The 447248-nt window shown below is 45.2% G+C and overlaps 2 protein-coding genes and 1 long non-coding RNA gene across 5 annotated transcripts; 2 read left to right on the top strand and 1 right to left on the bottom strand.

Moving 5' to 3' along the window:
• Positions 1-51040: 51040 nt before the first annotated feature.
• On the top strand, positions 51041-368249 carry LOC119169741 (MAM and LDL-receptor class A domain-containing protein 1). Of its 3 annotated transcripts, none has more exons than XM_075886843.1 (65): positions 51041-51230; positions 57787-57918; positions 72225-72481; positions 73627-73714; positions 77682-77825; positions 81837-81998; positions 82796-82893; positions 86828-86921; positions 87843-87998; positions 90164-90306; positions 91289-91405; positions 102566-102689; positions 114232-114366; positions 116612-116892; positions 120321-120429; positions 121193-121309; positions 127859-127998; positions 140296-140406; positions 141613-141829; positions 142706-142876; positions 146942-147169; positions 155541-155573; positions 158309-158443; positions 159178-159316; positions 162075-162183; positions 173851-173932; positions 178515-178640; positions 179445-179592; positions 186315-186426; positions 187203-187299; positions 190607-190657; positions 191527-191607; positions 192191-192396; positions 194465-194555; positions 196673-196915; positions 199399-199533; positions 206618-206763; positions 208668-208752; positions 213179-213298; positions 213967-214122; positions 219713-219795; positions 222581-222748; positions 233455-233551; positions 242605-242757; positions 243903-244076; positions 245159-245260; positions 249223-249377; positions 256167-256251; positions 257419-257577; positions 272525-272630; positions 274669-274816; positions 286022-286115; positions 304658-304774; positions 309653-309903; positions 313848-314076; positions 321109-321231; positions 324725-324861; positions 327310-327424; positions 352449-352523; positions 354122-354313; positions 354804-354935; positions 358288-358440; positions 365102-365210; positions 367275-367330; positions 367938-368249. In XM_075886843.1, the coding sequence occupies exons 1-64, from the start codon at positions 51119-51121 to the stop codon at positions 367324-367326; spliced, it is 8640 nt and encodes a 2879-aa protein (XP_075742958.1). In that variant the 5' UTR covers positions 51041-51118; the 3' UTR covers positions 367327-367330; positions 367938-368249. The 3 variants fall into 3 exon arrangements, with proteins under 3 accessions (XP_075742958.1, XP_075742956.1, XP_075742957.1); XM_075886841.1 differs by having other exon boundaries at positions 354086-354313; XM_075886842.1 differs by having other exon boundaries at positions 51042-51230; positions 242608-242757; positions 354086-354313.
• LOC142796381 (uncharacterized) lies at positions 135771-138710 on the top strand. The gene is made up of 2 exons (XR_012893797.1): positions 135771-135873; positions 138585-138710. It is a non-coding gene; the product is annotated as an uncharacterized LOC142796381 (long non-coding RNA).
• Positions 368250-399319: 31070 nt separating the features above from the next.
• On the bottom strand, positions 399320-446282 carry LOC119170708 (scoloptoxin SSD976). Its single transcript, XM_037421945.2, has 6 exons — positions 445685-446282; positions 443613-443700; positions 441938-442110; positions 423996-424108; positions 403596-403706; positions 399320-399983 (listed from the first exon to the last, which is right to left on the bottom strand). The coding sequence occupies exons 1-6, from the start codon at positions 446012-446014 to the stop codon at positions 399881-399883; spliced, it is 918 nt and encodes a 305-aa protein (XP_037277842.2). The 5' UTR covers positions 446015-446282; the 3' UTR covers positions 399320-399880.
• Positions 446283-447248: the final 966 nt, after the last annotated feature.

The following is a 447248-nucleotide window of genomic DNA, read 5'->3' as shown; positions in this document are numbered from 1 at the left end:
GGACTAGAGGAGTGGCACGTACGCACTCTTGCGGCCTGCGCTGCATGTCTGTTTCTCACCTCTCACCAGCGCTGGTTCATGGCACTGTGTGGTACACTGTGCCATGAACTAGTGGTGGCGAGAAACCTTGCTAAAATTATAAGAAAGTTACGCCAAGCGAGTTTGATGTGCACGGCAAGAGAAAGAGAGATAGAGAAAAAGGAAGGCCAGGAGGCTTACCAAACATTGGCATCTGGTTTGTTACCCAGCACTGGGGGGGGGGGGAATAGGGGCAAGGAAGAAGGGGTACATAGAGAGAGAGAAAATAAACGCACTTACACTCATGAGAAAACAAAACACTAACAGGAAGGGTGTTCTGGCCACAGCCGTTCAGAAAGGCCGGTCGAAGGCAAAAAGGTCAGCAGCGCTTTCAGAGCCTTCTTCTGTGAAGTTGCTTCTTGTCGATATTGTTGAATTCTTTCCTCCTACAGAGGTTGATTATCTAATTTGCTGAGTTCCTTGTGAAGGCATAGTCGTTGTCTACTATACTCTAGACACTCGCAAACGATATTTTGGATAATTTCTTCTTGTCACAGTGGCCACAGGCTGCGGTGTCGGCCGTGCCATTGCTGAAAGCGTAGGCATTGGCGAACGCAACGCCCAACCACGGCCTACATAAAAGGGTCTGGTCTGCTCGGCAAGGCCTCGATGGGACTACAAGGCTTAACGTAGTGTCAAGCGAGTACAGTCAGGCATGCTTCAAGTGCGGCTTATTCCATTGTGATGTAGTTTGCTGGCGAGCAAGCCAGCGTAGCTTTCGTGCAGCATTTGTCCTAGCAAGTGGTATTAGTAGTTCATGATCTGCTGCGTGGGCTAAGCGGGCAGCTTGATCAGCCCGTTCATTGCCGATAATTCCGCAGTGACTGGGTAACCTCTGATAATTTTGTGCCCTTTCTCAGTCAGGTGGTGTAGTGTTTCTGCTATCTGTATGTATGAAGTCAGTATTTTCCATACATAAGAAGTGTGAGCCGCTTAAGAGCCGGTGACGAAAAATTGCCTTTTTTTCTGGATGCCAGGTATGGTAACATTAATAATTGGTTGAGCGAGGCACCATGGCGGAGTCACAGGTTCAGCGGCAGGAGAGAACGAAGTTGGGATCGAGTCATCATATGCGGTCAGTAAGGTGTGTGGCCTGTCCACTGGTCGAGAGGCTAGGTGATGTCGAGGAGTTCGAGTAAGGTGTCGTATATGTGTTCTCAGTACTTCAACAGTAATGTGGGTCTTGATGAGTAGTTCCTTGTGATTGCGATAGTTGCCGCTCTTGATGCACTTTAAGGGCATGCTATATACCCATCCGGAGTGATTGAGTTTGGACGCTTTGAAGCATTCGTAAACTTGTTTTACTTGCGTTGGTTAACGCAGGTAGACTGTGCCGAATGAACCCAAGGCAAAGAACCCTGTATAGTCGCAACATAGCGGCTGTGGACATTCCCCAGTTCTTTCCAGCGAAGAACTTGAAGCATTGGCAGATGTCTGTCAGCCGCCTCTTCATGTATGATACATGTGGGCTGCATGAGAGGTCTCTGTCACTTATAACAACTAGGAACTTGTACGATAGGAGGTAAATTATCCTTTCGCTGTTTATCAGAACGCCGTAGTTCTGCATTGGTTTGCACGTAAACGACACAAGTGCACATTTCTCAGAGGAAATTTCTAGACCTCGGTTACGGATGTAAATAGCAGCCTGAAAGGCAGATCTCTGAGTTCGCGCTCGCAGTTGGAGACGTGTTACTGCAGACGTCCAAACGCAGATGGCGTACGCGTACATTGACAATCTGACAGTACTTGGAAGATGCACGTGGAGAGTGAATAGCGTCAGGTGGAATAGTACAGGGCTAAGTGCGCCACCCTGGGGACCACCGCGGTGGCTTTAATGTAGCGAAGTGTCACCATCCTAGGTTCTCACGAAAAAGAATTGCTCAGAGAGATAGCTGCGTATCCACTGAAATATCCGACCACCCAATCCTACCTCCTCGAGAGCGGTGAATATGGCTTCATGAGTGGCGTTAGCATACGCCCTTTTAGCATTGATTGATTGATTTGTGGGGTTTAACGTCCCAAAACAACTATTTGATTATGAGAGACGCCGTAGTGGAGGGCTGCGCAAATTTCGACCACCTGGTGTTCTTTAACGTGCGCCCAAATCTGAGCACACGGGCCTACAACATTTCCGCCTCCATCGCAAATGCAGCCGCCACAGCCGGGATTCGAAACCGCGACCTGCGGGTCAGCAGCCGAGTACCTTAGCCACTAGACCACCGCGGCGGGGCGCCCTTTTAGGATCAAGAAATAAAGAAGCGCAGAGACGATTACGGCCTTTTTCGTGTTGCACGTAGCTGACCAGGTCTATGACACTGTCGATTGATGATCGGCCACGGCAAAAACCCATCATAGCGTCTGGGTAGATGTTGTGATGCTACAGGAACCATTCTAGTCGTTGTTGCGACCGGCGTTTGTGGCATCGGAGATCCGGAATTAAGATGTCGAGGCAGGAGGAGGTTGAACTTCGTAGAGAGGGTTTATTTACATTATTTAAATGGCACCGGCTTTCTCGCCCGAAGCTCTGTATTGAAAGCTCTACATTGAACAGGCTGTCTATTGAACAACCTTCGTGAACCACACTGAAGAGCCCGGGAGGGCTGATTAAATAGAGTATCGTCTCCCCAGATCCCTAGATCGGGGAGAAAACACTGTGTAATAGGTCCTTACGGCACTGTTCAATAACGTGTACCACAGCACACACGAGTGTTATTATGCTGGCAACACCCCAACAAACACACATACACAAATCAAACACGTGTTTAGTCCCGGCGATGCTGCCTCCTTCGGCGAATCTTGCTTGAGTGGTGTGTAACCAGTCTGTCATCTCACGGTCGGGCCGACCACCCATGCTTTGTCAAATGGCACTCGTGGTCTAGGCGCCTCCGATGAGCCAGGCCTCGACATCTGGTGCTGATTTGAGCGTCGGTGGCTCATTAGTCAGAGACGCACAGCGTGATGATCCAACGTCCGCGGTCGGCTGAACCTCGGCATTGTGGCTTTCACCGGGGCAAAAAGACGGCACGTGTCGCATATCTGCGTGGACCCGAAGGGCAGTGGTGCTCCATAGAATAATTACAGCCACGCAGCGCCGAACACACGGAAACCGCCGGGTGTCTTGGCACCGCTCATTATCTCCACAAAAGGATGCGGTTGCCTTTATTCCGCTTTGGCAGCCGCGGCAAAAGGGTGGCCCGCCAAACGCTACACCGTCATAGTACCATCCTCTCCATTACTTGGTCCAAGAAACTAGCCAGTGCAATCAGGCGGTATGATGTGAGCATCAATGGTGACTTGCCAGGCTTCAGTAATGGTACCAAACGGCTGGTCTTCCAGTTAACCAGGAAACTGCCCTCTCGCCACCAATAATTGTATATCTCGATGAGGGCACTTCTCGCACACTCACCAAGGTGACACAGTGCTATGTAGGATATTCCATCAGGCCCGGGTGCTGATGTTTATCTACACAAAGCCAGTGCTGCTTTAAGCTCATGAATAGAAAAATGTTGGTCTATGCGGTGATCGCGTGATGTCGTGCCACCACGTGAGTGAGTGGAAAGGTTGGGATCTGCGAGCTGACGAGATCATTTGGCACAGAACTCTTCTCCCACGTCGACCTCCGATCTTTGTTAAGAGAGGTAGAGGACCTTAAACTGAAGGCCACTTAATGGGAACTGTCCTGAGCCCTCTTACTGTCCTTCATAAGTGTGATAAAGGCTTGCGGAGATATAACGACGCGCAGAAGGCTGCCCAACGTTGTGACTCTAGCTTGTCTATGTGGCGTTGTATCTTCTTCTGAAGACGTCTAGCCATTCGTAAATCGTCGATTACTTTTTTGCGTCTGTACCTTCGTTCCGCACGCCATCGCATATCTGAAGTTATTCTAATTCTACATCAAATTCCGCTACCCTCGAGGAGCATGTGAGGGTGCACACAATGTCTTGCACTGTGGACTTGATCACCTCTTTTAAGTCAAGTGAGGTGTTCTCTTGACAACGTTCTCCCATGAGAGATTCAAACTTGGTCCAGTCCACTCTTTGGATAGTGTCGCGTACCTTGCAAGGTGAGAATCCTCTGATCTTGATATATGTGGGAATGTGGTCGCTCCCATGTGTTTCTATGTCCAACAACCATCCGGCACATCTGACGAGACTTCGAGAGACAAAAGCCGACTCAAGGCAGCTGCTGTATCCAAGGCCACGTAGAAATGTGTGACTGCCATCATTTAACAGGCACAGCTAGTTGTCTGAAGCAAACGTTATCATACTTTTGCCCTCCACCTTGATCTTCGGGCTCCGCCATAGCGTATGGTGGGCGTTAAAGTCCCCAATGAATACCCACGGGCCAGAAGTGAATACCCACGGGCGCAGTGAGTGCTTGCTTCTTGCATTTTATTTCGCCTCCGCCATCGTCGCTCGCCCACCGACAGCTAGCCCTGACGAGTGTCTTCTTTGCTCTAACATGGCGCGTGCTTGCTCGTAGCCGCACTGTCTCGCTGAGCGATGGAGTACCATGTGACAGGGGAAGACATTGACCCTGAAGAAATCACGCCAGACCAAGGCTGGCAGACCGCCTCGTGTCGCCGAGCAAAAAATGAAGGCTCCAAACGTGTGCCGTCATATAGCGCTTTGAAACGCAACGAGCACATGCCCCGCAACAGAGAAAATGTGAAGAACAAAATTATTTGAGCAAGCCGAATGCCTCACCTACCAAAGAATGACATCCGCATTATTATTAGGCCCACAGGGGGTCTTAACATCGCAAGGATTGGCCCAATGACAATCACTGAAGCCATTTCAACTTCGGCAGGTATCAGCCCATCGGAACAGCAAGCAGACGCGCTCTGCCCCAACATTAAACAGAATATCATAGTAGCAAGCACGCCGAAGAGAGAAAATGCTAATCGCTACGTGCGCGTTAAAGAAATCCGCATCGCTGACAAGACCTATGAAGTTAGTGCCTACGAAGCGGCACCACATTCTACATGCAAAGGCGTCATTTGAGGGATTCCCGTGCAAGACGGTTCGGCGGACATTGATGCGAAGATTGTCAACGACCGCAATCCACTAGCTTTGGCTGCCAAGCGCATCGGAAGTACCACTACAGTGATCGTGGCCTTCGATGGACATCGTGTGCCCAATTTTGTGCGATACGGATCGGTGCTACTTCAATGTACACTATACCATAGACAGATAGATATTGGCTATGCCTGCGGTCAGCTCGGCCATCGAGCGGATGTGTGCCCGAACCCTGGAGACGTTATCTGCAGAGGCTGCAGCATGCCGAACCCCGAAGAAGAACACCGCTGCACACCAACATGCAAGCTTTGCGGAGGAGCCCACCTAACTGCCGACAGGGAATGTGAAGAACGCAACCACATTCCATACGTGGTGCGCCGACGACGATGGGAGCGAGCACACTCGACGCGACACAGGTTACGAAGCAATAAATGAGTTCAACGCAATCACTGATGACGACCAGGCCTCGAAGCTTTCTACAGATGGTCGATCCGATGGCAGCCGATCCCAGTCCCGATCCCGGAGTCGTCCCAGGAACCGCCCCATGCGTGCATCGAGGTCCCGGAGCCACCCTCGGACCCATTGCTGCAGCGCGCGAAGTGGGACCCCAACCAGATCTGTATCGCGATGCTACTCCAGGTTTCGTTCTGGTTCGCGTCACGGTTCCCGTTCAGGTTTCCGGCCCGGGTCACGCTCCGGCTCCCACTCTGGTTCCAGGCCTCACCCTGGTTCCAGGCCTTACCCCAGTCTCATCGGGGTCTCGAGTCAACGATCGCCTAGCCCATCGGCACCACCGTCACCAGGCAACGCCAACAAAAATAAGCGGGGACCTCTCACTTGGGCGGACGCCGTCCGGAGAAAAGGGAACACTACATCACAGGTAGGGTCGGGTTCACTCCCAGAGCATGATACACACACCACATCTGAGATAGCGATCTTAAAGCACGAAAATGCGAAGATGAAAGAAACAATACGCAAACTCACAGTCGCCCTTGCCGAACTAATAACTGACAGAAACGCACGCGCTGCTACGCCCACAACCGACAACGACGACAATGCAGTCCCCCCGTTGCAGCTGCAACCCGTAGGCGCCGGTAACGACGACGGCGAGAGCGCACCCAAGAAACGCGCGGTCGCCCACGACCAGCGAGCTTTAAAGGCAGAGTTAGACGACATTAAGAGCACGCTATCGGTGATTAAGGAAAGCTTTCGCTTTCTTGGCGAAAGCATGGCTCTCATGCAGTCTACTCTCACGGTACACGGTAATCGTTTGGGCCAAGTGGAGCAATATCTTGATCACGTCGTCGCCCCTGCCTTTGCCGCGGTTAAGCCGTTGTGGCAACGTACAGCCGTGCCCAGTCCACCACATCACGCGGCCCTTATGCACCCGCCGGGTGCTCAGGCCGACTCCTAAATGCTTCAAGAGGGCCAGGCCAATCGATGGGTTGCGAATCTGGCAATGGAACTGCAGGAGCTTCACCCACAAGAAAGCTTTCCTGCAGCAGTGCCTCCGTAGCCACGAAGCCAAACCTCACATCATGCTATTACAAGAGACTGTAGTACCAACCGTCACGTTTTCGGGATACCAGTGGTTGCCCGGCCCCTCGGGAGGACGCGGTATCGCTACCCTGGTCGCTAACAAGATTACCAGCACAGCGCACAGTCTCAATGTGCCCGAAATTGAACACGTTTTGGTCAAACTTCTCCCTGGCAACATATCACAACAAAGCGTATACATGCTGAATGTGTACAGTAGTCCCAGCCACCATAGACAAACATTCACACGCTTGTTCCAGAAAGCTGTCCGTCTCGCGGGGTCTAGCCCGCTAGTGATTGCAGGCGATTTTAACGCCACGCGTAGCGCCTGGGGCTACACGTACGACACACCCAAAGGTAACAAGCTTTGGAAAAATGCGAATGACATGGGCCCTATTCTATTACGGACAAGGCCTCCCCACTCGCACTGGTACGTCCACGCAAAGAGATACTACGCCGGATCTATGCTTCGTCAAGAATATCTTCAACACCCACTGGTCCAACCTCATGGTAGATCTCGGTAGCGACCACTTCATATTGGCTGTACACCTCCCCAGAGTAAGCAGGAAGACCAAGTCGTACACGTGGGTCGACTGGGACTTCTTTCGTAAGACCCGCACAGAACGACCTCCTCCCGATACCCCACCGTGCCTCGAGACGTGGACGGCCAAGCTCAAAGCTGATGTAAACAAGGCAATCAAAACTATCAGCACAGACCTTCCAACCGAAAAGATGGACAGTCGTCTCGCCCACCTACGAGAGGTCAAGCAGTTTCTATTGGCTCGGTGGAAGGGCCAGCGCCTTAATCGGAGGTTACGCAAACGCATATCCCAGCTGATCGAGACCATGATGGATCACTGCCGCATTCTTTCAAAACAGCAGTGGGATGAAATTTGTAATTCAATTCATGGTCAGGTTCGAAATGGCAAAACGTGGAACTTACTCAAACACTTCCTCAATGAAACCAACACCCGCACAAATCAGCGTCATTCGATCGTGAAGATACTTCATCAGGCTAAACGAACAGTGTCACCGGAAGATGTTGTCAAGAACCTCATGGAAAAATATATCCCGCTTCCCACGGGCACTGTGACCCCTCACCCTGATTACTCTGGCAGCGAAAACACTAACTTAGACGCCGACTTCTCTATTAAAGATGTGCGCCGAGCTCTTCATGAGCTCAATGGCCGCTCAGCCCCTGGCTCCGATGGCATCACCAACAAGCTCCTACGCAACCTGGACGATTCCTCCGTCCCTTACCTCACCGACACTATCAACGAGATATGGAAAACGGGTGAAATACCCGATGCTTGGAAACTAGCTCACACGGTTCTCATACCCAAACCAGGAAAGACGCCGAGCCTGGATAACCTACGCCCCAAATCTCTCACGTCGTGCGTAGGCAAAGTGGCTGAGCACGTCGTCCTCAACAGGGTTGGTCGATACCTCGAAGATAACGACTGCATCCCGCACCACATGATTTGCTTCCGACCAGGGTTATCCACTCAAGACGCCATGTTTCTCCTAAAGCATCAAATTCTAGATGACGGAAACACTCGGGACACTCGTGCAATACTCGGTCTCGATTTAGAAAAGGCCTTCGATACAATAACGCACTCGTCAATCCTGAAAGCGATCGCAGCCCTCGGCCTAGGTCATCGATTTTACCACTTCATCCGCTCTTTTCTCACACGACGCAGAGCCGTCCTCCGCGTAGAAGACCTAGTGTCGGAAGAAGTGGAGCTCGGACAGCGGGGCACTCCTCAGGGATCCGTCCTCTCGCCCACGCTCTTCAACCTCGTGTTAATCGGGCTTTCCGAACGACTTTCAAAAAATCGACGGGCTAAATCACACTATCTATGCGGATGATGTAACCATATGGTGCTCCACAGTGTCGGATGGCTTTATTGAGTCCGCCCTGCAAGAGGCTATCGACACCGCCGAGTCTTACCCCGACCACACCGGTCTCAGATGCTCACCTGCGAAGTCGGAGCTGTTGATATATTTGCCCAAACGCCGGCGTGCCAAGCCCAAAGGGTGGAAACCTCCGGCGGAACGCAATAACACCCTCCACACCAAATATGGTCGTACTGTACCCAGGGTAGACACCATCAAGGTCCTCGGCATGACCATCGAGTCCCGAGGAACCAACACCCAAACAGTACACAAGCTCAGGACTAAGACTGAAAATTCCGTACGACTCGTATGTAGAGTAGCCAACAGGCATCGATGTCTCAAAGAAGACAACCTGCTGCGTCTCGTACACGCATTTGTTTTGTGCTATTTTACTTACGTTGCCGCTATACACAAATGGCTACGTGCTGAGCGCGATCAACTCAATGCGCTTATTCGCAAGGTGATCAAACCAGCCCTTGGCCTCCCTAAAACCACTCCAACGAACAAACTCCTCGAGCTTGGCGTACATAACACGCTAGAAGAGATCGCCGAAGCTCAGGAACGCGTGCAATTGACCCGACTCACCACCACCAAGGTGGGCTGCCATATTCTGCGCGAGCTCGGCTTCTTCTCCTCAATGTCCAGGGACACCCCGGAGTTGACTCTAATTCCCCGTGAAATCTGCGACCTTATCACGATCGCTCCCATATACACCACGAAATGTATACCCCGAATACAACAGACGCAGGCGCCTTGCGCGGGCGACCGCCATTTTCAAGTGCTTAGACATAGAAGCGGACAACGTCTCGTTCGTGGACGCCGCTGCCTATCGCAACAACCAAGCCTTCGCCGCGGTCGCGGTATCATCCGCCCAGCAGACTCTTAACTCAGCCACAATCCTCACCCGAAACCCCGAAGTAGCGGAGCAACTAGCTATAGCTATAGCTATGCTCGACAGCAAACGGAAATTCATCTACAGTGACTCCAGGCCGGCCATCAAAGCCTTCGAACGCGGAGTCATCTCTGACCAGGCGTTAGGTATCCTGTGCAATGCGGACCCGAGTGCCCTGAAGCACCACACTGTCATCTGGTTCCCCGCTCATCTCGGCCAGGTGCCGGGTGCCCTATCCAACCTCAACGAGATCGCCCATGATGCAGCGCGCGCACTTACCGACCGCACTGCCACAGGACAACCCCATCTTGCTGGGTTAGATACCAATCGGGATGCACCAACTACGTACAATGAAATTACAAAGCACTTTTACCTGGAACGCCGCATTTTTCCACCCCCACATCCGAAACTTAACCGACCGCAGGCATTAACCCTACGCCTATAACAGACATACACGTACCCAAACCTTGCCGCACTTCGCGTTTATTATCCCGATGCATTTCCCAGTGACACATGCCCATCATGTGGACGCACAGCGACACTCGCACACATGCTCTGGGAGTGTAGAACAACTCCTCCCGACTCTACCTCAAGCAAGTGGGAGAGGTCCCTCAGGAGCTCACTTCTCGCCGACCAGCAATGGGCCGTCCAGCAGGCCCACAAAGCGGCTGCCAGGTATTGCCTGTCAGTCCCTACGTGGGAGACGCCCGCTACGCGCTAAGCGCGTCCTGCAGGACAGAAATAGTTTTTTTCATTCCATTCATTCGTAGGACATTATAAATAGAATCGAGTTACTAGACACCACAATGGGTCTCATGCAGAGCAGCTGCACGCGTTCACTGCAGGTTTTATCCTTTTGTATACAGTCGTGCAAACTCTGCAATGCATTGCGAATATGGCACGTTTTTGGAGACATTTCTTCTGTGTTCTGCTGGCAGCCTGGCCCCTGCACAAAAGAGGCAAGAAATATTATTAGAAAAACGTGACAGCAATGACACGAAAGCCGCATTTTTCTTTCTCATGGTTCACACATTCATTATTATTTCTTGCGTTAAAGAACAGACATGATTGAGTTATTGAGCTATGACTATTTTGACATATGTTTGTCTCTGGCACTTGGGCAGCTCACCAGGCATATGGGTATGTAATTATATTATCTAATACCACAAATCAGTGGCGTAACCAGCTATATCAATTAGGCCGTTGGGGAGGGGGAGCCGATCATAAATAAACAATGTTGTAATGTGTCTTCTGTATTTCTTTTTCGCATCTTCTCGTTTTTGGGGCGAAGCTCTTTATAGCGGCACCCATTCGTCCCTCGTAGCCGTTGTAGTAGTATGTAACAAGTATAACATTTTGACCTCTAAGGTGGTGCCGGTGAAAGATTTCTTTTGTGCGTTGTTGAACAATAAAATATAGTGCTCAATGTACATGCCATGGCTTCTAAGGAGAAATGAGAGATAATAGAATTCAGATTTTAGTTAACGCGCACGCTGCGAATTTTTATTGTTCAACAACGTACAGAAGACAAGAAAGAATTGCTATGTTATACTCGCTGGGCATAACTTCCTTGGTTTTAGAAAGGTTTAGCGAACGTTGGGCCGCAGTGCCATGAATACAGTGAACTAGTATATACCACGAACTCGAGGTTGTTAAAGGTGGGAAGTAGACACGAACCGCAAGCCGTAAGAAAGTGTGCGTGTGCCTCCTCTCGTTCAGTCCTTGGAATGTCCGCTGGATGGCTGTGCTTCTATATGAGGAATATATGATGAAAAGATGCGAGATGGTGGTACTTGGAGTGTTGAATTGGTGGACGAACGGACACACAGACAAATGCATGGACGGACGCACGAATGACTTTACGGACGGATGGACGCATGGACGGATGCAGGAGCAGATGCATGGACGAAAGCAGGGACGGACGCACAGATCAACGTGCGCACGCAAGAACAGGCGCCCGCCAGGACGGGCGGATGGACGCACGGGTGGCCACACAGACGCAGCCATCGATGAACGGAAGCAAGAACGAATGAACGGCCGGATGCCTCAACCCACTATCCATCATTCCCTCCGTGGATATGCTGTCATTTTTTATAGGACCCTCCATGTATTCTTGCGTACATGCACGTTTCACAGAGCATGAACCTCTGCTTGACTCCCTAAAGCTGAGTTTGGTTGTTAATTGTGAGCTGCATAGACACGGTATATCGAAGCTATGCTTCACGCGTAGCAGCAACAACAGCACACTCACTGGGCCCTATTGCATTGTGTTTTGTTGTTCCTAAACTGTCTCTAATTGTGATTTGACCTAAGCTGGGAGTAATGAACAAAAAAAAGTCACAGCTTTGGCGAAAAGGCGAAGCGATGAACGCGATAGCAACAAATCCGAAGGTCACGCGCAGGATGGCAAGCAGATCGAAACGTGCCCCGCGTTTCTCACGCACAGATGACGCCCGAAACGTACTCACAGGTACTGATGAACGCGCATAAGCGTCTCAATTGTTACTTCGCCCTTTCTGAAAAGTGCGCCCTTCTCGTGAACGGAGGATGTGCATCAATTGCAGTGACTTTTGTGCGCTGGGTACGTGCAATTCTTCTCACTGCAAGATATGGGTGCGTGATTAAGCGTATTCCCCCTTATTTTCTACGCGGGCCCAAGTACGCATGAGAGATGAGAGCTGCCGAAGCCGCTGCACGCTCACTGCGCCATCTTGCAGATTATGCTGAAAACACGATAGCCCCCCTTCCCCCGAGGCGTCTGCTAACAGCGGTAAGTGGTAGATATAAATAACTTACCGCTTGAACGCCACGGTGGCTCAGTCATTCTTTCGTCGGCTCTCACGCGCGTCGGACGCAAGAATCATGTGCTCCGTAGGAGCGGCGTTTGCGGCACATACTAGCCGCGGTAACAGGATGACCGAAGACCAAGACGCAGGATATGAGATTATTTTGCCACCACTGCCCAAGGGACGCGTCGCGCAAAACACCGTGTTTTTACACGGTGATGTGCGCGGCAGACCGTATCGAGTCGAAGATTTCCGAGACGCGCTCGGACCTACAGGACTGCTGCCGGAGGTGTTGGCACTGGGGGCCTACCAGGTAAATCACGTCTGGGCAGTCACCATGAACAACGCGGACGCTACGAAACGCTTGCTCGACGTGAAGGAGCTGAAAGTCAAGGGCCGACGCTGCATCATCGTAGACCCCCAGGATCAGCAGGTGCGGCTGCGTCTTCATTGGCTGCTGTACGGCGTCAATGATGAAGACGTGCGAACGGCGTTGGCGGCTTTTGGGAAGGTCGTACAAGTCACAAGGGAGCAATGGCGTGTTCAAGGTGTCAGCGACAAGGGTTCAACCACACGGACTGTGCTTCTTAAGCTCAAGAGTGGCGTGAAGGTTGAAGATCTTCCGCATCAAATCAGGGTGGCTGGTGAACTGGCACTTGTGGTTGCACCTGGTAGGCCAATGCAGTGTCTGCGCTGCCAAGGTACCGGCCATGTTAGAAGAGAGTGTAAGGTACCCCGATGCTCGCGTTGTCGGCGGTTCGGCCACAGCGAAGATGCGTGCATGCGCACGTACGCATCGGCTATCGGACCAGCCGAAGGTGAAGACACAGCAGAGTTGGTGATGGACGTGACCGAGGCTGAAGACGCGGCGAAAGGCGCGGGCGACGCGGTGAACCCAGAAGCTTCAACAGGTACAGTTACACCGACTGGTGGTGATGAACCAGCAGCCAAAGCGGACATAGCATCTGGGGAGGTGGTTACTCAAGAGCCAGCCGGCCAAACCGAAGAAGGCTTCACAAGCACCCCATCGAAGGAGCCTGAGCCGGGTGAATTAACCGAACTTCCAGTGTCGTGCGAGAGTATCAGTGGTGGGGCGCCAAGCAAAAGACCCCGCGAGCAGTCTGCAGGACGGCGTGAGGCGTCCAGCGAAAAGCAAGAAGAGGGGCCACCTGCGAAGGCGGCAACTTCGTTCAGACGCAGCAGCACAAGGCTGCGTCCCAACCCGATATCGGACAATCACTGGCCACCTTTGTCCTCCAGTGGCACGGGTCCTCCTGGAGGCTCCGAAGATGTCTAGCTCTATGCTAGACGCCGAAGGTAAGCACCATGCCCCGGGCTAACTTCTTAACTATGTAGACATGGCTGTTGTACCGAAACTTAGAGTGGCAACGTTAAATGTTCGAGGTCTTGCCGCCAAGCGGAAACAGAGCCAGGTCTACAGGCTGCTCGTGGATCATGATTTGGATATACTAGCTGTACAAGAAACAAAAGTAGACGGTGAGGAGGAGGCCCGGGGCATGGTGCTGAGGTTCACGACGCGTTACTACGCAATTGTAACTCAAGCAATAGGCACTTCTGCAGGCTGTGTTTTGTTCATTAAGAAGGTACCGGGTCTGGTAGTGCAAGATACCTTTTCTTGCCCGTCTGGTAGATTGGTTTACTGTGATTTAGTATTCAATGAATGTCAGTGGCGTATAGTGTGTATTTATGCACCAACCATTTGCGAGGAGCGATCAATGTTTTTTTCAAGCCTAAAGCAGCACTTCACTTTGGAAAGGAAATATGTATTACTGGGTGATTTTAACTGCGTCCTCAATGGGCGAGATCGAGCAAACGGACGCGCCATTTACGATAAAAGTAGTAGGACGCTAGCGGCCGTAGTTACTGAATTCGAGTTAGAAGACGTGGGCAGCTGTATGGAGGGAACGCGGGATGTGCGTTTCACACATTTTCAGGGGAATAGCCATGCGCGTCTTGATCGCATTTACGTGTCGCTTGAATTAATAGCCCACTGTAAGACATATGCTGTCTACCCAATACACTTCAGTGATCATTGTTTAGTTAAATGTGATATGGGAGAGAAAACAAAAGATGGAACTTTCTCATGGGAGCTGTGGAAGATGAATTCCACTTTGATCACTGACGAGTATTTCTTAGATCAGGTAATGAACTGTATCAATGAAATAAAAATGGATGATGAAGTTAAACTTGCAGAACAATGGGAAGAGTTCAAGCAGCGAATAAAAATAAAAGCTATTGATCGTTCTTGCGCATTGAGTTACGAAAGGAAAAAGAAAGAAAAAGAACTCCGAAAGACTTTGGAAAGACTAATAGACTTGGAGTGCAAACAACCGGGAGAATATAAAATTGACATACGCAATATTAAGCAGAAACTTGCTCTGTTTGACGAGGAACGCTACCGCGGTGCACTCGTCCGTGCTAGGGCTGAGGCATTAGCGGCTGGAGAGACGCCGACCAAAAGAGCGTTAGGCGTGGAGAAAACGAACGCTCGACGGAATCATATCGAAAAAATAGAGAAGGACGGTCACGAAGTAACCGATACGGACAGCATTTTATCCGTATTTTCAAGTCATTTTGAAACCCTTTTTGCGTGTAGACAGGTAAACCTAGAAAGATTTAAAGACGAATATTTAGGACGCATGCCGCAAGTGAATGAGGAAGTGAAAAACGCTTTGGAATTATCTATATCTGCATCTGAAGTTGAACGGGCGATTGATAAGTTAAATCCCAGGAAATCTCAAGGACCAGATGGTCTTTGTGCCAAGTGGTACAAATGTTTTAAAAGTGAATTGTCTTCAATACTTGCGGGCGTATTTAATGAGGCATATCAGGAAAAGAAATTACCACCATCCTTTGGTGAATCGCGTACCGTTCTGATTCCGAAAACAGACGAGGTTGAAAAGCTCAGGCACGTCACAGCGTACAGGCCAATCGCACTGACAAATGTAGACTACAAAATATTAATGAAAATTTTGGCAGCTAGACTTCAGTCAGTTATAAAAGATATCGTTGGTCCACACCAAACGTGTGGAATCAAAGGGCGGTCAATAGCTACAAATGTTCATAAAATGCGATCCGTGCTCGAATGTGTTGACACCAGTCAAGCTCGTGTGGCCATACTTCAGCTGGATCTGGAGAAAGCGTTTGATTGCGTTGCCCACGCTCTTTTGTTTGCAGTATTGGAGCACATTAATGTTGGTAAGATAATTATTGACGGAGTAGCCATGGCATACCGGAATGGTAGTACGAGACTAATTATTAACAAGACATTGGGCCCCCCCATTAGAATTGAGCGCTCAGTGCGTCAAGGTTGCCCTGTTAGTCCACTGTTGTTTTGCATCTATATTGAAACTTTATGTAGGTCGATATTGCAGAATGACATCATTAATGGGTTTAGAGTACAATCTTCAGAGGTCAAGCTACTCGCATACGCTGATGATGTTGCTATTTGTAGCACTTCCTATGTAGGTATTGAAGAATCAATCAGAGTTTCTAAATCTTTCGCCGAAGTTACAGGAAGCCACATAAACTGGGGTAAATGCCTCGGCTTCTGGCATGGATATTGGCCTTCAACACCAGAATTTTTTGCAGCAATTAAATGGACAAGAACGCCAGTTAAATATCTCGGAGTACCGCTTGAGTCATACAAAAGTACTGATGAATATTGGACACAGCAAACGAAAGAAATTAAAGAGAAAGCGAATAGGTGGAATGCAACCTATCTGTCCATGTTTGCTAGGGCTACTGCATGCAACTGGTTTTTTGTGTCAAAGCTGTGGTATGTGATGCAAGTGCTGTACTGTTCCCGTGTCAATGTGCAAAAATTACATCGGGTGTTTGCAGTATTTGTGTGGGGTTCTAACTGGGAAAGGTGCAGTCGCACGAATTTGTTTAGACGGGTGAAGTGTGGAGGCCTTGGGCTAGGACATCTGTTTATCAAGCAGTTAGTAAATAGGTTTTTCTTTTTTCGGGAGACAAGAGATCCTTTCCTACTAACAGTGTGTCAAACAAGACTAAGTAGACTGTTGCCCGAGTTTGTTGTGAGCACTCATGTTACCACAGGGGCTGTGCAAGGATACATGAAGGAAGTTGTGGCCAGCGTGCGGTTTTTGTGTGTTCGGTTTTCAACTGACTACCTGTGGTCTGTTGGAAAGAAAAAACTGTACAAAGATTTATGTGACACGATGCTCCCCATCCCATTGTACAGAGCGCTATATACAGCACGCAAGGTCCAGAATGTACTTAAACGAGTTAAAAAAATGCCAGCAGCTCCAAGTGCGAAAACGTTCTTTTTCAAATTACACACTGGAACACTTCCTGTAAGAACCTTCCTAGAGGAGCGTGGGTTTTATATGCCTTGGGGATCTCACTGTCTGATCTGTAAGAAATCGGAAACTATTGACCATGTTTTTCTGCACTGTTGGGAAGGAGTTTATTTTTGGGACGTATTACAAAGGACAATCAAAAAAGAGTTCCCGTTAGATCCTCATGGGATCAGGTATTTGGATATAGAGAATGAGGATGGATTACCTTTCGATTTTATTATGATGACTGCCTTGCACAGTATATGGCGCTCTAAAATGGCTGGATTTCATTGTGACCCAGACAGAAGACCAGCAAGAGAGTACTTTAAAGAAAGCATCTCAAGATTACTCGAGGTAGTAAGAACAGATGAATGTGTACCTTTATGGGTAGAAAGGGTAGAAGCCCTACTGACCATGAAGGAATTCTAGAACGTGATGTGTTATAGTAATGCTTGACGGGCTTAGTTATTTTCCAGTTTTTTGTATTGCTCGATGTGAATTGTAATATATTAAGCGTAGCAACCCGCATGTGAAGTTTACCGGAAATAAAGAAAAAAAAAGCCACGGTGGCTCAGTGGTAACGCCTCGCAATCACGTCGCGCAGATCCCACGTTCGATTCCGCGCACCAAAGTCTTTTTTTTTTCAGGGTTTTTTTTTCTTTCTTACGTTTGCACATATATAGATACGTATACATATACGGAGCATAAATCCGACGCCAACGTCAGCGGCAAAATCCAGCCGAGAGTGTCCATGTAATTGCTATCGCAATAATAACACAATATAACTTACCTTATCGTTGATACAGACGATCATCTTACGGAAGTATACTTCGCTGTATATTCGGCTAGGGTCAGTATATTTGGTAGGGAGGTATATTCGGCTAGGGTAGCAAAGATTCAACGCAGAGGAAGCCACTCATGAGTACGACGAATGCAGCACATGAAAAGTTTGCGATTACGTTTTCTTTCCGCTTGTTTCTCAAGCTTTCGCGCCACACTTGAACTGATGTCATGTACGAGATTTATCGAAACATTTGAAACCACTGGCGTCCACAGTAAGTCTTGGAGCACTCGCACGACGAGTATACGCGCACCCGAAGGCAGGTAAGCCACTGGCTAATGCACGGAACACAACACATCATGGCACTAGCGAGCGCTCCTGTTGACACAACGCTTGCATGCCCCGGCACGACAGCAGCCATTGCTGAACCTTTCGAAGACAGATCCGTAGAAAACGCGTACTGTCACTGTCGATTGAACGTGGCGGCGGCAGCCTAATTGATCGAGAATCCGCCATGGACGCGATTTTGGCGCAGAAACTTCACTCGAGGGACAATTTAAGGTACCTCGATCGCTTCCTTGACAATCTCGATGAAACGCTCGAGATTTTGTAAAGGAAAGGAAGCGTTTCAAATGAAGGGGTGGTTCGTGAATGGGAAAACGCCACTCAAGGAGCGTTTCGAGCAGCGTTTGTGAATACGGGGGTCGGAGTACTTGGTACTCTACTATGAAAAAAGTATAAAGCTGTCCCGTTTAAGAGAACTTCATCTTACATAGTTCATATGCACACAGAAAGATAGGCAATGATTATCATGCGTATGCGCAGTGCAAGCTGTTATGTACAGTGGAAATGACTTATTTGCGTATGCAGTGATGTACTATGCAAAAATTGTACAACAAGGACGGGACATCCACAAACTTTGAGATGATAAAAACCTATATAAACAATAAAGGCTATATGCAGAAACAAGGGGGTCATTTACAGTGTTAGGTGATGTTTTTGAACGCAATGGTCGCCAGTGGGAGCAAACGCATGTCACATCGGCTCCGTCGATTTGTGAATGTTTCCAGAGGTTTTTCGAACTCTACCTTTGAAAGTGGCACACTATCGAACAGATCAAGTCATCGCGAACCCACGGATACCAGCTTTTTGGGTGAACGTGAGCTTTACGAGCTTTAAGGCTCGTAAACTGCAAGAACTATACGAGTGAGCGCCTAGACCTAACGGTGGTTGGGCCTGGCGCATACCGCGTCTAACTCGAAGACAGAAAGAACAGCTGAGATGGATGTAGACGAGGCAGGGACAGGGGAAGCCACGGACCACAGAACTGAACAAACAAGAAGCATTTCCACGAGCAAAGACGAAGACGCTGACAGCGTTGCAGATGCCTGGATTGAAGTTACACGAAAAAAAAAGAGGATGCGCGAGCCAAAACAAGGTGGTGAGACAAGAAGACGCCCGTTCACCAAGCCCGATGCACCAAGGCTGCCGTAGCATTGTCGGCAAGGTTCTACGAGCAAGCAAGATGCCCAGACTGCCCAGAGACGATATCAAGGCAATTGTTCGGCTGAGGGACGGGCTGAATATAAGGAGCACGTGTGGTGCGAGTCTTGATGAGGCGATACGCAACGGAGAAGAAGTGGGTGACGACGAGATGATCGTGATCTGCCCCAACCCCACGCAAAACATTTTGGTGATAAGCACACCGGAGCAAAGCACAGCGACGAAAATCACCAAGATGAAGGTTTTGACCATCTACGGAAAGAGGTACGAAACAAACGCATATGTTTCAGCGCCTGAGAATATGACAAAAGGAATCATACGCAATGTACCTCTTAAATATAATCAAGATCAGCTCGTGGAAGCACTGGTGAACACAAGAAACCCCTCTCTAATGTATGCGAAGAGGCTCGGTAGTACAACAAACGTGATACTGCTCTATGAAGGAAACCGAGTTCCTTCATGGGTTGACTTCAACAGCGTTATGATAACAGTATCTCTGTACCGAAAACAGATAGACTTCTGCAAGGAATGTGGAAGGCTCGGCCACAGACCTGACGTGTGCCCAAGACCGGACATCAAACTGTGCCCAATTTGTGGGTTAAAGAACCCTATCAATGGACACGAGTGCACGCCACAGTGCCGAATTTGTGGTGAGGCGCACCCCACGGCTGACCGGATGTGCAAGGCTAAATACAAGATGCCGCACATAGTGAAGCAGAGAAGGTGGAAGGCCAGGTTCAGAGACTTTCAAGAGCGAACCGCGTCACCATCGGTTAGCAATGCTGGTGCAGTGGAAGGAGGCCGCCCTAGTCGCTCGAGATCCAGAACGCGCTCCCAACAGGTCATGGGTCGTTCAACCAGATCCGGATCCCCTTCGCCGGTAAAAAGACGGAGCAAAAGTCGTAGTACGAGCAGAAGCCGCAGCGAGAAGCGACACCACCCCCAACAAGACATAGGAGGGGCCACACCTAGCGGGAAACAGAAAGGGCCGCGCAAAATTACCTGGCGTGACATAGTCACGAGACCAAAGGCGGACTCCGCACAGGGGCACCCTCTCTCCAGCCGCCCGCGGGCAGCCGCCGACCCCGACCTGGCAGCGAGAATAGAGGACATGGAGAAAGAGAATAGGGAGCTTAGACAAGAGTTGGTCAAGGCCATAAAACAGAATGAAAAATCAACGCGGAAAATTGAGGAGCTACAACAGACACTGAACGCAATCCTCAAGCGAATGGGAAGACACCCCGCAGAGACCTCATCCTCTGGCGCCTCCTCGTCCCATTGAGCTGCCGATGAACGCGACACAACTTCAGCAGTAGGAGACGGGGACATGGACATGGACTGTGTAGGTGAATATGAAGCACCAGTGGCGGTGAGCTTTAAGCGTAAGAGCTCAACCGATTATCAACATTTTAAAGACGCTGAAAATCACACGCAAGAACCGAAGCGGGCATGACCGGCAGGCCGAAAGATAGACGTGATCGAAGAAATCGTAGACAAACTAACCAACAACACAGAGCGACTGTTTGAGACGCTCCTCATTCGGCTGAGCGAGTCTGACGCCGAAAGGAACGCACAGTATGCGGCGGTCAGTAACCAACTTGCGGCCGTGAATAAGCGCATCAAATATCTGGAACGCGGGACGGCGCAGTTGCAGCAACAGGGACAAGGCCACGACGAATTGGGAAGGGACGCATCGACCATTCTCAACAGAAGCAGCAATGTCAACACCACCCACACTGAAAAAGGAGGGACGCACGGACAGTCGCGTTCGCCCAACGCCTTTGAATAGCAACCATGGCTGCGTCCCGCAAGTTTGTCGGCAGACGCACCGTCTGGCAACGGAACTGCAGAGCTTCAAAAACAAAAAAAAGCTATAATGTAATGGTGCAATATAAGAAAACTCTCTGGAAAAGCAAACTTCCCGACGTGATTGCTTTGAAAGAACCTTTCGACCGGGCTCAGGTACCAGGCTATGTGGCATGTGGCTCTCCGTGTGAATGCACGCGGAAGGACATAAAGGTGTGTACCCTAGTTAAGAGAGGGACGGCCTTTACCGACCATTCACTTGATATCAGCGAAGAGTCGGACATACACCACAACCTGATTGAGGTCGTGCCCTGCATTGGAGACCGGAAGACTGGCCTATTCGTGCTTAACGTGTACAGCCCCCTTCAAAAAGGGGCCTCACGCACAACTTCGGCGCCCTTTTTCACGAAGCGATGGCGAAGGCCGCCTTCAGTCCCCTCTTAATCTGCGGAGACTTCAATGCACCACACACGCAATGGGGATATGGAGCCGACTCGCCCAAAGGGAAGAGGCTAGCCGAACTGATGGACGAGCTTGGCTTCGTTCTATTCAATGAACCGGCATCGCAAATGCGGATTGGACAGGGCGCGTGCCACGACACGTCCCCTGATCTCTTCATTTGGTCAGACGCGGGCGCGATCACCTGGTCGAACACCTTTGAGGATCTGAGGAGCGACCACAGAGTCCTGTGCATGAAAATGGGAGAGGATAGAGGCAAAACGGACGACTGCCAAGAGCTATAGTCGTGGACTGGGACAAGTTTCGAGAGCAAAGAAAACGAGAGAAGCAGGAAGGACCGATCGAGGATATCAAGGAATGGTGCAGGGAACTACTCGCAGACGTAGAAAAAGCTACGAAAGAAATAGAATGACCAGACAGGCGAAAGAGCCTGAAGGTGGCGACAGGCCCTGCGGAAACGTCGATGACAGCGTTCCCGAGCCGTCCAGGGTGGAAAGCCGACTTGCGCATCTTGTAGATGCCAAGAAGTCTATGCAGCGAAAAGCGAGTCAGCAGAAACTGAACAGGAAGGTACGCGAGAAGATTGCCGAGATCAACCGAGAGATTGAGGCCCACAGCATTTGACTGTGGGAACAGGAATGGCAGGAGCTGTGCGTTACGATGGACGGAAACATGAGTGCAGGGCGCACATGGAAGATTTTCAGGCACCTGCTGGATCCAAATGAGCACGAAAACTGCGACTCGTGTTCAGATGGCCAAGCTGCGACACAAGTACAAAGGCGACCCGCAGGCCTTCGTGGAGGAGACGCACGTCACTCGCCCGGCAGGCGAGTCACATAGAATACTGTGGGGCTCCCAACGAGGAACTAAACGTGGAATTTACCATGCAGGAAATTAGAGCAGTCCTCCAGCTACTGAAGACTAAATCGGCACCCTGTCCTGACAAGATCACCAACCGAATTCTGAGGAACCTGAATGATGACGCCATTGAGAAGCAACGTCAGTATATCAACGCATGCTGGAAGGAAGGCCGTATTCCACAAGAATGGAAGACAGCGGATATCATACTAATACCCAAGCCAGTTAAACCGCTTGAGGTTCAAAATATGAGGCCGATATCTCTGACGTCCTGCGTCGGGAAAGTCATGGTGCACGCCTGCCTCAACAGGGTGACAACGATTCTCGAGAAGCGGGATGCCTTCGGCACTCACATCATCGGCTTCTGCAGAGGACTTCCGACGCAGGATGCTATGCTGCAAATCAAAGAACAGGTCATTAACGCACCAAGCAAGCTTGTGGGCGCCCTGCTCGAGTTAGCCCTTTGATACAGAAAAGCGCCTTTGATACAGTAAAACATGCTGCCATTTTGGACAAGATCAGCCCACTAGGTCTTGGTTCAAGGTTCCACTGGTACGTCAGCAGCTTCCTGACCGGACGCAAGGTGACGGTGAAGGTCGACGGTGCCCCACCACGAAAAGTTGACAGGGGGGGGGGGGGTGCGGGTACGCTACAGGGCTCGGTGCTGTCTCCCATGCTTTTCAACCTCATCGTGATCGGACTACCAGAGTCTCTCAACGCAATAGAGGGCATCAATCACACGATCTACGCAGACGACGTGACCGTGTGGACCACAGCGAATACGAGCATTGGTGATATGCAAGAGAGAATGCAGCAGGCCATCCGGGTCGTGGAGCGGCACCTCGAAGGCACGGGACTCGTTTGCTCTCCCGATTAATCGGAAATACTCCTGCATAGACCACGCAAGAAAGTACCTGACCCGCAGGCTGTACTGGACGCCCGTCGCTTGGGCATCCACGTCATGACGAAGGAGGGGACCCAAATACCAACGGTGTCCAAAATACGACTGCTCGGCCTATGGCTGGAAGAGAACGGTGCGAACCACGAGCTGGTAGCACGAGAGGCAATATGAAGTGGCCGCCACAACGCACCTTGTGCGTCGGGTAGCAAAAAAAGAGAAAAGGGCTAAAGGAACACAACGTGACGAAGTTAATAATGCGTATGCGCGGAGGCACATAGCGTCTGTCGCTGTTTGTACCGACTGGAACAGAAGCGAAATCGAGAAGCTGAACGCGGCGATTCGTCGAGCGTTCAAGGTAGCCCTGGGTGTGCCCCAGTACACAGAAACCCGTAGGCCTCTGGAGCTGGGTGGGCACAACATCCTCGACGAGATAGCAGAAGCGCAGAGGATCGCACAGCTCGAGAGGTTATCTGGCACAAGAACGGGAAGACGCAATCTCGATCTGCTTGCGATTCAATATCACGAGGCGCGTGGACTGAAGGAAGCATTGCTACAGGATGTCAGGGACGCCATACTGACAGAAAACATCCCCAGGAACATTCACCCCGTTCACGGCTTGCAACGACGCAAATGCAGAGCTGCAGCAATCCTGAAGGCGCATGGAAGCCAAGAGGGTGTCCTCTTCATCGATGCGGCCAGGTATCCACTGTCAGCCGGTGGCGGCGATGGGGGACAATCGGGACCCCCGCAGCTACCCGTGAACGAGCGAGGTGAAGTCGAGGCGCTAACACTACCACCACTGCTACTGCTACAACAACAATGACTGCAGCGACAGCGGCAACATCAACAGCGAGTCCGGTCAGCGGCGGCGGGACCTGCTTTCTCTATGGCGGTACTGGATACAACAGAAAAGGTTCGGGTCTCGGAATCAGCACGGCTGGCGTCATCCGAAGCTGCAGAACAAATGGCCATAGCTTTAGCGGTACTCCACAGTAATGCAGACGACAGCCTGATTATTAGCGATTCTAAATCAGCGATTCGGAGCTATATGAAAGGCTGGGTGTCCGAGGAGGTGGCACGCAAGCTTAACGCCAGAGCTGGGGACTTCGCGTCAGGCAAGATTACTGACAAGGCCCTCATGTGGTTGCCCGCTCACATGGGCGACAGTGGAACTATCAACAACAGCAGCCGTAAAACTAGCAGCAACAGCACCAACAGCCAAAGACTAACCGGCATCCCACCCAACCATAATGAGCGCGCCCACCTCGTCGCGAGGCAACTTACCCGCCGCGACGCAGCCACCTAGGGAGCAGCCGCCACCGTGGTTGGGAGGAGCACTGCCCGAGGCACGGTGGTGGCCACAGGCACTGGCAATGCCGAAATTACCACCCCCACCACGTCCGTTGCTGGAGCAACTGAAGTGGGGGCAGAAGTGGCGAGACAACAGAGGTGCACCGACTGCTATGAAGAAAATTTCCTGCCATGTACCACGACGTGCTTGCGCACTATAGGAAAGACCGGAAGAAATTTCCGCAACCCCACGTGCGCCTGGACAGGTCGCAGGCAGTGGAACTGAGAAGGCTGCAGACGGGCACGTTCACCAACCCCTACCATCTACACCACTTATGGCCCACGCTGCACCCGTCGCCTGGCTGCCCGTGGTGTGCGCATGAACAGGCCGATATGGCACATATACTTTGGCAATGCGAAAGAGATGAAGATAGGCCACGAGAAAGGATGTCGTCAACTGAGGGACCCACCGAAATGGGGCACCTTGCTGAGCGATGGCAAGCAGCCCTTTCAGCGAGACCCTCGAAGACCAGGTGTGGGCCGTCTAGCGGGCCAGGGCCATCGCCGAGGACCTCAAAAGATGTTCCTCGAACGATGTGTCCTTGGAAGCCTAGCCCCGGGCACAACAACAACCGTAAGGCAAATAAAGTTTATTCAACTCAACTGCTCTCATGCTCAAGAACAAAATTTCACATAAAGGACGTGTTCCTAATAAAGAACAGGAAAATTCACACTGTAGTTTCATAGTGGTACAAGCTCTAGCCCACCTTCTCAGTAGGGGAGGGAAAGGCAAGGTTACTCTGTTGTTTTTTTTTCACAATACTGAATCGCTTAGGCCAGCGTTAGAGGAAAGCCTCCTCACCCAGCATAACTAGTTCTTCATTGAGATGCATAAGCATTACGTTTCTTAATCAACGTAGCAGATGAAACATGGCTCTCTGAGGGCGTCCCCTCAGGTGAGCCCATCCCGTACAGAACAATCGACCTTCGATTGCTCATGGAGTCAAATTCAAAGGGACAAACCTTGCATGAACTATCCTGTAAAGCCCCCGAAATAGGTCTCCTTGAGTTTCAAATTTCATCTGTGTATCGAAAATAACTTCACATGCAACCTGCAGAGTAGAATATATTAAAAAATAAATGTTTATTTTCCCTTTCATTCTTTGAGCAAATGGTTTCAATATAACTGAAATGTTTGTAATAGTGGTGTTTAAATGTATGCATGTATGCTATGAATTTGTTTTGAAAAAAGACTCTAACTAAATAAGCACTGATGCTTGTACGAAATAATTACTTATGAGTAATTCGTCTTGAATAAATGAATGAAATTACTCTCTACTTAAAAAAAATCGCCGCATAACTTCGTTTGGTAGTTGTACGAGGAGGTTTGCTTAACCTCTTAGGAGCTCTCCAAGTAATCAGAAAATAGAGCGTCGTTGAAAGTTGAAGCATTCTTCGGAGTTTTCTGTTAATGGGGTGTCCGCATGGCGCCATCCACCTTTTTCCTAGCGTTCGTCTGTGTTCGAAGCAGTTCTTGCGCAGTCGTACCCAGTGATCAACCTGACGCAAGCTAGGCGGTAAGTTTTCGCAGAGTACAACTTTTCCTTGTGGGCGCGATGTTTTTGAGTATATACATTGTCCTATAGAGGGCGCTTTCAAATGAGCAATCATAGGGAGTCTTCATGTGCGCGCATTTCCGACAAAGAGACGCGCATATGAAGGCTCTCTAGGTGATCATAAAGACCCTGAATAAATAAAATAATGGCACCAACTGTTATTTTCTCCTGTCCTCCTCTCCTGCGCATTTTACCTAACGCTCGGTGCTCCCATTGGCCGACCGCGATCAGCCGAGCACAGCTACTTCGACGCTGCAACTTCCGCAGCACCCAGCTGCTGCTCTTCTGATGCCAAATACACAGCCGATAACCATGAACACGGTGAGGGAGAAAGGCAAGCCAAAGTGCCGTGGGCCACATGATACACCGCAGCTCCCAAATCGACCTGCGGTGCACGTAGGGACTGCAACCGAGTCACGACCTCAGTGCACACAGGATGTTCCTCACAGCGCCAGCACAGCAGAAAGTTCTGCGCCACAAGCTACCGTTCCAGCTCCGGAGAATTCCACTCTGGTGGGCTCAAGGGGGGCACGCCGATGTGCAGGGGCACTCGCCACGTCTCCTGAAATTCCCGGTGACCCAGCTTTAGCAGCGACAGTTTTATTCAAGCTGTCAGCACTGAACGAAGCCTTCATTTCAAGATCGCCCTCGATGCTGGCGACTGCGCTATCATCGCAGCGTAGTCTCATCAAGATGCGAGTCAACAGCCGGCAAAATATTGGGGCAGCCAACGTGTCCTCCCGGGAGTGCCTGGAGGAAATATTTGGCGTCACGGAGCTCTGCGGCATGCCCGGGTCCACCCGAATCCCTGCTGATCGAGGATACAGCACAGGATACCTGCATGGTGTAGAACGTGACCTTGGGGATCACGAGCTGCTGCAGCGCATTGAGTCGAGCGTCCCGATGGTGTCTGTGATACGGAGCGGAAATGCGGTAACGCTGTGGTTCGCTGGCCCTGTCCCACCAAAGCATGCGAGCCTCTTGAAGCTGCGGTGTCGGGTGCGCCCTGCTAGGCCACGTCCATTGCAGTGCATGCAGTGTGGCCGCCTTGGTCACGCAACAGCCACCTGCAGGTACGCGAAATGCTGCCTACGTTGTGGTCAGAGTCATCCCTCCACAGAGACCTGCTGTGCCAGAGCACGTTGTGTAAACTGTGGTCATAACCATGCAGCAAATACTCCCACCTGTCGTAAATAGCAAAAGGCACGCAAGGTGGCCACTATCCTGGGCTCCTCTTTGGTACCGCTTTCCAGACAAACCGTGCGCACCATGGTACAGAAAGAAAAACATCCACAGCTGACGGGCCCACCTGCTAGCGGAGCCACACGAACGGCTGCACACGCTGCTTCCCGTGCACGACACCCAGTACCAACCTCTGCCCGCTAGCAGGTCAGTGCCCGTTCAGTGTCACCTAACACTGATTCGATGGCATCTCCTGTTACATCTGCTGTGGCGCTTTCCACCGAGGCCATGCCACGATTGCGCGATGATCTGTGAGACACAATCATCACCTCGCTGCAGCTCACTCTGTGGGAAGTCAGTGAACTTCTTCCGTCGGGCAGTCCGCTGAAAGTAATCTGCCTCCAGGCCGGTGGCTTACAGAAAACATCCAGCCATCATAACCAGTTGAGAGCCCAGCCGCCGTACACGTGTTCTCCAGTGGAACACCAAGTCGTTGTGGCGGTGGCACTTCGAACTTAAAAAGCGTTTGCTTCAGGAAGAGTACGATGTACTTGCTTCGCAGGAAGTGTACGTCATTAGCGAGACTCCACGGCTGCCTGGATTTGTCGGCTACTGCAATACCACATGCTGCACTGTCTCCGGTTGCTCCTATGAGCCATGCCTGGTCGATGGCCATTCCAAGACGCTGGCCGATGTGCCGTGTACGTGCGTACCTCTATTGCACACACGGTAGTCCGTGTTGATGACCTGACAAGTGGCCCGCTGTATCATTGTGCTGCAACAGTGCGTCTAGGCTCCTGGGACACCACTGTGGCCAGCTTCTACGTGCGTACCAACGAACCTTGGAACGCTTCTAGCCTGCTTCTTCTAGTTACTCACCTGGGCCGTAATTTCCTTCTCCGCGGGGACTTGAACGGTCACAGTACTGCTGGGGTGGTGACAGCAGTTTTTCTCACGGCCGAGCCACAGCGGATGTCTTGTTTCAACCAGGCCTCAAGAATTTCAACACTGGAGAGCCCAACTTTGTGCGCAGAGGCGTGCGTACTGCTATTGACATTAGTGTCGTATTAGAGCATTGTGCGGGCACCTGGTCGATCAGTCCAGACACCTCGGGATCGATCAGATCACTTTCCGATTTCCCTGAACACCAACACCGTCCCTTCCCCCAGGAGCCGAGTTTGCGTTATGGTCAGTCGGGGCATATTACGACGACTCTGTGCGACTCCCGTGGAGGGCAACTCACTGCAACATGTAATCGACAGTGCTAAAGCGGCTACCCTCGTGTCGAAAACCAAGCCCGGACGTCCCGTTCCTGATTTCGAGCAGGTACAGTTGTGAGCCACGCGGAGAAGTTCCGAGCGCCGTGCCATCCGAAGTTCCGCGGCAGAAGATTGGAGAGCTTTCAGTTGGCTGGACGCTGTCTGTAGGCGCCACGCAAAGCGACGATGGAAGCGAAGTTTGAAGGGTGCCTGCAGCACCACCTCCAGCTCTCGATGCAGTTCAAGTGCGTAATGGCTTCTGTGATCGCTGCAGCACAGGCCAGCCATCCTTCAGCCTGTACTGGCTGTGGCCATCTCTCTCAATCTCAAGGAGCTCGCTCTGGCGGACATCATGGCGAGTAAATTTACAAAGAGACCACCAGGACTACCAGCAGAGGCCCGGCTCTTTGACAGACCAGTATGTATACCACTCATTCATCGTATGTGCATTATATAGACCGCCGGACTCATCTCTTGAATAGCTATTAAAACTAAAGGAACACATGTCTAAATACCATGGCAACAAAGTTCTTTTGATTGGCGATTTCAATCTCCCCGGAGTAGATTGGGAGCGTTTTGAAACCATTACAGCCAATATCAGCAATGCAAATGCAGTGTTTGACATCACGCTCGCACATAATTTGGTACAATTGGTTCATGAACCAACGCATTATCAGGGTATTGCTAGGTCTATCTTACATCTGGTATTTATTCCCCGTGAATTCAATACACATACCGTAGTAATTGATCAAGGGCTGCCAGATCACTACCTTTTGTCAGTTTCTATTCCTCTGGTACTGCTTACAGAAACTGCCAACTCGTCCTTTCATTGTGTGAAAGACTATACACAAGCCAATGATGCTTGCATTATCGAGCACTTAGAAACCTGTCTGATAGATTTTGTAGCTACCGACGTTTGTAGATTGTGGGACCAATTTAAATGCATATGCTGGTACTGTATCGAAAAATTTATACCGTCTAAACGTAAAAAGGTGCATAAACATACGCCCTGGATGACGAGAAACATAGTTCATCTCAAGCGTAAAGTTGAAAGATTAAAAAAAAAGCATGCTGACCCCAGAGTTAAGCTGACGCTCTAGGTTAGCTTGCACATGCCGTACACACCTCGAAGGAATACTACTTTAATACGTCACTCGCAAACCTCATAAAGAATGATCCAAACAAGTTCTGAAATGATATTAGCGAAAAAAAGAAACCCATATCACAGGTTTTTGTCAATGGTTCAATGGTATCGATCAAGCTGCCATTGCTCAACCCCTCAATGAGTAATTTAATAGTGTATTTTCTACTCATAGTGCTTCCCCATCTGTCATAAATGCGGACAATGCTGCAAATGTAAACTTTATTTCTTATTCTGGTGTCGTTGCTATGTTGTTGAACTCGAAGACTAAGACTTCTTGTGGTCCCGACAATATCCCGAACAAACTTCTGTGTCGCTTTGTAGAGTCTGTTGCAAAATACTTACTTGTCATTTTTCGAGTCTCTGTGTTGTCTGCGGAATCGCCAGATGACTGGAAGTCGGCACGAGTAGTTCCTATATTTAAGAAAGGTGACTGTCTAGTACTACAAAATCATCGACCGATCTCCTTAACATCATCATGCTGTAAGCTTATCAAACACATAGTAGCTCATAAATTAAATGAATTCTTAGAAGAACGCTCAGTTTTAACAAATAATCAACATGGGTTTCGAAAAGAATTTTCTACTACAACACAATTGGTTACTATCGTTCATACCTTTGCAGCTTGTCTTTATGCTAACGGCCAAATTGAGGTAATATTCTTAGACTACAGTAAAGCACTCGACACAGTTCCACACAATAAACTACTTATAAAGCTTCGGTTAGTTAGCATACTAGAACTATTTATCTCCTGGATCTCAGCTTATCTACTCAATCGCAACCAGTATATTCAGGTAGGAGAAAAACAATCGGGCTGCCTTCCGGTGACTTCTGGCGTTCCGCAGGGGAGCGTACTAGGCCCCCTTCTGTTTCTTGGCTACAATAATGATATTGTCAATGTAATTGGCATCCCGGTACAAATTCGTCCATTTGCTGACGATTGTGTTTTGTTTAGAGATGTAACCTGCACTAGTGACCAATGTGACCTCAATACTAACTTAGACAATCTATCAAAATGGTGTGAACAATGGGGAATGCTTCTTAATCCAAACAAATGTGTGTATCTCCCCATAGCGCGCAAAAAAGTCCCATTAAACTACACATACAATTTAGCTGAAGCACCTTTACTTAAATTATCCTCCTATAAATACTTAGGCTTAACGTTAACAAGTACCTTATCTTGGAATTTGCACATAAATAACATCTGCTGTGCCACTTTCCGTAAATTATGCCTTCTCCGCCACAAGGTCAAGACTGCTCCGCCTAGTGTTAAACTCCTCTCCTACTTTTCCTTAATTAGGCCTAAACTTGAGTACGCTTCCATAGTTTGGAATCCCCACACAAACATTTACGTTCAAAACCTAGAAAGATTTCAAAGAAAAGCAGTACGATTCATATATAGTAAATGTATGTCAACCGACTTCCCCACTGCATTACTAATGGCAAATGGTATAGAACTATTACAAATTCGAAGAAGAAAAAGTCGGCTACAGTTTCTTTCAGACGTAGTAAACCACAGGCTACCCTTAGACACCGCAGCATACGCATCCCCCTTGTTAAGCATACCCACTCGACACCACTATTATTATTCCCTAACGCCAATCTTCGCAAAGACTGATACTTTTTGGTACTCCTTCTTCCCACAAACAATAGATGATTGCAATAAACTAACCGAAGAATTTCCTCAACGCCCTTGGCCATTTGTGTAAATACTCTTGTTCCATGACTTCCTTAGAATTGTATTATCACCTTGTTGTTAAATTGTTACTTTTTTTCAAAAGTCATAACACCTCTGTCTTATATGTAAAGAAATTGTGTAAAAAACTCTTTGCAACCTTGTTTCATTATGTTACTTAGTGTGTTTCATGTATGCTCACCCTGCTTGGACTTATTTCCGCAGAATTCTATGAATAAATAAATAAATAAATAAATAAATAAAATATACACCACCCTGCCTTTACCATTGAGAGAGTGGCAGCCCTGTGCAACGAACCGTTCTTGCCCCATGAACTGACGTCTTCCAACCGCTCGAAGCGGAGAAGCACACCAGGAGTGGATAGAATTACGTTTCACATGCTCCGCAATCTGGCAGACAGTGAAAAGGCCCAGCTGCTTGACCACTTAAATGACATCTGGAACAGTGGACAGCTACCAGAGTCCTGGCTTACTGACTTCATCCTGCCCATCCCAAAAGCGCGTAAGCCAGCATCGACCCCTTTGTTATACAGGCCTGTTTCTCTTACCTCAGCCGCCTGCAAGGTGATGGAAGCAGTGGTCTTGACCCACCTCGAGTGAATTGCTCGGGCCCCGGACTACTTTTTCGAGCAGAAAACTGGATTCCGACGCCGCCGATGCACAAAAGACTGGCTTAGTGACGTCGTATCGGCACTGGAGCATGCAAGAATCATGAAAGAGGCAGCCCTTTTAGTGATTTTGGACGTGCAGAATGCATTTGATGGCCTGCCGCACCTGGCAGTCATGCTGGTACTAGCAGCTCTGGGCGTGCACGGCCGCATGCTCTGCTTTGTGCAGGGCTTTCTGTCGAGCCAATTTTTCCGCATGAGAGTTTGCCACGAGCTCAGCTCACCACAACCGGCATCGACGGAGGTGCCACGGGGTTCTTTACAGAGCCCCTTCTTATTCAACATCACATTGGCACGCCTTCCACAGCTGTCAATTCTTCCGGCCAACGCTATACAGTCCAATGTTCCATATATGCTGACGACGTCGCCTTGTGGAACTGGGGCCTTACCAGGAATCTGCTAACTGTCCGATCTTCCCTGCAGAGTGCACTCAAAGCTGTAGTCGACCATGTCGCATCTGTAGGTCTGGCTGTCTCTGCGGCCAAAACGAATTCACTTTTTGTGCACCCAGACCAAGAACACGCAGCAGAGTGGCCCGTATAACCACCCAGAGCCCCACAATTCAACGGGATAGTTTGGTGACCTATTTGGGGCTTCGCAACGGCCATCGGTTGTCCTTGGACCCCGCAGTTAAGAAAGCCATATGCATGATGAAGACAACCTGGAAGGCAGTGAAGGGCATTTTCCTCAGTGGCCGTGGCTGCTCACCATCCTGGGCTCTTCGTCTTTACGCAGCACCAGCAACATAACAGCTGCTGTACGCATTTCCCGTGCTAGCCCTTCCTCGGCGGCTTTTAGAGCGCCCAGATTTAATACATAGGGGCTTCATTCGCTGTGTCCTCGTCCTGTCGCGGCCCCTTCAAGTCGCAGTCACCCTGGCAGAGGCGGGTGTCTGGCCTCTCTCCCTGTTCCTAAAGCTACGTGGGCTTCTGCACACTAATCGACTAGCGAATGCGCCTGATGGGTGCCCCCTGCTTACCCGGCTATTCAGTCAACCAGGATCTCGGATGAGTGAGCGTCTTCAGATCTATCAAGCAGCTGTTGGGCCGGTGCCTCCAGCCGTCCCTCTTCCCCCACCCACAGGAAAAGCACTGGCTATTAACACTGGTCTGGGAGGGCTCTCCAAGCGCCGCTCACACATTTGCGCACTCAAGCTGGCATCTTCCTTCAAGATAGAGGAATAGCTGGCTGGAAGGCTTATTTCGCACACGGATGGCTCCGTCATCCCGGACACAGGCGCGGACACAGCTTCCTGCGTTATGCCAACACTTGGTTGGACTGCCTTCTGCCGTCTGCCTTTTGCGGCCTGTTCTACCGCTGCAGAGACGGCCGGTCTCCACCTGGCAGTTGACCTTCTGGCAGCAAACCCTCCATCGTGCCTCATGGCTGTCACGTGCGACTCAAGAGTGGCGTTGCTGGCCTTGGCAAAGCCGGAAAGGGCAGGCTTTGCAACGCAGGTGCTCGTCACCAAACTGCATGTCCTCTTTTCCAGTGGCGTCGAAGTTTCTCTGCACTGGGTCTCGTGTGATGTGGGAATCCAGGGAAACGAGCAGGCTGACACCCTAGCGAAAAAAGCACATCAATCCACCATGCCTGTGTTCTGTACCGTGGTTGCCTCAGATTTTTCGAGGCTCACATTGAGGAGGCTGTTTCTACGCTGCCACCTTGATGATCGTGTAGCAAGGATGGAATCACCAACCCGGCTGCCTGACTGGAGTTTTACCAGAAGGGAGAGTTCCCTGCTACTTCGCTTATGCATAGGCTGCTCCTTGCCGGCGCCCCGGCGTCATCGGTTTGGCAGAGCCACGTCCCCTGCGTGCACTGCGTGCGGGGCAGATGAAACCATTGAGCACCTGTTGTGTTTTTTTCCAGCACTTCGCACACAACGCGGCGGCTTGCTCGCCACACTCCGTTGCCACGGTCTGCCCGCTTGCGGCTACACAGAGGGACCTTCTCTTTCCTTCATGGCACCACACCCAGGCCCCCAAAGTGATTGTCCGCTTCCTTGAGGACACTGGATCAGACAACTGGCTATAGAAGCCACCCGCCATGTGGTCGGTCATGGGCATTATTTTTTCTTCTCTCTTCTTCACGTCTTTATTGCCCTCTTCTGAGCGCGTCTGGCTGCATAGAATCTGCTTGGATGACTTCAAACCTTAATTGTGGACTCTGTAAGGTACGCGTGCGTATTTTTGAATTTCGCTAACATCGTTATATACTCATCCTTCTGAGGGCCAAATATTTAATTTTGCGTTTATTTGGAATGTTCGTCTGCAGATTTGTTGAAGTAGTTTTCAAGCGCGTTTCTATTAACCACGGTGTAGGATTCATGCTTTTTATTTGGAGGCGCTTCTGTACTTGCGCGCAAGGTGTGTGTTATGGCAACAGGGACGCCCACCGCATGCGGAATTTTTTGTGTGCTTTTCAACTTTGGGTGACGGTGCACGATTGTCACGTTTTTTTGCTAATGAATTCAGATTTTATTCCCAGCACTACTTGCTTCGATAAAGTGTTTTTCTTCTGCCCGTCATCCCGCTGATCGATATCCACAGCCATCAGCAGTCCCATAAAGGTCGCCGTTATGCGCGATTTTTTTCTCACCGCAACCCAAGCGCAACAACATTTTGATGTCCTCTCCGCCAGCATTGCACCTTGCTGCGGTGACTCGAGCTGGTGACGTCATCACCGCGAAAGGCATGCGGTAGTTCAAAGACCTGAGGGGGTCCAAATACACTCGCTAATAACAATTTTCAGTCTGTCCATCTGTAGATGCTCTCTCGTTGTGTTTTGGCAGTGAGTAAAACCTTAACGTTAAAAAAATCACCGAAATACCAGCTGACGAGTGCGAGTGCTTCGCGCCAACAGCGTAGTATGCGGAGAGCATCTGCTAAAGCTATGCACCGCCTAGGTGGAGCCATGGTCGTAAGAATTGGATGAAGGAACAGAAAAATGCAATAAGGTCATTTTATGCGAAACGTCCCAGCAATGTTGGCGACCATGTAAAATGTATTTGAAAAACATTTTGCTGATTTACTGCAATAAAAAAGGTGAAACGGTAGAATATCTCCGAGATAAAAAAATGGTTTTTCCACGTAGCTGCCTCCTGAAATTTCCGGGACGTGATCTGCGTGTTGTTTGTAGAAAAATGTATTTTAAAAGCAACGCTCATTTTTACATGCCAAATTTGGTATAGATGTTAAGTAAAGGTTTTTCTGTAAGGTGTTTTAAACTGAGCATTATTATTCAATTTTTTCTGCACATACACTTCCAGGAATTCAGCCAAAATGTGTTATGTTTGAATTTTTTCTATTGCAATACTGCACTTTGTTTGAATATCTGGGTACTTCTGAATATCTGGGTATCTGAGTTCTTACTTCAGAATATATATATATATATATATATATATATATATATATATATATATATATATATATATATATATATATATATATATATATTCTCAAGCTGCTAAGCTTCACAAGAAAAAATTACAAATTTCACGAAATCGTCAGTTTGGTTCATATTGAGACGCAAGTTGCGCCATGTGGCGGTCCGATCAAAAACCACCTTTGCACCTAAACCGAAAGTGAATAAACATTTCTTTTCACATGGCAAACATTATCATTACATATTTTGTTTTAGGAAAAATAATTATTGAACTTTCCCATGGTTGCCAATTGGCCATATGACAGCTGCCGCATTGAAATTCCCCATTGCCGTCAACGGGCAAGCAGAGCTCACCTTGCTTCGAATTTGGCGTCTGCAGCCACGTCGCCTGATTTTAGCCTCACCGCCGTCGCATGTCAGCACCATCAACTGAGTGACCACGGACATTTTATCAGCGCAACAATCACCTTCGTGAAGGAGCCAACTGGCCTCCTGGCCCTGATTACAGGATGCCCTATCGTCCGAATTACCACAGCGACTCGTCGGCCTACGAGCGGAGTTTGACGCCACCACCTGCAAGGCAACACATGTCTCCATCTCCTTGGTGACATCTCATGTCCCCATCTCCTGAAAACTAGGTGGCTTGACAAATGAAGGTGAGGTGACCAGTCATCTTCACGCACATTACCAAATGCCTCCGCCAGTCGCTATGCATCACAACTAGATTAGTGTTTTAGTCAACAATCTTGCTACCTCGGTCTTAGTAGACACCAGAGCAAGTTTATCTGTCATCGCTCTGGATTTCAACACCAAACTCGGTTGTAATGTTTCGCTGGGACAACGCTAACACATTTCGTGTGATAAGTGGACCATTGATCCGGCTCCTTGGTGTTTGCGCCACGAACGTTTACTTCTGTGACAAGTTATATGAAGGAGAATTCGCTGTTCTTGCGCAATCTAAACATGACGTAATTGACCTCGACTTACAGCAAGGTGGTGCCACGCTTGAATGTGTGACTGGCGAGCTTTTCCGGCCCCTTACTGCCGACCAACCTTCTTCCACTTGTGCAACCGCGCTCTCCATGAAGATGTCGTTCTCCCAGCACACTCCGTATCCCGAGTTCAAGTAGCTGATTACAGTGTTGACATTGATGAACTCGCTTCTACTACCGAATCTGTGTCTTCGATCATAACAAAAAAAGCGTGTTCGTAACTCGATGTATGATCTTTTTGGCTCGCGGAACCACACGGTGGGTGTCAAATATATCTGACGAGTATGTTGTGATTCCAAGGAGTGTGAGGCTTGCACCGTTTGAAGTAGATACTAGCATCGATATAGCAGCTTTAAAGAATGACCCATCGCACGAAGTCCGAGCAACTGATATGAGCGCTTGTGTTTGTCCAGACTTGTCACTTTTTCTGAATACGGTTAACAAGTGACTGACCCCGAGAAGCGTTAAATGCTGGTCAATGTCATAAGAAAGCATGCATCACTGTTTGATTTCAGCCAGGAAGCTAAGGAAGTGCGCATTCCCAATAAAAAAGCTCCTCATAGGATTGACACCAGGTTAGCAAATTCGCGAAGACGGAAGCCTTACTGCGTGTCCGTGTCGGAGAGTAAGGTTATCGCTTACAAGTTGGAAGACATTCTGGCCGAGGGTGTCATTCAAGTTTCTTCTAGCCGTTGAACTGCACCAGTTATACTTGTGAAAAAGAAAGAAGGATCCTGGAGATTTCGCCCCGACTATCGTCGCCTTAATTCCATGACAAAAAAGATGTGTATTTGCTTCCCCGTGTCGACGACGTAATTCACTGTCTCAACTCGGCGTTTCACTTTTAATCTACCGACCTCCAATAAGGCTACCGGCAGATACCGATGCAGTCCACTGACAAATATAGAACAGCTTGTGTGACAACAGATGACTTGTTTGAATTCATCGTCATGCCGTTTTGTTTGTGAACGCACCCGCAACCTTCAAAAGGTTCATGGACACGGTTATGAGTGGCCTAAATTGAGAGATTTGTTTATGCTGCCTTGATGACGTGGTAAAATTTGGTTGCACTTGTGTAGAACACAACCAGCGTCTGGACGTTGTTTTGACGTGCCTCGAGAAGGCTGTCCTTATCCTGAACTAAACAGAAACGCCAGTTTGGCCAACGAGAGGTGCTAGTACTCGGACATATAGTGGACAAGCACGGCATATGGCCAGACCTACAGAAGGTTGCTGTAGTGAGCAATTTCAAGCAACCGCAGTCGCAACGAGAGTTAACCATTTCTTAGGTGTTTGCTCGTACTTCCAACGTTTTGTACCCAATCTCTCCAACTCTGCGTATCTTCTTAACTCATTGCTACGCAAGGGCACTCTTCTCACCGGGGCAGCAGATTGCGTCTCTTCAACTTCATGCTTTCTTCCAAACCCATACTCCACCATTTTCACCCTACTGCCACAATGGAAGTGCACGCCGACGCAAGTAGAATCGGCCGCAGTGCCGTCCTCATCCAGCGTTTTGGGGACGCCGGGCATGCGATTGCGTACGCCAGCCGTTAGTTGAGTAAGGCTGAACAGAATTGCAACGTAGCGGTGCAAGAGTGTCTCGCTATCGTTCTTTCTGTCGAGAAGTATCGCTCATACTTAATGGCCATCACTTCACGATTGTGACTGACCGTCATTCACCATGTTGGTTAGATAGTCTCCGTGACCCGTCTGGTTGCCTTGCTCGGTGGGTGCTACGCTTGCAGAAATTTGACTTCGCGGTCCGTTACAAGAGTGGCCGCCAGCATGCCGACGCTGCCTATCTTTCGGGGCTCCCTCTACCCACTACTGCTTGTGACGCCAACAATATTGATGCATTCTTAGTCGCTATTGACGATACACGTTTCAACGACCTCATCAGCTTCAGAAAAAAACACTGCGACTACCACACCTTGGATGCCCTTTAAGACTTTGCTGCTAAGCCGAAAAACAAGAAAGGGGTTATTTATGCAACAGCACTTGCTATATAAAAAGAATTAAGAGGCTGATAGTGCACACTTACTATTAGTGGTCCCCACAATGTTGTGCTGAGACGTGCTTGGCGCTATGCACGTTGACGGGATTAGCGGACACATGGGCTTCGCCAAAACGTATCACTGCGTTCAAGGTAGGTTCGACTGCCCTAGAATCAGGACTATAAAAAGTATATAGCTGGTTGTTATAAATGCCAAGAATTTAAGCACCCGAACATTGCCCCAGTCTGAGTGCTTCAATTTTTTACATCACCATCAACACTTTTCGAAAGGGTGGCAGTGAAGTTTATGGGCTTTTCCCCGCCGTCATCAAAGAGCAACTGTTCGGTCATCGTTTGTGTTGACCACCTCATGCGTTATGCAGAGGCCGCAGCAGAGCCAACATCCACGGCAATCGATGTTTCGGGCTACTATCTACAGTCGTATTTTGCCGTGGACCACCTCGCATTATTGTGAGTGATCGTGGACGCCATTTCGTTACCCACGTGGTCGAAGAGCTCTTGCGTCTCTGTGATTGTCAATTTGAAGAGCTCTTGCGTCTCTGCGATCGTTAATTTTGCACCACAACCCTTACCACTCGCAGACAAAAGGCCTCGTCGAGCGCACGAACAGAATGCTCAGTAATATGATTTCTATGTACGTCAATTCTAAGCAAAGAAATTCGGATGCATTCATCCTTTCATTACTTAGGCCTATAACACGGCAAGCCACGAAGCCACTAGCTACAGCCCCTTGTACCTGCTTAACAGTCGACCACCCGATTCTTATATAACACAATTCTGCCATTTCATGCTGATGCGGACCGTTCTATTGTCTAGACTCTTCGCCGCACAGAGAAAGAACGGCGTGTAGCTCACCTTCGTATGTTAGCATCCCAGGAGTGTTCCAAGATCGCATACAATTCACAGCACCAGCCCGTGTCTTAAGACAAGGGTGATATAGTTTGGCTCTGGACGCCGCTTCGCAAGCGTGGCCTGTGTGAAAAGTTTCTGACACGTTTCACTGGCCCCTCCGTTCTCGTCGATCGCCTCAGTGACCTGACGTACTCGATAGCTCATCTTCCTAATCACGGCTTCCGTTCTCGGTAGACTCAACTTTTCCATGTCGCGTGCCTAAAGTGCTGTCATCTGCGTGACTCTCTGTTCACGTAGTCGTTATTCGAACCCGGCAAGCTTCGTCTGTGGAAAGAGCAATTCTATACTAACGCGACAGGCAGGACGAAAAGAATAGGAGGACGACGAGGCCAATTTGTTGCGATGAGAGTTGATCATTTGAAGATGGGCTGCTGGAAAAAGGGGCGGAATGACTGCCACTTCGCACCGATTCTGGCAAGAGAAGCACTCTTCGTCTTCCTGTTCTTTTCGTCCTGCGTCAGCGTGCACTGTGTTAGGTCTCAATGATCAATGAACTCACAATTTTAGGGGCGAAGCTCCTTATAGCAGTACCCGTTCATCCCTCGTAGTCGTAGTAGTAGTAGTGTGTAACCAGTCTTACATTTTGACCTCCAAGGAGGGGCCGGTGGGAGATTTCTTTTGTGCGTTGTTGAACAATCAGAAATTCGCTGCGTGCGCGTTAACTAAAAGCCGAATTCTCCTGTCTCTCATTCCCCCTTAGCAGCCATTGGCTTGTACATTGAGCACTATCTGACAAGAAACGGTTGCTACGTTATACTCGCTGGATGTAACCTCCTTGGTTTTAGAAAAGTTTAGCGAGCGTTGGGCCGCAGTGCCACGAATACAGTGAACAAGCGTATATCATGAACTCGAGGTGGTTAAAGGTGCGAAGTAGACACGAAGCGCAAGCTATAAGAAAGTTCGCATGTGCCTCCTCTCGTTCAGTCCTTGGAATGTCCGGTGGATGGCGGTGCTTCTATATGAGCAATTTACGATGAAAAGATGCGAGATGGTGGTACATGGAGTGTTGAATAGGTGGACGAACGGACACACAGACAGATGCATGGACGGATGCACGGATGGCTGCATGAACGGATGGACGCATAGATGGACGCAGGAGCGGATGCATAGACGAACGCAGGGATGGACGCACAGATAGACGTGCGAACGCACGAACAGACGCACGCATGGACGGGCAGATGGACGCACGGGCGGCCACACAGACGCACGCATGGAGGGACGGAAGCCAGAATGAATGGATGGACGGATGCTTCGCCCCACTCTCCATCATTCACTCCGTGGATATGCTGCCATTTTTTTGTCTGGTCTGCATCTTGGAGGTGAGTGCCTACCTTCTCATTTACTCGCCGTTTGGGTTACAGCTCGTGCCACTAATGATCTGTGTAATGTAGCACGCACGCAATATCTCAGATTAGGCCGCTTCGAGTAAAGTCGAGGCCATAACCGCAGTGCCCCTTTATCGATGTCGCTTTTGCGCGGCTTGTATCATGTATGCTTTTTCTGACACGGAGTGCGTACTGAGGGCAGAAAATACAAAATTTACGGAAGTCGCGGATTGATTGTGTCGGTCGTGTTTACATTTCGAGCAGGACATCTTCATTGCGCTATGATTACTTGTCCACAGCAGTTGCATTACTCGATGCCGACAATGTTCGGCTTCTCAGCACCGTAGGGCAGCCTTGAAATGTGTGCGCCTCCCTTTATGCTGGCGGCGTTAAGTAAGCCTCTGTTCGCGGTGCCGGTACGCCACTGCGCCGTAAGACGAGACGATATCTACCGAGAAATCTTGGCGCGCTGCAGCCTATCAGCGTGTTCTCCCCATCGGGCCGAAGTTCATCTCCTCCACGTTGTCTAATAAAAGGTGGCTGGTGGCAGGTAGCACCGAGGTGTGAACAGCCAGAGAGACCTTTTAACTCAAGAAATCTAAAACAACATCTGAATTCTTCCCGAAAGCTAGAAGCTACGACCCGTAAAACAGGTTCTAAAAATAATAAAAAGAATTTGTGCTTCGTCTCCTGCGGTGTTATAGTGGTAACGGTGGTCGGCTGCTGACCCGAAGGCCACGTGTTCGATGCCGGCCGTGGTAGTCGCGTTGTGATGGAAGGGTAGTGGTAGAGGCCTGTGTACTGTGCTATGTCAGTGCACTGTAAAGATGACAACATGGTTAAAATTCTCGGGCCCCTCCAACACGGCGTCCTTCATAACGATATCGTGATTTTGGGACGTAAAACTCTAGGAAATATTTTTAAGAATCTGTTAATCTCCAATTTGGTTAGTACAATATTTTCTGTGTAGAACAATCGTAGAATTCTCGGTACATCAAAAACATGGTCCATATGGAGGATTTTGTTTTCATAGAGATATAACATTAAGTGAAATATGATAGTTCGTATTAGCTGACTCAGATTTTTCTTTCTTCAGGCAAAGAGTGATTCAATATGTGTACAGTGTGAAATAATTTTATAGCTGGTGAAAAAGTTGTAGGTTTTTGTACATGTTTGGTTGTAGATTTAGCATTTAGGTGGTTCTAGTAACAAACTATGGTAAATAACACGTTTAGTCATAACCTTCATTGGTTACTGTCAGAGAAAGTCATCGAATTGCTGTTTATTTTAAGAGTTCAAATTTTTTTTTTATGTGGTTGCTGGACTGGGTGGTTGCCTGTGTTTATACTTTGAAGCAATGTATCCTAGTGGTGAGTACTAGCTGCACAGGCGTGAGGAACATTTAGACAGCATATAATTTTTGTTCGTGCTTACTTTATTAGTTTACTACCTAATATTAACCTGCATAAGTAAACGAGATATCCAAATCATACTGGGGCGCATTTAAGCACATGCAGCTATCTTCTGACAGTTCGAATAGTGTGCTTATGTACTCAGATGCATGCAACAACCCATTACTTGATGATAACATTTGAAAGTGGCAAGAACACCACAATTAGGTAAAGGATCTACTGAAATCACAAAAAAGGGTGTGTTTTTGTGATGAAGCAATGCAGGTATATTGAATTGACATTGCATGTCGAGTAGTTTCAGCAAAGTTTAGACGCATGTATAAAAAAAGGAATACGAAGACACTGCCAACTACTGGCGTTTGTGAAAGCCTCTGCAGAATATATGGCTCCTGTTATTTGCTGGTAAAAACTGGTGGTCAAAGATTGGACAAGTAAAAAAAAAATAGTTAAACCGTAATGGGACACTTATCATGAAGGTAGGTAATTATTTTAAGGTGAAGTTTCATTAGGTAGATGTTTTCTTTTTTTTCAGTTCTGTTTGAAGTTTGCAGAGTGAGAGCTACTTACAATCTTTTTTGTCACTTCCACAATAAAAGGAAGAGAGTTGATGCCCTAATTTTGTTAATAAAATAGAATCAATTCATTTTCTCACTTGCAAACAGAGTTGGTAAACTATCATTGTGACTGATTTATAATCAATTATTTTTTAATTGGAAAGACACATGACGATTCATTTCAGCAGAAGCTTTTACATTCACAAAAGAGCTACTTTTTTTAGCACACTTTGATTGATTGTTATGCGGGGTTTAACGTCCCAAAACAACCATATGATTTTGAGAGACGCCGTAGTGGAGGGCTCCAGAAATTTCGACCACCTGGGGTTCTTTAACGTGCACCCAAATCTGAGCACACGGGCCTACAACATTTCCGCCTCTATCGGAAATGCAGCCGCTGCAGCCGTGATTTGAACCCGCGACATGTGGGTCAGCAGCCGAGTACCTTAGCCACTAGACCACCGCGGCGGGGCTTTTTTTTTGCACACTTTCAAGTCTATGTGCTTTGTTCATTACTAGCTTCTAAATGTAAATTGTTTACATAATAGAGTGCAATAGTGCCAACTTTTGTATACTGCATTGGAACGTTCTTATTCTTTTCAGAGAGAACTCAAATATTACAGGGCAAGTAATTTACTCATGTTGATTAGTGTGGAGATGTTTTTCAAGCCCATATATCATCACTTTTATATTTTGTTGCATTCATTTGATTCAACACACCTATTCTAAACCTACTGTTTTTAAAGTTATACTGGTGTTATACCTGGGGCATAAATATTATTCGCAGTGCAGCAGAAGGCACGGAAATAACATTAAAAAAATTGCCCGCAGCTTCCCTCGGGGGAACACTGAGGAGGATGCGGACCATATAATTGGTTAACGGGGTGTTAAAGTGCGACTTACTTGGGTCGATGGCTAAATTGGTTAACGTGGTTGTGAAATCGGGTGTTAAATTGCGACTTACTTGGGTCGATGGCTAAATTGGTTAACGTGGTTGTAGGAGGGGGTGTTAAATGAGTGAACACGTACACACGTATGCGAAAGGGCGGCGCTGGTCGAAGGGACGTCGATCATTGTGTTTGTGGATTCGTTGGAATTCATTTCACCGCGACCTTGGACGTCGACGCGCCGTACAAACCAACCGACGAGCGGCAACTGAGCGAGCGAGCGCCGACCTTGAGTATATATACAGCACGACGGCGCATGCTCTGTCAGCTGTTGAATGTTCTCGAAGCGCGACGCCACATGCGCGTCCACTGGAGAATCAGGAGAATTGTAGATGTCGAACGCGGTGTGTAGAGGAGGAAGGGTGCACAGATGGTGGAGGAGTGAAGCGCGCGCGGTGTGTAGAGGAGGGAGGGATGCACAGATGGTGGAAGAGTGGGCGACGGCGCGACGGCGCATGCGCGCGCGTCAGCTGTCGAATGTTCGAGAAGCGGTGCGGACGGCGCGGACGGCGCGGACGGCGCACTACAAGGCGCGAGTATAAGATGCTCCGCATCTAAAAGTGTGGTTTTAAACATTCTAATGGACTAAATCTAAATACAATACAGTAAATCTTATGATTTATGGAGATGAATTTCATGTGAAAAAGTCAATGGTAAGCTGTCTTGGCAGCATTTTTTCACTCCTTGAGTAGATTGTTACTAAGTTGATAGATTCTTTTGTGTGAACTTAGCAGCTGTCAGCATATTAAGGGCTTACCAGGCATCTCGATCGCAGTGATTCCTAAGGAGTAGCTGATGGTACAGTATTGTGCCAGCACTGAAATCCGTGCTTTTAAATGCACATGCTTCAGGATTATCTAAATCAGGTGCACGTCAAGGTGCGATGATATGCATATCAGAATTTTTGCTAGGTAAAACAGCACTTTTTGTAGGTTGTTGAGTCATATATGAGTGCATATTTATTGTTTATCGCATTGTTTTAAACGAAGATAGCCAACATTACGAAAACACTAGACATTGCTTCAATACGATGCCTGATTAGTCTTTTCTGGCGCATTTACCACCACTAGTGCGGCTATGTACACCACCTGGAATTCCAACGTGCAAATGCCGCCACAACTATGATATTTACTGTATCTTTTCATTGGAACTTTTTACTCGTTGTGAAGCTGCTGCTATTGGCAACAGATGTTCTTATGTACTGTCTCTTTAATGCTTACTCAGAGATTTCCTAAGGTCATTCTGGCTGTTCCTGAGTTAACATAGGCAGTGAATCACATGTCGGTCATACCCACATCCCACATGCAGTAATTTGCAGGTATGCACACACGTGACTGCTGAAAAGAGTTTGACATCGTATTATACAAGCATGTCACTATATTTGTCATGGAACCTTGACACAGCGGTTACAATGACACACTCACTATTTATTCTCTTCCAGGTGCTGCTTCTATTGTTCTTGGGCCAGCTGTCGCCCCCCACACCATCGCCACAATGACAAGCATCTTGGTGTCCTGATGTTGCAGGAATTTGGGCCACCACATCACCAGCAATATATCAAGAGTCGTCATTTTCACTATATCCCCCACTGCTAATTCTGAACGGTTCATTGTTCTTAGTCCAGCAGCATGGAACAGTGACAGGTGATCAAGCAGCTCATAAACACACCCATATCTTCGTTGTATGAAGCTATATAGTACTTAAGTCAAGATTTTGTACTCATTGTTAATGTTCTTCCAGGTTAGTGAGTGTGAAACAAACCTGTATCATTTAGATGATGTTTACTTTGTTCGTTATCCAGTTTGAAAATTGCTTTCGACATCGCACATTCAAAACATAGCCTTTGAAAAATGACCTTCGAGACCCGCAGTTGTAATTTCTGCGATGAATTGGACACTCGCCACTTCAAGCGTGGTGAGTGCAAACATTAAGTGCTGGCAATGTAGCATGAGTATTGTAAAAATTGCTGATATCTTGTTAAAGTGTTTGTCAGCATTCCAAATTAGTCAACTATAGCAGGAAAAGTCGAAACCGCAACCACTCGGGCATCCAAACTTTAATGGGATGAGTGGCAGTGCCATGAAAGAGTTTTTATAAATGGTCAGCAACTATACCTTGGTTTTAGGAGCGCATGTTTAGGCCACTTTTCAACTAGTAAGATCAGACCTATTATTGCCATCTTGTACAACAATTGCGTAGACGGATCTGTGATAGGTAGCAGCTTTCCTGCTGAAAGGCTAGGCCTCTAGCTGGAAGTTCGTGACATCAATTTACAGTTATGAGTGCGGCTTTCGTAAGTTTTTCATGTGTCACTAGACTTGCTGCCATTTTCGACTGTATACATTTGTTACTTGACATGGGCTCTCAGGTTCACGCATTGTTTCCATATTTTTCTAAAGCTCTTGATATATTTTATCAATACATACTTTACTAACACAGCAAAACATTCCTCTGGATGTGCTGTGTGAAGTCCATCTACATATGTTGAAAATTCTGTTGAAAATGACAACTTTTCTTCTGCTCATGTGACATCTGGTGTATTTTAAGGAAGTGTGCTCGATGGAGACCTGTAGCTGGAGGGGTGCCCCAGAGGTTTGTCCCCCCCTCCCAAATTGCATGTTGTGGGTGTTCCTAGTGACCAATATTAATGAAGAAAGTAAGACGATTTTTTTTGTGGGGGGGGGGGGGGGGGCGTCTACTTGTGCCCCCTCACCCAAAAACAATTCCTGGCTACGGACTGTCTATGAGTTTGTTATTTCTGCTTGCTCGTTTATCATACGCTTTGTTTTTACCTTGCCTTGTCTGCATGTGTACAAAATACAGGGTGTTTCAAGAAGTTTGTCCAATATTCTCTAAAAATTAGAGAATGGATATACTTGCGTGCTAGTTGTGGTGTTGCCTTTCCTGTGACAGAAGGAATGCTGAGATGCATACAAATGTTAATTATAGCAGTATTTATAGCAATTAGGACAATTACTTATTTTACCCGTGGTAGTATCTGGTTGAGTCAAATGCGCGAATTCTAGTCCTTCCTACGAAACGTCCATAGCCACTTTAAAATTTTAGAAAAGCAGCCACTGGTAATCACCGTGGAGCGACGTAATCTGCCTAAATTAGCCGGCGAAACGAAAATGGATGCACCATACAGCACATCTACCACTCGCTTCGACAACGCCCTCAATGATCACACTGTTTCTCTCGTTGTTATCAACCATCAATGTAGACACTGCTTTGTGCTCACTTATCGACGCTTGCTTATTCTTCTCCCCCAATGCAAGAGACACTGTGTCGTCATGAAGGGCATTGTCAAAGTGAATGGAATTCATTGCCTTGACGGAAATGCAATTTATTGAGCTCATCCCAAAACGTCTTTTGAAAACAATTGTTGTTTGAGAAAATTCTGCTCAGTTGGCGCCATACTGCTGATTCTCATAAATCAAGAGGAAAATTTTCGCCAGCGGAATTAGAGGACCAGGACAAGTTCCGCACTTCGAGAAACATGTGAAAAGTTTTTCGCCATATTCGTGATGGTCAAAGAAACGCTTGGTGATTTGGCATGGCACGACTCTAATCGTTGTATTGTGTAATACGTTGAATCGCTCTTTTGCTCTTTTTGCCTCTACTAATAATATTAGCCATTATTTTGGTGTGCTAATGAAGTTATGTGTGCTTTCAGCGATTTCATTATGTATGATATGTATTATTTATTATGTGTGATAACTTATTTTTGTGCTGCAACCCAGTGCATCTAACGAGGCGTGTTGGGAGTCTTGAAATAAATAAATAATAAATAGCGCTCACACTGTTTTTGCTCTGTACTCACGTGGCGTAATTGTGCTTACAAAATGCTTTTTTTCTTTTATTCAGCAAAAAAGTATGCACGATACTGTTACAATAGGAAAACAACACAGGTGCTATGAGTATCTGGAAGTTATGATATTCCTTCTTTGTTAAAAATTATTATTAGAAATTCTAAATACAAAGAAGCCAAAACAAAATGAATTGTCCAACAATTTGTAGAATGTCTGTGCTGTATTTTTTTTATAATCGTATGAAAACAAAATAAATTTAAGTGAAGAGGAAACTTGTCTTTGTTGGTTTTTAAACATTTGAATTGACTCCTAAATTTTTTAGCATGTGCAGCTATGGTCAAAAAGTTCCACGTGACGCTGCCACTGGATTAGTTGGAATAGAGCCTGGGAAATTTCAATGACCTTGTACTTGCAAAAAATAAATCTGCTTATTACATATGCTTTAAGTTGAATTTAATGAAACACGTTTGTTATTTACGAACGAACACGTAGCATCAGTATTATAAATAATGTGTTAGGAATGCCCCTACGGAGCAGCTGTCGTTCTGTAGCAGCCATCTCATATTTTTTTTTTCATTGCGGAGCTCCGTGAAAGTTGAACGGGCTGTATGTTCCATGTGTTCTACGTTATCTCTGGTCTACTATTTTCTTTATACGGAAGCGCTTAGCTGCATGTTACCTACGCCTTTTTACGTTATCAAGGGAAAATATCTTTTGCAGGGTATATGTCAGTGTGGATGTGCAACCGTTGTATGCATGTTTGCGTAGGCGAGATCGATGTCATGTGCTTGAAGGCTTGAAGCTTATGCAGTGGAACATTAGCTTGCGAATGCTACAACCGCAGATACATTCTTTAATGAATGTAACAATTTACTTAATGAATGTAACAATTTACTTGCATACTTACCTGAAAAAGCTGCTCAAATGATTTTCAAATGACATGAAAAAGCTGCTCAAATTACATTCCCCTAAATTCATTCCAAAACACCGTCCTTCAGCAGACATTTTTTTTTTCTCCGTATGAATCGAATATATAAATCCCCCTCGAGGCTTCCTATGGAGGACAGCTCGTTTGATCCCATCTCAGCTTCATTTTGCTCACGGTGAAGCAGGCAGCAGCGCACCTTATACTTGTGGCGCTCCCTATTTGCTTTGCACATTCACAGGTGTGTTAGTTTGCACACTCTTTGCGTGCCTCAGTTTCAGCAAGACCAAACGGTAGCTATCCCGCTTAGAATGACGATATTTACGTTTTGTTCAAAGGTCACAGTGACGAAGTTGTATTGCACTGTAAGCAATGAGCAGCGAGTGGTATAAAAGCTTCCGAAAATGCGTATGTGGCCTGTGCTCTAAAGAATTACCCTTACTTGTAAAGTATACAGGCATGTGAGCTACAGCGGGGTACAGAACTTGGCTCTCTACTCACCGATAACAGGAATAATAGTAGGCGCTGTATGTTGATGAAAGAAACCAGACCGCATGACTTACTAATTCATGTAAATTCAGTTAGCGCAGCCCTTTGAGTCATTACCCTGATGTCTTATCTAGTAGACATGGGTCACGCGGCACGTGTGTGTTGCTATGGCATCCTTGCACAGCACATCTTTTCTGCGGGTACCGAAGCAAGTGTTCTGCGTTAAATGTTATCTGCCTCGTCCCGTTGTACGTTGGACACCGCACTCAACGTGGTAAACAACGTTGAAACGCACCTCAGAACAAAGCGCGTCACAAAAAGAAATTTTACCTGCATTAATTGAGACAGCGCATGCGAATGCGAAATACGAAAACACCAAGGGGGCGTGTGCTGAAACACGAGCTTTCTTAATGTACGCGCCTTTCCACAGCGGGTGCTAAGAAGGAGGTTTCTAGTATTAATGAAACACTGTAATAAACTCTTTGCGCATTGCAACGGCACAATATTTTGAAGGAAACAAATGTAATTTGAAAAGGGCGCTGCCTTGACTCCTGCCATGCAGGTTGCATGGACATCCTGTCCACAACTTTGCCCAACAACATGCGCCCTTTGCGTGGCCCCAGCCACGAAAACAACGCTATGATCCCCTACTTCGAAACTGTCCGGGCCTTGACAACGTTCCTATCCGCTACTTATACATTGTCGACTATACCATTAAAGTCGATCACCTGACCTGACGTGCTGAGCGCAAGGTCCATTGCATTGACCACTCCTGGATTTCGTCCATGAAACTTAACTGTGGGTGAGGCGGTGGGAGAGGGTGCTCATATTGTGTTGGGATGCGCATAAAACTGTCTCACTGGCCGAGGTCAGTTTTTTCAAACTTAACGGCACCTTTTTTGTAAAGAAAATGTTTCTGGTCCTGCGGGGACTTCCTCCATAAATTGCCTATAGTGCCATCAGAGGGCCGTGTTTAAGAAAACATTATTCTGACAGTATCAATTGTCATTTTGGTACTAAATCTGCCCTGCCTACTCAATAAGCAAGATGATTATGCATGATCGGCGAAGCGTGATATTTATACTTCAATTAGTCTATCATATTCGGCTCTAGAGATATGGACAAAATGCCCTGTTTGCATTTTTTATGTTGGATTATTTCACGATGTATGAATTTTTAGGCAATCAATACTTTCTTTTAGAAAGGGGCCTTTGTTGGTAAAATCCTAATGAAGCCAGTGAATTTTATCTATTTAACAAAAAAAGTACCTTTTTAGAAAAGATTCATTTCGGTTGGCGTACGTAGTGACAAAATGTGCACCACGTTGTGCTTGAAAGATTAGTAAGTTTCATACATCAATTGAGAGCAAATGAGTAGTTCTTGCCCAGCCAGGTTTTAGCAAAGCCATATTGCTAGCGAAGAAAACAATTTTTTAAGTTCCTAGGAGCGGCATTAATACTTCACTGAGGAAACTACCGTGCAAACAATGATTGCCGCTATAATCCAAAACTAAAAATATTAGTCACTCCCTAAAATAAAAAAATATACATTTTCAAAACTTGGCACCTACAAGACCAATTTATTTTCTTTAGGCAAACGGTTGAAGCTTTTCCTATTCAGCGAATCGAGGGGTGTAAAGTTGACCTCAATGTGAAACAAGCAGAAGATTTCCTCGAATTCGTGATCTTTCCCTCGAAACAACTGCAAGCTCAAACTGCCACAAAATATTTTCAGCGGCATGCGTAGGTTCCACAGCAAAGGCCTAAGTATCCACTGCTCCAACTTTCAAACATAGCGTAACACTTTAAGAAATGAAGACGTTCTAACACAGAACATTGTCGCAAAATTTAGAGAGCCATGTGAGAAAAAAAAAACTTGCAGTATCGTCATTGAGCTTTTTAAAAAACTACAAAAATACAATAGCTCGATTGGTTGACCAAATTTGATACTAATAACATAAAGGATACACTCTATATTATTTGCTTGTAACAACGTTCAGGAGATAATATTCTAAATTCGTGCACCTCCGGTGACACTAAATATTTTTTCCGGAATGTTTATATAGTTCACTGCTTATATTTAAAGTAAATCCTCAATTTTTTTTTCGATGAAACTTGAGACAGTCACCATAATGGCTTGAAGGTTTGGTTTTGAATTACTCTACGAAAAGTGAAACTAAGGAGCGGAAGTTAGAGGCATGACTCATGAATATCAAAGCGAAATGAACGAAGAAGTTGAAAGAATAAAACCTAAAGAGCTTCTGGTATATTGTTAGAATATGAATACACTGGAATGTTACTACAAGCACAGAATCAGAGAAGACACTTTGGTCGGAAATAAGGCAACTATGATATGAACAAAACTGTTGATATGAGCACGAAGTATGCCGTCTATTGTTCCTGCTGAGAGATCCCAAACAGATAAGCTATCTCTTTCATGTCCACTCTCTCAACCCCTCGTCCTTCTCTAGCTAGAGCTATGTTCAAGTTCGCCACGGCGTTAGGCAGATAACGCTCGCTAGATAATTGCTAGGAGATATCTGAACAGTGCAGGTTACTCGAAGCACACATAAGCTCCTTTTCTCGTATTGAACATCTGTCCGTGTACCTGCCACTTGGCTGCCACTGCTTTTACAGTCTCGCATTGTTAGTCTTCGATGGTGCCTGATCGAGGCCCACCAGTTTTAGCGATGACACTGCTTCCAGTTCTGCAGCGCTTTGCATCGTTTCTGGTCCTGATTTTTGCTCACGTGTCAGCCGCTGCAGCCGGTAAGCACTGATATCGTTTCATTCCACACAAGTTGAACGGCGAGATAACGAGCCAAGAGAAAATGAAGCTTCATAAAGATAACCTCATATTGATTTCATATATTGTCGTCTCTCGCTGCCAGGAAGTGCTGAATCTATGTCGTTGTTTTCACTTTATGTTCCTTCCGTGGCTTATAAAAGGCGATTCTCATCATGTAAGCTAATCGAATTACTAAATGTCCCCGGTTGAAACACGCTGCAATTAGCACGCAGAGCCGTGTCCTCCGAGCTACCTTACGATACGTTGACCTGCTTATGGTTAACTAAACTTGAAGTCTGAGTGATTTAACAGGTATTTTCGGAATGATTCCTGCGAGAAAGAAAGAGACACAGTAAAAAAAAAACACGCAGGAAACGCGCTCAGTGGAAACTAAAATTTATTAGAAAGTAAAGTCGCAGTTTTCTTTTTTTTTTATCGCAACGCTTCGACATGAATCTACACCAATTCGACCAGTACTCTACGCTACTTCAGTTCAATTTCGGAATTAAACTTTTCGCATTTATTTGTTCGCCACGTGATTCGTTGCGATAGTTTTGTCATTGCGAAATTTATTGAATTTCTCTGTAGGCCCTTATTTGAGAAACTTCTGACCGAAAAAAATACACGAACCAGATGTTTCAGACGAGTATTTGCTGAAGTTATGATAATTAAACTGATTTATTCCTGATCATCTGATAGCTCGAGTGCAGCACCTGCGTAATCAGCGCCTGTTTTAATACGGGGTTTCATGACAACAATCATAAAACCCCGCGTTCTAATGACTAGAGACCTTATAACACTTGCTGTGAGCGTCCACGAAAACACTTGAATGAACGTCAATAAAATACCATGAACTAAGAAAAATGTTTTGAAACCTTAATTGAGCAGCATAATGATAAAGATAAACTACACGACCTGACAAGCTTTCAGAGATAAGAATTTCCGGGCTTGGCCATGTCTAAGCCATGATAATTGACCATAAGGCACGCCATGGTGTAGGGGTCTGGAAATTTTGATCATTGGTGTTCTTTAACGCAGTGCTAGTGGTAACGCGTCACAAGTAACATGACTTTCGGTAACGTGTAGCTCTTATAGGTAACTCAGTAAGGTATTCGTTACAATTTCGGAACTGTAACGAGTAATGAACTTACCTTAGAATTTCGCGGTAAAGTATGGTGTCACGTTACATCTTACTTTTTCATCTTCTGGATGCAATTTGCTCAGAGCTCACCTCGGTGAATTTTTTTAACGCATCGTCAGGCTGCTGTTACCGTCTCAGGTATGAACAAAGAATTCACGGACGGAATCTGCTTTTTCTGTAGAAATCTCGGGTAGAGGGCGCGCCGAGTCTCTGTGTGGCAGGTTGGGGCATCGCCGCACATAGCTTGAAGAAATCCATGGAGCCTGCAGATTTCCGCAATGAACCACTGTACGCACATGCTTTTTGTGGAAGTGTATTATATCTGGTGTATTGCTCGTACCCGGCCTTTCCATGCTCAAAATACAGGCTGCCCAAAGAGAAATCACATGGGCCGGTTTACTCCATACGACGTGCTTATTGTGGCTGGCATTTGGGGGGGGGGGGGGAGAACTTCCTCGAGAAGTCACTCACCCGAACCTCATCTTGAGAGTCGAAAATTACCGTCTGTTCTTTTCTTCCTGAACAACTAACACATAAAAGTGACACCAGCGAATTCCGGTGAAAAAACAAAGTACACTCGCTGAGCATAGCGTGGGGGACGACCACCGCATCGAATATGACAAGTTTCGCGTCTGCGCCTTGAAGGCCAATTACTGTAAGTGGCTTTCTTTTTTGTAGAATACTGGCCCATTCAGAAAAGGCAGGTAACTTCAAGAGGCCGACATGTGGGCTTCTGATCTATAGAGTCTGCCTCAACAGAATTTAGCACATCATGGAGAATAAGGCAACTCCACGGCGGGATGAAAAGCCTTAAAAAAAGAATGTCAATGGGACACGAAACGTCCATTTTTTCTTTGCAGCGCAATTGAAAAATTGTTTTTTACTTTGTACAATTATTGGTAATAATCTGTTTAAACTTAAGTTAATCATTGCCGCTGTCACATGAACACTACTGCTGGCCATGGTTGCAGGTAGCCACAGAGCAAACATAACTGCCTTAAGACTTCTAAAGAAGCACGAACGTTATCACAAACGGGTGATTTCATGAGAAATTGATACGGTCCCAAAAATGATTATTTCAGATTTGATTGACTATCTTATATATTACACACATGCCACCTAGTAGCCCGAAAATGAACTTTGTATTGACTGTCCAGTGATGACACGGATAATTGATTGATATGTGGAGTTTAACGTCCCAAGACCACCATATCAATACGAGAGACGCCCTAGTGCAGGGCTCCGGAAATTTTTACCGGATGGGGTTCTTCAACGTGCAGCGAAATTTGAGCACACGGGCCTAGAACATTTTCGCCTTCATCGAACATGCAGCTGCCGCAGCTGGGATTCGATCCCGCGACCTGCGGACCAGCAGCCGAGTACCTTAGCCACTAGACCACCGCGGTGGGGCATTACATCAGTAGTGTGAAAATCTTGTTACGCATGGAAACTGTTTTGTCCGGACAGGTGCAGCAGATATCCATAAATCATAGGCTGTAGTATGTGGCTGTGCGTCACGGCTGTCAGAGAGTTTTTATCTGTTGAAAAATGGCGAGAACAGACATTGGTATTTTAAATGTGGGAGCAGTAATAAAAAAAAAGCTACATCGGTATGGTTGACCGAACGAAAGTGAATAGTCCCAGCACGAATAATCCTAAGCATTCTGCTTCACAATGAATTGTTCTACCACAGAGCCACGCCAGATCTCGGTACCGCTTTGGAAAAACAATATACGTGAAAGTGTTGAATTGGTGAAACGCCATATGTGGTTACAGTGTGGCGAATCCACTTTTACAAACACGACAAATGTACTCCAATAATAGAAGTGTCACATCGGTTAGCGTCAATTCTAGATATGCGCTATCTGAAGTTTGTCTACGTCGCACTATCTAGAGCTAGTATCCTCGCTAGTACAAACGCTATATTTCAGTTCACTGGTTATAGGGCTGGTAGTACCCATGTTGCCATTTCCTTCGTTGCGCAACTGTCGAATAAAACATATGTGACTTCACCAAAAAAAAAAAACGCTGCCAACATTCGAGGATGGAGCAGCTGCTACGAAGAAAAACCACAAGCTCTTCAAGTCAAGTCATTGCCGATACGATCATGCGGCAAGCGATGATCTCGACGATGGCAGGAGCAGGTGTCAGTTGCGCCCTAAATATTTTTATATCGTACACACGCTGTCACTTTTACTTTTTCTGGTGGCCAATTCATGCCAAGATGAAATGTTTTAATTTATAAGAGACATGTGTGTATCTTACTCCCGAATATTGATAATAGCAGGTTGTATAAATTTTCTGCCGCAGTATAAGTTTAGGTAATTTAGAGGCAAAAGTAAAGTCACAGAAAATTGCTTATGGAGGCCTCACCGCATCATACCAAATAACATCGGTTTTCTCAATTTCAAATAAAGGGGACTCGGCTATTCGAAAAAAATATAGGACAGAATAATCTCGAATATAGTTCTGTAATGGCACTAGAGGGGGGTTTAAGCTGGTTCGTCTTAAAGATTCATGATATCTTTTTATGCGCAATCAAAGGAGGATTTGATTGGCGGAAAAACGCAGCTATAGAATACGAACATGAACATATTCTGCCCTGTTTGGCACTGGGTGAAAAAAAATACAATGAGCAGACATAGTTTCTCTATGATGTGCAGATTATTATACATTCGCGCGAGTTTTTTCTTCGAAGCCTACCCATCAAAAGTTGAGCGAAATGACTGAGAAAATTTGTCAGGGCGAATGAATGACGGGACACGCAATAGCCTTCACCTGGAACGTCAATGTTCCTATAGCTACGCGGCCTATCACTTGTGGGCTCGTTTTGTCTTTGCCGGATATGATAACATTGTATGTTCTCTTATATTCACGAAAAGAAGGCCGTACGTAGACACCCACTCTTACTTATCGACTGAACGCTTGACTTATCTGTTCTCCTTGCCCAACGCTGACACATGAGCCTCGTCTGATTGTGGCAGGAAGCGTCTTTGCGATGACGATCGCAAGTGAAAATGCGAATCCACCTACTTTCGCATGTGCTAAGGTAGGTGGATTTGTTTTAGTTATTGGGCACAGAAAGCGTGTTTCTGCTGTAGTCTGATAGTTCTTCTGCTTTAGCTCATTCCAGAGATGGCATTAATTAGATTTAGCGGTACTAAACCATGATCAGAATATGAGCATGCTGCTGTGATTGTCTTCAAATTTAGGTCACTTGGGGTTGTTCAATGCGCACATAATGCTGAGTACGGAGTGTTCTTTTACATTTCGTGCCTAATGATATGAGATGCTGTTGCTACGTGTCGCAACGACACCTTCGTACTAACCACTGTGACACGTTACTTTGAAAGCTGCTTCAGATGGTACCTAATGCACAGCAAGAAAAAGGGAAAAACAGCCTTCTTTTAACCTAAATGTACATAATACACGGATCACTTTTTGTGAATTGGTGTAAGCGCATTAGAAATGAAAGACTGGTGGTCTCTCCCAGAAAAGGAAACTTAAGAGTTCTACAGGTGTTCAAAAACAATACAAAAGCTACAACATTCACTAATTTGTAACACAATAGGCAAAACTAACTCCATCGCCTTTGGCCAATTTATAGCCTTGCTGCCTGCATAGAAGGTAGTTTCTATGTTACTATGATCGTTATGATTTTACTATAGAATACAGGTTAGCTCGCCTCTGCGGGGCAGTGGTTACACGGCCGGGCTGCTGACCTGAGGGCGGGTTCCATCTCAGCCATGCTGGTCGCATTTTTATGGAGGAGAAATGACAGAAGCCCATATACTGTGCGGTATTATTGCAGGCCAGAAAACACCAGATGTTCCGAATTTCCGGAGCCCTCCTGCGTCCCACAGAACCATATAATTGTTTTCGGGCATAAAGCCCCAACAGCTACTATTGAGGTTAGCCACTTTTAGGCGTTTTGTTTTTGTGTTTCTTTCTTTCTATGTGTCTCTTTTTATACCTTAATTTCCTTTCTGCAGCATATTATAGCAAACTGGAAACGCAATTGGTTGACCTTTCTGCCTGTCTTTCTTCATCCCTTCCTTCCTTCCTCCGAAAGGTGAATACAATAAATGACTTAAAACTATTGAAAGGTGGGCTCGTTCATTGTTTACATTTTTTCATCAAACTGGGTGCGCGGGAATAAACAACAGAGCGCTCACATGTCGTGTGTTCCGTGGTCCCAGTTGGCTGAATAAATAAGGAATTGCTATTTACGAAGTATGCGTGAGCGTGAGTCATTTATATTCACCGACCAATCGATAAATCGGAGAATGCTATTTTTTGTACTTGTGTGCTTCCTGATCCCGCAACTCAGGTACAGCACAGTTTACTTCAGGGAACAAGAAAGAATTCACCGCGAATGAATAATTGCAGGGGATGCTCGTAAGATAAAGGCTTTGTTATGCACGATTAAAAACCGCAATACAACGTCGGTGTTGGGAGCAGAAGGAAGCACCCAATAATTTTATATCCCTCTGCTTTTCCTTTTCTGCACCAATAATTTCGTAAAAAACGATCCTAATCGTAAGGAGCATCTTTTTCTACAAGGTGTCGCAAAGATTGCCTGCTATTCCGCAAAACATGTGTCAAAGGGACGTGGTAGAATTTTCTCTAGCCCGGCCTATGGGTATTGTTGACCTTACTTATTCTAGCGCAACTCGGCACCAGGTGGCAAAGTTAAACAATCTGTTCGCGAGCAGTGCATAAGTTCCTTGTAGACCTTTCCATAGGACATAAAAAAGGCTACCACGCTGCAGGCTGTACAAGGGAGTACAAACACCAACGTCACAACCTTGGAAGTGAATTTTCAAGCCATCACGCCTATTTAGCACAGCCATGAAAAAACTATGGCAGCGACCACGGCGCCAAATGGCGGTGATGGAGCGTTTATTTTGGTTATGATCAGAATGTTACCGAAATCACACATGCTATTCACACGCCTTTCCCATGCTGCTGACATGGCGGGCTTTTCGTACGAGCACACATACGGCATCACATTATAGATTTCCTCTGCTGAAACTTACACCACTTGCTCGCTAAATCCTGGTGACTTGAAGATTTATATGTGTGGTTCAAAGTCCCGAAACCACCATATGGGAGACGCCGTAGTGGTGGGCTCCGGAAATTTTGACCACCTGGAGTTCTTTAACGCGCATCCAAACCTGAGTAAGAGCGCCTCCAGAATTTTCGCCTCAAACGAAAATGCAACCGCCGCAGCCGGCATTCGATCCAGTGACCTGTAGGTCAGCAATAGAGTACCTTAGCCACTAGACCACCAAGGCGAGGCTGGTGACTTGAAGAATCATTCCAATACCACACCATCCCTTTTGCGTGTCTTTCTTTCATGATGTAAAATGCTATTGTTTTTTTTCTATTTGCAGACACATGCACCTTTGAAAAAGGTATCTGTCCACAATGGGTTTCATCAAGCTGCAGCGGAAGCGCCTGTTTTCAAGCACGCAAGGTAGCCTCTATGCAACTCGGGCCAAGCTATGACCACACCAGCAAGAATGGTAAGAAAACAACAGACCAACCTATCCCATTCAATGACGTAAAAAGAAAAAAAAATTCGAATGATGGAATCACACTGTCTTTTTGGACATAGTGTCTTTGGAAATGGGCACTGATGTAGTATTATTTCGGTATTTTTTATTGTACTATCAAAATTAAAGCCATTTTTAATCAGCTGGCCAGCCGTATTTTTTCCCAATGCTATCGTGTCGTGACAACTTTCGCATAATTGTCAGCAGTTATTACGGAAATCAGAAGGTTAATTACTAAAATACTGCGAGGTGATGTGTACAATTCTTGTTTTTCATGCACTACATGTTCGTGTACGTATAAGGTTAAACACTTCAGCCTTCAACGTAACCGCCTACGTTAATTGTAGCAACTAAATCTGTTGTATTTGTGCATGCTTACTGCGTAACTGTCTTTTTATCGGGTTAATTTTACTAGGTAACTACCTATCTATTACAATTAATGTTTCTCTGTAATCATGTCCTGTGCTGTAGGCCCGTGTGCTCAGATTTGGGTGCACGTTAAAGAAACCCAGGTGGTCGATATTTCTGGAGCCCTTCCCTATGGTGTCTCTTATGATCATTTGGTGTTTTGGGGACGTCAAACTTCACACAGCAAACAATCAATGTAATCATGTACATGTGGTACGCTCAATAAGCTCCTTCGCAAAACAGGCTCTTATAGAAGGCGCTGTTTTATTTTTTGTACTTGTACTTGCAAACTACAGGAGCGAGTCCGAAGTAATCTACTGCAGAACCGGTAAGAATGCGCACGTTGTGCCAATTAAGTCTCAGCGCCCAGTATTTGTTTATTTATTATAAACACTTTAGTTGCGCAGCTAAGTGTGTCACCATCGCCTTCTGCGTCGCACTATGGTTTCCTGTTTGTATGTCACTTTGACAGCTATCAGCTCGTGCTACGCTTTTATGGTCCGCGGTCCAGCGTGAGTGAAATTAACAAAAATTTAGCTGTGTGATGGTAACTCGTATCTCAGAACTTGCGTACAAATAACACAACGGTACAGAAGTAAACAGGCACCATAAGCGTGACTTTTATATACGTTCTCTTTTCCGAGCGCTCTCTAATACCGTTAAGGTTTGTCTGCGTAACACTCCGGAGTGGGAGGGGGGGGGGGGGCAGAGGGCTACGTCCACACATTAAGACATTATTAGGAGTAATATAACGATAATATCATGACGCCGTAGTGTCGTCAGAATCGCTCAGGCCACTTCGACCACCTGGTGCTCTTTAACGTAAACCTAAATATAATTACATGGACCTCTAGCGTTTACCTATAGCATTGAATTGCGGCTGCCGCAACCGGCAATCCATTCCACGAATGGCGGGTCCAGTGTGCGCCTAACAACTAGAATGCAGTGGCAAGTATTTCATCTGTATAACGAAAATGCATGTTACGTAATAGTTGAGAAATTTACGAGAGCCAGGAATAAGACATGATTGGTTCACCACGCGACACGTGATGCAAGAAACGCCGTGCACCCTTGAAAGCAGACTCCCCGGTTACTCTTCAATATACCTTATTGTGGCCGCTCCCGAGGTAAGAGAATCGTATAGTCTTGTGCGCGGTAGCGTAGAAGGTAAACTGGGCATAAGAGCTCGCTGCGCAGAGATAGGCCGACGCCACAGCTCACCGTCGGTGTCCGGCGTACGTCCTAGGCAACACGAGAGAAAAAATTTATTTGCGAAAACCGACAGTTATGTAACAGTGCGCCGACTGCTGCATCTGAGTCAATGTGTTCGTGTTGAATAGCTATGCCATGTGTTGAATGGTAGGTGTTATCCAATGCTTAAAGTTGAGCAGTAGGAGGTACATTCTGCTGTCAATCCTTCAAGGCCAATGCGGCTGTGGCAGGCCAATTTTGTACTTCAGCGCTGCTGTGTCAGAACAGAATACTAGAACATTATATAATAATAATAATAATAATAATAATAATAATAATAATAATAATAATAATAATAATAATAATAATAATAATAATATTAATAATAATTATTATTATTATTAATAATAATAATATTGTTACGACCTCAGTAGGCGTCTGGGGGTTTATTGATACACGGTTCGAGGGACGAGCCGTATCGGCGCAGGCAGATGATGATGATCTTCTTCTTCCACACCCCTTGCTTCTTTTTCCTTCTTCGTCCGGCACATACGTGGCGTAACATTTCCCCCCTCGCAGACAAAGCGCGCCGCGCGTTTCATGCAGTGTCGCGTTGACTGAAAGGCTTCAGGCGAGCGACATGCGTGACCTCTGTCTTTCTGGAACGTCTCCCGCTAGCTGTAAGACGTGCGATGCGGTAGTCGACTGCGCTCAGGCGGTCAAGGATAACAAAAGGTCCGATGTAGTGCGCGAGCAGTTTTTGGCACAAGCCACGTTTGCGTAAAGGCTTCCACACCAACACGAGATCTCCCGGAATATATGTGGCCTGCCGGTGCTTGCTGTCATAACGAACTTTCGATCTGTCTTGCGAGGCTATTGTACGTAAACGAGCAAGACGACGAGCTTCTTCGGCGAGACAAAGAGTTTCTGCTAGGGAGATTTCTGATTGGTCCCGATCAGAGAAGGAAAATATTGTATCCAGAGTATAACGGGGGGGTCGAACATAGAGGAGGAAGAACGGGCTGTAGCCGGTGGTCTCATGTTGGGAAGTATTAAACGCGTATGTGACGAACGGCAAGACATCGTCCCAGTTCTTGTGGTTCGAAGCAACGTACATAGAAAGCATATTCACCAGTGTTCGAATTGTTCGCTCGACGAGACCATTCGTCTGCGGGTGATAAGGCGTCGAGTGTCTGAGCTCTGAGCCACACATACGGAGAAGTTGTTCGACAACGTCTGCCGTGAATTGACGTCCACGGTCACTTATGATGACGCGAGGGGGCCCATGACGCAGTATGATAGAATGGAGAAGGAAGGACGACACTTGACCAGCAGTCGCGGATGGCAGGGCAGCAGTCTCGCAGTACCGAGTAAGATGGTCAGCACATACCACAATCCATCTGTTGCCTTTCGATGAACGCGGAAAAGGGCCCACCAGGTCAATGCCAATTTGTTCGAACGGAGAACTGGGAGGCGTCACAGGTTGTAGGTGTCCGGCCGGAGCTGCTGAGAGAGATTTGTGCGCCTGGCATTGCGCACAACTGGCCACGTACAACTCAACTGACTGGCGCATACGTGGCCAGTAGAAGCGTTCCTGGGTACGATGAAGAGTGCGCGTCGTTCCGAGGTGACCTGAAGTGGCGTCATCATGCATGGCGTACAAAACAGATGACCGTAGTGCCTCTGGAACCACCAGCAGGAAGCGGGAACCGGTGCCGGAGATGGATTTCTTGTACAGTAGACCATCACGGACGCAAAAGCGGCTTTCCGGAGTGGATGCTTGTGCGATCACGAATAACGGATTCAAACTCACGTCCTTCCGCTGCTCAGTTTCAAAGGTGGCCTTATCCGGGAACGCTGGTGCTACGGACGCAATCAGATGATCGAAATCGTCAGCGTCGCAAACTGTAGCATCAACTGGCATCCTTGAAAGGCAGTCTGCGTCCGCGTGTTTCCTGCCGCTCTTGTACGATACCGTGAAGTTGTACTCTTGCAGCCGGAGGGCCCAGCGTGCTAGACGGCCTGACGGATCCCGAAGGTTGATAAGCCAGCACAAAGAATGATGATCCGTAACTACTTGGAAAGGACGACCGTATAGGTATGAGCGGAATCGCTGCACAGCGAAGACGAGTGCAAGGCATTCTTGTTCGGTCACAGTGTAATTGCGTTCCGGCTTACTTAAAGTACGACTGGCATATGCGATTACGTGTTCCACTTGATTACATCGCTGTATCAGGACTGCACCTATGCCAATGCCGCTTGCGTCGGTGTGAACTTCAGTCGCCGCAGAAGGATCGAAGTGCCGCAGGATAGGCTGCGACGTGAGCAAGAACTTCAGTTGGTTGAAAGAAGTTTCACAATCAGGAGTCCATTCAAAACTAGCACCTTGGCGGAGAAGACAGGTCAGTGGAAAGGCAACTTCTGCAAAGGCGGGAATAAATCGGCGAAAGTAAGAGCAGAGGCCCAAGAAGCTCCGAAGCTCCTTCACTGAGCCAGGTGGTTTAAAAGCTCTAACAGCCGCCGTCTTATTCGGGTCGGGCCTGATGCCATCCTTGTTGACGAGATGTCCCAGCACCAGTGTTTGTCGAGCTCCGAAATGACACTTCTTTGCATTAAGAACCAAGCCAGCATTTCGAATACATTTCAAAACCAGCTCTACCCTTTCGTTATGTTCACTGAATGTACGCCCGAAGATAACAACGTCGTCAAGATAACACATACAGATGTTCCACTTCAGGCCGCGCAGAATGGTGTCCATGAATCTTTCAAATGTAGCGGGCGCGTTACATAGACCAAAAGGCATCACGTTAAATTCATATAGTCCATCCGGAGTAACGAAAGCCGTCTTTTCTTTGTCCATTGAATGCACAGGTATTTGCCAATAGCCTGAGCGTAAGTCTATGGACGAAAAGTAGGATGCTGAATGGAGGCAGTCTAGAGCGTCATCAATGCGTGGGAGAGGGTAGACATCTCTCTTTGTGACGGAGTTTAGACGGCGATAGTCCACACAGAATCTCCAGGTACCATCCTTCTTTTTGACTAGAATCACGGGAGCCGCCCAAGGACTCGATGATTCTCGAATGACACCCTTCTGCAGCATATCACGCACTTGTTCATCAATTATCTTGCGCTCAGACGGCGACACTCGGTAGGGTTTCTGGCGGATGGGCTGTGCTGTTCCCGTGTTTATCCTGTGGAGAATCCGAGACGCGGGAATCGAGGGCGCATGGTCATGGGAAAAATCGAAAATCGCCACGTATTTCGACAAAACGTCCAGAAGCATGCGGCGTTTGTCAGTAGTAAGTGACTTGTCGATCATAGGTAAAAGTTTTGAATCGGCCGTAGAAGTATTGGCTGAGGCCCCACCTGGAGCATCACTGAGGGCAGCCACTGCCATCGGTGAGTATGTTTTGAACTTGGCAAGCTTCAGTCCTCCTGGTAGAACCACCGACTCAGCTGAACAGTTTACCGCCCATAGTCCTGTGCGTCCTTGAACGAGTGACACTATGCAATGCGGCACCAATGTGTTCTTCTTAATGCAACTGAGATGAAAGGGCTCCACTAATGCGTCGAACGCACTGTCACTGTTTTCAATGCGTGAAGAGTATACAGGAACACAGACTGCAGAGAATGCCGGCACAATGCTATCTTCACTGACCCGGAGCGCACCGTGCTCCCTGTCTGAATTCTCTAATAGTTCTCCAGGGGCAGCATCACATATGTACACCTCTCCATTTCTACAATCAACAGTGGCGCCACACATTCGAAGGAAGTCAATCCCCAGGATTATGTCGTGTGTGCTCCTTGGAAGAATCGTAAACTCTGTGACAAACACTTGATCACCCAAGCACACTTCTGCGGTACAGACACCAATGGGACACAGCGAGTTACCACCAACGCCACAGAATGTTGTTGCCTTCTCCCACAAAAACATCACCTTTTGTCCTAAACGGTGTTTAAAAGCAGCACTCATAATCGAAACTGTAGCACCAGTATCCACCAAAGCCATCGTACACACACCATCAACAAAAACTTCTACCTTGTTCTTGAACATCAACACAGACGGGGGTATTTCGTTTTGCAGCAAGTCACCAGCGACCTCACCCCCATCGGCCGCACTGTTTAGTTTTCCTGATGTGGTGACGATGGGCGGCGCCGTGGCGATGGAGACCGGTGGGATCGAGGCGCAGGAGGTGGCGTCACACTTCGATCAGAGGCAGGGGAGTTGTTGCGCCGGTGTCCGTGCCAGAAGCTGCTGCCGGGTCTTGAGTCGGTGGGCCAGTGTCCTTGAAAAGGTGGGACAGCAGGTTTATCGGTCAAGCTTGTCCACTGATCATAGCGTGGTATGCGCGAACGATCGCAATACCTCGATATGTGACCAGTCAGACCACAGTTGTAGCACACAGGCGCAGGACGAGGTCGTCGCCGTTCTTCGAAGTGTTCACGTCTGCGAGCGTTCGCGTAAGCCCGAGATTCAATGAAATCAGTTGTCGGTGGGTGGTATGGGCGTACGGAACGGAAACGTTGAGGGTACTGTGATCGCTCGTAAAAAACCGGACTTGACTGCTGAATACGCCGAGGCCCTGCAACCTCCGTTGCGTTGACGGATGGATGTTCATAAACTGTAAGCTGTGGGGCAGTGGTGTCCTGCGGGAAATAGGATGGAGACGTGGCAGCTGCCCGTTCACGTGTCATTTCGCCATGTCTGAGTAACTCTTCCCGAACAATTTGGCGGATGGTTGCCGAAAGGTCACCAGTTGAGGCCGCTTCTATGCTGGCTACTGAGGTGACATTTGCCAGACGACCAAACTTAGGCGCTATTCTGCGCTGCTTCAGGGTTTCAAACGTGCGGCAGTGCCGTACAACGTCAGACACTGAAGTCAGGCTTTCCCTGCTAATAAGGAAGTTGTAAACATCTTCTGCAATTCCCTTCAGCAAATGCCCCACCTTGTCCTCTTCCGACATGCTGGAATCGACTTCCCTACACAGCCTCAAAATCTCTTCAGTATACACGGTGCAGGTCTCACCGGATAGCTGGGCCCTCTGTGCAAGACTCTGCTCGGCAAGCTTCTTTTTTGCAGCTGAGTTGCCGAAACACTTCTTGATTTCTTCAACAAAGCGTTCCCATGTTGTCAGAATATCTTCATGGTTCTCATACCAAACGAGGGCAACATCAGTGAGGTAGAAAACAACGCGTGACAGTTGGGAGGCAGCATCCCATTTGTTGCAGTTGCTTACTCGCTTGAAATGTTTGAGCCATGAGTCCACGTCGTCATTGGCCCTCCCGGAGAAGGTTCGTGGCTCTCTGTGATACGGCCAAGAACTGCTGGGGACTCGTTCCCGAGCTTCTGTTTCGTCAGGCATGATGGCCAAAGAAGGAGGCAGGCCGGCGAGGCGACGACTCCGGCGAAATCCGAGGGGTAGCGGTCCCGTCGTTGGTTCCTATACCCAGCACCTTCCACCACTCTGTTACGACCTCAGTAGGCGTCTGGGGGTTTATTGATACACGGTTCGAGGGACGAGCCGTATCGGCGCAGGCAGATGATGATGATCTTCTTCTTCCACACCCCTTGCTTCTTTTTCCTTCTTCGTCCGGCACATACGTGGCGTAACAATATTATTATTATTATTATTATTATTATTATTATTATTATTATTATTATTATTATTATTATTATTATTATTATTATTATTATTATTATGAGCGTAAGCTGACTGGAATCTTAGAAAATGAAAAGATGGGCTGCAGAGTGGGCTGCTCTCGTCACATCGCACGCTGCTTGTAGAAACATACGATATTTTCGAAAGTTGAAGATTTCCTCGTCTTGCTGGTATACGCCAACTTTGGGTGACATAAAACCCAACGGTTTACAGGGATGTACTAAAAGGACGCATATACAAATGTTAATCGTTCTTATGTCACGGCGCACCAGGAACCGATGTCATAGCCTAAGGCACATATCGCGGTTGTCTCAAGTTCATGAAGCTTTGCAAAGTATTCAATGACCTAATACACGCGCAAACGCATGCATATGGCACGAAAAGAGGAGTGCAACGTTCCGCCGATGGCTTGAAACTACTTGTTGGATATATACGCTCGCTAAAAAAAAAACGCACTTGCTAGCAGTGGCACTGTGGTGCCAACGCCTTCTCTAAAATAGAGGAGGCGCTGGTGGTGCAATTGGCAAGATCACGAATTCTATTCCAGTGATTTGTGTAATTTGTGTGTTACTATCAGAAATTTAAACGAATGCCCTACTGTCCATTCAGTAGTAATGAGTGCAGGCAAATTGGTGAAGCAGAACACTGAACGCATTAATATACATAAAGTTTTTATTCCGCAACCTTGTCGCGGCCGCCTTCAGGCGGGCTATCACGCGTTACAACAGGCCGTACCTACCCAAGAAACATTTGAGTTAAAATCACGGCAAATCGTTGTCATGGCTATTCTGAAGGCCAATTCAAATAGGGCTGGTTCCTCTGGAACACGGCTACGAAACCGTATAGCAAAGTGACTAGAAGCAGCCAACGCTCGACCAGATTTCCTCCCTGCAAACGCATACTCTAGCCAGTATTTGACTTAGTCTACACAAATGTCATAGGCGTCTACATAGGTCTAGTTCTTAAAAAGCGCAAAGCCAGGATATGACCAAGGGAGACGCAGTATTCGATGGCTCAGGTAATTCTGACCACCAAGCGTGTTTTCAGGACGCCTTAATCTAAATACATGGCCCTCTAGTATTCCGCCTCCTGCGAAATGTAAATTAGGCAGCCGCGCCCGGAGTTTTGTCCCACAGCTTTCCGATTCAAATTGAACATCTATTCAACTGCATTGCCACTTGCCATCAGTGTCCGGAAAGATCTTTTAGAGGGCCAGTGTAGAAGCATTGCGGTTTGGGCTAGTTGATATGACATGACGATATATATAGCGCGAGAACAGAACGACCACAAAAGAGCAACAAGGAGACGAGTGCTACTTGTACGATTGTCCTTGTTGTCCTTTTCTCGTCGTTCTGTTCTCGCGCTATATCTACCGCCATGCCAGTGAAAAACCTCAATGTGCAGAAATGGTTATGAAAAAAAAAAAAATATGCGCACTCTTGCTATGTGAAAATGCAGCTGCAAAAATTTAGTGATTGTGTGCTATAAAACAAAGTTACAGAGGTTAGCACATTCGTTTCAGTGAACATTAAATTTTCGTGCCACTTCCTCACCCTTCTCTGCCATAAGGAGGAAAAAGGCTTCACCCATCGTCGTGTTTTCGCCCATCGGCGCGCTACCAACGATCGAGCAGTACATCCCCGCCATGAGCCCATTTTATAGCGGCGTGGGGAGAAAACACAGTTTGAATGCGGGTTCAAAAAGCACCCTTTCCCTTGAGCTAATATGGCGAGACAACATACTATCTAGGAGGCTTTCGTTCTGGCATGCTGCTTTTTTAAAGACGATAGTCTTTCTTGGGGACCTTCGACGCAAAAAACTTTGGTCTGCTTGTCTGTCGGCAGACTTCTCTGTTTGTCCACCGAAACGATACTCATATAGTATATAAAAGGCTAAGAGAGGACACTTCCATAGGCTCATGTGGCTAATTTCGGTTCGCAGTGCGCCAGACGAGTGTGGGTAAACTTTGCAGCCTCATAGATGGCAAGTCGCAGAAAAGACTGTCTCTAAGGCCATTTTGTACTGACTAGTACAGCCTCCGAGACCACTTCTACGTGCGTGCTCGTCTCTGAGCCCACACTGTATTTTTCTTAACGCGTCGTTTGCATGCATAAATGAGCTTCGTGTAAGCTGCACCGCTATAGCGGCAAACACATGACTGCCAATGTGCGTCTCTGCACACATTTTATTAAAAACATGAGAATCATTGGAGGAGCGAGAACGTTTATTTTCGAGTCATATTTTCGGCAAGCACAGGCCCACTTTGTAAATGTTTGATAAACGCGGGCAAAATGATAGGTTCATTGCACTGCAAGACGCGAAAATACAGCTGCCATATCATGTATATAAATTACACAAGAAATAAACACATAGGCAACATTATAAGAAGAACCGCAGCAGAGTAAAACTACAATAAACGCACACAACTACACATATAGTGCATAACGCGGCACAGCACTAGTTGCCACAGCATTTGACTCAGGCGCGAACCGAAAAAAGAAACAAAAAATGTCGGTCGCATTTTCTTGACCACCTTCGCATTGATTTTCTCCTACACACTTTACATCAATTTTCCACGAAACATAGTCACAAGCAGTTGCCACAGCAAAAAAAAAGGCAATTTTAGGTGTCATGCAAGCCGTCAACAAGGTAGGACTGTTTACTCAGAGATTACATCCTAGCTTTAGCTAGCAAACATTTTTCTAGATTGACCACTTCTCTATTATTGTGCTCGTTAGTGCTTCAAAAAATTTGCGAACGGCACAAATAACGATACTGAGCATAGCTGCACTTCTCTCAAAATCTCACTCATGCAGGAAATTCCAATACATGTAGCGGCACAAAGAAAACGTAACAACGCGAGCGGCGACTCAATTTCTTGAGCCAAGAAAGAAGTTTCTCGCAAACGGGCTGAGAAGCATTCAAAACAGTTTCCTTTCATGTGAAGCAATCCAGAAAACAGTATTCAAATTGAAGAGCACCAAAAAGATCTCTGTGCCGAACAGCACAACACTAGAAACGTTAGGTTAAGGCTTCAATAAGAAATTCAATTCACACCTAACATAGTATTCATGGCGTTCGTACCTAACAGCAGCCAAGCTAAAAGGCAGACGAAACAAGTGAAGATAATGACGCACGCCGAGCACATAGGGGCACATAGTTTATGACATTTCCCTGCTGCTGCCCATACGTCTTCATTGCCGTAAATGCTCATGAACACTTCGAAAAGTTCATTCGAGCGCGAAAACTTGACACGATCACTCACACTCGCACACACCCATGCATCAAACACAACCAGCGCCCACTTCCAACTGAATTATTTTTAGCTCGAAGGCTTGAATATATACAGGACACCTTGTGTGCACACACACCATAGAAGGCCAACAGCATACATTATCAAACGTACTGTTAATCAATGTCATAGCCTCAGAGCGATAAACTGAAGTTCGCTTGGTAACAACAAAATTGAAGGGGCGCTTACACGGTGATCTTTATTTTTTTCAATTAAAAAGGCCTCTAACACTTCGATTTATTGATTGATATGTAGGGTTTAACGTCCCAAAACCACCATATGATTATGAGAGACGCCGTAGTGGAGGGCTCCAGAAATTTTGACCACCTGGGGTTCTTCAACGTGCACCCAAATCTGAGCACACGGGCGTACAACATTTCCGCCTCCATCAAAAATGCAGCCGCCGCAGCCGGGATTCGAACCCGCGACGTGCGGGTCAGCAACCGAGTACCTTAGCTCCTAGACCACCGTGGCGGGGCGGCCTCTAACATTTCACGTGCTGTTTTACTTGCACTTCTGCCTGGAATCTTCGTCTCAGAAAATCGTGCGTCACAACCACACGAGATGACATGCGCAACCAGGTGCGCATACTTGGCATCTCTTTTTGTTAATTTTTGGGCGTGTTCCCCTAAATGGTCATTAATACACCGTTCGGTTTGGCCAATGTTCAATTTTCCGCAGGATAAAGGTATGGAGTACACAACCCCCATGGAACACTTAACAAAGGCCCTCTCATGTTTCTTTTGGCAGCCGCGCTTCTTCCTATCGCACACACGTTGGCACAGTCTTCCGATTTTTTCTGGTGCGGAAAACACCATCGGTACGCCGTGCCTGGCTGTGACTTTCTTGAGGTTGTGCGAAACCTTATGGATATATGGCACAACTTGTGGCCTAATCCTTAAGGGCTGGGTAGCAGTCATCGCTTCCTATGTCCCACGTTTAAACTTCTGCAGAAGTGATTCAGCAACGGCCGTAATGACCGATTGAGGGAACCCAGCGGCCTCTAGTCGGCTCACCTTATTGAGGAAACTAAGTTTTAGGCTGTGTGGGCTCATGAACACGGAGCTTGAAAGCGTTGCCATCGCGTCGACGCCATGCTTCGCATCTGATTCATGTTTGATCACAGCCCTACGTTAGATATGGGCCATTTTTTTTTGTAATCGCTCGCTCTTCAAAAAGTGGCTAATGGCAGTGCAGAAAACTCAAACTGTGGACGGCGGGGCCAAAACTGCAAAACTGCTTAACCAAGACGCTGTTTCGTAGGGCAAATGACCAATCGACCATATCAGTGATACGCAGGATTGCCCATGAGGAAGCTTTTATCACAGTGCGCGTAAGATGAGGATTGGTCAGGCGATGGAAGCAGGCGTGGGATCGTTTTTCGAAATGGAGATTCTGCATGAAGCGCGGCCCTATAATATTCGGAAAGTGTGATCACCGTTTCCTACTGTGCGAGTTGGTGATCTTGTTGGCGGGCAGGAAAAAAAGAGTCGGAGCGTATTTACTGGTTCTTTAATGTGCTACTAGTAGTATGCCAGTTTGTCTTGCGAATGTTCATGTGGGTTGACGTGGTTATTTTCTTATGCGAAAACTCCTAATAGGTAATCGACGCCATTGTTCGCCACAGATAGATGGCCATCGCTGTCGCAACAACTCATCAATATCACATAGTTCTTTTCTCTCACTCTCTCTCCTTTAACACGACAGTGTTTCAGGAATGGGTCCACCAAGATTTCCGCAACGTGTTTCTGTCACGGAAGTGACGTCGAAAACATTCGCATGATCAGAGGCAAAAAAAATCTATCTATGGGATTCGAACTCGTGACCCATAAATCTACAACAGATGCCAGGTACGCTATACTGCGCCATGGCTATTTTTTTCGTTGTTGCGGTGCTCCAACAATGTTCAAAGGTACAGTTTTTTTACAATTCTTATCCAATACTAATTCCATGTGAGATTTCAAACCGGGAATACCGTTTTGCTTTTTTTTGCATTTGTATAAACGAAGTTAAGGCCTCTCGGAAGTATTCTATAGCTCGTTGAGCATCTATATCAGCATGACGTATATGCATGCACCCCTCGAAATACTGAGCAGAGCCATCAGCATGGCAAGGTCATACGGAAATTTATCCTCATTATCAATGCATGACTAGATGCCATCCACTGCATCCAGCGATAAATCTTTATTTATTGTTTTTGCAGGACATCTCTTAAGAACACTTCGTGCCAACAATAAAAAAAAACATGCTCAATTTTTTCGTGCTTATGACCGTGCGGTGGTGTCACAAGTCCAACACGGCGCCACGGTTATATGCTTTGTATGCTGTAAAAAATGCCTCATCTCCCCAAAGGTAATGATGAGGAAATGCGAAGGCATTTCTTGCGCCGGGAAAATGTACCGTTGCCGTCAAACATTTATTCACCTTCACCTATTTCTGCCATCGCCTTGAAAGGCACCCAGCCAGCGAACGGTCGAGAGTGACAAGCGAGGGAACGGGAAAGTGGGGAATTCGCATTCTCTGCTCAGCGTTGTCGTTTTAGAGTGATGCCTCGAGCATGGATTTGCGGTTGTTCTTTAGAGGTGCTCAGCCAGCGAACGGTCGAGGGTGAGGTGCGGGTGGACAGGAAAGTGTAAGGTTCCGGACATTAGGAAAGTGGGGCGCAGAGAGGAGTGAGGGCGAACGGTAAGAAAAGGAGCAACGAATCACTTCACCTTCCCTCTACTACGCACTTTTGCACCACATGCTCCGGTTGCTAGAGGTGAGGGTAAGCGCGCGTGCCCAGAGCTGTTGCTATGGAAGAGAGAGTGAGAGCAGAGAGATAACACCTAATGGCGCGCGGACACCGCCGCGGACAACGCCAGATGCCTGGCATAGCCCTATAAGAAATTCATTCGCATTTAAAATACGCCCTTTATATCTACGACTCTCCTCTGGCATCGTTTTTAGTAAAGCGCAGTAATGAATCATGATTCTGTCATATTCGTCATTAGTGCTTTCAACGCATCGTTTTTAAGCATTTGTAAGCATGCGTGCCACTCAGCGCGTTTCATAGGAGAAGTGAAATTTTGTCAAGGCCTTAACACACCCCAAAGGGGTGACTTTAACCCAGGCATCAGCGTAGCTGATAGCCTCCATTCATTCCAAACAGTTATGCGACACTCGCCGGCTTCGTCGTGCTTCGTCATGTCGTCTGACTTAGTCTGGCTTTAAATCTGCATTTCGCACGTACATTCGCCCCGCAAACAATCTCATGTATCTAAGGGGAAGACGTGACGTGCGTTTCCCTTTCTTCAGAAAGTAGTGCTAACTTGAACATTCCGCGATTTGGTGACCTTATACTGAGTTTAGCACGACATCAGCCATGCTCTTCTGGCTGTCACACTGTTTTCACGGGTTCCGCTCTCACACTTTACTACTACAGCCACCACAAGAATCTATGACTAATCAATAAAGATGGTCGTGAATGATTGGTCATAGAATTTATAATGACTGATGAGAGTCGTTGGGATGGAGATGTATGACTATGTGGCAATCTCGATGCATTTATGTTGAGAAGTGATCGAACTGTCAAATACCAAGACATCGCAAAATCTCTTTTATATCAAGGACAGTAAACAATAGGCTACTTCACTAAGGACACATTTTACTTTCGTGTTTTACCCACTGCTTTGACCATGGTATCAACCATGGTTTTTTTTTTTTTTTGTAATGACTCATGTAGTGGACGGCTGGAGCGCATATGCAATAAAAACAACACCAAACGTCTGGTCCGAGACAGCCACATTGACCCGAAGAGCAAAGGGGCCGTTCTGCTTCACTGGGTGGTACCACCAGTCTGGCACGCAAGTTTCGACAGCCATGTTCACGTTGGAGGATCTCAAAGCGAGCGTAGGCTCATACTTTCACCACTCGCGTCCTGACAAGTATGGGCGTTGGCAGCGAGTGCGGTACTCCGAGAAGCGAACCGGCGACTACCAGGTGAGTGGAGTGGAGTGGTTGTTTTTCTGAACTTTACAAAGCGTTCGATAAAATGTACCGTAGACGTAACTCGAAAATAGGCAAGTCCTTGCTCGTTACGACTAAAATAAAAAGGAAAAACTCAAGAGCACTCGCCTAACGGGAAAATCGGGACAAGGGAAGCTTGACATGTTCATGTGCGACGTTCTTATATCTATCTATCTATCTATCTATCTATCTATCTATCTATCTATCTATCTATCTATCTATCTATCTATCTATCTATCTATCTATCTGTCTGTCTGTCTGTCTGTCTGTCTGTCTGTCTGGATGGCTGTCTATCTATCTATGTATCTATATATATATATATATATATATATATCTTTTTATGCTCTCCCTTTTTTAATTTCTTTCTTTCTATCGTATTGTGCAATGCCCTCTCCTAAGTCGGTTCTTCCTGGCTGCTGTGGGCGCTTTTTGGATAAAGGTGAAAATGCTTGAGGCCTGTGTACCCAGCTGCACGTTGTAGAATCCCAGTAGGTATAAATTTCCAGAGTCGTTCACTACGGCAGCTCTCTAAATCAAATAGTGCTTCCAGGAAGCTCAATCATATCAATTATTTTTGTGATAACTGTATCTATCCTCCACACTAGGAATTCGGCCATCATGCACGGTCTCAGCAGTATGAAACTTCGACTGCTACACCAACCCCCCCTTCCCCCGATCATTCGTTCGTACTGGGATAGCATTATAATGTGTGAACAAGAACTGTGGGTGCTGTTTGTTTCCATCGATAAAAAGGCACATGACGAATCAAGAATGGTTGATGTCACACCAGCCAGTGATGTAGAACGCAAAGAAACTACCGTAACCATGAATTGAAGGCTGAACGATAGATAAAAAGTGCCAGGTTGTATGCATTTTCAAGCTTTTCACCATTGTCTGGCGGGTTGCTCATATTCCTCTTTTTTAATAACTGTTCCAGTATAAGTGGTGATCACACCGGCATTCCTGTTGTTGTTTTGCTTTTCATAGAAGTAAGAAATTTGGTTGAAAGTTTGATAGCTACCTGATGTTATTGCTTGAGGCAAGATGTGTGATTCTGGGTAGCGGGTAATGATTTCCTAATTGTGCAAATACAACTTTTTCAATTTCAACTCTGACAGATTACTATACAGTACGACATGGAAAGATTCGCTGAGAGGGGAGTTTTCGCCGTCGATGACCTAACCGTGGACGCCAAAGCGTGTACTGGTAAGTGGTCACTTATGTTGGAATGGCTGGCGTTTGTTTGAAAAGTAACACAAATGATAGAACTAAAAAAATATGCATAAAATTTCAAAAATGTCAGCATGCTTGCATATTTATTCTGATTTCAAACACTCCAGAAGCTGCACTGCAGAGCACGCTCTTTTTTTACTTGATAGCTAGTGTTCTTTAAATTTATTCACCACTTTTAAACGGGCCATGGCACCCAATGTTTTAATATTATCTGTGTACCTGAGTTATTCCCTTCGAATATACAATTAAGCTGGCGAAGTTTAGCTTATCTGGTCGAATACTTCATTTTTATTGAATAATTTTAGACACAAGCACGCGAGTGGCCTGAGGGTCGGGCTACACTGACATACTCGAGAGCCGTGACGTAAAACGACATTCTTCTTTCATCAGCTTCGCACGGAATCAGGATATATGTGGATATATAGCACTGCGTTGAATGCTGTTGCGACTGAGGTTTGCAGGAACTGGAGATCCGGGATGGAGGTGTTGAGGCAGGAGGAGGTTGAACTTGTAGCGAGTTTATTTACAATATTTACATGGCAAGAGCTCTCTATCCCGTAGCTATACATCAAAATGCTCTACATTGAAAGGCTCTTCATGGAACAAGCACGGTAAACAAGGACTCAGCAGCCCACGAGAGATGTTTTTAAAAACCCTCATTTCCTGAGATCTCTAGATCTTGAATAGGTACATACTGCACTATCCAGGTTCTACAGCACACACGAGGGTCATTATGCCGGCACCACCCCATTAAACGCACATACACAAACCAAACACGTGTATGGTGCCGGCAATGCTGCCTCCTCCGGCGAATATCGCTTCCAGCGAGCGGGGTCAAAGAAGTTTGCCATCTTGCCACTCGGGCTCACCGCTTATGTTTTTTTCAACGGCGGTCGCGGTCTAGGTGCCTCCAAGGGGTACTGACTGCACATCTGGTACTAATGTGAGCATCGGTCGCTCATAAGTCAGAGACGCACAGCGTGGTGGTCCGACGTCGGTAATCGGCGAAAGCTAGGCATTTTGGCTTTTACCGGGGCATGATGATCCCACGTGTCGCATCTCTGCGTGGACCACAAAGACAACGGTCCATCGAGTAATTTCAGCCACGCAGCACCCAGTACATGGAAACAGCAGGGCGTCTTCGTGCTGTTCCTTGTCTCCACGAAATGAGGTGGCAGCCTTTCTTCCGATCCGGTGGCTGTGGCAAAAGGGTGGCTCGCCAAACGCCACAATAAGAACTCGCTCGCTGGATTCCGTGCCGACCAGTTGCGCCCTCGTGATCTCTGACGACAGAGCAGCTCCGGGCGACTGAGCTGGCCCTACGCCATCTCCTGACGCCGATCAACGACGACGACGACAGCGCATAGCTCTGGCCTACTGGGCTCACCCTACGCCCTCTCCTGTCACCGACAAGAGCTTTCGGTGGTGTCTCGTTCTCGGACTTCTGCGGCCGTCTCCATCTTTCCTGTCTTCTCCTTACTTCCATCGTTCGCTGTCCCTGCGCCTCGCTCTCTCCTTCCTCTCTCTCTCTCTTTACCTTTTAATCCTGCCTTTTTTCCCTCCTTTACTCCCCTCTTGAGCTACTGTTGAGGTGTCCTGCCCCTGAGAGACAGTTACGGGGCTCACTTTTCTTTTCATTTAAAATCACTCCCCCCCCCCCCCCGCCACAATGCTTTATAGCGTTTCCAACTCGGGTAGAAGACCATGGCATCGTTGCTTGCTGCAAGTAACGTACAGATTCTATGGCAAAATGACGGTCACCGGCAGTGGGTAGGATTTACAGCCGGCGACTTCTACGGCCTGTTTTTTTTTCCTTAGATACTCTTTCGTGGCCTTCTATTTATATCTATATGGGCGTAATGGATCCTCTACATCTAGCTTTCGCTGAAAACTAGAAGATGTTGGGTGGCCGAGTCGTGGCCTGTTTGAAGAGCCCTGATTGTATGTATCGCACTATATTTCACTGCGTCGTGTGGGCTTCATTGGTTATAGAGCATTATGCAAAAGGAAATAGGTAATGCTTTCAGTCTGTTTATTAAAGAATAATGACGGAATTTTTGGTGTATAGAAAAGACCTGTAAGCTGTGAAGCAGTAAAGAATTCATTACCAACGCAATCAAGATAGCTTTATTTTATACTTCAGGGACATTTTATTCAGCGTTTGTAGTTCTTTGAGACAAGCTTCCCACTTTAGGTGGCAACCGCCAATATTCTTTATCTGAAGCCCTCTCTAGACATTTCTTATCAATGCTACTAGTGTTGTGCTTGCTGAACAGAAAGGCGTGCATGTAATATTGCCGGCAAAGTGTAATTCAGGGTTTGGAAAAGTGTGTTCAATCATGTAACGTGGAAAACGCGGGGACTTGGAGGTAGAGTTCTTGGGCGTAGTTACAAGGAACGTGGTGCAGTTTTAGTGGACAAGGCAGGTATTGCAAAACTAGACATATTTTGCTCTGCTGTTACACTACGCAGATGAACAGCCTTGTAGAAGTGGAGTGGAAATATTTCTGCAATGGTTCTAAAAAATTGCTCCACTACACTATGCGACACTTAATTTTTTGAACTCTCCCCTGCCTCTACAAGTGCCTTAAGTCACCACAAGAAACCAATGCTGGCATTCTCACGGAGGAAATGGTACACAGAGCTTGCAGCTGTTACGTATTCTAGTTCAAACAAGTTGCACTAAGAAACATCTCTACTGAAATACCATCAATGTTGTTTGATTGGAATACACAATCAGAAAACAGAAACAGATGGAGAAAACGTGACGACACTCAGGTTAGGGAAAGAAACAGGCAGGCATCTGCCACTTAGAGGGGCACAACACTTTTCTGCTTCTTCGTGAAACGAACAAACACAAGAAAGAAAGAGAAAACTAAGGAGGTGAGGAGAAAAAGCAAGTCAGATCCAAGTCGGTTTTGTTTTGAGAAAACATTATTTGGCTCTGTGTACCTGGTCACATTAAGCAGCTTATGCTCCCGAGAATAGCCAAATACAAAACTTTCCAGAGCATTTTTTACTGAATGTTTTCTTGGACCTATATTGATTCGTGCATATATATTTACTTGAAACAGCGCCGTGACGGGACGCAGAAGAAAGCGCTGAACTAGACGCTGTGGTATCTTCTGCATCCTTTCTGGACTGTTCGGAATAACTAATCTTACTTACATACAAACCCGCTCAGCCACCATTGATTCATGGCTGTTAGAGGTTGATCAATGGCACCAAAAACGTTTTGCCACATTTTTTCTTCTGGTAATTTTTTTTACCTTCAGCAACAAAGCAACAATTTCTGTGATATTCCTTTTTTTCCGCGCATCAACCTCAGTGGGTGGTTAATGTATACGCTTGCGCCGAAATATTAGCTAGAAAAATAAATGTATTGCGCGCATGTCTTCAGAGGATCGCCGGCATGATGGATCCACATCCACAAGTGACCCACCGTGCCAGAAAGCCTCCATGATATATATATATATATATATGTGTGAAGCACGACCAGCTCCCTTCAGTCTAACCGGAAGTCATAGGTTCTTGTTTGACCAATCACAGCATTACTTGCGCTTCGCACCATGGGTTCATCTTTCTGATATCACTCATGTCACAGCGAAAGTGATTCTTTCTTGTACTAGGTGTTGCATCTGCAGCTTTCAGTGCTGCCACGGATCTTAAGGACATTTCGTGCACGATGCGCGTGTTTACTTCAAATGATTTTAGAAAAATATGTCAAAGGTGCTTTAGGGGCACTTTATTGAGAACCTCAATTTTCGACATAAACGAAAGAGATACTTTTTCTTTGATGCGTGTTCTCAAAGCTAAAAGTTTGCACGAGTTATGAAAAAGAACACCAAATATTGCTTTAGCGTCGATATTTTTACAATTTCTGAGATATTACAAAGATTTATCAATAATGCCTGCTGCATTTTTACAAATCCCTTTTTAGAGCCAATGGACGGCTCCTGCGACTTCGACTGGGGTGACAGCTGCGGTTACGACCTTGGAAGCGACCGATACGGCAAATGGCAGCTTCAAGACCGAAGTGTGACGCAATTTTTTCTTCCCGATTACACCACAAACACGCCTTTTGGTAAGTTGTCAGTGTGACAGCATTGTAGTAAAGTAAGCATGGCGTTGTGAGGCGAGTACAGACGAGTCAATATGTATCGTTAGCGGCTCGCTGAGGAGATCACGCAAATACGAGAGCTAAAGAAAGATCGAAATAGCTGTAGTCTAACAGTGCTTTTCTAAGTTTGATACAGAGATCGCTTCTTGCCAGAGTAGTCTTCTTATATTTTGCATATAGCCACATCATTCTCGTTCTTGCTACTGCTTTCGCAAAGACATTCGATGCAATATTTCGTTTATATGACTGTGTTGCACGACTTCACATGTTCAAACACGTATTTAGTCGTAGTGCTGTAATGTGACCAAAGAATGTAAGCTTTCACTTTAAGAAGAAAAACTACGAGCAATATGCCTTTTACATTAGTCTTGAGATGTAGAATAACACGTACAAAACACTTCAAAGGCACACGCTTACTCTTTTTGCGTAACGATATGCTCTCTTCAGAGTGTCGAGGAATGCGCCCCTTTTTAAACGGACCGCCAATCCCTGCAATGTTTACAGAGAGTTTAAGAGAGCGGATGGGTATTTTTGAAACGTTTAACTGCACTAACACAAGCTAGGTCTGTGTTTTCTGTCTACCTTGTGAACGTTTAGGATAACGAAAGCGTTGGATATTTTAACAAAAACAGAAGCACTGGTGAAAATTTTTATCAATCAAGATTTACCTTCTAGTCATACCTGTTGCAGGCACATCACGTCGTTTTCAGAGAGACTTAGTCTGAAAGAAAACAATGGGATCTCCCAAGATTTACCAGTTTGAAGAACACGTAATTTTTCAGGGGCGATGCTCCTTATGGCGTGGCTTGTGCGTCCCCCGTTGTCGTTGTGCGTAACCTGTGGCGCATACCCGCATACCAGTGGCACATACCGGCCCCGCGAACATATCCGCATCTCCACATGTTACGAAAATCGTAGCACGGCGTCGTTATCACGCTCTCGGTGTTAACAAAGCGCTCGCAGCACAAATGTGGTACATACTCTCGTTTAGTTCTTAGATTGTCCGCTGGATGGCAGCACTTGTTGATTGATTGATATGTGGGGTTTAACGTCCCAAAACCACCATATTATTGTGAGAGACACCGTAGTGGAGGGCTCCAAAAATAACGACCACCTGGGGTTCTTTAACGTGCACCCAAATCTGAGCACACGGGCCTACAACATTTCCGCCTCCATCGAAAATGCAGCCGCCACAACCGGGATTCGATCCCGCGACCTGTGGGTCAGCAGCTGAGTACTTTAGCCATTAGACCACCGTGGCGGGGCTTGCGGCACTTGTATGTGATGAATATATAATAAAAAAGTTGGCCCCGTATCTGCATGTTTTACTGCAAATGTCGTCGAAAGACGATAGTCCTTCGTGTGGCGAGAGTGAACAAAATGTTTATTTGATGTTCAGCGCGACAAAATCGGTGAATGGTATTCTAGAAGCTCTGCATTGGTGAGTCTCAATCCATGCAGTGAAGGCGAACGAGCGCATCGAGGTACGTTAGACACGAGCGCCATCTGGCAGTTATCTTCGAAAACTAATAAAAGCGTGAACGCCCGCGGCTGAAGGTGCGCGCCTGTCTCAGAAGGGATAAGTAGAACGCAAAGCGTCGGGCAAGTGCCACCACCGTGTCGTCTTAGCAAACCATTTGAAACACTTGCCTTTTTGAGCATCGCGTTGCACTGCCAGCGCAGCGTGATAAACGCTACGGTCCTTAGAATTACATATGTGCTCCTTCTCTAGGATAAAGGCACACATACAAAACAAAGACGTGTTGTTATGGTGCCTCAGATATGCGCAATAATTTGCTTTTTAATTGACAATCGCACAAGTATGAACGCCGAAACTTGAACAATAATAATAGGTGCTGCAGATGGGTTTGGCCGTTCGAGGTATCATTTGGTGCCTTCAGGGGGATCGTTATCGCGGCCAAGGAGATAAATGTACAGACAGAGAGATACACAGACAGATAAAAATTCTGGAGTTGAAGGTCCCCAAGAACGACATCGTCTTTAAAAGAAGCGAGATGGCTGTACTTGAAGTGTTCACTAGATGGATAGACGAACGAACGAGCAGACAGACAATCAGATGGACAGACGGACAGACAGACACACGAATGGACGGATGAACTAACGGATGCACAGCATGCACGCACAGACGTACGCTTGGATGGACGCACGACGCATGTACGGACGCACGGACTTATGAACGCACGGACGGATGCATGAACAAATGCACGTACGAATGAACGGAAGCACGGATAGATTGACGGACGCTTCAATCCATTCATCATCCTTCATTTAGTGGATATGCTGCGGTTTCGCCTTTTGAGAGCGTATTTTTACGAAATTGAGGTAACGATATTGCTATTACGATTAAACTTGGCGTTCGCATAAGTATGTCGACTTCACCAATCTGTGTTCATGTTACTCAAAGGGCGTTAATTATTCACACTAGACGTCCTATCAATAAAATTCTCTTTTAGGTTCCTCTCTCTCGCTCTTTTCGTTCTCGATGCCTTGCTATGCTCTCCTTTACAAGGATAGGCTATCCTTTGCCGAGCGCTCACCTTCTCCTGGTGTGTATGCGGCTTCAAATTTCACCTAGCGAAAAAAAAAAAATTTCTGTATAATTTTCTTTTCTATATCCCTATCATTCTTTGTTTCTTTCTCTAGCTTTCTACGTGCTCAACGTCTCGCTCATAAAAGTTTTTCTATCCTGCACAGAGTAAGTTATTTCTTGGTTTTCGGGCGCGAAGCAGAAGGCGAAGATCGGGATGGTGATAGAGAGAATGAAGAGATTGCGTGCCAGTTCAACTTGACTGATGTAGTGCGTGGTAGAAAATACGAACAGTAAAAGAGCAAGCAGACGTGAATACAATCATCATCATCATCGTCGTCGCCATCGTCATCATCATCCTAACTACGTCCACTGCTGAACAAAAGCCTCTCCCATGTTCCGCCAGTTAACACGCTCCTGTGCTTGCTGCTGCCAATTTATACCCACAAACTTCTTAATCTCATCTGTCCCCCTAACCTTCTGTCTCCCCCTAACCCGCTTGCCTTCTGTGGGAATACAGTTAGTTAACCTTAATGACCAGCGGTTATCCTGTCTACGCGCTACATGCCCGGCCCATCTCCATTTCTTCTTCTTGATTTCAACTATGATATCCTTACACCCCGTTTGTTGACTAATCCACTCTGCGCTCTTCTTATCTCTTATGGTTACACCTACCATTTTTCTTTCCAACAACTGAAGGTTTATTCATCACGCAGGGCATATATATGCGACAAATAAAGAAGAAAGAAAGCAAAGCTATAGAAATTCAACAAACAAAGCCGTCCATACTTTCTACCACGTAGTATACGTCGATCCCGAACCAGCAATCTGCCCCATCAGCCTTATTGATCAACTTGATGTTTTTTTCCGGCGACACCAAACAAACTACGGCAACGCACAACAAATTTCTGTTGAAAAAAATTTTGTTTCATCCACTTTCGGAACAAATATTTTTGATGAAACGTTCGTTCTCACTAAAATCAGCAGTATTAAGACTCGTTTCACTCCCCATCTATATAAAAAAAAATGCTGCACAGTAGTTACTAAAATTTTAACAGCTATAGATGGCACATTTTTTCTCTCTATTTTTTCAAGTTTTCCTTTAGCTGAAAACCTGGTGCGCATGTATTGGGCGTGTATTTTTATAGTTTTTTGCAAATTCTCGGTAAATATATAGAAAATATGTAAAAGAAAGCGATTCAATTGGGGGAGGGTATTCTAATAGCACGATAGCATGGCGATAGTTTCAATGCCACATATATAAAAGACGCCATGCACTGTGAGACCTACGGAAGAATTTATCTCGAAGGCACCGAACATTGTAAGCGACTTTTATTTCCGCAAAACTATAAAACATGTGGAAGCCTACCCGTGAAGAGACGGCAAATATTCTTACGCCTTATGGAAGGACAAATTTTCATTTACAGGGGGCCTTCTCTATTTAGAGCTAAAAGGTAACGAGACAACGGCCATGCTGACCAGCCCAAGGCTGAGCGGTCGCCGCGCCAAACTGTGCCTCGACTTTCGTTACCTCTTACCTGGAAACTACTGGGACCAGACTGCATATCTACTTCATGTATTTCTCCAGGGTAGGTGACAAGGCTTTCTCTACGTGAAATGAACAGGGAGGGCCAATGGAAAACCATACACATAGTTAACTGTTTCAATATAGAAAAAAAGTATCAAACGTGCAAAATAAAGGTTGGTTTTCAGGTAAGAAACCATTTATGAATAAAATATATACATGTTTTTCAAGGTAACAAACAAGTATTTAATAAATGAGTAAAAAAGCGAAGCTAAATACTATCGCACACACGCAGGAACACACACACACACACCAGCACGATTTAGAGGACAGCGGCATATTGAAAGCTAGTTCGCCTTATGGAAACCATTTTCATATTGCGAAGTAGCTTTTGATATGCCGCGAGAGCATGTGATTGGACGGTTACCATGAATACTACCTTTGTGCAGCATAGCTGTGCGTACTTGTGACTAAAACTACCGCTAGGCGGCGAAGCCACACTTCGCCTTTGAGCACGCAACATGCTTACCGTATCACTGAATGATATATTTGGTGGATGGAAACGGGACGATTACCTTGGCTGTTGATTACTAGTGGATATCCAGTCATACAAATATTATCCTGATCGTCGGCTTCTCCATAACACATGATTGGTCGCGGCGTAACTCTGCTTTATGAATAAAGCCTATACAGATTTTCAGGGCTACGAAGAATTTGAGTGCACCTATTGAATTGCCACAGTGACACTCATTTGTCAAACACTTAAATTGCAATCCCTGTGTGTTGTTCTTTATTTCTTTTACACATTTTTTAATAACCCCCATCATTTTTTTGTATTTTTATTTTACCGTCTTCCGAAAGGTTCACAAGAAGTTTCATGGACGTGGCCTTCGAGCGAGCTGTCGAAGGGGTTGTGGACAACGAAGGAAGTGTCATTCAAGGAAGACAAAGACTTCACGGTTAGTAGTTGAACGAAAAAAATCCACAGAAATAACGGGGTTGTGTATTATTCTCGGGAAAACTTCGGGATGGAAGGCGCAAAGTGAGCTATATAACCTTTTTTAATAAAAAAAGAAACACTTCCTTTCTGGGCTATTGCAGAGGAGTATAAAAGCTGACGTTGCAGCATGGGCAGTCCTTTTTTGGAGGGGTCAGACATGTTAACAACACGCAGAGGGACTAAGGTGACACCAAGGAAGATTTCGTTCACGTGTTGGATTATAACCGAGATTTTGGTGTAGAGCTTTACTCGGTCTCCTAGGTAGAAAATGAGCATAATCATGAACCAGCACGTGCACACTTTGTTATCTTATTGTTGTGTTCCTTTTGTTACCCTTAGCTCCCTGAGCACGTTCTCCGACTTGTCCGACGTGGGATGCTGTAACTGTGATGGGGGAGATAGTGAGTACAGTGGCGGACAACTGATCGAAAGTGATGAGCTGCTGATGGCTGTAGTTTGCCCTGATAATCTGGCACAGAACTCTTCAGCAACGTCCACATCTGGTTGATTTTGGTGAAGGGCTAAGGCCTTGAATGGTGACTCCTGAATGGGCGATGACCGCAAACCTCTAACCATCCTCCATATCTGCGATAAAGGCTTACGAGGGTCGAGTGACTCGCAGAAAGTAATCCAGCGTTGGAATTCTAGCTTGTCCAACCGACGTTTGATCTTCTTCTGCATACGTCTAGCAGTCCGTAAATCTTCTATGTCCTTTGTGCGCCGGTACCTTCTTTCAGCTCGTCGTCGCAAGGCTCGAAGCCTCTCCAGCTCTAAGTCGATGTCCATGATTCTTACAGGGCATGGGATCGTACACACAGTCTCTTTTACAGTGCTCTTGATGGCCTCTTGAAAATCGGATATGTGTTCTTGGCATTGGTGTTCCATACGGGACTGAAATTTTTTCCAGTCCACTCTTTTAACGATCTCGCGCACTTTAGGAGGCGACAATCCTCTGATCTTGACGTATGTTGGAATATGATCACTCCCGTGCGTTTCTATATCCGTGAACCATTCAGCATGTTTCACTAGGCTTTGCAAAACAAAAGCCAAGTCGAGACAGCTACTGTATGTGGAGCCACGTAAAAATGTAGGGCTTTCATCATTCAGTAACTAAAGTTGGTCATCGGAGTCAAAAGACACCAAGCTTCTGCCCTTCATGTTGGTATTCTGACTTCCCCATAATGTATGATGAGCGTTAAAATCCCCAATGATAACACACGGGGCAGGCGTTAACGCTATGATGTCTCGTAATCTTTTTTGATCGAAACGGCTTGATGGTGATAGGTATGCGCCAACCACAGTGATGTTGAGCCTCCTCTTTTTCACTCTTAAGCATACGTATTGGTTTTCGTCATGAGGTGGTACAGGTTGAGAAATGTAAGTGAGGTCTCGGCGAATGTACACCAGAACCTTGCTGCTTTCAGTAACAGTAGACGACATTAAAGGTTCGTAATCCGAGAGTCGTATTGCACTCGATAAGTTCGGCTCACAAAAGATGATTACGGGAAACATATTGACGTACACAAATCGACGAAAGTCACCAATGCGCGATCTCAGTCCCCTGGCATTCCACTGCAGTATTGCTGCTTTACGAACCTCATACCGGAAAGACAGTGGTGGGTTAGCCATGGTCTACTCTAGGGCTGCTAGCACTGGTCTAAGCGCGTCCAGTACTTGAAGGGCACTTTTGGCTGACGGTGTATTCATGTCGCTTAACAACATGCGAATGGTGTCCACTAATAATCTTAGCATCACCATCACTCGATGATCTGGATTCCCAGCCATTGCAGCATTTTGTGCTTGTTCTTGAGGCGGCTTCTGTTGAGGCTCGACAGGTCGTGTAGGCGGCTTCTGTTGAGGCTCAACAGATCGTCTAGGCTGAAGGGGTGGCCATTCCTTTGGAGAGAGAGATCTTCCAGCATCTTCTCTTTCAGCGCAGATGTTTGCCGAGCTAGGAGCCGCGCCCGTCGATTTAATTTGAGTTTCTGACTTTCTCGTCAGATTTTGCACTGTCCTTCGTGAGGACCTTCGACGATGGCAGCGCCTTCGCCTTACTTTTTGCGCAGCTTCTCTGTGAGTCGAGTTGTCTCGCATTATTTGCCTCGGAATATAAATCTCTTTCTTAATCTGAGGACAGTCCTTGGAGGAAGCACTGTGAGCTCCTTGGCAGTTGGGGCATTTCAACGTAGTTGCATTACAGTCGTCTTCTGAGTGGTGTTCAGCGCATCGAGGGCACACTGCGGAATTTCTGCAAACGCCCTGCACGTGGCCAATCTTCTGGCACTTGAATCACTGCATAGGTTTCGGAATAAATGGGCGAACCTGGTGACGGAAATGGCCCATCTTCACGTAAGAGGGAAGACAGTCACCCTTGAATGTTAGTCGCACACAACGAGAGTTGGCTAGGCGACCAGCATGCACAATGACGTTGTTTTCACTCACTGGTTTTATCAGTACAGAAAGATCTTCATTGGCGATTTCAGTGTCTATGTCATAGATAACTCCTGTTACGGTGTCACCATTCGCTGGTATGATGGATCGGACTTTGATGTTTCTCATGCTGTAGCGTGTTCAGTGCACTTGGGTTCCTCACGTCGATTGCCAAAATATTCTTCGTCGTGTTTATTCTGATGTCCTTAATCTCGTTAGGCACAATGTTTTCAAGGTACAAGGACAGTGCTTGCCTGTTGAGGAAGCGTATATTGGCAGTAGTAGTCTGCGGCACAAACACAATGAAGTGAGGCCATCGCTGAGGCGCTGTCCTCACAGTGGCTGTACTTGATGCCGATGATGTGTTCATGATTCTTCGTTTGGCCTTGCGGTAGAGCACAGGTTCGAAGTCGTCTTCCGAGGACTCGTAGTCTGATGCAGAGTACAGCTCGGTGTCCTCGCTCTCGCTAGATGGATTACCACGCTTTCTTGAAGCAATGCCCGTGGATGAACTGGTACTGGGTGGGATCTCCGGGGATTGTACATCCATGACCACGATGTAGGGGGCTGGAGACCCCGCTGTTGCGCTGTGGAACGCAGAAAAAACAGCACAGACCGCAAGATGTGTTCCACAAGAGAATCACTTCGTCTTCCTCTTCCTTGTACACATTGAAAGAGTCCATAAACTTAAAAAAAAGTTAAAAAAGTGAAAGAGTCCATAAACTTAACGACCTAAACTCAGTGCATGCACAATGACGCACTTGCTTGTGCAGACCTCTAATGTCATTATTCGCAAGCATTCAAACCTGCTCCTTGGTGTAGGTTGTGTCAAAAAGGATTAATTAAAAAACAATATCGGCAAAATCGCACTTATAGCCCACTTAAAGTGAATAACTAAGTTTTAACAGTAAAAAGCGCGTACAAGTGCACACAAGTTGCACTATCACGCGTCTCAAGCTACTTGGTAGTGCCAACGCATCAACGAATTCTTTATCAGATCATGAACGAAAACCTCGCAAATGGTTTACTCTGAGATATGTACTGCAAAACTACATGTCTATTAGCAATACATATTTCGCAAAATTGCGAGTGAATTCCCGTGAGTAGACCATTAGGAGCAATCAGTAATTTATTCACTTAGTTTTTCTATGTTCTTTCTTTCACTTACTTTCCTCAATATACCTAGAAGTATTGTAAACTGTCATCGAATACTTAACCAAAATATTAGCTTAATACTGTTAGTAGAATGTTTGGTTCAATCTTTAGAATTGTTGCAATATAGCATACGCGGAAGTGTACACCTAATAGTACAGCATTTACCATAAAACTGTATAATTGCACGAGAACAACAGACACCGTATGACCTCTACAAGCATTCACCGCATATGAAGTAGGAACTAGTACATAGGTCTATATGCAAAGTCTACTACTTTATAATTTGAAAATGAATGCATTTTCTGCAGGTGATAATTCAATGCGCTATGAGAGGACCCAGTTCCATCAAAGCTTATTGTGCCATAGATGCGATAAAGCTGCGGGACTGCCAAGGAAAGCGTGGTAAGTCAGTTTATTTAGAAAAAGTAAATTATTAGAGCATTCGAATATTCTCCTAGTTGCCTAATTGTCTATGCACACAGCAAACAAGATAACACTTTTTCACGATGTGCCTTGATTATTTGAGTGATGAAAAAATTATATACCTTCGCAATCAGAACTGCTTTTGTCAACGATAATGGCATGGCACATGTCCTAACTGAAGCTGTCAGCTACATAAGCAGTTATGCGAATTATTCAGCTTGAGTTTTTCTTTCGAGAACGTCTGACTCTAAAAGACACTATGCTCATAATTGCCTCTCTCTTTTAATAAATGGCACACCATTAGAGCATTTCAACTTTTTATTTTAAACTATCAGAGGTGGCCAGACAGATTTATTAGGTGGCGAATGTCGCGCCTGTTATGTTGAATGCACTGGCATAACATGGCTCCAAACAGTGAATAAATAACACATTCCCCTAGCCTATGCTATCGGTTATTTATTTACTGGCTATTTCTTAATGCATGCACTCGTCATAATTCAAAACAAAATGAAATATTTTTGAGTGCCCACGTGCCATGCCTTTCTCCTCTATAGAAAACCTCAAAACGTTACAATATTCACCGATTATAGGCATATAAATGATTTACTGAAAGTACGTGCCCTTACCCCAAACTATATTACTGCAATCAGAAAGCAGTTCTGCCCTTCACTTGACACGGCAACCGCTTATGGTTCTAGGGAACTGAAAGATTTGAGGTCAATATATACCAAATATTAGGGAACACCAGTTAAGAACTTCCTGAGCGTATGCCACCGCCATACACCTAGATCTTCTTCCCCGGTGTTTAAGGGTTAACATACGCCAGTAGGTACACGTATTCTACAATCGCGTTTCTCAGCATGGTCACGAGAATAATGGCTCATTTTGATTTTTCGCCAGCACAAAATGACAGTCTCTGCGACTTTGAAGATGGCTGGTGCTCTTGGAATAGTGTCCTTTCCACTTACTCTCGTGTTTCTTGGATGCTGGGTGGCGGAAACGTAAAAACTACTCTAGGAAGGCCGTTCAAGGATCACACGTATGGGAACAGAACCGGTGAGTGCGACATGACATGCCATATATTAGTCGAAATTGATACCATGAATATACACAACGCATCCAAGGAAGGCATGACCTAGTTGTAAGCAATGACCCGATATCCAATTGCTTTCTGTCAAAGGGTTAAGGCTACTGAAATTTGTCAATGAGGAAATAATCCATCGAAGTAGTGTGTTGTGTAAGGCAGGACGTAAAACTTTAACGCTAATATATTTCCTTATGTATATATGCACACATTTGCTCTATACGCTGCATTTGCAAGCATATTTCTTTTTGATGTGAGTGTAAACATTCGACAGAAATCTGTCTAGTTGGCTCGGTTCCGAAACGTCAGGTTTCTTCAAAACTTTTGTTTGGAATTCAAATAATCTCCCATATTTGTTTTTCAAATTTCACCTTCTTCGAGGGATCGTAGATGTGAAAAAGGGATCAAAAATTGTGGCGCAAAATACCAAGTAGGCATCTGATTTCGATTCTCTGCTGATTCGGGTAATGACATCATCTCACAATAGTACATAAATGGTCACGATATAATTTAGCGTTACGCTACACTTCTCAAACTAATTCGTTGAGTAACCACTTGTTAGAAGGAAATTCTGTAGCAACAAGATATACACAGTTTCTGAAACTTTTGTGTGTTAAAACAGGGATTAAAATCCAATGCGATTTAAGTGCTGACGGTGACCAGTCACTTTTGATCGTGATAGTGATCTGCATTGAAGTTCTTGTTTATGATAGGCTTCGTCACGCATATTGCAGAAGGGAGCTGATTCATGTGGATTTACGATCCCTTTCCCATACGTTCAATATGAGCAAGAACATGACTATGTAGAGATAAAAGAAAAAGTAAGACTTAGAAATTACATATGAAGGAAAATGTAGCCTACGGGGAATATGTATGTCTAGACATAGGAACCATTTTGATTTGATGATGCTCGGACTTAACCGCATTCAGCAGCGCACAATGTGACAAAACTTGTAAAACGTACTTGTGTGGACATCAATGGAACTGTGACTTGGAATAGATAGCTTATATTTATTTGCGTTGAGCGATATAAAATGGGAAGAAAAACAAAACAAAGGTTTATAATGCTGCCATTTCAAACAACGCATTTCGCATATCTCACAAATGGATCATTTGTGACGAGGATATAGCGTGCATATTTGAGAATGTGTCAAGTACGGATGCCTGCCATGAAATATACAGATTTCATTTCGCGATTGAGTTTCAACGAATCGTGTGTACGTGGGGTACGTGCACCAAGAGAGAAAAAATACGTGTAACGAGTCTAACTCGGTACCAGCCCCCCCCCCCCCTCAAATGTAATATGTGCAATAGGGTAGTAAAAATTGCGATTGCATATCATTGAGCAAAGACACTAACATTTTATTCATCTTAAAATGACAGGCTGCATGGGCCTAGTATTTAAAACGCCTACTATGGACAAACGTTTCTCTAAAAAAGCGGCATAACGTTGTGGCCTAAATAAACTTCCACTCTAAGACAACCGCTTTAACAAGTAACGGGATGTGTTTAGCAGTCATGAAACGACTTAGACGATTGTATAAAGTGGAATAAAGCAAAATCACATAATATAGAAAATATTAGCGGGGAAGCGTTTATTTGGCTGTGGTACGCTGAGGAATCTGGAACAGGAACATAAAGTTGAGAGAGGGACTTATGAAGGCGTACTCATATGAAGCCATACGCTTGAACGAGCTGACAGCTTCAATCCTTTGAATTCCTTAGAAGTCGACTTGGGTGTTCTACAAAACGTACGCTCTTTATCTTCAAGGTATTTAGACGCGCTCATCGCATTCTATTACACAGGCATTCCCAGTATTGATCTCTCACAGCTTCTCGGTCTTGGCATACGTCTTGAATTATAGCAAAACTGTGTTTAAACTGGAATGTTCAGGTAATACTTTGAACGCTTCGACCATGACCTGGTTGAGTGCTTCCTGGACGTCCAAATTTTGCGTCAAGCTTCGTTTCAAACATGTTTCATGTTGCAAGTTGATATGTTATTAAGATGATTGTCTGTATTGACTCACTCTGCAGTTTTTATTATATTTCATAACACTGGGTAAAGACAAATGTGTTGATTCAGGTGGTCTTGCACGCTGTTTTATACATAGACATTTTGTTCATTTTGCCCCAGGCTCATACGTTTTCTTCAGCAACCATGAGCGGACCAGTGGTGAAACAGGAGATCTCATTAGCGAGATTCTTTCCTACAGCAGCAGGATAACGCAGTGCGCAGAGTTTTGGTACATCATCTCTGGAGAGAACATGGAATTGAAGGTACATTACTGCATACTCACAGTAACTCAGTAACGCATAGCGCTTTCAGAATATGTAACAGCGCCAGAAGAAAAACTGAGGATTGTAGGTGGTTTATTCTTGTGATAAAAAAACAGCGCTAAAGAACGGTCGAGGACCATGGAAGACACGACACAGGTGATTAGATAGCCAACGACTGTTTCGTGTCTTATTCAGTCACCATCTTCTTTTTAGCGCAGCTCTTCTTCCCAACGATGTAACAGAGTTAATATAGGTAATAATTTCAAGTTTGACGCAAAGCTAGCGGTAGGTGCGCGTATCCAATCGAAATAGAGCCCACATGTAAAACGGCCTTTTTCCGGATCCATGGGTATTGCCGAAAGCAAATTGGTTGGATATATACGTGTTATATATTTTGCAATATATTTCGCAGTGGTCACTGCAAGACGCTGCCTTAGAGAAATGCGTCATTATACGTTATATTTCTTATTCTTGTATCACGAAGGACAAAAAAGATATCTTACAGATACGATGATTGTGAGGCTGAGACAGGTGACCTCAGTATATGACATACCACATAGTTGCCGACCAAGAGTGGAAGGGCACGTTGACATGAATATGTACCACACGATTCGCTTATTGAATTCACTTGCGTATGACATATTTACGAGCAAAGGTGTTGTTTATAGATTAATGAATCAGCAAACACAAATGACAAGAATAAAAGTTATTGCGATGACAACTAAAACGTGCCAAAAAAACAGGATGATTACGACATGGCGAACCAATAAAAAGATGAACTTTGCTTTTTTCAAGTATTCTACGACGTTACCAGTGTCTGCAATCCCAAGCCCACAGAACCGGAATTATAGCAGCCCAAAAACACAGAAAGGACAGCACAATGATCCGTGGGATACCAGCTGCATCAGTAGTTACTACTTTCAAACTGGGCTATAGGCCTCACCATGTTGTTTTTACCCTTACCTGTCCCCATAATCTGCAGGTATTGACACGTGACCCGAAGCAGAAAGAAGTCAACAATCTTCCTTTGTGGACACAGAAGGGCGGCTTTTCCTCGGAATGGCAGATGGGTCGCATCGCCGTGCCCCACAGGAACCAGGTTAGAAAAAAAATTTTCTCATAGCAGTCGCCAATACAAGGTTCACCTAGTGAAGCCAGCAGGCAAGAAAGTAGATGAAGTTCGAAAGTGTTGTGGCTCGGGCGCGTTAGTTATCCATGAACTTAGCTTGTATTAGCGCGGCACATATGAAAAAAAAGGATAAAAAGAAAATTAATGCCTGCCTTTCCTGACGTCCGTGTCATCTTTTTCTTTTTCCTTTTTTTTCTAAGTGCCGCGCTTATACAAGCTAAGTTAAAATAAAGCGGAGCAAGGCGTACTTTGCACAGATTTAGAGTCTGTTCGCTTCATAAGGTTGTATCTAAATAACAAATGATAGCATCACTATCCATAAATTTCTACTGCCTCATTCGTGAAGTGAAATTATAGCTAGCGGTATTCCAAAGAAGGTTCAACTTGTGCATGGAATTCAGAAGTTAGCGCACAGGAATCCACCATATATCCGGATCTTTGATATATATATATATATATATATATATATATATATATATATATATATAAATATATATATATATATATATATATATATATATATATATATATATATATATATATATATATATATATATATATATATTCTTTTCACTGCTCGCTGCGTCGTCCTCAATTTAAGCTGAACCCTCTTTGTAAGTCTCCAGGTTTCTGCTCCGTAGTTAAGTACTGGCAAGATACAGCTGTTGTATACCTTCCTCTTGAAGGATAGTGGCAATCTGCGTGTCATAACTTGAGAGTGCTTGCCAAATGTGCTCCACCCCATTTCAATTCATTTAGTTACTTCAATCTCGTGGTTCGGCTACGCGGTTATTAACTGCCCTAAGTAGACATAGTCTCTTACAACTTGAAGTGCACTATTACCTATCTCGAAGCGCTGATCTCATACGAGGATGTTGTACATCACTTTCGTTTCCTGCAGATTAATTTTAAGACCCACCTTTCTGCTCTCCTTGTCTAACTCTGTAATCATCAGTTGCAATTCGTCCCCTGAGTTACTCAGCAATGCAATGTCATCGGCGAAGCGCAGGTTACTAAGGTACTCTTCATTAAGTCTTATCCCTAACTGTTTCCATTCTAGGCTTCTGAAAACCTCCAGTAAGCACGCAGTAAATAGCATTGGGGAGATTGTGTCCCCCTGCCTTACACCCTTCTTGATGATTATATATTCTTGATTACACCCTTCTGTATATATATATATATATATATATATATATATATATATATAATGGAATAAATAAGGCAGAGACAGCACCCTTGCTGCAGGCCGGCTGTTCTATTCTCCGCTTCCTTTTCCTCTACTTCTTTAACTATGCCCCCCAAACGCACCCTTGCCCCCGCTCCACTACATCTGCATTACACTCTGCCACGCCGCGAAATTGCCTCTGGAGGGTGGCATAGACTGTTGCGCGCTGGTCTGTCCTGGCCACGCAGGGAGTTGGTCTGATGAGGTGGAAGCGATGTCTCGGGTGGGCGGTACTGACTGTGCCTGAGTGGTCTCTCTTCGGCACGCCACGACAGGTCGTGTCGGGGTGTCGATGTCTCAGGTGGGCGGCGTTGCCAGTATCTTTGTAGCCACAGGTCTTGGCCACGTTTCGGCTTTGCTGGCATATTTGATGATCGCTATGGTGGTCTACATTTACTGTGGCGTTGTGGCTGCTTGCCTCGGTCACGATGGCATCTGGCATGTGGAACTGCCGATGTTAACTCAGGAGGGCGCATCAGTATGCGGACGCGTCTCCGCAGTTTATCTATTCAGAACCACGACACGAGGAAGACGTAATCTACGGCACTGCTGAAACAGAGGCGTGTAACCAGCGTGTGTTATACGTATGTAAGGACGCATGTAAGGGGTTCAATAGTTGTGGTACCATCGCAAAGAGGGAAGTAACATGCATGAACATGTCTTCCGTGTGTTTAGTCACGTTGTTCGAATCAGATTCCTCGATCTTAGCCAAAGCGTGGTAGCCATCCACACATCCGGGTGGTGACGGCTCTCCAGTCAACAGTAGCTGTCCCGGTGGGCCTGAGTTCAACTTTACCTTGATGGCTGTGGTGAACTTGTTCTGTTCCTTCACTTGGAGCGCGTCAGGCACTGCAATAACTGGAATCTGCACGCCCTCAAGCACTGGTGAACATGGAGATCGCATCACGAACAGCTGGGGCTTCTAAGTGGCACTTTTGTCTAGTAGAAGCAAGTCGCGGAATCGGAAATGTTTGGCATGTAGTCCTGCTTATGGCCGGTATTGGTGTCGAGCCCGTCTCCTTTCACACTCACGATTCTGTCTGCACAGGGGCTCCGGGGAACAGTTGAACAATGGAAGTACTTCCCCTTACCAACAGCTCTCCGAAAATGTGCTACTTGGGGTCGATTAAATATGCGCCGTCGGGAGAACGTCTTTCCAGAGCTTGGAGGCTGAGAGGTGCACTGTCGAGTTGTTGAATTGCAGAGCTGTGATCCGTGGTAGAGTCTGAGTCGTAGCCAATGCGTCCGAAGGCTGCAATGAGCTTGGTGCTCCAGTTTGCCCAGGACTGCTGTCACGCGCCTTCATATTTGTGCCACGCCATGGCACCATCTCGAAGGCGGTCAATGGCAACGCACCATTTATGTTGGTCCGTCCAATTCTCGTGAGCTTCGAGGGCGTTGACGGTCACCACCCAGCCGACGGCGTCATCCTGGAACCCGTCGAATTCCGGTGGTTTGCTGATGGCGTGTGCGGGTGGGTCGGTACGCGAAAATGCAGAGATTACTGAGTCGAAGCAACCGATCTGGTTTGAGAGCTGTATGAGGGCGCACCTCCGCTCTATGCGTTGCTCAGATGAGCAGGCTTCGAGGTCTTGTGAGGCGACTGCATCCAACATGTGTTCGCTTGCACTCAGAAGTGGTAAGATGGAAAGTATCAGCGCGGAGCTCGTCACTGTAATAGCGTTGACTACGACGTGGAGTCACGCGATGGTACGCCGCAGCTCCACGGAACTATTGCATGGGGCTTCCGAACGGCTTCGGTTCGCATCCGTGGAGTACGCGGTTCTAGCAGTACTCACGGCGGTGACACGCACGTCCAAGGAAGCATGAACAGCGTTTCTTGGTGGCTCGTATGTTGGAAGAGTGCCGGAAACGGTATGCAGGCCGTGGGAAGCTTGAACTGCATTCCCAAAGGACAGGAGCCCGTGCGTATTACGGCCGCGAAGTGGTAGCTTAGTGTCCATTCAATGACGCCCTGGTACCACAGGGGAGGCATGGACGCCATCCACTGATGGCCTGATGGGCAGCTGAAGCTGCGGCCGGGTTGATTACTCCATCGCCAAAGAAGCGTAAACGGCGCTCCTGGATGGAGAAGCCCACACTGCCGACGACTCACGAGGCTACGGACAGATCGCTTGCGCTGCAAGGTTCAATTGTCAAACTGCGCCATTGTTAAGGAATAAATGAGACAGAGACAGCACTCTTGCTGCAGGCCGGCTGTTCTCTTCTCTGCTTCCTCTTCCTCTACTTCCCTAACTATGCCCCCCAAACGCAGGCATGGGTGCGTTTGGTCTCTGTCTACAGCCTCTGCCTACAGCGAGCAACATCAAAGCTATCGAAGTGCAACGCAAAGAAGTGGTTTGACACCTTAAAGAACGCCTCACTTGAGCTAGTACACATTGTATTAAACCATTATCGATCTTCCTTGAAATCCCTGATAAACAGGGAGCGCCAACTACTCGATCAGTTTAGCCTTTCTCCTAAAGAATCATTGTCCCTAAAAGCATATGAGCAAAAGAAACGTTCCGAGCTTAACGCACAGAAACGCAAAAAGTTGCTCATAGATGGTGTAAAACGTCGAAACTCAACGCCTCCATCTTCGGCCATGAAAAGAACATGTAAACCTGCACCCGACAACATTATTAATATTTCAACTACTATTTTATCTAAACAAGAACTCAGCCTTTTATCCCGTGGTTTATGCTTCTGTCCAGCAAGTGTTAAATATAACGAATATCAGTTATACAAGGATTTCGACAACTTCGCACGATATATAAGACTACGCGAATATTTCTTCGATCAGCCGACTCCCGCCAACGATCCAACCGCTTTACCCTCGGCTAAACGTTGGACACCGGGGTCACAACGTGACAAGCACTTGGACATGTTTATTAAAGCAGTGCAGCGAGATATCATTCAAGCTTATAATGAACCCTAGTCTTTTTGTCGAAACCTATCGACCCTAGAAATAAAAGCTATAGCAAACCTTGGCGAACGCACCGACATCACAATAAAACCTGCCGACAAAGGAGGTGCCATCGTTGTCATGGACATGAACAAATATATCGCTGAAGCGAACAGTCAGCTTGATGATAGGTCGTTTTACAAGCGACTCGAGGCCGATCCGACTGAGGATTGTAAAGGGACGTTAGACGGCACAATAAGAAAACTAATAAAGGAGAAAAAACTAAATGATAGCGCAGCTTCTCTGATCCTTCTTAGTCCGACAGCTGGTAGGTTCTATTTGTTGTCCAAAATTCATAAACACAACAATCCTGGTCGCCCAATTGTTTCCGTCATAGGTACCGTGACAGAAAACTTGTCGCGTTACGTAGATAGCCTGATAAACCAGATAATCCCTACGTTCCAGTCCTTTCTGCGAGATACTAACGACTTCCTTTCTGATAATACCAACCCTATCATACCTAACAACGCTCTCCTTGTCACTTTCGATGTTGCGTCTCTCTACACAAGCATACCGCACTTGGATGGTATAAGGTCCGTGGTTGAGGCTTACTGTCACTCCGCTCTCGACAAGTTCATTGATAGTTCGACTATAGCTACACTGCTTGAAATGATTCTTCAGCACAACAACTTTGAATTCAATGGAGTGCATTATGTTCAAGTAAGTGGTACGCCTATGGGTACTAAGATCGGGCCAAGCTATGCGAATATATTTATGGGATCCCCTGAGAACAAATTCTTGTCGGGTCGTTCGCTAAAACCTTTTTATTATAAAAAATTTATTGACGAAATATTCATGATTTGGCCACATGGAGAGGAGGAACTTTTGTCTTTTATTTTGGACTTTAATAATGCTCACCCTTCCATATCCTTTTCGCACACATATTCACCAGAGACCACTAATTTTCTCGATGTCACAGTATGTCTCGATAATGGAAAATTAAGCACTAAAATGTACAGCAAGCCGACTGACAGACACAGGTATTTACACTTTCAAAGCAGCCACAAAAGGCACTGCAAATACCGCATACCTTACAGCCAGGCCTTATGCTTTAAGCGAATTCGCTCTGAGCAATCTGACTTTGGTAATAACTGTGACCAGCTACGCGCTGCACTTCCTAAACAGAAATATCCGCCCAAGTTAGTCGATGACGCAGTAAGGCGTGCCGACGCACAATACCGTACAGCACTCTGCATCCCCAAGGAAAATCCTAAAAGTCATTCACAGGTTAACCTGGTTTTAACCCATAACGCATCGGCACCTAACGTCGCATCTATTTTCCGTAAACACCACAACATACTTATGCAGAGCGAACGCCTTGCAAAAGCGTTTCCAGAACCACTACGTGTTGTGTACAGACGAGGCAAAAATTTGCGAGATTTATTAACTTCCTCTAAAACCAGACAGAGCAATAACGTCCAGACGCTTGGCTGCCGTCCTTGTAAAAAGCGCCGGTTTAAAGTGTGTGCACACATGACCACAACAACACTGGCAGCCAGTACTGCGACGAACTTCAAGTTCAAAATTAAGGGCAATCCCACTTGTGATACTGCAAATGTCGTATATTTGCTAGAATGCTCAATCTGTCATGTACAATACATAGGTCATACTGAAACTGCTTTTCGATACCGTTTCAATAATCATAAAGCTCATGTGCATGCCCTTCCTAACTTACCGATTTCGAGGCATGTCACCAAGGCAGGTCATTCATTCTGTGACATGATAGCTACAATACTGGAATCGGGCTTTAAATCACACCATGAACGCGAAGTAAAAGAGTCATTTCTAATTCATAAATTCAAAACACTATATGCCGTTAGAACGAGAGCCCGGGTACGCTCACTTGCATATTGCCTTAGTAAATCACCTTTTTGTATTACTGACTTGTGTATAATCTTTGCACGGTGTTCGCCTATTGTCAAATTTACCTACATGATGTAGGTGGCCTTTGTCGCTTCACCATTTACACGCATTCATTTTGCTCTGCCTGCTTTTTGATTTTGTTTATCTCTCTAAACTTCTTTTTCTTTTTTAAGCTAACTCAATGTTTTTAGGCTGTGATTATCCCGCAGAACTTATGACCAAGTGAGCTACTGCGTGCGCAGTTTGTTATTTTGCAGACCCTTTTCATTCCACACAAGTTGTAGGGTATCTAATACGTGCCAATTCACTATTGTACAATGATACGCGTTTTCTGCTGTATATGCACTATAGCCACGTACCTTTGGTGATATATAATCTTGTTTTTTAAACTACTGATAATCACTTAGCCGTGTGATACGCAAAGAAGCGGCTTAAATATGTGCCCTGTGTGCCATCTGTAACCATTTACTCCGACGAAGGCAGGCCCACCTGCCGAAACGTTAGTAAAACTTGTGTTTTCACACGCTTGTCGACCTCTTTTTCTACCGCGTTTTCCACGGGATCCATTGAATTTCACCCCACCATATATATATATATATATATATATATATATATATATATATATATATATATATATATATATATATATATATATATATAGTGGGAGTAATAATTCAATGGGTCAGTTAGTCTTCGTGCCCCGCCGCGGTGGTCTAGTGGCTAAAGTACTCGCCTGCTGACCCGCAGGGCGCGGGTTCAAATCCCGGCTGCGGCGGCTGCATTTCCGATGGAGGCGGAAATGTTGTAGGCCCGTGTGCTCAGATTTGGGTGCAGGTTAATGAACCCCAGGTGGTCTAAATTTCCGGAGTCCTCCACTACGGCGTCTCTCATAATCATATTGTGGTTTTGGGACGTTAAACCCCACATATCATCATTATCAGTTAGTCTTCGTGAAGGTATGGGATATGGCACAACGGGAGCGTTGTCAACAAGGATATATATATACATACATATATATATGTATGTATATATATATACATATATATATGAAAGAAGTGTATACTGAAGGGCTTGTTTTTCCGTGTTTTAAACAATATTACGGAGATACAACAGACAATAATGCCAAGCAAAGTATAGGGAACCTATTACACTAAATTATAAGAAAATGTGAAGAAACAAAAGAGATAACTTGCCGCGGGCAGGAACCAAACCTATAATATTATAACAATAACACCAAATAATAATAATATAATAATACGCTAAGAAGCGGCTTAAATATGTGCCCTGTGTGCCATCTGTAACCATTTACTCCGACGAAGGCAGGCCCACCTGCCGAAACGTTAGTAAAACTTGTGTTTTCACACGCTTGTCGACCTCTTTTTCTACCGCATTTTCCACCGGATCCATTGAATTTCGCCCCACCATCTATATATATATATATATATATATATATATATATATATATATATATATATATATATATATATATATATATATATATATATATATATATATATATATATATATATATATATATACATATATATATATATATATATATATATATATATATATATATATATATATATATATATATATTCCTTGGGATTACTGTCTGTTAGATCTCATTAATATTGTGTTAAAACAAGGAAAAACGAGTCCTTAGGTATACACTGCTTTCCCTTATTTCATTGAACGAGGGTTTCGTACTGGCAGACTTGGTGTGTTTAGGTTGTATAAGAGGGACAATTAATCAGCTGCCCGCTTATAATAAGTTCACGTGCTACGTGACGCCAAACATGCGCATAAGAGTGTTTTCACACTCGTCGTTTGGCTTATAGATGGCGCTGACTGTCACTCCTACTTCTAAATTCACATATAAACCCAAAAAAGTGGATGGAGGGAAGGCCGCTGTGGTAGCTCAGTGGTTAGAGCACCGAACATGTTATCCGAAGATCGTAGGTTCGATTCCTGCTCACGGCTGGTTATATTTTTATCCACTTTTCTTTCTTCTTATTTACATTCCATTGGTTCTAGTAACTTCCCCTGTACATTCCTTGGCAATACTGTCTGTTAGATCTCAATAATATTGCGTTAAAACACGGAAAAACGAGCCCTCAGGTGTACACTTCTTTCCCTTATATGTATGTATATATATATATATATATATATATATATATATATATATATATATATATATATCTTAAAGAAGTGTATACTGAAGGGCTTGTTTTTCCGTGTTTTAAACAATATTACGGAGATACAAGTGATAATAATGCCAAGCAAAATATAGGAGAACCTATTACCCTAAACTGTAAAGAAATGTGAAGAAACAAAAGAGATAACCTGCCGGGGGCAGGAACCAAACCTATAATAATATATTAATAACACCGATAAATCAAACAAAATGCTGCAGCATGCCGAAATTTTAACATATAAATGAACGCAACACATACAATAAACCGGGCATGCGCTGTCGAGCGCATTAAACAGACTCTGATAGTAGAAGAAGCGCCCGCTAGGACAAGGCGTGGTATCGCACCCAGGGACTCCTTCTGCAGCCGACCATCGCCAGACTCCTAAATACCACGTGATCATCCTCACGCGCGCGCATTAGCTCACTCCCGCAAGGGCGTGCTACTTGAATCGCGCGAGCCCAGTGCCAGCTTTCGCTTGGTGGGGAAACTGATTTTCGCGTATCCAGCTGTCGCGCGAGGGCCACGAGACGAAACAACTTGGTGCGATGAAATTCCCACAGTATGCAAGGGAATAATAGACCAGAAAAAATAAGGATACCTGACAGGCTCCTAGGTGGGCATTGAACATGCTCGCATGGTGTACAATAATATCCTACGTCGTCATTCATGTGTTTATATTTCAATGTTAGTATTATCACTTCATATTTCTCAACTTCTATTTTTGTTTCTCACATTTCATTGATTTCGTTGCTTCTTTTAATGGCCTTGTCGAAACTATGGGCAAAAAAATACTACTCTGTTAAATGACTGCGGGGGGAAGAAACATCAGAATACACTGGCCTAAATAAAGGATATCTCGTATTTTAAGTAATGAAAATGAAGGAGGTCCATTGATCCACCTGCCAGAAATTCAATGCATTGCAGTCGCCATATCTCTATATATTCCGTCAGACATTTTACATAACACTCACAACGAAGATATATATTCCCACAGAAAAGTTCAAGTTTAACGCTGCTCCTAAAGCGTGAGCCATTACGCCATGGACAGCAGGTCGCTTACTAAGAAATTCGCAAAGACAGCATATAGAGTAGTGTCGCGTAGTGGATCTGCATTCATTCGGAGTGCTTCACACAGCACCCAATTCATGAAAAGCAGCTGTTGCACTTCATGCATACTGTTGTATTCGCACACTTTAGGTATTTTCTTTCTTCGTGGATATTGTTACATACTTCTATCTCTAACGTTTTCAGTCATCGGCAGTACTGAAATGACTAAACCAACAAATAGGCAAAGGCAGAACATTTGTAAGTTACAGTGTATGACTCCACGATACTCAATGTATTTTTCTAGGTTCAATATCTTTCCGAAATATAACTTATATACCTCATGCTCGTGGTCACAAGCGCTTAGAAGGTGAACAATGGCGCATGCAGTAGTTGCATGTATGTTTTTGCGTTCCTATATCATTATATGAAACGTACGCCACCACAGCCGGTTGCGCCCTCTCACAGTGCGTTATATTTATTATTTTTAGTGAAGAAAATGCCTTCAAGTAGACGAAGTTGCTTTAATGTTAGAGCTGTAGCTCGAGTGAATCCAATAGCTTCGTCTAACTTTATTTGAATTGTCGTAAGATAGCCGCATTAAGGAAGGAAGAATGAGAGCATGTTGTTCGGCTTTGGTGTTGTCAATTCTTCGGGATTCGATCCTCATATTCTTTTGGTGCTCATTTGGGAATGTGTTACAAATAAAAAAGAAATGTTGTTATGGACTATCATGTAGGGAAGGGTGTTTCACGGCAGTAACCAGAAACGTAGAGAAGGACGAATCATGCTGTGTTCATGAATATAATTGCTGCCCCCCGTTTTATGGACTAGGGGCTCCGATTAGACACAGAGACCCGCAGTGCGCTTGCAGGTAACGCACACGCTGAGAATCATTATTTTTCAACTAAGCACAATCAAACGTTTGGAAAAGAGCTACATTGCAGGTCAAGATCCTGGGCATATATATACTGGGTAGCCGGTGAGCGCTTGCGCAACGTGATTACTAGGTTATTCCTGTCAAGAAACTCGCAAGCAGACACTGCTTGCATCGGCATGGTGTCTTGCGGCGTAGGAGACGCCCTTGTTCACTGCAGCTGGATTTTCAGTGCTAATCGTAGAAAGAGCATTTCTGTAGTCAACACGCGCTGCTTGCTCTCTCTTGTCCCACGACGAGTGCTGCGGCAGCGACGTCCTCTCTTGCGTTCAAACAAATGAACCACCACGACAGCAGCAGGTGACGATGGACGCCGACACATTGAGATGCCAAGGTGCTTCTCTCCCTACAAACCACAGACATATCGGATGCTTTCATATCGTTCTCATATCACATTACATCGAGTTGCTATAGAAAGGACACGCATATCAAAAGAACTAGGTTGAACACGACCCCAGTATCACATGCAATTTGTAATTCTAATGCGTATTCACAAGTTTAAACCTGACTTCAAGAAAGCCTTAGTACTGCATATACACAAGGGGAGCTCTCGGTGCTAACAATGAGTTATATCGTTTCTTCCTTATCACGTAGGTATATTGAAATGAAGATAGGCACTTTTTGATCTTAGCTCATGTTTTGGCCTAACAACACGTTTAGGGATATGTTGCCTGAACAGCGAAATCTAATTTGGTAATGTGCCTGATTGTTAGGCCATAGTGACATCAAAAGATTCGGACTAGTTGGTAGCTGAGTATCTGCAAACCTGACTACTTTTATTTTGTATAAGTTGTCCCCGGCGTCGTTTATTTGTTCACCGCTGTTCTAGTGATCGATTTCCAAGTTGGAAGCTAAACGTATCACCTGAGCTGACTGCCCTTCTGATCTTATTATGCAGGTGATCTTCCGGGCAATCGTTGGTCTTCAATCAAAGCCAGCGTTTGTCGCCCTCGACGATATCGCCATCGTGCACCACGATCGGTGCGAGACTTTGCCAAAAGGCAGCGAGGCCCTCTCCGCGAGTGAGTGCTCTTCCTTTATTGCAACTTGTCTATTTTTTCTTACATTTCCTTTACTGAAAAGACATACGAAGCCTTTTGCTTATTCTAAACAAACGTAACGCATTACGGTGTCAAAATGTTGCCTTAAGCGAATGATGCGTGGCAATATTTCGAGTGCGCTTTCAGTATTTCAATATTTCGAGTGCGCGTTCAATATTTTGAGCAATTTTTCGGTTGTGCGATCAGCTTTGTTTGTATCGCATCAGTGAAAGTGCCAGGACTATTTTGATGCCAGAACCTGCTGCGTGAGTGGACTATTTTCACGTTTGGAACGTTTTTTCTCCGGAGCCGGCCACCGCCTGGGCTAAGCCTAACGAGCTAAGCCCACGCCGGTGCGACGCCAGCCGCGTCGCCGTTCCCCGGTGCCCTTTTCGTTCTTCTCATGGCTTATTTTCAGAAAAAATGAAATATCAGGTGGTGAAGGAGGACATAACCCACGAAGAGGTGACAGAAGACCGAGGTTGGCAGTCTGCAGGCGCCAGAAGAGCTGGCATGCGCTTGGCAGGCGCTAATCCTAATGGTGCTACTCACAACGAGACAAAGTCGACAACGGCTGAGGCCCCGTGAGGCCGCAACAGTGGCAATAACATCAAGGCTAGAATTATCCGCGCTGACCAGATGCCCCAGCTCCCCAAGGAGGACACCAAGATCGGGATTCGGCCCCGTGGAGGCCTCAATATTGTCAAGACTCGCTGCATCGTGGTGGCTGATGCGATCCTGGCGGCCACAAGCATCTGCGCCGAAGATTTGCTGGGCGACAGGTTATGCCCCAACGTGCAGCAGAATATTATGGTTGTCAGTACACCTGGAAAGGGAAATGCCAACCACTACGTCAAAGTTCGGCAGATCGTCGTCATGGGCCGAACATACGAGGTCAGTGCCTACGAGGCCGCCCCTCATTCTACGCGCAAGGGCGTGATCTGAGGTATTCCACTCCTCGACCGTCCGAATAATATTGACAAATAGATCTTAAATGAAAGAAATCCGCTCGCCCTGGCATCCAAGCGCATAGGCAGCACCGGTACGGTAATTGTCGCCTTCGATGGTCATAGAGTCTCATACTTTGTACTCTACGGCCCCACCCTTGTGCAATGTTCGCTTTATCGCAAGAAAATAGACATTTGCTACGCTTGTGGTAGGCTCGCTCACCGTGCTGATGTGTGTCCCAGCCCAGGCGACGTCGTATGTCGGGGCTGCGGCGCTTCAAATACTGACGCACAACACAAGTGTAGCCCCAAGTGCAGGCTCTGCGGTGGGCAACACCTCACGGCTGACAAGGACTGTATGCAAAGATTCCAGATCCCGTATGTCGTGCGACGAAGGCGCTGGGAAAAGTCTCGCGCCACTGATCAAGGCCAAGCCACGGTACCACCATCACCCCCAACGGATGGGCAAGACTTCCAGCAGTCACGCGGTTCCGGGGGCCGTTCCAGGTGACGTTCTCGGTCACATTCCAGGGGCCGTTCCCGGTACAGGGGCCGCTCCCGGTCCCGAGGAAGAGCGCGGCACTACAAGTTTGGGAGCCGCTCCTGGTCTCGATCCAGGCCTACCAGGCGTCAACAGAAGCCTAGCGGTGTGTCAGCGAGAAGCAAGAAGTTAACCTGGGTTGACACGGTCCGAGGAGGGCCAGCTGAGGTACTGCCGAAGTCACTCCCAGATCACGCGGAGAGCGCGCGCGACATTTCCCAGCTGAAACGCGAGAACGCAGCGATGAGGGAAACCATAAAGATGCTTTTGTCCAAAATTGCTGAGATTAAGAACGCGAAGAACCCACCACCACAACCCGCCGGCGCATGCGTCGCCGATACAATGCCCCTACCCACGGAGGTGCACAGCACTGAAGCCGGCGACTGCAGCAGTGAGAGTCATAGTGCTCCCAAGAAGAGGGCCGTGGCCTACGAACAGGAAGGTGTAGCGATTTGAGTCAGGTCTGAGCTTCGAGACACGCTATCCGCGCTCAGAGACAGCATCAATATGCTCGGGGAGAATTTCGCCCAACTGCAGATCACCCTGGCCGCACAAGACGACCGAGTGTCCAAGGCAGAGTCGTTTCTCGAAAGCATGGTGAAACCCACTTTGACCTCAACCGCCGTCGTACAACCCCAGCCCGGCGCTACGGGCCCCATCGTTCACGCTATTCTTAGCCAATCTGTGGGCAGCACCAGCGCACAAAAGCACCAAGATGGCCAAACCAAGTGAGACGTTCTCATTTGGCAGTTGAACTGCAGGAGCTTCCCCAGTAAAATGGTGTCATTGCAGCAGTACACTCGAGGCTCTAGTGAAAAACCCCTCGTCATTCTGCTTCAGGAAACATTAACCCCAAACGTCACATTGACTAGTTACCAGCCCTTTTCGCGTTATTCTGATGGCCGGGGCGTCTGCACCTTGGTCAGTAACAAGCTCACACACATCTCTCACGACCTCAAAATGGCCAGCAGCAGCGCCGAATATGTCATGACCGAGATTCTGCCGCGCAGCTCGGACCGAAGCAGCATCTTTTTTCTCAACGTGTACAGTAGCCCTAAGGACCGATGGCAGCGCTTCAGGGCTCTCATAAAGAAGGCCGTCAACTTGGCAGGTCCCAACCCCCTGGTTGTGGCGGACAATTTTAATGCTCCGCACCACACTTGGGGCCACCCGTACAATACAAGCAAGAGCGCGGAACTGTTGCAAAACACGACGGACATGGACCTGGCTCTAATCACTGACAAAGCCTTTCCCACTCGTTTGGGCACCTCATCCTGCAGAAACTCGACTCCCGACTTGACCTTCGTCAAGAATCTCCCCGATGTACAGTGGGCCAACTCAAACATTGACTTAGGTAGCGACCATTACGTCCTGGTGACGCAGTTCTTAGTGGTCCGAAAGAGGGCACGGGAGTTTTCTTGGACCAACTGGGACCAGTTTCGCAAGGTCCGCAACGACCGACCCCTAATTTCAACCGGCCAAGCCTCCAACAGTGGATTAGCCAGCTCAGAGAGGACGTCATAAATACCACGAAGAATATTAGTACTGACCTTCCGGTTGAAAAAAGGGACAGCCGTCTTGCCCAGCTGCTCGAGGCCAAGCAGTCACTTCTCGCCCGCTGGAAAGGCCAGCGCCTCAATCGCAGGTTGCGCGAAAAAATCTCCAACCTAAACAAGACCATCGAGGAGCACTGCCGCGTCCTCTCCAAGCAGCAGTGGGACGAGGTGTGCAACTCGGTAGATGGCCAGATGCGTAATGGCAAGACATGAAACCTGCTCAAGCACCTGCTCAGCGAGACTAACACCAAAACTAACCAGCGGAACGTACTAGCGCGAGCCATGCACGAAGCCAAGCAGTCCTCTTCAGAAGAGGAGGTTTTTAAGCAGCTGGTGCAAAAGTACCTCCCTGTCAACTCGAACCCCGCAACAACGTACCTCGAGTACTCGGGACCGGCCAACACTGAACTGGACGCCAAGATATGCCACGAAGAGGTTCGGCAGGCGCTCCACGGGCTCAATGGAAGGTCTGCCGCTGGCCCCGACGGCATAACTAATGAGACCCTGCGCAACCTGGACGACCGGTCAATCGACTACCTCACCGAAGTAATCAACGAGGCATGGAAGAGCAGCGAGGTCCCCGACTCGTGAAAGGTCGCACGCACCGTGCTCATTCCCAAGCCGGGGAGACCACCCAACGTGAACAACATGCGCTCATTTCGCTCACATCCTGCGTGGGAAAGGTAGCCGAGCATGTTGTCCTCAATAGGTTGACTCGGTACCTAGTAGACAATGGGCTCTACCCGCACACCATTTCGTGCTCCCAGATCGGCAGACATATACTCCGAGAGCTCGGTCACTCTTCGGCTGAAGGGGACGAGAAGATGAGACAGGTGCGCCGTGAAATGAGCGACCTCATCACCGTGGCAACAATACCGAGGAATGTCCATCCCGAGCACTATCGTGGTAGGCGACGGGCTAGAGCTGCAACTCTTCTCAAGCAGATTCACAGTGAGGAGCACGGCGTCAGCTTTGTCGACGCGGCAGTGTACCAGGGGAGCCGTGCCTTCTCCGCAGTCGTCGTCCGCTCCAAACAGCAAATCACCAACTGCTCATCGGTTCACACTGACAAATCGACGATTGCCGAACAAGTGGCCATCGCCCTGGCCATCCTGGAAGGTGAAAGGGAGGTCCTCTATAGTGACTCTAGGTCAGCTATTCGCGCTTTTGAGTGCGGTGTAATCTCCAAGAAAGCCCTGCGCGTGCTCTAGAGTGGTGGACGCGATGGTATCAAGCACCACGTACTGATCTGGTTTCCTGCACATGTTGGACAAGTCCAAGGTGCTCCCCCCAACCTCAACGAGTCTACCCACGAGGCCGCGCGCGCGCTAACCGACCGCGTCGATTCCAGGCAACGATTCGGGGCCAACGGGGTTGCGGAAAACAGGGACGCGCCTGCCACGTGCAACGAAATGACAAAACAATTTTACCTCGCGCGAACACTATATTCACTCCCTCATCCAAATCTTAATAGGCCACAGGCCCTTACGCTCAGACTACTGCAGACCGACACGTACCCTAATTTGAGACCTCTTGACGCTTTTTATCCTGACGTGTTCCCCAATGACGCTTGCCCCGCATGTGGGGATGTATCCGCGCTGGTGCACATGCTCTGGGAGTGCAAGGCAATGTACACTAACCCCAACACTACATCGGTAAGGTGGGAGGCGGCCCCACGCAGCTCCCTCCCGGCCGACCAACTTTGGGCCGTCCAGCAGGCCCGCGGAGCAGCCGATAGGCTTGACCTAACGGTCCCGACATGGGAGTCACCCGCTGCGCGCTGACGTTCGCCTTGCAGGACCACAATATAATTTCGCAACCAACCAACCTGTAGACATGAAAATAGGAAAGAAAATTACAGTATACCAACATCATGTTTTGTGCGCACATTGGCACTAGATCATGTAATTTTGTCTTATCTTCACTAGTGAACAGCTACAGCTTAAATAGAATGTTTTGTGCACAGCACTAGTTTGACCAACCTTTCTGTCTTGTTAACCTAATTATTACTAATGCAAGGGAGTTTAATAGTGACGCCAGGTAGTAGGCAGGCAGCCGGTACGGACAGAAATGCTCGAGCAGTCCAGCGTCTACAGCTCGTGCACACACTCGCGCTTCGCAGTCAGAGAGAGATGGTCCCTTTAGTCAGTGCCTTGCGAATTCCCCACTACACTTAACCTTAAAAATTCTTGTTCTATCGTTCATGTGACGTTCAGCATAGGGAAAAGATACTGCAACATTTAAACACCCCACTCCAAAATCAAACGGTAACCAACGCAATCTATGCTGCTACTGCATCCCTAGTATATGCAGTTTTACGGCTGTCGCCCCATGTACACGTTGTTGTCTTAAAGGTCCTCAATGCTACATTATAATGCGTCATTACTAAGAGCACTGTTATTATTTCTTCGCTAGGTGATTTTGACACATTTCACAGCGTGATAGTTTAGATTATGGCGCGATGTGTATACTGCCCGATTTGAAAACATGCGACTCGATGATTGGGAAAAAAGTATGTTAATAAAGTTGGCCTGATGAACACAAACTTGAGTGAATAAATACACGGCGTAGCCTTTTGCCTCCTTTTGCGTCCTTTCGATAACACTATAGTTGTATTATTAGGCTCTCTTAGACAGACCCCCAGAAGGGAGTATATCGGGCTACAATCTAAGAATAAATGTAGGCTTCTACCACAGCCGTCGCTGTCCCACGTACACAAAATTTTAATAGACGCTCAATCCACAAAACAGGGTTTATTCAACCGGTACACTCAAGTGCTAGAAGTGCTACTAATCTAAACACTTACGAAGTGTGCCAATGGAACTTACACAAATGCTAGACGCATTTTTATGCGGATCAGTAATACACTCTACGCGACTAAGGAACAACTATACAGCGAGAAACCTGCTAACAAAATGTATTAGAGTACTTGAAAAGGTAGGACCAATAAATTGCGATTGTTTACTTCCGCGAGAAGCACATGCACACGTTTCAGGGAGATAATTTTTGCGCGTGGACTGCGCAATCGTATTGCTAATTTCCGATTAGAGTACTTGAACTTCCTTGCAAATTTCAGCAACGATTGCGTGACGGTTGCTCGGGGAAATGTAATTATTTGTAAGGACGATGAACATTTACTTCTTTATAACAGTAGTATTCACATGCGCGATATAAACACAGGAGTACGTACAATAGAAACAGTTTGGCATGACTCTTCACGGAAGGTGCGCCATAGTAGTGGGGCGGAGCGTGACTTTATAGTCAGGTTGTAAACAAGTATAGCTACCTCACCTAGTTCAGCCGCCACAGAACATGTGCAAGCTTTTGCAAGTGAGCTGGTCTTTATAACTATTAATTGTTGTGCGGAACACTGCCATGGCTACTCGGTGAGGGTTGGTGAAGTGGACGCACAAGCCACAGCGGCACTCTACCCTTATTCTGCTCCCCCAACCCCACTTCGCGTCGCCTCTCCACCCACTGATACCATCGGGAGTAAACAGAGCGAGGAGTTTTCATTAGAAACGCACCAACATTTTCTGCCCAGATGAGACATATTGGTGGAAGTTGAAATGCCTTTACAATATAACGAACTGATGATGCGAGAAATAGGGCAAAGATGCAACGGAGAAAGAATTATCAAACAACGCAAACGCTGATGAGCGAGTGTGTGTAAATTTATGACACCGGGAAATGTATACCTGAAAACGAAAACAAGATTAGAACGATTACGTGGACATACAGATGAAACGCAAGAACTTGCCACAAGTCAAAGTGTCCCCAATTAACCGCTCAAAAACACAATCTTTTTATCCAGGAGGGCGACTGAAGGCTCACTAACGCACATATTTACGTTCTTTTTGATATAAAAAGTCTCCTTGATTTTGCATTCTGTCCTGTTGCGATATAATGTGAGCATCTTGCAATTATAAAATAGCGGGGCTCTGCTGCACGTGAAACATGGGCTTCTAAGGTGCTGCTTGTTATAGTCCTGATATTGTTGGCGTGCTCTCTCAGGTAGTCGTTCCAACAATGACCTGTCTGTTCAGTATAGGTGCGATCACAAGACAACAGAATGTCGTACACTACGTCGCTAACGCACTCCACGTACTACGTCCTGTGTTTATTGACGCTCGCATGCTCCTTGGCGTTGTCAGCGTTTACTTTCTTGCTTAAACGGCCGAGCTTACGGGTATACCCGAGAAAACGAGCTTTGCACCTGCTTTGCTAACAGTTCTCTTGAGCGCATGGCTCACACCATGTACGTTAAAGATGACGGGAATTTTCTGCCTTTCCTCTACTGGGCACCTACAACATTCAGCTTGTGGTATACGGATATGTGTCACGCGTATCGGCCGGAAAAGCTTTGACGGCGTATGCGACGGGATATTCACGTTTTCGACGACATGATTACCCAGCACCCAGATGCAGGCAGGCAGGCAAGCAGGCAGGAGGGCAGGCAAGCAGGCAGGCAAGCAGATAGATAGATAGATAGATAGATAGATAGATAGATAGATAGATAGATAGATAGATAGATAGATAGATAGATAGATAGGTAGATAGGTAGATAGATAGATAGATAGATAGATAGATAGATAGATAGATAGATAGATAGATAGATAGATAGATAGATAGATAGATAGATAGATAGATAGATAGATAGATAGATAGATAGACACGCTAAAGGTACCTGCATTTAGACATAGCAATGCAAAATCAGGTTCAGAAAGAATTCATTAATAAATGTTGGCGAAGTTGCAAGCATATAGTAGAAGGTGGTCCCAATGTCAAGAGACTGCATCGGGACTTCCTGTGCAAAGGCAAATACGGTAGCAAAACGCATAAAGACAACAGGAGAGAAAAATGGGCAAGAGTAAAACATAAAAACCGCAGAGAATAAATAAACCAGTCATTAAAGGTATGCAACAATACATGCCCTTTTAATATAGCCTAGTTGCGCGCACTGCTTTAGCGCGCACAAATTTACTGCACATGCGCCGAGTATCCCGTACCCGTGTTCGTTCCGCAGACGATTCAGTTGTCTGATTTCGCAATCCATTCATTGGGATCGAAACTTAAAACTAAGCTTTTGTCTATTTTAGCTGGTTAATTAAAGTGCGACATGTATTGCGCACAGTGGTATAATCAAGAAGCACACCTAATTCAAACGAGGCTCTTGATTTTTGTGAGCCATCAGCCAATAGCAGCAACCCACTAAATTATGAAATCTTACAGCCCCAGCAAGCTTCGACGATGTTGAGCATAGACCTCTGTATGAAGTGTGTGTGCTTCAAAAAGCGGTGACGTGTGAAGTCTGCCTGACGTGTATGGTGATAAATTTTGTTTTAGAGGTTCAAAACGGAGTCCGCTCTTCATATAACATCTTTGATCACAAAAAGTGAGTTGTGTTTTTTCGATGCGCACGAAAACGTGGCAATACTTGTTGTATGGTTCGTTGGTGCAAAATGTATCTGTATGTGAATAAGCGCTACTTTCTTCTTCAAGTGCCACTCACCACCCCACGTTGAAAGACGAGGGTGTAGTTTTGTCCTCTACTCCACTACCGTTCGCCCACGCCATGCACACTCCTCGCCTCTTAGTTCTTAAAATCACGTGAACAATGTCAGTACTAAGCCCTAAAGCCTATGCCTGTCAGGATTACGCGCTTCTCAGCTGCACGCTGTTATCACTGCTGGTGCAGTTGTAAACACGTAAAATGAAGTGTGATTGGTTGATCATGCACGGTATTCATGCCAGACAAGGAAGAATGAATGGGAAGCTGAATTGCGAAGTAGTGAAGGAGACCAATCACATTTGATACTTCGCGTATATTGTCACGTCGCTCTAGGGGGTGTCGACAAAATTCATTGATATCCGAGCAACAGGGCTCTAACCAAGCGCGTCGGTTGAGCTTGTTTTTCAGAGCGGGGGTCCACGCGCACTTCTTTCTTCTCTGTGGCGTGTACCTTCACCTTGGCATACGACCCACTACTAGAAGTAGGTGGCAATATTCCTCCTTAACAAAAAAAAGAAAGAGCATCGTCCCGATGCTGTAAAGTTATTGAAAAAAAATAACCAAAACAAAGTAGGTTAAACAATGAAAAAGGGCACCAATGATCAAATGTTAGACGCGATAAGTTCACCAATGATGGGGCAATTGTCAGAGCACAAATAAAAAAAACACAGAAAAAGTGGTCTTTTAGGAATGCGCAAAATAGGGCGTCATGCGCACCACGTGAACTATGTCAGAGGTCGGTTGTTTTCGTTGTGCCCATCGTGACGACGTAGCGTCCGGAACCACTTCATAGTTTACGTCGCTTACGCGGCGTATTACTTTATACGGACCGAAGTATCTGCTGAGCAACTTTTCGGAGAGGCCACGGCGTCGAACAGGGGTCCAAACCCAAACTTGATCTTCCGGACTGTAAGATACGTCATTGTGACGCATATTGTAACGTCGTGCATCGACCTGTTGCTGCTGACCAATGTGTAGCCGGGCGAGCTGGCGCGTTTCCCCGGCACGCTCTGCAAACTCTTCTGCGTCAGTTGTTAATCGATCAGCGCCTTCATAAGGATAAGGAAGCATCGCATCCAGCATCGTCTGAACTTCGCGGCCGTAGAGAAGGCGAAACGGTGTAAATCGGGTTGTTTCTTGAACGGCGGTGTTATAAGCGAACGTCACATAAGGCAAAATGCGATCCCATGTTTTGTGTTGGACGTCGATGTACATGGAGATCATGTTTGTGACTGTCTTATTTAGTCGCTCGGTTAAGCCGTTGCTCTGCGGATGGTAAGCAGTCGTCGTTCTATGCCTAGTGTTACTTAGCCGAAAAACTCCATCAATAAGCTGTGCAGTGAACGCTGTTCCTCTGTCGGTTATCACTGTAGATGGAGCACCGTGGCGCAGAACAATGTGGCACATGAAGAACTGTGCTACCTCAGAAGCCGTGGCTCGTGGTATCGCCTGTGTCTCAGCATAGCGGGTCAAATAGTCAGTTGCAACAATGACTCATTTGTTGCCGTCGGACGATAAAGGAAATGGGCCGAGAATGTCCATGCCGACTTGGTCAAATGGCTTGTGGGGTGGATCAATTGGCTGAAGTAACCCAGCCGGCTTGCTTGGTGGCGACTTTCGACGCTGGCATTGACGACAGCTTTTAACGTACTGCTTCGCGCTTGCCGAAAGTCCGGGCCAGTAGTACGCCTCACTTACTCTGGCGAGCGTTCGCGAGTAACCCAGATGACCAGATGTGGGCTCGTCATGGCACGCGGAGAGGACTTCGTCCCGCATGTCCTTCGGAACGACGAGGAGGTAAGCGCGGCTCGTAGAACGGGCGTTTTTTTTTTGCACAGGACATTACCTCGGAGGCAGAAAAACGTCATGACACAAAATAGATGGCGAGGTATAACGGCGCTATGACCCTCCAGATAGTCGATGAGCGGTCGAATCTCTTCATCCTCTCGCTGGCGTCTGCTGACGTCAGATGAGCTAAGGGCGCCCAGGAAACCGTCAGATGAGCTAAGGGCGCCCAGGGCATGGTGGTCCGTCACCACTTTAAATGGACGACCATAGAGGTACGGGCGAAACTTGGTGATCGCCCACACTACTGCGAGACCCTCTTTCTCTGTGGTCGTGTAATTCACTTCGGTACGGGACAGTGAGCGGCTGGCATAGGCAATGACTCGTTCTTTGCCGTGCTGATGCTGGACGAGCACTGCGCCGTGATGCGGGACGAGCACTGCTAGAAGTAGGTGACAATATAAACCACTCAAAATTGTGTACACTATAGTCGTCACGAGAACTGCTGTCTGCGTCAAAGAAGTGCGCTGTTTTTGCTATTTTGAGATCCTGGTGAGTGGCTCTTTGAGTGTCTTGGTTCAATCGATCTTTCAGTTGATATAAATATTTTTCGGCAATTTTGAGACAGGACCCAATTTGTATGCAAGTGGATTTTACTCTGATTGGGACAATGCAACGTCAGTGCTATATATTCTGATATTATAGTTGATATCAATGTAGACATTGTTTGGTATGACTTACTTGTGGCTCTTCTGAGTAGAAGCCATAATGATTGATAATAATATTTCTTGCTGTATTACAACACCACACTTTCATGAGATTATGTTGATTTTTTTTCTAATATCGTTGTAACCAAAGTGAGCCTTCTGCGGAGCCTATGCACCTGTTGATAGTCCTATGTGAGAAAATGAATGAATGAATGAATAAATAAATAATGTTGTTCGTATGCATATTATTACCAGGTCTATGAGCGAAAGTTCAATTATTTCACTGCCACTTTCCTGTCATTTTGATGCTACTGTAATATCTATTAATAAATGATATATATTAGGCAATACGGGATAGAGGTTTGCAAATGAAATCATTGGGACGAAAAAAACAATTGATAGAAGATATAGCACATGTTGCATGAATACTTTGAAGCCAATTTATCCCCTGCCGCTTTTCACGTGCATAAATGTAGCGGAGCTGCTGACCTGTGATTTCCAAGCCTCAAACTTCTGCAAATGGTCGTCACTTGGCTCTTCAATACCAAAGTGGAGATTTCGTGTGAGCCGACCTTTAAACCTGGGTCCTGTTTCATATCCTACGAAAAAAGGTAAGACAACATTCATAATTGTCCTGACGCCCTATCAAAGCGCCTTGTTTTCAGTCGCTCAATGCAAATATTTGAACTCGCACAAAATTATCGTGATTATTAAAATCGATTAAACTTCTATGGAAGGTACCCTATTCAAGTTCAAAGCGGGAAGGAGGTTGATATCCGCATAACGTTTATTGATTACGTGGTTTACTAAAGTAAGCTTGACTAGTTAATGAAGTGATTAGAATACGTGCGTATTTCCTTCGAACGACGGCTCATTTAGCTGTAAATATTTAGTGGGGGAGGTGCACAAAGCGATGCTGCGTCTAAAGTAAGCCGACGCAGCAGCTAACGTGCGACCGAGCTAAGATGAATGAGAATATCCGGATGTGCAAATAAGTCAAGCTACACTACGCCTGTTTTATGGAGTTTAACTAAAATCACAGTTGAGTGGTCGAACATAAATTGATTTGATCTTAAAAACACGATAGCCAACGGCCAGGGGGAGCGTAAAATGCTCCTGAATAACAGTAAATCTGTGTAACTGCTGTGGTGCATTTTCGTACAGTGCTTACGCACTGTTCCAGAATTCGTCCTGAAAATGTCAGTTTGAATTTTTAATTATTATGTTTTCCTTCAGAAATGTTGCAGTAGGCATTAGGGGATTAAAAGTAATCACTTAATCTGTTAACACAGGATGTGTGCCCGGCCTTTTTTTTTCACCATCTTTAGGTGCCTTCATCAGCATAAAAAAACTTACAAATTTGCCCAGTTTGCAGTTCTTGAAAGCTCTACAGATCCAAACACAGAAAGAAAAATGCTTGAATGGCAGTTATGAATAACATGGCTAGACACGTCAAGCCTATAGTTCATTATGTACCATTGCAGCAGCTCTTGAGAAAGCGCAAACATTTGTAATAATCATCCAGTGGAAAATCACAAACCAGAATCACTTTATTCAGTAAGTGAAAAATATTTATAATCAATACAGTGATCAGTGATACTGAATTGACAACACTATGGATGCTCTCGGAAAAAAACGTACATGCCTTTGGTGGAAGACGTTTGATGGTGGTAAGGGTAAAAAAAAATATACATGTACATTCAAAAGATCCAGCATAAATGCGATAGTCTGTGAACATGTCGTTTCAGGAAGAAAACCAAGAAGACGAGTTCACGCATGTGCATTTAAATAAACTATAAATTTTTTTTCCGTGTTACTGCAACTAAATATTTTAAAAAGGGAGAAACTCCAACTTTAAAAACACAAGACCGTTTTTTGTCATCATATGACGCCCTTAGTGAGAATTTCGCATTCTGGGGAACGTTTTCAAAATATGGCGAATTCAGCAAAATTTTCACATTCATTAATGGCCAAGTGCGTGTCATTCCATCGCAGACGGCATTTCGAAATAATCGATCCAGCTTCGTGTACCAACGCGCGCGCAGCGTGATTTTTCCCGGCGTTCAAAGAAAGCCATGAAACTTTTAAACAAAAGCCCATAACTAGGCTTACGCGCTATTGTAATGTAGCACTCTCAGAACCGGTATTGTATTTAGAAGTCAAGCTGATCTCTGAATCAGGTTGCATTTTCGTACCCTTTAAAGGTGTCCGAGAACGATCATTCCGTTATGACTTAAATCTCGCTTGCAATAATGCGGTGAAAGCCAGCACCTCGAAACGCAGAGGGCGTCGTCGTCAAGCACAGCTGACGCCTTCGACATGTCGATGAAACGATATCACATGGCTGAATTATACAGGGACATATGGACAGAATGAAGACTTGTGAAATAACAGAATAGTTCTTGCAGACTTGTTGGCATTGTAAAGAACAGCCTTTGAAATATCCCTCCTGTTTAGTAGTGTCTGTGCGCGCTTGCCATAATATAAAAAAGCTGTACAAAGGTGTTGGTAGTGAAGCTCTTATAAAAATTATTGCTCCCTAAATCATTATCATGCATCTGTTCTGGTGATTTAAGATGCACAATGCCTCAATGAAATTAACAAGAATAAACAAGTGAAGAAAAACTAACAGAGAGACTTGAATTTAAAAATTAATATTACGAATGAAAATAAATGTAATGAACACTAGAATAACATACTGAAACAAACAAAAGCCTTAAATATGTACACATACACCATAGCAGCCAGTATGCTGAAAATAAATAAAACCACTTTTGTTATTGCATCTAAATCGAAAAGCAAATTTGTTATTTGAATTTTCTTTGACGGTGCACGTGCCTACTACTTGTGACGCAGGTAATATGGCCTACCTAACTGGGTTAGAACTAGCAAGATCCCGAGGGACAGCGGTGCTTCAGTCACCAATTGTCGGACCCCAGTCTCAACCAGCCTGCTTCTCGTTTTGGTATCACATGTTCGGTGGACAAGGCGCGTCGCTGAAGCTCACTTTGGAGAAGTCTCCCAGCACGACCAGCGACAAGGAAACTGTGGAGCTTTTTCTCCAAAGGGATCGCGCATTGACCGACCGGTGGTACTACGTGCAGAGGACGGTGAGCCTGGACAGCATACATAACAAGGTATATCACCGTTGCACAGCATAATCGACTGTAGCGGCGAACGGAAAATTGGGCTAATGGATCAGCGGTCATTAAACCCCACAGGATCACGTGTTGACAAGGAAAAAAATCCTTGGCCTGACGATGTATTATCTACGATGACGATGTATTTCATGAGTTATCTACGATAACTCATAAAAATAATGGTAGAAGCAGTCCTGACAAGCAAATGACGGGTGCATTGTCACTGTTGAAAGATATTATCACACAAGAAACGGAGGAGGAAAACAAGCATTCTTGAGCTTTATCACTCAAGCCTAATGATATTGTCTTGCCGGTATGAGCTGGTACATTATTCATTATTATGTTTTTTTGGTGCATTCTTTTTACAGCGAAAGCTGTTACTGTTGTCAATAGTGGTGGATTCTGTAGGGCAATGTTTATTTCACACTTCGACAGTGAAGTTTCGCAATATCTAAGCTGAAACATCTCTCTGCAAATTCATCGTAGAATTGCACGTCCATTATACCCTGACTCTCACCATAGTAATGCTGTGAGAACAGTGGCAACCTGCCAAGCGACACGACTAGCTCACTAGCCACCTTGTCATTTACAGACGCCGGCAAGTTCTCGATATCTAGGCAAGACCAAGCACGTACTTAACTTTTCCTATTTCAATGATTACACAAAGCCGCAAATGACGTTATTTATCAGGTCGCATGAGCGTCAGCTGTTCAGGTAGAAATTGGCGGTGTTGTACGCCACAAATATACAATACAGATATCGCCCGCTCTCAAGGGAAAAATTGCAAAAGTATCTGACAGGAATGAAACATAAGCATTCTACGGACCATGACGGTATTCTACAAAATAACAACGTCAAAGCCTGAAAATGCTTCGCAGAAATACCCTCCTAAGCTGACACGTCTGCCAAGAACATGCGTTCAGCAGCTAAGCAAATGTTGCATTTAAAATGCGTAGAATCGCACAAGCGTCATGCGCCTTCAAATTTTAAAAGACCGAGTGAATAAAACCTGTCCGCTCATTGCAAGAGATCAGCCGTAATTCACGACAATAGTCAACCACAGCAATAACAGCAGCTTCGGAGGTGTGCAGAATGTCTGACTGATACTACAGTAATTACTTCGCACCTTCAGTGAATGACCACGAGTTGCGGCTTAGCGACCACTATTGAACTGTACTTGAAGCAGGTACTTTGCGAAAGCGCCAAGTATTCTAGCGCATAAGCAAGCCAATGCTTTAAAACTGTCTCGAAGAAAGACGCCATAAAAGCATCATGACAGGCGAGAAGTCGTGTTAGGAGCTGTGCAAATATCTTGTGTATAGAAAACGTACACTTGTATACGAAGCGTTGCACAATGGGAATTGTGCAATGGCTCGGTTTTAAAACTTACCCACTTATTACAACTCGCTGAGCCACATTTCATATACATGGGCCACAACATCAACAAAGTGTCGCGCTACAAAGCCGCACACAATTCAGTAATGTGCCTAGTTTGTGCAACAATACTTGTGAATACGCGTATGATGAAGCATCATCTCCGCCTTGTCCTTTCGCCTCTGAACTTTTTGGGGGTGCTGACACCCATTGTAAAGTTATTTGCGTCGCGTTGTGCACTTGTTTTGCGCAGAAGCCGTATTTCGGGAACACAACTATTGAGCGGTAGTTGGCATTGTGCTCGTGAGAGTTTCTCGCCGCCACCATCATCACCGTGATGGTTAGAAAGCGTTAGCTCAAGCGGCGACGCCTGGCGGGAAGCCTTGTTGGCGGTGCGCAAGAAATAAGCTGGTATCTTTTGGCGTGGGGCGATAGCGCAGATGGTTGCTTCCAGCGGTGGGTCTGCCGTAGACGGCACAGCGGGCCGTCTGCGGTGGGCCTACATGGTGAGTCAGGTGTGTTTGTTCCGACCGCGTCTGCTGTGACCGTTCACTCCAAGAGCATGGATCTCGCCATATTTAGATCCCACAACTTGTAGCAGGCCCCCTAGTAGAGTTTGCAATGGGCTCTGAGAACGTTGCCCTCCAGTCTAGATTGCGGCTTGGCAGCGAATATCCCGCGTAGGCCTGACTTGTTTTTGTGCACGTGGCATAATCGTGTATAAGGTTATATGTTCACATCAGTTAAATCCACCATTCCGCGTTGGTCTTGTTGTCTTGTTTCCTGTCTTTGTGTTTTTCGCTGACCTCAAGATGAAACATCGCTGGTAGTACTTTCCAAGTACGAATATCGTTTCTTCGTACGATAGTCTTACAGCGAAAGCTGTGATGAGATCGCAACCTGGCTTCGGAAACTTTCCTTAGGCAGGTTGAAGTCTAGAAAGGAACTATTTTTTATACCAGCAAAGGAACAACCAGGCGTCACAGAATGCGAATTGCGTAGCGAGTCGGTCGTTCAATGCTCCAACACATCACAAACGCTTGTTCTTTATCACCTTATAACTTTGGCACATACCCAGTTCAGACGTAATTCTTAATCGTCGTCAGCCACTGAATCCTACTCAAAATTCGCACAAAATTCGTTTCCAGTGTTTAGCAGATACCACGCTTCCCTCAAATATGATGAAGATTAGCAAAGTAAATGCCGGTGTGCTACACAGAAATCATATTTATTTATGGCGTAGTGGGTCCCCATAAATTGTGGTTGTAGCATTTACGCAAAGACTGTTCATAAAAAGCTCTGAAAGGCCACCCTTCAAGCTTTTTGCGGTGACTGTGCTGCGCATTCTTCGCAGGCCTGGCGATTTTTTAGATGGAAGATGTACCTGGACGATTGCGCCCCCCCCCCCCCCACACACACGCACGCACGCACGCACACACATGTGCTGTCATCATATTCTACTAGTAGTTTCACATACTTTTTTCACGTAATTGTAAAGAACGAGAATGTGGGTATCCTCAGTTGTTAATGAAATTTATATAAATTTTAGACACTTTCACGGAGTTTTGGTGCTCACGCTTTTAATCGGCCACTTACCTTCACAACTATAACCAGCATGAGTATTGGTTGAGACGTTATTTTATGAATGAACTTAGCATGAGTTATTTTGAATGATATATTTCTAAAAGATGCAATAAAGAAATGCTGCTGATTATTGTTCCCAAGTATCCGCAGATTATACTTACAATCAATTTAAGTAACTATATACACGCAGGAAATCATGTTTTCGAATTTTGTGATGTGCATATCTTGATTCCTTTTCTACTTAAAGATCACATCTACTATGTTGGTTTTGTTTCTTCTCATGTCTCAACCCTTGCCTCCCTATGAATTACCTTTACTGTATCGTACAATTTGTATTGTGGCAAATTTATCGGACCGGGCGAAACTTGTCACGTGCACGATCTCCCAACTGTGATGCTTTCACGTCGTACTATTTTAGACATAGATCGTATGAGCACGACACTGTACCATTAATTTTCAATTCGCAGATGGTTTTCACCATTTCAAATACCCCATCACTGCGTGAAGACGGGGTGGTCGCTCTGGGGCCTCTGCAGTTAAGTAGGGGAGAGTGCGACGTTCTTACGGATGGACTAGGTGAGTGCCGTGTGTTCAGAAGAATCGTTATCGCTTTTGACATTTATACGCACTCTATTACGAAAGAGCCTTATGGTGTCCAATACAAAATAACTAGTGTTTGAAAATAAGATCCTTCAAACAGGCAATACTTTGTTGTGATGAATTGCTTGTTAATCAGGGTGAGGTGATTTGCGCAATCTCTTTTCACCTTTCGAACCCATCGATCAGAATCATCCTTTTAGTGGATTGTCTACGTGTGGTATTACTAAATTGAAAGCAGTTAGAGTTTCTTTTACATTTTTTTCACTATTTTAACCCCAATTTTTTGTCCTTATTAGTGTGTTTCCTCTCTCTCCAACTAATTCACCATATTAGTTACTAGTTCATGAACCATATTTGTCAAGAAAACAAAAATAGTTTGATAGAACTTTATTTGTGTAACGTCCCGAAAACTTCAGTAATTCCCTGACACGCGGGCTCCAGATGAATGTGATGGTAAGCGAAAATGAGAGCTTTTTTTGCAAAAAAGTTTGATTGTGACAGTTTGTAGCGCAAGAAAAGGGCACAAACTAACACATGAACCACTTTAGGCGAGCACTCGCAAGTCGTCTTGTTTTGCACTGACGTCCTTCTTTCGCTACAAATTGGGACATGTGGAGGGCCTGGAGACCAATATATGGCCAGATATGTGACGCTCGCTAGTGTTTGGAGAATAGCGTACTGGTTCAGATAGCATTAAATACTATTATGTATAATCAATTACCTACCGTTACCCTCGCAGGTTATTGCGACTTCGAACTTGACACATGCGGTTGGAGCGCTGACGCCTCGTGGAAGAGAAACAGATCCGATAGACCAAAGGGAGCCACTGATGCGCTCTCAGGACCATTAAATTCCAGTGAGTGAGCCTTTTAAGTCTTAAAAAGTGCTTGGTTTTAAGAGCGAAAACCACAAATCGTCCTTCTCATTCTTTCTTGTTTGTATATGGACATACCAATAACGTATTTATTCATCGTGACTCGTGAATGCTTCACTGAATACAGGATTCGGGGCATGGTATAGTTTACACTGCGATGCTCGGCAGCACTGCTTATCTAGCTGTATTATAATGGAAATCGTATATAGATAGGCAGTAAACTGCATGCGACGAACTAGACAGTATAGTTATGTACAATCATTTATTCATTAACTCACTCCTAATTTTCTACGCTACAACGCACCGGAACATTCTTGCGGTAATTTAATACTGTGCCTGACAACGCGTACGCAATACTGGATTTTTATTTTCTGACACCAAGCATGACATGCTCATACATGATCTCTATCCTATCGCTGCTACCCGCTAAGCAAGAAGGGAAACGCACAAATAACACGCAGTACACAGCATGAGCACTCGTGTTTTGCACCACGTGCGTTTTCTGGGGTCTGCCTTCACTTTAAAACACCACGTCGCAAGTGTAAACTATGCACAGACAACTATCCCCTATAGTCTAGCCTTTCTGTCTGTACTATATTATGTTTAAGTATCCTGGTAAAGCGCTTGTTTATTTTCAGGCGCGATAAGGCCATTTCACCAGAATATTTTAAGGGGCAGTATACTTAAACTGAACGGAAGTTTTGATGACCAGTTATGTTGGTCACATACATATTTTCAAAAAATCGCTGCATATCCATGGAGTGAATGATGATGAGCGGAGCGAAACATCCGTCAGCACGTCTGCGTTTCCGTTCGTCTGTTCGTTCTTGCTTCCGTCCGTCCGCGTGACAATTCGTGCGTCCATCCATGCGTCCATCCGTATGTCCGTGTGTGCCTCCGTCAGTTCGTCCATCCGTCTGTCTGTCTATCCTTCTGTCCGCCAGTTCGTGCGTCCATCCGTCGGTCCGTCTCTTAGTCTGTCTGTCCGTCCGTGCGTCCATCTAGTCAACACTCCAAGCACCGCCACCTCGCATCTCCTGTGGCACATACTCACTCTAGAGTGGGTATGTGCCACCGGTGGCTACCCACTGCTACTACATACATCGTAGGATGTACAGACCCATGCCTTAAGGAGCTTCACCCCTAAAGTAAACGATTTGGTGACGGTCACTTTTCGCTAATATGACGGGTGGCGTGATACAGTGGTCATGATACAGCCTCAACAGAGCCGACAGTACAGAGCTCGTAATGACGTAACACATTTTTAAAGACCAAAGCCTTACATGCCTCTTCGAACACGAAAATCGACTATCGGTGTCGGCAATCGCTGCGTGAATACGAATGATGGAAGAAGTCATAAAGTTATGGCATCATTTTGACGTCATAGAGATTGAAATTTGTGATATCAAATCAATACACGTCCGTCATCACCTGCCTCCATCTTTAGGTCAAACGAAGGATAATCACAAAGAAGCTGTAAAACCATGTGCGGTGCGAAAGCTTCTGTTATTCGGTCCCGGCGGAAGTGTGGAACAGCGTAAAGAAGGACTTGCCTAGTTTGTGAAACACTGATTGTATTGTTCGACGCTGAAAAAAAGGCACGTGCACAAAAAGAAGACAAGGACAATGACAGGGAGGGCACTTTCGATCAGCTCCGCCGCAGTGGTCTAGTGGCTAAGGTACTTGGCTGCTGACCCGCAGGTCGCGGGTTCAAATCTCGGATGCAACGGCTGCATTTCTGATGGAGGCGCAAATGTTGTAGGCCCGTGTGCTCAGATTTGAGTGCACGTTAAAGAACCCCAGGTGGTCGAAATTTCCGGAGCCCTCCACTACGGCGTCTCTCATAATCTCACGGTGGTTTTGGGACGTTAAACCCCACACTTCAATCAGCATTTTCAATTATTTTTTTTGGTGCCAGGGCATAAAGAATAATTTTGTCTGCTGTGGTTATTGTATTTCACAGTCACACATTTTACTGTACTGCATGCGCGAATCACACCCCCTACCTGTAACAGTGTTATGAATGCAGTAATATAAATGAATGAATGAATGAATGAATGAATGAATGCATAAAGTTTGAAAATTTCCACGCGTGTGCCTAAAGCCACAAACGTAGCTAACAGGGCAACCAATGCCCAAGAATAGTTATCTCTGCAATGTTTGAATGAAGGCTCCCCGATGCACAATTCACCTCATTTATGTATGTAAAAAAACGCCTGCAAAAGATTCTCGAATCGTTTGTTCATTGCTCCAACCAAGAACTTTAACGTTATCTCATCGCCGTTCATACTTGCAGGCAGGGGTATGAGCAGAATGTTTTTCGGTTGGGCAAGGGGGAAGAGGTTCAACAATAGTTTATGTACATTCGTGCGTACGCTTGTGTGTGTACGTGTATTCATATGCAAACAAAATTCAGTAAGTTCGGGGCAAATTGAACCACCTCAACACATCCCTTTTGACTGCACTTCAGCTATCAGGCTTTGCAGTGCGTAGGCAAATGTGCGAATTCACTTTCATTTCTTCATATTTAGCAAGGTGCTTGTTTGGGCTAGTTGGCACTCCATTAAACATGTTAGATAGCACTCATCTCAAAGACGATAGGCAAAAATAATACTCAGCTTGTGTTCTCTTGTTATTTTAAGAAATAGCCTATAGGCTGCCTGACGTAAGACTTGTCACAAGTCAGGGACATCTCGTGCACCCCTCCTGACTCAGATATAGCATGCACAGCAATACGTCTCTTACCCTATCCTTGTTTCTTGTCCTGTCACCACAGGTATGGTGGCCGCGTATCTATGGTGGTGAAAAAATATGGTTACGGTCATCGAATGTGAACAAAGTTGTTCCTCCCCAACTATGCCATAGCCGCTGAAGTAAAGGACAGCCTCACTGTAGACATTTGTTTTTTTATTTTTTCCCATTTAGTTGTGGAGCGGAGCGGAGACGCGCTGAGAAATATCGGGACGTGCATCGGTTCCCACAAAATTTGAATGAACACACTTAGAATTAATTGGCTGCGCTTCACAACGCCTGCCAGAAAATGGCACCCAGGAGTTGGGGCTCTGCTCTACTACCCAAACAAGATGTAGTGATGCCTTTTATCAAGCCACGACTTAACTCGCATTATGATCATCATACATTGAGGCAAAAACACAACGTCACTTATTGGCATCCTATAATGGTATCACATTTGCACTCTTATTTAGTGATAGATATCACTCACTCTATCGCCATGGACAAATTTGCGATCACGTAACAAAGGATCAAACGCCGTCATTGGCTTATCTGATAATTATTTTGCTGCAGGGCTAATGATGTCACCAGTTGCCGACGCGGAACGCTGAAGTGTGCTACATTTTGATGAGCACATTGAAAATGGGCCGACGTGTTCGGAAAAAGATCACCGCCCGAAAACTTCGTGGCATTTAGCTTTCTGTGGCTTAGCACAGAAAGCGGAAACGTGTGACCCAGGTGTTTAGCAACGGTTTCACCCCGATATCGCACTGAAACATTTTACAATTATTGGTAACATGTTCGTTCCTATTAATGAGTTTCGCACACGTTCGGCTTAGGTTTATTACTATTTATTCCGCATGCCGGACATTGCGCCTCACATGATCAGGGTCACAGATGAGTGTAATGAGTGGCTAAATGGCTTTCGCAGTGCGTTGATCACAGTAGTTGTCTCAAACCACAGGTGGTCACAGACGCCGCAGCCAAAGTCTAAGGGCCGCTGGAGGAACTTCCGCCGAAAGGGGGTGTTCGCCCAGGTAAACGCTCTCCCACAGTCATCTCGATGACGCTGTTGCGGCCGTAAAGCCACTTGTTCGGCGTGGCATTGTTGCAAGCGTTTGACATGGCCAGCCGACTCGGCGGCGTCGTTTGCAGGATCCGCCTGCCACCGGCGCTTCCATTCCCGTTCGCGATATAGCGTGGCTTGGAAGGCAACCAGATGATTGGTACGCAGTTGCTTCCGTCACTCCGCCTTGCAGGCCTACTTTCGTACACGGACTGCACCATCATCCCTGCGAATGCGAGCTCTCTCACGTTTCCATGGTAGGCGCTCAGTAGAAAATGACGCTCGCGTGCTCGCCGCCACGGTTGCGATGGGATAGGCGACATCGCTCACAATGCAGCCAATGATGCGGGTGCTTACATACGACTCTGAGAACGATGTAACTGAAAGTATAGCCAATGGAAACCACTCGTGACACCAATGTAGAACGGTATTTCGTTTGTCCTAACTATATACAGCTTTCGCTGTAAAACGAAGAGAAATTGATGACGCTCATCACTCGCACTTACGTAGCTCGTCGTCCCAATGTCGTCCCCACCCGCGTAGCTTCCGGTGCGTTCGTCGCTAAGAAACGCCAGAAAAAGCGTTAGAAGCGCGTGACAAACACCTGTTGCTCAGCTCACACTTAACGCTTTCAAAAACCTGATTGGCGAAACATTGGTTAGCCAGTAAGCTTCGGCAGCGAGGTCAATTAATCAGTATATAAAAACGTGGCACAGAGCTCACCTAAGAAAACATATAGTTAGCTTTATGAAAGTCATTTCCCTACTGATCTGGGTGTTTATCGCCAGCCCGGAGTTTAAGGGGCGAAGCTCCTTAAGACCCCACGATTTCCGCCGTCTGCCGTCTGTCTGTAACACCATTTAACCTTCAACCTATAAGCAACAGAGAGCGTTGGTGGTAAGCGTTTTGCATGTAACCTTCAACTTATAAGCAACAGAGGGTGCTGTGATTAATTGTAGATGTGACGGCGCTGCTATCAACGCTATATATACATATAACCACGTTCTATACCACACATTCTCTTCGCTGATATGGACGAAGACGAAAGCAGGAAAGCGCGACGTGCTTAGTATCAGCGTCGACCGCAGAGACAAAAGAAAAGGAAGCGGATGCAAAAAGGCGACGGCGGCAACAAAGTTCTACACCACATACTAGGGTTAAGGAAGCAAAGGCTAAGCGGGAAAAACGCCAAGCTGACGCGCAGTTGAGAACTCTTGAAGCGGATCCAAGGCCGCAATACCGACAAGAAAATTCTACACCAGAAACGATAGCTAATGAAGCTGCGATTATGAAGTCAAAACGTAACCCGGAACTCGGAACCTCATATCAGCTATAAAGAGGAATCGCCGCTATATCACCATCGGTCTCAGCACTATCTCTTTGAATAAAAAATATATAAGTATCACAACCACAATCAGTCTCAGTAATATCTCAATTTTAATCGCAATAATCACTTCCGAAAGCTTCGTCCCATAATTATCTTTAAGCAGCTTGAAATGCAGGGATTTTTTTTATCTAAAGGTGCTTCACTTTATATACATGTACTAGTTGTGAGAACATTAAAAGCCCGCATAGCCTATATAGAAAAGAATTAAAAGCCTATATACACGAACTACAGCGAACAGACAATTCTAGCCGACGGTTGGCCAATATTAGTTTGTGCTGTCCAGCAACAGCTATTCTTAGCCAGCATAACCGTGAAATATACTCTAAAATTTTTTGAGAGACTGCTGGCGAACACTAGACGAGAGTTAGGTAACAGTAGCCATAGATTTTCCTAAAACTAACTAGAGGGGACTCTGGCGTGGCAATTGTTCAGTGACCACTGGAATGATGGGTAGTACACAAGTGCGCCTAGTCTTCGTACTTGCGGGTGGCAAATCGCACTTGCGGCTTTATTTATTGCTGTGTTTCGGTTTTGTTTCGAACGAGAAAACGTACCCTTTTGAACTTCCTGACCCTATTTTTTTCTTTCTTTCTTTCTTTCTTTCTTTCTTCATTTATTTATTTATTTATTTCTTAGGCAGAATGCTGAAAGCCTGACTAATTTTTATATGCGTACTGGCATTTCGTCATTTGAAAAGTTAAGCCTAAAACTGAAGGCGCTGAAGCACAACAGCTGAACATTTGCTAATTTTTGTTTCGTGAGAAAGCAGCTACAAGCCACACGAACGCACACGGAGCCAGAAGCAAGCCAGAAATACAAAACTTAGACAAATCTGTCTGCTACTCGTTATTCCTATGCTCGCTGAAGCACCGTGCGTTGCAGTTCCTATAGACACAAGCGCAAGAGTTCCTTCTAGTGTATAATTGGAAACTGTATGACTTTAGCAACTTCTACTAAACATAAGCAAATACTATTTGTTATACGCCAATACTATACAAATAATTAGCCAGAATCAGTGAGTTGTCGCGAACATTAGTCAGTATTGGTTAGTATTGACCTGCATGGGCCAACAGCAACTGGTAGTTGGCTGATTAGTGCATCATTTACGAAACTAATTTAAGAATTCTATGGCGTGCATGTCATGTCACTTATGCTGAGGTATGGATATCGTGATGTGATAAATTAAACGGCTTCAATCGTATGTGACCATTCATATATATATATATATATATATATATATATATATATATATATATATATATATATATATATATATATATATATATATATATATATATATATATACTCCGACTGTTTAGCACCTCAAATGATTTCTTTCCTACAGTGTACGCTTTGTCAGCGATGCAAATCAGTGCACCAAAAGAAGAAGCCTTGCTCACTAGCCCCAAGTGGTCGGGACAAAGCCAACCTCAGTGCCTGGAGTTCTGGTACAAGCACGATGGATCTGTTTACCCAGACTTACAGGTCAGCATGCCAGCTTTTTATTCATACTCTATTTAGGCTAGCGTCAAAGCTACTACAGTCATCTGCGTTTCATTCCACTCAGAGGTCGTCTCGGCCAAAAAGACGGTGCTCCTGTCCATTTATTTATAGTAGGGAATTAAGTGAATAATTATATAAAGTTTGCAACAACTATCAATGTTCAATAATGTTGGCCTTTTAGTAATATGGCATACACTTGATGTACACAAACCAAGTGCAGAGCTGACTTCATGCGGTTGTGGTAGAGTAGTAGGGTGTCTTCATGAAAGGCGATCCTATAGAAGTAGATAACGTGTAAAGTCTAAATAAGATCGCTGTGTTTGCTCTCAAAATAATACGGTGATACGACTGCACTGCCGTGAGCAGGACCTACTCACGGCTGGTTATTTTTTCATCCACTTTTCTTCCTTCTTATTTACATTCCATTGGTTCTAATAACTTCCCCTGTACATTCCTTGGCAATACTGTCTGTTAGATCTCATTATATGTATTGTTACCACATGTGTAATTTAGGTATGTGCACCTGTGTAGCGGGGAACATGGTGGTAGCAGAAGAGGACGTTCGGTTGGTGGCAAGAGCTCGCTGCTTCGCGTTCACTGCGGTATACCGTCGAGTCGACCGTTACGTCTGCTTCGATTAAACCCCTCGTAGGCGTAACAGAGTGGTGGAGGTGCTGGGTACGACACGTCGACGTACCAAGGAGCCACAGCTGTTCGGAGTTCGCCGGAGCCGTCGTCTTGCCGGTCTGCCGCCGACAACAGTCGTCATGACCCAGAGCGAAGGTCAGGAATCAACTGCCTCGACTTCGCGCCAATCTACACTGACTACACCTCGGCATTACTACATGGAACCCCGCCCGTTCGCGGGAATGGCAGGAGAAGATGTGGACGCGTGGCTAACGCACTACAAAAGGGTGAGCCGGTACAATCACTGGAACTCTATCGATCAGCTGGAAAACGACGCGCTGTTTCTCACGGACACTGCACTGATGTGGTATGAAAACCACGAAGAGCCCTTGACAACATGGGCTCTTTTTGCTCAAGAACTCAAGAAGTGTTTTGGTGACTCCGACTCAAAAAAGAAAAGCGCGGAGCGGACTCTTGCTGGAAGAGCCCAGACTCCTGGAGAAACCTGCACTGCTTATATAGAGGACGTCCTTAAGCTTTGCAAGATTATAAACCCGCAGATGTCCGAAGAAGACACGGTCGGACACCTATTGAAAGGCATAGCGGAAAACGTTTACAATTTTCTGATAGGCAGGGATGACCTCACCTCTGCCTCCGACGTCCAACGCCAATGCCGCACGTTTGAAAAATTGAAGACTCGTCGCATCGCCCCGAAATTTGGTAGGCTGGCAAATGTGACAACGGTTGCCAGCGTCGACGTGAGCCCGCCCACCGACCTTGCGGCTACTATTCGGGCAATTGTGCGTGAAGAGCTGCAGCGACAAGGTGGTAGGGCCGACGAAACCATTCCTCATCCACCTACCAATCCACCCTACTACACGGCGGCACCATCAGCTACTTTGCCACCATCGGTATGTGTGGCAGACATCAGCGAAATTGGAAATCCGAGGACTCATTCGCGGCCGACCAGCGATATGGCCAACGCCTTCGGCACGGCCCCGCCACACAGAGGTAGGCAGCCCCCGCTCAGCAAGCTCGTCACCGACCCTTCACAGCTGAGCGGTCTCAGCATTGGTTCAGCGAGCGTCCTCTACCAGTCTGCTACAACTGTGGCTTCGAAGGACACATTGCCAGGTATTGCAACTACCGGCAGCCGCCAAGGTACGACCGATCACCGAGATTTAACCGTTCTGGCCTTACCCGAGCACCGACATTCCCGGGAAGCGCGTCTTACGAGATCCCAGAACCGCTACGAAACCAATCTCCGGCCTCTGACCGCTGTGTGACACCACCACCTGCCCCTCGCGCCAACCGATCACCGTCTCCTCGGTGCCGCCACTCCTCGCCTCCTACGGAAAACTAGCCGGCGCGGCCGTTGGAGGTGAGGTCGCTGGACAGTCTTCGATTTCAACAGATATACCTCCGTTAGCTTCCATGTTTAGAAATAAGGTTCGGGTGCTTATCGATGGTGTACCGACGATGGCGTTGGTGGACACAGGTACAAGCGTGTCAGTGATGAGTTTAGTTTTCACCCGCCTTCTTGGACGAAAGGTTATGTTTCGTTGGGACCGTCCTGATACGTTTCGTGGAGTGAGCGGAGAGGTGTTACAACCTGTTGGTGTCTGCACTGTGACTGTTAGTTTGGCATGCCAGAACTTTGTCGCGGAGTTTGCTGTTCTCCCTCATACTACGCACGACGTCATTCTGGGACTCGATTTCTTGAAGCTATGTGGTGCTACTGTTGATTGCCGCACAGGACAAATTACAGTAGATTCTGATATCCCAGTTTCGTTTATGGAAAACTCGCCCTCTCAAGAAAGTGCTCTTTGCGTGTCTGTGGACACAAATATGCCGCCGTTGTCTGCAAAATGTGTCCCTGTTGCCTGTTCACCTGCAAGCGAGAAAACATTTGACGCAACTGTGGAGCCCGTGCATCTCAGTTGCATAAAGAAGACAGTTTTAATACCCTACTGTACATTATCGGTTGCGCAAGGGCATACTGGTTTATGGGTGATTAATTGCTCTAATGAACCTACAGTGCTGCCGAAGGGTCTGAAACTTGCAGAGATTCGTGAACACCAAGTATTGTCGCTTGCCACCCTCGCAGAAAGCAATGATTCCCCGGATAAGACCCGTTGCGATAATCTGCACGCCAGGGACACCACCATTAAGGCTATGATTGATAAGTCACTCAGCACCAAGGAACATAATGAACTGGCGAGTATTCTGCGCAAACATGCCGGTATTTTTGATTTCGCACAGCATGATTCACCGTCATTCCCTGCTTCTCGTATAAAGCACCGAATCGACACAACATCTCAAAGACCTCTCCGACAGAAACCATATCGTGTATCACCTTCCGAACGCGCAGTGATCAATGAACAGGTTTGCGAGATGCTCAAGCAAAATGTAATTCAAGAATCATGTAGTCCGTTGGCCGCTCCAGTAATTCTAGTGAAGAAGAAGGATGGGACATGGCGATTTTGTGTTGACTACCACCGTCTCAACGCCATCACTAAAAAAGACGTATACCCACTCCCGAGGATTGATGATGCTATCGACTGTCTATCATCGGCCTCTTACTTTTCGTCTGTGGATCTGAGGTCAGGCTACTGGCAGATTCCAATGCACGAGGAAGACAAGGAGAAGACGGCATTTGATACAACAGATGGACTATTTGAATTCAATGTGATGCCGTTCGGACTCTGCAACGCGCCCGCAACTTTTGAGCGATTTATGGACAACATTCTACGTGGATTGAAGTGGGAAGTGTGTATGTGTTACTTGGACGACGTTGTAATTTTTGGGCGCACCTTTTGTGAGCCCAACACACGCCTTGGTCTCGTACTGGACTGTCTAAGCAAAGCACGCTTGGTGCTGAGCTCAAAGAAATGTCGTTTTGGAGAGCGCCAAACACTCGTCCTTGGACACTTAGTAAACAAAGAAGGCATAAGACCGGATCCCGCCAAGACGGCCGCAGTGGAGGCATTTAAGCAGCCAAGCTCGGTGAAAGAACTGCGAAGCTTTTTGGGGCTTTGTTCAAACTTTCGCCGATTCATTCCTGGCTTTGCCAATATCGCATACCCGCTCACGTGTCTGCTTCAGAAAGGTGCGCAGTTTGACTGGACCCCAGAATGCGAGTCTGCTTTTGCGGAGTTGAAGTTTCTTTTGACGTCCCACCCGATTCTTCGCCACTTCAATCCTCTCGCTCCCACTGAGATTCACACAGACGCCAGTGGTATTGGTGTAGTTGCTGTCCTGGTTCAACGCTTGGATAATCAAGAACACGTCGTAGCGTATGCAAGTCGCTCGCTCAGCAAGTCCGAGCGTAACTACACTGTCACAGAGCAAGAATGCCTTGCAGTAGTCTTCGCAGTGCAGCGCTTCCGGTCCTACCTGTACGGACGCCCCTTTACCGTCGTGACAGACCATCATTCTCTCTGCTGGTTGGTCAACCTGCGTGTTCCATCTGGTCGGCTGGCGCGCTGGGCACTTCGTCTACAAGAATATGACTTCACGGTTTCCTATAAAAGCGGCCGACGTCACGCTGACGCAGATTGTCTTTCGCGACTACCGCTTCCAACGATTGAATGTGACGCGGACACCTTCGATACCTACATTGCATCACTCGACCACCCATTTCCCGATAACAAGACCTTTAAGGTTGAGCAACAAAGGGACAGCACCACACAACAGCTCCTTGCTACCAAACCAAAATCATCGCCTACGCGCTTCTGCATCCGAGACGGGCTAGTGTACAAAAAGAGCTACACCAACACCGGCTCACGATATCTTCTGGTTGTTCCGAAGAGTCCTCGCGTTTATGTTTTGCAGGCTATGCATGATGACCCAACATCCGGTCATCTAGGCACAGCGAAAACTCTGTGCCGTCTTCAAGAAAGATTCTACTGGCCCAAAATGCGCCAGACGACGGAACAATACGTGTCTAGCTGTAAAGAGTGTCAACGTCATAAGCGCCCAACAAGTGCTCCTTTAGGGCGATTACATCCGGTGCCGCCCCCTAGAGCTCCATTCGAACAAGTCGGGATTGACCTCCTTGGACCCTTTCCCCGGTCTTCTGATGGAAATCGCTGGATAGTCGTTTGCACCGACCATTTAACACGGTACTGCGAGACAGCTGCCATATCATCGGCAACTGCAGCCGATGTGTCTTCCTTCATGCTACGTTTCGTAATTCTTCGACATAGACCTCCCAAAATCGTAATCAGTGACCGTGGCCGACAATTCACAGCAGACGTGATGGAAGAGATGCTTCGTGTCTGTGCTTCAAGGTTTCGGCACTCTACGCCATACCATCCCCAAACGAACGGTCTAACTGAACGAACGAACAGAACTCTCTCGAACATGCTGTCTATGTATGTTGCATCCGATCACAAGGACTGGGACAGTATTCTACCCTTTATCACATATGCATTCAACACCGCTCATCATGAAACTACCGGCTACAGTCCTTTCTTTCTTCTATATGCTCGACCACCTCGTCATACCCTGAATACCATCTTCCCGTGTTTGGACCACCATGATCCCTGCATATCCGAGATCATCTGTCGGGCAGAAGAAGCTAGACGCCTTGCTTATTTGCGCACTCTTGCTTCACAAGATCGCTCGAAGGCACATTTTGACCGCCGACGCCGACACGTGACGTACAATCGCGGCGACCTAGTGTTGCTGTGGACACCAACTAGAAAACGCGGTTCGAGCGAGAAACTGCTAGCGCACTATGCGGGGCCTTATCTTGTTGCAGACCGTATCAGTGATTTAGTTTACCGCATAGCGCGTCTCCATTCAAACGGCCGACGGTCTGCAAAAAGTGAACTTGCCCATGTTGCACGTTTGAAGCGCTTTATTCCTCGAGAGACTGTTTGACTCGCCCAGTGGGCTTCGTCTGCGCGGAGGGAAGTGTTACCACATGTTTAATTTAGGTATGTGCACCTGTGTAGCGGGGAACATGGTGGTAGCAGAAGAAGAGGACGTTCGGTTGGTGGCAAGAGCTCGCTGCTTCGCGTTCACTGCGGTATACCGTCGAGTCGACCGTTACGTCTGCTTCGATTAAACCCCTCGTAGGCGTAACAATATATATATATATATATATATATATATATATATATATATATATATATATATATATATATATATATATATATATATATATATATATATATATATATATATATATTTAATGCAACGGGCGAGTTCATGTAAAAACACTTCTTATTAAGCTGGTACAGGGTACAGGGAGGAACCAGGCAAGCACGAGCCACATGGACGTCAACGTCTTCTTTCACGCTGGCACAGAGCTGGCGCCACAATGCTTCTGTATATATATATATATATATATTGTCAGTTAGATCCTCCGTGAGCAGTCACAATGTGGTGTATGCGGACGTTTCAGCCAGAGTCTGGCCTTCATCAGGATTGTGGGTACAGTTTGTTGGTGCACAGCTTTATACATTCTTAAATAAGAGAGGGAGAGAGAGAAGGGTAAAAAAAGAAAATACGAAAAAAAGCTATGAGAATACAAAGTAAACTCTTTCGGGCTCCCCCTTACGATCTTCCTTCTCTTTCCCACTCACCTCTCTTCCTTTTAATATTGTATAAAGCTGAGCACCAGCAATTTGTACCCTCAATCCTGATGAAGGCCAGACTGGCTGAAACTTCGAAATACACGTTGTGACTGCTCACGGAGGATCTACTTGACTACTTGCAAAAATATGACCTCTCAACCACCATGCTGGCCAAGTATATATATATATATATATATATATATATATATATATATATATATATATATATATATATATATATAGTGTAATGATGACAAAGCGGCGATCGTGCTCGGCGCATACCTGGGAGAGACGGAAGACGACGAAGAGGAAGCAGATAAAGAACAGCCGGCCTGCAGCAAAGGCGTTGTCTCTTTGTCTTATTTCTCCGCGTTACAATGGCGCAGCCGACAGGATGGAGGTTGACGGTACTCCATCCATCCATCCAACCGGTTGACGGTTGACGTTACAATGGCGCAGTCGCGAACTACTGACCCCGATATCCCTGCGTCCACTACACTTCGAAGTGGACGAGTGCTCTCGAACTCCCCACCGATCACGGACGGCGTCCAAGCCTCCACGGCGGCACCGCATCATGACTGCAGCGAGGCCATTTCTCGAGGCTTCTCTCTGTTCGCCCAAGAGCTCAAGACATCCGGGTTTGGCTGCGCCTCTTTTGGATCGTTCAACGAGAACGAAATTCCATATTTTCATGGATTCAAGGATGACCCTACCAACTGGGTAAGCGTGATAAACTCGGTTGCCCTTAAATACTCGTGGAGCGACACGATTAAGAAGTCGGTCGCTGAAGGACGTTTGCGAGGATCTGCCCAAGCGTGGCATCGTTTCCAAGGCAGTACATACGCTACATGGCAAACATGGAGCGCGGCCCTGATGTCCGCGTTTGCGCCGCTTCCGAGCGCTTACGACGACCGTTTCATGACCATGCGGTCACGCCGGCAAGGTGCAACCGAGGACGTCGCGACTTACATCTACGACAAGCTGGACCTTTTACAAGCTTGCGATATACAGTGGACCTCCTCCGCAGCCAGGCAGTACATCATCGACGGGATCCATGACTCGACGCACGCAGCCGTCTTGTCCGCCTACAACCACCCAGTCCACATCTCCACTTTCGTACGCCAGGCAATGGAGTTGCAGGACACGTCTCATCGCCGGGCGGCTGCAGTTGGCCCAAAGGAGCCAGCTTCACCGAGACGCGGATGCTATACGTGTGGCCGCATCGGGCATGGGTATAAAAGCTGCCCACAAAGCCAACCTCAAGCGATGCAATATCAATCACGCCCACTTCCAACCCTCAAGGTCCGCGTCGACGGCATCGGAGAACTGACAGCTCTCGTTGATACCGGAGCTCAACGTACGGCGTTGCTTCGCCGCCACGCCTCCGAACCTCTCCAGCCTTGGACTGAGCCACCACTGCGGGGTCTCGGTGGCGACGTACTACCGGTCGGTGCCCTAAACCTGCAACTCAACACCGAGGCCGGCAGCAAGTTTTTGTCCTCGGTGCCCGTCTTCGACGACCTGCCCACAGACATGGTTTTAGGGGCCGACTACCTGCTCTCCGGGGAAGTGCGCCTCACGGTGGAAGGAAGTACCGTCAACCTCCATCCTGTGGCTCCAAGTGTGCCTCCGGCGCAATCCCAAGGTGAGCTGACGACGCCACTTACACTTCCCGCAATACTCGAGAGGCACGCATCGCTCTTCGCTGATACTACTACTCAGCTTCCCGGAACTAGCGTGCTAGTGCACCATATTACTACCGACAATCATCCGCCGGTGTCCATACCGTTACGTAGATATGCCGAACGAGAGCGGATATTAATTGACCAGCAGGTGCAAGAAATGCTTGCCGCAAGCATAATCAGGCCATCTTCTAGCCCGTGGGCAGCACCTGTTGTCCTAGTCCGTAAAAAGGACGGCAATCTCCGATTCTGTGTTGACTACCGAGAGCTGAACAAGCACACCATACCAGACTCGTACCCGCTGCCACGCATTGACGACGCTATTGACGCCGTACGAAAAGCGAGGTTCTTTTCGTCGCTAGATTTAAAAGCAGGGTATTGGCAGATCAACGTGGCTGAAGAAGATAAGTTTAAGACGGCCTTCCGAACACCATCTGGCTTGTACGAGTTTAATCGGATGCCGTTCGGTCTGCGAACTGCTCCAAGCACCTTTCAGCGTGCCATGAACACAGTGTTAGGCACACTGATAGACCGTGCCTGCGTCGTGTACCTCGATGACGTTCTAGTCATCGGGGAAACAGAAAAACAACATCTACAAAATCTCGACACGGTTCTGCAGAGGCTATACAACACCGGCTTTCGACTTAACCGCGAGAAGTGCCAGTTTGGGTTGACGACAATATCTTATCTTGGTTATCAGATATCTCATAATGGCGTACGACCCTTGCCGGAACGCATAGACGCCGTTGCCAAATACCCTGCACCAACATCTATAAAACAGCTCCAGGTATTCCTAGGAATGGCGTCATACTTGCGCAAGTTTGTACCGAGCTTTGCGTCAACTGCTGCTCCACTCACGGACTTACTGAAGAAAAACGCCCAATTTCAGTGGGGTCCTTTGCAGGATAACGCCTTCCAAACCCTCAAACACCAGCTTACACATAGCCCGGTGCTCTGCCACTTTAATGAAGATTGGATGACAGAAGTCCATACTGATGCGAGTCAGATTGGCCTGGGGGCGGTTTTACTTCAACGTGACTCGAGTGGGCGTGGGCACGTCATCTGCTACGCCAGTCGTAAACTATCGGACGCAGAACGGCATTATCATTCGAATGAACTGGAGTGTTTGGCTGTAGTATGGAGTGTGGATGAAAAGTTCCGCCACTACTTGTTTGGCCGACACTTCACGGTAGTAACAGACAACTCCGCGATTGCGTGGATGTTCCAGAAGCAGCACCTCAAGCACAAGTTTGCCCGATGGATTGTTCGGCTCCAAGACTATACGTACGACATCCGTCACCGTGCTGGAGCACAAAATCAGCTTGCGGACGCTTTATCGCGAAATCCGATCGAGGAGTTCTCCACACGAAATCGAGAAACCTGGATCCTGTTTTCTCAACAGGACGTGACCAAGGCTCAGCAAGCCGATGGAAGACTCGCATCCGTTATAGACTCCATTGGCGATGCGGGACGCAATGCCAAGTTTGTCTTACGTAATGGAACGCTGTATCGGCGTCACTGGGCCGATAAAAGCACCGAGTGTCATCTCCTGGTCATTCCTGACACCTTAAGATCGAGCGTACTACGCGCCATCCATGACACTCCCGAGGGAGGCCATGTTGGCTACAGAGCCACCTTACGCAAGGCACAAGAACGTTTTTGGTGGCCGAAAATGGATAAAAGCGTGCGTTCATACGTTGCCAGTTGCGAGATTTGTCAGCAACACAAACGACGTCCTGGAGCTCGACATGGACTTCTTACGCCGATCAAGCCTCCAGAGACAATTTTCCACACGTTGGGCATAGATCACATCGGGCCTCTTCCAATGACGACAGCGGGCAATCGTTACATTATACTCGCTGTGGACTACTTGTCCAAGTTCGTAGAGGTCGCGGCCGTGCCTTCGCTTGCTGCTAGCCATGTCATCCGATTCCTGAAAGATCGCTTCGAATGGCGACACGGTCTTCCTAACAAGTTGATCTCCGACCGGTCGACCACCTTTCGCAGTCGCGAGCTCCGCACTTACCTACAACAAGCTGGAGTGGACCATCACTTCGCGTCGGCATACCATCCGCAGGCGAACGGACTGACCGAAAGGTCGAACCAGACTATCCAGGCTAGACTCGCACCGTACTGTAAGAATCACAAACGAGGTGAGGCCGACTGGGATGATCATCTCCAAGCAGCTGCGTACGCAGTGAACACGGCGGCACACAGCTCCACAGGAATTTGCCCCTACGAGATTGTCTATGGTCAGCTCCCGCAACTGAATGCTACGTTCGGTTTGGACACTCCCGTTAAAGTAGGGCGTTCCGCTGCACGCCAGAGACTTTGTCGCGATATCCGTGTGGAGGCGCGTAGGAGGATTGTGCATGCTCAACAGGCACAAAAGCGATACTACGACCGACGCCACCGTCCCGCGCCGAAATACAGTGTAGGTGATGAGGTGTGGCTACAGCGAGGTGCGCCATCGTCTTCAAACAAACTGCACCCAAAGTACGACGGCCCTTACATTATTTCTGAGCGCTTGGGAGATAACACTTGGCGAGTACGATCCACAGCTTCTGATACGCGCAGAGACAAGAGAAAACGGAATAACTTTGCGGTGCATGTGTCGCGGATGAAGAACTGCATACGGCGGCAAACGTGACATTGGTTTGTGTTTTTCTTACAGGAGTAGACCAGCTGCAGCGTGGCCGAGTGTAATGATGACAAAGCGGCGATCGTGCTCGGCGCATACCTGGGAGAGACGGAAGACGACGAAGAGGAAGCAGATAAAGAACAGCCGGCCTGCAGCAAAGGCGTTGTCTCTTTGTCTTATTTCTCCGCGTTACAATATATATATATATATATATATATATATATATATATATATATATATATATATATATATATATATATATATATATATAGTGTTGTTTTATGTTGTGCAGCGGAGCAGTTCCTGTCAACTGAAACAGTGCCTGAAACCCAGTGTTATCTCTTTTCACGTCGAAAGTAACATGTTTCCAGGAAAAACTAGGGGCACTCGATGATTGATTTTTTTCTTGCATTTTATTGAGTAATCCGTCTGTAATGTTTCACTATAGGATCGAGCAGTAAGCGTCAACGCGGTGTCATTTCGAGGCTGGACAGCACTGTTCCGAGCCGTCGTCATATGATTACCGGTACAACGACCAAATGAAGTCTGTCTGGTTGACGGGTGACAAAGTGACAGCAATTTTGTAGACACTCGTGGCAGAGTTTGCCGTCACCGCCATGTTTCTTATTAACCTCGAATTGCTCGGTTTATTTTTGCTTTGGATTCAAAACTGCGAAAGCTGCAGGTGGGTGTGGCTTAAGGTAAGAACGTGCACCGGCCTAACTAAGCGAGAAAGCAGAAAGGGGGCATTGGGGACAGATGCGTGTTTTGGGCAGCGAAGAAGTTCGAAAAGAAGGCGTGCTAAAGCTTAAAAGATTATAGCAAATTACTCAAAGTTTTGTGGCTACTGTGCTCTCAGTGCTAAATACTTGGCATTCAGGTAACAGGCTTCACAAAGATCTCTTCGCTCACGGGAGCAACCATATTCCCTTACGCCAGCGCTTTGTAGTAACTTGTGGCAAAGAAATCAGCTGGCAGAACTTTTTTGTCTTTGTTATTTGTTGCTGTCGCAATTATTGCTATAGTTTTGTTTACCAACTGCTCTAAATCAATTACACAAATGTGTTCATGATGTATCAACTCTGTCGCTGAAAAGGATACGCGAAATAAATATGAGCTTGTTCATGCTGCCATGGTTTCATCTGTTGCTGTTTTTTTCTGTCTTCATCAATACGGTTATTGTTTCTTTTGTTTTCAAGTGTTTTCACAGTAACGTTGCTTATTACTTATTATCGGGGTTGTTTCCTGTTTTTTTTTTTTCACTGTCTTGTTAGTCAATGCATTATGCATATGGTGTTCAACCGCTTTGAAACTGCTTACTGTATGAGGTGGCCAAGTACCTTTCAAGCTGCTCAATGCGGCTATTGAGCATGGTCCTCTGCACTAGCTTGTTTAAAATAGAACAATTCAGTACAATCGTTTTGTCCCCGCTGCGCAACTATGGCAGTCTTCTTGCGATTGTTCATACTGCAGAAGAAGCCTAAAACTCAGCTTGTTGGAATTTCGAAAATCATTTTTGATGAACTAAAATGAATTTAACAACAGAAATAATGTGGGCAGCATAAGCGAGTTCATTGGTACCTTTCTGTACATCATCCTAATTAGCACAGCTTTCTGATCATTCTTTTGCAGTGGGATACGTGATAGCCTAAATGCATTCTAGTGTTGGTTCTGTTGATGATGGTGTAGTTTTTCTTTGAGAAATCTTCTTGGTAACAGTCTCGTTGCAACTCTTGACATACAGGTGGAAGTTAAAACGAAAGAGAAGAGTCAAGTTGTTTGGCAGGCGCCGTCATACCCCAGAAACGAATGGGTGCTCGCTCGGACACCGATCTCACAAAATGAAACATTCCAGGTATATAATCTTTCCCGCATTTTCTGATTTTTGTTGTTCTTTGTGAACTCCTTGAGAAATATTGTCCTGATTAACTTCCCAAGCATAACTACTAATCTTACTCCTAGACTGAGCAGTAAAAATCCACTTTAGTGGCTGCTGTTAGGAGAAATCAAAACGATGGATAGGAGCTAGCACAACGCGTAGCTGCTTAGGCCTAACTATGAATTATTTTGTGATCAATATATTTGGGCACAATTTAGAGTCTACAAAAGTTACGCTAATAGTCTATGAGGATCAACTAAATAATTTAAACCAATGAAAGTCAGAAAGCGCTATCATTGAGGGTGTTTTTATTATGTTTGTAATGACTGTTCCTTTATCTGAAAGACCACTCCCATATTAAAAGAAAATTTCTGCCGAGGTGCCCTTTATTTGCTCGCGTGGCACCAATCAATGCAAGGGTTAAAAAAGTGCACTTCCTTATTTTTCTAATATTCTTTTTCCCCACTGGAACGAAGGTAAACGTCAAACTCAACTTGGGCCCAGAAATTTTGAAACTCGTTGAACCTTGCCTGTGGCGCTGCGCACTTTTTCAATACATGCCATGAAAACGAGATATCTACTTCTTATCTTCTGTTGCTCAATCATTGGTGCATGGTCTGCCTCTCATACGGACTTGCCGCACACGTGGCCAAAGTTGAATATCATTAAAGAATAAATACAACAGAGAAGGCGTTCAAGTACCCCAGGAGTTCCTCTTTTGAAAACAGCAATCTTCCTCTAGTAAAGTAAGTGATGCATAATAACAACAATAATGTTTGCGGTTATACGTTTCAAAACCACGACTGATTATAAGGGACACCACAGTATAGGGCTCCGGAAATTTTGACCCTTTCGTGTTTTTTTATAGTGTACTAAAACCGTTTTGCCTCTACGGAAATGCGACTGCCGCCACCGTCATCAAACCAGCGAACTTCGTGCCAGCAGCCGAGCACCCTAGCCACTGTTCCATCGAATCGGACGATAAGCGAGATGTACTGCTGGTCTTCAATCAGCCGAACTTACAGAATATCTAAGCGTATTTGTGCCTTATACTATCTGCGTATATCCGCTTTGTGAATCGCAAAATTTATTATTCGATGCTTATTTACTGTAACACAAATATTTGTGTTTCAGAATTGTTACTCTTGCAAGTTTACTCATGTTCCTCTCTCATCTTCGAAGGTTGTATTCCGGGCCAAATTTGGCGGCGACATTACTCAATTTGTCAGCCTGGACGATGTCATCCTGCGGCCGGAGCCATGCGTTCCTCCGGCCGAGTGCGACTTCAACGATGGTTTTTGCGGTTACGTGAACCAATTTCAAGGAAACTTTCAATGGCTCGTAGGAACGGGTCGCTATGAGCGTCTTCTACTTCAACCAGCCGTGCCCCGTGCCAAAGGTACGCCCGATCTCTTCCGCGCTCATTACCTGAGTTACGAAGGTCACGTGGTGTAAGTGTTACCAGTGTGGCAATTTTGAATGCTAAGAGGTTCTGAAGAGTGGTATCGAAAAGGACTCTATAAATAAAAATATTATGATTTATCATTTCTATTTTGGTTTACATGTCTCTTTCGCTAAGTGCCAACGTTTTCTAGAAGTCATCGGCAGGGAATAGATGTTTCTGGTCCTTTACTTATAAAACCTTCGCTAACACCCTTATTAGGTTCCAACGCTGTATACTGACAATGTGTGCTACCTAAAAGTATGGTTTGTAAGTAGATGTCTAACTGTTTGTAGACACCAGAGCAATGATCGCGTATACCGTGTTCAAGTAAGCCTAGTCCTAGAATGTCGTATCTGGCACTATCAAGACGGTGTCGCAGAACAAGAAATAAAACCACATATCTTATTTTTATTAGGCTTCTTTAGCTGTAAATAATGTGTCAGACTCTGCAGTTCTCCTTTTTAAACTCGATTGAGCAGCGTTTATTGCTTGATATTGCGTTATTCGGTTGGAGCAATTATAACAGATAGGAAGCACAGACAACGATTACCCTATCTTTTCTCGATTCATTAGAACACCATTTCACCTGCAGAGTCTACAGTGTTTTGAGGTACAATATCTTTTTTACAGCAGTATTTGTGAAATCATGCAAATGTTTCAATGCGCTTAAGAAGGCTCAAGAAGCTCGCTCGTGTGTAATCCCGTCATTGGTTTTTTAACTGCTCTTTTGTGTACGTATTTCATTATATTCTTTTCTTTCTCTCTTTAAAGTACATCTATAACTTTTCTTAGCAAGACGACCTTACGAATGCCAGTTTGAAAAAACCGCAGATACCCCTCCATTTGCCTACCTTGACTTGACCACGAAATCATCCTACGTGGTTGCTCCAGTTGCCAAGATGGCGCAAAAGGCTCCCAATAAAGTGGTGCTTCGTAGCCCACTTTTTGAAATTACAAACAACACCACCCAACTGACCCTGCGGTACTACAGGCGAGGACCAGGTGAGTGGCACCGTGTTGTCTGTGCTTTGTTAAACCACAATGTACGAGTAAAATAACCATCGCCTTGGCCAGACTATTTTTGTAGGAAGGCCTAATAAAGAGTGGGCGCATCATGAGTACTTCAAAAATAGCGTTGTCGGGCACGTTACCTGGCTTGCGCTACACAGTGTCGGCCACGTCGATCGCAACGCTAACCACACGCCCCTTTATGTCAAACTAGTCACTGCCTAGAGTCAAATGCCTAACGCTCATTATTGGCAGACGTGGAGCTATCAGCTAATCTTCAACTGGGTTGAGAGCAGGCAGTAGAGGGGTCTTGGGAGGATATCGATACTCTTGCGTAAAACACATCGTATGAATTTGTTCTCACTTGCTTCCGTGCCTACGAAGCGACGACAACAAAAGGGACGTAGTCGTAAAGAGGCGAGTGCGCGGACCGGCGGTAACCGACGATGGATGAATGAATGAATATGGCTGTACCCTTTATATCGGGTGGTGGCTAGCGCCTCCAAGCCGTAATACCTAATGAACCAAAAACTAGATTTATTTTTTCCCTTTATAGTGAGGTTAAGGATTCGTACTTTGCAGTGAAGGGTTTAATGTTCAGTCGTGCCTTGGCTTTAACCACCAATCGGATAACCTCCTTCTAGTTAATTCTACCCACTTAAAGTCTATTTTGCCCTTCCTGTTCCTAAACCCCAGTGCTTTGAAAAACTCTGCGCCATCATCCTGAACTATAGGGTAAAGCCCTTTACAGAACTTTATCAAGTGTTCGGCAGTTTCTTCTTCCTCTCTACACGCATTGCATATCGTGTCTACCCCTTCGTGTTTGGCCCGATATGTCTTGGTTCGCAATACTCCCGTCCTGGCCTCAAACAGCAGAGAGCTACACCGAGTTTTATTATAGATCCTTTCCTTGGCAATTTTCTGCTTAAAAGTTCGATAGATCTCTAGTGCGGACATCTTAATCATGGCAATTTTCTACATCAGTCTCAGCGTCCTTCACCTTCTTTTTAACCGATAACTCTTTTTTGTTTGGCCCCCTGCTAATTTCTAAGTATTTACCAGTCAACTTTCTGGTTCGCTTCCTCTAATCTGCATCGACATTCTTCATGCACAAGTAGCTGAATACGTTCCTAGCCCAATGCTCCTCCCCCATTCCTCGCAATCGCTTTTCAAAATTTATCTTGCTGCTAGCTTCCCTGCCCTCAAATTATGTCTATCTCGTATCACCTTGTACTCCCTGATTTCGTGAATTCCCATGAGCTCCTAAGGCATGCCTACCTATTCCACGTTGCTTATTTCTAATCTTGCTTGAACTTCTGATCTCATGCACAAGACCGCATTGCCGAACGTCAGACCAGGAACCATCACCTCTTTCCATATTCCTCTCACAACATCATACCTATTGTGATTCCATAGTGCCCTGTTTTTCATTACCGCTGCATTCCCGTTACCTTTAGTCATCACGTATATTTCGTGTTCCCTTAGGTACTCGGCCCCATTGCTTATCCATACGCCCAGATATTTGTATTTATCTGTTATCTCTAGCGTGATCTCCTGTATTCTAAGCTGACCACCTTCATTGTCATTAAAAATCATGACTGCGGATTTTTCCTTACTGAATCTGAAATCTAACCTATCTGCCTCACTACCGCAAATGTCCACTAATTTCTGTATATATTCTTTGTTGTCGGCCATTAGCACTATATATATCATCTGCGTACATCAATGATGGTAGTGGCGCCTTGGTTGGCAGTGCGCCATCTATCGTGAGCATTCGTAGAATAACCGGGGCGGAGGCCTCGAGTGGAAACCAGAAAGGGGTGAACTGGTAACCACAAAAAAAGAAAGACAGGAGAGGCCCTGACGTCACTCGTTGTGAAACCGCGATGAAGCCGGAAGCCGCCCTTATTGACTGGGGAAATTCTCCTCTCTTGTTTCCATCCGAACGTAAAGAAGAAAGCACTACTCTCTCTCTCTCTCCGGCTCGGAAAGCACGTGAGCTGTGTAGTGCACGTGTAGTGACATTCCGAAACTAATGGAGCGGGGCTCAACACTCTAGGCCAGCGCGACACTTTCGGTGAAATCATTTCGTCCGAGTAATAACAACGAGTAACAGCTCACCGACAACGAATCAAGTACAAGAGAAGGCGCGCTAGATGCACTGACAACGGCGAGTGTTTTCACGTGACTAATTCAGCAACTGTACAGAAAACATGATCGGTCGTGCCCGTTCTACGGTTGCATTCCGCCACGCGGCCGATGCAGCGTCCGGTCACTGTGTCCGTGTTCCGAGTGAAACTCACCGGCGTCAGCATTCTGTGACCGTGGTGACTTTGAGCACGGTGCAAGTGACACTTGAACACGGTTGCTGTTACGTTGAGATTACATGCAATTCTGGGGAAGAGTATACGAAGCGGAACAGAAAAGGTGCATTAATACGCACATGCAAGTTGTTACTGTACACAAACAACACGTAACTACGTATGTGCACATGGTCCTCATTGCGTCTTGCTGGGCTCAACAGCGTCATCCGTGGTCACATGCAGGAGCACTGCCCAACCGTCACTGACTTGCAAGGCGTTCGTCGTCGCTCCACTTAGTCATGGTGCCCAACGCAATTTCGCTGTACACTAATTGCTTCATCCGCGTCATCCGCCGCACGACACATAGATATGCACTCGTTCTATGCAATGTTGAAACCCCGTGACGGACAAAAGGATTTGTAAACGTTGCGAAGAGTACAGTAACTGTCAGGAGAACACTGCGTAACCAATAACGTGGCGCAGAGCGCGGATATTGCCCGCCACGGTTCAGCACGAGACCTGGGGAGGTACACATGCCGCCGCCAGCCACAGCCGCTCACTGCTAGACCAGCTCCACTGCACAACACGTAACCATAGCAACGCCGTCATTGTTCCCAGTGAATATAGCCGCCGTGATATCATTTTCTCTACAATTTTCACGTAGCGCATCGGCTGGGCATGCGCTCTCCTATCTTTCCTTCCTCCATGCTGGCAACACTAGTGGACACGCCGGCCGCCATCGCCAGACTAGGCACGAGCATAAAAAGCACGCTGCACAAGCTCCTAAAAGGCTATTGCGTGTTCATCATAGGCATATGTTGGCTGCTCAATAATCGTGACTGCTGTTGTGACAAAAACTAACACCTGCATCAACTACGCGCCATATATTCAACCAATTCAGTCACTCTTACTCTGTGATACGTGAATGACCATCGACTAGAATACCTGTATTAAGCCCATGTCATCAAGTGAGCTGTGAAAATATACTAAAGGTAATCTGCTTCGTGCGAATCATCATCGAATTACTGTTACCGTGTTTATCGCAGGTGCATGCATGTCCCAACTGCTTTTTATTGTGGTTCAAGGCGGGTAGAATAAATTTGTAACTACGATTAACGTTTTTATGAATACAATCTCTCAATGTCGTGCAGCACTATGAATGTAAAACTATACTACTGCGCATTACGTGCCCTTGAAAACATCACCATCCTTGTAGTATAGCAAGGTTTATTAAGAAGTAGCAAACAAGACGTGCTATAGTGGCTACTATTGTAGGTGACCTAGTACTACAGCACGTAAAGCATCACATTCTCCAAAAAAATAATTTGCAATTGATAACAACCTACAGTTTATTTTAGACGATCGCTCCAAGAAGTATGATTTGATGACAGGATGACGCGTCCTTTCTTTTTTTGTTGTTGTTGGTGAAGGACAGCAAGCTACAACGGTGACATTCGCAAGATACAGCGAACAGATTCAACTCTTGTTTCTCAGTTCTATTTGCACACGCACTTAGGTGGAGGTTGAAAAGGTTAATTGATAATAAAACGTCTCCGAGCTTGAGCAAATTAAGAGCAACAAAATTTGGATTGCACTGGACCAAAGTGTACTTTTAAGCGCATGTTGCTCGAAGAGCCGACATCTGACAGCAACAATACAGGGAAAGCTATTCCAAAATACAGTATACGTTACTCCTTGCATAAAATTGCTACAAAAAGCAGTGAGCGAGAACTCATATGTTGTCATTATTTAACAGATATAACTACGGCCAATGTCTCCATTACTTGTTACGGAAAAGCCTCTGACAAGGCCCAACCCGAGGTTCAGTCCTCTGTTGAAATGGAGGAAGTGTTACTGTGGACAACGCTGGATGTCCCAGCGAAGCAGGGCATTGGCTGCCAGCTAGCAGTGAGTGTGACTCGAGGCCCAGGTACCAACGGAACTATGGCCATTGCATCCATCAAGGTCACATCCTCGGAACCAGGTAAGTCCCATTCCCTGGAGTGTGAAAGGATAAACAGCGTAATAATAAACAGAGTTTTAGAGGTGGAAATTGAATGTCCAAAAAAAGTAGAAACACTGACCACAATAAAACATTTCAAAACAGAACGAGACGTTTCGACTCACAATACCGTTTCGTTTTCACAATACATTTCATCTTCACAGTAAAGTGCGAATGTATCAGAACCTAACTACATTTCAGTGGGCGTCGCAAGCATAGCGAATACATGTGAAGAACGTTTCCACCGTTGCAGTTGAGAGTACGTTCTGTCGTCTGTATTAGCAGTGATTCCAAATAAAGACGTGAAGATAGTTTTTTCTGTTTTTCAAGTGATGTTGTGTTCTTCTGTAAGGATGCTTGTTGTTTTTTCAAGCCATCTCCCGACCAGACAGGATTCCGTGAATCCCTGGATTTCTATAACACAGGCTATAGAACCACACACTCGCATGTCAAGTAGTTCGGACGCTGATGACGATTAGCAAAGAATGCTCGCTGCGGCAAGTTCGCAGCAATATACGACAGATATTCACTTGGGCACAACGCGAAAACTGAAGAGGGATAATAACTAGACATATATAACGGCACCCATTGAATAGACTCTTATCGAGGAAACGAAAGTCATTTAATGTATACAAACAGTATGCAGCGTTGAGAGCACTGTTGCTAAGAAAACCTAACAAAAATTTTATATTAAAAAATCACTTCACAAGTTCTGAAAAGAAAGAAAATGCGTGTTGTCGGGTGTTCTCCTTATTTCTGTTTTTTTTTCTCAACTGAGTCGTCTGCGTTATTTTTGTTTGCAGTTTCATGGTGTTGTTGCACCTGAAGTGTGCTAGAAAGTGTAAAGAACAACAGGTAATATTGTCGCAGTACAACGCGAACAAAGTACAAGTACGCCTTGAGGCAGCGAAAGCAGCGTGTTCTCAACAGCTGAGCCACAAGATCTTCTTTGTTGTTGAGTCAAGCCAGAGGCCCACTACTTGGTGTCTGCTAAATCCCCACAGCATCGTTGTCGTTCACACGCAGACACGGGTCATTTGCCTCCCTCTCAAAGAGCATCGACCCGATGCGAAGTCAATAATGCAGTTTTTTTTGAAAGAAAAGTCTCACGCAATCACTCGCTGACGTAAGGCTTCATGCGCACTACGTGAACGAGTTCTGGATGGTGCTGGCGACGATTGGTACTACACGAACTGTCGGGAACAACTTCGTAAGTAACCTCACTCAGTTGTCGCAGCACTCGGTAAGGCCCAAAGTATCTTCTTAAAAGCTTTTCGGAAAATCCTCGTTTCCGTACGGGTGTCCAAACCCATACTTTGTCGCCAGTTTGGTAGACGACTGTTCTGCGGTGAGCATTGTAGCGGCCTGCATCGTACTCTTGTTGTTGGCGGATCCGTAAACGTGCAAGTTGCCTAGCTTCCTCCGCGCGTTCCGTAAACGTGTTGGCGTATGGGTCGATGCCGTCACCTTCGTGCGGTAGCATCGCATCTAACATAGTTCGTACTTCTCGTCCATGAACGAGGCTGAACGGGGTCAGGCGCGTCGTTTCTTGCTTTGCCGTATTGTACGCAAACGTTATGTACGGCAAGATTTCATCCCAATTTTTGTGTTCAACGTCTACGTACATCGAAAGCATGTCTTCAATGGTTTTTTTTAGACGCTCTGTCAGCCCGTTCGTTTGTGGGTGGTAGGCGGTGGTCTTACGATGCGCTGTTCCACTCAGCATGAGGACGTGATCCAAAAGAGCTGCCATAAATGCGGCTCCTCTGTCTGTGATCACGACGGATGGTGCACCATGCCTCAGTACAATGTTCTCGATGAAAAATGTTGCCACCTCTGCTGTTGTACCTCTCTGGATAGCCTTTGTCTCGGCATAACGGGTCAGATAATCCGTCGCGACGATAACCCAGCGGTTCCCTGCTGTAGAAGTAGGCAGTGGGCCCAAAATGTCCATGCCGATCTGGTAGAATGGAGCTGTTGGGACCTGTACGGGTTGCAGGAGGCCAGCTGGTTTAGTCGGTGGTGACTTGCGTCGCTGGCAGTCGAGACAGGCAGGGACGTGGTGCTTCACGGCTGTGGTTAGTCTCGGCCAGTAATACTTTTGCTGTATTCTGGCCAACGTTCTCGTGTAACCCAAATGGCCAGAGCTCACCTCGTTGTGGCATGCTTGGAGTACTTCGGTACGAAGGGCTGCTGGGATGACGAGCAGATAGGCAGATCCCGTCGGCGAAAAGTTTCTTTTGTAGAGTACTCCGTCCCGTAAACAAAATGATGACAACACTCTTGCGAAAACTCTTGGCGCCTTCTGAGATCTGCCATCCAAGTAGTTAATTAGGCCAAGCAACTCAGTGTCGTCACGTTGTTGCTGCGCAATGGCGGTCGTGTCGAGGACACCGAGAAATGCCATTTTCTCCTCTTCAGGTAGGGTTGCCGACTCAATGGGTGAACGGGACAGACAGTCGGCGTCCATATGTCGCTTGCCTGACTTGTGTACGACTACAATATCGAATTCTTGCAGCCTGAGACTCCAACGTGCTAATCGCCCGGTAGGGTCTTTTAGACTTGTTAACCAGCACAATGAGTGGTGGTCGCTAATTACTTTGAAGGGGCGGCCATATAAATACGGGCGAAATTTTAAAACCGCCCATACCACGGCGAGACATTCCTTCTCAGTTGTAGAGTAATTGGCCTCAGCACGTGTTAATGTTCTGCTTGCGTAAGCGATTACCCTCTCTGTGCCCTCTTGCTGCTGCACAAGCACAGCTCCCAGAGCAACATTGCTCGCGTCTGTGTGAAGCATCGTCGGGGCTTCTTCATCGAAGTGGGCAAGCACTGGGGGCGTTTGAAGACGTTGACGCAGGTCATTAAAGGCAGCCTCCTGTTCTTCGTTCCACTCAAAAGCAACGTCGTCTCTTGTGAGACGAGTTAGTGGCGACGCGATGCGGGCAAAGTCTGCGATAAATCGGCGATAATAGGCACAAAGGCCCAGGAAGCGTCTGACAGCCTTCTTATTGGAGGGTACTGGGAACCGTGCAACAGCGGCAATTTTTCCAGGATCGGGTCGGATGCCTACGTTACTGACGACGTGACCGAGAAACTGAAGTTCGTGGAAACAGAAATGACACTTTTCCGGTTTCAATGTTAGGCCCCCAGACCCTATGGCACGTAACACCACTTCCAGCCTTTGGAGATGCTCGTCAAAAGTCGTTGAAAATACTACAACGTCGTCCAGATAGACTAGGCACGTCTTTCACTTCAATCCCGAAAGTACCGTGTCCATAAGCCTTTGAAATGTCGCGGGCGCGGAGCACAAACCGAAAGGAAAGACTTTAAACTCGTATAAACCATCTGGCGTCACAAAAGCGGTTTTCTCTCGGTCTCTTGGGTCTACCTCGATCTGCCAGTATCCACTCCTCAATTCCATGGAAGAAAAGTAGCGAGCGTGCCGAAGTCTGTCAAGGGAGTCATCAATACGTGGGAGCGGGTACACATCTTTTTTTGGTCACCCGATTCAGCTTCCTGTAGTCCACGCAAAAACGCAGCGTGCCGTCCTTTTTTTTTACTAGCACTACAGGCGATGCCCAGGGGCTCTGTGACGGTTGAATTACATCATCTTCAAGCATTTTCGCGACTTGTTGTTGTATGGCTTCGCGTTCCTTTAAAGCTACACGATAAGGGTTCTGGTGAATAGGTCTCGCCATGTCCTCGGTGATTATTCGATGCTTTGTCAAAGGTGTTCGACCAACTCGTGAGGTCGATGAAAAGCAGTCGTGGAATTCGGCTAGTAGCTGAAGAAGTCTCTGTCGTTCATCCTCTGACAGAGTGGGGCTAACATCGAGAACGGGTTCTGGTTCTTGATCAGGCGCTTCATCTAATACCGATAAACATAAACTGCTTCGCATGTCTACGATATTGTCGTAAGAAGCGATAGCTGTGCCCTTCGGAAGGTGCCGGTGCTCAGTACTAAAGTTGGTCAAAAGTAAATTCGTGCGCCCACCAGTGAGACGGACGATACCTCGTGCGACCGAAATGCCATGGCTAAATAGCAGCGAGCCAATTTGGTCGGCAATGCCTTCGCCATCAAACGGTTCGTGCCCTTCCACCGAAACAAGAGTGCATGACCGTGGCGGGACGACCACATCATCATCAATTATACGTAAAGTGTTACGTATTGCGTCTGAACAGTCAACCAAACCAGGGCTGTTGCGGAACGTAATTGAACGGTCCGGGATGTTGATGACGGCACCATATTCTCTTAAGAAGTCCATCCCTATGATCAGGTCCTTGCAACATGAGGTGAGGATGACAAACGTCGCCACAAAAGAAGAGCTGCCGATGCCCAGTCTCGCTGTACACCTTCCGACAGGCATCAACAGCTGGCCGCCTGCTGTCCTCAGGTGAGGTCCCGTCCACGTAGTCTTCACTTTTTTTAAGCGCACGGCAAGGTTTTCACTTATGATAGAGAAGTCGGCACCGGTGTCAACTAAGGCTGTTACTTGCTGTCCGTCTACAAAAACGGTAAGATCTGTGGTCACAGTTTCGTCAACGTTACAACTAGTCGCCTTTACGGCGTCCTGTGGTAAGAGTAACGGGGGCCTTTTTTCGTCGCCTTGGCGGCCTGCAACCTCACCCCCGGAGGTCGCCGCCTTCAGTTTCCCCGGCGTGGACTTGGTGACCTCCTTCCGCTGGCGTCGGCTGTAGTACGGTCGCGCGACCAAGGCGAATATGCCGGAGACGGAGAACGTGGTCGACGTCCCAAACCTGGCTGGCAATTAGGCTCACCGTCGTCATTGTTGGCTCGGCAGTTGTCAAAATGGAACCGAGACAAGGAAGGTCGTTGAGAATCAGCGTCCCGGCGTGGTGGGTAGTCGTCGTTGGGGCGTCGATCGTCAGACCATTGCCGAAGAGGTCGAAACGTGTCGGCGCGGTGCCAGCAATGACGAGAAATGTGGCCGACACCTCCGCAGGTAAAACAAAGCGGACGTCTATCCACGGTGCGCCATACGTCTGTTTTACGAAGCTGTGGGCGTCTCAACGGCTCATAATGTTTTAAATGCCGTGTCTCGTTGGGAGACGGCTCTTCGTACGGCGGCATTTCATACGGTTGCACGACGGAAGGGCGCCGCGGTTTCTGTCCTTGCGGCGGCGACCGAGGAACGGCTGTCGATGGCTGGCGGTACGACGGTGGAACGGGCGGCGGGCGGCGAAGCGCGGCTGCGTAGCTCATAGGTTGCTGATCGTGAGTAGAATCAGCTGCCGAAAACGCTTGGCGTATTTCTTCGCGGACGACTTCAGCGACAGACGCCGTGGGTGGTTCCGTGACCAGAGTCCGCAGCTTCAGCAGCTCTTCGCGAACAATCTCTCGTATTAAGTCGCGCAACGAGCTTTGATTGTCAGATGTCGTAGCGGCGACTTGCATGTGGGCGTTGCTGGAGAAGCGATCGTATTGTCGGCATCGCAGGTGAAGCGCCCGTTCGATAGCTGTTGCTTCTTTGATGAAGTCTGTCACGGTGCTTGGCGGGTTTCGCAAAAGTCCGGCGAACTATTGCTCTTTAACGCCGCGCATGAGGTAGCACAGCTTTTTGTCGTCGGTCATGTGCGGGTCAGCTTTACGGAAGAGACGGACCATGTCCTCTGTGAACATTGCGACCGTTTCATGGGGTTTCTGAACCCGTAGCTCGAGTAAATGCTGCGCACGTTCGCGCCGGTCGACATCGGCAAATGTGTCAATCATTGCTCTTCTAAAGTCACTCCATGTTGACAAACTGCCTTCTCTGTTCTCGTACCAAGTACGAGCACTGTCGTCGAGATAGAAATAGGCGCGGGAAAGCCTTTGTTCAAGAGACCATTGGTTGGTGTTGGCGACACGTTCATAGTGATCAAGCCATTCTTCGACGTCTTCATGTGCTCCACCACCAAAGCGATCAGGCACCAGCGGTGAAAAAAGGGTTACCTGAGATGGGGTCGGCAAACTACTGTCTCGTAGTAACTGTTGTGGGCTGGCGGTGGCCATTGGTAGATGTGAGCGGTGCCTCGTAGAGTGTTCCTGTGAGAGGGTGAACTCTGGAAGGAGGCCTCGCAAGCGACGACTGAAGCGATGCACGGGAGTGTCGACAAGAGCTTCTGGGCTGGATGAACGGCTCCCCGTGGGAGTGTGGAGCATCAGGCGGGGTCGCGGGCCAGCACCTCCACCAGTGTCGCAGTACAACGCGAACAAAGTACAAGTACGCCTTGAGGCAGCGAAAGCAGCGTGTTCTCAACAGCTGAGCCACAAGATCTTCTTTGTTGTTGAGTCAAGCCAGAGGCCCACTACTTGGTGTATGCTAAATCCCCACATCATCGTTGTCGTTCACACGCAGACACGGGTCAATATCACGTTACTTATTAAAAGACGTTTCGCAAAAAAATTGCCGAGAGTTAAACATTTTACAAGAAATAGCGTGTTGAATCAATGACAGAAGTTTTTTCGGGCTAATAATGCATAAACCTCAAGTGTTGCAACGGTCAGAGGTTTCCAAAAAACACAGCCTATGAATCATGAACTCGATAGACATTATGCAAATTAGATTAAAACCGGAATAGATTTCAGACGGGTTGCATTGCAATAGTTGTAGGAGTAGTAGAAAAATATCTAGGGCAAGTGCGCACTAGGAACGCCAACCCTCAAACAGGTGTGAAGCTTGGCAGCCTTCTTTGTTTCCCTTCGATTTTCTCTTTCTTTCCTCCTTGTTTTCTTTCTAATTCTTTCGTGCGTTTCATTTTTGTCATTTTTCTATCTTTAATACTATATATTTCTTATTCTATTTTTCTATACTGCTTTATCTTTTTTGCTTTGTTTATTATCTTCCCTCCATATTTTTCTCTCTCTCCCTTTATATTTATCATTTGCTTCTTCTACTTTTGTGCGGGTTACAACCTGCGCTACGCAGGGCGACCATAGCATACGACCGCATACCACAGCGCAGGTCTCTGAAGGGCTCATCGTCCAGAGACGATGAGAGCAAGAGAAAGAGGACTTTTCCATGGCACCAGCGCTCATTCGATATGCTACTAATGGCTATGCTATTCGTAGGTTGGCCTTCGTTGCGCCAATCTGCGACAGCGTATGACAGCCTGGGCCACTAATGAGCTGCCCACTTGAAACTTTATTACATTTACGAAAATATCGCCCGCATCTTCCCCACGCGAGGAACACGAGTGAATGCGTTGTAGAATGGTGTAGGTATCATGGGAGTGTTGCGTAATTCGGTTTTGTTTGCAAATGCTTCATTTTAATTTTATTTTAATATTCCTATTTATTGAATGATGCAGAAGCATGACAATCAATTAGAGGTGAGACGCTGATGTGCGATCCAATGCACGTGAATGGTTGTGCAGCGCGAGCGTTTTTTACTATCAGACACTGCCTGCTTCGGCCTTGCGAGGTGAGAGAGGGGGCGCGGAGGTGAGCGGCGGTTGGCTCGAGACGCAAGCATGCGGCACGAAACTCGAGGCGCCAGAATGCGCAGTGGGGTTGGCGATTCCCCCACCGAGACTGGATTTGTGACTAGGTGCGAGTATAAAATACTCCAAATTTAAAACAGGCATGTGAGACCCCCAGTGTCCTACAGGGAATTTATGGGTGAAAAGCATAGTCTGTCGAGCAGGGTGCTGCTGCTATTCCAAGGTCCCAATTCACGAGCCATTCATTAGTTCTTTGAATCAGTATCGTGGGCAATATGCGTAATGCTCTTCTCCAGCTGCGCAAATGCCACGTCATATGAAAAAGTGTCAACTATTCAATTACAGAGGTACTGATGTGCTTGCTGACACCTTTGAAAAGGACCCCATACATTGGCCCCATCGATGTTCTGCCATACAGTTACGTTGAGCCTTCGATGAAAAATATGAATTTTGCTCTGTTTACTGATGTGTATTCGATTAGCGAGTGCGCGTCCATATTTGTCTGAGCAATTGGCTCTCGGATAAATTGTTCTACCTGTCTTTTCAGGAGGAGATTACGCGTGTGTGTGTTTGTGTGTGTGTGTGTGTGTGTGTGTGTGTGTGTGTGTGTGTGTGTGTGTGTGTGTGTGCGCGCATTGTTACACCTCACAGGCATGTAGGAGAACGCCTACATAAACAAACTTGTAGAGCTTAACTATAACACAGACATCTAACTACGAACAGCACCACGACGACCTTTCGGGTAGTTTCAGGCAACTGTGAAAAAATTCAACATGCCACATAAACTGCTAAGTGGTCTAATTCATTGGTCACCGATGTTATAAGAATGTGTGAAGAACTTTGCGGAAATTCGCGAAAAATAATGATGCGGCATCCACAAATAGTGACAAATTGGTTTTCTTCATTTCAGCTCTCAAGCCTGAAGATACAATGGACTCTCCTAGTGAGTATAAAAGAATAAATTGTTACATTATTACAAAGCCTTACTTGCTGTTTATTACGCCGGGCTCGGGGTAGTATTTTGTGTAGGATTATGTTTAAATAACTGCCAAAGCATGAAACATGGTTCGTGCTGAATTTGCAATTATTTATCAAGATTTAAATGATATCTCAACGTATCTGGAAGACATCGTGAAAATGAAAATTACTGCCAGTGACAAAGTAAAATGGCGCTTATTTCACTACATTTCCATTCCTTCATACATCAGGATATGTTATCCGGGGGCGCTCGTTTTCAGCGTGCACATCTATTTTCAAATGTAATGTTCAAGTGTTAATGTCACCCTTGCTGGACTGCCATGTTGAGGAACGTGCCGACGACTTCAAAGCTCCGTGACTCAACGTCTGGCCTCAAAAACATCTTGGGAGCTCTCTAAGCATTATCAGTATATCACATTTTATTTGTTTCTCAATTTTTGGAAACAATTAGCTAAAGGTTGATGTTAAAAGCCACCATAGCGTAGCAAGTGACGTTTCGTATGGATAAGCTCGAGAGGGGAAGTTTCTGGCATTTCAATGGACCGAAACGCGAATATTAGCCAATGATTAGTTCAATTGAAGGAACTCACGATGGTAGACAATAATTTCAAGTCATCTAAATAATCATAGTCATATCATAGTGCATCATAGTCATATCATGGTTTCGCGTAAGTTACGTGTACAAGGTTGCTCACGCCGCAAGCTTCGAAATTCACCTTCTCTCATTCGCAAGCTTGCTTTCTTGTCGCCCCAAAATATTAGGAGTTATCTTTTTCTGCGTGGTCTCCCCACCAAAGGCATTGAGTTACTTCATCGAAATCAATTTAAGGCACAAACACTCATTTCATTGCTGGAAACACAAATATTACTCCCTCTTTCCCTCGGGCTGCTAAGTTACCGGCGTAGTATTGTAATCTTGTTACTATTCTGTAAATACCAGTGTCACACCAACCATCGTGTTTTAGGCCTACACACGTCGCCACACACTTCGTAGAAGCAACAATAATGTAGGGTTTGCGCGAATTCACGGTAAAACAGGCGCAGTAAACTACTCGGCTCTTCCACGCGTCAAACGCCTATGGAACAACTTACTTGATATTACAGTTGCGTGAATGAATCCAGTATAATTGCGGAAGTCGCCTAAATGGGCCCAGCAACACTACTCGAGCATGTATTTTTCATCGGTTGTTCTAGTGCTGTGCAACGCGCCTATATCATTGCGCAAATGGCAACGCCGAAATCAACGCTGTTATAACTTTAATTCATGGAACAAACTACCTTCATTTCAGACTGCGACGACACACATCAGTTATGTTTGTTAGGAGAAGTGAGATCATGTCCTGTCACGAGACGACCAGGACCGTTCGCTTTCTATTGGCTAGACGCTACCAATAGCGTATAATATTCATATACAGGTGGCCAGGCCATATGAGTGAATGCTAAAAGCAGCAAAAACTATTTTGCACTTTCTCAGAAAGAATTCGTTCCTTCTTCTGAATGATGTATTTTCCTAATGAACCCTTAGCCTGCGAAGGAGGCTATGGTACGCCAGCAGTGAAAGACGGAGAGGCATGCCGCATTTTTTATGAGCCCAAAATTTGACAGGCGGTGGGCGCCGTCTTTGCCGTAGAACGCGTCTTGCAAGCAAGCCGAGAAGTCACCCCGCCCAAAGCATATATGTTGGAACGTGGAAGCGTCTTCTATTCTACGCACGTGGTTTCGATGATGACGCCGTCAAAAAGAGTGGCAGCGAAGTACAGTCGGAAAACTACCATGAGGTGACATTTTCGGTATGCGGTATATCATTATGACACGCGCGTGGTGATTGGAAGCAGTCATTAACGTCAGAAGGCGAGTTAAATGCAAAATAGGACATTTATCGTCGTCGTCTGCTTGAGTTTTAAACTTTGGGGACTCACAGTTTCACTTTCCGTGCACCAATATCCATAACTCTTGTTGCATTCGTCTCAAATACCAATGCTATATACACGCGTTCCGGTGCTAAATAAGGGTGTCCCAAAAGTATGGCAGGGCCCCTTTAACAGAAATAAAAACCGCAGACCACGTTCTGCCAAACTTGTCATATGTAGTGATTGGTGCTTTCACGAATCACCCAGTTCATCGCGCACTTACATGTGCGGTAACTTATCTGTTGCAACTCCCACTATTTTATTATTATCGCATCACACTGATTTTGTTACTTGTGTTTATTAATTTTATTTTACTCAGTGTTTACAACACAATGTAACGAGTATTTCACTTTATATAACGAATAATACATTCGTAAATCTTGTATTACTCAATTTTTATAGCGTTTTCATTGTACAAGATCTTTCTTGAACATGCTGGGCTTTTCTCATAATATCTTCTGTGTTTATTTCACGTATCTTCTATGCCTTAGGTTTATATAATTTATGCCAAGCCGCCATCTTCCCCTTCCCACCCACGAGCTTAACACCCGTGAAGTTATGTAAGGCGCTGTGAAATAAATAATTGATGTTTTGGCGATATAAAGTGCACATCCTGCTTTGCTAGTACATAGACAATTTTGGGGTGAGCAACAGCACCGATTAACTGCCGAGACACATCGCATTTGAACTGCAAACAATTATCGCATGTAGTGCGTTTACATACGGTGTGTTTTCTTGAGCATGCTTTGTGTCAAAGTTTATGTGGTTCTAAACCAATGCTTTCTCACAGCTCGGTGCACATTCGAAAATGGCACAATGTGCGGCTGGAATCCAGGCGGACTGTCCAACCAGTGGTCTTTGAACGATCCTTCCAAGAAGCTTCCAGAGTATCCACGATTCGACCATACTCTCAAAGCGTACACAGGTGATTTAGAATGATTTACTGTTTTCTTTCCTCATAATAATAAAAACAATATAATACCTACAAGGAGCGCATGTGATGCAAGCCATACCACTTTTATGAATTGAGGCCCGGGATATCTGAAAAAAAAAAATATATATATATATATATATATATATATATATATATATATATATATATATATATATATATATATATATATATATATATATATATATATATATATATATATATATATATATATAAACGCCCTTTTCATTTCACAGTTCTCTGTTCATCTTGAAGTGTAAAGTTAGCTGGGAATCTATATCATCAGAAGAAAAATACAAAGCTCGTTATGCCCTTAAGACCCCAAGTAAATATCCCATTTCTTCTACCAGCGTACGTGAAATCATTTATTTTTTTTTTCACTTCCATCTGAAGCTTTTTTGTCACTATCTTGACGTGATGGCTTTACGATAATGCCGTGTGCATGAAGCTGTGCATTTCTTCTATGTGTGGTGCTTCTATTAAGCACTTAGGAAGTTCGGTCACACAACTGCAACTAACCCGACATCCAAATTTTCTCAGTTTCATTTCTATCGTTGTTTCAAGTGAAATCGCTAATGTCTATAGTGTTTACTTTCTTTTGATTATGACGTTTATAAACCAAAGACCCACATATGAACAGTGGGATATCTCTGCCTTCCTGTTTTTTTTTGTTATAGCTATTAATGTCTTTATTTCGTTTCTTTCAGGGCGTTTCGTCTATGCGAAGCATGACGTTGACTACGACTGGGGAACTGCGGTGTTTAAAAGTCCTGAACTGGACGTTAACGCCACCGATGGAGCCTGCCTCAGCTTCTGGGTGTTTGCACTCCATTCAAGTCACGTCAAGTGAGTAATATTTACAGGCCGAGCTGCAGTACACGAAATCAAAGTTAAAGACAACTTTAGAAGAATTCAAGAAACATTCCCTTGATTATCAGTTGTTGTTTTGAAACGTCCTGTATTTCGTGGGGCGCCACACGTTAAACATCAACATTCTGCTTTGTTTGGCGACATGATGCACAGCTATCTGTCCAAAGGTCGTGCACAGGCTTTTGAAGAACGTTCCCCTCTAGAGTGCGAGGTAGAGAACGCGGTGATTCAACCCATAGCTTACCTTCTTCGGAAGTAGCTGGGCCAGCAAGGTAGTTAACAAGCTTTTATTGTAATTTTTTGATGAAATGCCTATTACGATCATCATTACGGCAGTGAGGTAAAACGTCGCTTCAGTAATATAGCAGCATGTTCACCACTTCGTGGATCAGAAGAGTCCACCTCGGTGGTAGAAGGATTATTCTGTGTTTTGAAAAAGTTTCTTTACACTATGTACAAAAAAACAAAAGTTTCATAACATTCCAGTAATGGGCACATATATTTCGACAGATCTATGTACCACGAACAACATCCCTACGTTGAAAGAAAGGCATCGTTGCTCTAATTTACATGACAATGTTGGCATACGTGTACACATGAACTCATGCGATATCATAATACAATGAACGGTATAACGAAACAACAGATGAAATGAAACACAATTGCTTATAAAACGAAATCATGAATAACTACTCAACGTGCGCTGCTTAGCCCCTGTCGGAGGTAAAATAAGTTTTATCCTTTCGTGTTCAACATTGACGACAAGGCACGACCAATGTCGCATAAACTCGTGCTCCCCGAAGAAGAAAATCTCCTCAGAGAGGAACGCGAGCATGTCTCGTCTCCTTCTCCCCAGTATTGGCCACAAAGTATGCCGGCGGCAATTGACAGCTACGGCCTGAGATCGGTTTCTCCAAAGGCTGAACAGCCCCGAAACTATTAAAAGAGCGGAGAAGCGGCCGCGCGGAAATCGGCCGTTGGACACGGAAGTTCGCACACCCTGTCCCCGAAAACCAGCGTGAACCGCACGCCAAAAAAGGCGGGAGACCATACATTCAATTGTCGCATGTCGATTGGTCTTGACCATGACGCGGTTGGGGCAAGTGGAAGTGCGAACCACCTGCCACCGCTGCAACCGATCTCGCGTGGGGAGCAAGCCCCAGCCCAACCGCCAAATTTTCTGAGATTCCCTGGCAACACTGCTGCAGTTATTGGTTTCCAAGCGCGGCTCATAATAGATTGACGATGCTGGGGCACCAAGGGCCGTAGAAGGGCGGCCACTGTGTCCACCACTTTAGAATCAGCCACCTCTGTCTCTGGGTACGTAGCTTCCAAACGTCGGTGAAATGCCAGAAGTGCGCGATACAAATATGGTAATTCAGTTGATTGGGGACCTTGGTTAATTTGGCTAGCTGGTAGGAAAAGGCGTAATGATGGCTCCAGATGACAGCGAGCCAGTGTCTGAGTGGGCGTACCGTCGTTGCTCAGTATGCGCACTTAAGCGCGGAGGCACAATGTAGAAGCCGTGACGAAAATGTCGGGGAATGCAAAAACACCTTGATCTCGCGGTTGAGCTAACGCTGGACGCGATAACAATTCTGTGCCACCAGACAAAAAAAAATGAACTGATGCAGCTTTGCACTTTCTTAGGCACGTGGAGCGGTGTTCTTACAGAATGGCAAAGGTACCAAAATTTTCCGAGGTGAACCGTTTGAGCTAAGTATCGGCGTTCCAAGATGGGGAAGTCGAAGTGTCTGGCTTTTTTGACGCCACTTTGATGAGTTCGTGCACTGGATGATCAGATTCGGCCCTGTACACCAAATGTAAAGAAAGTAAAGCCCAGTATTGTAATGATAGGAGACCACTTAAAAGGCGATGTGATGCTGGTACGACTGCTGGGGTTGCCAATAAAGGAATACTGGCATTTAGAAAAGTTTAAGCTTGCACCGCAGATAACGCCGAAATGATAGAAAATATCAAGAGCATGCTGCAGCGACTGTTCATTATGTACATATAGAGTAATATCATCTGCATATACAGTGACCTTATCTTGAGTGTTACCAGGTAGGGGTATGCCTCGAATCTGCGGGTCACGTTCTACGACCTTTAAGAAGGGCTCTAATACCAGAATGAATAGAACTGGGGAGAGGGGACACCCTTGACGAACCCCGTGCGTTGCTTGAAAGGGTTGACTCTCACGGGAATCTATGTATAGGGTACTTGCACATCGGCTAGCGGTGTACAGATTGATGCCTCGCGTCAACCACGTATGGAAGTGTACTAACGTATGCGAGGTTGCCGACGTGAATGTGTCGGATTTGATCGCGCCAGGAGCCATCGCAGTTTCAAGGGGGTGAAATGCTACTACCCCGTATACTCTGCTGTGTCAGCACATTTTCATGAACACCTGATGGTCGAAATTTTCGGAGTTCTTCACTACGAAGCACTTCATAAACCTATCATGTTTATAGCACATAGAACCTCTTATTCAATTGTTCATTGCTAAGAAGCCTTCATTGCCTAAAAAACGGGTGCTTCTAGCAGTCGTGTACCGAACATTTAGTACCAAGTGGCCAAATGATATCAAAGATACTTAAAAACGTATGAAAGTAAAACCACAGCTGGACTAGAGGAGCGCACGTGCCGATCTTGTAGTCCGGTCGTGGTAAAACATGCTGCCACGCGAAATACCAATCGAATCTCGGGTTAATGACGTATTTTCCGCGTATTGCAGTCTCGACGTGTGGTCACAGAATGACCGACTGTACGCCACCAGCGTTCGCTCTAGCCACCAGTGGGAACACATAGTGGTGAACTTCAGGAGGCTCGAAAGGAAATATCAGGTACGTAGTGTACTTGTATCAGCCAACTTTCAGCATGCATGAAATAGAGTGACAGCTCTACTCCTCCAAATCAAAACCCAAACACTGCACATGGCGTCTCACATAGAGAAGATACAATTAAGCTTGTGAGTTTAGCTCTGTAATAAGACTTGACATAGGTAGTGCTACTGGACATGGCTGCCGATGAAGTTACGAAAAGGGTGAAAGGACAGTCGTTTTGTACAACTAAGATCTGCCTGGTGTGGTGTAAGATTTTAGAAACCTTGAACCCCAACCTCACAATTTTTTATGAGCTAGGAAGCGATGAAAAAGATCGAGGTTCAACCTGAAGCCGATATGCATTATTTCGGTGCATTAAACAGCTTGTGCGGCGGGAAAGATGCGAATGTGGAGCCCACTTCATTTCTTAATGATGTGCAGTCAGAATAATCTGTTTTTATGACGATAGAAATTATAGGGACACTCTCGGTTGGATTTCACTGCTGACATATAGTTAATATAGAGGCTCTAGAGGAAAAGCTGGGCCTAAAAACTATAACCGCAAAAGCACTGACATCTTGCAACGTTGTCATTGTTTCCATCAGAGTACATTAAGGAAGCGCTAGATTTAAATGTTTAAAACAGCCAAAATTTCGCAATACAAATTGAAAACAAGCGTGCTCAGGTGATAAAAATGAGCAAAAATTGAATAAAATTTATTCAAAGTACTTTTAGTAAAGATACAATGGCTATTTATCTAATTTACAGAGCGCGGAGATAAGCGTTTGCTGCTTTATCCAGTAGATGGCCACACCTTCCTTGTAACGTTGAGAGCATGCCGGTGCGGCGTGTGGCTGATTGCGCCAACTAGCTTGCACGCCGGGCGAGTCGGCGTCGGTGTTTTTAGGGGCGAAGCTCCTTAAAGCGGCACTCGTTCGTCCCTCGTCATAGTCGTAGTGCGTAACTAGTCTTACGCTTTGACCTGCAAGGTAATGCCGGTCGGAGATTTCTCCTGTGCGTTGTTGAAAACTAAAAATTTTGCATCGTGCGCGGTAACTAAGAGCTCAATTCTCCTGTCTCTCATGCCCAATTAGCAGCCATTGGCATGTACATTGAGCACTATCTGACAAAAAAGGGTTGCTACGTTATACTTGCTGGGCGTAATCTTTTTGGTTTTAGAAAGGTTTTGCGAGCGTTGAGCTGCAGTGCGATGAATACAGTGAACTAGTATATACTGTCACGTGCGTACCGCGAAAAAGACGAAGGGGACAGCGCATACGCGAATCTGCACGCTTTTATGCAGAACGCAACAACGAGAAAGACGAGGAACTCTCTGGTGTGCGCGGTTAATAAAAAGACAGACCCGCTGCGGTTTTCTCAGCGTCTTCAAGTACGACCTGTGTTCACGTCGCGACACTGGTGGAGGTGCTGGGGCCAGCAACCTGATGCAAGAAATCGTTGTTCGGCACCGTACACCAAGTCCCGAGCCTCAACATCTTGTTACGACTCCAGTACACCGATTCAGTCAGCGCCTACTAGGTCTAAGTCCAGAACGCTTGACGGCATCTCCTGTTACCAACATGGCGGTCCCTTCAACGTCTGCGAATCTTCCTCCGGCCCAGACGACTCATCCTTACCAGGTAACTTTTGAGACTCCTCGTGTTCGCGAAGTCTTCCGTGGAGAACCGTACAAAGATGTCGAGGACTGGCTTGACCAGTTCGAGTGGACCGCTGTGGTGAATCGTTGGAGCGTGCAAGAAAAACTTGGCCGTGCCTACTTCGCAATGGGAAATAGCGCTCGCACATGGTACGAGAACAGGGAGCCTACTTTCCAAACCTTGGACAATTTCCGCCAAAAGCTTCTCGAGACGTTCCTGAGTGCAGACCGACGGGATCTCGCACAACAGATGATTGAAGCCAGCGTGCAAAAGCCTAACGAAAAAGTAGCCATGTTCATTGAGGATATGGCCCGTCTATTTCGCCGCGCTGACCCTGACATGCCCGAGGCAAGGAAAGTTCGTCATTTGATGCGGGGAGTTAAGGAACCGCTTTTCGCCCGCCTTGTACGAAATCCGCCAACAACAGTGGATGAATTCATCAAAGAGGCGACTGTCATTGAGCTGGCGCTCCGGCAACGATGCCGCCACTTTGACCGCCTGCCCGACCAAACGCCTGTAGGTGCCGCCGCTGAAAACGCTGCCGTTTCCGAAAACTCTTTACGGCAAATGATTAGGCAAGTCCTGCGGGAAGAGCTGCGGGCCCTCGGCTTTCCGTCTACCGAGCCTCCGATTGCTTCTGTTGCGGAAATCGTGCGCCAGGAACTACGGCAAGCCTTTCCATCACCGGCGCCACCACACGAACCACGCCCACTGCCCTATGCTGATGCTGTCCGCCGTCATCCGCCTGCCCCAGAAAAAGCACCCTTTCAGCCACGGCCCGTTACCTTGCCGTGGTGGCAGCGGGAACCTGTGTGGCGACCACCAGTACGTCGGACCGACTTGTGGCGCACTGTCGATCGTCGACCCCTTTGTTTCTACTGCGGCGAACCAGGCCACATCTCGTACTACTGCCGTCATTGAGAAGCCCGGTTTGGAAACTTTTCTTGGCCCACTTAATTTTATTTTCAAGACCCTCGTGGTCATGGTGCTGGTCACCTGCCGACCAACCAAGCGTCTTCACCAAGTCATCGCTGGCTGTCTCCCTCACATGCACGAGGTCCGAATTCCCCGAATCGCCAAAGATACGCTGACGCCATCAGAAACCGCTCCCCAAGCCCGTGCCAGGGAAACTAAGTGCTGCGACCTCTGGGGGCAAGGTTGCCAATTGCCGAGACGCCAAAAAGACCCCCTTGCCTCTACACAAAGACGACGAGACGACGGTGATGACGAAGACGACGACAACCACCAGTAATACTGCCTATAAATTCTTACGTGCCAATCATTAGCGTTAATATAGACAGACACCACGTAACAGCACTGGTTGACACGGGTGCTGACTTCTCTATTATGAGACAAGAGCTCGCCGACCACCTTAAGAAGGTCAAGACGCCGTGGAGTGGGCCGCGCATAAGGAGTGCTGGTGGGCAGCTAATGACGCCAACCGGTAAATGCACCGCTCGGCTCGTAATCGGTGATTCGAGCTTCGTCGCCACTTTTGTCATTTTACCAAACTGTTGTAAATAGTTGATTTCGGGTATGAATTTTCTGTGAGAGTATGGTGCTGTAATCAACATTCCAGAACGTATCGTCACATTTTCCGCCCATCTTTACGTCGACGCCGCCACTGAAGAACAACTGCAACGCTTACATGCAGCTGATGATGTGATGCTCCGGCCGAGATCTTGCTGCCTTGTGTCGGTGTTATGTGAACGGCCGTGCCGTAATGAGGTGATAGCGGAGCGAATAGACAAGTTATTGCTTACGCAAGGTGTTTCAATAGCCAGAGGCGTTCTGGCACTAATTGATGGGCGGACAAAAGTGCTCATCACCAACTTCAGCAATGAGCGTCGTCACATCCAGAAGGGCACCGCGATTGCCTACTTCGACGACGTGGACCAAGCCAGAGATTGCTTCGCTTTGCAACCGAACGACGCGACCGTCCTAGCCTCGACACCTTTTTCTGTCAACATTTGCTCTACTCTGTCACCCTCGGATGAACAGGGCCTATTAGAGCTGATACGCCAGTTATAAAATTGTTTTTCGTGCATGTAGAAGGTCAAGTAAATACCACTGACCCAACACCGAATCATTGTTGAAAAAAATACGAGACCGATCCAGCGAAACCCATGCCGTGTGGCTCCAAAAGAACATGAGAAGATCCAAAAGCAAGTTCAGAAAATGCTCCAAGAAGACGTAATACAGATTTCCAAAAGTCCCTGGGCATCCCCCGTGGTATTGGTTAAGAAGAAAGACGGGAGCTTGCGTTTCTGCATACATTGCCGCAAGTTAAACCAAGTCATGAAGAAAAATCTCTACCCACTGCCACGCATAGAAGACTCTCTTGATCGGCGGCGGCATGCACGCTATTTCTCATCGATGGACCTGCGAAGTGGCTATTGGCAAATAGAGGTCGACGAGGAAGACCATGAAAAAACTGCTTTTGTGACGCCCGACGATCTTTATGAATTCAAAGTGCTTCCATTCGGGTTATTCTTTCCGCCAGCCACTTTTCAGTGTTTAATGGACACTGTGCTATCAGGACTGAAGTGGCAGACATGCTTGGTCTATCTAGACGGTGTTATCTTCTTCTCAGCTACATTCGAGAAACACCTGAGTCGATTATTCGCAGTTCTACAAGCTATACGTTTGGCTGGCCTGACTTTAAAACCAGAGAAGTGCCATTTCGGTTTCAGCGAACTTTGCTTCTTAGGCCACGTGGTCAGCCAAGGTGTTCGACCTGACCTGGGCAAAATCGACGCTGTCGCAAAGTTTCCCGCACTGCATGACAAAAGAGCAGTGAGACTCTTCTTAGGCCTCTGCGCTTATTACCGACGATTCATCGCCAACTTTTCGTCTATTGCGGCGCCTTTGACGCGGCTCACACGAGACGATGTCCCCTTTCTTTGCTGCGAAAAGGAACAAACAGCATTAAACGAATTACGCCAACGCCTCCAAACACCTCCGGTTCTTGCGCACTTTGACCAAGAAGCGCCAACAGCACTTCACACCGACGCAATGAATGTAGACCTGGGCACCGTACTGATACAATGGCAAGATAACTCCGAGAAAGTGATAGCCTATGCCAGCAGAGCTCTCTCTCGCACGGAAGAGAACTGCTCGACTACCGAGAAAAAGTGCGTCGCCGTGGCTTGGGCGATTCTCAAATTTCGACCGTATCTGTATGGCCGCTCATTCAAGGTCGTCAGTGATCACCAATCACTTTGCTGGCTCACTAACTTTAAATATCCATCCGGCCATTTAGCACGCTGGAGCCTTCGGCTTCAGGAGTTTGATATGACCATTATTTACACATTAGGGAAAAAGCACACCGACGCAGACTGTCTCTCGCGGTCGCCCGTCGAACCTGCCGCTATTGATTACGAGTCTATGGACGCCGAATTCTTGAGAGTCATCAACGCGGCCACTATTTCACAAGAGCAGCTTAGTGACCATGACCGGCTTCTGCTTATCGACTTCTTAGAAGTACGAAATGAAGACGTGCCGCGAGTTTTTTGCGAGAGGAGTGCCATCTTTTTATTCAACGAACGGCGTCCTATACAAGAAAAACTTTTCTACCACCGGCAGCCCGTACTTGCTCGTCGTCCCTGCATCACTGCGAAAAGAAATTCTGGAAGCCTGCCATGACGAAGTCACCTCCGGTCATCTAAGTTACACTCGAACATTGTCCCGTCTGCAAAGCAGTTACTACTGTCCGAACCTGCCTGCTGCTGCGAAACATCACGTCCAAACGTGTGCCGACTGTCAAAGACGCAAAGCACCACGCGGCAGGCAGGCGGGCTTATTACATTCCGTCCAAGTACCAGCAAAGCCATTCGCCCAAATTGGAATGGATTTCCTGGGCCCATTCCCAACTTCTATCACAGGGAACAGATAGATCATTGTCGCCACCGATTACTTGTCTCGCTACGCAGAAACTAAAGGCATGACGAGGGCCACAGCAGAAAGCGGCTCATTTCTTCATAGAAAACGTCGTCCTTCGGCACGGTGCCCCAACGGTTTTCATCATGGATGGAGGAACTGCGTTCGTGGCAGAACTTTTGGAGTCAGTTCTCAGGCTCAGCGGTACAGCTCACCGGAGAACAACGGCGTACTACCCACAAACTAACGGACTAAAAGCGCGGCTTGAGAAGACCCTCGCAGACACGTTCTACACGCATCACACAAGACTTGGGACGAAATATTGCCTTATGTGACCTTCGCCTATAATACTGCCCAGCAGGAAACCACCGGAATGACGCCGTTTAGTTTAATACACGGGCGTGAAGTCACTACAACGTTGGATGCTATGCTGCCGCATGAGTGTGACGACACTCACGCTGACGCCGAAGAATTTGGTCAGTGCGCCGAAGAAGCTCGACAGCTAGCCCGCGTGCGTATTTGTCAACAGCAACACAAAGATGCCAAACGATACGACCATGACATAAATTGGTAACCTACAAACCAGGCAACAAGGTATGGGTCTGCATCCCAATACGTCGATGCGGACTTTCAGAGAAGCTATTACGACGATACTTCGGCCCATATCGAGTCACCCACACTATTGAACGATATCAACTACGAAGTTATTCCCGACGGTGATTGCAGTTCCAGTCGCCCAAACCGCTCGCCCGAGATCGTGCATGTCATCTGGATGAGACCCTACTTGTCCAGCCCACTCTCGTTTGTCCTGTAGGTGCCGGTGCATAAGTGCGTTTTATAAGTAGAGCGCCATGACTGCGCATTGGGACGATGCCATTTTCGAAGGGAGGAAAATGTCAGGTGTGTACCGCGAAAAAGACGAAGGCGACAGCGCATACGCGCATCTGCACTCTTTTATGCAGAACGCAACAACAAGAATGACGAGGAACCCTCTGGTGCGCGCCGTTAATAAAAAGACCGACCCACTGCTGTTTTCTCAGCGTCTTCAAATACAACCTGTATTCATGTCGCAAAAATACCATGAACTCGAGGTGGTTAAAGGTGGGAAGTAGACACGAAGCGCAAGCCGTAAGAAGGTGTGCGTGTGCAGCCGCTTGTTTAGTCCTTGGAATGTCTGCTGGATGGCGGTGCTTCTATATGCGAAATATATGAATAAAAGATGCGAGATGGTAGTATTTTGATTGTTGACTGGATGGACGAACAGACACACACACAAATGCATGGACGGACGCATGCATGGCTGCACGGACGAATGGACACATGAACGGACGCAGGGGCAGATGCATGGACAAACGCAGGGATGGACGAACAGATGGACGTGCGGACGCACGCACAGACGCACAAATGGACGAGCGGATGGACGCACGGATGGTCGCACATACGGACGCGTATATGATGAAAAGATGCGAGATGGTGATACTTGGAGTGTTGACTAGATGGACGAGTGGACACACTTACAGTTGCATGGACGGGTGCATGGATGGCTGCATGGACGGATGGACGCATAGACGGATGCAGGGGCGGATGAATGGACGAACACAGGGACGAACGCATGGATGGACGTGTGGCCGCACGAACAGACGCACGCATGGACGGGCGGATGGCCGCATTGACGGTCACACAGACGGACGCATGGATGAACGGAAGCAAGAACGAATGGAGGGACGGATGCTTCGCCCCTCTCTCCATCATTCACCCTATGAATATGCTGCCATTTTTTCGTGGCCATGCTTCAAAAGCCCGACTTCATGTGACAGTTTCTTACTGCGATGTACCAAGGATCCACGAAACAGAGAACATGCCGAGCGTAATTGCAACAAGCAGTGGTGACTGCGAGTGCACGTCACCCGAAAGTTGAGTATCGTTTGATCATGGTGGCACCCTAGCGATTATGCGTTTTAATGCATGGGCCATATTGGGAGCTTTTCCTCCAGAGTCAGTATATTTACTCTATGGCCGTGGACGACGGTGATTTCTGTTATTCACCGTATATGTATACGTATGTATATATATAAAAATTTGAGAAAGAAAATTGACCCCGAAAAAAAAACTGCTGCGCGGAATCGGACGAGCGAAGGCTTGCTTACGAGTGCGTGGCGATAGCCACTGAGCCACAAAGGAGCACCTCCTTAAAGGGTGAAATGGCAACCTATTTATATGTCCCACTTACCGCTGTCGATGTTGATCTCGGAAGAACTATCGTGTTCGCAGCATTACCAGCAAGATGGCGCAATGAGTGCGCATCGCCTAGGGAGCCTACGTGACCACTTTTGTTTGGGCAGAGACATCTAAAAAAGCGCTCTGAAAAAACTAAGCAGAAATTAGCGGGTGATCGGGCGCGCTGTTGCCAGATTCCGCCAATTTTAGCAGAATGTTTTGTGCGCCGCCATTTTGTGGCCAGCCGTACAACCCCCAGTTACTCGTGATCTGCAGGATTATTAGTGGCTTGTAGCGTATTTTCCATGGCCCTTTTTCAGACTAAAACCTTTTAATGGCCTTCGATACGCCAGTCGTGAAATGTCGGAGGCGTCCAGCGTCGGCGTCAACACGAAGTTTTAGATGCATGAACAGCGAAACGGAACCGTCGGTGGCGTCGTCCAGCGTTGGTATCAAGACTAATCTTTAGGTGCATCAAGCGCGAAATGTAACCGTCGGTGCCGTCCAGCATCGGCGCCATTACGTAACATGCAAAGCTTGAAACGTAACCGTCGGTAGAGTCATCCGTTACATCACGAGTCAACACGTTACATGCATCAAGCTCGAAACGTAACCGTCTGTTGGGCCAGCGTCGCCGTCAACACGTTACACGCATCAAGCGTAAAGCATCACCAGCGGTGGAGTCGTCCAGCGTTGGCATCAACACGAACACTTAGGTGCATCATGTGCAAGATGCAACAGTCAGTGGCGTCCAGCATTTTCCGTCCGCCCGTTTGTCTGTCTGTCAATCCGTCCGTCCGTGTGTCCGTCCTTCCGTGCTTTCGCGCGGGTGCGTGCGCCCGCTCGTCCGTCCAGTTAGTCCCACTCGTCATCATTCACCTCGAGGATATGTGGTGATTTTAGGGGCAAAGCTCCTTATAGCGGCACTCGTTCGTCCCTCGTAGTCGTAGTAGAAGTCGTAGTGTGCAACCAGTCTTATATTTTGACCTCCAAGGTGGTGCCGGTAAGAGATTTCTTCTGTGCGTTGTTGAACCATAAAAAATTCGCAGTGTGCGCGTTAACTAAAAGCCGAATTCTCCTGTCTCTCATTCCCCCTTAGAAGCCATTGGCATGTACATTGAGCACTATCTGACAGGAAGGGTTGCTACGTCATACTCGCTGGGCATAACCTCCTTGGTTTTAGAAAGGTTTAGCGAGCGTTGGGCTGCAGTGCCATGAATACAGTGAACTAGTATATACCATGAACTCGAGGTGGTAAAAAGTGGGAAGTAGACACGAAGCGCAAGCCGTGAGAGAGTCTGCGTGTGCCATCTCTCGTTAAGTCCTTGGAATGTCCGCTGGATGGTGGTGCATATGCGGAATGTATGATGAAAAGATGCGAGATGGTGGTACTTGGAGTGTTGAATAGATGGACGAACGGACACACAGACACACACACACACACACACATGAATGGACTCACGAATGGCTGCACCGAAGGATGGACGCGTGGATGGACGAGAGGGTGGATGCATGGACGAACGCATCGACGGACGCACAGATGGACGCGCAGACGCACGAACAGACGCACACACGGATGGGCGAATGGACGCACGGACGGTCGCACAGACAGACACATGGACGGACGGAAGCAAGAACGAATAAATGGGCGGATGCTTCGCCCCACTCTTCATCATTCACTCCGTGGATATGCTGCCTTTTTTGTGCTATACCTGGAACTTTGATGTATCTAATTCTTCGTGTTGACGCTGACGGTGGAGAACACCGACATTTACGTTTCATGCTTGATGCATCTACTGCTTCGTGTTGACGCCAACGCTGCACGACAACGACGGTTATATTTCACACTTGATGCATCTACTGTTTCGTGTTGACGCAGATGCTGGACGCCACCGACGGACACATTTCACGCTTGTTGCATCGACTGTTTCCTGTTGACACTGACGCTGGACGCCATCGTCAGACACATTTTCAGACTTGATGCATCTACTGCTTCGTGTTCACGCCGACACCAGGCCGTATTCTTGAGGATAGAATGGCGCCAGGCGTACATGCAGTGCAGGCCACAATAGGCGCGACACCGTGGCATTGTCGTCTGGCAAATATGTGTTTTGTTGGGTGCAGGAGCGTTGGCGAAATGTAGTGGGTCAAACGCTGGCACCACCCTAAACAGGTGCTCATGTAGGCTCCCTAGCGTCGCCTATTGAGCCTTAACCTACCAGCACAGCCATGGCCAGTCACGTGAACTACGCTAGGCTACATTAATAGCCAGGTACAACGCTCTTTCAGAGGGATGATTGGCGCGTCGTAAAAGGCGCATTGTACCAAAATGATCAATGTGAATATGCGCGATCACTAGCTACGCTAACGTATGATACAGCTCTTACTGCGATAATATTGTTACGTCAGATGCGAGAGCAGTCTGAACCCGGTTTCACTGCACTCGATGCACCGTCTGCGCTTGCGAAAAGGGTGCATTCTTCAAACACAGCGACGTACCAACTCTGTACGTTTGAGTACGTTTCACGTGTTATATTACGTGAGCGATGCGGGGCACGATTTGATCTGCTTCCAATTCTTCGCTTCACACTTCAATTTTTCGCTATCGTATTCATTGTTTCGCCTTTGCGGCAAAGCTGTGACTTTTCTTATTCGCAATGATGAGTTGGCGGTTATTCTTTGGGCTGACAACCATGAGCGTACCCGTTCTATTCACGGCCATGTAAGAGAACTTGAAAACATTTTATGGAGCTTAGATTTCTTGTATGTTAAGAATCAAAAATGTAACTAATCCACAAATAGCGACTCTAGCTTTCTTGGTTGTTTGGACCAAAGTTTAACTTGTAACATGATAAAACTTTTTGCTTCACCGAACTGCGTGAAATATTGCTCCTTATATAGTCCTCAGCTTACACAACTATGGACACTTCAGAAGTTGGGCGTCATTAGGGCATCGGAATTAACACGTTTGTACCTTTTCACCTGTGTCTCGTTTATACAATATAGCTATTTGACTTTCTTGGGACGCAAGTTTTGTTATGGCACTACAGTATTGTATTTACCGAGCGTTTTTATAAATATATTGTAGTAAGGTGGTACGAAATGCATCTCAATCACGATAACTCCAGTAAAATGCAAACTGTAGGCTTACATTATTATAGGGGAAAAAATCAAATGAGAAAATGCTAAGTGAAATAGGTTAACTGTCGTATATGTCCACCGCATATGTGAGCTGCATGCCTGACTGTTTTAACTGACTTATATACAACCCGCCTAATATCGAATACTATACTTTTGATCTTATCGGAGGGCTATGAAGCAACTTATGCGTTCGTGAACTGCTCAGCGTGGCGACAGGAGAGTCCATGTATACATACAGGACTGATTTGAGTGCGAAATAATATACTCGCTTACACAGATATGGCACATAATGACTAAATAACTTCTAAATGCTTCAAAGCTAATATCGCATATTTCTGTTTCTGAAAACAATTTCAGAGTTTCAAACAGCACATCATCATTTTCTTAAGCTATATTGTAAAATTAACGTTTCGCTTTATTCAAAGCTATACCTCTGTTACATTTGCGACATGCTTTTTTATTTGTGTTACAGGCCTTAAATTGCACGACACGTTAAAAGATTAAAGAAAGATGGAAAGTTCCGGTGACCAACAGTGGTAGAGCAACAACTATTGCAACGGGAAATGGTTTAAAAATCAGAGTAGTCTGTTAACCTGTCAAATTCCCGATTATGTTCCGAGGCAAGCCAACATGTGTACTTTGCTTCCGCATCACTCCTTGACTCAACCCGTCTATTTATTACCATGATTTGCAGACATTGTAAGGCAACTATCAAGAATTTTCGGTTGATCTACAGTGGTAATCAGGTGACTTGTTTATGTAGTGACACTCGTCTTCATTGTGGACGTTTCAGCTGTGGATATCATTCTTCATGAAGCAAGCCCTCGTGGCACTGGATGACATTGAAGTGAAAAGTGGCTTTTGCGAACAAATAGGTGAGTGTGTACGTTCAATTAACACTCTAATAGCTGTTTTAGTCAATTACTCATTGGTGACTTGCGCTGGCGTTACCACACTCTTAAATTTTTCAACGTCCCAATTACGGAACAAAAACTGTGGGAAGCGTGCATTTGCTTAAGTACCAAGTCTGACACATTTCGTGGATACCTCATAAACATCACAACGTACACTATCACGTACCTGTAAAAGCGAATAGAAGGTGTGTTTCCACATATATAGTGAGAGACGCCATGTTAGCATAAAGTGATTGCATGCATGTTGCTCCGCGCTGCCATCTCAACAGAAAACTGTCGCACTGTTGTTGTTTAGCATCCGCAATACATGGTATGACTAAACAGTGCATGAATTTATCATGTTATTGTGCTTTGAGTTTATATGTATTGCACCCTACTCATTGTAGGTGACCCGCCTTGATTGTCTCAGGTTTAACAGTAATTTTAGTTTTACTGACATATTATTGCAATAATGCTTGGAGTACATAAATAGATCTGCCTTTTTCGTGAGAAGATGCGCAAGAGCCTGCTTTAATTTTTTTTTGTTTTCGTAACTGCAAAGCCCATTTGAAGCCACCTGTTCGCCTCTAAGGCAACAGTGCGTCGAAAGAAAATCACTCAAAGACTATAGTTAAGCCTTGATGGCAACAGATATCATTCTATATTGTGGATAGATGTGTTGGGTTTAACGTCCCAAAACCACCTTATGATTATGAGAGACGCTGTAGTGGAGGGTTCCGGAATTCCGACCACTTGGGGTTCTTTCCCGTGCACCAAAATTTGAGTACACGCACCTACAAGATTCCCGCCTCAATCGGAAATGCAGCCGCCACAGCCGAGATTTCATTCCACGACCTGCGGGTCAGCAGCCGAGTACCTTAGCCACTAGACCACCACGGTGGGCCCTACTATATAGTAGCACTAGATGTTTCGCTGCGGTCTTTTTCAACGTGAACTGTTCGGGGCGACGTTTTCTCAATGACGTGGTAGGCATGAATGAATAAAGAGCACACAAGAAGCTCTTTCAACGTACGCCATAGCCCTAAGTGATTCAGGTCAGTGCTCCACCATAATGCTCAGGGTACGCCATGGATACCACGGTACCTACATTGCGCAACAAGTATGGCGTCCTTGCTAGTCTTGCCCACTTCTGACAGACCCTGCCACGCACTATCTATTTCCGGCGTAAGTTACACGGAATAATAGTTTCCAAATTCCTATTGCTTATTTTGAAACGGCTTCGATAGGCTGAACCTTCTGGGCTGAACACCAGGATCTCACTCTTTGCCAAAGCGTGTGTTTAGAAGAAGTGGTTAACGATTTAGAGTACTCGGTACTCTACTGTGGTAGAGCTGAAACCGATCTTTTGGAAAAGAAAAAACTGGTGGCTGCGAAGATGGCCAAAGCGTGTTTAGAAAAAAGTGGTTAACGATTTTGAGTACTTGGTACTCAACTATGGGAGAGCGTAAAGCCATCCCGCGGGCCATACCGGGTTACGCCTGTTTAGAGAAAGTGGTAAGCGCCATATTTATGACACACGCATCTTTATGTATGACCCAAGAAGAGAGAACAAGGGAAAACTAAATAAGAAAGCAGGCATTACACCCGTATGAGCTAATCTCGTTGATAGACGTGTGGATGCTTCGCAACGTTATTTCCAGCAAGAAAGTGCCCTCTTGATCAAGCTACACTGGAGAGTAGTAGTAGTGAGCGGTTCTTAAAAGAAAGGAAAATGGAGCTAATTTCTGTCTGCCTATTTGGCTACACAGCTAAGCTCTTTGTTTGGGAGCGAGAAGGAAAAAATAGTTAAAGGGAAAAGAAACCGAAGACAGAGCACTCGCCACATACAAGTGAAAAAAGAAGAGATAGAAAACATGGGGGGCACGGTAGAAGGAGTCTTAGGACGGGGCACCAGTTGGCGAAAGCTACACGACTCTAGGAGATCGCGGACGGTGGGCTGATCGGCGAGAGCTTCACTGGCGTCGAGGATCACGGATGACACAACCGTTTAGCATACGTAATCCACCAAGCGAGTCACCGCAAACAGGCGAATGCCAGCTATCATTCTTTCAGAGACGATAGTATTTCTTCAGATACTTCAACGCAACAATTTGCTCTGTAGTCTTTCTGTCTTTCTTTCTGTCTGTCTGTCTGTCTGTCTGTCTGTCTGATACCCAAAAGGGCTTGTCTGTTTTTATTGTTGGCTTTTGATATTAAAATCCAACCACATCTGCATCGCCCATCAGTAATGCTCTGGTTGGTGTGTTCGTACTTGTGCGTAGTAAAGATTAGAATGCAAATGTTGGGCCTATCTGAGGCAGAGCATCAACAAATCTATATACTGTGGCGTCTTTTTTTATACTACGACAGTCATACATAAGTAATTATAAGGAAAGTAGCGTTTGTTACTCTGAGCTTACAATGCAACGCTATACAGGAAAAGGCTGGTATTCCCTGCTCTTTGCTAAGACAGCAAACCTAACCGCTGCGCGCATTGAGGCAATTTAACGCAGTGCCTCCAGAATCCCATTCACCGATTTTCTCGCGCAGAACATCAAATAAATGATTTATTCATTCTGTCCAGACGAAAAACTAGCTCGTCATTCATTGCAGTAAAACAAATTTGCAGTAAAACATGCAGATACGGGGCAAATTTTTTTATTACCATTCACTCATAAGACCAAGATAATTGCTGCTAAACACAATGCACATATTATGCAGCACTCACGAAATTCAACGGACTTCACCAAAAGGTTAACGCGCATGAATGTGAAGGGAAGTGTTTGTCTAGCGAAGCATGGAAATTGATTTGTGGACTGCGCAGGTTTGTGGATGAATTGGTTTGTGAATGCGTTGCGTACTGCATTGCACTATCTTATAACAAAAATACATTGGTTGGACATGCCGGTATCGTAGCGTGCCCACAGTTGAAAGAACGTTACGCATGTTTATTGCGATCACATTCTGGTAATTGACCACGCCCAGCGCTGCAAATGTAACTTATGTAACTTCTTTTTGTGAGCATAAAAGTGTTGAAGCGTGCATCTGGTATAATATACAGAAAAATGATACAGGCTTTTTATTTTTGTGTTGCTCGCGCATGTGAAAGTTGTGTTAGCGCACCATCATTCATCACGTTTTCAAAAGGAGCTGTACTTTTCAAGACGGATTTAAAACTTTGATACGATGCTTTGCAAGTTTCTTTTATCAATGATGGCTTGTTAACGAATAAACATGTGCGTTTTTTTTTGTCGTTTGGTATTTCTTGATATGTGGGGTTTTACGTCCCAAACCCACCATATTATTATGAGAGACGCCGTCGTGGAGGACTCCGGAAATTTGGACCACCTGAGGTTCTTTAACGTGCACCCAAATCTGAGAACACGGGCCTACAACATTTCCGCCTCCATCGGAAATGCAGCCGCCGCAGCCGGGATTCAATCCCGCGACCTGCGGGTCGGCAACCGAGTACCTTGCCACTAGACCACTACGGCGGGGCCGTTTGGTATTGCTTTCGTTTACCTTTTTTTTTTCACTTTTCGGTCATACATAAGATTATGGGTGGAACGAAAACAAATCATTGTCAGTCAGGAATGACCCTGTGCGTGTCTTGCCTGTTTCTGTGGTCACTTCATCTAGTTCCCAGCCTGCAAATAAAGAAGGCATTCCTACACCTCGTCCTCATAGCAACATTACTTGATGTGCATCAATGGTAAATTTACTTTTCACAAGTAAACAACCTTGCAAACTTCTTATGCAGCAATAACTTACCGAGCAACAAAATTACTTGGAAATACACGTGCGTAAGGCAAATAACGTTATATTAGTTTTGCTTTTGACATGTGAAATTACTTCTCTTGGGGAATTAGCAGCTATATCATCCCGACGAGTCGCTGTTTGGATGACTCATCTCTCTAACCTGTCTCAAAGCTTGGTCGAACTTACCTATTTAAGTAATAGGCACTCACCTGTGCGAAAAATAGTAGTGGCTATATAGCAGTGGAAACATTGGCTTACAGTCGGTTGTGGTAACAGTGCTTGTTTATGTGGAGAGGGGATGATAATTCAGATATGGAGACTTCTAATGTCGGCAATCAATGGTAATTACAGGCTAAAAAATGTTGGATGAAAGGTACTACGACTTTCATTTACAGCGTTGCTCGACCCCGATAAAGCGCCATAAGTAATGCTGCTTTTTATTGATACGTCAAAACGCCGCTGCTTTGATCTTTTACCGATGTTACTGACGTGACCGATCTGCACCTGAACGGATCGACCAAACTGTTGTCCGCTCTAACAACCCTTCAGTCGTCACAGTGTTGTCGCCGTTCCAGGCAAACATGCGTCACTAACACAACTAATCGATCGACATCAACACGTCAATCTGCCCCGCAACATATGGCGCGTCGTGAAAAAACTTTTAAAATCAAGCTCTTGCTAAATGCTTGTTGTAACTTCGAGAACAACAGCACGTAAAATTTACGAAGAAATTCTTCCTTGAAATATACCGACGAGCATGCCTAACATGAAGCTAATGGTGTTTGTTTCTTTGTTCTCCCTCAAGACTTTTGCTCTTGGGAACTAGGCTCATCGTGCCGGATGTACAATGCTGCGGATGGTTTTTCTCCTTGGAGAATCGTCAATGGCTCTGAACTGGGGCTTCCAGACCACACAACAAGGAATTTGACAGGTCCGTAAGTAGGATGAAATTCCGCAGCAGGAAAAATAAAAAAAAAAATGATGCGTGCTAAGTAAAACTTTCGTTGATAGTAGTCACTAAAACTTATATGACAACGATGTAATTTCAGCAGCAAATGGGGTGAGCAGAAGCTGGTTGCGCTTATGCGTACCCAGTGATGACTTTACTCGCGCACAGTTTAGAGAGGGGATTTGATAAGAGCCCACTATTGAAAAGAACTTTGCAGTATGCTTGGGTATTCACTGCTGCGTCATCAACGAATCCATTATTTTGTCTTCTTAGTGGAACTGTTTTTGATCGTATCTTTGTTGACACACATAATGACCGCGTTGCAGGGGTGTTCCAAAGGTCTTCTTTTCGATTGAACTTTCTTTGGGAATTTATTCAACTCCGCCCACTAAACTACTCATTTCGTTACACAAACAGCTTGCGTAATACCCTTTACTACGTATCTAAAAATACTTTAATGAAGATTAGCGAACGTTGGAATATATTTATACCCTTTTCCCAATTAAATGATCCCTAGTCATAAACCAGCGTTTATACACGGAAAAGTAACCTATTTTTCTCTCTGGAAGCCTTATACCTGCAGGTGTAAGTCCAAAACTTATATCATCAGCCCTTACGTTGAGTTTTGGCTAGAAACGAAATTCTGGCTAGTAACGAAACTGGGACTGCCACACCTAGCAATCTGTAAGCTCCTCCTGGAGTTATACTTGGGCCAAGCAGTGCTCTACGAACCGATTCGAAATAGCGCAAAGTTTAAATACTATATTACTGCCACATTCGTTGCAGGCCGTTACATGTACCTAAACACAACTGCGGTTGACTCTCATCATCCTATATCACGGGTGTTTTTGTCGCATCGGCCGCCCACCAAAGCAACGTGCGTCACATTTTGGTTCAGTGGTAGCGGATCCATCTGCCGGCTCAACGTGTACAGGTGAGTGCAATGGAGCTACTTCCCGATGCTCACAAAGTGATTGTGCAGAATCAAAGGGACACTAACCCTTTCAGACGCCACCTACGCAGAACTGTCTGCAAATGTGTCAAATCGCAACAAAGTTACTTCAACAAACTCATTATTCTATTGCAACAAGAGTAATGAGATAATTCTGAAGTTTACGAGTGTTACAACAACTCATCTTAATTAGGTTGCTATAAAATACCTCTTTACCTTGAAGCCATAGATGCTTATTCTTACAATAAACAGAATAAAATCCCAGGCTATGAATGATTCTGCAAACAGAAATTCTTCTCACAATTCTCGCAGGAAGTGCCACATTGTACGACTCGTCGAGCGTGGTAGTGCCTTAAAAAACGATCATATGTATCAATACACTCCATAGTGAGATTAACTGTGGATAAATTCATTATGCAGGAGGTTCGAATCACCAAAAGTACGATATATGTTGCTCTTTCATCGACTGTGCTTGACACAAATAGATAAAACAAGTGGTCTATACAATGGTATGCATAGCGTTTCAAAGTGTTAAGCAGTCAAGCCAATTTATCGCAACAAAAAATTCCAATAGGAGTAGCAAATCCACCACTCTCTTCGCTCTCTTCGCGAGCAGGCATATATATATATATATGTATATATATATATATAAATATATATATATATATATATATATATATACATATATATATATATATATATATATATATATATATATATATATTGAAAGACGCAGGCAGACTAGGTACGGCGAGCAGGCAGGGCGAGCAGAAGCGTTTATTCTGCGATGTCTGGCTCCGCTCAGAACCACCCCAAGAGAGAGAGGACGATGATGATGGGTATGTGCAAGTGAGAACGATGATGATGGGTATGTGCAAGTGAGAACGATCAAATGCTTGGAATGTGCTTACAATTTCCCCCCCCCCCTCTGCGAAGCGGCCAACCTGGCCGCCAGTCAGAGATCGGCCGAACGAGTAACAAAAGGCTTCATGCGTGAGACGTGAACTATTTCCGTGCTGCGCAGACGGCGGTCAGTGACAGACTGAAGCGGGGTGACGAGGTAGTTAACTGGAGATGTCTGTCGTACAACGGTGTATGGGCCAACATACCGGTGAAGAAATTTCTCGCAAAGGCCCGACGCTCGAACCGGGGTCCATAGTAAAACCTTATCGCCAGCATTAAAGGCCACGTCGCGTCGTTTTTTATCACAGCGATGTTTTCTCTCCTTTTGGGTTGCTTCCGTGTTTTTGCGAGCAATTTCACGGCATTGTGTGACTCGGGCTGCGAACTCTTCTGGGAGCGAGGTACTGCTTGGAGCCGGTGCAAAGAAAAATGCCGTGTCGAAGACCGAGGAGGCAGATCGGCCGTACACGAGAAAAAACGGGCTGTAGCCAGTTGATCGTTGTACCGCAGTATTGTATGCGAAGGTGACAAACGGTAAAATGTTATCCCAATTTTTGTGGTCAGGATGCAAGTACATCGATATCATGTCAGAGAGTGTTCGGTGGAAGCGCTCGGTAAGGCCATTCGTTTGCGGATGGTATGTAGAAGTGGTTTTATGGACTGTATTGCACGCCTGCAGGACTTCATCCAGGACCTTGGAAAGGAAGGCTTTGCCACGGTCACTCAAAAGGACGCGAGGGGCTCCGTGGCGCAAGACGATGGAGTTCAAGAAAAAATTGGCGATTTCTGTGGCGGTAGCAGAATGAAGAGGTGAAGTCTCGGCGTATCTTGTTTGATGGTCGACTGCAGTGACGATCCAACGGTGACCGGAAGGTGTCAACGGCAAAGGACCATACAAGTCTATTCCGACAAATTCGAATGGTGTGGTGGGACAGGGAAGAGGCTGAAGGAAACCAGCAGGCGGGGATGTGGATCGCTTGCGGTGCTGACACAACGCGCACGAGCCCACGTATTTGGCCACCGTTGTGGACAAGCCAGGCCAGAAGCAGCGCGTCTTGATGCGATCGTAGGTCTTGTGGAAGCCTAGATGACCGGCAGCAATATCATCGTGGAATGCTTCCAAAACTCGAAGACGAAGGCAGCGGGGAAGAACTGGCACCCACTTGTTACCGGTGGGATGGTAAATGTAGCGCTTAAGCACACCGTCCTGAAGGCGAAATTGTCGAAGCTGGCGTCGCAAGCGGCTGTTGGGTGGTTTAGTGACACCGCGAAGGCGATCAATGAAAGACCGACAGTAGGAATCTGCCAGCTGAAGTGAACGTAAATCGGAGTTCGAAGATAGCTGCATTGGATCCAGCGATGCGAGCGATACGTGTTGTGAGGCAAGCTGGGTGTCAGAGTCATTCGAACGCGATGCGGTGGACGTATTGTCACGAGAGAGCGAAAGTGGGCACCGGGACAGCGCGTCGGCATCATGATGACATTTGCCAGACTTGTACGTAACTGTAAAGTCGTACTCTTGTAAGCGCAGTATCCAGCGCGCAAGACGTCCTGACATATTCTTCATTGATGAAAGCCAACAGAGTGCGTGGTGGTCGGTGATGATGGTGAAGTGCCGACCGTAGAGATACGGGCGGAATTTCTGTATCGACCATACGATAGCCAAGCACTCCTGCTCCGTGATGGTGTAATTCCGCTCAGCTGTTGACAGAGTCCGGCTAGCGTAGGCCACAACCTGCTCTTTAGAGGTGGAATCACGCTGCAGAAGGACTGCTCCAATGCCTTGTGCGCTTGCGTCAGTATGGAGTATGGTAGGCGCTCTCTCATCGAAGTGGCGCAGCACTGGTCCGGAAGTCAGGCGTTCTTTCAAAATTTCAAATGCAGATTCGCAGTCGTTGGACCATGAGAAAGGAGCACCAGTGGCCAATAACTTATTTAGCGGAGCCGCTAAGGTAGCAAAGTTGCGTATAAAGCGACGAAAATAGGACGCGAGACCAAGAAAGCTGCGCAACGTCTTTTGGTTGGACGGTCGAGGGAACTGTAGCACAGCTGCGATCTTCTCGGGATCTGGTTGGATTCCGTCTTTGGAAACGACGTGACCGAGGACTTTGATGCTTTTGCTGGCAAATGTACACTTCTTTGTATTTATCTGAAGGCCAGCCTTGGAGAGACATTGTAGCACCTCGTCTAATCGTTGAAGATGTTGGGCAAAGGTACTTGAAAAAACAACGATATCATCTAAGTAACAGAGGCAGGTCTTCCATTTTAGGCCACGAAGAACAGTATCAATCATTCGCTCAAACGTGGCTGGAGCGTTGCACAAGCCGAATGGCATTACATTAAATTCATAAAGGCCGTCCGGTGTGGCAAATGCAGTTTTTTCTTTGTCAGCCTCGTTCATGGGGATTTGCCAGTAACCTGATCGTAAGTCAAGGCTCGAAAAATAGTTCGCCCCTTGCAGTGTGTCTAAAGCGTCATCAATTCTAGGCATAGGATATACGTCCTTGCGTGTGATCTTATTTAACGCGCGGTAGTCAATGCAAAAACGAACAGAGCCATCCTTCTTTTTAACTAAAACGACTGGAGATGCCCAGGAACTCGAAGAAGGTCGTATTATATTTCGCGATAGCATCTCGTTCACTTCTTTTTCAATTATTTCTCTCTCTGATTGCGAAACCCGATATGGGCGACGGCGTATCACACGAGAACCGTCGGTTTCAATGCGATGTACAGCCGCGGAAGTCTGACTCAGTGTTGTGGTACAGCTATCAAAGCAGGCTTTGTGCTTAGCCAAAAGGGCCAATAGTGCTTCAGACTGTTTTGGTGTGAGGTCTGAACCAATGACAGGTCGAAAAGGGAAAGAACGTGAACCTGGAGCTGGTACTGGTGACGAAGACGGGCAGAGTGTCGCGATGGAGGTCAATGGAGAGAAGTCAATCTTTGCCACTGTCATTCCCTTGGGCAGCAGCACAGATTCTGCAGTTGTGTTAGAAACGGGCAGAAAAGCGCAGCCAGAGGAAAACCGGAGGAGGCAAGAGGCGACGAGAATTCCACGGGAGGTGCAGCGAAACGAAGGAGCCACAAGTGCATCACCGTCGGTTACTTGGGTAGATGCGACAGCTATCACGTGTTCGTGACCAGGGTGCAGGACGCAGTCTTCAACAATGACCAAGTTGGAGATCGAGGGTGATGAAACTGGAATGGGCGCATCCGTTGTATCCGTTATGTGAATGACGTTCTCTTTAAAGGATATAACAGCGGAAGCAGAATGCAGAAAGTCCCAACCAAGGATAAGTTCATGAATGCACGTGGGCAACACAATCATCTCGATGTGGTGACGTATACCATCAATAGAAACACGAGCCGTACACTGTCCGTCAGGTTGAATCAGCACGTTATTTGCCCCACGCAACACAGGTCCCACATAGGGCGTTCTGACTTTACGGAGGCGCGAGCACAAGTCACTACGCAAAACAGAAGTGGTTGCACCGGTGTCAACGAGAGCTTGCACAGGAATACCTTCAATAATCACTGACAACATATTAGCTGAGCGAACAGGAGGTATTTTTGTTGGTCGACGGGACGCAGTTTTCCCTCCAAAAACTGCAATCCTTAGTTTTCCGAAGATTGGTCAACAGGACGGGAGATGATTGGACGAAGCGGCGATGCGGAGCGGCGATAGGGCGATGGAGAGCGTCGTCTGGAGGAGCGGTATTCCTGATGTTGACGAGGGGACACTGGAGGAGACGGAGACCGGTACTGCGCGGACGGGTAGGTGTCTGGAGCATAAAGATCTGGTCTTCGGAACCGGTCTCGTTCGAACTCAGCATAGCCTCGTCGTTCCTCTTGCTGGCGGCGACGGCAGTAACGAGAAATGTGGCCTCGTATACCGCAGTAAAAGCAAACAGGACGGGATTGACGCCACTGAGGATACAAGGGTGCAGCAGTCATTCCACCTCGCATAGCAGCCAAATGGCTACTAGCAGTATCCGTAGAGCTAGATGCCCCGGGAGCCGGCGGAATCGCAGCGATCTCCGCATATGTGGGCATTACCGTTTGAACAACCGGTGCTGCCGGTGTCGACCTGGGCGTCACATCGGCGTATGTGGGCATCGGGCGTGCTGGCGGAGCGACCGGGGATGTCGGTGTCGCCATTGCCGCTAACTCCTGCTTAACAAGATTCCGCAGGTCGAATGGTGGAGACGGAGCGGAGGCGACAGTGGACCGCTGCTGTTCAAGGTCTCGAAGTTCTTCCCGGATGATTGTGCGGATAAGGGTTTTTAATTCAGAGGGAGGCATCAGGCGTGGATCACTGTCTTGTTGAAGCCGAAGGGACTGCAACTGGTCAAGGCGTTGGCATGTCGAAATGACGTCGTTAACCGTAGCGGGATTGCCAACAGCCAAGGCGTTGAATGCGATTGGGCCGATTCCTTTAAGGATGTGGCGAACGCGCTCATCTTCCGTCATGTCTTTATTCGCACGGCGACAGAGGGCCAAAACATCCTCGATATACGAAGTGTACGACTCATGTGCCAGTTGTAGACGCACAGCCAGCTTCTGTTTCGCGGCTTCGGAACGACCCGATGAGCATCCGAATATTTGTCGCAGTTTGTTAGCAAAGGTCGACCAATCAACGAAGTCAGTTTCGTGATTAAAATACCAGGTTTTGGCTACGCTGGTCAAATAGAAAGGAAGGTAGCTCAGTTTCTCTGCTTCGGTCCATCGATTGGCTGAACCCACACGGTTGTAAAGGTCAAGCCATTCCTCGACGTCGTCACCGCGAAGACCCGCGAACACGGCCGGTTCGCGCTGAGGGCTGGTGACAGTAGATGAAGAGCGGGCAGCCGCCGGCGTAGGGGCTGTAGCGTTAGGGCTAGGCGTTAGGTCCGATGTCTGCATACCTGTGTGGGTGGCTGGGTGCAATCGGCGACCAGATCGGAGCTCCAGGTGGGAAATGAACGTAGGAGGACGTCGGGATCTTACCCCAGCACCTCCACCACTCTGAAAGACGCAGGCAGACTAGGTACGGCGAGCAGGCAGGGCGAGCAGAAGCGTTTATTCTGCGATGTCTGGCTCCGCTCAGAACCACCCCAAGAGAGAGAGGACGATGATGATGGGTATGTGCAAGTGAGAACGATGATGATGGGTATGTGCAAGTGAGAACGATCAAATGCTTGGAATGTGCTTACAATTTATATATATATATATATTGTATACCCGAGGGCTTGCTTTTCCGTGTTTTACTACAATTATAATGAGATCTAACAGACAATAATGCCAAAGAATGTATAGGGAAACTTATTAGAACCATTGAATTGTAAATAAGAAGAAATAAAAGTGGGTGAAAAAATGACTTGCCGTGAGCAGGAATCGAACCTACAATCTTCGAATTACGCATCAAACGCGTTAACACGAAAAAACGAGCCCTTACATATACACTTCTTTCCCTTATATTTAAGGGCAGTGTACAAACATTAATTAAGGCAGGAATTATAGAAATAAAAAAATTACGACCATGAACTTTTTATCCAGTGGAAATCAGATCGAGTTCAATGGGCAAATTAAAGTAGTTCCTACAAATCGTGATAAACGCCTAAGAATAAATATATTGCACAGGTAATGATATAGTCTCAAAGAGATGCCTAATTTGATTGCGCCACACAATTTTAGCTTTAATGAGGATGCCTTACTCATCATCTTAATGAGGATGACTTACTTAGCACCTAGTAATAGTTCAATATGCAAGCAACGTTCTCTATGTCAACGTGTAATGTACCTTCCGGGATGTATTGGGTTTACAGATTCACAAAGGAAACGGCTTTTCGGGACCCCCTTGTTTCAGTAACTACGCCAGTAAAACAAGGGCAATGGATTGCACGGAGGGTACTCATCTCTTCAAGAAATAGGTGGAACGTGAGTTGAGAGTGCTCATCTCCCATACTTTTTTTTTCAATCTTTAAAACTGTCAGTAACGGCAATTTGGTGAATCAATCGCTTTGCGCAAAATTTGATAAGGGGGTGCACATGTCAGAAATGTGGGTAAAGGATTAAAATGAATGCTCAATATTTTTCTGCAATTGCCATACATGTGGCGCATCCTCCGCTTTGCGTATTTCTTAAACTTGGCTCGGTAGCGTTCTCGTGACTTTCTGAAGGTAATCACTAACTCCCGTTAGTTGCTCTGCTCGTGATGCTTTTGTTAGAACATTAAGATAAGTTATGTGGCTCAGATTACTAAACACTTACCTCCACGCTTTATCAAAGGAGAACAATCCATTAATGTGGACATCTGGGCACGTTGCTATTCCATAGACAAGAATAATTATAGCGCACTAAAAACGAGGACAAAAGAAGGCACACACAAACACGCACATCGCGTGCGCGAGTGTGTGTGTGTGTGTGTGTGTGCGTGTGTGTGCGTGCGTGCGCGCGCGCGTGTATGTGTGTGTGTGTGTGTGTGTGTGTGTGTGTGTGTGTGTGTGTGTGTGTCCTCGTTTCCAGTGTGCTATAACTGTTCTTAAGTATGAAACAATCAACGCATTGCCAACTGCAACTCCTGTAATACTCTGTAATGTGTCGTAAAAACGGATCTTCATTTTTCTGACACAACTTGAAGTTATAATTCAAATGCAACGTCGAGGTAGCGCTGAGGTCCTCATGCTGTTTGCTATTTTTCTTTTCTTTATCAGCTTGTCTTCGAAGGTGTGGCTACAGCAGGAGTAAATAGAGATTCTGCAATCATGATCGACGACATTGAGTTTACGGAGGGCGAATGTCCAACCTACGGTAATATTTTGTCTATATTGTAAATGGCGTGTTGTGTTAGGGTTCATCAAAGCGAACATTCTTCATATATAAATTGGAATTGTTGGCGTGAAGCACAGCTCCAACGATTATGGCGTGCTGCCTATCATGTAAAACAAGCGCTTGGTGTCAAATGTTAATCGCTTGCTTCTCTCGCATGTATTGGCTGTGAGTTCGAAGGGGCATCGAAGCAGTTTTCACCCTTTCAGTCGAACGTAATCTTGGAAGCACTGACCTTCATGCTAGGGAATTCACCTCCTGTTTCTTCTAGCCCCTCACGCTGGGTGAAACAACAGCTATTGGTGAAAAAAGAGAAGTGACTCGAGTGCACACGGAGAGTGGGCGTTATAAGAAGACCTATTGACGTCACCGCAAGAAGGGAGCAAATCGCTGCATTTGTTGGCGTTTATTCTGGCGTTCATTCGTCACGCATAAAGTGAAGTTCAGAATAAATTGTGGCCCCCACACTAATCTATCTTACTGCCTGAAGCTATAGAAAAATTCGCACAATACCAATTTCACCACTAGTCTCTATATTGCTATTGCTTCAGCCTCTGTGCCGAAATCGAGAGGTGACATCGCCGTGCTCAGGTTGTGTTCAGCACTCGAATGGAATAGGACCCACGGTTACTGTGAGGTCTCATTTCAGACGTTTTCTCAGTATCAGAAGAGGCTTGACCAGTCACTTAGTCACTCACCATGCCTGTGAAGAGAAAGAATATGATAGCAAGTGTGGTGCTTCCAAGACATTTTAGAGACAGGAAATGCGTGTGAACCTGTTAATATGCAACTGCTAGGCTCGTCTATGAAAGTTGTACCACTGATTAGAAACGTGGTGTCGTCTGCCCGTTCGCATAAGAGGATATTGTCACAGCGTCGTGACGTCGACAAAGGGAGCCGACTTCAGGTCGAAAATTAAACTGTGTAGTCGGGCCGAACTTGTGGCCATGCAATAGGAACGTCCGATTACAGCAGGACAGTGGCTCTGATAGCGGCGAACAGAGTGTCGGTTGTCGATCAACTGACAAGCAGCGAAGCGTGTCGGAATATATACACTTGTCGTCGAACATTTTAGCGTTATCGCTAGTGGCGACGTAGGTTCCAGAATAATCTGATAGGTTCATGAAGTGGGCGTATTCTTAACAAAACGATCTACTACTGCCTCGAAGCTTAACACTGTAGGCGTAGTTTGCGCTGAACATTGTTTAACGGGGCGAGAACAAAACTTGAGGCAAGGAAAGTGGCACTATTGCATTAAGGAAGATGGCAGAGATCTCACAATTTCTACGGGAGAGAAGGTGTTACCTTGCCCACACTCGATGCATTTTGCTACTATATTGCTAATCATGACAGGCGTCAAAAACGGCGGTGGTTTTCTCCAGCCGAGCTGTTTATGCTTTTTGATCCGCCAGTCCGCGTGAAGTGAAAGCCACGATTAACAAGCAAGGCCTCTACCTCATACACCTCTCAGGCCGCCTAGTGCCTCGCTGTGGTAATTAAAAATTTGCTAATTAGTAGAACAATGTCTTAGACCTCGCTAATAAAAAATGAAGCTATTGAAGACCCTCCTATTTATAAACATTATGACCATCCTAATGAAAACGCTGCTATTTATGACACCTACTTATGGCTTTTACTTTAGATAGCGCACATGAGATATATGTCACCTAAAAACACACTATTTAAGCCCTTCGTGAATAACACCTCACTTTCTGCCCTTGCTAATAATTTAGGGGGTCGCAAGAATAGCTGTCGTAATTCAACTTGATTTAACTGTCTTCACAACTATGTGTTTGCTTGTAATACTGAGCAGACAGAGAAACCCTGTGGCATATACTAGTCTGAGTTCTAGCCGGCCCCAATCTACGTGTGGCGATGCTGATGACGACCACCTATCGTAGGTGGTTGTCTACTCTGCGCATGAAGCAGACCTACTCGTGAACAGCTACGTAGAAAACCAATGGTCGCGTACTAATTCTGGGAATCACACCCACTGCCTCACGATGAAGCAGCAGCGAGGGTTGGATTCCCAGAATAGTGAATTGCTGTTGGTGTAGTTGGTTCTACGCAAATCTAATATCTACTGCCGGCGAGATCCCGCCGTTTCTTCAAGTGAGAAGATGCGTGTCTACAACCTGGTATGGCACTCGGCCTTGAGGGTACTTATAGTTTGACAATGTCACAGCTTTTCCGCCCAGTTCTTTTTTTCTTGTTCCACCAAGGGCGCTGTTCTCTGCTGCCCAATGGTACCCAGGAATAAGCCCTTCGTTTAACGTAGACACACAATCTTTCTCTTCAACACTTACAGCTGTTTAAGGAATTCACCACGATTAGTATAGTCAGACAGTCTTATCGTTGGGTCTCGTCAATTTACCTATGTAGCTTTTAACCCAGCGGAAACATCCAGCATGTATAAACAGGAAAAATAAAAATTGAATTGAAATGAGTTGAAATGAATTACCGCAACTCCCCATAGTACGAGCTACTCTTAATTTCATGAACAAACAATCATACCCTGTAGCATGCGCGACGACAGCATTGCCTGTAGATAGGTGCAGTCACCTTCTATGAAGACCCTCAACATGAAGTCACGAAGTCTTAACCAGTCTCCCCCCTTACCTGTGACATGGCACTTTGGAAACTGCCTGATGGCGATCAACTTGCATGCGTGTAGGCACACTACCAGTGGAGGAAATATACCACTAGCGGTACATTTACTTGTCACTGAAACACACACAAAATCCAATGCACACTATGCGTTTATGTATACGTGCTTCGAACTAAATATAGTTTCAGTCTCGTACTGTGCTGTCTTTCATAAACTTCAACAGCGTTGTGCATAGTTTAGTTCGTCAGGAGCATAATTTTTCACTGAACTTAGCACTGTGGTAAATATTTAATTTAATATATATTCTCACTCATGCTCTCAGCAATAGTTCACCTGCCGTCTGGCTCATGACGTCACTTTGGAGTGCGGGCTTGTTCCGATTTACTTCAGACTTGTGGAAAAAATCTACTTCAGACTTGTGGAAAAAATACTTCAGACTTGTGAAAAAAAATGCTGATGCCTTTTGGAGTTGCATCCGACTACACGGAGTTGAAGCATTATCCACTTACTCCTTAACCATAAATAACTTTTTCGTTGCAAGTCTGCAGTATATGACCTCAGAGGTAGTTATGTAACACGCCATTCATTCCTAGGAGAGTGAACTAGACTAAGTATGCTGTCTGTTGGATTGCTCTTACTGCGCCTTTGTAAATACAATTCCTTTTTATTTCACTTCCTTAGAATACTGCACGTTCGAAGATGAATGCCTGCCCTGGGTAGTTAAAGAAAACGGTAAGAGCGAATGCACTTATATGTCCTTTTCTATATTCATAAGTTTGTCTTTAGTCAAAAGAAAAGTCTCTTATGCTGTTGGCTTGTTATCCGCAATGCATTTTTCTTCATCGAAGACACCGTCATAGTGTCTTTTTATAGAACAACAATAGCGGTACTTTTTTGTTCGAGGCATTAACCGTCAAACAGGTCACGTAGTCACTTAGGAAGGTATTTTGGCTACGTAGACTGCAGTCAGGTACGCTCTGGTGACGCCGTAAACTTTGCATGCCCCTTGATGACTGTCCTTTGTGGCTTCAGAGAGCTTTGCAAATAAACTTGGCGTCTTAATAATGGCCATGGAATGTTTACAGTTTCAAAATTATGCAACATTTTCTGTTGGCTATTTCACCAAGCGTTTTCCTTGATTGAGATTTAGATAATTTATTTAGAAAGTCAGGTATTTACCACGTGCTTCTTTCAAAATTATAAGCGTATTTCAGCGGCGAGTTACTCTTTATTATTGTTTTAAAGATTCACTGATGATTGGCCTTACAGGTGACTAGTACTGACTCTGGCAGAAAACTACTTCAATGTAGAACGAATCGCTGTAGTCTGAGGTTTCAATGGTGTTGATCTCAAAAGTATATATCAATGAAATTTTATGTAACTATTAAAAGAGCTTGATAGCGTAGCTTATCATTTAAGGATGTTGAGTTATTCATCTACTTTTCCAAACAGTGCCCTTTATCAGTGTACAGTTGAATAACACTTAAATATCTTTCATGAAGCCAAACTTTAAAATCGTAATACGTTATGGCTTTGGAATATGCGTAAAGTCCCTGTCGTCCTAATTTTTCAAGTATTTTTTGTCATTTGAACGCGATCAGGTCAAGAAGCTGCCTTTAGAGTGGAGCGAGCAGGACACTTCAAAAAACTGCCTCGAGATCACACTACGCAGACGGACGACGGTAAGGTTCTCATAAATTTATAACATTTGTTGCATGTGACAACCTATGTCAATATATTCTATTGGAGAAACAGTGAAATTTTAATTCTTAGACAACTGCAAAAAATCATGGGTTTTTTACTAAAGTGACGCCTTTGGAATACTGTGTCTGCTAGTGCAGCAATATTTGCTTGTTCAATCTCATTTAACGTAAGTTATTCGGCATAAACTTTTTTATTTTTGTTTAACGAAAACCAGTGGTAATATTTCTTAAGAATATATGCCCTCCGACAAAATATTCGGGTATGTTTCTGAAATATTTTTATTTTATATCAGTTCTTTCCAAAGCATCTATAGCGGCATAAGATACATCATGTACCTTCATTTTGGAATTTTAGTTGTCCTTATACCCGACGCCTCAGGCTTTGCTAATTTTCTGTCATACAAAGCGGCTTCCTTATACTGTGATAGTATCTTCATAAACAGTACAACTCCACTGCTGTAAATGACCACACAGTTACACTTCATATACGATTGGAGTTCTGCTGATGCCAGTTTAGCTGTTTCATTGATGTTGCTCTATTGTCCCGTTCATATTACTGCAGGCTACTATCTCCTCTTCGAGTCTCCAGGCACCAAGGGAAACAAAACGTCCTTTACGTTGCGAGAGCCCCTGCTCTACGAATGTGTGTCGTTCTGGTACTTCTTGCCCAAACTCCAAAACAGTGTGGTGCTCTACGCTCAAGATGAACCAATATCAAAAGGAGAGGGTGTTTGGAAGCGTTACGAATGGCAACAAACGCAGCTGATGGTAATCAAGAACATTTGCTGTTCTGTCAATAGTATGACATTATCGCTACAATCACTAGGCTCTTTGAAAATATGGTCGACCTACTATTTCGTATTATGTCTTGAGAGGCAATAGCTTTTCTCTTCAGAAAATACAAAAGAAAATATAAGCTTGCACTGACATGCTTATTAACAAGCAAAAAGTAACATCTCTGAAATTGTCTTGTTTCGCCAAGAAAATTTGTATGCAATGCTTGCGTAACCAGGACATTTCTCGGAAGTAACTCATCAGGCTACAAAAACCGAATATATATTTAATAACACTTTTGATATCTTGTAGTAAATGAACTCCCCACAACATAAAAGTTTTTGTACAACCTATTTTTATCCATCTCCTTTGTTTATTTATTTGATGAACTGTGGTGACATCAGGCCAGAAATACAGGACATTTCACCAATCCTAATAATTTTCGAAGCCTGGCAGGATGCGTATACTCGTGACTGAATATTTAGAGTGTATGAGTACTCTTCTAACATTGAAATTGCTTGACGAAAAGTGGTTCACCTGGAACTGGTACATATGGTAAGTGGTGAGAGTGTATGTAGGTGGTAGGTGGTGAGAGTGTAATGTTGGAACACTTTGATGAACACTGGCGTTCAGGTTGAAAGTGGATAGTGCAAGACGTAAAGGCATCGTGTTAACATTTTTTGGTTCCTCGAAAACATTCATCGCAGTTCTTTAACGTGATAACCTTTACAAACAGACAATAAAGGTGAAATTTGCCATCACCGTTATGTTACAAAATAAACCCGAATTCAGGAGCAGCCCTCTCCGAGGCATGGTGCTGGTTAGGACAAAAACAGTGTGAGAGTTAACCTACATGGCCGTTTAGCAAGCACTAGCCGCATATTTCTGCAGCTTCCATTATCAACTCTCAATTTGTCTCTTGCAAAAAGTACGTGCCAGAAAATGAGAAATCGGAAATCGAAATTTTGCAGCTTAGTGCATGAAGAAAAAATCCACTCCGTCTTTTTGGCCACACATATTAATCAAGGAACTTTCGTTTGTCTAAGTTAGCGAACTTTTTTGTGAGAAAGCGTTGACGACTTCGCAAGAATAACTTACGTTTCCGTAATGTGATCATGGTTGGGACAATGAAGTGGCTTTCGAAAGGGGAAATACATGAAAGCATTGGATAGCTAACAAACAAAACCAAAATAAAAATCTTGACAGAGATGTGCTACTTTAGCCATAGGTTGCAGAGTGTGCTATGTTGTACATCATGCAGAGATTTATCAACGTGACAAGCGCAATGTTTCGTTCGTAATGCTGAAAAAAAAACCAAGATGAACGTGCTTCGACTGTCTACATAGACACCAGCGTATTATGGTTCATACATTATTCCGTTCAACCTTCAGAGATCTCTGAATGAAAGTGACAATGGTCAATAATGCTCGAACTGGAAGCATCAGAACAGCTTCTAAATGTGTACTAATGGTTGTTAAACCAGCTGGCCAAATCATCAATAATGCTCATCAGTTGGAGTGTATATATTAGTTCAAGCTGCAATGAGGAGGTGTTCAAAAGATTTGCCACTCATAATGTGTTTGGAGCGAAAACTTGTCCGTTGAATGAAAATCATCATAAGCCGACTGTACTATCTACTAGGGTATAGCAAACGCCTCCCAGCGCGTCTGTGCACTCTGGTTTATGGCGTAATTCTACTTGGAGAGAAAAGGTGATGGTGCCATGTTCACCAATGCATGGTCGCCCCGTTGAAATGAAGATGAGAATGAGTTCAAAGCTAACTCAGGTTTGAAAACACGAATACGCTTGTTTTTTTTTCCCGGGCATACCTTTTGTACGTGTGCGTGCTTGAAATATACTGAGAAGGAACAAAGAGGAATATGTTTGTTGTCTTTATTGGGCATATGTACGTACTGTACGTACGTGCGTAGGAACATAAAATTTCCGATTACAGAGTGGCAGTTGTTCCAGCTGAACTATGTTTTTTTTTTTGCTTCAGATGAGCTTGTCTGCGGGCAAAAGTTACTTTGATATTTCTTGCCTTGCTTTTTGTATTTATTAGTTCGACCAAATTTCTGCCGAAACCGCAACGGATACAGAGGGCTTCGTGGCCATCGATGATGTGCTTATCAGCGGGGAGTGTTCTCAAAACAGTAAGTAGTGAACCCCTCACTGTGTCCTTTATTTATTCACTTAAGATAACTCAAAGGCAAAAGCAATATTTGTTCCTCAACGTTGGTATAAGAATGCTGCCCCGCAACCCTTCCAAATTTTCCCACTGATTCTTGGTTTTTCAAGGACTCCTTAATCGGAACCCTTTGACCAAGCTACAATTCAATGTTGTGACGCAAACAAGTGTCTTAATGTCGCGTGACATCGCTGTGACGCCATGATGATGCCATAAACATGTCACGAATTTCGGCAATCAATGACGTTATTTTGACGTCATTTCCTAATGGTGATCTTTTGCATCACTCGTCTCTGACACTGCCGACGTAGAAAGCCAACGTCGGCAGTCAATTTTCACGTTTGTTGAGAGAACTAAGACTTGGGAGAATCCACGAACTAGATGTATGAAGACTAAGAAAACTTTGGAGCTAGTGTCCTACCCCCGTCCTCAGCTCTCTTTTTTTTCCCCATTAGGGAGCTATTGCATCAAGTAACTATTGTGGTTATTGTCGAGTTAAATTTCATACAAAACTTTTATAATAATTTACCTGCTTTAAACGGCTTATACTGTACTGAATCTGTAGAACGTATGTGAGTTATATGAGGCTGTTCAAGAATTTCTAGATAGAATTTTCAACAAACCTTGTAAGATTATTTACTTCGTAGAATATTATTGCGACTGTTTCTTTTCAACACAACACATGTGCATGTTTCACATTCCTTAATTTGTCACATAACATTACAGTTTATACACACTATTGCGGGCAGAAAAGACTTACAGTGAGTTTTGATAACAATCATGTCAATAAATATGCCTCCAACCTGGAAAGACAGGGCGAAAGATATTATAGCTAAGAAGCAAGAAAATGAAAGAGAGGAAAGGCAGGAATAATAACCGGCATGCACCCTGCACATGAAGAAATGATGAAAGAAGGATAAAGAGAGAGAGGGGGGGGAAGCACACACATACCGTCACCAAGCATAGAGGCAGTCTTGTGCGGTGACAGCACAAGACTGATCTTTTAGAGTATACAGCCACTCGTGCAACTCTGTTGTCCTTAGCTATTTAGTTGCTTAAACACTCAATAAACTTTCAGGATTTGAATAACAGTTGGGACTATATATTTAGCGTAGGACACGGGAAGTTTCGAAGAGGTATGGCTGAAAGAGTTTATTTAGTGTGTGAGAGAACTGTATACATTAAGCTGACCAAGCTAGCGACCAACATGTCGGGCTACGTCCTTGTGTTTAATGATATCTATATTTTCATTTTATTTAGCAGACTGTCTAAGTACTATTTACTTTTTTGTGCACTCTCAATGACAGCACACTTTCTGGTATATTAGATTGAGCGCATTGCTTTCGTTGTGAAAGCATTTGCGACCGATTCTCTATGTAGGTGACTTTGCACCATCATTGATTTGTATCGTTCTTGCAGAACTCGGTCAACAATTTTTGTAAAACGTACTAGAAATTTTCCCGAATGATTAAGTTGTAGTAGATGCAATGTTACAGCTCAAGACATAAACCTACGTACTTTGCTTTTTTCTTATCAATGGTATATGTCTTCTAAAAACACAACAAATCGAAGCTTACAAAACATCAAGAAAGGTTTATATTCAGCCCCACACTTTCCATTTCCACGTACTTTTCTATGTGACTCCATGAGGTCAGTCAGTTTATTATTATTCCAGTGCACAAATTAATGGTTAAATAAACAGTACAGACGAGGCTTCCTTTCTAAAGAATTACAGCGGTACGCTTGGTTGATTAGAGTTATAGAAAACCTATATTCTGTGCTTAAGTGAAAAAGAACCACAACACGCTTAAACTACATCGAATACCTGATAAATAGCACACATATCAAGACATGAATGTAAAGTACAAGGACTGTATATAACTTTGTATAAGTGACAAAATCAGCTTTGCTTGTTTTTATTGTGTGTGTTTGGGCCCTCTATAATGCGAAAGTCACTTTGCCGAAGCTCCCTTCTGAAATGTCAACAAGCGTTTCATGTGAGCTTGCTTTTCTTTTGAAATGAAAAAAAAAATGTGTAGCAACATCCACTTTTGCCCTCTCTCTTTCTCTCTTGCCACACAGTACGATCAACCGAAAGGTTCGATTGTGGCAACCAGTCTATCACGATAGAACGAGTGTGCGACTTCGTGAAGGACTGCGCTAATGGCGATGACGAGCGAAACTGTGGTTCATGCAACTTCAAGAAAGACTTGTGTGGTTGGATAGGGGACGGTCTCTTGAATCGCGGGACGACTGCATGGCGCCGGCAAGCGGTGGGCGAAGTAAAGAACTCTCCCACCACAACAGCGTACGCTAGCAGAAAAGGTGAGTTCAAATGAGTAGCTCGTAAGAACAGAGGCAACACAAATAGCCGTATATAGCCAGGAGACGCTACAAGTTTCGGGCGTGATAGGTAGTAGGGTAGTGTTGCAGTGTCTTAACTTCCTAAAATATCATTGCGGCATACCCAAGCGCATATGTGAGGACAGCCAAATCTGAATTTGGTGGAGCACTTTAAAGCAATGAGATCGCAAACCGCAAGAGATTTCAAATGCTCTACGTAGAAAGATTTTGATTGATTGATATGTGGGGTTTAACGTCCCAAAACCACTATATGATTATGAGAGGCGCCGTAGTGGAGGGCTCCGGAAATTTAGACCACCTGGGGTTCTTTAACGTGCACCTGAATCTGAGCACACGGGCCTACAACATTTCCGCCTCCATCGAAAATGCAGCCGCCGCAGCCGGGATTCGAACCCGCGCCCTGCGGGTCAGCAGCCGAGTACCTTAGCCACTAGACGTAGAAAGATTTTGTGGAATACAACCACTCTATTCTCAACCTTCTAGTCATAGTGAACCCCTTCCTACTTGAAGCCACTCAGGTTATTTTGTTTAATTAGACGGTGAGTGGTGTTTTTTTCATGATATACTGGGCTCGTTTCTTTTAACCTTAATTTGTGTATACTGCACTCTTAATCTTGCAAGTGCGAAATATAATAAAAAACCGAATCATTCATCGGGTTACCTGGCTATATTTAGTATTTTATCAGGACACAATTAGGAGTGCAGGTGCGTTCTTTTCAATAAATTTGAAGCGATTCCTCCGAAACCAATGGCACTTTAACCATTCCCATCTGTCCGTCTACCTATCTAGTCGCCTGTGTCGGTGCGCTCTCTTGGTTGCTTGCTTAATTTGTTATATACTGATTTCACATAGGTGGTCTGAGTGTGTTACGAACGTGATTAACGTGTCGTGGCATGAGTAACAAAGCGCGCCTACGATGTACGTCATAAAGTTCTTTCCCTCAGTAACGTGTGGCGCATACCGGCATTACCAAGGCATTACGTAAGGAGCTGTGCGCCATAGGTGACGCATAGTCTATATTAGGTCAGAAATAAGAAAATAGACATATCTCATAGACACTTTCTTTTCAATAAGTGAGAGAATGGCATATGCTTGGTTAATTCAACAAATTTTATGCAGCCCACGAGGCACTACAGATATATTTGTATGACTTAACATGCTCTGGCCTGCTTACATGCTGCTTACATCTCGTTTTGATAAAAGTAACGACTGTGGTGTTACTTGTGCGGCTTGCGTTACTACAGAGAGTAAGCTACCCTTGATGACGCCACTGTAATTTACAATATGCACACAATCGACGTCTGGCAATCCGACGGTATGCACACAACTACTCAAATGAAAAAAAAAATGCCAGTATTTCTGGTACGACTTGGCTTAAAGTGTAGCATAGGCAGCTCTTCATTGATTTCTTCGCATGCAATGGATTCCTACGATCCGTGCAATCTGCCAAAATTTTCAATCTATTTCCAGCTGTGCAGGGCGTGTTATCAAAGGCGAAAGTTGCGGGTACAAAAAAAGACATTGGCTTCCTTCTCCCCGCTCTTCGGGCTGGCGGAACTTTTTATTGGAAGCAAGTAACGGCTGCATATTGTTCTAGACATCTAGTCTAAATCTACAACAAATGTTGGACAAGCCTAGACAATTTTCACCACAACGAAACATTTATTCTACGTACCTCTCTTACATTTTACTGCGAAGTTTTCGTGGCTTTATAAAACGAAACTGGTAACTTGTAGTGCTAGTGTTTTTCGCTCCACGCAGAATTCACGCTTGATGTAGACACTGTATGTTAAGCGACCTCTTGTGAAAAATAGTAAGTTGGATTTTGCTCTGTACTTTCCTTTTCGTGTGCGATTTCTTTCAACAAGATTTCTATGCTGAGTATGAACGTTTTTGACTGTGCCTTTTCATATGCACCTTGTATTGGGCTAATCATTTACAAGAACTAGAATGCTTGGTTTTTAAGAAAAGTAATTAGAGCAAACTCTGCGAGCAAACTACATTAAACAAGGAAGTTTTAGGTTTTAGTATAGAAAAAAAAGAACGCTGAACCATATACATTCTAAATTACTTTTTTTGCAAATAAACAGTTAGAATAAAATTTATACATTTTTCAAGAAACTTAAAAACACTAATACTCAAATTGCTATCATTTTGTACTGCTGAGCGCGCCAACTCGTTGGCTCATAAGCGCGACACATGAAATGCAGTAATCTTCAATATTTCACCTAATAGCTTTATCTTCTGGGTCTGTCGGCTTACTGCCGACAGACTACTGCGTCTGTAGCAACATAACAACCAATGTGTTACTGCAATCGTCATCATCGTAGTTTGCTCCGAAAAGTTTTGTGGTGTTTCTCAGGGGGCTGTAAACTTTTGATAAAAAATCAAGATGAGCTTTCGAATAACAAAAAAGACTTACGTTTGCGTACGTACGTTTCAGGATACTACCTCCTCCTTTCTTCGAATGCTACGAGGCCCAGTAGAAGATTAGGGCGTGCGATAATCGACTCTCCAATCATCAGAAACACCAACAAATTGTGCACCATCACGTTTTGGTTCAACTACATTGCAAATGGTGAGTGCGTTCTCGCAAGTATCACCCACGTTGTGGAGTTCAATATGAATTGCTTAAACCTAGAATCTTGTGAGCTATAAGTTTTTAGCGTGGAATAAAACTTGGTTTGAGGTAACACATTGCTTCAATACGGTAATTCTGCATGGCGTCCAACACTTAGTGAATAAGCCAATGGAGAGTTTTTTTTTTTTTTTGCAAGCGGTCTCGAACGGCGGCGAAATAGTGAGGCGCAGGTTGTGTTGACTAATCTGCTGTGCCGATTAGTCAATACAACCTGAGCAGCGGAAGCAGTTCATCACTATTACTGATTTTACCTGCATCCAATAAGGGTTGGTGTTGGTAAAACACTTTTTCCTTACCTGGTCACGAATTTCCAACAAACATGCTTGGCGGAGAAAAAGTCCAATGTCAAGGATCTGAATACCTTGTTGCTGTTCACGCTTCCCAGCTAAGTTGTAATCTTTCAAAATTGTAGTAGATTATCGAGTATTCTTGTAACCGTATTAAAAACAATTTTCAGACTCCCTAAAGTCATCATATAATTATCAAAGAACTTTAGCAGGAGGACATTGATTCCCGATCCATTAGCAAGGCTCTTTTGTACTTTCTTTTCTAACTAGGATAAACAAAAAGATCGCACGTGATGGACGCATCATGATGAATAATATAAATGCTTAATTCCTGACTATAAAATTGACTATTAAAGTAAACACCAGCATTCCGTAGATAAAATTTTTATAGAGTCAGACATTTGTCAGAGTTTAGCCAAGAGAAATTTCGGAGGTCTACATCAACCTGTTCTACAAACTTTAGTCAGGGTGCACTAAAATGTGGAGTGGTGCACAGATTTCCAAAGTCGATATAAAACTGGTCAAGTCATTTTAGCTGCTCATACTTCAAACTTTTCACTCAAATTTTTACGAGAAATGCTAGTTGGGCACGAATCATCCATGTTTGCTTTAAAAAAAGCTCCCCAATAAAACCTGCCAGCCTCCTCGTTATGAAACAAATAAAGTAGCGGTAAGTTTTGTTTGTGCCTCTTGCATGTACGAAATACCACCCTCTCTTTCTTTTTCGTTTGTTGAAATGTCCGCTATTGTTGGAATTTTAAGGCGTATCTGGACCTTATCTCATACAGTGGCCACTTAATACATGGCATTTCCAACCCCATTTTATCGCTCACTAATTGATTGTTTGGTCATTACGATCTAATACGTGTCAGGAAAATTCCTTTTTCACCAACACCTAAGACTTTTTTTACAATCTGCATACAGAAACAATACGCGTAAAAGCCTGCCTACACAACAAAGGCCTCTTTGCATCCTCAATAATGGCCGCCTCTGTGAAGTTCCAGAAACAAGGAAACATTGCTTCATTGGTTGTAAGGACACCATCTCCTTTGCAAACGTCCTGCAGAGTGCTTTTAGAAACGACTGGATTTAAATTCCCATAGTATTGACTACCTTCTACCACTGAAATGCAATGATATGCCACTTGACACGCTGTCTTTAATGACCATGTATCGTTTATGAAAACTCGCATGTTGGAGAGGCATGCGGAACCGATTGTGCCTTCGCAATGCCACTTTGCACTAGTTACTGTGCAGCTAGAATACTTTTATGACCAACTGCAGTTTCAGCCGGACTTCAATACTGAGTTCATAAAGTGTGCTGCTCAAGTACCCCTTAAGGCATTGTGTTTTATGATATTTGCTTTGATATGTCCGTTGTACATTCAATGAAGCACCCTTATGAATGTTGTACGCTATGTATATACGTAAATCGCATTCGTATTGAATAGCATGCAAGATAAAAAAAAAGAAAGAGTGGTCGTGTTGTAGAACACCCGTTTGCCACGCATCGCCCGGGTTTGATCCCAACTCAGACCCAGAATTTTTCATCGTTTATTTTATTTGTTGCATCTTTCTCAATTTTTCCGTCACACAAAGATGTTCGATAGGCACACCAATATCAACGCTAAAATTGTTCAACGCTAAACATAAACTTGACATTTTATCCTCATTGCTTTCTTTCATCTCTTTATTTTTGCCTATAACTTTCTCTCTTTCTCCCTTTTTCTGTTATGTGCCAAGCTCTTCTCTCAACCTTACTCTTCTCCAAACCGTTCGATCTTCCTGCACTTCCACTTCCTACCCCCTTGCTACACCATACTTTACAAGGCTATGCTACATTCTGCTAGCGTGTCTTGATAGCCGAGTCGTTAGGGAACTGACCTTTAAATCGAGGGTATGCTGGTGTGAATCCACACTCTTGAAAAATTTTTAACTGCAAAACACTTCTCCGGAAGCTTCAGCGACTTCGGGAGTATCTATCTATCTAGCCACCTAAGAACTCGTGCTCTCATGGTCATTCGGTTATTAGGATGTATACCGAAATTGGCATAGGAAAACATGACTGTAGGATAAACACAAATGGCAGTTATAAGGAAAATCATGATAGGCATATTACGAAGAGCATCACCTACTTCCCATGGTCTTTGAGCTCTTGCAGCCATTTCTTTGACGTCGTATACACCTACGTTTGTACACTATGACAATAGCGTGAGAGAAGCGAAACTAACGAGTCTTAAGGTGCAAATCACGACATGCATGTCATGTAAGGAATGATTGACAATTCAAGATCTCCGGGTGCTCACGATCGTTCCATATGCTGAATATACAACAAAATTGGCATTCTGAAATGCGATTGACGAACATAACTGGCAGTTCACATAATGAAAATATTGATATGCATGTCATAAAGCATGATTTATTTTCCACGGTATTTGAACTCTTGCAGCCATTTTCTTAAAACTACAAACATCTAAATATCAATGCCATGAAAAAAATGTATTGGAATCAAAAGTTACAATACACTAAGTGCAAATCATGACATGCATATCATTTAACGCATATCGGGGCACTCGCGACCATTTATTTGAGTAGATGTGCAACAAAATCGTTATTCCGTAATGTGACTGTATAAAGAAGATCAATGACAGGTGGTAGCATGAAAATCATGACATGCATGTCATGTACACCAACACTTACATTCCCCGCTCACAGTGAGCTGACTGCTAATGCAACCACTTGGCATACACCAAAATGGGCAATGCGTGCCTGTCTGTCTGTCTGTCTGTCTGTCTGTCTGTCTGTCTGTCTGTCTGTCTGTCTGCCTAATTGTCTGTCTGTCCGTCCGTACAATTGTCTGTTTGTCCGCCCTAACGATACCTCAAACGGCATCAAACGGCCAACCCCATCCGCAGCGCCCACCAATATTGCTCAAGGTTAGCGTTCATAGTTGTGCGATCTTCAATTAAAAAGCAATTATTGCGCATATCTGATGAGCCACAACAAGGCTTCGATGTTTTCTATATTTGCCTTTATGCTAGAAGAGGCACACACAAGTAACTCTAAGTAATGTAGAGTTTAATCGCACTGCACTGACAGTGCAACGCGATGCTCAAAAATGTGTTTCCAACGCGTTGCTACGACGTCACGGTGGTGGCACCTGCACGTCGCTTTGCATTCTACACCTTATCACCTCCGAGAATGGCGCGCATGTTTCTGTACGGGCTGCACGCCTTCGTGTTTGAAATTAAATGCCAGATGGCGCTTGTGTTTAACGTGCCTCGATGCGCTTGTTCACCTCCGCCACACGCTCGAGGCACTCAAACGCAGCGCCTGCAGAATACCATTCGCCGATTTTCTTGCCCAGAACATCAAATAAACGTTTTGTTCAGTCTCTCCAGACGCAAGACTATCGTCATTCGACGACATTCACAGTGTAGCATGTAGATTCGGGCCAAATTTTTACTTCATTTTCATCTTTCGCGATTATTCGGGCACGCACAGATGCCGCGTTTTTCACTAACGCAATATGATGCTTTTTCGCTCACAATTGACGACGCCAACACTGGCATTGCTGCGAGACAAGCTCTTTAAAAATATCGCGTTGAAACAATCACTTGCGTTTATTGCAAATAATGATTTACATGCCACACTCAATGTGAGTACGCGGTCGTTTCGTTCATTAGACATACACTAAAATTGTTATTACGTAATGATCGTCTAAAGAACACGTACGAAAGGTGGAAAAATAAATTTATTTCAAGCATGTTATGTGTGCTGTGACTTACGTGCCACACTCATAGTGATCTCGAGGTCGTTTCACTCGTTTCACAACCCCCAAGACTGGTGTGGTGTTATGTGCTTGTATGACGACCAGATATGACAGGTGACAACAGGAAACGAATGACATACATGTTTTGTATGCCATAACACGCACATAGTGTGCTCGCTGCCACTTCGATCATTTGATGTACATTAAGATTGGTACGGCATGACGCGACTGCATGGCCAACATACATGACTGACGGCAACATAAATTATTGGCATGTATGTCCAGCGTTCCACTATTTACATGCCTATCTGATGGCGAGCTCTCATGCAGTCATTCCGCTCATTTGATATTCGCCTATATTGGTGTTGTGTGGCGTGACTGTATGAAGAACATATATGACAAGTGGTAGCGCGTAAACAAGGGCTTGAATGCTGTACATCGCGTGATTTAGACGCCGCTCTCATAGCGAGCTAGCTTGCAGCTGTTTAGATAGCTTGAATCACTATTTATTTATTTATTTATTTATTTATTTATTTATTTATTTATTTATTTATTTATTTATTTATTTATTTATTTATTATACCTCAAACACCCCTATTCAGGGGTTTTACATGAGGGGTGGACATTTATTGTGAACAATATCATTGGCGGTCAGTAAATAGTTTTACTACCTAATGTCTTCGATTGCTTCGTGAAAATGGATGGGGTTGGAAATGACAACGGCGTCGGTTGGCAGATCATTCTAGGTATTTGCTGTTTCTATAAAAAAAGAATGCTGATTAGCAGAGGTGAGGGTCTTTCCTAGGTAAACAGCCAATGGGTGGTTGATGTTGTCAGAGTGACGATGAGCTTCTTCGATGACTGTCGTAGCAATGCGTGAATGATAAAACTTATGAAACAAGCACATCCACTTAATTTTGCGCCTTGTTAGGAAGATTAGCGTGGCTTTTTAGTATAGTGACGCTTATGTGGTAAGAGTAGGCCGAATAAATGAACCTTGTCGCGCGGTTTCCCACAGATTCAAGTGTATTAGATAAGTTAGAGAGGTGGGAATCCCAGATCGCACATTCGTACTCAAGTTTAGGTCGGACCAATGTTTGATATGCGAGCAATTTGACGGGTCAAGAAAAAAACGTAAATTATGGCGCAAATACCCCAGAACGCGATTAGAATCGTTGGGGACGTTCAAAATGTGAGTTGACCAAGTCAGATCCTGGGTCAAGGAAACACCGAGATATTTAAAAGATTGAACAGATGAAACGTTAGAACTGCCAATTACGTAGCGATCTGGCACGTATGTCGTTCGGCGGTGGAAAGACAATAATGAGGTTTTGGGGACATTAAGAGGCATTAGCTATGTATCACACCAATTCTTAATAATACTAAGGTCACGCTGGAGAAATAAATTGCCGTTACAAGTGTAAATGGGGTGATATAAGACGCAATCATCAGCAAATAGACGTATGTTAGATTGAATATTATTCGGCAAGTCATTAATGTAAACTAGAATTATTAAGGGACCTAAAACTGTTCCTTGAGGCACTCCTGAGAGAATGGGAGATGAACTAGAAGAGCGCGAGTTAGCGAATACAAACTTCTTACAATTAGTTAGGAAATTTTTTAACCAAGTCAATACAGCGTGATCAAGGTTTAGACCAGATAGCTTCAGAAATAATCTGTTGTGTGAAACTTTGTCAAACGCCTTCTAAAAATCAAGAAATAGGGAATCACAGGAACATTTTTATTGAGGCTGGTACTGACGTCGTTAATAAATAAGGCTAACGGAGTGCCGCACGAGAGTTCTTTTAGGAAGCCATGTTGATTGGGGTGGAAAATGTGTTGGGACATTAGGAATTTCGTTACGTGGGAATAAATAACATGTTCCATTATTCTCATGGTATACTGGTGAGTGAGATCGGATAGTAATTACTTTGAGCTGATGGATTACCTTTTTTTGGTACTGGAATAATCTTTCCTACCTTCCTGTCCTCTGGGACCACTCCAGATGATAGTAATTGCTGAAAAATGAGCGAAAGTATTGCACTAGATATGTGTTTAAACTTTTTAGGATTTTTGAATTGATGCCGTCAACGCCGATGACGAAGTGAGTTCCAGTGATTCAATCAGTTTCATGATGCCATTAGCTTAAAAGGTGATTCTGGACATGACGGGGCGATTGTAAAGAGGAAAATTGGGTAATCCTGTACAGGGTTCTTTGGTGAACGCCGAGCCAAAGGCACAGTTTATTTCTGGGCAACACCATAAGCTGGAATAGGACAGTTGCGTTCGTCACGCAAGCTGACCGGTTTTGAATGGTGAGCTGGCGGCTGTTTCACTAGATTCATATACACAAAAATTGGCATTCTGCGACCGAATAAGAAGCATGTATGATATGTATTAAAATCGGTATATTGACATTGATGTCATGTTTGTCATCAATGCCATGGATTCTGCTCTTAGCTATCTGCTTCGAATTGATCGATTCTCCCAGTGCTCTATGTCTTCCGGAGTTTTTTTACAATTTCTTTCTTTCCTTTCTTTATATTCCCTTCCTTTTGGTCTATAGTTTCTTCCTCTAATTATCCAATTTTTTACTTTTTCTATTTTTCCGTGCGCTTTTTTGTCAACTATCAAGGTTATTACAGTCCACGCAAGAAAAATTGATGAAGCTGTCCTGTAATGAATGCAGAATAGGCGGAAGAAAGCGCATGCCGCTTGATGTTAACAATTTTGGATCGCAACAGACATTTATCGTCGAGCTAGAATAGCTCACTCTCTAAAGGCAAGAGGATGTGCCACGAAATAAAATGCACGTAGTCTAGCTAGTACACTCAACCTCTCATGAGTTTCTCTTTTTAACATTCACTTCGAACCTTACATGCGTTACGTATAAGTGAAAAGCATTCACTAACATGTACGGGATTGTGTATCCTAATCAACCTAGTACTTGTACATTTTTTTAGGAACTTCCATGGATGTGGACCTGGTCATGAGGACAGGTGGTTTCACCTTCCCCGTGTGGACACTCAGTGCAATGAGTGATGCTCCCGAAGAAAAAACCTGGAGGGAAGAAGAAGTGGTGATCGGTCGCTATCGTTCAGGAATAAATGTAAGTAAAGCAAAGGCTAATTCCTCTAGTATTCAATCATTCATTCATTTTTATTTACCTCAAAAGTCCCAGTTGGGATAATACATGAAGGAGTGGGTGATAGAAAGGCTAATAGTATAAGGGTAGTTATGATGAGATGGTTTCGATGAGCCGCTTCAATGCTTAGGTGTCAATGATGGGGGCGACTTCGGTGGGCAAGTCATTTCAGTCTCGGGCTGTGCGCAGGAAAAACGATTGGTGAAAAATGACGGTATGGGCTTGTACTTGATGACGTTACAGTGACTCTTTTTTGTTGGTTGAACTGCCTCTACAGTGAACGAGTGCGATTGCGGCTAAAAGATCAGTGACATAATTCATGCAGCGAGCTTTTCTTTCTTCGTGTCGACACTTTCACTTAGAGCAAGAAGTATACGTACCCTTAATTAAAGATTGAGGCTTCAATATAAATCTGGGAGATAGCTTCTTTAGTGTGTGTGAACCGTTTCTTCAGATAACGCCAAAAATTGATCTCTTTGGTTTCACCGCCGGATACTCAAATAGCGATTTTAAGATAATAACATTTTGAATAGTTTTCGAATGCTTTGAGACAATACTGTGGACAAGATTACATCAATTATGAGCATAGACAACGAACTAGCGCATGTGACGATATTTATAACGCACTAAAACATCTGGGATGATGTGTAAGCAAGACGTTTCCATCTGGGACATTTTGCCTTTCAACAAAAGTAATTGGTGCTGAGTTTTCTGCGAATCATCATAATATATAGGCTACGTATTGAAAGAATGAAAAATATTGTTTACTGACACATTGAAATTATCATTTATTCGGAATGAAGCTGAATACGTTAGCGGCAATATATTTGGCGCAACGGTGGAGTTGTCTGCGTTTGAAGTTTGCTTTAGAGAAACCGGAATGATCTTGCTTACTTAAACACGCAGCGAGTGAATAACTCCAAAAGACTGGCGTTAAAAAGCCTGGAAATTGGAACGTTTCTTTAAAGCCCGCATTTAGAAGTGCAAGCACAGTGGTCTGTATTTGAGGTTAACTGTTGCGATGGTCATTTTGACCACCAAACTTCTTTCTTTATTCTTTTTTCTTGACGCGCACATAATAAATTTCGGATGCTGTTGCCTTACCGAATGTATTGTCCACATAAGGTTAAAAACCACAATTGCCAGGGCTTTATTCTCTATCTTCCCTTTCTTTCTCTCTATCTTCTTTGTTCGCGCTTTATTTTATTTCTCTATTTGGTTCCATGTCTTAATGCCCTTCTATCTCTTTATGTTTTAATTGCCGTTATTTTTTACGAACTTTCTTTCTATTTTTTTCCGTTCTTTCTTTAATTCCCTTTTGCCTTGTTTTTTCGCTCTCTATTTTCGATTTGTTTTTTTCTGCCTCTTTTTTTATTTTCTCCCTCTATTTCACGGACTTCGCTTTCCACTTCGCTGAATGGAGCTTTCATTTAACGATGGTACGTGTTATGGCTTGTCAAATTCCTGTTGCGTATCCTTACATGTGAATTTTTTCAAGGTGGGGCGTCAGTTACCCATAGCTTAAATAGTTCTGCTGTTGGAAAAGAACTCTTTCGTATAAGGCTGTACTAAATTTGGTGGCCGTGAAAAAAAAAGTATTTTTAGGAAAATATTCAATGCACGTGTTATGCACACAAACAGACATTCATGCAACCACTTTTCATCTGTTCAAGTGCGGCTTTGCCTTCATTATGCGAAAAATAAAAAAGGAACAGAATTTTATTATGAAATTAGTTCAATGCTTACCCAGTTAACACAACACAAAACGACTATAGAGTCTCTTGGCGTCTGTTGACCTAAGCATAGAAAGAGTTGCTTCGGACATATTTGCTAAACATTACCTTCAGAGACTTGCCTTGTTTTTTCAGTTTTATTTCAACGGTATACAAACTAAGCCCGATATGTCGCTCTTTGCTGTGGACGAGATCAAGTACAACTACTGTGCACTACCAGGTAAGAGTGAAAAACTTTTTTTTTCTTTGATAGGTAATGCGTGTGGCTGCATTGAGAGCTGGAGAGATGATTGGTTTTCGTAGTTGGGGGGCCAGTAGATATGAGGCAATCACAACGTTTTCTACACATGTTCTTTGCAGTCTTGAATAATGCACGGCTCAATGCAATGAACAATAAGCCTTGCATTGTTTCCTGAGCGATCGCTTGGAGTGAACATACAAAACCTCTTCATAAGTTAGTTGCACCTTTCTGCAGACGACCTGTATGCTTCGTGTCACACGTGTAATATATTTCTAGGCTAGGCATTCCTGGATATTCAGTCCATGATTTTTTATACATCTCGTGACATGCTATATCAGTGCCCTCGCAGTATTTGTGAAGCTGAAATGTTCAGATGTTCTTGTCACATTATGCGCTTGCCTAGTGCATGAGCAGCGCAGTTTCTATAAAGCCGGAATATACCTTCAGATTCTACACATTTTCAATATTTTCCAGGCGTTGATTTGACAACAATGCGCAATAAACTTTTTATGGCGAATAAACTGTGGGCTGTTGCTTTGCGTATCACGTAGGTTTTAGAGACGTATGTGTGATTTAGCAGGCAAATCCGATTTTCGTAAGACCACAGCTGCTGACTGGGCTGCTCACTGGGCCGTATCGTTATACGATTAGCTGCATGTCGTGCTACCCACGAGCAGCTACTCGTTGGTAACATGGTGTGTAGCAACTTGTATAATGATAGGGTGTCTCGTTTGTTATATGGAGTGTTGAATGAAATAAAAAAATGGCATTAGCCTGTCAATATTGTTCACGCGTGGTGTGATTATCTCTTAACTGCTTGTAGGAGTTAGTTGTTATATTCGGCTCCATCATTCATACTTGCAATGTCGCGTCTTCTGATGGGGCTAAACTTTCCGCATAAATTTGGTTCTGAACTCATAGTTTCTGACTTTCATGACAGTTGTCAAAACGCTCCGGTGAGGAATCACGGGAGTACGAGCACTTAGCTCTGTGGTGGATCCCACCGCTGAGCACCCATTGTTGCGGCTCCCACCGCTGTACTCCAGTTGTTGCTGATCTCAGCACTGCTTATCAGTTGTTGCAGATCGGGGTCTACCCGGTCTCGTGTGGTAGCGTGGTGTAGCTTCGGGTTGAGGAAACGAACGCTCACAAGATGGGGATACGAAAAAACAAACAGGTTTATGGCGCTATTTACACTTATTTACAGCATAGAAAGGTTAGGGGTTTCACAAACCACGAGCGTGGTGGTTAAACCGTTACATGGTTCAGAGCGACGTCCAGCACTCTGCGACGTCGTTATAAGCCCTGTCGGGGTCCTCCTTCTTGAGTGGAACACCAATCACACACACACAACAGGCGAGGGGTACAAGCATGTACGGCCCACGTGAACATCCAATATTGAGTTGTGATCACTGCACTGCAAGGTGGCGCCAGAGGGGCTCTTTCTCGTCATGTGTGTGCCGCTGGTCGAGGGGTCCCAAGCTCCTGACAGCATACATCAAACGGTCCGCCGATCTGTCCGCTCAATTAGCAGGGCAATTTGTGGCGGCGGCCGCGGTTTCTTCGAAAGAAGGCGCTGTCTTTGTTGTCCTCTGTGGAACGGCTTACGGCGTCTTGGCAGGGACAATAGCTCCGGCTAGCAGGGACAATACCTGGCGGGCATAGGCAGCCGGCCAGTCAGCTACTTGTTCGAGGATTAAAAGAGCACCACGCCCCCGTCAGCTCTGGACGCTGGTTCCGAGAGAACTGGGGTTCCAGGCGTGGGAACGCTGCCCGGCTACGCTTCTCAGCGACAGCATGGCGCCTACTGTCGACGGTCATAACAGCTGTAATCGTACCTTCATTAAATGTCATTATATTTGCCAATGGAGAGGTGTAGAAGATGTGTAGGAAGTGGGAAATACGGGTTACATTCCCAGCTGACACGGCTGGGTTTGCATAAAAAGCTTCGTGTTCGCTTCTATCGTTAGCCAAAGAACACGATTTGAGCTATGATAATAGCAGGGAGAAACACCACGTGCATCATTTACTTTATAAGAACTAGCGGTGGCTTTGTTCGCATGAGCGAGTGCAGAAGGCTATTTCGCTGGCCTTTATACGTTACAGAATCATGACTACGACGGGCTGTGACTCCACTTCAATATGCACTTTGGGGGGGGGGGGGGGGGGGGGGTCCTCAGCAGCCCTGTAGAGATTGGGCTGTGTTCGAAGATCAAACAGTGTTATGTTGCCTCTGTTTTTTTTTTTTGTGAAGTCGTATCGGGACTGCAAAAGCAATAATTACCTCCATGCTCTGAAAGTCAGCGAAATTTTGAAAAAAAAAGCACAACTGATATTACTCGAAGACCTTAACTTTCTATGGCTGCAAATAGATGAATTTGTGTGCCCCGCCATGGTGGTCTAGTGGCTAAGGTACTCGGCTGCTGACCCGCAGGTCGAGGGATGGAATCCCGGCTTCGGCGGCTGCATTTCCGATGGAGGCGGAAATGTTGTAGGCCCGTGTGCCCACATTTGGGTGCACGTTAAAGAACCCCAGGTGGTCAAAATTTCCGGAGCCCTCCACTATGGCGTCTCTCATAATCATAAGGTGGTTTTGGGACGTTAAACCCCACATATCAATCAAAGCAATCAATCATCAATCAGATGCCTTTGTAAAATAGATCAGAGTAGAGCAAAGGAGGGGAGTAATAAGCACGAGACAACAACGCTAGCATTTCACATATAACACCTAGGAATTCTATACTTCATACAAAACTGAGAGTACGCCCCCTAGCTGTGTCGGAATAGCCGAGTGGTCTAAGGCGGCAGACAGACTCAAGGGGAAACCTTGCCCAGCGATACGTATTGAATGAAGTACGCCCCCTAGCTTGAACGGAGTTCACGGCTTTTAACGTAAAAGCGCAGTGCAATAACTGCATGGGCTCATGGGGAGAGTTTCCGAGACGCGTCTCTGCGCATGGATCTAATTTATCGTTTAAGTTCGCTTCCTTCTGGCTTTAACTCAGAATTTACGTACTTTGTTCGCACCGTGCTTTCTCGGCAATGCCCATTTTCCTGCACTAGTGTCAACTCATGAGTTATGTGAATAATAAAGCTGTAGCAAAAGACAGAGCGTGACGTGAAGTATATGAAGCCACTTTATTTACGGGCGCAGCCAGCTGCCGCCACTCCGCTTCAGCTCGAGGAATAAAGTGGCAAAAGTAGCACTGCCACGTCATCGCCTTCACGACATCGTCTCACGTCTCTGCCTCTCGCTATAGAGTAATCCACTGAGAGCTTCAGTGAGAGCTTGCACCTATTTGTGTAACTTCTCACTTTTCGCATGTGTATCTAAGTCGATAGACTATGCATATATGTAATGGTTCAGGACATGAACTTGTCAACTGACATGTACCGATCGTGCGCGCATATCAGGCATGTTCTACCTTAAGCGAACTCGCTGTTATACACTGTACGTCCTTTTCATGTCGGTTCCTAATGACGTTTGCCACATGAAATTAGTGTACCGTTTATGTTATTTTTCACAACGCTGTTGTTCTGCCACTTGATTTCATACATATCTTTATTTCAGAATAGTTTTTGATTTATAGCCTGATTTCTAATGTTTGTCTTTGCAGGTATTAAACACTAATGAGTTCCTCTCCTCATGACAAATAGTCCTAAATGAGCCCAATATTATGCACTTGCTGCGGTTCTAAAAAGCCAGTTTCGTGGCAATGGCAAAGAATGCAGTGCAATTTCTATTAAATATGAAGGTTACGCAATTATTGGTAGCAACTATCTTCATTAGGATTCTATTTGGCATATTTTTACGGCGCATTTGTGCAAGGATGCACGGTCTCTGAAAATGCGAAGAGGTTCGCTCGCTGTCGCGTCAACACGAAGTATGCGGTGAGAGCAGAGCGCGTACAAAGGTCTGAGGAGGAATGAAAGAGGAAGGACAGGGATGTACAGAGGTATAACCTGTCTACTATGCGTAGTTGCGACAATGCACACTTTTGAACGAAGTTAGCATGCGATGGCCGAGTTACGCAGCCACCTCTGCCACCCTCCCCATTTCTTTTGCATTGCGGAGCTTGCATGTCCCGTCAATTTACTTCGTTCGATGGTGGGTGCCGTTTGAACTCTTCATAAAGCCCCTGACGACGAAATTTTGAGCCCTTCGAGATTCACTGTTAGCTACTGTATAGAACAATGCATTAATAATCAACGTTGTTTGAACTGTCCTGTAATGTTTCCAAAATGCGTTTACCTTTCTTCCTAATTTCGATATTGCGATGTTCTTTTTCGTTGCACTGCAGGAATGGGAAGCTGTACGAGTTAAAAAGTTGGCTGCTCTGGAAAAATGCCTGGAAACCTGATTAAAGCTAACACTCTTCGTTGATTGCTTGTTTTCTATGTGCAGAAAAAGAAGACAACTGTACTGAGATGCAGTTTCGCTGCGCTAGCAGAGCATGCGTGATGAACTACGACCGATGCAACTACGTCGACGACTGTGGGGACAACAGTGACGAGATAGATTGCGGTTGGTTAACTAAATATGACACTAATAAATCAAATTCTAATGACGGGAACATAACTAAACAAATGACTACAAAGTGTCTCGCTGCTTAGGTTGTATTGCAATATTGCAGTGATGAGGTAGAACTACGACATAACAGCTAGGTAATATTAGGAAGCTGTTGAGTGAAAATCCGCTCGCTCATCTCTTCTACTTCGATTCGAGGAGCTGTGTGTACTACTGTTTCTGCCATCACTGTTTCTTAATAGATACATAGTGCTGTTCAACAGAATAAGGTTTGTAAATTCCAGTATGTGGCAAAAAGGGCATTCAGGAAAAACTAGCTACTTGGAACGACACTTGCTGCTGTGACCATGATGAGTCAATTCGTTATGTTTGTCTCAGTGGCACTTTGTGTTGAAAAGTTTCTCACAACTTCTTATTTATTCGTGCGATTCATTATATCAATTTGGATGAATGCAATACGAAGGACGGTGAAGAAGTTGAACATCAATGAAAGACTTCTCTGTGCATAATGTGGCACGTTTTTATTCGAATGCATTATTGTATAACTAGCTTGAGTGTGCCCTTTTTTGAGTGCTATTTCTCTTTCAGCTGGAAGTGTCAATATTTCCTCATAAAGAACTTTTCCTGATTTGAGATACTCATTTTGTCGCACGTCTTATCTTCAGGTGACCATCGACTCAGCTGTAACTTCGAGAATTCTTTCTGCGATTGGTTGCCCCAGGCGCCTGCGGACAAAACGAAGAAAACGTGGAGCCTTCACCGGCCATCTCCATTTCTCTTGAACTCGCCGACGCGGGACCACACTACGGGAACACCGGAGGGTATGCAGTGTTACAAAATTATTGCACGATATGTCTAGAAAAAGAATATTGATCAAGGCTGCATAATGCTGCTGTGCGTTATTGTAATAGCACATACCATTATGTTGCCTTGATCTCAAAGGGCCACGGGCATGGACCCCATGATGGTGAGAACTAGAATTAACGCAATAGAGTTAGTGACAAAGCGAAGTTATCTGTAATACGGCTCGTCAACCTAGATAAACGGATAATGAAAGCAAACACATGCAGGTTGGAACACAAAGAGCAAGTTAACTGTAGCTTAGAACACGATGATAAGTATCATCGAGATGGTAAATTAGGCTGTAAAGTGAATATTTCTATAAGGACAAGGTAAATGATACGTGCATATTCTTCTCAATAAATAGTCGTAGGTTAGCTACGCGAAGGCATACTTAAGAAGAAATGAAGATTCATGTAGGAGTCTTATTAGGATGTTATAAAAAAGGCAATGAATCGTAAAGCATGATGAATATGAAGAAAAAAAAACTTCCAAGGACGCTTAAGTGTCGCCTGTAAGAGTGAAGAGAGAGAGAAAGATGCAAGGAAGGAAAGCGAGGTTAACGAAACGCTTGTCAAGTTTGCTACCCTGCTCTGGGGAAGGATGATTTAGAAAAAAGAGATAGGAGAGAGTGAAGAAAGATACACATGTTAACAAGCACACTTGAAGGAGCACGTGCAGTCTACAGGTGGTCGCTCAGATGTGTCCAAGTTTATCAGTAGCGTTATAATGCCCTATTTGCATCAGCTTTTCATTTCTTTGCTATACTTGGGTCCACTACGAACCCCACAAGAGCGCTGTGAAAGAAGCAATGTCTGCGCTGGTGGCATCGACCGTTGTGAGTTCTGCTGGAGCACTTTGCAGAAGCACATTTGTGAGCTATCCACTATGTCACGATTTATAATTTTTCTAAGCAGTGACACTGCAATTACGCGCCTGTAAGTGGTACACGCGCCAGCATGCCTGTATAATTGGTTCATGATGTCGCCGAGAACGATGACGGTCATAAATTACAGCCTTAGTCTTGTGTAATGAGTAGCAAGCATCAAACGATGCCCTTGTAACGCAATTGGCAGGTCGGACGATCGGTGCGACTCTACATTTTTGGCGCGCAATATTACAAGTTTCTATTATTTACCACAGGATTACTTCACCATCATTATTTTACGTAGAATGGGAGAACACAAATATTAACACTAGAGATGAATTAGGCACACATAGACTCATGATAAGAAATTACGGTAATGCCATTTAGCAGAAACCAAAACTCGGTAAGTGAGTAAATTTGTGATATATTTATTTTATAGCCTACAGTTGTTTTTCAGGAGCGCTTTCGCAATAATTACAACAGGGTTCGGCAACATGCGACAAGGGAGTCACTTTATGCGTCCCGTACATGAAATCCGATCCAGCTCTCCCCTTCCACTGCAAATTTTATTATTTTTAGTCATACTGTTGACCCTCATTTGAAGGTGAAGCCTTCAGTCGCACAAGAATACATAAATATTTAAGGAGCACGAATTCCGTACCATATAGCACACTTGTTTGAGACACACAGTTACATGCTTTTCACTCATAACATTTGCAACCTAATATTTATGACATATGGAACATTTGTACACATCAGCACTAACAATCTATACATTTTCAACAAAATACCTATCAAGAGCAACCTCAATTTCACTGAAAGTACTTTTTTTCACAACCTCATTCGGTGATTCATACTACATTATAACAGCATCAGAAAAAAAGGAAAAATGGAATACATCTGTTCGAACGCGTATTGCTTGTATGAATGCACTGCGTGTTGTTCTTGAAAACTTTTTGTAAGAGCACGTCAAATAACCATCCTTGTTTATTTTTACCCCTGCTTGTAAAATCTGGAAAAGCATTTTCAATCTCTGTTTCCGCCTTTTTTCTAGCATTTCTAATTTTCATACTTTCAACATTTGAGTTACACAATTCTTTTTTCAATATTTCGAGCAGATAAACCGAGATGACATTCTCTGAATGCATTCTAGGTTATTTTTCAAGACCTTTTGATATGAACTCCATACAGCGCTAGCGTATTCCAAATTCGGACGGACGTAAGTTTTGTACGCAAGCCGCTTGATATCTCTTGTGGTTCGGCCTAATTTTCTTCGTAGAAAGCACAACTTTCGATATGCTGACTGACAAATGTTTTCGATATGAATACGCCAATTCGATTTATCTGTTATAGTTATACTCAAGTATTTAAAACAACGTACTTTCACCAGCATATTAGCATCTATGCTAAACGGAAACGACAGTACTTCCTTCGTTTTTGTAATGTTTGTGTAAGGGGGTTTTCTAATTTTAATTTCCATACCCCACTTAGAACACCATAAGTTTAAGGTTTGTGCGCACTCAATGATTTTAAGTTGATCTTCTCTGCATGATACCGGACAATAGATTTGCAGTCGTCTGCGAACAGCCTAATTTTTACTGGTGGCTGTACAACTAATGAAGTATCATTTCTGTATAACAGAAATATTAGAGGGGCCCCCGTACAGGCCCTGGAGGCACTGCAGAATACACCTCCCTATTTTCCGAAATAGCATCTCCCACTGTAACTGCTCGTTGTCGATTGCCCAGATAAGCCCCGATCCAATTGAGAAGATTCTCACTAATACCGACGATGTGAAGCTTGAACAGCAGTTTACGGTGTGAAATTCTGTCGAAAAACGCTTTTGCAAAATCTATACATATAACGTTGATTTGCATACAGGCATCTACAGCAATACACAAGTTATGAAGCTTCAGTGAGTTGTGTGACAGTTGAAAGGCCACTGCAAAATCCATGCTGAAAGGGGCATAACAACTCGCTTTGTTATAAAGATTGTCGAATATTTTTACCACCATAAGTTCAAATAATTTGCAAAACACTGAGGTGAGACAGGCCTGTAACTGTTCTCAGTTATTCTATCACCACCTTTAAAAATTGTTACAAATGCTCTACGTCAACTTTGAGGTGACGTGTCACTTTTTAATGATTTCTTAAAAATAATTTCTAGGTAGTACGACAGCCACTCCGCAAACCGTCACAAAAATTGATTCGGTATACCATCAGGCCCACATGACTTTTTTTTGTATTTAAAAGAATAGTTGATTGAAGATGCCTTTTCGTGTAATATACAAGTTATCTTCCTGAAGTGTCAATGTAGTACCTGATTCATATTCCTCGTTGTTGCCCTGGTCATTCAAGAAAACCGACTGAAAAAATTGATTCCGTCTCCCAGCTATATCTGCCTATTCTGCGATTACTTCTCTTCCATCTACTATAAGATCAATTCCCTCATTCGCTTCTATGAAAAACAGCCAAAACTTACGAGGTGAGTTCTTTAGAAAGTTAGTGAGTGTGTTATTAAAAAAAATCTTCCTTGGATTGGACAATCTCTACTTTCAAGTTTTTCTTGGCACATGATATTTCAGTCGAGGCCTTATCACTCCGGTGCAACCTTTTTATATTACGCTTCATTTGAATTACTTTCCTCCTTATCCTTGGATTTCTTCATTGTGTTTTTTAACGCTAGAGGGTACGAAGTTATCAGTGCAGTACCTAATAATTTCTTTAAAACGTTTCTAGAGCTGTTCAACAGACTCGTGTTCTGATTCGTTTTCAAACTCGCCAAGTCACATTTCCAAAGAGTCTAGGATAGTCGTATCATCAGCTCGACCGTAATCTTTGATATGTGCATACACATGACGCTTCGCTCGAAAGCCGGTATTGAAAAACCCGTCAACCTTAACCACTTTGTGATCTGACATGCCGTCTTCAACTGATACAGCGTAATCAGTCACTTCACTTGATATGAAAACCAAGTCCAACAATGTCTTTGACGTAGGGGTGATTCGTGTGCAATCTTTACGATTTGTGTGAGGTTATGGGAAATCATTAACTCTAATAACCCATCTACATTACGTGTTTACACATGACCAGTTGAAAAGCTTGCCCAATTTATGTGCGGTAAATTAAAGTCACCAGTCATTATCAGTTTTGGGTTTTCATTTGCATGATCACACAAAAACTTATTTAATTCTTCTAAGAACTCGGGTGGACTTCCGGGTGGTCTGTAAATGGCTCCAATAAGATGCATATATTTAGCGTCATTCACCTTGCAATACACTGTTTCTGACAAGTGGCAATGTACTGTTCTCGCCGCTGCGTTATTTTAATTATCAGCGCCACACCACTACCTCGAGTGTATCTGTCTTATCAGAAAATCTGGCATCCTAGTGATATGATACAGTTATCCGTTATAGCATTATTCAATCATGTCTCCGTTAAGACTACAACATGGGGGCTGTATGTAATCAACAAGAAGTCTAAATTGGTTGCTTTATTGACAATACTTCGTGCATTCAGTAAAAGAATTCTTAGCTTTGAGCGCGCCGTACCAGGTGATTTTATGACACTTGCATTTGTTGGTTCTGGCGCACTCGAGCAACGATTAGTGGAAGTTGCAGAGTCGTGGTTACGTTCCTTTTTATCTTTTTGTTGCTTGCATTGATTATGAACGTTTCATTTCTGATCCCACTGATAAAGCTCACCGTTCACTTTCCGCTTGTCAAGAATCAGCTTCACTTTTGCTCCCTTTGCTCTTTCGGTTTCGCAGCTTTGCAGTAACATTTTGTTAACGTAAACGGTTGGACATGACACTAATGGTAGTGACACTAATGGTGACATGACACTAATGGTAGTCCTTTTCAACTTTTCACGCTTTTTCAAAACGTGTTCCTTTTCACGGTGATCGTAAAAATTCTTGATGTCCGGTCTTGAGCTGCTGGGTTTTCGCTTGCTGATCCAGCGAATTCGGTCAACGGATTTGACTTTAATACACAATTTTGCAAAAAAAAACGTTTTTGAAAAACAGCTTTGAGCAACAGCCATGAGAAAATACATGCCAACACAAGAACAACAGTTTTTAACAACAGTTTTGAACAACAGCCATGAGAAAATACATGCCAACACAAGATATGGATTTAAAAAAGATGGTGCAATTATCCAAGTGAACAAAACCGTCAACAAATTTTCATTGTATATAAGGTAACACTGAAGTACTAAACTGAACAAGGCAGCCGCTGAACTGTTAATGAACTAACAGAAAAAAGTTATTGTGGTGCTTCACGTGAGATCAGGGCACATGCTACAAACCTCTAAAAAGGCGTTCCAAGCAATGCGACAGTGCAAGCTTAATGATTTTGACATATTTATTATTTCATGGAGCTAATACTTTATACTTGAAATGTGTGTCTAAATTTTGTAATGATATATGTAGTACCACAATGATGGAAATACAGAAATTCTAGAAAAATGTTAATTAAAAAGGCTATGAGAAGAACATTACGATACTTTGGAGCTCGTAAGCCTGAAGATTGTACAAGTTAGTCACTGATGCAATGTTCAACACTTGGTTCTGTGCGTCCCCCCAAAACAATGGCTGGTTTCAGGGAGGATATTCAAAAAATAAACACATTTTCGGTAATTAAAGATCCTTAGGTTTTATCTTTTTCCCCATTGCCATCACTCGTCGTATCTTTCTTTTCCAGGGCGCTTCATGATGATCCGATCATCTACAACCGTAAATGCGACTGTCATTGGTCCAACGCTTGACAACTCGACATTTTGCGCGGTAAGTATGCGGCATAACAATATCAAGCTTATTCACTTGCGGGAACTATTTGGTAATAAAAACACTGTATATGCCCTCCCTACCCATTAGAACGTGATAGCGTTGAAGAGATCGCTCTAGAGAAATTCATATGTTGTTGTTCGTATCGATGTCTGCGTCCATTCATTCTGGGCGAAAAATTAGCACAGTCTACTCACAAAATCTTAAAATATCCAAATAATGAAACCTCCAAATAAATTGAGGAATTGACATACAAGCCTTCAATAAGAATCGATCGCAAGCATTCTGCGGCAGGAGCAGGTGTTCCACCACAGAGTGGCGTTTTTTCTTGAAACTTCTTCGGCAAAAAGCAATATATTATTGCCTTGAAGTGGGAGGAATCTCTTTAACGCATCTGATATTGCATGTCAGAAGTGTCGTATCACGTTAGGTGTCAAAATATATCTATAGCTGAGTGGGTGGGCATCTTTAAGGCCCACTCATTAAAAAGCACTCACGCATATGTATTCATAAACAAAAGCATTAAAGATGTGAGCAGCTGCAAAAGTTCGCATGTTGCATCACGTACGCCTTGTGGGCACTCCACTGATCTGCATTAGGAATGATCTTGGCGTAGTGGGCACTGGCCAACTGTACTTCAGTTAGATATGCTAGACGACTGTGAAACCACCAGTGTTGTGCGCACAGACGTTAATTTCCTTGAAATAGCTTAATGATTGACGCATGCACGGAGAACTGAAGGCAAGCTGGGGGTCGGGAAGATGATGTGCATGGGGCCAGAGTACGTTTTCCTGTTCTAAGCATGAAGTAGATCAGTCATACTTCAATTTATTGTTGTCATTGCCCAGTCATGCTGGGTTCTAGCCTAAGGTCTTGGGGATCTGACTTTTGCCACGGAAGATTAAGCTTGTTTAAAGTTTATTGGAGCATAATCTATCATACTTCGCTTTCTTCAAGTCGGCAATTCTCTCCTTGCCATTTCATACAGGCAGCGTACCTTGAGCCTATGCAAGGGCCTGCAGACTCAGCGATAATCAAAAACACTCTGTTCTGTATCGTTTGGCAACGCTGGAACTCAAACATAGCGTCCATACAAGCAGGAACATGAAGTCAGTGCTTGGCTCCGTACACAAGCCGAAATACCGATGGCCAGCTACTGCTGCGCAATGGGCTAAGTTATCAAGCACCAGTCTACGACTACCTGCAGTGAAGTGGCTTCCTGGCATACACTGCTTGGTCTACGAAACTAATTGAATTTAAAAGCCCTCACTAGTTCATGAAAAGGCGTGCATTACTTCTAAACAAATGTGGAAAGGCTTATTTCATTTATACCAGTAAGATACCGCTGAATATTGTCCCAACGATTATGTAAGGCAGCATGCTACAAGTATTGATTACACACCTGTGAGGCATCAAAACTCCCTAAGAAAGAAATACTACTAACTCTAGAACCAATCCTAACATAAGAGACGTGCAACTTGCCGCAACGATGCACACTTATTTGACTCCTATATGTTTTCACAATGTGGTTTTTTTAGAGAGTTTTACTTGAAATCACCTGATTCCTCAAAGTATTGTTGATAGAAAACATATAACCTATAATACGACGTCATCCCTGCAGTTTATTTCAAGCTTCTGTGTCATTAACCAAAATGGCTAGAAAGCTGGAATGAGTGAACGTAGCATTTTTCGATCTCCTTTATTGCGTTAGAAAAACACGACCGGTGCTGCAGACACCTACTGTGGAAACCACAAAAAACAACAGAAGACAATGTACAACACCTTGGTTTCGTACTTCATTTAAATGCGTAGCATTTCTTAGCCAACTTCGGCGACTTCGGCCACATAGCAAATATTGTATCACGTGACATGAATAAACGACAAAGGTAAATGACACGTCCAAACATTAGAAACATGATATGCGTGTCATGTAAAACATAATTACGTAATACGCTCATAGCGTGCTCGCGGCTGTTTTACTAGTTCCACATATACCAAATTAGGTACCACGTGATGTGAATGAACGACGAATGCAAATGACACGTCCAAGCTTGATAATCATGGCATGCGTGTCATGTAAAACTTGACTACATGCTACGCTCGTAGCATGCTCGCGGCCGCTTTGCTAGCTCCACATATACGACACTTCGTATCAGGTGACTTGAATAGATGACAAAGGTAAATGACACGTCGAAACATGATAATCATGATATTTAAGTCATGTACGGCATAATTTATCTCCGCCTCGTAACGTAGTGCTGATTTCTAAGTCACATATCAACCTTGCTCATTCGTTCTTCGCATATCATCGATTCTCATAGTACGTGGGATCTGCCTTTTTTTTATTTTAATGTATTTTTTGCGTTGTGTTCTAACCGAGCATGAACCAGCCAGCCGAAATACGCACTCTTCTGCAGACACGTCTCCAGTTTATTGCCTAGCTATAGAGCTGCAGATCGTCTGGGCATCCTTTTTTGAGACGCTGCGTGCCGATGTGCTTTCATGGATTGCCATTGATTCAGTGGTTTGGTACTTTTGTGAAAGATGTAGCAGTTTTCACCAACCCTGAAATTTTGCCCTCATACTCTGCAGTCTTTCATCCGTGACCTTACCTCGAAAAGCTCAAAATGACGAACATTTTTTGAAGTTTTTCAACATTCACCTAAATTCGCCCTCGTCTCGCTCACTAAAGCTGATGATGTATTGTATTGATCTATTAAAGTGTTCTGAATTGTCCATGCGTCGCGTTCAATTTATTTTTTCCTTTCCTTTAACAATCGAACAGATAACGTTTTTCTACGCCATGCAAGGAAAAAGCCAGCCGAAGCTCACACTCGCCTCTCGGACAACGAAAGGTGGACCTTGGAGGGTCTGGTGGAAACAGACAGGGCCAAGCCAATTCTTCCACTTCGTTGGTGTCAGCGTACCACTTTCAGAAACAGTTCCTTACCAGGTAAAACATGACATATATGCATATGAGGTTAGATTTCTTTCCTTATGTAGGACGCTAGAAGTGCACCATGATAAAAATGTTTTACGAGAAACCTTCATATGTTTGCCATATTGTTTTTTTTGGTAAGCCTGGGGATTCTCTAAGGTTTGCACATTTCATAGAACAATGTGCAATCACATGCAGCAAGGTTCCCAGTATTGGGTGCGAAGCTGACCATTGGTGGAGCAGGCGCTGCAATCACGGTGACGTGCAAGTTTAGATCACGTGATCTTGCCTCGTGGATGCGTTAGTTTTAACTGTGACTTCGGGGTGTTCTCACTTCTAACAGCGTTTTTTTTTTTGCTACGGACATCTACAGGCTACACAATCCAGAAAGTTGCAGCAAATTTTATCGGTGGTGTGCCACAGCGTGGTACGTACGATGGTACGCAATGTCACTGTCGCGGCCACTCAGTGCTACTGTCAGTTCTGTCTTTCTATGTTGTTGTGGTTGTTAACTCAAGCCACTGAGGTTAAAGTGAGCATTTGGCCACGATTGTTAACGTAAAAACAGAACGTTTCAGTTACCGCGCGAGAGCCTCATTCACAAGAAAAAATGAATGCACAAACAGTCCGATTTGGTATATAATGGGAACATGGGAGAGGCCTTTGTTCTGCAGTGGACGTAGTCAGGCTGATGATGATGATGATGATGATGATGATGATGATGATGATGATGATGATGATGATGAAATATATGGCGTATATGTGCATATATGTGTCGAAAGTGGCCGACATTACATTAAGCAATGTGCACTCTGGTCTTGAAACAAATAAAGCCCAGAAATTCGGTTCTCTGCCTTAAGTTTTATTAATTTAACCCCATTCCGGTCTATCTCTTGGTCAGTCGCTTCAGCGTGTTCGATCAGCGCGTTCGACAAAAGCTTCTTTCTTAGATCACACATGTGCCGCTCTAGTCTTCTAAAGCTACTTCTATCACCAAGATAACTTTTACCACAGCTTGTGCCACCCTACCCTCCTCCCCGGTTGTCCGTCGTCATGTGTGTACTAGGCCACATAGGTTTCCGTCCGCCAGTGATGTAGCCAGGGAATGTACGGCACTCCACGCCTGAGACCCCCCCCCCCCCTGCCTCCAGCCCTTCCTGAAATTTTTTGCCGTGGCATGTAGCGCACAACATAACAGTTGACCAAATCTGCCTGCATGGTCCCTTAATCAAGCTGGTGCCTCCTCCGGAAGTAAAATCACAGCATAATCACGGAGTGAATGATGATGAGTAGGGCGAAGCGTCCATCAGCCCGTCCATGCTTCCGTCTGTCCGTTCGTTCATGCTTCCGTACGCCCGCGCAAACATCCGTGCGTCCATCCATGCATCCATCCGTCCTACGTGCGTGCCTCCGTCCATCTGTCCGTTCGTCTTCTAGTCTGTCTGTCCGTCCGTGCTTCCATCTAGTGAACACTTCATGTACCGCCATCTCGCATCCACTGTTGCACATACCCACTCCGCCTGTCCATCCATCCGTCAGTTCGTCTGCTAGTTTGTCTGTCCATCCAACCTTGCATCTATCTGTCCGTGCGTCCATCTAGTGAACATCCCAAGTAGTGCCATCTACCATCTCGCATCCCTATGGCTACGTACAACAACGACGGAGGATGGACAGACCCAAGCCCTAAGGAGCTTCGCCCCTATAATTTTCTCTTACGCCCCTGCCGTTCACGACTCGAGCGCACATGGTTCCTTGCTTATACGTCTGCAAATTGGACTCGCATCCACTGTCACTTCTTCTCAACGTTGTTTTGATGTACAGGCGAAAATGCGTTCAGCTTCTTCTTATAGTTGCCGTGAAATGTGAGACAGCTTATGAATTAAGCTGTAGAAAAACTAGATGGACGCTGGCATTTCTACTGAAACTCCAAATGAGGCACGTGCGTGCATGTGACTTTCGCGTTTACCCGCAATCGTGACAGAAAGGTTGCGGCTGCATTCAGATGCAAGAATGTTATATTGTTTTCCACAAGTGAAGAATACGCTTGTGCTGTGCTTTGTAAGGCTAAGTGTGCTAAACAAAAATGCGAATTTGTGCATGCTTCTTGTTACAACCGTGGCCCGTCTCCACATGCAAACCTATAATGAATAAAGTAAGTAGTTGTGCACATTTCTTTCAGGAAAAATCATTCTGTTTGCCACAAGCATGTGTTAATACCCATTTGGTACTTTGATTTGACACTGAAGTAGTGGTTACCGTTAGCAAAATTAGCGCGCTCAGCCCCCGTAGTTTTCATATAGGTAGCCATAGCAAACGACACTGGCAACCAGGCATTATGAGAAGCGTAAGACTTTTCCGGAACAGTGGTTTAGCTCTTTGTGCATTCAGTGAAGAAGCTGCAGCAGTATTTTTCATGATTTCATTGAGTGAACTGCAACAATTATGATAATAGTGAAGGAGCCGCGAATGCGTATGCGGGCTGCGCGCGGGAATGTGGCGGAGCATTCCAACCACTAACGTCACAGGGATACGTCCGCATGATGGCGCCACGGTATGTCTTCGCGCTTAAAACACAGAATGGGTAAAGTAACGCATTCAAATAAGTAACAAAAGTAACTGCCTCGAAAATACAGGCAACTTCAAAAGGAGGCGATGGGTGTTGCGAATTGAGAGATAAATTTCAACCTTCATGATATCTGACTGAGGTATATCCTCATTCAAGTCGAAACGACTTTGTGACGCAAATATTTTAGTACAAAATGTATCTACGCCCCCGTAGCTTTTGGTACAGAAACGGTTGCTTGATAACCTGCTCGTGACTATCACCACGCCGTCTGACAAAAAAAAATTATGAGTTATTTTCTTCAATGCATTCAAACGTACACGTTTCCGTTCGAAGACGAAGAAGGAAATGTTGGCGATTTTGATCACACCCGTCACATGTTCTGCATTTCTTCCAGAGAAGTTCACCATCACCTTGTTGTTTTGAACCGTGGTACTCACTGTATATGCGGTCTTGCGTAGCCAAGTCCACAAATCGTTACAACTTTCCCATACTTTACTTATCTCTGTATTAACATCGGTTCCTTACCGTTTATATGTAACTCGGAAGTCATTCATTGTGGTGTGTCTTAAAATTATATCGTGTTTGTGGCACATGAGGCTTCAGATATTATCCCTTTAAAAAGAAGGTCCTACAATTTCTGTGAGGAATCAAAAAGAGGCCCTTTTGACACTTTTATAGGTTCTTATAGAATGGTTTCAATGTTGCTCTAGACTGCTTCGTGAATGTGCTTCTGAATAAGTTTTCTAACCTTTCAAGCGTAAGACAATTATCGCAGACACCATTCAGTCTCCACACGTCTCGAGGTTTCAGTGAGCGCGCTGGGCATTACAGATGCACGTGGTTGGAGAATGTTATGGAAGTTTGGTTGAAATGGGAACGTGTTGTTGTCTTTAGAAATTTCTTTTATTTCTGAAGGCTTAATTCTTCTCAAACATTCACGACGCGCTCCCCAGCCGGCATTAGTTTCTACTAGTCACATCGATGATGGCACGCCAGGCGCAAATACAGTTCGAACGCGACGCTGCCCGACGCAACGGACACAGCCGAAACAGCGCAATGATGAGTAGGGCTCATGTTCTTCTGTTGTAGTTGCTACGGGTGACAAAAACAGCGCTCGGTGCGAATGAGTCCCACCAAAGCCACCAAGAAAAATGTTGGTTTGGCACGTCCGGACCGAAGGGCGGCAGTAGCCATTCGGAGCCTAGTCACGCCCGAGCGCATTAGCGCCCACTGACCATGTTAGTGGCCGCTCGCCGCCCTTGGCTAACTTTATAGTGCATCTAAAAAAAATGGCAGAATATCCACGGAGTTAATGATAGAGAATGGGGCGAAGCATTCGTCCGTCCATTCATTCTTGCTTCCGTCCATCCATACGTCCATCTGTGTGACCGTTCATGCGTCCATCCGCCCGGCCGTGCGTGCGTCTGTTCGTGCGTCCGTCCCTGCGTTCGTCCATGCATCTGCCCCTGCGTCCGTTCATGCGTTTATCCAAGGATCCGTTCGTCCATCTATTTAACACTCCAAGTACCACCATCTCGCATTTTTTCATCATATATTCCCCATACAGAAGCACCGCCATCCAGCGGACATTCCAAGGACTAAACGAGAGGTGGCACACGCACACTTTCTTACGGCTTGCGCTTCGGGTCTACTTCCCACCTTAAACCACCTCGAGTTCATGGTATATACTAGTTCGCTGTATTCATGGCACTGCGGCACAACGCCCACTAAACCTTTCTAAAACCATGAAGGTTACGCCCAGCGAGTATAACGTAGCAACCTTTTCTTGTCAGATAGTGCTCAATATACATGCCTATGCTGCTAATGAGAAATGAGAGACAGGAGAATTCGGCTTTTACTTTCTTACGGCTTGCGCATCGTATCTACTTCACACCTTTAACCACCTCGAGTTCGTGGTATATACTAGTTCATTGTATTAATGGCACTGCGGCTCAACGCTCGCTAAACCTTTCTGAAACTAAGGAGGTTACACCCAGCGAGTATAACGTAGCAACCATTTCTTGTCAGATAGCGCTCAATGTACCTGACAATGGCTGCTAATGGGGAATGAGAGACAGGAGCATTCGGCTTTTAGTTAACGTGCACAATGCGAATTTTTTTTTATTGTTCAACAACGCACAGAAGCAATCTTCCACCGGCACCAACTTGGAGGTCAAAATGTAACACTTGTTACACACTACTACTACTACGACTACGAGGGACGAACGGATGCCGCTATAAGAAGCTTTGCCCCTAAATCTTGTGAAACTTCAGAAAACACTGTAGTCTGTGCCTGAGTGGTTGTCGAGAGTGGAACCCTTGACAGCTCTCAAGGAATTTCAAAATTGCTGTCTATTCAACAGAGCTGGCACTACTTGTTCTCGTGACCTTTATGTCATCGTTCATGTACATAATGCCTGGAAACAGAAAATAAAGCAAAAAAAACATCGCCAAATTTAGTTCACGTGCGCGCGGACTCTAGCTGGAGTACATCGGCTCGCAAAATGTAGCTTGCTCAGCCAACTCATCAGAAGAGTCCCTCAGCGAAAAGTTATCATGCAGCATAAAAAAAATCGTAACCTGCCAAGCGAGTCTGACCCCGTGCTCGCTTTCATTTGAATATGTCTTTCCGGCTCAACTGGCGAGGCAATCACGCTACCAACGAGCCGAGATGTTCATCCTGGCAGCAGGAATGAAAGCCTTCATCGTTGCCACCTCGAATGAGAAAATCACGCATTGCGAGGAGCTCCAGCGCGCAATGCTTCAGCGAAAACATCGCCGATCGGCGCCCCGGCATCGGCCGCAACGCACTCCTTCCGAGACACACTGCAGAGCGAAAATGGTCCTGCACCATCGCAAACTGCCATGAAAACATCATCTCCACCAGCCCTCACTGGCGACCAAATGGCCGTCCTGAGGGCGCAACGTTTTTACAATATCTAAAAACTTTGACCGCACCTCTTCGTGTACTCGGTAATAAAGTGGCTTGTGACCCTGTGCCGCGCGTCATATGTGTCGCGGCTTTGACCGCACATCAAAACCTCACGCGCCATGGCTAGTACGTTGAAGAATGCCGCAGCTGCGGATACTCCAGTGAAACGTCCGTTCCCTCCGCCACCGTCATTCTGAGCTCACCCGCTCACTGCGCCAACGCGACCTTGACGTCCTCGCATTCCAGGAGACGCGACTTCGTAAAGGGGAGCTCAACCTCACAGGCTACGTGAAATACCGTGGCGCTATATACAACCTGTGAGAGTATCGCGTGCGTCAGCTTGATATAAGAGAGCAGAAGGCCATACCAGCTGTGCGACTTCCACCGGAGAAGAGACAATACCGGAAGTGTGTTTAGAATAATTTACGAACGCTTTAGAGCGATATAGGCTCTCTACTGTGGGAGAGCAGTGTGTTTACCCATGTATCACTCATTGTGTAAACATAGTGCATCGTCCGTGGCCATCGAGGGTGTCTACCTAGGTTCACGCGCGCCTTCCGCAGAAGCCATCAACGTCAGGGTTGCCACTGGTGGCTACTTTTCGCCAATTTGGTGAATTCGGGAGGCCCGTGGCAACCTAGAAGTGTGGCAGCTTGGGCTAGTTGGTATGGCATGACGATTGTTATACCGCGAGAACAAAACGACGGCACAGAGACAAGAACTTTCATGTCCTTCTTGTCTGTGTGCCGTCGTTTTGTTCTCGCGCTATAACTATCGTCACGGCAACCTAGAGTTATGAACGGCGACATGGTGATTTCTCGGCAATTTTTGTCTTGGGTTTAGACTTAGTTATGCATTCTATAATCAGTGCCTTTACAATAGTTTCATTTTAGGGGCGAAGCTCTTTATGGCGCGGCTTGTGCGTCCCTCGTAGTACGTAACCAGCAGTGCCACATACCCGAAATAGCGGTCCTTACGATTTTGACCTCCAAGGTGGTTCCGGTGAGAGATTTCTTCTGTGCGTTGTTGAACAATAAAAGATAGTGCTCAATGCACATGTTAATGGCTGCTAAGAGGGAATGAGAGACAGGAGCATTCGGCCTTTAGGTAACGCGCACGCTGCGATCCCCATTAGCAGCTATTGGCATGTACATTGAGCACGATCTGACAAGAACGGCTTGCGACATTATACTCGCTGGGTGTAACCTCCTTGGTTTTAGAAAGGTTTAGCGAGCGTTGGGCCGCATAGCCATGAATACAGTGAACTATTATATACCACGAACTCGAGGTGGTTAAAGGTGGTAAGTCGACACAAAGCGCAAGCCATAAGAAAGTGTGCATGTGCCACCTCTTGTTTAGTCTTCGGAATGTCCCCTGGATGGCGGCGCTTCTATATGGAGAATATATGATGAAAAGATGCGAGATGGTGGTACTTGTAGCGCTGAATAGATGGACGAATGGACACACAGACAGATGCATGGATGGACGCATGAACGGACGCAGGCGCGGATGCATGGACGAACGCAGGGACGGACGCACAAACAGACACACGCACGGACGGGTGGATAGACGCATGGACGGTTAGACAGACGTACGCAGGAACGGACGGAAACAAGAACGAATGGACGAACGAATGCTTCGCCCCACTCCCCATCATTCACTCCGTGGATATGCTGCCATTTTTTTGATAGATTTAGAGCCTTTAGAAGAATACGCACTTAATACGCAATTCAGTACGTCTGTTTTGTTTATCCATTCACCTATATCCTTGAGCCACTGGCATATACTGGTGCGTGCGCGCTAGCAACCTTCCAGCAAAATTTACGTCAACGGAGTGCTGCACGTGCCGGGAAGTGGCGGTATAAGTATTTTAGGTGCTTGCAGAGTTTTGGGCTTCTTTAAAGTATCGATTTTCAAGTGGCTAGGTGCAGGTTAGGCCACGTGTTTTGACCACACCTCTATCTTTCCTCATTAGCTTGTCGACATTTTCACTACAGTAGTACTCCTTGATTTCGTATGTAGAGGCTAAATTGGTTAACAGCTTTTTGGGTCAGTCAAGAGGTCGATTTCTTTCGCCAGCGTTCAGAACCTGCACTGAGGCGAATGTGTATCGTAAGCATGACTTACAAGAAAGCTGGGTGCGGGAATCGCCACGGTTACGCATCCTTTCAAATTTGTTTGTGTTGATTTGTAACTAAGATGTTCTATTATCTGACCCAATAATGCACTACAACGATATGTATTCTCAAAAATCTGCAGGAAGGCCCCGTACACCGTCCTCTCTCTATAGATGTAGAGACCGTTTCACCCTGTATTTGATACAGCTGCAGCCACAAAAAACTCTGGTTATGAGTTGCTAGTCTTCACGGATCATGGTGGTGCATGCATGCCCTTTCTCAGTGCTCGCAGGATGAAGTGGATGATAGGACTCTAAGCCGAGCGAGCTCTTAAATGGTTAAGAGGGTGATTCGAGTGGCATTAAAAAAAAAGACAATATATTTTGGGTTTCGGATGGTATTGTACTTTAAGGGCTATACACAATTACCAATCATTATTACTTGGCCCGCCACACATAAGTTTAGTGGTGACTTTTGGGTAAACTATGAAGAAAATGGCGACTTTTGGTGACTTTTTGGTCATGATTTGGCAAATGTCTTTTCTGAAAAGTCAGCGCCGACCCTGATCGACGTGTCAGACCTAATATGTGCGGGCATCGAGTGCGCGAATATGAGGGTGCGCGTATGTGCAGCGGACACCTGTGTCGCGAGTGTTTATGTCAGCTCACCGCGGACTTGCGGATCCGGGGACGTGAGAATCAAGTTCATAACTCCGCAAGAAATGACCGCCTTTCGTGAGTCCTATAGTTTTAACAAGCTGTTTTTAACAAACTTTGATAAGCAAACTATCCTGAATCTCAAATCCACTAAATATATTTATAAAATATTATTTTCAGTTTAACCTCTATTTTGTAACAGCCCTGCAAGTGGGCTATGGTTCAGGTAAACGCAATAAACAGGAAACTCGATAATGTAAACTTTTACCGAAAAATTTTGAAGAAACAAAATACATTTTGCCATAACTTTAAGTTCAAGCTACGCCAGAATATGTGATAGCCAATAAACTCCTTAGTGACTACATTAAAAAAATGACACTTCTCCTGTAAAAGCAGTTACGTGTTTCAAACACAACTTTTTTTTCTACTCCGTTAGTTTCATACGCGGCGTAATTCGTTACTATGGTGGAGACAGTTGTGCTCAAGCCTGTATGTTGTTTTCTTCATTAGGAAAACAATAGTGATAAAGCCAGAATTTTTTTTCATTACGTGTTCGTCTGGCTTTCCTTTTTTTTGATTTGTAGTGTGTAATACTGGTCAAAAATACATTTCAATTACTTCTAGTAACATCCGCTACACTTTTCTAAGCATCATTGTCTCTTAGATTTCCTTGAAATTGTGTCTAACAAATAAAATGAGCGCTCCAGTGAAAACTGCTTTGCTTCATTCATAGCGACGGTCTCCTTCTAGTTTAGGATTCTTGCCTTCTCGTTGTTTACGAGAGATCATTAATGAGCTGCCAGCTCGTAATAAGTTGACGGGCCATGTGCCGCCAAACAGGCAAATAAAAAGTGTTCCGCACTCGCTGCCTTGGCTACTGCCGGCGGTTACTGACGATCTCACGTTTAATGCACATATTACCTAATAAAGCAGACGGTGGTATAGCCGCCGTGGTAGCTCAGCTGGTAGAGCATCGGACACATTGTACGAGGGTTGCTGGTTCGTTCTCTGCCCGCTGCTAGTTATCTTTTTGTCCACTTTTTGTTTTTCATTTTTTCATTACATATACATTTAATGAGGTACCTTATACTTTTATTAGCATGACTGTCTGCCATATTTCATTAATATTTGGTCTAACAAAAAAGTAGCCCTTAAATACACACGTCTTTCCTTGGTTCCCACTAGGTGGCAACTGTAAGTAGACAGTGCCATGGTAATGAATTCACCAACTGGCAGCTACTTGAACTTACTAGTGGCAGTTACTAGATTCATTTACTAATTAGGTAGCAAATATGATAAGCACTTACTACTTCCAAGATAACAATTCTAACTACGTTTTGTTTTCTCTCTTTCGTTCTGCATTTCAAATTTCTTCACCTTTGGTCTCTATTTTTTTCTTTCTCTCTTTCCCCTCTTTCGCAGGCTCCATGTCGTGGAGTGAAGTTTGCGGTTAATACTCCCACCTGCTGTAGTTGCTATAGCGGGGCTTTCCCAATTTATGTTAAGCATACATAGCAGTATCTTTTCTGCGGCCACCAATTACTAGCACCAGCTTTAGCACCTCCGCTATTAAAATGTTTACCCGAAGCTTTTAAGAATTATTTATATTGTTTGTGAATATCTCCATAAAACGCATTCCTGCTGCAAACATGCGCAACAGAAATACATTTTTCGCACAGTCCAAAGAGAAGTGACGGCTTCGGTGAACTTGTCATCTTCATGCCTATTATTATACGTGCCTTCTTTTCTAAGGCGTGTGCTTATTCATCTTGAATTACTTGTCAACACGGTTAAATGAAGGACATAAATAAGGGGTGCTCTTATTTAAGCCTTTCATTTGACCGTACTGACATGTGATGCAAGATGAAGTGATGTAAGAATTGTTTTGTTATTATTACACACGTCAAGCATTCCTCCTCTTCACGCTAACAGCACTGGATCATAAGAGCAATTCTAACTTTGTAGTTTCAACACATATGGCATCCAAACTTTGATGCATCCCTTAAAACCCTGTTTATTTTGATATGCATGTGGAATTAAAAATTGTTCCCAACAATTAGAAGCCTAAAAGCAGCCACAGTCTAGAATTCGCTACGTTCTCTGGGACTGCACTTTGATAAATAAATGTTGAAAGCCCTGCTGTGGTGGTCTAGTGGCTGAGGTACTCGGCTGCTGACCCGCAGGTCCCGGGATCGTATCACGGCTTTGGCGGCTGCATTTCCGATGGATGCGGAAATGTTGTAGGCCCGTGAGCTCAGATTTTGGTGCACGTTAAAGAACTCCGGGTGTTCGAAATTTCCGGAGCCCTCCACTACGGCGTCACTCATAATCATATTTGGGACGTTAAACCCCACATATCAATCAATAAAGGCGAAAAAATGCTATTTGCAGGGCAGAAAAAAACAACTGACTTATTGATTGAAAATGTTGCTTTTCCAAATGCTTTGCAGGTTGCCTTCATAGGAGAACACACAGTACCTAACAAGAATGGTTACATAGCCATTGACGACGTCCACTTTTGGGACAGCTGCAAGACAAACCTCGGAGGTAAATATAAAGAATTCAGGAATAAGCTACTTTTCTAAGACATTGGTAACTGATATTGCTCTGTCACGTGTATAAGTAATACTGAAAGCTCGCTAATGTATGCTGAAGAACAAAACCCTCATTCTCATAATATATCAAATAAAGTAGAAGGCGCACAGTCTGTAATGCATTATGACAAATCAAACAATATAAAGATTTGAGGTGGTCTACTTTTGGTCCTACTTTCCAAGAAAGTGGGTGGATGCTGGCGTCATGGCAAAACAGCAATGTTGGTATAATTACCGGCTTCGTTTTGTCACATATGCTTTTATACAACCCTGAAGGTTATATATCTTCTGCCCTACATGCTCCCTAGCCAGAGATTTAGCCCAATTCAATGCGTGGCGCTACTCTCCTTTATAATGGATCGGTAGAGGATACAAGCTCCTCCACAATTTAACTGATTATGCCGATGTGTGCATATCTTGCCCGTAAGCGTCACTATAAAAAGTCATGTTGTCACGAATTGAAGCCAGAGCTTGAGGTGTGCTTTTTGAGTGACAACCACCACTGTTTACGTAAAACATTGCGGCAGTACGCAGCGAATGTTATCATCTATTCAACATTATCGTCCGCCCACCGATAGCTTTGGCCAAGAATTGTGCGGGTAATACAAAGGAATGAAGATTTTCGTTTCTACGCACCACTTCCATAGAGTAAAGCGACTCATTTCATACTGATCCACAAATATTCAGTGCTCTATGGTGCTGTTCATTGTGCTTTAATGACAAGTTAATAATGTTTTATCACCAGACCGCAACAGAACGAGCGACAATACAGGCACAGTGCTGGCGCTAGAAACAAACATAAAAAATAGAACATGCAACCTTGAGCATTGCTGTAAACGCCTTCTATCTTATATCGAATGCTGGTACTTACTATACAGGGTATTTCAGCTAAAAAGCACCAAGCAATGAAAATTTTAAAAAATGAGTACAACGCCTTTTACAGCTAGAACAGTATTGTTCTTAGCTGTATGCAGCACGTCAAAATATTTTGTGTGATTCACCAAGCACGGTAATTAACAAAGATTGCTTGAACAACTTTTTGAATACTGACTCCAGAGAAAAAATTTCAATACCAAACTTGTAGCTCTCATTCAGAAATAAAGCTTTCCAGTTACAGTGATATAACAATGCTGGTTAATTTTTATTTTTTATAGTTAGTTTAAAGGGCGTGAAGTTCAAAAAGTACCACGTGATTGCCGCCTAACGCACGGCGGTTAGTGTGCCCTCAAATCTAAGTTGAACGAATTAGCGGAGGCTTCTCACGCACGAAGGTCGCTTGAACAGGCTATCGGTGACTACGATGGACATTAAGCGATGTTTGGATAGTACCAATAAACCAAAATTGGCAGCATATCCACGGAGTGAATGATGGAGAGTGGGGCGAAACATTCGTCCGTCCATTCGTCCTTGATTCCGTCCGTCCATGCGTCCGTCTGTGTGACCGCCCATGCGTCCATCAGCCCTTCCGTGCGTGCGTCTGTTCATGCGTCCGTCTCTGCGTTCTTCCATGCATCCGCCCCTGCATCCGTTCATGCGCCCATCCATGCATCTGTCTGTGTGTCCGTTCGTCCATCTATTCAGCACTCCAGGTACCACCATCTCGCATCTTTTCATCATATATTCCCTATATAGAAGCACCGCCATCCAGCGGACATTCCAAGGACTAAGCGAGAGGTGGCACACGCACACTTTCTTACGGCTTTTCATTTCAGATAGTGCTCAATGTACATTCCAATGGCTGCTAATGGGAAATGAGAGACAGGAGACTTAGGCTTTTCCTTTCTTACGGCTTGCACGGCTTGCACTTCCTATCTACTTCCCATCTTTAACCACCTCGAGTTCATGGTATATACTAGTTCATTGTATTCATGGCACTGCGGCTCAACGCTCACTAAACCTTTTTAAAACTAAGGAGGTTACACCCAGCGAGTATAACGTAGCAACCCTTTCTTGTCAAACAGTGCTCAATGTAGATGCCAATGGCTGCTAATGGGAAATGAGAGACAGGAGACTTAGGCTTTTCCTTTCTTACGGCTTGCACGGCTTGCACTTCGTATCTACTTCCCACCTTTAACCACCTCGAGTTCATGGTATATACTAGTTCATTGTAATCATGGCACTGCGGCTCAACGATCACTAAACCTTTTTAAAACTAAGGAGGTTACACCCAGCGAGTATAACGTAGCAACCCTTTCTTGTCAGACAGTGCTCAATGTACGTGCCAATGGCTGCTAATGGGGATCGCCGCGTGCGCGTTAACTAAAAGCCGAATGCTGCTGTCTCTCATTCCCCATTACCAACCATTGGCATGTACATTGAGCAATATTTTTTATTGTTCAACAACGCACAGAAAAAATCTCTCACCGGCACCACCTTGGACGTCGAAATGTTATACTTGTTACACACTACAACTGCTACGAGGGACTTTTTTTTAAGGGTGAAGTTTTTTTTTTTTTTAGGGGTGATCTCCTTATAGCGGTACCCATTCGTCCCTCGTAGTCGTAGTAGTAGTGTGTAACCAGTCTTACATTTTCACCTCCAAGGTGGTGCCGGTGGGAGATTTCTTCTATGCGTTGTTGAACAATAAAAAAAAATGGCAGCATATCCACGGAGTGAATGATAGAGAGTGGGGCGAAGAATTCGTCCGTTCATTCGTTCTTGCTTCCGTCCGTCCATGCGTCCGTCAGTGTGATCGTCCATGCGTCCGTCAGCCCGTCCGTGCGTGCGTCTGTTTGTGCGTCCATCCCTGCGTTCATCAATGCAGCCGCCCCTGCGTCCGTTCATGCGTCCATCCATGCATCGATGTGTCCGTTCGTTCATCTATTCAACATACCAAGTACCACCATCTCGCATCTTTTCATCATATATTCCCCATATAGAAGCGCCGCCATCCAGCGGACATTCCAAGGTCTAAGCGAGAGGTGGCACACGCACACTTTCTTACGGCTTGCGCTTCGGGTCCACTTCCCACCTTTAACCACCTCGAGTTCATGGTATATACTAGTTCACTGTATTCATGGCACTGCGGCCGAACGCTCGCTAAACCTTTCGAAAACCAAGGAGGTTACGCCCAGCGAGTATGACGTAGCAAACTTTTTCAGTCAGATAGTGCTCAATGTACATTCCAAAGGCTGCTAATGGGAAATGAGAGGTGGAGAATTCGGCTTTTACTTTCTTACGGCTTGCGCTTCGTATCTACTTCCAATTTTTAACCACCTCGAGTTCATTCATGGTATATACAAGTTCATTGTATTCATGGCACTGCGGCTCAACGCTCGCTAAACCTTTCTAAAGCTAAGGAGGTCACACCCAGCGAGTATAACGTAGCAATCCTTTCTTGTCAGATAGTGCTCAATGTACATGCCAATGGCTGGTAATGGTGATCGCAGCCAGCATGATAACTAAAAGCCGAATGCTCCTTTCTGTCATTCCCCATTAGCAGCCATTGACATGTACATTAAGCACTATTTTTTATTCTTCAACAACGCACAGAAGTCCCTCACCGGCGCCACCTTGGAGGTCAAAATGTTATACTTGTTACATACTGCGGGGGACGAACGGGTGCCGCTATAAGGAGCTTCGCCCCTAAATATTCGCAGCGTGCGTGTTACTAAAAGCTGAATTCTCCTGTCTCTTATTCACCCTTAGCAGCCATTGGCCTGTACATTGAGCACTATCTGAGAAGAAAGGGTTGCTACGTTATACTCGCTGGGTGTAACCTCCTTAGTTTTAGAAAAGGTCTAGCGAGCGTTGAGCCGCAGAGCCATGAATACAATGAACTAGTATATACCCTGAATCAACTCGAGGTGGTTTAAGGTGGGAAGTAGACACAAAGCGCAAGCCGTAAAAAAGTGTGCGTGTGCCTCCTCTTGTTCAGTCCTTGGAATATCTGCTGGATGGCGGTGCTTCTATATAAGAAATATATGATGAAAAGATGCGAGATGGTGGTACTTGGAGTGTTGAATAGGTGGACGAACGGACACACAGACAGATGCATGGATAGACGCATGAACGGACGCAGGGGCGGATGCATAGACGAATGCAGGGACGGACGCATGAAGAGACGCACGCACGAACGGGCGGATGGACGCATGGGCGGTCACACAGACGAACGCATGGATGGACGGAAGCAAGAACGAATGGACGGACGAATGCTTCGCCTTACTCTCCATCATTCACTTCATGGATATGCTGCCATTTTTTTTTTACTTTCGGGTACTTCAAACAAACCCTGGAATAAAATTACCCAGCGTTTTTATCGTACCGTAACTTGAAAATTTGGTTATGTCTGTATAAGAGAGAGCTACAAGTCTTGTATTGAAAATTTTCTCCATAGTCAGTATTTGAAAAGTTCATTAAGAATCCTTCGTTATTTTCGGTGCTTGGCGCATCAAACAAATATTCTGACATTGAAATGCAGCTAAGAACAATACTGCGCTAGCTGAAGACGTGTACCACTCATTTTTAATGTTTCATTGCTTAGTGATCTTTAGCTGAAACATCCTGTATATCCTAAACGTATGGACCTTAAATTTCCACATCACTCGGCGCTTAAGTGATGCAGAAACACCCGGACACTGCTCCAGCCTGAGTTCCAGAGTTGACACAGCGCACACGCGTAAGCCTTAGTGCATGCACCGCATTCGCCATTGGTGCGTTCAGCAGCATTCTTGAACTTCAGAACGCTAACGCTGCATCTCGCGTTGGCTCATAGCGCTTCCTTTATTAGCGGCACTGTGTGACACTTCTCGCATCACCCTGTCTCGCTCCCTGCCAAGCCGAAAGGTGGATTTCAAAAAATGCTGAAGTGGAAGCTTCCGCAATGCCTTGCCAGCAGAAGTGAAGCCAGAGTTTGCCACTGTGAACATGGCGGAAACATGCTCTTTTCTTGTAGTACCCACTTGAAGATCAAGTAGCTTGATATGTTAGGGTAAATTCTACGTTAGTTCTATAATAAAAGATAGTTGTTCCCTATGAAATAACATACAGAAATGAGTATGGGTGACTGAATCTCCAAATGACTTTGCCTCCGATTAGAGCCTTACTAAGAAAAGTTAGTAACCCTTAGAGCACTTGTGACCTTAAAGCACAATGTGACCCAAAAATGTTTTCGCATTAATCTCGGTGGGCGTGCAAGGGAAACGCTCTGTTCTTAATCGCTGAACGTTGATAGTTTATCATGTCCTTAGTAAGATGGCCGCCGAAGCCGCCATCTCGTCCTATAGGCACGGCTTACTACTGAGCAATCACTTCTACACCACCATTTTTTTTTAATACTGCTTGCCAAGACCAGGCTCGAGCTGTACACAAACACCTATAAAAATAAAAAAGCTCCTAAATGTGTCAAGTGAAATGTTCTAACCGGAAGAGTGGACGTTAAGGCGTGCCATAAATTAAAATATAGGGTCACATATGAAGAAAAACTTAGTGTAAACAGAAATCATACAAAAAATTGGCCCGAATCTACACATTACACTGTAACAGTCGTCGAAAGATGATAGTCTTGCGTCTGGAGAGAGTGAACTAAACGTTTATTTGATGTTTTGTACAAGAAAATCGGTGAATGGTATTCTGAAGGTGCCGCGTTAAAGTGCCTCGAGCGTGTAGCGGAGGCGAACAAGCGCATCTAGGCACGTTAGACACGAGCGCCATCTGGCAGTTATCTTCGAAAACGAAGGCGTGCGCGACCGTGGAAAAAGATGCGCGCCAGTCTCGGAGGTGATAAGTTGTAGAATGAAAAGCGACGGGCAGGTGTCACCACCGTGTTGTCGTAGCAAATCGTTGGAAACACCTTCTGGGGCATCGCGTTGCACTGTCAGCGCAGCGCAATAAACGCTACAGTCTTTAGAGTTATTTGTGTATGCATCTTCTAGTATAAAGGCAGACATACAAAACATTTACGTGTTCTTATGGCGCCTCAGATATGCGCAACATTTGCCTTTTTAATTGACAATCACACAACTATGAATGCTAAACCTTGAACAATATTGGTTGGCGGCGCGGATGGGATGGGCCGTTTGGTGCAGTTTGAGGTATCGTTAAGGCCGACAAACAGACAAATTTAGAGACAACAATTGCAAATGTCCATTTTTTGGCAAATTTCTGTATTCAACGTCAAAAAACTTGCCCTCTGGTCGGCATAAAAGAATGCACAATGCCCCACCGCGGTGGTCTAGTGGCTAAGGTACTCGGTTGCTGACCCGCAGATCGCGGGTTCGAATCCCGGCTGCGGCGGCTGCATTTCCGATGGAGGCGGAAATGTTGTAGGCCCCTGTGCTCAGATTTGAGTGCACGTTAATGAACCCCAGGTGGTCGAAATTTCTGAGCCCTCCACTACGGCGTCTCTCATAATCATATAGTGCTTTTGGGACGTTAAACACCACAAATCAATCAATCAATCAATCAAAAGAATGCACAATATCTCATTCGACCTTCGCATGTATTAGCTAAAAATAGGGTAAATTACTAGAGGTATCAATTCTTAAAAATATTAGGTATTTTTTGAAACTATGTATTTACACCAGTCTTTTTGCCTACGTAAATCGAGCAGCGTGATGCATTCGCAAGGGCAATCTTCAGCAGAAGCCCACTGACCTGGTACGTAAACGGCAAAATTGGGGCTATTTAGGCAACCAAAAAGGAAATGGTGCTATCATCTGCGTTTCCTTGCCAGCCGAGGCGCGCTACAATGAATGCGATCAGAGGCTGCAGTACAGTAGCGTTAGATTAAATTTGGGAGACTGTCACTGCAAAATGAATGTCATTTCTTTATTTAAAAACGTAATTACATCTTTTTCGATTCAGAAACGCTGCAGAAGCTAAATACCACGTGACATCCCTATAAAAACGTTGAATTACATGTACGACACATCTTCAAAAATATCATATGATCATACGAGAACAAATACGAATAATGTCTATTCAAAACATTGTTTAATACGATGCATATGTGTCATTGAAAAATTTTCGTGAGGGATGTAGGTCGCACTTCTTCTCATACCACTTGGTGGGCAAGTCGTAAGCACGGCGCAAGTTCTCTGTGCATCCACGGACCAAATGTATTGTCGCAACATTAACATTTGAAAATACACAAGAAATTCAAAACTCTCAATAAGTAAATAATTTAGCAAGTGCCGTTGATCCAGGAAAAGTCCCTGAGATTTTTTTTATATGTGGACGACTTCCTCATGGTGTTAACTTCTACTAACCCTGTAACGCACTCTAGTGAGGTAGACTTGGTTTTGAACCTGTTCCGACAACACGGAAAAGGCTTGCTATTTACTCATGAACTGCCCATTGACGAAAGCTTGCAGTTTTTAGATATTAACCTGACTCTGGGCGAGGGTCATGTCTGTTGGAAGTTCAGCCCTAGCACGAGAAAAGGAGTTCTTTCATATGATTCTGCACATTCAAAAGTGGTGAAGAGGTCTATAGCAGCAATGTGTTTTCGTTCTGCGCTGTCCAAGCCATGCCAGCACACTGTGTGATAGTTTTTTCTTTCAGGTATCGCGGCTCACTGCAGCCGGGTTTCTTTATTCGGTCTTAGTCAGTGTGTCTGAAACACTGCTTTAGAGGCTGAAAGGGGAACGCAAGAGGCCAGAGGCATTGCAAAGACAGAAGAAAAGACTGCATGTTGTACCATACATGCACAAAATCTCCCACAACCTGAAAAAGATTGCAAATCGGCTCCATGTGCCGGTGGTCTTCTCTGCTCCGAAAAAGCTTTCAAAGCGCTGTGCCCGCATTTCTTCAAGAGGTGCCAAGGCAGTGTGCGATAAGAAGCATGAAAAGGCCTTCCTGCGTTCTGCCGTGGGCCCTGTTTATGAAATTCCCCTGAGCTGTGGCAAGGTGGCCAAGCAGGGTACTGTACAAATGACTGTCTAAGAGAGCATTCCTTATCAATTAGGAATGGAACAGGGTCTCATTTGCCCTTTCACTGTGCTTCGTGTGGCTGCACGTCGAAGTTCGATTGCACGCGACTACTTGGAAGGAGCCGGGATGCGCTGGCGCAGGAGATACTCGAAGCCTTTTACATAAGGTAGAAAGGTGACTCGTGCGTCAGCGTGCCTTCAGTTTTGCTGCATAATAGTGAATTCCAACTGTTGAATCTAGATGTACTTTAGATGGTTGCTACTAAGTGTCTGTCTGTCCTTTTTGCTGTTTTTACCTCGCATTTTTTGGTGCGCAGGCTTGGGTGTGTTTTGTTTTTTCGACGTTTTCACTTCAGGCATATCTGTTTGTTGCTGGTTCTCATATATCATGATTGCAATAATCGTTTATTAAATCATCAAAATGTTCATGCCTGCACGTGCGGTGAATAAAATTATCTGCGCATGTCCTCCAAGAGCCTATATATTGTGAAGGCTTCATGAAAATAAACTTAGTTGTGAGTTGGCGCTCTTTCTGTCTCTTCTCGTTCTTCTCATTGGTAATCTTGCACCACGTATTTCAACTTAAGTCAATAATTCAATTATTTTTGTTGACTTATGTGAGCCATTTAAAATATGTCATGTTTTCCGTGCACAATTTTCGCTGTTAGTAAAAGAAAATTGTTTATATTGCTTTTTGATCCATCCAAATTCGCATCAACGTGGTTAGGCAGAAAACTTATCAAATCAAAAGCTTCTGGAAGTGGCCACTTGTTTTCTATCAATGGCTCTTTAATTTGAATTTCACAGACCTCGCTGATTAAAATTATTGCGCTAATACGCAATGAGTTTCTCATAGTCTGTAAATATAAAAACCACATGAAGGGGAAGACGGGTGTCTCCGACGAAAGAATACGTAAAGGTCAGCTCGAGCACAAAGCCCCTCAATACAGCTGTTTCACCATAAGTTGTTCTTATGAACAATTATTAGCAGAAACTTATGGTAAAAAATATAAGTGGCTTCCGCTTATGTCGGAGCAACTGTCGAACGATGGTTTGGTTAATACCGCTCCTAAACAAATGAAAACAGTTGTTCAAGGTAAATTATTTATTTCTTTCATTTTGCTGTATGTTCTAGCAGTTCTACCATTGGCACCTGCACCAATAAAGCCAGCGTTCACGTGCGGAGACAAGGAATTCCTGTGCACGGGTATTAAGGAGTGTATTTTATTGTCCAAGGTGTGTGATTTCAAGGATGACTGCTCGAACGGAGCAGACGAATCCCGCTGCGGTGAGTAAATGTATCGCTTCGGGCTTTCCTCAAAAATGACCAGCACAGAGTACGAAGCTTTCTATGAAGTGTCACTAGCACGTGCAGTGGTATGATAAAGACGTCTGGCCATATCTGGATGGTTACGCTGATCTGATTTTGTAAAACAAACTGTGCTGCGCTTCATGGAAGGCACAACAATAAGTTTACTCTCAGTCAGGTGTCGCATAATGAACGGTATATTGGTGGCACGCTCCAGCGTATACTGACTAAAATCCTGTCTATAGGGAGCCCAGCAATAAAAAACACCCGTGACAGCCGCACGGCACAGAAGTAACACCTATAGCCGGTAAGAGCAGGTGCAAGAAGAAAAAAAACGGGGGGGGGGGGGAAGAGCCGCCGTCTCTCTTGCGCCAGCCTGGCGCCAGGAGCCGGCATCAAGGCCGTATCTCTCCAGGAAAAGTTTTGACCTAAAATCCCGGTTAATCCTGGTCACGGCTATTCTAAAGGCCACTTAGAATCGGGCTGGTATCTCAGGGACACGGCTATGGGGCCGCGTAGAAGCGGCAATAATTTGACTTGATTTCTTGCCTGCAGGCCTGCAGTCTAGCGAGGATTTGGCTAAGAGTGTTGTTTCCAGAGTCTGTATGTCTCCAGCCAATTATGGCGCTATTTTCTAATGAAATCTGGCTGGCTTCATAACTCATTCTCGTAAATAATAAATGGTGACTGCAGAAGGTGCTGCGGTTCACACACACAAACACACACACACGCACACACCATCTTTCTCTCGCTTTCGCCTGTGTGTAAAATGAAGCCCCGCAAAAAGCAAAAAAAGTATTTGTAAATTTATCGTTCAAAGATTGACTTGGTTACTTACCTCTAATAAATCACTCAGGTTATGTTAAAAGTGACTCCCAACTGTACCGTGCAGCATTTTAAACCATGCAATGTAAAAATATGGCTTGAATACACGGTAAATAAAATGAATACACTTGCAAAATATGCTAAGTGCAAAGCCGTGAAAGCGAATATTTTAGCATGCTCAGTGGAGACCACGTTAACGGAAAAAGTAGTCGCCGTAATTTTTGCAGATTTTTCTGTTCACTCTGAATCAATTGCTTCTTATTTATGTCTAATTACCTGCTAATCATTTATATATATAGGATCCTGTGACTTTACGAGAGACTTGTGCGGCTTGGAGAATGAAGACCCAAGCGCTCGTTTTGGTTGGAACTGGACGTCAGTAGAAAACGGCAGGAAGATAAAAGACTTCCCAAAAACAGACAGTCTATCAGACATCAAAGGAGCCTATGCGGCGTTTTCACTACGTAACCCAGGTAACGTGCACTTTACCAACCTGACCACCTATCACAATATGCACATGTGCCTATTAGATTAGCAACACACAGAGAGTGAATGAAAACTTAGGTAAACGTGACGATTTATTCCGTAGTGGGTACTTTGCAACTGTGCTTGCAGCAGGTATCCTGAAAAAGTTTAAAACAGTTCCTATAAGGGCTGCACTCGTAGCTTACCTTGTGTCCGTACTGGGCCGTTTTCGCAAGCTTGGCGTTTTGGATGCGAAGCAGCTCTTTCACTAGCCTGTGTAACGCTGTCCCTCCGTATACCTCCTTTGCGCATGCTCACGTCTTGTGCCAGCCTAGGAAGACACTCACAAAACTGTCACTCCCTTCCCACTGTCTCGCCTCACAAGGCTGACGCAGGCATCGTCTGCTAGCAAAGAATGACGGCGTATCCACAGAGTGATTGATGATGAGTGAGGCGAAGCGCTGTCTGTCTGTCTGTCTGTCTGTCTGTCTGTCTGTCTGTCTGTCTGTCTGTCTGTCTGTCTGTCGGTACATCCATCCATACATCTGTCCGTCTGCCTGTTTGTCTGCCTGTCTGTCCATTTTTCCGTCCCTGCGTTCGTCGTGCCTTCGTCCGTTCGTCCATCCATCCGTCCACTCATTCATCCGTCCATCCATCAGTGCTTTCGACCATGCTTCCATTCGTTTGTTCATACGTACATCCGTCCGTCCATCTGTGTTTCTTTATCTGTTTTTCTGTCTGTATGTTTGTCTGATACTGACGGCTACGGCTGACGCAGGACAAGGTTAAATTGAGATAAGTTTCGCCCCTAGAAAAGACCGCTCGCGCTGCGCAACCATTCACTGGCAACCCACTACATGTAGGCACTGGATCACGCTTTTGGAATTAGGTCAATGGCGTCTTCCATTTGCTTTCCTTTGATGAGCGCCAGCGTCAACATCGTCGCCAGTGTAAACGTTGGCGTCCACTCCTTCGCATCTACTCATGGCTCCTTTAGACGTCGTTTTTTAAATTATCTCTAACTCAAGGTAAGAATGACCATGCTTTCTTTCTACAATAAACATTTTTTGTTCATTTTAAAATATTTCAGAAGCCCCAGTAAACAGAATGATGAAGGGTTTGACTACACCACCACTGGGACAAATCGCGCATTTCTGTGTGGTGAAGTTCTACGTCTACGTTCCGAATGACCGTAAGTATGTATATGTCACGCCCAGAAGAGTTTTTCAGGTTCACATTCACAGTGGCAGCCGCCAGGGTAATTTGACGTCAAGAACGACTTTTATGGTGATAGCAATGGTGCGGACAATCTAGGCATGCTTTTTTTCTTGCCGACACCGTCACCAAGTCCAAATCTGTAGCACGCTCCGACGCGTCGTGTGTTCTATACGTACGAGCAAAGAAATGCTAACTAGCATCGCCGAAGAACTCGGTTGGAGCAGAGATGAAACGAGCCTGCGATCTTCGTCTCGTGAAGGGGGCATGTAACAATACTGCCCTCGAGCGAAGACCTCTGTCCGTGTCTCCTTAGGTAAACAAAACAACTGTGAGCGTCTTTCGTAGGGCGAAGGAGCGTGAAAGAGTGTGCCATTGCAGTGTGGCTGCGTCACTCAAGTTGCAACTGCTCAGTATATTCAAAATTTCATCACAACTATCTCGCCCAATGACAGGAGACTGGTCGAATGTTTGTGCCTGCAGTGTTGTGGCCGCTTACTTCTTGAAGAGATGGCAACAAAAAACCGTTTCGAATCTTGGAGTGGCTGTGCTCGTTTACGCCATCTTTTTTTTTAATTTATGGTTGAATAAATTCTCCAATATTGAGCTCTTGGCCTTCCTTCACGTATCATTCCGATTTTACACCTTCGAGTGCATTGTTTAGCGCTTGCTACGTAACTGTCAGTTTTTTGTTGTCTCTAAGGAAGGCTAGTATATGCAGATCAGGAATTGTCATTGATCTCAATTATTAAGTTAAAAAATACAATGTTAAGGCCCATTTCAGAAAATTTTGGTAGCACGCATCCGAAGGCGGCGGCCGAGTATGTTTGCAATGATAATGCTATTTACTTGTCAGATGCTGTAAAGCAGGAAAAAAATCAACGAGTGCTAGTAAGTCCCGAAATCACTACACCTAACGATGAAAAAACAATGCGAACTTGATAACAGGAAAAAGGAATCTAAGGTAGTATAGGTTGAAGTATTGTATCTTGAGTTCGTATTTGTGGCACCTAATATTTAGTAGTGTTTACGCGACTGTTTTTTTTTTGGTAATTGTTGTCAACATTGTCTCAGGTGTAAATTAATATGCAAGTTTGTCCATTTTGTATGCTATAAGCCACGCTTTTACTATTATACACGTTTTCAATGTTCCGCCAATTGGGTGCTTCTGCTTTCATAAATATAGTAATGTTCCACAATCCATGTAAAGACCATTCACGAAATAAATTTGATATATTAAACAATATTATTTTCTCAATAGCAGAAGTTTGCATGAGAACATTTTCGGTTAGCTGTATGCCGCACTGATTACGGGTATATGGCTCTATTAATTTGCCCACTGAAACTTTCGAACAGTTTACCATATATCATCATATCGTCATTCGCTTTCTTCCGTTACAAATAACAATAAACAATTATTTTTTGGCTGGTTTACCTTGTGCATTTCTTTATTGCTATTAGTAGCTGTCTGATCTAGCCAAAATTTTGTACTTACACTGTTATTTTGATGTCTTTCTGAATCATCACAAAGTACTTTTTTTTCTGCCCATGCATTTCAAGTTTTGCTTTGTACGCTGCATTTGTTACAAAAGAAATAATCAAGGATCGTGGTGCACACTGTAACTATGTGATCCTGGTCTGCATAATAAACTAAAGATAAAAACCACACTGATCAAAAAAGAATGTGTAAAGCCAAGGCTACTTACGGTACTTCTCGCAACACCATTTCTACATTTTAATTTTACTTGATCGTACCATTTCAAGGTGTTACCATTTGAAGGAGCATTCACCGTTTGTTGCTATTTTACAATACTAAAGATTTCATTTTTGCTGAGTGTTTCCAAGCAACGTTTAGCTGTCATATTCCTTACGTATGATCAATTACTCGAAAGTAAAACTTTTTGCCTCACCATCCCAATCATAATAATGGCAATGTATAGTCTATGATTTGTATGTCAATTTGTAATTCCGGCTTTTTTTGTGTTTTCCATCATTATGACTCTGCGTAAACAAATATTTGCTTTCATGTGCCGTCTCTGCTATATTCTATGACAAGATTGGCAGTTAGATAAGTGAATAAATAAATAAATCATTAGGTAAATAAAGATTAGTCAAAGTGGCGCTAAATTTATTTGACATATATTCTACTTACTTTTCAGTTTAATTCATCATCCTTGCCTGAAGTAGTAACTCACTCCTTCTTTTCTATGGTTTACATGATTTAGATTTCTTTACCACAAAGTTTCTCTGCATTTCAATTCATTTACACCATCACAAACACTTTTTTTGCTCTTACAAAATAGGAGTTTAAGTGCATCGGTCGTTGACTACTTTGTACTAAACAGTATACGTGCATTATCAAGAGATTTGCAGCTATATTGCTCTCCTGTCGGGATATAGTTCTTGAGAACACGATCTGTTCAAGGAATTCTTTTAGGGGCGAAGCTCCTTGGGGTGTGGGTCTAGGTCCGTTCGATTCGCTTGCACCACGTGAACCAGTTCACGAGGTGCTGCACCTTACCATTCGTTTCAGCGGTGCAGCATTGACGACCGCTGAACCCTGCCATTCGTTTCGAAAGGTGTAGAAGAGGTGCAGCACTGGTTCACGATTTTCCTGCACCTCCTTCGCTGACGGTGCCGGCTTGGTGCAGGCGCGCGTGCAGCTGAGCAGACGATGCAGCACTTAGACGTAGGTGGCTTAAGCGCCGTACCCGCCTCTACAAATGCGGTGTGTTTTGCCAAGATGTTTGCGACTCATAAATTGTCCGCATGTGCGTTTCGTCATAGGTCAGTGTTTGCTGAATGGTGTAAATTAACCGAAAAGAATTAAGGCCAACACCTTGTCGGCACATCGTCATTTCTTTAGGGTGTCGTGCTGTGCCTGCACCGCTGAACTCACGCTGCACAATTTCTGAACTTCGCGTGCACAGCCATGAACCGGTTCCTACCGGTGCAGGTGAATCGAACGGACCTTCTGTCTTACTTCTGTCGTTATCGTGCGTAGCCACCGGTGGCACATACCCGCTCTAAAGCGGGTATGTGCCACAGGGGATGCGAGATGGAAATGGTGGCACTTAGACTGTTCACTGAATGGACGCACAGATGAACGCATGGATGGACGGACAGACTAGCAGATGGACGGGCGGATGGACGGACCCACGGAGCGAGTATGTTCCACAAGGTACGCGAGATGGTGGTACTTGGAGTGTTCACTAGATGTATGCACGGATGGACGGGCAGACAGACTAGAAGACGGACGGACAGATGGACGGACGCGTGGAAATACGGACGGATAGACGTAAGAACAGACGGACAGATAAATTGATGAACTCACGGACACACGGACAGAAGGACGGACGCATGGATGGACGCAAGGATGGTCTCGCGGACGGGCGGAAGGAAGAACGAACGGACGAATGGAAGTACAGACGGACTGACGGACTCTTCGCCTCACTGATCATCATAGACTCCGTGCATATATTTGTGTATTGAGTACATCACGTAATTTCTTGTACTGACCCTATCAAAAAGTTCTTGTTACACTTATGAAAACTGTATGATTATCTAATGTGATCATACAAAAACGCATAGTAGTCATGTTTGTTCATACGCGAATATTGGATATGCCTTGCCACGGTAGTCTAGTGGTTAGGGCACCCAACTACTAACCCAGAGGTCGCGGGACTGAATCGTGGCTGTGGTGGCTACATTTTTGGTGCAGGCGGAAATGTTTGAGGCCCTTGTGCCTAAATTTAGATCCACGTTAAAGAACCCCAGGTGGACTAAATTTCCGGTTCTCTTCACTCTGACCCCTCTCATAATCACAATGTGGTTTAGGGACGTGAAACCATAAATATGAATATTAAGAATATTGAATACGAAACACAAGAATTTGTGAAAAGGAAATCATGACATCTTACTTGTTTTCTCTATTTGCAGCTACGGCATTGCTAATGTTCGGGGTTCGGCCTCGTCAAGTATTTGATTTTAAGCAAAGCACCTTGCAGTTCCTGGGCACAGTGAGCGGAAGGAAACTGAAGGGTCAATGGACAAAGATGTTTGTGAGAGTCGGTAATTGGGATGCCGGAGCCAGGGTAAGCTTCATTCATAGCTTTGCCATTTTTGGTTTCTAAGCTATACTTCGCGACTACTACTAGTGTGTGGCGGCAAAACGAGTGATAGGTGCCTTTATATGCTGTGTCAATACGAAATGCACTGCAGGTTGAAGTTGCCAAACTTGAGCGTCAGTAAGAGCTAATCAGTAAGACTCTAAACAGAATGCTGTCCCGCATTACCAGAGAAAAGATGATGCGAACATCTGTATTAAGCATTATGGGAAGATTGTCAGCCTTGTAACGACTATTTTTATATAGATCACATATACGAAATTACCAAACATATACAGCGCACATACATATGTGGAACATTTAGTCAAGGAAGAAATAAGAGAACCAATTATCTGAAAGGATAACTAACACCACTGCTTTTTCGCACATACGAGAGACCAGGAAAACTTGAGCAGCAAACGAAACACCTGCAAGAACTAAAAAAGGCACTTATGAAAACATTCTACCGTACTCAAAGCAGAAGTCCCCCTTTGCGGGGGATTTAGTATTGCAACACTGTTTTCTGTATTTTTTATGCAAGGGTCACTTTTATGTTTATGCATCACGCATCGTTTTGAAATTTTATTCATAATTCACATATGTATAACAAAGGAGTAACTGAGGAAGTAAATTGCTCGTGAAAAGAAAACACTGCGTGCAAGCCAATGTAGAGGCAGGATGCAGCAATATTTCTGTTCTTGAACAACCAAATTAAAGTGGTGGACATCACTCGAAAGACCTTAAGTGGCCTGCCATAAATGTAAAAATAATTCTTTAGAGCCACTGATTTTTTCTCATTTATTAGGGCTATACTACGAAAAATTGAAATTAAAGAAATTTGGTGCGTTGCGAAGTGGTTAGAGCATCAGCCTCGCGTGTAAGCGGCCCGTGGCCTGAATCCTAGTGCCGCGCCTTTCCCCATCGTGTAAAAATGTTATCCAAGGGATGATAAAATTGCAATAAAGAAGCCTGAAATGTGGCCTCACTGTTGGCCACCGGCGGTAATGCAAACCTCACCAGAGAAGGACTGACCAACCTTGTGCAGTACGTCAATCATGAATACGCCAAAAAACCCTCGGCCTTCATTCTTCATTGACTGTGAAGCAAGCGACCACTGTGGTGGTCAGATCTGCGACGAAGCAGAGGGTGCTAAGAATCCCTGGGTCCGGAGAGGCCGCCATAAGAACCTCAACTTAGCAACGTTTATTGCTAGAACCTTATCAAGTGAGGCAGGTCTAGCTGTGTCATTCGAGGAACTAGACGGTATGACATATTTATTTATTTATTTATTTATTTATTTATTTATGCTGTCAGGTGAAGGGCCAAGACAGGAGTTGGGGTTAGATATCCGGCATGTACAAAGAACATATGTGAAAACAAGTTTCACACTGTACGCTCTAGACGCACACTGTATGTAAATAACAAAACAAAAACGCAAAAATGTATCAGAATACATCCCGCATAGGTCACGAATAAAAAAAACATGTTCTAATACATCTCGTACACGTCACCAAAAAGAGAAAAAAGATTTGAAGTGATATAATACATATTGAACATATTGATATAGTACATTGAACATATTCTACCAACAAGGAACAAGCAATTTGGTTACAAATATTCTGACAAAGCTTTTTCGAACCTTTGTAAATCGCAATGTTCGAATATGTATTGAAGTAATTGATTCCAGTCATCAATGCTCCGAACCAAAAACGAATACTTGAATAAATCTGTTCTATAGCTAAGTGGTGTGATATGTTTCGAGTGTTTTGTTCTGAATGTGGTAAATGGCTGTAGTGCGATGTGTTCTTTTAGGTGAACCTTGTAGTCTCCATTGAGTATGTGAAAAAAGAATATCAGTTGATTATGTTGCATTTTTTGTTTCACCCTCATTAAACCAGAAATGAAACGTAATAGGGCCCAGGGGGGTTAAGAGGACAGATGAAGCCCATACAGTTGTACAGAATAAGCGCGTCCTTTGCTATTGTGGCTTGTCTGGCTGAAGAAAACTGAGCGTGAGGTTCTTTGCCCACAGAAACATAGCTACTAACATAGGGGAAGAGCATAGCAGAATTAAAAAGTGGCGGGTATTGCAATTAGTGTTAAAAAGATTCTAAATGAAGGTGGTACAGGCCGACGTGTCTACATGCAACCATGATGACGTATTTGCTGAAACTTCGGTCAATACGTTCAATGGTCCATGAGTAAATAAAAAGGCAGTATATTATACTGATGGGTAACTTCAATGCCAAGGTAGGAATGAAGTAGGCTGGACATCAGGCAATAGGTGATTATTGCATTGGTACTAAAATGCTATAACGACAGTTATTAGTCGAATTCGCAACACAGAACAATTTACGGATCTTGAAAACCTTCTACTCATAACGAGATAACCGTAAGAGAACGTAGACGTGAAGAAGGCCTGATGACAAAAGTAAGAACGAAATAAACACTATACTGAGTGCACACCCAGGCATTATGCAGGATGTGGGAGAGTCTGGCCAGGTAGAAAGCAAGGACGTTAGATTAGTAAGGTCTGTAATTCACGTAGGCCTGAAACAGTAACGACAGAAACTGTTATAGAAGGAGCAAAGCAATGAGGTAGCACTGAGAGGTGAAGTACAGGAAATCAGCGTCACACTTCAGAGCACATCTTTAGCTCTTGTGTAGGAAAGCGGGCTTAGCATCGACGCGAATATTGATAATCTGATGAGTATCTATATCGACTTTGTGAAGAAAGTTGGAGGTACGGCAGTTAGACAGGACACGAACAAGCAGTCCTGAGAGACAAAAAACCTCCTTAGGAACGTCAAAGCATGAACGCCTCAGACACAAAAGACGAAATAGAGTTGGCAGGGCTTTCGAATTTGAATCATAGGCGTAAGGTATCCGATGTAAGAAAGTATTGCGTATAGAGATTAGAACATGCGCTGAAAAATGCAGGAAGCTTCAAAGTGGTGAAGAGGAAACTTTGAATAGAAAAAACCCGTATGTATGCACTAAGGGGCAAGAAAGTTAAAGCAAGTACCAATATGAAAAGGACAGTCAAAGTAGCGGAGGCGTTTTACATGGATCTGTACAGTAGCCGTGAAAACCACGATCATAACGTTAGAACTAGCACTATACCCCAGATGACATCCCACCACTAGCAGCAGAAGTCAGGAAAACCTTGAAAGAAATGCAAAGAGGCAAAGCTGCTGGTGGGGATCACGTAACATCAGATCTGCTGAAGGATAAATGACATAATTGTTCGAAAAACCGGCTACTCCGTTTAAGAAGTGTCTCCCGAGGAAGAGGGTACCAGAATCTTAGTAGAATGCTTACTTCGCTGTAATTCATAGAGAAGGGGACGACAAGAGCTTCAAAAATTACAGGCCTTTCAGCTTGCTCTTCGTGTTCAAGCTGTTTACAAAGGTTATCACTAATAAAAATAAGAAATATTAAAATTCAATCAACTGAAGAGCAAGGAGGATTGTGTACCATCTACTCAACAATCAAGCAAATCCATACCATCGATCCGGTGATAGCGAGACGCTCCGAATACCCCCAGCCACTATACATAATCAATCTTCAGAAATTACGAGAAAGATTTACATTCAGTAGAGATATCTGCAGTCATGCAGTCACTGCTGAATCAGGCCGTCGACGAAGCAAACCTAAACATCCCGGAACAAATCAACAGTGGATAAACTGCCACCCATAGTTCTCCGTGAAGAAAGTGACAGAATATCAATAAAAAAAAAGGTGTAAGAAAAGGGGATACGATCTAGCTGATGCTATTTACCACGTGGTTATGGGAAGTTTTCCGAGGCCTCTAATGGGAAGACTTAGAGGTACAAGTTAATGCAGAGCGCCTTAGTATAACCTGCGCTTCGCCAAGAACCTTGAAATGCTGAGTAACTCGGGACAAATTGCAATTTATGATGATTGTAGGACCACGGTAAGAAAAGGTTGGGTGGCAGTTTTAGTTTACTTTTATTTACTTGGTGCGGTAAGCTTGGGGAGGAATGTCAGCCGTTGCACTGCATTTGCTCCGGCACACAGTATTGCTTTCACGGCGCAGAGCCAAAGTGTACAAACAGAGCAGCCCTGACCGCACAGACTCGACCATGTACCCGCACAGCGCCCTGCAATGTGCTGAGGTGTCTGAGATTACCGAGCGCTTCTAGCTCTTGTTAAACCACGCCAATCGAGCCAACCTCCACGCGGGTGACAGAGAGGTAAAAAACGTCATTGTGACGACCCCCTGAATGCCTCATGGCACTTTTGGCCTGCACATCGAAGGGCCCCTTCTGAGATCTAGCGCAGCAGGGTGCATTCTCGCATCAGTTCGGCTTACGTTCGCTCTTCGCACAGCTAAAGCTCACCGCCGAGTTATGGTGACGTGCGTTGGAAAACCATGGCATCGCCGTTGACCGTTCAGCACAATCCGGCTTGTTTCAGGTATATCTCTGAAGCTTACGTGCTTGCAACACATGAAAGTGACACCTTTGACGGATGCTATTGCCCTGGCGTGCCTTCGGCTACTTCGGGCTAATTCTTTCAAATGATTTCGTAAGTGTAACCACGTGCGCAGAGCCAGCAGTTCCACTTGCATGTCACTGTGGACAGGCGGATTACTGTTCCATCGGCAAGAAGTTAACGAGTTACCAGGGACGCCTTTGTTATAGCCGCAAATCCCAGTACGCGTAATATTAAGTTTAGACAAGTATGTGCCCGCTGAGCTGGAACTTTCCGCTAGGACGTTTTAATTTTATTAACAATTGGTTGTGTTATTTGGGGCGACGGCATGACCTCTCAAACGTGCAGGTAGGTGGCGTTCTTGTGACGAGTTTTTGATTGACTAAGTGCACTGTCCTATCAGAACAGGTGATCGTTCACCGTGGGTTTTATAACGGCGGAGCATCGAGGGTTACAGCAATCATTCTGAACCGGGCTTAACTTGTTGCGTACCTTCGACTCCGCCAAATCCCGTAGGGTCGCCCTACAAACGGTTTATTTGCAAAGTGTTTTTTATAAAACTTGTATGTTCATGACTATGAATTATATTCTGTACAGTCTGTACATATAAGATTTTCTCAGCCTTACAAGAACTTCTACACCGTTTACTTCCTCTTCATGTGACCAGGAAGTCAATCACCGCTATTTGTGTAGTGGCGGCATGTTTCTTCCTCCTACTTTGCTATACCACCTCAACTGGTGCGTCCAGGGTGCCGAGTGGGAAGAGTTCATTGCACAACACCAACAGAACCGGAATTTTGCTAGGATGATAAGGATGATGATTAAAACTTTATTTTGGTACAGAGATTAAGCAGGGGACACTCCGCTCCACCCGGCTCTTCTCACGTAGAGAGCGTCAAGCCGAGCTTGGCTGTCCGTTCGATACTCTCCTTGTCTAATTGAATAAGCATGATTTGCATCCTGGTCGCTCAGAGTGCAATTAATAATTACTCAGTTAGACAACAAGAGCAGAAAGGTAGCTCTTCAAGTAATTCTGCGTAAAACAAAAGTAATATACAGCAACCACGGTACAGAACAGCGCTTCGAGATATCTATAGGTTGCAGTTCATGTGAAGTTGTAAAAGAGTGTATCTTCTTAGGATAGTTAGTAACCACTGAGCCGAACCACGAGATTGAAGTAACTAGAAGAATAAGAATAGGGTGGATAACATTCGACGAGCAGTCTCAAACTATGAGTGGTAGATTTCTATTTTCACTGAAGAAGGAGGTGTATAACAACTGCATCTTACCGGTACTTTTCTACAGGGCAGAGACCTGGGGGATTACACAGTGGGTTAAAATTAAGTTGATGATGACGCTGCGAGTGGTGAAAAGGAAAATGGTAGGTGTATGCCTAAGGGACAAGAAGAGAGCAGAGTGTATCAGGGAACAAACGAGTGTTCAGGACATAGGCAAAACCAAGAAGAAGTGGTCATGGGCATAGCACATAGCGCAAAATCAAGATTACCGCTCATTAAGAATCACAGACCGGATACCGAGAAGACATGCGGGTAAAGAGGAGGCAAATTGGCAAGCCGTTGAGATTAGGACGTTTATGGGTATAAAACGTGGCAGCAGCAAGCACTATGTTGACTGGCGGAACATAGGAGAGACCGTTGTCCCGCGTTGGACGTATTCAGGCTCATGATCACGACGTTGATGAATAAAACTAAATGTCTTTCTTTGATACCGTCTTTTCAATAGTTTTGATCGAAGTACCTTTTCAAGAAAACATTATAGCCTTCATTGAAATGAAAACGTTGCATTGCGTTCATCAAAAATATTTTATAGTATATTTGTGTGTTTTATTGTTTTAAAATTTGTATCGTTAACTCTCAGTGGGTAATCGCTTGACTTGATTTGAAAAGGAGGTGCAAATTTCGATAACAAGTGAAGCAACGCAGGAAACTTGAAATGGTAGCCTTGCTGACAAGTGAAAAGAGCCGACGTCATAAATGTTTATTGATCTATCATAGTTTATTCCCTATAGCGCAAGGTAAAGTTTTATTGTATCTAGCATATAATCGTTCACACTGGCTCTGACATTAAAGTGTTCTCAGAGAAAATCGATATGCTTACCATCGAGTTTCTTAATATTGTGTGATGTACCTTAATAAACAATATACTAATCAGTGGCTACACAATTATCACCACGTATCAATACAATCAAACCAGCAAAATCATCCTACTATATAAGGCTCTACACAGTTCTCTAACGTATAACAACATACTTCATAGTGCATTACGAGACATTCAGGCTGCTTGTTTCTTTTTATACAGTTTGTGTACCTGACTAATACCCTTGGCGTCAGCATCGACCGTATTGAATATAATATGTGCCATCCAGACAGCCAGAGTGAAGGAGGTGAGTAGTGCTATTATTTGGCAAAAAGACATGGCGCATTCATTTCATAAAGGTTAGCAACAGAACTTAAAGATATGAGTCATGTTATTATTGGTATTTGGCGGAGCAAATGACTTTTGCGCCACAGGAAACTTCCTTTTTGTATGTCAATTATTTACTAACTGCAGCTTTTCTGTTTTGAAATGCGAAACATTTTTTACCAAATTTCGGCAACTTTGACCGTGTCTCTTTATCTAGCTAGCTGCCTACGACGTTTAGATCTTTTGGCCGTTTCAATGATTAAACTGGTATGACTGTGAACCGAGTGTCAGTAACTAGTGATAACATCTAAATCATGACATATATTTCACGAATGTCATAATTTACCTGTCATGGTCTTGCTGCTCTTGCAGTGATTTCGTTCACATTACATATTGCGAAACTGGTATGGTATGACATGACTGCATGGCGAACATAAGTAACAGGCCATAAGAAGGAAATCTCGAAATGCATGTCATGTAAGTCATGACTACCCATCATGCTCATATTGCGCTCGCGCTCGTTTCACTAGCCTCACATAAACAAAATTTGGCATTACGTGACGTCAATGAATGGCGAAGGTATATAACTGGTGCAAATCATGTCAGGCGTGTCATGTAAAACAATGACTACATGTCATGTTTATGATGTGCTCGTGGCTGTTTCGATGTCTTAACGTATACACAATTCCGTATTGCGTCACGTGAATTGAGGACGAAGATAAATGATGCGTCTAAAGATAATAATAACGACATGAAAATAATGCATGCCTTAATATACATGCTTACCACTGCTGGTGGTAATATTAAAAATGTTAGTGTTGCCGCTGGTAGGCGACTATGAACAACATAACTGCATCTTATCTAGATACGTGATCGTGAATAACAATTCTACTTGTGTTTACAGCGTACTACGTCCGTCCGCTTCATAACGTTGTGCTGATTCTAAAGTGACAAATTAACCTTCCTGATTCGTACTTCACATTTCATCGATTCCCACTGCACGTGGAATCTGCCCATTATTTCTCTAACTTGTGAGTTCCCAATACCAAAAATTGCCTTGGAGTTAAGCAGACGACGACAGCTTAATTATCTTAGACACGAAACCACTACAAGCAAATAAATGATGGCATATAATATGTCGTTTCAGTGGAAGCAGCCGAGACGGTGACCTGCAGCTTTTCAGATCCTTCAAACTGCGGATGGTTCCCAGAGCGAAGAGATGCCGATACCATGTGGGCTCTCAACGCGGCGAGTCGGGATTTCCGGGTATTCAATTGGTGGCCCTCCGACAGTGATTCTCACAAAGGTGGAGACTGTTACTACGAATGACAAAAATTGTTCTCATAGCATGCATTAGCACTGCTCGCTGAAAGCACTTTGACATAACTATATTAGTTCGAATTCGAATCAATTGTGGTGGTACAAAGTTTTGGCCTGTTATGATGATAACATTTCAGTATAACTAATAGCTGCTGAGTTCGAACATTATTCTTTTTAGGCAGCCCAAGAGAGCGAATACCAGACAAGCATTGGCCGAGAACAACCACTCGACTAATGCTTGTCCGGTGATCTGTCTCGTGCATTGACTTGTTGTGCCCCACCGAACGATAGTTATATTTATTAGGTGGTCTATACGATATATCTATATATATATATATATATATATATATATATATATATATATATATATATATATATATATATATATATATATATATATATATATATATATATATATATATCGTATAGACCACCTAATAAATATAACTATCGTTCGGTGGGGCACAACAAGTCAATGCACGAGACAGATCACCGGACAAGCATTAGTCGAGTGGTTGTCCGGTGACAAAGGGAAAGAAGTTTATACCTAAGGGCTCGTTTTTCTGTGTTTTAACACAATATTAATGAGATCTAACAGACAGTAATGCCAAGGAATGTACAGGGGAAGTTATTAGAACCAATGGAATGTAAATAAGAAGAAAGAAAAGTGGATGAAAAAATACCCAGCCGGGAGCAGGAATTGAACCTACGACCTTATATACATATACATATATATATATATATATATATATATATATATATATATATATATATATATATATATATATAGCCCCGTCATGGTGGTCCAATGGCTAAGGTACTCGGCTGCTGACCCGCAGGTCACGGGGTCAAATCCCGGCTGTGGCGGCTGCATTTCCGATGAAGGCAGAAATGTTATAGGCCCGTGTACTCAGATTTGGGTCCCAGGTGGAATAAACCAAAGAACCCCAGGTGGTCTAAATTTCCGGAGCCCTCCACTACGGCGTCTCTCATAATCAAATAGTGGTTTTGGGACGTTAAACCCCACAAATCAATCAATCAAGCTGAAGTCGTCGTATGTCTCCCTGATGACTGTCGTGGTGCTGCGCATGCGGCCAAAGTGAAGGTGATTGTAGATGCTATACGAATTCGGGTCGGTCGGGTGGATCATAACTGACCCCAGTGCGTGGGTAGGGGGGTCTGATATGTATCCTCGACTAGGCGATAAAACTTCGAAACCATATAGAACACAGCCGAATATGTCGTAGTATTGATCGCGACCAGCTTTTCAAGATGCTGGACGTAGTGTTCCTTCATGTGAGGCATGAATTTGAGATGGCACCCACAATCGCGTCATCAGCAGAAAACCATGGCTTGGCTGGTAGGTCCTGTTGCGATGATTTCCACGATACTAGGTGAATCGCCTTTTTTGAGCGACATGTCACTTCGGAAGTGACAGGTGTCGGACTCGCTTGTGGTTCCGGCACACCCATACTTATTGTACAGAACGTCCAAGAGCACTGGTATTGTAAGCAGTGCCAGTGGGTCAGTGAACACAGCGATGGGTGTCATGAGCTCTTGCGCTTGTGGTCCTTCACGAAAGGCGTATGGATCTTGTACAAAAAGAGCTGGTGAGTGCGTGTTCACATACGTTGCTGGTTGTGCAGAGTGTGTCACCAGCCGTTGCAGCTTGAAAGTGGTCGTAGCCTCTGGTGAAGGTCCTGCCAATGGTAACATCGTGCAACAGGAGCTGTTTGTAGTTGTCGCAGTTGGTGTTGGCGTCTGACGCGAGGACTTCAGCGATGCTCTTCACTCTAGAGCGGCACGGTACAACTGTAAATCCAAAATGGTTTTAATCAAAGCTCTATGCGGGGAAGAGCCTGGGTCAAATTGGTTGGGGTTGTAAAAAAGGAAAGTGGCTGAATTACAAGACTAAACTGGGCACCACATTCAGGTCAAGATCACAGCTCAATGCCCTCATAGGCGTGCCAAGGTTCGGCAGCAACGCGAAGGCGATAGATAACCAGCCACGATTTCTGCTGGGTAGTGAACGGTTCGCGAGCTCCATACACATCATTGGTCGCCATCCGATTTCCAGAGTGGTCTTGGAAGCCGCGGAGCTGTGATATTTGCAAGCAGGCACCGATGGTATGATGCCAGCCAGCGCTGTTGGTCAGATAACACCCCGCAGTGCAGTCAGTGTCACAAGCCAGCGTTCAGGAAAGGGCACGCATCCAATTTCCAGAGGCGGCGGCGACAACTCCGGGTGCCATCCGGACACGGCAGAAGCCAGCTTAAAAGAAGAAAACAAGCATCAAAGGACATATCACGCGTGCCGCCTATTCCCTTTGAAGGCGCCGCTATGCCGACAAACCGCTTGGAATTCGTCGTCGAGTGATCTCTGGAGAAATCTCGAAGGGGCTAGGTGATGCAGAGCTGTGTCACGTTACGAGAGAGGTCCTGCCCTTTCTACAGCCTAGACTGTGCGCCGCCGAGAAAACGACTGAAAATTCTTGAACCCACGACAAGTTCGTATAAGCCAGCAGCAGAGCCACAGCAAGAGATTTTTCGCTGTGGCATGCACATTACTTTAACTGATTGCTTTTACCACCATGCGTTCAATAATATACATATCTATTCTATCAGTACTAAATATTTATGCTGTTGCTTCTTTGTCCAAATGCCCCGAGCACCATTGTGTCTTTTGCTGCATAAGCATAGCGTGAAGTTTGGCTGAGAAGGCATTGGTCGAGCAGACAATCATATATCATTAAAATGAAACAGCGCTCACACACAGGTATTTCACAAACTGATCTGCTTGTCTTCTTTAAACAATACTCTGCTTTTATTCTTCTCATCGAGTACCTTCTGTGCATAAAAAATTCCTGTTTCTTCAAATAATTCAATTGTTGGTCAAATATTTTGGAACTGACTCAATAAAAAGACAAATAAATAAATAATTTGCAATTTCCGTATTGTACGTATATAGTTCGTGCAGTGTAAGCGCAGCCAGTGACTTTTTTTGCCAACAGACGTGTGATCATCGTTTGCGCAATTCCTCTTCTGCGTTTATCAAAGCCAGCTGGTCAGCTGGAGGTCGGCTCAATTAAGCAGGTTTCTCATACTGTGTCTGATACATCAATATCAAATCAATCTCCCAAAGAGTGCGTTGGTATTTTTTAGTTAATTTATACACAGAAGAGCATAACCAAGAGTATAACATGCTCAGAGTATAACCAACCACTATACATAGCCTTCATAGATTACGAGAAGGCGTTTGATTCAGTAGAAATATCAGCCGTCATGCAAACACTGCGGAATCAGGGCGTAGATGAAGTATATATAAACATTCTGGAAGAAATCTACAGGGGATCAACTGCTACCATAGTGCTTCATAAAGAAAGCAACAGAATACCAATCAAGAAGGGTGTAAGGCAGGGGGACACAATTTCCCCAATGCTATTTACCGCGTGCTTACACGAGGTTTTCAGAAGCCTAGAATGGGAGCAGTTAGGGATAAGAGTCAATGGAGAATACCTTAGTAACCTGCGCTTCGCCGATGACATTGCATTGCTGAGTAACTCGGGGGACGAATTGCAACTCATGATTACAGAGTTAGACAAGGAGAGCAGAAAGGTGGGTCTTAAAATTAATCTGCAGAAAACGAAAGTAATGTACAACAACCTCGGCAAGGAGCAGCGCTTCGAGATAGGTAATAGTGCACTTGAAGTTGTAAAAGACTATGTCTACTTAGGGCAGGTAATAACCGCAGAGCCGAACCACGAGATTGAAGTAACTAGAAGAATAAGAATGGGGTGGAGCACATTCGGCAAGCACTCTCAAATTATGACAGGTAGATTGCCACTATCCCTCAAGAGGAAGGTATATAACAGCTGTATCTTGCCGGTACTTAGCTACGGAGCAGAAACCTGGAGACTTACAAAGAGGGTTCAGCTTAAATTGAGGACGACGCAGCGAGCAATGGAAAGAAAAATGGTAGGTGTAACCTTAAGAGACAAGAAGAGAGCAGAGTGGATTAGGGAACAAACGGGGGTTAAGGATATCATAGCTGAAATCAAGATGAAGAAATGGACATGGGCAGGACATGTAGCGCGTAGACAGGATAACCGCTGGTCATTAAGGGTAACTGACTGGATTCCCAGAGAAGGGAAGCGGGTTAGGGGGAGACAGAAGGTTAGGTGGGCAGATGAGATTAAGAAGTTTGCGGGTATAAATTGGCAGCAGCAAGCACAGGACCGGGTTAACTGGCGGAACATGGGAGAGGCCTTTGTCCTGCAGTGGACGTAGTCAGGCTGATGATGACACAGAAGATACGCTACGCTTAAAAAAGTATGGAATGCTAAGCCGCAGCGGTGCGCACGGCATTGACTCGGTTGAGACGGGCGTCGACACGGGTGCTGCAAGAACAGTTTGAATTAAAGCTCGTTGTAGCGTTTACTCGAGTAAACGTTTGTTTGAAACGCAAAGGCATGGGAGGTGGGACGCGTTGAAGAAGCTTGCACTCCCCTTTTTTGGCTCGCGTCACGTCGGTGTTACTCGCGCGCCATTTGTATTCTCGAACACCATCGGTATTCTTGGCTCACGCCTATTCGGTGACACTGATCTTCCACTGCCGACGCTTGCTTTCAGCAGTGGAAGATCGGCTGCCTGGCTTTTCTGGCTCGTGCTTCATCGGTGTTGAAGTCACCATTCGCGTATGCAATTGGCTTCGCTAACTTTCACAATGCCGGTGACAGCCAGAAAAGGTACGCACACACACTTATCGACGCGATTGTGCGGCAATCAGCGGTGCGTTGTCCACATTGTCGCGTTGCGAGCATCTTGAGGCGAGCGCTGCGCGCATGTACTGGTGTGCGGGTTCTTCTCGCTGACAAATGGAGAGAGGTGGCGCGGGTGAGATGATGCCCACGTGAGGGGTGGCCCCGAACGTTGCAAGTGGTGGAGAGGGTGAAGCGAGAGAGAGCTGACACGCGGCGAGCGCGCGGCAGGCGAGGGAGAAAGACATGACCACGCACTACTTAGAGGGCGTGAGCTACTTGGCATGCCATAACACCTGCGGCGAGAGGAGTAGTGCGGACGGGGGGACGGCATTACTCAAGCTAGGCAGAGAGAGTGAAAGAAACAAATTTTTTGGCATAGCAAGGTCGGTAAACTTAACTTGCCGGTGGTTCAAAGGGTGGTGGCCAAGAGCTTGCCACGACCATTTCGGTGCAGCTAACTACTTCTGCCTGGAGACTGTAGTCAGCTGACAACAGGAGCTACTCCCACGCCTCCAAGGATGAAGATGGCAGTATTGTTCTTGGTAGGGGGTTACGCTCGCATTCCCAAAGAATGTGATTTTGCGTAGCTTTCACGCAGCTGCAATATCGGCAGTTTGGTGTAATCTCTTCTGGATATATTTTAGGCAGCCGATGAGGGCTGGGAAAAGAATTGGTTTGGATTTGCCTCCACATCGTGGCCTGTTCTCTTGACATATCTTCATGCGGGGCCGCGTATGTCTTGCGGTTCTCTGGGTAATACGCTGTAATTTCGTTATACGTGGTCACCCCTTCCTGTGGGAAGTTCAGGGTGGAGTGGTCCCCGTCCCGGTTGATTAAACCTTGGGCTGCGCGGTTGGCCACCTCATTCCCTGGATTACCAGCGTGAGCGGGCACCCATGTAAGTGGTATTTTATTGTCTCGTTTCTTATTTTTGATAATGTTGGCCGCGATCGACCCAACACAGCCTATTGTAAAATTAATGAGCGCACTTTTCGAATCACTCAGGATGAAGTTTATAGCCGGAATTGAGGTGGCCAGCGCAATGGCAGCTTCTTCTGCCTCTAATTCTGAGGCCGTTTTTACGGTTGCTGCATTAATAAGTTTCCCATTGCCGGTCACCGCGCACATGGTGTAACGGTCTTTCGCTTGTCAAGTGGCGTCAACATTCAGAACAATTAGGTGATCGTGAAATTGTTTTTCGAGGTTTTCTGCTCTTGCTTTTCGTCTCTCGTTATGTATTCCTGCGAGCCTATTTTTTGGCAGGGGTTTATTTATAATGTCTGCACAAGATGTCACTGGCAGAAAAACCCTGTTGTTGAGCGTGCAACTATAGTTCATCGTCCGAGAGGGTTGAGTATGTGCAAGCCTGCTTTGGTTCGTGAGAGACTTTCTTCTTGGGCCACTAAAAGCCCTTCGATGAGTTCCTACCCTGTGTTGTGGATATCAAGGTGCAGTAGTTTTTCTGGGCTTGCGTATCAGGGAAGTCCTACAGAAAGTTGATATGTATGCCTGATTAGGAAATTAGGTTTTTCCACATTCCTCTATCTTATTTGGTAGAAAGGGAACGAGTAGGTGGCACAACTGATTACAAAAGCGTGAAATGACTTGCATAGTTGCATAGGTCGGATTCCTTCATACCCTGATTTTCCTTAGCCACTCTCCTGAGAAGCCTCGTCATTTGCTGTACGGACGCCTGTGGCTTGTTGAGAGCTTCCGTGTTATGAGTGTTATGCTGGATGAGCATTCCTGAAACCCTGGTCGTCTGAACAGTGGGGGCAACGTTCCCATTTACTGTGATATGAGTGGGATCTGATCCAAAACAACGGGCAGGCCACGCATCGTAATGTTAAAGAGGAATGATGATAACTAGAGACGAGAATATAGGAAAATGTCTATTTTGTTCATTGCGTTCCGCTCGTGCCATTTCGATATATGAGCACGAAATAGAGGTTAAGAACGGCTTTTATGGTGTATTTATAGTACATATAAGTGCCTGTTTTGGGTGTTCATGCCTAAATGCCAATAAGTGCCTATAAATGCCTATTTTCTAAATAAGAACCTATATTAGCGCTATTCAAGCCCAAATTTTGTTTTCGAGCGTGGTAAGAAACCATTCTGCATGTAAGAAAGGCAACATTGGTATTTGCAAATACTATAAGGTTCAACGAAGTTTAGGCTGTCATGCTGGTAGTGATTTGAGGAGGAACATGGGGAGTGCAAAAGACGCTATTTCTAGTGAAAGAACGTCTCAGCGTCTGTAGGGGCATGTCTATGGCCGAGACAGCTGTGCAGTGCCCTGAAGGAACTGAAGAAACTCCCTGAATACCTGAGTGTTGCAATGGGAAAGAAAGAGCTGGTTTTTCTGGGCAGCCGCGGGTAGCTGGAGAACGAATGAAAAACCATGGAGGACCACTCATGGAATGGTCTTATTGATTCATTGGTGTCAAAAGTCGCTAAATTGTTGTACTTTGTAAAGCGAAGCCTGAGACAGGTACCGGCCTGTTTATAATCAACGGTGTATTTACCATACATTCACCGTATGCCTGAATACGCTTGTTCCGTATGAAATTCCTTGTCATATGTCTTCAAGTGACAAACATGAAAAAATACAGAACAGGGCTTCAAGGTTTGTCCTAAGTCATTACTCAAAAATGACAGCTGTAACAATATAAAAAATGAACTAGGATAGAAATTACTATCATCGTGTCGAATTATACTGAGGTCAAACTCCTATGTCAAGCATTTCATGGTAAAACATGCATTTGAAAATGAATGTACCTAAACAGTCCTCTTCGCACAATGGTAATAAAGATTTAAGAATGTCGTATCAGATTTTATTTTTCTAATAATTTCTTTTGGTAGTTTCATGACAGAATGAAATGTCCCTTAAAGAGAACAATGTGTGTTGTGTCAATGAAGGCATATTTTCCTTGTCATAATAACCCTATTGCTGCAGCACCTTCGGGTGAAGAATGCGATGTGCACGCGGATTTTATTTTGTTTGCAATTTACTTTTTAAGCGTCTCTCTAGGTGGCATATTAAGTTGTAGTGAGACAATAGAAGTTTTTGCATGCCCAATGAAAAGTGTTCTACCATGGTGATTTTTCGAATTTGTTCGCTGCGAGCCACCAAAGCATCATTCGAAAAAGCAGGCTGAAGTCTATTGCCTCTCGTCCCATGTAGCCATTGCGAGCCTCATTTCTTCCATGTTCTTTTTGGTATCGGAGCTGGAAAATAACATGACGCATACGCGCCAAGAACGACATGCGACGTGTTCCAGGCTACTCGTGCGCGTACACCAGCAATGTTGTGTCGTTTCGGCACTCTCTGTTGTGTATATAACCACTTTCTGTGGGACGGATCAGTCAGTGCGTTTACTTTAGGAAAGGCTGGTAAGGATCATGTATTGTGACTCGAATACACCACGTCGCCCCGCTGAAACTGTGGTTGGAGACGACGCACCAAACACAAGCTAAACATTGTCCCGGTTGGCGAAGGCACAATGCACGAACGACGAGAAGACAAACGCAGGCGAAGTGGGGTGGTAGTAGTAGTAGTAGTAATAGTTGTTGTTGTAGTAGTAGCCGTAGTAGTAGTAGTAGTAGTAGTAGTAGTAGTAGTAGTAGTAGTAATATCAGTATATGGTAGTAGTAGCAGTGGTAGTTTGTGTAGTTTTACGTGAAAAAACACAATGTAAATATGAGGGACGCCGTAGTGGAGGTCTCCGCAAATTTTGGCCATCTGGTGTTTTTTAACGTGCACTGGCATGACGCAGTACACAGGCATCTACTTTCATGATAATAAGGGTTGCAGCGCGAGCACGAATGTGCTAGAAGAAACAGACGAAAGTCGAGGTACGGGAGGCAAAGAGGACAACATGAGCGCTGTGTTCCTCTTTGCCTCCCGTACCTCGACTTTCGTCTGTTTCTTCTAGCACATTCGTGCTCGCTCTGCAACCCTTATTATCATGAATTCGAACCAACTAGCCCAAATCGCCATTCTTTTTCAAGGCATCTACTTTTTTGCCTCCATCTAGATGTGACCGCCACGGCCACAATCGAAGCCGCGGCATGCGGGTCAGCAGCACAGCACACAATAGGGACTGGTCCACCGAGGTGGACACAAAACGAGGGCCGATTAGTGAATAGCATCTCGAGGCTATTCCTAACAAAAAGAATAATAACAAACTGAGATTCCGTTTGTGTCTTTTATTATTTTTCTAGGTTTTCACTCATTATACTGATTTTGAAAGGACAGTGCAAAGACACAGGGAAAAAAAAGACATAGAGACAAACTGTGCTCTCTATTCCCTTTGTCTTTGCGCTTTCCTTTCAAAATGATACGAAGGAGCTAGCCCAAACGAAAGTACTTCTTATTCATGCTACACAACAAAACACACAAATTGAACATGCCAAGTGGAGTAATGTCACGCGTAGCGCTCTCATTGAGGTACCGTTTAAGAGAGAGAGAGAGAGAGTGAGAAAGGAAAGGGCGGGAAGTTAACCAGATATTGGCATCTGGTTTGCTACCCAGCGCTGAAGGCGGGGAAGTAGGGGCAAGAAAGAGGGGTTAAATAGAGAAAAAAATTCCCGCGCACTCACAAAAAAAAAAAACGAAAACACACACAGGAAGGGCGTCCTAGCTACAACCGTTCAGTAAGGCCGGTCGATCGCAAAAACTGTAGTAGCGCTTTCATAGCCCTCTTCTGTGAAGCGCATCCTGACGATACTGCAGAATTCCCTGCTCCGGCAGAGGTTGATCATCTAATTTGTTGAGTTCCTTGCGAAGGCATAGTCGTTGTTTACTATACGCTAGGCAGTCACAAAGAATATGTTGGATTGTTTCCTCTTAGCCACAGTGGCCACAGGCTGCGGTGTCAGCCATCCCAATGCGGAAAGCGTAGGCGTTGGTAAACGCAACGCCCAACCACAGCCTACATAACAGGGTTTGGTCTGCTCGGCAAAGCCTCGACGGGACTTGAAGACTTAGCGTAGGGTGAAGTGAGTACAGAGGTACCGTTTAAAATGCAGGATATAATCAGGAGATGGGACATTTTTTTGTCTGTTTTTCTAGATATAGCTAGCATTTAACGAAGTTCTGATTAAGAGCGTATGGTATGCGACGTCAGCCCACTAATGTTAACATAAAGTAGTGACGTAAAAACAGGCCCATTCCTAACTGTACGTCACTCTCTAGAACTTGGGGCGCATGCCTGCGAGAAGTGCAAGTGGCATTCATTAGAAATTAAGCGTTTTTTTGTGACAGGTAATTTTGAAAATTTTAACAAGAATGATCCGGAGTACTCAGTGCACCATTACGCCTGTGAGCTCGAAACAGCCAAGCCTAGTGAAGGGTCTTTTAAAGTGTTCACCGATAGGGGAGAAATTGTTCCTACGCGATTCGACCTAGCATCTCTCCCTTCTGAGGTATAAGTGGCCCGTTTATTTGCTCCTGCGCTGCTCTTCCCAGCCACAACGAAGCAAAAGAGACCTAGTAGAGTGTTGATTGAATGGAGGACAATCAACCCGCACAACGCTAGACAATAAAATGAAAAACCCCATACTGCGAATCGCATGGAAAATGCATGTCTATGTTCAATTGTTGGTACCTTTCTGCTATCTTAAACAACGTTACTTTTTTATGCTTCTCGCCGTAGATACAAGTCACCGACTTCGTTGTTTTGGTATATTTTAATTTTTGTAGAAATTTATTGTGCGTATAATTACGAGTTTAATGGCCTCAAGTGGTGTTTTACCTGCTTGTCTTTGGTGCTGAAAACAGACTCTTTTATTGCCTAAAAATCCAGCCTCAAGTGATAACACGGCTCCTTGTGGAGTGCCCCGTGTACTATGGGTGATTTTGTCGCTTTTGAGGTCGCTGATGGTTAGTTCAGCCGTGCGTCAATGCAGAAAAGTTCTGATGTAATCTTAAGTCTGACAGCCGACGTTTATTTGGGCCAGGTTGTCAAGTACAGCTGCATGGGACACATTATCAAATGCTTTAGTGATATTCAGGCCCAGGATGATCCTGGTAGCTGCTGTGTGCCTAGGATTTAATATATTGTGAAATTACAGCATTGTATCCTGTATGGATAATTGCTGGCGAAATCCCACCATCGTGGGGAGGTAGCAGGTCCCTCGGCTCTGCATAAGCTGTTAGTCGTTGTAGAATTGCGTGTTCCATCACTTCTCCTAGGCATGATGTAAGAGAAATAGGCCAAATATTTTCCACACTTATAGTCTTGCCCGATTTGGGAATAAATATTACTCGAGCATGTCTCCAATTTGGCGGTAGTGTTCCAATGTTTGTTCATAAGTTCAGTAATTGCCGTAATAGGCTTATCGTCTAGGTTACGCAGTATTTTGTTGGAAATTCGATCATCTCCTGGGGAAGCCGTTGTACGAATACAATTCAAAACAGAACGTATTTTCGCATCGGTTATATCTCATCTAGCTCATGGTTAGTATTTCCGAGGTATTCAGGCATTTGTGACGAGTCTACCTGTGTGTATAAATACCTGTTTTCCCGTTCTTGCAGTAATTGATGGTTGGGGCCTGTTTATTTGTTAACGAGCTGATTCATGTTATTGCGCGACGTGCTTTTAGTCTGCTCAGGATCCAATAGCTGCCTGAGGTGCTGCCAGGTGTTTTTATTTCCTAGCTGACCGTTGAGCCTGTCGCATAGATGCATTGTGTTTGACTAACTTTTTTTTTACTATACCTCGATGTCCCTTTCAATTTGCGCCAGTCGGCGTTGCAAGTTTCAATTGTGCTTTTGGTGGAGCCATCGGCGATGTAAGCTGGCTTGTGCTTCACACAATTGCACAAGTTTTGAGCCCAGGGCGGAGGTGTCCACTCTATTGGGGTTTCGCATGTAGCCCGTTTAGTATCATTAGTGAGGTCAGTAGTCCACTCATTGAGACCTTCGATAGTGGTGTTTGAGCGCTTGTTTCGCAAGAATCAAAGGACATCCCATTTCGTGTGTTTAGTAGTGAATTTTGTTCTTTTGCAGCCCTTAGTGGGTACTTTGATGGAAAGCAGATAATGGTCGCTTCCTAAATGTATTTCACTGTTTTCCCACGTAACTGCGTAAGCGTTATTAGAAAGTGTCAAGCCGGGGGTTGTGTAGTGACTGACGCTATTCCCAATCCTGGTTGGTCGCTCGCACGAGCATGAGAAGGGTAAGACTCAATTCCTTAATAGTTTCCCATACTTTAGTGCCTCTGCAGTCATATTTGGGGTAGCCCCATTCAGTATGTTTCGCATTAAAGTCGCCCATTATTATAAGCTGTGAGTGACCCACTATTCCGCTAACTTTTCTTAGAAGTGAGTCAAGCGTGGGTTCTGGTATCTCTGGGTTAAGTATACAAATTTATAATGTATAGTACTCTGGAATCTGAGCACTTGTGAGGGAGAAGTTCTATGAAAGTGTGAGTTATCTCTGGATATTGCAAGTCATGTTGGACAGCCGTAAGATTGCTTTGCACCAGTGTGACAGTAACCGATTTCTTACCGCCAGTGGTAAATTGGTTGAATGCGGTAAATTCAGGAGAGATTCGCAGAATAGCCTGTGTCCTGTAACGCAGTTATATCAGAGGACTGGTCGGCGGATCGGAGGTGAAATTGCAAAGCTTCCCGTTTGTTGCGGTAGCTCCTGCAATTCTACTGACAGAAGAGCGTGCTGGTCGCGTTTGCCATCTTTTCCTGAATATGGTGTTGCCCTGACAGATTGCGTCGAGAGCATTTTGGGATTTTTCATAGCAATAGGCTGCGTGGGAGTTGAGGACGGTGTCTGTGATGTGATTACGCTGGCCGCAGCTGAACTCTCGGTCAGAGCGGGAAGCGAACGGAAATCCAAGCGAGCTGTAAATTTAGCGACAGCTATACCAAGGGCACCGATACTTTCAGTGAGCTGTTGGTTTTGAGTTGTTTGCTCCGTAGACATTTTGTCGAACAGAAATTCTATCCTTTATATTCGATCATTGATTTGTGAGACATTCGGGTCTGCGGTGGTAATAGCAGCTGTTGGTTCAGCAGCCTTATATTTCGTTCCCCTGACCGCGTGTACTTCCATTGTGGCAGTGTTTTCTTTTTGCGCGATACCGGCCACGATCTGTTCAGTACTGGTCGTAATTGTGGCGCTAGCAGGCGCTTGCTTGCGTTCCAATTGTTCAATTTTATTGTTATCGGCAGCAAATTGTCATTGCAATAGTTTAACCTATTTTGCCAACTCCCTCACCTGTTGGTTTTCGAAGGGCTGTGTATTCGGCTGTCGCCGCTGGTGCGTCTGCCAGGCAACCCAAGCTCTTTGCGTGTGGGATGGCCGGAAGTCTGTTGTGGTGATCCCCGGTCCCTGACGGGGATCGGGAGTGGGCACTGTTCTCAGGTTTGGTAGCACTGCTGCTCCTTCCACCAAGCGGCGGGAAAGATTCTTGATAGTTCTTATTGTCGGTAGTAGTACCCTCAGTCTGGCAGTCGGAAAGGTGCTGAGTTGCTTTTTCGGGGCTGTTGTCGTGTCCTAGCAGCTTCCTTTTCAGAAATCAACATTTTTAGTTGCGACTGCCGGTTACGTCGACGCCTTTATAAACGACACATTGCACCGGGCAAAGGAGTTCTTTGCTGTTGGTAGGTTGCGGGTGGCTTCCGCCACAACGACGACAGCTATCTTGTTACAGCTTCGGACACAAGTCGATCCTATGGCTAGTTTGTCTGCAATTGAAGCACACATCTAGCCGTTTCCTGAAGGGAAATATAAAGAGCGTGGAAGTAAGGCAGCAGAAATGCTTGGGTAGAGTATGACCAGCGATGGTTAAGACGAAATGTCTGGTCTTTCCCAGTCGCCGAGCGCTTACGATGACGATAGTTGGATTGCGGGCACGAAGCTCGTTGGAAATCTAGTCATCACTTTCGAAGCTGTTCCAATCGATTATTATGCCTCTAACCGAGTTCACGGGTGCAGGGGCATACACAGCCATGGCACAGGATTAGTGGGCAGTTTTTAGTTGTGTAAGTTTTAGCTAAGCCTTTGCACGGTTCACATCAGGCGTGCTGAGAGTGATAGTGTTGTTCGTCGGGTGAATGCGCCTCTGGTCGATGTGAAAGACTTTGGGTGAGTCGAATCCAACAGCGGCGCATTAGAGAGGTGGGCTGGTTCCAGATTGGCTAGGTGTAATGAACCCTTCGGTCACAGGACTATTTTGTAGTCTTCCGGTGTAACCGTGGCAGTGGGTGTCGCTTCGAAAAGGGCGCTGGCCGTGCACGGCAAGGAGTCGGCTTGCCGCGTTGGGTGTTGGTGGTCACATTGTCGGCCTCGTCTGAGCGGTGCTGGGGATCAGGACGGTGATATCGGCGTTGCATGGCTGACGCAGTATGTGACCATGGCTTGTCGTTAAGCTATTCATCTGTTATTAGCGTTCCTGTTGCGACAACTTCCATTTTCCTGTCGGGGACGTGCTCTGGAAGCGAACGCTGACAGAGAAAGGTGGCGTCTTGTCGCAACGACGCCGGGGTTAGGTTAAGCACGGCGGCCCAGCGTAGACGGGCATAATGAAAAAATTGGCAGCGCAAACCAACGGGACACAATTTGTACCAACTAGCCCGCCTGTCAACCCTTCTGCAAGTCTGGCATGGTGCATTAACAGCAGCAGAAGAACAACTTGCCGGGGTGAAATGGTGATTTCCGACGGTGCCTGGCCTCGTCTTGGAGCGTTGAGTCACTTTTAAGACGTAGAAAAGCGAATTGTGGCGATGCAGCAAGGTGAAAATGCAGCGAACCGTGTCCAAGGTCTGGCGATCACAGCACCTCCAGGGTAGGCAACGACCTGCTTCGCATCTAAAACCTTATTCGTGTAGACCCACACTTTGGCCGAATGTACATGTTGCGTTGCAAATCTTTAACGTAAGCTGACACTTCATGTACAGCTTCTTTTTCACATTGAATGTTATTTCAGATGAGAGTCATAAACATAGCTGATTGATGTATTTGTTTCCCTTTGTCTGTGCTTCTTTTCTTTCCTTGAACTCTGTCCGCGTGCCTTACACATTATGTCATGCATTTCTGAAAAGTTTTACGAATATTTGGCTTGAATAGGCACGCGTCGTTACCAAAACGAAGATGCATAACCGCGAAATAATAATGTGTAAGAATGTCATTCCTATGTTTCATTTGTGTAGGACCCTACATGTATGCTCAGAACAGCCATTTCACCATAAGTAAAGCCCACCTGGTTTCAATGAAGATGAGCCCTACTCCTGACACAGGTCGTTGTTTCACGTTTTGGTAAGCAACCTTCAACTCTTGACATAATTTCTCAGTGAAAGTGGTTTATGCATTCAGTGTGATTGGGTACGCATAAGCACAAGCCACTTTTAACGTGTCAAGTGTTAACAAAAAGCTGTATGCTCTTCGGATGCTGAGCTTTTTGGCCTCCATCGACAGTATAGTGGACATAGCCATTTTCGTACACATTCCTGTAATTGGAGCAAAAGGGATCGTCCTCCTGGGGTTTTGCATAAAGGAGACAAACCAATATTTATTTGAATGACGAAAACCACAAGATACCTTTCGAGACGATGTGAGTGACTTGAAGTCACGTTAGAAAAAAACAGACATGTAGCGTTCAGCAGATTAATATCCGGCAAGGTGATGCATGCGTATGCTGCAGTTGCAGGCTAGTGGAGGCAGCAAACATTTTTAAAGCTGTCATCTGTATAGAGGGTATTTTATAAAGCTGCCATCTGCGCAAATGGTGTACGGTAAACCAGTGCCTAATGAGCCGGCTATACCCCAATACAAGGTGGAGTCCTATAGTGAGGGACCCCATTAGTTGTGGCCGCTGTGCTGACATGCCAGACCACAGCGTATTGAACTGAAAGATTCTGGCAGCCGAGCAGAGCCGCCTTCCAGCCTTCTCGCGTTAAGTTAGTGTTTCGGAAAAAATGATAGAGCTGGCATGCCCATAACACGTTGTAGGTGTCCAGTAGCACGATGGATGGATGGATGGAAATACCTTTATTTATACGCCCTGTACAGGATGTAGCCACTTGCCTGGCTAATCACACGTTGCGACTGGGAGGTCAAGCCTCCTAGCCCTGTAATGTGCGTATTAGACATCCAGGACTTGGAGAATATGGTCGTGAGACTTTATCATCGCTGTAAACCATTCCCGGGAAACCGTTCCCGGACCAACCAACCCACACTTCCAGAGCATACGCTCAAGCGTGCATACTTCTTTCTCATATGTCTTGCCAACAGCATCCATATATTTTATGTCTTTTGCCAGTGCCGGTGAGTAATAAGACTGTATCTGCAATGGTGTGAGTGTGACCGATTTTGCTCTGTTTAGTCTACTGTGAGGGGATTGAAACTCTCCTCACCGGGTAGTAATGTTTAATAATTTTATTATATGTAATGGGCGTATCTACTAGCATGACCAACCTCATACGAAAATAGTAGTGAAATTACAACAGTGGCGTATATAAAAAAGTTACGTGGTTCCATCGTACAACTGCCCGAAATTGTTCGAAGGCGGAAAAGACATTTTTTTCTTTGTTATCTTGTCAGCCGATTGTGATCTCGTCTGCCCGAAACTTTTCTGCACCTAAGGTGCCTCTTAAAATTTTCACTGCCTCCACTATAGGAGGCTTGCAAGCATTCTGTACCTCACGTGGCTTTGGAATGTCACCATTACCAGCCCACATTTCACCATGAAACGAAGTCATAAGATGACACCACCATGTGATGCCATTTTGGCGTCACATATTTTAGCCTTCTTTTATTTTTGAGGACGTGACAATATGATGTTATTACACGGTGATAATGTCTCGCCTAAATCCGTGTTGGCGCCGTCGTGGACGATCACTTTTTTTTCTTTGACGATACATCTAAGGCTCTTACCTTTATAGCGGGCTTTTTATCCTAGCACCTGGTTTCGTTTGTGATGCAAAGGCCACGCATATTTAGGGACCTTGGAGGGCAGCTTTTAAGCTGGTTTTTTTTCTCTTATTATAAAATATTTCACGCTATCCATTTATCAGCTGCGCAAGCCTCTGTCACACTAGGCTATTAGATCATATTACACTCCACTTTTGACCCTTGCCGATCAACCTCCTTCACACCATCAATTAGGGCTTTTGTTCATCATTAGTGCGCGCAATAAATGGCATTTCCTTGATAAGATTGCTAGAGAAATATTCTGAAAACTGTTGCTGAACACCCTTCTTGGCCTAATAGGAAATGAATTCTTTACAATCTAAATTTTGGTTAACAGTAGGAATAGTTGGTACACTTAAAATGCCATATTAATTTTTCCTTTCAGGTACAACATGTGGCATCCAAACGTTGGAAACCTAAGCCTCTTGATGCGCATGAATAATGTAACAAATATCCTGTGGACACGCTCATCCCCCCAAGGCAAAGAATGGAAGCAAGGCCAGGTGCAGCTACACTCAGATGATCTTCATCAGGTAAGGGCAAGAGTTTCGTCTGCGGTTTTTTCTCTGTATTTATACTAATGCATATCACCAAATATTCAAATACTTGAGGTTCTTAGCTGTACTGATGTTCCAGTAACAAATTGGTTGAGTGATTGAGTGATTGACTGATTGACTGATTGATTGATTGATAATTTAATTGATTGATTTGTAACGAGGGTAGTGGGCATGGAGCTTGAGGATAGAAAGAGAAGAAGACTTGCTGTGATCGCAGGCTTGCGTTCAGTTAGCCCTTGCGCTAAATAAAGCTCTCCTTCGCTGAGTTCTCCTGCTTGTTCAACAACCCGTTTCAAGTGGTGGAAGTGCTGGGCACATCTGGTCCTCACCCTGGAACTTCGCAGCTGCACACTCCAACGACCTCCTACAATGACTGATCCGGGGCCATCTCATGCTGCTACTCCAGATCTCGCACCTGTGCCTGTCTTCTGCGCTGGTGCTCTCCGGCAGCGCAACCCCCCCCATATTTGGTGGCACAGAGGACCAAGATGTGGACAACTGGATTGCCGAGTATGAACTGGTGAGCGCCGTCAATAAGTGGAACGCAGCCGATAAGCTCACAAATGTGAGTTTTTACCTGACCGACGTGGCAAAACTACGGTACAGAAATCATCAAAGTGATTTCAGTACCTGGTCGGAATTGGCGAAAACCCTCGCGGAAGTCTTTGGCCGTCCTGCTGTCCGCCGCCTTCGTGCTGAACAGCGCTTGCGGGGCAGAGTACAGAGAGCAGATAAAACTTTCACGAGCTACATCGAAGATGTGCTATTTCTCTGCAAGCTCGTCGATTCGACTCTGGACGAGCCAGACAAGATCAAGAACATCATGAAAGGAATCGACGACGGTGCATTCCAAATGCTGGCTGCGAAGAGTCCCCAGACGGTCGCCGAGGTGATTCAGCTCTGCCAAAGCAATGATGAGCTGCGTAGGCAGCGCGCTTCTACACGTTGCGCTGCTCAAGACACCGCGGACATCTCATCCCTCGACTATTGCCATGACACCGCCGACCACTCTGCGTTGATGCCAGTCATAAAGCAATTCATACGCGAGGAGGTCGCCCGGCAGCTATCTATAATCTTAAGAACTACCGAGCCGATGGCACCCTTGTCGCCTTCGCTTCGCCAGGTCATTCGATCGCAAGTTGCCGAAGCATTGCCGCCAGCTCAGGCTCCCCCAACTGTTACCGCACCACTAACGTATGCAGCCGCAGTTGCTCAACCACGTGCGCCAGCGTCTCCGGCCATCTACGAAGCTACTCGCCACGTTTATTCGTCGACCCCACCTTCCCGCTCGCTGACCGTCCCGTCTCCGGCTGTATATGAAACAGGTCAGAACGTTTATATGACGCCGCCGCCTGCACGACCATTTACGGTACCTTATTCAGCGAACAGTGCCCCTATCGTCAGCCAATGGCGCACCCCAGATAATAGGCCGATATGTTTTTCATGTGGCATCCCAGGCCACGTAGCTCATCACTGCCGTTGTCGCAGCTTCCCTTCTCAGGACATTGCAGGGGCCTCACATTACATGCCCACCATGCCCGCTCAGCCGCGATATCCCGTTCCTGCCAATCCACCTCTAGACGTACGTCCCGGTCGCCGACCATCCGGCGCAAGCCGTTCACCTTCTCCTCGTCGTCGATCTATTTCTCCGATGTTGCGTCGCAACAGCCCACCGCGAGGGGAAAACTGACGGGCGCAGTTTCGGAGGCAAGAACTGCGTTGGCAGCAAAAATTTCAAGACCTAACTGCTGTTCCCCGAACGAAATCGAACTCTATATTGATGGCATTAAGGTGCACGGACTTGTTGACACTGGAGCTGCCGTATCTGTAATTAGCGAGAAACTGTGCCGAAACTTGAAGAAAGTGACCACACAACTTACCGACCTATCTTTGCAGACAGCTACGTCCCATCATATTCAGCCTTCAGCTTTGTGCAACGCACGAGTTGTCATTCAAGGTGCGATGTACGTCGTCACACTTGTAGTTTTATTCCGTTTTTCGCATGACGTTATCCTTGGGTGGGACTTTCTTTCGTCAAATTCTGCTTTGGTCGATTGTGCTCGTTCTGAACTCGCGTTGTCTGTGCCGTGCTATGACCCTGACGATGGTGCTTCGTGTAGAGTGTTTGCTGCTTCTGACGTTAACATTGCGCCTTTCTCAGCTGTTGTTGTCTCGGTGTCGTGTGCCTCCCCTCCGAAATCGCCTGTGTTATTTATGCCATCGGTCCCATCTGCGTGCCATCGAAATATCATGCTTCCGTTTGCCGTCGTCATTTTTCGCAATGGTCACGCTGTCATTTATGTGTGCAATCCATCGCACAGCTCGTCATCCCTACTACGTGGAGAATGCCTGGGAAGCTACGAACTTTACGAGTGCATTCTTTCGACTACTATACCCGATTCTGCGGTTTCGCTCCCAATTTGTGCTGTCACTCCTACCAACGCGCCTAATGATGCTCTGGACGTATTCTCGAATGCCATCGACTCTGAGCTCGCACCAACTCAGCGCGAAGAGATTATAAATCTTCTTCTCCGCTTTCGTTCTTCATTCGATCGTGACCAGTCAGGCTTGAGCCGAGCCTCTGCGGTCGTTCACCGTATTGACACCGGTCAACAAGCCCCGCTAAGGCAGCGTCCATACCGTGTGTCATCTGCTGAACGCCGTGTCATCGACGAACAAGTGGACGACATGTTGAAACGTGGCATCATCGAGCCCTCCAACAGTCCCTGGGCTTCACCGGTTGTTCTCGTCAGGAAAAAAGACGGATCCATCCGGTTCTGCGTTGACTACCACCGACTCAACAAGATAACGCGCAAAGACGTATACCCTCTGCCGCGCATCGATGATGCTTTGGACTGCCTACAAGGAGCAGAGTTCTTTTCTTCGTTAGATTTACGCTCTGGCTACTGGCAGGTGCCCATGGCAGAGGGTGACCGCCCGAAGACAGCCTTTGTAACACCGGATGGACTATATGAATTCACCGTTATGTCCTTTGGCCTCTGCAATGCGCCTGCCACTTTCGAAAGATTGATGGATACCGTCTTGCGAGGTCTGAAATGGAAAACGTGCCTCTGTTATTTGGATGACATTGTGGTATTTTCAAGCGACTTTGCGACCCACCTCAGCCGCCTCGAGCAAGTTCTTACGTGCCTTTCCACGGCGAGACTTCAACTTAACTTGAAGAAATGCCACTTCGGCGCTCGCAAGCTTGTAATTCTCGGCCATGTGGTTTCTAAGGACGGCATTCTCCCGCACCCTACGAAACTTAATGCAGTCGCGGCGTTCCCAAAACCAACCACCATCAAAGAGCTTCGAAGCTTTATCGGCCTATGTTCTTACTTCCGGCGCTACGTCCGCAATATCACCTCCATTATCGCCCCCTTGACCAATCTTCTTGCCAGAAGTTCTGACTTGTCAGCGTGGTCGCAGGCGTGTGATGATGCATTTCAGGAACTCCGACGGCTCCTCACCACGCCTCCCATACTCCGACATTTCGATCCGTCTGCTCCCACGGAGCTTCATACGGACGCTAGTGGTGTCGGGCTAGGGGCCATACTGGCCCAACGCAAGGAGGGCTTTGACGAGTACGTCGTTGCCTATGCCAGCCGCACCCTCAGTAAAGCCAAGAAGAATTACAGTGTAACTGAAAAGGAGTGCCTCGCCATTATTTGGGCAATCGAAAAATTTCGGCCTTATTTATATGAACGTCCGTTTGATATTGTAACAGACCACCATGCGCTTTGCTGGTCATCTTCACTAAAAGATCCTAATGGTCGGCTCGCTCGTTGGGCATTGCGGTTACAGGAGTTCGATATCCGTGTTATGTACCGTTCTGTCCGGAAGCATTCCGACGCCGATGCCCTGTCACGTTCGCCATTGGCTTCAGAGCCTGTCGGCTCGCCTATCTTTCACTAGTGCTGCCTTGGCCATCAGCATCTCGGACATGCCTTCCGAGCAACGCAAAGATGCTTGGATTTCATTTCTTTTGGACCTTCTCTCAAACCGGACGCCCGCTCCAGTTTCCAGGACGCTTCGCCGTCAAGCAGGACACTTAGCTATTCGGGATAACCTGCTTTACCGCCGAAACTACAGCTCGATCGGCCGTAAGTGGTTGCTCGTGATCCCCCGACATCTGCGCTCTGACATCTGTGCCACGTTCCACGATGATCCGCAATGTGGCCACGCTGGTGTGTTAAAAACATACACCCGCTTGCAGCTGCGGTACTACTGGCGCGGTATGTACCGTTTCGTTCGCCGTTACGTAAGGTCTTGCCTTACGTGCCAGCGACGCAAAATGCCCACTCAACATGCCACAGGTCCTTTGCAGCCGTTGCCATGTCCAGCACGAGCTTTCGATTGTGTCGGAATCGACCTTTACAGTCCGCTTCCCTATACTTCGAGTAGCAACCGCTGGGTCATTGTCGCTATCGACCACCTAACGCGGTACGCTGAAACAGCTGCGTTACCTTCTGCTACAGCAAAAGACGTTGCGTGTTTTATACTGCAAAACCTGGTTTTAAGGCATGGAGCACCTCGGGAGTTACTAAGCGACCGTGGCCGCGTTTTTCTCTCCGATGCCATCAAAGCGTTGTTGAGCGAGTGTCGCATCATACACCGCACTACCACAGCCTATCACCCGCAAACTAATGGGATGACAGAGCGTTTTATTTGTACACTTGGGGATATGCTGGCCAAGTACGCTTCATCCGACCAGTCAAATTGGGCTAGCATACTCCCTTTTGTGACATATGCTTACAACACTGCAACGCAAAGCACCACTGGATTTTCGCCTTTCTTCCTTCTTTACGGACGCGAGCCATCATCAACAATGGATACCATTTTTCCTTATCGACCGGACCCTTCAGAGATGACTACCGTTTCTCGAGCAGCAGCACACGCTGAAGAATGTCGGAAGCTTGCTCGTGCGTTCACGTCACATGACCAGACGCGCCAAAAACATCGCCACGACGCGTCAACCACGCATATGAGCTTTTCTCCGAACTCACTGGTCTGGCTATGGATTCCTTCTACTACTCCAGGACTCTCCCACAAGCTTTCGTCCAGGTACCATGGCCCTTATCGAGTTGTGCGCCAAACATCCCCTGTCAACTACCTTGTCGAGCCGCTGGATGCATCTCCGGACAAGCGCCGTCGGGGAAAAGAAATCGTACACATCTCTCGGCTCAAGCCATACCATGACCCTTCTGTCTACACCTGTCCTTAGGTCGCCAGAATGGCTCTCTCATCGGCCGTGGGGTGATTGTAACGAGGGTAGTGGGCATGGAGCTCGAGGATAGAAAGAGAAGAAGACTAGCTGTGATCGCACGCTTGCGTTCAGTTAGCCCTTGCGCTAAATAAAGCTCTCCTTCGCTGAGTTTGCCTGCTTGTTCAACAACCCGTTTCAGATTGATTGATATGTGGGGTTTAACGTACCAAAACCACCATATTATTATGAGAGACGCCGTAGTGGAGGGCTCCGAAAATTTTGACCACCAGGAGTTTTTCAACATGTACCCAAATCAGAGCACACGGGCGTACAACATTTCCGCCTCCATCGGAAATGCAGCCGCCGCAGCCAGGATTCGATCCCGCGACATGAGGGTCCGCAACTGAGTACCTTAGCCACCAGACCATCATGGCGGGGCTGCAGTAACAAATCGTACTGTGATACCATTTCAACTATCATACTTGTGTTTTGTTGCCATCGGTGCCCAGGCAAAAAGTGAAGACAATGAAATTTGTGTCACATAAGTATTGGGATGGCAAGCAAGCTGAGCTAGTCTTAATCATTGCATTAAAACTTGTTAGCTACTGAAATAATGCGATATTCAAGAAGTGTGACAGACACTATTCTTGACGACACACAAAGATATTCTCTATGGAAACTGCAAAATCACCTTTCTAAAAAAACAATGTTTCATACTTCATCCGTTTGAGCACAATATTCAAGTGTAAAAGTGAGCGTAAAATTATTGTCTTAAAGCTCGAAGTTATTGGGTCCGCATAAAGTTCTAATCTTCTTGATCGACCATTCTGTGCATTCTCGCAGGTTTGTCGGGTGCGATAAAGATCACGTTTGCGCCCACCCTTTCCACAGATTGTGGAGGCTATTTGAAACAGAATGTATGTGTAGAACCGCGTATACCTGTGCATTCGCACTGTTGACATCACCACTTTACTTCATCACCTTGATTTTCTTTGCGGCAACGGCAAATGGAATCGCTAACGGATAGCCCGAGTCCGTGAGATCTTTCCTCAAAACCAAGTTATTAACGCTTAACGTATGAAGTTCTTAAACAATGATCAAAAGATAAACATACAATATTGTGTGATACAAGTTTACATGAAATGGGGACAATGAGACAATACTTTCGTTTTTATTTTCATTTTCATACCCTAAGAGGCCCCTAAACCTACACCAAGCTCAAAGGAAAGACAGTAGTTTCATTTTTACCTTCAGTACACTTTCTACAACTCGTATCTTTTCCTCTCCACAGATTTCCTCCCACTGCATGTGGAATGGGATACTAAGCGTTCAGCCAGACTGGATTTCACACTTTCCGTTGACACATTGATAACGCCGCTTGCGCAGTCGCAAATGCAAAAAATGGACTGAACTGTATTACGTTTTTATCGCAAAATTGTCGTGCGAGACAAGACATAACAGGGATGTTACAACATGGAAAATAAAAGCAGGAGATCGTTCACAGCAAACGTATTAATTACAAAGCATCTGCTTGCTTACTTAGGCCATTTTGGTATCTGTCTGTCTGTCTGTCTATCTATCTATCTATCTATTTATCTATCTATCTATCTATCTATCTATCTATATATCTATAAATCTATATATCTATTTATCTATCTATATATCCATCTATCCACCAACATCTAGGCGCATGCTCTGGCGGTCACCCCCTTAGCTTGCGATGAACCAAAATTAGTGGGAAAGAGTAAGAATGTCTGACGAATATGACCCACTGGTCGAGACATGAATACTGTCACAATCCGTTGCATGTAATGTCACACTCTTTCTGACAGACAGTGTCACATACTTGCTGGTGGTTATATGCCACTGGTATACGGGTATGCGCCACGAGTGATTGACATTTATGTCCACCCATGAATGGCGACAACATGCATTTGTAATGCAAATACAAGACGTTTAAGAAAAACTAACTTCGGCAGCGTTGACCCAACGAACATCAGGGTCCAAGCAGGAATAGAACAAAAGCATTCTGCGTCGCAGTCACGTATCCTACCACAGAGCCCCGGCACCTCTTGGTACTGATTTGGAAATAGTTTTATAAGGAATATGTATGTAACTGTAATACTGCCGTCTCGTCAGATTATATTTGGTTTTAGCAAATTGTCGTCCACTGAACTTAATTTATACAGCAGTGTGAAGCCGTACCGTCATCACAAATACAAGCGTTACATATCAGCTAACCGCTTCTAGTGTTCCTGATAATCAAGTTGCTGTTGGCATCGTTACCACAAGAATAACAACTGGTTATTTAAAATATGCGTTTTACATATATCTTACAACAATTTACATATATTTGGCATCATTTTGTAATGTGTCGCTCAATATCAAAAATGACAATACGGTCACCTTCCTTCCGCGTGCTTCGCATAACGTCGATACCCCAGGTACGTGGCATTGGCTATTTTTTTATTTGTTTTACATCGACTATTACAGAGCTTATTTATCTCTAAGACTACGTACTGCTGGCGCCACGAAATGTGCCACAACAACTGGAAACGCTAGGAGAGAATATCACTTTCATTTTGTTCGGAGGCTGTTTAGGAGCAATTCAGGAATTATGTCAAAACGGGCAGCCCTTGCCAAGCAATGTCGATATCGGCTCATTCCTGTGCTGTTGTTTCAAAAAAAGGAACTATCAATTTTTCACTCTCGGTTGAAGTACCCAGCTGACGTGTTTCGAAAAAAATGGAAGGCCTATATTGAGCAAAAACAAAAAAAATCACAGAATATTCACTGAGTGAAAGGTAATGAGTGGGCGAAGCGTCCACCAGTCCATCCACGCTTCCGTCCATCCGAGCGTCCATCCGTTCGTCCGTCTGTGTTTCTGTCCGTCTATGCATCTGTCCATGCGTCCATCCATGCGCCCGTGCATCACACAGACAGACGGACGATAGATAGACGCAGCCAGCGGATGATTCACGGTTGGCTGACAGAACCCTCCGAAGCTTCGCCCCACTCACCATAATTCACTTCATCAGTATGCTGCCAGGTGGTTGCTACATATATTCATATATACTAATGACGACCGACCCACGCCTTGAGGAGCTTCATCCGCAAAAAAAGCCACCCCCAAGCAATCCCTATAGCAGGGTGACCAACAAGGTAGAAATGTCAGGCTCTGGCACGGGGCTAATTTTTTTTCAAAGTTTCAAACTTCAAACTTTATTCAATATTGACAATATTAATTTACGAAAAAGTGTTTGCAAGATTAGTAACACTAAGGGAGCCTAAAGTTAAAAATTGTTGGGGGGAGGGGGAGGCTTCTATACAAGATGCGGACTAAAAAAGAAGATATACATCATTCAGTAGTTACAGTATCTTCGATGAGAAAGAAAATAAACAGTGCGAAAATAAATACAAAAGCAAAAATAAATATATGTTGAACAAACATAGAGGAAAAAGTAGCACTGAATAAACAGTCAGAAGGTACAATACAATACAGGAAAGCAATAGAACATGTCCCTAACAAAAAGAAATTGCCAGGATGAAGACAGTAGTTGCAAAAAGTATTTCTTTACTTGGTTTTTGAATGCACTTTCCCTGCTTAATGGTTTAATGATGTAAGGAAGAGAATTCCATAGCTTGATTCCCATAGACGTGCTGGTGAACTTGCCGTAGCTCATGCGAATCTTTATTCAGCTCAGAAAACATAATAACATTGTTATTCACGAAGTTATCCACGATAATGCCATCAATATGTACAATACCACAAAAAAGCTTACACAAAACAGTGGATAACTTCAGCTGAAATAGTTCATGAGATGAACAGGATGCATATTTATATTCCGATAAAGTTGCATTGTATCGGTTAAGAAATGACTGAATGTCATGTGACGAAGTGCTTGATTTTGTATGCGTTGAAGTTGGTGTAGGTGGGTGAAATATTTGTTGACCAAGGCAGATATGCAATAAGATAGATGGCTGTGAATAATGCGTAATAAGGGGAATGGGTGTTGCATTGTATCGGTTAAGAAATGACTGAATGTCGTGAGACGAAGTGCTTGATTTTGTATGCGTTGAAGTTGGTTGAGGTGGGTGATATATGTGTGGCCCAAGGCTGATATGCAATAACATAGCTGTAAATATGCGTAATTGGTAACATGTGGCTGAAAATATGTACGAGATTTGATTATGGTGCGTAATCCGTAGGTTATGTTGGAAAAAATTGATTGCAAATGAAGATTGAACTTCACGTTACTGTCTAGGATTATCGCAGGAAACTTTGCACGATCAGATATTTGTATTAGGTTATCGTCCAAACGGACAGGTACAGATTTTGAGTGTACTGTCGGTAAGGAATGCAAGAACATAAAACGGTTTTGGATGGATTAATCTTTCGTTCTTTTAACACCAAGAGCTTATATTATGTAGATCAACATTATTTTTCATTGTAGGTCATCAATGTCATTAGTGCAAGTGAAAATGGTCGTGTCATCTGCATACAAGGTACAGTCTCGTCAAAAGACTGGTCAAATTATATTTCTTCCGGTCCATTAAAGCTAGATTGACACGCGAGAGCTGAAACCCGCTGCTCCATGGACCGAATAGTCTCGTGATAAGTTTCATCTGGCGCAGCAGCGGAGACGTCGCCTGCACAAAGCCGGAGCTACACACGTGGAATCCTCGTGCATACTCTCGACTTCTATGTTTATGCAGCGCGCTCATGTGGTCATGCAGGCCACGCGCTGTGAATGAAAACCGCCAATCCACCATCAAAACCACCTCCCCCCCCCAAAAAAAACACTCGCCTCTTCCGCTGTCTTACGAAACACATTCGGTCATTACCGCAAAACTAAAACATATGGATTTTAAGCCGGCAGCCTCCTTCCTAAAGCCGCGCTAATCTGACCAATGTTGCCAGACTTGACGCCAATTCCTCTCGCTCGACAGGAGACGGCCGTCAAACGGAGAGATCGAAATAGCGGCGACACATTTCCATCCATGCCGCGAGCGGGGGAGAGCGGACAAAGCGAGAACGGCACGTTTCGATGACGCGCAATTCACGTGATGCGCCATCCGTTGCGAAAATTCCTCCTCCGTTCCCTCGTGTGCATACACCTTTAAGGTTATCTCTTTCTTACGGAGACAAGGACGTCACTAACTGTGCAGAAAATGGCGCACCTCTATTATTCTTTCGGTGATTTTTTAATTGTTCCATATTCACCCCTGCTTTTTTTATTTTCATTCATTTTTTTGCAGCCCAATGGTGAGCAGTAGGCTCACCGAATTTCTGTAGCTCAAAGGCGCCAAGCACCTTTTAGTACTTAACTTGGCATCGCTATGCATTTGCCATACTTTCACCCAGCCATATATAGCATTCCTCTAAAAGACGTCAGCCAGACGCTCGTGAGTACTTGCAAAAGCACTAAGCAGTAAAACAATCTGAAAATATGCCTGAAGACTGCCACTGTGAGCGAAACACTAAAATTGCTGTACGTTAGTTTCCAGATATGCTAAGCACCCACCTTTGTTCTATATACTCGTACAGAGCTGAAAAGTCGCCATTTTATGCAAAAGAAAAGTGCCTTCGTTAGCAGACGAATTGCTCCCATTCGAGCGACACCATTATGTGAAAATTAGATTGCACCTACAGCGCCTGGTTTCCATGCAAGGAGTACGTGTTTTGGGAGGCATTGATGACTTTTAATAATCTCAAAGAGTATTCGACAAATGCCTAATTTTCAGAGAATATTGCAGGAGGTTTACTTACTACTGGTTGTAGTAGTGTATTTAGGTATTTCCCATTTTATGCACATTGCATCTACCATTGTAATGCAAATTTCTAAGATGTACCTGCGCAGCAGTGTTAGAGCGATAGAATATACCTAACGACTCTGGTCGTTAGGTATATTCCATACTGTCCACTCAAAGTGTTTTTCATAAGCTTATGTACGTTTCTGTTTGACGAATTGCAGCTGATCTTCGAAGCTGTGCTTCTCTACGGTGGTGGAGGCCTGATTGCCATTGACAACTTGGTCCTCAATGACACTAGCTGCGCTAGCGACAAATGTACGTAAATATTTCGTTCATCTATCGTAACTATCATCTTCAGTGAGGTTAAAAGTTTCCAGGGCACGCTCCCATTGGAATACATAGATAGTGGCCTGGGAACTTTTGACCCCACCCTGTATTTTTTCAGAGCTCACAAAATATCATCAGTGAGCTTTGCATTACTGGTATGCTAACTGCACCTTTCTTTAAAATATATATATATTCGCTGTAGAAAATACTGTCAATAAATGAAACTATGGTAAAATTTTGTTGCCTTGGCGTAATCAACTTTTTTTTCAAAACTGTTAATTTTGACAAAATTGAAAGATTTGTCCTTTTTGTTAAGGTGAATATACTATGGAAGCTATATTTTGAAATAAATTGTTGGCCATATGCTAACTAAAGGCCTGAATAATGATTTGCAAAGAACATTACACTGTTTAGGCAGGCCATTGCATTGATTGATCAATGTTATTCTGTAGTGAATTATGCAACAGAAACAGGAGCAAGCAAATGCAGTATATGAGCTCGACAGGTATCATTAGCCAATAATAAACCTTGCTTACGGTGTGAACACAATAGGATTCATAGAAATTCATTGTATTTTGCATTGCAGTGAACGTTTGATCATCGAATTTTCGACATCCAAACCCACTGTAGGATGAACAATCCCACTGAAACCGGAAGCCATACAAAGTGAATTTGTTACACCTATCTGAAAAAAAAATCCTTGTCAGCATCGATGCTATTTTTTAAGACTGCAAGTCGTGGAGCAGAGGTTATTACCCGGTATTTTCTTTAAGTCAGATCAGTAGTCGTGATTCTCCTTCCCGCTTCTTATGGCATCAAAGAAACATGAATAACTTTAATATATTATTCAGTAAGTAGTTTCTAGGAAGGCACACGTGCACTTTCGTTAGGGAATTGCTGTTATATGTAGTATTTATTATGGGTTGAGGAACCTACCCTCACTGCCGCTTCTGCTTCATGCTTACCGACATCAGTGAACCAAGGTGTCTTCACTAGCTCCACGAGATTTGATTACTTGCTAAACATTTTCCAGTAAAGAACTGCAATATTGATTGCTTAAGTCTTAACTGTTTCATGCATACAACTCCATTCTTGGGAAGACCCAAAGTTTTATTGAAATTCAAAGTTTTAGTTCAAAAAATGTAAGGGGGTCACCTGAGGTCACCAATTTGCAGTTACGGTGTACTGGTCACTTTCAGTGAAGGATCGCAAAGAAGGCCTTCTTTTGCCGCAGGATCAAGGGGGCAATATAGGTAGCGCACATCCATCCAAATATTGAGGGCACTTGTATATATCACCCGGAACAGCTTCATTAGGGGGATATAAAAGAATATAAATCACCACTCTAATAGCCTTCGAGCATAGTGACCACCCCAGGTGATAATCTTGAGCATCATGTAGAGGGTACAGCTTTTCATCTCTAGATTCCTTGTTGTTAAAAACTCGGACTTCACGATTACACTGCAAATCATTTCACACCCTTAAGGGTGAATTTTTGAATAAATCACCCATCTTACACCTATTATTTCTGCCAAACTTATCCGCATGGGTGTAAGTTCTGCAATTCCACCTTTTGTACGCCCATTTCTCATTTTTAGGTGTATTATAGGTATATGTTAGCAAATTACACCCAAGGGTGTTTACTTGAACGTTACACCTATCATATATGTATATATAGTTTAGAGCATCAATACATATCACATCTCAACGGATGCAATCAAACCGCATGCCAAAAGTCTGGTGAAAAGATCGATGTTGCGGCATTCGTTTTCCTTTCCCATAATTCTTTCGCCAAAATATATCGTGCTATGTATTATATTTATTAAACCACCCCCTATTTATTATATTCAGAAGACTCCTCACATGTTCAATGACTTAATTCATGGGTTAACTTTTTGGGATTCCTACTAAAAATATTTTGCTGCCGCTTATGTCCATTCTTCCCTAATTCTCACAGAGACATAAGTAAAAGAGATTATGTTGCACTTAAACATAACATGAAACGATTACACACGGTTTTCGACAGGCTATCGTGCACGCTTTCTCATTTGAAATCACACTAAGTTTTTTGTACCAGAGGTCCTGATTTATTAAAGACGATAGTCTTTTTGGGGACCTTCAACGCAAAAATTTTGGTCTGTCTGTCTGTCTGTCTGTCTGTCTGCTGTCTGTCTGTCTGTCTGTCTGTCTGTCTGTCTGTCTGTCTGTCTGTCTGTCTGTCTGTCTGTCTGTACATTTGTCGGTTTGTCCACTCTATACGGCATCTGGTACTTAAAATGGCCGACCTCATCCGCAGCGCCCACCAGTGTTGCTCAAGATTGAGCGTTCATGCTTGTGCAATCGTCAATTAAAAAGCCATGATTGCGCATGTCTGTGGCACCATAACAACACGTATATATTCTGCATGTGCGTCTTTTACTAAAAAAAGCATACATTAGTAATATTAAGGGCCGTAGCGCTTATCACGCTGCGCTGACCATGCAATGCTTGCACGGAACAGGGAGTGTTTCCAACGCTTTGCTAAGGTGGTGGAATCTACCCGTCGCCTGGCGTTCTACACCTTATCACCTCTGAGATGGGCGGGCACACCCCTATCAAAGCCACACGCTTTGTTTTCTAGGAAGACTGCCAGATGGCGCTCATGTCTCACGTGCGACATGATTTGATGTTCTTTTTCGCCTTAGCTGTACGCTCGAGGCACTCAAACGCAGTGCCTACAGAATACCACTCACCGACTTTCTTGCGCAGAACACCAAATAAATATCCTGTTCACTCTCTCCACGCGCAAGACTATCGTCTTTTGACGACATTTGCAGAAACATAAAGATACGGGGCCAATGTTTTACAATGGGGGTCCATATATTTCCTCACACTGAAGTATTTCGCATCAATACACGGGTCCCTGATTTATTCAGTGAGTTATATTTAGATCTATGAACATGGGTCAGTTCAAATTGAATGTTTGTAGTATTCGCATTGCCACGGAACTAGGCATGTTTGCAATTAACAGGCTAAGCTTACTCTGATGCAGCTGCTGTGCACGCATGCTGTGCCGCAGGACAAGCTTGGCGCACATACGCTAAGCACGGGTGAACTCTTCCAATGGGTCGCACCACTCTCTGGGCACTTAGTGCTCTTTTTATATTTACTTGAAATGCACGCTTGCGCGTCGTATAATATAAACGTGAACGATCGTAGACAACACTAGCGCAATGTACCCGTGGCACAAGAATGGAGAATAGTTGACTAGTTGCAGCATTGTAATTGACAGTTGTTACTGTCACGTTACAATGCACTGATAATCGCACATTGGTATGCTCACACAAAATTTAAGACTTGAAATAAAAGCAAGCGTCCTTCATACTTTGTCGGTAAAAAAAGCAAAGCCCCTGGTTCTTGCTGATTGGCAGAGTGTTATTTAAAAGAAGCTAATAGCACAGCAGGGGTGTTGCTAGGATTTATGCGTGCAAGGGAACAGAAAGAGAAAAAAAGGAGGCCTGGCGCAATTTGTATGTAAATTTTTGCCTGTAGTTGCATATGTGTGGATCCGAATCGCAAGCTTTTTTTTTTTTTTTTGCGAAATGGGCCAAATCCTGACCCGAAAGTAGCTCAAATGACACTCAGTTGGCTCATACATACGTTCACGTTTCCTCTAAAACAGTAATATTAAAACATTATTTATAAATATTACTGTTCTAGAAGAACGTTGATACTATGTATATGTCAAGGCAGCGTTAGTTGAGCTTGTTTCGGTTCTAGATTTGCCCCATTTTGAATTAAAAAATATCTCCTCAAACGAACATAAAAAGGGTTGGAGATGTGTCAAATATGGAACAACCTCCTTGCCACCCTTCCCTAACCTTTTATTTATATCAATGTTCCGCAAGTAACAAATTTTGACTCCGAAATGTCGAAACAACGCCGCAATAACGCCTCACCCGGGGAAAAAAAAATGTACATTACGAAGGCTACGCATTTGCCACCGGCACACGTAAGTGGCAAAAAAAAAAAAGACTTTGAAGCTCTGCTAGCAAATAAATATGTTGTCAAGCATGAAATATTACACTATATCTTGGAGGCTTGACATAGCTTGGAAATTATATCATAAAACGGTACTGCTATGTGTTTCGGTTTCGGTTTTGAGGTCTCGGGTACTGTATGTCGGGGCAACTGCGCATCGCCATCGTCAACAGGCAGACTTTGAATTGGGTGGTAACATGTCGTGTGCGTGTTTGCTGCAGGCTGACGGTGGTTTCTTATTTTGCTATTCACTTGCTTTGTCAGAGACGCGTACTTATACGGCTTGCACAGTTTAACTTGTGCTTACAGTAGGTACAGTACGTGTCACTGCAATCTGTGGCGTGTCGGCTAGTACAGAACAACTTCGGTGCGGCGGAGTGTGTGTCCTCTGTCAACGGCTTTCGTTGAAGCTTGTGCCCGCCGCAAGAGAGTGTTTCCGATCAAGCAATCAACGGACTGTACGCTGGGAGCTACATGGAGAACGCTTTTGGATTTCGTGCTATTGCTGAAAAGGTAAGCTTTCGTGTATGCGAACAACGAAGTGCAGAAGTGCGTGCCTGCCTGCCAACTCCCGATTTGCCCGCGATACTCGTAATTGCAGGAAGCGACCGTCTCATGGCGTCGCTAGCTTCGTGACCTTCGCTCGCTGTGTGCTTATCAGCTGCGATGTCTCAACAGTCGCAGTGTTCGTGAACCTCGCTTTGGGGCATGGTTAAAGAAAACGGGGGGATGTGCCCCGCGCAGATAAACCTTACGGCATTCGCCAGCGGGTGAGAAAACAAAGGGGGGGGGGGGCTGAGCGAGCCGAGGTGGGCGAAAGAAATGGCATAATAATATTAATAAAAACGAAGCAGATCAACGGTAAAAGAGGCGCCAGTTGTCAGTTAGCGGGACTGCAGTGGACAAATGGGGCGCGTTTATTACGCGGGAGAAAAAAAAATCCAGATTTCAATAACTGAAGATAGGGGTGCGTTTTTAATGCGAGTAAATACGATATTTAAAGCAACAATTGAAAAATACTTAAACTTTGTATCAGTACCCCTTTGATGCCTGCGCTTTGCAGTGGCGGGACGTGTTTTGTTAAAAATCGTGCAGCTAACCAAAGAATTTATATGTACCTTGTTTAATCAGTGATTCGTGCTTTTTATGCCTTGCTAGGTTTGTTTATATTGATACTAGTATATCGTAAATAATCAGGATATAGAAATATTGATCTGCTTTAATAAGAGATTGAACAGCCACACTCAATTGCACACATCTTTTTGCATTTTTGCACCATTGTACTGCGGCACATAGAATATTGTAGAATAGAATATTTCTGTATATTTTGGTGTAGGGTTTTGCGATGTGGTTACATATGAAAGCTTAGCCAAAGTGTACCAACAAACACGCACACAAAACTTTCAGTTAGACTGATACAGCACAGATGATAATGGTGTAGGCATAGTTAGCCACTAAAGAACACGCTCGCGAAAAACAAAATGAGGATGGCGACACAGGTGGCTGTAAATGAAAGCAGGCAGACCTAACAGCTCTTGTCTGTTTCATGCATTTTGTCTGTGCAGGTTTCATCCTTACGAATGTAAGGACACTGATCCAACTAATAAGCCCTCCATGCATATATTCCTGTTAGCTACTTCTCCAATATGTCGTGCATTTTTCAAATTACACATATTTATGGTCCAACAGTTCAGAGCTTATTGAGCATATATTTAACTTACTTGTGATACATTATCTGTTGCATGGCTGTTTTTATGAATTAAAAAAATTCAACTGCGAATGAGCTGCTAATGCATGCACTCGAAGAATAGGGTTAGCACGCCTTATTTATTCTTGAGAGTAGTCAGTTTTACTCGTGGCCTAAAGTAATCATTTTGTTGACCAATAAGCAACCTGTGAAAGACATTAAATTATCGAGTACACCAAATTTATGTAACTGGAGAGTGAGTGAAACAACTTTATTTGGTCCACAATAGACGCGAGTAAACTCAGCGTCACCTGGCTAGGCCCACTCGGGGACCATCAGGTTAAACCTGACGGCCCTCGCGCGGGCCCTCTGGACGGCCAGGATTTGAGAGGTCTGGTCCTGGGCCTTGATGAGTCGCTTCATTTCCTCTTGGGTGAAAGGGGGACCGGCAGAGGCGCAGCCCCACAGTACATGTTCGAAGTCCGCATAACCACCACACAGGGGGCAGTCCGGGCTTGGAAACCGTTCAGGGTACATTGTGTGCAGTGCCGCAGGGCTCGGGTAAGTGTTAGTTTGTAGCAGTCGGAGAGTAACAGCTTGGGCCCTGCATAGCGAGGAGTGTGGTAGAGGCAGCAGTCTTCTTGACAGATAGTGGTGCTTGCATATCTCGTTGTACGAGCAGAGAGGCTCAGGTCGCCCAGGAGCTGACGCGTTACCCGGCACACGGTCAGTCAAACCTCGTGCAGCCGAGTGCGCCTCCTCGTTGGGATTGAGCGAGGCACCCTCAATGGTTCCAAGATGCGCAGGAAACCAGACCAATGAGTGATTTTTGAGGTCTTTGACTTTTTGAATAATCTGTAGGACCTGGGGAGCCACCATGCCCAATGTAACTGGAGAAGAAATTTAGGGGTCAGCTTCCACAAATACACAGTGCTGTTTTTCCAGCAGCAGTTGTCATATTGTAAGTGCTGTTGATCCTTCCATATTGGGGCTTGCTCGATGTTTTACACTATTTTCACACAGTAGATTGTACATCTGTGATGTGTACATGTCTACACAACGATCCTTCAAAGTAAATGATAAATATTGCTACTTTTCTGTCTGAATGGGTTTATATAATTTTTTGTATCAACCATTGTAGTGGCCTATTGGTTAGGGTATTCTAGCTTAGCAAGAAAAATTGGTATAAACGCTGAAATTTGAGCTTCCCAGTATATTTCAAGCTTCTTCGTAGGTGCATGATTCAAGAGAGAAGCACTTTTTCACCACCACCACGGTGGTGAAAAAACCATACTCAAACATGGCACTTGCATTCGTACACTAATATGCACAGATGCTTGTAAACGTAAAAGTGAATAGTGGTAAAGCTGAAAGTGGAGAAGCTGGAGCTCTTTATTATATGACACATCATAATGAGGTTCTGATTGTTCCCAGTATTTTTTAAATGCTTAGTTGAATGTTGTGCATCTCTTACATGCAGAATGTTGAAAGGAAAGCACACTACGTCTTCTACGATGGACTGGGTGCTGACAATGCAGTGCACTCTTCATCACAACCTGAAAGCAGCTATTCCGGGCTCACGACCTCACTCAAAGGGTCGCAGCAGTGGTGAACGCTACTCATAGGGTGCACCAAATATCTTGTACATTTTAAGAACATTCCTCTGATGGGAAAGGCTTCATCTCAAGCTATGTGTCCTATATACCTATTTATATTTTCAATACAAGTATCAGTTTGCCATCAGATCAACAGCAGTGCGTGTAGAAAACTGTGTACAATGCATAATGTTACAGTTGTATGAAAAACTGGAGATGGCCTACATGTCGCCAGCTTAAAAGGTTGATCCACTAATGGGTCAATCCACGCCAAACATCCCAGCTATTTTAGCGACCATCTCAAATGTATTTAAAAAAATTGTGATGATTTACTGCATTGAAAACAGTGAAACAGTAAAATAATTTCAAAAGAAAAAAAACTTTCGGTCACGTAGTTGCCTTCTGAACTTACTGGAATATCGTTTCAGTGTGGTTTGTGGGAAGGTAGTTTAAAAGTACTGCTCATTGCTTCGATACCAAAATTTGTCTACATGTTAAGCACAAGTTCATGTGTAAAGTGTTTGAAGCGCAGTAATATTAGTGCAATTTCACTGGCACATACGCCTCCAAGACTAACAATGTGCTTGATACGACTGGTTGGTGCTGTATGGTAGACAAAGAAAGTGCTTAACAGCGCAAAGGACAAAAAGGGAAAGAAGAAACGAGAACAGAGCCCTGAACAAACAATCAAAGTTTATTGCAAACCAACTGCAATATATAGAAAACAGAATCTGCGCATAACCACGCACCATAAGCAGAATCGCACATACATGCACCATACAGCCTACCTTATCAACAACCGGTCATGTAAATGGACCCAAGATAACTAACTTCACAGCAGTTGAGAAAAACTGAGGGTACGCTAACACAGGAAGCACCAAGTTGTTGAATATAGAAAGCTTCACTAATCTCGTGCTCGTGCCGATTTTTATATCCCCCGTGATCAAACACTTGTCGAGAATTGGCTGACAACAAGACTTATTACAATGGTCTGCCAAGTGGCTGGGAAGGAAACCTTTTAGAGAGTTAACGTACCCCCTCAACCGATCATTCATGCATCGCCCTGTTTGGCCAATGTAACCATGCCCAAAAGTAAAAAAATATCTTGTAGAGAATCGCTAAAACACATTCAACATGGTGCATAGCGTGTTTCTTAGTGCATGCTTCTTTCTCAGGTCCTTCGCTGTTGACCCTGTGACATAGCCCAGCAAGTTTATCGCGTGCGCAGAACACAACTCTTACACCTATTTTGCCAGTGACCTTCTTTAGCCTTTGGGAAACTTCGTGTATGTAGGGAATAACAGCCTTGCTAGAATGAGGCTTGTTGGGTTAGCTGTTGCTTTGTCTCTTATCAACCACTCTTAGTGACGTTCGGAGAGTCTCGGCAATGGAAGTTAGCTCGGGATTAGAAAAGCCTCCTTGTTGAAGGCAGTGAACTTGGAGCGAGAAACTGCATTCTATCTGGCGGTGACAAGAGCCAGTTAAAATTGCCTTTTGGCAGGAAAAAGCGATGCTTCACTTGACCAGCTTAGAATGGGCGGACGTAAAAAGGAGGTCTTTCTTGAGAATGACTCGTACCGCCAACATACATGATGAACAAAAAAAAAAGCATTTCTAATTCTAGACATTGTAGCTTGTCGTCAGAAATAAACTCCGACGTTATTTCTAGTTTCTTCATTTCACACCCAAAAACTTCAAATATCTCATCGGTGGTTCGCCTAGGGTCAGATTGATCGACGCGGTAAAGCACTAAAAAGTCGTCAACGTAGTCGAACACTTTAACTGTACTCGTGTGATCAAAGTTAGCCATGAGACTTCTTTCATACCGCGCGAGTAAAAAGTCACTAAGAACCGGTGCTAAACTTGAGCCATTGCACACATCTGCACCGGTGAGATATTTGACATTTTTTGGCGTGAAATGATGCAACTGGAATTAAAGTCGGAGTTCGATTCATGACGACAAGTTACGATGCCTTGACTTGGAAATGGTTTTTTGGTTGACCATGTATATTGGTGGTACGAACCTTTCTCAAAGAAAAGCCTTCTTTTTACGTCCACTAATTCTAAGCTAGTCAAGCGAAGCATCGCTTTTTCCTGCCTAAAGGCAATTCTAACTGACTCTTGTCACCGCCAGATAGAGTGCAGTTTCTCGTTCTAAGTTCACTGCCTTCAACAAGCAGGCTTCTCTAATTCCTGCTAACTTCTATTGCCGAGACTCTCCTAACGTCACTAAGATTGCCTGATGAGACACAAAGCAAGAGCTAACTCAACAAGCCTCATTCTAGCAAGGCTGTTATTCCCTACGTACACGAAGTTTCCCATAAGCTAAAGAAGGTCGCTGGAAAAATAGGTGTAAGAGTTGCGTTGTGCACACGCGACAAGCTCGCTGGCCTATGTCGCAGGGTAAACAGCGAAGGACCTGAGAAAGAAGCATGCACTAAGAAACACGCTATGCACCACGTTGAATGTGTTTTAGCTATTCTCTACAAGATATTATTTACCTGTCGACATCGGCCAAACAGGGCCATGCATGAATGATCGGTTGAGGGAGCACGCTAACTCTCTAAAAGGTTTTCTTCCCAGCCACTTGGTAGACCATTGTAATAAGTCTTGTTGGCAGCCAATTCTTGACAAGTGTTTGATTACGGGGGATATAAAATTCGGCGCGAGCACGAGATTAGTGAAGCTTTCTATATTCAAGAACTTGGTGCTTCCTGTCTTAGCGCATCCTCAATTTTTTTAACTGCTGTGAAGTTAGTTATCTGGGGTCCCCTTATATGACCGGTTGTCGATAAGGTAGGCAGTATGGTGCATGAATGTGCTATTCTGCTTATAATGTGTGGTTATGCGCAGATTCTGTTTTCTGTATATTGCAGTTGGTTTGCAATAAGCTTTGGTTGTTTGTTCAGGGCTCTGTTCTCGTCTTATCTTTTCTTTCTTGTCATTTGCGCTGTTAAGCACTTTCTTCGTCTACTACGCCTACAAGAACTTAGCCAACATTTGTTATGAATGTCTGACTAATGAATACTAACTACACAAAAGGTATATTTTGAGGAAATAATATTATGAGACTTCTTAAGCTGCTAAACATTACGAGAAAGAATTACGAGTTTCGCAGAATCGTCATTTTCGTTTATATTGAGACCCGATTTGCACTGTGGAGTGGTCCAAATAAATATGACCTTCAAACCTGAATCGAAAGGAAAAAAAGGTATTTTCATGTGCCAATTGTTATCATTACATTTTTTTGTTTTAAGGAAGAAAATAAGTTTTGAACTTTCCCATTGATGAAAATAGGAAACTTCAAGGTGGCAGCTGTCGTATGACAAAATGGGAAGATAGGCACCAATGGGAATGCTAAAAAAATATTTTCTTCCTTAAAACAAAAAATTCAATGATAGTACTTGAAAAGAAGTGTTCATTTGCTTTCAATTTATGTATAAAGGTAATTTTTAGTTAAGCCACCACATGGCGTAAATCGCATCTGAATATGATCAAAAATTACGATTTTGTAGAATTTATGATTTTTCTCATAAAGTTTACCAGCTTGATAAGTCTCAAATATTTTTTTCTCAAAATATACCTTGCGTGGAGTAGGCATTCACTACACAGACATTCATACAAACTGCAGTATTGCAATAAAAAAATTGCAAACATAGCACATTTTGGATAAATTCTTAGAAGCATATCTGCCAGTATAGTTGCAATAATATTACTGAGCTTCAAACACTTTACACAAGAACCTTTACTCAACATGTAGACCAAGTTTGGTATAGAACGTACTTTTAAAATAAATTTTTTCACACACACTTAAACGACATCCCGGAAAGTACCGACGGCAACCTTGCGACCAAACATTTTTTCTCTCCGAAATATCCTACCGTTTCACTGCTTTCAATACAGTTAATCAGCACAATATTTTTCGAATGCATTTGAGATGGTCGCCAAAACGGCTGGGCGTTTAGCATGAAATCACCCTAACAGTGTGCCATGAACACAGAAAAAGGTCCTATGCTTATTAAGCCCTTTATTTACCAAAAAATATACTCAAAGTGCCTCCTCTGAGGCACTGTATAGTGCCGCTTTTTTCACAGTTCTAAGAGAACTACCTGCACGTGCTATTGTTGTGTACATGTGCAGCAGTAGCATCAATATGTAGTAGAACTTGCTGTTGGGATAGTTGGTGCATGTTTGCATTAAATATTAGTCAATTTTGCGCCAAAATGACGACCACACAAACGAAGAAAACACATAAACGGATGGGGCACTCATTTGCAATTGTTGATTTCTTGAGGAAATAGGCTGATATAAACCCACTTTTTGTCAACGCTTGTGCAACCTACTCGGGCCGTCCCTTACCTAATCACGCTATAGGACACATGATCGCTAGATACCATGCTTCCAGCTCATACATGATGAGTGAAGTTTTGCTAACGTAATTGATACCCCTTTTCTTTTGTGAAAGCCCATCAAAATGGCTCTTGGTGTGAATCCACATGAAGTGACTTGTGCTTTTGAACGGGCACCGTCGTTATTCTTTGCCGTAAAAGCGTGTTCCCTCGCTCGATCATTGACGCAGGGCCTCGTCGTCTGGCTAACATGTGTCTTTCTGCACGATAGGGGTATTTTGTAAACCACTTCAGTGGCAGACTTCGTGAATGGCCACGCATGCTTCTTTTTACAGCCTTTCAGCTGCTCAGCGTGATTTTCAGCGATGCACCGGCGCAATTTTGCTAGTTTGTTAGGGGCGCGAACACAATCAGTACTTCATGCCGGCTCGCCACCTTTTTAAGGTTGTACGTATGAATATATAGTATATTATGAATATAAGGTACAAACAACTGCTAGTGAGCACCCGTCCTATTCATGTGTTTTCTTTGTGCGGTCGTGGTTTTGACGTGAAATTGACTATTCAATTCAGGCATTCATGTCTATTCACAGCACATGTTTAATGTCTGTAGCAAAATATTACATGATATTTTCGTATTCATATTTGCATGTTCAAGAGAACAGCAGCCGTGCCAATTGTGTCAATTGGATACAATTTCTTAATTTTGCACAAAACCATTATGAAATGCCCAACCAGCCTCAATTATTTCTCAGTATTGTTAATTTTATCAAGAAACATAAGATCCATTATTCAACTTAAGTTTGCGCATCACCATCCAATTGATTGATGTGTGCAGTTTAATGTCCTAAAGCCACCATTTGATTATGAGACGCTTTAGGGGAGGGCTCCAGAAATTTCGGCCGCCTGGGGTTCTTGTGCACCCAAATCTAAGGAAATGGGCCTACAGCATTTCCGCCTGCATGAAAAATGCAGCTGAGTATTTTGGCGACTAAACCATCGAATCGGGGTCATCATCATCCAATCTAATACAGATGTGCCAACCGTAATTATAACTTTTAATTGACTATATTCTAACCTCACAGCAAAAGAAAAGAGTAGAACGGTTTAAGAAATTTCTACCCCCCCCCCCTTTCTATGACGTCCATAACGCTTTTTAAGTCGCTTTTGCCAGAATACGCTTTCGCTCTGCGGAAAAGTGCTTTTTGATTTACAGGACACAAAACATTTTTGTCCCTATATTACTCTGCCATGCAGATGCCATTCAATAACGAGTACTAGTATAAGTGCTGGCCGTCTTTTAGAGTGATTTATGAGGTTTTTGCAGCCTTAAGCGACGATAAAAAAAATCGTATACCACTTTTTTTCTTTTCGCCACCCCCTTGAGCTCCTCCTTTACGAATATCTGGAATTTCTGGGTCGCCTGTCAAACAGTTGGACAAGCTCACCAAATGCTACTGCGAGTTTTACACCCGTATTTTAGAACGTCCCTTCACTAAATGCTTCACCTTGACTTGAGAAAATTGATTCCAGCGCAGTCTCTAGGCAGAGCAAGTCACTCAATATCAGGGATAATCTGCTGCGATTCTCAAGAAACGCAGCGTCATTTTTAGACAAGCGGTGGCGCTGTGCTCAGCTAGTACAAGTGAAGGATGAGATTCGAGTCGAGGAGCATTCGTATATAGGGAGGATAGCATTGTTTGCACTGTGGGACAGTTCAAGAGTGCTTTTGTTGAAATAGCTGCACTCTCGTGTATTTTGAATGAATTAGCGTATGTCAAATAATTTCTACATATACTTTTTTGTGTGTGTGATTCAGTATAATTTGTTGTACTACTGTAAATTTGGAGCCCCACCGCGGTGGTCTAGGGGCTATGGTACTCGGCTGCTGACCCCCAGGTCGTGGGATCGAATCATGGCTGCGGTGTCTGCTCTTCTGATGGAGGCAGGAACGCATTAGGCCCGTGTGCTCAGATTTGGGTGCACGTTAAAGAACCCCAGGTGTTAAAATTTCCGGAGCCCTCCACTACGACGTTTCTCATAACCATATGGTGGTTTGGGGACGTTAAACTGCACATATCAATCAATGCTGTAAATTTAAAATTTCAAGCTCAAAAATGCTGTGTTTGTTTTTCCTGAAACCTGCTCCATATTTAGATTTTCTCCCTAGAAAAGCAAGATATGATGCTCCAAAATATTGCTCCAGATGATAGCTTGGCTGCTCCACCTCTGCTAGCTGTAAGTGGTTACTCTTTCACCCTGCTTTTGTGTGTCCATTTTATGTTCTTTGATGTAGCAATGTTTCAGGGGGACATATTATGTGATGCGCTTGATATTTTACATCTTTAAATCAATTCTGCGTGGTTAGTATCTAGTGACACTGTTAAGCTATTGTAATTTTGCCTATTGTTTTCACTCCTGTATTATTGTTTCCCCAGTATTCTGAATGTCTGAACACACAAGGGTTATTGTGAAATGAAAATGCCATTTTAAGACTGTTTTGTCATTACATTCATTAGAATACCACTAGCCTTGCATAATATGCATAAGGCATGCCACAACACATGCAAACTGTGGCGTATCATTGTGGTAATTGTAGTGTGCATTGATATATTATTTTTTAAGTGCAAATAAAGGCTCTTTTGTTGTATTTGATATGCATGCATTGGTCGTTAGAGCTCCATGTCGTACCATTGACGTCCGATTTCCGGTCTTCTTTTGTAGCAAATGGCATTCGGCTTTGCACAATTACAAAATGCTTTTGATTAAGGTACAATTTGTCTCTGAATCCTGTATGTTCTCTGTGTCTAATAAAATAAAGCTTGATTTCGTTTTGCACAATGGCATGACTTTGTGAACGTTGTGTTATGTGTGGCAGCTCATTTTGAGTGATGCCTTTGCATTAAGCTAGGATTACGTGTTATATGCCGTGCTTCATATATGCACCATAAAAGCTGTGCTAAGGCCAGGATTACCACACTGTGGCAGGAGCCACTACAATAGGACATCTCCACATAAAAGGTCTAGCTGAAGGGTAAGCTTTCACGTGCTTCCACAGGGGGTTACTGGAAAGGGGTAACTTTCGAATTGTGGTATTTTTTGCATGGGTGTTGGGGCATTATTCAGCATGAACACCCTCGCACCCTTTTTGCTGTTTGTGCAATTACACCCCTACACTACTTTTGTTTTTTAAGGGTGTTAGGGTGTCATAGCAATATTACACCCTTACGCCCTTAAGATTTATTGGGTACATTCGCTTTTACACCCTCACTCCCTTAAGGCCACTTGGGTGTACATTTGACTTTCCACCCGAAGAAATGTTTGTGCCATAGGGTGTATATTCGGAAATCCGCCCCACGATATAGGTGTAGCCCTGCTTTATACACCCATTTCGTGGGGTGTTGGGGTGTGAGTTATAGACACTATAAAACACCTATATGGGTGTAATTTGGTTTACAGTGTACCGACTTTATAAAGATAACAAGGGCAAAGCATAAGTAGTACACTTGCTGTGGGCTAAAGGTGACCTGTTGGACAATGCAGAGGGTTGATGTCAGTAATCGAAGAATCCAGGACAGTTCAAGAATATATGTTGGGGGCTTGTGGGTGGCTACTCACCAATAACCACTGCGACGCCATTGTCGGACTCCTGCAGTACTTATCTGCTTCGAAGTGTCAAGGGTCCTGGTGTGTTTACGTACTTGGATGGCTGCTTTTCGTGACTTCGTCCTTGAAACGAGAGAATTAGCTAATCAGGAGGCAACGCCCTCGCCCTGAACCAGCCGTTCTTATTCTGTTCTGAGCCGTTGGTCAGCGCACAACCCACAACCTCTGCCTCATCGTCTTTCTGCCTGTTCTGCCTCATCGTCTTTAGTCATCACAATACAAATGTGCGTATTCCCACAAGTCTGTGCTGCCGATGGCGCTCGATGGTGTTTGTTTGGTTTTGTCACCTAAAAGGTATTGGTTCATACCCACTAGGAGATTGGCCACACTGTATTTTATAATGCAAGTTTAGAAACAATCCTTGTTAAAAGAGAGAGAAATCAGATAAGAACAAGAAGAAGAATAGCGTACATTAAAAAAGACAATAAAAGTTAATAGGAAAAAGCATCGAAAACCGCATTTCAAAATTGGCAAAAAAACAAGGGGAACAAAAAGTTGTATTTATCTGGTAGTACCACTAGCAGGGTATTGTTCCGGTTGTCTGAATGAATTGATGTAGTGTGGACAGAATAGCGCTGTGGCCCGCACCCAACTGACTGGCTCCCAACGATAAAAGAAATGGATGCAATAAGTGCCAATCCCAGCATACCAATCAGCCCTTCGAGAATTATTCGGTGAAGTGGTGTATCAGCAGCTGCTGAGCGCGAGTTACAAGCATGCCAGCATTCATTGTTCTCTTTTTCTGTGGTCGGCCCACCTGCAGCTACCGCTCCCATAATGTTTATCCCCATTCTACGTTGACCACGAACTTCAGTAACACGGTGCTCTGTACTGGCTCAGTACAGCCCTTTAATTTTATATTTCTAAGCATTAGTTATTTATGAAACATGTTCTTCTGCAGTATCAACCTTATAGGAACAGCACATACTTTTATATCTAGAGAAGTATATCAGATCCACCATCTAGCGCGCCCTAAGAACGATGCAGCTGGAAAAAAGCCGGAAAAGTAGCATCTCTCATTAAAGCCCAAAGTAAATAAGTTAGCTCTCTCACATCGTCAAATGCTTCAAAAACTGCGCCATTTAAAATGCGACTCGTGGGGCTCAAGTGTTTGCACAGGAAAAATTGGAGAAAAAGTGGTTAGCCTAGGAATCACGGTGCTGAAAAGAGTTAAGCGTGTTCTATTTCCAGCACCCATAATACTTAAAGCTTTGTTTTCAGTGGTGAGCTCAGTAGGGTTCTTCCAGCTCAAATGAGCTTTCTCTTTCTAATATTTGTTTCACATCTCTGCCTCCTGATATGCATTTTTTACTGCTAGACACAGCCCTGATAACTTCTCTCTCTCTCTCTATCTGTATGTTTTTGCGTATCACAATTAGAGTTTTCGCTGAGCCGTCTCTGTATTTAGTCGCCACACGTACAGGTGTGGTTGATCTCCATTCCTTAATAGTGTAGAATATAATACCGTTACTTTCCTTCTGTTTTTTATACCATAACAATGCAATCGCATCATTTAGAAGTCTTCTTCAACGGATTCGTGGTATTTTTGGTTTATTATGAGTATTGCGGGCTGGCGTAAGTGAAATGTAAGGCATAGAACGACCAACAGTTAAAGCGATACCACTGCGTGTACATACATTAAACTTAGGTTTTTTGCAGAATAAAGATGAACCAATTAATTATAAGCACTACTTCAATGTGTAGAAAACGTTTTGCTAGGGCACAATTTGCCCGTTCATTAAGCAATGAATGCAAGCTTCCACAATTTCGTTCTCAACTATTGAACATAGCAGGAAAGCCCCTGTAGACTCAACATTATAGCATATCCCCTAATACTGCAAAAGTAAGCCTAGGTTTTGTGTACTTATCAGCTCATATAGCACTAATTACTTATTTTTCTAAAGTCACGATATAGCCGTGGTTTTAGAATTGTAGTCAAAGATGATGGTGAATATTTGAAGGCACCGCTAAATTTAAAGGCAATATTTGTATACCTATAAACAAAAAGTCAAAGCTTTGCCACAAAGGTGAAGCAATGAACGCGATAGCAACCAATTGAAAGGTCACACGCAGAATGAAAAGCAGATTAAAACGTGCCCCACGTTTCTCACGCACAAAGCACGCACGAAACGTACTCACAGCTACAGATGCACGCGAATAAGCGTCTCGGTTGTTACTTCGCTATGTGTGAAAAGCGCGCGCTTTTCGCAAATGGAGACTGCAATGATTGCAGAGACCTTTGTGTGTCCGGTAACTACAACAGAATCGTTCCAGGTAACGCCCGAGGTTATCCAAGACGTAAGATCCTTCCCTACTTACCACCCCGAGATAAGGGTGACGAGGGAGCGTCGCTCTCCTCCTCTAAGCGGGGCACAGTACGCGTGGGAAATTGCAGGGCGCGCCGCCGTGCGATGTGGCGACGCGCACTCTTTGCGCCATCTTGCGGGTAATGCTGAAAGCACGAGAATTTTCCCCTGAGATGCCTGTGAGCAGTGGTAAGTAGTAGGTATAAATAGCTTGCCGTTTGAGTGGTGAACGACGTGCTCCCTAGTGGCTAAGTAGTTAACTCCTCGCGCTCACGATTGAGAGGACCGAAGTTCGATTCCGCGCACCGGAGTCATTTCTGTTTTTTTTTCTTTCTTGCATTTCCATGTAGATTCGTATACATAAACAGTAAGTGACGCCGACGTCAGCAGCAAACTCCAGCCGAGAGTGTCCATATAAATACTATCGCTATATTATTTCTTATATGTGTTACGCACCCATTCACAATACCAGAACCAGGAAACTTGTCAAAAAGAACAGCCGGGTGGCGTTGCGACTGTTATTTCTTGCACAAGCTCGCTTATTCAAGAAAAATGAAGTACATTTATCTCCAGCTGAAGGAATGTAGCCAAAATAAGAAAAATCAGTTTAAACTTTCTAGCGTCAAGTTTAATTTCATTTGCATTTATTTAGGCGAGTTGTTTGCGAAACAGAAAGTTTCACCTTCATAGCACTGTTTATTACGACTGTGATGATAGAAACAGCCACTATGGAGTTTGCGAACTGTCATTTATGACGCTATGTTTTCTTGTGCTACTGTAGTGCATCTTGAATGTGATGTAACATAGCTCTAATCGCAAGGTTGTGAAATAGGCTAACGAAGCAGCTAGTACGGCTAGTGGGGATTGCGGTAACTATCCATAATTTTCTACTGTGCAACGTTTTGCAGCTGGAGGTTGCAACTTTGAGTCTGACTCGTGTGGATGGCAACTGAACAACTGGGAGCGCACAAGCACCAGCAGGAGCCTTAAGCCTACCAGTGATCACACCACCCAGTCACCCACAGGTGAGGCTGGCATACGGGTCTCAAGTTACGCCTATCAGCTAGACTTCAAATATTTCTTAGATGTACATTTTACGTATCACTTATCAGAGAACAATACTATCGCGCTGTTGCGATGGTGCGGAATGCGGTAACCAAAAGCACATGTGGAGGAATGGCGGTTTCGTATGACGAGCTTCAGTGGTCAAAAACACAAAGAACACTTAACATTCACCGATAGAGGCAAGCACAGTAGTCGGTCACCAGGATTCTGATTAACTCTCTAAATCCTGAATAAATATCATACTATTCTCAACACACCTCATATTTAAAAATGAGTCGTGGTGCACTCCGGCATCATCATTGGTGATCGCGTACAGTCAGAGTGACTTTAACCATCCACGTGATGCATACAATCTAACCGCATTATTGGAGCAACTTCCAATACACTATAGTCTAGCACGGCTCGCGCAACGTGATAAGACCAGTCTCCAATCGCTCCAATTAATCTCAATAACCATGAGAAAACTAGGGCAGAGCACCGCATGTAAAGGAGGGCGTTTCAGGTCTGCTAATGTCGCCCAGCTATGTGGTGGGATGTGGCCTTCTTTATTTTCAGGAGCCAGTTTCAACCAGCACGATTTACCCAGTAGTTGTGGCGCACACACTTTTTTATTGTGAAACGTGACCACATCATGCACATTGGCGTTAGACGTCAAGTAGCCAGTACACTAAAAAAATTTGTCACGCCATGATGACGTGACGATTTTCGTCACGAATTTTGTGGACTTTGTGTAGTCATGATGCCATAATAGGATGACGTTATCGCGTTCAGATAACTTTATGGCGGACGTCGGCTACATGAAATACTATGACAAATAATCAGATCATATGCCCTACGGATTCTATACTCTGTTTCACCACTTTGGTTTGACTCTGCCAAAGCTAAGGGGCAGTGAAACGTACTCCCACATACAAGTGCTTTGAAGGTGGCGGGGTGTGCTAAAATTGACATTTCTTTGGTGTGTTTTACACCACATCGATACGTTCGATACGTGATATGTTTATTCTTCTTTGCATTACTTATTAATGCATTTAAATATTGTTGTCGGTTACCGCCATTAACTGCGTTTACAAATCAACAAGGCAGCACCCATGCAGAAGTGACTGCCCGCTTCAATCCGGACTTGCTCTTGCTATACGCCCACTGCGCTGGAAGCAGAAAACAAATGGTGAAATCACCCATCGACTTCTTTTATTTCACTCTCGGACTAAGGCGGAAAGTACGTTCTGTCGATACTAGCGAGATATGCTGCTTGCTTAGACGCACCTGCTAAGCCTAACGCGCCACGACAGTGTTTAGGCTGCGTCGTAAGACCGAGAACGCTTCATCTCCAAATATCGTACATGCAACCTCGCACAGCATTCCGTGCGAGTCAAATCTTTTTCTCTGTGGAAACAAAAAGAGATAAAAGGAGCATTGCAGCAGGTGACGCGAATGAACGCGTTGACGGAGAAACAGACATCCGAGAACCATGAACAGCGTCAGAGAGAAACCGACACTGAGTGAAGTTATGCGCTGGCATGAAATTCTACCGATCTTCAGCAGAGCAACAAATGCGTGGTTCTTTAGCTTTCTCGTGTAGTTGCTTCTTTAATAGCTTTACTGCATTTTTAACTTAATAAACTAGCCATAATACCTACAATTCATTGAGCACACACCGTAAATACAGTGAGCATACAACACGGCGCGAATGAAAACAGGGAAGGGCTACGCGCTCTTCTTATTGGCTGAAGAGCGCTCTACAGTGCTGAATGAAACTTCTGAAACAGAATATAAAAGATGTAATTTGTATTCAAGAAGACTTCTAGGGACGAAGCTCCTTAAGCCGAGGGTCGTTCGTCATCGATGTATGTAGTTGTAGGTAGCCACTTCTCGTTTATTTGTTGGAATGTCCGCTACACGGCAGTACTTTTATGTGATAAATAGGCGGCCTAGATGTGCGCTCGTCTCCGTGTTTTAAAACACAGAGACGCGCGCACATGTAGACTCCCTAGTGATGAAAATGATGAAAAGATGCGATGGCGGTACTAGGAGTGTTCACTAGTTGGACGGACACCCGGACTTGTAAACGACGGTAACGTGGAATTGTCGAAGTCTTAGACTACATCGTGCGAAACGACCAGAGGGATTGTTCAAGTTAGCTTGCCAGCACAGGGCGTGTTGGCGCTCACAACTTTGAAGGACCTTACGTAGAGGTACGGGCGAAACTTTGACGTTGCACAGACGATAGCAAGGCACTGTTTTTCTGTTGTGGAATAGTTGCCTTCTGTCTTTGATAACAACTGGCAAGCGTAGCTCATAACCCTTTCTTCAGCGTTAGACTTCTGCGCAAGAACCGCACTGTGACCTACGCTGCAGGCGTCGGGTTCTATTTCTGTACGAGCGTATTCGTCGAAATGTGCAAGTATCGGAGGAGTTTGCAGGTGTCGTTTCAGTTTCATAAATGCTTCAACTTGCACCGCTCTTCATTTGAATTCGATATCGGCCTCCGTGAGCTGCGTCAGTGGCTTAGTGACCTGCAAGAAATCCTTGACGAAGTGTCCGTAATAGGTGCACAAGCCGAGAAATTTGTGCATGGCCTTCTTGTCGGTGGGTGACGGGAATGTAGCGATGGCATATGTTCTCTGCGGGTCTGCGCGCACTCCAGTCTTGCTGATCACGTGACCCAAAACAGACGGTCCTTGCACGCGCAGCAGCTTTTTTTCTGTGTTAAGGGTAAGTGCGGAGCTCCTGACTGCTTGAAGTACGGATTCAAGGCGCTGAAGGTGTTCGTCTAAACTCGAGGAAAACACAATGACACCTCCAAGTAAACGACGCAAGTTTGTCATTTCAAGCCAGCCAGTACTATATTCTTGATTTTTTGGAGCAAAGCGCATAACGTTGAACTCAAAAAGGCCATCCGGTGTTATGACGTCAACGTTTTTTTCTCTGTCTCTCTGTCGACATCGATTTGCCAATAGCCGGTTTTGAGGCTCATTGAAGAAGAGTACCTCGCATTGTGGAGCTGGTCGTCTATCTGTGGAAGCGGGTACACGTCCTTCTTCGTGACCTGGTTCATAAGCGATAGTCGATGCAGAAGCTTAGAGCTGCGCCCTTCTTCTTCACTAGCACCATTGGAGACGCCCATTGACTTTGAAGGCTAAATGATGTATCGTAGCATTTAGTCGACTTGTTTTTTTTTTTTGGCTTTGTGTTCTCGCGTCCAAACTCTGTGCAGACTCTGACGGAGTGGCCCGGCACTTCTGTTACTATCCGATGATTTGCGAGCCCCGCCACCGTGGTTTAGTGGCTAAGGTACTCGGCTGCTTACCGGCAGGTCGTAGGATGGAATCTCAGCTACGGTGGCTACATTTCCGATCAAGGTTAAAATGCTGTGGGCCCGTGTGCTCAGATTTGGGTGAGGGTTGAAGAACTCTCGGTGGTCGAAATTTCCGGAAACCTCTGCTATGGCATCTTTCATAATGATATGGTAATCATAATCAAACCGAAACTCACATCACATTGATACACACACGCACTGATAGCGACGAGCAGAGCGTCGGCCGTTGATAAACTGACAAGCGGTAAATCGCGTCAGCATTTATACAAGTGCCCTTATCACTAGAGGCCACGCAAGTTGTAGAATATTTTGTGACGTTCGCTTTGGGTGCGTAACCTTAACAAAACGATCTGCTAAAGTCCTGAAGTTTCTCAGGCACTGCGGGCATGGTTTGCACTGATCGTTACTTACAGTATAAAGGGCCATATTGAAACTGCACGAGAAACTTTGGGAATATGGAGGTTCAATATTTTAGTGACACGGAGTATCGTACGCATAGATATTGTAAATATGGCCTTTTACAGCATAAATGTTATGCTCAAGGCTGTCGTGTGTCACATATACAAAATTATCACCATGAACCACCTCGCACTCACGTCATGCTCCGCTTCATCTCCATCGTGTTCTTTCTTCCTATCCTGCTTCGCTCACGGAACATGGACCCCGATGTGACAGACGTACACTACGATAACCTAGATGTCGTGACAAAACGCGTGCTCAAATAAAGGGAGAGAAAAAAAGAATTAATAGAGAGAGCTTCGTGGCAATTTGCGAAATTCAAAACTGCATAAACTGTCAAGGTGTCCTAGAAGTTCGAATCATAGCCTGCTTGGTATACTATACCATGCAAAGGGGAGAAAAAAGGAAGCCATGGTGAGCAGGAGGAAAAGGAGGAGTACAAAAAGAAAGGTAGTGGTGAGTAGATGTGCAATCGTGAAACTGTGAATGTATTCCTAAATAATGATTGCCACGTGTAAATTTTGGTCTGCTCATAGTGTAAATAATTTTTTTCTAAACGAGATTTCTAATTCTAAACAGCGAAAAGATTTTGTCTACTGTTTGGTGGATGCTTCATTTGTTTATTATTGCCAACTTCTGTTTCAAGCTTCATAAGCCATATCCGGCATATAGAAATTAACGCCTTCGTATGCCCAAGCATTTCTTTCGCCTCTATTGCAGATGTATAATATTTAGTTGAGCAAGATGGCCTTACAAGTAAGAGCCTTTAGTGAGTTTAAACTTTGTACATATTGTGACATCACGGTAGCCTCAAGTCAATACGTAAATATTGCTTGGGTAGATCAAAAACTTTGTCCCAGTAGGAAGTAGTGCATTGAAAGGGTTTCAAATCAGCGGCGCCGAAAGAACATGGAAAGTAGAATTACCCCCATTTAGCTTCATTCAGACAAATTTTTAGTTGCCAGAATGACACGACATGAAAGCTTTTCTGCTTTTTCTTCCATAAAGCGAAACTAATCGAGGACAATTTTTCACGCATACTTTCTGTTCGATATCACAGGCCGATTCTTGCTGGCAAAGGCTCCTGGTGGGCGCATGGTGAGCCCTCAAAATTGGTATGATGCTACTCAGCCCATGTGCTTCCGCTTCTGGTACTTCCTCGCCGGTTCAAGTGCGGAAAATCTCAAGGTCACTCAAGTGGTCAACGAAGATCGTGAGGTCACGCTATGGACTGATGCCCCATATCAAGACAACGGCAAACAGTGGCGTCAAGCATCCGTTAACCTACCCGCATACAACAAAACACCTACAGTAAGTTCATCTGTGCTCCTTCTAATTTGCCTGTGGCAAAATTGTTCATTAGTTCCTTCATGTTGACTATTCAAATGTTCTTCAGCACCACAGAGTTTTCTATAAATACACTACAGAAAACTCTCGCGCTAGTGCCTATGAGAGCTTAAATGCATGGCTCTTCATTGCGCATGAGAATGATGGGTAGATCATGAATTTGCCTATATTTCGTGCTTTCGTCTGCCTGCGCTCGGCTTCACGGGGTTTGAAGCAGCTCTGTCACGAAACAATTATAAATGATTCATCTGTTTCACTTCATCACATTACATTGTTACGCATCATCACTGGTCATTTAAGATCGACTCTCCAAAGGCACAGTGGTTCGTTCGTTTATTCGAAAGATATCCAAACATCGCCATAAACAAAGTCAGTAGTTCGTTCACAGCCCGCAAGTATAAAGAATATAGGCTAATTTGTGTACTACCTATCAGTTCCACGGTTGCTGAATAATCGCAGCGCCAGAGTCGCCTCTAGTTAATTTTAGGAAGCTCTCCATTCGACACCACACGGAGTTGCATTTTTTCAGCAAACATAAAAGGTATGGCAAGATAGAGGCTTTGATTTTGAATGTATAAATATTTAAACACGCATATAAGCGAATAAATCAGGCAGATCGTACGCACTGCGCATGAACGTTATGCGAACTAGTCACGATTGCCTGGGCGGTATTGTTTCGTTTGCAGCCAGGAGCACTATTTTTTCAGTGGACTGTACTCAACATCGACGAGGCTTTGAAATATAAAATAGACTATTACGTATAAAAGGTAGATTATCTTCAGACGTAAAGTCGCCTCTGATATCCGGGCATACAGCCAACATAATCATGTTTTTTTTTTCTTCAAGCACAGGCTTTGAACTAAGGTGGTATGAACGCACGTGGTGGTGTGCACAACTGCGTATTATAAACACCTGTTTTGGGGCATTCCTGTAGATTTGAAAAATTTTAGATGCCACAAAAATGCGAAAAATGCTTCGGCAGCTTTGAAAAACCTTGGAGACACTATCGTTACTCCATTAGAGCATAAAATACTCATGGCATCACTTAGTGAGGCCTGTACTTAGATGGGAAGAATAATAAATAAATGACTAATTTTAACAGCGCCGCTCTCTATAGGCTGGGCCTGATGACAGATAAAGTCTGTGCTACATGTCAGGCTCAGATTACTAACATACACCTATGCATTGTACTTAAACAGCGGGAAAGACAGGACTAAAGAAAAGAGAGTGCACTCATGACGCTTTACTCGTGAAAATGGTGTTATTTAAAGCCAGGTAACACGCATGTGTACATGCTCATAGCCAAAAACAACACAGGTAAGAACATGAAACCAGAAAATCTGTCGCAGCGTTTCAGTCATATTTAATACAGGCATTCTGTTTCTTCACAACGATGTAAGTTCAAGAAGTGTAGTGAAAGCACTGGCCATTTCAAGAAAAAGCATCAGTTGTGTTTTCAGCCGTCTGTTGCCTTATCTGCTAAATAAATTATTCTGCTCAAATACAGTTGACTTTAGCATTTTAGCACGTGTGAGTGCGACGAAAGCTTTTGCTTGTAGTTATATTTACACACCTGAGCTGTTTTTCACAAAGGGTATGTGGACATGCCTGTAATCCGGTATTAAAAATTGGCCGCGTATCTGCATGTTTATCTGCAAATGTCGTCGAAAGACGATAGTCTTGCGTGTGGAGAGAGTGAACAAAGAATTTATTTGATGTTCTGCGCATGAAAATTGGTGAATTGTATTCCGGAGGCGCTCCGTTAGAGTGCCTCGGGAGTGCAGCGGAGGCGAACAAACGCATCAAGTCACGTCACACTCGACACATGAGCGACATCTGGCAGTTTTTTGAGAAAACAAAGTGCGTGGCTCTGAGATGGGTGTGCGCGCCTGTCTCAGATGTGATAAGGTGTAAAACACAAGGCGACGGGTAGCTGCCATTACCGTCTCGTCTTATCAAAGTGTTGGAAACTCGCGCATTTACGTGCAAGCGCTGCATGGTCAGGGCAGCGTGATAAGTGCTATGATCCTTAAAATTACTCTTGTATGCCTTTTCTAGTAAAAGACGCACATGCAAAATATATACCTGTTATGGTGCTCCAGGCATGCGCAATAATTGCTTTTTAATTGACAATTGCACAAGTATGAATGCCGAATCTTGAGCAAGATTGGTGGGCTTTGCAGATGGGGTCGGCCGTTTCAAGTACCCGATGCCATTAAGAGTGTACAAAAGGACAAATGTATTGACAGACAGACCAAACTTTTTGCGTTGAAGGCCCCCAAGAAAGACTATCGTGTTTAGAAAGCAAAATGTTTCTTCAAATAAACTCAGTTACAAGTACAATGTAGTGTGCACCTTCTTTTCTAGCGATACGCGTCATTCGCGCTATTGTTAGAGTACAAATGGAGTACAAAACAATTCAGTCAACTCGTGAAGTCTGTCCTCTTAAATGAACACCAATATATGGCGTGAGTGAATCGATATAGTACGGCGCGAGTACAATTTCTAGGTTGGCGTGAGATGCCTGTCGTACACAAAAATTATCATCAGTGAGGACAGTTTTGGGTTATCACCAATCACCGCCATCAAACACGAATCATCACCATTAACCGCAGCGTACTGTCTTCGTCGTCTTTTTCTCGTTACACTCCTCTTTATCTTTTGCCTCACTCTGAAGTGTTCGCCGACTTGTTAGGCGTGCACTTAGGAGCTGAGAGAAAGAAAAAGAAAGAAGAAAAGAAAACAGAAAACATTACTACTCGAGGTGGATAGATTTGAGCCTGCCTACCCACGATCCGTAGGTGAATGTCTTAATCCCTCGAACATTCTGGCACGTCGATGGAACATAGCAATGGCTTAGTGTATAATCGCATAACAAGGGTCAGCATACTGATGTGAGTGTGAGAAAAAGGGAAAGAGAAAGAAAACCCATATGAAGAACGACAAGGAACGAAATAGACAAATCTTAATGCATAAAAAGATTGAAATGACCGTATAGACTAAACACAAAGAAATAGAAGAAACAGAAGTAAAAGAAAAAGCGGCGTAAATAAACGAAGAACTGAAGAAAAACAACATATATAAATTTAGTTACAACAGGGTAAAACTTAATTAACATAGAAGAAAAACCTAGCAATCATCACTTACAACATACCAGCTACCAGGCTGCAGATTTAACCACCTTTGCTTGGCCACTATGCGCGACTTGGGTGAACTTCCCACATGTTGTTTTTTTTTAATTTCTAATAAAGCCTAGCTGTAGCTCCTGTTTACCAAGGTTTTTGAATGACAGGAAGTCTTGTATATTTATGGAAGGAGTGCAGACAAACATTTGTGGGTGACTGGGGCAAAAAATGTTCGATAAAGTACGCCTGATTTTAAATAACTTTGCTTTTGTACATGACATGCTATGTTTTACTAACGTAAAATAATAATGACACAACTCTTCCTGTAACAAATCATAAGTGAGAAATGTGGAAGTATCGATGTAACAATACCTAAGACTACGTTGAACGTTTTTGGTAAATTTTTAAAGGGCATACCTAACATAATGTGTTTTCTGCTCTATATGCATTATATCAATTTGTTGAAAGCATGAACAACACACTCCTTAACCAATTAAAATGGAATTCAAGAATAAGTTTTTTTTTTCAGTTCCACATACACACATCCGTACACACCGGAGCTTCTCGCATCTTCCAGTTCAGTCTACTGTCGTGGGTTAGTATGCTAGATGTGTCAAAACCACAAATGAATGCAGTTGTACGTTGTTTTGAAATCCTTACTTAGCACTTTGCGATGGCTTGCGTAAGGCCTTCTAATGTTTATGCATAGTTTGGGCTCCCTGGAAGAACCCAGCATTACAACAAGAGGGGCAATATACAAAATATGCATTTCTGTCTGCGCAGATTGTGTTTGACGCCACAACATCTGATGCCGCGGGAGCAATTGTAGCCGTAGACGACATCAGCCTCGGCAGTGCTCTATGTCCTTCTCCCGGAAGCTGCTCCTTCGAGGAGGACATGTGCGGGTGGATTACTAAGGAGATGAACAGTGCGCAGTGGTACCGGCACCGGGGTGCAACAGCACTTAACACAACAGGTGTAAAGAATGACCACACCTTGGGAACAGACAAAGGTGAGACGCTCCCTATTTTCCCTGATCTGCTGTTGTTTCCTAAGGCTTTCAAGCAGAAGGAAACGCTCCTCTTTCTGTGTCCCATTATCCGCCATCTCAAGCTTTTTCATTACAGTGTTTTCCAATACAAGTAGCTTATGGCACTGCCATTGGAAGCCTTTGGAATTGGAATTTTATGCAACCATGTCATGTCTCTCGCACAGCTCATGCTAGAGCTTAAGACACAATTAAGACAAGTAAGAGCTCACGCTCATATCGGTCTAGACGCCGCAGGCCGTGGCGGCTTTCTTTAGCCGAAAAATAAATTGGTGAGATCACAGCGCGGCTACGTCGGCCGACTTCCCGAGGTATTTCTTACTCTCTTGTTGCTCGCACAACCTTTTTCCCGCGCTAACTGACTCCCTTAATCCTTGTGATATGTCATTTAGGACATGTTGGAGATGCCTGCTTCAAAATTCGCGTTCGGTGACGTTTACTTCAGCAATATTGCGAAGAACTAGGGAACTTTATCGGCAGTGATTCATGCTGAGGCAGGTATCATTCTTAGATCTGCATACTGAAAAAACCTTATAAAACCAGTGCAAGCTTTGTATACCCCTTGAGACAGCGTGTGTTGGCAACGTACATAAACATCCAGGATGAAATCTGCAGGGGATCAACTGCCACTATAGTGTTACATAAGGAAACCGACAGTATTCCGATATAAAGTTGTAAGACAAGGGGATACCTAAAGAAATAAAATAAGGGTTCTACATAAGTTGAGGACGACGCCCTGAGCAATGAAAAGTTAGAGGTGCCCTAAGAAACAAGGAGATGGCAGAGTGTATCGTGGGACAAGCGGGCGTTAAGGACATGACATTTGAAGTCAAGAAGAAATGATCATGGGCCAGGCAAGTAGCGCGAAGGCAAAACAAGCACTGGTACTTTAAGTTCACGGACTAGATTCCAAGAGGACGCAAGTGTGTGAAGAAGAGACAGAAAGTTAGGTAGGCGTATAAGATAAGGAAGTTTGTGGATATAAAGTGGCAGCAGACACAGGACCAAAATGACTGGCGGAAGACGGAAGATGTTTTGGTCCTGCAGTGGGCGTAGTCAAGATGATGATGATGATGATGATGATAGCAATGGTTCCTCGTAATAGCTTCTGCGCACTCAAGGAGCGTCCCATTTTCATCTCCAAGAGATGTATAGCATCGCTGCAAAACGTAGTCATAAAAATGTTCATGAAGGATGGCATTTATTGTTTTACAACTTAAAGAAATTTTCCTAGCAATTTTGATTTACTTTACTTTGATGCAAGCAGTGACTTTTCATTGCATCCAGGAAGAAAAAAAAGAGTTGTTTTGACATTTGGTTGCAATGCGAGGGTCCAAAATGGGTAGCGAAAAACTCAGAAAAATTCGCGTTAAGTTCGAGTGAATACGATATTGTCGCTGGTTATAAAATACAGGTGGTTTATTTAAAAACACGGACAGTGGAACTTATAGAGACGCTCTCAGAGAAGGCCGCTAAGATTATCGTCTTCTTCACTCCCCTGCGCTGCGCCTCTCGAGCGAAACCGCGTTCTTCGTTGTCGTTGCTATCTCGCCGCTAAATGCAGCTATGCACGCGGCATTACCCTCCCACCAGAGTGAGCGTCGTCCCGATGCTCAACATGTAGAGATGCAGCCAGCGGGTGTTTACATCACTGAGAGTGGTAAAGTTTCATGCGGACCACGTGCACTGTCTCAGGCAGATGCTGGCGACGTTTCGAACAGGAGGAGGCATCGGGCACGACTTCGTACGTCACGTCACTAAGACGGCGCAAAACTTTGTAGGGTCCGAAGTATCGGCGTAGGAATTTCTCTGAGAGGCCTCTTCGTCGTACAGGAAACCAAACCCAGACTCTATCTCCTGGTTGATAAATGACGAATCGATGGCGAAGGTTGTACCGTTGGGCGTCAAGTTACTGCTGGTTCATTATTCTGACGCGGGCAAGCTGCCTTGCTTCCTCGGCGCGCTCAGTGAAGTCTGCGGCGTCTGTCTCTGAATCATTGCAATCGTAAGGCAGCATGGCGTCAAGCATTGTCGTAACTTCTCTGCCATGAATTAGCGCGAACGGCGTCATTTTTGTTGTTTCCTGGTGCGCCGTATTATACGCGAATGTGATGTACGGCAATATTCGGTCCCAATTCTTGTGTTCCACGTCGACGTACATGCAAAGAATGTCAGCGATTGTCCTGTTAGGTCGTTCTGTAAGCCCATTCGTTTGTGGGTGGTAAACAGTCGTCTTCCTATGCGCTGTGCCACTGAGCGTAAGCACAGTGCGCAAAAGCTCGGCTGTAAACGCGGTGCCTTTGTCTGTTATGACGACAGCTGGAGCACCATGTCTCAGGACAATGTTCTCAATCAAGAACTGGGCCGCTTCAGCTGCAGTGCCACTCGCGATTGCCTTGGTCTCCACGTATCGGGTGAGGTAGTCCGTCGCCACTATAACCCATTTGTTGCCGCTGTCCGATGTTGGGAATGGGCCCAGCAGATGCATTCCGATTTGAGAAAACGGCGTTTCTGGCACGGGCACAGGATGTAATAGCCCAGCGGGTTTGACAGGAGGTACCTTGCGCCGCTGAAAGTCAATGCATGTTCGGACGTAATTTTTAACCTCTGCTGCGATTCTTGGCCAGTAATATTTTTCTTTGATGCGTGTCAGTGTTCTTGTGAAACCGAGGTGGCCCGCAGTGGCTTCGTAATGGCAGGCTTGTAAAAGTTTGCTGCGGAGAGCTCCAGGAACTACCAGCAGATAGCTTCTACCTGTTGTTGAAAAGTTCTTTTTGTACAGAATTCCGTCCCGTAAACAGAATGACGATAAGTTCTTCTAAAACACTCTTGGTGCATTGGCGACTTGTCCGTTCAAGAATTCTATAAGCGAGTTGAGCTCCCAATCATCTTGTTGTTGCCGAGAAATGATAGATGCATCAACATATCCTAAAAAACCAATGAAATCATCTTCCTCTATAGCCGGTGATTCAATCGGTGACCTTGACAAACAGTCGGCGTCTAAGTGTTGCCTTCCGGACTTGTTAACTACGGCCATGTCGTACTCTTGGAGCCGTAAGCTCCATCGTGCTAAACGTCCAGATGGGTCTTTCATGTTGGTCAACCAACAAAGAGAGTGATGGTCGCTTACGACTTGGAAGGCGCGGCCACATAAGTACGGGCGGAACTTCGCAACTGCCCAGACGACGGCCAGACACTCCTTCTCCGTTGTTGAGTAGTTGGACTCGGCGCGTGTCAACGTTCTGCTAGCGTAAGCGACCACTCTCTCCATACCACCTTGGCATTTGACAAAAGCAGCACCTAGGCCCACATTGCTGGCGTCTGTATGGATGGCTGTTGGTGCATTCTCGTCGAAGTGAGCGAGGACAGGTGGAGTTTGTAGACCCTGTCGCAGCTCGTTGAACGAAGCTTCTTGCTATTCACCCCATACAAATGCAATGTCTTCCTTCGTAAGGTGGGTGAGTGGAGAGGCGATGTGTGCAAAGCCTGCTATAAATCACCGGTAGTAGGCGCAGAGACCCAGAAAACGCCTGACCGCTTTCTTATCAACAGGCCTTGCGAACTTTGCGACGGCTGCCGTTTTATCTGGGTCAGGCTTCACACCTTCGCGACTGATCACGTGTCCCAGGAACTGGAGTTCTTCGAAGCCGAAGTGGCATTTTTTCGGTTTGAGTGTGAGTCCAGCGGACCGTATGGCTTGAAGGACTGACAGTATCCGCTTTAGATGCTCTTCAAACGTGGCCGAAAAAACGATCACGTCGTCGAGGTACACAAGGCATGCTTTCCATTTCAGGCCGGACAGAATGGTATCCATTAGTCTCTGAAACGTGGCTGGGGCTGAGCATAGACCGGAAGGGAGGACTTTGAATTCATAAAGCCCGTCTGGCGTCACGAAGGCGGTCTTTTCTCGGTCGCGCTCATCTACTTCTATTTGCCAGTATCCACTTTTAAGGTCCATTGACGAGAAGTAGCGCGCATGCCGTAGCCTGTCCAAAGAGTCATCGATCCGTGGTAATGGATAAACGTCTTTTTGTAACATGATTCAGCTTACGATAATCGATGCAGAAACGCAAGCTGCCATCTTTTTTTTTTCACGAGTACCACTGGCGATGCCCAAGGACTCTTTGATGGTTGGATTACATCATCCTCTAGCATCTTCTTGACTTGCTGCTGGATTACCTCACGTCCTTTCTGAGCGACGCGATATGGGTTCTGTCGGATCAGTCTTGCTGTGTCTTCCGTAATGATGCGATGCTTAGTCAGAGGCATTCGACCCACTCGTGATGTCGATGAGAAGCAGTCCTTGAACTGGTCGAGCAGCTCCATAAGACGGCATCTTTCAGTCGGTGTTAGACTCAGACCGATATCAACTGGTGGTGTATGTGGAAGTGATTGAGCTGTGGCTTCCCCCTGCATTAGAAGACAGTTGTGAGAGTAGTCGAGCTCTTCGAGGTACGCCACAACCGTGCCTTTACCGATGTGCCGGCGCTCATTCGTGAAGTTGGTCAGAAGCACCTCTGCGCGCCCATCCACTAAGCTAACGATGCCGCGAGCGATGGCGGTGCCTTGGCGAAAAAGAAGGGCAGTGATGCGTTCGGCGATGGCGTCTTCATTACAGTGCACGTCACAACACAAGGGAACAAGACTGCATGACAATGGTGGCACGCAGACGTCGTCGTCAACCACGCGTAACACCCTGGGTTCTTGGTCTGGATCTTGGGTCACAGACTTGTCAGCGGCGAATGCGATCGCGTATGTTGACCACAGCACCGTACTCTCTTAAGAAGTCCATTCCCAGTATCATAGGTTTGCAGCACTCCGGTAGGATCAGAAATGTGGCTACAAAAGCGACATTGTCAATCGTGAGTCTTGCTGTACATTTTCCGGTGGGAGTCATTATCTGGCCTCCAGCATTTCGGATATAAGGGCCCGTCCATTCCATCCTGACTTTCTTAAGTTCGTCTGCCAATCGTTCACTCATTATGGAGAAGTCTGCACCCGTATCGACTAAGGCCGTCACTTCAACGCCGTCAATCGTCACAGCGAGGTCGGCAGTCACAGTTTTCTCGGCGGAGTCTTCATCGTCATCTCTCACGTGTTTCGGCATCAGTGGAGGATTTTCGGCAATTCGACGGCTTGCAACCTTCCCCCCAGAGGTCGCTGCTTTCAGTTTCCCCGCCATGGGCTGGGAGACTGACCTCTGACGACGTCAGCAAAACTACGGCGGCTTGGTGAACCAAAGCGAGCCGGGGATGGTGAGCGCGTCCGGAAGGTCGAAGAGCCTTCCCGCCTGCCAGCCTGGTCGTCGTCGATGGGGGCATGGCTTTCGTCGAACTGTCGGCGCGTAGCTGTAGGTGCACTACCGCGGTATTCAGCTCGGCGATGTGGGCAAAAACGGTAAATGTGCCCTGGCTCTCCACAGTTGTAGCAGAGTGGTCGGCGATCCGCAGTGCGCCATATGTCGGTCTTCCGCATATAGGGTCGCCTGACAGAATCCTGCTGAGCCCAGGCTGCCACAGGATACGGTTCGAGGTACTGCGGCGCTGGCATGGGCGTGGGTCGACGAATAGCGTCTGCATAGCTGTATCCGTTCAGCTGATACGATACTTCTGGAGCCAATGAACGACGCACACATCTGCATAGGTATAAGAGTTTGGACGGTGTGGTGGAGCGGAATATTGCTGAGGAGAGGCAAACGCTTGTCGAAGTTCATGGCGAACTATTTCAGCGACGGAGGCTACCGTGGACTCCTGCTGCGGGGGCGCCTGTGACTGCAATGTGTATTTTGCGTTCTCCTTCGCAATCTCCTCACGCATGATCTGTCTAATCAGGTGGCGTAGAGCAAACTCGTCGTTTGCGGTAAAAGCGGCGGCGCCTGCAGCTGCGCCGGTGGCCGGGCGATCAGACTGTCGGTACCGTTGCTGTAGCGCACGCTCTATTGCGGTGGCCTCTCTGGTGAACTCGTCCACTGTTGTTGGCGGATTGCGCACAAGACCAACAAATAGCTGCTCTTTGACGCCCCTCATGAGATGGGTTAGCTTTCGAGCCTCGGGCATGTTGGGGTCCGCGCGGTGGCACAGGCGCACCATATCCTCAGCAAACATGGCGACGCTTTCATGCAGCTGTTGGGTGCGTCCTTCAAGAAGGCGTTGTGCGTTTTCCCGTCGGTCGGCGTTACCGAAGGTGTCAAGAAACCGACGACAAAACTCCTCCCATGTCGTCAATGTTGCCTCCCGGTTTATAAACCATGTCTTCGCGCCGTCTTCAAGGGCGAAGTATACGTGGAAGAGCTTTCCATCGAGACTACAGTAGTTCGATTTAGCTACCCGTTCGAACTGCTCAAGCCAGTCTTGTGCATCTTCGTTCGGCCGGTCATGAAATGGTTCAGGAATGCGCATATTCTGGACAGTCACCTGTGCAGGACTCCTTGCCATTTCTTGAGTAGGGGTGGCTGTCGAAAGTGTTGCTCCCTTTAAAAGCCCAAATTCCGGTTGAAGACCTTGAAGGCAACGTCTTGAGCGGTGCACAGGCGTCTCCACGCGTGGCTGTCTCATAGGGCTGGACTCGGGGCTTCTCACAGGGGTGCTGACCATGAGGTGGTAGTACCCAGCACCTCCACCAGTGTCGCGGGTTATAAATTACAGGTGGTTTATTTAAAAACACGCACAGTGGAACTTATAGAGACGCTCTCATAGAAGGCCGCTAAGATTGTCGTCTTCTTCACTCGCCTGCGCTGCGCCTCTCGAGCAAAACCGCGTTCTTCGTTGTCGTTGCTATCTCGCCGCTAAATGCAGCTATGCATGCGGCAATATTTTCTACGTCATTTAATAACAACTGAACTTCACAAAGAGTAACACACAATAATACGGCCGTAGCTTGATTCTGGCAATCTCACCATCGATTGTTTGCATTTGCTACTGTGTATAGTAACAAATGACCTTGGTTTTCCACCTTTCGTTTCTCACAGTGATTGTTCCACTGTTCTTGGCTTTCCAGGGTACTACCTGCTCCTCGACGCAGCTGACACGGCCAGTTCTGCCTCCGGCAGTCTACAGAGTGAAATGTTGGCCCTGGGTTCATCAGTGTGCTTCAGCTTTTACTATTGCATAAAAAAGAACTGTGAGTATTTTTTAACGAAGCATGGATTCGGAACAAATAATGGTGCATTTTATTGTCAAGTAGTTGAAAGAGACGCAAGTCATTGGTGACAATGCTCAAAGTAAATAAAACTCACAAAAAGCGAACTCACTTTTCACTAAGCTTCTGCATACATGTTAGCATAACATAATTCAAGTAGTTAGTTTGCTCTATGTCTGTTTCTACCACTTCTCTATTGTACGAAACATTTCTTAATTTTGTTAATTTCTCCGGCTATAACTGCACTATAGTTGTTAAAAGCTTGAATTTTCAAACTGCTGCCTTATTGGTGGGCCCTCAAACATTCTCAAGCGCTTTTTTAGACGATTTTCGCTTGGTGGGCTCCCAACTTGTTGAAAAAGAAAACATCTCAGAATTATTGGACATAAATAAATAATCATTATCGCTAGGCATCACCATAATTCTTGTCAAGTCTCCTAAGGACAAATTCAACGAACTTCGGATAGACCATATTCAACGTATGAAAGACGAGCCGAGTGTTCTAAACTTATGTGCTGAATAAAGGAAGCTCTTCTGGGAATCATTTTATAGAAACCTTAAAATACCGACACAAAGCACTAAAATGTCTGTTTTCATGTTTTACACGCTCTGCCCACTTGAACATTCGCTGTTCTCGTGTGTAGTTTCCCATGTGCAGCTTCTTAAGCCTTCAAAGCTTGTGTGCTCAGATTTGGGTGCACGTTAAAGAACCCCAGGTGGTCAAAATTTCCGGAGCCCTCCACTACGGCGTCTCTCATAATCATATGGTGGTTTTGGGACGTTAAACCCCACATATGAATCAAGCCTTCAAAGCTTGACCTCATCGGTTGTAACAGTAGTTTTATGGTCACCATTGGACGCTGTTGTTGGGCTGATACATCAATTTAATGTTGATGTCAGCTTGCCCGAAACACAATAGTGAACCTGCACTTGGAATCAGGAGTGCCAGAAAGCCCCGCAGACACATGTATCGATCTTACCCTACACTTTTTTAGAGCAGAAGGCACTCACAGAAGAGTGAAACTGCAGAATTCTGCCAGTATCTCCGGTTGTAGATTCAGTGACGGCGTTTTGAAAACTATTTTCATTGAAAGCGACACTTCTAGACAACTGTTAACTTAATTTGAGAGAAGTTGTTGGTAAAAAGTTATGCTAGACCTAATTCATTACACGTGATTAGAAACACACTTGCGGGTTAACAAAATACGGCTTTCTTTCTCGCGTTGCCTTATGTCATTAATATAAAAGAAATAATATATAGATTGATCCTTTGTTGAAACTAGCAAGGGGTAAAAATGGAGAAGGGCAGTCAGCTAAACCAGTGCTGCAATTGATTGGCTTGCGTATACTGGCGAACGTGGAAGAGAGAGTATATCACTCTTGCAACTGGGGCAACAGGTCTAAATATTCAACATTTCTAAGGATAGCTGTACTACTCAAACCAGCTGCACCAGCGCAGCACTCATCCCGTCATGACAGATCAACTCCACTTCCAATATTTGCCATGGGAGCACACCGACTGGTGCGAAGCTTATTTCACCTTGAGTTGCGGTCTACTGTATCAGCCAACAAACGTCTAATTAATGGGCAGTATTCTCCGACTCAAAAGCAGTTCTAGGAAGTCTTTCCTAAGCAACTCATCGTGGATCCAATGAAGAATCAGCGTCAGAAATACGAAAAATACTGCATTATGGCACTGAAAAATGACATAATGGCGTGTATTTTAGCTACGAGGGGTATTTGTGGGCAAGTCACTGCAATATTTCCGGCAATGACATGCCTGATAAACCTATCAAAAATATCCCCATAAACAACCCTTGTTTCTGCGCCTTTTATATAATTTGCCAATGGGTAAAAATGGAGTCGCGGTTTGACCACGGGACGTGTTCTAGCATGCTGATGCGCAGCGTCAGCCCCAGTTGTGGGTAACCCCATAGATATAATTTACACAAAAATCATTCCTTTTCTGTAATTCTCAGTGAGGTCAGAAAAGAGAAGGAAAGTGCGCCAAATCGAGAGGAAGATATTTTCCGCGGAAGCTATCCCTTCTTCATTTGCAGGGTTCGTTATTCTTTCGTTATAGTTTTGTTAGCCAGTTTCTATCTGCTCATTTTCGGCATTGCTATGAACCCTACCTCTCTTCAAGTTTATACTTGCATTGACTTGACAGGTACTGCAGAGAAGTGCTGCAAACAGAATTTCAGTATTCATTGACCAAGGCCAAGAATTAAGTAAGGGGTGCCTTGTACTCTCGCCCCATCAAATCTTTCCAGGAAGTTCTTTATAAATATATCTTATGTTGTCATCTCTTTCAAAGAAAATGTCCTTGCAGTTTGCAAACACTTATAACTCGCATTGGAAGGCGTTATATCAAAACGCGTCAAGAAGAGCGCTGATTACCTCAGATATAGGTGTTAAAGAGCGTTAACATTATCGTAAAGACCAATTCTAAACTAGTGGGTTCTGAATCGAAACCCTCGGGCCACTCAGATTCAAACCATGCCGTGCTTGTGAGTCCGGGTGAGTAATGTTTTGGTTAGTCTCAGCTGAAATGAGTGCGGTTGAAAAAATATTTTTTGGGCGTGAGTGCGAGTAAGTCCGCCTCAAAAAAAGTGTCCTAAGCCAGAGTTCGAGTGAGTCCTAAGGTAACAATATACCGCGTGAGTGCATATGAGTGAACTCCACAATTTTCGCCGACCTATGGAGTCATTTTCTTGTTGAGGAACCTATTCGCCTTGATTTTTTTTTCCAGCGGCGTCTTCACAAGTTACTAATGTTTATATAGAGAAGGAAATGTTCTGCAGAAAAAATAGTAGGTGTATCTTGTGGTTGTGGTCGTAAAAGCAGCGCTAGCTTTTCAATCCGCATTTCAATCCGAAGTAGGTCCGCATTTTTATAACAGTGCAACTGTCTTGAAAAAATATGAAAGCTTGATCAAGGCACAAGGGGTTGCTCTTGTGATATGAATGCCTATGAACTTGCTTTTTGCGTCATATTTGAACAGTTCGTAGCCTGTGCTGTGTGTTGCCGCCCTCTCCCTGTGCGTGCGCACGGGGGTGGGCAGTGGGGCCACCACTCCCTCCAGTCTCCTGGTAGAGGAGATGGGGGTAGCAAAGTCGGCAACATACATTCACTTCAAATCACCTTCACACCCCCTGAGGGAGAACCCTGCATTCGCAAGGTTAAAGCTCTCGTTCTTTGCGTTGTGACGGCGCAGCATTGCTTTGTAATAAGCATTCTGTCGTATAAAACGGATACGCTAATGCTCGTTGTGAATGCAAGAAGGGGGTCGCAGCACCTAACAGGGACTGGTGAAGGGGACCACACAGGTGCACTCCAGTTCTTCATTTCTCCAGTCTCGCTTACGTACTGCGCCCCACTTCTTGCATTCACAATGAACCGTTACGAATTAGCCCAAATGGCCTTTTAGACATGCTAATGCTCATACGTTCCTCTATATATGTGCTCTTCCCAGCTGGAGCAACCTTGGCTGTTGCATTCCACGACCAGACTGGCTCAATTTCTGACCTTCCACACACCGTTCAAGCCACTGCGCCCAGCGAATGGGCACGTCTTTCCATCGAACGCTCGGATCTTCCCGACGTATTCTCGGTGAGCTGCCAAGAGGATTGAGTTACCACTTGAGATACTGAGGCCTGAAATAGCCCTTAGAATGCTCGTTAGACCAACGAGTTACAGCTCTTCTGATCATATTTGCTGCCTGTGATGTGTATTTTGTTTTAGCTTGGACAAAAATGTCGACATTCTGCTATCGAGGATTTAAAGAAAAAAGATGATCATTTGCACGAATGCCAAATTTTTGACAGCATTTGTTGAATCGTTCAGCATATCAACCGTATGACCTCAATTTGTACAGTGTTCTGATTCTCATCAAAAGTTTCTTGCATGTCCTTACAGTAGCGGCATATCACCGTTCTATTTCGTGAAGTAGATAACATTATTTGTATCGATCGACCTTATCTGTAAAATATAAATAAAATTAGGAGCGTGTTATGTGACTAGGTACCCATAAACCAACTCTACAGGTGATAAAGATAGTAAAAATATCCATTTATAGAAGATTCACAAAAAATTCTGCAGTGTTAAATTCAGCAAACAAAAACATTATTAGCATTGCTGCACAGGTCCTGAAGAAAGGCTGTATGTTCTCACGTTGAGAACGTACACCAGGTTTAAGTAAAGGTTGTGCGATTTTGCGTGAACAAATTTTTCGGAGAAGAGAAAGCTGCGAGAGGGCTCACTGAGCTGAGCTGAAGATTCATAGTACAATGCAGTTCTTAATACCAAGTCACTAGTTCAGTGGCAAGAAGGAAATAATTTTACAATGTTGACAGAATGCAATATCACAGAAGAAAAGTCTCAAAGCGCTACTGCGCTTTTTGTGATCGACAGGCCTTTCTAGATAGTTGTAGCCAGAACGCCCTTCCTGTGGGCGTTTTTGTTTTATCATGAGTGCACGTGCGTTCTTTTTACTCTCTCTCTACCCCTCTTTCTTGCCCCTATTTCCCCACCCCCAGTGCTGGGTAGCAAACCTTGTGCCAAATATCTGGTTAACCCACCGGCCTTCCTTTCTCTCGTCTCTCTCTCACTCTCTCTCACTCTCTTAAAGAGCATAATGGGAAACATTTTTTTCAAAAACAAAAAATACAGACGTGCACATGGAAGTAATCTATGTAATACGGGAAATTGAGCACTCTTTGACAGAATGCGCCTATATGAACAAATTTAACTAACGTGTACAGCAATATCATTATAGCCCAGGGGCTGGGCCGCATCGCGATACCATGATATCCCGACAATATGCTCGAGATGTTTTCGAGTCTCCATAGCTCTGCATTCTGATACATTAAAACGTATTTGTATCTCAGTTGTGACATACTTTTAGGATTTATTGATTATATCATGACAGCGTAATAGGACACAGACATTTCTTCGTTATTATCATCAGAAGTTCTTACAAAAGGGAAATGAAGACATTTTGTAATAAGCTAAGCAAGGGCGTTCCACCATTCGGTGATAAAGGAAGAGCCGTTAAGAGTTCTCCATACACTCCAAACGGCCTGTCTAATAAAGTGCTAGACGCCACTGACACTAGCATCATGAAACAGTGTTCTTGGCTTCTACCACCTAAATTCGTGGCCTCGTAAGGGTGGTGCGGTGCGTCTATCTTTCATTATAACTTTCGTTCTAGTGACGAGTCATTTTGCGAGTTCAGGATTCTCGTATTTGGGGCATTCTTATGCTTTATGAGGAGTAAACCATTTAAGAAGCTGCTGTTTCTTCAGTGCCAATAACGCAATTACATTCTCACCAAAGCTAACTGCATGTATAATAATTAACCCCTATATGTTCCCAATGAAATGCTGTTAATAAAGAATTTAGGCGATATACTTCTCTTGCAAGATCGTATGAACTTTTACAAGATGCCCGATACTATTCGGCAGTTAGGGATGTTTTTGTGTTAGCATCAGCATCCCAGAAACAAAGAGAAATTTTGGTAACTCTATTCTATTCCTATGTCTGCATCTGCATTTCGGTATACTTCTTCGTCTCTTTGCAAATTTGCCAACAAAATATCGCTTTATGACAAGGAAAAATTTGTCTCGGTAAATAAATTTCTGGCTTGCAGCCCATCGTTCCAATATCTATGTTCCACAATACTTTTTCGAGTATATCTACCCAGGCCTGATAGAAACTAACAGTAGGCTACATGACATTATACCACATCCCCACAGTACCGCGCATGTGGAAGTACTGCATGACATTTATTTTCTCGAATGTGTGACAGCTGCACGTTACCAGATGCATTCGGCAGTGTACTTTACAGCAAAGAATACACATGTGCAAGTTAATATACTGGGTTCACAAAACGGAACGACTGTAGTGAAGAAGTTGATACCCGGCATAGTCAAAAGTACACGAATTGACTTAAGTAATAGCCATATTTATTTCTCTAAGAATTTTATTCACAGTAAGTGTAGCATGCTAAAAGACCTAGTGCCATCTACCAACAGCATGGGTTAATGTTGCGTTACGCAGGTTGTCATCACCGGTCGGACTGCACGCGGACGCAGTGACGTGCTCATTGACGATATTGACGTACGTAGTGGGAAATGCCCAGGGACAGCAGGTACCACTACAACAGCCGAACCAGGTACGCTCCAGCTTACGCTGTTACACTCAATGCACTGTTATCTTACGGGTATCTCTAATATGGTGCACTTTACCAGTGTGAATAGGTGACACGTCACTCGACGCTAATTTTTACACTTTTCATTATGTGCTTCACAAAATGAGCTGTGGTTTTGAATGCGTGCGAATCCCACACATGGGCGCGAGTCAACTTACAGCGAAGGTTTCAGTACTGATGCCACAAAAAGGTTTGAAAAATTGCAGCAACCGGGCAAAATTAGGATGATATGCAAATGTGCCACAATGTCGAAAATTTGACACAACGACGAATATGTCAAGTAAATTATGGTGTCCGTGTCACATTGAACACACAGCTATATGTCAGTCAAAACCGTGCATTTTCCGTCCCACTTGTCAGCCACCAAAGAGTGTTTCTTCATGTCACGCACTCATAAAAATTATTACCACTGTTCATAAAACAAAAAAAAATCGGTTCAACCTGCACCGTTTAAAATTATGCGTGGTCTTCTTGGCAGAGCCAGTATAAAAAGAACGACTTCATCGCATAATTAGGAACTGTTATTTTCCTTGGCGCACTTGTTTCCCGCAGCTTAGGGACGTTCTCGCCTACTGTTTCGCCCATAACTTATGTACTAGTAACCGTCCGCAGGGTAACCCTGTTATTCAGTGCGTAACTGGTGCAGAGCAGGCTCACAGTATCTGTCAGCCTGCCTTGCTGCGTCAAAGCCTTTCCTCTTGGACGCAGCTTTGACGCAGCAAGGCAGGCTTTCCTCTTGAAAGGTGCTTTTCCATCAAAATCTCTGCGAATGAATCTGCTTGCCGAAATACACGACGGCAAAAAAAGTACCAGGGCAGCGATTTGGCAACTCGTTTTCATGATCACCCAAACCTGTAGCATTTGGACGTTGCTCAACAGTCGAGGGACCATTACATAGTATTCGCAGTGACCAGAAACGGGGAAATAGTAAAAAGAACTTCTGGCAGAAGAAGCCACTACGTCACTGGCCACCTAGGTTGAGGCAAATTATTACACTTTGAGTCAATAAAAAAATGCTCACATACTTCATGGTGGGCTCTGTTGATTCTTAAAGGGCCACTGACCACCCCGTGTTCAAAGACGTGGAGGTGATTTTCTCCTCTCCTTCCTACACACTCTGCATCCTCCTCACCCTATACTTCTTGAATATATGTGAACAATATCAGCACTAAGCGCTTGATCCTATCAGGATTCACGCTTCTCGGCTGCACGCTGTTAGGCTGCTTGCGCAATTGTATAATAAAAAATTAAGTTTGATCGGTTGATTCTGTCCAATATTCATGCGAGACAAAGAAAAGTGGATGATCGGCTGCATGGCAAAGCAGTGCAGGAGACTAAACGCATGTGACATTTCGCGTATATCAACGAATCGAGAGCTTGTACGTTGTAGACGTCACGGGAACTACTGTCTACGTCTTAGCTGTGCGCCAAGAAGGACGCGAAATATCAGGAAAGAATATTGCGCTGTTTTTTGTATTTTACAAGCCTGGTGAAAGGCCCTTTATTCTAGCCTGGCTTCAGAAGACCAAATAAATTTCTGGTGACCAGCTCGCCCTAGATGCCATCACGTTTTCGAGCTGCTGCATCGTCTCGTGCGCGCTGTTAGCGATGGAAGAAATTTCGGTCCAGAGAGGCTTGTGCAGGATGAAAAGCAACTAGATGATCGACTCTACAACGCATTTTACGTTTTACCAAAGCACTAGCGCGTCAGCAGAGGGGTCACCTCACATCGATAAGGCTCGTGCACAGAAAACGATTACCGTGTATTCACGTGCACAAATGATGAATGCTCACAATGTTACCCTTCGCCTGCTCATTTGAAACGTCCGCTCATTAATAAGGTGAGAGCACGTCGAGAGCAGGTAATCAAGAAAGTGAAACGCGAGGGGTAATTTTGTATATTTGTTCTTGCCTTCCACACCACCAGCCTGCTGCGTGAAGCCACCACAGTGGTACACTCTAAAAAATCCCATGCTTACCTAAGCGTGTGTTTCAAGTTTTTTTACACGCCTAAAGTATACGTGACATTTCTCCACGCTTACCGATCACGCCTACTAAAAGTGATGAGCGCCATACTCTCCACGCATAGCAGGCGTGACATATGAACCACTTTTCCCGCGCTTATCATGGCGTGACGGTTGTGCACGCTTAAAAACGGCGCCGATTATCCTCGCCAAAGAAGGAAGGAGACGGGGTGCATGGTGGAGTGACGCCACACCCTCTCCCGTCTCTCCCTTGCGGTCTGCTTGAAGCACCGGTCGATGCCGGCGTGGGCCACTTCGACGCACGCTTTGCGCAGAAAGCTGTTTTTTCCTCTCCACCTTCTGAAGTGCTGAATGTCCTGCGGGGAAATTGCGCGAGGTAGTACCGCGATGGATGCTGAAACTAACTTTCTAACAAGCGCTTTTGGTAAGCCGCGGTCCATTTGAAAAATCGATTGATTGATTGAGTGATATGTAGGGTTTAACGTCCCAAGACCACCATATGATTATGAGAGACGCCGTAGTGGAAGGCTCCGGAAATTTCAACCACCGGGGGTTCTTTAACGTGCACCCAAATCTGAGCACATGGGCCTACAATATTTTTCCTTCATCGGAAATGCAGCCGCCGCAGCTGGGATTCGATCTCGCGACCTGCGGGTCAGCAGCCAAGTGTACTTACCCACTAGACCACCGCGGCGGGGCTCTATTTGAAGGATGCAGAGCAATATAAGGTGTTTCACAACTTATGCGATAAGCTGACACAAGAAACTATTGCAAATCCCTAATGTTTGCTGTCATTGAGTACGACAGAAAGATAACTAACGTTCTTACCTATATACTCCCACCGTACATAAATCGCAGGTGAGTGGCCGCAGTATACACACCCTCCGTGGGAAATGGCTGCCGCAGAACCATCATACCGTGGCGAGTTTTCTCGCATGAACTTGGCACAATCACAATCCGTGTGCTTCCATTGCTCGCGTTGCACGCCAAGAATGTCTACGGAAGTAAACATGGCAGAAATCTGCCTTGCAGTGCCTGAACGGTGCTAAAATCTAAAGAACCCGCAACAAACGCCGTCCTTCGGAAACGCGCCCTTCGAGAGCCTTCCGAAGTAACGTTCCGTGTTCGCCGCAACAGGCGCGGGAAGAAGACGATGCGAATGTGCCTCGTCGTGTTCATTGTTGAGAACGCTCGCCCTTCGGGCAGATGGCGCCGATTATCGCGGCTCCCATATAAGGATTTCTGTATGTGTGATGGCCAATGTTTACGCGTGTTCGCCGCGGGATTGTAAGCATGTGATATCCGTTGCACATGCGTACACGGCTCGCCCACGCTTGCACCTAACAGAACAATGGCACGCAGCCTTGCACCCACGCTGACCCCAAGGAACCGCATGCTTACGTTTGTTCACGTGGATCTTGAAACGTCATTCAGGGCTCATTTACATATGCATCACGCTTAAAATTACAGTTTAGCGTGACATTAGGCATGGGATTTTTCAGAGTGTACTGTAGTGCGACATCGCGCTGATGCGGATATCAGCAGTTTGTACAGGGAGGACCTAACTAATATCGAAACAAAATATTTATCAGTATTCATTTAATGGCACGCTTGGCCAAATCCCTCTCTACTTACATGAAGTTTCCAGGGAGAGGTAGACTGACCTTCAAAAACTGTAGTCAGTACCATTATAATTATGTTGACAGCTTAGTGAGTGCAATACGAAAAGACGCAATGTCCGTGTAAAATTGTTTGAGTTGTATTAACTTGGTCACCCGTTATGTAGCCAAGGACAGATCAAGAGAAATCTGTAACGTGGGCGTTTTCCCAAAAGTTAGTACTTCTTTAAGTAATGTTGTGCAAGCAGTTACGTTTTTCTGAAGTACTTATTTCGTAACTAGCCACATGCCATCAGCAATGCAGTACAGTCCTGCAAGGAGATTACATATGATACTACGGTACAACTAAGCTTCAAGATCAAAAGGAAACCGTTAGATGTCAGGCATGTTGGGACTTGACCAATTGCGGAGCAGCTGCAAGGGAGATAATCATGATTTCATGCATGTGATGATTTACATTCTAAAGTCATGCGCTCAAAGTCGCCGACATTCGCTAAGAAGTTAACTTGGTAAACAATTGTTTTGAAGGGAAAAGGAGTTTATAGCGCTGTAGCCACAATGTAAGCCCTGAACAAGGCGCGAGGTTGAGTTGACTGGTTTACGTTTGCAGAAATGCTAGGCATACTGTCATGCAGCTCTTGCCGCTGATGTAGAAACACTACAGCCGCTGATCTCCCGTTGCTAGCGTTACGTTTTTGTTGACTATTTGTTTACTGATAAATACCAATAGCCTCTTTGTGGGCCTTTTTATTCTAGAAGAAAGTGAATAGTGAGAAGAAGGATACTAAAATAATATCTTATATATGTCGAACTCGCGACAATATTTTAGAGTCAAATTAATAGTTTCACATTGGACGAATCGCACGTGTGTTATTTGACATCGTGTACAATAATACTTATCGTTATTTGTGGGCACCAATCGGACACTTAAAGGGCCTAATGCTTCCGCTCTGTTAAAAAAAATTTCACGTAGCAGGTCAGCGGAATAGCGACAACCAGACTAAACAAACAGTTGCAGTACTTACTAATTTTCAATAAAGTTCTCCATACAATAAAGTTCACCATACCATACTTACTAACTTTGGCTTACTAATTTTATGTTACTAACTCATTAGTGTGCGTAGTTAGTAAGGCGAGTAATTATTACTACATTCGCCGTTACAAACGCAGTCACTAATGGTTACTAACGTGAGTAGTAACAGTTACTGAACTAAAAACGTGTAGTAGCCGCAGCAATTTCGCCTCACGAATAACCTATTATCATAACCAGTCGATTCCCGAGCAACAACACTGCGATATAACGTTAGGTAATTATGCACATAGTCTCACATAAAACCCGCACACATACACAAGTGTACTCGACCTTTTTGTCTTCATTAAAAGGCTACACCGACACGTACAGTAGGACATTACAAGGCTGCGCGACAGGTACAATAGGACCTGGTCTTGGGTCCTTTATATTACGTCATACAGAGAGACTAATATGCAAACTAGACGTATATTATTGATTAAAAAATACGCTTCATTAAACGTCCCCAGCCACGTCCTTCGCGCATCCGAATAAATTATTTGTTGTTTATTTAAAAGCACACAACTAAAACTATTCCTCCTAAAGCACAGCCGTCCACTTGCGCCAGTAGCGTTTTTTGTGTTTAGGAAAAGTGGGCAACTGTTTAAAGCACCAGGCACTCTCTATGAGAGAGCACAAAGACATCCCGTTTGCCTCACACTTGAAGAGGTCTTGTTGACAAAAATTACGCCGTGACTTTTGTTCTCCGTCTATCATCATTGGATTTCTGGCTCCTTGGAAAGCATAACATGTGTGCTAAAAAAGGGGGGGGGGGATGGGGTAACGATTTATAGTACCAGGTGCTCTACTATGAGAGAACTGAAAGCCTTTTCATGGCTCCCATCCTTGATCGATGCCAAATACAAATGACTCGCGATCAAACATCTGTGTTTTAAAAGAAGTGATTACCTAATTAGAGTACTTGGTACGTTAGTATTAGAGAGCAAAAAGCCATTCCGTGGACTACATTTTCACGTGACAATATTACGAATTTCGGCGGTGAAGTCGTCATGCGTTTGGAAGAAATGCTCGACAATTTACAGTACGATAAACTCTACTATGAAGGAGCTTCCCGAGCCAAGAAGCGCTCATAAATATCGCGCAGATATCCAAATTAAACGCTGTATGTACTGTTAGCGGGAGAGGGGAGGAGGGATTTTTAAGTGAGAGAACAGAAGATAAATGTGAGTCCCGTAACTGTCTCCATAGGGTGCGACACTTCAACAGTGACTCACGAGGGATCAACCTGGTTCTAGTAAGGTTGACGAGGGATGTGGGTAAGGAGAGATTAAAAGGGATGGGGGAGAAATAAAAGGAATAGAGATAGGGAGAGGGGAATGGATGTAGAGACCCACATACGGAAGTCAGGAGAAGATAGGAAATATGGACATGGTCGCAGGAGTCCGACGACGGAGCACCACACAGCGAGAGCTCTTGTCGGCGTCAGCAGATGGCGTAAGGCGAGCCAGTCCGCCAGAGCAGCGCTGTCGTTGGAGATCGTAGGCGAATAAGCAGTTGGCACGAATTCCAGTGAGCGAGAATTGGATTAGATTGGATGAACTTTTATTTCGTGCTCCAAAACACAGATCACTGTGTTGCGGGCAGCTCCCACGTGGGGACTGAGATGCCAAGCTACTCAGCCACCTCGCGGGCTTGGTGGATAGCCCAGAGCTGATCTGCCAAGGACCATCTGCGGATTGCCGCCTCCCATCTGGCAGAGGTGATGTTCGATAAATGAGCGAATTTGGTGCACTGCCAGAGCATGTGTTCTAATGCTGCTATTTCCCCACAATGTGGACAAAGAATAATTGGGTATGGGTCAGGGTACATGTTGTGTAACATTTTCAAAGTAGGGTACATCCACGTTTGCAAAAGCCTTAATGTAAGTGCTTGGGGCCGAGTTAGATTTTTCTGAGGTGGAGGGAAAATCCTTCTGCGCAGGTAGAAATGTTTAGTGAGCTCGTTATATGTTGTAAGAGTTTCCCGGTTATCCCCTTCACCGGTAGAACGCATCCCCGGGGAGGCGCGGTTGGAGAGGGCTCGCGCCACCTCGTGTGCTGCTTCATTGAGATTGGGAGGGGAATCGTTGATTTGTCCAATGTGAGCTGGGAACCAACTCAGAACGTGATGCGTTATGTTCTTGCCTTGCAGTATTCTCAGCGTTTGTTCAGAGACCGTCCCCTTGGCGAATGCCCGTAGTGCTGCCATGGAATCACTGTAGACGACTTCAATGTTATCAATTTTGAGTGCTAAGGCGATGGCCACCTGTTCCGCAATGATTGGGTCTTTCGTCCTGACCGTCGCTGAGTTGACGACATGGCCAGCCCCATCGACCACCACTGCCACAAACGCTTTCCCATTGGAGTAGGAAGCCACGTCAACAAATACGATCCCTCGTTCCTCGTTTGAGACTTGACGAAGTATAGTCCTGGCCCTCGCTACTCTTCTTCCAACGTTGTGTTCTGGATGCATGTTTCCTGGTATAGGAGATACCGTGATATTCTCTCTGATGTTGTCGAAGATATCATTGTAATTGCGTCTGATTGCCATTGGGTGTTGGCCCAGCTCCTGCAGGATCATTCTCCCCGACCTTGCCGTAGATAACCTTGCAAACTGTGCTCTCTCTTGGGCTTCTGCTATTTCTTCCAGCGTGTTGTGAATGCCAAGCTCAAGCAGACGCTTGGTGCTGGTATGTATGGGTAAGCCCAGGACCTTCTTGATAACTTTCCTGAGGAGCACATTCAGTGTCTCGGGCTCTGCTCTTGACCAGTTGTGCATTGCTGCCTCGTACGTGAAGTGTCTTAGAACAAACGCATGCATCAACCTAATGAGGTTGTCTTCCTTGATCCCATTTCTTTTGTATGAGGTGCACTGCACTCTCTGTTTTCCAAGTTAACTTGGCTATAGATTTGCTGTTGGCGCCGGTAGAATCTATCAGCATGCCCAAGACTTTAATGGAGTCGACCCTCTGAATGGCATCCCCTTGGTTTGTACGGAGGTGGATGTCTATCTGGTTTAACGGCTTCCATCCCCTGGGCTTCGGTACCCGGCGTGCAGTCTAATACAGTAAAAGTTCTGACTTACTCGAGGAGCACTTGAGCCTGGAAGGACGAAAGTACTCTTCTACGGTGTCAATCGCCTCTTGCGGAGCACTATCAATCTGCCCCTCGCTTCCACCTGTGCACCAGATGGTAATGTCATCTGCGTAGATGCTGTGCTTCAATCCTTCAATGCTCGATAATTTCTTTGACAGTCCAATCATGGCAATGTTGAACAGCATTGATGAAATCACTGCCCCTTGCGGCGTGCCCCTTGCTTCTAGTTCGATTGCCGCGGTCTCGATATCTGCAATCTTTCTCACGGCTTTCCGATCTGTAAGAAAGGACCATACGTAGTTATAGAAGGTTTTCCCCAGACCGAGCTTGGAAATTGCTTTGAGTATGGATTAGTGGTGGATGTTGTTAAACGCTTTTTCTAGATCTAGGCACAGAAACGCTCTCACGTCTCTGGCTTCATTGTCGATGGCCTAGTGTTTGATAAGCTTCAATGCATCTTGTGTGGATGGCCCTGCCCTGAATCCAACCATATTGTGTGTATGTATGTCGTTATCTTCCAAGTACTTGTTTATCCTGTGCAGTTTGACATGTTCTGCAACCTTGCCGATACATGATGTCAAGGATATTGGCCTCATGTTGTCCAAGCTAGGGGGCTTTCCTGGCTTAGGAATAAGGATCGTGCTGGCCAGCTTCCACTGCTCTGGCACCCTGCCTTATTTTCATGCTGCATTGATCATATCCTTCAGGGTTTCAATTGAATCGTCATCAAGGTTACGAAGGGCTTTGTTTGATATACCGTCCGGGCCAGGGGCTGACCTGCCGTAGAGATCATGCTAGGCTCTTCTGATCTCCTCGATGTTAAAGTCGCCCTCAAGACCTGGATTGGGCGTGCCCTGGTACTGTCTACTTGGTGGTGCCTATCCTCTTTTGATTGGGAGGTACTTATGCACGAGCCGCTGCACAACTTGCTGTTCTATAGTGCGCCCTATCTCTTTATGCAAAATTCGAGCGATAACATGCTTTTGATTTGTTTTGGTGGTGTTTTCGTTGAGGAGATGTTTTAACATATTATATGCCTTGCAATTGGCATCTGACCATTGACGAATTTGCAGATTTCGTCCCATTGCTGCCTGGATAGTGCGCGACAATGTTCTTCGACTGAGCTGTTTACCTCAGCTATCTTCTTCCTCAGTCTTCTGTTCAGGCGCTGACACTTTCAACGGTTCAGTAGTGCTTGCTTTGCCTTAAGCAGATGAGCGAGACGACTATCCATTCTTTCATCCGGAAAATCTGTGGTAACGGTAGAGGAGACGAATTTGATGTCCTCTTTAATTGGTTTGACTCACTGCTCCAAGCCTTGTCTGTGGCCATCTTGTTCCCTTTCCATCCTTATCTTCCTGAACCTATCCCAGTCTGTGAAGTGGAATTCTCTATGCTTTTTAAGCTCCATGTAGAAGGAAGTGGCTAGAATGCAGCGATCACTCCGTAGGTCTACAGCGAGGTTCATCCACTGGGCCTTCTTGATGTTTCTTACAAATGTAAGGTCCAGGGTGGAATCCCTGCAGCAAGATGTACCAAGCCTTGTTGGTAAGCTGCGGTCTGTGATTAGGGTGACATCAAGTTCACTGGCACTTTGCCAAAGTCGATTTCCTTTCCCAGTGTTGTACTTGTAACCACACGTATGATGAGGGGCGTTGAAATCAGCTCCTATGACGAGTGGACATTCCCCGGCGATATTAAAGCTTTCTTTAGAACCGTCTTGAACCCTTGCTTTTGTTCCTTTGGACTGCTGTATATATTAAGAATGAAAATGCTCTGAGGGTTGCTGGTATGTGGCATGATCTCTACCATGACTTGTTCCAACCGGCCTGCTTCTATCTTGAGGTCGTGGGTTACGTGCGTTAGTTTGCTGCATACGAAGGTGCAGACTCCCCTCCCTTCAGTATCCCCTACTACAGGCCGGAATCCAGTCAACGTTGCTTGCGGTGAAAGGGTCTCTTGTAATAATATAATATGAGGCTTTTCTTGGCTGATCCTGATATAGTGCTGAAGGGTTGCCTTCTTTTTAAGGTAACCTCTACAGTTCCATTCCCCGTTACGAAATGCTTCACGTAGCGCTGCCATCATGGTTATTACATGGGCGGCCAGAGCTTGATGCTGCACCTGTCGACAGGTTTGATACCACTAGTATTGGTGGCCGAAGAGGTGAGTTTGGTGCATGAGGAGGCCTTGCTGTGTTGTGCAGATATGCTTCGATCTTTGTAATGCGCAAAGTCATATGCTCTTCCAGTGCCGCCACGCTTGATTGTAGCCTACCTATCTGCTCGCTAAGATTGGCTACTAGTTTGCTGAGCGTGTCAAAAACCTCTTTCATATGTGACATGGTAGTTTGGTTGGCTTCCACCTGTTCTGCCATGACTGCCCTCTTTTTTGTGGTTCTCGAGTCCCCCACGTTTTCAGCCACAGGGACATCAACTGGCTGAGGCATTGGCTGTGAAGACTGCGCGCTGGTTAGCTTAGTGAGAATTTTTATTTCCTTTAACTCAGCTGATAGCTTCTCATTTGGTTTTGTAAGTCTGGCGTTTTCTTGCTCTAGCTGTGCAATTCTATTATGCTCTGGCAGCTTACCTGTCACCACCTCTGCCGCGCCGTTGCGCACTCGCTCAGCCCAGCTGCCTTTCGATAGAACTGCAGGCGTCCTCCCCGAGTTGGAAGCCATGATCTTGAACTGAACACCAGGCAGCTCGCCATTCGGATGCCGCCCAGGCTGATCCCGACCCTGACGGTGACCTTGAGAACTCGAGCGCCTCCGTGATTGGGAGCGGGCCTTGGGTCTAGAACCTCTTCTGGAACGCGACCTCCCCCTGGAGTGGGGCCGCCTTTCTTGTTCTTGTGTTGTCTGGATGCTCTGGGTCACGTAGGCTGGAATAAGCTGCTTGTCGTTGATGTCTGGACTCGATGTGATTGATGCGTCCCGGGCTTCTGCGGCTGCTCGCTATCTTTCCCAACGTCTGCGTATGACGATGTATGGCACTAAGAACCTGTTCTTGCACTTCTTGTCTGCCGTGGGATGGTGACCGTCACACAGCCTGCATCTTGGATTGCACTGGTGCAGGCTATCTGGGTTCTTGATCTCGCAGCCTCTGCAGATGGTTTCAGCCTAGTTCGGACAGACGTCAGACCAATGTCCCAGCTTTCCGCAGACGTAACACGTATCGATGTTTTTGTGGTAAAGGGAGCACTGCAAAAGTGAAGGTCCATATCTCGGGAATCTGGGCACCCTGTGTCCTTCGAACGCTATGATGATTGTCCCAGTGTCCTTGATTCTCTTGGCCTGCAGTGCGAGCGGGTTGTTCGCATTCACAATCTTTCGGGTCAAAATGTCTTGAGTATCGCCTACGGGGATCCCGCGAATCACTCCTTTACAAGTATCGTGGGGTGCCGTGGTGTACGCGCTAACCTCGAACACTTTGCCTCCAATGTCAATTTGCTTGACCTTGAGGTATCTTGAAGCTCTGTCTTGGTCCGGAGTGCTTGCCACTATAATGTTTTTCTGCAAGTTGGAACAGATGATGTCCTGCATGGCCTCCTCCTCTTTGACCCCGGCCGCCAGTACTATCGCGTCTGCCACGGCTCCAGTGCCAATTCTCGAGATATTTAATCCTCCACGTGGTCATAGCACAATTTTGCTGAAGTCCTTGGGTAGTGGCGGCATGCGTCCAGCTCGCACGATTGTATGCTTGGTGTCATACCTACTACGACTGGCTCGAGCGTCTCCCGCAACGCCAGCCTCGGTCGAACCCTCGGTAGCAGGAACGCTAACCACGGCTAGCTTATTCCTTGAGCGTCTCGTTTCGGCTTCCTTCCAACCCATGTCTTCCGTGCAATCCTCTCCATCTACTTGGTATTCTATTCTCAGTTGCAGGTCCTGTAACGCGCAGAGCGTTGAGTCACGTTGGCGCCGGGTCGGCGCATCGGCGACAATCGCCTCCTTGGTTACGCTTAAATCTCCCGGTGGCGTTGCTATGTAAAAATGTCCCAAAAATGGTTTAAAAAACCACTCACCAGCACAAAGGTGGTATCTGCTGATTTCTTGAGAACTTAGGCACACGACGGGACTGAAAACTCGGCGACAAATTCGTGAATACCACAGGAAAGCATTCTTGAAAGCAGGAGCCGATCTTCGAGCGTTCGCACTGGTCGGCACCTCGGACGTCACAAAACCAGCGAGCGAGAAGCACTGTTAGAATTGCTCGCTTCTATTGAGCCTATATTGTTCAGAACCATACCTTTGGTAAATGCAACTAGCCCTGCTGAGAGACTACGCTTTATAATGAATATTTTCAGGTTTGCGTTTTTCATGAGGCGGTGAACAATTCTACTAGATGAGCGAAATTGCGTAGCGTAGGAATTGTAATTAAGCTTCTTTATAAAGACAACATGTTAAATCTGTTTTGCATAATACCACCTCAACATGACCTAATATGCCAGATACAAGGCGAAGCACTACGCTTACATATTCGCCTCAATGAACTTGAATTGATCCCCATGCTAATATATACGTTTTAAACCGCAATAATGGGTGCTTTTAGCTGACTGAAGTATGCGGTTAATTCGCATTTCTGCTCAAATGTTCAATGTTACCGGAGCACAACTCGCGTTGTTGGATTTAGTCAGGCGTCTTTCGGTCAAGGAAATCGCGACGCCGCTGGTCGGTGATAGTCAAAAGTATGTCCGAAAAGAAAATAAAAAAATGTACTTATCTTGCAGCAAGTAAAGCAAATTTTGTTTTAAAACCGTATGAATCTATTTACTTTTGCCATCTTATGGTGCTTGATACATGGGCATTTAATAATTTTTTGTCCTTTTGACTGGGCAACAATTTCACCCTTCAAGGTAGTAGACATGCATTTCCAACACGCTACCCTGAGGTAGCATGTTCAACGCGTTGCCTTCTGGAGAGTCCAACTTAAGGGCGTGTCTTCATAGGTGAAAGCGTGGCAGCTGCTAAAAACGAAATTGTACAAGAAATTGTTTACTAGCGAAAGTTTGTGGAGTCCTGTTGAGTACAAAAACGCAGCTCAAGACGCTTCTTTCTGGTCCGAAGTGTCAGCTCCTAATGTTGATGAATTGATTTGTGGTGTTTAACGTCCCAAAACCACCATATGATTATGAGAGACGCCGTAGTGGAGCGCTCCGGGAATCTCGATCACCTGGGGTTCTTTAAAGTGCACCCAAATCTGAGTACACGGGCCTACAACATTTCCGCCTCCATCGGAAATGCAGTCACCACAGCCGGGGTTCGATCCCGCAACCTGCGGGTCAGCAGCCGAGTACCTTAGCCACTGGACCACCATGGCGGGACTGTCAGCTCTTAATGTATCGCCGTCCGAGTTCACACTGAGCATTCTGGACGCCGAAAGTGCTCCAAATCTGGTTCGGCGGCGCCGAGATCCGCCGAAAAGGCCTTCCCCGCACCGATCCCTCGCGGACCGTTTTTCGCGGCGTCTACCGTGGAACCGGCCCCCGGTGGACCAATAGGAGCGCTAGTCAAGAAGTTTTGAAAAATGGCGGCCAAACCCTACTCGCCTGTCAAATCGCAGTACACGTAACTGAACGTTCCAAAAACAAGAGCTTAACCCAGTTTGTGCCTACTTCACGTCCCTATTTCGTGGAAGAAGGTACCGAACTTGTTTTTGGCGTAAGCGAGTTTGTCGTGGTCTTTCAGAGCAACATGAACCCACCAACGCCGCTGGCATCATCATCATCATCATCATCATCAGCCTGACTACGTCCACTGCAGGACAAAGGCCTCTCCCATGTTCCGCCAGTTAACCCGGTCCTGTGCTTGCTGCTGCCAATTGATACCCGCAAACTTCTTAATCTCATCTGCCCACCTAACCTTCTGTCTCCCCCTAACCCGCTTCCCTTCTCTGGGAATCCAGTCAGTTCCCCTTAATGACCAGCGGTTATCCTGTCTACGCGCTACATGCCCTGCCCATGTCCATTTCTTCTTCTTGATTTCAGCTATGATATCCTTAACCCCCGTTTGTTCCCTAATCCACTCTGCTCTCTTCTTGTCTCTTAAGGTTACACCTACCATTTTTCTTTCCATTGCTCGCTGCGTCGTCCTCAATTTAAGCTGAACCCTCTTTGTAAGTCTCCAGGTTTCTGCTCCGTAGCTAAGTACTGGCAAGATACAGCTGTTATATACCTTCCTCTTGAGGGATAGTGGCAATCTACCTGTCATAATTTGAGAGTGCTTGCCGAATGTGCTCCACCCCATTCTTATTCTTCTAGTTACTTCAATCTCGTGGTTCGGCTCTGCGGTTATTACCTGCCCTAAGTAGACATAGTCTTTTACAACTTCAAGTGCACTATAACCTATCTCGAAGCGCTGCTCCTTGCCGAGGTTGTTGTACATTACTTTCGTTTTCTGCAGATTAATTTTAAGACCCACCTTTCTGCTCTCCTTGTCCAACTCCGTAATCATGAATTGCAATTCGTCCCCCGAGTTACTCAGCAATGCAATGTCATCGGCGAAGCGCAGGTTACTAAGGTATTCTCCATTGACTCTTATCCCTAACTGTTCCCATTCTAGGCTTCTGAAAACCTCCTGTAAGCACGCGGTAAATAGCATTGGGGAAATTGTGTCCCCCTGCCTTACACCCTTCTTGATTGGTATTCTGTTGCTTTCTTTATGAAGCACTATGGTAGCAGTTGATCACCTGTAGATTTCTTCTAGGATGTTTATATATACTTCATCGACGCCCTGATACCGCAGTATCTGCATGACGGCTGATATTTCGACTGAATCAAACGCCTTCGCGTATTCTATGAAAGCTATGTGTAGTGGTTGGTTATATTCTGAGAATTTCTCTATTACCTGATTGATAGTATGAATGTGGTCGATTGTTTAGTAGCCTGTTCGAAATCCTGCTTGTTCCTTTGGTTGATTGAATTCTAATGTTTTCTTTACTCTGTTAGCAATTACCTTTGCAAATAGCTTGTATACTACATTTAAAAACCGCTGGCATCAGCGGTTTTTAAATGCGAAGCATTTCTTAGCCAACTTCGGCGACTTTTAATCTATCTATCTATCTATCTATCTATCTATCTATCTATCTATCTATCTATCTATCTATCTATCTATCTATCTAGCCGCCTACGACATTAGCTCTCCTGGCCGTTTCGATAATGCTATATACCATAATTGGGATTGTACAAGGAACATATTTGACTAGTCATAACATGACAACGATTACATGTACGTCATGAATGTCATGATTTACATTTCATGGCCCTGCAGCTCTTGCGGTGGTTTTGTTCACATGGCATGTTGCAAAAGTGGTATGGTATGGCATGGCTACATGGCAAACATAAGCGACAGACCCTAACATAAAAATCATGACATGCGTGTCATGTAAACACATGACTACACAACACGCTCATGATGCGCTCACGGGTATTTCGCTAGCGTCACATACAAAATTTGGTATTACGGTACGTGAATGGATGACGAAGGTATGGAACTGGTGCAAACATGATAATCATGAGATGCGTGTCATGTAGTAACATGACTACATGCCATGCTCACGATGCACTGGCGACCATTTCGCTAACTTCACTTATAACAAGTTCGGTATTACGGGACGGGAATGGCTGATGAAGGTATGATATTGGTGCAAGCATGATAAACATGTGATGCGTGTCATGTAACAACATTACTACATGCTACGCTCATGATGCGTTCGCGGCCATTTCGCTAGCTTCACACGTATCAAACTTGGTATAACGCGACGCGAACGCACCACATAGGTAGATGACGCATACAAACATGATAATTACGACATGCATATCATGTCACAAAATGACTACATGCCACACTCATGATGCACTCGCGGCTGTTTCGCTGGCTTCACACCTGCCAAATTTGGTATTACGTGACGTAATTAGATGACGAAAGTATGTGACGGGTGCAAACATTATAATGAAGGGATGTGTGTCATGTGAGAACATGGCTACATGCCACAGTCAAGGCGCCAACACATTTTGACGTGACGCGGTGCGCGTGCTCACCGGCATTCATTCCGACGCGCTGCGCTGGTGTTGAGACGCCAGGCGTCGGTCCTGCCATATACTCGCCGGCGCACGCCGCGCTGCCTTGCTTGCACCCATGCGCGTTTCAGCGCGTCCGGCGTCCCTCCGTCACAAAAAGAGGGAGACGCAGTATTGTCTGGGTAACGCAAATGCAGCATTTTGCATTTCACACCAGTTGCTGTCGAGTCGCGCCGACGGACACTGGTCACGCCGGTCGCGCCTTGTGTCAGACTATAGAGTGCTCGCGTTTTGCTAACGTAGCGTCGCTGTGCCCAGCGTGCACACGAGTCAACGCTACAATGGAGTGTATTGGGCCCTTCTTGGTGCGTTCATGGCCATTTTGCTAGCTGACATATCAACGTTTCTCATTCGTGCTTCGCATATCGTCGATTCCCACTGTACGTGGTATCTGCCAATTTTAGGGGAAAAACTACTTAGTACGCAACATGTCTTACAATTTTACCTGCAAGGTGGTGCCGATGGGAGATTTCTCCTGTGCGTTCTTGAACAATAAAAAATTCGCAGCGTGGGCGTTAACTAAAAGCCGAATTCTCCTTTCTTTCATTCCCCATTAGCAACCTTCGGCATGTACATTGAGCACTATCTGACAAGAACGGGTTGCTACGTTATACTCGCTGGGCTTAACCTCCTCTGTTTTAGAAAGGTTTAGCGAGCGTTCGGCCGCAGTGCCATGAATAGAGTGAACTAGTATATACCATGAACTCGAGGTGGTTAAAGGTGGGAAGTAGACCCGAAGCGCAAGCCGTAAGAAAGTGTGCGTGTGCCACTTCTCGTTCAGTCTTTAGAATGTCCGCTGGATGGCGGTGCTTCTATATGGGGAACATATGATGAAAAGATGCGAGATGGTGGCACTTGGAGTGTTGAATAGGTGGACGAACGGACACATAGACATATGCATGGACGCACGCATGGATGGCTTCACGGAGGATGGATGCTTGGACGAACGCAGGGACAGACGCACGGATGAACGTGTGGACGCACGAACAGATGCACGCATGGATGTGCGGGTGGACGCATGGACGGTCACACAGACAGACGCGTGGACGGACGGACGCAAAAACGAATGAACGGACGGATGCTTCGCCCCGCTCTCGATCATTCAGTCCGTGAATATGCTGCCATTTCTTTAATAGGCTCCCCCCCCCCCTTTTTTTTGCAAACGCTGTCACGTTGCTAGTCAGCTGCCCTGTGGCGCCATGTGGCTCCGCCAAGGTCACAGAGGTTTCTGTGAAAGCACGACCAGAGCAGTATTTTGCATGTATGCGGTTATTTGTACAGCTCAAAAAAGTTGAAAAGTGGCTGGTGGAAGACTGGAAGGATATATTTGAAACGAGTATATGGCAGTCAACACTTCTAACAAACATTTTTTGTAACCATTCAGCAGGTTGCGAGGGACAAACTGCCAACTGGCATAATATGCTTTCATGGTTAAACTATTGTCATCACAATATTGTCATCACAATTTTCAACAGCACAAACACATTAGTCTTCAAAAACCGCTTTCCATGAAAAGCTAGTGAAATCCAAGCAATTTTTCACTCCAGAGAGGAAGAAATGGCTCCACAGTTTGTCAGCACTGCTACCAGGTTTTAGCAAGGCTTAGCGAGTGTTGGGGCCACAGTTCCAGGAAGTAGAGGCGGCGAAAGGTGGGAACTAGACATGAAGCGCATGCCGTAAGAAAGTGCGCCCACGCCGCTCCTCTACACATTCTGTACCACCTCTCGTTAAGTCCTTCGAATGTCTGCTGGATGACAGTACTTCTATATGATGAATATATGATGAAAAGTTGCAAGATGATGATACTTGAAGTGTTCACTAAATGAACGGACGAATAGACCGATGCACGGACGAATGGACGCATGGACGCACGAACGGATGAATGGACGGATTAACGCATGGATGAGCGGATGCACGGATGGACGGGCGCACGGACGAATGCACGCACAGACAGATGGACGCGTGGACGGCCGAATGGTCGAACAGACGGACGCACGAACGGACGGACAGACGGTCACAAATATGGACGGACGGAAGCAAGAACTAACAGACGGACGGCAGCGCTGACGGACTGACAGACGCTTCGCCCCTATCATCATCATGCACTGCGTGGATATGCTGTGATTTTTTTTCTAGATAGAGGAGAGAGGGAGTTCTGCGCTGTAGTGGTGAGACAACGTGAGTCGGTGTCTTTTACGGTGAGTCCGCACTTCCCCTACGTCTTGAAATACGGCAGCCGCGCCATATTAGCTGCCGTTAACTGATCTAAAAACATAATACAACAATTATATTCAATTAAAGACGTGACATCGACGCCGCCGCAGATGCACGTCCTGATCTGAATCGGAAACAGACAGATGGTCAGACTGTCGAACGGACGGATGGATGGACGAATGGAAAGACAGGTGGACAGACATACAACGAAACAAACGGACACACAGACATACAGACATGCAAACAGAGAGACGAACGGACAATTCATGGTTTACGAATAAAACCTTCCGAAGCCTCGCTTCACTATCATCATTCACTTCGTGGATATGCTGTGACTTTATGGAAGGAATAGTGATGGCTGTAGGCGAGGAATATACCAGGTGTTCGAAGTTAAGCGTTCTGGTTTTTTTTTTTTCAAATGAAGCTCTAGAAGGTACGCCAAAACCACTTGGTCAATGAAGTTGAATAGCCAGAGGGACACAAAGTTACATTATAATTATCGCAGTCAAAAACCCGATTTCCTAAAATTAAACAATTACCTTTTTAATGGCATCTGTAAGTTGGCAAGTCTCTATTGAAAAAGTTATACCATCTCCCGCTGAAGGGAACCACGTGTAGAAGCGAAGCAACGGGTGCTCACGCGCACAGTGGCGCCGCCGTTGGCACTGGCGCTCATCGCGGTGCTGCGCAGGAGAGAAACCTTGGGGAGCCGTAAAGCACGCAGCGATGAAGCGGTGTTTGCTACACAAGCATGCCAATGACTGTTAATTGGCAATGAGATATGCAAGATGCTCATTGGACACAGATACCCGCCGCCCACTTTTAGGTAACGTGCGTGGTGCGAATTTCATTGCTCAAGAGCGCACAGGAAAAATCTCCTACCAGCACTACTGTGGAGGTCAAGATCCAGTGCCTACATGCAAGGGGTGGCTGATGAACGGTCGTGCAGCGCGAGCAGTGGTGTTCTGAATATGTTTTGCAACACCTTGAACTGTTAGGGACGGCTTTCAGCTCTCCCAAAGTAGAGTACATCGTGCTCTAAATTGTTAACAACTGTTTCTAAACACACAGACTAACAAACTGCACGGCTTCCAGCTCTCGCATAGTAGAATACTAAGTATTTAAATCGTTAATGACTTCTTCTAAACACAGACTAATAAACACTCTAAGTCATTAGCCCTTTATTCTAACCCCCCCTCCCCTTTGGCAGCTGTTCCTTCCAAGGCCCACTGGACGGCCTAGAAAAGCCAACATTTATTGAAAAAATCACAGCATATCCATGGAGTGTATGATGATAAGTGGGGCGAAGCGTCTCTCCATCTGTGCGTCCATCCGTGCGCCGGCCCCTGAGTTCGTCCGGGCGTCGGTCCCTGCGTCCGTCCATTCGTCCATTAATCCATCCGTGCGTTCATCCGTGCATCTGTCTGTCCTTCCATCTGTCTATCCGTCTGTTCATCTAGCCATCTCACATCTTTTCATCAGATATTCATCATAAAAGTACCGCCTTCCAGCGGACATTTCAAGGACTAAACGAGAGGTGGCTCTCGCGCACTTTCCTATGAACTGCGCTTTGGGTCTACTTCCCCCCTTTCACCTCCTTTGGTTCATGGCTATATACTAGTTGACTATATTCTCGTCAATACGACCCAACCCTCCCTAAACCTTGCCAAGACCAAGAAGGTACGCCCAGCGAATTTAACGTGTCAACCCTTTCTGGTCAGAGAGTGCTCAAAATGCCTCCTTCTGACACCAGTTTTTTTAGTAAGCATCAAACTCAAGGCATCTTTTATTGGAGTATAGTGTAGGATTGGACTAGTTGGTAATGCATTATTGAAATGCAGTAAAAATGCAGTAAAAAACTTCCGGCAAGTAACACAAGAGACGATGACGAGTGCCAGGTCATCAATAGGTGACCAATAGTCGTATCTGTGAATTATTTTACAGGAAACAACTATGTTTTTATTTATGAATAATGTGTGCAGGTTTCCTCCTCAAATTAAAAGGGTGCGCGCGTCTCGCTCCTCTAGTCCCACCATGGAGGTGGCTACACTCTAAGGCAGAAGGATGTTAAAAGTGTGTGTGGTTCGTCCTTTTGGGGACTAATGGGGCTGCCACAACCATCAATCACTTCAAAGACTAACGGCACCGGGTTTAACAGTTAGTCCCCACAAATGAGCTCAAGGGACTAACAATTAGTCCTCACATTTATACCTTAGTGAGTAACCATTAGTTGCACAATCCACCTCAGAAGACTAACATTTAGTCCTCACATTTGCACCTTATAGGGCAACTGTTAATCCCCACATTCACACCTTACCGGGCAACCGTTAGTCCTCACAGTTACACCTTGCCGGACGAACGGTTGATCCACTCAATTACTCCAATCGGATGATCTTTTTGTCCCTAGTTCAAACATTGTTTTTTGTTTATTTTCCGCCAGGCCTAACACTTTTTTCGCCTGTTTTTCTGCGCAGTGAGCAACGAACTGCGCAGAAAAAGAACACCCGAAAAAGTAATTAGCCGCCCATGTGTAACTGCTCTCGCTGTCACGGCAACAGCGAAAGACAAAAGTGAAACATCGAAATCTTTTATTTTTCTACATACACATGAATTTTCTCCATTCTTTCAAGTGAATTCATGGTGAAGTGTACAAGTCCAATCTCGTTGTTAAATCTTTTTCACTCCATGGGCAGATGCTCCGGCGGCAGTGATAGATGACAGGCATTGCAGACGCCAGCACACGCAGCCTTCTGCCTTTTGTGTTCCCATGGCTGCACGTACAATAACATAGATAAATTGTTAGACACACGTAACAGAAGATGACGATGCACGCATATGACAAGTACGTGCACGTTAATATAAAAACAAGCGTTAAAATATGACATACAAATAACTTTACGTTCACATCTAGCACAATGCTTCGGAAGCTGCTCTGACGAAAGTGATGGATGACAGGCATCGCAGACGCCAGCCCACACAGCCTTCAGCACGGTGTGTGCCCATGGCAGCACAATAAGTATGTAAAAAAATGGCAGCATATACACGGAGTGATGCAGAGTGGGGCAAAGCATTCGTCCGTCCATGCGTCCGTCTGTGTGACCGTCCATGCGTCTGTACGTGCGCCCATCCCTGCGTTCGTTCATGCATCTGCCCCTGCGTCCGTTCATGCGTCCATCCATGCATCAGTTTGTGTGTCCGTTCTTCCATCTATTCAACACTCCAAGTCCCACCATCTCGCATCTTTTTATTATATATTCCCCATATAGAAGCACTGCCATTCAGTGGACATTTCAAAAACTAAACGAGAGGCGGCACACGCACACTTTCTTACGGCTTGCGCTTCGGGTCTATTTCCCACCTTCAACCACCTTGAGTTCATGGTATATACTAGTTCACTGAATTCATGGCACTGCGGCCCAATGCTCACTAAACATTTCTTAAACCAAGGAGGTTACGCCCAGCGAGTATAATGTAGCAACCCTTTCTTGTCCGATAGTGCTCAATGTACATGCCAATGGCTGCTAATGGGGATCGCAGCGTGCGCGTTGACTAAAAGCCGAATGCTCCTGTCTGTCATTCCCCATCAGCAGCCATTGGCATGTACATTGAGCACTATTTTTTATTGGTAAACAACGCGCACAGAAGAAATCTCTCACCAGCACCACCTTGGAGGTCAAATGTTATACCTATTTCGGGTATGTGCCACTGCTGGTTACGTTCTACGAGGGACGCACAAGCCACGCCATAAGGAGCTTCGCCCCTAATAGTGAGTCACACATGACAGAGGATGAATACAAATGCATATGAGGAATACGTGCAACGTGAAATGAAAACATATGTGAGATATGACATGCTAATAATTTCAACGTGATGTCACACATCGTCAAAAGCTCATTTCGATCCCCTTACCGCAGCCGCTTAGGAGCGGTGGCCACAGCGACCACTTCACAAACCACCGTGCCACCAACAAGTCGGCGAGTCCTAAGCGAGCGATGCCGTTCAGCTCGAGCAAGGGAACGCGAGAACAAAGACGGCGCTGCACACGGAGTGTCTGCCGTCAGCGAACTTCGAACAGGAGAGCGAGCGCACGCTTGGCCGCCGCCATGAACAGCGCCGAGCTGGTTTGGAGCTAGCGCCGAAGAAATTAACGTTAATGCGGCTTTTTTTCACAAACTCGAGCGAGTGCAGCACGCAAACGCGAGTCCGCCGCCACGGCCAACGGACGGCGCCGAGCTGCTTGCAACCGACTGACGGGAAATCCAACTGAAATGGCGACAAATTTTCATTGAGTTCCGACACTAGCGAAAGCCCTGCAAGCCCGTGCTGGTGCACTTAGAGCGCACGATATACTACAACCAAGCTCTTTACGAGAACCCGCAACGTGTTTTAGACGAGTCTCAACACAGCGACGAGGTCTCAGCCCAATATCGTCAGCCTGGAGCTCATGGCGGCGGCGAAGACAGGCGAGCACTCGGTGAGCGAGCGTACGGGAGGCCGACGGCAATGGCGGCAAGTTTCCAGGCGGTCGCAAAGCGCAGGTGAACTGCAGACGCCGAAGCTGACCTTCGCGATGCATTTCGTGCGTGCGATATACAATACGACCGAGCCCGTTGCCGGCAAGCGCAATCCGTATCGCACATGCAAGTAGAGTAGAAGAATGATGACCTACTTGCTTAAGAATCCAGCGCTTATTTCTGCCCTGAGTCAGACTGAAGTATATATCCGATAGGCCTATTGTCTTCTCGGCTGCCATATTGGCCTTCCCAACTGTTGCTGTCGTGTGTTGGTCGTGACTATCTCTAAGCCACAGATATACAGCGCAGCGTGGTGACGTGTCGAGACTTGCTCCAGACTTCACGGGTGCAGTGAAACGTGAAAGCAGCAGCCCACGCTCATCCAAGCGTACACACAAGCACCACGTCATAGTTCTTAGATCATCGAATCCAGGCGGCCGTGGTCCAGCACTACGAGCGCGACGCAGCGCGAACCATCACCGACAAAATACTGGGAAAGAATGAGCCAGCAGATGAGGAGAAGGACATGTGTTCTGTGGAGAAGGAGGGTTGTCACCTTGGCAACGCTTTTCGCGCTGCCTGCAATCCCCGGGCGGTTCATCTCTTTGGAACTAAGTGGTTTCGCGCTGCACGAATCCCTCTGTGGTTGCTCCTCAACGGTCTATCCGTTCATCAAGCGCGCCTATTGGGCATCGTTACTCCTTTTTCGGGTAATTTTGCCTAAGAGTGTAGGTCGTCGAATCCAGGCGGCCGTGGTCAAGCACTCCGCTCGGGACGCAACGCGAACCATCGCCAGTAAGATATGGAGCAAGACTGAGCCAGCAGAGGGGGAGAAGGACGAAGTGTCAGCTTGGCAACGCTTTTCGTGCTGCCTGCTATCCCCGGGTGGTTCATCCCTTTGGAGCGTGTTTGGAGACTAAATGGTTTCGCGTGGCACGCTTCCCTCTGTGGTTGCTTCTAAACGGTCTATCCGTTCATCGCGCGCGCCTATTGAACTCCGTTTCTCCTTTTTCAGGTGATTTTGCCTTAGAGTGTACCTACTACTACTACGACTACTACATACCTCGTGAACGCACCACCCAGGGCATAGGGAGCTTCGACCAAAAAAAGAAAACGTGCGTGCACCCACCCTAACTTAGTGGTGTTCATCACTGTGGCATTGTGTAATCGTAAGGGCTCTTCAGTATACTCACGTAATTTTGCATGGTTATTCAAGAAGCTGTTGTGAAAGTCACCTTGGGCGTGTGTTGCCATGCAGATGCTATTGAAGCTCTTCGAAGCGAATAGCATGCACGTTCTCTGTATTAAATGCGTGTTGGCCATCCGCAGCAGCTTTGTGCACGTAGCCTGGAAGTCATCCTAATGGCAGGCTGTGTCCGCATAGCTGAAGACGCAATGAAACGCACACAAGTATGTGCAACAACAGCGATGGGAGCGCTGACGTAACTAGGGAAGGATTCAGTAGCACCACCTACAGTTTTCTGCGCTGAATGGCACGCTCGAACTTTCCCGTTCGTACCACTAGGATTGGTTTTGCTTCACTGTATTTTCAAGGCGTGGGGCGCTTGCTACTTGCTGTTGAATCTGCCGAATTTTGCAGAGCAAAAAAAGTTGCTCCGTCGAGTGGATCTCACGACGAAGCTGCTTCAGATCTGCCAATGGCACATACAGGGAGCACTCTCCATCCGCCAATAGAATAGACTTGCTCCACATAGAGTGGAAGAAATTATTACCGGAAGCGCTCCGAATCTGCCAGTAGATGACACCATGAAACTGTCTGTTGACGTTTCGCAGAACGTCACCCCACTTGCGCAGATTTTCAAAGGGATTAGCGGCCACTACTTCTCGATGAAGGCACAGATATTCGAGTATCCAGAGCTGCCGTCACGGCTTACGTGTTGGCCAAACAACCGCTCTGCTTTGCTGGCAGCGTGAACTCGCGGCACAAGAAGCTGTCATACTGGTTACTTCTCGTGTCACGTGATCCCTCGCTCGCTACAGTCTAGGCCGACGGTGGTGGTCACCGTCGGACCATCGGGAGCATGGTCACCGCCGGACCATCGGGAGCATGCGCTGTGGCGCAACCACCGACTGGCTGAGTGGAACAGGAGGCAAAATAGGGTCAGCTAAAAGCGCTTTATAACCTATATGGTTCGCTCAACAAATTTGTAAAACAGGAGCATGGCAGAAAGTTAGTAACGGTGCGCAAAAGGTAGTAACCGTTGTGACCTTTGAGTGTCTAGTGATGTAGTTAGACAGGTCGGAAGAAGAAGGCGAGTAACAGCTGGAATTACTATTTGCTGGCGATTATAAGTTTTTTTCTTACCTTTTTGGAAGAGTGCAGGCATTCAGTACGATTGCGGATATGACATTCTCCAGAGTTCGCGTCAATTTGGCAATTTTTTTTTTACAGGAACTAAAGCTCCACTTCAACCGACAACACCAGCAGCCCCGCAGCCGGTATCTACGCGGACAACTACGTCAACAGGTAATAAAATAATTCTGCATGCGTTCAATACTTTTCTTTTTGTCTGTCAAGTTGGCACAAGAGCCAGGCTTCAAGCGCTGCATGGTGAGCATTAAGCTGGATCATTCAATGCCTAAAATTCTGTTAGTGAATGCTTGCTTTTAGTGGCCCCTACTTGTACTAGGACAGAGAACCTCTAAAAACGATATGAATTTCTTAATAATAAGTATTGAGAAATCATAAAGGATGTTCCGATTATTCTATCGTAGTTTGAAACACGTACATGGCATTCTCACCACACTTCGTTGTTTAGGAAGGTAACTCTGTAAATGACTGAGAGACTGTATTTATTCGTTTACAAATCGTACTATGCTACAAGCCGGACTCTAGCTATATAAGCTAAAAGCAAGAATGGTGATATACCAAAAATTTTAAAGCAATTTTCCTATTATTCGCTATTGAAAAACACACGTCATCTGTTTTGAATGTCATCACTTTAGCCCAAAGAATGTACTTGTGCAATTGTAGGCCTTAAAAAACAGCTAACACTTACAAGTGAAACTTTGGCTCTCATTAAATTATGGAGCGTTTGACGTGCAACTTTCATTATGTCACTCTCTCGTCCGCATTTTCTTCGAGCTGCTGAAGTGGCCTAAAGATAGAGGAGCTAATATCAGTAATGGACAAACGTCATCTAACTTCAGGTGTTAGGGCTGGCATCCTTTCTTCCACGCCAGGCATGCTAATTAGCTGAAATCAAGTGCTGTTGTGACCTGATAGATGATAACTACATGGATGTAGGTCACACATTTATATCTGTCTGCATCATATCTTTGCGATTAATTTCTAATGAAAGATGGTCACTACATGTATGCGCGAAACGGGCTCCTACTTTACGTAGAAAGCATGTTCAGGTTACGGCCAGTATGTTGCATAGATTAACAAACAAGCCGCATTGAGTTTTAACAACACATTCTTAATGACTCAGGATAAGAAAGCAACTAAGTGCAAAAATAATGAAGAGACGTCCATAAGCATAGCGAAGTGGTACGGCATCACCGTGTCCTCCTTCAAAGCTCCAGTATCGTCTAGTCTTGAGACATCCTCAAGTCACATTGTGCTTGCGCTTCCTAGGTCTCAGGTTTGAGGCCCACGGGACGGCTTTATGCTATCCCTTAGTAGAGTATCAAGTGCTCTGAATTCTTAACAACTTTTACTAAACACACAGCGCACTTTCCAATTACCAGACTCTTGACCGTAACAAGCTGAACCACACCCCAGGATTAGAACACGGCGATTCCCCCTACGGGAAGGTGTTGCAGCAATTGCAACTTTTATTGCGTTGCGCCTTCGCCATCGTGAACTCGTTCGTGGCATAATTTTTGTCAACATGGCCTCCTAAACTGTGAGGCCTTGGAGACGGCTTTATGTTATCCTATAATAGAGTACCAAGTACTCTTAATTGTTAACCATCTCTTGTAAACACATAAGCACATTTGTTTGTCTGTCTAATCAGATAATGATAATAAGCTAATTTTGTGCGTTAAATCATTACTTCACCAGCTATTCGTTTGTCATTCTAGAAGCATCTGCCATACCCACAGAAGTTGTTACTCCAGAACCAGTCCCCACTGAAACTCCAGTGCCAGGAGCGAGTGAAACCCCAGAAACCCCAGCATCCACTGAGACTGATTCGGAGCTAGTGTGTCATCGTGGCGAGTTCAACTGCAGAGACGAGAGCACTTGTATTCCATCTGCACTGCTCTGTGATGGTGTGAAGGATTGTCCAAATGGACTGGATGAAAAGTGTGGTAAGGACTTCGAAACAATTTTTCGTGACTCGTGCAAATTGACTGTATCGAATTCTTTTTTCTTGTTGCATCAAAATTACTTACGGGCCGTCCATTGTGTAGGATGGTGGCTACATACATACATACATACATACATACCTACATACATACATACATACATACATACATACATACATACATACATACATACATACATACATACACACATACATACATACATACATACATACATACATACATACATACATACATACATACATACATACATACATACATACATCATACATATGATTACATGAGTATAGCCGCTAACGTAGCTTTAACTAACATTGAAAACATACTATCCTGCAGATAACCACAAACGTTTATTCGTAGATATATTTCAGTCTGTGATAAATGAATGGCAACTCGTGGAGCAATAACTGTACCCTGAATTTCAATCGCTGGTTTTTTGTCCATTACTATGCACTTTTGTTTCAACTGGTTGCAGGTACGGCCAAGCAATGCCAAGAAAACGAATTCTTCTGTGCTTCGGGCTCTCCTAGCAGTTGCATGCCACGGGCTCTCCTCTGCAATGGACGCGAAGACTGTGCTGGCGGCTCCGATGAATCTTTATGTCGTGGTAAGTTAGAGCACAATATTTTCACGTCACCACAGCAATCGCGCTGCTGTGTTCTTGTTCGTATTAGCAGCTTACTGTTAGGCACTGTTATTTTAAAATATCTAATAATCTTGGAATTAGATGCGTCGCCTGGTTTTTAAGACATTGGAAAAAAACTTTGAAGCACAAGAAATTAAGTATTGAAGAGAAGAGTGGACGCAAGCAGGGCTTTTCGTGTGCAGTCTTCTCTTCTGTCCTCGTTTTTGGTCCTTCTATTTTGTTTCTTAAAGAAATATCTAAATCACTGCACAGGACCGCTTGTTGCACGCCTGACATAGGATGGACTCCTTGTAATGAAAAATGAGCAGTTTCCGTGAAAATTCTGCGTCAGCCTCTAGGACAGGCAAGGACTCTTCTTGACAGGACACCGCACGCAAATTTAAATGTTCTGAAGTGCCGCTGAACTACGGTGATGGGCAATACAATACTATTTCACGCACGTTACCGATAGTGAATGGTGATTACGACGTTCTAGCGATAATATATGCACTGCGAGGGTTTGTATGAGTTTTCACTCTGTTTCAGTTTTGTAAAACGATACGTAACCCTGCATTCGTAACCGTATTTGCTCGCTGCAGTTGGTGTACATGCGATAAAACAATACGCGAAGCAATCTATACACATACCACCGATGATCGCGGTATACCATTGAAATGGAACTATATATGCATGACCTTCAAATTGTGATCTTCTACGTACGATAGTGATTCCTATATGACGGCTATCCTGAGAGTTTACTCATGAAAATTTTGTCTGCAAGTAGATGATGCCATTGCCTTATAGACCAACCAGCCGTTGCGGCTCAGCAGGCTGACGTGTCGGGCTTCTAATATTGTGCAAATGGCTTTTATTATCCACTGCTAAGGTCGCATTTCGATGTGAGCTAAATGCAACAACGCCCGTATACTTAGATTCAAGTTCAAGTAAATAAAAAAAAACTTTGGCGTCTATATTTATCCCGGTGTCTTATAGCCTGCGTCTTTATCACATCCTGGTTTGCGGCCATAAAACACAAGTAATTCTGAATAAATGCTCCCAAACTTGCGACGCCGTACGTGACTGGTCTTTCAACATTTCTCAGACGTATGCATGCACAATGTCGCAAAATAGAAAACGTCACCACCATTAAAGGAGGTGCCACAAGCATGTGCATCTTATTGGTTCAATGCGATTTCAACCTGCAAGTTCTTCACCTTTGTCGACGGCAACCTTTTAGGCGCGAAGCAGCTCCTAACGGAGTTCTATCTCCTGCGCCTGTCCTCCCTTACTGCGCATGCGCAAGAGCTGGCCCAAGCACTGAAAGCACGCGCTCATGCGCTAGGGTATTCCAGCTTGTGTATATTGAACTAGAATGACTATACTATGCGACAACTTTTTTTTCGCACTGAAGGGAAAGCTACCGGGGTGGAGCTTCGGAACATGTAGCACTAGGTTAAGTAGTCCGTTTTGGCGCACGTCTCGTAACGCTGTGGAAAAAGATGGGGTCGTGCCATCGGCGTTTCATGTAGACGGAGACGCCGCTTAGCATTTACACTACACGTAAAAAAGCGGGACTTTCTGGCGCGTTGAAAAACGCAAAGTCACTACGAACAAATTGAAAGAAATACGAATATCTTACTAGAGTGAGCTGCGCCCTGTCTCAAATAGCTCCACGTAGAAAATAAAAAGGGAACTTTTGTATTTCACGGTGAAAATACGGGTGCTGTTGTATAACTACATTCACTGGTGGTAAGATGCACGTGATTTGGCTCTGCAGTCTTCGCTCCAATGCCAGGAAAAGTTGTCGCCGAGTATATAAGCCTGTGTATATAGTTCGGTAAGATAATGTGGCCACTCCCCTTCACACTCTCTTAGCACTCATGTGAAGGACTTTGAGAAAGAGGTCCTGCAGAACACACGATGAACGAATGCGTTATATGATATTCAGAACACCCTGGCAAGCCCTAGCGCTGTAGGACCAGCGTAAGTGACTGCGAAAGAGCCGTGGTGTGCACCACCTGTGCATCACCTCATGGTCCACTTAAGTGAAAGATGCTGTAATTTTTTAGCGCGAAGCTCCTGAAGGCATGGGTCGCGCGTCTCCTGTATGTAGAAGCCACTCCTCATTTCAGTCTTTGGAAGGTCCGCTTGAAGGTGGTACCTGTATATGATTGATGAATATCTGATGAAACTGTGCGAGATGGTGGTACTTCGAGTGTTCACTAGATGGGCGGACAGACATTTTGACAGACGGGCATGCGGGCAGACTGATGGACAGACGCACAGACGGACGGACGTACGGAACAATGGACAAGTGGACAGACGGACGTGCGGATGGACATAGACAGACAGACATACGGACGGACGGGTGGACAGACAGGCATACCAATGTACGGAAAGACAAATATACAGACGAAAGAACAGACGGTTAGACGGACGGACACAAGGATGCACGCATGGACGGACAGACAGACAGAACTACTGATGAACAAACAGACAGACAGACTGACTGACAGATCTATGCGGCCTGCGGATGATTCAGAGTTTGCCGATAAAGCCATTCGAAGCTTCATCCTACTCACCACCATTCACTTCGTGGATATGCTGTGACTTTTTATATGTACCACGTTCATTGAATCAAGCGAAAAGCGAATAACATCGTTGAACGTGCACAGCTTAGGCTGCACACCAGTTCGGGCGACACCCAACATTTCGCAGATAGGCCATGGTGGCAGAACTGGACATCACCTGCACTTATCCCGTAATATCGCAAGTTGTTGAAATTGACTTCTTTTGGTACCACAAGTGACGTTCGCCGACTGCGATGGTGATTCAGCTGGGGAAGCATCATGTCGTGGTCTTCGGATCTAAGATTCAAAAAAAGATAAATATTTCTGTTACGTTAGTGAAATCGTTTTTTTTTTCTTATCGTGGAAATACTCTTCTCGGCTTCCAATATTAAAAAAGAGGCTTTTCGTGCATAGTATATATGAAAGAGTCTTTGCATATAGTCTGCTAGAAGTTCAAAATTCAGTTTAACGAAGCTTTGGCTTAAGACAAGAAACTTGCGGAATTTACTAACTTCGATATATTGTGGTCTCACTACAATTGTGTGTGGCTATAGTACAACATAATACTTGAACGAACTATTAGGGAAGTATTTTTATGAATGAACTCGTGAATTTGTTGTTATCATTCCCTAATTTTACATATCCTGCGCACATTCGTCTATTCCTATGGGTTACTGAAGGCTCGGCAGACATTCGAGCTGGTTAATTGCTGCATTTTATTTTCAGTTCATGAAAAGTATTTTTATTCATTTTTTTACTTGCAGAGTGTCCACATCATTTCTGCCTGAACGGTGGAATTTGTGGATGGACGCAAAAAGCACCAAGTCCCGCTTGCGACTGCCGTGATGGTTACCATGGCCGTCGCTGCAATTTATTGAGAAGCACCGTACCGGAGGCGAGCAATCTGACGTCAAAAGGTATCGCTTGCAAGCTGAATATGTCTTTAATATGCTTCTGTGAAGTGTTCATGCTTATTTTGTGTGAACAGAGTTTATTGTCACAGCAAATGCTTGCTTACTTAGAATCCATATGGCAAGAAAATATGCCTTTTCTTTGATTTAAGTATTCTCCCTACGCCCGCTTACGAATTCTAGTTATATACCAGACCTGGTAAATCCTGTGCCCACATAAAAACATTTACAGCGAAAGCTGTTACGAGATGCTAAGATGGGTCACGCACGGCACCTTAGTTGTCCGCTGTCGGTGTCCGTAACCAGTATCGCAAGAAATAGAAAAAAAAACTCAGTAAATAAAAAAAAACGCTAGCAACAGCCGCTGCGTGCCAGACCTGTATTCTACCACTGAGCGACGCCGGTGTTTTTAATTCTTGTGTAAACTGGCCTTATTTTTTGTAGGCAGGCCTCATCACTGTTCTATGAACAGTAAAGCATTTTAGAATATCAAAGAAACAACCAGGCGTAACACAGTGTGAATTGGGAACGAGTGGGCGCTCAAATCCTTCAGAAAACTTTTTCTTGACACCCTATTAACTGTGGTGCACACCCACTTCAGACATAATTCTTCATATTCGTCAGTCACTGCATAAAAAAAATCGCCAGAATTCGCAGTGCAGTCACAGCCAAGGGTGGAACAGTGGCCTTTCAGAGCTTTTTCTGAACGCTCTTTGGGCGACTGATACAAGCACACTTGCTTAGTGTCCCCCACGCCATTATTAACCATAAATTTTGTGTAGTAGGTCACCATTCAAGACCTCGTCTTAACTGCAACGAAAGACCGAAAACTATCGAGCTCGATGTACTCATTGACGGCTGCAACAATAGTGCTCTCGTGGACAGGCGCCGATTCCTCCGTCGTTAGTGAGCGCTTAGCTACTGAGATCAAGAAAGTAAAGGCCGAGTAGGACGGCGCACGGATGCACATGGCGGGTATACACCTTGTCACGCCGAATGGAAATTGCACCGCAAGAATCACAAAGCGCGATAACACATACCCAACTCAATTTGTCATATTCGAGCACTGTTCTCGAGGTGTCATACTCGGCATTGATTTTCTGAATGACCACGACACGTATCGACCTAAAATCACAGTCCATTTCACTGTCCACAGATCAAGCGATAAAACAGGGCTGAGTGTCGGTCGTCATTGAGCACAGTCGAAAAATATGTTAGCCTCATGCCCTACTCGAACACTCTCGTCTGCGTCAGTGGTGATGCGTCAGAAGAAATAGATGGCATTGTCGAAGGACACACAGACTTACCACGGATCACGCATCAGCGAATCACGCTAATGCATGATTCGCTGATGCGTGATTGCTGATGCGTGAAATCAGCGAATCACGCATGCTGACAGACTCGTCGGCGGGAAACGTGGCCGCATACCCGGTTGCGGAGCCTATTTTTAACAAACGCTGCACTGCAAATGCACAGAAAAGAACAGCTGAAGAACCTCCTTGGACGATACAGGAACTGCTTTTTGACGACATCCAAAATAGGAAAAGCTGCAATCACTAACACCGCAATATAACAGAAGAAAAAGTGCAACCTTTTCGCTGAAGCCCTTATCGAGTCTCGTGACGAGAGCAGAGCACGAGGTTATCAAGAAGCAAGTTCACGATATGCTGCGCAATATCATCATTCAGCCGTCACAGAGCCCCTGGGCGTCGCCAGTTGTGTTAGCCAAAAAAGACCGAACGCTGAGATTCTGTGTCGATTACCGCCGGCTGAACGATGCTTACCGCTTACCGACGATTACCGCTTTTGCCACGCCAAATACTTCATATCAATGGACCTAAAGAGCAGCGCATGACAAATCGAAGTCGATGAAAGAGACAGAGAGAAAACAGCCTTCATTGCGCTGGATGACCTCTGTGAATTCAAAGCAATGCCTTTTGGACTTTGCACAGCCACAGCCACATCCCATAGAGTTATGGACACTGCCTTACGTGGACTGAAGCAGCAAATGTGCTTCGTGTACTTACACAACGTTGTTGTCCTCGCTGCCAATTTTGGAGAACACTGAAGCAGACTGAATACTGTACTCATGGCCAACAAATTTTTTAGATGCGGAGCATCTAATACTCGAGGCTTGTAGTGCGGCGCCGTCCGCAAGCTTCCTCCTCCTTCTTCCACCATCTGTGCATCCCTTCCTCCTCTACACACCGCGCGTGCTTCACTCCTCCACCATCTGTGCACCCTTCCTCCTCTACACACCGCGTGCGCTTCTCCTCTTCACGAACATTCGCTAGCTGTATAATGTAGCGCGCATGCGCCGTCACGCTTCGAGAACATCGGCAGCTGACGCGCGCGCATGCGCCGTTGCGCTTCTCCCCCTTCTCGAACATTCGACAGCTGACGCGCGCATGCACCGTCACCCACCATCTGTACCGCGCGCGCTTCTCCCCTTCGAGAACATTCTACAATTCTCCTGATTCTCCAGTGGACGCGCATGCGCCGTCGCGCTTCGAGAACATTCAACAGCTGACAGTGCATGCGCCGTCACGCTGTATATATACTCAAGGTCGGCGCTCGCTCGCTCAGTTGCCGCTCGTCGGTTGGTTTGTACGGCGCGTCGACGTCCAAGGTCGCGGTGAAATTAATTCCAACGAATCCACAAACACAATGATCGACGTCCCTTCGACCAGCGCCGCCCTTTCGCATACGTGTGTACGTGTTCACTCATTTAACACCCCCTCCAACAACCACGTTAACCAATTTAGCCATCGACCCAAGTAAGTCGCAATTTAACACCCCATTTCACAACCACGTTAACCAATTTAGCCATCGACCCAAGTAAGTCGCACTTTAACACCCCGTTAACCAATTATATGCTCCGCATCCTACTCAGTGTTCCCCCGAGGGAAGCTGCTGGCAATTTTTTTTATTAAAGAACACTGAAGCAGACTGAATACTGTACTCATGGCCAACAAATCTTCTTGATTAACACTGAAACCAGAGGAGTGTCGGTTTGCTTACGAAGAATTGCTACTTTTCGGCCACATTATCTGCAAAGATGGTGTGAATTCTGATCCACAGCAAACATCAGTCATCGCCGGTTTTCCGTGGCCTTAGGACAAGAAAGCAGTGCGCAGGATTTTTGGATTGTGCGCATATTACAGATGATTCGTTCCAATTTTTTTTCAAAAATTGCTCAACCTCTGACACGTATAACAAAATCAGAATCAGACATTGACCATACATGGGGAACTTAGCAAGGTGGCACACTCGCCGAACTTCAACGCCGACTTCAGGCACCCCTGGTGATCGTGCATTTCGATGACGAAGTTGAAACTGATATCCACACCGACGCAAGCAGTGCGGGACTGGGCGTGGTGCTCCTCCAAAGAAAATTTTGTTTTGAAAACGTTATTGGCCATGCTAGCCGGTCTCTCACCAAAGCTGAATTCAATTATTCCACATCAGAGAAGGAGTGTCTTGCTATTGTCTGGTCAACTGCCAAATTCCGCCCCTACCTATACGGACGGCCTTTCAAGGTTGTCACCGATCACCACACACTCTGTTGGCTTGCAAACCTGAAATAACCACCACGTCGCCTAGCGCGTTGGTGAAAGTGACAGTAATTTTCAGTAACAGTAATAGTAACAGCAATAACGAGGCAATCCTGATATTCACGACCTCTTTCAGTACTTGGAAGGGAAGACAACATCTGTTTCCAAAGCAAGCAGCCGTGGGCTATCCTCATTTTGCCTACACAACAATGTTGTGGAGGAAAAGAACTTTTCCTCAAATAGAGTCAATTTAATGTTTATCGTGCCATCGCAACTTCGCGCAGAAATATCGCAAGCTTGTCATCACGAGCCAACGGCGAATCGCCTGCGATTTAGCTGCTCGCTTGCGAAAATTCAGAGAAACTACTACTTGCCCGAACCGGCATCCAGCACCACACAAGACGTCAAAACCTGTGGAGACTGGCAAAGACGTAAGAGACCCCCGTTGACACCTGCTGGACCAACTGAAGTCGGTCGAGCTACCATCAAAGCCTTTACAAGAAACCGGAAGAGACCTGCTGGGCCCATTCCTTACGTCCACTGTTATCAACAAATGGATTGTCGTGGCAACAGATCATTTGACTCGTTTCACTGAAACAAAAGCCCTACCAAAGGGGAGTGCCATAGAAGTCAGGAAATCTTTCGTCGAAAACCTCGTCCTGAGAAACGGTGTGCTCAAGTGCTTAAAACTGTGAGAGGCATGGCATTGACAGCTTATCTGACAGGAGCTATATTTCACTATTGTCACACAAGCCACTGAAAAACGACGGCATATCGCCCTCAGACGAAGGGCCTTACTGAGCGGTTGAACAAAACTATCGCCGACATGCTATCAATGTATCAATGTATGTAGACATCGAGAATAAGTAGGGGGATGACTTGTTAACAGACGTGACTTTCGCCAACAACATGGCAGTACAGAAAACAACCCCAATGACGCCATTAAAACTACTTTACGGAAGAAAACCCATGAAGACGCTCGATGCCATGCTTCCGAACGTTACCTACGAGAAAAACTTAGACAGACGTCTGCACTGCTAACAGCGGGCAGAAGATGCTAGACAATTAGCTCTTCTGCGCTATGAAGCACAGCAGCAAGTCCACGCCCGACGCTACAATATTCGCCGAAGCAAGCAGCAATATCAACCTGGTGACCACACATGGGTGTGGACGCCTGTTCGAAAGCGTTGAATCAGTGCAAAACTATTCGGAACATATAAGGTTGTGCAATGCTTAGGTCCTCTGTACTACAGAGTTGTACGCAATAACCTTAGCTCATCGCAACTACGCCGCACATGCGCCGAAGTGGTTCATGTCGTCCGTTTGAAACCTTACAATGCACGCTATAGGAGTAACACACTCTTCCATAACATTTTTGTGTTTATAATTTTTTGTGTTCGCATTATTTTGCCCGCAGTTATGTATTAGTTTGCTCTAAACATCGGGACGCTGTCGTTTGAAATGGGGGCAACGCCACATAATAACTTTTAGTTTGTGACCATGAATGGGAAGCAAGAACATCGCAAAAATATAGACAAGGACAGAGGAAGAAACGACACCACGCTGAACTCGCAACTAATCTTTATTTGAAGATACACGCACATATATCAAGCAATCAACCCGGTCACGTAGAAAACCAAAGGCGCCTGCGCATCAAAACAAACAAGGTACGAAACAAGCCTAATCATATTGACCAACAACACGTGTTTAACAACCGAGAAAAAACAAAAGGATACCTTCCTACGTGCCGATGATTTCATACGTGGGGTTTAACGTCTCAAAACCACCATATGATTATGAGAGACGCCGTAGTGGAGGGCTCCGGAAATTTCGACCACCTGGGGTTCTTTAACGTGCACCCAAATCTGAGCACATGGGCCTCATTTCCGCCTACGTGCCGAAAAACATACGCAACAGTCCCTAACAAACTAACAGTCAGACGCTCTGCTTTTCCACGTGACCGGGTCGAATGCTTAATATATGTGCGTGTATCTTTCAATAAAGTTTAGTTGCGAGTTCAGTGCGGTGTCGTCTCTTTTTCTGTCCTTGTCTATATTTTCGCGCTGTTTTTACTTCCCAAGTATGACCCACCAACCAGCCCAACTTTCGCTACTATTGTTACCATGAAACTGCACGTTTATCATTTTCGTAAATCGTCTTTACATGCGCCAAAGTAGGCGCCTGGTATGATCACGTGAGAAAGATGGTATCGCGTCTCATTCTGTTGTCGTATTGATAAAGGGTGCAAGTCGGCTGACTGGGGGGGGGGGGGGGGCAGAATCAGTGGGTGGGCCTGTGTATCGGCGAGCCGCGAGTGTGCTTTCGTGTGACACGCCGGCGCGGCAACTGCGTCCTTCGGATGTTACCGACCACCATCTAGAGCCTGAGTTCTTCCAAATAAAGTGGTTGCCCTAAAGTGCCTTCGAGTTCCTGCGGTACAAGTCACATCCCTGCGTGACGATGCGGCATGCTTGTAAATGCACAGTAAACTTCTGCTGGCGTGACTGGCCAGAACAGTACGAATATGAAAACATTTATTTAACCTAATGCGTCTTTACGCTGCCATAGGTGCAATCTTCAAAAAAGTACAAAGGACGTTTAAAGGTGCACTCCTACAAGCAAATTCGAAACCACACTATCTTCGTTTAACAACTCCGAGATCACACCATTATACAGTCTGCTTTGCTGTTCAGTCAGTTGTGCTTCAGTAATACTTGACACTCACTACGAATTCATCATAGAAAAAGGTAAATATAAATAGTGCCATTCCAAATCCTCTTTCAACAATTGGTTTTTGCCCGATGTCACATATACATGTGACGCTATGATGAATAGGCGACGAGGCCTATAGCGTCGCATACATGCATGCAGCATGCGAAGGAGGGGAAAATGTACAGTTATCTAAGCCAAAAACTGCCATTATTCATTCTCCTGAACTAATTATAATAATTTTCGTCTATGATTAGCGTTAATTTCTTTTTACATTTATGGTCATTCGTACAGCAGGCCACCTCGGTCGTGGCTTGCGGAATTACAAGGACACTGGGAAACGATCAAGCCTTGGGCACCTTATCAATGTAGCCTTTATAAATTATTTACATTACTTTTTGCAGAATCTGGATCTGCTGCTGGAATTGTGACCGGCATAGTTGTTGTTTTGGCCATCGTGCTTGCAGCTGCAGTAGCCGTTTTTGTTGTGAACCGCAAACGACGCAAAGCGCAGTGAGTACATCGTTCCGCATTGCAAAAATTTCATTATGCTCTGGCTTGTTCGATCATTACTACTGTTTGTGGAACTAAGGTTTCATAGATAATCGACTTGTAGCATAGTGAATAAATACATATTTTCTTCGTTCAACGCATGTCTGCATGGTTTACCAGTAGGTGTTCCGTCTGAACTGAAAGGAATTGGAAAGAATGGCGTGAAGACCAGCTTCTCATGCCAGAAAAAGCAACTAGAAAAATACTTCTCACACTATTATTCTATGTGGCTTAATTTTATAACTTTATTCCTTTTTGCAGAGAAACTTTTAATGCAGCCTTGCGTCAGTGAGAAAATGGTTTTACAGGGCTGAATAACTTCATTGCGGTTATCTTCCTTGAGTAACACTTCCTAAGTAGGTTCACTTACAGACATTGTAGCCCCGCCGCGGTGGTCTAGTGGGTAAGGTACCCGGCTGCTGACCCGCAGGGCGCGGGTTCGAATCCCGGCTGCGGCGGCTGCATTTCCGATGGAGGCGGAAATGTTGTAGGCCCGTGTGCTCAGATTTGGGTGCACGTTAAAGAACCCCAGGTGGTCTAAATTTCCGGAGCCCTCCACTACGGCGTCTCTCATAATCATATAGTGGTTTTGGGACGTTAAACCCCACATATCAATTACAGACATTGTACTGATTCTAATGCATACATTGTTCTTGCTATGTTGATTTCATGCTATGTTTATAACATCCGCTCTAATACAAGAGAGGTGTATGAAACTGCCTCTATGTATAGTACTTACACTTCTGAACATTCCACAAAGTGTAACTGTGCCAACTCAATCATGCAGTGTTTGGTAAAAGTGGCTCAAGCTAGAGTATAGCGTTGTCTGCTAACTAATAAGTTGATAACTATGTCCACAAATTCTGGGCCCTGACATAGTTGAAGAAACTGCCGCCCGACGCAACTACAGCAGCTAACATTGTGCGCGCACTTGCCGCACCAGTACTGAGGCGGACGCATTGAACCATTGAAGCACCCTATTCCTTTAGCCGTCCTACACAGGAACCTGATCAATATGCTCAAAAGCCTTGGCGGCACACCAGGTGTTACGGCTCAGCGCAATACAGTATAGGAAGAAGCGCATGTTGCCTCCGGAAACAATAGGAATAAATCCTATAAAAATAACCAAGAAAGTTACATGAATTTAACTAGACAATCAAGTAGCAAGTCACTTGAAAGAGCTCTATTGAGTCTAAAACTAGGAGTCGTTCTTTAATCTGACTTTTGATGCCGAACTTGAAAGAGGATGAAATGGGTCTATATTGAGACCACTCTCGCAGGCAGCTCTTGCATTTTTCTCCTTCCTCTTTGCCTTCTCTTCCTTTTCACTTTTTCCCTATTTATCACCTTGTTCTTGCAAAAAAAGTTTCCCTTCAAAGGCTGCGACTCTTCGTACTTTTCTCGCCATTCATGTTTGCGTTCATGTTTTCTACGCATTTTTATAATAATTTATCACTGTTGTCAGCTTCAGATGGATCACACCTCGTCAGAGGTCTCTCGAAACAGACCGCGAAGTTTTGATCGAAAGGAGTAAAAACTCGACTAGGAACCATCTGTGTTAGCCATTTACTACACAAGAATGCACATTTGGGCTAGTATAGATAGTTAACTTTTGAACAGCTTCTAGTGCAAGAAATAACAAGAACACAGACCAAAGATGTGACAACACGAGCGCTCATATCGTCATATTTTTATTTTCCGATAAAAACTGAGCCATTTTCCACCATAAAAAAAACCCTAAGACTAGCACTGCTTATGCGTAACAAATGCGTAACGATGACATTATATTTTACACAAAAATAAGGCCTTGAGTCTACATGACTCATTGACCTTTTGTTGACGTTCAAAATAGATGGCGCAAAGAATACTATAAATGAAAAGGTAGACACACACGGGGTGCTACCATTTCCGTTGGCCGTCTTCTTGGAGCCGTAGATTTCTAATCTAGCAATACCGACACGTCCACTTGTTCGCGCTCACTTTGTCGACATATTGTGCTAAATCAGTATTTGTCCCTCTCCGCAGGAACCCACCGCTCTTCATCGACAATCCTTCATACGAAGAATCAACAAGCTAAACAGGTATGAATATTACGAGGGACATCGTGCTTGCCTTGAAGTTATGCTCTTAAAGCTATTCGTAGAAGGGTTGATTCATGAGTGCTACACACCTAAAACTTGAATAGCTTGATGTTGCTATATTTAGTCTGATATTGAAGGCCTTCGTGTACACTTTGGGCACTGTTAGATAAAGTACATCCAACTGAAAATTAATGTGATGATTCGTTCAGAAATTAGCAACATCTGCTACGGCACTGGCTCTGTTCGGGAATAAAGAAATTCGGCAGCAAGCTGATAAGGTGCAAGTGTAACAGTCGAACAAACTCAGTCCTACTTTTCTTCACCAAACTGAAGTGGCGCTTTCACTTCTGCTGGCTGTGGCAATAAAACTTTCGGCTTGAACGTCTGACAGCAGAAAAGTATTATTGATTTGTGCTAAAATAACTGTCGGTCACGATGACACTAAGCGAGTATATACCAAATTTTGCTGCGGCATAGGCTGACTATAGAGCTCTTTGAGAGCCTGCTAGCTTGTTAACAGTGCAGCCTAAGCTTTGGCTCATTATGAACCCCAGCAGATATACCAGTATGAATAACGTAACCTTTCTGTTCTACTCTTGCTTTCTAGGGTCTTTCAACTGGCGGACCTCATTCCCAGATAGGCTCAGAGGAAGAGGACCACCTGCAAAAGCAAAACGTCAACGACTGCTATTTTATTTATATAGCTTGGAACTTTGTATCTCAACTTATTCAGAAGCAGGAAAAATATGAACGAACCGGTGATTTTTAGGGCTCGAGGTACGTTATTTAACGTGTTTACTCGAAAGGAAGCTGCTATTGCAGGCCAAACTGCCATGCAGTTAATACAACAATGCTGGTTGAGCTTGTGTATTATACGAACAAACAACGTCAAGAAAGAATAAATATGTGGTACAATGTTTCTTACTGTCTGGGCACCGATCACTTGCCTTCATAACCGTTAGTCTTACCAAGATCCAGGTTTACACTCAAGTAGTGGTGAGGTTGTAATCAAACAGCAAGCGGTCGGATACCTTACAGCCTTTGCCCAGCGAGTTAACGAATAAATCACGCGTCGGCGCCACGAATATCAGGTAGCGACCACTTTCTGGCCTAAACCGGTTTTCCCCGTGCCTTCTGTTTTCGAGGCTCTCTTCCCGCCGCATGCGTGTTGCTTCTTCTTCGCCGGTCTCACTTGGGGATCTGCTTGTGCGTGAGCCCGCTTTCCTTCAGCTGCACCAGCCGTTGCCAGTGCCGCAGCCTCCGCGTGGCAAAATATGGCATGAAGGCCTACAGAGGCAGCGCCAATGCTGCTAAGAAGGGCGTAGTATTCCCTATCCCATGGCACTGATAGCCTTGCTGAGTAGGTGGTTGTGACAAGTGTGTGGATGGAAAAGATAAGACAGTAAACCATTTCGAGGCGTTTGGACGATACCGAGCAAGTCAAATAGGACAAACAAGCATATATGATGAGCAGCGCGATTGAGTACCGTGTGGCGCCTTCATTTGGGTCTGTTGAATCGTGGTGTCATAAGTGTTGTTCTGTTGTGTCATTATCAATAATATGTGAGGTTACACGGCTCAAAACCACGACATGATTATACAGAAGACGCCGTAGTGGAAGGCTCCAGAACTGTCGTCCTTCTAGCATTCTGTATCGTGCACTGAAATCACACAGTTCATGGGCCACTGCAGCTTTTTAGCCTTCTAACAACGGTATACCTAGATCTGTCAAGTTAGGAGTGGTTTTATTTGAACGTCGACCAGTAGGATGGCGTATTTTGTTAGCAGTTATTTCTTCGGATGAGAGGCACTACTGAGTGGCTCAAGGATTTTTTAGTGTGGTATTAATAACAAAAATGGCAGTATATCAAAGAGGTGAATGGTGGAGAGTGAAGCGAAGCATCCCTCCGTCCATTCTTTCTTGCTTCCGTCCGTCCTTGCGTCTGTCTGTGTGACCATTCATGCATCCATCCGCCCGTCCGTGCGTGTCTCTGTTTGTGCGCCCACACGCCCATTCGTGCGTCCATCCCTGCGTTCCTCCATGCATCCACCCCTGCGTCCATCCATGCGTCCATCCGTCCGTCCATGCGTCCATCCGTGCGTCCGTCCATGCATCTGTCTGTGTCTCCGTTCGTCCATCTAGTCAACAATCCAAGTACCACCATCTGGCATCTTTTTATCATATATTCCGCATATAGAAGCACCGCCATCCAGCGGACATTTCAAGGACTAAACGAGAGGTGGCACGCGCACGTTTTCTTACGGCTTGCGCTTCGTGTCTACTTCCCACCTTTAACCACCTCGAGTTCATGGTATATACTAGTTCACGGTATTCATGGCACTGCGGCCCAACGCTCGCTAAACCTTTCTAAAACCAAGGATGTTACGCCCAGCGAGTAAAATCTAGCAACCCTTCTTGTCAGATAGTCCTAAATGTTCATGCTGCTAATGGCTGCTAATGGGGAATGAGAGACAGGAGAATTCGGCTTTTAGTTAACGCGCACGCTGCAAATTTTTTTATTGTTCGACAAAGCACAGGAGAATCTCCCACCAGCACCACCTAGCAGGTCAAAGTGTAAGATATGATACGCACTACTATGAGGGACGAACGGTGCCGCTTTAAGCATAGAGAAATAAACAAAAAAGGTTAAGAGTGGACACTCCCATAGACCCCAGCGGCCCAATCGACCCTAGCACACCTGGTGGTTGGTGAGAGCAAGTGGCGTGCGCTTCCTGTTTCGGTTTCACTGGCGCAAATTTTGAATTACTTTGCGTAACCGACGTTTGGCTATGACGAAAGTTCACGATTTCAGACCACTTTCCATCGCCCAAATGGATAGTTTTTATAGGTCGTTTTGATTTAGCGATTCCCTGTTTTGTTTTGTTCAGTGGTTCGTGCGAATTGGTCGTGACGTGATTTTTATTTTGATTAAGTTATAATAAAACGAGATGCAGGTAATGACAATTCACTACGGTTTTATTCATCGCGCTTGTGTTTTTCTTTTGGAACAAGTAATCAATGTATATATCAGTCAAAGAGACAGAGTATCCGCAATGTTTTATTCAAAGGCAGGGTAGAGCCTGAGAATATAAAAAGCACAATATGACAGAGGTAGACAACAAATGCATCTCGCCTTACAAATAAATTGTAACTAATACAGAGAACACAGACAACGCACACATCGCTAGAGTTGGCAGAAGCCGAGAAGCTGGTGAAGTATGACACACCGGGCTAGTGGGTAAGTAAGGATCTATGGCAAAAACACAGCGCACAATGCTGATGAAGAAGGAAGAAGTGACATATACACAGCAATGAAGTCGCGAATCACGCCTGGGGTTAACCGAAATAATGCATAGAAAAAACGGGCGCACAGAAACCACACGACACAATATAGCAGAAAGGCAAAGGTGCAGTGTGCTGGCTGTGCTTAAGAACAGCTAGTCCAAAATGAAAAAAAGCAGACTTGATGCCTGCTTGTCCTCGGAAAGGTAGGGCTTTGCAGCTTGCTCACTACGTGAAAGACAAACTTTATGCTACAACACTGGCAGGTCTTGTGGCTCTTCTTATGTGTAGCCTTCATCAAAAACTTAAGATCCCAAGCGATTTGCGTCTGGGTGTTGCTGTGACGCTTGCGAGCTAAAATAGATTGTAGTCATCACTTATCCATATTGTGGACCTTAATTGGTGCTACGAGAGCGGTATTACAGGGCTAATAAATAGCAGAAGGAAACCGCTTTGGCTCATTATTTTTCACAAAGACTCTACATCGTACGCTATCACTCACAAGCTATATAAAAATAAAATGGCAGCGTCCGCAGCCCCATCAAACTCTACAAGTTTGGGTATTCTTTTGAAAATTTTGATGGGCGAGATGAGGAGGTTGATGAGAAGCTAAAATACAAAAAGCGTGATAACGTGAACCGTGCCCACTTCATACTGTGTTCCTTACCCGCTCGAAGACATTTCAACAAGCGGTTTCGTTATCGATATATTACTTGAGCTGGAGAGATAAAGCATACACAGTGACTAAGCGACCCACAGTAAAGTGTACAGTTAGCCCGAATTTGCTACAAAAATACAGACAGGATACCCAACATTCTTTTTAAGGTTGTGCAAATCACTTCGAGCGAATACACAGTGTCCCTACTCCTCATAGCGGGTAACCAAAACAATGTATGCAACGAAGGAGTGATTAGTCCAGTTGAACTGAATATAAGCATATAAGACCATAAAAAAGTCTGCTGTAATGAAGTAATAACATAACAAAGCTATTGCAGGATTCGGCTCAACTTGAATACTTTAGTGTAAACCCGCCGCTAATTGCTAACCTTTGAACTTGTCAAGCTGTATGCCTGAGATTGAAAACTGGAACCTAACCCTATCTAAATTTTGGTTCACAAAACGCACATGCCAACATAAACGAACCCGGCAAAACATTTTCAGAAACCTCGCGCGACACCCAGCAGAGCAGAAATGAAAATCGCCAACACTTGACAGATGGTGATACAAAACATCGCACACTTTCAGGTGATGTGCAGTGGCCTCAATCATGGCCAGAAAGTGAGATTCAAGTTGTTGTACGTATGCAAAAGCTGCTTCTGATGGCACAGTGAGATTCCCAAAAAGTTTGCAGGGGACGTGGTATGCTTTGAGCATTGTGAAATACTGGTGGGTCCGCTGTGCTGCTACTTTGGCTTGCAGATGTTTAATGGTTTGCTTGTACTTCATTGATGGAGACATTGTCGCTGACACACAGGAACGCACTGCAATAAACAAAAAATGGATGTAAAAGCGAAGAACAACTAATCCCATACGAGCACTTTCCTCGCTCTTTCAGACCCAAGGTGCACAACTTTCTGTGGTGCCAAGTTTTCGATTCCACTACCTAAAAACAAACCATTCACAATGTTGACAATGCACAAAAAAATGAAAATCACTGAGAGCCCACCCTTACATTTTGTAAGTGCACACGTAGTGTCCTTTTGAGGATAGTTTCCTCAGAATGTCCTATACATAAAATAGCACATTAAAAACAGCTGCCATAAAAGCATAGTCACCATTTTCTTTAGGGCACTCAGCCGTGGAGCTGTTGGCGGAGACATCTTCTGGGGGGTCTTGTGAAGCTTGTTCAGTGCCTTGGACAGTGCTGTCGGAACAATCTTGCGAGCCGCCTGCGGAAGTCTCTATATAAATCCACTCTGGTGTTGAAGTGCCACTCTGGTGTTGAAGTGAACATACAACTTACCAGTCACACAAGTTCCTTTTGTGACAGTTGAACAACTGGTTAAGGTTTTCTCCGACAAGACGAAGTCAGCAGAAATTCTTTCCCCAGCTACAAGGGAGCTGCCACCTGTAGAGGTTTGGTCAACAGTCAATTTGGGTAAAAAAAAGAAATCGCGACACTGAACGCACCCTGCTCATCAGGGCACCTCAATGTGTGGGAGCCGCTTTTTGAAGCCTCTACCGCAGGTCCTGAAGAAATTAAATTACGACAATGTGTCAGTAAGAGGCTTAAAATAATACAAACTGAAGCTCATCCGCACCCTGCAGTGCAGCTTCTGCAGTCATGTCGCAGTCACTATTTGAAGTGACGCTCGGAGAACGTGCATATATGTGCAGTTGGTACAAGTTACAAAGCTTGTAGCATGGGGAAACTTAAACAGCTCTTTCAAACGCATAAATTGGTCAAACGTGGAAGAAAAGAGAAGGCACCAACTAGGAAACAAGTAATTTGTGATTTTTGGAATTATCAACAGTGCCATCTTTCACCGATGAAAGGTATATGTACATGTGCACTCAGGCTTGAAGATAACGTGAAATAGCCCTTTAAAGTCTTTCAAAACAAGTTGTGCAGGTCAAAAGCATCAAAAAAACGACAGAAATGTAAAGCTGCTGTTAGGAAGGTAACAGCCCACAATTCACAAAATTTAAGACTTTCCAAGTGTTACTTTTATAGTGAGATTTCTCCATCGGCTACAAAGATCTTCGCGGTTAACTGTCGCAACTGATTCTGTACAAGTGGCTGCTATTGCACATATTTGAGTTTCAGTCAATCACTTACATGATGCAGCTGGTTGCACACTGGGAACAGCCATTCTTTTAAGCCTTGTGTGCCCAGGGTCCATGAAACTTTGAGCCGTAAAATGGTCGCTACAAACCTTGTACGTTTTTAGCATACTGCATCCATGCTTTCATCCTGCATTGGCAATGAACTATCAGCTGAAAGGGGAAGTGCTTGAATGGTGATTTTTTTATTGTTACCCTCACTGAGCAAGTACGAACACTAAGCCCAAAGACATGCAAACCATACAAAAGCTTTAACACACCTGCCGTCCCGTGGTATGTGGAAGAAACTCGTCCCAGGCTTCTTGTGGGTTCTGCCATTGTTGAAGCACCACGATACACAGCAGTAGCTGCCGTAGCTTGGACCGCCGGATGGCATGGCATCAGCGCGGTCTGAAAATATTAGTAAGTGGATGCTTCGCTGTCAAATTACGAAAAAGATATGAGCACATCATAAGTGTACCAGCAAACCCCTTTGAATGATTAGCTAATCGATGCACAATACAAAACCAGTGATACATCTCTGACTCGTAAAACTCTGACTTACAAAGATAGACGTCAAGACCACGTACAAAGATCTTCAGAAGTTTGTAGGCCGCTATCCCTTTTAATGCAATGGTACCGTGGCCTGGGAACTTTAGAACACCTTCGTGCGTACGCAGTATCAGCAGTACATTGGGAAGAAAAATTGTAGTTGAAATTTGTGCGGTAAAATTATATTAGAAACGTCAAAAAAATTTGTGGGCAGCTTGCACTAGTGGCACAAGGCTAGCGAAGAAACGAAGATGATGGCCACTTGGCTAGTCCAGATTTGCCTCCGGCACACCAGGAATTATTCGTGTTCCGAGCCTTCGGGAAACGCGTCGTGAAGCATGCGAGGCCCAGCGAACGCTTCTCAATATTTTGCACCGAGCCACCGAGCCTATGACCTAGCTGCCCAGCTATGCTCAGCGCACAGACGCTCGCGTCCGTGGCAGACGCAGCACGCGTCGCCTCGGCTTGACGCCGTGCCGCCTTTGCTATGCTGCATCCGTTGCACAATGTTCCCGTCAAGCCGCCGCAAACTTTCATTTTAGCCAACCTCCCCGTTCTTACAAGCTTCAGAAAAATGTTACAACTGCGTGAATGAGAGAACACGTAAGAAACAAACTCGCACACACGAAGCGCAACGTGTGTGCGTGCATCTTTCTATGATTGTTGCATGGTGTCTTATTCGCGCAGGTGTAACCGTTTTCTGAAAAAATGACCCAACAAGCCCAACAACACGTCATTCAACAAGCTTGGCTTGAAAACGTGCCTCACCTGTTATCTCGCGCATGAAAACACCGACGCAGCCGACGTTGACGAAAGCGACGAAAGCTTCCCGCTGTCAGTCATGCATGGGCTTGTCGCTGGGTGGGTGGTGTTTATGACAGTACGGCTGAAGAAAAATAATCGCGTAAGGTGTGTTGAATAAATTGTTTTTATGTATAAAGAACATACCAGATTCGGGCGTATTAGTTTGTGAAAACAATTCTGTCGCATTGATTATAAGTGTTTTTTTTTTTTTTGCGCTTATGCCCTCTGACGTTTGGTGAGAGCACTAGTTCGTTACGTAATCGTGACGCACTTCCTGAGGCCAGGTTTCGCGGAGTGTCCTCTCTTGTCTTCTTCTTTCTCTATGCTTTAAGGAACTTCGCCCCTGAAAAGTGGCCGCTGAGTGAGCTGCACACCTGAGGTTGAATGCTGAGTTGTTTCGCCAATCTCAGATTTTTTTTTTCAGTCAAGTGTATCGGTACCCCGACGTTTTGGAAGGGCTCACTCACATTAAGGCTCACCCTATTGTGTCCGGTACTGCGGCAATGAGCGTATAGACAAACCGGTAAGTATAAAATGAACTGACTCGGGCTTGAAAGCAAGTGTTCTGCGCTGACGACAGCATAGGCAGCGTGGGCTAGTCACGTGATGCCGTTTACTACGTCACAGTGACCGCAGCGCTGGCCTCTCCAGTAGTTGCCCTCAAATTACAATAACTGTTTTTTCTTATTAGCTAGGCGTTGGTGTAAAAAGGAGTGATGTGTTAGGGTTTCTGCAAAAAGGTGCAATGGAAAGCCAGTAGACCGATCAGATTCGCGTAAAGTTTGCTATCCAGCACTGGGTGGAAGGTAGTTCACTGTAAAAACAAGGAACAAGAGAACACGAGTATTTGTCAATTAGTTCCACAAAAGTCAGTGTCTGAGCTTGTGGTCTGTAGGCTTGGGCCTTGCATGGAGTCTAGGAATGCACAAGTGAAGACGCTCGGGCCCACGACGCACGTCAGAAAACGGCGGAAAAAACACCGGGTAAATATGGCATATTTCAGGGAATTCCGTGCTGTAATACTGCAACTGTGACCACGTGGCCGGAGAGTAATCTACAGTATTGTGTTAAAAAAAGTGTGTAACGATTTAGAGTACGTGAAACTCTACTTCGGGAGTGCAGAAAGCCGCCCTAATTATGTGTAAAGTTCCAGGCAGAAATTGTTGGCTATCAGAATATTTTGCCTTCTCTCGGCTGCGCACTTTCTCTGTTTTCTTTCCGACCTCATCAGTGACGCAAAGACACTCGTTTGTTTGTGAATCATTTCAAGTTGAATACCCGGCTACCATTAATGGCGGAAGCGGCGCTGCCGTTCTTTTCATTTTGCATCTGTGTTGTTTATCCTAGGTGTCTGTTATAATCCGTCAATAGAGAGCTATCATTTTCAGGAGTATGTACGCGCTGAAATCGTGAACTTATTTATCTCATGCTTCGCTTCCTGAGCACAAGCGCCGATTCGCTTCCGCGGGCTGGAATAACTTTCAAGGGCGAGGGAACGAGTACAAAGAGATAAAAAATGAAAGCATATCGACCGAGTGAATGATGAGTGAGGCGAAGCGTCCATCAGTCTATCCATGGTTCCGTCCATCTATTCGTTCTTGCTTCCGTCAGTTTGTCCGTGCAACCGTCCATGCGTCCATCAGTCCGTGCCTTCGTTCGTCTGCGTGCACGTTTACCAGTGCAGCCGTCCCTGCATTCGTCCGTGCGTCAATCATTCGTAGGTCAATTCATCTGTCCATGCGTTCGTCCGTGCGTTCGTCAATCTAGTGAACACTCCACTATCCGCCATCTCGCATGCACCTTTTTATCATATACTCATCATAGGCAACTACCGCCATCCAGCGGACTGTTATAGGACTACACGAGAGGTGGCTAACTACTACTACTACTACTACTACTACTACTACTACTACTACTACTACTACTACTACTACTACTACTTCATACATACATACATCGGTGACGCACGACCCACGGCTTAACCAGCTTCGCCCCTAAAGAACGCCAGCCCTGCACGGAAGGCGCAGCACATCACCGCAAATGCAAGACTAGTGGCCTTTCAGAGCCTTTTCTAAACAGTCATTGGGTATTTGCTCCAAGCACACTTGCTTAATGCCCACTATAGCATTAATAGGAGGAGGAGGAGGAAGGAAAGAAATGAAAGGCAGGGAGGTCAACCAGACGCACGTCCGGTTTGCTACCCTGCACTGGGGGAAGGGGTGAGGGGATTAAAGGAGAAGAGAGAGAGAAGTGAAGGGCCACGTGTATGTTGGTGGGACCTTGTCCATTGCACGCTTATAAGCGGTCGCGTAGTCCGGTCGTCTTCAGAAAACTTAGCAGTGCCCGCGTCGCTTTGCTGGCCAGCGACGCGTAGAGCCATGAGCCAAGTATCTTCTCTTCGGAAAAAGGTCTACTGTCTAGTGTCTCCAACGTTTCGCGTAGCAGATTGCGTTCGCTCGCAAAACGTTCACATGAACACAGTAGATGTTCTATTGTCTCGTCAGTGTCGCACGATTCACATCGGGAGCTATCCGCCATTCCTATGCGAAAGGAGTACGCCTTTGTAAAAGCTACTCCTAACCACAGGCGGCACAGTAAAGTTGCATCCTGGCGGGAGAGGTCCGATGGAACTTGAAGCTTTCTCGATGGGTCCAATTTGTGTAGGCGGCGGTTCCTGACACTGGGGTCACTCAGCCAAGTTTCCGACATGGTGTTAGCGAACGAGTGAAGGCCCCTTGCAGCGTCGCTTCTCGACAATGGAATTGGGGTTGTCTGGGCGTCCGCGTGGGCGGATCGGGCAGCATTATCAGCAAGGTCATTACCGACAATACCACAATGTCCCGGTAACCACTGAAACACCAAGTCATGTCCTTTCGATAAAACTTCGTGAATCACTTCTCTTATTTCATTCACTAGTTGTTGGTGCTCCCGCTGTCGTAAAGCTGATTGCAAGCTCTGAAGGGATGCCTTGGAGTCACAGAACACAGCCCATTTTTGAGGTCGGGCTTCCGCGATATAAAGTATAGCAGCTCGTAAGGCGGCAAGCTCCGCTGCTGTGGATGTTGTCCTATGCGACAGTTTGAGCTTTATAGTGACCTGGTACGCCGGGATGACAACAGCACCTGTGGAGCTGTCAGCCGAGACCGATCCATCAGTGTAAATGTGGGTCCTCTGGCCGTATTTTTCGTTGAGTAGCGACAATGTCACCTGTCGTAGGACCACTGTTGAATGATGGCTCTTGTTCGTTATTCCCGGAATAGTGAGGCACACCTGTGGTTGTTGTAGGCACCACGGGGGTGACGCTGGTCTTGTTGCGGGAGTGAAGCCAAAAGGGAGGCATTCTCTATGGGCAGAAATAATCTTTGAAAAGATCGAGTGTGGTCTTTGAAGTGGCAACACTGCAACATGGTGACCAGGAACTCGGCAGAGATGTCTTATGTGGGCTCTCAAATTGTCAGTGGTGATGTATGTTCGAATTGGATGCTCCCTTGCGATCATAATTGCCCCGTAGGTTGAGGTGCATCGCGGCAATCCTAAGCACACGCGTAGTGCTTGTCCTTGCAGACTTTCGAGAGTGCGGATGTTCGCCTTGCACGTACTTGCCAGTAACGGCAAGCTGTAGCGCAAAAATCCCAGAAACAGTGCTCTGTATAGCTGCATCATTGACCTTATCGATGCGCCCCAAGATTTTCCGCAGAGGAACCGCATTATATGGACAATGGAAGTTAGCCTTCTCTTCAGGTAATTGCAGTGGGCACTCCACGAAAGGTCCCGGTCAATAATCACACCCAGGAAGCGATGGTTCTTCTGGTATGGAATATTTTGTCCATTGATGGTAACGGGGTATTGTGTCATAGCTCTGCGGGTAAACGCAACCAATGCACATTTCTCCGTTGAGACGGAAAGACCTTGCTTGTGGAGATATGAGCATGTCAAGGTGGCAGCCTGCTGGACTCTTGCACGTACTTGTAGACGAGTTACAGCCGAAGTCCATAGACAAATATCGTCAGCATATATGGATATGAGGATGGTACTTGGCAAAATTTCACGAAGTCCTACCATCACGAGGTTAAATAAAGTGGGACTTAATACGGCGCCCTGAGGGACGCCACGGGAGATATAGTAATTGGTGGTAGGTCCATCTGAGGTTTGTACAAAAAAGGACCTTCTTGTCAAATAATCCTGGATCCATTGGAACATCCGACCACCAATTCCAACAGCTTCCAACGAGTCTAGGATGGCTTTATGTGTTACGTTATCATAAGCCCCTTTGACGTCGAGGAAGAGTGCCAGCGGTATGCGCTTGAGGCTCTTCTGTTGCTGGAGAAATGTTGTGAGATCAATCACGTTGACAAGAGATGATCTACCTCGCCGAAAACCCGTCATGCAGTTTGGGTATACGTTGTACCGCTCAAGGTACCATTGAAGGCGTGTAAGTATCATCCTTTCCATGACTTTTCCTACGCAACTTGCGAGGGCAACAGGGCGAAATGATGTCAAATCAAATGGTGACTTTCCTGTTTTGAGTAGTGGCACAAGTCTACTTATCTTCCAATCCTGGGGAACATTGCCCGCCAGCAATGAGTGGTTGTAATAGCTTAACAACTGTCCCCTTGCCTCCTGTTGAAGGTTGGCTAGAGCGGCGTAGGTGATGCCATCGGGTCCTGGTGAAGATGATCGTCGGGAAGCCGCCAAAGATGCGTCAAGTTCTTCTATAGTGAAAAGATTGTCCATTTCGTAGATGTGGGGTTCAGGGATAACACTCCTAATGGTGCCAGCAGACAAGGCGGACACACCGGCGATTCGCGTACAAAACTCATTTGCCACTTCAAGTTGGGTGTGGCCTGAATGTAGGGCTAAAGCCATGAAAGGATGTCTTTTTTGGGGAGCCGAGCGCAGGCCACGAATAGTGCTCCAGATGCGGGACAACGGCTTTCGGGGATCCAATGATTCGCAGAATGAATTCCAGCGTTCCTGTGCAAGTTTTTCTAAACGTCGTTGGACTTTTTTTCTGTATGCGTCGTGCCAGCCTCAAGTCGCATATTGATTTCGTCCGCCTGTATCTTCTTTCCGCCCTTCGGCGAAGCGCGCACAGTTTTTCCAGTTCAACGTCGAAATCTGAACGCCTGCCGGTGAACGGGAGGAGACAGGAAGCTTCCCTCATTGCCTCTTTGATGACATCCTCCAAGTTCTGGTCAGGGTCTTCACGGCATGTATTTTCCATGAGTCGCTGAAACTTGAACCAATCAATTCTTCGTATTGTGGTCTTAGGAAAGGAGTTAGTAAGACCCCTTATTCGCATATAAGTTGGAATGTAGTCACTCCCATGCGTTTCGATGTCTGAAAACCAGTGCACTTGCGACCGGAAGTTTCTGGATACCAGAGTCATTAATAATTCTTCTGAGAGGCATGGTATCTAAAATATTGCGAGGAATTTTGTGCCAATTGTTCGTGCAGTGGGTGACGACGATGAGGAACTATGCCTGAAGTGGGTATACGCCACAGCTAATAGCTGAACAAGATAAGCTGTTGTAATGGGTTAGAGCATTGGACGACCCATTTGTTACGTTATTCGCATTGTGCAACGATTGCTTGTTCTTCCGCTGTTTTAAAACGCTTTACAAGTTGTATTAACGCGATTGCTTTCCAGACATCAAGCCCGCCAAATGCAAGTTTGCCAACAAATCCCAAGCACCGCATTGGTGTTTTTTTTTAATGCGAAGCATTTCTTAGCAAACTTCGGTGACTTTGAGCGTATCTATCTATCTATCTATCTATCTATCTATCTATCTATCTATCTATCTATCTATCTATCTATCTATCTATCTATCTATCTATCTATCTATCTATCTATCTATCTATCTATCTATCTATCTGTCTATCTATCTATCTATCTATCTATCTATCTATCTACCTATCTATCTATTTATTTATCTATCTATCTATCTATCTATCTGTCTATCTATCTATCTATCTATCTATCTATCTATCTATCTATCTAGCCGCTTACGTTTGTTTGCTCTCGGGGTTACCCCATTTACTTGGCGTGAACCAAAATTAGCATGAGAGAGTAAGATGGTTTGACGAATATGACGCGCTTGTCAAGACCTAAATAATGTCACAATCTCGTCGCGTACGTCGTCAAACACTTCCCGCCAGACAGTGGCACATACCCACGGGCAGGTGTGTCCCGCTGGTATGCGGGCATGTGCCACAGGTGATTGACACTTGGTATCTGCTCAGCAACGACGAGAACACAGATGGGCAATTTTAACACGCGAGTGTTAAATATACCCGACGTCGGTAACGTCGACCCTACAAGTCCTATCTGGAATCGAACCCAAGCATTCTGGGTGCCAAAAAGGCCTTTTACCACAAACCTACGCTAGGTCTCGGAACTACTTTTCAAATAGACGCTAATCTTCATGAAACGGTAATAGTGGTTTCAGTGCTGCCCACCCAATTTTATAAACATTACATATATACTATTTTGATACAGCCGTCACGTCAAGTTACCGTCAGATGTGATTAGCTGCCATCGGCTGAAGTTGATTTATGTAGCAGATTTCAGGGAAAGCATCTTCGCGAGCATCAACGCCTCATATCAGCTTCTGGTGTTGATTGATTGATTGATTGGTTTGTGGTGTTTAACGTCCCAAAACCACCATATGATTATGAGAGACGCCGTAGTGGAGGGCTCTGGAAATTTTGACCACCTGGGGTTCTTTAACGTGCACCCAAATCTGAGCAGACGGGCCTACAACATTTCCGCCTCCATCGGAAATGCAGCTGCCGCAGCCGGGATTCGAACCCGCGATCTGCGGGTCAGCAGCTGAGTACCTTAGCCACTAGACCACCACGGCAGGGCAATAAGACAGAGAGGTATATACGTACATTGAGGGAGAAAGAGTAAACGAAAGCTAGGAAGAAGTTTGTTGACTGTATACATATGCATGTATATATGCAGTATTAATCAGATCTAACAGGGAATCTTGACAAGAAAAGTATAGGGAACGCTATATGAGGTAATTGTAATATGAATGCCAAGAAAGAAGAGAGGACGAAAAAATAACTTGCCGTGGGCAGGGACCGAACATGAGACCTTCGAATAATGCGTTCGATGGTATACTAACTGAGCTACAATGACAGTCATCTCCCTCATCTATTTTATTAAGTATAAATGCGAATTAAACACGGGTATATGCGAAATAAGCAAATACGCTAATTAAACAGTTAGCGCCCCTTGTTGCCATGGCAACGACTTCTTGTTTGGCGTCATGTAGTACGTGATCTTTTTACAAGAAGGCAGCTGGCCAAGAATGCCTCACACACCTCCTTAAGGCTTCAACTCTGCCAGAACGAGACCCTCGCAAGGATTGAAGTAAAGCTGAGTTTAGGATTGTAAAATTGGTAGACAGTAAGTATCTGAAGCTTGTCGAAAAATGAAGGATATGTTGCCGAGGTTGCAGATTGTTTATATAGCGCACAGACCTTTTTTGTAAAACTAGCAGCCTGTCTAGTTTGATTTTTGAGGTTGTGCCCCAAATTAAAAAAAACACTGATGTAGATGAGAATGAACTAAAAATTATTATAGCTAGAGCTTTCACCTGTTTGGAACTAGGGGCCTAAGTTTGTTTAAAACAGACACTGATCGAGACATATTGGCGTGTATTTTATTTATTTGAGGTGTCCAGCTCAGGTTCTCGTTGAAAAGTACACATAATTTAAACAAGGGAACTCGTTGTACTTCATTGTTTTTAAACCAGACAAAAACAAAAATCTTGTAATGTTTACACTGGTTTTTGCTCTTAAGTAAAATAAACTTATTTTTACTAACGTTCAAATGTTGTTGGTATAAATCTAGCCAGTAAAAAAGGAAGACAAGAAACTCATTTGCTTTCTTCTCTAGATGATGTAAAGAGCTGCCAGAAAACAAAAGCCTCGTGTCGTCTGCATACATTAATCTAGAAGAATGCACTGGCACGTGAACGATATCATTTGTAAAAATAAGAAAACAATAAAATGCCGAGGTTAGAACTCCGCGCTACACCTGGTGTTACTAGTTTTAACTGCGAATTATACCCGTAAACATGTGTATGTTGTAACCTGTCTGTTTAATAGCTGCGTACTAACTCTAGAGCAATACCTCGAATGCCATATATGGTAATTTTCGAACAGAATATTATGCTTAACTGAGTCGAATGCCTTCCGAAAGTCTAAGTATATTCTCCTGGTTAATTCCTTGCTGTCTGCATTTTTAGTGATTTGATCTTTAATTCTAGGTAATGCCATTTCTGTAGATTTTTTTTGCACGAAAACCCAATTGCTCACTGGCAAATAATTCATAATCATCGAGAAACTTGGTTATCCTTCTTTGGACTACGTTTTGTAACACCTTCGAGAATATATGCACCACCAATATCGGTGGGTAGTTATTAAAATCTTTGATAGGGCTTCCTTTGTGCAAGATTGTTACTCTCGCAGTTCTCATAGCGACTGCCAAAATGCTTTTCACTAGCCATCTGTTACAAATATATTGCAAAGTTGCTGAAAGTAAATCTGCAACAAAGGGTGTTAAAACAGCTTTCATTTCGTCGTTACCGGCAGCAGTAGTTTTGGTTAGACCCCTAAGAAAAGATCTCCAATACATGGCGATAGAAATGGAGAATTCATACAAGGGGAAGCTTTATATCTGTCAACATTTAATTGCCTGAGGGAAGACGAGTTTGTACTTGAAGTTAAAAAATATGAATTGAATTTATTTGACAAAGCCTTTTTATTGTGAGAGACATTATCAGTCACCAATATATAGGAATGTTATTTTGTTCTTGACCAATTAGAGAACGTAATGTGGTCCAAACTTTTTCGGGGTCATCGGAAACCGCAAGAAATCTGTTTGTATATTATTCAGCCCGAGTTTTCCTGATATCAGTGTTTCACTTTCTCACTTTCTTGTACGCGTTGAGAGGCAATACTTTTTTTAGAATAAAGAAGTGATGGTATGCAGTATTTTGGGCTATCATTTTTTATGTAACTCTTTTGTTACCCATGTTTTTCTATTTTTTCTGTGTTTTCGCATAATGTTTAGGGAAAGCTTCCTCGTACAACGCTTGGCCTCTTGCAGAATTCTGTCGTATGGAATGCTTGGGTTTCTTTTGAGACTATTCGACCGGTCGACAAGCTCGATTATCGAGTGAAATGCAGAGAGAGGTGTTTCAACGAAGCTACGAGAAGGAACAGGAGTAGTACGAGTTCTACGTTCTTTAGGGGCGAAGCTCCTTAAGGCGTGAGTATGTCCATCCCTCTATGTATGTAGTAGTACGTAGCCACCGGTGGCACATACCCGCTCTAGAGAGGGTATGTGCCACAGGGAATGCGAGATGGGAGATGGCGGTACTGGGAGTGTACACTAGAAGGACGCATGGACGGATGGACAGGCCGACTAGCAGACGGATGGACGGATGAATAGACGCGTGGACGTATGAACGGATGGACGCACTAACAGACAGGCAGACAGATAGATGGACTGACTCAAGGATGGACGCATGGTCAGATGGACGGAGGCATGACTTGCACGAATGGTCACGTGGACGGACGGAAGCAAGAACGAATAGACGAATAGAAGCACGGACGGGCTGACAAACGCTTCGCCCCACTCATCATCAATCACTCCGTGGATATGCTGTGTTTTTTTAGCAGGAAAGATGCATAAGATGGGTAGGTTGTCACTCAAATCACGCGAAAATTACAGAAATAACATAAATTTTATCAAATCTAGTGACAAACAAATCAATCAAGGTTTTATTTACGGCTGTAAATATTGTTGTCGAATATATACCATTTTCACAGAAGCATGATTCAATCAAGTTCAAAAACTGATATAATTGTGAAGTGTTTCTCCATATATCAATCTTAAAATCACGAACAACAGGCAACATTTCAGAAGACACATAATCAAACAGGGAAGTAATATATTCAAAAATAATTTAGTTGGCTCAGTTACGAATAATGCAGAACAGGGTGGATGCCCTTTTTTCTGCCAAAGAAACTGCCGACAATGGTTGGAGCACTTCATTGAACACCCACCGGAACAGTACGACGTGGTGCTTGCAGAATGGAAAAAGCAAACCACTGAAATCACAAGTCTGAGAAAGAAAGTTGAAAAAAGTGGAATTGACTAACAGTACGCAGGAAATTTCTGAAATTAAAAAAAACAATTAAATGCTCTCAATAAATACAGTAGACAACCTAATTTAGAAATACAAGGTACGCCGGTTGTCGATAAAGAGGATTTGCTTGGAAGGAGTAATCAACTCACCAACAAACTTCCCCTTCCCGCGTGGACCCGAACTGACCTTGAGGCGTTACACGGACTGCCAGCTAAGCCTGCAAACATTCCCGCAATACTGGTCCGTTTCCCTTTATGTGTTTTACGCGATGAGTGGATGTCCACGAAAACCGAACTTAGAGATACTTGACTCCCTGTTCAAGTAAGAAACAATTTGACGCCACAGAACAAAAAACTTTTCTTAATGCTGAATGGCAAGGGCCCGTGAAATTCCCCACGTTTTTTTTTTTTTTGTGGCAGAAGGGCGGGAATCTTTTTGTACGTAAAGGTTCTGGCCGATGTGCATTCAATTTTATGAATTATTTCATTATTATGCGCCAGCTTTGGGGGGGGGGGGGGGTACAGAACACTACGACCACCCGCGCGACAGTGGTAAGCCAATACAAGCTTCGCTTGCAAAACCATGTATTCCTTCGGTCTCAGTACGGATTGGCAACGATCATGATGGATACTCGACGGGCCCGAACTGGACGGTTACAAGGCAAGGGCAACTTCAAGAAAGTATACAGCCTCTGTAACAAAAAAAAACCTTTTTTGTAGTGTTTGCAGCATCTAGTGATGAAGTGCGGCAGCAGATGTTTGAACAGCGGCGCTGTTCATATCAAAAGTTGATACTTATCATACAAATCACTTACACATGACACGCTACGTTACGCATTCAGTGTTTTTGATAGGTGAACCGTTCATTTATTTTTGGATGATGCCTCTATTTAGTCTACTATACTTGATTTCAGCTCAGGGTATGTACACTGCATGCCATTATAGCACTCTGAAACGCGGTCCCCTAAACACAGCGCGGTATTAATGCATCTCCGCCATTGTTCCAACTACTTCTCTTTTCCTCAGCAGACTACCCACTACTAGCTTATGTCCCAAGTGTGTCGTGCCAGAAGAAGAAGAAGAAAAGCATGCCACACTGTGATAAAGAACCCCCAAGAAGCCACGCTGAGTATTGTTCATGTGGGGTAAACCCTGATCGTTTACGGCAGTCTTTCCCGTTGCCTGCTCATCTTTGCGTGATGTGCGCCTTCTTACTACTTTTGTTTCTCGAATGTTTGCAGCCTTTCTCATGAACGTTCGTAGGCGCAGCCATTACGTCGTCACACACCGCAGTTATGAATGGACCATGACGCATGGACCTAACCTTAGTACAGGAAGAAAGAAATGGTGGGAAATTTACTACGGTGACCATCTTATATACTGACGTTAAAACTTCGGTATCACTCACTGGGTGCTACACTTTCAACGGCAGCAGGCCTTGTAGCGTAAGTTACTCATTTTCATATGCAAGCACAGCCCTGAGCCTAAGCGGGAATGTGCGCATTTTTTGCACTTCGTAGCGAAATTTCTTACTTTTTAAGTGTGAAGACAACATATTTTTGTGTTTGGTCTGTAGCTTCCGCGTCAATCATTTCACAGATTGTCAAAGATTCCTATTTAATAGGTGCCGGCAAACTTGCGATGCTGCCATGCATGCTTCGTTACATAGTTTTAGCAACCCTTTAGAAGCAGTATCTTATAACTTGTTGCGTAGAACCTGATGCATGTAGCCAGACGGCAGTGAAATGGAAGAAATTTAGTGGACTTACAGCGGTGTACATTTCAGTAATTCATGCATTTTTTGCTTTTATGTAGGTTTAGCTAAGAAAATTACTTTTCATAATAGTCACATTGTTTTATTGAACACTTGGAGAAATCGTTTCGATTCATATGCATCTCCTTAGGGCACATTATCTTTATTGATATAACTGCATCACATTTTCGTACTACTCTTGAAAACAATCTGAGCGCATTTTTTTTGAAAACATATTCATACTAAGCTATGAAATAATTAGTGCTATTTTTGTTGTAAACGAGAAGGAAGATTATTGCAGGAACTCTATGATCTCTTCAAGACAAGTAATTTCCTAGAAAAAAACTTTTAGTCAGGTTTCTGTTCTTTAGACGCCGCAGTAGAATAGTTATTGAACGAAGTCAAAGATATAAAAAACGTAATACGCGACACAGGTACGGGAAATAACACTGTGAGACTCCACCATAGGACCCTAATTGCTACTCCGAGCAGTACATACATGCCTTTATTGCAGGTTTCACAATCGCTGCTCAGTAATATGTTAAAAAAGCTTAACTGATACGCGATTTGATTCTGTGTTCCTAGTGATATCTATCTGTGAAGGCATGAAGAGGCCTCTCAGGTTTAGTGCTCCAATATTGACTCTGTCGAGCATCATCACTACAGTTCACTTAGGCTATTGATAAAATACACTGCTCAAAAGCTACGGGATTTGTAAAATCGAAAGTGAACATCCGAGTACCAGGTGATTGAAAACGCGTGTGCTTGTGAAAATGATAAGCAACATATACGTAGAATGAACGTGTGTTACTGACAGTCAATGTGTCCCTGCATGACCAGTGTTCCTTTTCTTTTTCAGATTAAATTTTTACAATATGAAAATAATGAGCCTGATTTTGGTCTGCTTTGTTGCCGCCACGGTTGTCCTGGAGGTGACCGCTGGAGGTTATGGCGGTGGTGGTGGATGGAACCCGGGTGGTCAACGCTACCACTATGGCGGAGGGGGCCGCAGCAGCGAAGAAAGCCATGAGCATTACCATGACCACGGCCATCAAAGCCACGGTCACTACCATCAGCCAGCCTATGGAGGTCACCCGACGTACATACAGCGACCAGTGTACCATTCTGCTCCCGTCCCGACATACGGTTCACAACACGGACATACGGGTCTTCTGCACAAGCTCACAGACAAGTTCCACGGATGACGCCTACAAGACCGACGAGTGGATTGCGAAAAATAGAATGGACTACTTAAAGTTCAGGGAGCCTTATTATTCGCCTTCAAGACTTCAACGGCATAGCGATATTTTGTTCGTAATGCGTAATTCGAACACTTGGTGTATAAATATTGTCGAACTTGCTATGCGCCCACTACGTGCCCTTAAGGGTGCAGTTGCGTGTGTGCATTTGGAAGTGAGTGACTGGCTTGGAACAATGCCGTCAATTTATACTCGTATGTTCTGACACTCGATGGCGATGTACCATTCTACCACGCATTATTATGGTAATATGTGATGTTGTATTGTCGAGCATGCATACAGAACACCGGTGTTTGTAAAACATAATATTTTCACTGAAATTCTGAGCATAGGAAGTTGTTTTCACTGGGTTCGCAAGCAGAGGTGGGGCTGTGTGGTAGAACATCCGCTTTCCGCGCAAACGACGCGGGCTCCATCACCACCCTGTCCCAAACTTGTTATTATTTTTTATTTGCATATTTTCATAATTTTCGGTCATGCAAGGACGCTCAGTTTTTCGGTCACGCGATTTCGCTCACGCCAATGAAGTCGGTGACAACAAATGCATTTCTGCGAAAAAGCTTTTTAACGCTCACGCGTTAAAATTTTTGATTGTGAAGCAGACCTTGTATAGTGGAAGTTTGCTGTTGCAAACTATCCGATCTGCGACACACCATTCTATTCATGCCACTGAATGTTTTTAATACAAAAATCATTGCCTCATCAGATGTACCCACATACATGCACAAATGAACTTTTATGTAATTTAATAACAGTACACAATCATCTGAGAGGCCAGTTTACACAACAATGAAAACCGTTTGGCATGCATAACCAGTCATGAGGAGGAGCTCACGTTATACTAAAAAGAAAATGTGCTTTTGCTGAACTCTCTTGACACTATTGAAGGTGATCGAAAACATACGAGCTACGAAACAAGCCAATGAACAAGCTAGCAAGCGAGAGATTGAGTCATCATCATCATCAGGGCGACTACGCCCACTGCAGGGGAAATGCCTCGCCTATGATGCGCTAATAAACCCTGTCTGGTGCTTGCTGCTACTGCCGCGTATGCCTGCGAACTATATAATCTCATCGGTTGACCTAAGTTGCTGTCTCCCTGTCGTGAGTTTTTCTTCTCTGGCAATCCAGTCAGTTACCTTTGTTGACCAGCGGTTATCCTGCCTACGTGCTACATGTCCGGCCCGTGTCCATTTCTTCTTTTTGATTTCAGCTATGATATCCTCAACCCCGGTTTGTTACCTGATTCAACCTGCGCTCTATTTGCCTTTTAAGGTTACACCGATCATTTTCCTTTCAGTCGCTCGCTGCATCCTCCACAATTTAGGCTCATTCCTCTCCGTAAGTCCCCAAGTTCCTGCTTTCTAGGTAAGTACCGGCAAGATACGACTGTTAAACCTTCCTTTTCAGGGTTAGTGGTAGATTACCATGCAAGATTATAGAATGCTTGCCGAATATGATCCAGCTCATACTTATTCTTTTAGTTATTCCACTCTCATAGTTAGGCTCCGCTGTTACTACCTGTCCTCAGTAGACATATCCCTTTACAACTTCCAGCGTTTCTCCACCTATCGTAAAGTTCTGTTTTTTGCCAAGACGGTTGCACCTTACTTCAGTTTTGTGCATATTAGTTTTCAGACCTACTTTTTTGCATTCTATGTCAAGTTCAGTAATCATGACCTGTACTTCGTCCCCTGAGTTCCTCATCCAGGCAATGTCATCAGCGAATCGCAGGTTACTAAGGTATACTCTTCATTGACTTCTATTCTTAACTCTTCGCAATCTAGAGCCCGTAAAATATCCCATAAACACGCGGTTAATAGCATCGAAGAGATCGTGTCGCCCTGCCTCACACCATTCTTTATTAGGATTCTGCCGCTTCCTTTATGGACCAGTATGGTGGCTGTGGATACGCTACAGATTTCATCCAGTATGTTTATGTAGGGTTCGTCGATAGCCTGATTCCGTAGTACCCTCATCTCTGCTGATATCTCGACTGAACCAAACGCCTTCTCATAATCTATCAAGATTATGTATAGGGGTTAGCTGTAGTCAGCGTATTTCTCTATCACTTGATTGATAGTGTGAATATGGTGTATCGTGGAGTAGCCTGCTTGTATCCACGGCTACAAACATGAGCCACGGCTTACTTGTACTGCTTGGTCCTCTGGTTGATTGAACTCTATGTCACGTTAATTCTATTGGCTAATATTTTTGTAGATATATTGTGGAGAACGGGCAGTAAGCTGATCGGCCTGCATTTTTTTTTCAAGTCCTTGAAGTGTCTATTTTAATGGATCTTTTTTAATAGTAACTAGAGCTAAAACTGAAATCATATTAGACAACAAAGTATAAGAGCAGATTATAGTTCACATGAAGTCCGCATTTGCGGCAATGCATAGTGGGTATTCAGGGTCTATATATCGAATAAATAATTGTTCCTGAAGGAGGCGAAGGTTATTATAAGGCCTCATAGAAACACTAGGACTATGAAAATTAGAAATAAACAGTTGTGACATGCAACTAGCTGTTACTCGGAAGGTGTAATTGAATATTCCTGAAACAAGAGGTATTCACTTTGTCGTGGGCGTGGAAGAGCTAAAAACAGTGTTGAAATTGTACACAATTCAGCTAAGGACAAATCTTCGCTGGAAAACGGCCCCTTAGCTCGAGGCACTGAGTCAACTACTTCTAAGGCATCGGTTTTCCCGGTGTTCCTACATCTTGACTGCAGACATTTCCGAAGGTGTAAGCATGTTCGCACCTTACTCGGAAAAATAATGCCGCGTTAATAAGTGCTGCATGGTCTAAATTTCTTTACCTTAGAGTGCATATAGGCACAATGAGGTGATCTCACCAATATATTTAAAAATAGGATGCATGCATATTTACCAGAAATGTTCATTGCTTACTGTTCTTTAGTTTATTCACGTAATACATCGTTTTATTCATGTATTTATTAACCATTATGGACGTTCGTGTTAGTGTTTCTGTGTATTCACTTTTTACCTCAAACATGCTTAAAACTGTTTTGATGAGCGGTACTGATCACACTGCTACACTTGAATATATGAGGGCTGAATAAAATTGATAACTTGCTTGATATTTTGTTATCGAATATTTTCTTGGCTATATACCGTATATAGCAAATCTAGCAGAAGTATTGGCGTCGAAGAAAGCATTTTCGCGTTGCCTTGGGCTATTAGTGGTCACAAACGCGCCAGAGACCTAAATTGCATTGATTGAATTTCCCCTAACACATGTCTCTTTGATTAATAAATTGAATTTATTGTTTTCGTAGTTTTTCTTCGAATACATATTTTCACTTCCGTTACTGACGCATGCACAATGCACATGAAGACCAGGCGCTTAGAGATTTCGCATAAAGCACTGAATAGGTAACCAGCACACAAGTGAATCACTCGTAAAATCGTTTGTACAACACGTTTTGGTGTGGCAATAAAATGTTGCCTCTCATTTAACACACCCTTAAGCCTAACAGCGTGGCATTCATCGGTGTACTAGTTCTTGTCTATTACTCGGTGCTATGTACTTACCGCTAACACTATGCATGTGCGACCATGTGCGTTAACAGCCCCAGTGATCAGGTAATTAACGTTACTGCCTCCTTTACGACAGCCTTGAAATTCACCGCAGATGCCTAAACTTCCAATTTGATAATCTAGATAGTGATACGGTAACCATAAACATTGGTTCGTATTTTCACCTCTCATTCCTGGTTTTAACAAACGAAATTGGCTGCAGCCACGACTCATCGTACCTATTGCAGTTGTATATAGGCGGTTAAGTTGATGGCGATTCGTTGGGCCGTTGCAACCCAGCTGGCGCACATGACGGTGCAAATTGGCTGCAGCCACGACTCATCGTACCTCTTGCAGTTGTATATAGGCGGTTAAGTTGATGGCGATTTGTTGGGCCGTTGCAACCCAGCTGGCGCACATGACGGTGCAACATGGGGCAAGCCACCCCCTACGGCATACCGCTGCAATGAATACAGCGAGTCACTACCACAGCTTATTTCAATCGTTGAAACCAGAGTTTCCCTTATAAACACAATAGGAAACACTGACACTAGTGGCTATGGGATCGGCAACGCAGGCCGCTTCAGCGAGCAAGGAAATTATGGGAAGTACATGAATTTACCTAAATTTCGTATTTTACGCTCCTTCTAGGTTCACGTGGCTTGAAGCTGCTTTGTCACGAAGCAACAAGTGGCGAATGTAGCAGTGGCTCTCCATGGTCATCATGATTTATGCTTACCATTTTAAATCGAGTCACGAAGTTCAAAAGGGTTTGTTCTTTTCATCGAAATGAAACCAAAACACAGCAATGAACGAAGCCACAAGTGCGAATCGCAGCCTGCAAACAAGTACGAAGTATAGGAAAATTCGTGCAATGTCCAGTACTCCCGTGGTCGCTGACCGATCGCAGCGCTAAAGCCCCCTCTAGTTACTTTTACAAAACTCTGTGGTAGAAACCACAATTGAAAGCGTCACGTTTGTGTTGCGCGAATGCGCTAGTGCCAGGATGTTTTCGTATTTTGGGGGCTATCTTTGCCACGTGAGAAAAATAACTGTATACGTGAGACTTTATGACAAAATAGTGCAATGCGTGTTTCCGAAGATGCTCTCATACTTTGCAAGTCGCAATTCTTGCCTAAAGTCAACAATGAACGAGTTGCTTCAGCCTTTCTCATTACTTATTGTTCATTGAAAAACAAGAATTTTCTATACTGCACAAGTTAGCTGTAAGCAAAATGCAAGTGATTTCACTCACCTGCCTCTACTGTCATATTTTTCAACCCTTGGCTAACGATAGGTTGAGCACGCGGTAACGCACACCGCGGAAGAACGCGGTGTGCGTTCTTTCGGCATTGAAGTGTGAAATCACTCATGCCCCGTGGCTCGTTTGTACAGGACAAATCTTTAAATACTGAGCACTGAACCCAGGCAACCTATGACTGTAAAAATAATACAGGCTGCCATTAGTAACTGCAAATGCGCTGGCGAGAAACACGTAAAAAAAAGGCAGCATATCCACGGAGTCAATGATGGAGAGTGGGGTGAAGAATTCGTCCGTCCGTTCGTTCTTGGTTCCGTCCGTCCATGCGTCCGTCAGTGTGACCGTCCATACGTCCATCAGCCCGTCCGTGCGTGCGTCCGTTCGTGCGTCCGTCCCTGCGTTCGTCCATGCAGCCACCCCTGCGTCCGTTCATGCGTCCATCCATGCATCTGTCTATGTGTCCGTTCGTCCATCTATTCAACACTCCAAGTACCACCATCTCGCATCTTTTCATCATATATTCGATGGATGGATGGATGGATGGATGGATGGATATGGCTGTACCCTTTAGATCGGGCGGTGGCTAGCGCCACCAAGCCGTAATACCTAATGAACCAAAAACTATATTTTTTCCTTAAAAAAAAGAGTTTGAGGATTCGTACTTTGCAGTGAAGAGTTTATTTTTCACTCGTGCCTTGACTTTAGCCACCAATCAGATAACCTCCTTCTAGTTAAGTCTACCCGCTTAAAGTTTATTTTGCCCTCCCGGTCCCTAAACCCCAGTGCTTTGAAAAACTCTGCGCCATCATCCTGAACTATAGGGTGAAGCCCTTTACAGAACATTATCAAGTGTTCTGCAGTTTCTTCTTCCTCTCCACACGCACTGCATACTGTGTCTACCCCTTCGTATTTGGCCCGATATGTCTTGGTTCGCAGTACTCCCGTTCTGGCCTCAAACAGTAGAGAACTACCCCGAGTATTATCATAGATCCTTTCCTTGGCAATTTCCTGCTTAAACGTTCGATAAATCTCTAGTGCGGACTTCTTTATCATGCCCATTCTCCACATGTCAGTCTCTGTTTCCTTCCCTTTCTTCTTAACCGATAGTTCTTTTTCGTTTGGCCACCTGCTGTTTTCTAAGTATTTACCAGTCAACTTCCTGGTTCGCTTCCTCCATTTTGTATCGACATTCTTCATGTACAAGTAGCTGAAAACCTTCCTAGCCCAACGCTCTTCCCCCATTTTTCTCAATCGCTTCTCAAATTTTATCTTGCTGCTAGCTTCCCTGCCCTCAAATGATGTCCATTCCATATCACCTTGTACTCCCTGATTTGGTGTATTCCCGTGAGCTCCTAAAGCAAGCCTACCTATTCCACGTTGCTTAATTTCTAATCTTGCTTGAACTTCTGATCTCATGCACAAGACCGCATTGCCGAACGTCAGCCCAGGAACCATGACCCCTTTCCATATTCCTCTCACAACATCATACCTATTGTAATTTCACAGTGCCCTATTTTTCATGAGTGCTGCATTCCTGTTACCTTTAGTCGTCACGTATATTTCGTGTCCCCTCAAATACTCGGTCCCATTGCTTATCCATACGCCCAGATATTTGTATTTATCTGTTATCTCTAGCGTGACCTCCTGTATTCTAAGCTCACTACCTTCGTTGTCATTGAAAATCATGACTGCTGATTTTTCCTTACTGAATCTAAAATCTAACCTGTCTCCCTCATTACCGCAGATGTCCATCAATCTCTGCAAATCTTCCTTGTTGTTGGCCATTAGCACTATATCATCTGCGTACATTAATGCTGGTAGTGCCTGATCAATAAGTTTTCCTTGTTTGACTAAAGAGAGGTTGAAGCCCAGTCCACTTCCCTCTAATTTTGCCTCTAATCCTTGTAGGTACATCATGAATAATAAGGCTGACAGGGGGCACCCCTGCCTAAGCCCCCGTTTTACCTCTGCAGGCTTGGATACCTGCTTTTCCCACTTTATAACTACCTTGTTACCTTTATAGATACACTTTAAAAGATTAGTGACTACATGTTCCACGCCTAGTGTGTCCAGTATTCCCCACAATTCCTCTTGAACCACGCTATCATACGCTCCCTTGATATCCAAAAGTGCTAGCCACAGGGGCCTGTGTTCCTTTTCTGCTATTTCGATGCACTGCGTCAGTGAGAACAGATTGTCTTCCAACCTCCTGTGTTTCCGAAACCCATTCTGCAGTTCCCCCAGCACCCCCTCATCCTCTATCCACGCCTGCAGTCTTTCCTTTATAATCTGCATCGCCAGCCTGTAGACCACTGATGTCACTGTTATAGGACGGTAGTTGTTTATGTCAGCTTTGTCCCCCTTTCCTTTATAGATCATGCTCATCCTGCTAAGTTTCCATCCATCGGGAACTTCACCATCGATTATTATTGTGCTCACTGCCTCTCTCAAAGCCTGCTTAGACTTCGGACCTAATGTCTTTATCAGCCTAATTGGAATGCCATCTGGGCCTGTTGATGTACTACTATGAACCCTTTTCTCAGCCCTTTCCCACTCTTGTTGTGAAAATGAAGCCATTGCACCACCTGATTCGTCTTCGTCTATTGGGGTGCATAAAGTACTTCTTTGTTGAAATTTTTCTGTCACTTTTGTTCTTATATATTCAATAGCTTCGTCTCCTTCTAGCCTAGCACCTTGGGCTGTAGTTATAAATCTCTGCTCTAGGCTCGTCTCATTTCTTAGGGAGTTTAGATGGTTCCAAAATTTCGCAGCTGCCTTTCTATCTTTTTTGTGTACTTCTGCCAGCCACTAAGCTCCCTTCCTTCTAATCTTTTCATTGATCAGAAGGGATGCATCCCTTCTACAGCTTAGAAAGGTTGCCCATTTTCTTTCAACATCATCTGTCGGTTCACCCCGCTGCTTAGCATGTCTGTGTTCCCTAGAGGCTTCCTGACGTTTTGCTATGGCTCTCTTAACTTCCTCATCCCACCAAATTTTGGGTTTGTGTCTTCTTTTCCGGGGTGACTTGTCACGCGTCTTAGCAAGCTCTAGCTCAAAGAGTCTAATTAGAGTCGTGTATGTCCACACTGTCTTATTATCCTCCATGATTATTTTCTCAATTTGTTTAGTGGCTATTTCAATTTGCCTTTCTGGATAAAAATTTTCCTGTAGTTGCTCATCTTGTCTCCTTCCCACTTTCACTCCTCTTCCAAAACTTAGCTTGATACGTTTGTGATCGCTACCCTGACTTCTGGAGCCACCTTCATCTATGTGCATTCCCCTGAGCTTATCATACATCCTTTGTGATATCAGTGCATAATCTATCGTCGACTGAAGCCTTCCTACCTCCCATGTTATTTGCCCTTCATACTTCTCGGTACTGTTGCAAATGATCAAATCAAGCCTTTCACACATATCCATGATCATTTTGCCTGTCGGGTTGGTATACCCATCTATATCTTCTATGTGCGCATTCATGTCTCCTAGTATAATTATCTCGCACTCTCTTCCTTACTCCTGAATGTCCTTTGATATACACTCTACCATTGTCTGGTTTTCCTCTCTGGCCTTTGCTCCCGTCCACAAGTACACGAAACCAAGGAGTGTCATTTGACCTGCCACTTTCCCTTTTAGCCATAAATGTTCCTTGCACTCCTGCTTGACCCTTTGCCAGTCTATACTTTTATGAATGAATGCCCCAATACCACCCCCCTTTCTGCTGCTTTCTGTTCTATTACAATATTCCCACGCGTAGTCCGGATTGTTTCCATGTCCCTGAGATGTGTTTCTACAAAACCGTATACCATCGGCCTCTCTTTCCTTGGCTGTTCTTCTATCTCTTCCCACTTCAGCCTGTTCCTACCACCCTGCATGTTAATATACCCTATGTCTGAATTGGCTCGGCGCTCGTGGCTACGTCTATTTATGCCCCGGACTCTACCTATCTTAGATATTGGTGCCACTTTGAAATCGTATCTGTCCATACCACCTGTCGAAGAGTCTCCCTGGTTGTTTTCCTCATTACTAGCTATCCTGCACCCCGAAGGGCTCGCTTGCCCCCCAAAAAAGCTACTGCGCGTCCTGCAAGTCGCCAACCCACCTCATGACCTAGCCGCCCATCGAAGTGAATTCTGTCTCGTTGAAAACCCCCCCACCTATGCACCTCTCTGTTTATTTCCACCACCTCAAAGCCTTTCTCTCGACTCATCCGCCATATCTCTTGGTTTGCGTTGACCACCGCTCTTTGCAGGTTGCTATCACGCACCGGTACCTCCGGTATCGTGCATATCACTACCTGTACCTTAGGAGAAGTGGCGCGCATGTCATCGACGCCTTTCGCCAGTGTGGCTGCTAGTCCTGCTGCATCTCCATTTAGAACATCGTTTAAACCGCCTGAAATTATCACTAGGTTTCGTCTATCAGCTGTCGTTTTGAGCTTCGCGCTCGCTTGCCTCATGACTGCTTCCAGCTTGCGTCCTGGGAACGCCCCTACTGCCACCCTCTTGTCACCTCTTACCCTCTCTTTGATGGCTTCTGTGCATCGATTTAAATTTGAGTCCCCGGCGATTATCACATGCTGCGACTTTTCAGCTGGAGCGTTCTGCACCTGGGGGCTACTTGCACCTGTGACGCCGGCTGCTTTGTTCCCTCCCTGCCCCACCACTACCTCGCTGAAGCTGGGCCTTGCGACAGTTGAACCGGCTAAACCTGTTTTTTCCAAACTTGCTTGCTTTTCCTTCTCCACCGTTCTGGTTGCCGGTTCCCTACTGTTCTCTCGGTAGGTCGCTTCTTTGTTCAGCTTCGCTAGCGCTTTCTCGGCGGACTTTAGTCTTTCTCTCATTGCCCTCGTTTTGTCTTGCTCTGTCACCAACTCAGTCTCGAGCTTGGCGATTCTCATCAGCAGTTCACTCTGGGCAACCATCATTTTCTCCATTTTTTCCTCGACCTCACATTGCCTACACTTCGCGTCAGCCTCTTCTCCATCCGCTTCTACGCTTGGGTCCACTTTCAAACCCACTCCACATCCTGAACACTTTACAGTCTTTTTAACCATGCCTTTCTGACACCAATTGTCCCTATACTCGATAATTACTAAACTCGAGCCCTGTGCTACGAGAAAAAAAATCTAAGCTCTACTACAAAAATTTGCGTGTTCAATGTACGCGCACCTCCCCCACGGGGTGGCAAAAGGAAAAAAAGACAACAAAAAAATTCAAACACACACACCCGCACTAACTAATAAATACCTGGTGACTGGCCCCCGAAAAAGCCGTACCGTAAAATAAGTGTTTCGAAGATTTCAACCACTACCTTATAATTATAAAGACAAGCTCAAAACATGCAAAAACACTTATCTGCGCAGTCGATCCGGAGCGCTCAAAAAGCACGTCCATCCACCTTTACAGCCCGAACGAAAAAGCCTCCATATAACGAAAAATTCTCCATATAGGAGCACCGCCATCCAGCGGACATTCCAAGGACTAAACGAGAGGTGGCACACGCACACTTTCTTACGGCTTGGGCTTCGGGTCCACTTCCCACCTTTAACCACCTCGAGTTCATGGTATATACTAGTTCACTGTATTCATGGGACTGCGGCCGAACGCTCCCTAAACCTTTCGAAAACCAAGGAGGTTACGCCCAGCGAGTATGACGTAGCAAACTTTTTCAGTCAGATAGTGCTCAATGTGCATGCCAATGGCTGCTAATGGGAAATAACAAGCGGAGAATTGGGCTTTTACTTTCTTACGGCTTGCGCTTCGTATCTACTTCCCATTTTTAACCACCTCGAGTTCATTCATGGTATATACAAGTTCATTGTATTCATGACACTGCGGCTCAACGCTTGCTAAACCTTTCTAAAGCTAAGGAGGTTACACCCAGCGAGTTTAACGTTGCAACCCTTTCTTGTCAGATAGTGCTCAATGTACATGCCAATGGCTGCTAATGGTGATCGCAGCCTGCGCGTTAACTAAAAGCCGAATGCTCCTGTCTCTCATTCCCCATTAGCAGCCATTGACGTGTACATTGAGCACTATTTTTTATTGTTCAACAACGCACAGAAGAAGTCTTTCACCTGGCACCACCTTGGAGGTAAAATGTTATACTTGTTACATACAACGGGGGACGAACGGGTGCCGCTATAAGGAGCTTTGCCCCTAAAAAAAACCCAATCATGAACCCGAATGATCCTGAAACACGCCAAGCGGGAACAGAATGGTAGTCCCAAGAATGCTTACAAAGAAATCCCGGTGGCTGCAAACTCACGGAGCCCAGGCAAGGTTTCCAAAATATAATCAGGCATTCAACCTTGCCGTTTCGCTTATATTTTAAATTGCAACTCCAGGCAGGGAAACTATAGCACGCAGATTCGTATGCATTTTAATGAACTTTGTGTTGGGCTAGTGCGATTTGGATCACGTCAGAGTTTTTTTATTGCAAAAGGGTAAATGAATAAATCCTAAGCAAGAGGAGAAAAACGCAGTGCTCAGGGCGTGTGCTCATCCTGCACTTTGTGTTCTTGTTTATGAGGATTTCTTTCCCTCTTTTGAGCTATATAATTTTTCATGTGGTTCGCACGAACGTACACACCAGCATACACGAATTCTTAATACTAAAAATTTATGTTCATCATCTCTACAATAAAAAACAACCTCTCGCATCTGATAAGCAATGGAATCGCTCTTTTAACTTCTTTCCTCAAAACAAACACCCAAGTATTACCTAAAAGATAAATTTCACACTTAGTTGCAAGATGCGACAGCGTATTTCATTTTTGTCGCTAACATGTCATTCCAGTTTGTCTTGACAGCGTGTCTATTTGTTACGAATGGCATGCCAGAAATTCTTCATAAATATAGTTAAAAAAAACGTCAGATACACCCTTCCAGGTCTTCAACAATAAGCATCTTGTGACCAGCGTCAAATACAGCTCACTGTGCATTTCTATTAAAAGAAACAAGCGCCTGTAAAATGTTTTCGACAAAAATTGTTCTTCGGGCTGCGGATACAGTGTCAAGTCAACTTACAGTGTTAATTTGATAAAAAATACAAAAATAGTGGTGACGTGCACAGAATTTACGTTTCATCAGGTACTTGTAGGGAACGCACGGTCACAGAACAGTGATAGAATTGATCGTCGTGTTGTTGCGGCGAGCGTGGCAGTTCAGAAGCAGAACCAGATAATGAGCGCCACGGCAAGGCCAAGGGCTCTCCAGTTCACTTCACTCGCACGAAGTTTCCAAACCTTGCGGCCATGGTCCTCGTGCCTGCCACGAAATAGAAAGATGTTATTACACGTCGGGACTTCAACGACGAGAGAGTTTCTCGCTGTCTATAGGAGCAAAAAGAAGTTCGTCGCATCCTACAGATGGTAATTGAGGGTAACAGCCTCAGTTATTCTTTGGACATGAAGTTTCATATGGTTTAAAACTGGGAGACTGTATGATTGTTCCGGAAAATCACATATCTTTAGTAGCACACATTGACACGAGTAAAAAGGGGAAGCTGAATGCTTCGCGTCTTCCCTGTCCTTTTCGTCCTTGTCAAAGCGCGCTACTTCACCTATACGAAATAATGATCTTCTGGGGTTAAATAAATTTTCTGGTTTTACAGGATATTATCCCATCGTAAAGTAGAGTTTTCATGGAGAGAGAACTACGAAACACTCACCAGAACTATCCGTTATATATCTTGATACATTTCTTAAATGAAGGCGTCCACACGTAAATCGCAACATTTTTTTAAATTAAAAATTGCAGCTTACCCGCAAAGATTAAACAACGTATGCGGCAGCGAAATATGGTAATCTAATACGAAGGCTGAAACTTAGTTCTTTTGTATCCGATTTTACGTAATTGTACAAAATGCTGCTGCAAGAAAATACTGCCGCTCCTGGATGAGCAGCGGATTTCACAGTCTCATAGCGTTGAGAGCACTGCATGTAGACGGGTGCATGAGCTGTCCGCTGATGCGTCCAAAATAGTGCATACGCCTGTTGTCGCGGCCGCACCTATTTGTCGGATGCCCCGAGTAACTGAAGAAGAATGGCTATTTGGGCTAGTTGGTTTGAATTCATGGTAATAAGGGCAGCAGCGCGAGCACAAAGGTGCTAGAAGAAACGTGAAACGAAAGGCGAGGCAAGGAAAGCAAAGAGGACAACACGAGCGCTGACTACCAATGGAATTTTATTATTCGCAGCACACATGATAATATATACAACAGGCAACCTTTTAACAGCAAACGTGAGCAACGTCACTTATTCTGAATATGTCACGTTGCTCACGTTTGCTGTTAAAAGGCTGCCTGTTGTATATATTATCATGTGTGCTGCGAATAATAAAATTCAGTTGGTAGTCAGCGCTCGTGTTGTCCTCTTTGCCTTCCGTACCTCGGCTTTCGTCTGTTTCTTCTAGCACAGTCGTGCTCGCGCTGCAACCCTTATTACCCGAGTTACTACTTGCTCGAACGACACTTGCTTGCTTCCCCCGCTCCCAGAGTCCCTTCATGCTTCTTCAAGGCAGGCGGGGTGTTTCCTCTCTTCTCGAGCACTATTTTAGACGAGAGGCGTTACAAGCGGAGGATGTTATGGCATGCGCTAACCCTGCCATGGAGGTGTGACCGCTCGTTTGATCATTGCTTCAGCCGCGTTCGTCACTTCCGCTCGCCTTCATTTGACTGTGAGTAATACGATGCGCGGAAGGGTGTTATCATTGTAGACGGCACACGGAACATCACGTCAGAACAATTGAGAGTGTCTATTTTTAATTGCTATTGCAATAAAAGTGAGCCTCATTGATCAGAGCAATCGCTTCGTCAGGTGTGGCAGAAACGTGTAGGACCACCACTTAATATTATAGAATCACCGGCCACGGACTAGAAACACTTGCAAATTGATACATACCCGAGCCTACACGTAGTACACGCCATAAAAAGCACTGCATAAGCAAACAATTGTCGAGAAACATTAGCAGCATTGTAAAATCGGGCTCACAAATATCAATACACCGCTAATAACGCAAAGCTACAACATTCGGAAGTGGAAGACTTGCATCACTGGCGAGAACAGGGTAGACCCAGCTCGTGCACTCTCCAGAACCAAGCCCAACGAGCCGCCCTAGCCGGTGGAGCTTGAGACTTAGTCACATCCACTCGCCCTGATTTTTATTTCAATTGTGTTTTACTCTTCCCTTTTCTAACAAAGAAATACTGTAGATATTATTGATTTATATACCGTTAATTTCTCTGAATAACTAACTTAATGCACTCTTGCAGTATTTTCCCCCTTATGCTCCTTAAAGATGACGTTTTCTTTCACTGACAGTTTGTTCGCACATTTGGCTTACACTGATGACGTCCTAAGGCAGAACCAAAGGTCATTTTTTTTTCTGTAGGTGGTAGCTGGAATTCGTGCATCAACATCCTTAAATAAAGTGTCAGTAACCAACAGGTAACCGCCTTTGTAACGACAGATGGTAAGACATAGTTGAAATAATCTTCATGAACCGTCTTCGTTTTCTAAGTTACTTAGGTCTTTAAAACATTTTCATTGAGCATTCGTATGAATCGATCAGACACGAGACCAGTTCTTTCCAGAATTTTGTTAGCAAGTTGGTAGCGAGATGTATAGGAAATTGGTGCTTTAGGTAGGTTTTGGTGAGCAGATTTTACTAGATATTGAAGTTAGCACTGCTAAATGGTTTTCTGAAGGTTGTTAAGTACTGCGACAGCACTGCAACGTTAAAAAAGCTTTCTAAATGGGTGTTTTGAACATACATGCTACAGGACATGATACAGAGGAGTAAACCGCGCAACAATGAGGCGAAGTATGAATGACCGGACAACACACGTGCTGACGACAAAGCGTGTGTAAGTTTATTACACCAGAAAATACATAGCTGAAAAAAAAAGAATCAAGACTTAAACAGTCACGTGCGCATATAGATATAGTGCAAGATAAACCTGCCACGAGTACAAGTGTCCCAAGTTTGCAGCCTTCCATATCAAAAAGAAAGGGAACGTGTACGTCGCTATGCCATCACTCGCTCTCTTCGAAAAAAAAAAAGGATTGTTTTTGAGCTCTTGGGGCATTTCCACTAGTGGTAGATTCATCCTGCATTTCATCTTTCTGTGCACTTGATGGCTTTAGTCCTGTCCATGTTTTTTTGCCATATGTTTTCCGTTGTAACAAACTTACAAACAGTTGTTGGTCAGCGTTTGTGTTCTGTGGTCATCCTTATTTCTTCCCTTTCTCGCGCTGTTTCCTTCTTGGTCTCTACATGGCTCAACAAAATGTGTTGCCTCACCGTTGCTTGTTGGTACATACAAATTGTGTGGCCTACAAAAATATGATGTCAAGATAATTTGTCGAGCCTTACGCTCTATAGCGACCATATGTAGTAAGCGCAGCCGTATAGTGGAGGTCTGCCCAAAAATTTTACTATATGGTCTTTTTTTGTGCGCGCTAACATAACACAGTATACGGGCCTCTGGAATTTTGGCCCCATAAAAATGCCGCGGCCCAGATCGGACTCAAGATTTTCGTGTCAGCCGAGCACCGTCACGACTACACGACCGTAGCGGTCTAAGGTGCTAAGATAACTAGAAAGTGCCTAGGATTGTTTTCCTGATTTTTCAAATGCATACAACATTCAAAAGAGTGCGAAAATACTTCAGTTATTGTTGCTTGTGCGTTTGTTCATAGGATGTATTGTCTCAGGATGTGATAAAGAAAAACAAACGTCGTTATTTTTTGTTTCGCAAATAGAAAGTATGCAACTTGTAGCAATACTTTCTTGTTTACAGAGAGCGAAAATCTGCACGGTGCTTTCAAGGTATTAAGATAAGTGCGTAACGTGGTGCACCTGTTCAGTGACACTTACTCGGTTTCATCCACCACGCACAGTCCTGTCGCCTTCTCGCAAGTGGTGCCAGCTGCACAGCGGCTGCATGTGCCACCTTCCTTGTACACAGGCAGTCCCAGGACATTGCCTCTGCAGTATAGCAAAGAGGCATAACTTTTTGTTGGGGTTTTTAGGCGTAATGAATAAAACGTACTTGGAGCATTACTATAAGGTTGAGAAGAAATCTCGCTCTTGAGCTCCTTGGGCCTTGTTTAAATTAATTTTAATCATGCATATGTACCAACTAGCCCATCATTGAGTCAGTGATTTGTAAATGTGGTCCGCTGCACACACATTGAGAGATATTCTTGCTCGTTAACCATGGCTTACTTTTTTACGAACACATTCATTGGGCTCATCGAGTGAACACATCGAGTGAATCGGGTGAACGCTCTTTCGACTCGCTTATCGGCGATGCGTTCGTCCACCGTATAGTGTGCCGAAGCAATTTCGTCTAAAGGCCGCTTCACATGGCACAAGAAGCGGTCCGCGGCGAGCTTCCAACGTGTTGGAAATTTTCGCTCTGATTGCAGCGGCGGGAGCGATTTTTAGTTGGAACCTGTCGAAGTAGGGCTGGTCCGACAAGCCGTGGAAATAGAGTCGACGTGTTTGTTTTGGTAATGGCCGATGCTGCGCATTTTAAAATGAATTCAGACGGGAAAGTGTTCTTAAATGGCGAAACAAGCAAGCCCTTTGTTACCGTTCACGGTAACTTCATGATATCATAATGCACATATTACCTTATATTCATGTCTGTCACAATGAGCGGTGGCAAGAACTCACTGCTCAAGTCGCAGACTGAAAATCGCGGACCGTATGTGATCCATGTGAAACGAAACCGCCATTAGGGACGACTGCGAACAGTGTGACTAGAGCGAACGGAACAATTTTTTTTTTCGCTGCATGTGAGACAGCCTTAACCCGGCCGTCGCCAGCGTTGCGAGAATCAGCAGAGCCGATCGCGTTCGCGAATAGTTACCTTGCGCCTGCAACACCAACGAGGCGCGAGCCAGGGCAGCCAGAGGCTAGCGTCGGCAGTGTAAAACCAACAACACTGACTAGGCATGAGTCAAGCACGCCGATCGCACTCGAGAATGGATACGGCGGGCGGGCAACACCAACGAGGCGTGAGCCCAAGAAGTCGAGCCCAAGCGTCTTCAACGCGTCGGAACAGCGGCGAGACCCAAGCCAAGGAAGCCGAGTGGAAGCGCTGAGAGCGAAAGGCCAAGGCCGACGAATCCTCGACGTCATCGGCGACGTCGTCGGCAATGTTGCGAAAGTGGCGTGCGCCCTTCGGCGAAGCGCTCACCCGCAAGCGCCGGACTCCGCCGGCGGATCTGGAGACGTCTCGCTACCGTAACGCTGATCGCGCCCTCGCGTGGCGATAGCCGTCCGCGACGCGGCCAAAAACGCCGGGGCCGATGCCAGCTTCCGATGAGAGTTCCTCCAACGTAGCTTCGGTCACAGTTGCCGCGCGTGTGATCGTCTGTGGTTCGACAACCACCAGTCCAACGTCAGTTCTGTCCGCAACCGCAAGCAGCAGGAGGCAGCGCCTGAATGCATGCACGCGAGATCGGCGTGGACCCATCCGACTTCGCGTTCTGGGCCACTGACTAGGCGGCGCTGACGTCGGGCGAGGCTCCGACGATGAGCGTCATGCACGATTACCGTTGCCCGCCTCACCCGCCGCAACTTCCCGAGCTCGAACTTTCTTCCAACGCCCGCGTCGACGCCCGTTTCCACCAGTTCAACACCGTGCGTACCACTGCTGCTTTGCATTCATCCCATCAGGCTTTCCTTCAGGGAGATGGTCTCAATTTTTTTCTAGACAGAACGCAATACTAAGCTTTACTTGCTGATACGTCTAAGGTGCTGACCAGTTGGTGTCTTATTTGGAGCACTTCTAGCGTATTCTGGCACAACAACTCGCAAGAAATTCTGATTTGTGAAACACCTGCGGTTAACGTATCCACTCTAGAGTGTGAGGACACGGCTTCAAAAGTCTGCTCCTCCGTGAAATTGTGTTGTTTTATTGTTTACTTTTTTATATCAATATTCGTCTAACGCTGCGGAGAGACGAATTGACTTAAAGTTTTCTGATCGAATCGGCATGCATATGATGCCAATTAGAATAGCTGTTTCGCTGGGTGATTGGTCTACATTCATAACTAATTATAAAGTGTGAAGGAACACAATCGCCAAACAAGCTCTCTCTCCTGTATCTTCCCCTGTGGTTGTGATCCTTCGCGCCATACAATCAATATTGAGCCACACCTTAAATACATGAACCTCTACCATAGCGACCATATAAAGCAACAGAGTATTGCTGTGTGTGTTCCCGAAGCACTACTTTTTTTTAGGGGCGAAGCTCCTCATAGCGGCAGCCGTTCGTCCCTCGTAGTCATAGTAGTAGTGTGTAACCAGTCTTACATTTTGATTGATATTAGGGGTTTAACGCCCCAAAACCACCATATGATTATGAGAGACGCCGTAGTGGAGGGCTCCGGAAATTTTGACCACCTGGGGTTCTTTAAGGGGCCACTCACGAGGTTTGACAATTTTGAACTGAGAAACGCAATGCGCAAACCAGGCGTTCATGATGACGTCTGTCAAACTTTGCAACGCTACGCGCCGCGAAAATGGGTCAAATTTCAAGATGACAGCTGCTCCCCCTTCCCTCTGCCGGCGCACGCGTAGAGAATGAGGGCATGACGTAGGCGTAGGAATGGCCCTACGTACGCGGCAATGCAGTGACGTTGGTCCTCTACGTAGACGAGTCTGCTCTGACGTTGTCAGCAGTATACCACGTGACAAGGCAACAATTATTTAACACAACATGCGTAGTTTATGTATTTGTTACTTTAAGAGATTAATAAAACATGGGAAAAATAATGACACACAATAAAATTATGCGCTCTTTTCTTTTATTTTTTTTTTCGTGAAATGCTACGAGATGCGAGGCTAATGTGCCAGCGTTTCGCATGCGTTCGTGTCCCCGCGGTCAGCGCATTGAGCAGACGACCGCTGTGGAACGCTCCTACGCGTTCGCGCACTCATTGTGCTCATCTACTCTACCGCGTCTAAGCCAGCGTTTCCAAACAATCCCGCAGAAACAGGCAGAAGACCACAAGATAACGCTGGTAAACAAAGCAACGCTGCTCGCGTTCTCGGGGGTTGGACTTGTTTGGGCACGTCATGCGCACGTCACCTCATCACAGAACACCCACCTCATGGTCGGGTGCTGGAGATGGTGGGGAAGACATTTGGCATGCGAAGGCTACGCGGAGGAGCGGCAAGGGTTTCGAGTTCTCCTCCTCTCATCCTCGTTTCGCGCCACTTGAAAAAACCTGTTTTCTCCGCTCGTGATGCACCGATTCGAAAAACTTTAGTGGCAAAATGTTCCTCATAGGACACCCAATTACTTCCACTGTCTAACTCAAAATAGGTATGGGGCCTGGTGAGTGGCCCCTTAACGTGCACCCAAATCTGAGCACACGGGCCAACAACATTTCGCCTCCATCAGAAATGCAGCCGCCGCAGCTGGGATTCGAACCCGCGGCCTGCGGGTCAGCAGCCGAGTACCTTAGCCACTAGACCACCACAACCGCTATGGTGGTCTTGGGGCTACTTGACCTCCAAGAAGATGCCGGTGGGAGATTACTTCTGTTCGTTGTTGAACAATGAAAAATTCGCAGCGTACGCTTTAGCTAAAAGCTGAATTCTCCTGTCTCTCATTCTCCCTTAGCAGCCATTGGCAGGTACATTGAGCACTATCTGACAAGAAAGGGTTGCTACGTTATACTCGCTGGGCGTAACCTCCTTGGTTTTAGAAATGTTTAGCGAGCGTTGGGCCGCAGTGCCATGAATACAGTGAACTAGTATATACCATGAACTCGAGGTGGTTAAAGGTGGGAAGTAGACACGAAGCGCAAGCCGTAAGAAAGTGTGCGTGTGCGTCCTCTCATTCAGTCCTTGGAATGTCCACTGGATGGCGGCGCTTCTATATGAGGAATATATGATGAAAAGATGCGAGATGGTGGTGCTTGAAGTGTTGAATATGTGGACGAACAGACACACAGACAGAAGCATGGACGGACACACGGATGGACGCATGGACGGACGCAGGAGCAAATGCAAGGACGAACGCAGGGACGAACGCGAAGATGGACGTGCGGACGCACGAACAGACGCACACACGGACGGGCGGAAGGACGCACGGGCGGCCACACAGACGCACGCATGGACAGACGGAAGCAAGAACGAATGGATGGACGGATGCTTCGCCCCACTCTCCATCATTCATTCCGTGGATATGCTGCCATTTTTTTTTATTTTCATCTATCGTATTGTGCTAAGAACCATCCCATTGGTCCGTCGAAACGCTTTTATTCCTCCATTCCAGGAAATGCAGTCGTCCAAATGCTCGGAAGCGCAGTACTTCATTTGCTAGAGGCAACATTCACAGTAACGCGTTCTTTTCCAAACAAGGAATGAGATAAGACGACGTGAAGTGCCTAGTCGATTCGGTAACCTGAATAAAAGATCACATTCTCGTATTGAAAGCAAGCTATCGCTTACAGCCAGTGATGAAAATAGTAATACTTTTTGCAAACCAGCGCCCACAATTATGCATGTGTCTGGCACACTTTACATGCCCGACAATATTGTGGTTCGCAAGCCCCTCTTCCGTTCACTTACAATCACATATACAAAATCCTCTTCCCTTGATTCGTTGGTGCCTTGATATACAGGCCTACGGGACGGCTTTAAGCTCTCGCTTAGTAGAGTACATAGTACTCTAAATCGTTACCGATTTTTTTAAACACACACACCCATCGTCCTTACTATATCAGAGACCCCACGGGACGGCCTAGTGCTCTCCCATAGTAGAATACCAAGTACTCTAAATCGTTCACCAGTTTTTAAGTGCGAAGAATTTCTTAGCGAACTTCGGCGGCTTTGAGCCTATCTATCTATCTATCTATCTATCTATCTATCTATCTATCTATCTATCTATCTATCTATCTATCTATCTATCTATCTATCTGTCTATCTATCTAGCCGGCGACGCCTTTTAGCTCTCCTGGCCGTTTTGATAATGGTATCAATAACAAACTTGGTATGGCATAACATGAATGCATGAAGAACATATTTGACTAGTCATAAGATGAAAAATATGACACCTATGTCATGAATGTCATGAATTACATTTCATGGTCTTGCAGCTCTTGCGGTGGTTTCATTCGCATGGCACGTTGCAAGACTGGTAAAGTATTTCAAAATTGCATTGCGAACACAAGCGAAAACCCTAACATGAAAATCATGACATGCGTGTTATGTAACAACATGACTACATATCACGCTCATGATGCACTGGCGGCCGTTTCGCTAGCGTCACATATGCCAAATTTGTTATTACGGGGCGTGAATGGGTGACAAAAGTATGATACTGGTGCAAACATTACAAACATGAGATGCGTGTCATGTAACAACATGACTACATGCTATGCTCGTGATGCGCTCACGGCTGTTTCGCTAGCTTCCCATGTACAAACCAGACGGACGCTGGTCACGCCTGGCGTCACAGTATAGAGTGCTCACGGTTTGCTCACGTAGCGTCCCTGTGCCCAGCGTGCGCGCGCGTCAACGCTACATTGGAGGAAATGGGGCCCTTCATGATGCGCTCGCGGCGTTTTTTCTAGGTTCTCATATATCAAAGTCGGTGTTACTTAAAGTCAATGGATGACGAAATATATGACTGGTGTAAGCATGATAATGGTGACACGGAAGTCATGTACGGCATCATTTACCTCCACCTCGTAACGTTGCGCTGATTTTAAAGTGAAATTTCAACATTTCTGATTCGTGCTTCGGATATCATCGATTCCCTCTGTACGTGTGATCTGCCACTTTTTTGCTAAACACGTCTAGGTGATTGCAATCGTTAGCGCGGGACGGCACTCAGCTCTCCCTTAGTATAGTACCGAGTACTCTGAATCGTTAACCACTGTTTATAAGTGACTTTTGAAAGGAGAAAAGGAAGAAATGAGCGCAGTTTCATGACTGCCTCTCTCTCCATGGAGGGCACCACCACAGTTCAGCGCGGGGGATGGGGGTAAGGAAGAATTAAAGTGGATACGGAGGAATGAAAGGTATAGAGATAGAGAAAGGCGCAGGAACAGCCGCATACGGAAGTAAGGAGAGAGAGAGAGAAAGAGAAGTAAACGTTTATTCTCGAAACAATGCCCCGAGCGAAGCCCGGTGTCACCCTGAGGTGGGAGGGCCCCTTAGTCCAGTAACCCTCTGGCTTCTACTGCCCTCTTGGCCTTGGCGACGAGTTGTTGCTTTTCCAGGTCCTCGAGGGCGAGCTTCGCCTTCCACGTTCCGGTTAGGTCTTCCTTCGTCCGTCCTGCTTCGTTATCAGTCGTGTGTTGTTGCAGATTACGTCTGGCAATACACTGGCATGCAAGAAGCAAGTGCGCCAGGGTGTCCGGTACGTTGCAAAGCGGGCACATAGAGCTATATCTCGTTGGGTAGAAACAGTGCATTAGGGCCCCATGTGTGTATGTGCTGCTTTGCCAACGTCTCAGTATTACGCTTTCCTCTTTTGTCAGTTTTGGGTGTGGTGGAAGGTATACTCGTCGCTCCAGCCTGTAATGCTGGAGTAACGACGAGTAGGTGTTTTGAACAACTTCCGTCTCTTCAACGACGGGTCGAATGTCCTGTGGGCAGGGGGCAGCCCGGCTGACGTGCTCGCGGGCAGCGGCGTGGAGCGCTTCATTTCCCTGCAGACCCTCGTGTCCTAGCACCCATAATACACAAGTGTATGGGAGTGGAGTGCTTCGCCGTTTCAAAATATTGATGGCATTGGCAGAGATACGGCGCTTAGCAAAATTCCTGCAGGCGGCTTGTGAGCCGGTGAAAATCACCGCGGCGTCTGTACATGTTGTGGTTGCTAGAGCGATTGCCGATTCTTTTGTGGCGTCTGAATTGAGTGCGTTGACCGTGGCCGACGCTAATTCTCGGCCTTGAGAATCGACGACGCTGACAGCGTACGCGTTTCTCTGCGGATACTTGGCCGCGTCAGTGTTGCGGGCGTCCGGGTCTTGCTTGAACTTTCGTCGAATAGCGTTAGCTCTAGCCTTGCGTCTACTTTTGTGGAAAGTAGGATGCATGTTGCGTGGAATAGGTGCGATGGAGAGCGACTCTCTAATGTACAGCGGGATGCGCTTTTTCCGGTCTGCATCGGCGATGAACGTGTTGCTGTAGTTGAGGTACTGGAGCACCAACCTCCCCATGGGCGTCAGCTTGAGCCTCTCCAGCTGACTGTTCCTATGCGCTTCGATGAGCTCTTGCCATGTGTTGTGGACGCCCATCTTTAGAACACGTGTGGTAGAGGCCATTGGCGGAAGTCCAAGGGCTACTTTAGTGGCCTTTCTTATCATGATATTAAGCTTTTCAATTTCAGCGGTTTTCAAAATCAGGTAAGGCGTGCCGTACGTAATGCGGCTGGTGAACAGAGGTTGCTTTATTCGTAGTGTGTTGGGCTCTTTGAGTCCGTTTCGTTGATTCGCGATCCTCTTGACGAGGTGCGAAAGTTGTGATAGTGTCCGTTGGAGTCTCGGTATGGTGGCAGCTCCCGATCCATCCTTGTAGATGTGAATTCCAAGCACTCGCAGAGTCTCGACTTTTGGAATTAAGGTGCCTTTCAGCGTTACGCTAGGGTCGGGCTCATCGTATAGAGGTGGTCTGCCTCTCGTTCTCGCTTTGAGAACGAGGTGCTCGGATTTCTCGGGGGCAGAGCAGAGACCGCAGTTTCTGAGATACCGTTCGATGGCAACTACAGCGGTTTGTAAGCAGGTCTCTTGTCTACTAGTGTTCGAAGCCCTGGTCCAGAGCGTGATGTTATTAGCGTAGATCGCGTGCCGTAAATCAGATATTTCGTCAAGAAATTTTGGCAGATTGATCATAGCCACATTGAAAAGTAACGGCGAGATGACTGAACCCTGCGGCGTTCCTTTTTTTTTCGGTAGTTGGAAGCTTTTGCTGCGAATGTTGCTTATGCCCACAGTTGCTGTACGGTCTGTCAGAAAGTCTCTGACATACGTGTAGGTTCTAATGCCGCAGCCAACGCCTTCGAGGTTGTTGAAGATCGCATCGTGGCTGACGTTATCGAAGGCCGCCTTGATGTCAACTCCGAGTATGGAGTACTTTCTTCGATGGGTGAGGTGATCAAGGAGGTCTTGTTTGAGTAGTAAGAGCACGTCGAAGATCGCGGTGCACAACCGAGCGTCACGAAATCCAGCGAGTGAGTCCATTAACCACTGTTTCTAAACAGATCTCCAAGGTTTTTTTTAAGATTAACGTGTCAAATAGGACCGCGACGGCTTCTGCTCTCCCACAGTTCAGAACCGAGCATAGAGTTTCATACAATAATACCTAGAGGGGAGTCTGACACTAGTGTCTACGTGAGCTCCTTCAGCGGTGTGTATACCCCCTTGGGAATGATGGGAAGTACAGGCTTCGGATTTGCTTTGGTTTGCCGAATATAAACCGAATGTAAAACAAAGTGATATGAAGTTATATTTATTTTAAGATTGCTTCACTCTTTTGCATGTAAATCTTGTTGCTAAGTGTTTTGGTGACCACAAGGCAGAAATGAAACCTGGACAACTTTAGCCCCCAGGGTACGAATTGCCCTACCATTGCGTTACAGATTTAGCGTCAAGATATAATGAATAATTTTTCACAACAATTAAAAACAAACATGCTTGCACGCATGATCTATTTATGGAAATAACAGCGAAGTAAACGCTTAACGTTTCCTCTACTGCGATTCCAGGTGCGTCTGCGCAAGTGCTCGCTGGGACTCTGCCCCAAACGTACCTCTAGTTTTGTTGTGAAGTCAAACGAGCGTGACGGTGCGTCTACTTTGTTTCGCCGTCGTTTTGCGGTCGTTCAAATGAGTTTAGGCAAGATGCGCTCGTGAAAAAACATAAACTCGATGAAATATTCTGCACTCGCATCGGATGCCACAACTATATGCACAGCAGTGAGTGGACGACGCTTCGTTTAAACTGTCAAACACGACTCGTCAAGCTCCAACGTCACAGCAAATCAAAAGGCCTAGTTGTCTTTAGCCTCTTCGAGCAACAGAGGTGCTGCTTCAGCCCTTTTCATCGCACCCCATTACCCGCGTTGCGCGAAGAACAAAACTGAAACTGTGGAAAAATATCTGTAGGCAGTTCGCTAGCCAACACTATCGAGTTCGAAGTCTGTACTTCCCATAATTCCCATGGTGGTGGTACACGCTCGCGGCACCAGGTTCCTCTGTAGGTATTATTTATTTATTTCTTTATTTTATTTACAAAATACTGCAGGCCCATTTAAGGGCTCTAGCAGGAGGGGCAAGATCATAACATTGCACACAGGTGTAAAACAGCAAGAAGAATAAAAAGACACATCATATGCAATAGATACAAAAACATAGGTCATTGTTAGATACGCTCAAGTGCCTCTACAGAGCCGTTTAACAATTGAGGTAGGCAGTTCCAGTCGTTTATGGTTCGAGGAAAGAACGAGTATTTGAAAATGTTTGTTCTAGCACAATACGGTGTTAATGAATGAGTTTGCCGATATCGGGTTTGTCTTGTCGTAAGCGGTTTCAGATATAAATGACGGTTTACGGACAGCTTGTTGTTATTCAAAAGAAAAAGAAATTTGAGCATGTGAATTTTACGACATTTTTCAAGAGTGGGTATACTGTTTTCTTTCATAAGGTTTGTGGGGGAATCAGTTCTTCGGTACTTGGAGTAAATGAAACGGACTGCTTTGCGTTGGATTAGTTCAAGCCTCAATGTTTCTTTTTGTGTATGGGTCCCAGACGATTGAGACATATTCCAATGAGGGGCGTATAACAGTCAAATAAGTTAGTTTTTTAACAGTAGAAGGAGCATGCTTAAGTTTGTGTCTCAAAAGACCAAGTTTACGGAAAGACGACGCGCAAATATTAGAAATGTGCTTATTCCAGCTGGGGTTGCTGGTTAGAGTGCAACTAAGGTACTCAACAATCTCAACAACCCCAGCTAGTGTCTACTCAGCTAGTGGATACTCAACAACCTCAGCTAGTGTCTGGGTACCGGATTCATATGTAAATAGCAAAATATTTTTTTGTGTTGGTTACTCGCATAAAGACGGTTTTGTCTGTGTTTAACCTCATCTCCCATTGCTCGCACCATGCAAAGATATTTTGGAGTTTAGTGTTTAGCAAGACCTGGTCTTCATAGGAAGTTATTTCATTGAACAGCACAGATTCATCAGCAAACAGTCTGATCTGGACCGGCGAGGAAACAGTATCAACAATGTCAATAATATAAATTAAAAATAATAAAGGCCAAGTACACTCCCTTGGGGAACCCCAGAAGTTACAGGGAGCGGGTCAGTGCAATTACCGGCAATGCTTACAAACTGAACGCGGTCAGACAAATAGGAAGAAATCCAGGAAATTATAAATTCCGGAAGGCCAATCGATTCCAGTTTTTAATAAGCTTATCATGAGGAGCAAGATCGAATGCCTTTGTGAAATCCAAAAAGTTGACAATAACTTGTCCTGCCTTATCTCAAATTTGTGAAAAACTGTGCACAACAAAAATTAACTGCGTTTCTGTGGAAAACCCTTTCCTGAAACCATACTGAACATTCGAAAGTATGTTATTTTCATTAAGAAACATTATAATATATTTAGCTATGATATGTTCAAGCACTTTGCAAGACGAAGACGTTATAGAAATTTGACGGTAGTTTGGCACCAGACCTTCATCACCCTTTTTGTGCACTGGAGGAATGCGTCCCACTTTCCAGCCACGAGGCAAGCGGCCGGAACGGATGGATGCGCGGAAAATGATTATGAGAAATTCCGATAGCATCTCGGCATATTGTCGTAAAAAAGTGTTGGGAATTTGATCAGGACTGGTTGAAGTTTTAGTTTTCAAATTCACGAGCAATGAAACAATACCGGGTAAAGATAAAATATCTGGAACGTCGTCACTACTTCGAGAAAATCGGTGCAGTGGCTCGTTAGAGGCTGAAAAAACGTTATGGAAGTACAAACTGAAATGATTGGCAAAAGTTTTCTTGTCGACAATAGTTTCTCCTTCATGTGTTATTTGCTCAACACAATTGGTCTTTTTGCTCAAAAAGTTCCAAAACTTTTGTGGGACAGACGTGATAAAGTTGGGTAGAGTATTCTGAAAGTATCTACACTTAGCTATCCTCACAGCCTCGTTCAGTGTGTCCTGATTGTATGATTGTATGTCCTGATTGTATGTCAGTGTGTCCTGATTACATTATTGTATGAGACTCTATGGTACCGAGTATTCTAAATCGTAAACCACTTTTTCAAACGCACATCACAAGACGGTCTTATGCTTTCTCATAGGTAAGTACCAACTACTTTTGATCGTTAGCCTATTTACCAAAACACATGCTAATGTTATTTGCATAATACAACCGGGACAGCTTAGGGCCCTCCAATAGCACAGTTTGTATAAAGCTCGAAAGCGTTCAATATTATACATAAACACAGAAATCGTCGAGATCATAGGGAATCTGGGACGGTGTAGTGCTCTCCCGCAGTAGAGTGTTTGGAAAAAGTTGTTAACGATTTAGAGTACTTGGTACTCTACTATGGCTCTCCCGCAGTGGAGTATGAAGTACTCTAAACTGTTAAATCATTTTTGTAAACACCGTACTGTCTGGAGAACCAGTAATATATGTACCGCGATTGTATAGTGCACTCGTTAGTATTGTTGTAATTTCACTCTGAATCATTTACATTTTATGCTAAATACAAGCTTCGCTTGAGGTAAATTGAATGTCTTTTGGTGTATGCACTTTTGTTTACCCCGTAACTATACACGAGCTGATCCCGTTTCGCTAAGGGTAGACGTTTGACGCAGGAAAACTTAGAAGCGAAGCAGCCTATGGTGGAGTTTAATCCAGTATTAGGCCTGACCAATGAGGTTATAAAATACTTCAGTAGAAGCTTTCACTATGCCTTGGCAGCAGATTTGAAGCCAACATATGCCTAGAGTCCAACTCAAAACATGGCTTCTTATCTAAGATGCAAACACATCCATGATGCAAAACTGGACGGCCACCATGTGTGTCGAAAATATTCGTACACACCGCTTCACGTTAGGTAACATAGGCACCACCCCCCAAAGATCTGTGTTGTTCCCTTTACTTTAAAACGCAGTATTCATTTCACTTGCGCGGAAGCTGCAGAATATCCCTCACATTGACCATACCTTGTACGTAGGTGATATTATTTTGTGGACTATATACTGATCGGACGTACAAATAAGAAAACTCTACAAACAGTTGCAACTTTAATACAGGGCGAGGTCACTAATGTAGGCTTCAGCTGTTCACCAGAAAAATCACAACTCTTCTTGACTCCACCAAAAGGTAGTGTAAACCAAAGTTCCATCAAAATTTGCGCACAAGGTAGGGAGATCGCTCAGGTCCATATACTATACGCATCTTGGGGCTGTACCTACAACAAGATGGAAAGCATGCCTAAACAGTCAAATGCATTGGCAGCCAATACGCAGCTAACACGCTGAGTGACAGGCAAAGATTATGGCCTACGAGAAGCGGATACTCTGCGAGTGGTACACGCGTATACCCTAGGCAGAGTATCGTACTTCACACCTTACCTCAGCCTCAATGTGACCGAAGCCCAAGCAATAAACTCTATAATCCGACAATTAAGCCACCGAGTAGCGCTCCGCCTTCCAAAAACCACCAGTAACGAACGCCTCGCAGAGCTAGGAGTACATAATACTCTACAAGAACTAATCGAGGCACACCTGCGGCCACAATATCTACGACTTGCCAGCACCGATACCGGAAGACATATGCTTTCGAAGCTCCAAATTGGCATCCTCTGTTACGGCTCTCGGCGCTGTTCACCAGTAGTCACTTCGGATCCCAGCGCTGATCACCAGTTGCTGCGGATCGGGGGTCTACCCGGTCTCTTGTTGTAGCGTGGTGTAACTTCGAGTGGAGGAAACGAACGCTGACAAGATGAGGATACGAAAAACAAATGAGTTTATAGCACTATTTACGCTTATTTACAGCATAGAGAGGTTGAGAGTTTCACAAACCACGAGCGTGGTGGTTGAACCGTTACATGGTTCAGAGCGACGTCCAGCACTCTGCGGCGCCGTTTTAAGCCCTGTCGGGCTCCTCCTCTCCGAGTGGAACACCAATCACACACACACACAACAGACGAGAGGGACGAGCATGCACGGCCCACGTGAACGTCCATTATTGAGTCGTGATCACTGCACTGCAACGTGGCACCAGCGGGGCTCTTCCTCGTCGTGTGTGTGCCGCTGGTCGAGGGGTCCCCAGCTCCTGACGGCATACATCAATGGGTCCGCCGATCTGTTCGCTCAATTAGCGGGATGATTTGCGGCGACCACCACGGTCTCTTCCGAGGAAGACGCTGTTGTTGTTCTCTCTCGAACAGCTTACGGCGTCGTGGCGACATGACGTCTCACCCTCCGGCCAGGAGGGACACTACCTGGCGGGCATAGGCAGCCGGCGGGTGGGCTACTTGTTTGAGGATTGAAAGAGCGCCGCTCCCCCGTCAGCTCTGGCGCCGGTCATAACACCCCGCTAATCACGATTCTCTGAAATCACTACCGAAGAAAATTCGCGAAGCATTTTGTATTCGACCACTCCCCCGTAACATGCACCCCGACCACAACCACGAGTGACAGAGGACTCTCTTTAAAGCGTATGGCGGGGAACAAGATGCGAAATGAGTAGATACTGCATGTGATCATCACGGGGCTACTGCGGTGACCTACCCCCCGAACACCACTCCAATAATAAAAGAAATACCTCCAGCGACCACACCTGAAGAGGCGGAAGAGGTCGCAATCACGCTAGCGCTCGGCAGTTTAAATGCTACATGCATCCCAAGTGGCTCAAAAACAGTATTGCTAAATTATGCTAGGGCCAGAGTTCACCCTACCACCTACCACGTGCTCACCTAGAATCTCCCTTCCTCCTGCAGCGTTCAGCTCATCTGGGTGTCCGCGCATGCGGGAAACTCTGGCAATGAGGCCGCCGATTCGTTATCCCGAGGATAGAGAAACGGAGCACAGGCGCACCTCTTGGGGGATTTCTCGATGGAGCGCGCGTGCACCTTTCCTGAGCTCACTGCGAGCGCTCGTGCTGAAAGGCAGAAATATTAACCCCATCACCCTTCCCTTACAACCAGGTAACAGCACCGTGGCCGCCGTCTTCAAACGCAGACCTCACAAACCCCTCTCCCTCCTCTCGCACTACCGACCCGTCCCACCTTCTTGCCCCCTGTGCAATGCACCGAGTGCAAACCTAACTCGCATTCTCCTGGCCTGTCCGTATCCGCCTCCTTCCGGCGGGCCGGTGCCCCTCCAAACCTGGGAGGGCTGGGAGACCTCGTTACGCTCCATGTACCCGGCAAGGCGGTTGTTCATCGCCAGACGGCTACCAGCGTCATGAACCTATTAAAGATGAACGTTTCAGTATGATGGGGTCTCGAGCGGCGTCTCGAGGACACGTTTCCGGATTTTCTTAAGGGCCTTTACACGCGCTACCAGCACAGCCGCAACGCACATTACAGGACCCCTGCCATACGCAAGCGGGGGACAAGTAAGCCAATCGGCGACGCTCTTTCACCCTCCTTAGCGTCGCCAATTGGCTTATTTGTCCCCCGCTTGCGTGTGGTAGGGGTCCCGGCACGTGCGTTGCGGCTGTGCGGGAAGCGCATGGAACGGCCCTAAGCTGCCAACCAGTGGCACGCGTATGCTTGCGTCTACACGTCAAAAGCGTCAAATGTGCCTCTCGGCATCGGCGTAGGAGGGGCATACGCGAGGAGGCGCGAGGGATCAAGCCGGGCTTGATATTTTTTGCCACGCGTACGCTACGTCACCACGCGTACAGCGGTGCCAACCAACCAAGGGCCGCGTGCCAACCAACCAGAGGCCGCCACGACTCCGAATGCTGTGCCTCATGGCCACCGCTTCGAAGGCACGACCGAGTGCTGGAAGCAAGCACGGAAACTACTCCAAACATTCCTGAATGAGTGCTTCGTAATCTATAATGACAACGACACGACAAACGACTGCGAGTGCTACGAGCGTGATGTTGTTTCGCACCGAGTTCGAGCAACGCCGACAAATCCAGCGAATTCCGGCCGGCTTGCTTGCGCCGGTCCCGAGTGCGATCGTCGGCCGAGCGAAAACATCGTACAGACTACTGGAGGATATCGGTGTTCCTGTGCTTTTATCTGTGATTTTCTGTGCTGAAAACGAGTGTAAACAGACTTCGAAGGTTTGAAGCTTTCAGCGTGAGCCCTCGCCTACCGCTGAGGCAATTCAGAGCGGTGTCATCTGCATCCAGCGTAGGCCTCTACCGTGTAGTTCGTATGAACCAGCCCATGCGAAAAACATCGGCTGAGCAGATAACGAACATTTAAGGATATTTAAAATACCAGCAAAGTGCAGAAACTTTCAACACAGCACTGATCTGCAATCACGATGCAGCTTAGAAGCAATTTGTATCACTCTCTAACACGTTCAAATAATGTTATCAAACACTGAAATGATCTACTTGGTTTGGTTCGTGATACCACTGTGTCTGAATTTTTGGAGGCACTTGTATCACAATAATGTTCTATTTCATTTTTTACCGGGGTGCACTAAGGGGGTAGTGATATTTGTTTAAGTTGGCACACTTATTCTTATATTACTGTTTAAATGCTATCATTTTGTACATATGTACACCACTCCTGCAGTAGCCTCACATTGGGCTGCCGTATTTGAAAATAAATAAATATACCATCCGAAAGTGTTCCATGCTGTGCTCGCTTCCAATTTTATCACTAATAATTGTTGCATCATCAAGTGTCGGGTGTAGTTTATTGCATCAGAGAGCATGTTGGCTGCCTTCCATACAGAGTTCAGTTCCAGTATTATGACCGAAATCTGTGACTTCATGGAGAGTTGGGTGCAGTTTGTCCTTTTAGAGAATACTTTAACTACAGAAAACGTCCAGAAGTCTTCCAAACAGGGTTCAGTTGCAGTCCTATGACTGATATCTGTCTTATCATGAAAGTTTCAGGTACATTAGAGCGTACTTTGACAACAAAAAATGCCCAGAGGCATTCTATGCAGTGCTTGGTTTCATTGTTATGACCAGTATCAGTTGTATCATTAAGAGCCAGGTGCGGTCTCTTGCATTAGAGGATATTTCCAATACGCTTATCATTCGAACGCCCTCCGCACAGGACACAAATACAGCCTCATGACCTAAATTCGTCACATCATGAAGAGTAGGGGGTGGGTTGTTTCATTGGAGAACATTTCGACTGCAGACAACGTTCAAAAGCATTCCATACAGGGTTCAGTTCCAATATTATGATCAATATCTGTGACTTCATGAACAGTTGAGTGCAGTTTGTCGCTTTAGAGAATACTTTGTTTAAAGACAACGTCCAGAAGTCTCTTATACAGGGTTCAGTTCCAATATTATGACCGATATCTGTGACTTCATGAACAGTTGAGTGCAGTTTGTCGCTTTACAGAATACTTTGTTTAAAGACAACGTCCAGAAGTCTCTTATACAGGGTTCAGTTCCAATATTATGACTGATATCTGTGACTTCATCAACCGTTGTGTCTGGTTTGTCGCTTTAGAGAATGCTTTTATTAACGACAACGTGCAGAAGTATTCCATACAGGATTCAGTTCCGAAATTATGACCACTATCTGTGACTTCATGAACAGTTGTGTGTGGTTTTTCACTTTAGAGAATACTTTGATTAAAGACAACGTCCAGAGGTACTCCATACAGGGATCAGTTCCAATATTATGACCGATATTTGTGAGTTCATGAACAGTTGTGTGTGAGTTGTCGCTTTAGAGAATACTTTGTATAAAGACAACGTCCAGAAGTCTTCCATACAGGGTTCAGTTCCAATATTATGACCGATATCTGTGACTTCATGAGCAGTTTAGTGTGGTTTGTCACTTTAGAGAATACTGTGACTAAAAACAACACCCAGAAGTCTTCCATACAGGGTTCAGTTCCAATATTATGACCAATATCTGTGACTTTATGAACAGCTGTGTGTGGTTTGTCACATTAGAGAATACTTTGTATAAAGACAACGTCCAGACGTCTTCCATACAGGGTTCAGTTCCAATATTATGACCGATATCTGTGACTTCATGAACAGTTGAGTGCGGTTTGTAACTTTAGAGAATACTGTGACTAAAAACAACACCCAGAAGTCTTCCACACAGGGTTCAGTTCCAATATTATGACCGATATCTGTGACTTCATGAACAGTTGTGTGGGATTCGAAGTTTTAGAGAATACTTTGACTAAAGGCAACGTCCAGAAGTTTTCCATACAGGGTTCAGTTCCAATATTATGACCGATATCTGTGACTTCATGAACAGTTGTGTGGGATTTGAAGTTTTAGAGAATACTTTGACTAAAGACAACGTCCAGAAGTTTTCCATACAGGGTTCAGTTCCAATATTATCACCGATATTTGGGAATTCATCAACAGCTGGGTGCGGTTTGTCACTGTAGAGAATACTTTGTTAAAAGACAATGTCGCCCCGCCGCGGTGGTCTAGTGGCTAAGGTACTCGGCTGCTGACCCGCAGTTCGCGGGTTCGAATCCCGGCTGCGGCGGCTGCATTTCTGATGGAGCCGGAAATGTTGTAGGCCCGTGTGCTCAGATTTGGGTGCACGTTAAAGAACCCCAGCTGGTCGAAATTTCCGGAACCCTCCACTACGGCGTCTCTCATAATCATATGGTGGTTTTGGGACGTTAAACCCCACATATCAATCATTTAAAGACAATGTCCACAAGTCTTCTATACAGTGTTCAGTTGCAATATTATTACCTATATCTGTCACATCATGAAGTGTCAGGCACAGTAAGTCGCTTTAGAGCACATTTCGACGATCGGAAATGCCCAAAGGCATTGTACACAGTATTTGATTTCTATCTTATGACCAATATCTGTTGTACCAATAAGAACCATATGTGCTTTATTGCATTAGAGGATATTTCTAACACACACTTCAGCTGAAAGTCTGCTACGCTGGCCCCAATTGTAGTCTTATGACCTAAGTCTGTCATATCATGAAGTTTCAGGCGTGATTATTAGGCTGAGGGCTATAAAATATGAAGTATAAATGTACTGAATCATCTTCACGATATTAATAATAAATTTGGTAGTGCAGGTATGGGAATCCGGTATATAATATACCTGATTAGGAGGGCAGCCACCACCTCACTCACCGAAGAGAGGACGGTGGGTCGGAGCTTAATGTCACTTGCCATATATATTAACATAGTAGCGAGGGGGTGCTAAGTCAGCCCCTCCCTATTATAGGAAGAGGGAGGGGGCACTGTGACAAACATTTGCCACCCCCCCCCCCTTAAGGAGAACCCTGCACACGCCTATGATAGACGTACAGTATCCTAGATGCGAATTTTTATACGCTGGAGCGGCGCACGCACCGATGTTGATTTCTGGTGCATACCGCTGAAGTTACTTTGGGCATTGGTATGTCATTTACTTCTACAATAGTCTATACTGTGGTGGTTGAAGCACTATCAACTTTTTAACGTGCTCTTATATCCTCTAAAACATACATTCCCGCTCCAGTTGAGAACGTGCCGTTCTGTGCTGAGCTTGGACAGTTCTAAGCCAAAAGATCAAGCAACATTGTGCATAGGCCTTAGACGCGTGGATGTCAACGTGGTCGACGCGTGCCAGTATGTGCGCGCCCTTTTTTTCCACAGGCGCGACTAGACGCTTTTTACGCTAGGCGCGTGCATACGCGTGCCAGTGGTTGGCACTTAAGAGGCGCTTCGCCAGCGAACGGTCGAGAGTAAGGCGCGAGTGGACGGGAAAGTGGGGCGCAGAAAGGAGGGAGAGCGAACGGCCAGAAAAAGAGCGGTGACGCGCTTCACCTACTCTCTCCTACACTCTCACATGACATGCTCCAGTAGGGGCAAAGATAAACATGCACGCCCGCAGCTGTTGCTATGGGAGAGGCAGTGAGGGCACCGCACACACACACACACACACACACACACATATATATATATATATATATATATATATATATATATATATATATCCTGCAACGGCAAGTTATCTTTTCACCCACTTTTCTTTCTTCTCATTTTCATTACAATTGGCCTAATAACTTCCCCTATACCTTCCTTGGCATTATTGTCTGTTAGATCTCATTAATATTGTGTAAAACACGAGAAACGAGCCCTTAGGTATACACTTGTTTCCCTTATTCATTAATGAGGGTCTCGTACTGGAAGACTTGGTGCCATTAGGTTGTATACGGGGGACTATTGGTCAGCTGCCAGTTAGTAATAAGTTCACGTGCTACGTGACGCCAAACAGGCTCATAAAGAGTGTACCACACTCGCCTTCATGGCTACAAATGGCGCTGACTGACACTCCCACGTTTAAATTGACATAGATACCCAATGAAGTTGCTGGGGGGGGATAGCTGCTGTGGTAGAGCATCGAACGCGTTATTCGGAAGTCACAGGTTTGCTTCCTGCCCACGCCAAGTTATCTTTTCACCCACTTTTTTATTCTCATTTACATTACAATCGGGTCTAATAACTTCCCTTTACTTTCCTTGGCATTATTGTCTGCTTGATTTCATGTGTGTGTGTGCGCGTGTGCGTGTGCGTGTGCGCGCGCGCGCGCGCGCGCGTGTGTGTGTGTGTGTGTGTGTGTGTGTGTGTGTGTGTGTGTGTGTGTGTGTGTGTGTGTGTGTGTGTGTGTGTGTGCGCGTTGAGATCAACGCACTACAGAAACGCAGAAACATAATCGCTTTTTGATGCGTGCTGTCTGCATGGACACTGAATAGTAATAATATCAGGGGCTTTACGACCCGAATCTACGATATCATTATGAGATACGCCGTAATGGAAGGCTCCAGATATTTTCACCACCTGGTGTCCTTAACGTGACTGACATCGCGCAGCACACGGGTCTCACCCATTGAGCCTCCACCGAAACGCAACTGCCACAGACAGAATCGACCCCCCCCCCCCCCCCCCCCCTTACAGAGCACCGTAGCCACTGATCCATCGCGGAGGACGTGCCCAGATTAGAAAGAACATGTACCTTGCTGCTACTGACGAAGCAATTGGGTGACACGATTGCATTACGAAGAGGAATACTTCGCGGTTTTTCAAACGGCGTTAAGGCTGCAAGCCCGACCTTTGCGAACAATTCGGAAGCAAAGCGTTCTTTACTCACCCTGGACCGTAGTTGCACACGAGCGTTCGTTGGTACGGAAAGTGGCCGACATTGTCGCTGCGGGTGTAGGTAGCCACGCCGCAGCCCACGTACTGCGTCTTCGCCCAGATCATCTACGCGTGCGAGCAAATAGACAAGGTGTATAGGTAACTTGCGATATTACCCTCATTTACACGTACAGATTGTGTGCATATGTCAGCTACTTTCTTACAAACTACACATATTACGTGAATCAGCAATCGAACCCAGTTGCGAATACTAGTGGCATGAACCAGGGTGAAGATATTCATTTAGCCAGATAAATTGTTAGTTAGTTGGTTAGTTAGTTAGTTAGTTAGTTAGCTAGTTAGTTATGCAGTAAATACCGTTCCCTAGGAAGTTCTAGGTATACAGTGCATTTTTGGTTTTGTCATATAATTAAGAAATTAATTATTGACAAGGTAGAAACACCTCTTAAGAAAGAAGAACTAAAAGAATCACCCGTAACAAAATTGCTGCCTGATGTGAATTGCAAGCGCAGGTTCGTGTTGGTGTAAGGCAATTTGTGTTTGAAGGTTTGGCTTTCTGCAAGGCATCAACAGCGCCATAAATCAAAATTCCTGCGTAGTAAGACACCACCCACTGCGCCATTACTCGACTTTTGTCGATAAAGGAGGTACCCGCTACACGTATATCTAAAGTATTATGGGCACTTTGTTGGTGCTGTATGTGACTACTGACAATTAAAAATTATAGCTGAGCGTTTGGCACTAAGTGAGTAGCATCGAACGAAACACTCGTCGCGTAAATAGCATTGTGTGGTGACTGGCTGTTATCTATTCCTCTGCCGCGTTATATTACATAGTTTAACGCTATTCCTTGCTCGACATGAAGCCTCTATGAGTTTTTTTTTTTTCAACTGTGCTCCTAGCACAGTTGCACTCCTAGCACGTGGCTTTGGGTACAACACTTGACTGTCATGCGGAGGGCCCGGATTCAAATCACACTCAATCCTGGCCATTTGTATTCTATTTTTTTACATCTACAGGTTAGGCCACTGAAGCATAGAGTAATATAAAAGGTCAAGAAAGGACACTGTTTAGGCCCCTGCGGCTGATTTTAAAGCCCCTTAATATAGAGAAAGTAGCAACACTCTCCTCTATATTCTCTTCAGTGTCCAACCCTCCTCTCCCAAGTGTCCAGACTAAATCTATATCCTCTCCCGAACAGCCATCATGTGGGCACCGGCCCTATAACCCAGCTCGTTGCACTTTCCTATCAAAACTGCTTTGTCACGCTGATAACACGCGTCATCGTGACCCTGACGGGCGAGAGGCGGGAGAGGAGAATGCGTGGCGCTGCAGCTCGGTTAAAAGAATGGCGGTACTTTCCTAAAGATATTCAGGGACTTTAGCTGATTTGGTTTGGCAGCACATCAAGCGGGTGTGGTGAAACTTTGCAGCCTCAAAGATTGATTGATTGATAAGTGGGGTTTAACGTCCCAAAACCACCATATGATTATGAGAGACGCCGTAGTGGGGGGCTCCGGAAATTTCGACCACCTGGAATTCTTTAACGTGCACCCAAATCTGAGCCCACGGGCCTACAGCATTTCCGCCTCCATCGAAAATGCAGCCACCGCAGCCGGGATCCGAACCCGTGACCAGCGGGTCAGCAGCCAAATACCTTAGCCACTAGACTACCACGGCGGGGCGCAGCCTCAAAGATGGCAGACCGCATAATAGACTGTCTCGAAGGCCATTTTGTTGTGACAAGGATTATCATACAGCTTCCGAGAACACTTCTGCGTGAGTGCTCATCTCTGAGGCCTTACTTTATTTTTTTTAATGCGTCGTTTGCATGAATTGATAGGGTTCATGTAAGCTGCACCACTAGAGGGGCAAGCACACGATATCACGATATCAGTTTAATTAAAACATGGAAATGATTGCAAGAGTGAAATGTTTTATTTTAAAGTGACATTTTTGGTAAGCACAAGCCTACTTTGTTAATGTTTGATAAATGCTGGCACAAAGAGAGGTTCATTGCACTGCGAGACGTGAAAATACAGCGGCCGTATCGTTATTATAAATTACACACAAGAAATAAACATAGAGGCAACAACATAACAAGAACTGCAGCGGAATAATACTGCAATAAACGCACGCAACTACACAGGCAATGCACAACGTGACACGGCAGAAGTTGCCTCAGCACCTATCTCTGGCATGATCCGACAGAACAAAAGGAAAATGTTGGCTAGGTTTCCTTTCCAATATTTGCAATAATTTTCTCCTGCACACTTTACACCGCTCTTTCACGAAAAAAACTCACAAGCAGTTGCCGCAGCAAAAACAAAGCAATTTTAGGTGTCTTGCAAGCCGTTAACGAGGCAGGAGTGTTTAATCAAAGGTGACGTCCTAGCTTTAGCTAGCAAACATTTTTCTAGATTCACATGATCAAGACGGATTCAGGCCACAATCGCATGAGCAAAAACATTTAGACGTATAATGCACCAGACAAGGTACAGCACTAAATAACTAGTATCCGTGATTTACTGAAGCAGTAAGTGATGTGTCGCCATGTTACACGCTGGGCGCCTAAGAGATGATCTTCGGAAGAATCTAGGCACCGTACATGCACGACATAATCATTACAGCGTGGTCTGTGCATTCATTCATGCAGATAGGTTGAGGGGTGGTTCGGAGAAACACTTCGTGAGATCTCCGAAGTAATTCTCAGTTGTTCAAAATACTTATAAAGATTTTACTCGCATGCGTCGGTATTAGCTTGCTGTGTTTCCGAAAAGAGGAATTTCTGATTTTCGAGAATATATGTGACTTACGATGTCATGTTTGGCAGCATTTTATATATAAATTGACCCCACATTCTCGCATTAGCCTTACGTGCACAAAGCTACACTTTAGTTCATACAGGCAACATATTCTAGATTTAAACAAAAGGACTTAGTGTCAGCAAAATAACGACATTCTGTGTGTAAAGTTAACATTACGTATTACGTTTGATGTGTCATTGCCCTGATCATTTCTCGAAACTAAGAATAATAGAAAAAATGTTGCTGATTTAGAGTGGCAGGTCTTTATATAGTATTCATTCGTGTACAGCAGACAAGATAATTTTGTCACTTGAACATTCACAAGTGTACAAGGCAAGCGCCTTCTTTATTTCATGCAATACCAATGCAAACGCGCGCTTCTCAACTGGAGCTGTCGGTCCGCCATAGTTCAAAGAGTGGTCGTGATGCGGCGCCTTATTAGGGGTCACGCGGTTCGAGTCACACGTGTGTGTCTGAGCATTTTCCTCGAACAATGTTATAGAAGTGTTTCCCACTCCATTATCATACGTCTGTCATATTTGTTCCCTCTCAGATAGTATAGTATGCATATTAACTCTGTTCCCTCTGGCTCCTGCTTTGTGGCTCGAAGCAATGCCGCCACTGCATCAAATCGCTCTTAAAGTAAGCGCACGCGGTAGCGTTGTAGGGACGCTTCCTCGTTGGTTGCCCACATGGCGACACTAACGATGACACGCTATCTCGAAGCACCGTATCTTTTACAGAGCCAGCGTGACAGCCAACATTATGAATACGAGAAATGCAAGACGCCACCCCACGGATCTGTACACAGCTGAACATGTGATTACCATCGTGCGGCACTACATGATGGGCTCTCTACCCAACGACCGCAAAGACATCGCGAAGGCTAGACGATGGGCGAGAGCAGGAAATGGCTAGAGGAGAGGGTGGCGAATGGCTGGATCGGGCGCATCTGGGCATTGATAAAATAGAGGGGGCGCTGCTGACTCGGCTAGAGCCATGGATGGCTTTAGCAGGCCTCTGAAAGTCTCAAGTTCCACCGATCACCGATTGGTGGCGAAAACATTGACAGCTAAAGAATGACCATAGTGGCTTCGTTCAAGTCTGCCCTCGGGGACACCGAAAAAATGCGCTAGGGACACCATAGTAAACTCAAAGTTTAAAGTGAACAGAGCCACAATTTTTGCAAACAAAAAAGTGCTTTTTTCTATATAATTGAAGGGTAACATTTGAATTTCACGTTGTGCGCAAGTCTTATGAGCAATAAACTTTTTTATCGATCGCAGAGCCATGTGACTTCTACTGTGGATTCTCTTATCGGTGACGGTGACGTAGCGGAAAACATGCGCTGCTGCGCTTCAACGGGGGCAGCTGCGCGTATATGCACAGTTAATTTTCACCCAATGGTTGACGTGGTCGTGGCGGCGTTCCTTTTTTTTTCTAGCACGTTTTTATTCGCTTCGGCAAGTCACTGTAGTTGCTGTAGGGTATAGTCGCTGTACTGCTGTATGGTGCCGCAGGAACTGTCTGGTGAAGAAACCGATTTCTGCAAGTTCCACGGCGAGAACAGGTAGATTGTTTTTTGCCAATGCGCGCATATTTATTACTTTTTGTCTTTGATTTCACTCTCAGACCTTGTTATCGCTGTCAGCATGATGAGTTTGTGCGCTACGTTCATTTGCACTGATCATGCACGTGTTCAAACACTTGCATTTCTCTCGCCTTTCGCTCCACCGTGATTTACTTGCGAAAATCCCAACCTCCTTAGGTCCTTAGCTTGGCCGCACTATGTCGTAATGCAATAAAAAGTGTGGGTGTTGAAGCCGTGCTCGCCGAAAGCAGCAGCTCTAATTCAAAGCTGTTACTGGAGCACCTCATGCTGATTTTAACGACTGTTTTGTAATGATAGCTCCCACTAACCAGACACGCTTTTCTGTTTGTTTTGCCTCTAGAAATGAAGGCGTGCCGCTTGCGAACTCGCGGTAATGTTTCAAACAAAATTGATTTTTTTTATTGAGACATGGTTGTTGGTTTGCCGTCAATAGACAGTTATAGTTTAGCGTTAGCGTGGTAGCATAGGTTAAGGGAATGACACTACCATGCAGCACACGTTCGTTGTAGGCTGCGTCTTATTGTTTAGCGAAATAGCGCTTACGTGGTTTACGTGCCCCGATGGATGGATGGATGGATATGGCTGTACCCTTTAGATCGGGTGGTGGCTAGCGCCACCAAGCCGTAATACTTCATGAACCAAAAAGTAGATTTATTTTTTTCCTAAAATAGTGAGGTTGAGGATTTGTACATTGCAGTGAAGGGTTCAATTTTCACTCGTGCCTTGACTTCAGCCAGCAATCATATTGCCACGTTCCATTTCCCAAGTTTTTGTTATCGTCCCAAAACACCACACGATTCTCAGCGCAAACCGCGCCTGCAGTTTTCTAGAAGGTTCCGGACTGTAGTAGATAATTTCGATAAGATCACGGCCACTGTGCGAACGGTACAGATTGTTCTGGAAGCTACGCCACCGCCAGCGATAACGCTAGAACATTCGACGGCAAGAGTATAAATGCCAACGCGCTTCGCCGCTTGTCAGTTGTTGATCGAAGGCTGACGCGGCGTTCGCCGCTATCAGTCTAAGACTGCTATCTGCGCAAGACTGCTGCTGTGATTAGACTTTCCCTTTACCGGGCACAGGTTCGCCCAATTAAACAGTTAGATCCCAACACGAAGTTTCCTGTCTTCGGCCGCGTCACGACCTCGTGACATCTGGTGGAGGTGCTGGGTGGGGGTGCTGGGTAGAAGACCGTTTCTACGAAACGGTCTTCTACAAAAGAAAAACTTTTCACCGCTTCGAGCTAAGTACCTCCTTGTGGTGCCTTCAGCTCTGCGACCCGAACTCCTGCAGGCCCTGCACGACGATCCGACGGCAGGGCACCTCGGTGTTTCTCGCACGCTCGCGAGAATACAAGAAAGGTACTACTGGCCACGTCTTACCACCGACGTCACTCGTTATGTGAGAACATGCCGGGACTGTCAGCGACGCAAGACACCGCTGACAAGGCCAGCGGGACTTCTGCAGCCAATTGATCCACCTTGCCGACCTTTCCAGCAGATTGGTGTGGACCTACTGGGGCCGTTCCCGACGTCGGCTTTCGGAAACAAGTGGATTGTGGTAGCTACCGACCATTTCACCCGCTACGCCGAGACAAAAGCCCTGCCAAAAGGCAGTGCATCCGAGGTAGCTAAGTTCTTCGTCAAAAATATCGTCCTACGTCACGGCGCCCCGGAGGTCCTTATCACCGACAGAGGAACGGCATTCACTGCCGACTTAACTCAAGCGATCTTGGCATACAGCCAAACAAACCACCGCCGGACGACAGCGTGCCACCCACAGACCAACGGCCTCACCGAGCGGCTTAACAAGACGATCGCCGACATGCTGTCAATGTACGTCGATGTCGAACACAAGACGTGAGACGCCATTCTTCCGTATGTGACCTTCGCATACAACACGGCGGTGCAGGAGACGACGCAGATATCTCCATACAAATTGGTCTACGGAAGGAGCCCGGCAACGACGCTCGATGCCATGTTACCCAACGTCAACGACGAAGAAAACCTCGATGTGAGCGAGTACCTTCAAGGCGCCGAAGAAGCCCGACAACTTGCGCGTCTCCGTATCAAAAATCAACAGAAGACCGACAGCCACCGTTACAACCTTCGACGACGCTTTGTGGAATACCAGCCCGGTGAACGTGTTTGGGTGTGGACGCCGATACGCCGACGTGGACTAAGTGAAAAGCTTCTGAGACGGTACTTCGGACCTTACAAGGTGGTTCGACGTCTCGGCCCACTTGATTACGAGGTTGTCCCCGACGGCATCACGAACTCTCAACGACGCCGATCGCGACCTGAAGTCGTACATGTCGCGCGCCTCAAGCCGTTTCATGCGCGTTAACAAACTGAACCAGTGTTTTTTTGTATTATTGTTGTATTGGAATTCATTCATTGTACTTTCTTGCATTATTATTGTACTTTCATCTTTAGCTAAAGCATCGGGACGATGCCTTTTTTCAGAGGGGGGCAATGCCACGTTCCATTTCCCAAGTTTTTGTTATCGTCCCAAAACACCACACGATTCTCAGCGCAAACCGCGCCTGCAGTTTTCTAGAAGGTTCCGGACTGTAGTAGATCATTTCGATAAGATCACGCCCACTGTGCGAATGGTACAGATTGTTCTGGAAGCTACGCCACCGCCAGCGATAACGCTAGAACATTCGACGGCAAGAGTACAAATGCCGACGCGCTTCGCCGCTTGTCAGTTGTTGATCGAAGGCCGACGCTGCGTTTGCCGCTATCAGTCCGAGACTGCTATCTGCGCAAGACTGCTGCTGTGATTAGACTTTCCCTTTACCGGGCGCAGGTTCGCCCAAATAAAATGTTACATCCCAACACGAAGTTTCCTGTCTTCGGCCGCGTCACGACCTCGTGACAATATAACCTCCTTCTAGTTATTTCTACCCGCTTAAAGTCTATTTTGCTGTCACTGTCCCTAAACCCCAGTGCTTTGAAAAACTCTGCGCCATCAACCTGAACTACAGGGTGAAGCGCTTTACAGAGCATTATCAAGTGTTCGGCAGCTTCTTCTTTCTTTCCACACGCACTGCATACCGTGTCTACCCCTTCGTATTTGGCCCAATATGTCCTTGTTCGCAATGCTCCCGTTCTTGCCTCAAACCGTAGAGAACTACCCCAAGTATTGTTATATATCCTTTCCTTGGCTATTTCCTGCTTAAAAGTTCAATAGATCTCTAGTGCGGACTTCTTAATCATGTCGATTCTCCACGTATCGGTCTCAGCTTCCTTCACCTTCTTTTTAACCGATAATTTTTTTTTTAGGTTTTGCCCCCTGCTGTTTTCCAAGTATTTACCAATTTTCTGGTTCGCTTTCGCCATTTTGTATCGACATTCTTCATGTACAAGTAGCTGAATACCTTCGTAGCCCAACGCTCCTCCCCCATTTCTCTCAATCGCTTCTCAAATTTTATCTTGCTGTTAGATTCCTTGCCCTCAAATGATGTCTATCCCATATCACCTTGTACTCTCTGATTTGGTGTATTCCCGTGAGCTCCTAAGGCAAGCCTACCTATTCCACGTTGCTTAATTTCTAATCTTGCTTGAACTTCTGATCTCATGCATAAGACCACATTGCCGAACGTCAGACCAGGAACCAAGACCCTTTTCCATATTCCTCTCACAACATCATACCTATTGTAATTCCACAGTGCCCTGTTTTTCATTACCGCTGCATTCCTGTTACCTTTAGTCGACACGTATATTTCGTGTTCCCTTAGGTTCTCGGCCCCATTGCTTATCCATACGCCAAGATATTTGTATTTATCTGTTATCTCTAGCGCGACCTTCTGTATTCTAAGCTCACTACCTTCATTGTCATTAAAAATCATGACTGCTGAGTTTTCCTTACTGAATCTGAATTCTAACCTATCTCCCTCATTACCGCAGATGTCCACCAATGTGTGCAACGCTTCCTTGTTGTCGGCCATTAGCACTATATCATCTGCGTACATCAATGCTGATAGTGCCTGTTCAATGAGTTTTCCTTGTTCGACGAAATAGAGGTTGAAGCCCAGTCCACTTCCCTCTAATTTGGCCTGTAATCCTTGTAGGTACATCATGAATAACAAGGGTGACAGAGGAAACCCCTGCCTAAGCCCCCGTTTCACCTCTGTGGACTTAGATACCTGTTTTTCCCACTTTATAACTACCTTGTTACTTTTATAGATCTCTTTTAAAAATTAGTGACTACGTCTTCCACGCCTAGTGTGTCCAGTATTCCCCACAATTCCTCTTGAACCACGCTATCGTACGCTCCCTTGATATCCAAAAATGCTAGCCACAGAGGTCTGTATTCCTTTTTTGCTATTTCGATGCACTGCGTCAGTGAGAAAAGATTGTCTTCCAACCTCCTGTGTTTCCGAAACCCATTCTGCAGTTCCCCTAGCACCCCCTAATCCTCTATCCATGCCTGCATTCTCTCCTTTGTAATCTGCATCGCCAGCCTGTAGATCACTGATGTCACTGTTATAGGATGGTAGTTGTTTATGTCAGCTTTGTCCCCTTTTCCGTTATAGATCATGCTCATCCTGCTAAGTTTCCATCGGGAACTTCTCCATCGATTATTATTGTGCTCACTGCCTCTTTCAAAGTCTGCTTAGACTTCGGACCTAATGTCTTTATCAGCATAATTTGAATGCCATCTGGGCCCGTTGATGTACTACTAGGAACCCTTTTCTCAGCCCTTTCCCAGTCTTCTTGTGAAAATAGAGCCATTGCGCCACTTGATTCATCCTTGTATATTGTTGTGCATAAAGCGCTTCTGTGTTGAATTTTTCTGTCACCCTTGTTCTTGTATATTCGATAGCTTCGTCCCCTTCTAGCCTAGCACCTTGAGCTGTGGTTATAAACCTCTGCTCTAGGCTCGTCTCATTTCTTAGGGAGTTTAGATGGTTCCAAAATCTCGCAGCTGCCTTTCAATCTTTTTTATGTACTTCTGCCAGTCACTGGGCTCCCTTTCTTCTAATCTTTTCATTGTTCAGAAGGGATGCATTCCTTCTACAGCTTAGAAAGATTTCCCACTTTCTTTCAACTTCATCTGTTGGTTCGCCCCGCTGCTTAGCATGTCTGTGTTCCCCAGAGGCTTGCTGACGTTTTGCTATCGTTCTCTTAACTTCCTCATCCCACCAACTTTTGGGCTTGTGTCTTCTTTTCCGGGGTGACTTGTCACGTGCCTAAGCAAGCTCTAGCTCAAACAGTCTAATTAGATTCGTGTATGCCCACACTGTTTCATTATCCTCAGTAATTACTTTCTCAATTTGTTTAGTGGCTATTTCAATTTGCCTTTCTGAATAAAAAATTTTCTGTAGTTGCTCATCTTTCTCCTTCCCACTTTCACTGTTCTTCCAAAACTTAGCTTGATACGTTTGTGATCACTACCCAGACTTCTGGAGCCACCTTCAGCTATGTGCATTCCCCTGAGCTTATCATACATCCTATGTGACATCAGTGCGTAATCGATCGTCGACTGCAGCTTTCCTACCTCCCATGTTATTTGCCCTTCACACTCCTCGGTACTGCTGCAAATGATCATATCCAGCCTTTCACACATATCCATGATCATTTTGCCTGTCGTGTCAGTATACACATCTATATCTTCTATGTGTGCATTCATATCTCCAAGTGTAATTATTTCGCACTCTCCTCCTAACTGCTGAATGTCCTTTGATATACACTCTACCATTGCCTGGTTTTCCTCTCTGGCCTTTGCTCCCGTCTACAAGTACACGAAACCAAGAAGTGTCATTTGCCCTGCCACTTTTCCTTTTAGCCATAAATGTTCCTTGCACTCCTGCATGACCCTTTGCCAGTCTGTACTTTTATGAATGAATTTCCCAATACCACCCCCCTTTTTGCTGCCTTCTTTTCTATTACAATATTCCCATGCGTAGTCCGCATTGTTAAGAGCTTGTTCCATGTCCTTGATATGTGTTTCTACAAAACCGTATACCATCGGCCTCTCCTCCCTTAGCTGTTCTTCTATCTCTTCCCACTTCAGTCTGTTCCTACCACCCTGCAAGTTGATATACCCTATGTCTGAATTGGCTCGGCACTCGTCGCTACGTTTATTTCTAACCCGTAGTCCACCTATTTTAGATACTGGTGCCACTTTGGAATTTTATCTGTCCATACCACCTGTCAAAAAGTCTGCCTGGTTGTTTTTCTCGTTACTAGCTATCCTGCACCCCGAAGGGCCTGCTTGCCCCCCCAAAAAAGCTACTGCGCGTCCTGCAAGTCGCCAACCCACCTCATGACCTAGCCGCCCATCGAAGTGAATTCTGTCTCGTTGAAAACCACCCCACCTATGCACCTCTCTGTTTATTTCCACCACCTCAAAACCTTTCTCTCGACTCATCCGCCATATCTCTTGGTTTGCGTTGACCACCGCTCTTTGCAGGTTGCTATCACGCACTGGTACCTCCGGTATCGTGCACATCGCTACCTGTACCTCAGGAGAAGTGGCGCGCATGTCATCGACGCCTTTCGCCAATGTAGTTGCTAGTCCTGCTGTATCTTCATTTAGGACATCGTTTAAACTGTCTGAAATTATCACGAGGTTTCGGCTATCAGCTGTAGTTTTGAGTTTTGCGCTCCCTTGCCTTATGACTGCTTTCAGCTTGCGTCCTGGGAACGCCCCTACTGCAACCCTCTTGTCACCTCTTACCCTCTCTTTGATGGCTTCTGTGCATCGATTTTAATTCGAGTCCCCGGCGATTATCACATGCTGTGACTTTTCAGCTGGAGCATCCTGCACCTGGGGGTTACTTGCACCTGTGACGCCGGCTGCTTTGTCCCCTCCCAGCCAGACTACTACTTCGCTGAAGCTGGGCCTTGCGACAATTGAACCGGCTGAACCTGCTTTTTCCAAACTTGCTTGCTCTTTCTTCTCCGCAGTTCTGGTTGCCGGTTCCCTGCTGTTCTCTCCGTAGGCCGCTCCTCTGTTCACTTTGGGTAGTGCTTCCTCGGCGGACTTCAGCTTTTCTCCCATAGCCCTCGTTTTCTCTTGCTCTGGCGCCAACGCAGTCTCGAGCTAAGTGATTCTCATCAGCGTGTCACTCTGGGTAACCATCATTTTCTCCATTTTTTCCTCGACCTCACATTGCCTACACTTCGTGTCAGCCTCTTCTCCTTGCGCTTCTACACTTGGGTTCACTTTCAAACCAACCCCACATCCTGAACACTTCACAGTCTTTTTAACCATGTCTTTCCGACACCAATTGTTCTATGACTTGTCTCACTCAATCCTTACAAAACTTGAGCCCTGCCCTACGAAAAAGAGAAGGTCTAAGCTCTACTACAAAAATAGCGTGTTCAATGTACGTGCACCTCCCACACGGGGTGGTAAAAGAAAAAAAAAGAAAAAAATCAAACACACGCACACAAACTAATAAATACCTAGTGACTAACCCCCGAAAAGCCGCACAATAAAATAAGTGATACAGGGATTTTAACTTCTGTTTTATAATTATAAAGACAAGCTCAAAACATGCAAAACAACTTATCTGCACAGACAATCGGGAGCGCTCAAAAAACACTTCCATCCACCGTGACAGTCCGAACCGAAAGCCACCATCCCCCACCATCCGCCACCCCCAAGTGGGATGGTGGCGCCACCTATTAGATGATTCATAAGTTGAACAGTGAAAATGAAATTAAAACGAGAATGTTTGGCTATGCCACCGCGTGAAACATTGTTAGAAGTTTATTTTTGTGATAATAAAGGTAAATAAATATGAACCACGTACAAAACGCGAAAACATCTATGTTGCCGAATTCTTTACATTGATCTTGTAGTTAGGCCTAGGCGCGTTCGAAATGGGAAGCCATCTCAAAAACAATACCAACGTATCCGTAATACTCAGTCATCGAAGCTAACTCAAAGCAAGCGAAGCCACTTTGAACAGTCGTTTGCTGCGAACAAGGTGACTCTTTCAACAACTACGCCAAAATCACTTCGAAGCGGGCGTCCGAGAGCGCTGCCATGTTTACGTACACTACATGCACTTACGCTACCTTAAATCTGAAAAATACCGCGCGTACAGTAAGCGGTACGCGTAATGTACGTATCTGCGCATGCGCACTTCGATTCCGGTAACACGGTACGCCCAGTATCACGGTAAGCCCGGTATACTATAACTCTCTAATAAATATTGTTCTCTGTATCACTCGTGCATTGTTTTTTACTGGTGCCCACCGCCAATAAATGCGTTTCGGTTTTATGTAACCTTTGTATGCACAGGTGCAGTGTTCCTAAGGGTGCTTTGGTCTGCTGCTGGCTGTATCGACGCGCTTAATTGAAACGGGCGAAAAATAACGAGACATCCTAGCCCTGCACGAGTCCTGATCTCCTTCGTCTAATTCTGTTAATAATGATAGCCATAGAAAAAAAAAAAACCGAGACAACCGCGTAGGCACATACGCACCCGGTACGGAATAAAAAAGGCGGTTATTTTTTTTTTCTACCTAGAAACCAACAAAGTTTGTTGTCTGCTTCCTGTTTACTCAGCACCATCTCTTCGCTGCCCTCGGCAGTTCTATGTGCCACCACTGCTTATCTTGCGTATTGTTGTCAAGGCTACAGCTTCCCTTCTCTAAAATGGTTCTTTATTCCATGGCTATTGTGCAGAAAGTTGCTGTAACAAAAAACGTAGATGAGCTAGAGCAGGGCTGGTGCGTATGACTAGAGTGTACTAGAAGCTTTTGAGTGGCCCAAGCAGCTGCCTGGGAGCGGCCGTTTCGGCGTGGAATGATGCGGTGGCGCTGGCATCGACCAATCTTCCCGGGTGGATGGCTGGCAGGCGTTCCGCGTACGTGTTGGTACCTCTCCGTCGCGCGTAGTGTGAAGATGATCTCCCTCTTTTTTTTCTTATTCACATACCTCCCCTTTTTTGCGCAAATAAAGGTTATTTAACATTATTATTACTGAATTTGCAGCTGACCGAACTGCAGCCCGAAGCAGCATAGCACATTGTACAATATAACGAGCGCGTTTTTTTTTTAATTTTTAAAGTGTACACATTTTAGACGAGAAACCAGCTGGCCGGTTCACACCGGAAGCGCCCCCCCTTCCCCCCCCCCCGAAAAAAAGGAATATGCTGCACACAAAACGAACAACTCTTGGTCCATTCCACGTAAAACACCAAAGCTGGACCCAAATAAAAGGCTCGTTGCTTGTGGATGCGTGCACACACGACAACAAAGTAGGCTTTATTGATATTATTTGAAGAACAGCAGAGTTTTTACAAACCTCCCTTTGGTTTTTAAATATGGGAATAAATTCATTGTTGTAGGACCCACAAAAATGCAAATACGTAATACTGCAGAAGAATGTCTTAAGTGAAACATAGTAGTGGAAGATTTTGAGAGTTTAAAAAACGCAACAACACTGCAAAGCAGAGTCGTAACTAATGATAATCATAATTGATAACATAAAAGTGCAAGGTTCACATATCTCTAAAACAATACATTTGCAATGAAGTAAATAGTAAAAAACGTAAAATATAGAGCCAGGATACGAAAGATAATATAAAACAAAGCAAACAGAACGGCAGAGTTTAGGTTGTCTTTCCAAAATGCATTTAAATAAAAAAAGATGTTATGGTCGAAAGATCGTTTGAAGGGACACTGAAGTGCAACAATAAATTGACTTAGATCGATGAATTATGCACCGAGATCCCTAATGCTGCTAAATTTACCATCACAGGTTTAATGCAAAAAGATTCGAGATCAAAGATTTATTTTGAGATTTCGCGTCATTATTTGCACGTTCTCTCGCTTACAAGCCTCTTCTAGGAAAAATTGTTTTTTTTTTCTTGGTGTACCGTCAAAAAATTAAGAGTGTAAGAAAATATGCACGAAAAATGACATCCTTTTTACGCCACTGTAGCAATTGATAGCCTACTCAATTTCAAGTGCTGCTGTGCGCTTTTGACACTGTAGAAGATTTCTCCTCTTGACTTCATTTGCGCGTGTAGATTGTCGGTAAGGTCTGAAGGTGGCAAAAATGAAGTTTCTGCTGCTCCACAATAGAGTGAGACGCTTGCAACAAACTGCAGAGCATCTGAGGCTTCTCAAACAGTTACTAAACTGGACTTGCTGATTAGTTTCTCTTGCACGAACGCTTCACATTGCACGCTTCCATTGTCTGCACAGGTGAAGTATACGGCTCGTTGAATACAAAGTGCATGAGTGCTAGGATTCAGTGAGCACGCTACGTACGACACGCCGGCAAATCCAGGAAACTCATGCAGCGCCCATGACTTTGATGGTAGGACAAGACCACGAAGGTCACTGACAGTGACAACCGCGTCAGACGAGGGACTTCAGCTTGCCTCGTCAGCTTCGTCGCCATCTACAGAAGTTGCACCGTTGTTATCCACAAGGAGCTGTGCAGGAGTGCTAATGCGTCGCCGTTTTCTGTTGTCATTCTCAGCCGGCACACACTGATACCGCCGCTTTGTTTGGGTCCGTGGAGCCGGAGTTTTGAGCGTCAAATATGCAGGCAGGATGGGCAAGATCGTCGGGACTGCATCAGGGGCAAGTGTCGGCGTTCCCCTAGGAATTCGGACTTGAACACCATTGATTACATGTACGTAGTCTCTCACAATGAAATGCGGTTCGAAATGTAACTCGCACACAGCACAATCGGCGTCAAGTGGCTTGTCAAGCCGATGGAGGTTCTGCTCCCATAGAAGTCGTCGTTCTTCGTCTTTCGGGGCCTTAAAAAGCATTAACTTCCGACTTTGTTGCACACGCGGATATCCAGTTGTGCAACCTGGCGCGTAACAATCGTTTAGACGCAACTTCTTCGTCATTTCGCGACTAAAACCGAGATGCCGGCCATGCCGCCGAGCCAGCCGAGTAAACCAAGTGGGAAGATTGGGCGATGGCAGCGCCGCCGCTACTTTCGCCGCAAGTTGGGGATGGAGAAACCAAGGGGAGAGCGTTTCGGTCGCGCCACTCAAAAGTTCTAGTACACTCTAGTATGACTGAATCGTAGGTGTAGAAGCCGGCGTGCGAGCCTGTGGCCGTGGCCAATGCTCGTGCTCTGTGCCCTTCACTTTCATTATTTTTTACCCCTCACAATTGTAAAATTATTTCCCGCGTTTGCAGTCGCTACAAGATATTTTTTGTTATGCCTAATGAAACTGAAGAGTGGTGCTCTAGTGGGCTGCCTGATTAAACTTGCAAAACAGTGTGCAGCGCTACGGCGTAGGAAAAACGCTATGACGTAGCTTTGCACACATTAGTAGGCTCTTAGCTTATACGTATCATTCGTTACGTCACCGTGTTACCGGATAGCGGAAGGAATTTATGCATACGTGAGTTTTTAGGAAACGTAAACTACTACTGGCAGGAAACAGTTATTGCACACTTTGAACACAAGAAAACGGCTACTCACCCGCAACAAGTTTTAGGAAACTCTTTGCCGGATAAGTTTACGTTTATGGTCCTATCCCGTAAATTCAGCTTTGTTAGAGGCGTCTCATAATAGTAGCTTTCCGGAGAATTGAGCCACCGAGTCAAAAAATAAACCGAAGTGCAAGCGCCCATCACGTCCACGTTGTTTTAGCGCGGTTGCCAAAGCTAGAATGACGTAGAGTACCACAGCTGTAAAGCTCAGAAGCTCCAAGCTCCTGACACCCTTAACAGGGAGTGACGTTCAGCGGAACCGAATTGAACCAGGCAAGCGCAACATATTTATTGCAGGAACTTCGTGCATACTACTTTTGGCGTGAATGACTTGCAGCGGCGCAATTGTGAATAGGTGACGTTTTTAATCATTGTTGCCTGAAAACGGTTGGTGAAAACAAACGTGCCAATGACCGTGGTTTCACGAAACGTCATAAAATGTCGACCCCATTGTCTGATAACCCTGCATTTCTACAGCTCGTCCCGTATACCAGGTTATGTAGACGTTCAAAATATCCTCTAATATTTTGCCGCCGATAATGAATCTAAACTAAAAAGTAAATATATTTTTAAAAAGTAGTCACTGCCGAAAAGTAAAGGGTAAACTTGCACATTAACGTAGGGGGAGCTAAAAGTTTGCTAAAAACACGCTGAACTTAACCCGGTATCCCGGTAGCATGTTGTCATTAAAAAGTATACGTCAAGCAAAGAACACCTACCAACTGGCCAGTGCGGATGCGTTCAGCTACCTGTACCTAATCTTAATGCAAGGAAAACAGCAGTCTAAACCAGTGTCGTTGGGACGAGTCGTCCAATACTTCGGGATTATTACGCCCAAACCAGCGTGTAACCACTTATTTATTTTTCTGTGGCAAATGGGTGGAGGCTCCGTACATGTACTGTCGTACATGTACCCACGTTCAGTAGAGCGGGACGGCTCAGTGCTCTCCCATAGTTGAGTACCAAGTACTCGAAATCGTTAAACATTTTTTTTCTAAACACAGTTTCTTCATCCCTCCTGATTTTTTGTCAACAGGGCCTCATCAAGTGTGAGGCTCCAGGATAGCCTAATGCTCTCCCATAGTAAAGTAGTCGAAATCGTTAGCCATCTTCTCTAAACGAATCCTCTGTTAAAGTGTTTTGTAGACCTGTTAATAATTTGTACTGTCCGTGATGAAATTGTCATGCACCAAGAGCCGTAGAGACAAGACAGGAACAGCAGGGCAGAAAGACACGAGCGCGTATTTTCAAACGAAGCGCTAACACACACTTCCTTTTCGTTCTCTTTGCCCTCTTCAGCTGGCTACGGCTTGCCGGCTCACAACTCTAGGTGGAATTATTCCCCCTCCCATTAGAGCATCTACTCGATGCTCTTACACAAGGGGACAGCAGGGCCGATAAGAAAAAAAAGAGAAACGATACCTCTAGTGCACAGAGCATATGCAGGTGCAAAGAAAATTTTCTGATGTTGGTCATAAGAAACAAAAAACATTAACACAGTTCAGTTCGTTCGAGACCCAAGGGACAACGTAAAAAAAGGAAATGTTTGCTGGCCGGGCACAATAAGGCGAGTATCACCGCGTAAAATAAGGTTCTAGGCGGACGAATAATGCCACCTAGAGTTGTGAGCCGGCAAGCCCTAGCGAGCGAAAAAGGGCAAAGAGAACGAAGAAGTGTGGTTAGCGCTCACCACTCTAGGTGGCAATATATATATTTGAACACTGATATCGCAGAGTAAAGGCACAGTAACCGTTAACGCAAGAATACTTCGAAGCTGCTTTTGTCATGAACTGGTTTAGTCTGATCGATTGGGGTATATCTAAAGCAGAGGTATAAAATACAGTCATTCACTTCATAGAGCAGTGTATGGAGTAGACTGTATAGCTTTTTTCCTGATTGTAAAGCGTATACAATAGACTTCCCATGGCAACAGCCTTTTTATTGGGCATCAAATTCTTTTATCTTTTGCAACCGGGCTTTTTAGCAGCCCATAGAAATACATAGCCTTCGATAAGGGTGCCTAATATTCGATAACCATCTTATTTCAATAGTGGCGTAAGAAATGGACAATGTTCCACACCTGAGTGAACTGCCCAATGCCGCGTTCGGTATTGCGGTAGGAGCTGATGACGTCGTCTTCGACGTCCGTGTGCTGATCCATCCAAGCGCTCAGGTGCGGGAGGTCCAGGTGATCCGAGAACGGATCCGAGCTTGCCTCCCAGCCCACGTTCTGGCCCACTGAGGGAGGCTTGACTGCATGAACAGGAATGTGGAATTAGATCAACACCGTGAATTTACAGGATGAAACACAAAAATCAAAAAGGAAGTAAGCTCCCACCTAAATGGACACAAACAGCAAAACGATTTTTCGCATATTACAAAGTAGACTTTTACAATATCAAAAACGCCACTTGTAGCGCGAAACGACGCTTTCTAAGCTAGTAGAGGCTGGGAAAGCAAATGCGGGTGGAGATGCCAGCTTAAAATTCTCCCACTAAAAACACCGTGACGTCGTCAATATTCAAGGCGTCTACTGGGTTCTACGTAGCTTTCAATTGATAAAAATAAAGTACTTTATCATATGCGCCTGCCATAGACTGAAAAAAAAGACGAAGTTTCCCGAGGTTTTTGCGAGCCAATATCAAGAAAATACCAGTTATTTCATTTAATTCTCCTGGTGTCATGCACGTAGATTTTGACGCAAAATATATTATTGAGACTTTAACCTTGAGTTTTCTTCGCTAAAGAGGAACTTATTGAAACACACCACATTAAAGTTATCAAAGTGCACTTTGTCAGTCTAAACCAACAACCGTTTCCCTTTTGTGTCTTTAAAATAAGTAGGAGCCACATATAAAAAGTGGAACCACACTTATTCAAAGAGACATTAAACCAATAAGTAGTTTCACTTTTACATCTAAGTCACTATTTGTGAGTCTAAAATGCATCAAAATGCTAGGTATGCCATAAAAGACAGAAGAAGTACCGAAAAAAAAAGTTCTCACAGCAACACGCACACAGAGAAAGTGAAAGAACGAGAATCGTTCGAAATGTTGCTTCTTTTTTTTTTCGACGAAACCAAGTGAAAGAACACACTTAACTAAAGGAAAGCACAAGGGGCATTATTTGCTATTTTTATCTGTATAGCGCAGCATAGATGTGTTATACTTTAGAAGTCAACGCTTTCATCTAATTGTTAGTTTTTTTTTACTAAAGCGCATTCGGTACATCAGAGTTCCTCTTATGTTCAGTATTGCTTTGCTACTGCTGTAAAGTATAGTTTCAAGCAATACGGGCACCAATGTAAAGTTGAATTTAAGGTCGCCTCTCGCCTTTGTCAGCGTTTGCTGGGAAAAAGAAGTTTCCAATGATAAAATCGCATCAAACTGTGTGATAAGAAACGCGGAGTCCTAAATTTGCTATAGTTCTGGGAAATTATCACTGATCCAAACAAGGCGATTCTATCAGATTTTTTTTAAATTTTTTATATAACAATTTACTTTATGCATTAGCGTTAACACTTCTCCGCAAAACTGATTTGAACATCGGCCGTATTCATTTCGTTTTTAGGAATCGATGTGTTCACTATTAAGATGATACAGTGTTCATACAAAACGCACAAGTCAAGTGTTCAAACTCAAATCAGTGTTTTAAATTAGTGTTCTACTTTAACTGGCACCGCTAAAGAAGACTATTAAAGGTTAAATGGTGGCGCCAGTCAGCTTTTGCACTTAGAAGACTCTAAAGAAACTCACTTGTTTTCTCTTCCTCATCCATCTCCGGTGAAAAGCTGCACTGTTTGGCCTGCGCTTGCGCCAATTCAGCGAGGTCGTCGTCCCACCTCTGTGCAGAAATAAACATTGCAAAAAATATGAAATCTATTGACGGAAACGTTGATGGTGTGGTATACTGTAGAAGGCGGGTGCTCTAATCATTCTGACCCGGCACCGCATTCGCCGAAAAAATTTGGATAACATCCCCATTTTTCTGTGTACGCACTCCAATTTAAGTTATATCAGTGCGTCGTCACATTCTCACAATAAAATAAATCAGTTGGCAGAGCATTAACCGAAGAAATTTGCATTATATCACCATTTTCCTTTGTACGTACTCCCATTCATGTTATATCAGTGCGTTGTCACTTCTCACAATAAACTAAATCAATTTGCAGGGAGTGCCAGTTCTGGCTCCTAGCCTTGCTGTGGCCCACCCATGCCCACATTTTACTTTGGGCTGTTTTTGAAAAATGAATAGATAAGTGCCAAGTGGCTTGAATTCATACGTTTTGGAGTTAAAATTCAATGAAATCCAATCGACACTACACGCACGGCTAGGGAGTGTGTGTAAACTGTATTACTAGATTACAGCCAACATCAGCGTCTGCATCGTAGATGTAATTAATGAACAAGTGTTTGTCACTAAGAAAATCCGCAAATCAAGGGATCAAATCCCGGCTGCGGCGGCTGCATTTTCAATGAAAGCGAGAATGCTGCAGGCCCGTGTGCTCAGGTACGAGTGCACTTAAAAAACCCAGAGGGTCGCAATTTCCAGAGCCCTTCACTACGGTGTCTCTCAATTATATCGTGTTTTTGGGGTGTTAAATCGCACATATCAATCTATTATATCAATCGCTAATGAAAGGGCAATCCTTTAGTTCTTAACGCAACGTCTTATCCCTGCAGCAAATAGCCTCCGTCTGACACGCATCCTAAACGTTTAGCTCAGAATCCTCTCTTGATGCATGGTCAGCGTGGAGCCTTGCCAAACTTCACAAACCAGGGGTAAATTTATTTCTTGAGAGATATGTGAGGTTTAACGTCCCAAAAACACCATAATATTTTGAGGGTTGTCGTAGTGAAGGGCTCCAATAATTTCGAACACCAGGGGCTCTTAAACGTGCACCCGAAGCTGAGCACAAATGCCTTCAGCAGCAGGTTTATTCCTTATATACCAGGAAAGTTTTAAACTCTCAGATAAAAGTAAACAAAGCGATTAAACGGCTTCCGAAATTGTTTCATAAAAAAGGATCTATCTATTTATCTATCTATCTATCTATCTATCTCTCTATCTATCTATCTATCTATCTATCTATCTATCTATCTATCTATCTATCTATCTATCTATCTATCTATCTATCTATCTATCTATCTATCTATCTATCTATCTATCTATCTATCTATCTATCTATCTATCTATCTACCTATCTATATATCTATCTATCTATCTATCTATCTATCTATCTATCTATCTATCTATCTATCTATCTATCTATCTATCTATCTATCTATCTATCTATCTATCTATCTATCTATCTATCTAGCCACCAACGTCTTGATGCTTTGCTGGCTACCTTCTTTACTTGGCGCGCACGAACTAGGGTATGAGAGGTTATGAGCGTACAACGGACATGAATTGCAGTTCCTGACCTCAACAGGTTGGTCATCTATTCCATAAAATCCTTTTCACAGTCACGGGTGGCGCCTACCCGCATACCGTGGCATATTTTAGGATAATATAATAATAATTTTAATTTAATATTTTAGGATATGCACACTACTCAAACTGCGCGATGACGTTGATCCGCCTCATAAGACTTGGGGAGTGGGATAAGCAGCTCCTCACTGACTCCGTTGAGTGAAGTTTATTCCCACAATGCGTGGGACGCTCCAGAAAGTTCAAATTTTGCTCCATCGAAACTGGGCTTCCATAGCTTGCATATTATTAGCCTAGGTCGTCGATCTTAATAGCGCAAAAACTTAGCCGCTAGAGTATACCACAATGTAGACATTTTTGCAAACCAGCGTCAATGAAATCAACTCGCCCTCACCAATGCTAGCATGTTGGCGGCAGGCTTGAGCCCCTTCAACAGTCCCTTCGCCACCATGCTGCGAAGCTCGTTGTGCTGCCTCAGCAGCGCGGCCTTCTCGTCGGCGTTGAGGCCCGTGCTGATGACGTGGCAGTTTGGGATGGCCGGCGGTGGCACGACAGGCTGTTCCTCATCGACTCCCCACAGATGATTCCCGGTCACAAACGCCGTGACCACGGCAAACGCCAGTTGCAGCTTGGACAAGTCGGGCAGCATTCTCGACGGTGGCCTAGGCATGCGTGGCGTGATTCTGCCGTTAGCTAGAGAATTGGTCGCGGACGTGGAACGCATTGTTAGCACGCGCCCGAAGTGAATCCAGTGATTGGCACAAGTGGTGAGCGGTAATATGTTGTTCCTGCACAGTACCCCGCAAGCCGCACTTGCGGGAGAAAAAGCTTCGCGTTGAAATGTACGGAATCGTGCCTTTTCGAAGACAAACACCCAAGGATCAACACTTTATGTTAGCGACTGTGATTCCCTTGGGCAGCTGTCACATTCAATGACACCTTTTCAGTGCAGCGAATCAAACACGGCTGTTTCCTTCCACGACGACATGCCCCACATTACGCACCTCCTCCTCCACCCACCCTCACCACCTCCACTCTCCAAGTGCTGCGCCAACGAAACATCCCCCTATAACGGCACGTTACACGTGTAGGGACCTTTCGACGGTGTGTTCGATTCGACTACACTTGAGGTATGCGAGATATCCCCACGTAACCATTTCGCAGCTTCATGTACCCGGCTAACATAATCATCCACCAAGGGTAACTGAAAGTTCAGCGTAACTAGAAAGGTTAAAGAATATTTTTGTGACACTCATGTCTAACATGCCTGCCGACTATGATGAAATCCTCTGTGCGTGGATTATTCAAGATAACTCGCATAACCATGAGATGCCTCGTGGTTACGCGACCGACAACCTGGGCGTTGGCTCTGGCGCCGGGACTGGAATTTGTTGGCTGGAAACAGGATTTCCACCTTGCTTTTTTGCTTTATTTTGTTACGCTGTATGGTGTAAGGGAGCATTCTTGTACAACCAAGTAACCAAACTTGACGCAAGTGATGGATAGATTCCGCCAACACAGGCCTCTCCGAATGGCCTACTGGCCCCAATAACCTAATAAAGTCTCCCAAAACACTTCAGCTAGAGAAGAAATTATATGAATGCATGAGTAGTATAAATATTCTGCCTTGTTTTCTGGCATGTGAAATCAGTTAGGCTGTGAATCAGACGCAGCTTGATGTTACACGTTGTGTTGCACATTGTGGAAAAAAAGTTGCGTTTGATTCGCAGCTTCTTTCCGACACCACACACCAGTGTCTCTAATTTTCATTTAGCAAATGGAAAAAAAAATTGGCATCAACTATAACTCAAACTTCATTCAGCTTCTTTAACTGTTGTCACAGCACTTGAAACACACTACAAATGAGGTTTCCAATGTTCACCCTGATTATCCCACTACGTTGTTTCCATCTGTCAGCTCCCACCTAGATTTTGTATTTACAAATGAGGTTAGAAATA

This window comes from Rhipicephalus microplus, chromosome 2 (genome assembly GCF_043290135.1).
Source record: "Rhipicephalus microplus isolate Deutch F79 chromosome 2, USDA_Rmic, whole genome shotgun sequence".
NCBI lineage: Eukaryota > Metazoa > Arthropoda > Arachnida > Ixodida > Ixodidae > Rhipicephalus > Rhipicephalus microplus.
The sequence above is the reverse complement of the archived record's forward strand: the minus strand, read 5'-3'. Positions and strand labels throughout refer to the sequence as shown.

What these genes read in the sequence shown, in the direction of transcription:
- LOC119169741 (XM_075886841.1), top strand. Translation starts at nt 51,119, where the DNA reads ATGGTGCCTGATCGAGGCCCACCAGTTTTAGCGATGACACTGCTTCCA. An exon ending in AGCGAACCGGCGACTACCAG is followed by an intron (nt 72,482 to 73,626) that starts GTGAGTGGAGTG and finishes CAACTCTGACAG; the next exon opens with ATTACTATACAGTACGACAT. An exon ending in TGGACAGCATACATAACAAG is followed by an intron (nt 116,893 to 120,320) that starts GTATATCACCGT and finishes TTCAATTCGCAG; the next exon opens with ATGGTTTTCACCATTTCAAA.
- LOC119170708 (XM_037421945.2), bottom strand. Translation starts at nt 446,014, where the DNA reads ATGCGTTCCACGTCCGCGACCAATTCTCTAGCTAACGGCAGAATCACG. An exon ending in GCATTGGGCAGTTCACTCAG is followed by an intron (nt 424,109 to 441,937) that starts GTGTGGAACATT and finishes TCGCACGCGTAG; the next exon opens with ATGATCTGGGCGAAGACGCA. An exon ending in TGCGTGGTGGATGAAACCGA is followed by an intron (nt 399,984 to 403,595) that starts GTAAGTGTCACT and finishes ATTTCGTGGCAG; the next exon opens with GCACGAGGACCATGGCCGCA.